General features: G+C 41.8%; 12 protein-coding genes across 31 annotated transcripts in view; 6 read left to right on the forward strand and 6 right to left on the reverse strand.

Moving 5' to 3' along the window:
- The first annotated feature begins 22119 nt into the window (after positions 1–22119).
- On the forward strand, positions 22120–25880 carry LOC135255280 (carbohydrate sulfotransferase 1). Its single transcript, XM_064336234.1, has 2 exons — positions 22120–22495; positions 24145–25880. Exon 2 carries the CDS (start codon positions 24186–24188, stop codon positions 25446–25448), a length of 1263 nt encoding a protein of 420 aa, XP_064192304.1. The 5' UTR covers positions 22120–22495; positions 24145–24185; the 3' UTR covers positions 25449–25880.
- Positions 25881–35565: 9685 nt separating this feature from the next.
- Positions 35566–104983, reverse strand: LOC135255282 (transmembrane protein 263-A-like). Its single transcript, XM_064336235.1, has 3 exons — positions 104787–104983; positions 103362–103464; positions 35566–37988 (listed from the first exon to the last, which is right to left on the reverse strand). The coding sequence occupies exons 1-3, from the start codon at positions 104790–104792 to the stop codon at positions 37708–37710; spliced, it is 390 nt and encodes a 129-aa protein (XP_064192305.1). The 5' UTR covers positions 104793–104983; the 3' UTR covers positions 35566–37707.
- Positions 104984–116800: 11817 nt separating this feature from the next.
- Positions 116801–123037, forward strand: LOC135255283 (guanylyl cyclase-activating protein 2-like). Its single transcript, XM_064336236.1, has 4 exons — positions 116801–117156; positions 117607–117756; positions 119887–119992; positions 121215–123037. The coding sequence occupies exons 1-4, from the start codon at positions 116956–116958 to the stop codon at positions 121334–121336; spliced, it is 579 nt and encodes a 192-aa protein (XP_064192306.1). The 5' UTR covers positions 116801–116955; the 3' UTR covers positions 121337–123037.
- Positions 123038–130035: 6998 nt separating this feature from the next.
- On the forward strand, positions 130036–138821 carry LOC135255284 (actin, alpha cardiac muscle 1-like). The gene is made up of 9 exons (XM_064336237.1): positions 130036–130144; positions 131050–131200; positions 131751–131879; positions 132318–132428; positions 132804–132888; positions 133431–133592; positions 135243–135434; positions 136334–136515; positions 138483–138821. The coding sequence occupies exons 2-9, from the start codon at positions 131072–131074 to the stop codon at positions 138624–138626; spliced, it is 1134 nt and encodes a 377-aa protein (XP_064192307.1). The 5' UTR covers positions 130036–130144; positions 131050–131071; the 3' UTR covers positions 138627–138821.
- A 17364-nt stretch (positions 138822–156185) lies between these two features.
- On the forward strand, positions 156186–333292 carry LOC135255285 (SH3 and multiple ankyrin repeat domains protein 2-like). 4 transcript variants are annotated; one of them, XM_064336239.1, is made up of 24 exons: positions 156186–156655; positions 203414–203641; positions 207299–207502; positions 207801–207872; positions 211213–211321; positions 214656–214807; positions 215143–215310; positions 218096–218212; positions 224370–224447; positions 233274–233340; positions 250678–251020; positions 256377–256534; positions 258322–258435; positions 270697–270778; positions 277560–277642; positions 279106–279230; positions 305646–305781; positions 307816–307905; positions 310487–310510; positions 312521–312651; positions 313190–313301; positions 314420–316823; positions 329000–329528; positions 330327–333292. In XM_064336239.1, the coding sequence occupies exons 2-24, from the start codon at positions 203438–203440 to the stop codon at positions 330345–330347; spliced, it is 5523 nt and encodes a 1840-aa protein (XP_064192309.1). In that variant the 5' UTR covers positions 156186–156655; positions 203414–203437; the 3' UTR covers positions 330348–333292. The 4 variants fall into 4 exon arrangements, with proteins under 4 accessions (XP_064192309.1, XP_064192310.1, XP_064192311.1 ...); XM_064336240.1 differs by having other exon boundaries at positions 329000–333292; XM_064336241.1 differs by lacking the exon at positions 310487–310510 and having other exon boundaries at positions 307816–307896.
- A 681-nt stretch (positions 333293–333973) lies between these two features.
- Positions 333974–354297, reverse strand: LOC135255288 (src substrate cortactin-like). Of its 2 annotated transcripts, none has more exons than XM_064336255.1 (16): positions 354062–354297; positions 353128–353211; positions 352840–352913; positions 352605–352734; positions 351036–351146; positions 350672–350726; positions 349815–349925; positions 349177–349287; positions 348208–348318; positions 347184–347239; positions 346855–346924; positions 344315–344466; positions 344024–344113; positions 343756–343825; positions 336192–336263; positions 333974–335779 (listed from the first exon to the last, which is right to left on the reverse strand). In XM_064336255.1, exons 2-16 carry the CDS (start codon positions 353209–353211, stop codon positions 335643–335645), a joined length of 1434 nt encoding a protein of 477 aa, XP_064192325.1. In that variant the 5' UTR covers positions 354062–354297; the 3' UTR covers positions 333974–335642. The 2 variants fall into 2 exon arrangements, with proteins under 2 accessions (XP_064192325.1, XP_064192324.1); XM_064336254.1 differs by having other exon boundaries at positions 344024–344119; positions 354062–354293.
- Positions 354298–354827: 530 nt separating this feature from the next.
- Positions 354828–409135, reverse strand: ppfia1 (PTPRF interacting protein alpha 1). 10 transcript variants are annotated; one of them, XM_064336244.1, is made up of 33 exons: positions 408029–409135; positions 405719–405982; positions 390478–390579; positions 386971–387135; positions 386609–386683; positions 383879–383980; positions 381485–381706; positions 379879–380025; positions 378078–378212; positions 375854–375937; positions 375299–375430; positions 375143–375205; positions 374704–374786; positions 374461–374611; positions 374258–374272; positions 373662–373879; positions 372699–372930; positions 370711–370740; positions 369989–370113; positions 369233–369405; positions 368750–368843; positions 368126–368137; positions 366980–367061; positions 366592–366792; positions 365605–365667; positions 364059–364085; positions 361872–362047; positions 361399–361496; positions 360791–360966; positions 359970–360038; positions 357363–357528; positions 356560–356629; positions 354828–356251 (listed from the first exon to the last, which is right to left on the reverse strand). In XM_064336244.1, exons 2-32 carry the CDS (start codon positions 405980–405982, stop codon positions 356571–356573), a joined length of 3741 nt encoding a protein of 1246 aa, XP_064192314.1. In that variant the 5' UTR covers positions 408029–409135; the 3' UTR covers positions 354828–356251; positions 356560–356570. The 10 variants fall into 10 exon arrangements, with proteins under 10 accessions (XP_064192314.1, XP_064192313.1, XP_064192317.1 ...); XM_064336243.1 differs by having other exon boundaries at positions 373662–373885; XM_064336247.1 differs by lacking the exon at positions 374258–374272.
- A 4974-nt stretch (positions 409136–414109) lies between these two features.
- fadd (Fas (tnfrsf6)-associated via death domain) lies at positions 414110–416509 on the reverse strand. The gene is made up of 2 exons (XM_064336256.1): positions 415772–416509; positions 414110–415432 (listed from the first exon to the last, which is right to left on the reverse strand). The coding sequence occupies exons 1-2, from the start codon at positions 416064–416066 to the stop codon at positions 415155–415157; spliced, it is 573 nt and encodes a 190-aa protein (XP_064192326.1). The 5' UTR covers positions 416067–416509; the 3' UTR covers positions 414110–415154.
- A 5255-nt stretch (positions 416510–421764) lies between these two features.
- LOC135255291 (anoctamin-1-like) lies at positions 421765–468466 on the reverse strand. Of its 6 annotated transcripts, none has more exons than XM_064336263.1 (27): positions 468163–468466; positions 463860–464032; positions 457891–458217; positions 449889–449987; positions 449646–449797; positions 448553–448607; positions 448018–448069; positions 447810–447865; positions 447450–447491; positions 444626–444690; positions 444303–444437; positions 442354–442514; positions 439796–439878; positions 437943–437954; positions 437062–437139; positions 436676–436753; positions 435509–435583; positions 435139–435340; positions 434547–434658; positions 434388–434445; positions 433953–434053; positions 433192–433331; positions 428793–428945; positions 427990–428042; positions 426401–426585; positions 425546–425651; positions 421765–425213 (listed from the first exon to the last, which is right to left on the reverse strand). In XM_064336263.1, the coding sequence occupies exons 2-27, from the start codon at positions 463965–463967 to the stop codon at positions 424974–424976; spliced, it is 2928 nt and encodes a 975-aa protein (XP_064192333.1). In that variant the 5' UTR covers positions 463968–464032; positions 468163–468466; the 3' UTR covers positions 421765–424973. The 6 variants fall into 6 exon arrangements, with proteins under 6 accessions (XP_064192333.1, XP_064192332.1, XP_064192328.1 ...); XM_064336262.1 differs by having other exon boundaries at positions 468168–468465; XM_064336258.1 differs by lacking the exon at positions 468163–468466 and adding an exon at positions 465746–466247.
- A 54304-nt stretch (positions 468467–522770) lies between these two features.
- Positions 522771–529345, forward strand: fgf3 (fibroblast growth factor 3). Its single transcript, XM_064336257.1, has 3 exons — positions 522771–525021; positions 526885–526988; positions 527882–529345. Exons 1-3 carry the CDS (start codon positions 524745–524747, stop codon positions 528251–528253), a joined length of 753 nt encoding a protein of 250 aa, XP_064192327.1. The 5' UTR covers positions 522771–524744; the 3' UTR covers positions 528254–529345.
- A 9176-nt stretch (positions 529346–538521) lies between these two features.
- Positions 538522–544424, forward strand: fgf4 (fibroblast growth factor 4). Its single transcript, XM_064336264.1, has 3 exons — positions 538522–539146; positions 540563–540666; positions 541636–544424. Exons 1-3 carry the CDS (start codon positions 538852–538854, stop codon positions 541810–541812), a joined length of 576 nt encoding a protein of 191 aa, XP_064192334.1. The 5' UTR covers positions 538522–538851; the 3' UTR covers positions 541813–544424.
- A 23770-nt stretch (positions 544425–568194) lies between these two features.
- Positions 568195–576716, reverse strand: part of LOC135255294 (G1/S-specific cyclin-D1) — a 12483-nt gene continuing 3961 nt past the window's right edge. For both annotated transcript variants that reach the window (XM_064336266.1, XM_064336265.1), the window contains 2 exons: positions 573909–574057; positions 568195–572011 (listed from right to left, as the gene is read on the reverse strand). In XM_064336266.1, the coding sequence (XP_064192336.1) occupies positions 571856–572011; positions 573909–574057 (305 nt within the window). In that variant the 3' untranslated portion in view covers positions 568195–571855. The remainder of the gene's footprint in view (positions 572012–573908; positions 574058–576716) is intronic.

The following is a 576716-nucleotide window of genomic DNA, read 5'->3' on the forward strand; positions in this document are numbered from 1 at the left end:
AAAAGTCTAGATCAAAACGTTTGGATGACAGGAACAGTTGGACTTCTGTCAACGGCAAGATCCTATAATGTTGAAACAGACATGTTGAACCTGGGAAGAAACAGAACTCCGCTAACTAAACCAGCTCAACTTGACTCAAGAGAGACTATGACTGTTTGGGAGGATTTCTCAAACCTCCACAAAAATTGGACTTATGAAGTAGTATTAGCCTGAGTTGTAAGGCATGGGGAAGAATAATCCTCTCTGCAGACTCACAAGGAGCAGACAGTCTGCCCCAGCCTTTAGCTATAAGATAACCAAAGAATCTTGGCATATATTTAATCAACATCTGTCTTTAACTTTGATATAGATGTCAGAACTTACAAGTTGTATTAAAGGCACATGTTGATTGAATTCAGGCCTGTAATTTGCATTGTTTAAAAATGAAAGACACAGGGAGAACATGCAAATTCCAGGATTAAACCGTAAGACCTTCTTACTGTGAGGTGACAGCACTATCCACTGCACCACCGTGTCGCACAACATAGCATTGGTGAGAAATAGAAACAGAATTAATATTTTCTTGATCTGAATTAATCAAAAGAATAATGACAGAAGGGGTTCAACAGGCCAAGGGGTTTATACAAGAATGAGTCTGGTACATGATGTCAGTGATGACATGGGATGTTCAGGGTTACAGAGAGAGAGAGAGAGAGATCAAGATTGCTGAATAAAGCAAGTTAAAATGTTCTTTAGTCTGTGTCTCCTTTAGAGTGTACACCAAGGTTTTTACACTTCCTTGTTACACATAGCCCGTATTTAGGTCACATCATAAATTCAGGAATAGTTCTCTGTAGCGTTCGATTTAGCATTAAAAAGTCATCATAAAAAATGAAATGCATCATATACTAGCACAAGGTAGGGTTTGGTGACGTCTGAGACATACTTGCACTGCTAAGTCCAGTTGTTAGTGCTGGTATATGACTGGGCATTCAAAATTGGGAGAAGGGGGAGATAAAAAACAGCAAACAACACAACCTTGTGACTTCATGATCTATATACGTACACAGGTTTTATCCACATTGTAATATAGCTAGATTTACAGAAAGACTCATGCTCATTGCATGAGATGAGAATTTGGTCACATTCAGTTATGAATGTGTGTGACATCAATTTGTATGGCGCACAACAATAATTAGTTCTGCTGGGATCCTGTCTGTCATGTCCACAGCCTTTTCTGGGCTTTGATGAATTATTACCACGAATAAGAATCACCATTATATACATGCAATATATTGCCATCATTATTATTGATTATTTTGACTAAGTGTTAAAATAAAAGTGGGACCCATTTCCAAGCTTGTGATTTATTTTCTTGTGAGGGGTCTTGCGTAATTCATGGGTGGTCCCTCCAGAGACCCATCATTTTCAACCCAGTTTCTACTGCATCATTTTACCATTGATAATCTATGGTACCCAGGTTTATGCATACCACATAAAAAATGTATGAGGGTGTCCCTGCAGGTATCTGCATATCTTCAATCCCAAGCGGGTTGACTACGTGGGAATACCAGTTTTACTGTGATTGATTGGTAAAATAAGATACGTAACTATACAGAGGCTATACATGCTTGAATGTGAACACTAATACAGCTGAGAGCTACATATCTTGCAAGCCTATTTTGCTTAGTTTACATAAAGTGTCAATGCAGTTTTATCGTGGAAAAACTTTCCTGCAAAAGAGCGCCTATTTAAAAAAATCTTCATGCTTGGTTATGAGTCACAGACACCTCAGTAACAGTAAAATGGTCTGGTAGTCTTATGTGATGCTAGAAGATTGTTGCATGGATTTCTTCTTTTCACAAAACACAATTTAATGGAGTCAACAACAGATCTTCTGGAGGGAATTACATAATTCGTGCAAGCTTTCCCGAAAAGCTCCAATAGGCATCTGTGAAAGGTCAATAATATATTGACCTTGAATTCAGGAAAAGAAGGCTGAATTAGCAAGCTCCATCCAACCCACAGACATACTGTTCAAATAATACATTTATCCAGCTTGCTGTTGCACTATGTCTTTCTTCTCATAAAAGCACACATTCTGAGGGTTTCTCAAGAAAGAAAACTCACTTTTAAAAACGTATTTGCTGGCTTTACTTATGTAATGTACATATATCATTCTAGAAACTGACTGAGACAATACATTTTGGCTGACTTAATTACAAAAGTGTATGACACATGGATAGTAATAGCTTCATTTGATAATATTGTTAAAAGGTTTATACCAGTATAATCACACTGTAGGCTACGTTAAGGTTGAATGTTACTGTCCAAAACTGCCAAAAAAGCACAAAAAGGGGAAATTGTGGAAATGGCAAAAACAAACTTCAAAAGTGGCCCATCCATGATAAAGATTCAGCCAAATTTTATGGTCTATCAGCCTTTCACTAGAATGAGGAAAATAGCATATAGAGGAGAAATTTCAAAAAGCAAACACATTGAATTGATATTGCGATATGCTACCATGAAAAGGTATCAAATATGTCATTTTTTGATATTAACGTTAAAAAAAGTAAGGATTGCCACTTTAAAAAAGTAGTCATCCCAAGGAGTAATATATAAACAATGAATTAAAAATTGGGAGCTAAACCACATGAAATGAAGAGCAATTATACTTCACTTAGTGAAAACATTTAAGAGATGAAATGCATTCAAGCAGTATTTGTCCACAGTCCTGTTATGCTTTCTTCTGACACATCATGCATACAAACATAGGCTCTGTTTCTGCAATACTTTCCATTGCTGTACTTCAGTGCACATACAGTACAGTTCTATATAAGAGGATGCCCAAGTGACAGCTTGATGAGGTCATCACTCAGTCACTCCAGTCACTGTTCTGAGTCAGTGAATTAATTTACACTCCCCAGAGGCTGTCCCACGGGTAGTGTCTTCGGGGGATTAGCAGGCAGAGAAGCAACATATGACCCACTCGGTAGTCACTTCCATTGCATTCATCAGCTTTTCAAAATAAAGGCATAGAAAGTAACTCTTTGGAGGCCTTTTTCTGGCATCTCCATGGCATGCAATTCTTGTTTACCACTGCTTTCACAGGTAAACAGATACACTTTAATTGAGGAGCCAGGATGCTGACATTCATCTAATTATTTTCCATATTGCATGACAGCCAATAAAGAAATACTGGGCTGGGAATGATGGTGACAAAAGCATAATGGAACAATGAATGTCATGCTGAGATGTATCACACACACACACACACACACACACACACACACACTCTCTCTCTCTCTCTCTCTCACACACACACACACACACACACACACACACACACACACACACTCTCTCTCTCTCTCTCACACACACACACACACACACACACACACACAGTAGGGTGTGCATGACTTATACTTTTCAGAAGGATTATAAAGATTGCTGTTGCTATTGCTGACAGCAGATAGCAAGAAACACTGCCAATTCCTTGTGAATTTGCCATCCGATGAAAAGAGAAATCTTTAATGGCTAATGATTTTTAGCGGTGGAACTTGTCTTTTCAGTTCAATCTTTCTTGACTTCGGCCTGAGGCTGTCAGAATGATCATTAGTCCCTCTTGGATCAAGAGATGGGGTTGGGTACCCCTGCATTGCCCTTGCCAGAAACGATGACAGTGCCCATCCCCCCTATCTAAAGAAGCTTGTGGGCAGCTCCAGCATGACAGTTTCTCTAATGCCATGTGAACGAGCTGAGTTGATGTGAGAGGCTGTTGCAATGCATCTTTTTATCCTCCAATCCCTCTTTTTCATTTCATAAAGGTTCATGTGTGCGTGCTTGTATGATCATCACACTGCACTGCATTTCAAAACAATTGCTCTCACAAAGTGAATTAACTGCGCCATCCCATGTCATCTAATTGTGTCAAGCAACCAGTAGAGTTGTGTGAAAAAGGGCTAACTGTCACTAATGGTCTGGCAGTGACACTCAGAAATGTATTCTGTCTCCTCTTTTTAGTAGCCCGCTGACAGCAGAAAAGATTATGTTTTGATGAAGACATCAATCACGTTTGTTCAGGCATGGAACAGGTGTCTTATCTTTTTCATGAAAGGACATCTCCCTATTCGTAAACACCAAGGTGCACTTTGTCAGCAAACAATACAACCAAGATACAGCTCAGAATAACGTAAGAATGGTTAATCTATTCTATACCAAAAAAATAAAACCAGGAAACAAGGCAATAGAGAAAATGTGCTGGTTAGATATATTTTATTTTGGCATAATAGCAGTTTCAGTAAGAACTTAAACATACTCACCAAACTGAATGTGTAGAAAGTGTAACTCATGGACATACTTATAAGTCAAAGTTGAGGACAATTGTTGATTTAATACAGACAAAACCCTGGTGACAACTTGGAGATAACTGGTGATAACTTGATGATAAGATAGCATTAAAGGAGGCACTGAGCTGGTATTATATACCTGCATGTTTTTATATCAAAATTTGTAAATGTAAATATTGTATATGCAATATTCGATTTGTTGGTTTTAGATTACTACTGCCAAGTAAAATAAAAACCAAGCAAGTGGGAGTAAAATATAGGGGGGTTAATGCAATAATGCCACGGTTATGTTACAACCACTGTCAGAGAAAGTATGTTGCCTTTTAGGAGCACTTTTTTGTACTGGTGGTGTCTTTAAATCTCAATCACACCATGCCTGAGGTATCTTTAAATCCCCAAAGATTTTAATGTGACAAATAAGCTTTTTTGCTTTACCACCTGGCAGTAAGCTTCTGTGGAATTATGTGATTACTGTAGATTACATAAGTCATTTTTCAATTCCAATATGTCATTGATATGAACTTTGTTCATACTAGTTTAAGGTTATTGTGCATACAGTCATAAATGTGTAGTTGCCAGCGCAGAACATCGAAATCCAAGAAGACAGCTAGCTATAGAAGAAGGTTACAAAAGGATATCTATTATTCAAACTTCAGGCTGACTGGCAATGCCTATATAGCCATTACAGTGTATTTAAGAATGGCAAAATGCACTATGTATACTGTAAATGGCATGTTTTCTTCAGCTCATATTCATATTCCCTTTAACTGAGGTTGGCTAAGCACTGTTAAAAGTGGTTATTATTTTGTAAGATTGTAATTAATTTGGAGCTTTTGCACTTTGTGTCACCACATGTTCATGTCCAGCTGACAATGTGCACTTTTTTATATTGGATGTGTTATTGTATACACAGTCTCACTTAAAATGAATAGAATGGAGGGAGATCTAGAATTGCATCCCACAGTGAAGAGATTACAATGAGAGCTAAGTTTTTGCAGCTCACTCAAAAACCTGCCTTTGCATGATTTGATTATAGTGATAATATTTCCAAATAACGTGCTTTCATTTCTTGTATGTCTTGTACAAGCCCTCTAGGAAAAACTATTGATCCAGCTGATTTTGCAAAGGTTCATTATTTCAGTAAGAGACATTCCTGAGATTCATTATGACAGTTTAGTGTTTTGCTAGTAGCTTTGATTGATAATAAGTTTTGTGACACACCATCTGTGTTTATGATGTTGTCGTGATCATTCATGCACCACTGCTTTTAATCAGATACAGGATGATTCTGTTCAACCTGATTTTGCAATATTTATTGAGTTGTACTGAATGCAATCAGAAATTGATCAGGGTTACTTCCAGAAGATGGGATAAGAAGTGTTTCGTATTTTGTGTCATCTTTTTGTTGTATGCCTTTGCTAATGGAAATTCTTTGGCTCTTAGTTTCACCTTTTGTACAATAGTCTTTGACCTCGCCCACTTTTTTGTTATTCCTCAATATATCAGATCTAACATATAAACAGATAACTCTCTGCATAACAGCGAGAGCTGCACCACTCTCTCATTAATCATGAAAAATCCAAAGATGTCAAAATCACTACGACAGCATATCAGCCAAAACAACTTTAGTCAACCCTCTGCTCCTGCAGTCACTTTTAAAGGTGCTTTGTTTTGCTTTGCTCACAGCTACTTGCTCAAAAACAGAGAAGCAAACTCCATGTTTAATTTTCTCCCATGGGGAGGAAGAGAAGAATCTTGCAGGTGTAAATGAGCATTGGCACCAGGGTAGGTCATGTACGCCAGGCTCTCAGATGCACCAGCTGCTGTTCTCAATGCATCAAAACTGACATCTAGCCTGTGAAACTCTACACAGCCTGTGGTTTTTTCAAGATTGTGACCTCACCTTTATAGTGAAGAGTGGTGGCATCCCATTTTAAAAGATGGTCCATGAACCAGGCCAGACTTGGCTGCGTTGTTGTTTTATGGGAACGTTTAGCTCAGTAAAAAAAAAAAATGGTAAACGCTAGAAGCAATGGGCTTTCTTTAGCAGTATTGCTATTTCTTTCTGAAGTAGCTTGCATTGTTTCAAAAATATTCATTGACATGAGCAAAATAGAAAATATGAAATATAAAATAACATTTGAGATAAATTAAACAAATCTTTAACATTCATATTGTTATTGTCATGGATTATATTGGAACCTTTTTGCATTTGCAGTGACTGATATCTTATATTTTCTCCTTTTTAAAAAATTGTAAATCAAATGTCACCTAATGCTAAAAACATACTTTTCTTTCAAATGTAGGCAGGCAATTTCCTTGTTGCTATTGAAAAACATGTCATCTGTAGCACAACTACACACTACATTTTAATGAGCCCATAAGAACTTTAATATTGCTTTCAAGAAGGGTTTATGGCTTTTGTGAAGTCTATTATTTGCTGGAAAGTAGTAAACACCTCAAAAGACTATCTGTAAATGGCTTTGATAGACTCAGCTGTTAACTGTGCTGTTATTTTGTTCCTTTTCCTCTTGCTTTGGGTAAACAGTCTTTTAGTAATAAACCTAGTTCTTAGTCCTCGTGGGCTCACCTTTGACAATTCTACCTGCTACCATATGTAAAAAATAAGCATTTCAAAGATTAAACACTTTAATAAAGATCTGCCTCTGACACTGCTGGACAACAGAAGAGCAACTCGCCCCCTGAGAACTCATTTTATGTAGTGTGAAAAAAGCTGAATGTCTTCAATGAGGCAAACACATTTTAAGTGCATGAAGCCAAATAACTAGCTCTCAAATTGTAACAGACAGGGCATCCTCTATTTAGCACGTAATACATTTTCAGAAGGGAGTAAATAAAGGCATAATTTAAGGCAAAACTTTAATTTCGATACATATTTCTTTCTTTTTTTACGATGTAGGCTATAAATGAAATATATGCCTGATAAGTGGTAGGTTGGCACTGTGACTTGATATCCCATCCTGTACTTCTATGATTGTCTCACACCAAAGCCTTGCATCACCTTTACAGTCAGTTGTTCTGAGGACATGATTCAAAAAGAAATTGCACACCCCATTGAGGGAGGCCTTACAGTACGTATTGAAGACCCCATTCTAAGCTTGTGAACTAATGTGTCTGAAGCCGCAGATGCATAAATGCAGTAGGATTCTTTTGCAGGGCAATGTTTATAAACAAACTGGCTCAGATATTTGTGTTGGTATGCTATACCACATGGCCATTATACTGTAACACTAATGTAACTATTCTAGTCATCGGGGATATTAAAATTGCACTCAACCTGGGAAATGATTGCTGTTTGAACCATGATACCGCATTGAGCGACGTTACATGTGACAAAAAGTAAAATGTACATCCAAAAATACTGTGAAAAAGGTGAAAAAAGGTGATGATAAAATAAAAAAATAAAAAAATATGAGTTTTAATTAGATACTGCTGTGCTTCAGTTCATGCTGTCTCACCTTCTTGCTTTGGTTAAGTCAGGTTAGTTAACTCAGTTCAGCATAACAGAGAATGATAGCCCTTGTTTTTAATTAGATAAAGCACAACAGCACAGGGGGTAGGTAGGCATTTGTTCGCTCAAAAAAAAAAAAAATAATAATAATAATTTTATAAGCATACATTAACATTAATGGCCATAAAATCCAAACACATAACCATTGTGCCCACAATTACGCAGGAAGAATATTTCTACAAGTATTTTATGTGTTAACAAAATGGCTTGGCAGGTCTGTTGGGCTAATTAGCAAAAGGAATGAACCGTTGATTCCATTCCCCTGAGTTGCTTAATTAAACATCTACACAAACAGCAGATTTCAATACAACCTCCCTATGGTATTAATTTCACAACATAAACCTTCGGATGCATTCAAAAAGCATGAACACACATGGCAAATAACATGAAACCTGTAAGATATTTGTCGATTTTGTTCAAGGCATGTGTGCAAAGGACTGTTTGCACAATGTTTTGTGGGAACTAAGCCAACCATTTGACTGGTATCCAAGAATATTTGTGAATGCCTGTATCAGAGATCTGAAGAGAAGCGATCTTACCAGTTTGTATGATATGTGAGCTTAGTGGTGAAGCAATGCCAAGCACCCTGAGAAATAAACAGAAAAATAGATAAAACAGATAAATCAATCAGAATTTACAGAGAACACATTTTGCCTAAGTAATAAGAACAGGTTTTTTTGAAACTCAGATTCAGTAGTTGAATAGGATATGCATTATAATTTATATAGACACAAAAAACTAATACATGCATTATATATAGTGATTTTATTATTTACTGTTTTGCACGCTGCACTAGTAAAGTATTTAATGCATTACATGCATCTGCAATAACATCTTTTTTTCTGGCCATATTTTTATTGAATGCAACATAGGGCTATTTCTGAACACTTTATACACCAGTGGTGTTTCCAAAACCAAACTGCAGACCCATTCATGGGGCCTGTACATCATGCTCCTGGCTAGTTGATTCTCATGACGTCCTTTAACCCAAATGATTGAACTTAGACTGAGACTGTGGTTCCATTGGGTGCCTGCGCACTGAGAGGATTTCTCCTTTTTTGATGTACAGGGTCTCGGTGTAGGAGCACTCTAGTGCCCTGAAGCAGAAACAAGGTGGAAGCATAGAGATATGTGAAAAGCATAAAATGTGAAATTTTGAGTCCAGAAAATAAGCCTGGTGCACAGTCTATGGAAATACTTATTACCAAAACCAGTGTAATCATAACGACCTGTAGTTTAATGGATCCGTTACAACTGATATTAAATTGCTTCACAACCCAGGTAAGTATGTCAAGGCTTCCTTTTCATTTTAGAGCAGGTTATGTCATACTAACAGAGTGTACAAATAGTGTAGAATGTGGGAAATCTCTGTCCTTAATGCATGAAGTCTGTCATTCAGGAAAAGTGTCAGTAGGTGACATCTTTCTGCTCCAAAGCACGTTTTGCTTCTGGCATCCATGGTGCCATCTGGGGCAACACCCACACAATCCTGGTCCCCAGCAAGCTGTCCGTCAGGGTGCTTCTCCAACACTTTGCCACTTGTTCCCTGTCCTGGCCACAGGCAATTCTCACAGTCCGCAAGTGTTGTTAGATTGTGGCTCTGGGTGTTCCATTAAGAAGAAACCCATACTAAAAAATTGATTTTAGAACCCTGCAAACACCCTCACTGTATTTCAGTACCCAGAGAAACAGCTGCCAATAATTGTTTGAATCTTGTGATACATCAGGGAAGCCAAAGTGGAGGCAGTGCCTTCCAAATCAAAATTATTGTTCTTTGTCCAATGTATTATTACTGCATTTTGGTACAACAAAATAAGAAAAGGGGATTTTACTTGTTGAATTTCTTGTGCAAATCAGATATAGTCATAACTATTAGAATGTGTAAACTATTGCAACTCTTTTAAATTGTACATTTGAAAGCATGATAAATAAAAGCACGAGGGGTCATATTTTTCAAGATTCTAAATAATTTTCTCTTAACCGCTGGCAACATTTATCTGGCAAATAAATAAATGCATCTAAGCATTCACTTAACTGAATGCTTAATTACGTTGCTCAAATCTATGCCTTTGATTTTTAGAGAGCTGGTTGTAAGCTCTTATGAACAAATGCAGATGCATAGCCTCATAAGGCCAGCAAAGTATTCTCATTCCTCGAGTTAATTGAATAAAGGTATTTTCTGTCCTCTGCTGCTAAGCTGCAGGGAGTCTTGGAAGAGCCCCGTTCATGTCTTAATTAAAACTGCACTTGACAGCAGACTGTTTTGCAAGCACTTCTCTTCTCCCTAACTCAATTCAATTACACCAGATAGAGTCGGCTGTCTAAACTGCGGGGCTGGAGCCACAATGCACGACGAAACAACCTTGACTGTTCCCAGACCAATGCTACCTGTCCACCTGGCTACCTGTCAGCGACAGAAGACCAATGACGGGCTGACTGCCAATTTGTTAATCACAGCCACTGCCTCAGAAATAGCGTCCAGTTCTGACCCAGCCTGACCATTCATTCTGTTGTCCCGTTCCCCTGCACACAATTTCAGGAGTATTACTCACACCCGGTGCCCGCTTTGGGCGACAGCCATCAGATCTTCCATCAGCGCTGCCCCGCTCTTTAGAGCTTTTACTGTTTCATAACATTGCTGAGCCACACAAATTACGATTCAGAAAGGCAGTTAACCCCGGTCACCATAAAGAGGCTCATTCCCTTTTTAGAATGCTCCGTGACTACAACTGTCTTGGTTTCAATTCTTATGTGGCCTTATCTTAACTTGATTTTACGTTCAATAGGATATCACATAAACATTATAAGCTAATTAGGTGAGAGAAAACTGCCACCAGAGCGGGGATAATTTCCTGGATTCACACAGTGCCTGCCTTAATTGTTCTGCGAGTGGTTTAACAATAACTGCATAGCAAACTGGACACCTAATTAAGATAACTCCCTGATATGATGGTAAATGTTTATAGACGGACCAAATGCAAGAAATGAAGGTCAAAGAATCACGAATGGCTCCCAATTACCTATGACTTATAAAATACAATTTATCAGTGATACATGACCTTGTGTTGTAGCTGAATGAGGTTATGTGTTATTTAAACACCCACCCACTTGTCCCACACACACTCACACACATCTAGAATGACTTGGAGGGCACTGAGTTTACATGTGAATTGATCCATTGATAAGACTGGATGTTAATGAAATAAATTGACACCAGCGGTGCCTCATCTGCACTCTGCTTTGCATATCCTGTTTCCTACCCAACGTGCATCTGTTCATTCTATTTAATTGGATTTGACAATTTTGCATAGCAATTTTTCCTTCACTAAAGCTTTGTGTAAATGTTTGCTTTATCCGTTCTCCATCTAGGGCACTGCATTATGGGTTACTAATTAGCATAAATTCACCGCCATGGTAATCTCAACGTCTCATCACAGGTCAGAAAGCAGACTAGTGCAACCTCAATTCCACGGGTAAAATAAGCTTGCAGAGTACAGGCGTGGTTATTATACGCATTGGGTCTGGCCCATCTCCATTTACTCGTGCTCCCTTTCTTGTGAATATGGAAGGAGAAATTTTCCAATGCTCCAGTGAACATACTGATAGAAACAGAAGCTAGATCGAGCACAAAAAGATAAAATGGACTGAGCTGATGCCAACCATAATCTTATTTTGGTAGAAACTGCGCCTTTTTAAAATTACAGTATATAAAGGAACCCCTCAGCTCTAGAGTGTGAGTGGGTGTTAGTTAATTGCATAAAATTTGGTGAATGTTTTGGTGCAGACAAAAATTCTGGCCAAGATTCAATCAGCATTTCTGCGGTAACTATTGATTAAGTGTTATTTAAGTGTCCTTTATTCTTCACGGCAACAGTTCCAATATCACTTAATAACTTAATGATTTTCTTTTGTTTGCACTGAAAATAACATGACACTTAGTTAAGAGGAAATTATATTGAATCCAAGCCCACGGGTTGTCTCATCCCTCCACTAGTACCAAATGGACAAAAAAGTCCCAGAAATTCCATAAATAATGTAGGGGTGTCATTTTCCTTTCGTAGCGTTGTGTCTTTTACGTCATGGACCGTCCCCCCCTAGCCCACTGCCATCTCCATCTGCAAGTGCCATGGAGCCTGGTTGCCAGTAGCCTTCACATGTAATTTAAGTAGCTCACAATTAGAATCCTCTCATTAAAATGATAGACAATGGTATAATCAAGGCATCTAATTTTTCTCTCTGTCGGTTTTTAGCTTCCTGTCTCTTTTAAACTTTCCTTGCTGTCCACAGCTGCCCTAGGATATCCACAAACACAGTGAAAGTTCATTCAAAAACATCTGTGAGAGAAAGAAACCATTGATTTGGATGGCTTGACTGTTTTGTTGTAAGTTGTCACTGAACCTGCTGATATTTCTGGAATGCAATTTTTGAACAACCTGCTGTTCATTATTTCTTGACGCAGGTCTGATAAAATGGCACGTGTCAATGTTTGTCTCTTCATGCACAATTGTGGGTTTGCATAACATGCTCATTGCATTTCGCAAACACTTTTTACATATTCTCATCTTCCACTTTCCAGATTTGTTCTCCTCTACCTCTTACCTCCTGATTTCATCACTGGCATGTACACCATCTCCAGGGACATCACTATTAATGATGGCTCTATTTGATATGCACATCACAATCTCATTAGGGTACAGCTCCTCTCCTCTTCCCAGAAAATTAAAAAAGCCTGGGTCGATTTCCCAATTGCTTTCAATTCCACAGTAATAAATAGAATTTCAGAGTCACTGACCCTTTCCTGATAGACCCCGCGATTCAGACGGAACAGGTCACAAGATGGTACATTAAATCAAAAGATTCCAAACATGTTAAAATAACATCCCCAAACATTTTTTTCAATGAATTACAAGTGTTTTCTGTGATTTAAGTCTGCATGTAATGTCTACATCAGCATTGTGCCATTGGCACCCAAAGATGTATTTGTGTTGGAGCTGAACAAAGTCCAAAAGTTGAGGCAGTCGCAAGGACAACCATGATTGTTCATTTACAGCCTCAGAAGTGTATAACCAGAGACTCATACACAACTTACCATGAAATGAACATCATGGATGGATTTCTGTCTGTCCAGTTTTTGAATATGATGGTGCACGTCTGGTAGACAGAAGGCTGAGCAGAAATCTCTCATGACGGTGAAACATCTGACTGCCATCTGCCATAATAAGGCTCTATCCATCCTAAGCACAGGGAAGGCTCAGTCATGCCAGAACATGTTCAGTTACCATGTGCTTATTTTATATAGTATCTTCCAGACACAAAAAACTACGTGATTTAAAAACTTTTAACTCACAGTCAACATACACAGATGGATCTATTAATGAACTAGTTACTCATTCCTAATTCCTAATTAATTAATATCCTATGGTCTGATGCCAGATCACCACAGAGTTCCCATTTTAAATGAGCAACCAATATTACTTAAATTACCCCTTCTCTATTGGCAATTGCGTTTCATTACCAAAACATCTATTACTAATTAAACCTAAGGCATGATTGCTATTCTGTGTATTTAGCTTTTCTAAAGCAAGCAGATTGACACGTTAAGGTTCCACATCTGTTGATGCTGCCTTTTGGAATATGGATGGCATTGGCATTGTTTTTTTTTTGCAGGGGATGGCTCTCCCTCTGTTTTTTGTCTTAGTAAAAATGCCATTTGCCATGATCTTGGGCTTGACAAAGCCAAACAGGAGCGGGAGGCCCCACATAAATGTCATGTGTCATTCTGAAGCCATCGCAAGCTTGGCATGCAGATTAGTAAAGCTCTGTTCTGGGCTCTAATAAATGAGCCATTTAAATATCGCTTATTGGCACACGACACTCATTACATTCTCTCTCCTTCTATCTCGCTCTCGTTCTCTCGCTCGCTATAAACATTATGGTCCACCCGTTTGTTGGCACAGGTTGTCCCTGTCCCTGTGGATGGTGGTAGACAGGCCTTCGGGGAGCTCGGAGGGTCTTATCTCAATAGAGAAACAGCTGGAAACGTGAGCGCTTTGCTAAATTAGTTGGAGAAGGAGCTGTGTCTAGCTGGAAAAATGGAATATTCACTAGTAAATTGAGATAAGGGACTGCAGAAAATAACTCAGCACACAGCGGTTTCTAACAAAGGAAGAGGAAACCCAATGAGAGCTCTGGTATGATTGTATATTCTGACTATTTTAGCAGCAAGCTGGAATCTGGCCACCCTTTCATCTCTGAAATTGCTCTCATAACAACAGAATCTTTGTTTTATTTAGCAAAACTGTTCATTAAATTAATTAATTCACCATGTGAACCCTCAATTAAATGTCACTGTCATCACACACAGACCTTTTTTTATACTTTTTTCAATGGTGAAATTTGTATGCACCCAGTGGAAGGATCAGGGGACTGCTTGCCACCACATTGTGAAGGGCATCCTCACTGTACTGAACACGGAGGAATCCAGAACAAGCACTACCAGCTAGACAACAATCTAGAGCAATCTCTTCACAGTTGATTATGAATGCAATCATTAATTAAAATCTGACATTTTATTTGCAGAACCATCAAAGGTCTTGCCTCATGACATTCTGGAGAGATAGTAACACTGATGCAAAGTAGTCCTTCTAGTGAGGTCCAGAATCAGATTGTAGAAGATGTGGGGTTATGACCAATTTATTTGGTATCTGGGAGGAAGTGTTCTTCAAAAGGAAATGGTTTTCCAGTGGTTTTCTCCTAAATCTTGCTTCATCATCAAAAATCATCACATTGGAAAAGCAGTGGAAATTGAAAATGTAATACATTTGGGAGAGGTTTATAGCTGCCTAGATGATATGTGCCCTTTCTCCTGTGGAGCTATTATGAGGCTGTACTTTAGATATGAGTGCCATGTGAATGCTCACTGTTTATTCGTATCCAATGGAAGTACATTTTTATCTTAGCTGGATTATCCTTTTTTTCTGTGACCAGGGAAGGCTTTTTTCATTTCTTTTTTAGATTCCAAATCAACTGTGTATAATTCTATATGTCTACTACATTTGATCTAATCTGTTTCTCCACTCAGCTAATTGAGATGTCTCAGACATCACACTTCTTGATAGTGCTAAGTAAGCCTATTATTTGGCCATTGGTGAAAAATTGCCGGAGTGCTTGTTTAATTGCCTGTGGGTAAGGATCGAGATCTAGGTAGTGCTGAAAATAAGACTTTCGTATCACTAAACCTCTGAGGCACAAACGTCTGGAGCTTAAGGACCTAAGAGTGAAAGTCTAGTTTCCATAGGTACGCACAGAATCACCGGCTGTGGCAGATAGCACATTTTTTTTGTTTTGTACAATCTGAAGTTTGTCTCACATTCAGGAGATCACAGCGCATCTGCTGTGTTACATTGCCGTCTCTGGGAACTTGGCGGTTTTTGGATGCACTGAGCTGAGTTAATCGAGTCGGAAAACAAGGTAAATGAAACATGTATGCAGACAGAAGTGGAGATAACCCACAATGCTGCATTCGGTTCTTTGAAAGATTAAACAGTCTTTCATCATCTTCCATGAGCTGTATCTATTTATGTGTCGCATAAGGTGTGTGTTGTATTTTAAATTACCATAAGGTTTCTGATGTATTGACCAGAGAGAACAGATGCACACAGTAATGGCTAAATAGCACTGCTTTGAGGGTCGACATACCTAGTAGAAAGGAGGAATACTTAGTTGGATTTATTCTTATTATTATATTTTACAAACAATGAGCTTTGATCATGAAGGGAAAACAAAGAAAACTAAAGAAGTCAAGCTTGTACTTATTATGGATTTTAATTTCAGAAAGAAAGGCAAACCAGTAAGTGTGTGGATAGCAGATTCTATCAACAGTATAGCTGAAGTAAGCATTTCGTGTCTGTATTCTTATATTTCTACATGAAGACAAGTTAGTACAGAATCAGTAACAACATGATTTTATCATGCAATATGGTATAAACCATCCATTGTCAGATGTATTGGTGGAGTGATGCATTTTGGGGTTTGTAAGGTTAAACAAAAGAAAGGATTGCAAATAAATGTATGTTTTTAATTCAAACAAATAAAAAGTTTTCCAAAAATGAATATATACTGTAGAAAAAATGTACTCATCCCTGCTAGTTACAATGATCCTATTTCAGTTATTACAGTTTTTGTTTACACTGCACGCTTCATCATGTAATCACTGAATGTATACATACAGTACATTCATTACGCCTCATTCCTTGTTTCCATACCCAGTCTAATTCAACTTTGAACATCTTTGTTGGTACTCCATCTCAAAACAACACTGAAGCAAGTGTAGTCGTTGCTCTCATTTAAGATCATCTTATTTGCGTAGCGACCAATCTAAACTACGCTTAGTGAACAAATACGTAGCGAACAAATTTTGATTTTTGTACAATGCTTATCTGTGCAGCTTGTTCTCAGACTCACTTGAATTGATACACAAGGATAAATGGAAATTATCACTCTGTAGCAGACGTCATACTCCAATAAGTACATGCCCCTGACATCGTCTTAGAGCTGTATTCATTGACAGAGAACCAAAGTGGCAAATGAGATTGTGCTCATAGTCAACTACCTAAATACACTCCTTGACAGAAAAACAAGCTCAAATACAATCCCTAAACAGTGAAAAGACATGCCATAGGTGAAGATTTGGCAGGGAGATTAAGGTGTTACACATTCCCCTGAGAATTTAGGCACTGTCCCACTGATAATTTACTTAAATATGGAACATAATTTGCCTAGTCATTGTTATATACATCGTAAAGGGTTAACTCTATTTCCACATCTCTTCATTGCCCATCCCACCATAGGCCTTCCTCCAAAGGGGAATAACTGCAGCTTGATAGGTTTATATGAAGCCAGGAGAACATATAGTTAGCAGCAAGAGGGCTGGAGTCATTAAAGATAAGCAGTGTTGTTTGACTGTTTGATAGTAGTATTGCTCAAGTAGTAGTAGTAGTAGTAGAGGTAGTGTGTGTGTGTGTGTGTATAGTTAGCAAGATAATTATTATGTTGACTAATGTTCAGCTGCCATGTTATCATTTCATTTTGGATTTGCAGGTTACCAAACCATTATTACATCAAAAAAATTGATAGTCTAAGTGTGAGAAAGAAGGTTATATCACTTAATGTTAACATCATTTTTAGGCCTGCATAATGGTGCTTACATTAAAACTTTAATGTCAATTTGCTTTAATTAATTAACTGCCTGTTCAGACTTGAGATACACATGTGAAGTCAATCAAACATGCACACACACACACACACACACTAAAACCTAATAAGTGAATTCAGATTTTGGTGTTCAATATAACATAATATTAAAATTAAAATAATCTGTCCTCAGTTGCAACACTCTGATTTCCAGACTGCCTCCGGAAGCAATGTCAGCACAAGAACTGTTGGAAGCTTCATGAAATGGGTTTCCATGGCTGAGCAGCCTTACATAAGCCTAAGATCACCATGTTCATGTGTGTGTTTGATGTGGAAGAACTTGACAGACCTGCACAGAGCCCTGACCTCAACCCCATCAAACACATTTGCGATGAATTGGGACACTGATTGCGAGCCAGGCCTTATCGTCAAACATCATTGTTCGACCTCACAAACGCTGTTGAATGGACGCAAATCCCCGCAGCCATGTTCCAAAACCTAGAGGAAAGCCTACCCAGAAGTAACCTCGCGAGCCAGTCTCTTTTTTCACTTTGTTCAAAACACCCTGACCGATGCCTTGACGTTCTAGGCATAAATGAAGGAGGCAACCTTCCCGGGATAGTTGTATTTTCCCAACCAATCAGTTCGCCACTATTTGGGGAGAATGATTGTATTGATTGTAACGGGCAAACAAAACCATTGCTTCTTCTGGCCATTTTTCTGGGTATTTATTTGATAGCAGACTGCATACCGTAGGCCACGCTTGAAAAATTAAACTTTTGCCAAATCCTGTAGGCAAGCAAGCGAGTACATCTCTGTTCGATAAAAGTGAATCCAAACATACGCGTTGAAGGTCCTTCAACGAAGTCACGCCATGTATTTGACAAGTCTGTGATATAACGGAATTAAAATCTTCTTCAAATTTGTCCATGATTCTGTTTTTAGCAGATAATTTGGGTTAGCTCGATAGCTTTGACCGTTTCGCTGGTGTGTTTCAGTCGGGACTTAGATTGCAGCACACACGGAACAGAGGAAGTGTCGGGGGGTGGGGGGGGGAGAGAACTGGCACACTGACACAGACAGTTTGATTAACCAATAGGGAAGCTGCCGCTGGCTCCCAGTGGCAGAGGCTCCTCCCTTTTGCCTCAGAAAGTACATGCGTTCGTCCAGACTAACCCAGAAGAGTCGAGGCTGTTACTGCAGCAAAGAGGGAACAACTCAATATTAATGCCCAAGGTTTTGGAATGAGATGTTGAAGAAGCACATATGGGTGTGATGTGTGGATGTCCACATACTTCTGGCCATGTAGTGTAAGTAAAAAAGCATATTTGAAATAGTAAAAGTCATTATTTAGGCTTTAGCCTATTTATTTATTTATGTATTATTATCATTTTTTTTACCAGACAGGATGTCCAAAAAGATTTTTTGATAACTAGTGTATTTTTTTCTCTAAAGCACAGCAATTTATTAGTTATCACCCAAAATCACCCTCCAGCAGGCTGATTGGTTTAGTAGGCACAAAACAATTTCTATTGGATCAAAACTGCACCAAGAAACCACCTGTAGGGGAATAAAGTTATATGGCTAATGAAAATCTCAAGATGCACTAAAACTTGAGACATTCAGTTTCAAGTCAACAGCTGCCCACTTCCATGCCATCACGTATCATGGCAAATTAAATGGTGGTTGGCTATCATAGCCTTAATCTGATGTTTTGGCTGTTAAATATAGGCAATTTTACTGTTGATAAACTAGATGAACTTGAACAGGCCTAAAGATGAGCCTTATATGATCAGGATATTGTTGTTGTTTTATCTTGTTGTTAAATGCATTATTCTACACTGCAGGCTCAAGCCAATTAATGCGTTGTCTACTATCCATATAGGCCTATTTACCATTGTGAATCATGGAAAATGTATTAGCCTTAGAGGTTTTTTTTCTCATCTTTATTCAGTAATAGATTATTCCTCTTGATTTGGAAGAAAAATATTTTTCAGTAAACAACTAAGAACGCAAGATCATGGCAGATTCTTCAGAAAAGGTTTACACTGAATGTGTGCATATGCAAATGTTTTTTTTTTTTTTAACCGCAGTCATCTTGATGTACAAAGCATTCCTGTATGTATCTGGATGCACTGAATGTGTACAGATGCAAATTTACTTTTTAAAATTTTTTAATTTACCTCAGTCATCTTGTACAAAGCATATATTTATATATTTAATCCTTTTAATGTCTGTTTTCAAATAGTCTTCAGGTTCCAAAAATGCAATATTGTGTTGCTAAATACCCCTGTCTGCTGTGCACACATTGATAATGGAAATGACTGTAAGCATTTGTCTGACACACTGAAAACCTAAAATAAATCCTAGCATGAACTTGGATATACAGTGCCTTCAAAAAGCACTCACCCTCCTTGAACTTTTTTTACATTTTGTCCTATTACACCTTTAAATTTGAATGCATTGAAATGATTTCCCACTTCACCAACAAAATACATGCAACACATTTATAGTGAAAGACTTCTCATTCGCAAAAGTATTGAACTCTCGCTTGTGTTTTTTTTGTAGTTTTTGGTGTGTGTTCTGGGTCACTGTACTGTTGGAATATGAATCTTGGCCCTAATGAAAAATCTTGGACTGAAATATGTTCTCAAGGATTTTCCAGCATTTCATTCCATTCAACAACACACAGACCCTCCTTCTGAAAAAGAACCTCGTAGCATGATGCTGCCACCATCATGCTTGATGGCAAGGACGTTGTTACCAAGGTTATTGTGTGTGCCAAACATAGCACTTTTGTTTCAGGCCAGAGACCTCATTAGGGGCCCTGGCCCTCCCAAATTCTGTGCCCCCCAAAATAATTGAATGTAATGGTAAACAAAAAATAAAAATAAATTAGTGTTAGAAGCTCAGCAAGGAGCAGGCAGGAATAGAATTCCAGTCGTCACAGTGAGAGGCAGCCATGCTAACCACTACACTAAGTTGAAGTTCACAATGGGTGATTAGGCCTCTTGCATGCTGTAGGCATGACTTAATGTCGGCCTTTTTCAGGAATGGCTTTGGTATAGCAACTCTCTCAGGGACACCAAATCTGTGAAGTTCTGAATATATTCTTGATCTCTGGAAAGTTTCACCCATTTCAGCTAATGAGCTCTGCAAGTGCAACTCTGCCAGTGTTGTAGCTGGGCTCTCAGGCCCTTCTCTGAGAACAATGCTTTTTCTCTGGTTGCTCAGAGCTCTAGAATGGTCTGTGCCATATTTTTACTTTTTGTGACATTTTTTGGATTTAGCAGAGCTGTTATGAAGGTTCAAAGCTTTGCCAATCTTTGAATAACCTTAATTAAATTACTTAAATATACTTTAAAGTTGACTTTGCAGGACATCAGAATGAGAAGTTATCAATTTATTTGGCCAATTGATGAAATGTACCAATGGGGACTATATATTGTAACTTGAATAACAATTAAAAGCAGGGTTTCTTTCACAAACACAAATTGTGAGTTTAACAATCACTAAAATAAACTTGCCAAACTGACACAGTGAAGAAAAAGTGAAAAACTTGCATTTACTTCATCCAAATTTAAGGACAAATTCTGATTTAATAAAGGTCTAAATTTATCTACCAATAAGTAACTTTTGCTGGATTAAATCCTAATTTGTCATAAATGTAACTATTTTCCACATACAGTTTGGTACATTAATTACGATAATTATGCCTACTGAACTGACCAGACTGTAAAGAAGTTATAAATTAAAAGGCATATGTCAGGTGAGTCCAATCCTGTGTCTCAAATAATCTTGGATGACATCCTTTATTTGCTTTACTGTACATCTTAAATATAGAAACGATGTATATAAATGGAAAATAATAATACTAAATTGAATCATAATTCAAAGAAAATGTAACTGTGAAATGATATCATCTTGTGTCACAACTTGGCCACTCCCATTATTTAGCGCAGTTCATAAATAATTCTGTTTAAAAACTACAGGCTATGCTAAGCAATAGTCTGAGCAAACTGGTAACAAAGTTTAAAAAACAAAACAAATACGGTGAATTACGTTTGCATTTTAGAAAAATTGCCTAATAATAATGATTTTAGCTGACAAAAAAGAAGAAGCCTACATTCACTGAATAGTAAAGGGGAAGCGGCATGAAAAACAATTAAACCCTGATTCATTCAGGCTTCGTTTTCTGGATTAACGTTGATATGAAGAGTTTTGATTATTCATATTGAAATTAAGTTCAGACAATTTCCCTGTCATTTTGATTTCGTTGGCTTTAATTGCCGCTTGCATCCAAAGCACTGTAAATACATCTTTTTTCAAATACCTATTTTCAGTGCTAGTAAGTCATACTGTACAGTTAACGCTCTGAACGATTTTACTTTACGTGAAACACAAACATTAGACAACCCAGCAGCGCAGGCTGTTATAACAAAAGCTATCTATTAATTTTCTCAATATTCGATGACAATATTTATGTTTAGTGATTATTTCTACAAGACGCAGCTACCGGTCATATTCATTATATCTCCTTAAGATTATGAACGCGAAGTTGTTTGACCTATCAACAGTTCTGATGACTGCCATAGGCTACGCGGTTTGTTACAAGCTTTTATGTATGTGCGGTACAGGCGCTCTGAATTTAAAGACGGCAACCTGTGCATTTACAGGTATCTAGCATCCATTTCGTCACCGATTTCATATGATATTAAATAGATTTTCTCATTTCAATGTTGTTCCAATTCCACATGCGGGTATAGTTTTTTTTTTTTTTTTTTGGAAATAGTAACCCATGCTTGTTCCTCGGAAGAGAAAATATCACTATTAAGATACATTAAGACAATGTTGAAAATTCTCATAAGATAGATGCCACACGAAGGTAGGCTACAATCCGACTGTCGAACTACAAAAACAAGACGCGAGTGAAGGCTGAAAAGAGACCGTGAAGGGAGAATTGGGGGGGGGGGGATTGTTGCGCGAGGGAGGGAGGGAGGGAGTGGAGTAGGGGGCTGGGGGTGGTCCAGAGTGAGACACTGGCACATTTCATCCTATAGCTACCTCTTACGCCACCTACGCACATTAGTTTGCTAAGAAGATCCGGAGTAGTCGTAGGGTGCTGCGATTCTGGATCGAGCGCTGCTTCATCTTTCTCTATTTCATTTCTCGTTTTTAACATTTATTTCCATCAACTAGCTACAGACATGTTCACCTCTCTCTAGCACCACCCGAATCTTCCTTCCTGGGGATATTCCCCCTCTCTCTTCATTATTCAGATGGCAGATGTAGGGATACAAGGCAGCTGCCTCTCCTGGATATTCCATTTGGAGGAAATGGGACCCAACCTTTGTGACTGGGACTACTGTACTGAATTTATCATCAACAGTCTTTTTACATGATCCTCGCCTGTATTCTTCAGTGTCTTGAGTCCGAAAGGCAAGTTAACTAAATTTGTGCACTTCTTTTTTTTTTTTTTGCAACGTCGTTATGCTATTCGTTTTTATTAGGAGGGATTGGATTATTTTTCTGTCTAGCCGTAGCCAACGTTAATAGTGTTTGCTCAATTAGGCACGTTTTAATGTAGGCTAATACAAGTTCTGATATCAACCTACCATTTACAAATTATATTTAGCCTACATTTAATTGTAATGTCGTCCTTTTACGGCACATCGCCTGTATCATTCAATCAATATAACTATATGAGACAAATGTTGTTGGCCTGTGGTGAATATAGCCTATCTCGGTTTCTCGTTGACTCCGTTAAGTGTAGTGCTTTTTGCAAATCGCTTTTAAAAAAAATTTCTACAGGTGTGCGAGATCGCGTTCCAACTTAACGTTACTTCCATTTATTCGGAAAGTGATGCAAGGCCTACGTAGCAACATTTGTGAATGTGTTGTATCTTGATTTTTTTCGGCTATTAAATAAGTTTCATTCGTTAGCCTTCACAAATACTTGCACATAACAAACAGTAGATTCAGATAACAAAATACTATATTCCATTTGCATTGGAATATCGTTCATATAAGATTGCCAGTCCACGTCATATGATTTTACCCACAAGTTAATTAACCTAATGTTCTAAAACGATAAAAGTGGATATCTTGGTTGAATGTCGTAGCCTACCTCGAGTCGTGTAGGCTACGTAGAAAATATCTCGTGTTTTCTAAGAGGCAATTCGATTCTATTTAACAGGACTGGTAGGCTGATGCGCTGAAGGAAAAGAAAAACCATGACCTGGTATGCTGTTAAGTAGAATCAGGAATATTTTATTTTGTTTTTTAAATTCAATTTCGTAATATTAAAAAAGATAAATATTGGATTTTAAAAATCAAAATTTGCGTGAAATCGTTTTTAATCCAGCACCGTTTTCATATAAAACTTTAGGCTACTTCATGATGAGTGCATGCAATTGGAAACGCTTCCTCTAATGGCCAAGTGCATGTATTCAATATAGCTTCAAATTATATCTTTCAGAGAGAGTATAGCCTATTAGTATTCGCCTACAGTGCAATTATAGTTTGCTACAGCACGTTTCCATGTTTAACATTTTGAGTTGATAGTAACCCAGTGAACATTTTTGTGGTGTAAAGTCGGTGAATATTCGGTGAAGCGCCGTCTAGGCGTCCAGATGAAAACCAGGCGGAAAAGTGAAAGTTTTCTTGCCGATTCGGACGTAGCCAGGCTATAGCATAGCCTACCCGATTAAAAACCTGAACTGTATTCGGGTTTGTCAAAACGTCTCTCAGCCTTAATCTCCACCCCTCTAGACATCTAGATTCTGCTTTTGCTCACTGGCAAATTGTATTTCTATTCAGTCATTAGGTTTTAATCTTCTTTGTTTCCCACATATATTTGGTTTCAGATTTAACAAGAGGTTTGTTTTAAATCTATTTTGTATAAGAGGATGTTTAAATATGAAAGCACTTATAAATTGCTGCTGAGGCAGTGTATGTTAAACGGACATTCAGCCTGCTAGCTTGTTTGCTTGCACCTAGCTCTGTTTACTTTAAAGCATGAATAGTTGTACTGTGCTGTGTTCACTTATTGTATTTACGACACTGCAATAAGATTTTCCTCTTCACAGACAGGATCAAAATAGACTGCAGCATCTAGATGAAGTTGTTCAGCCATGCAATGTTCCTGGAAGGCTGTGATTCTTCTAGCCTTGGCATCCATTGCAATCCAGTACACCGCAATCAGGACTTTCACAGCAAAGCCCTTTCAGATGTGCCCGGTACCAAACCCTTTGAACTGTGGCCTGGGCCAGGAGACGGACACCTTCGACAGGATCTGTGATGAATACCCCTACTTCACCTACAATACCTCCAGGAAGACCCACATCCTTATCCTGGCAACCACCCGAAGCGGCTCCTCCTTTGTGGGCCAGCTGTTCAACCAGCATTCAGATGTGTTCTACCTGTTTGAGCCCCTGTACCATGTACAGATGACCCTGATTCCCCGGCTCTCCCACAGCAAGAACACAGCTGACAGGAGAGTGATGCTAGGGGCCAGCAGGGATCTCTTGAGAAGCCTGTATGACTGTGACTTCTACTTCCTGGAGAGCTACATTAGGCCCCAGCCAGTGAACCACACCACAGACAAACTATTCCGCCGGGGGGCCAGCAGGGCACTGTGCTCCCCACCAGTGTGTGATGCCTTTGGTCCCAGCGAGGTCAACATTGAGGAAGGCGACTGTGTCAAGAAGTGCCCCTCAGTCAACATGACTCTGGCTGCCGACTCCTGCAGGGAGCGCCGACACATGGCCATCAAGATTGTGCGGGTGCCAGAAATAAATGACCTCAGGGCCCTTGTGGAGGACCCCCGACTCAATCTGAAGATCATTCAGCTGGTTCGGGACCCGAGGGGGATCCTGTCCTCGAGGATTGAGACCTTCCGGGACACCTACCGGCTGTGGAGGATCTGGAGGGCCACGGGCCGCAAGCCGTACAACCTGGACCTGAGCCAGCTGACAGTGGTGTGCGAGGATTTTCTCAACTCGGTTTCCACAGGCTTGAGTCAGCCCCACTGGCTGAAGGGGAAGTACATGCTGGTGAGGTATGAGGACCTGGCCAGGAACCCACTGCAAAAGACAAAGGAGATATATGATTACTTGGGCATGTCCATGGACAAGAACGTGGTCCAGTGGATACAGACGAACACTCGAGGAAGTAACGAGCTGTCGGCCAAGCATAAATACGGGACAGTGAGGGACTCAGCGGCCAACGCAGAGAACTGGAGATTGAAATTGTCTTACGACATGGTCGACTACACGCAAACCGTGTGCCAGCAGATTCTGCACCAGCTGGGCTACAAGGCGGTCAGCTCCCCGGAGGAACTCAAGAATATGTCTCTCACGCTCGTTCAAGACAGAACTTTTGTACCGTTTTTGTAACTAAAGGTAGTTGTGGACAACTATTTTTGATATATTTATAAATGTTGCCTTAATATTTTCAATTTTGCACTAAATTTACAAAAAACTTGAAGGCATCAGATCAGGCACCCTCATTACATTAGGTATAGCACAACACATTTAAACAAATAATATTGTTTACAGACATGAATTTGATGTGAAGTGATTTCTAAGAGACCATGTTTACTTCAGAACTTTTTTTGTTCATTTGAAAATGAACAAAAAAATAAAAATAAAGCACCACCCTTCATAAAATTATTGTTTGCTGGCTACTGCATTGACAAAAGTGAATGTTGCCATTTGTCCATTTGAAGTAACTGGACCTAAAATATTAGGAAATGTACTTAATTCCTGTGGCTGAATTACTGAAATGTATGAGATCTATTGTGCAATAAAATGTGGATGTTACAGTCAGTCTTTAGTACTTAAAATCTCTTGGGGATGATGCTTCATAATGAATTATGTACCGCTGGGTAATTACTGAGTACTGGCAATGGATAAAAAAACGTAGACAGCAATACAAAATTGCACAGAGATGGTGAATAAGTTTAATTAGAGCTTCAGTCTTCAATCTATTGATCGCTCTGAATGAGTGATGAGATGCAGAACATAAGTCTTAAACTATGGTCTGAATCAGGAGCAGAAATGTTACTTTATTATAAAGAATGTTCAGCAGTTTTTTCAACATTTATCAGAAAAGCCATCCTTTCCTTGCATGTGCTACAAAATCATTGGTATATCAGAAATTACAAGGTCTTATTCCTTAAATTCAGTTATTACACTTTCGTCCTCAATACATGCATGTTACTTGATTTGTGACCAGTGAAGCTCAGGCATGTTCTTGAATACTTGAATACCAGTTCTTCTTATGTGAAAATATAGTTATTACTTGGTTATAGTTATTGGTGCAAATAAAAACTTTGAGAAACACCACAGAATGTCACACTGGATGCAGAATGACTAACCTTCTGTAGACTGCTGTGAGAAATGGCATTGTTGTCATCCATTCTGTGAGGGTATTTTCCCATCTTTGTAAGCGTTGTATTTCTTAGGGTTGACCTCACTGGAAAGGCCGCTGCATTCTGCCACGTGTGTCGTGCTCTGCGTGTAATGGCTTACAATGTTTATTGTTTCCGTGGGCGAAACATAAGGCTTACACAACAAAAAGCACTCTTCACTGGAGGCATGGTTTTTTCTTTTTATTCCAATTCAGGAAATAAGCAGAACCCATACCCATAACCCAGCTCATTGCACCGATAGAAAATGGACATTTTTGCCTGACTGCAAAGGCCAAATTTTGAGGGGCCAGAAGCAGGTTGATTGTCTGAGCAGATGCATCATAGCTGGCTTTCAAAGGGTAAAAGTGTCATAATGGGATTGTTACTTAAGCGTGATAGTGGAAATAAATTGGTAATATAGCCCAATTAATTCTGATAACAAGGGCAGAGTTAACACAATGTCTGTAGCACCACCACAACACATGCTTTCATTTCTCTCTCTCTGCCCTTGTGTGTGTGTGTGTGTGTGTGTTTGGCACATGTATTGTGCTTGCATGCCTGCTTAGAGGCATCACAGGCAGAAATGATGATTATTACTGAGTGAGAGGAAACAAGTCTTCACCATTTAGTCCACTCTCATAAGTTGGGAAAATAGACATCAAGTAGATCGACTCGCCTGTGAGGCACAAAGTAAACATTAGCTAGACTATCATTGATGTTGCCATCTCATTAAGTCTTCAAGAGTAGATTTATTGTCTGTTCTTCCAGGAAACTATCACATTATAATGACATAGGTCTATAGGTACTAATGTTGCAATGGGTGGCCAATGTAATGTACATTTTGGCACACTTCCATCTGAAACCAAACAAGCTGGAAGACATTTAACCAGCCACTAAAGGAGATGGGGTAGACTAAACATGCTAGTTGCATATCCATATCCATTAATGAAAATGTTTACTGTTGTTCAAAGTCACATCACACACTTAGCAAGACTGCTCTTCTTACTTTGTTTGGATATTTGCATACCCAGCTGTCTCTGTTTGCAGCTACACATGCTTTATGTTGAATATCTTTAAAAACAGATCAGGTACAGAACTGCTTACTAAGGTTATCATTAACATTGGGAATTTGCATGACATGAATGCGCTGCTAACGATATTGGTTGGCTAAGTTAGATTATCTAAATGTAGTGTATACTACAATGGAAGCTTAACATACCCAGGATTTCTTTGCATTAGCTGGCTTCACAAAACCTAACACTGCAACTGAGCTTAACCGATATCACAAAGTGGCTATCATCTTGCTAAGTGAACACAAGCTCTGTAAATCAAGCTGTGTGTGTGTTCCAATAAAAGCAGGGGTGTCTGCAAAAATGAGCCTATAGCAGCATGGACCATATGTGAGCATTTCTCACCTGAGGAAAAAAGGCTGTTATGGACGGATATAATGGACGAATATGAAGAACATAAAACAGTCAAAAAGTTATTATTTACCATACCGAAACTAATACACTCTCACTAATTGTTGTATAATGTATTACTGCTCATTATGTGTTAGAATAATGACACTCAGGCCATTGTCCCATAATTAAGGGAAGTAGATATAGATGCATAGATTTTATGAAGCTTGCATATGTAGCCTACTTGTCCCTCTGTTGAAAATCTATATCTGTTGTATAGGGTACCCCCATAGAAATTCAGGGGATTAATTCGATCTCTAAATAATCTCTGCCCTACCCCCAAATTCTTCAGGATCCTACAGGACTGGAGACGCCTTTTTCCAAGGAGTTGATTGGTCAAAGGGTGGTGCTTTTACATGTTTCAGTCTGATAGCTTGAACAAAACCAGCCCAGGACCAGGTTAGCCATGCAGCATAAATTACCATGCCAGTATACCCCAATTTAAAGTGAATCAGCTTTGTGATACAAAATACCCATGGTTAAATATTAAGTTAGCTCACTAACCCTGTAATCTCACTTTGTAGTACACCTGTGAGGTGTCTTAGTGCAGGGCTAGAACAAAAACCTGCAGCAACACCAGTCCTTTTCAGATAAGATTGCACACCCCTGCTTTATATGGATGCATTTTTCAAACTCAGGCAAAGGCACACTCAGTCCTGGTCCTGGAATCTGGAGAGCCTCAGAGTCTGCTGGTTTTTGTTTTTTTCCTTAAGATCAGTGACTGATTTAGATCCAAGAAACCAGGTCATCTGAGTTAACTGCATAATCAACAGCTTTAATTGGTCAGTTGCTGTGCTACTGAAGTTCTGAGTAACAACAAAATTTAGCAGACTCTAGTTCTCCAGGAGTGAGGACCACTTGCTCAAAGACATACTTTTTGTAGCATTTATACTTCCATCCATGCTCACTGTCCTTCATGACTCTCCCTAAATTAGATCAACTAATCGTTTGACTAAAGTAGGTAACTCGTGATTCAGATGAGTCAATGCTTAAATTGCACTCATTTTAGCAAATGGTAATTTTTCTCCAACTGTCTCTCACTAATGACTTATAGTACGTAGTAAGTGGAGGGGCAGCTTTTGAACAAACTAACATCACTGCCTTCAACATTGAAGCCCATTGATAGTTTTCATGGTAATAATAAACGTGTCTTACCTTTTAAAACCAGGTCTGGCAGTCTTGTTTTTCTGCAGATGTCCATACCTCCGCTGGGGTATCCACAATGTCTCTGTGCTCTGATAGCAATGTCATTCAATTTCTGCCATTGTAGGCCTACTGATCTTGATCCTTTCCAAACCTGAGAAATTTGCATTGTGAGAACCATTCTGAAATGCTCAGATTAAAAGTATGCATGCTTGTGGTACAGTTTAAGGTGGGAATCTTTCAAGTGCAGGTTTCCAAAACTGAATGTTGATTACTTTGCTCGCTTGCTGGCCTCCCCAGGACACACTAGAATCTGCAGTCGAGTTGAGAAGGCCTACACCAACCACATGAACTGATCGAGCTAAACGCGCTGAAAAAGTAGTAGATTACCCCCCTATTTCTGTGACTGAAAAATAATGTCCAGTATTATCTATCCAGTCCAGAGGGTAAATGTCCCTTCTCTCTTGGTATGATGTTTTCCCATGTACATAATCCATGAAATTTGAGTTAGCTGTTCATTTGCTGGCGAATCAGGCGAGCTCCGGTGCTAACGTACAGTATGCTCGTCTGGTTCACAAGTTTCGGAGGATACTTTTGGGGCATATTCTGAATTTATAGCTTTGCACTTTTTTCACAGGACACATGAAGAAATCACAGATTTTCTGTTTTTTTTATTGTCAACCTATAGCTTTAGGCTTTCATTGTTTACATTGTTGTTGAAAGTCAAACCTTAACATGAAATTGAAGGCAGTGATAACTCCTTTGACCCCTAAACCAGTTGAAGGAATGCGGTTTATGAAACTTAAAAGTTGTCATGAAGGTTGTCAATCAAAACAACGATGAATAAAGAGGGGGGCAGATACTCAAAATGTCAACAGTCAAATCACCTAGGCCATTGAAGCTTGGGGGGATGTGGTGGTGTCAGGATCAGTAAATGTGACTGGGATATTATACTGAGGTAGCAAATATATGTGACTAATTTCAGTTGTGAACAATTGAGGGGAATACAGAATTTGCCATTCAGCTTGCTAGATGAATGAAAGATACATTTCAATGCCAGTTCTCATTTTCCTAGGTTTACTTCCAATGTGACAAATCCTATCTGTTAAAGTTTTTGTTGCCCATTACACACCTTGAGTCCTCACTTTATGCATGTTCCCAATTCTCTATGTATCATTCACCCAAAATACCCTTAGTGCTGTTTGCAGTAAAAATATTCCTCCCCATGACTAAGCAACTGAGTTTTAATGTGAACAGAAAGGAACAGCCTGTGACTGTGTAATGACTTCATTTTGGCTCAGCACAAGTTGACAGAAATATACTCCTTTCCTTAGTTTACTGCCTGGCTGTTAGCATTGGCAAACTTGAGCACTGAGGCTCCAATGATGTCATGATATTTTTATGGATGCTTGCAGTTTTAATAAGCTGGATTTGTTAGTCTTAATGCAGGAACAACCATGGAACAGAAGCAAAGAAAGTAACCTACATATTGCATCTCAGAAGTCCAAGGGAGCCACCACAGTTGGTCAGCGAACAGCTGTTTTTCAGTTTGTTACTGTGAATGAAAGTCTCTTTCTAGACAATTAAGTGCATATTGTCAATAGGTTGTTTGTCTGCTGGGCTTAAATAAATGAGACAGATTTGTAAAGGGAATATGATTTATTCCTCATTGTATGCTCTCTGCAGCAACATCCAAAGCCAGTATAGTATTAGTATGACCTCTGTCCTGAGTTCCTATGGATAGTTTCTTCCTTTGCCAGTCCCATCTTTTCATTTTTGAAATGGTTTTCTCATGGCTTTAAAAACAAATTAATTTGGTTATGGTCCATTAGCTTTTTTATAATTGTCTGGGTTTGACTGTAGCGAAGTAATTTTGTTATGTCCTAAATTATTAAATATAGTAAAACACTGAAAACTGTTAAGTACTTATATAAATTGCTATATTAGATTTTAATCATTAAATTTACTGATGTTTTTGCATGAAAGCTCATCTCTCATTTCTCACACTTTATTTCATTGACTTGCCCAGTGATGTGTTGGTACAGACAGGTTTTAGACCCTTTGATATATAATCATGTACTGAAAATCCTGAATTACTGTAAAATGGTGAGTTTCTGCAAAAGCTGGGTGAATAGGATGGGTTCAAGTATCATACACTGGCTGTGCACTTGGCTGCAGAAATATCAATGGGGAGATTAATTATGAAGTTGACCATGGAAGAAGGGGTATGTACTGTATTCTTTTCTTTCAAATAACTCACCAAGTCATACTTAGCATGCTAGTGAGTCTCACTAGCCTCAGAAAATGTTGTTAATGAGCTGTCACAGGTCTGTACCAATCAGGAATCCCCCTCTTACAAAACAAAAAACTTTTTTTTGCAATAGTTATGGTCATCCTTGAAAAGGTTCTGTATGACAGATGTGTACAGTTAAGCAAGATGATACCAGCTTGAAGGCAGAATTACTGAGGAGCTTTAGCCTAGTCTTTTCATGTGTGCATTTGTTATTCTGTGAACATCCCCTGGTCAGCTTTTGCATGAAGATAAGCTTGTGATTGAAAGTGCAAGTAATAACAGCTGTTGTCTGGGGCTGCAGATCTGTGCCACTACCTGTTTCAAAACAGAGTCAGAAGAGTCACATTTCCTGATGCTGCTGGTCCTATAAGGTGCTGTGTCAAACATGTCTTTTTTTAAAAAGCCAGGACCTTGCAAGTCGGTGTGTCGCACAATGAATACGACTTGCATATTGAAAGGGACTTGGTGACAAAGGATAAAAAGTGTGAAGTTTCCCCCAAGCCCATTCACAGGCCATGGTAGTAACCAGATACTGTACTGTGCATAGGAATAGGAGACTCTTAAGTCCTTGAACCTTTGGTGACCACAAATCTGGATAAATTCAGGGGACTGTTAGTGCTCTCCTAAATTATTTGTACCCTTGATAAAAATGAGGCTGTATAAAATAACCACAGGTAATGCACTATATTGTATGCTCAAAATGGAAAAAAAAACGTAAATTTTACAACTGATATTAATACAATTGCAAAAAATATGTTTCAATGTTTTGCTTCCAAACTGTCACATTATTCACAATTACGCAATTATTCAGTTTTCAGTATTTTTGCAACCTCCCTTTGTAAGGATGACACTACTGAGGTATCTTCTATGGTGTTTTATAATATTGTTACAGTGATCACTGACCATTCCTCCTTGCAGAATCGTTCCATGCAGAATCTTTCAAGACCCTGAATTCAAACAAAAAAATCTTTTGTTCGGGTTCAAGTCTGGAGACTAAAATGTCCATAGCAAAACAGTAATTTTCCTGGTTAATTTTGAGGTTTGCTTGGGATCATTGGTTGCTAAATCATTGGTTGCAAAAGATCCCTTTGCAACCAAGTTTGAGATTCCTGGCAGGGTGGTACAAGGTTTTTGGCAATGCCTTGGTTGTTGCTAGAGTTCATGATGCTATTGACCTTCATAAAAGCTCCAGAAGCAGGATATGCAAAGCAACCTCATAACACCAAAGACCCAACACTATACTTCACCATTGGTATGACATCCTTTTCAACACAAGCACTCTTCTGATGTCAAACCCATCCCTGGTGTGTGTGTGGCCAAGAAGCTCAAGTTTGGTACCATTTGACATTTGACTATAAACTCCTGGTTCCAATGCTGTACTGAAAACATGCTGTACTGAAAACGTGTTTGTGTGTGTGTGTTCGTGTGTGTGTGTGTGCGCGGAATTGTTCCACATGATCAAAAGGTTGTTAATAAACAAAATAAAATAATAGGTCTCTGCCTTTACTTCAAATTATTAAAGACTTTGTCCTTGACACATTTCTGCACAATACAGCCATAAAAGCATTAAAGAAATATGTTACCGTAATTAGTACATGTTAATCAATGCAACCTTATTGTAAAGTGTTACTGATATTTGGTAGTGATTTAGCACAGTTGTATGAAAGACAACCAGAGAGACCATAGAAAAATGGAACCACAGGGATTTTTTTGTGTCCAAGATAAATAAATGCAAGTCCACATAAATATATTTTTGTTCAATGTCATTTCAGAATTAAATGCCTCAGACAGTATGGTTTATTATAAATAGCCTATTAGCACCTTAATCATTTGCAATAAATCAAAAGTAAATTTCAGCAGAATGTACCCATCTTTCCTTCTCTATCTCTCTCTCTCTCTCTCTCTCTCTACACACACACACACACACAAATATTCTCAAGAACCTATGTTCAGACATAGACTCCAATATCAACTTTATTAAGATACATCACTCTGTTGTATGCTCATTATTCATCTTGAAATGTGTTCTCAGTAAGGATAAAACTGCACGTGAATCACACTATTACTGGTTGTATGGCCTTTTACCTTGAGGAACTAGGGATTGCTGACTGAGAGAAAACTGGTACCTATTTCTCCTTTCATGAAATGCACCATGGCATCGTCTTAAATATTGCAAAATGTTCTATGTCTGTACAGGTTTCTATGTGCTTCCTCATTGGACGGACTGAAAATAAACTATTACTGATGACAGGAGTGATGACCATGAGGAACACACTGTTCGCGGTGTTTATTCTTCCCCAGACCTTGTTTGGTCTGCTGTTTGTGAGCAATGCATTCTGTTCATTCTATTCGTTCTGCCAGCATCACCGGCAAGCTGGTCGTCTTCACCTGCTACTGCTGTCGTTTCGGCTATTCCAATGAGGTTCTTAGAGGAACTCTTCCATGCAAATGCACCCACCAGCCAATTAGACGTGATTCCCCCGGGGCTACAGAAGCACATAGATGCTGCAGGGGTCACTGGGAGGCCTCTGGGACACAGCAGGTGCTGTCAGTATCCGCATCACACCAGCATTTATACTCAAGAGGCATCCTTCTGCACTTTCATGCCAAGCCAAGCCTGCAGTAAAAAGGGTGTCCTGCTCGCAGTGCATTTCGCTCAGCTTGTTGTACAAAACACGGGATGTAATGGTGCAGTGGTAGCAACAACGGCTCTGTGGCACTGTCATATTCCTCTGTGGCTGCATCAGATGTTGCAGAAGCCGAACATCGCAAAAGACGGATTGTTTCTTTGCATTTCAACCTTTTTTTTGAGGCCTGCCATGTCAGCAGCGCGGCTGCACACTCTTAGCCTTTTCTTCCTCTTTTGTTGGGAGGAAAAGGAAAAAATGAAGGGACTGGTGGGACACAAAGGCCAGAGCAGAGGACGGGGGCTGTAAATCCAGCCAATAGGAGGGAACAAAGACGCGTGAAAGCCAAGAGAGGGGGAGGTCTTCGAGGCAGCCCCCAGGGGAAAGCAAAACAAAGGTAGTGAAAATAAAAGGGATTACATAGAAATGGTACAACTAACATTACAGTTGTGGGTGAAAAGGGCATTATGTATTAGGAACTTAGGAATTCTTAATTTGCCTCTGTACGCCACAATTTTAGATTTGTAATCAAACAATTCACATGTGGTTAAAGTGCCACGTGGTATTTTAATACATTTTGGTTGCACCATATCAATTACAGCACTTTTTATTCAAAGCCAAACTTGTTAATTGTTTGATTAGAAGTAAAAAAAATTGTGGAGTACATAGCCAAATCAAGAAAAAAAAGTCTTTGTTCAAAACATTACGGAGCTCGCTGTATACACAATACATAACACACACATATACTCATTGGCAACTTTATTAGGTACTAATCTAATACTGGGCTGGTCCCCCTTGTGCCTCTAGAACAGCCTGAATTCTTTCCAGCATGAATTCACCAAGGTGCTGGAAATGTTCCTCAGGGATTTTGGTCCATGCTTACTTGATAGCATCACTTGATAGCAGATTTTTCAGCCACACATTCATGATGCAAGCCTCCCATTCCACCTCATCCTGAAGATGCTCTATTGGATTGAGATCTGGAGACTGTGCAGGCCATTGGAGCAAACTAAAGTCACTATCATGTCTGTGAAACCAGGTTGAGATGATGTGTACTTTGTCACATGATGCATTACCCTGCTGGAAGTAGCCACTTGAAAAAGGATAAACTGTGGCTGTAAAGGGATGCACATGGTCAGAAACAATGCTTAGGTATGCTGTGGCATTTATGATGATGCTCAATTGGCATTCAGGGGCCTCATGGGTGCCAAGGAAAGATTCCTCACACCATTACACCACCAGCACCAGCCAGCACCGCTGGCACAAGGCAGGACGGATCTATGGCTTCATGCTGTTCATGGCAAATTCTGACTCTACAGTCTGCATATCGCAGCAAAAATCAAGATTCGCCACCCCAGGAATCGTTCCAATTTTCAATGATCAAGGTTTGGTGTTCACTTGGGCACAGTAGCCTCATCTTCCTTTTCTTAGCAGACAAGAGTGCAACCCGGCATGGTCTTCTGCTGCTGCAGCCCATCCGCTTTAAGGTTTGTTGTGTTGTATTTAGTCAAAAAAGTAAACCAAAATCTTACAGTGCTACAAATAAAATGTATAAAAATAAAGATGATTCTACTGTGATTCTTAAAATACAGTTACTTTATTTATAGAATACAGCATCAAGTTTGCAAAAATAGTTCTATAATAGACAAAATCTAAACTGTCTTCAAAGTCCAATTTACAGCAACAGATCCTCTGATACAGGAAATTGCTACCAGAATCTAATGTGCATAATAAATGAATAAAAAAACCAAGGGAAAAAGAAAGAAGTAGAGTTATACCACATTGAATACGGGAAACTACAGCCTGAAGCATGCAGTGCACTAGCATACACAACTACCATGCCAAGCAAGGGATTTCATTTGAAACTCCTAATGAACTTACAGTAACTTCTTTAAATACACACTTAGGTATGGTAAAAGACTGGAAATTCATGTTCCAAATCTTAAAAAGAAAAACCAGAAACAAAAAAAAAAGCTCCGATCTGCAGCATTTAGCATGACAGGGTATACTGTAACAAGAAAATAAATGCATGTTTTAAATGAGAAAGCCTGTGCACGTAGAATAATAAATGCAAATAGTAACAGCTGTCCTGTCTCTGAGTTTCTATTAAACTCTTGGGAAATGCAGCACATCTCAGTATCCATCTAGTCTACATAGGCACGTAAACATACATTAATGCAAGGGCATGACGTAAACACTGATACCCCAAACCTGACCCTGCACATAATTCAACATTGACACGGTGCTGCACTGAAACCATTCAGGACCTCCTGGCAGTTTGTATGCATCACAGTATCGTACTGATGCTTTTTATTGTCATAATTAGGCTAACTGTCAACTAACACAAAAGCCCCCTCTTTCCTCTGTTTTCCCTAGATTCACTGTATAAGAGGGCAACAGCGTGATCAGTTTCACACCAACCCTGCAGCCAATACTGCTGTTCATTTCTTCATAGTTCATCGTCCTTAATCTTTGGGCCTTCTCTTTCAATCCACCACATTTAATGGCTTTTTTTACACACTATTTCTGAACCAGTCCCTATGTGAAGAAATTGCGTACTGTTTCTGAAGTACCACAGCTTGCAGATACAGCGAAGCCAGTTTTTGATAAGTGCTCATTTTCCGACAACAGCCGACTGATTTCACCGGTAAAAGAGTACACCGCCCAGGAGAAATTAGTTCCTGAGTCAGCTCATCACTAAAAGCGAAAAGTCTATATTTAAGTGTCGACAGCTGATGGACATCCTTTACTCAGAGACCAGTGAACCTATCATCAACTGTACTTTTCTTTGCCCGCTGTGCATTTCTTTTGTTTAAGGTTTTATCGCACTCCGCATGAAATGATCCTCTGCATGCACGGGGAAACTTCACGCAGCGGCACAGATGACATACTGATTGGAATCTGTTATATAGGGCCTACACCGCCAATCAAAACTGCGACGTACAATTCAAAAAGAACAAAATCACAATCGCCACTTTAGTACATCTTGAAAAAGTAGGTGTAATGGAAAAAGATTTTGTTTCTTTTTGAAATCGAATCACTTTTTTGTGTGGTGATTGTGGTGAGTTTTTTATTAGGTCTAAACTTTGGTAAAATCCATCAATTTCTCCACATATTCAAAAGCTTCAGAAAAACACTGATGTTCAGTAAAACGGAATGAACGTGATCCTTTTATGTACAATAGTGTTCTTGACATGGTCCATTTCTATAGTAGTCGCCAGAGACAGCAGAGCAACAGGGAGTAATAGAGCCATGGTTCTTCAAGGATGTGAATAAAGCATTCACACATTATCTTCAATAACAGACTGAAAAGCATATCAGTTGCAATGCTGTCATCTGGCTGTACAGTTCAGTTTGGTCCAAGGTTAAAGGGTGATTTGCCGACATTTATCTGTGTGAAAGTAATTGTTGTTAAATCCCAGTCTGCAGTCAAGTGGTGCTGATGATATCACACCTGCTTTCAGGGATCAAAGACTATATCATGTTTATCGTGCTTAACTCCGCAACACCCCCACACCAAATCCCCAAAGACCAACCACCGCCCGCCCCCCCCCCCCCAAAGAAACTGCACCGCAAGCACCGAGGTTCACATCCTTACTTTGTCATCCTTACTTTCTTTGTGTCATGTACCAAACCTCAGAAATATCCCTTTAGTGACCAGATAGATATTCCTATTGCGACAAACAAATGAAAAAACAAACCCTAGAGCGGCCTGTGGGCCTAGTCAGATTTGTCCTTTTTCTTTGGTGTGACTTTGCTGGCCACTGCTGATCCCACTGCTCCCATGCCTCCCGCTACCGCGGAGACGCTGCCCTTGACCAGGCCAACACCCGCCGCAGGGACGCTCGTTACTGCTGTCTTGGTCAGCTCGAAGCTCTTGCTTCCCACCCAGGCCACGCCTCCCAGGGTGGCGCCCACCGCGCCCCTCGTCATGTTGAAGAGTCCGCCTGTCACCCTCCAGATTACGCCCGCCTCTGCTTTGGGGTGGTCCTTCTCCAGATCTGCAACAGACAGTGGTGAGAACCTATTAGAGACACCTCTTCATAGAACAGAACTTCAAGACATACCCGCTCTTTCAGAATTCACTGTTTTTTTTACAGTAGGCCGAAATACACTGGCTCACATTCAATCAACACTGACTATCAATGAAAAACAAAAATGTTTTTTTTTCCTCACCAACACAGTTTGTGAAGTTTAGCAATAGCTAAAACTAACTCGCTAATCTGATTTTGTGAAGAAAAAGTGTTAACGCTTGCATTTACTAAAAAAAAAGTCAAAAACAAATATTTATTGAAAAAAGGCCTCCTTACCCACAAGTAATAGTCACAGAGACAGGTGAAGCAACTGAAACTCTACATAAAAACACTCTTTTCTATTACACAAACAGCATTGATATCAGTTGCACCTGAATCATATGTCCCACAACTATTTTTGGAAGCAGGTGTAACATTTGCAGCTTAAAATTTTGCATAGTTGGCATAAATTGATACAACATCCAGATTGCATATTTTTCTGCCATCAAATTGTATGCCAAAGAATAGCAGAAGGCAATGTTTTTGAAGGGTTTCCCTGCTCTTGGCTTAATCAACCTGGTACAGGGGTAGCAGAAACCCTCATTCTATATAAATCGTGCATTCTTACAAGCCTGGGTGAGGGTAAACTTCAGTTCAAATCTGCATGTTCTCCAAGCCTTGAACGCTTATCTTGGCATTGACTTGAGGTGCGTTTTCGACTGAGCTGGCCTGTTTAAACCTGGGTCCCAGGTGGGAAGTATCCCAGGCTTTAAATGGCCTGTGCATTCATTAGGGGAGCCTTTTTGTGCACACTACACAGTTTCTCCCTCCAACTCCCCAGAGCAACTGTGTGAACTCTTAGCAGAACACACTGGAGCCATTTTCGCAGAATGGATTGAACAAAGCCAGGATTACGCATGACTGCTGCTGTGTAGCAGGTGGGGAAAACAGACAACTGGAAAAACATGACGGTCCTAAATTTAAAATGATTTAGTGGGTGCACACTGAAGCCGCGGTAACTAAATAACGCTCAAGATTCACACTTTGGAATTGCTTTCCACAGCCAAGATCGCTTTCTTTCAACATGATTACACAGGTAACGGCAAAACAGTCCTGTGCGACTCCCTGACTTGATTGAACTGACTCAGTTACGGCAAAAAGCTTTTCAAAAACCTTTTTTTCCCCCCAGCAGTACAGTACATACAAAGCGCACTGCTGCACCACTACCACTAATGTCAGCTAAGAGAAAGAGGAGACCGAGAAAGATTTTAAACAGAGAGACTATTTGCGAAACTGTGACTGCGATTAGAATCCTATAACCCAGCATGAATAAACTTGTAAAAAACGTACAGGAAAAAGGAAGCTACAAATAAAGAGGTAGATTATAAACAAGAGTTAAACACACACAAAAAAACACATTTCTGTTGGATTGAAACATACTTGGAAGACACAATTTATGTTTAATTACAGACCCCTGACCAATCTCTATTGAATATACAGTACTCACACATCTATTTGTGTTTACAGATTTAGGTAAAGATTTGGAAAACAACACTTTCCGATGTTAATCCATTTCCAGGCCATACCAACATCTGCTACTGTATTATGATTAATGCACCATCGACCTGTAAATTTAGGCAAAACGTGAAAGCAAATTTTCTATTATGACCCATCTCCTCCCCTTCCCCTATACCAACAGAAGCTCCACACGTGATGACAAAGTGCTGTTATAGATAATTTGACACAATGACACATGCTCACTTTCCTCAGTCCTGAACTCGCATTGTAGTGAAAGCCGCACACATCAATCACTCTGTTCCCTCCCTCCCCTCTGACTTAATAAATATTCATTTAAAAAACAATACAAGGTGGAACAGGAGTCAGACTTCTGGTACTATGTGGCTTGTAAGCCAACGGGGAAATTTGTCAGGCTTTTCAGGACACTGAGTACACATACTAACTATCACTTCAACATGAGGAACACCCTGCTTTAAAGGGACAGAATTAGATGACACTGCTGAGGCAGCCAATTTAAACCACACTGAAATTAAGGGGAATTAATTAGATATTAAGACTATTAGATACATAAGCATTTTTACATTTTAGATAAGTTCGTTGATTATAAAATTTGATGACAATGAACCCTTGTTTTGTATATAAAACCAGGTACAACTGAACTGAAAATCTGCAGATAAATTTGAGAATACTTGCCGTATTTGAGTTTGTTTCATAACAGTGACCGACAGACACTTGGATCTACACCAGCTTGCCGTCCAGTACTACAGTGTGGAGGCAGCCTGTCTTCTCCCTTTCCTTTCTTTGACATTTCTCTAATGATCTGAGCATGAAGACCTGGAAAATGTAGAAACCCTGTGCTTGAGCTGCCTTGATTAGCATGAGATACATCTCTGAAAATGCAGATTTCTTTTGCTCTTTCTGAAGGTAAATTCTCTATTTAACCATGCCACCATATGGTTAATGACAAATTGTTTGCAGGAAAAAAACATAGAACCGACAAGTATAAATTCTTAATGGCTCCTGGTATTCTCTAAATATTTCTGAGACAGACAACATTAAAAAAAAATGAATGCACAGAATCAATAATGATATCCCTGCACACACATACACACACACACACACACACACACACACACACATACGCACACACACGCACACACACACCTTCTAGTTACACTGACAGCTGTACAATACACTTGGTGCTAAGCTGAAACTGTATTTAACACTGTTATCGCTGAGGAAAGCCTACTCCATCTTGCTGACAACGCTCTTCCAAGCAGCTTTGGTCATCCCAAGTCTCAGAGCGCCCATGACATTTGGCAGGGGTTCCCCTGCAGCCACAGGGAATCAATGGTCCCCACTTTATGTTACAATTCAAAGCAAAGAGGACTATTCAAATCTCACCTAACACATTCATCTAACTCTGATTAAATATACTTATAAGCCTATATTTTTTATTGTAGGATTCTGGCCAACACCATTTGCAATTCTTCTACTACCAAGCTCATTAGTCTACGAAAGTAACAAAAAGGAATGTTTGGGATTATGGTAAAATCCTGCTGTTTGATCTGGTTGCCATGTTCTCAGCAAGTAATTATGAAGATACACTTTACTGTTGTAAACCAATCAATGTGGAAGTTGCTGTATGCTGCTCTGGGTTTTAGTGGACATGAGGACTTAATACTGCTTAATAAGAGCTGTCCTGTCTTCGTCACACACACCGAAATAAGTGAAGTTAATAAGGGAAGTAAAAACAAAAACAGGAAGTGAAAAGCAGAAAATCAAAACCAAGACGCCTCGGCTGCGTATGACCAATACATTTGGGATCTGAAACTCAAAAACAGTGCGAGAGTACTGTTTATTGGTTCTTCACACTGAAGACCACAGGGATTAAGCACACACGAGTCTGCTAACCGTGTGAGAGATTGCTTTCTTGATTTAAGTGAAATATTTTATGCCGAGCGTGAATTATCTTGCCCTGATGATATTGCTGGCAGCACACCCAGTAAAATTGCTGTGAATCAGTGAGGACAAATGTTCTGCCCTTTCACGCCCCCTGCAGAGTTGAATCAGCGGCTCGTTATCTAAGATGGTTTCATGGTCACCTCCATCTCAGCGCGGCAGGGCAGCGAGTGGACCGGGGCCAGGTGACTTGCCGCACACCGCAAGCGCCGTGTCCACGGAAAGCAGAAAAACGACTTCAAATGCAAACTTCATTTCCTGGAGGACAGGAGGCAATCCGTAGCGCAGAGAAATCCGTAGCGCAGAGCATTTCAGACAATTTATCGAGCTCTGCGCTTTACAGAATGATATTTAAATAGTGCAAACTAAAAAAAATTCAAATTCATTGCAATTCATTCCATGTATTGACATTATGGCATTCTTATGCAATATGCATAAATATGTACACATCTTTTTGTTTTATTCTTCGAAAAAACAAACATTTGATGTGCGAAAACGCTGCACCATACACACTCTTGTGCGGTTCAAGTTGACATCTAAAATATGAGAGCGGCTAAAGCTCGTTGAAGTCTGAAAAGTGAGCGCTTGGGTTTGGCACACAGCTCCTTAATGTCAGTATGGTGTCCCGTGGGGGCTGACACAGTTATGTCCCAGTTAAACATCTCTGCTCAGTTAAAAGAACCGGAAATTCGCTTTCCCCGTTAAATGTCACAGTGACACGTGCGCTCATTTCATAAAGACCCTGGAACTAATTTTCTGAACCCACACCCCACTAATCACTAGGATGTCACTGCCTGTCTGTGTTTGCGATAGAAAAATATGCCACTTCCTGTTTAAAAGAAATGCCAGGCCTACGCCAATTCTATCTTTTGATTGAAGCTGTCAGTCCATCGCTTCTATTGATGTGCTATCAAAGGTTTTATGGGTTACAAAACATATGAGTCCAAGAAACTATTTTAACAAGAACAAAAACATCATTACTAAAAAAGGAACTGTCAAAGAAATGTATTTCAATGTAGTTCCATTTGATTGCTGGTACTTTATCAGCACATCAATCAGAAATTTATAAGCCTGAAACAGGATTGTTTCATTCTCCTTTTTTAATGTGCCACTTTTTTTGTGGCAGATTTTATTGGGATTTATTTTCGTTTGAAATCCGTGGGACATAAAGCTGCGGCTTTTCAAATCTTTCCGGAATGCTTCCTCACCATAGACCCCGCCCAACTTCTAGTCCAAGCCCTGATACTCTCATGCCTAGAGCGCTGCAATTCCCTTCTAGCTGGTCTCCCTGCTGGTGCCGCAAGTCCTCTGCAGCTAATACAGAGTGCAGCCGCATAATACAGCGTGCAGCTGCGTGAACGCCCTACAGTGTTCCCAGCCGTGCTCGTGTCACGCCCCTCCTCATTTCACCGCACAGGCGGCCTGTTACAGCTCGCATCAAGTTTAAAACCTTGATACTAGCCAACAGGGCAGCGAATGGAACGGCTCCGCATCTTCAATCAATCTTCAAACCCTACGCCACATGAGTCAAACTCAAGGACTGCGGGCCAGACGCAACCCCTCACAGATTTTGATCCGGCCCACAAGTCAATCCAGATAATCAATTAAATCAAATCTGGCCGGTGAAGCAGTGCGTTCAGTCCGTGGCAATGTTAATTTGCGCTGCGCACTGCTGCGGTCACACTACGCAGCATTGGTGAAGAGAAAGGGGTCACCTTGGACTCTGCCCCCCCCCAAAAAAAAATTCTACTGCCTCCCCGATGTCCCTACTCTCAATGGGTTTAAGCAATGTTAATGGCCCTTTACACAGGAACCCGTAGCAATGCAACATATTTTACTGGCAAAACTCTGGTCCTCATGTTGACAAACATCATTAACAGGCTCCAAAGGCTAACAGAAGACTAGAATCGAGACTAGATACTGAAAGTCTCTCATACCTGCACAAAGGAAGCAAATGAACACACCTGGCAAATCAGAAACACCCGTGAGGCCATTTGTCCCAAATATTATGGTGCCCTGAAATCAAGGGGCTAGGCATAAAAAGTGCTATAATTTCCACATGGTGAAAAATATATAAAAATACATTTTAATAAAAGCTGAGAATTTGCTCTTCACCCACATGTGGATTGTTTGATTACAAAACTAAAATTGTGGAGTACCGAGCCAAATAAAATAAAAAAAAGCCTTTCTCCCAAGCATTATGGAACTCGCTGTAGATAATAGATGGGGCCAAAGATACAGTCAAAAAGACAAAGTCTACATTTGACCCACGGACAAGCTGGGGAAAACCCCTCAAGAGATCCCTCAACTTCACTCTGGACTGCAGCTCATAAAATGGAGGAAATGAGCATGCGCTGCTATCGAGAGCGCACTTTCGCTCTCGAGATGCTCGCAGAGGTCTAGGGCTTCTCGCAGCCGTGAAATTTTGCGGGCGTCCTTCGCCACATTCGCGTTCGCCTTTTGACCAGCCTTCATCGGAGAAGCGAATCAAAGAAAAGCGATGTCAGATTAAGCCCGGGACTCAATGGCGGCGCTATCTCAGACTGCTGACCGGGACGCTCGCCCACACACGGCAGAGCTCCTTTCTGAGCTGCAGCCAATAGCGGAGCACGGAGACGGGCCCCATTGGAGGGATCACAAAGAACCGCAAAGTGAGGATTCTTTGAGCGAGGAATGCAGGTAATGAGAAATTAAATCCTGACCTTGTGTGAGAGATAAGACTGCAACCGGAGGCCGTCTCCAGACAGAAAATGAAGAGAAGAGCAGCCGAAAGACAAGATAATTAACATAAAAACAAGAGTAGAAATAAATACAGGATGAGCAGATGGGGAGGGGCTATATTACGATACCATAATTTTGACAAATGAAAAGTTTGAAAACAATACAAAAAAAGACTTTTTGTTTGTTAAAAACTTTTCATTGTACCAAGACAGAAAAAAACAGATTTTAGTAATTTATAAATACCTAGTGTCCTGCCGTGCTTGGAGAAAACATAATGAACATTAACAGATTACAGCAAACCGCTTCTGTTTGGTCTCATTATTTAGGCTAATCGATGGCCATAACAGTAACTGAAAGCAGTTGTGTGTTGTCCATCAAGTACATGCTAATTAAAAGCAGTAACACTTCATCAATGCACAACTCCTAATGGTACCCAGAACCTGATTAAGAGGCTGTTACAATACTGTATCTAAATCACGCTAAGGATGATCTAAAGACGCACGGCTCAGTGATAGACCCTTCGGATGAAAAAAGAGAAGCCTTCCGACACAAATCCCACACTCGGATAGCATCCTGAAAGCAATCTGCATGGCCAAAGGCAGAGTAAATGGAGATACGAGTCGCTCCTTTGCTGATCATGCACTTGCGCGTTACCGAATCATCTTGCTTTGTGAAGGGTGGAAATAGGAAAGGCAAATTTCCACTCCAGATTTACACAGGCAGCCGTACGTATCGCCCCGCCATCGCGGCGGAGTGAGCTCAAGACAACGGAAAGCAAACAGATCACCCGGAATCGGCATGAATCGACAGTGTGTGAAGACACAAGTGGCTCAGGGACACCAAGGCAGACAGGCCCAGACACGACTTACTGAAGGCACTCACAGAACAAATAAATGGATGTAGCAAAGCTTGTATTCATCGCCATAGTCATGTACGGCCATGCATTGTGAGTGGCCAGTGCTCTGGGTGGGCACAGAGAGTTGTCCATAAAGCGTGTCCCCTTTAAAAAAATACAGTTAGCCTGCCAGCTACCTTGCAAGCTGTCAAAAATGTTTTGCTTCTAGCTTGAAAGTGTAGGCTTTAAAATTTTGTAACGACATATTAGAGTTGTCAGGTAAACCACATATTGCTGTGGGGCATGTATTTTTGGATAGCAGGTGGTATATTATTCTTTGGATATAATGTTAGAGCTAGCCAACAAACAACCAAACGACATTGCAGTGCACTCAAGAATACTGCACCTGGCAAATGTTCTCTGCAAACTGTCTCTCTGTGGGTGTTCAGAGGGTTTATAAAACTCAGGATATTGATAAACATGAATCCCTTTCTCCTGTGTCTGATGAGGGAAGTTGGCTAAACTGGTGAAGAACCCATCTTCTCACTGACTGGTTGCATACGGCCAATAGTTTACGTTTTGACACGAGAGGCCGACTCTGCCTTATACCAGTGGATTGCCTCCATTTCTGTCATGTTTCACCACAAGTCTCTATCTTTAAGCACCCTCACAACATTTGACTAATAATCAACCATCAGGTGAGACCTGTACGCATTCATCAGTGCGATGACACGGCCAGCGGTATAAAGGCGGCCACCGTAACAGCACCGGACAAATTCACCGAAACGCGTTCAGAAAACAGCAAAATAAATCACGGAACACTAAGGGAACAAACAGGGACGAAAAACAGCAGGCGGGGGAAAAAAAAAAGGAACAGGCACAAACAGCAGCTTTCAAAAGAATGCAGCGTGTTGCATGACTGAGATCAGGACATGCTATAATTACAGGTGGGGAAAAAAAAAAAAAATTGTACCCACCGGGGTCGTCACTGTGTTGCCACGGTTTCAATCACGCCAGAAGGGCCTCAAACTTGGCGTTCCTTTCAGTGCCGCGGCTCGGAGAGAAAAAGCAATAAAGGAAGGAAGGCTTCGCTCCCCCAGCCCTACGGCAAACACTCGGAGACCGAGCTTAATGCGCGTTGATGAGGTGAGAGAGAGAGAGAGTGAATGTGATCTCGGGATAACGAGCCCTGAGCTAAAGAGGTTTAATTGCGAAACTGGAGGTCGCTCCTGCAGCACGGGCAGCGCAACCTCTTGTAATGGGATTCCTTCCCTTAATACCTCTGGAGCTCCACGCCGAAAAAAAAAAACACATCTACGGATAGTAGCCCGGATTACCATCTAAAATGGAGCGGGCGTCTAATCTGCCTTACAATAACTAATAACGAATCTGCGATACGTATCTCTCCCCAGTGACGCAACATTTTAATAATGCGTAATTCATTTTTAATGAAAGGGAAAAGTCAAACGGAACATTCTCCGGCTGTGTTTTCTCAGCCGTGTAAACAAAATCGTTTTTTTACGCGCATCGCGGCCTTTGTGTGATACGTGGGAAAGGAGGCCCAAGGCCTCGCGCGTCTCTGCGTCCTCATCATTATTAGCGGCTTCGCACCCATTGTTGGCGCAGATAAATCGACAACAACTCCTTCTTTTCTTCTTCAGCTCGCAGGGTCTTGCATGAATGAGTTCTGATTACGGGGTCCTACTGTTACAGTTCAGTGGTGACTATTACACGTTCTTAAATTAAGGCCTGGAGAACCATTTAAAAAAGAAGAAAAAAAACACGCATTGCATCCGATCAACACCTATGAAAGCAGTATCTTGGCCGGGGACACTAAAAATATGGAGTGTTGTCACACAATCATTGGCATAGCAGAACCAGGTGATGGAAACAGACAAACTTCTAACTGGACCACATGCGCAATCAGGTTATATCTGAGAGAAATCAAGACAGCTCCCACTGATTTTGAGGTCAATGCCCCCACTCCCCAGTACCAGGTATACAGCATGGTCTCTCATCAAACAAGAAATTATATTGCCAAATTTAGCAGTGGCTGAACCGCTTCTCCACACGAGAAAAAAAAAAATACTCCTACTACTTCACTGGAAGGAAACAAAGCCAGCTGCCCACCTCTTTGAGTGTCGCACACTCAGATTTTTCATTTACATGAGGAATGGAGTCCTTGTGGACAGAGGACAAGAGTGTGAAAGAGGTGGTGCGCAGTGCTTTCACAAGGATTCTGCTGGAGTGGGCCACCACAAGAACAACAGGCCTGGGTCACGGTCAGTTTTAATAAGAAGACTGTAGGTGTGCGGTACAGTGTTGGCTACAGGATGGTTTCCCCCAGCACTTTATAGGAGAGGCCGTACGCCTCCCCTAAATTACCCAGCGCCTCCCCTGATGTTAAGGGAAAAATGCAGAGAGAGGCACTTTCTGCATTCTGTCATAAAAGGTAACAAACAGGCTTCAATTAAATTTATGATGCAACAACCCCGTCTTTCAAAATCACTTAATTTTGTTATCAATCAATAGCCTTATTATTATTATTATTATTATTATTATTAATTACATTTATATAGCACTTTTCCAAATGCTCAAAGTGCTTTACAGTGAAAGGGAACTCACCTCACCCACCACCAATGTGTAGCACCCACCTGGGTGATGCACGGCAGCCAATTTGCGACAGAACGCTCACCACACATAGGAAGACAGTATCTAACGTTTTGAAGGTAATACCGCAATAATACCTACCTAGAAAAATATTTTCCACTGATCTCTTATCGTGAATAATTAATATAAGACCACATCAGTTAAATAAACAAGAATATAATTAGTAAACTCTTTAATGTTAATTGAGTAACTTGACGTTCTTAACAAATGACAAAAACGGGCTTTTTGAATTTATGTGTAGCACTTAGGCAATGTCAGTCTTCCGAGTAAGTGGAATTAAACGAGTACCCTAAAATGGGTATTAAAGTAAATTTTGCACAACCCCAGTTCCACAAATATGGCAGCCTTTGACGCCATCCTCAGGTGGTGGGCGAGACTAGCGTCAAATACCCTGTTTCAGCAATCTGCAAAGAACCGATATTGTAGCTACCAGTCTAAAATATTAACTTTACAGACAACAACATTATTAAGCAGCCTGTCGATAAAGGACACTGGGTAGATGCTATCCGCGTCAAACGAGTTTGAATCTGATTACTTTAATGAGACAATGGGAATCTGAGAAATATGTGGCAACTGACATTGCATGGTATTGCCTCTAACAGAGCGTAAATGCCGTGAACTCAGTAACATTGATAAAACTTGAAAGACATGCATTTGGACCAAAGATTTTCGCTGAAATAAGTCCTGAGTTGATGGATGATAATAATAATAATAATAATAATAATAAACAACTAAAATAAAACATCTCAGAATCTCATGTGTTGAAATTTTCCCCCATGCATAAAGCGCTTCCTTTTTTCAGCCAGCAAGTGCTCCCCCCCTACACCCGCTCTCCCCCCAGCGCCTACCCTAAACAATTTTTTTCTGGCAAAAACACTGTACAGCGTCTGACTGCTAAACAAAGAAAGAAAGAACAAACAAACAAACAAACAAATAAAACAGCAAGCTCTATGACGCTCAACAAGTTTGATCACAGCAATGACCCAAACAACAGATCGATGCTTTCCTTTTAAAGAGAACTGCAAAATAAGACCCATGTTCACTTTCCAAATACAGCATAACTCCTCTTGTCTTACTTCTGCCCGAGAGGTTCTAAAACACATTTCTGGGCCGGCACCATTGTTGCTCATTGTTTAATTACAAAGCGGATTCACTTTGCAATGCAGAGCCAACTCACTCCCTCAGTCTTAATTACCAAAGTCATCAGTAAAGTGCAGAAGCGCAGGGGTGATGACTCTCGCTGGTGAGTGTGCCACTTTGCCAAACTCCACGTACGTGGTTCAATTAAAATCTAGCTGGGAGTGCTTCAACCAGGATTGTGGCAATTAACTATTATTTTTTTACTCAGTAGCCTGCAAGTGGTGGTGCGGATTAACAAAGGTTTTCCTATCTCTCTTACGCATCCAACAAAAACAGTTTGACTCTGCGGTGGGTCCAGTTCCAATGCAGGCCAGTTCTTCATTATGTTTCTCCGATTGTTCTTTCTGCTGAACTTATGAACTTTCTGAAGTAATTGCCTGGGGGGGGGGGGGGGTTCTGCAGTTTGACACTTAGCTACAACAGCCTTCCCTGCTGTCAAAAAAAGTGTGACATTTAGAAAGAAAAAAAAAATCCTGACAGAATTAATTCCCTCTTCATTACTTCATTTCTACTTAACTACTTATCATGTATGCCAATTACAGGGTGGCAGTATATAAACAGTCTCGACAGTCTTGCTCACACCCTCTGCATGAAGCCCTGCTAGCATGAGACTTGTGAACAGAAGAGAGAAGCCAAACCTTGCTTTGTTTCCGAAAAAAATCCCAGTATTTCTTATTAAAAAACTGTTTTTGCTACTGCCTACCTACATCATACTGAATGACTCTGCAGAGAGAGAGAGAGAGGGGGGGGGGAGGGAGAGGGGAGAGAGAGAGAAAGTGAGAGAGAGGGGGGAGAGACAGAGAAAGAGAGAGGAGGGAGAGGGGGAGAGAGAAAGTGAGAGGGAGGGGGGGGAGAGAAAGAGAGAGATGGCAAGGAAAATCTCAAAATGATTGCAGGGCACCATGTGTAATTTTGCCAGGGCTATCACTGACTAGCCTTCCCACAATACATCAAAATAAAAGCATGGAGTAGATTATTTTTCGGGCGGCCGGCTTCTGCAGGATGTGGGGCGGGGGGAGCGGGGGCGAGCGGGGGTGATTGGGGGAGGGTTGGAGGCGAGGGGGGAGCCCGGGAAGCTGGGAGAAGACCCTGGGAGACTGTAATTGCGGCTCGCGCACACAAATGTTTTTGGGGTTGGCCTGGCTCATAAGTCACCTGAAATAGCTCCAGACTGCTCTTCGGCAGGCCGCGCTGACAGGCCGTCTCCGTGCCTGCAATGCTAGTGCGCTAGAGGAGACCTACCGGGCTGCACAGGCTCAGGGCCCGTTCCCCACAACACACAGCCACCATCATTCATTAATAACGGTGCTTACTCTCATTAAAAGAGCCTCACTAAAGAGATAGATGTGCATATACTGTACAGCCTCGGACCCAGCTCTCTCAGCTGTTATTTATTGTTATTTTCTTATAAGTGATTTAAAATTATAACCCCGGATGTGTACCGGATGGAAGGAAGACTAGCACGCTGCGTTCAGTGTCAATCTGTAATCTACTGAACACAACTGTGCAAATGAACCTCAATATTAAAAAACCACAACACCACAAACCGTTCAGTTAATGCAGGAGTGAAGGGCTGACGATGACTCATTTATTGTATGTAAGCCACAGGTGCTCCTTGAAATGATACTCACTAAAATTGAATTTCTGATGCTCACAGTATATTTTATGAGGACGGTGATGATGAGGATGATAATGATATCCAGTCCTTTTTTTTCCCATAGGGATTTCATTTTCTGCAGAAAATAAGGTCTGTGGTTAACGTACGCCTAAGAGAGTTTCACGTTTTGTTCAACAAGATAAATTACAACCATTAATGTACCAGCTGTGAATTTCTAAGTAGTTTTGTGCTTTTAAAAAGTAAGTTGCTAACAAGTTGCTATATTGAAGCTACAACGGTAATCAGGTGCCGGCGGGTTAGTATGGAAACTCGAAAGGTCAGAATGCAACCGTTGTTGTAGGTTCAATATAGCAACTTGTTAGCAACTTAATTTTTAACTGCAATAGTCAGATATTCAAATCACTGGATAATCCAAATTAGGGTGGACATTGGACATGTTCATGAAGTCCAGAATTATTCTATTACATAGACAGCAGTGGCATGCAAATCAGAGCTAGATGCATTTCACTTGTGTCGCAATGTCATCATAACTTCCCAGAATGAAAATCAATGCAATTCAGGATAAAACTAGGAGTTAAAATAAACGCATATTCACGAACCGCATGCTTATTCACAAACCGCAGTGATCTTTAGGAGGGGGGCCTGACTTAAAGCAGGAATATGAAATTCATCAATTGGTCAATACCATTTCAAAGTGCCCTTTGACCCCGCTGCAACAATTTTTTCTCCACTCTGTTGAGGCTAAGGTGAAAACGGCTTTAATTTTAACTTGAAAGTTTTTCAGTTAAATCAATAACACATTCAAACTCAGGATATGGATAAAGGCTATACAAGGAAATTGCTCCCTACAGCCCAGTCTTAGCTGCATGAAAACTCATCCGAGCCTTGCCAGAACTCAGAAGGAAGCACAATTGAAGACATTTCCTCCTCATAATTGCGATGCAGTAAGCATATGTATTAAAACAAATGAACAATAAAGACGAGCAGTAACGATGAATGGAATCTGTGTCTCACAGCTGCATGACATGGCTACTAGGGCCATCTACAGCCGTGGTGCCCTGAAGCTGCCCGTGCCACTGGGCATGCAGCCGTCCCGTCTTGCGTGACTGGTGCCTGCTGCCACAGGGCACGATTTCGCTCGGCCATCTGGGACAACTTCCCTGCCACTCGCGAGACAGAGAACTAAAAACATCTTATCAAAAAGCAAAAAATCAATGCTGCTCTTCCTCTCTCTCACTCTCTCTCCCTCTCTCCCTCAAGCCTCTGTCAGTAATGTTCCTCTAAATATTCTTCCAGCAAATACACGTTCTGTTATATACCTCTACCCCAAAACCACCGGTGCCAGGTTTCATGCTGCGGAAATTAAGCAGGTGAATATTTATGCGCCAATAAAATGGCTGTTTTGTTCATCTTTTACACAGAGTAATCTCGTCTGGGGAACGGCGCTCAGAGTCAATGGTTTGTTTATGGGGCAGTGTGATGTCTGACTGCAGAAAGACTTCACCCTCCTAGGAGCGCGAGTGCACTCTTTAATTATCTGTTCTCTTCTGACAAGCTCGGCAAAACCACGGCATTTATTATCTTCAGTAGAAAAAGCCACAAAGGGATTCTCACATTTTCCTCTCTTCCTGGAAGGAAGAAACACTTCGGCTCTCTAGCCACCACAAACCTTAAAAGGTCAATCCTATTCCACAGTCACAAGTAAATGTCACTTTTTCTTCAGATACATGCCACAGAACAATGGCATTTCAAGGATCAGAGGAAAAGGTTAAGATATTCCAATAAATGTATTCATACCAGCTACAATACTTGGTAGGCACGGGAGCTGCCATTCTTCTTCAGTTTAAAGTCTTCTGCGACTGGAAGGAGAAGAATCCCAGCAGTTCCTCAAATGCATAGCTCTACCAACAGGAATAGTACATGCCATTGTATTCATTTATTCATGTGGAACTGCCACATCAAAGTGCTGGAACAGTCGAAGATAAAACGGCTTCAGTGAATTTGAAGGGTGAAAGATGGGTGTAAATAGGCCAATTGTATAATGACAGGATAAAGACCCAAATGGAAAAAGAACGTCAAAACAAAACAACCAAATCTATGAATTAACAAGATCCGGATGATACGCATCCCTAGAGACTGGGACTTTAAAGAATAAAAACAGTGTTCTGCTTCACTTTCCTTTTTATTATTTCCACAGAAAGAACTGGCTTCCTGTGGTGAGCTGATAAGTTGAAGCCTTCTGAAAGACGCTAAATGAAACCACGGTGTCGGCTGTTTGACCATCGTCTTAAAGACAAGACTTCTGCCAGCCTTGTGCTGAGAAAATCACAATGAGTTAAGCGCTGGAGAAATGACTCCTTCATTACAAATAGCCAGACAATATTTATAGAAACAGCCTCCACACTGGATGGTTATTGGACAGTGGAGAAAGTGGATTATTTCACACAGGAGAGTGCAAATATGCATTTTGGGAAACCACTCACAGAGATGAGTGTGTTGAACAATGGGCTAACTTCTCTGACTGAATAACTGTAAAACAAAGTATTACCAACCATGTTTTATTTGACTTGACAAAAAAAGCAAAGAATTTTTAATTACGAGATGAATCGTCTCATATGGTACTTTGAATGCAAAGGATCAAAATGTCATTAAAGTCATTGTAGGGGTGGCTTATAAGATGGTCACACAGATTTGTCAGCAGAAGATACATATTATTGTTGGTGTTCTGCAACAAGGCCATTTAAATAAAGTTGTTTTCACACATTCTGTCTGGCAGGTGACAGTACCATAAAAATCCCAGACAAGCAGGTTAAAGAACAGTTGCTGTTGGCCTTACGAATATGAAACTGCACTTTCATTGAAAGGAAACAGCTAATTATTTTTTTCAGTATCAGCAATAATACAGGGAACATAATTATCACAGAAAATTACAGAAAGGCCTCCAATACAACATATATCAAATCTATCTGTATTAGTCCACTCCTTCTTTTGTGCACCCTACTACTACTACTACCTCGCAACATTTGACATTCACAACAGTTGCATGCAGGCTACCTTTCCGTGCAACTCTGGTAATTCATCTTACCCTGGCTCTACATTTTGGACGGTGTAGTGGCATGCGCCCTTTTGTAATGTCTAATGTTTATAAAAACGGAATGTCATCGCTTGCAGTGATTTGTTAACGTCGTTTTGGTAAGGAATAAACACGACGGGCTGTCCCGTTATTGGAAATTATACAACGGCTTGGCTGAATACTTGATTCTGATTGGTCCAAGAGTGGCCATTATTTCTCAGTAAAGGCACACCTCCGCCTTTTAACAGTTCTAAAATGCGCTTCAAAATCCAGCATTCTAAAGCAGTTTAAACAGCAACATTATTCTTTCGCTTTTGAATTGTTGTTACATCCCCTCCTCTTTTCAATGTCCAATTTCACAATTGATGGCAACATTGAATCACATTTCTAGTTACTGTTGCTAGCTTTATTTACGCATGCCGCATATCGGAATCGTTCCTTATTTGGACAATAGAACAGGCGTTGCGCATTTAACTCGACATGGAGCTGACTTCTTTACCCCCGGATACATCCCTACTCCTAACAACCATGCAATAATTGATAGACCACCAAAACTATCACCATTACAAAAACAGTATTTGAAGATTTTATCTTTCAGAGGCAAGGAAAAAATCAAGCTCCACTCGTGCTTTAGACCTGAAATAATCCACAGGTGTTGCTGTCAATCTTTCCACTGTGAGAAGACACCTCAATGCTCTGGGTCTGAAAGGATGCGTAGCTGTCAAAAAGACACTACTGAGAAAAGGAAATAAACAAAAAAAGCACTAGTACACCTAAACTGGCCACCTGAGATGTGGAGTAACGATTCATGGACCAGTAAGTCAAAATCCTAGATTTATGGAAGAGAAGGCAGTATGTGTATCGCTGAAGGAAAGGAAGAACCATGTCTACAACCATCAGTCAAGCACTCAAGGAAGAGTAAGCTGCTGGTGTTCTGAGAGCAATGCTCTGGCCACCCCAGAGTCCAGACCTCAACATCAATGAATGTGTTAGAGATTACTTGGATCGAGAGAAGCAGAAACAACTTCTAAGACTGAACTTGACAAGAGGTGTTGACAAGAAGCATGGAAAAATACACCTGAAGACTTCTTTGGAAAACTCAAATCACGTTTCTGGAAAAGAATGGAAGCTGAAATAAAGGCAAAGGGTGGACACTAAATACTGAAAAATGTGATATTACACATCGTTGTGGAGGTTTTTAGATTTTTTCTGACACTGAAAAATAAATAACTTGCACTTAATGGCTGTTTCCATTGGAAAGTAAATAAAAGAAAGGGTGGTCAATAAAACACAGTACTGTTAATATGGTATATACATGCATGTACACACAGTTATGTGTAAAATTCAGAGGATACCACCACATATGTATTTGTAAAAATAAATTTTGGTTTCACCATGCAGAAATTACAGCATTTTTTATACACTGTTCCAGATTTCAGGGCACCATAATGTATGAGATAAATAGCTTCACAGGTGTTTCTGATTAGTCAGGTGTGTAACTGCTACACGGTGAGACCACAGTGTGTTAAAATACCTTTAAATAAAAGCTGAGAATGTGCACTTTCACTTTAGCCATTTAACCACTGTTTGATTACAAACTTCTGATTTAAATTGAGGAGTACAGAGACCAATCATGAAAAAAAATGTCTTTGTCCAAAACATTATGAAGCTCACTGTATGTATATATAACTTATCCCAGCGTGCATTGGGCGAGGAGCAGGATTACACCCTTCACAGGGCACACACACCATTCACTTACACACTCATACCTATGGGCAATTTAAAGTATCCAATTAGCCTTTGGACTGTGGGACAAAACCGGAGTACCTGGAGGAAACACACGCGAACATGCAAACTCCACACAGAAAGGCCCAAGCCCAGATTCGAACCAACAAACTTCTTGCTGTGCTACCCACTGCCACTATATATATATATATATATATATATATATATATATATACAACTACTTTGTCGTGGTCACATATAAAAGAAGTTGCTCACTTTAAAATTAAATACAGAATTGAGGAAAAAAAATAACAAAAGCAGCATTCAGAATGACATTTTCTTTCCAAATATGCCAGTACTTTCAAACATATTCGCACCATGTCAAAAACTATTTCACAGGGAGAAACATACAGAGGAAGGCTAAATCTGAATAGTATCTTTTTACATAGGTAATTATACTCTTATACTTTAAAAATACTAGCCTTATGTTAATCATCAAATAAGTTATGCCCTACTAAAAAATGATGATTTCCCAATTTTTACAGCAGTATTCTTCTAGGGTGCTCACAGCACAAGAAGAATAGGCATTAGAGCACAATTATGTTAAACCACTGAGATTTTGACAGTCAACAGAAAGGTGATGAAATCAATCATTAATGCCATTGTGAGGAGGTTCCTGCTATCACTCTTACTGTGCTCTGTACTGCTCAATGAAATTTAAAAGCAATTAACCTGGCAGAGACATACTTTTTGTGTGTACATGCCAACATCACATGTATAGCTTAAAAATAATGTTGTATGGCGCATAGAGTTAGCGAATAACACCCACCAAAGTATTTGGCTGGATGTGCCAAATACTTTCTCTATCACCCTTTTTCATTTGGTATGTGACTGGTATATCAATTAAACTATTTGCTTTTGGTTACTTCTACTATAATGTTTGACTAAATGAATATGTTTAACAAATGAAGATGGTTTGCCCCTGGAGAAGGGCTACTTCTACTCCAGTTCTTCCTTTTAGGTTTTCAGTGGTTACCTATAAGACACATAAACTACACATTTACCCTTTCCCATCTCAAAGTACAACAGCTGAAGCACAGGTGCTAGTGATAGGTATTTCCAGAGAACATACATATAAGGAACAGAACCTTCCAAACACCATATGCACGTTATCTACAGTTCATGAAAACATCCTGATACCAGATACACTCGCTCCCCTGCCTTATTATTCTGAGACTACATTTTGTAATAGGTTTGATGCGCTACTTTATCGTACATAATGACGTGCATTCAATGACCAACAACTTAATTGTGCTCACTGTATGCAGTGAACATAAAATAAACAACATGATGAAGCCCACCCAGGCGCTTTTGACATCAAATTTCAAATAAGTCACATGTGGCTATGACTACCGGGTTAGTAGCTCAAATGGACCCTCAGATTAGCAGTTAGAATTTTATTCAATTTTGAGTAAATTCACTGAAAAGCTTTAAGGGAATCCAACATAGGCACTTTACCTATAAGACCATCCATCTTTCATTCCCTACATGGCCCAGAGTGCCTACATTCTCCACAGATTTGGCATGCAGCAGGTGGCTGGTCTTGTTCAAAAAAGAGGCCAGACAAGATTGAGGGGGGAGAATAGAAGAACAGCTAGTATTTTTCATCTGCCGACAAAAAAAGTGATGAATTTGCGATTCTTTAAAAAAAACAAAGGAGGAATTGAGCAGATGTTCCAAGGGGTCTCACCTGTGGTGAAAAGCATGCCTCTGAAGAAGAAAACCTGCACAGATCAAATTATCTGCATGTACCATCTTTCTGTACTTCCAAGATGGTCTTTTTTATATATATTAATAAAATACATCACATTCCTACTCGGCATGGCAGCTCCAACTTTGGGCTGCATCAACTTTATCAGCGCAGCTGCATTCTTAAATAGCAAAAGATCAGAAAAAAAGGAGAAAGAAAGAGAGATACTGGAAATAAATCATTATTCTCTGAGGGCATTCATATCTGGCAAGATCGACCGTGACAGGAATTGCAAACAGCACTCCTATTGCTCAAAACAACACTTGCAGCCATGGGAAAGGAAGAGATGTAATACATGTTGAACAATAGGCACTCAAACTTTCTTGACAAAGAGGAGAGCTTCAAAAACATGCGGAATGTGGCAGTCTCAATGTAATTTATGTATTGTGGAGATACCTTTACCATCTCAGTATTGGGCCTACAGGACATCTTTTGCTTTGTTCTGGAGATATTGGGTTCATTACAGATGCGTCCATTCAAGCTGGTCACACATCTCTGATCGTTCTGCTTTTCTTCATGAAACTATGAGACTTCTGTTGTGTAATGTCAGCACAGTATTCAGAGCCTTGAGGACAGAAATAAGAAAACCTAATTCTCATGGTTGAGGGAATATAATAAGGATCACCGGTAGGGTCACATTCTAGGGGTTCAATTGCACAGTTCCTGAAGAAGCTCATAGGACAGATTTTTTTCTTAAACTGAATCTTTGAAGTTGAAGAGACTTCACATTTGAACGTACACACTGAGTGTGTTTATTTAGCTTGAGCTGTATGAAATGTGTCAATAAAATAATAATAATAATAATAATAATAATAATAATAATAATAATAATAATAATATTTGTAATGAGCCCCAAGGCAGGACGAAAGGGTTGAGGGCTACACAAATGCACACAAACAAATGCACATTGAAAAGCACAGACTTTTACACAGACACACCCAAGCCAGATGAACTGTGAATCACAATGGATTACAGCACGATTATATCAATCTACATTTGACCACAATCATTCAGACATGATTACCTTTTGTACCCGCTGTAGGTATGAACTCAAGTAATTCTCCTCTACATGCTTTAGTGTATTAAAAGTAGTTCCTTCCACTTAAAATATACAATATAGTTTAATGATATTTAAATGTCACAGGCTATCGGAGACATTTAAAGAAATGGCCCCACTTCTTGGTATCCCTCCCGGGCAATGTCTAAAGCAAAATAGGGTAAGTTTTCTTGAAAGGCTGTGTTCTGATACACAAATGGAAAGAACACATTGCAAACAAGTTTAAAGGGAACTACCACCTTGGATTTTTTTTTATTTGCAGAAGAGTAGCTGTCCTCCTGATTAAAATGGGCTCTCAACTCTACCTGTATTGAGTGTATAAATATACCCCCAAACTACTGCACATGCTCCTGGTACCTGCTTTACTAAACACCACAACGGGCAGGCACTGTCCCTATTCTTAATGTGTAAATAGCACTGCTGTGAAATACTACACTGACATGCCCAGAACAATGCATACATACTCTTGGTGAACAGAATCAATAGCCATGAATAGAGCTTCTTCCACGCTGCTCTGATAGGCAACGGCACTTTCACAAATACATGACCAAACCATATTCATGAGAATGTGTGAACAGCTTTCTCAATATTTTCTCCATGTTATGGATTATAACACACACCTGACATACATGGGAACTGCTTTGCTAAGACATCCAATACAGCTAATAAGGCCAAGTAGGTTATGGCATTGCTCTGCTTAATTAATAAAAAAAATAAAGGCAAAAGGAATGTGGTGACTACGTGCGCATAATAGGTCTCAACACTTGGGATGTTTGGGCCGACATGACACTACATTTGCCAGAATCACATGACGAAAAGCCTATTACTAACTATGTGATCAGCTATGAGTTACACAACCTTTATCTGAGACTGGATGCTCTGAGTGAAAATTCATTCAGATACAGATTTGGTGGACGTCTCATTAAACTCCTCTTAAAATAACTGTTTATTTAGGCATGCATCTCTATTATGGTGCAGTTCATATTGACAGCAGTATTCTGTGGCTTCTTAGTGAGGGTGAGGAGCAGTGAAACACTATTTTGCGAGAAAGATAAAATAGCTTACATTCCATTCATCACTCCGCGTGTGATTTAGTCTGCATGTTGGCCGTTAGCCTACCTGAGGAGTGGTTAGATGGGACTTTAAGAGCACAGCAGATAGTAGCTAACGGAATCGAGACTTTGTGAGCCGCGGATGAAGCAGAACCGCGCCGCGACTCAGCCGACGCTAGACGCGGTGTGGTCGCATTCATTACTGGTAAAGAGCACACCGTTTATCCAATACAACGGCTCACAGACGTTTTCTTTTCCCTTTCCAGGAAAAATTTTTTATCTCCTCTGGGAAATGTGCACAACGCAGCAGGAAAAAAACAATGAACAGATTGATCTAAAAACAGAGCAAAAAAAAAAAACAGAGCAGATCTAACAACTTGTTATAATCATTTCAACTGCTTGCATATATCGTTCCAAGTAATGTCCTTTTTACCCGTTCGCTATGTTCTGGAGCACAGCGAGACTTTGACCGATTGCGCTTGTAGAGTGAGCCGTGGTACAGACAGGAGAGGTGTATAAATGCAAGGACAGGAGAGAAGCCCTGTCATGGGAGTTGGTCTTTGTTACATCATCCAGAGGAAGGTGACATCTAAAGGATACTCCTTTTCGGACCCTCAAGTGAGTGCAGTGGCAGGAGGCAGTCTATTTTAAGGGCATTAGGCTGGGCAGATATTCATCATATTGATAACAGAGTTTCCCCAAATGCATTTTAATCATCTACTGTCAAAAGCTCCTGTCAACATTTTAGGAACTTTCTCTTTCTCTTGAGGCACCAGACCTAAAAAAAAAGGACTTTACGTGGTGTACAGTGCTATTCAAGGGAAGATTAATACAACAGAGTTCAGAAGATACAACCAATACAGCATGGATGCCGTAAAATGGGTTGAAAGCTAAGAAATATCAAGCCACAAATTTGATACTTGCTGTAAACCTTTTTACGATGCGCTATCCACAGGACAATTTAGTGATGTATGCCCAGTGACTCCGGTGCGATGCCCAAGGGGCCACACCGCGCCCCTCAGGCTCTCTGGCGCACAGACAGTCATTCTCTCCCTGCACCATGTCAATATCTCATTGATTCGGTTTCCTCCCCATGGCAGAAAGCTCAAACGGCCTCTCTGTCGACAGTGTTCTACGGGCGCTGTCAGGGTTGGTTATGCTGCAGCCTTTAAACTAAGCAGGAAGCTGCTGACCCCAGTGGTTTCAACATCCACAAGGCACCAACAGTTCATCTTTTCTATATTATTTTTCCCTGCTTCAACACCTACCCCCTTTGTTTCTTACTTTATCCAGTCTCTGCTTAAATTATTCTGAAGGAAGACCTTCTTAACCTCCAATATCCACCAAAGACCCAGAAATTAATTTGGGCCCCTGTAGGGGACATGAATCTCTGATCTTAATCTCAACAACCATGTATTATTCTATACTGAAACTTGCACTACAAGGGACATCCAAAAATAAATAAAATTATCTTTGAAAATATTATCCCCACAATATGTTTTTGTTATCCAAGACAATTGTATTATGTTAAGAAATTAAAATACTTAAACCTTCTTATTGCCAGGCCTCAAGATACGAACAGCAGTTTGTCAGTACCTAGAAAGGCGTAGAAAGAGTCTCTGCCATCTTGAGTGGGATGAAAGCAATTTTTGGTAATCTGGTGTACTGAACTCCTTAGTAAATTGTCAGAGTGAAAGTCCAGCACATCAGACGCATATTGATTTCTGCATGCTATTATAGAAGCACGCTGTTCTTTGAAAAGCCGACTGACAAAGGTTATGTAAAGCAATGGGCATATAGAAAACCAGTCTCCCAGAATGCCAACTGATCTTTTATGGACTTGTGGTAGATAATAATACATTATATTTTAAAAGAAAATGAAAACAAAAAAAGGATGAAAGGAAAAGAAAAAGAAAAATGTATTTCTTTTATTTCACAGAGTCCTTTTTCCATTTTCGTTTCGTTTTTATTGTTCTGCCTTGTATAAGAGCTCGGCCACAATTCTTTGGCTGTGGGTGGGGAACTCAGCCGAAAAGGAAAAACAAAAGATTTTCCCTTTTTCTTATTAGTTATGAGATAAATCACCATTTCTTTTGATGTCCAGAAAAATACATGTATATTGCTTCAAAAAATCAGCCTGTAATGTGGTTTTTATCTTGCAGGAGACAAACAAAATGTCTGAGTCTGCAGTAATCCATCTGACGCACTTGTCCAAATAGACGGTAACTGTTCACTGAGTGAGCAGAACAAAGGAGCACCAGGAGAGGCAAGGAGTTTGTGTGTACACAGCCTTTTTAAACACCTTGTTGGATTATTCATGAATTTGGGTATAAGTTCTAAATTTACTCCGAGCCTGAGACCTGGGGTGAACTGAGAGATCAGGCGGGGAAAGCAAGTGAAGTCAAAACTAATGAGGAGGCCGTCAGGTGTGCTCACTATTTGGCCAAGTGGAGGGAGGGGTATTATGCGGTACAACGAGTCAACAAATCCATGAGATTACCAATGAGAAAGGCCTGCTGGAAGGTTCACACAGACTGCTGCTACATGTATGGTGCCAGTGTATCGGGTGTCTGCATCCCAGAACTCCTTGCGGCCTCCGCTTTCTCAGGGAAGAACTAAAGTCATTCATTCAAACCAGTGGCTGAAATGAGAAACATGAGATGAGACTCATGTCTCATCTCATGAGACTCATACAGGAGCATTTCTTTTATTCAGACAAACTGATGGCTTTGACTGAGACATGACACATTCCTATATGGGGTATTACTGTCTCTGAAATAAATAAATGTAACTGATCCAAAAATAAATATAGCTGATCCACAAAAAAATCAGCAGATCCACAAATAAATGTAGCAGATCTACAATTAATTGCAGCTGATCCACATGTAAATGTAACTGATCCACAAATAACATTTGTATGTCAATATCATATTAATCCTCAAGGCCTGATTTGCAAAAAAACAACAACACACAAACAGGCTTTTTTCCCCCCATTGAGTTTAAGACACCCTTTCACCAAGGCCCACATTACTTCAACCAATCACAACATGTATACACTTCAGGATTGTGTTGTGTAGCATCATGTAACGTATGGTCAACATGGTTGCCCATAAACACATGCAACACAACTTAAACTTAACTAGTTAGCTTGCTTACTGTAGGCCCTGCACAAACACTTATTTCAAAACATAACTATAGACGAGGCTAGTGTCATTATAGTGTTGAAGGCACGTTAGTGAACTGCAGTTTGACAAACACTAACGTTAGTTAGCTAGCAACCACTGGCTAAGTATGCCATATATATTCCTAGCATTATTTCAATGTGGGATGTAACTTCAGCTAGGACTGTATTCAATAAGCGCAATAATTAGCAAGCTAACTAGTTAAATATAAGAAGCTGTAACTCGCTAGCCAACTTCAGAGTAATGTCAGTATTGTTTGCACTTTTACAGTGTGATAATGGGTAACTGGTAATAAGTAACCGGTTTTGTAACCTGAAGGTCCCAGATTTGGACACTGCTGTTGCCTGTAATGCAATGTAATGTAGAGAAAGAGACTTGAGGAGTAGTCAAACAGGAGGACTTGCAGATGCCCGATTGACCAACAAGGGTCGCTGGTGTGTGATTAGGCTTGTCATCCCAGCCATTGAAATCCTAGAATCCCTTAAGGACTTTTAGTTTTTTGCGACATCAGTGCTGTTTACATTTATCACATTCCATCACTGGATTCATGTCTCAAGGCTTTAAATCGGAGAAAATATCACTTTCACAATAAATAATTAATAATCTACATTACTCATCATTAATAATTAAAATGTTATTTTTTATTATAATTACATCTGTAGTCAAAACTGATATTTTCATAGCCTGCAATTTTTAAATTCATATTTGAGAAAGCCAGTGTGACCTCTATAGGTATATATAAATTTTTGTACTTCCAAAATAAATGAATTGGAACTTTCCAGTGTCCCACATGATTGTAATATAGGGCCTGACAGGAGAGCAGGAACAGTACTGTAATGCTATGCACCCTGCCGCCCTAAATGTACACTGTTCACTCAATAAATCAGTGGCCCCATCTCCTTTTTTAGAACAAAATGGCCCGGAGCCCTTGGTAAATACAATTAAAAGTGAAAAAAGCAGAAGAAAAAAACCTAGGAAGCAATGGAAGATGAAAGCGGGTTCTTAAGAGAAAACATCTAAGAAACTAAATCTTGGATTCTGTGGGCTATAACTATGGGGGAGGCTGACACAGCACATCAAATTTATTCCAGTAAGCACCTGTTTTACCTACTGAACAGAATTAAGAGGCAGGCAAACCTGGACAGGGTCCACAGGTAGAAAAATAGCCTATTTATAGGTGCTGCTGCCTAGATCCTATCTAGTCTATCCATCACTGATATACAGCATGTGCACAGCATGTGAAGGGGAAGCTTCAATAAATCAGCACCATTTTAATAAATGAATCTGTCCCAGGCTCTTAATGTAATAATGTGAATATCTTAAATATCTTAAAATATGTGAATATCTTACGTCTACAAACGTAATTAAAATACAGTACTCTACAAAAGTGGTGTAATAGCTTACAGCCTTCCCATTGATATCAGATATGCGAACACTGTGGACACTTTTAAGCGGTGTCTAAAGACTCATTTGTTCAGACAGGCTTTTAATTGATGCCCAAATTGTTTTAATGTTGTTGTTTTTACAGTTGTGTGTGTATATGCGTGTATACATTTGCTGCTTTTATTTGCACTTGTGAAGCACTTTGTGGCCCTTGTCCTTGAAAAGTGCTATATAAATAAAGTTTACTTACTTAGCTCCCAGATTTACAGCATGGATGGGCAAAAACCAGAGCTGAAATGGGATGAGGGCTATTTGACTCAGAGGTGGAACCAAAGCCGCGTTTCCACCGCAGGAACTTTACCCCGGAACTAGGAACCTTTTGAGGAACTCAGTGCGTTTCGACCGCAGGAACTAGGGTCTAAATTTAGTTCCGGGAGCTTTATTTTACCCCCAAAAAAGTTCCTGCTCGGGGGTAGTACTTTCCAAAAGTACAGGAACCTTTGGGGTGGAGCTTGCAGCGCTGAACATTTCTGATTGGTCGAGTACTCGCAGCATTTTTTTTTTCCGTTTATTTCAACCCCCATTTTTAAAAATCTGCAGCCGCAAACCAGTTTGTTTTCATAATAACTTGAAATCAAAAGCCGCGTTTCCACCGAAATTACCCGGAACTTTCAGTCCCAGGAACTACTTTACCAGGAACTAAAAGGTTCCTTCAGCCAATGGTTGTCTGCGTTTCCACCGGGGTCTAAAGTACCGCGAAGATTAGGTAAATTAGCCCACTGACGTTGTCGTCGGTCCATCTGTCATATGAGTTCTTCTGTAACCCCATACTACCACCGAAGTAGCCTACATTATTTTCTAATAACCGGGACAGCCCGAAGGGGTTTATTCCACTTATATACAACGGGTTACCAACAATGACTATATATGGTTACTTTTGTATTTATTGATTTTCATATATCCTCTCAAAACACATTCATTAACAGCAGAAAACATGCACACGTTGTAAACAATTAGCTGTTTTATTACTTTCTCGTCGTCAATTCCATATAGGCTAATCGCAAAATGACAAGAATAGAACGAAAACTCGGACTTGCGTGAAAATGTAAATTAGTAGTGGTACAGCCACCGTTTGCTTTCCTTCGAAGTTACTGCTAGCCGAGCAGCGACGTGTGCCCTCCAGATGCGAACCATGCACCATAAATGAGTCCATAGTCTTCCTGGTCTTTTCGTGGAATTGAAAAATGGCAGTAAAATTGAGTAAAATTACGGCAGTCTGAAAAGCTAAAGGGAAGATTACTAGAATTAACCTGTTATTTTACCCGGATAAAAAGTGCGGAAGGTGATTTCCAGTTTGCTTGTACTGTATCACCAATGTTAATCGTGCAGAACTACCGCATACCTCACATAACTGTATCAAACGTTTTGAGTCAATTACAACGGGCTAACAAAGAAAATCCGGAAGAAAATATTCAGCAACCGAATTAATCCGTTTGAATGTTTTGGTAGCCCACGTAATATGCTGTCCCAGCACGAATGCTTAGCATTTTATAAAACGAATACTAAAGCAAGAAAAGAACAGAAGAGCACACGTTATAATTCCAAGACGTTGACAGGTTATAACCAAAAGTAGGCTACTGCGCCGCATAACATACAAGTTTGATTTGAAGTTATTATGAAAATTAATTGGTTTGCGCTGCATATTTTCAAACATGGCGGGTAATGGCGGAAAATAAATACAACACAAACGCTACGAGTACTCGACCAATCAGAAATGTTCAGCGCTGCAAGCTCCACCCAAAAGGTTCCTGTACTTTCGGAAAGTACTACCCCCCGAGCAGGAACGTTTTGGGGGGTAAAACAAAGCCCCCAGAACTAAATTTAGACCCTAGTTCCTGCGGTGGAAACGCACTGAGTTCCTCAAAAGGTTCCTAGTTCCGGGGTATAGTTCCTGCGGTGGAAACGCGGCTAAACTTGTATGCTATGCGGCGCAGTAGCCTACTTTTGGTTATAGCCTGCCAACGTCTTGGAATTATAACGCATGCTCATCTGTTCTTTTCTTGCTTTAGTATTCGTTTTATAAAATGCTAAGCATTCGTGCTGGGACAGCATATTACGTACCAAAACATTCAGAAGGTTTAATTCGGTTGCTGAATATTTTCTTCCGGATTTTCTTTGTTAGTTGTAATTGACTCAAAACGTTTGATACAGTTATGTGAGGTATGCGGTAGTTATGCGTAATTTACATTGGTGATACGGTAAAAGCAAACTGGAAATCACCTTCCGCACTTTATGTCAGGGTAAAATAACAGGTTAATTCTAGTAATCGTCCCTTTTGCTTTTTCAGACTGCCGTAATTTTACTCTGCCATTCTTCAATTGCACAAAAAGACCAGGAAGACTATGGACTAATTTATGGTGCATGGTTCGCATCTGGAGGGCACACTTCGCTGCTCGGCTAGCAGTAACGAAGGAAAGCAAACGGTGGCTGTACCACTGCTAATTTAAATTTTCACGCAAGTCCGAGTTTTCGTTCTATTCTTGTCATTTTGCGATTAGCCTATATGGAATTGATGATGAGAAAGTAATCAATTCAACAGCAAATTGTTTACAACATGTGCATGTTTTCTGCTGTTGTTGCCAGTTATTTATGGAATGTGAATGCATTCTGTCGCCTCGGATGTCAAGACATGAAAGTGAATGTTCGCATAAAAACATAATGAATGTGTTTGAGAGGATATATAAAACAGTTACAATCTGACTGCTGGCCTGTTATATCCTATTTGTTGCATAACAACGGTCCAAGTTCAACTACCAACGACAGTTTTGCTTGACAACGGTAAAATATGCCCAAACGGCTGCGGAAGAATATTTCAATTTCAGGTGATTAAATCGATAAAAATCAATAAATACAAAAGTAACCATATATAGTCATTGTTGGTAACCCGTTGTATATAAGTGGAATAAACCCCTCCGGGCTGTCCCGGTTATTAGAAAATAATGTAGGCTACTTCGGTGGTAGTATGGGGTTACAGAAGAAATCATAGGACAGATGCACCGACGACAACGTCGCTTTTTCAGACATCAGTGGGCTAATTTGCCTAATCTTCGCGGGACTTTAGACCGCGGTGGAAATGCAGACAACAATGGGCTGAAGGAACCTTTTAGTTCCTTGAAAAGTAGTTCCTGGGACTAAAAGTTCCGGGTACTTTTGGTGGAAACGTGGCTCAAGACACCTGGCTCTGAAGAAGACCTCTAGTTTTGAACTTAAAGACAGCCGCACTTAAAGCTGCCACCAGTCACATCAGCAGCAAAAGCCCATTCTGCAAGGACCCATATCAACCACTCCCAGACAAGCTCCCTGCTGATGTTCCCCCTTCTATTTTTATTCCCCGAGACGCGCGGTACATGAGCCGCTGGAAGCACGACGGGATTTTTAGAGCCCTGACAAAGAACTGACAGGGAGGCAAAGAAACGCAGCTGAATTAGAAGTTGTCTCACATTGTTAGCAACCTTTGTAAATGTACCGAACAGATTTCCCACACTGCCGTTCATTCTTTGTGTCACTTTTAAGAGCCACTGATGTAGACTTTCTAAGGTATATCCCCAAAGACTGCTTTGTAGCATAAATCTAAGGAGTTGTTAAGGAGTTTTTTTTTTTTGTGGGACTTTTTTATTCAAGAAGGGTCCTACTCTAGTAGTCGCTGACTGTGGAGCCACTATGGAACAATCCCTTATGGACCTTGAAAATGCCCATGACAGCACAAGAATAATAAGACACATCACAAAGGATTAAGAGGCTGTTTCTGTACTTTATGCTTATCAAATTACCAATTTGCAAACTCCTCTTGAGCTAGGCAGGGCATTTCTTCCACTACAATCGCTGACCATCTGACATAAGCACTTTATATTACTGGATTTAAGTTGGGATAGAGAATTCTGTACCTTCAATGAAGTAGTTCATTTTCATTACAGTTAAAATGAAAACAGGAACTATGGCAAACCCTTTTTGTACTCCACATAATGTGCACAGGACTACACACAGAGAATGAAAAAATAGTTAATCTGGTGAAAAACTCAGTCCATTGTAAGATGCACACAATATTATCCATCATTAGAGAAGCCGCCATTCATTTTCTACGTAAGTGCCTTTGTCAAAATATGATACATTTCAGATCGCAACCTTTAACTAGGCAGATCTTTTGTGTTTGATCTGTTTCTGTAGGAAAATCCTTAACCTTGGAGCATTTAACAGTGATATTTTACTCAAATATGGTGAAATGTCATTTCAAGCAGCAATTCTGTGGTTAAGCACAATTTTCTGGCAGCACAAAATTGCCAGAAGCATAAAGACTGGAATGAGAAGGGTTAAGCGTAAGGGGCATGAACGTAAACGAATACATACACTCCCAGAAAAAGCTTTCAAAAAATGATTTTAAAGATCCCATAAAATACTAAACTGCGTGACTAGCCATCTCCAAATTTTATGCAATTAAATAACAAAATGCAACAATCTCAAAAATTGTGTTCCATTCTAATTGAATTAGATTAGCTATATTGAATCTAGAGTTTTCAGCAAATGTTCAGCACAATATATATCTTATCAATGTCCAATTCTTCAAATTTTTTTATGGAAAAAAGGCTAAAAATGTAGAATCAATCCATCTCTCATGGTGGCCATAATTTCTGCCATGTTAAACATTGATACAGATCTATTACAGAGCACAGCAACTGGAAGAACAGCTAAAAGTAACAGTGAAAACCTTGTTTGTGTAATTACTTGTAAATACTGAAAAATCATTTGTTTCCAGTGACCAAGAACAACAATACAGTAATAAAAAAACATTACAATTACAATGGGGCAGTTGATTCAAAATTATATAATTCAGAAGACAGGCTGGTAACAGAAGGGCTACCTTTAAAGACAAGACTATAAGGAGTAGTGAAAATAATAAGGCCCAAATACTTATTTAGTAAGTATTCCCATAGCTCAAAAAAGTAATAGGCTTTTTTGCCATATGTATGTGCACATGAAGCCATTCAGCAAATTGAATATGTTTAACAAGACTGGCCACCAGATACCCTTACTGCTTTAACATTAAAACATTCATATTCAATGCCCAACTAATACATGACTATATCTTCCCTTGCAGACATTTACTCCTGCAAAACGCCATCAAGCACATAGATGGATGTGTGCTAGATACACCAAAGTGATGCTCTGAAGCACGGAATACATTGTTATTCTGTTTTAACAAATACAAGATTAGCTTGCATGACCACCTATTGCTGAACCCTGAGTAAGGTTGTATTTAAAATATAATTAAGCTATTAATTGTGGTTCTGAGAAAATAATATCCTCAGACTGACCCCCAGTTGTATATATGACCTTTTTTGACAGTATGTCATAAATCACAGTTGAAAACCTGTGGTGCATTGACCTAAAACATTCAACATGCTTTATACAATCAATGTGTGATTTTGATCCAAAATCAATGCTACTGCCTAGAGGACTTTTCTTAAATTACATGTCACAATAAATAGACAGATGTAATGTTGTAACATAATGACGGATGCAGAGACATTTACAGATAATCACTCAACATCAGCGATTATCTGAAATTGTGTGTGTGTGTGTTTGTGTGTGTTATATAAAAATGACCACATACAACACTTACTACATATAATATTGTATGATATTACGAGATCAAACCAGTACATTAAAATGTTTCCCTTAACATAGTAAGACAAGAAAAAAATAATTAACTGTAAACTGTAAACTTGTATCCACCACTTTCAGGAATATGTCCTGCATACATGAAACTGCAGGAAATATAACAACAGAGAAAATACAGCATATGTGATTTACAAAAATATAGCATCAAATCTACAAAAAAAATAAATGTAACATGGCATTAATGAAAGCATCCCATTATCAATTAAAGAAGGCTGTATGCCTAAGATATTACTTTAAAAAAACTACCCAAACCCCACAGATAAACAATAGTAATAATGGTATATTGCCTCTCGCCCAATGCATGCTGGGATAGGCTCCAGCACCCCCCGCGACCCTGCTCAGGATAAGCGGGTATAGATAATGGATGGCTGGATGGATGGATGGTATAACTATGGTTCTATGGAATAATCCACGAGAGGTAGATGAAAGGGTGAGAGCAATTTTTACATGACAGCAGCTGACAGACTGAAGAGGAATTTAAAAAATGTCTGTGGCAGGAGTTTTGTGGCACTGCCTTTATTGGTCCCACTAATAAGACCAAAAAACAAAACACCGAGGTTTAAAATAACGGCTCAGTTGCACTCATTCCAGAGGCATGCAGCAGTAACAAGACCACATTGTCCTATTAAAAATGCTCCATTGTGTTTGGAAGTAAATTGACTTCTTAACGAAATGCAGAAAGTAACTTCTGGCTGCCCTTCTGTCTCAAATGTTTCACTTTCATTATTTTAACAAGGAAAAAAAGTAGAAAACATGCGGGCTTGGTGTCTCCTGCACAAGTAATAGGGCGCATTGCAGTGGTGTACATTTCCATTCAGTTAAGACGACCTTCAGATCTCTGACCTTATCATTTTCAGAGGTCAGTCTCCATACCAAGTTTCACCACGTGACTTTAAATTTGACACATAGAGCCCCTAACTTGCAATCTTCTTGACTTGTTTAACGTAAAACATCTCATCAACAGTAAGTCCAAGTGATATTAAAAAATGGTGCATGCATTATGTGTGATTAAAGGAAAAACCCCTACATCAAAACAGCCTTGATGCTACAAACAATTACCTTTCAATGTAATTCACTCTTCTGGTTTTATCATTCTATTAAAAAAAAATATAAATTTGAATAAATAATCAGTCAAAAACCCTGTCATGACTTTTGGAATAAACACAAATAGAAGAACTGCTTTCTGCACGCCACAAAACTCAGCATGGTCACCCCCCCCCCCCCCTCCAGATTCAAATAATCCGGTGAACTGAAGCAAATCTACTCCGGCACAGGAAGTGAAAAAACAAGAGTGATGGAAGGGCAACCTAATGCCCACGCTGGAATGACAGGGCGAGGGCTTGCTGTGGGCTTCGGAGAAAACACTCCCTGTGTGCATCACTCTCCTTCCCATCTGCCGTTTTCAGACAGGAGCAATTCCAAGTCATTTGATGTCCTTGAGCTGCTCCTGGCCTTCTGGTTTCCAACCTGCTCTCCTCGACTTAAACCTTTTCACACTGAATGACAGTGACCGTGACAGCAGGGATGTCATGGGGCTGCCGGATTGCTGATGTTGAGTTGCCAGGAAACCATTCTTATTCTTATCTGTGGGGATTTATATTATATATAAAAAAAAACTAAATCAAGTTGTCAGGACTTCACTACCGCTGGCTAGTTTTTTTTTTTTTTTTTCTGTTAAGACCTCCAAGTGGTTTTTCATGGTCAGCCCAGAATCTGCAAGGCAGGCATGACTAGATCGACCATTTGGAGAATGAAGACCTTGGGAAAGCGGAACAGTCAATCTTCAAAGCTACTGTTTTGAAAACTGAGAATCGCCATTGTTTGAGGGATCTTTCACTTCGCTTTTGAGGAGCCCTTTGTTTTACAGACCTGAGATGAGAATGATGACAATTGCTATGGCAGTGCAATATAAGTATTTACAAGCAGATTTTATGTTAAGCAGCACATAGTACCTTGCATGGCAGCCTTTTACTGTTGGTGTGTGAATGGGTGAATGAGAGGCATCAATTGTAAAGTGCTTTGGATAAAAGCGCTATACAAATGCAGTCCATTTACCATCCATTTACACAATAGCACGACTACGTAAGGATGAAATTTCCCTCAACCTGAAGACAGTCTAAATTAGGAAAGACAGAGAAAGACAATTGCAAAGATAAACAATGTTCAAATAAAGCTAAGAGATAATTAAACTCTGACGACACGACACGCTGCATTGAAATGAGCAGCTTTATTTTTCTCTTGGGGATGTGTGGTATTTGATTAAGAAAAAGCAAATGAGGAAATTGTTCATTAATTTGAAAGTAAAAAGATTACTTGAAGCAATACTCCTTGGCAAAACAAGATTGTTTAGGAGTTCCCCTGTTTCTTTGTGCACAATGAGCAATTTAGTAAATCCCTATGTGTTTGTATTGGCTGGAACTGTGTATGTTCTGCAGCTTCTTAATTGTCTGCAGTTCATTGTTTTCCGTCTCTGCTCCCTGCCCAGTTGTAGGGGTGGGTTTCAGCCGTTGGCTGCTCATTAATGTGGTAATGCCCTTTTATCCTCTTTTGAGGGCATGGCAGATGAACACCACTGCGTATGCCTTGCTGAAACAATGAATGACCCCCTTTTTTTTTCTGCGACCATTCACCAGAAATGGCTCAAAATCTCCACTAAGGAAACGGACTGTTTGCAAGATGCGATAAACACACAAGTGATGTATGTTCACATACTGAAGGAGGTCTGGCAGGCCAATGACACTAACTACTAAGAAGTGCGTGTTGTGACCGCATGAAAGTGTCATTTTTATGCGCATACGTATAAGGTATATGGACTCGCAGGGTGTATCCAAACGGCTTTGCATTATTTTATCGGCGAAACAACACTGCATGCCGGTGAAAAGTGATGGGAATATGTCTGTCCCTTCCAGGGGTACTTGGCAGATGGCGCTTCAGCCTGCCAGAGCACACACCAGAGCAAGCGATGCCAATGTGCCACATCTTATTACACCAACCTGCCTCCTCTTTCATTCATATCGCTGCTTCCCTCCAATACTGATGAGCATGCGGCTGCCCAGAATTCAAAGCTGAGACTTCTACATTGTACCGTAAGAAAGGTGACTGGAAAAGTAAGACAACAAACTTACAGAAACGCAAAGGTCAGAGCACTATTTTTATAGGTTGCCTTTCATGATGGGACAACCAGGATGAAGCTGTCACTTGAAAGAACAGACTTCATTAGTCTTTGTACATTTCCACAGGGAAAGCTTAATCTTATCAGAAAAACAGTGCACACAAACGCATCCATCTTCGCGTATCAGCAAATCCAGAGAGATTGAAAATAATTTTGTAAAATATGTCCCGGCGTTGATGAGGACTCTTCCCGTCAGTTCTAGTTGCATGTCACTGTGCACTCCAGGCACTTCAGTCAGTTGATGAATATTAAGGCCCCTATGCCGATATAATTTTATCTATTTAAGCATGTGGGATGACGTCAGTGATTGTTCGAGCCACAGTTCTAATTTTAATCAGTATAATTACCGCTTCAAGAGGAACTGATGTTCTGGGCGGATCAACGGCATTTTAACAACCAGCCGTGCTCTAATTAAAATGTCATGTTGTAAAATGAGGCTTCACGAAAACGAAATCTCCACTGAACAAAATTAAGACATTAAAACAAGGAAATATGAATAATTCATGGAAAGGCATTCAAACAAGTTCCAAGAATGCTTTCAACCAAGTGAGGTAAGGCAGTTGGGGTGGAAATGTCCCACTCAAAATCAGCATAACTATACCACACACTCAGCAAAAATACATTTTTCACTATATTAAATTAAGTATTAACTATGGGGAACAATGCTGAATAACAAATGCACATTTTTTTTACAACATTTAAGATGCCGAAACATGAGCACTTACAATATACAAAATGAACATAAATTATATATATATATATATATATATATATATATATATATATATGTACAACCACAAAGGCCTTCAGACCACATCTTGTTTATAATTTTAAGGCTAACATCTCCTATTATAAATCTAACGTATTATATGGGATCCTCACAACACTTAAACAATATGGAAAAAATGAGGAAACATCGGCAAATAAAATAAAAGACTTCTGTTGCTAAAAACATTTTGGATTTCATCACTAAAACAGTTTTCCCACCACTGTTTAGATTCCCACTGGCTACCCTTCTGGTACCCTGGATAAATGTCAAAAGCCAAAGTAATATATTGTTATTAATAGAAGATTCAATATTATGAAGCATATCTTGGTCAAATGTTGATATGTTCGTTATTCTTTAATTTCTCTTATTTCATGGTCTAAATTCAATGTGCCCCAATTCTGAAATTACATGGGCTCTGAAAAAAGTCATGTAATTGGAATGCACTAATCCTCAGTTTTGCCAGTTTAAAAATATGCAGTGGCATTTCACCCTAAAAAGCCTGTCATGTTTTTTTTCAGTCAGTAAATGAGATGTCTTGGTGAATGCTGGAGTGTCCCATTTCTATATTTGAAAGCAGATGGTGGCAACGCTACGCACCCTTATTGATGGTCACCATGCGCAGTAAGTCTGGCCACTAGAGAAGGCCAACGTCTGTTTAACTCCTAATTAGGTAAAGGTTACAAAGCCAGTGACGGGGGAGCAGGGTGGAAGCAGAGGCTTGGCAGGGAGGCCGTGACACATGGGGGGGGGTCATAGGTTGGGAGGTTGGGGGGCGTCTCCTAAGCTGTTCCAGTCCTCTGAAAACAGCACACGGAGACAATGAAATTTCTAACCCTTTATCACCAGCCAATGCGAACTGGAATCATCTGTCCTCCCGTTTGCAGCAGGAAGTCCAGTTTTTAATATATTTTTCAACACTGCTGACGGACTGTTGTGTTCCAGGATCTGAAAAGGGAAGCTTTACTGCTGTCAAGCAAACCCACATGGTGGCCATCGCTACTTCCCCCCGCACCTCGTACCGCCGGAGTGGGGGACTCTGACGGCAGGACCCTGTGTCACAGCGCCCTCTGGTTGAGGAGTGTGAATTAAAAGGTGACCGCGGCGGGCATGTTCTTCATCATCTCTGCCTTGTCTCCAGCCCTACAGCAGAGAGCGTGAAGGGCCAGTGTCTGAAAATAACTACCCTTTTCACTCGACTGTGTCTCCACTACACTGCTTTTCACTGAAGAAAAAAAACCCAACAAGAATCCGTGATGGAGACACTTTATCATTACCCCCTTCCCCCAGTTAAAATTACATTTAGAATTACAAGGATATTTACTGATATGTGTTAATCATATATTCTCATATATTCTCTGGGAAAATTGACCCTTTTTAACCTTGATGACTCGGATCTTTCTGGGAATAAAGGCCAATGCGTTTTGTAATTTTGAGTCAACTTCTGCTCTTAATTATTTAATTAGCTCAATCGTGTCTTGATCTGACGTTTGTATAAGCACCAGCTACAGTCACAGACTGCAGGTGTATTCTAAAGATTTTAGTGTATTCTAAAGTGCGTATTCTAAAGAGTTAACCAGTGTAGTTTATAGAGCTGTCAGAAAACTAAAACTAAGGTAATTGGTTGGGGAAAAAACAGGACCAGGGCTGTGCACCCCTGCTTTAACCAGTCAATCACCCCTTGTAATAGAACTCCAAAACAAAAAGTTGACCCCACTCTGTAAATTGGCATGCGTATACTGTACATCGGACTGTACAAAACAAAATATGAAAAATTGAGGAAAGTTTTTAAAAGCAGTTTTGGGATAACTAGATTATCAATTCTTAATTAATTAATGCAAAAAACTAAGTCAACGTTGTAGAGCCAGTATTTGAAAGATATCAAAAATATTGTTTTTACCATTTACAGTTGTAAAACTGTAGGTCTTGAAAGTAGAGTTAGGTACGCCAAAAGTGAGCAATTTTTGACAATTTTTGTCCCTAATTTATGGTTTAGAAGATGGTTGTGTTTTTTTCCTAAAACTATATCATTGCTCCAAGGTTACATTTTGGATGTCAAATATCAGAAAGATCTGAGGGATCAAGAGTCCGTTTGCCCCCTGAATGACCAAAAGGTGAAAAATAATTTAATGTATTTTTTTGCATCATTTATCATCCCCTAAATTTTTGGGTGACACTGATCAATCAATAACCAAGCAACAGTAATCAGCCACAAGGTCACATGATTCAATAAACAGGTGGAAGATCTGTTGGCTTGCCTCCAGGCAGCCATTTTCCCCATCACTGTCTGAGAGAACCTGCAATTTTTATGTGTTAGTAAAACTCTCAGACCGTTTCAGACATCTTCAAGGTAAGATTGATGATCAAAGTAAGCACATGCATATTCAGAAAAGGCATTTGTCCACAAAGTTTAAAATAATGGTCCAGATCAAAGGTGGTCTCATAGCATTAATAATTAGGCCTATATACATTTTTCCCTACATAAAAAGATTGCATTTGACGAAATGAGGTGAAAGAGATGAACATCCAAGAAGTGACATCACAAGAAAATGATAACAAAATGCGCCTTTGTAGCTGCTGCTCAGCTTGAGCTTTATAATGTTGCAGACAGAGACAGATTCAATTGTCAAGTGTTTGTACTTCAGGAACCAATGAACAGGTCCTCTCTTAACAATGTGACCAAATCAAAAATATTAAAATATTACAGGAAATAAGAAATACAAAAGCACATGAAACATTCCTCTTTCTTATTCTGCATCTCTCTGCCCCAAACCAACCTCTGGCTGACTTTTGCAGTGTATTTCCATAAGGGGAGAGGAAGGCACGCGTGCTGTGTCTGTAATTACCCCTGGGGCTGTTCTCAAAAGGGTATGTGTGTGAAATCAATGTCTATAGAAATGCCAATGTGAAACTCCACAGGATTAAATCTGACTAAAGCCCGCAACTACCTCTCACCATTTGAACAGGTAGCCGGAACATTCTGCAGCAACCTTTTTATTATGCATGTCTTTAATGTTTTCCAATGGACTTTACCATCAAAACACTCAAATAGTACAGATCTCAGTTTTATAGATATTCTTTTAAACAACAACAACAACAACAACAACAACTGTGGAAAATGTACATTGGATTTGGACACAAGGGCATGGATATCAAAGGATACCCAGAATAGGCAACGCAGACAATAGAGGAATTACTTCAGCTTTTTATATAGACTATTTCAGTTCCAAAGACAGTTGGAGCTCAATTACACAGCATTACAGTACCCTTTCATTACAGGGAAAGAGGTGGCCTTGCTCGCAACGCTTAATTCCTTTAAAACAGAGTCCAGACAGTACTGTAATACTGAAATCTTCCCCTCCCCCTGTCTCTGTCATCAAAAGGCTGGGTTATTCTACTTTATAAAAAATTTGAAAACCTGACAAAGATGTCAGCCCCTTAAAGAGAACCCTAAGACCAGAATCCACGCAAAACAACGGTCACATTTACACAGCGCAAAATATGAATCTTAAACTTTCTGACGGATCTTAAATACTTTCATTTGCTTAAACAAGAATGTGTACATAACTATAGCTAATTATTTATACCCTAATAATACCCTAATTATTTCTTTGCTACAGAATTGTTACCCATAAACCTATGCAAATTATAGACCATTTAAACAATCGTTGTGTAAGCCTTTTTTTTTGCCATGCCGTGAATTTCTTGTTATCTAGTGTGTACATTCCATGCATTGCACAGTGAACTCAATCCTACTTTTTCATACCACCGCAATTTGGATTGGAACCAGGGGGACCTCTTAAATGACCTCATCAGGCACAGTTAACACACAGCCGTGCCTGTAAGCCCACGAGAGAGACAGCATCATCGCATCTCATGCGCATCATTGCGGGTTGTTCCAGCGTAGCAGAGCCCAACAACTCCATTCGTTCCCAGAGCCTAGGTCGGAGTTACCCAGAGCCGAAAAAACCTGTTTCAAGCAGGAGATAATGAACCAGAAATGTGCAACATCTTCAATAATTCATTGGAGAAAAACATGTAGTTTTTTACGGCTCCTCTAGCAGGCTTGCACTCGACTCATACCCCCCCACCCCAAGCACCCTGTCTTGGGCACACAGCCAAAACAGCACGCTCGCTAGAGAGGAGCAAAGCAAGACTGTTTGGGAGGAAGCAGCAAGCCCTGGGGCATTGAGAGAAGGCTAAGCTTCATGCAGAGAGCCCTAGCGATGCCCGCCATGCAAAGCCGCTATGCAGCAACGCTCTCGGTGAGAAAATTGAGGACAGACTTTACTTTCACTGCGGCCCATTCATCTGCGAGCTGTAAACACACGTGCACGCCCGAAACAGCTGGTGCAGAGTATTGTGGCGATTTAGCGGTGATTTAGGCCTTGTTTCAACAACATGCAACGGTTTTATTACAAATTCAGCCTGTATCAAAACGAGAGTCGTTAAAATTATGCTTTGCCAAAGGAGAGTGGAGTTGATGGATGACTTACTAGTCAATTCCATAGAATCCAAAGAATGCATCCTAAAAGATGCTTGTTTATCCTTTTTATCAGCTTTGCACTTTGTTCTGCTGCAAGCTTCATGGTTGATTTGAAAAAAAAAAAAACACAGTCTATTCATTCACTTCAGGTGCTGAGAATGATTCACAGTAATCAAGTGCAGCATTATGGTCTAAGATCCTCTGCAGTGGAGCTAAAGGTCATTTCAGACACCTGCCAGTTTCTGGATGCAGTTTTAGATGGCGTTGATGCAGTCAGAGACGACTAGCTCTCCCCTGACAACCAGGTCAGTCCAGACCGTTCAGTCATGCAAAAATAGATCAAATAGAAGGACATCTTTCAGCATTACAGATAGCCATTTCAGTGAATATAAAGGTGCAAAACATATTTTCCATGTAAACATAAATCCATCAATGCGTATCATTCAGGTATGCTGTACCATAAGTTATAGGCTTTTCAGGGAGAGGAACAAGGAAGGAAGAAGTATAGCTTGCATGTATAGTTTGTTCTTTTTCTATACATGAGGAGCTACTTGTGTTTGCGTCCTTGGAACAAGCAATTCAGAGATATGTGGCTTGTACATGCCTAACTGTATTTTGCTGTTGTTAATGTTGACAATGTGGAGCGGTTCCCTACAATAGTACATCCATGGTTAGTTAAAGATCAATGCCAAATACAGTAAAATAGTATATAAATTAAGTATTAAACATTTCTCATGAATAGCTGTAAAATGGGTAAAACGCATGAAAACATTCCACAAACATATTTAAATTATGGCACTCTCAGCCTACTCAATTAGACACAATAAAATTTCACTCTGCTGTGTGAACACAACTTAATAACTTCAACAGGATAGCATCAGTTTAAATCTCAGGTATAGGTATGATTAAATTTTGAAAACTGTACAGTATTAATAGCCTCGTTGTTAATAGATTTTGACACCAATTCCATTTTTAAAATGAAACCTTTTTTCACGTTGGCCCCCGGTGTCATATGAAAAAGATTACTGGACTTTGTTTTAGCTCAATCATACTTAAAGGCCTGTCTTCTTTGACAGAGAAAGAGGCAGTTGTCTCCGGTGAATTCCGCAGCGTAGTTATTTGAGAGCTGAAATGAGAACGGGAGAAGATGTCCATACCACTACTCAGAAAAACATCTGATTGCTAATCAATAGTTTGGGATCCCACAATGCTTGAACTACTAATTGGGAAGGCCTTGTATAACGTGTAAAATAGAGCTGAAATAAGCCCACCTTTTCCCAGATCCTTGACCTCAGAAAATGCCACTGCAGTCCCACTGCAGGTGCACCATAAGAAACCTCTGACATTTTTGGTAACGACCCGATTGGACATTTCATCATGACTGCCCACTAATGACTCCCCTTTCCACTGACAGGGGCCATGCTGCAATATCATATGCACTTGAGCTTTCATAACTGTCCATATCTGCTCCACGGAGATCGATGGCAATGCTTAGGAATGCAAAGCCAACTTACATTAAGCTGCCAACTGCCTGCCTCAGTCTGCTCTGCTGTAAATATTTTGATTCACCTTTGCTGATACCGTACCACCAGGAAGTTATGTTCCCTTAATGGACAGCTATTATGCTTCTTTGGTAAACACTGTATTATGGACTGTTTAAATGGTCAGCAGTCTCTGCAATCATTCATTCAAAAGTGTGGCGAGCAGCCCGAAGTAGCATATGTGGACATTATACAGAAATTACTGCAAGTGTTACATGACCTGAGTGATGTGCTTTTTTAAGGCAATTTTTCCATTTTTTCCCCCTCGCTCTAGTGGAGTATTTTTTTTCAAAAAACATAGAAATATGCTTTCCTTTTGAAGTGTAGATGGTCTCATAAACACTTAGATATTTTTTCAAATGCTTATGAAAGACACAGGTAAATTGATTCAACTGATCCAGCACAGCCACATTCCAGCAGTATAATTTGACAGTGGCAGCACAGTTTGTCAGGTGGATAGTTTGGAGAGAAATGTTTTTTTTTTCTTTTTTTCAGGGAAACAGAATTGAATCTCCTTTTTCAGACACAAAAATCACCCTGCTCTAGGTACAGTTCAATACTTACTTTGACTCTGGCCCTAGTTTGATTTGACATTAGTTTAAAAGTATGGCCAAACATTTTAGGGAACCCTAGGGTCTATATTTTGCCTTCTGTTTCTGCTGAAATTGCACGGTATCAGGGACAGAGGGGGCTGCACCAGATACCGGCATCCTTTTGGGAGTTTTTCCATCTGCAAGGATGGGAGCCTGGTTGCCATAGAAACCATAAAAGGCAACATAATTCTACAAACAGCAAGACTGCCTCTGAGAAATGCAAGATGAATTGTAAAATAAATAACAATGAAAATAGTACTAATACATTCCTCTATATCTGCCAACCATTTAGACACAGCTAATCTGCATGTGTATGCATTCAGATTTACAAAAATATGAAGTACCAGAAACTACCTGAGCACTGCAAAAAAAAATATGCTGGGCAACAGGATTTCCTGTTGACACAATGAAAGTGATTTTGAATAATCCATCAGCAAAAGCAAAAGAAACTGACATCATGACATGCAGTTTTTTAAATTAAATAGATCATTATTTTTACATAAGCCTAAACCAGAAAGATTTAATACTTCTTTGGAGCTGTAGATGATAGCCTTAAATGAAAAATCTTATATTTGTAGCACTTCTGGGGAGCTGGGGAGCTCAGCGAGCTCTCTGGATATGGATGTAGTTTGCTGGATCGGCTGCTCCCGCCATAAATATGTTTACTCCACCCTCACAAGGACAAGAGCCATAGCCTCCTGAAACGTAACACAAAGATCCCATGAAACAAAGCGCTGCTCCAGCCAAACTATCAACAAAGGTTTCCTGAAACAAGGAAAGGGTGTTAGTGGTGGTGGTGGTGGGGGGGGGGGTGGGGTCTGATAAATGATTAGGGTCTCCGTGTCTTCCATGAATCACTGCTGGGGTTTGATTAGTGGTACGAGCCCCCCCAGATGACGACCCACCACCACTTGGGTTTAATAAAAGGCCGCTGCAGATGAGGCGGGGTTTGATTAAGAGCAAAGACCTGAGGTAGAGTAGCACAGCTGGGGTCTGATTAACGGCAGAAGGCCGCACTGAACAACCCCGGGGTCGATTAAGGACACGAGCCCAAACAAACTAAGTGCAGGGCCTGTTTACTCGGGACGCGCTCGCTTGTTTTATTAATCTGGTAACAGCTCTGCTGCCGGTGAGCAATCCCCTATAAAACACTTCACAGAGCTCTGCTGTAGACTGAACTTCAACTACAGTAGATTGTCCATTTATCTGAAGTGGGTACAGATGGGCATTGGTTATAAAAGGGGACAGTTCTACACAACGTCTGGTTCATTAACAAGCAATGCCCTAAGGCAGACAATGCAGCACAGTCCGCAGGCAGAGCACAGCAGATTACAAAATTACAATGCGTTAATGAACATGTACAAAGACAGGAAAGTAACACTGAAAAAGATAACTGAACTGAACTGAATTCCAGGTAGTAATGTAGCCACCTTTTCTCCCGGTAGTAATGTAGCCTCCTTTTCTCCCTGAAAAGGTAGAACACCTACCTTTTCATGGTAGGTGTTCTACGTTTTTGTTTAGTTTTAAGTTCTTTTTCCCTGGGAAAAGTAATGGAATCCAAACTGAAAAGAGAAGGCCTCCCACTCGCTTCAGCTCTTTTCAGCAAAGTGAATTACTGTTGCGGTGCAGGGCCTCTTATTAATGTGTAAATGTACGACTGCGTGTCAGGAGTGCGTGCACCTGTCACCTCCAAACTCCAGGCCGCCATGAAAATGGAACTGACTGACACCAACGTGGGGCAGTGTGGGGCTACACTGTTCATAAAAGGAGGCTGCGCTTTGAAATCCTGAACACAACACGGCTGTGGTACTGTTCGGTATTACTGGCGTGTATTACTAAGTAAACAGTAAACAGCCCGGCTGTATTCATGGGTAACAGAAGAACAAGTGTGTCCACAAAGGAAAGAGATAACCTTTTTTACTCCACTTCTGAGTCTAGAGTAATAAGACATACTTTCCCGAAAGCCTTCACTGTTCTTCTGATGACCAGACCCTAGGTGCTTCCCAATTTTTTGACACCATTACTGGATTCTCTGTTCCCCGTTTCCTTCATTTTCTTGCTACTCCTTCCCTCTGTGCTCAGATACAGATACAATCCTGTGATTTCTTCTGGTCCCGGCCTCTCACTGAACTTCATTTCTTGCGCGCCGATGCCAGCTAGCTTTCAATTCACACTTTCAGTTTTCTTCTGAAACGTGACCATCACACCCATATCCACATAAAGTACACTTTCCCAAGACCAGGAACTGCTCCGCATCTGAGCCACCTACAGAATTTTTCTGTTGTCAAAAAGCCTGTGCTTCTTTAGCCATTAATAAACAGAAAATTTTCCACAGAGCAAGTGTGCATGTTCACTGTGCATTTATAACTGACATCAAGTCACTCTTGATCAAAAAAGCCCTCTGCCCGCCCACTACCCACTCCCCACTGTGTGATTCCCTCTCCACTCAAATCCATGCAAGGAAACAACAGAGGAAAAGTAATGAAGTGTCATACTTCAGCCATTTATTCAAGTGGCAGGTGGGCACCATGCTGGTCCATCATTGCTCTAGCAGAAAATGGATAGAGATTGGCTGTCACCCTACCACAAACACTGGCAGTGAATATAGTCTTGCCAACCTGTCATTTTCCCCCTAATTATTTATTTATCTTGAGAGAAAAAGTAGTGTGGCAAAGTCTGAAAGCTTCAGCTTAGGCAATAATTGGGTTTGAAAACCACAGCCAAGTTTGATAATATAAACAGTCAGCTTCCCGACTCTTGCTTCCTCAACTGTTCCAATTCAATGAACGGAGAGCTTCCTTCTTTCCACTCAGCAGACAGCCACTTAAGTTCTTATAACTGTTCAAGTCCCCTGTAACTACATCTAAAATGCTTACTTTAGTAGTAGCTTTCATAAAGGTAGGCTTATTACTTAAGTGCCTGTCTGTCAGATATGATATTCAAGATAACAGCACAAATTTATGTAGGTGCTAAATGCAAACTGTTGGCAAATAATTAATAGTTCTATTTCTGTAACTATTTCATTGCAAACTGATGAATAGGCTGAGGAATGTGATACTTTTCCGTATAGTTTGTCTCATATGCATAAATCATACTTTAATATCGCTTCGCAAAATGGCATAAATGTAGAATTCCATAAGTTTAGTCACAATGAGTTGCATACAGACCGATGTCCTGACAGAACACAGACAACAAATTAATTCCTTATTTTCTACCTAATGGCTATTTTTAGGAACACCAGGTAAATAATAAGTACATTCCTCAATGTTTTCAAAACACTTTAGAAAAATTTGAACATTGCAGACTATTCTTTGTTCTCAGACAGTTCTTTGTTTTGTCGCATTAGGGAAATTTATGATCTTTAGCCCTGAGATGGACTGCCGAACTGTCCAGGGTGTATTCCTGCATCTCACCCAATGCATGCTGATATAGGTTCCAGCACATCCCGTGACCCTGACCAGGAATAAGCGGGTATAGATAACAAATGAGTGGATATTATGATCCCTCTATGTAACCTTCTATGGTAGGTGTAAAAAATGTGAAAGCTCCCCAATTGAACCATGTTGCCCGACAAAGAACCTCTGAAATAGAATGGGTTTCCCTATGGCGACACAGAGGAACCCTTTGGAACCCTTTCTTCTCAGAGTATACCAATCATGCAGAAATTTGTTAACATTGAACATAAAAATCACCTGTTGACCAACACTGGCCACGTTCTCATCTTCTTTACATAATTTGTGGCATTACATTAAGTTCATAAGTTTTGGTTGGATTGTTTTCATAATGCTTTTCTGTGGCAGAACACGAATGTGAGATTTCCCCACACCCAGTGATGTAGCAGTTCAGGGTGGCAGGCGACGGACAGCCTTAAGGGAAAGGCACGGTTGGAATGAGGCCACTGTGATTGCCGGGACACAAATATATTCTCTTCCCCAGTCAAAGCAGAGCAGTGGCATTCTTCAGATGGGTTGCAATATAAAGTATATCATTAGACCTCGTGCTGCTCCATCAATATTTCATGAACTGACTCATGAGTATCGTTCAAAATGGCTTAAATTTAAATAAATTGGATAAGACTTGCCAACATGAGCAAACACTTTTTGCAGAATGTTATAGCTGCATTAACTTCTTATTAACCAAATTTGCTCCTGTCCACAGATAAAAATCAGCAGATGTCAAACTGTGCTTAAAATGCTTTGTAAATTACACCATGGTTTATTTCTCAGTTAATGAAGAGCTATCATTATTAAGGCTGACATAATCAGTCACAACGTTCCCTCTGTAAAAATACATTATAAATTATACCCAACTGTACCATGGAGAAATGAATAGCCCATGCAGCACATTGTGAATAATGACACTATTTTTCCATTATTCTGTCACTGCACGGACGTTGACATCTGAAAATTATTCTACGTGATTTCTTTCCACTTGCATTTCCACTTTTCCACATTTGATATTTTCAACATTACAGCTGAAAATGAAGGGAGGGGGTAAAAGAAATCCTGGAATGGTTGATCAAAGGTTTTTGTTAAGTTCAGAGGAGACTTAAGTTTTATAATAGAATTATAAATGTATTTAACAAGGCATATGATCGTCAAAAGCAGCTGTGGTCATGAGGCTCTTTGGGTTCATAGTTTTACATTGAAACTAGTTTGGGAGAGATGGGGGGGCAGTAAAACTTAGTTTTCATATTTCACTCTTTGTTTCAGTCCACTTCATTTTTCTCTCAGTTTAAAGGTGGTCAACAACAACAACAAAAAAAATGTTAAGCTCAAAAGCATGGTTACTACTTGACAACCATACATCAACTTATCTTTAAATCACTCCATGAAACATTATTCTTGAAAGATAAGCAGTGCAATATATTAGCCCTGAAAAACTACAACTATATAGCACTATTCTGAGTTGCAGTGCACTCTTCAAATTACATCATTTTTGGTGCAATTTGTACACAAATTCACAGCAGTGTTTCAAATGTTCCTTCAGCACTACAGGCCATCACAAATCCTGTCCATTACAATCATACCAGTTTCCCTGTTTATTCTGTCCCTGTCATTGCAACACGGTTTACTGGAGAAAACATTAATTACTGTACCACTTGAATATAGATGACATGTACATCATTCCGATCTAAATAATTTGCAGTGCTACATGCCAGTCTTCATGCCCAAGAAAACAATCTGGTGTTAAATATGGCAAGAACTACTGCTTACTGGCAAGAACTACTGCGCCCTAGAATTTTTAGCATCTGTCTGTCATAACGTCAGTATTTCCCTACAGTAATCTATGAGCGTAAAGAGAGTGTGGGAAACTAAAGAGGAGTTAAAAGGCTGAATTTGTGGTTGAATTTCAATGTGCCTGTGAAGTGCATCAGGGGCATGCTTTTTTTTTTCTTTTCCTGATTGATGTGATCCATCAGCCTCACATCAATGCTAAACCTTATTTGTCTCCGTGACACGGCATCTGCGTGGGAGTGGAGGTACACATTACATACTGGGTCACCTGAAGGAGAGCTTCTGGGAAACTCAAGCTTTGGTACAGACACCCAGTGTGGGTCCGCAACCTCGAAACACTAACCGTGTTCTTACAGGACAATGGGGAAAGCAGGAACACGCATCCTTTGTTTTATAATGCTGGGTGTGGGCCCAGAATCAATGCTGTTCCATTCCACATTTAGCACAGTGTTAGGATGAAGACGGATTTTCCCTCTTAATTCTCTGCCGTCTCTTTATCTAATCTACATCCATTCTTTCCAATTCCATGTCTCTCTCTCTCTGACTGGTCCTAATGTCAGTCCTAATGGCGTGGGCTTGAGCAGGCATGGGTGAAGTGACTTGCATTTTCTCCTGCTGTACATTCAGCACTCCGTAGGCATTCCTTTGTTAATACCAATGATTAGGGTATGCCGTTTCGTCCAATCGCTACAATACTATTCCCTGCTGGTTTTAAGGCCTTGAGCGATTTGCCTGCTTCACCTGATGGAGCCCATGAACCACTGCAGTAGGGCTTCGCTCCGAGCCCGATGGCTGCAGTGTGGCACCGCATGCAGTTCTGCCTCAGCTCCCATTTCATTCCCTTTTACTTAAGACGGAAACAAAGAAAGCCAAAGATTTTCATGACAGCCAAATTAATGCATTTGATTCTGATCTTGGTGAACGCTACTTTGTAAATGTGGTTATTACACCGTGATGAAAGAAATGGAACTAAATATCTATGTCTTTGTAATTATAATTTGCTATGCTGCTAAATGATACATTTTAATCATTGACTTTAGGTGTACCGTCAAGTAGAATTGGCTTTCCTTTAACCGTTTAATCCCACTTAAAACCTAGGCTTTTTTGTAAGATGCCCCCCTGTCTTATATAAAACATATTATCTCCAAAACAATATATATAGCATAAAAGTATACTATGCAGGTTTCACACTAAATAAAGACTCTTTACATTAAGTATATGATTCTGATCAAAAGGCACTCTGTTTAGCACAGTGGTAACCCAACCTGTTCCTGGAGATCTGCCATTCTGTATATTTTCATTTCAACCCTAATTTGGCACACCTGATTCTACTAATTAGCAGCCCAACAAGATCTGTAGCTGCCAAATGAGGTGTGCTTTGTTAGGGTTGGAGTGAAAATCTTCAGGATGGTATATCTCCAGGAACAGGGTTGGTTACAATGGTTTTTATATTTCAGAGATTGCATTCATTTCGATCGTATCGAACCGTATCGTATCGTGTTGATGTGTATCGTATATCGCCAAAAAGTTTTAAAATATCAAGATTTTTTTTTTTAGAGATATTGCCCAGCTCTTATCTCTAGAGTTTTGACAAATGCAGACGGGGGTTTTTTTTTTTTTTTTTGCATCAAAGTGCAAAGAGTCTAAGCTTTACAACAGTATACGGGTCATACCGCTGCACCTTGAATCAAAGCACGATAAAAGCAAAAATTTAAGACAATGTTATTGTTAGACGCAGGCGTCATGGCCATTGGACTTAAAGGGTTTAATTCAGACTGAACAGGTACATTGGCTCGTGTCAAAAAAAGTTTAATTTCACTTGAATATAAAAGCAATCATCTGGCATGTTATTCACAAACATTGACATCAACAGATTTAGCATTATGCAAAACCTCCATGCCAGTTATAATCACAGATTCATAAAGGCAGCAGTTGACTGATCACAGTGATGGTATCAGGTGAACGTTGCTTTGTTCCTTTCCGTAAAATAGCGAGCAGGTAATGAAATCTAGTGGAAACGCTGTGGGGAAACCAGTAGAGCGTATGTAGTGGTGGGGAGCACACATCCAAAAAACATTAAGAAGGTGCAGGGTATAATAGCATAGTGCACAGCAAAAGAGGGCACACACACTGTTAATAAAGCTCGCTAATTTGTTTTGTTATTTGCACGTTTCGCCCCAGCCAGATCTTTGTCAGGTATGTCATTAGAAATGCTCTTAACGCTGAAATCCAATAAACATGGCAAATGCTCATTCAAATTTAACGATTTTGCTTATACTGCAGCCAAAATGCCACACAGGTTATGCAGTTCTGTGAAACTTTGTACTAGCAGAATTCAATGATTAGTTGCACGTCTATCCATTCACATTGCAATGGCCTGACGTGCAACATTATGTACAGGAAGTGTGTTGTGATACAGTGTGTGTGTGGCATGTGAGGGGGTGGGGGGGGGGCAGCTGGGTAGCTCAAACAGTAAAAGAGCTGCTTGCAACTCATGAGTGAGAACAGTCACAGTCTCATCCGGCTGTCAGTCACTCTCTCATAATTTACACACACACACTCACTTTTTATTTATTTATTTGGGATCTTCAATCCCACCCGAATTTGGAATGTCCAATTCGCGAGCTATGTACAAGCATGCTCATATACAGCTCCTGCTGCCGGCCTGCACTGTCAATCTCTAAACCTGCATAACCCGATGACAGACACACCCCTCTATTATCCTGGCTAGCCTCTCTCCCTTTGCAACAGGATTGGCCCTGCAAAGTGCACATCTCTTTATTAGATAGAGGCATCTGCAAAATAATAGAAAATGTTTTTAAAAATGTGCAAAATGAATAAAAACTTTATCTTTTAGTATTGTGTATTAAATATTAATCTCCCATAATCTTCCATAACCTATCTGCAAAACAATGCACAAAATAACAAATTATGTCATTCAGTAAAATGGATGAAATTCTGGCAAAACAACTAAATTTGTTTCTGAAGGACATGGCCACGTTGTTGAATGATACATTTCCTGCATAATCATTTCTAATAGGCAATTCTTGGCCTGTGTTCAAAACGTTTAAAAGGGTTAGCTTTTACCATAACTTTTAAACATGAATTTCATATGCGATCAAGTATATTTTAATAAATTAGGTCTATGACCACTTTCTGGATGTTATCCTGAATGACACGCATTTTCTCGCCACTTTCTGCCAGAGTGCAAGCAGGTGTAATTATCAAAAAATTGGGAAAGAATTACTGGCATTGACTCAGCTGTTAGTGACCTTCAGGCGGCCTCTTTGTGATGCAATTCATTGTCACATGACTGCCATCATAATATGACATAAATGGCCAGGGAATTTAATGATGATGAATGACATTTGATGTAATCCATGTTCATGGGGAAAAGTTGCTTTAATTTTTGATATCTACGACAAAATATATCTTGATCATTCTTTTATATGCTGTCAAGCACATTTCTTAAATTATGCCAGGCGTGTTCATTTCTTTTTTTCATGATGATTTTGTAAATTTTAAAATGATTTTTCTTGTTTGATTTTTAGTGTGAACACAGTTACTGACATTTTAGAACTTCAACACTGTAAAATTAACGGAACAGATAATGGTTTAACAAAAACAATTACACTATTTAATAAAGCAAATGGGCTTAACTGAATCAAAGTAACGTTTATCACAGGAATCATAAGTGGATAAAATTCATTGCATGCGGACACAAATTCACATGGCATGTCATTGACCCACATACAGTGCTAGGCTAATGTGATAAATTGATATACACGCGCTGCATTTAAACATATTCTGAATGGACGTACAATGCATGAAGGTATTAAAACAGCAAGTCAGACTTCAGTGTTAGCTTTATGCGTGATGTTATTGAAAAATGAGATGTAGAAGAGAGCACATTAAAAAAGAACCTACCAAGGAAGGCTACATTAACAATGAAGGCTAATTAGAAATCACATATGATCCAACTCCATTGTTTCCCATGTTTCTAAACAAGCATCACCAAAAATAAAATTTTTTCCCAATTTATGATATACCAGTAATATATCCACCTGACTATGCCAATGACTAGCAGGTGGTATTTTTATCATCACAAGCTCCTTATATGAATCATCTTAACGACGTGCAAACAATAAAACGAGATATCCTCAAAGCTAATGTCAGAAATGTAAGTAATGATAGAAACTGTAGAAATCTTCTCATCTCATACCTTTTTAATACATTTTGAATGATTATTTCATGTGTTGAATACAACTCTGTCCATTCTCTGTCATAACAAAGAAACAGACAAAAAAGACTTCAAAGAAATGTGTCAGCAGTATGCCTTAAAGCCAATTTGCAGATGAGTGTGACATGCAAGGTACTGTATATTCAATTATTCAGGAGTTCAGTACCCAGTGAACAAACACAGAGACAAACTCAGTGATGTCCTTTCAAACAAGAGCCCGTGTCTTGGGCCCCCTATCACAACAAAAGTTCTACCTGCGGGTGTGGCTCTATGTTTCATTTTATCTCAGAAAACATTCATCGCGCTCTCACCAAAATAAAAGCACAAATCCTAACAACAACACCAACACTAAAGTCGAAGTAATTAACAAGAAACCTTCAAGGTTTTCATACCCTGCTTCTGCTTCGGGTCAAAAAAAGAGCTAAAATACAGAATGCCCTGGATAATGGAAAGGATTAACTTCCTTAATACCCAGACTATTTAATATATTGGTGACGTGCCTGCAATGCCTGATATAAAGCCTTGTGTACCAGGACTGTGAGCAGGTGCAGAGCAGTGTGAATGCTAAATTAATGTAATAGCACACTATCAAAAAAGAAAATGGCAGCCTTGTGTGACAGTCTTTATGGGCACTCAATGCAGCAGCCTTTTTGCGTGCAGTGGACTGCAATACGAAATGACATTAGAGGTCTTAGGCCCCAGAACACTGCAGGCTCCTAATGTAAGGCCTTTTCAGTTCATCAGGACAGGAAACAGTGACCCGGCCTGCTGAACTGCACATTACGGTTAGAGTTGGGAATAATACAGTCGGAAAATCGAGACCCACAGGGCTCTCCCCGATGCACAGAGTGGTATCTGCAGCAGAGCATGATGGGGGGAAAGCACTCCCGTTCGCTGCTCGCCATCACAGCAACTGTGGAAATAAGTATTCTCAGACTGTTGTGGAAAAGTAGGGCATTTGAGGAAGCTCAACGCAAGGATCCTATAAGCTAACGTCTCTCATCCATCCCTCCCCCCTCCCTCCACCCCCTTCGCTCTCCCTTGCGCCCCTGAGGAATGCTTCACGAAGGTTAGCCCTGTCAAGATAAGTTCATATGTACCGGCTTGTTGTAAGCGTATTTTTCACAGCCATTTGCATGCTGGCTTCTATTAACTCATGGTTTGACTCCAGGGACCAGAGAGGCCAAATGGTCCATGATTGCCGCATCAATCCAGAAAAACACCAGGCCAGAGGAGGGACGCAAATGGGACATGGGACATGATCTAAAGCGCCATTTTGTCTTTATCAATGTCAGGGGTGTAGTGGATCTTCAAATCCACGGTTCGGGCTAAAACCATGGTTCTCCTCGTTTCTCCTTTTCTATTGCTGTTAAAAAAAAGGAAAGAAAAAAAGGCAATAGCTACTTCTTTCTTTACTAATGTGTTTTTTTAAATCAATTATAAGTTAGAACATAAAGAACATTTACTGACCTTATTCAAGATCATTAAAATAACCGCTTCACTTATATCTTGCATTATTCCATGAAAAACAGTAATTAATCATTAAAAACTAAGAAAAAAATATGCTTCAAGTAAGTTTGAACTTCTTTCGCAGAAAAAAGAGAATGTCCGTTCTCAGCCGAGTGGGTAGCTCTCCGTTATGAAACAGTGTCCCCTGCTGTGGACATTTTTTGATTAGCCATCTTAAAGAAATGAAACCAGTGCTGCTGCTGAGCTTCATTTGTCACAAGATGACATCTAACGCAAAGTTGGCTCTAGCCCTCCTCCTTCCACAACGCGTCCCTCTCTCTCACTGGAGGTGAAGGGCATTGGGACAAACCCTGGCTGCCTGGCTGTGACTACTTCCTGGACAACTGTGGCTGGCACTAAATCTAGTAGCGAAGTTGCCAAGCTGGTAACACTGAATGAACCGCTGGTTCCTGTTTGCTAACTTCTATTTAGCTAATAAAATTTGCTAAATAAATTTGAAGGAGATACTCTGAGCATATACATTCAAAGTGACTATAAAGGGGCAGAAAATAGCTAAACTAACCATGAATTATCATAGAGGGGTGTATCCACTACACATACACCACATATCTATTCAAAGTAATGTCAATGACTATAATTACACACATTTCATGTCAGACATCAAATCTGTATTGTAAAAAACCTGAAGGTTGTATGGAGCATGGTTGGGACCGCCCCGACACAACTTCCCCCTCAACTCTTCCCAAAGCGTACCACCCACCAGTAAACAAACACACGTGGCTATTGTGGCTCCATCTGTATATCAAGGGCATCCTGGGATGGGAGTGTTATCAGGCAAATAAGGCTGTATATGTATGAGCCACAGAAGCCTCAATCTGCTCAACTGAGAACTGCGCTAGCAACCAGTTTCAGCAATTTGGCCAAGCTAAGAAGACTGTGGTTATTATTCTGAAAGCTGTCCTGTTTTGTGAAATAGTTACTGCACATGTTTGCACTGAAAGTGCCAGTGTAGCCACAGCTCTTCAAAAAGCAACCATTTCTTCTGAATTACACCATTTTTAATAAAATGACATCATGACTCATGACATTTGTGCATCCAGGGAGGGCACATACAACGGGTAAATTTGGCATGCTAGCAATGCAAATGGAGGCTAGATAATGAAATGAAAACTATATCTCTATAGCTCACATCAGGAGTTTTAAAGCTTTATATAGAACACTACACAAATAGGTGAGGATTGGCCAGATTGAGCATTTATGCAAAGGGGTTGAAGAACCAAAAGTGCAATTGCTCTTATTTTCAGAACCTGGTTCTTAGCCTTAAAGTGATTATCAAATAAAAAGACATTTCACACTTCATTTTACTATATTAGTGAGCAATGATGACTACCCATTTTAGTGCTCATGCACACCAGTTGAGTATAAATGATACGCTCCACCAGAAGTGGGTTTTCTTTCTAAACTGCTTTTTTATAAACCTATTTTTAAAAGCATTTAAGCATTGTTTGGCCCGTATTAAACAATGTATTACAGAATGCATTGTAAAATCAAACAATATCTAAATATGCCTCGCACACTGGGCACTGATATAGCAGTGGTTATGTCCTTCAAACAAAGCATGGCCGCAACGCAAAAAATGGACTACAGAAATAAGTGACAGTGATGACCTTTAGTGGTTTACAACCCTCTGTGGGGGGAGGGGGATATGTGGTGCTGTGACCCCATAGGTTATGTAAATTGAGACTCCTGCCGTGAGTCCCTGTGGAAGACACTCTGATTGGTCTTCACTCTGGCACAGCGAGGCTTCCCGCCGCAGTTGGACTGCAGTGCCTCTGCAGCTAGTTCCATTAAACTGCTGGTCCTGTCAGGAGGCTCCCATCACACAGTGCCTCGGTCACTGAGTCTTATAGAGAAGGAGGGGGGGCCAGACTGACAATCAGTTCAACCAGGATCCCTTCTTACTCATACGAGGATCACCCTGTCAGCAGCGTCAAAGAAAAGTCTCAGGTAGGCTCACCCAGTGCACGGTTGTCTAAACATCTCACCTGATTGGCATTACGGCGGTGATGATGATGATTAACGGCGCTAACGACTTCGCCGCCCACCACTGTGATTAATTCTAGTCCTGACAAAAGCAAATAAAATCCAAAATCTAGCAGCGTTTCACTGTCGAGTGACTTGGCATCCTTCATGTACATCCAAAATTCATTGCGGTGGTGCAGTGGGGGGGTGGGGTGGGATGGGGGGGGAGTGGGGAGGGGGGCATCTGAGCGGACAGCGTGGCACACGCACGTCTCCAGCGAGGGCCGAGCGCTGACAGTCCATTCGTCACAGTTACACACAACATCAGACTGCCCCCCCCCGGCCCCCCGAAACGGACTGTATCTGTCAGAATGATGGAGCAGGCCCAGCGTCACCAGAAAACTTGACAGGTGGGGGGAAAAGTCAATACAATCTAATTTCTGATATTAATAACTTGTAACGGCACATGTTCTTCGCAGTACCCTTCAGAACAACTTTGGAAAGTCACAGAGGCCAGTTACAGGCCATTTGGTTGCTGTTGTCATGACAAAAAACATGTAGTTCTCAGAATACAGTTTGCCAGTGCTGTGAGAATGTTATGCTCTTGCCGACTTTCTAGAGTAGCTGCTAGCTGGTGCCCTTCACTGTCAGCTGTTTTGTGTGTTCCCGTAAGGTTGTAAAATAACTGTGCAAGTCTGCAAAATAAGGTCAATGTTGTCTCCTTATCAAGCACAGAGTTTCGAAGCAGTCAAAGTTAGTGGAACTTCACATCTACTGAACAACGACTGGCAAGTTTGACTAGTAAACAAAATTGGTATGGTAAATAGTCGGCACATTTGAAGTCTGCCCTGCTGGTTCAAGAGCTGATAAGCTTTCGGTCTCAGGCACGTTTAATTCAGGTTTGATGGAAATGAGAATCTTAGTTTCTCCATGAAAAACAGAATTATCAAAACAAGACTTGGCCTGAAAAGGTACTGCTTAACTCAAGAATGGATAAAAGGTAAAAGATGAAAGAAAATCTCCAACCTACCAAGTCAATGATGAAAAAAAAAGCCAAAATGAATGTTCAGGTTTGTTCTTTTGTTTTGCATGCTTGTAAAGACACATAAATATTGTTAGTTCAAGAGTGTTTCTCAGAGAATACACTTCCTATGCAAGCTATTAGAGCACTATAATTAATAGATAATCATGCTTATAAAACCCCACTTAATTCAAGGTTACATAACATACTGAAACACAATTATTCATACAGTAACAGAAGGCATTCTGATAATAGGCATTCTGATAATATATAAACCATAAAACCAGTGATATGTCTACATTCTTATACACACTGCACTTAAGAGCCAAAAATGTTGTAGACTGTGGCGGTATTAAATACCGTAAAATAAAAAACATTGTCAATTGCTACGGTGCATATTTGCTTTTCAAATTCAAGCATTAAAAATAAGGATTAGACTGGGGGATTCTATAAGTGGAAGGTAATGTCTGGGCACAGAACTCAGCATCCTACAGAGCGTTTTCTATTTTAATAACCTACGGTCCAGGGAAAGCAGATTTGCACTGGTTCTTATACCTTTAATCCTCTTTACAACCAAGTAAATGAGGAGTAACCAAAGCAGAAAATCATTTATACTCAGTAGACTTCCAACAAAGGCTTACATTTGGCTCTGGGGCCTCCACTGTACTGCCTTCAGAAGGGATGGAGAACATAAAAGCATCCATTTGACTTCAGAGCTGTCAAATGTACCACATAGTAGATATCACCATAACAACTGATACGAACAGAAACTTTTCCAGGATATAAACTAGTGGAGTTTCATGACACCATTATTTTTATTATTTCTTTTTTGAGAGGTGCGTGACTATCGACGAGTACAAACGGCATCCTGTTGATATGAATAATATTTTTTAGCCGTGAGGAAGATGAGGGCTATGGATGCGCGGCGACGCGACCGCGTGCGTTTCCTCCTCTGAAATGTTCTTTCCAGCCGAGGCTTCGAAATGTAGCCTCCTGGCTCTGCAATCCTCAGAGGGCACGTTGCTGACATCAATCACAATCAATTATTCAGCACTTCCTTCTCCCTCGCAATACTGCGGAACATAACTCTCCAGGCCAAACTGAATTCAGCAGAGAATCTGTTTGGTACGCTGCTGCCCGCACCCTCCTCTCAACTCCAGAAGACCGCATCCTTTACCAGCGCACACACAGTACAGACCGTTTTTCTTTTCCAGCTTAACTGCTACGCGTGCTGATCTGAAACAGCCTGGGCCCGGGCTGGGAATACTCCCACGTAAAGGAAGGATCTCTCCGGAATCTACAGCCCAGGAGGCGGACCCAACCCCAGAGGCCAGCGACCCTGAGCCGTAACCGAACGCCCACTGCCCTGCGTTGATCGTAGGACCTCCCACCTGCTGCGGTTATTCTCCTTCAGAAATTGGCGCAGGTGACCCTTCAACCTCAAAAAGCTACGTTAGCTGCAAGCCTAGCAACCACACACAGCGTTTGCCAATAAAACTGTGTAGGGGGAAGGGTTAAGTATTGTTCTGTTGGGCAAAACGGTCCCTGATCACAGAAATAACAGCCTGGCTAAGACCTCCAGACAGGTGGAGGATTTTACAGCAGAAGGAATCGTGGAGGATGGCTTCTGCTGTCAACATCTGACAGACCTGCTAAGGTCAGCGATGACCTCTCCCTGCCCCCGCAAGCAAGGATCGCCCTACATCCAGGAAGAGCCACAGAGCGCCGAAGGATCGCCCGCCCACATCAAACTGAGCTCCTCCACGGCACATCGCAGTTTATCATTACAGGCCCACAAAATCCACTGTTATGGCCGTGTCCCGAGAGTGGCCACTCAGGGCACTGAGGAGAGACAATGATGGAGGTTTTTAGAGCTTTTCAGAGGTTACAGCACCTGAATTACACTAGGAATCGCAGTCGACTGAAGTTGCCATCCAATCAATAACTAAAACCAAACAGCAGGGACTGCAAGACTCATCTGTGGCACGGTGAACTCAGCCGAACACCCCGACGTGCTGCCACGGCAAACCCAAAGCCCAACGAGTTCAGGCCTCAAACCTTGAAAATACTGCCTCAATTTAGTGACAGCAAATGTGAGAAGCATTTCACTCTATTCTGTCAACTATTCTATTTGATTAAAGTGAATTTAAATCAACGTTATTTCAAAGCACTTTTCAAACAAGTTTGCACAAAGTGTTTCCCAGAGAGAACAGACATTGAAATTGAAAAGAACCAACAAACAAAATACAGACAAATTAAAATCCAGAGGAAAATAACAAGCACAAATAAAATTTAAAAAACTTAAAAGTAGAGGTTGTCTGTGTTCCCCTAATATAACCATTAAAGTTAAAAGTTTTTATTTAAAGACATACTGTTCCTTTTTCTACAAACTGTTTTCTTATTCTGTTTTTATTTTGACAAGGAATTCAGTAATCTGGGGGTCCACACAGAAAAACATAAATCATCCATTGTCCTCAATCAAGCTTCTGTGACACAGTAGAGACCCTAAAATTCTTATCTAAGCCGACTGGTTGGGTCATTAGGTGATAACAATGTATGTACTTGGGAGGCCACATGGGGTTTATCGTGAATTTGGTTACCATGGCGTGCACCCAAGGCTCCTGGATATACAATAAAATCCAGCAATCCCTGAGTCTGCCAAGGACCACAAAAAGTCTGTACTACAGATTATATGGCAAATGAGAGATCTGTGTAAGGCCTGCCAAGTAAATTCTGACAAATTCATGAAGACCAATGGTGTTATTGCTTAAGAACTTATAAATCTAACCAAAAATCCAATGCTCTGAAGCTCAACTTTATAAAGTCATCCCTTCAGGCTATATTGAGGTATACACTGATTGCGGGACTGAAAAACAGAACGGGCTTGTTTATTTACACCGTCCAAAATATGGCATTGAAAGCCTCCCAGAAATTTCTACAATCTTCTGACTGAGACAGCAGCTTTCATTTTCATATCGCTGGTATGTGTTCTAAATGTATCGACAGATCTATCTATATTATTTATATCCATTTATATTACTTTGGTATTTCACTGAAGTGAGATTACAAGGCATCATTTCAGAGAGAGTGGATAAACAAAACAAACATCATTTAAGGTCAGAAGTCTGTGACATCAAACAAAGAGAGGCATGTTTAAACAACATTAGTCGGATGCCCTTCATAACAGCCATAATTTTGCAGGGTGTGTGTTTGCACATTAATAAGGCAAACAGTAATGATTTCACACTCTTACAGGACATATGGGAGGAGAGAGCGTGTGCACTGACGACTTGTTTATCATCACGAGATCGCACCAGACATAACGACACTGGCTGGTGGCTGACTGAACACAAAGAGCTGTAAAATTATGCTCCAACCACCTCCTACCCTGCAGTTTGCCAATAAACACCTCTCATGTACCTTTGCGTGATTTTCCTCATTATGCAAATGATTTGGGTGCAGTTTATCACATGATTACAATGAGCGAATATTCAGAACACAAAGAAAAAAATGTCTTCCATTTGTAACAACAATCTCAAAAAGCTAAGTTGTACATTGTAGGTTATGTCTACACTGCAAAAAAATTGAGAGTTCTAATGCTGAATATTGCAGGCCTCTTTTGTAATAATGTAAAGCAATAGAGTGGACTAAAATGAAAACATGAATCAGAAATCAGTGATAGAAAATCAACACAAGGAAAATGATGACACAAACATGTCGGGTGATATTGGCAAAAATATATTTTGATTAATCATTGCAAAACTATATTTAAAATGAGATAATGTTCCACAGGAGCTCGCTTTGCAAGCGTGCAATGAAGCATGTACAAAACTAACATCAGTCAGACTGCTACAATCATCATTATATGATTTCAATATGTAAGTGTAGACAAATTACTTTGCTTAGGTATCTAGCTAGATAGCAGTACATGTCCCCTGTAGCCAGAATAAAAGTAAGAATAAAAAAGCCAATGCAGAAATACTACAGCACCAAGACCTTCAAACTGTAACAGTAAAAAAAACTAATCATGGGGCTCTCCGGGTTTTCTGAATGTATTATGCACTGCAGAAATTGCACAATTATAATCAAACGAGACCCCATTCCTGCACACTTAAAGAGCCAGACAAATCTGAAATAAACATTTTAGCAGTATTTTACATGATCATAGTCCATTTGCTATGTTTTGAAAAAATTCCATTGAACACTGCATGTCTCTAGGACATGCTTTACATGCATGCACTATATGATTAAAGGTATCTGGACACTTCTTGGTCTAGGACTGTTTTCCATGGTTTGGGCTAGGCCCCTTAGTTCCAGTGAAGGCCAATCTTAACGCTACAGCATACAATTACATTCTAGACGATATCGTGCTTCCCCAACAGTCTGCCAACTTCGAGCCAGGCCTAATCGCCCAATTGGTTCCCGACCTCACTAATGCTCTTCTGGCTGAATGGAAGCAAATCCCTGCAGCAATGCCCCAACGTCTATAATAAAGCCTTCCCAGAAGAGTGGCGGTTGTTATAGCAACAAAGGGTGGACCAACTCCATATTAATGCTTAAAATTCGGGATGAGAAGTTAGATGTCAGGTGTCCACATACTTTCAGCAATGTGGTGTATCTTTATATGCATTTATGTACTGTACAGTATCATTCTAAAGCAGCGCCAGCTGAAAGTAGTCTCGTTTGCCCTAGTTTGACATCTTCTCAAGAATATCATAGAGAAGAATATAGCCTAATATATAACGGTGTAATTTAGTGACAAAGTAAACATGCAACCATTTTGTCCTGCAGATCATAAAAACTATTAACATAAATGATAGACATCAGAGCTGAAGTATGGAGGTGACATTGCTTTGATAATGATCGCATGTCTTGGAAATGGAATTCACACAGCCAACTACTGTTATCTCATTTACTGTAAGTCAAACGCAGTATTTGTGTATCAGATATCTGAGCCTCCCTGAGAGCAAAGATAATTAATTACAGTGAGATTTACGGATTCACATTTATCACTTGATCACATTTATGTACGATTAAACGAACCGTGATGCTGTGGAGTGGCAGAAGGTTGCTCTGAATCACCCTTCACTTTCCTTTCTCTCTGCCATTAATAACACATAAGCTAGTTCATTCTGATTTTTTATTGAAATTGTCCCCATGCAACTCTTCCCTTTATTGTTCATTATTAAAATAGGTCTAAAAAACTAAAATACACACTGAATATATCACATCTCCATCACTGCTATAGGAACTTAAAAAATAAAACTGAAGATGTCAGACTATAACATGAATACAATATTAAGGCTTCCAGATATTTTTTTTTTGTCTCTGCATACATTTTTAAAGGTTTTAGTACCACCTACTGGCTGTGACTAAATGTGAACTAAAACATGGTATTACTACAATCAAACGAAGAGAGGCCTGGTTTTGTGTGGGCTTTCTTCTGTTCCAGTCTAGCTGGGCCCTCAGTTCTCCTGACAAATTCTGTATTTAGAACACAGCATCAATTAAATTGAATAAAACTGTGAATTTTAAAAAATCCACTCATCCTCTCTGGATTTTAATTCTCCCACTGCAGTGTCAACATAAAACGAATCATTGCTTTTTTACTGCCTTCTACACATACGTCTGAGAGTGAGACCAAAATGTTAAATGTATAAAAACTTAAAACAGTTGAAGTTTTAGTAGCCTAAGGCAGAGTGAGAAGAGGTCATAAAACAGAAGGTTTGAACATTCCCGTTTATTTAATCATATTTTTACTGAACATCTTTTCCCCCACATTTACGCTTCTCATCATTTTTGAATGGTCAGTCCCAGTAGTAAGTCAACCGCACTGACATGGCATTGGAGGACTGCACCCCTTGTGCAACTGGTGGAGGCAGATTACAGGCACTCAATGGACCAGGGTAGTCAGGCGAGGAGTACCCTGCCAAATGAAACCTCTGCAGGACTCCCGGCCACTTGGCAGTCTGGTCTGCCATTTGGTCAGGATTTTGATTCCAGTCCCCCAGGCGCACCCACTGCGCCAAAGACAGGTACTTCAGCTGGTCTCACCACCTGAGATCCTGATCATACCCTAATCTTAGGCACAGGCTAGAGGCGTTTACTGCAATACAGCAGTTATCTTTTATGGCTCTCTTACAATTCTGACCATGAGCTCAAGAAAGGACTTCTGTCAATGGACGTCAAATATCAATACCACGTGCTGTGTTCAATCTAAAAGCACACGACACACAATGCGTCTGTTTACACACCAGGTTTTAGACCAACTGTGTGACTGTAGACTGTCCTCCAGAGGATCTTTATATATTTTACTGCAATTTCAACTATGATGCAGAAGAAAGGAGCACAGGAATGACATTAGCTAGGTACCGAGCACACTGACCATTCTGGAACAAAAGACTGATCTTTAGTGGGCCAATAGCTCTGCTCAGGAGATAAATATAAAAACTTAGGTACCAATTGTTTCTCCCGCTTTAATTCCCTTCCCACCATGTGTAAGAGAGAGAGAGAGAAAGACAGAGAGGTAGGTAAAGATGGGTGTATAAAAACACTTCAGGCTAAGTGATTCACAGTTTTCATTAAATGAGAAAACTACAGATTGGTTCTTAAGTATAAAAAATAATGTAAAGGGAAATTTCACTTTGGCATAACTCAAGTAATTTTGTGGTGCTCACTAACCACGGAGGATAATAGGTTGATAAAAAAATAGTACTAACGTCAAACGGTCACAAGTTTTTTTGAATATCTAATGTATTTTCAAGGCTTTATTGCCCTATAACAGCACAAGAAGATCCAGAAAACGATTCTTAAAAATAATTTCTGACCTCACGACGCTAGTATTTTCTTTTATCGACCCATTATCCTTCATAGTTAGTTTGTGTTTTAAAATGATTCATTTTGGTGTGGTCGCAAAAAGGAATGGGAACAAACAGGAACTGGGAAAACCAGGAGGAACGGCGCTGCCATTAACTGTCAACAGGAACAGCTCATGTTGCTCATATTCCCACTATGCAAATACAATCTCCACAAAATGACGTGTCATACCAAAATGAAATATCCCTTTAAATTAACAGTGATGACATACACTACATGGCCAAAGGTATGTAGACACCCAATCTGATTAGTGGATTCGGCAACGTCAGCCACACCCATTGCTAACAGGTTCATAAAATCAAGAATGCAGCCACGCAATCTCCATAAACAAACATTGGCAGTAGAACGGCTCGTACTGAAGAGCTGAAGAGCAGTGACATTCAACGTGGCACTGTCATAGGATGCCACCTTTCCAAAAAGTCAGTTCATCAAATGTCAGCCTTGCTAGAGCTGCCCCAGTCAACTGTGCAACTGCTGTTACTGTGAATTGAAAACGTCTAGGGACAACAACAGCTAAGCCGTGAAGCGGTAGGCCCACCAGCTCACAGAACGGGACCACCAAGTGCAGAAGCACGTAAAAATAGTCTGTTCTCGGTTGCAACATTCACTACCTGAATAGTGGCAATTATGAAGTTTGGTGGAGGATGAATAATGATCTCAGTCTGTTCTTCATGGTTCGGGCTAGGCCCCTTAGTTTCAGTGAGGGGAAATCTTAATGCCACAGCAAATCATGAAATTCTAGACTATTGTGTGGTTCCAACTTTGTGGCAACAGTTTGGGGAAGGCCCTTTCTTGCTTCAGCATGACAATGCCCCCGTGCACAAAGCGAGTTCAATAAAGAAACTGATTTGCCGAATTTGGTGTGGAAAAACTTGACTGGCCTCCACAGAGCCCTGAGCTCAACCCGATCGAAAACCTTTGGGATGAGTTGGAACGCCGACTGCAAGCCAGGCCTTATTGCCCCACATCATTGCCTAACCTCATTAATGCTCTTGTGGCTGAATGCAAGTGAATCCTCACAGCCATGTTCCAAAATCTAGACAAAATGCCTACCCAGAAGAGTGGAGGCTGTTACAGCAGCAAAGGGGGGACTAATGCCATATTAGTGTCCAGGATTTTGGAATGAGATGTTCAACAAGAACATGTGGGTGTGATGTTTGGGTGTCCGCATACTTTTGGCCATGTAGTGTATTTTGAATGAGTAAAACTACAGGAGAAATGGCAATAAACAAGCATTTATCCCTATTTGTGAAATCAAATCCCAACTATCAGGAAGTGCCACATGCAGCTCAGTAAGTCTAAATGGTCATGTCCATGGTCACAATGTGGTGAAAACACATAAACATGGAAGCCAATGCAGTCAATCCAGATCATCCCAGAGGTGCTCTGTTGATTGAATATGGTGGCCAGTCCATCATATGCATATAATTATGGGCCAGATACATGTGCCAGACAAATACTGTGCTTATTCACATGAGGTTTGTGTTTATATTCTGACCAAAATGAGGTGTAAATTGTGGAGTGAGGAAATATTTATAGTGCTGTGTCAACAAGGATTCAGAAAACATATTACTTCCATCCATACTGTACAGTAGCCATCACTAACAGACTTCCAAACCAGTCCACTGATTTCACATAACAGAAAGAACGTAAAGTGCACTGCCAGTCCTAGATTAATCACTGAAAATAACACTGTGCCACTTTGATTTTGGCAGGTTTTTTTAGGAATACCTCTGTGCCAAGGCACAATATGTTAACCAAAGCTGTTTTTTCTCCATCAACCCAACATGTGTATTATAGGCTCTAATGCCTTTGCTGCCTTGTCTTACTGCATTGTAAGTCATCTGGCCCCAAAAAGGAATTCTGCAGCACTATGAAAGATGTCAATAATGAACACATCTAGTGGGCTAAGATGGAGAGATAGGCTGCCTTTGTCATTGTCAGTGACTTCATGAGTTCATCCCACCTTTATATATTTCGAATGCAAAAACATATTGTCAGAGATACTCCTAAGTGTCAGAAAACCAGGGACACTGACATTCCTGCATGAAAATACATTTTCATTTTGGGAGTAATGACCTCTTTTCAGTCTTAACTAGTGAGATTTTTGTTTCTCCAGTCAGCAGTGCAGAAAAACATGACAACCCCTATGATGAAATTCCAAGCCACACTTGATATATCACTTTGAAAAGAGCATCTGATAAATGCCAAAATGCAAATCCAATCAAGTTTTTAATATGCGATGTATTTAAAAATACAACTCAACATATCTCTATGTAAGTTACATATTTATACATAGATCTTTGTGAAGAACCATAGATATTTCACCACAGGTTTTCACGGTTTACTCAGTAAATTTTGGTCTTCTCCTCACCTTTGTGAGAAGGCAGTTATTAACAGTGTTTATCCCATGAATCCACTCTTCTTCTGAGAAGAGAATGAGGCACAGCCTTACCTTCCGGTGGCTCCTCACGCAGATATGGTGGCAGCTCTTCGGTATCGGTGACGTCAGGTGATGAACTGGCTTCCCCCACCTCTTCAGTTTCTGAGCTGGGTCCCTTAAGAAATACGTATGCAGGTAAATTTATGCAGGACGCACAGAGCTACCTATACACTTTAGAAGAGTATCTCATCATATATTACTCAAGATTAAGATTATGGATGGATACAGCTGGATATTAACAGAAGCAATTAAGATGAAGTACTTTGATTAAGTACAACAATAGTGCCCTACTTGGTATATACCTGCAATTTCCTGGTTTAAAGTAGTTTGTTCCCCATAACACCACCCCTCTGATTAACCCCTAATGTCTCAGTAATGATGACCAAAGAATGATGCACAAACAGTGTCATTACTGATCATTTTACCACTATTATGATACGGATATAATCTGCAGGATGAAATAACAGGTCTAGTTTTAATATGTCTGCATAATGATATGTATGCATTAAATTGCAACAGAAATGGCTAAGCATGGTGATAATGTCGTAATTATTATAACCTATGCCAAATGGTGGTTCTGACAGGAAAATGAGGGGGGAAAAAACCTTTATGCCTAAAATAAGAGTAAGTGAAATAGGTGCAATATACTGCGTTATATTATTGTAAATTACATTTAAGTGCGCTCATTTAAATGAAAGAAAAAAGAGTACCTAGTAATAGGCCACTCAGATAACTCCCGTCAGATAACCCAAGACATAAATGCATAATACTAGGCTAGATATATTACAGCTGACGTTACAAACACAGAAAGTGAGTGACTGATGTGGTAAAGCTTAATTTCAGTTTAGCTATCAATTGAATGCCGTAGCAACTCAATAGTGGTAGTTTTACTAGTCATGCGCGTCATTATACTGGTTTTATGTAATGTTAGCTATTATTTGTAGTACTAGGCTACTAACCCTTTTTAGATCTATCTTATAGAAGCATTGTTCGGTTATTTAGTTAAATGATATGAAGCCAGCAAGCTACGATAGAGATGCCACGCCATGATAATATCCCAAGGTACATATGCATCAGTATCAGCTGAGGTAATCAGCAGATAATAAACCAAAGCAACAAGGGCCCATATTAGGCTGCTTACTGTAGCTGCCCTTGTCCAAACCACTGTCTAACGTAATGATACTAACATCCTGCAGCAGTAACAGCTTGGCGTTATGTTCTAAGCCCCTGGTGAGAGCAGGGGTATTTCTCGTTAAACAAAATAATGCCAAAATTTTATTCAGAGTAGCCTTCACTGTAGTTATTTTAACAAACGCATTTTCCAAACATAGATCAATACCATTTTGAATATTATTATTACGACAGTATCGCTGCCAGAAATTGCAACAGCCTAAGATTCCAACGGAAACAAACCGAGCTAGCTACCAACCAACTCACCTTCATTGCTGTAGAAAAGAGTTACAGCTGCACTCTGATATTATTCGTTTGGCAAAGGCGAAAATTTCGAAAGCGCTGTCTCAATAATCACTAACACAACAATCTGGCTGATTAATTCTGTTTTGCGACTTTGCAACAGGAATATCTAGGAAGCTGTCAGAGATATTTTCCTGACTTAATGAAACAGGAAGTGACGTTTTGAATGTTTACAGTTTTCTGTGCGTAAGCATTTAAAATCGACAGAGGGCAGTAGTAAGCTATTACTCTCGGAAATAAGTTGGAAGTATGCATGACGATAAACATTTAATTTCACCGCAATTAATGTAATTCGGTTCTTAATTTTCAACATTACGCTTAACATGAACATCCAAATTTGTTTGATATGTAGGCCTATTTGTTATTCTTTTGTAGAGCATAGTTGTTAGGATCTGTCATGAATGGTAGAAGATTTGAAAGCTTATTTTAGCATTACATTTCACCTGTGTGCCAGTGACTGTCCCCTTCCGGAGTAAGATATTTGTCCAAGATAACTGTATAAGGTACTTAAGTTAAGTGAATCTGGCGACTACATTAATGCTTAAATAAATAAGCAGTCTTCTAAATTATGAGATAAACTTTGTATTTCTGAGTCTGTGTGGGTGAGTAGGTAGCCTACTAAAATAGTCAACTAAGATTGTAGTCTGAAGATTTGATTATATCATTTGTATTTATGACTTTACCAAAGGTCTGTGTGTTCTGTTTGTGCAATTCATGTTTTTTTTTGCTTGCCTGAAAGGGCCCGAACATTTTGGTTTTGTGTCTGTCTTTCAACCAGGCATGCTGAAATCGTGACAGTAGCAAATGAAAACACAATTTCTTTGCAGATGTCCACTACTGAACATCAGATTTGTTAATGGCATGGACTTGGAGTGTTGCTCAAAGTCCAGTAAATAGCCTATGCAATTTTTGATGAATAGTGTTTTTATCAAATAGATGCTCTGGTGTTTACATTAAGTGTCAGAATGGTGACATTGGCATGAAATCAGTGCCTGATTTTTCTTTGTGACTGCTTTGTTATACTGTAGCCCATCAGTTCTGTAGTACTAATGCGTTCTGTTACTCTCAGAGTAAGATGACTTTACTGATGTAGAGTTGTGGAAAAGAACAGGCAATTATATATTACCTACGCCTCAATTTAGGTGCTATAAATTGTTTCATTTTCTGAAATATATTTAAGGGTGCACTGGCAGAGGTTGAGCAGGTGGAGGTACTGTACATAATGCATTCTGAATTTCTGTCATGAACTTTGATTAATAATAATAATAACAAACAAAATAAAACAAACAAAAAGATGGTCCTTGTTAGTGTAACAGTAAGGATGTGAGGACACTGAGGTGAATACTGACTGTCATGGATTCATGGTACTGTCTTTGATCAGGCTCTTTGGGCACCTAAGGTACAAGGATGAATATGGTGAAGAGAATAAGGAAAGCACATAGAAGGACTTTAGATTTGTCTTGAGGATGAGTATTAGAGATACATGGCTTGCCCAGAGGGACAGGGAGAAAAGCCACAAAGGTCAATTTACTGATCCCCATTAAAGCTAGAGCCAAAGACATGGATTGATACTCCTTGGTAATGCTTGGCAGAGTTACCTCTCTTTTTTAGCAGTCATCTCCTCATATGGCATAAATAAGACAGGGAACAATGTGGTATAGCAGCTAAGGAGCAGGAGAGTTTCCCAAGAGGTGCACAATCCTCAACCCTTTTATCTCTCCTCAGTTGCTTCATTTAATATTGAGGTATAGAAATAAAAAATGTGTTATGCATTATATAATATTGCTTTAAATACATCCCAAAATGGTGGCCATTTAGGGATTTTTTGAACCAACAATTATCGCCTATGGTTCCTTTTTATAGGTTTCAAGTTCAGTGGCCTGAGGGGTTTGGAAAAACCATTCCTCTCCAATGAAGGATTTAAGGTGTATAATTAAGATATACTGTACGCCAGAATATAAATAGCAGATCTTGTAGCCTATGGGACTATAATTGGTCTTGCTGGGAAATAAATGTCAGTATAGGTTTATGATGAAGCTCGAGTCCAGCTACTGTGGAGCACCTTGTTGATTGACCTTTTATAATACCTTCTCCTGGGGATTAAATAAAGCGCAGCTAAATAACTCTAATCACCTGGAGAGTGGTCCCAAAACACTGAGGCATTTCATAATAAACAAAGAATATCCAAAAGGCCCTTGTTTGCCTTTTGAGCATCTCTCAAAGTGTTTCAACATGAAAACTGCTCAAAAATTAATTTGCTTAAAGGAGTGTGTGCTCAGCTTTGCAGGCACAATCCTTCAAAATAATCTCCAGTACTGTAAAGATGAGAATGAAATTGGAAATTGTGAGTGAGTTTAGTAGAGAATTTGCCATCAGCATATCCATTGCTTGATTTTCAAGGGTGTGAATAAACTGTGAAGAAAACATCAAGATATCATTGAAACTGTCTTAGAGTTGGGTGGGGCAGTCTAGGAGTGTACATGATTAATCATACAAGCATTGGTCATGAGTCTGTTGTGGAGTACAACATCAAATCATATCAATTTTCCACCCTATACACATGCACAGTTGTTATTGTCTCAGAAACACAAAAAACATAATAATTACTGTCTCAACTGATAAGTCACTTCATAAAAAAATGAATGATTTGTGATCTAGGCTAAATGAGCCACCTTATGAATAGTTTAAAAATATACCATTCCCATTGCTTTTACAATATGTAATCTGAACACAATATTGCAATATTCTTCTCTCTGTAGCAAGGTGCACTGCTGTTATGGTATTGAAGAGTATAACTGCAGTGCACCCTGGATAAAAGCACCGCATAGCCTGAGAAAAATACATAATTACCGATGTAATAAGTTATTATATAAAATAATAATAATAATCTCGCCTCATTCTTGTCAAAATCCGAAAACATACAGTATTTTCTATATAAACAGATGCTGTATGATTGAAATGCCTGCGAGGGATTTTCTTTTGGTTCGTTGTCACGAGGCAACTTCAGCACCAAGGAGAGCGCTTTCCCGTGGATATGGGGTATGTCAACCAAAACGCAGGGGAGGAAATTGACGTTGCCGATCTGGAGGAAATGCACAAAGTTTCAGATACACTGTCCCAATGGTGTCTTATTTTTTACACGAATTCAAAAAAAAAAGTTTTTTTGGAATTGACGTAACTGGGGAAACTTCTGATTAAACATAAATACTGTATCTTTTGTGATTTTGAAGAGAATGGGGTGAGATTGTCAATGTTTATATAATAGCTGCTTACACCGGCAATTATGTATTTTTTTCAGGCTATGCAATGCTTTTATCCAGATTTATGTCCAACACTTACACTGTAATCCTACACTTATCGGCTACGACAATACCATTGACATTTTGTTAGAGCAGTCTTGAGTGTCTTTTCCCGAGGACAGCTTGAGCGTAAACAAAAGGGGTAATTTACGGTGTAATCATAAGGACCGCAATGGATTTACAGACAAAAACTAACTGCGTGCAATCGTTGAAGTAACCACTTCCGGCTTCATCTGAAGGTATTCATGAGTGTTTTCACTTTTTAATTTTAAATAGTAACCAGGCGTACAATATATAATGTCATTGTGGCTTTTGTCAAGCGTGACCACACAAACATTCCAGCAGAATCTAGTAGCCTACTTCTAACAAATGCTACGCATGAACTGTAAATTATCCTTCTCTACAATACTAGCCTATTACACTTTGTATCATCGATGATGATTTATTAATTTATGAATGTTGTACGTTGCTTTGGATAATTATGGTATCTAATCACATGTCCCAATTAAAGACACTGACGAGACAACCAGAATGCATATTAAACCTGAGCAAAAGATTAATTGATATGCTTCACCTGTTTTTACCAAAAATATGCTTCTCTTGTCTGCTAACTATATGCTTTTGCCTGCCCATAAACATTAAACTAATCCACTCACTCATCAAAGAGGTGCAGTGTACTAAATAGAATTCTGACAAGTGAAAAATGCTAGTTTATCCTCAAATAGGTAGTGGAAGAGTTCCCTCGTTATTTCAGGCCAGTGACCTCAATTATGCATGCCTGTTAGCCGTTCAAGCAATGAGAATGTAAATATACGCCAGTGCCACTGAATTCTTCTCTACCTAAGGTTTAAAAAAACCCAAAAACAAACCACAATTACCCTAAGGTGCAGCTGAATGTCCAATGGGGAGATTATTATGATTGTGGTACTGGAGCATTTGGGATGATGTAATCAATAGGAAAAAGATGAAAAAGGCTTCACAACTTATCTATGAAAAAAACCAGCCGTAGCTCATTTTAGTGAATCCCTGAGGAAGGGTCATCTCTTGGACAATATAATTTGTAGTGGTCTGCTGATAAATAGAATACATGCATAGGATTTGGGTTTACTTAGTTCTTCTTTTGGTCACATACAGACAGCAGTGCCTGCAAAATAAACAGGTGCAACTAACTGAACATGCGAACACAAGAACACAAACAAGTAAACAATACAAAGTAATTTTATATTCATTCCTCCCTTTAGATATTCTTTTCCTTTAGATATTCTCTTCAACTTAGTGAGTGACTGCACCCACCTGCAGTTGATTGAGGTTCTTATGGCACCACAGAGGTGAAAGACAGCTCAAAGCAGCTCAGAGTTGATTGTCTTAAGTGTTTTCTTTTGAGTGTTTTTCATGTTTTTTGTGTCTTTAAGTTACTTTTTAAAGTTTTGTAATGACTATGAGGAACACAGCAGTCTTGAAGTTTTTTTCTCTCCCTTTTAGTCATTGTGGCACTTCTTCAACATGACGCTGTTTGTGACTATGATAATGGCAAGATTGTGTATACAAGGCAGTAGATGATTAGCCTGAGGAAGTAACAGGGACAAAGAATGAATTTCAGGAGTGTAGTTTTATGCGCTTCATGGAAATGTGGCTTCATAATGTCATTCTTGATGATAATGTTTCAGTGAATGGACTTCTGATTGTACATGCTGATAGAGATCATCAGCAGTTCGGCAAGATGAAAGGCGGTGCGCTTGCTGTGCTTGTGAACATTAAGTAGTGCAACTCAGGACATGTCATGGTAAAAGAGCAGATTTGTTCTCTGGAGATTGAGCCGATTGCGCATCTCTCTCATGAGTTCTCTCATGTTGCTATCGTAGTTGTTTACATTCTGCCTTTAGCTAACGAGGAAGCAGCCGGTGGTGCCATTCACTCAGTTATTACGAGATCTCAAACACCACACCCAAACACATTAATTGTAGTATGCAATATTGTATGAAGATATTTCGACCATGTTTCTCTTGCCTTAACCCTTCCAAATTTTTATGAGTTTGTGGACTGTAAAAAAGACAGTGAGAAGATGGTCACCAGAGGCTAGACACATTAAAAGTTTTGATATCACTGACTGGGAGGAGCTTTGTAAACCTTATGGGGAGGATACAAATGCTGTGACTGAAAGCATCACAGACTACATCCATTTCTGTGTGGATAGCATTTTACCTACCCAGACTGTGCGCTGCTTTCCCAACGATGGACCCTGGGTCAACAGCATTTTTAAGGGTATGCTTAATAGGAAGAAGAGCACCTTCAGGGAGGGGGGCAAAGAGGAGATGAGGAAGGTGGAGAAAGTGAGAGTGAGGATAAATTGTAGTGGAAATATTCCAGGAATCCAGACAGAAAGAATGATGTAAAACACAAGGCCAGCATAGGTTATGAATGATTTTTTCTTATGCTATACCAGGGGGTCCGAAGACTTTGCATGCAGAAGCCTGCCTGCTGGTCTGTGGGATTCTCTCTTATGGTCAGTGAGTGTTGAGTTTGTTCAGTGGTCAGTACAAAGTTTGTGTAAGTTCAGTATGATGATCAATAGTCATGTGTTTGGACTTCAGTCTTCTTGATTTAGCTAACAGTAAGCTTACATCTGGGGGCTGTTGTTTGTTGGTAGTTTCACCCTTTGGCCATCCTTGATGTATAATTGGCTCTTTTTGATAGGCGATCCTTCTGATGCCTTCTGCTCAAGGGGGAAGTTGTCACCTCACATCTCCCTGCTTACTATGTAGAACCCCTCCCCTTGGCCACTTGGGGCTGAATCTGACTGAGGGCCAGTTAAGGTGGGAGCTGTGTAGACTACAACAGAACAAAGCAGATGGACCTGACGGCATCAGCCCGAGGGTGTTGAAGACCTGAACAGTGCTGAGCAGCTGTGTGGGGTTCTGCACTACATCATCAATATGAGTCTTAGCCTAAGTTGGCCTTTTCATACCTTTTCATTACTGCTACATAACCATGTGATGCTAATTCAGATAAGTAATATTTTGGCAACCACTTAGAAGGCCAAACTTTCTGGAGGTGTGGATGACATTACAACCTAACTTTGGTGAAAATTTGTTTCATTTTGAAATGCAGGTTTTTTCGCAGATCAACTTTGAATAAAATAATCACGCATAAACCTGTTGCCGTTCATTTTGGGGTCACCATAGTACATATGTAAATGCAAGTCAGATACATGGAGTCATGCTAATTAGCCAAACCTTCCTTAGCCCATATCTCCCAGAATAATTGCTCATATATATCCATTAAGGTTACATTTGCACTTGTTGTATGCATCCTCTACATAAATTATTCTGAAACTGTTTTTTTCTCTTTATTTATTTCTGCATTTTATCTTACGTATCATGGATCTGTGCCTAACAGCAACAATGTGTGGTGTCTTGTCATGCTGCTATCACAATAAGAATTTACCTCTGGGATGAATAAAGTTCTTATCTACTTATCTATCTAATCTTATCTTTTTTTCTTTAAAAGGGACTCTGTGCCTTCTTGGTGATATCACCTTTTTGTATGCCTCGAGGTAACACTGTTTTTCACTACTGTACATCACTCCGGATAAGAGCACCTGTTCAGTGAAGGTAATGTATTGCAATGTATATTTCTATCAATATGGTAGGAGAAATGTAAACGGCTTCTTATGTTTATTCATGAAAACAAGGAAATTCACATAGGACAATCTAAGACAACAGAAATGTACTGTAAAAATAATCCATTTATAAACATGCAAATTCTTAACTACTTTTCCATTCCTCGTCACAACTTACTCGCAGACTGCTCACTTTTATGTGTCATCATTGTCATGCGGAGGTCATCTGCCTTTCTCCAAACTCTTTTTAAAAGATCTTCCATAAAATAAAGCAGGCCTCAGATACTGATGCAATCAAAAGCAACTCCCTCACACCTGACCAAGTGCGTGACTGAATGTTTGAACTCCTTGACAAAAATAAAGATTGTAGGTCAATAGAGATCAAAGCAATCTCCTTACCTTTGTTTTTAAACCGTTTTTATTTTCTGCCCATTTCATTAAGCACAGTAGTGAAGGCTTCAAAACACCCCAACTAACCGTCATATTGTGCTTACAAGAAACCCCACATCCAGGCTTACATTCAAAGTTTTCAAACACATTTATGACTGTCTACATTTTCAAAAGTAAAGTTAAGTAGCAGCATTTCTCCATTTTTAAACAAATGTAAACATAGTAAGCTGTATTGTTTAGCTTTAATGCCCATGTGGTTAAATAATAATGTATATAATATAGATTCTCAACTGAGGGAATACAGCACATATGCAAGCTTATTGAACTCTGTGTGTCCATATCTACTTCCATTAATTATGGGACAATAGCCCCAGAAAGAGTCCCAGAATTCTTGAGTTTATGAATAAACTTTGGTGTGATTGCTTCAGGCAATATTTTAAATATCTGCATCAAGTTTAAGGTTTAGGAGCGCAAGAATGTGACCAGTGATGACCAGCTAGAAGTGATGAAAAAACAGCTTAAAGAATCCCAGCTGGCCTTAGCTGGAATTTTCAGCAGGGACAGCAGCTTGACAGTGTGGGTATCATATACCAAATACATGGTGTCCATGTTAGATAAAGTTATCCAGATAAATATTTCTTGAAATGTTTTGTGTTATGTCAGGACAGATTTCCTTTGAAGAGTTCCTGGAGGATGCCCAGAAGGATGCCTGGGTGCTGCAGCAGTTCCTGAAGCTAGAGGTGAATCCTGCTGGCTGGATAATGGAAAAACATTGAGAAGAAAAAGCTGCAGTGAATGCAAAAACTGTGCCATGACTCCAAGGTACCGAGGACTTTCAGAAAAATAACTGCTCAATGAAATGTGAGAAAAATTGTTTGAGGGTATCGGGAATACCAAGTAAATAACTCTAAAGCTCTGGGGGACTGAACGGAGAGTATATTTTGATGCAGCTCACATTTGACCTTTCTGCAGCTCAGCAATGAACTTTTGCCTCTCTCCATGGAGAACCAACATATCTGTGAGGCACTCCTTCCACAAGCCATTTGCCTCAGGGATTAGAATTTGTTCCAGCCCCAAGTTGTGAAAGTTCAAACACAGCCACTGATGTTGTATTTCCCACCCATATTTGCATCCAGTCAAAATAAATACTTTTGATGCTTCTAAATAAAATGAATTTTCTTCAGGCAGTGACATTTTTGCAAAAAAGAAATTGTTTTGTTGACTGTAGATTATTTGAGTTAAATTTAAACAATATTCAAGTAAAGCAGTGTCATAGTATTATTAATATCTAGTGAAATCCTGGAAGAATTAGTTACAGCATCCTGTCATACTTGCATTTTGCCTGTAGTGTGTTTCAAGTGAAGCATAGATTCATATAAACATTGACATCACCTCTCTTGCACTCCTAAGACGTTAATGACACAACCCATCATATAAACACTGAACTTTAGGCTTGTGTAAATGTTAACTAAAGGCTTCTTTATGCCATTCCCCTTTTTTCTCTCAATCTGGAATATGCAATCTTATTCATCATTGCTCATTGCAGCAACCGCTGCTAGAGATTCGGGAGAACACAGACAAGCATGGACTCTCCTCTGAAGCACATTATGTCTACCGAAATTATTTATCGGTACCGTAGTCTAGCTTGGACAGACTCGCATGGACTTGGGTCAGAGGAAGATACTTCATGTACGATTGTACAGGCAGACTGTAGGCACCTGATTGACCAGCAGGGCTGTATAGTGCTCAATGAGATGATGTCATCCCAGCCAACTGAAACCCTGCCTTCCTGGGTGATGCTATAGCTCCATCTGTGCCTCACCCTGTAAGACTGCCTGCTGCAGTCTCCACTGGTCTGGATTCAATACCAGCCTCACTTTCCATTCGGCAGCATCACTAAGTCTAAAAAAGAAATTAACAGAAAATCAATCATCGCTAAATGCTTGCTGTAATAAATTATGGAAGGGAATTCCAAAAGAGAATATAATAACTACTTAATTGCATCCACTAAATCAAACTTACTTGAAAAATTAGACAAATTAGACAGAGTATGTAGCTTCTTTGTCTTTTGTATGCTTCAGTATTAATTATAAAACAGACAGTACAGGTCCTGAATGCTGATTGTTTAGCTAAAGCTCTACTGATGATGTTCCAGTTCTAAATAGAATGTGCATGCATTGTTTCAATATCATTGTACCTTCTACTAACAAAAGGATCTTAGATATCAAAACATTTCAACCAACAGAATTTTAAAAAGAAAATGAGACATTCATATTGTATTAAACTCCCTCAACTCAGTGTCCAGATTATCAAGTCAGCTATCCTTTTGTTTATAAATGAAACACACTGCTAAATAAAATAAATAAAACAGCAATGGCAGGTAAATGTAGACAGCAGGGATTGGTTCGTTAAATTTTGCAATTATGTGACAATTTACTGTACAGTATTTCAACCAACAGATCATTATCATTATCGGCACTATTTTCTTCTCTCACTTTGGTTATTTGGTTAATGATAACCATCATTATGATATAAGTATAAGTACATTAATTCAGGCTGAGCACAGCCAGTATGGAGGTTTGTAAAGACTTCTGTGGAACTTTCCCAGTGTTTTCTTTCTTTGAGGTAGAACATTTTCACAGATTCCTCTTTTTATGGTTAACTTGAAAACCAAATGTTCACAGTTTATCTAAACTTAATAATTATCCAAATAAAAGCATGCTTCCTTCTTTTTACAAGGGTATTAAAGCACACTTTAGTTTTATTGATCAGACCATCAGAATGTGCTGTTAAATTTTGATTGAACTAGTGTTGGTGTAGCCTCACGAGCCAGTCTCTTTTTTCACTTCGTTCAAGTGCTGGTGCACTTGTGACAATCAGCAGGTGTCACTATTCCACTGAATAACTTCCCTGGGAAGGCAGTTGTTGCTAAGGCAGTTGATGGCAGACACTAGTTATAGTAATCTGGTTCAAGATGAATGGTTGGATATTTTGCCATCAAAATGTTATCAAAGCCATCTTTTCAATTGTAAGATTTTACAGATAAGATCTTGGGAAATTGTATTCCTAACCCTATTAAGTTTTCGTAGTTTAAACTTCATGCTTCACATACATTGGCAGCAGAACTGACCATCTGGTTAGTTAATAATAACATCTTATAATTTTTTAATGTAAACTGTCTCTAACAGGGGCCATTATTTCTTCTGCAGGGCCACTGTTCTGGAAGCAAGGGCTACTGGAAATGTAATGCTAGTCTTCTGAATAATAAATCTTTCTGCCTTGGTGTTCAATCAATTATACTTGACATTTTGAATAATTCAGGCAGAGTGCCTTGTATCATGTATAGCTGAGGGGACATGCATTGAATGGATACTGCGCATGCATGCCAACTTTTCAGATGCGTTTCTTTAGGCAAACTCTATGCATATACCGATGTCCAGAGCAAGAGCAATATAAAAATGACACTAAGCAGTTGACATATATGTTTGATTTATATAAACAAAAACTAGAAATATGTAAGTATAATTTCCAGGCACGGCTTAGCAGTGATGCGCATCTGCCTGTAGTGCATAATCCCTGTTCCCAAATTGTATGGGCCAGTGATGCCACTAAAATATATGATAGTGTCTTGTAATATATTTATGCGTTCTGATGGATGAGCAGCTGTGTAATGTAAAGTGTACAGGAGCGGCCTTGTAACTACAAGACGAGGCACTGCAGTTGTACCTTCGAGCAAGGTACTTAATCAGAACCTCATACATAAATTCCCTGTCATTGAAGCTATCAAAGCATGAAACACTTGGGCAATTCAGTTTTCTGTGAATTTACAACTGTCAAAACCTGAAACAAGAAAAAGCAATACATCCTAGAAATCCTAGCTGTTAAAATGTGAATCAAATACAAAACTGGGGTGGAAAAAACTACACCCACAAACTCTCAACTGCATGTTTAACAAAATCATAGAAAGTACATCCAAGAAATCTCAGCCATCAAAACTATTGAATTAAAAACAAAAAAATATAAAAAGATATAAAACCATCATATATTTCTGCTTTATCATGTATGAACAGCTTTGCAGTATTCATTCAGTTAATTGACCAATCCTATGCTGTTGCATTTGGCTATAGCAACCATAGTAAAAGATTTGAGATTTGTCCAAATCCACATGAGTCATATCTGGTACTAGTCTGGATGAGATTCTGTTGGATGAGTTTATAATGAACTGAATCAAACTATTTACATCACTGAAAGAATCTGAAATGCCGAACACTATTGTGTTGGTAGCTGGATGTCTTTATGAGGGATTAATTAGCTTGGCTGTTCATTTTTGTTGGAAAACCAGCTCTTTTTCCGGTTTGCAAAATTAAATTGAATACCATGAACTAGTGATGTGGACCCGAAGTTATTTTATAGACTTTAGCTATATGCCTTTTATTACTTAAGTGCTCTGATTTTCCAGTAAAATGATTAGGGAGGGTCTCGGAGATGTATTGAAGGAAAAAGTAAACATCATCATTCAAAACTGATAATATTGGCTTATCTTCAAGTATAAAGGCAAGGGCATTTGTTTTTGGATTAAGTGGGCCGCCTTAATCAGACAATTGGATTGTAGGGTTCTCACTAAAAATACCTTTCTGTCCCACAAGAGCTAAGACTAGGCTGTACGGTCACACAGAGTCTTCAAGGAAACTTGATGACTGTCTTACTGCAGTTTGGATGAAGTTCTGTGGTTTGAAATCACGCCAGTCCGCATTACTCCAATCTGAATGTTTTATTGATGAAAACCACTCAGCCTGGGAGGATTGTCTGACCAACTGAAGAAACCATGGGACAGTCACAAAGTGATGGGGAAACAGGGGTGCATTTGGGGCAGATACAGCGACTGTACAAGAAATTTGTCAGTGAATGTCCCAGTGGAAATCTGCATTTGCATGAATTTAGAAAGATATTTGGAATCAGTGCTCAGTCACTGACGGAAGAATCTGCATATATGGACAGCGTATTCCATTCTTTTGACACAAATGAGGTATGGTCTTTAATAGCTGTAGTGGGTGCCTTTAGATTTGATGTGTGATTCTTGGTCTCCTCAGGGATTTGACTCTTAAAAAGTGTCACAGATTGTAAAATGTGAATGTGAACATTCATGGAATGTGAATGTTTAACTGTTTATTGTTCTCTATGTATATCTATGTATAATTTATTATTTAATTACTAGTATTTCCCTCCAAAAAAGTCATACAGTATTAGTCATATACTTAATCATATTCTAGTCTGTTGAAATCAGGATGTATAAAAACAATTTGATTTATAGCATGTTACTTCTCATTTTCTGTAACATCTGGGTTTGCATCTATTAAAAGAGGATTTTATAATAATTTGGTCCGTAACACTCCATACTGAAATGAGTCCAATATTCCTTCATAAGAAAAGAAATTAATTGTCTGAACACAGCATCTGATTTATTGTACATTTCCAGGATGACACAGTAGACTTTGTGGAGTATGTGGCAGCGGTGCACCTTGTTCTTCGCGGAAAGCTTGAGGATAAGCTAAAATGGTCTTTCAAGGTCTATGACAGGGATGGGGATGGACAGCTGGAGAAACATGAAGTGAGACACCTAATTAAGGTCAATAAAGCTCCTAATAAACTCAATACTATACCTCAATAGATGCTTACTGTACGGATTAATTCATTTATTTATTTGTAGAATAGACGTAATGTACAAATGATGTGCTTTTATACTTTAAAAATATATATTGTGAAAAACATGTTTGTGAACTGCCACATTGAATTGTACCATGAAATTTAAAAAGTAATCGAAAGACCTGAGGTAATATTACTATGGAGCCCTGAAAGTTCTGAAAATTGTATGTTTATCTTGTATCATATTGGTCTAATGAACCTTAAGTGGTTCAGTAACAAATTATGTGTGGAGGCAATGCTGCCTGTCAACTTAGTCTATGTTAGCCTATAGCCCGCATCAGTTATAGCACACAAAGGGCCAGATTTACATATATAAAACAAGCAGTGCAAATTGTGGCCTGATGAGGGTATGTTGGTGAATTTGCAGTCTGGGACTGTGGGACTGCCTACTAATCGCATTTTGCATGTGAAGCACGGCTTAAATGGCACAGTTAAAAAAAATTCCAGTTTAGTGCATTGAATATCTTTACTGGATGTGGGTGAAATTGATGCGTGTTCTGGTGCAACGTAAAAGCATATCCAGCGCTACGGACAGCACAAGACAAATTGCAGACAGGGATATTCCAGCTGTGGTGGCAACTGTTGATTGAGTTAATTCGGGTGCGATATAGTGTAATGTGGCAAGGAGCTTGACTATTGTCGGGATGGAATGGGAACAATGTGTGAGAGGTTCTAAGTCATCTTTTATTTCTTTCTGGAGAGTAATCATATCTATGGCTAGGTGTTTGTCACAGAAGTCGCAGGCGTCAAGGATTCCATGATTTTTATGTTTTGGCAGTTCTCTGCTTTTAGTGCTTCCCGTGATTATTTGCCATTTTTGGATTATAACCACAACACAGCCTGCCTTCATTTATTGTATTCAAATGTTCAACAGCCCTTGTCAACTGTCTTGATGCTGCTTGCTCCTTCTTCTGTAGCTACGGTAATGTAACTTATTAGTGGCAACAGACACCCAGCCTTAATTATTGCATGGCTGTTTAATCTGCACTGTTTGATGATTTCTTGCTAGGGGATTTGAAATAATGTTTTTGTTGCCTATACCTGCATCTCCATCTTTCTTGCTCCTTGATTTACGCCTGCTCTTTAGAAGTGGGGAAATTTTTAGGCAGAAATCGACCCTCGTTAATTGAGAAAACTTTAGTCATTTCATTCCAAACTTATATCTTATGCCCATTATTTTCACAGTCCCCCCTGAAATGCATATATGCATTAAGGAGAGATGCGCACCTTGCAATGACTCATGCAGATTATATGCATACTGTGCTTCCAGCCCCATGAGCCCGTTTGATACATAACACGCATGTTTCTGGGCAGAATTTGCCATATCTGCCTGAAACTAATCGCAAAAGGTTGGTATATCTGGTCCACTATGTTTTCCCCATGCATTGTCACCCACATAACATTTTATGAATTTCTGCTCCTTTGATTAGTCTTACATCCATTGTAGAGATAGCGTGTGTTTACAGAAATATGACTTACCTAATTTAACTAACCACCTCCAACTTGCAGCTACATATTTCCAAGGATGTTCATTTACATTATTAAATTATTTCATGTGAGCACTTCATTAACTTGTTACCTCAACCTATGGATCCTTTTCCCACAACATGTGGATCTTGTTCCCACATGATTGTTCACACAACATATGATCTTGTTCGACTAAGGTAGCATCTTGTTCCCACAAGATAAAAAATAAAAATTTCCAGAACTTTCAGAATGGGCTCAGTAATATATTTCACAGTTACCCTAAAATTGTATTCAAGTACAGCTGCATTTACTTCATACAAATGCTGAATGTACTTGCATAGAAAAGTCAAATTACACCAGTACTGAAACATCTGCCTCTGAACCGTGTTGCTTTGTGGGCTAGTTTTTGGCATCTGTTTGGCCACACAGCCCCTCCACAATAGCAATAGCACTTGTTTTTATTCTTGTGACTTTGTGAGCATAAAATTCATTAGAGCTCTTATGCAGAAAGAAAATGTATAATACATCAGGGCTGGTCTCAGAACTTCATATGACTGACTTTGTTTTATTTCCTTGGTGTCTGTAGACAATTTATGCAATCAGGAAGCACAGTGGTCAAACGAAAAGTGATGACCTCTCACCAGACCAAATATGCAACCGAATTTTTGAGCTTGTCGACAAAAACAAAGATGGTAAGTCACTGACAGGGCTGACCAACATTGTTCAAGATGAGCCAAGTGCAGTTTTGTTTATTATTCTGCAATGTTTTGCCTGGTTCAGATTTATTTGAAGTAGAAGGAAAAAGAATGTTAGCATGGCCGGCTGGGAGTGGCAGGTGAGCATGAGGGCACACTCTATGGAAGGCAGGGGTGTGTGTAGCATTGCAGTCCACCAGAATGGCGGCCTTCACACTCTGCTAAAGGTGAATTCATCTTTAGTCAGTGGTTAGCACAATATGGTTGTTGGTAGTCTTGTGTTGTACTGGAGCTATTATTTGGAATCAGAATGGGGCGGATCCAGCCCTCAAGTAGCCTACTTGTGTTTGGGATGGGGGAATCAAATTTTTTGATACCGAGACATGCCAAGGCATGTAAAAGGTCAAACAGAGGTTTGGTTCCCTTCCATGGCTGTCTGCTATGACACGTAAATTCCACAAACACTTTAGAGGAAAACCGGGTCTGAACTGTGTACTACGACATTGTTAGGCCTAGGTTGTTTTAGTTAAAAGGCTGGTTGATTTTTTATTAAAAGGTTTTTGTAGGTTCCATGGTGAGCCTTTTAGTGTATAAATGGTATCTTAGATTATTTTTTTAATGCAGCAGGGAATGGAAATGTTCATTTTAAGTTAATGTTGCTTTGCTTGAACGTATTTGATGTAGATTGAAATGAGCAAGGATGACGCTAGGTGATGAATGTTAAGCAGTGCATAGATGCTGGTGCTGAGATTATAAAATAAACTTAATTATTTCATGAAACTGCAGTGAAACATAATAAAACATGAAACCCCCACTGGTGGTATAAAATGTTTTTAAATAATTGATTTGTATAAATTGAATCAGCTGAGAGAGCTGTTGGATGGTGAACAACAAGGGTAAAATAGAAAAACAGTGGTTTCCTATTGGAGGATCTCTGAACAATTTCTGGCAGTATGCAAGGGTGGGCGTATTACGGAGGGCAGGCAGGCGGTATAGCAATATGTTTTGTTGTAGTTTCACACAATGTTACCCAAAATGGCATACCTCTCCTTTAAAAAATAATATCAGTATTTTTTGACAGGACTCAATAGCAGAGCAGGCGACAAAGGAAAATCTTAATTTTTGAATCTCTAGTTTTAGTGCCATACAATCAATTTGATCTTTCTGATCGCAAATTTTGACAAAGTAATTCTAGTTAACTAAACATCATTTCTTTCAGGTCATATTTCATTGGATGAATTCATGGAGGGAGCCCAGAAGGACGAGTGGGTTATGAATCACCTGAAGCTGGATGTCCAGCCCACCGGATGGTTTATTGAACAACACAGTAAGATCTTTTGACTGCAAAAAAAAAAAAATCCCCAGCTTTCAGTTTCTTGGGTATACTTTGGCAAGGTGATTTGTTTTGATGGCTTCCTGAAGAAATGAGCAATGGTAAACCAGCACAGGGATGCTAGGATGAACAAGACACAGCCTCCCAAGGAGGTCAGCCGTGGTCCTTTGGCGGGAATTACTCAAGGCTTTACCAGGTGTGCTGGTTCCTATGGATTTTGTCCCTGTTCAAATCTTTACCAGCTTTCCAGGGTGGATAATTTGAGTTAAATGAATGCGGGTGACCATGAATTAGGCACCTATCATGTTGCTATTTATGGAGTCCCATAATCCTTTGCTTAGCAACAGTGCACCTGCCTCTTCTGTCATCAGCCAGCTTTTTTCACAAATTGACTTATACTCCTGAGCAGCAGCCCTCAGGACAGTGAGTCAACTGGATTTGCCATCACCTACATACAGTAGACTCTCAGAGTAACAGACTGGCTGATTAATTGACTCTGGTATGACATGGACATAACAGGCACTATCATGTCTTGTCAAGCTCACTTTACGATAAAAGCAAGCAAAAAATCAAAAGACAAACATGACACCAATAGCAGTTGTACGGTCTACAGATGCCATTTTCGATCAACAGGTAAAACTGACGTCATGATGGTGACTGGGTGCAATTTGTCCCTTTCTGTACTATAAATGTGCATTCCTATCTCTGTTTGCTTTCTCTTTGATGGCCTCCTCTTGTCTGATTGCCAGGGGCCTGGAGGCCTCTAAAAGGACAATTAGGCCTAAACCGCATCAGGGAAAGAAAGAGTGAAGGCCTACAGATATAAAGGAACACATGGGGAGACACAATGTCTCTCTTGGGTTATAGCCACGGCCAGTGGTTTAGAACTCCAAGTAAACATGTTGTACTGCAAGTTAGCTAAAGGAACTGCATCCACATAGTATCAGTTTATTTACTAACTTTGAATGTTGCTATCGTTCTGCAACATACTGTAGCACCAAATAAACGTGCATAGCTCTACCTTCCTGCAATAGCGAGCCAGCACAGCTTCCAGCTCCAGCAACAATGAAAGGTCAGAATAATCTACAAGGAAAGCTTCTACAAATAGTACAATGCAGATCCAGAGACGCTGCCCAAGGCAGAGTTTCCTTGTACCAACAACCACACAACCGGACTGTCAGACTCATCTACGTTCTAGCAGTAAGACTGACAAACATCCAGGCCTTAGCTTAGAAAACTTCTGTTTCTACTGTATTTTCCATGAAGTATGTTACCTGTCGTAATAATGCTGTTTTTACATCGCTTGTTAGTTAGCTACAGCCTAGCCCCACATAACTAACATACTATATTACTAACTATAACTATATACCTATTACTAACATTAGCTTACAATTTGCCTTACTTTTAACTAAGATCGCTCCATGCCATCTCTCTTGCACTAATATCTACTTACTTGACATAAGGTCTTGTATATTTAGAATGCAAAGGTGCGCTGAGATTAGCTAGGCGTAGCTAATTTCCATAGCCTTTTGTACCGGCCATAACCCCAGTAGCCACCTCTAGCCGCATTAGCCTCACATTAGCCTCATGCTTCAGAGGAGCTTTTGTTCTCTCCTGCATCACGTGTGCTCATGAACTAGACACACACATGCAACACTCTTGTTTCCTTTTGCAAATCCTCTCTTACTTAGCCTTTAATAATTTCAGGGTAGATGTTTTTGTTTGTTTGTTTGTTTAATAAATTCTACCTTATTAAACCGCGTTGTTGGTCTGATTTTATTTGGATTTTATTTGCAATAATTGCATGTTGTTACATTATTGATTATTATTTTATTTAATATTAACATTCATAATCATTAATTGATTAACTAAGACTGATTATACTTCCGCACCATTTGATCACCACATCAGGATATATATATTTATATCCCCTGCATTCCTTGGTGCCTACAGTACGTGTGAAGATTGAGACAGACATGTTTTAATTATTTATCTTCACTATTCTATTTTTTGTGAAGGTGCTTTCCCCTACACAGTTCAATAAAAAGAAGAGGCCTTGTTCAAAAAGCCCATGCAGACAAATATTTGTTAATGTTGGTCGCAATTGCCTCTGGTTTGATTATTGGTAATTAACATTAACATTTAATGTTATAATAATGTAACTATTCCAACCAATAAAGTATTCGCAAACTGATAGAAATAATGCTCTCAGTAGACAGGCGTTGTCCTTTTGGGAACAAGAATGTGCTCAGCAAATTTCACAGTAATCCAGCCATTACTTTTCCAGATATGAAATCGCGACAGATTCGCAACGAGATTCCAAAGTACGAAATCGCAACAAATCATATCAACCATGCTATTTAACAGTGAAGGAAAATGTAATGAGCTATGTGTTTGTCTCATATAGAGTTCTGTGTCCACAGCCATAATGGTGTATTACCATTTTGGTAACTTATTTCTTACAGCCACATTACAGGGATGTGTTGAGTCTACACCTATTTTCTTCTGTTTGCTGCTTTAAAAAACTGGAAGTGATAACATTGTGTATAAAATTACTTTCAATAACAAGAATTAAGGAAAATAAAGGAATTGTTCCAGATTTCCCAATGTGTTGGTAGGAAAAGCTTAAGAGAAAATATGTGTAATAAGTGTGATTGAATTGACGTCACTAATGAGGCTAATCCCTGATTATGTTTGCTGTGTGCTTGAGTGCTGTCTAATTAGTGCGTTTCCTGCCCTACCTCCTTCAGAATAATAGAAAGAGACTGCTGAGAGAGCTGTCTTGAAGCATCATGTACTGTTCACCTGCATCACCAAGCAACTGAACGTTCTGTAGGGGTTGTGGAATGCATATGCAATTTTACAGCTGGAGTTGTTTGATTATGCCTTAATGAAATATTCTTCCTGAATCTGTTGTTCAGCAATGCACAGGTGTGTTCACTGATCAAGAAAGGACACATGTAAGACGAAGTATTGGACATCATCAGTAGTCTCAGATTGTTTTGTTTTGAGGCAAAGCAACTTAATGTACAGCAAGTAAAGGGCACTTGACAGAAGATACGAGAACTAGACTTTGTGCATGAGGAAGAAGCTATGGCTCTGTTGTATGTGAAAATAACATGCTAACAAATATGAATGAATCACTGAAAATGAAGACAAATTGATATTTGTTCAGGTATTGAATTGTGCAAAGAACTGATTAGTAATCCACTGATATGGCTAGCACTAGCTAACGGTGAGCATTAATAAATTCCCTTTCACAATTTTTTGAAAACTTTTACAAAGTTTTATTGTATATCCAAATTGTGTTAGCTAAACTAGTACATCTGACTCAGCAACTACCTAGCTAATACCAATGTGTCTCAAGCCGTATCTCTATTTTTCCTAAATTGTACGGACAATATCTTAGTTTTTGCTTCTGGAAAGTGTGGGCCTATACCTAAGTAAACTGTTATCGTTTATCAGTTTATCACTTTTTGTACAGATTTTACAAAACCAAATTTGGTTGGAGACTGTAATATAAATTCAATATAAAAACATACATGAATGTAAGTCCATGCTTTGTGTTTACAATCAATGAAGAAATTTACAAGTAATGAAGGGCTAAACAACTTTGGTGGACTGACACAAGCCATGTATAATAATGTGCTTGCTTTAGAGAGTCAAACTGGTGAACTGGGAAATTAAAAGTAGTGGGAAAATAATTGAAATAAAACACTGTGAATAGAATATAAATAGGTGAACTATTGTCAACCCATTATCACAATAAATACTGAACTGAAGTTGTCAGACATAGAGAGCATATTAAGAATGGACAAAATTTGTGTCCATTCTAGGAGAGCATAGGCTAAGCCATAACAAGAGACATATCAGTTCTCCCTCATTAGGCAGGTATTAATCAGGTTAGCCTTCTTGGAGAGCTGTAAGAAAGAAGATTGTATTCAGACTAGTCGCAAGGGGCTTGGTAAATCTGTCTCCAAGTCTTAAGAGAGAGGCTAACACCAACTTTGCAACCCAAACAGCAATGATGTTCAACTGTATTGCAATGGTGCATCACAAGAAAACCATAAGAACAGAGCCTCACAATGATAAGATGCTTAAAGCATATGAGAGGATAGACAAGTAACAGTAAAACAACAAGATAATTGACAGGCAATTTACAGTAACATTTGCATTGATAGAAAAAGTAAGTTGGTCTTAACCAAGATAAGACAGGGTTTTGCAAATTGTGATTTTGTAGTTGACACACAATTTTCAAATACGAGTATTGAATAATCTCACTAAAGTCACATATCCTCTGCCTTCAAATGCAAAAGGTCTTACACTCATATAAACAGGCAAGTGGATGAATACCTCAAAGAAGGATCTGGCTGAATGTGACATACAATTAAATGATTCATTTTTTTCAGCTCCAAAAGCCAGAACCATGTGCTGATAGTTGGCTTTATAAGCTTATATTTTGCCAGATCTGTGCACATATTACTCCTGACCTGGGCCCTGGAGGGGACATCAAGTTGCAGTTACACTCAGACCACCTCGGTAGTAATCTGTTACTGAATACATGTGCTGCTCGAATCAGATATGTAGCGCGGACCATAAGTAAGCCATAAAAGAATGTGCTCCCACCAGTGGTTGGCATTATATATCTGAAAGTAAAGGTTATTTGGCAGCCAGGTTTTCTTGGGTAGAGAATAAATGGGTATTCTAGTGTCACCCAGCGCAGGCTATGGCAGTGTCAGGTTTCCTTCATGCCAGGCTTCATTCATGTGCATGTCAAGAATAACACCCCTAATCATGATCACTGGTGACAGGTGCAGTGTGACTGATTGCCCTGCTGTGGCCTTATCTGTAAATGCATGTAAATGTACATTTGCATTCCTGCTCTCCCTAACACTAGCCAAGGTCTAGCCAAGTCAAGTGGCACATGGTGGCCATTTCGAGTTTTCAACAAAAATAAAAGGGAAAGAAAAAATCAATACACATTCTGAAGAACAGGAGCTTGTTCATTTATCTTTGCATTCATTAATTTATCCTTCAATATTTTTTGTCTCTGTGGGCATAGAAAAAGGCTGCATGGCTTTACCAATTTATAAGAGGTTGCTACAGCTCCAGGGGCCAGCTTAGCTAACACTATCAATACAGAACATCACATGACCAAGTGGTAACCCCCCCCCCCCTTGTGACAGCAGAGGAACCGCTGCTATGTTTAGTGAGAACAGACAGAGTGTAGACAGATTGCCTGGTGTCATTCACTGGTCTTTCTCCAAGAGGTGTGGACTCACAGTCCCATGGCGCTTGTGTTCCAGGAGGAGAAGTCCTTGTAAATGTAATGTTTGTTGTACATGGATGTAACATGGATGGTCAATGTTTCATGTTTTGAGGTCTATGAAGAGACTGGGCCTGGGAGAGCTGTTGATCTTTTGCTGTGTGGTTTTAGTGAGTGCGTGGGAGGGGGTGGTGGTCAGGTAAACAAGCAGTGATCAACAAAAAAGGTGTCTCTCCATTCAACAACATCAGATGCCCTAGTCTGTCAACCTCTAGAAGTACCTGTAGGATCACTCTGATCACATCTGTCATTCCAGCTGCTGTTTGTCCAGCAAGCAAGCTTAAAAGTAGTGTTTCTGCAAATCCTACAGGTCTTTAATCAACAAATACACAGTAATTCTGGACATCTTCATTCATACGCTTTTGGCTAACTAACAAGATAAGAAATGTTTCCGATCATGAAAGGTCTCATATATACAAACATGGCTGAGATGGATTGTACCAGTTTGAACGATTGTATAAATAGAGCAAAACACCATCACAACCAATACCTAATCAGAAGGTGATGAGCAGTCATGGTTAACTGAAAATATGTAGAGCTTTGCTTCTTTGAATACTGGAATGGGTACTGTATACATATAATCTTGGTAAGTCTTCCTGAATGGAGACAAGTGATTGCAGTTTCTGTTGAACTGACATTCTTTTGCTCCACGGGGGTAAGTGCTAGCAGTGGTTCCATTGAGCACACCCCAGGAGTTCAGCTGTATCGTATCAAAGCATGAAGGCTGGGGAGAATGTGACCTGTACGGTTCTCTATGAAAAGCGTACACAAATAAATGGCACATGCAGATAACTATAAACTGCAGGATACACACAGCTTCCACTGTGCTTATCAGTAGAAGTGTAAATCCCTGTGTCTTTCCACTGTGTTACTGATATTAGGGTATTTCCCAGGTGACAGAAAATCTTTATACAGGGGCAGGTCAGAAGACTTGCAGCTGAAGTTGTTCTAGGCTTACCCGAGGAGAGAATTAAGAGGTGCGTATGAGAGGTCTGGCTATGAGCCCCCAGCCCTTCCATTAACTTTTCCACCCAGTGAAATTTCAGTCATAGAGACATACTCTGCATTCAGCATTGGCTTCTCCAGGGTAGACCGCAATCCAAAATGTATTTTTGTGCAGGTGTCACTGAGTTGACCAGTAAACAAGATAATGGCCAGCTTAGCGTTAAGCAGGGCTGGGTTGTAGGTGTCTTTGCTTTGACTTTGGACTTGTCCCCCTTGTGTAGGCCAGCCCTACTGGCAGCATTTCTAGAGTGAGTTCAAGAGTTCAAAATCCAGCTGGAATCAAACTCGATGAGTAAGAAACACTTATTATATACTAATGAGCATTTTGCCATGCACAAGGTCAATGCTTTCCACATGTCAGTGACAGGTGCATATTCATCAAGGGTAAAAATAGTTTTATTTCATGCCGTAGAAGTGTCTGCAAAATGTGTCTCATTTACATATGTTGCCAGGTCATGTCACCATTCAGTATGAAATTTGTAGAACAAAGCTTTGTTGACCCAAAGCGTACAGAAGGTCCAGGTTTCAAAGTCTGATGAAAATGCAACTACCTTTTTTCAGTATGTATGGGCCCAGAGGGTAAAAGTAAACATATTCTGAATTTACATTAATTTCAATATATTCTATATTTTGATAATGGCCATTTATTCTTTTTGTATATAGGCAACATTTACCTTTTAATTACTTCCATAAACTGTAAATACAGCATTAGTTTCTCACACAGCTCACAGCAGCACAGGAATGATATTAGGAATGTCACCACATGTCTCACTGGCCCCCTCTAGAGCTCCCAATGGAGATCAAGGGCATATGCTTTGGCACCAAAGACTGGTTTATGGAAGGGATGAAATCACACCCAGGGGTGTATTCATCAGTGGATCTTTTTTTTTTTACAACCTCTTAATACTTCTTTTGTGAGCATAAAATAAATGGCGACAACATCAACAAGGAATTTAAGATTCACAAAGCACTTGGGTCCAGGTTTCAGGTTGCAAATGGACTTCTCATATATATATATATATATATATATATATATATATATATATATATATATATCCAGTATATACTGTATATACACACATACACACCTCGCTTTTTATACATAGCCCCCCATTTCAGGGCACCATAATGTTTGCGTCATATTAATGTTATGTAAATGAAAATAGTCATGTTCAGAATTTTGTCACATATCCTTTGTATGCAATGACTGCTTAAAGTCTGTGATCCATAGACATCACCAGGTGCTTCTTCTCTGGTGATGCTTTGCCGGTCCTATACTGCAGCCATCTTCAGCTTCTGTTTGTTTCAGGGGCTATTTGCTTTAAATTTTCTCTTCAGCATATGAAATACATGTTTAATTGGATTCCAGTTTTTTCTCCTTTGTTGCTTTAGCAGTATATTTGGGATCATTGTCTTGCTGTAGGATGAAGTGCAGTCAAATTACTTTTGAGGCATTTGCTTGAATTTCAGCAGATGCTTCTATTCACTTCAGTATTCATTCTGCTGCTGCTACCAGCAGTTACATCATCAGTGAAGTGTACCAGTTCCTGTGGTAGCCAAACATGCCCAAACTATAACACCCCCACCACCATGTTTCACAGATGAGGAGGTGCTTTGGATCTTGGGCAGTTACTTTTGACCTACACACTTTGTTCTTGCCATCACACTGTTACAAGTTAATATTGTTAATTATGGTGCCCTGAAATGGGGGGCTACCTTATGTACAAAATGTGCTGTAATTTCTACATGGCAAGACCAAAATGTATAAAACTTTTCTTTAATAAAAGCTGAGAATGTGCCCTTGAACCACATGGGACGTGTTTGATTACAAATCTAAAATTGTTGAGTACAGAGTCCAATCCAAAAAAACATTTGTCCTTGTCCCAAATGTTATGCTTTAGTACTTACCTTGATTTCCTTTTTCATTGACTTGTTGACTACTGCCGTTACACACCTTCCCATATCTTGGTGGCGCATGAGTGTGCAGGAGTATTGACCACACCTATTGCAGGGGGTTTGAAATTTCCTTTGAAGGCATTCTGGAAGCGGTGGCCTGTCGGAATGTCTCCCTCACAGAAGCATCCCGTCTGAATGACAGACAAATGGACATACCTCCATTATGACTGATGCACAAAGCCTTATTTATAGAGCACAATGCCGCTGGGCACCCGAATGCCTTTTAGCGCAAATGTGCTGTCAACCCACCTGCCCCCAATAGGCCATTCAACTGCCATGTAATAAATTACCGCCTAATATTAAATCCATACAAAGGCTGTACAGCCCATTTGGATGGACAAATTCCAGTTCTGTTGGAAGGTGGGGTGGGGGAACCTGTCTTTTCGTCTCCTAAAAAGGGCTGATGTTTTGGAGGTATTCGCTGGCCTGTGTCCTGGGGATTCCTTTATAAATATGGAAGCCAGGTGAATGCTGGCTTACTCTCTCAAGGGAGCGACAGCGCACGGGCCTCCTCTCCTGCTCTAGAAGGGTGAGTTTAGCCCACATGCCCTTCACTTTATTTTTGAAAAGTCATAGCATTTTTCCATGGTGGCACAGCATGGTAGGAATATGAATGAACTTCTCCAAAATCACTCAAAATGCCTGTCACTGAATTAACAGATGAACACCCACACAAACCCAGAGACATGCATGTATGCATTCACACATTCACACGCTATTTCAAATGATTTCATAAACCTATCAATATTAAATACGTTGAACACATATTATATTGCATTAGAGCAAATTATTTTCCTGAAACCTTATTTTTCTACAGATAATTGGGTTTTGCTGTGATTCTGTATATTTTCCTTTAATTTATGTGCTGGAGTAGAGAATCCACTTAACGAATACATCTAAATAATGTAAAAGTAGATCATTTGATTGTTACCTCATTTTTTTCTATTTAATATTGAAGAAAAAAGTTGTGTAAGTTGAGTGAAATGACAGAATGTTATGCATTCTGATTGAATTGCATGATACTTTGTGATTGAACTGAAATTGAAACTCATTGTGCTCGAGGCACGTCTCTTATAAACAAGGAAAATTCAATGGCACTTGATTGCTGTGGGAGTGTCCTTTAAAAAAAGTCTATGTATTTATTTTATTGAGAAATCTTAATACGTTTAAACTGGTTGTATTGCTACTTGTATGTGTGCATCTGTGTGTGCATGTACACACACGTTTGTGTGTGCGTGTGTGTGTGTGTGTGTGCAGAGGTGAAAAGTCCAGGGGTCAGGAAGTACAATCCTGCCATGTGTTTCTTCCACTCACTAATTAATTCCTACCTGGCAAAAGAATTGTGCAAATTAGTAAATCTGCGTGATCTCAACAAAATACTGGGGTGGACTTCTATTTTCTGAACCTAGATTTTCCACCTCTGTGTGTGTACAGGACTACAGCTGTCTTAGTGAAGATGTGTGATGAGGAGGAGACCACTGCCTTGGTGTGTGACAATGGCTCAGGCCTTGTCAAGGCAGGCTTTGCTGGTGATGATGCCCCCAGAGCTGTATTTCCCTCTATTGTTGGTCGTCCCCGTCATCAGGTGAGCCCCTATGCCCGAGCACCCTACCTCCTCCTCACAATGGCTACCATGATAAGCCACATCATTCATGTTCATCCTTATGATAACTTGATATGGTTATCAGATCAGTGTTATAATAAATGTGACTACTTCATTTGATGCTGATTCTCATACGCATCCCACCATATAGCTCGGGATGTATTCTGTACTGCAGCCCACAGTTAAGCTTGCATAGAATTGAGCCGGAGAAGACCACAGGGTCACTAGAGAGTGATCGAACGTGGACCCCTTACCGGCTGAATCCTCCCGCACTCTGAGTGACACAATTGCCAATTGCGTGTTGTCCTATAGAGCTACCAGCCACACTCAGCACTAGCATGGTCTGGACTCAATCCAAGACCGTGAGGCTCATCCATAAACCACAGAGTGGTGCCTTAACCGAACAAGCTTGCCAGCAGCCCCCTACCGCTGTTATACATTAACTGAAAAAATAAAACAATCAAAATGGCAATGGCTATGAGATTAAATGTAATTGTAGTCTAATTTTTATGTTAACTCTTGGCTCCATTAGGGTGTGATGGTAGGTATGGGGCAGAAGGACAGCTATGTTGGAGACGAGGCCCAGAGCAAGAGGGGTATTCTGACCCTAAAGTACCCGATTGAGCATGGCATCATCACCAACTGGGACGACATGGAGAAGGTACACAACCCTGGCTAGAGATGACCAGCAAAAAGTCAGTGGAATAAAAACATGCACCTTCATTATAAGTGAATGTGATACATATGGGAATCCCCCCATGGTAATCATCACCATGGCACCTTCTGAACTATCACCCCTTCTCTGTCTGTTATCCTCTGTGTTTACTCCCTGTCTGAATGAAACAAAAACTATGGGCTGGCCTGTCTTCTCCCCTTAGAAAACGTGCATGTTCACAAAAACAGAATTATATAGCACAATTGCCACTTGTTCTTTATTTTGTAGAACATGACATTTCTAGATGGTATGAGAAAAGGGGCATTTATGTTAAAACAGGGCCGAAGCACATGGGAGAAACAGCTACCAGACTTGAATGCAGGACTCCCACCGTCTTTTTTGTACCTGTTTCATGTTGGCCATCTTTGTTCTGCCTCCTCAAAGATCTGGCACCACACCTTTTACAATGAGCTGCGTGTGGCCCCTGAGGAGCACCCAGTTCTGCTGACAGAGGCCCCCCTAAACCCCAAAGCCAACAGGGAGAAGATGACCCAGGTGGGCCACATCTACACCATCATCTTTCCCAGATATCACCAGGGTTCACACTATAGATCCTGTATAATCAATATCACATATTTTTACAATCAAATATTATTCATTTAAATCGCACATTATCATTATATTGAATTGCATAACAGTCTTTAGCTTAGCTTTTCCACATTCATATCAGAGATACAGGTACAAATTGAAAAATACCATTTTCAAGGGTACAATGACTGCATTCTACCCCTGACAAACCCTTTGAACCCTTTATCCTAGACATAAGTTCCCTGAATGATAATCCAATTTGTGGCTTGTCTTCTGTATTTTAGAAGAAGAACTCTTTTGATTATTACTCTAATGATTATTTTACGTGACCTGTTTTTGTAGATCATGTTTGAGACCTTCAACGTCCCAGCCATGTATGTTGCCATTCAGGCTGTTCTGTCTCTCTACGCCTCTGGCCGTACCACTGGTGAGTCTGTTCAGGTTAAGAAGCAAACTCTATGAGGGGATTTGCAGGGGATTTGACAGGAGATAATTGTTTTTGTCTGGCTTAACTTGCCTGGTTACCTCCAGCCTGCTCTAATGGTGTCACTTCTTTATCCCTTTAGTGGTATTATGTATTCCAATGAGAGCAGCTGTTTGTCAGATAGTTTATTGTGAATAGAGATATATTATATGCTGTCAAATGGTTAATAGTGTGCTCTTACATTATATCAGGAATCATGAATGAAGTTCTTTGCACAAATTTAACAAATGAGCTATTACCACTTTCCCAGCCGTTGGGAGCTCCAACAATAATGCAGGAACTGTTTCCCATGTACATTTATTGCATGTGTAGTACAGTAACTTAAAATATTTGGGCTAAATAATAAAAAAAGTAATGAACACGTGAGAAACTGCTGTTAGACACAGTTGAAAGCGCTTTAATAGTCTTTGATAGTGTTGGTCAATGAGACCACCCCTGTGTGTGTGTGTGTGTGTGTGTGTGCGTGTGTGTGTGTGTCTACGCAGGTATTGTACTCGATGCTGGGGATGGTGTGACTCACAATGTGCCCGTATATGAGGGCTATGCATTGCCCCACGCCATCATGAGGCTAGATCTGGCTGGCAGAGACCTGACTGACTACCTCATGAAGATCCTGACAGAGAGAGGCTACTCCTTCGTCACTACTGGTAAGACCCATGTCACATGACCAGCCAGGCCATAATATACTGGAGTTAGTTCTTTCACAAGATGATTTATCTCCAATGTCAATATCTACTTGAGAAGATATATAGTCAAAGTAAAACAAACCATGAAAAGAGTCCAAGCCAATAATTTTGTACCCCAGGGATTCATGGTTGACACACTAGTTATCTTGGCAAATAACAGAGCCTTTCCGTACACTGAAGTCCATAGTTTGAAATTAAAATACCAAACTAAAGACCAAAGTGCTTTTTGCTTTTAGTCTCTGATCTAGAAATGTATCTTATCTAATACCCTTAGAAACATCAAAATCCAATTAACCTGTACAATTAATGTTTCCTGGTCTTTTTACTGATCTGAAGTTGGGTTGCTGATTTCTTACTACTGATAAAGCCTCGAAAGAAACCAATCATTCTGTACAAACGGACGGGATTTATAGGGCCAAAACACAGGCAAGAAAAAGGATTTATTCAATAAGCCTGAAAGTTTAGAAGCTTCAAACAAATCTTTGCCTGATTTATGACAGATTTATAACAAAACTATTTTATAAATCCCCCATGATCATCCATTGCTGTGCATTCACTGTATAGTCAGTGGAAAAATGTGAACAGATTTCATCTAAAGCTTGAAAGAGCTTTGTGTCCTAAGTTGTTAAGTTGTCATAGCAGAATTAATTAATAACATAATTTATATGGCACCTTTAATCCTTTTTAAGTGGTCTAAACGTATGCAATATGCAAAAATAGCTGAAGAGTTTAGGGCACTGCAGTGGACAAAAATTGAGGTGCAGGGCTTATTAGTGGATGTGCCAGCTGGCCTTTTGGGTGGTCCTGTGACTCAGGGAGGTGGTATTCTGGGATCTGGTGGCATGCTGGTGTTCTGCCTGTAGTTGAAGTGGCAGCCAGCTACATATTTACTTGCAGAAGATTTGTAAATCAAGCAGTGTTTCCACTGCTGCTGCATTCTGTCATTCAACTAGGGCACACACACATGCACACACACACAAATAGACACACACTCACACACACACACACACACAAACACACACACGCACACACACACACATGTACACGTAGACAGGCACACACACACACACACACACACACACACACAAACAGCATGAGAGAAAATAATTTTGTTGCTTAAGACCATGACAGGAGATATGTGCGTATACAGCACAGCCTACTGGTAGAAAGGCTGAAATATACTGTAGATGTTCCGAACACTATTTTGTCAAACTTACTGTTTATGGGAAATTCAAAAGAAATTCAACAGAAACTCTTATGTTTAGCCGTGCTTTATTTCAAAATGAACTTGCCAAGATGGCACTCGTGATCCACACACTGTGAGCTGGTTCAAAAACAGTATTCAAAGTGCATATTATAAGTATATATTGAGTGCAAACACACACCCTGGCTATAAATCTGTCCCTGTTTTCCATCATCATGAACCAGAGCTTTCCAAACACTTTACCTGATACTCCACCATGCTGCACGCACCTGTAAAAATCTATGAAACCTGCTTCACTGTAGTCCTTTGGAGCCAGAGTTTGGCCCTTCCCTCCACTGTTGTTGTACTGCACGTGACAATACCTGGATGAAAATGACTGGGTATCGCTCTAACTTTTTGTCCCTCAGCTGAGAGAGAGATTGTACGTGACATCAAGGAGAAGCTGTGCTATGTGGCCCTGGACTTTGAGAATGAAATGGCCACCGCTGCCTCCTCCTCCTCCCTGGAGAAGAGCTACGAGTTGCCTGATGGCCAGGTCATCACCATTGGCAACGAGAGGTTCCGCTGCCCCGAGACCCTCTTCCAGCCCTCCTTCATTGGTCAGTCCACCATAACATTATATCATATAAAAATTGATTTATATTTGCATGATATTATATGTCATTATTAATGCTTTATTTCCCCCCTGTTGATTCTGATTTTTGGGCTGAGTTTCATCTTTAACAATTGGATTTTACCACTTAAAATAGTTAATTATATTATCTGACATTTTGATCACAACTTCATCTTCAACAATTGGATTTCACCACTTAAAATAGTTGATTACATTTTATCCTGTATTTTTCACAGCTCAATACTAATTGTCTCAGTTTCATGGGTACCTTCTAAATATCAATAATGATAGCAGTAACAGTAATCATAGTAATTTCATACCAAAATATGCTGGTAAGGTATGGATAAAATCTCCTTAAAGTATGTGTGATCTGATAGAATCATTTGTAGTATCTGTCACATGACAGGCATCATTAATCCTGTGCAATAGGGCAAGGACCTCTCACAGCACTACCTTTTTATAGAGCATGTTTTTATTGTTTGAATCAAGCAGTTAATGATTCCTCATCACTTTCTGTTAAAGCAGCACAGGTTAACCAATTAAAGCAGATGAGTTCTCCAGTTAACATTGTGGGTGAATGTACTACATCAGATACAGTAAGTCTTAAAAAAAAATACTACATGAGTTCTGGTAGGAGTTCTGCTAACTTTCTCTATGTGCAATTAGCATATAGTTATTCTCATTTTACACACTCTGTTATCCATTTATATTGGTACTTTTGATGTGAAATATCTTGCTCAAGGATGTAACAGAAGTACTTTCTCTATAACCGTTGGAAGAATCCTGAGCCTCACCTAGCAACAAAACTACTCATATCTTTTCCATCTACTCTCACAAAGTACATTTTAGTCAGGTTATAATGATATTAATTTGTGTCATCCCCAGGTATGGAGTCAGCTGGTATTCATGAGACCACCTACAATGGCATTATGAAGTGTGATATCGACATCCGGAAGGATCTGTACGCCAACAACGTGCTCTCCGGTGGTACTACCATGTACCCTGGTATTGGTGACCGCATGCAGAAGGAAATCACAGCTTTAGCGCCTAGCACAATGAAGATTAAGGTACAGTATTGTAAACACTCGCCTTAAACTGATTTACATATTGAATACAGTGGATGTCAGTGGATCAGTAGGGTCACTATTCCCATTGGGAAAGACTCTGAATGACTTACATAAATCTCACCTTGCAATTCCAAACCACCTTGAATCCTCAGATTATCCCAGTAATCAATAATAAAGTTTCAAGTCAGCCCTGCAGGGTACATTATGGTTCTTTAAGATAATTACTTGCCTCATCTTCTTAAGGCACTTTTCCAGTGCATGGGTGGGCCCCACAGCCTGGTCTTTGATCTAGACTATGCCAGTACTGACTGTGACCAACAGCCTTCCATGGCAATGCACAGTTCTATGCTCTAATGTTGCCCAGGGATGACATGGTCTCATCCTGCTCCTGCAACCCCCTGCTGGTTGATCAGAAACCTACAAGTTTGCCTGTTGGGTTTCACATTGTGCACCTTCCTCTGTGTGATGAGAAGCAGTGGCTGACACTTACACTAAGTGTTGCGAAAACATGACAGTATTATTTAAGTAAAATGTATGGGAAGAGTTTTCCTTTGGTTGCATGACATGGACAGCTCTATAATGTAAAATGTCCAGAGCTTTTCGGTTGGTATGTTAATTTTCCTAAGCCATATGCATGGCATATGTATGAGTGCGTGTATACAAGTTTATTTAATTTAATGTATTATTGTCTGCCAAAACACTGGTATGTTATCTGGTATGCCAATAATATGTCGATGGCATGGTTGTGCAATTCAATTTCTCAATAGCAATGCTGTAAGACTGCATTCTCATTACATTGCCCACATTCTCAGTCACAACTGTAAAGGTTATGATTTAGCATAGTTCAGAAATCAAGATAAATCACCAATAGCTCTATCTATTATCGAGGAAAACTCACTTTCCCAGTCCACAAATTGTTAATATTTCAGTAGAGAACCAAAACAAAAACCCCACTAAAATCATTCATCTTTCTTTGAGACTAAAATAAATGCAATCACAAAACAAAAAAACAGCAATATTGATCTGTGGACATCGCTCTACCTTTCACTAAAAGAAAATACATTCCAAAAAGGCCAATCGATGCATATCAAAACTACGTTGAAGTTGATCAGACGGATTACTCCCCAGAGCAGGGGCAGACCGAAGCAATCCATAACCAGAAGTAATGCACGCAGCCTGATGAGGCTGAACTCACCGGGGTGCAGCGCGCAGGCACACAGTTGAGTTGCGAGCAGAAATAATTGCGTGGCCTACCTACGCCTCCTCGAGAAGGCTGCACATCTTGGGCCCTGTCCCCTGCGGCCAGGAAAGTGTGAAACACTGATAATGAACCTTTTCAGTTTGTGGCTGTTGCCATTGGGGACTGAGCTTCCCGGATGAAAATGAGGCCCAGCTGCCCTACTTCATGTGGGAAAGGTAGAAAAATAAGCATAAGCCAGTGATATAATTTGAGAATTGTTCAGAAGAGAGGCAGAAGAAAGAGACAAAAAAATGTTGATTCATCTCACCAAAAGTCAAACCAAATGAGCTGGTTACCATGACATTGTGGGTCTCGAGAAGGAAAATGTTATAACGAGATTATGACCAACTAGTCTTGTACGACTGTGCTAAATTCTGTAGAAAGGTAAACACAAGCAAGAGTGAAAACTGCAGGCACAGTTTTATTTGGATACAGGGTGGTGCAATGACATGAGAGTACCTCAGCTCACACCTCAAATTTTTGATTTGCTTGCTGACAACACAATGTAGGGCCGACAGTAAGTTTCATCGGTCCTGGAGGGTTTACTTGAAGGTACGATACTCTGCGCCATCTGTACTTATACTCAGAATTGATCACACTATACAACAATGCAAATATGTTTATCATCCCAGCTCTGCCACATTGCCATGATATTAACCTGATGTATGGACATTGTATGATAGCAATTTGATTTTTTGAAGCTGACCAAGGCCTGTCCCTCCCACAGATGATCGCTCCCCCAGAGCGTAAGTACTCCGTCTGGATTGGTGGCTCCATCCTGGCCTCCCTCTCCACCTTCCAGCAGATGTGGATCAGCAAAGATGAGTATGAGGAGGCGGGGCCTTCGATCGTTCACCGGAAGTGCTTCTAAACCCCGCCCTCCCTCTCCCTTGAAGACCCGCCCCCTCCTGGAACTCAGCTGTTACACGCTCCTTCTCTTACAGTCTCCAGTGATGATTTTTCAGTGGTCCACTCTTGGTGGTTTGCCCTCACATTTGTTCTCAGGCACTCGGTTCCTGTTGTACATGCCCCTCACAATAAAGTCCACTGCCCCGTGTTATGGTCACATGTCATCTACTGTGTGCTGAGTAGTTTTCATCAAAGTCAACGGAAGGAGGATAAAAAAGTACAAGGATAATATATATCATGTTCATGGTAAATGACCAATCCACACTAAATTTTCCATAATAAAGTCAGTAAAAGAAGCAATCGGATGATCAGACAGTATCATTAGAATGAAAATGCCCTCATATAATAAAGGGCTAAAATAGACTGAATTGAATAGATTTATTGGCTAAGACTGCCATTAAAAATTTTGTAAACATTATATTGAATGAATGTAATTCATCTAATACATGCAGCACAAAATACTTTGCTATATTGCTATTATAATGTGTATAATGCCTGTTGCTATGGGAGATGTCTAGCTCTTGTAACACAGACAACTGACAGCACATCTAAGAAGAGAACAGAAAATGACAACAAAGAAATCTAATGCTTAGATGTATTGCAAACACGGTGCAGAACCATCATCCTTTGACAGGACAAATGTACCCAGTTAAACTCAATACGTCAGGTACAGTAACAAGCCACACTGCAGGAAAATGAAGTCATGTATCCTGAATTAGGCCTTTCTTATCAGTTTTAGCAGCTGTAAAATTAAACCCAAAGGATATTACAAATTTAAATTTCAACTCCGCTTTTCTCATCTGCCCCATGGGTACCACATTACCCATGATGGGAAATCCACTGTATGGTTTTCACAGCTATAGTTCCTCCAGACATCTCTTCATCACAAAACTTCTTCTGACCTAATAATTTTCTAATTATCTAACAGGGTTTCATTCTCTCAGTCTCAAACACAATACATGACTGCATGAGTGATACACGAGACTGTACAATATCTGTATTTGCATTAGCGAATTTTAGACCTTGGGAATATACGTAAGTTAATGTTTAGCCTTTCCATTAAGGCTGCTTCACATAGTGTCGGCTTGTGTTTATGAAGCTGGGAACTGTTTTGGTGCCTGTGGCCAGTCCCAGGTGGGGCTGGGTATAAAAAGCACCGCAACAGTTCGGTTATAAAATAACACATCTATGTCCTCTCGGTGCTTATTATTTATTTACTTGTGAGGATGTAAATTATAGTGAAATCAATTGGTTCTGATGTCCCTGCTGCTTTTGATATGTCTTAATAAAAGCCAGTCTGGCACAGAGAGATCTGGCCTTACCTTGTCAGGGGTCCTAAATCAACAGTAAATGGAAGACTCCTGCTCCTGTCCAACAGCTGCGCTCTCATTGGATGCCCTGTTTTATGGCACCAATTAAAAAATTGGGGAGACGACTTGAGGGGGAGGGTGGGCTGAGAATATAACTTGGGGGGCCTCACTGTTTTCCTGCCTCTAACGCCAGTGTCTAAGGAATTCTGCTTGCATTTGTATTTGGCAACAGTGATACACTTTAGCCCTCTGTAGGTTGTGAGTTGTGATCATGCTTACATTCAGACTGTGCTCATCTTTATTGGCAGGGCTATACAGCTGTTACTCAGAATAGATTAGTCACATTCTCCACATTTTAACCCAGGTACTGAAATGAGTAAGAAAGAAAGAAAGAAAGAAAGAAAGACTACATAGTATTCAGTATGCAATGCACCTGTAAGACCAGAAGGTGGGGGCATTGAATCATGATGCAACACCATATAATCTAAGCAAGAGTAGCATAATATCCCTACACGGAAGGGAAGAAAGAGAGAAGTAAGCTTTTCCAACACATGGGGATGTATTTGAATATACTGTAGCTGTTTTGCACCAGAGTATAAAGTGATTCAAAACTGACTGTAAGTATTAGTAAGAGTTAGCTGTTCTCATTTGTCCACATAGAGTACACAGATACTTTATCTTAAGTTGACATGCTACTCTGTAGCAGCCCAGATTGAAATCCATTTACTCTAAAATGAGACATCCATCATTGTAAAGACTTAGCAGTCTATGAAGAGGCACTCAATGAGATATTAGCTACATAACTGCTCCCCTGATAGTGTGATAAACAGCAACAACCCTCCATAATAGATCATTGCTTTTGTCGTACATTTTGATCTGTTTTGTTCTGTTTTACAAGTGCTGAGTGATTCATCTCCAGCTACTACACAAAAGTCAATGCTGTGGCTCTAATAATATTGTAATTAAAGTTTTTTTTTCTTGGACTTGTTTATTTTGTTTAGAGAAATCTGACTGAAATGTAAAAACTTGACAAAAAAGGATTCAGCTGAAAAAGTTCCCTGTTTAGAAAACTATGAATGAGTTTACGTGTAACAAATTCATGGCTAGCCAAGAGAGGAGGGTGCCTTCAGGTCTGTGTTAAGCCGCGTTTCCACCGCAGGACCTTTACCCCGGAACTAGGAACCTTTTGAGGAACTCAGTGCGTTTCAACCGCAGGAACTAGGGTCTAAATTAAGTTCCGGGGACTTTATTTTACCCCCAAAAAAGTCTCTGCTCGAGGGGTAGTACTTTCCAAAAGTACCGGAACCTTTGAGGTGGATCGAAAGCGCTGAAAATTTCTGGTTGGTCGACTACTTGCAGTGTTTTATTTCAACCGCCATTTTAAAAAATCGATTAAAAAGCCGCAAACCGATTTATTTTCATAATAACTTGAAATCAAACTTGTATGTTAGGTGGTGCAGTAGCCTACTTTTGGTTATAGCCTGCCAACGTCTTGGAATTATAACATGTGCTCTTCTGTTCTTTTCTTGTTTTAGTATTCGTTTTATAAAATGCTAAGCATTCGTGCTGGGACATATTACGTACCAAAACATTCAAACGGTTTAATTCGGTTGCTGAATATTTTCTTCTGGATTTTCTTTGTTAGCCCGTTGTAATTGACTCAAACGTTTGATACAGTTATGTGAGGTATGAGGTAGTTCTGCGTAATTTACATTGGTGATACAGTAAAAGCAAACTGGAAATCACCTTCCGCACTTTTTGTCAGGGTAAAATAACAGGTTAATTCTAGTAATCGTCCCTTTTGCTTTTTCAGACTGCCGTAATTTTACTCTGCCATTCTTCAATTCCACAAAAAGACCAGGAAGACTATGGACTAATTTATGGTGCATGGTTCGCAACTGGAGGGCACACTTCGCTGCTCGGCTAGCAGTAACTTTGAAAGAAAGCAAACGGTGGCTGTATCACTGCTAATTTAAATTTTCATGCAAGTCAGAGTTTTCGTTCTATTCTTGTCATTTTGCAATTAGCCTATATGGAATTGACGATGAGAAAGTAATCAATTCAACAGCAAATTGTTTACAACGTGTGCATGTTTTCTGCTGTTGTTGCCAGTTATTTGTGGAATGTGAATGCATTCTGTCGCCTCGGATGTCAAGACATGAAAGTGAATGTTCGCATAAAAACATAATGAATGTGTTTGAGAGGATATATAAAACAGTTACAATCTGACTATTGGCCTGTTATATCCTATTTGTTGCATAACAACGGTCCAAGTTCAACTACCAACGACAGTTTTGCTTGACAACGGTAAAATATGCCCAAACGGCCGCGGAAGAATATTTCAATTTCAGGTGATTAAATCGATACAAATCAATAAATACAAAAGTAACCATATATAGTCATTATTGGTAACGCGTTGTATATAAGTGGAATAAACCCCTCTGGGCTGTCCCGGTTATTAGAAAATAATGTAGGCTACTTCGGTGGTAGTATGGGGTTACAGAAGAAATCATAGGACAGATGGACCGACGACAACTTCGCTTTTTCATACGTCAGTGAGTTAATTTGCCTAATCTTCGCGGGACTTTAGACCGCGGTGGAAACGCAGACAACAATGGGCTGAAGGAACCTTTTAGTTCCTTGAAAGTAGAAACGCGGCTTTAGAGGCTCAGTTCCTGCACTCTTTGACTCTAGTTCTTGCACATTTCACCTGATCCAAGGTATAATTTGGGGGCCATGGCACACTGTACACTAAGTTGTGGCCTATATCACTACGTGACAAGAAAACAGAGCAGCGCAATCTAGGACAGAGAGAAGACTCTGCTATATTCCCCCTGCTTTTCTCTTAGCCCAGATGTTAGCTGGGCTGCTTTCTGTCCGCTCGTATTATGGTTAATCAGAGGCCAAATAGGAAGGGATTGCTATATTAGGTGCCTTGAACTGAACTGGGCTCTTCCAGCATCTGCCATGGAAGAGACTAGATTAAAGGTAAGCCAATCCCCAAAAAATATTTTCTCATGCGTTCAGTGTCTTTTGTATGTGAGCTAATGATTTTCGGAATTTGTCCCGGTCCATGTGAAAGGTGTTGCTAAAAACCTAACATAGTATTACAGTACTGTAGTGTGGGCTACTGTTCACAGAACTGGGCTTAAATACTTAAGCAAATGACATTGCTCCAACTCCCAGGTGTGCTGCTGTTTACCCTTGAGCATTTGTCTAAGTGAATATTCACATGTATGACATGCAAGCTAAACAAGTCTCTCTGAGAGGAAAAAATATTATTGCTTGTTTATATGCACATTGCCTTTGGTGAATAATGATGATAATGACACTGCTTGTTTACTTGTGTTATCATATCAGCTGTTTATGTGGACCATGCTGTACTATTTGTAATCGTTTAAATACATGACGTCCTTTGCAAAAGAAAATTATTTGTTTTGAGTTGCTCAGCGTAGCAAGTGTTTATCTGGACTGCAAATGTAAAAATCGCATTATATTTCAAAATCATGATTGCTCTAGCATTAGTGCGAAGTACAGTCAGTCACACTTTCTGAAAACCTACAAGCTGGCACATTAGCTACTTTCATCAGGCCATTTGAAGTATTCAACAGGAGGTCAGTCTAACTACCATGGCACTGTGCCCTTTGAGTACTGTGTCTTTTATGTTAGAATCTGTCAGTGAATTGGCCTATTCTTTTACTCTATAATTTATATTTAAATTTAATTCATGTGTTGTGATGGAAAGGTCACAGTTCGTTGGCTGCTTTCTGTGATATGCAAGGACAAAGTGCAATATTAGCAGTTGGATTGAATGTCCCTCATACGTCTATCTAAGCGGTGAAGGAAGCACAGAGCACAGCATCGATTCCAATTATAACACCGACCTGCCTCTGCGGGACCGGTATTGCACATGGTTTTCACTGTGCCTGCATGAGGCACACTTCAAGGGTATGATGCCATACTTAGTCCTGCAGCTGCCGATGACCCACTTTCCATTCGCCAAAGGAACCAAAGACGAATGAAGGTGAAGAGCATCAGAGAGGGCGTCATGATTAATTGGTCGACTCGCTCTACCTTTCCCACAGAAGCACGCAAAAGAGAGGAGGAAATCAAGAAAAATGACAGCGACGAGACCACTCCTGTAACATCGATTTGGCCATAATGCGTCAGACTGTTCGGGGTGTTTTTTTAAGATGCACATTTAAGACAGAAGTTGATCAAAGGGTTAACCAGAGCATATTCATTATAATGAAAAATGACTAATTTCACATATTTAGCTCATGTATTGCACAAAGCGGGCAATATTGCTGGTTGCAATGGATTTGTACAAACTCCTTTTTAACCACATCTCAGGTATTGCAGGAAACATCTCCTTAATCAGTTTGTGCTGGTTTGAGTGTGTGAGTGTGTGTGTGTATGTGTGTGTGCGCATGTGCATGTACATGTGCATGTATGCGTGTGCATGTCAGGGAGGGGGGCAGGTAGATAGAGTTGATAACTAGCAATCTGTAGAGACATTCATTCTGTGAAACATCTTTGGAATTGCATTGCCTTGGTATCACATTGTTACCCTACTTAAGGACATTTTAGGCAGTTGAGTTTTGCTGATGTGTAGAGATGGATGGATAGATCGATAGATAGATTATAGACTGGGCTAGCTCTAAAAACCTCCAGCTTGTCTGTGGTGGACTGCCCTGTGGATTCACTCAAAGGCCAGTCATTAGTGGGGCAGAATCATGAATAAGAGAGCAGGATTCTCCAAGCACTTTTAAGTGTTTGGTGTGTTTTCTTTAGCATTTGGGAAAGATGCAACTCTCAAATCCTCCGTGCCTGTCCTCATTATCTTTTTTTCATGTCCTATATAATGTCCCACTTTGCAATTAGGTCTATATTTAATACAGGACTTGGCAGAGAAATGCAAGTGCTGGGTAACCGCAAGTGCTCTCTGCAACTGTCATACCATTCATCTTATGATTTCTTCTTTTTCTTCCTCCTCTTCTTCTTCTTCTTCTTTTTCTTCTATTTCCTTTCATTTACGCTGCTAATATGTCATTACACATTTATATACCTAGGCCATTCCAAAAGTATATTCCAGTTGTTTCTTTGCTTTTCCTGTCCTATCTCATGCTATTCTCACTTCCAAAATTGACTTTTGAAAAAAGTCCCAATGGAGGCTTCTGCCACCATCTCCTGTGTTTTCCTTTTCCTTCTGGTTTTTATTCCCCCATCAGACTTTTATCAGTGCAGTTACTGCTACATTTTGGTACAATGTCTTGTAATACTGCATCTCTTCTTATAAATTCAGTGGATTGTCATCCCTTTTTCACTAAGTAATTGTGTTTCTGCCTTCAACCCAGCTGTGTTAACATCAAATCACACTTCTCTTCTCCATTCCATCTCCTCACAAGGATACTTCAGATGCAAGGACAATGTGATGTCTTTGCTATTTCTATGGTAACATGTGATTTAACAACAGGAGAATTACTTAAATGCAGATCAACTGCAACTGCGGGATGAAAAACCAGCTGAGCTCATATTGGGTATTAGGGCAAAACGGCTGGTCTCAGAAAATCACACTGACAATCACATTTTCACACTTTATTTAGACATATAGAACAACACTTGCTCTCATAACATATGATTAATTTTTGGTAGCGCCATTTAGTCTTAATGCATTTCAATTGTGGGACCAGTTGATAGTGAAGTGTCCTATTGAATATAGCTCAGAAACAATCCTTATGATTAAATACATAGCTGAAAGCACTTATTAAATGCAGTATGCTTGTTCTACAATTTTCACATTCAATAGACTTCTCCATTGATTGCCTTGTTAATCTTGGTAGCTTCATACATCCATTATTACTTGGATTATGAAGGGTGCTTCAGATTTATGTACACATAAGGAATCTTCTTTGTCTGTGACAAATCTCACACAGACAATGTATACGAAATGGTCTGTGTTAAATGCATATAAAATAAATTATGTGCATGATGACAAAAGCTCACATTTACTTACCAGCAGGCACCCAGTTAACCCTTCCTGAACACTAAGCAATACTTTAATGCAAAGGTGAAAGGCAGTTTCTCAGTGTTTGACCTGTTATTTGCATCTACTGCAGAGAATAACCAAAGTGCAGTGTGCTGTTATTGAAAATTGCATGCAGGTGTATATGATATACGGACTGCATTTATATAGCGCTTTTATCCAAAGCGCTTTACAATTGATGCCTCTCATTCACCCATTCACACACACACACACACTCACACACCTTCGGTGATAGGCTGCCATGCAAGGTACCAATCAGCTTGTTGGGAGCAATTAGGGGTTAGGTGTCTTGCTCAGGGACACTTCGACACGCCCAGGGCAGGGGATCGAACCGGCAACTCTCCGACTGCCAGACAACTGCTCTTACCTCCTGAGCTATGTCGTCCCCAGCACGCAGTTGAAATAAATGAAAAAGGTTTTTAAAGCAACATTAAAAAACAGTAGAATAGTAGAGCATTTTCTCTGTTTTGTGTACATTTCCATCCACAGTTTTATTTTCTCCTAGTCTTGAATGTACTTTAGCACCCATTGTTTTTAACTCAGCAGTCAACCAGCTGTGTCATGGAATCATTGAATTCGTGGAGCACACTTTATGTGCAGTTAGTACATAAAGACCCCAGATGCTCAAAGAAATTAGTTGGTTTTCGCTGATGAGGCAGGCCAGCCTACTGGAACCTCATCCCCCCCCCCCCCCCTTACGAGCCAATTCTGTGCCAGCCGGTTAGCTTCTCGCAACAGTTGGCACTGCCAGCTAGGATTCAGTATCATTCAGTGGAACTATAAAAAAGGTGTGCTGTGATTATTATGTCAAACGTATCTCAATTATGACACTGTTTTACGTAAATGACCCCTGTAGTAAATGTTTCCCTTGAAGTCAAATATATGTATGTGCCAATATATGTATTTCTTTAAATTACAATGTAATTATCAGTTTCCTACTTAAACTGGAGGTAATAATGAAAGTCCATTATTCCAATTTTTTATCATCACTTCTCCAGTTTGGTACTTCAGCGAGGAAATTCAACGAAAAACACATTTATTAACAAATTCTTTATGGAGGGGGAGTATACATCTCCTGTAATCACATATGAGCTATTCCATTAACCCGCTTTTCCCAGATACAGTAGCAGACTGTTATTTACATACTAATGAAATAATGCAACTGTTGCATGACTCACAGAGCCAGGAACTTACATATGCTGAATTCAACAGCGGGGCTTTCCTGGCGGTTTCCTCATTGACACAGATGTGCACCTCCTAATCAAATCTGAACAGATTGTCTTGTGTTGTCTTGGTCTCACAGGCAATTATTCAAGAGGCTTGGTGAAGAGACAGGGAGAGAGGTTCTGAAGCCCGAAGCACTCAAAAATCATTGTCCTTCATAATAACACAATTTATTGAACACTCCAGTGATGCAAAGTATGAATTATTTACTCTACTTGTATTGCAGAGAGTATTTGCAGTACCATGACTTACCCTTTTATGGATGTAATTTGTCAGTTATTGGTCTTATTGAGTATTGGATAAATACCAATACCATACCAAAACACAAAAGATGATTGTGTTTTTTCACATTTCTTTCCATATGAAATGCATAGAAATGCATAGAAGATGGATGCATTTCCATTCCATTTCCATTTCCATTTCCATTTCCATTTCCATTTCCATTCCATGCAGTCCATAGAAGATGCTGTCTCAACCTGTTTTTAATCATCTTTACATCAATTTCAAATCAATACATTTATCAGATACATAAACATGGCAAATGGAGGTAGTTCAGAACCGTGAAATATTTGTAACTTTGAAAGTGACATGAAAGTAAACCAATGTAGAATGTGTGTTTCTGAATTTGTGTGTGCGTGTATGCATGTGCGTGCTCATGTTGCACAATGTCCTTTTTTCCTTTCAAAGGTTGTAAGACCAGGACTTGTGTTGGAAATAGAGTGGGCATAAGTGAGACTGGGTTAGAGGAACAAGTACATATTCCCCTCCCTCCTCTCAGCATGTGATGAGAAGATTGCCCCGTTCTCACCTCTGCATGACATCTCAGCTATTGGAACACATTTGCGGCGTGTCTGATAGATCTGGTCAGAGGCTGCTCTGATTGTGGTCAGGATGACTGAAGCACATGAGGGTCAATGCAACCCATATCCTTTCACTGTGGGTTCCTTGCAGAGCCGGATCTAGGAGGGTGGGGGCGGGGGGGCAGGGGGTTGCTCTGCTCTGCTCCCCAAACTTTGACCATTCACTTTGAGAATAATCAATTATTTTGATCATTGACACTATACTTTTTTCAAGATGATATTACTCGCTTTATTTCTTACTCTTTCTCTGCTCAGGAGGCAGAGCCAATCATACAAATTCTCTGTTTAAAATAGCAAAACAAATTTTAGACATTACCTTGGTTTGAAAAGGGCTTGCTGCTTAGTTGGTTAAAATTGTCCTGAAGTTCAGTGTAGTAGCTTTAAATCTCAACAAAAATAGTTCCCAAATTAAAAATAAAAGTGCCTCATGCTTACAACTTACTCATGCATAGAAAGCAAGTCGTGAATTAATTAAAACGTGCTAAATCTAGGCCTGCTGTTAAAAGTATTGATATCAAAATGAGGCCAAGTTCCAACAAACAATATTGGCTGTCTTCGCTCACACAAATTAAACAAGCTAGCACGGTAGCATTCAAAGGATGAACAAAGCCTGTAAACCATATGGCACACACTGCGCAATGAACCAAAATCTGTGACTGCCATCACAATGAGAACAGTCTAGAACCAGGGCTGTTTCCTTGGTAGTGCTTCAGTCTTTTTGAACACAGGCAGCTTCTCAAAGTCACCCCTGGGAAGGCTCACACATAAACAGGAACCGGACACTCAGTCTCAACCTACAAAACACTGAGGGTTATTTTTGTTTGTATCTTTCATAGCGTTGCATCAGAAATTTTATTATATTTTGCTAGTATTATTTGTGATGTTTCAAGAAATTACTTTTAAGCATCGGTACCCATGCATGTATTCATAAAGAATACTCCTGAAGATCTATTATGATCTAATACAACTCTGAAAATGTAAGTCTATAAATTAATGCATGTTGTAAGCATTGAGACGTGAAGGCAAGTACTTGCCTTTTTTTTTTTTTTTTTTCTTACAAAAGGTAGCCTCTGGCCTGGGAATCCAACTCACACCCTTACCAGCTACATGGCCACCTCTGTCAAGGAACTTGTTTTAGTTTGTTATTTTAGTTTGTTGATTTAGTTTATTACCTGTGAACCCATGAGGGGGAAGGATGAACCATTTTGTTAATATTTGTGTGGGTGTGGTCATTGTGTGTGAGGGACAGAGTGAAAACCGGTAACTGCCACTTCTCCCTTCCAGGGAAATATGGAGCACGCCGGGGGCCAGGGGAGAAAATTTGATTGCTTCCCAAATTAGTAAATTGTTCCCTTGAATTCAGCCTTGTACACAATTAAGGTACACTAGCTCTGTTGGCTCCACCTAAAATTATTCAAGTCAATGGAGGACCTCCGTAAAATAGTAGAAATGCAACACCCCTGTTGGAATATGGCATCCTTGACAATGCAGCGGAGGGTACGTTGGCAAAATACAAACTTTGCGTTTGGCAGTGGGCCGGTCAGAATCTGTCATTTTCACAGGAAGTTATGAAGATGATGAAAATTTTGACGGTTAATTGGCTTTTGAATAGGTTATGATTATGTGTGCATTAATTGGGAAAGTCCCGAAATGAGCAACTCACCACACTCAAGGTGTGAATTGCAGACTACATAGACACCAAAATTGCAGTTTGCTGCTTATCTTCACTGACACACCCCCACCTGTGCCTCTCTCCTTCCCATTTCAGCACACAGGGAGTCCTCACATTACCAAACGGGCTCAAGCGCATCAAAATCCAAATGGCACTTCACCAGTGTGACGGTTGGCCACACACGCCATGCACTGCCCAGAAAATAGAGCCCTTAAAGTTTGGTTAAAAAAGGTTAAAAGTAATGTACTTTAGCGCAGTACAGATGTAATCGTGGTGGGCACATGGGTTGATACTGCTTTGCTGTGAATGTTGTATGCAGATATAATGAATCTCATTCAGTGCAGGTACAACACAGGTATGTAGCCAGTGCACATTCTAATACAGGTATACGTGTAATGCAATATATCGAAAAATGATGCTGTAGAGCTATTCCTATTACTTTATGATTTTACAATATGCTGTATGGTTTTTATGGATGTTAACTGTATAACTGTTATTTTCTCAAGGTATTATTATGTATTTATTTTATATTTTATTTTGTATCACTTTTTATATTTGGATTATTGGGGAAAATCCCTTGCTGATAGAATGGCATTGTATACAATAAACAACTTAAACAGTTAGTGAGTTTTTCTATCAAGCGCAAATACAAGGGGACAGAATGTAATCATAGCTTCAGCTGTAATTTAGATTAAGAGACATGTAATTAATGTTAAGAGACATTGTGAACTCTGTAAAGTATGTGGCAAGTGAGGAGTACTTTTATATTGAAAAATATGTTCTTTGCTTATAATGTTTCCTAATTCTAATTTCTCCTAAATTTTTGGAGTAGTCTATTTCCACAATTCTTAGAATTTCTGCTCACAATAGAATTTTCTTGCTCTGAGAAGCTTTATACACATGACCCCAGACCTGCAGGTGCCAGACAGATATGGTTGGGAACTGGATTTGATGATCTCAGTAATATTGACAGAGCTTGCAAAAGGCAAGAAAATTCAAAGGAGCATGTCAGTCAAGTAGGCTTAATTGCATCAGTAGGCTGCACAACTAAGCCTACTGCACAGAATACAGTTTGAACATGCAAGAGATGGTGGCGCTCATCTCCAAATGGCAAAGCAAAACAAAATGGTGTGGAAAAATAGGGCAGAATCTGAAATGTCTGATCAATGCAACCTTGTTGCTGAAGTGACAAGATCTGGCTTTTCAAAGGCACAATGAGAACAAAAAATATAAAAAATAATCTGACAATAAGGGTCTATTGAAATGTATTAATTGTAGATAGTTTTAAATAATCCCCCCGGCCACCTCAATTTTACAACCCTTCATTCATCACTGATCTATGTGGATAAAGAAATTACCAATAATTAAGCATGTTAAATTCTGATTATTTGAGACCATGAATGTGCAGCTGATTATTTAGGACCATGATAGGCAGCAGTATTTTGAAATGCTGTACAGGGAATTTTAGTTTCTGTTTGAGGCAGTGGGAAACACAGAAATTACAATTTATGGCAGTTATGTAACATTTAATTACACAGAAATAGTATTACTAACAAAATGGTTTGCAGCAGACTGAGTAGAGGTATCTTTAAAAAAGATGAAATGAAAGCGGTGAATGCTGTGTACACAGTTCATATGAAAAATAAAGGTTGTAAAAGCACTGATTAAGTCTGATCATGATCTGTTGATTAAATCTCTTATGTCATTGATGTTGCTTGATGAAATCATGTCCATATGAAGAGAGGCATCTTCCTGCATCAACAAAGTTAGTTGCAATTGACATGTGTTGTATTTCATTTAGAGTAAATATTTCTTCAGTTGTATCCTGGAATTCACCCAGTGACGTTGCAGTGCCATTTTCGTCTGGCTGAAACCTGGAATCAAGTCTAGTGCGTGGGTAGTCACACCAAGCCTGTACATTTGCTTGGAATCCAAAATCCTGACAGCATTAGTGAGTTGGTAAGAAACAGCTTATTTTTAAGTTGATCAGGCTTGTAAAAGGTGAATTACTCTGTAGCTTCATTCAATGATTTGACACATCGGTGGTTAATTATTTTGTCTGTGATGTGCCTCTGCTGAGCCAATGCATGGTATTCATTCGTAAGCAATGTTTAGTCGAGTAAAATGTATATGAAATGTACACACGTTAAATGCATTTGACTGACCCGTTTGTCGAATTCCCTGGGACCAAAGATATGCTTTCAGTTATTTTGATAAGTTCTTTAATATTGATTTTATGCAAAACAGCGTTTGCATGCAGACACTTCTATCAACGCTGGGTATTTAATGGAATTTCTCCACCATTCATTATTGTATGCTGTTTAAAAGATATACATGATTTGAGACTATACACTATTTTCAGTGGAATATTTTCGTTTATGAATGCATCGATTATCATGAATAATGTCCAGCAGCCACTTAAACCCTTTTTTCTCCTTCTGACAGACAATACCCCATTGATGTTGGACCTTGGACCTTAAGTGATGTTAGTTCATTTTTTAATAGTTTGGCTACTGTTGTCATCTTTTTGTGAATTAAATTAAATTACAAGTGGTGCAAAATAAATTTAATCTATCTGTGCGGTGTGACAGGCAGATACTGTTGCACGTGTTGCACTCGAACACATGCATTTTATCATTTGTGTATTTGATGTTCCATTCGCGTTCACTTACCTTCCTTTCATTCTTGCTATATTAGGTCAACAAATTGTTTTTCGAAATGTAACAATGAGTCACTGAATAGTTATTTGACTCTGCTGTTCAAGTGGTGGCTCTAATAATAGACATTTATTCAGCTGTGGTACTAATGTCTGAGCATACTGAACTTTCCGCATTATGAAACAGCTTTACACCTTGGAAATGATACCAGTCTATCACAGAACCATTACCCCTTGTCCATATCTTTCCATGTTCACTGCCCCATTCAAGTCGTTAATATTACTTAGCTTGGGGCTGAAACCACACATCAATGGATTCAAGGACAACACTCGTTTTTGGTTGTTCTTCACCAACTTGACAGATTGCATGAATTTGTCATCATATTGTAGGGATCGTGTTTGTTAGGCGGGATGACATCACTAGGACGAGCACTGTTGCAGGATGTTGCACCTTGCAAAGGGAGCTGGTTTTTTGTTGACTAGGTAATGTTGACACAAGGTTCACTTCCCTTCTAGGACTGGTCAGCTCTTCACCTCAACGGTCATGTGTTCACCACACAAGTGTTCAGTAGTGTGGATGCATTCTTGTGAGATGGGAGGCAGAATAACTTTCACTTGGCATGTTTTGTATGACTTAATGGTCTCAAATATTTTCTTCATTTTGTACGTTTGGTGTATCATCACTCCTTGCCCTTATTCCTTTCTGTGTGTGCACTTTATTCTGCATATTCATATGCATGAGCAAAAATAGACATTTCACTGCTGAGAAAACCTTTGGATCCATTGAGCTGCTGTGTGCTATCTTTAGCCTTTTATTTGTGACCACTTTTATTTATTTATTTTAACAAATATTTTACACATATTTAAACACATTTATATTTCTGTGCCAAGTCAGAGTTGAACAGTGTGTACTATACTTGCTGCTGCACACATACAAACATACATTTATTTCTTGCTGATTATGAAACTTCAGATTGTCACATGTCATATGCCTGCCATTTTAATATGACATATGGCTGCTGTTTTCTATTACATAAGGGCTTCCTAGAGTGCTATCCTCTTCCTTCAGCCGCACAGGCTCCCATACCCAGGTCCAGCTCCAGTAACAGAAAGGTATCCAGAATTCTATTTTTTCTTTATCAGTATTTTATGCGGTTTTCAAGAGGAAAGCCATTTTACATGAATTGTTGCCTTGAGGATGCTCAATAAAAAAATACATTATTTTAAAGAATTTGGGGTGAGAAGGAATAGACTGGGCTGAGAATGAATTTGCTTTCAGAATGAGAAAACCATATTCCTTTTGCATCATTTAGAATGCATCAGATATGATTATCTCCGTGGAGTAAGTGCATCCAGGCTTCAATTAGTGAGTTACTGATGACAAGCTTGACTCCCTCTTGTTGTCATGGTGAAGAAGACTCCCCTGCACCCCTGTTCTCTGAGTACAGGATGGTGCAGAGGCCAGCAGCTGTGACGCACAGTTAAATATGAACAAAGCAGAGGTGCCCATTATGCACACCTGACACAGATTATAGACCAAGATGATAATCATATGAGAACAATCATATAGGATTGATTCTTTCTGAACAGTACTGCATGGCAAGGTTATTTGTGCTAAGTATACTGAGGCTTGTCTGTCATAGCCATTTCAAGCTGTATTATCTGATAAATATATCTGCCATGAATAACATTTTCAATTTTACAAGGATCTATATATATGATTAGGATGGGTTATTAGAACTACGTAATGATAAAATATTCTTACGCTTCTGGAGAGTAGCAATATAAGAGGCTTGATATTTTGTACTTCAACAAAAATAGATGACTATGATGCAACCTACTTTTGTAGGCAGTAAGAAAATTAAATGTCATGTCAGTATTCTACACACCATAGTGCCATATAAAATAAGGACAGGCGGCATGTGCATATCACTCCTTAAACAAGGAAAGCAACACTCATAATCTCACTAAACATCTGTAAACAGGTTGTACCTAACCGTGCAAGAATAACAGCAAAAAATGGCAACAGTCATTAAAACTGCATTGCCTCTGATGGCAAGGCGAGAGCCATAGCGCTCCTAAGGTAAAGGTTAGCAGATGAATTTCATGTTTACGCTGTCGCAAAAGCTCAAGGTGCCTGCCTCAGCTGGGATGTCAATTTTACATTAATGGCCATAGGATTAGATAAACAAGAACGACACTGTTGCCAAGCTAAACATTAATTTCACCATATAGTAAAGGCTGTTGCCATGGTGAGTCCATTTATTTTTGCGCAAGTTCTCTCTTAGCTTTCCAACCTCAAATGGTTTCATAGGAGGATGAGCAATGTATGCATACAGAAAACACAGCTAATTTTGCAGGGCCTGACCAGAAACAGATTCTACATCATGGGGATTAAGTGGAGGCGTTCCCTGTGGAAAATGTGCCATTTCAAAGCAGCCAGCATGACCACAGATTAACCCTTTATGGTTCAAAGGAGCTGATTCCGGCTATGGACAGAGCAGTGTTTTATTAGGAATAATCACTCTGGGAATATATTACTTGATGGGTCCTCAGATTCTACCATGAGAGAAGGGATGCATTCACCATATTGTGCTATATTCAGAAATATTGTATTGTCGGCTGCATAGCTGCTTGTCCTGTGAAGGCACCGTTTCAGTGCATGAATGGGCTCCAAATCTGGTATCGAACCAAGCCCATGGCAGTGCCAACTGTGGCCAGCACTCCCGCAGGGCACCACGAAATTGGCGGTAGCATTGCCAGGGGAGACCAGGACGATGATTTAAATTGGTCTACAAATGACCCCTGCTGGTCAGTTGGGTACTTGCTTTGAGCTGTGCGTGAAGTGTCTTCCTTCAACTCTCACCTGTGCAAGCCCAACTTGATGAGTGCAGTGTGAGAAGAAGCAACGGTGACATTTCATACTTCAGAGGGGAGCTCATGCTTGTCTTCAGCCCTCCCAGATTGGCAATTCTGATGAGCATTGCAGCATGCGCATGATCAGGCATTCCAAACTGGGAGAAAAAATGGGGAAAAGCAGTGATGCTGTAACATTGTGCTAACCTCTATATGTAACCACTACACTGCTGTCATGTTACAAATTTCATTTTTTGATTTTTCCTATGTTGCTCTGGGTACAGAACAGCCTACTATGTAAAAATATATTTTTTATGAGGCTTCACATGTGCCACATATGGGGAAGATCATTCTGGAAGCTTCTGCTCCCCCCAAGGAGATGGAGCAGATGGGAGTCGGCTAAAATGGCTATCCAGCCCTAGTCAGAGAAACCTCATTCATCATCAGAAGTCTTCGAAGCCTGTGTCAACACAGTGTTCTACCAAAGGAATAGATGACACATTTTGAAGTGTGCTATTCAAAATACCTCTCCAAACAAGAGGGCCTTTGGTTTGCCAGTTTTCTATTTGCATTCCTTTCAGACATTGCTTATTTTAAACAACAATTTTAAGCATGCCAGTATACATAGAATTGATAGGGAAATTGTAAAGAGTGCATTTTCTTCTGGTTGCTACTTTCTATGCATAAATAATTGAGGGAATCAAATAAATTATTGATAACTAGCATTATGAACATTTTTATTCTGTCCTTTTAGTCTGGTAAAATTCCCTCTGCCTTTGAATTTGAACATGCCAAATCCACTGCACAAAGAGGTTTAATCAGTTTGCAGTGTCAGTACACAATCTTCAGAATATAATTAAGTATTCGATATGTGTTAGGCAAGCAAACTCACTCCACGATAAAAAAGAAAATATGACCCATCGATTTTTTTTATTCCTTTCTTTTATGGCCGTCAGGATACATTTTGTTACTTCTGCCATACAGCACCTGAGGCTGCGTCGATAAAGAGGTATTCATTTCAAGCCCCGCCCTCCTGAAGCTTTTGCCTCGAACTAGCCGTCAGGTGCAAGGTTCATAATCAAACAGTTTTTCCCTCTCTTTGCCTGATTCCCAGCCCTGTCGGGTGGACAGGTTGCGCGCAGCGTCGAGTGTCAGTACTGCATATTGAATTTCCTTGCGCTCTGGACTTGTCTCTGGGAGCTCCGCTGAATGTGTCTTCGTTTCCTCTGCCTTCTCATGCCGAAACGCTCCGTGGTGGTCGGAGGAAGTTCTTTTCGCCCACAGATACGGCTTTGAAACGTGAAACCCTATGAGGGTTGTTGGCGGCATGAACCTTTCTCTATAAAAAGGACGGTGAAACATTCAAGGTAAGAGCTGCTGGTTTGTTATTACGAAGTGCAGTTTCTTTGTGTTCGTGCAACTTCCACCACGCGCTGTTTCATCTGAATGCAGGTGTTAACCAGCACAGTGGCCATGAAATAAAAGGTAACGTAACGAAAGTTAATAAGATTTAAAACAATGACAGTTTATGTCTAAGCGATACGTGTGCGTGCAGTTAATCTATATATAACTGAGAGCAATTTGGTTGCAAGTACCAGAGACTTTTACTTTGACAGCGCACGTGGCCATATCAAAACTATGTAGGGCATTCAAAATATTATTAAATCAAACTATCAAAAGACAATGACACACCCCCGCTCAAACCTTGTCTGCATGGCATCTTGGACAGAAAATTTATCTTCATCTGCGTCACGCATCCAACACAATTTCATGATAGAGCCACTTTCTCACCCGTCAATATAGCGTTACAACCAGCTTTGCCAGAAATGAAAATTATTTTTAAAGGGTACCTTTACTGTACGGTTGATTAATTGCTAACATTGATGTTTTGCTCATTCATTGGCTTAAAAATGTATGCTAGCCTACAAAATGTATGGCACCCTGTTTTGGCGACTTGAGGTCAATGAAGTGATGCCTCCTTGAAAATTAAAATAAATCCGGTCAGATGTTCTCCCCTTGGTGTAGGCTACTATAGCATATTTTCACTTGTTGAATGAAATTGATGCGACTTTTGTAGTATTAAATTATTGCAGCTCACACCGCCACAAGAGGACCAGTCTGGACAAGGACCAGTCTTTGTTAAGACAGGGCTTCCCCAGTTTCTATATTGTTGAAGTAGCAACAGCAAAAACCAGCAAAAAACAAAAACACGTTTCAGGATTACGTAAATCTGTTCATTGACAATATTCCGTCTAAAAATATAGAATTATTGTTGCCAAAATATAATCCTGTCTATTGCTACATATATGCTACATTCATACTTTGGATTGTTTGTTCACCCATCTAAGTTTACATGAATATTAATACTGCTGCCAATAGCTCTAACTATATTAATATAATTCTTGCAAAAGTGTATGCTCATGGTTTATTTAGTGATGCTATGTGGTCAGGGATATGAACATGTTTCAAACCACCTTTCAAATATAATGAATTGTGGGGAAACTACTTACTTCTAAAGCCGTTTTTATTGAAACATCATGAAACACATAACACATTGACTCATCATACCATTGTATTCATGATGAAACAATATCATGATTATCTTCATTCATGTTACAAAAATGTTGGCAGTGCATTTTCATATTTAATATTTAATTTGCTTTGTTAGAGGTGAAAAGAGTATTTTTACACTCCCTGTGGAACACTTCAACTTCACTGTCAACTGTATCAAGGCATGTATGTTTCTAGGGTGAATGCTGTGCACTCTGAGTAGCTGTAACTTTAAGTACTTCCTTTGTTGTAAAATGAACTATTTTGTCCAGAAAAAAAGTTATTTTTTGGACCAGACCCATCCCAAATGCTGCTGAGGTAGTCACTAATAGCAGCTTCGCAGTTCATGGGGAGTATATTCTGAGTCATGCTGGATATTAATACCGTGTAGATCTTGTGAATTGTGTTTGGGCAGATGGATTCACACTGCGTGGAGATAACTTGTCTCTTTTTTTGGTGAGCAAGTGACAAAAATAATATTTAACTTATTTTATTTATTGCATCATATGTCATTTATTCAGCTGTGAATATGTAGCCTTGTAGTGTCATGGATACTGTGAACCATGAAGACTTTTCAATGCATTCATTTGCTTGGTTTATGCTAGTGGCAGAAATAGCCTAATGTTTGAATTTTTGGATTTGGTACAAAATTCTGTGTTGACTGTATGTATTTTTACATCAGGAGCAACAGATTCGATTTACATTTTTGATGAGTGATTAACATGAGGTAACATTCTTTCCACATATTATTCTGAATCATGTGCTATACTATGTGCAAAGACCAGTGCGAGGCCCTTCTCCCCTTTTCTTAACAGAATCAGTGATCATAAACTATTTGGAGGCAGCACATTTCTGTTAACAATGCCACTGAACTATAGGACAGGCCCAAATGAAAACACTGACTGTTCTGGGCCTCTTCTCTCTTTCTGTTCTCTGCTCCATTCTGAAAATGCTTCATTACAGTAACTTTGATTTGGCCCAAGTGCAGCCTGCACATTTAGGCCTTAAGTTCAAGATGGAAGAGTCAATGCAAATGAAGAATGCATGGGCAATTTTGACAAACATATAATGTAAAACATGAGGGGTGCACTGATCGATCGGCCCTGGATCGGAAGCTGGCTGGTTTTCGCTCCATAACACGCGATCAGTGACGGGCAGATTTTGGCCAATCTGTATTCCAGTTTTATGATGTAAGAAATGTGAGCATGGGCAAGCTGCACTGGAATGCTGCTGATATATCTTTCTTAAAATGTCAGCCGTATGGAAACAATACAAAGTGCGCGAAGCGGACATTAAAGGTCTGGTTTTCTCAACCTGGGTGTTATTTTCATAATATGTTTCGTCAATCCTATCGGTTCTGATAGTATTTTATGCAACTGCTTCATTGTCAAGTTTAGGCTTTTTAGCCATTTTCTCCATGCCAGTAGCTTCTCCATGGCATCTATGGGGCATATCAAAATAGGCTACAGGTTCAATGTACCTTCAAGCAAATTCAGTCTATCTAAACCTTTTTATTGGAAAGTTAAAATGAATTTGAATGTTGAAATGTATTTGTCAAAATGAAAACTAATTCTGTCTGAACTTGCAGAATTTAATTGAATAATGAAAGTATGTGAATGTATTGGTAACCTATAGAGCAAATAAACCTGTTGATTTAAAAAAAAGTTTCATGATCAGCTATCGGAATTGAAATCGGATGATTTTGATTTAAACAATTGGCAACTGGAATCGGCCATAAAAATTCAAGATTGGTGCTCCCCTATAAAACACTCACATCACCCATGGCAAACAGTAATTGCCCCTTTTATTGATATTTTATTGATTTTATTTATAATCAATGCTCATCTCACATTTGTAGAAAAAATAAAATAAAAATAAAAAGCTCCGGGATGATTCCCAAGTCTTTTGGAATAATGTTCTATGGACTGATGAGTCAAAACTGGAACTTTTTTGATGACACAGATCCCATTATGGCTGGGATCTGTGTCAGCAAATACAGCATTTCACAGTAAAAGCATCATACCAATGGTAAAACATGGTGGTGGTAGTGTGGGGGTGTTGGGATGCTTTGCTGCCTTGGGATGTGGATGGCTTGCCATTATTGAAAGAACCATGAATTACTGAAGCAATGTGTGGTTCAGTAAATGTCTGGTTATCTGTCCATGAGCTGAAGTGTAATTGGGTTATGGAGCAAGACAAATATCCAAAACACAAAAAGAAGTCCACTTCTGAATGGCTGGAAAGAAAGAAAAATTTAAGTTTTTGAGGGCTCTAGTCAAAGACTTGAACCAAATAGAGATTCTGTGGTAGGACTGGAAAAGAGCAGTTAATGCCCGGAAACCTACCAGTTTGTCTACATTAAAGCAGTTCTGTAAAGAAGAGTAGGCTAGAATTCCCCCACAGTGAGATTTTTCAAAATCTGTATAATTATTGTTCATTTGACAGTTTTGGTTTATGGTTTATTATTATTTTTGAGTTTTTTAAGGAAACAACATTTGAGAACCCATCTAGCAAACTCAGATGGAAGTCAAGGTTTTATGTCAAAAACTTTATTTGTCACCATTTTGGGGTTTCATCTGATTTTAATAAGTCTCGCTTTTCATTATATATGTATTTTTCGGCAAAATCATATTGTAAGCATTGTTTTGAAGCTTATTTATGAAGGATGAGCTAGTGGAATTTTTAAACTTGCTTGGAAAGGTTGGAAAGTTGCCAGTTGTCTTGCATCCACCCGCTGCTTTCACAGTTTTACTTTTTCTCCTTTTAAGTCTGCCCAAATCATGAAAGAATCTCATCTTACTTAGCAAGAACATCCAAACGTGTATGATTACAGCTTCAGTGTTTTCACCATTTTTGGCGCTAGGGTCAAGCATTTGGGGAAGTTAATTAGTGAGCCTATGTAATAGGCTAATGACAGTAAATCAAATGGGTTGAGTCTTTTAACGCAACCCATTCTCTGCAGTGAAAACATTACTTTGCAGAATATCACATCTTCCTTGAATAAACTTACTCACATTTCTGAAGATAGGAAACCCAAGGCTGGGTTGTAAGGGCTGTTGCTTAATCTACAATCCCATAACCACATTTTCATGTCACCATACGAGAGCCTTGAATCCTGTGCAAGAAGACTAACTTACACTTTCACTCTCACTCTTTCGCAGAAAAAGAAACCGCATTCATTTTTCAGGAAAACACAGGGTGCTAATACTAATTGGCCTAATTTGTGCAACTCTTCATGCATTTAACTGAAAAACCTTATTTCTTATAAAAATATAAATATAAAACACTTCAAAACTGGCACAGTCGTTTACCCATTTAACTCATGTTCCCTGACAAAGACATTTTGTAACAGAATGTACTGTATACGTAAGGAATAAACCGCGATGGGCTGTCCTGTTATTGGAAAATAATTTATGAAAGGGGTGATGATGTGGCCAAGGCCAAATCAAGGTTGTTTAACCACCCCTGATCTACATTATTTTTTTAATAATAGGACAGCCACGGATGGTTTATCTTGCTTATACAACGGTTACCAACAATGACTATATATTAGTTACTGTTATATTCATAGATTTTTATTGACTTAATCCGCTGAAATTGAAATATTCTTCTACAGCCCTTACTAAACAACACACTGGTAGGACTGGGCTAGCTCCTTGCGGTAGTGAGCACTGTTTAAACTCTGCCTGTGGCCCTGCAGAACCACTAGCTGGACTGAAACTTGGAAGTAAACTCTTAGCTAGCAAACTAGCTAACCGCCTCTACAATATGTGTGGACAATTCAACTGATATTGGTGGAGCAAGCCACATTTGCTTATTTAAAAAAAAATTGATGCACGAGGCTACAAGCGAATGCCTACCTATGCCATTTGTTAAAACTGCCTATTTCAGTACAAGACACAGCATCCATGTATTCTTACAATATGGGTGAAACAAAAACAGCATGATAAAATGATGCTATATTCTTGGTGTTCATTTACTTGGACAAAATTAAGACACATTTTTATCTTCTCACATTTCATTTCTCAGGCTCCTAGCTCGACCATAATTGCTCTACACAACTACACACTCTCCAATTATTTTTTACCCTCCTCACATGAATCTGTCAGACACAGAGTTTGAGACCCTGGTATTGTGCAGAACAGAGCATTTCTGCTTTGTTGGAAGAGTTGACCAGGGGGTAGACCCATGGACTACATAATTGAATTAAGTGGACAGGTTCAATTACAATAATGTAAAATATGTAATTTCCTTCTAAATGATAGCTATGAACTAAAACTCTGTACAACAGCCAAAAACTGAAGTTAAAGGTCAATATGTGTGCCAACTCAAAAAATGGTCAGTGTACTCATGTGCCCATTTCATGAAGGATTAAAGGCTGTCTCTTTAAATGCAGCCTCCCAATAGTGTTCTGTGTGGGTTTCTTTATAGTGATGCATCAAAGGGTTCTTCTGCACTTCCACAATTCATTTATGAAGGGCTACAGTAATAGCTCTGTTCACCCACGCATGCTGTACCTTTATTGGACGAAACTGAAACGGAGAGGAAGTGAAATGCAGTGTGCGGCCAATGAGATTAAAGGTGAGATGAACTAGGGAATAAAGCCAGGTAGTTTATGAATTCAAGCGATTCCACATGTGCCAGGTGATGCGTAAATGCACATTAAGTCATTGTCAAATGAATGCCCATACATTGGTAAATCTTTTCCGATAAAAATAATTAATGTCAAGAAAATTAAAATGTATTGTTACATTTGTCTGTTTGGGAGAGATCTGTTTGTGAGTGCAAAAACATATTTGTAAACCAATTGCTTGTCAGATACAAAATAATATTTGTTAATCTTATTTATGTAAGGATTGTATTATTTATTTGATTTATGGGACAATATAACCCTATAATTTGTAGATGGAACTGGGTTTATAATCAGCAGTTTTTTTATTTTAATTTTTTACCACAGTTGTTTCACAGATTGCCTATATGTTAGCCAGATTGTGAGCTCAATATTATCATACTGTTAAATATCAAATTCACCTGATTTGTAGACCCATTATAAATATTAATGGCATGGTTTGAGACAGAACATCCATAGCTAGCATAGCAGTGCCTCTTGTCAAAAATCAGTAGCTTCTGGAACAGTGGTAGTCAACCCTGTTCCTGGAGATTTACCTGTGGGTTTTCATTTCAACCCTAATTTGGCACACCTGATTCTACTAATTAGCAGCTCAACAAATATCTCTTGCTGTTGAATGAGGTGTGCATTGTTAGGGCTGGAGTGGAAACCTGCAAGATGGTATATCTCCAGGAAGAGGGTTGGTTACCACTGTTCTAAAATAAGGAAGTATGGTGGAGGAATGCAGGAGCTGACTGTTTTGTTTGTGTATAGGACAGTTGCTAAAGTACATGTGTTGTGTATTGAATTAACATAGTAATACATAGACAGTGACTGTAATATATTGTTGGCTTATTGACATTCCATTCTCAGTCTTAGTCATTGAAGTCTTTCGAATGATTCCAACTTCCCCAACCAGTTTCATCCTGGCTTGGGTGCCTTGTTTTGAGGGACAGCTACAGTCCAGTGGAAAGGTGTCTGATTAACCTACTCACTATTTTTTATTTTACCCTGTTTAGAGATGTTCAGTGGGTTTTTTTCCCTTTGGTTGCTTTGGAAACTCCTTGGTATTTATGGATGCATCTTGGCTTGTAATTCACTACCTGGTTGACCTTACAAAGACAGATGTATTTGAGTTAATTTGTTCTTGTTCAATGAATCGAGAGGCCCACACCCCAGAACTGATAAAGGAAATCCTCATTTTTGAATGACTGCTTATTTGTCAAACATTTCAGCAAAATTAAAGTAAATTGGCAAATTAAAGTAAATTGATCTTGAAGACCTGACTTAGCCTACAGACAAAATAGAGGCTTGTTGATTTGTGTGTGTCTGTGTGTGTGTGTGTGTGTGTATGCATGCTTGCTTGTGTGTGTGTGTGTGTGTGTGTGTGTGTGTGTGTTTGTGTGTGTGCAAGGGGGCAGGGGCTGATCATTGCTGATCACAGTAATTCTCAGCCATTCAGCTCTGTCTCTTTTAAAGTAAGAGGCTTGTTGGGTCAAAGGGCCAGCTTCTTCAATGCATGTGGGTGTTACGATGCGATGTAGCTTCCAGCAGTGCTCTAATATGCATGTCATTATTATTATAATATTATTATTACATTTGGAAATACCACTATACTAGTGGTAAATAGGATATCATGCGCCAGGCTTTTAGAATCATTTGCAGCATAATATGTAGCAGAACAATATCCACGTTTCACAGCGATATTATGTCAGCATTTCCTGAGGCAGAGGTTCTAAAATATTTACAATGGATTTATTTTTAAACTTCACCCATCATTACATAATAACTTAAGTGAGTCTGTATTGTTCTGGTTGTTTGTGCTGTATAGACAGCCCACCCCACACCATCAAATCTCAAACATATTTAATTGACTGACACGCAGAAGAGAAGTGTCTGGCAGCGTTTCACATTCAGCTGCCTATGTCCCCTGCAGCTTGTGTCCTTATTCACGTTCTGCCTGTTTGCCTATCCAACTTGTGTGCACCGCTTGCACATCACTGCCAAGGATGGTTGTCCTCCTTCTCCTCGGGATGTACAGCTGGTAAACAGATTTTGAGTCTTGAATGAGCATGATTGTTTTTCGTTAGCTGTGTGCTCCTTTTCGTCTCCAACTGGTCCCACCCCGTCTCCTTTTCGCCTCCGTTGCCCCTGGATGGTGCCGCTGGCCAGTTTGATCCATTATGTCATTCCTGGCGGAGTCACTTAGCTACTGCAATACCGCCGGACAGACAGCATAATTCTAGGGCATTCCTCATGCCACCCCCCCCCCCCCCCCCCACACACACACACACACTTTTCACACTCATTTTCAGCTGTGATCATCGATGACTCTATAGTCAGGAATGTGAAAGCCAGGACGGCTAAAACATACTCCCTACTGGCTGCTAAAGTTTTAGATATTGCTAAACAAGTCCCTAGCATTTCAAAAAAGGATATTGCCATTGACAGAGTTGTCATCACCTTGGTACCAATGACAGTCCCCACCAAGTATCTCAGCTGCTAAAATCGGAGTTTCTTGAACAATTCAATGTCCCGAAAGAGTTCAACATAGGCCAGGTGTTTATCTCTGGTCTGGTCTGATACTGAACCTAAATGACTGGCTCTCCTCTGTCTGTAACGCTAACAATGTGGATTTTGTTGGCAATTTAACCTTTTCTGGGACCGCAGGTGGTTCTTTAATAGAGACACCCAAACCAGCTTGGTACACGGATGCTACTGGGGGAATTTACTGCACAGCATTCCCTACTTATGTGTAGTCAAGTCCAGCGACAAATGATGTCCCCAGAGTCCAAGCCCCATTGTTGTTGGTTCCTGTCAAAATTCTGTTCAGTCTGTAAATGGACTTGGGCCTTTAGTCAGTAAATTACCTTTCAAAAGTTATGCCGGACCTTCTTGTAGGTGTGGAGGGCACTATGCAAACACTAGTTAAATTATTTTTATATTCCTGTTTTAATTAACAGAAAATGGGTCAGGCAAAAGAAATGTTCTCCATACACGTAAAAAGCCTGAAATCCTAATCATTATCCATCCTCATGATTTTATGTATGCTTCAGAGTGACAAATTAGATCATTTAAATATATTGGTTTCTCAGGCTGACCCTGGTGTCCTTGTTCTAATTGAAATGTGGCTAAAATAAGGTGTTTCTGGCTCTGATAGTCTTTCATAATATAGAATAGACAAGGTTGGAAAGGGGGTGGTGCAGCTGTTTATGTGAAGTTCTGTTTTTCTGTTACTATTTTGAAAGCTGTCAGTTACATGCATATTTTGAATTCATTGCATTGAAGGTTGATCTATGATTAAATAATTATGTGGTTTTGGCAGGTACATACTGTATTGACCACCATCTGCAGTTGAGGGTTCTCTTGTTAAGAATTCTGAACTTCTGTCTCATTATGTTAAATGTGATGTCATTCTTATGATTTTAATCTAGATGCTTCAGATGATTGGAGTGTCTAGTTAATGTCCAGCTCAAATCTTTTCTTTGGAGCCACTCTTTACTTAGACCCTGTCAGTCAGGGTTCAGGGCTAAGCATAGCTATCAGAGCTATGTCCTTAGTCTTAAATGATACTGTATTTTATCTGCATTAGACCGGAAGCTTTATTGTGCTGCATTTTTTGTTGATCTGTCTAAGGCCTTTGATACAGTCGACCATTCCATGTTGTTACACAGACTGTCAGTTATTGGCCTAGACACTGCAGCCTGTGTTGCCAACTATTTGCTATGGAAAGCTAAGGCCTTCTCTAAAAGTCGCTAGAAGTCACTAGATGACGTCATACGTTAATTTGCATATGTACGACGTCACCACGTAATCATTTTTATATTAAAAAACGTATGTTAAGCCACGAACGGCGATAGGCATAGTGTAGGTTTTGTGTCTGCCTGCCCTCCAATGACGTTGGCCGAGCTGCATAGTATCTGTTAGATCTGTAGAACATCTATTTCCGTGTAATTACAGCGGCTGATTCTACATAGGTCAATCAATACTTTTATAAACGTGGGCAAGGCTAGAGCATTAGGAAAGGCAGACATTCCGTCATTCACAAATTGGGGAGTTTTTCCTGTTGCTCAACAATGAGAATAGAAAGTTGCTAGAAGTCGCCAAATTTGTCGCTAGTCGCTAGATAAGATTTTTAGTCGCTGGGGAAGGTAAAAAAGTTGCTAAATTGGCAACACTGACTGCAGCACAAAATCGGTTCCATAATGACCTCGGAGAGATCTCATTGTGTGAAAGTGGGTGATGTACAGTCTGCGTTTTTACAGTTGTCAAAGGGTGTTCCTCAAGGGTCCATACTGGGTCAGTGATGTTCACCATTTACATCAAAGACATAGTGACTTTATGCACATGATACAGTTCTCTATTGTTTTTCCCACTTTATCCCATTGGCTGTTAAAATCTGCAGCTTGCTTTTGTTGCTTTGCAAATGGCACTCATAAATCTTAAACATGTTTTAAATATTGATAAAGCTAAGTGCATGCTGTTTACCAGATCAAAAAATTGAATCAAAATCTCCAGATATGTACTCTTGATGGTACTCCTATCGAAAGGGTCCCCAATTATAAATACTTGGGCATCTGGATTGATGATAAATTCACTTTTAAGTTCCACAAAAACAATCTGGTTAAAAAGCTGTTGGCGAAGCTTCTTATATTTGGACAGGTCTTGCTTCCCTTCGTTTACCCGAAAGAAGTTAATTGAATCTACTTTTCTTTCTGTCCTTGATTATGGTGATATAATTTATATAATTTATCATTCCATGCTTAGATTTATTGCTGGGGACAATTATAGTACTCATCACTGTGTCCTTTGTAAAAAGGTTGGGTAGCTCTCTCTCTCTGTAACAAGCAATCACCATTTTTTATTTGTTTATTTATAAAGCCTTCCTTCACAAATTACCTTAAATTACTTCACTTTTAGTCTTGAATGATATGCTTTATCAGGCACATTACCAAGATTGTCTAGTTCTTCAAGTTCCACAAATTTGTTCTGATCTGAGTAAAAGTACTTTTAAATTTTATGCCCCTTAAACCTGAATGTATTACATAAAAGACTAAAACTTGACACTGTTTTAACTTTTTGTCATTTTATGCCTCAACCTTAGATCTCATCCCTAGTTACTAGGGATTGGTGCGAGTAATGGATTGATTAATTACTCGTTGGATACATGCCTACGTGATTTTTATTTTCTTATAAAGGCTATACATGTACAACTATGTGTTGGAACTTGACTCCAATTTATCATACAGTATCCTATGTAAAAAAAAAAAAAAAAGAAAGAAAATAGAGGATATTTCTTCATCTAATATCAGTAGAATTAAGCAAGTATATATTTTGAAATGCATGTTTTGATTGCAGTTATGCTTTTTGTTGGTAAGCCGTATAAGTGGAATTATGTCCGAGTGGCTGAGCATTATACACTTTACTACTTCCGTCAATTGTAATGAAAACATGCATTTCAAATATGCAATTCCATTACAAAGGAACCATTATTACTTAAGTAGTCCAGGAAATATCCCATACCCTATAGGCTGCCACTTTGCAACAAATGTCTTTCTGTATCTCAACCAGGTTACCTAATATTAAAATTCAGTTTGGTTTTAATCCAAAATGCTTTTAAGTCGGATAGCTAGCTCACCAACTACAGAATTATATTCAAAACAGAGACTAAACTATAAATGTAGTCAAGCTATAACTAGACTTTCTGCTCTCTATGCAGTCATTCATGGACATCAAACTGATACTGTTGCAAGTATGGTATTATAACTGTTGGCTTGTGTGCTCTTTCAAGTTTTCACTTCATTTATCGAGCCAGACCAACGTGTGTTCATTTAGAAAGCGATTGTACTTTTGCAGGTGCTACTCCATAGTTGGGCATATGTGGAAAGATAACATGTCTCAGCCAATGAGAATTGAGTATTCAGCCAAGCCGTTGTATATTGATTTTGTGGGCATGCAGCATTTGTGAGTTAAAAAATAAAATTATTTGTATTGTATCTGACACTGACTGTGTTTATTGACACTATGAACTAAGTATTAAGAATATTAGGCCTATTATGGTTGAAAAACTTGGGTACTGAGGAGCGTGCATGCATTTTCTGTATAACGAGTGGTGCCACCCAGCCAAGATGCCCACAGATTCCTTTTTATTTATTATTTTAATAGTATTTTGTAATCTCGGCACCATTGTAAATGAGGGCTTGTTCCCTCAATATGTCATCTGGGAATTAAAGGTTGATTGATTGATTGATGACTTGTTCCATTTTTAAAAACTGGTTCCTGGTAGGTAGGTAGTCTATTGTCATTACAGAACCCAGGGGTGCAGATCAGCGATCAGCGAGTTAAAGAGTGATTTGCAAATAAATCCAGACTGATTTTGTACCTGACAGTTAGTTGGTAAATTCTGACAGTGCTATTAAAACATTACACCTTGGGGCATACATGACTGGCTCTTAATTAAACTAATATCTAAGGATGGTCACCGTAAATTGATTGTGTGGATTGCATCTCTTCACAAATAGCCAGCACAATGCAGTACAATTACTGGCAAATCAGTTTCAGAAGATCAATACATCAACTTCAAGATGAATCCTAAATACACTGGTGTACATTGACATTGCTGGTGTCAAGTGACGGGGGCAAAGGGTCAGATGACCCCTCAATAATTACACTGGGGGGCACTGCCGCCCTCAATATTCAGGACATTGTTCAATGAAATATGTAAATATTCATGTCCATGTAACATTATGTGCTAAATCATCATGTGACAGTCAAGCAGTCGGTTTAAAATGGTCCTTCTTCCATTGGCTACACATGCACACTCTAAATATTAATTAAAGTGCATTTTTGAAAATACTTAATCATTGCTCTGTCAACATGGATTTTGACCAAGTCTGTTTAGCTAAACCCAAGGATAAACAAATTAGCTGGCTCCAGTGAATTAGGAAAACAGACATTCACCCATTTTTAAAGTAGAAAAGCACTTTTGTTAACTTCTAGAGTTGATGCTGCTGGCTAGTTAATTATTTTTTATTTCATGGTCAGTGCAAAGAAATGTAAAGCCTCTACTTGTGCATTCTATTACCGTGTTGCTAGCCATAGCTATTTGCCTTACTATTTGCCTTAATATTATTTTAGTTATGGTGTATATTTTTGTTTGATTGGCATCATGGTGTTTTGGGATGTTTTAACTGGCTCTCACAATGTTTGTTTTGACAATTAATGGCAATAGGAATGTACAGTATGTCACTGCTTGATTAGTTACAAGTCAGCGCTAGCACAGTAGATAGCATATATTATAAAAAAAGATCTGTTAGCAGATTAAGGTGTCGACTTAAGATGCAGACTATGTAATGTAATACAGATTGGGATGTAGGCCTCTGCCTTATTAAGTAATTAGTGTCAATTCACCTGTCCTGCAGAATGTATCTATGCACCCAATCCATGCCAGTAAAATGTATCCCACACCACTATTGAATTCTGGTGAAGTGGTACACGTACTGAAACATTTGATTTGCATTCAAAATCCTGTGTAGCAGAGGCTAGTTGTGACCTAAAGGAAGGTTCTCAGATCTCCTGTATAATAGCACAGTTGTAACATTTCATCTGCTAAAAATATAGCCGTAATTAGAAGAATAATAACTCTGCAAGAAAGAAGTAATTATTTATATTAGGAACATTGAGACAGACTTTGTGAACATGTCCTACTTTGATGAAAAACCTGTGTATAGTATATTAAAGATCTGGCTATTGCTCCCAACATAGAGAGGAAGGAACAGAATTTTGTAGTTCACATAACACCCATGCCCATTTCTTTGCACATAGGATTCTGACTCTTCCTTCTCCAGCTGTGAGTGAATCAAACAACCATAATGCTAGGATGTCTACCCAGTGATTTACAGTCATGTAATATAGGTTGTCCCATTTCTTTAGAAGTTTAAATGTGGCTTGGTCAGGTGTTTGTTCCAAAAGAAAATCAAAGGCTTAAGTCAGAGCTATTTGTAAAATCCTGCCTTTCAACATTGGTTTCCATTTGAGTCTTTCATTTTGCTAATAATGAGGCCCTGGCAGGTGTCAGCATTAAGTGACACTGGGATTTATCTTTATTCTTCAGCTTTGATCCAACTCAATCTTAAGGTCATTTTGTGGTTTGTAGTCCTTTGTGGCATTTTCTTGCATGTGCATATGTGTGTGTTTGTGTGTGTGTGTGTGTGTGCACATTAGCTTAGATGTCTACACACATTATTCAAATGTGTGTGCACCAGTGTCAAGTTGTATGGCGTTTTTAGCTCAGGTCTTTGCTGTATGCAATTTGGAAGACTTTGGAAGCAAAGGATGCTCATAATTACAGGATGATTACCTTTGTTGTGACTGTCCACAGGTTAGATTTTGTGAAATTTATGTGTAGTCTTTTTGTGGCTAGATGGCTGCTAAGAAACTAAACATAAAACCTAGGACTTGGAAGGGCTCTTCTCATTTGAGAAGAACAAGCAGGAAATGGGTTTGTCATAAAGGAGGCAAACGCAGGCCACCACCCACAGGTCCTCCCCCCCAATGGAAGCAGTTGATTTATCCATCCATCAACTGATTCAAGTGTGACCGAGAACCATCAGTCATAACAAGCATAGTTTGAACAATAGTTAATTGGATTAGAGTGTGTGCTGCAGATGGTGTAATCCACTTTCCTCTGTCATCTGTTACTGTTATTTCATCACATGCATGGGGATCTGCAGAAGTGAAGTCAGTGGTAATGCACTATTCACCTGGAAGTACACATTTATCTTGTTTTACGTTCATGCTTTACTACTGTGAATAATGGCATCAGTGGACAATTGTGAATGGATGTAGAGTAAGTAGCCATCCCACAGAAGTAAAGGAGTTCAAAATCATAAAGTGTGGGAATTATACATTCTGCTATTGACATTTGAAATGTGTAATTATATTCCACTCATTTGCTGAAACACATGGGCACTTTAGAATGAAGTCTACAAAGAGAACATCTTATTCCAAGACAACATTTTTGTAACTGAGCATTTTAACATTAGTACACTTCATTTTTTTTACGAGTTACCCTGCCTTGATGCTAGAAAAATAATATTGGTGAGAAATCATAATTAATCAGAATTAATCAATGATACACTCAATGGCGCATTGATCAAAAAAGCCTTCAAGTACACACTTCCATATGACAGAGGTATTTCTATATGGACCATCTTCTGTTTGGAGGAAAGTAAATGAAGATGGTGCTACTAGCTACTGGCTAGTGTGAAATTATAGATTTCTACAGAATGCCATGTCAAAAATGTACCTAGTCTACTGCTTCAGATGAAACTTGAGAGAAAAGGCACTTGATTGTTTCATGATAACTGCTGCTTAACGTAAGTTTTCCTTATGCAGATTTAGCCATAGTCCTTTTTCTTTCACTCTGTCATATTTTTATTTACTAATGACAAATTAGTAAATGAAATGTATTAAATAGATACAAATTTGCTTGCACAAGGACTGATTTCCTTTTTTGGCATGTAATACCAGGTTAGTCTGTAAAACAAACGGAAACTTTTGAAGATCTAATTTTCAGTAAAATGCCTGTTTTACCTATGCCCTTGAGAAAGAAGAAAATTGTATTCCGTGGTTCAATTTCTCCCAGAAGGTCTACATTAAGTTGTTTGTGGTGCAGGAAGAATTTTTATCGACTTGTATACCACATTATTGAATGATTCTGCGAAGCAGAAGGAGAATGGAACTAAATTAATGTGTTGTCTGCTAATTAATTGCTTGCCCATGGTGCTTATATCTGTGATTTACTTTTGACAGCCTTATTCCTGTTTTCAGACAGTAATAATTATGGAACATTCACTGCAGTCAAGTTGTACAAAGTACAAATAAATACAATGTTTCAAGTCTGAGAAGACAAAGATAATATGAATGATTTGATTATGTGTTAAGTGAGGTACTGTATATTGGTTTTATACTGTTGGTGACTGTAATGTCCTCTCTAGAGATGGTGCCTCAGTTTATTTATTTATTTCATAGCAAAGCTCAGCTGTGATCTTCGGATCTGTATTTTGTGTTTTTTTTGTTTGTCTCTGATCCATGACCACTTGGATAAAACACAGCTTGCTTTTTTTGCCCTCCCCCCTTTCTCTCCATTGTGGAATGACCAATCATATATAAGCAATCATTATTTCATCCTCCACTATCGCTTGGGGAGAGCACAGACAAACACATGTTCTCTACTGTAACATGTGATCACCTATTTCTTATCCCACTGCTGTTCACAAGGCTGGTTAGTACAGAGATGAGTTGGAGAGACATTTCATGTGCTGCTTAACAGATGGACTTATGCCCAATCAACTAATGGAAGTTTCTAGAGAATGATGTAATGTAGATACTTGCTGACTGAACCCTCCCTAACCCTGGGTGATTCTGCCGCCGATTACGCGTCGCCCTGCTGGGCTGCCTGGCACAGTTGGCCCTGACACAGTTTGGGTTTGATCCCAGACCATGGGGCATATCCATGCGCTAGAATGAGGTTGGTGCCTTAACTATATGAGCCACCCAGTGCCCAGCCCTGAAACACAGATTAAAAAAATATGATGTTGTAAACTAAAAGTCATTTTCAGCAACGTCGCCCCTGAGAATCCAAATGTATCTGATTATTTTTTGCTGAAATAAAAGTTGATGCTTGAGATGATGCGTGTATGAGTTTTACTGCCAGACAAAGGCCATTGGTAACATATCTCACATCATTGCTTTGCAGGCTATTTTTTCATTATCAACAAGTTATACCTGGTGCACACAGTATGAAAGGCGTATGAACCGAATAATGACAGGCTAGTTTCTATATAACAATGTGTTTTCCTGGTTTTGGTCATGTCATATTGCATTTTGTCAGGTTTAATAAAATGCCCTGTTCTTGTGAACCTTGTGAATGATGTACTACAATGAAAGACCTGTAAAAGTTGAAGTGTGGTGTGATTTCAAAAGTGTTGTTGTGCTCTGTGATAGAGAGTAGGCATCTTTGCTGTATTTTTGCTGAGGAAGAATTAACCTGTTCTACACGGTCATAATTATTCCATATTATAAACTCTATTTTGATAGCTTACAATGTATGATAAAGACAATATAAATATATGTATTTTTTTCTGGATGAATGCCAACTCCTAATCAAGGCCAATGGAGCAGTAGTCATCATATAGGTATACTGTAGGTATGTTTTGTAACAGAATAATTGAAAGTAGAAAAATAGGCATGATAATTATTTAATTTCTTGTTCTGATTTTTAAAGACATTGTTCAGTGTATGATCAACCTCAATTTCATGATGGGTAAAAATGAATTAATTCAATAATTGCAGTTCATTGTGAACCAAACAGCTCCGACCACAACAGCTGTGAATCCAATGTACCTATTGCATATTTCATGAGCCAGCTATGCTTTCTTCACTGAAGAATGAATAATTCTTGTATTTCCTTAGCAGCCTTTGTGTAGCAGTCATTGCCAAGTCATGTGATGTTGTGAACAAATGTTAGCTTTTCTGTTATTTGCTGGGGGATATTGAAAGAATACCTTACCTTGTGGACTTCATATTTTCTTTGGCATACTAAAGGAAATCCTTACCCAACATTGGGGGGCAAATTTCCTGAAATATTGCATGTGGGTTGTCAGCAATTGTAAAGCGCTTTGGATAAAACCGCTATATAAATGCAGTCCATTTACCATTTACCATGGTCCTTCACAAGCTGTAAATTACCTTATTGTATCTAAAGAGTGAAAAATTATTCACACCCTTGATAAATATGATCAAAATTATGTGAAATAAATACTAAGCTACATGTTAAGTCTTATTTGTGGGAAATATTCTCCATTAATGTTTTAGTAATGAATCCATGGAATTAACCAAATAACCATAGCAGTTTTTTTTCTGAAATTCTGCATGTTCTTCCAAATACGTAAGTGTATTCAAATGTCATTCAGACCCCTCTTTTCAGTACTTTCAGTACTCTTCATTCACAATTATAATGCTACTGAGTATTCTTGAATAGTGTTTTATAAGATTGAGATATTGAGGGGGCTCTTTGACAGTTCTTCCAAACAGAAGCTTTCAAGACCTGCCCTCTTGAATTCAAACCACATGCAAGTCAGGAGACTGAGGTAGCCATTTTTTTATATCTCAGTGAGACCGGAAGCCATGGAAGGCCCAAAAGTAGCTCCCAAAGTAGCAGTTCATGCAGGTTTATTTCTTTTTTATTTTGTTTGAACTAAATATTGAGAGTGCGAATAATTGTGAAACACATCTTTTTTCACTGAGCAATTGACTGCATGGCTAAAAGTATGTGGACACCTGACATTCAACATCTCATCCAAAATAATGGGCATTAATATGGAGTTGGTCCACCCTTTTCTGCTATAACAACCTCCATTCTTCTGGGGAGGCTTTATTCTAGATTTTGGAGCATTGCTGCAGGGATTTCCTTCCATTCTGCCAGAAGAGCATTAGTAAGGTCGAGCATTGATTGGGCAATTAAGACTGGCTCACAGTTGGCTTTCCAATTGATCCCAAAGGTGTTAGACAAGATTGAGGTCAGGGCACTGTGCAGGCCAGTTCTTCCTCACCATTCTCAACAAAACCATTTCTATATGGACCTCATTCTGTGCCCGGGGACATTATCATGCTGGAACCTGAAAGGGCCTTCCCCAAACTGTTGGGGAAGCACAGAATCTAGAATGTGATTGCCTGCTGTAGCATTAAGATTTGCCTTTACTGGTACAAGGGGCCTAGCCCAAACCATGAAAATAAGCCCCAGACCAAGGGGTGTCCAGATACTTTTGGTCTTATAGTGTAGCTTGTTTCCTGCATTGCTTGCTTTATACAGCCATTTCTGTTCATCTTTACCAGATGATGTGAATAATTTTATAGGGTTCTATTTATGCCAGTTCGTCAGCAGCACATATTGTAAAGTGTTTTTCTCTAGCATATTATATTCAGCCTTTGGCCTTCAGCTGGTGAAGCCATGGGCTGTAGGTTTCCTTTGATCACAGTGCAATGTACAATAGGGAATCACATGCCATCTCTCCCCGAAACAACTGATCATCCATGTCAGTCAGGCTGTCACCAACTCTTAGGTCTCAAGTACTTGCAATCTAAGAGAAACTGCTCACCCTGTATGTAGAGGCATTAGAGAGATGGGAAATAGACTCTGATCTGCACTATATAATGAGCCGCCTGTTTTGTGGGGATTCCACAACATTGTATTTGCAAGTACAGCTGTTGAGGGATACAGGGTCACTGACACTGGATAATCAATTTGCCAATTGAATTGATAACACTTACAGACATATTTAGACATATTTTAACATCACATGCGGAAGCACATTTCTTGTTCTGAAATACAAAATGGAGCCTGTACCACTACAGATATTAAGGCCAAAAAAGTTTTACAGTATTTGGGTCATTGTGTATATATAGTCCAGTAATTTATATTCAATGCCATTTTGATAACAATGTGCAGTGCTTGGTTGTTTGTTATACGAATGAGACATGTATCATTTATATACCCACATGCCTGTGGTGACTGCTGTTTTGCGTTCTACCAACATTCTTAATTATGTAAGTGGATGAATTATTCAGCTTATTAGGCCAGCTGCAGTTTTCTAAACTTGATCTAGACAAACAGGTTTGGAATCTGAATGAAACTGACACTGACACACTAGTGAAACCAAATCCTTATATTTAAAGTACAAATTTGACAAATGTTTTCAGTATATGTTCAGGTGAAATGTTCTGCACTCTATTACAGAAGAAGGTCATAAGACATGAAGCTACGTGGCTCGCAGAGGAGCACAATTTCTGCTGATTCTCCATTGATCATAATTACAGATACCAGTGTGAATAGGGTCTTGACGGGCAGCTCCATACCGATTTAGCGTAAATTTTGTGAAGTGAACTTGGCGTATACAAATACAGCGTGCATGGTCTATTTTACTGTGATGTCCACGTTAGCCAATGCGCACAAAGTCTGTCTTTACTGGGACTTTGCATGTATGTTATGATGTTATGTGTGCATTCGAGTGTGTCTGTGCATGGCCTCATGCTGGAGGCACAGGGGTATTAGTAGCCTGTAGTACAATGGAGAGATGTTTCCCCACTAATGTTAAAATAAAACCTATCCCCTTGGGCAGCTCTAACTTATTTAAACGTTTTAGAGAACTCATGTTGATTTTACATTACCGCATCATAGAGTGGAGTAAAAGGAGACTGTTTAAAACAGATCAGCATAATGAAAAAGATGTATAAAAACATCACCACAGAGAGGAGAGAATGCCCTCTGTTAGCTTTCTGAGTTAGTAATCGGAGTGTTAGATGAATTTTTATTGCACTTCTCTTGTCAGGGCACTGTACTTTCAGCAAAATGGAGAGCCCTTAAAAGCCTTTGAGAGGCTGATCCCGAGTAAGAAAACTTTACCAGATAAGTGATGAGGTTCATACCAGGATTGACTAATCAGTCTCTGCAGAGCAGGTGACTTCAAATGCCAAATCCTTATTTTCAGCTGATGTGACGCAAAATGTGCACCCAAAGTAGGGCTCGAATGTTCCAGTTAAAACCCTTCCGTACTGTGAGTTTGTAGAAGTAGGTCTGCTGGGTATTGCCCTGTTTTCTGTTGCTCTGCAGTATGGTTTTGAAATTGCCCAGCCCAAATGAACTAAACAGAGATCCAACAAAAGTGGTAGAGTAACTGAGTCTGAATTATGGTGGTCCCAAGACCAACCATTCTCCCTTAGGATGAGACCGAGTGCTGTTCGGCATCTGCCTGTTAAACCTGAATGAAATTTACCTTGTACTGATCTCTCATGGAGAGACCCAGAGCCTTAAATAAGTACCGTTGTAGCTTATATTCTTTTTTTATGTTCTTATGTTCAGTCCCTAATTTTATATTCTCCTTCGAATGCCAGTCAATTTGACATTCTGTAAAATGCCTCTGCAGACCAACAGCTGCATATGACATAGTCTTAATATTATACTTAATGTGCTGGTACGGGGGCAGCTGCGACGACTATAACCTTCCCTCTCTGGCCTTCATACGGCCAGCTGCGTCCTGTGAGACTGTTCACCATACTTGGCCCTCGCACGGTCTAGATTCAAAACTAGAGCATAGGCTGGGTCAGCGCACTGAAAAGAAATGCTTTATAGAGGACCAGTTCACCTCACAGGCTCGCAGTGTTTTATCAAAAATACAGAATTTGACTGCAGAACACTCATATCAGTTAGTATTCCTTGAATATTTAATGATTCAAAATGCATCTGTCAGGATGCTAGACAAACTTAAAGTTCAAATATTAAATACCGCAGCAAAATTAAATAATTATTTACCGGCTCAGTGGGACGTTTGGAAAAATAGTGAGGAAAAGCAACTGGGAAAATTGACACACAGTGCAATTATGTTAGTGGTTGAATGATTTGCTATGCAATAATGCTTTTTTGCCATTTTCTCTCATTTTCTCCCCAATTTAGTCGTTATACCAATTCCCTGTGTGTATCACAGTCCTGGTCGATGCGCTATCCTCTGTCGGTCTGGGGAGGATGTAGACTACCGATTGCCTCCTCCGATACATGTGGAGTCGCCAGCCGCTTCTTTTCACCTGACAGTGAGGAGTTTCACTGGGAGAGTGTAATGTGCGTGGAGGTTCACGGTATCTCCCCCAGATCCCATCCCCTTTGAACAGGCACCCCCACCAACCAGTAGGAGTCGCTAATGCAACGATCAGGACTCATACCCTCACTGGCTTCCCACCCGCGAACACTGCTAATTGTGTTCGTAGGAACGTCTGACCAAGCCGGAAGTACCGCTGCCGGGGAATGAACCCGGTGGTAGGCAAGTGCTAATACCTCTACACTACCCAGACGGCCCAAATAATGCTTTGAAAGTGGTTTGATGTCTATGGTAGTTTGGCTGTGGAAGTCTGACAGTTTCAAGGTTGCACATCGTACATTGTCCCCAGATTGGTGAACAACATCTCGTGCCCTGAAAATAGTTAGTACTCTGCAGCCTTTTACTCCATTGTGCAATGTGTGACTTTTTGAACACAGAAATCTTAACTTCTGTCTCCTCATTGGTCTAGAGGTAAGGTCTCTGTGCTGCTGTGACATTTTTACAGTAAACTAGCTGGCTGACTTCAACACCCAGTACATCTTGTGAATATGTACATGCGCAGGCTATGACATCTTGTGAATATGTACATGTGCAGGCTTATAAAGGAGCTGTAAGGTGTTTGCATGCTTTTCATTATCAGATGATTAGAGGCATATGCAATTTATGTTATTTTGGTTCTGCATATTTGCTTTTTGGAATACGATATTTACATGGGTTGTATTGTGACCGGAATACTTGAGAATTCCAAATAAGATTGGAATGATGATGTGCAGGTAAAAGTGTTAACCCCTCAACTGGGTTTCTGATTCACATAATTCTAATTCAAAGTAGATTTCCTCTCCCCACACCCTCTGCCTGATGTAGAATGCCCCACTTGCCCCCTCAACAATGAAGTTACAGACAGTCAATTCCAAATTAATGAAGCCATCAGGGACATCACAGTCCTGTGCTTGTGTCAGAGCCGGAGTACACTCAAAATGGCAGCCGTCTGGGATCTTCTTTAATGGTTTCACAGAAAAAGCAATGAGATTGAGAAAGCAGAAAGCAGGCGCTGATATACAGTATCAGGAAGGGAAACCACATTGATACATTTCATTCAGCCAGCTGATGGTCTATCCAAATAATTTTCATCTAACATGGAAGTGAGAATCTTGAAAAATTGAATTCTACAGTGTAGAAAATGAAAAAAGTGACAGCATTACTGTATGTGAGACGATCATATTTTAGGTCCTGTATTTCCCATGTTTGGATGTATTCTACATATAGCATATAGACAGTAACACGCATTTACATTCAAGGGCATTGGAAGTTGTGAAATGAGTAACTGAAAGCTGAATACCAAGCAAAACAATTGCACTTACGGTTACTTATTGAACAAATTGCTTTGAACAAATGGAACTTTGCTTTAAGTTGACAGACCACTGAGTGACAACCTGCAATGCATGCGCATTGATAATGAGAAGAACATGGACATTACATTGTATCTATGTGGATTACACTAAAACACTTGTGGTGAACCCTGGAATTGCAATGCTTGAGCTTTCATAACAGATGTACATGAATATACTATTTATAAAAATATGTGTGTTCGCAGTAGATGCCAGTATTCCAATGGTTGTCAAACTTGGTCCTGGGGACCCCTTTGTATGCTGGTTTTTGTTCTAACCACAATTGCAATCCCAGAATTTTTTCACAGATGTCTTTCATTTTTCTAAATTAGGCACTTATAATTTTTTATGTATTATTTACCCTCTTAAGACACATTATGTCAGAAATAGCTGTGCATGACAAGATAAATAAATGTCCCACAATTACATTGTGCTTATTGTACTGTATTGCAAATGATTACATAAAAAGATAAACCATTTTAAGTGATCAAGTTAAAGATTGGTGAAAGAGTGGGCCCATGGCCACTGAAACAAACCATTTGGTAGATAATGAAAATCATGAAGACAAAGCAGATGATAAAGAGCCAAATCTGCATTGTGTAATGAGTTTATGAAAACAATATGACATATGACATAAACACATGTTCACCAACCTTTAGTAAGAAATTGGTATTATAGCAAAAAAACAGCAGACATTGGGGTCCCCAGACCTGTAATTGAGAACTAGAGTAATATGCTAACTTGCATATTTAATTCTGAGCTTGGTTACGCATTGCTGATAATATTTCCTACATTAGTTAATGGTAGCCATGGTAACAGATTCAGTTTAGGTTTTGCTTGATTATCTATTCCTTCCTCCACAGCCTTTTTGTCTGGTCTGCTCAGGACTTTTCAGTGGTGCAGGCTGTTAAGAAGAACTGATGAACAAATAGTATATTATCTTTAATATGTTTATGTTCATTATTCAATAGAAAGCAATGATGGCTTTGTTTAATGGGAAGAAATTCAGATTCATTGTGTCTTTAGATCCAATGCAAATGTAGAGCTTCAGTTTATTGTACAGAATCAAAGGATGAAATACAGCCATACATAAAACACAGTACAGAATTTTGTTTCTGCTTTTTAACAAGCAATACTTTTTCATTGAATCGCCCCTTGGTGTGTTGCAAACTAAGTACACCCCTTTTTTGGCCCTGATTGAAGCTTTCTGCAGCACCCCATTGTCCTCACACATGCAATACATTTTCCCAGATTGGCAAAGGTTTACTTGTCTTCCTCCTTTTGCATCTCTTCCCCCCCAGTGGAAAAGGAATGATCTCAGACTGGGCACATACTTGCATCACAGAAAGGATTTCGAAAAACCCAAAAAAGGATTACACTAAGTATTTGGGGAATTGCATCTGTTCCTGCCTGCAAACACTCATCAAAAGACTCAATCCAGCAATGGTACACCAATCCCCGGAAGACTTTAATGAATCAGAGGGAAAACCGTTGCCTTTTTTCAGTGGATAATTTTCCAACAGAACATTTTAAACAATGTTTACGTTGCATTTCCGTTCCTTTGGGGAAGCTGCAATGCCCAAGTCGTTTTTTTGTATTCTACCCCTCTCGTACACTCAGCAGGGAAATGCATGTTATGTCTCTTAACATATTATGGAATAAGTTGTAGAAGATATCTGAAATGACATATGTTGAATAAACAAGTTAGTGTTCCTTTGTAGCATAACCCAGGGGATTTAACAGGTTCCTGCTGTGGCTCTACTCCATGTTTTCATCAGCTGTAGATTTTACCAGCTGTAAAGGCTCAGGAATTGAGGCTGTAGTGATATTCTTAGTTTAGAGCTGAGTGTGATGTCCAGTTACAGCTGTATTACTGACTTCCCCGTGACAAATCACCTGATTTCACTCAAACTGTTCAGGTCCTCAGCCATGTCTAAAACGACTGACAAAAACAGTCCATTTAAAAATTTTTCACAGCATGTAACCTTTTCTACCCATCTTGAACACCTTTATCGGGAACCTACGACACAATTGGAAAACACTGTTTTCATAAAATTCAGTAATGTGCTGAAATATGGTGACCATACTTTCTAAAAAGCAGTGATATATAATTTAATCAAAAAGGGCCATGTGTAAAGGCCATTATGGGTATTGAATTTATTTTTTCACACATGAGATTTTTGTGCATTTCTCAAATCATAACATCTGAAATGCTATTATTTGGGAACTGCTTCTCATTGCTCTAGATCCTTGGCCATTCCCAGCTAGACCCTAAGTTCTGCAGTTAGACATCTATGTCATAAGAACTGTTCTAATCAAGATTCATGAAAACATTTTATCAGAATTCAAATATCCAGCATTTTTCATATTTCTTGAATATTGTCTATAGATGTACTGTTGATGATAGATCAAAATCGCCAAATGTGGACTTGAAGGCCAAGAAGTTCCTGCAGACTTTAGTCGTTGATGCATACCCAAAATAAAGTTTTGTTAAGCTTCAAGTGTGGCTACCTTGTATGTGGGAACAGTGTTCTTTTGTATTTAAAATAGTTAATGGCAGTTTTTGCTGTCAGAAATTGGTTTAATACAATGTGTTCTGTAAATAATTACAGTTTTAAGGTGTTAATTCTGGGTAACTGATTGGCACTTAAGTAGCACTTAAGATTTTCTCTGTCTGATACGTTGTTTTCATGTTATTATTTTCATGTTGCCAATCAGTATTCTAAAAAGGAATATTTTATTAGTGGCGCATACAGGTACGCCCATGTACACTTGCATAGCTGCGCACGTGCATGTGCACACACAAACACACACAGGGGAATGGGTAAAGGGAGTGAAACTGTGGACCGACACACATTTGGACATTTATGGACATTTTTTTTTTAGTTTTTTATCCTTTTTTTATTTTATTTCCTCGCTCTTAATGCGTATTCCTTTTAGTCTACTTTAAACTTATTACAGTATTTATCTATTTTTTTTTAAATATTCATTTATCGCTAATTTAATTACATTTTTGATCTTATCTTTATTTATTTATTTATGTATTTATTGTTCTTATTTTGATTTAAGTCATTTAATTAATTAATTAAAATAATTATTTATGAAATTGAATTATTTATTTTTATTGTTGGAGCCTTCAGTCAGCTTCCTTTTATCGTTTTTTCATTTTAAATTTTTAACATCGCCTGGTGCGCTCTATTTCGCTAACCATGTCGGGCATGGGTGAAGCCATAAAATGTGCAATTTGTGTGATGTTTTTGGCTGTTCAGGAAAAGGAGTTGATAAGGACTTTTATCATTTTGTATGTGTTTGATTCAGTCATTAAGCTGTTGGGCTGAGGCAGATAGAGCTTTTCGGCAGCTACACCCACGATTGAGCAGCGCTATTTAGGATTAGGCCTTTATTGGCCTGATTTGAATCGTGTTGCTTTTTTATTTCAGCGTGTTTATCCTGTGGTATATTATTTCAACCATATACCACAAACATTCTATACCACAAACTGGTATGACCTGGTTCCCTGTTGTTTTTTCTTTTGTAAAAGGCAATGTCCATTCTGTCCTCATGTATAATGTTTTTTGCTTTGTTCATACATGACAAAAGGAGACAGGGTTATAGATGGCATTACAGCAAAGAAAGTGCAGTGGTGGGGAATAGAGCCCCCCCCCGCCCACACAGGGAATCTGTATGGGGGGTTGGGAGTCAGCCATCCTATGGACTGTGCCACACGGACTCCCCCCACATATTGTTTTTTCAGTACTCCGCTCCTCTTTGTGGATGTGGTGTGCTCAATGTTTATCAAGGCGCTTGTGAAAACATCGCTGAGGAATACTGCGAGAAGGCATTAACGCACTCCATTAATTGTTTGTCCTATTTCCGATCATTACTGGATAGTACATGCGCTCAACACCGCGGAGAGGATGGTTTCTAAATGGAACATGTAACGCCGTAAAATATGCGGAAGCATTGTAAGAGACTGGGAGTGCACCATCAGCGCTGATTTTGATTCCATATGCTCGCTCTTCAGAATACTACCAGAGGGCTCTTCAGTCCCCTGAGCGCATGCAAATTTAATTGACCTGGCAATTCCAGCATTCCTGCAAGTGCCCCTCCCCACCACCTCGGCTGGGATTTTTACTAGTTTGTTCACTCCCCGGTCTTGTCTCTCCTTGATGAGCCTTCCTTTCTGTGTAAAGCACTCTGTCCTTGTTATAATTGTTGTAAGTGCATCAAGGGAGTATGTCAGCTAGCATTAATTCTGTCTAAACTGACATTCTACAATTTACTCATCAAACACTGCTTTGGTAAACAAATAATTGAACAGCTGAGCCGTTTAGTATAGCTGAGAGTTTTCCGTGTGACTTGTTTTTGCTATTACTGTAAGTGGCTGAGAGTGGCTATTCTGTAAGTCTCTAGCCACATGGCCACAGAGGAGATACATGAATAAATGATGATTTGAAAAAAGACTTAATTCCCATGTTGGACTAAAGATTACCCAGATCGGTTTTTAAATATTTGGGCCCAAACAAAAGTATGTCACATTGGTACTTTTTTAAGGTTTTGTTTGTTGTAAGTAAATATTTATTTGTACTTGGAGCTGTCAGGACAGCAGAGCCGGCTGTTTTTCTCTCTCCGGATAGCCCAGATTCTTATAAATATTCAAGACATACGTGGACACAGTCCCAGGTGTATTAAAACTAGGGCAGTAGCATAATTAAAGACTTCATTATATATGAATGAATGAAACTTTCTTTTTTTGCATCCCGGCTTTCAAATAATTGTATGTGACGTGTCTGACATTCAGTATAGTGGTCTAGCAGATGAAGTATTTCTGAACAGTTTGCTGTCATAGCTGTCATCACTCTCTGTTAATCAGCAAGTACTGAATGAATTGGAAATTGATGTAATTGTAAGGTCAGTGGCGATTAACAAACCTCACATTTAATCATGTATATTATTTCATTAGTGCAAATCTTCCTCCATCAGCCTTTGAGAACAGCCAACAACACCAGGATTACCAAACTATATTGCAAGTAGTCTGAATATAAGGAATTATTAAATAAGGTTATGAATGAATTCAGTATAATCTAATTACAGAGATGTTACCATGTCGTTCAAATCTCTACACTGAAATGATTTGATTAAATCTGAGAAGCTAAAGGAATTTGGTTTTACATTTTCCTTACATTTCCTACTACATGCCAATGTTTTTAATGACAGTTTTATTAAGCACATACTATATTATTTACAGGTTGAACCTGTAAATACAATTATATACATTCTACAAAAATCCACTAATGGCTTTCATACAAAATGAACTTTGGGTAACATTGTTCTGGGTGTCTTGCAGAACATTTCCAGTGCTCTGTGGTAGTATATGTAGGCTTTTATTATTATTATTATTATTATTATTATTATTATAAATCCAGTGTTGTAAAATGGCTGTATCTACCCCTACATTTTTTGAGCAAGACACACCATACTTCTCTATCTTATCTGAACATACACTGATTTTCTTGTATTCTTATAAATCATATGATTCATACTCTTTCCTATAAAGAATTTATAAACAGTCTCTATTGACTTAACTTTGCTGTAACTCTCAGCTTTCTTCAGAAATCTAATCCATGACAACTGTTCCAAGAATTATGGTGCCATTGTAGGTTCATCCTTATTGTAGCTAAAACTTGACAACTACATTTTACAGTCAGACATTTAAGTAGCAGCTCTAGCTAGAGTTATATACGGTTTCTTTTAGAACTCTATATCTAGTGTGAAATTGATTATTGATGGCCATTTAGCTAGCTATAATGGCTGGCTAGCCAAATATTTTCTAGGATAATGTACACAAACATTGTTTTACACATATTGAGTCACAAGTGTGTTACACTGTAGCTGACGGTCACTTCAGACTAGCAAATGATTTATAATTCACCAAAGACACACTCTACTGTTGAAAATTACTTTTTTTAAAGAAAATAGCCAGTTTCCATAGCCAGTTGATGTCAGTAACTTCCCACCGCGCAGTCCCCATAGTCTATCTAGGATCAGGTTGGCCTACTCTCGTGATATTGAACATTGGCTAATTGGAATACTTATTCTATAACTATTATTAGGCCCTTTGTCTCTCATTCTCTGTACCTTTATTTGCTTGTTATTTCTTAACCATTGTACTGCTATTGAAATTTTCCTGCATTAATCATGTGAACATTTATTATTATTTTATTTTATTATTATGTAGTTCCACAACAATTAATTCCCAGAGAAACTGTGGCTAAACTGATCTGCCAAAACCCCATCATTTTCTTTTCTCCCCCAATTTTGAATGTTCAATTGAATTTGTAGGCCCTCGCAGCTGCAAGAGTGCCTGCAACTTCCCTTCACCAATTTGTGAATGCACCCTAGAAAGTTCTTCCTCTAAAGTTTGTGGATTTCTCTGGTTCTGTTCACGGGCTGTGTTCTGGAGATACTGTGCCAGAGGACCTTTGAATTGGTGAACCTGTGGAGGTAGATTGCAGTTGCCTGATTACCAGAAGAATTGCTTGAGGAAGCTAGAAAGCATTGCCAACTGAAGCCCTCCTCCATTGAGCAACCCAATGGTCTATTATGCATCACCCCCACTTGAATGTCCACATTCACCACTGGTACAGCCAGGACTCAAAACACTGGGCCACATCACTGTGCACGAACAAGTGCTTTCAGCTTGATGTGCCACTTGAGAGTCTGGGGCTTGCAGTTTTGAATGGTTGACATGGAAGTTTCAAGTTAAAATTTTGCTTGTATCAAAGTTTACTAAATGCTGGTGCTTGTGGCCACTGTTTGTTTTATCACAAGGTCATTGTGAGAAAGTGCTGTCTGATCACATACTTGTGGTACGGTACATTCATGAGACCCCTATAAAGTGTTTTCATTTAATGACACAAGAGCAGCCATCAGTTGTAATTTGTTAACTTAGCAGGGATAAGTTATGCATAAAGCTTACGAACTATTCAGAATTAAGTGGTGCTTGGCCACTTATTGTACAAGCACCTCCAACTCCTTACTAAAATTATGCTTGCATTTTTAGCCTTCACCATCTCTGAATACATTTGTGCCAGTATGCTGCCTGTACTTTAGCGGTTTTACCAAACATTGCCACTGTGGGCAAAAAGGAAATCTTGAAAAATCGATTCAAGAATGTCACATGAATTAATCCCATTCAGAAACACAAATTCTAGATTGCTTGGCTGAAATGCCAAAAGCATATTTAGAATGTTGCATCTTCTTGATCATGTCACATCAACGTGAGCATATTGGTTGCTTTTTCTGATCACAGTGGCAGCTGCACTCTGCAGCATTAACTGGCCAATTTAGCAAGGACAACTACATTGTGGAAAAAGTGGATTTAACCCAAAAGCAAAAAACAGAATAATTCCCCAAATAATAGACCCTAACTCCTCTTGAAAGTGGAGGAGTTGTTTTATCATGAAGTCTCATTCTTAGTTTTCAGCTTTTAGGCGATGATTTAGGGTCAGAGGAGTAGCCAGGAATTCTGTGCCCCCTGAAAGAATAGTGCACTGGGCTAATTGCCGGAAGCATATTGCAAATAATAAATAAGTATAATTTGTGCTTTGGGCCCCTAGAATTATGACCACATTTCTCTCCGCTAACAACAGTGCAGCTTATGGTAATATTTTTTACTGCAATGTGCAGAAACTACCACTTGGGTTTCACAAGGACTTGCTGTAAATTTAACAGTTTTTCATAATTAGTCCAATCTGTGTGTAGAGGAGTCAGACAAATGGTATGCAAGTGGTATTCCAGTGCCAATATTTTTGTTTCTCATTGGCTGTGCTCAACCCGATCAAATTTATATTTTCCACAGTTTGCATGGAAGTGCCTCCTAATATCAAAGATAAGCATGTGCGTAAGACAAGTCTGAATACCTGCTTAGAAAATGCATGTAAGTTTAATGCTTAAGCAGCTGCGTAAATCTACCAAGTCTGAATAAGGCCCTATGAACTGAAGTTAGCATGGAATCTAGGACCAGACAATCCAGCCGTCCTTTCCCATCCCTGTATAAGGTAACCTATGCACCAGTAATGCAGCATACTGTAATGCAACCAAGACACCAAGAAGATATTCACAGGAAAGCCAGGTGTCAGCATCATCATTAAAGTGTGAATTATTCATAAATTAATTTGGGCAAGATTGTGTCCACAACTCAAGGTGATAGATCTTAACCTGATTTCATGGGAAGATTGATACCTTCACACTAATAACCTCATTCCTCATTTTCTTCAAACACCCTGCTTCCAGAGGACACCATCATGCATGTCATACTGTATGTGACAGAGCAAACAAATGAATTTCTCATATCTAAAAAGCCTTTATTATCATGGCATATCTTCTGACAGCTCAAGGAAGTATTTGTAGATTCTTAAAGATTAAGATGAGCAATCCATCGATCAACATGTGACAGGGCTGTCAATCAATACCATGTGACAATGTAATGAGATACAGTGATATAAAAATAAGAAAATGAAGTGCAACATAGATAATGTGTGCCTGTACATAATAAACGTTCAGTAAAAATAATATATATAAAATGCTCCATATAACAAAATAAACAAAAACCACAAAGAAATGCCCGGCTGGGATTACACATACGATAGAGTTAAAATTGTAGAAAGATTCCTATTGGTTTTAAATATATAGTCTGTAATCCACCTCCTTATTTAGACCAGGAGATGTCACAGCATAAAACTGAAAAATCCACAATGCCTCCCTTTGCAGATGTTTGTGTAGCCTATCCCACCCCGATTAGAGGTTTGGTTCACTTTATCCTGGTATTCCTCTTTGACTCTAAATCACTACACACATAGCAGTTTTAAGGTCCTAACATACACATAAAACTCAGATTTCTGCACCTCAGAGCCAACTGCCTATACCCTAGTGCCGTCGCAAAATACACACAGTATTCTAGTAGGCTACGCAAGCCAGAGGCACAACCATGTCTACCAAGAAAGATGATGACATAGAGCCACACAACTGATACTTTAGCCCTTCCTTAGCAGTCTCTTCTGTGTAGCACAGAGAAAAGGTTAATACATTATTTTAGAGTCAGCTAATTGAGATTTTAGTTAGTCCTAATTATTCACGTTCCAGTAGCACCAGGAAAGACTATACACGTTCCTTCGCCACTCAAATACTTCCACTGTTTGGTGTGTCTGGGGTTTCTTACAATAATTTGTCTGCATTCTGAGTCATTTTAAAGTTCAAATGTAAAAGTGATCTTATGGTCTGCATGTTCAGGAAAGCATAGTAGGGTGGCGTGCAACAGAGCGGAATATAGCTTTGTGTGGGAAATGTACAAAATGAGTGGATTGTGATGCATGAGGGCAGACGGACCTGGTGAGCCTGCCTGTTACAGAACAAAATGGTGCTGCTTAATTTGCCCCGAATCCATCTTAGCTTCATTCCAACCTTTAAAGTGGGTTTCACTAATAGCACAATAATAGAGTTAGATCATTTCAGGAGGCCCATTTAAGATCATTTTAAAGGAATTCAATGTTTTTCTCTCACTGTTAATTATTGACTCGCTTGTGCTTGTGCCACTGCATGTAAGGCCATGAATTAAATACAAGTGATAAAGAGAGCTCTGATATTTTCGAATGAAGAGAGCTCAGGATTTTTGCATTTATATTTTTGATCCTTTAGATGCACTGCAATTCATTATATTGTACATTAGTAGGGGGAATTTGAACAATGTCAGGGAACATTATTTCTTATCCTTCTCATTCCACATTTTTACATAAGTATATGCAGTGGCAATCTGTGAGGCAATTGTCAGTAAGCATCATTGTTTTGTTGGCATAATATTTATCCATTACACTGAAAATATGAATAAGAATTGTGAATAAGAGAACAATCCATTTCTGATAACATCAGTTTTTTTTACATAAATCACTAATTCATTTCATTGTAGTCTTTCCATTTAGTTGGCCTTCATTTAAATGCAGTGAAGGCCATTACACACACATACTGAATGGGCAATGTACGGGATTTGTGGATCATTCAATGCTTAATGTATAGGCTACTGAATTCGCTACAGGGTAGAACACAAAAGAATAACTAGGGATCTCATCATCATCATTCCCATGCATATTAGGTAGTTTTAATGTAATTATTTTTCACACAGCAGTGTCAATGTGTGTAACCTGCAAAGTCATGTAATAGAGGCAGAGGCACTTGCAGTGTTTTAAGTCCAGGTTTGACATAGTGCTGGGTATTCTCTTCTTTTGTAGGTCAGTGGTGAGCCTAGATGGGCTGAACGGCCTGTTCTCATCATTATGCGCTCTTATGTATGTTATTCTGTGAAATGATTGGGAAAAGGGGCCAGAAAAGGATGGAATGCATTAATCTCCCCCTTACTTTCATCAAATTGTGTATCATGTATCTATGAACAGTTCCCTTGTTCCAATTTTTGAAGCACTAGGAACATCCAGTAACATAAGTATCACTGCCTATGTTCCCAAGATTACTATGTATAAGAAGAAATCCCTTCTTCCGACATGCATGTACTCTATAGGTTTAACCACAGAACCTATGCATGGATTACTGTAAATATTGATAAATAATAAAAGTGAATAACATCTGAAAGCTGTGGGACTTGCAGCCTCCATCCTTGTCACGATTACCGTATGCTCACTGATTACGGGAACCCCTGTGGGACCCCTGGTCCTGTGAAAACCACCATCACAGAGCTTTTTCAAGTGCAGGAGCAGTGCAGAAGTTCGATTTGAAAGGCTGAGACCGGTAAATAATCACTGCCTCCCCCCCTTGATAACTCCTTAGCCAACGTGACGCAACCAGGCCGGATGCAGATATAAAAGGCGCTGTTTGGAGCCTCATCACAGACACGGCAATTATGTCCTCAAGCTTTTGCAAACAAAATCAAGCTGTCAATCATCAAGTTGCCAGAGTCTGGGGATGAGACAGTATTTCCTGTCCTTCTCAACCCTCCGGGTTGTTTTTTTTGTTGTCTGGAAAGCAAACTTTGGTACTTTTTCACAACTTAGTATAGAAATATAATTAACTGATTGCTTATTAGATGCTCAAAGTGTGAAACCTTTGTGCATATAAAAGACATTCTCACCACATAATTTCATCAGAAAGACTTTAGGTCTCTATCAACAACTAACTATCATAACCTATCATGAGTGATGCCAAGAGCTTGGTGGTTTCACTCATTCCGCAGCCATTGGCTTTGGTGAACTTGATGGAGTTGAAAACGTACTGTTGAAAGAATTCAACAGGTATCAGATCATGAAGTAGGAGTTTACAGCCATTTTACTTAGTGACAGATTGCTGCTTTCCTATGGTGAGCACAACCATGGCCGTTCAAAGTCTTTGCCATGTCTTTAATGTAGCTCATTATGCAGTAACATGCTTCATCTGGGCAGGAAAGAGACAACTGCTGACCCCAGGTTTTCCCCCTTTTGTTCCAGTTTTTTCCTTTTAAATTGCGGCTGGTTCGAAAGATTTATGGAAAGCGCAGCTGACAGCTGTGATAAATGATGATGTCTTCCCCAGTGCATCAGGGCGAAATGCTACCCGGGCACTTTTTATTGAACACCTTTTTACATCTGTGGCCTTGTCAAAGACCGATAGATTGAAGCGAAGCCCCAGATAGATTGCATTAAATGAGGCAGAAGTAGTTCATGTGAAAAAGTGAGATGATATAAAGACTCTCGCCGCAGTCCCAGGGCATTGTTAAAGCTTGTGGGCGTTTATGAACTAGGTTTCTGTAAATATCCATGATGGATGAGCTTAGCAAAATAAACTGTCTTTTGTATGCACATAGCTTGTCTTCCTCATTTATTTCCTTTTTGTTGAATGCTGTTGATAGAAGGAAGTGTCGTTTGTGGCAACTGTCTCTTGTACCTACTTGACTGTGGTTTTGTTGTGTCTATCTGTGTGAACTTTTGAACTTGTGTGTGAACTTGATATGAAATGACGCCTACAACTGCATGATTAGGGATGATCTACAACCTAATTTGTAACAAGATCGAAAGCTTTCTAACCACCTTTTGCTAAGCCATGACCTCTTGAAGGGAGCGTATCTACGTTCCCAGGGTCCTATGTTCCCAGGGTCCTAAGTTCCCAAGGTCCTATGTTCCCGGGGTCCTATGTTCCCAGGGTCCTATGGGGACATCTTTTTCATGTTCCCATTATGTGCTATATAGAGCTGGGGAACATAGGACCCTGGGAACATAGGACCCTGGGAGAGCGCATATGTGGAAATGGGGAACATAGGACCCTGGGAACATAGGACCCTTTGTCATGTTCCCATTATGTGCCATATAAATCTGGGGAACATTGGACCCTGGGAACATAGGAATGACCCCCCTCTTGAACATAGTGGATACAGAGAGGAAGGATTGTGTGCTGTTGTTGATCACTACAAGCTGGTTAATGTAGACATTTAGCTAGGATGTGTACTTAGCTAACTGTTTCTAACTTTGGCTTTGTGCAAAATGAAGTAAGAAAGCTCACCTGTACTGCAACTGATGAAGAAACAGATATATTTTTTTATAAAACACACAACAAGCATGTTTTATAAAACTTGCCTCTCTTTTAAAACTGAAACTGGGACAGTAACTTACTGTACGCATAAAATGCTGCCTTATTTGTTGGCATTAGCATTCACTGGCCTCAATATCAGCAACCTCTTTTAATCTCAACTGATGCAGTATGGGCGAAGGTGACATCTCATTTATGCCTTTCTGGGCAGCACAAAAGCACTGCATATGCCGATCAATGAGCTTTCTGAATTGATATGTAACAAGGCGGCTCATTTGTGACAATGTTCACTTTTGTGTGATGTATAGTGGACTCATTGCCTACATTTGACTTTTGATTTTTGTTCTTTTCGAAGTTTCTACAACGCTGATGCGTTTTTGACAGGAAGCTCTTCATGTTGATTGAAGCACTGCAGTTAATGAGAGTAAGATCAGGAACTGCAGGGAAGAGAGCTTTTTCTGATTGCAAGGTTGTTTCCAGGTACTGGTAACATTAGGAGGTACTGGAGCTTTTTTCCCTGTATGTTATACCACTTACTGTGGGAAAAAAACAGTCCTGCCATGTACTGTTCTCTGCACTCTGTGATCCATGCTGCGATGGCAATTATGAAATTATATGTCACTTCATTACACCATATTTTATCTTCATTTTCTAGAATGATCTAAAAAGGGGTCAGCGAATAATGTTCCAGTTTTTTTCTACTTTGGCTTAAATTTTTTTTTCTTTTTTATTTCCATTTGAATGATGGCAACCACTGAGAAAGGCTGTCTGTCAACCTGATTATAAATAGTGCTATGCAAAGTAAATGTGGTTTTATTGATTTCATTCATTTAAATTCACATACAATAATTTATTGAAATACATTCATTTACTTTGACATAATGATTTCAGCTAATTTGTTATGCATAAATCCTCTGTACAGGAATATGGAGGCAAAAATACATGGCTGAATTCAGATTTCATTAACAAGTGTTCATTATTTTTTTTAGATAACATAAAATCAAGCCTCATTGAGGGCAACATTATTATGGTACTTATCAGCGAAATTGCACTTAAATATTCATATCTAAATAATAAAGTCCTGGAAGACGCTGTCCAAAAAAACATACTATAAATGTTTTGAAGATGAATGATTCTCAGCATAGGATTGCTGGTCGTCACTGTAAACAGGAAACAAGAGAGGGAGAAGCAATGCTTGCTGGCCTGGTTTCAATTTATGTCTGTCCTAAAATTTTAATCACAATTTACATTTGGCAGATGCTCTTATTAGAAGATAGGATGCAGGATGCAAGTGTATTTGCTTCACAAAACCTTTTGACAAGTTCAATAACAATAACCAAAATAATTTTGCCAGACTATGAAGAAACAAGCTAGGGATTACTTTAATTTGTAAGTTAAGAACAAATTTTGATTGAAACCTGGTCACAAAAAGGGTCATATTGTTTCAGCATGTCTTTTTTGCATGGCACGATGGTTGCACCTATTTAAAGGCCCAGGTGAAAAGTTGTGTGGCTAGTGTGTTAATCACCAAAATCAAACACAGTTGCAGAAACAAGAAATGCCACTCACTGCCACATAAAAATAAAATGCTGATGCATCACAAAAGAGTATTTTTCTCTTTTAGGTGCAATTACAAGCAAAGTACAAATGGTGAAAATGTGCAGAACACAAAACATGTCTGTCTTATATTTCTGAATGGTGGTGTCTTGTCCCTTTACTTTTTTGCACTCTCCTTTAGTAGGTTGTTCAAATTAACTATGCATCATTTTCTGTTGAGGACAGTTACAGATGTAATTAAATATGAAGTACTAAATGTTGCTATTCTCTCCTGGATTGTACTTTTTCTCTGGTAGGTGATCAGTTCTGAGTAAAGGGCTTTGTCCTTGCATAGTCTGACTCACCTGATAATTACAGAGCACTGCCGCATTCACATTGGAAGAGGAATAACCAATAGCTCTCTGACTCATGAAAGCTTTCATTGGCCCGTGTGTCCTTTGATACTTGCAGGTGGATCAAAGTGCCCATTTCATTTCTGCTGTTAGCCAAATTCTTAAAGGTCAACTTCCTGTATGTAAATACTTGATTCCAATAATCGTGGTGCCTGTGTTTATCAGTGAGGAGTTAGCAGCAAAAACTGTTGTGTGATTTTTATATAATTTCTTGCAGAGGGAAATCATTCTGTTTCTATTGTTCAAAAACACATTGTTTTGTGTGATTATTTTAGTGTTCAATCTCACAGTGGTTTTAATATAGACCAATATAGACCCATATATTCTTAATATTTTACTTAGAAACAAGTACAATTCAGCATGACATTTTATGAATATATTAATATGACAATGGTATCTTTTGTGACAGGTACCTGTATTCGGTTTAATCTCATAATCCTTTGTCCAGTGTCCTTTGTGAAAAACATACAGCATATCCTGGAGAAAATATTTCCACAGTAATTGGTGCAAGTGGAAGCCTAGGTGTCTCCATTGATCTTATATTTTCTATATTTTGCTTAATATGTTGCTGTTCCACACACTCGCTGCCATGAAAGGACTGTTGAGCAAACATATTTTTATGGTCAGTTTTAGGTTTGAACTTTTCAGGAGTTTAGGATTACTGGTTGACATGCCCAGGAGTCTGGTTTAAGTGGTTCCATAAAGATTTTTCCATGACTAGTGCCTCTTGGAATCAGATGATGTCCTCTCACCGTTGTGTTGCTAGGCAATGTGAGTGTGACTGAGGATCTTTGACCTCACATCAATCTTGAGAGGTTAGAGACTCAAGCCCTGGCTGAATAACTCACTTCCACATTACTTGTGGGAGCAGAAGACACACACACAAGCATACCTCTAAACCGAATGACAGCACTAGAGACCACTGATAAATGGTAGTATTAATGGATGCCCTTATTCCCTGTAACTGATGAATATTCATTGACACTTATTTTAGCTTACAGTTCAAGACATCCCATTTAAAAAAAACAAAAAAAAACAATGTACAGTGTGTCCCAGATAACTGATATCCTTGTTTTTGTGGGTTGGTACTGTTCTACTATGGTAGGCAGAGACATGACCCGATCCATTCATTCCAAGTCACACTCTGCCATTTACACCTACCTGTCTAGTGCTGTGGCACTTCTTTGTGCGTGTCTGATGGTTTGTCACTGCTCTCTCCATCCTGGAGGATTGAAAACCTTCAAGCGGCACTGCCATTATCCTCTAGCCGAGGCACAGTGTTACGTCCCTTAACTATGTCTAGGGGGAGAGAGGGGAGTAACATAGAGTTGAGTGAACACTGTTACAGTTGAATTAACACTGGACGTTGCAGCTGCAGGCAAGGACCGCTGTGTCTTCTGGACCTTCATATCTTCGGCTGATGATTGGAATAGATTAGTTACAGGTGCTGCCACTTCTCATATCAGCCACAAGTTGACGGATTTTCCTAATGACGTATTAGAGAGAGAGAGACAGACAGAGAAAGTGAAATAGGGACACATAACAACATGGCCCACGTATAGGGCAGTAACAACCCTTCCCATATCAACAAACCTATACAGTTTGACAAGCAAAAATTATATACGTTATAATTTGACACATACAGAAACCTACTCACGTGACTTTATAGACTTACTTAACCATCTGTCTCAATAACCCCCCCTCACCATGACAAAGCATCAACCATCACATGTTTGACCTCCATCTTACATCTAATCTTCAAGTTGTATCCATGTGCCAACAGTGCCCAGCACATCAGACATTTTGTGATTGCACATCCATGCCAGGAAAACCAACAGGCAGTTGAATTTTGTGAAGAAGTAGGACACTGTGTGACAGACGTCAACCGCGTGCATCCACCTTGAGCTTGCATGCCCGGGACAAATCAGGAGTGGCCAGCACAGTAGCATTACAAAAGGAGAGACTTAAAACAATGGAAAATATGTTGACCCAAGTACAATAGTACAATAAAGATACAGTGTCTAGCTGTGTATCCAACATTAACCAAACTTGGGTTCTCATGTCATACAGAGCATCCTCTTTCTTATGCCAACAAATGAATCCCACCTTTCACCAATATTCCTGGTGCAGTGCCATTTGTCTCTACTTTCCTGGGCAGGTTCTTCAGTCACAGGCCCCTTACTCAGTGGGTCAGAGCCTAAACTGGCATTAAGCAGCAGTTACCTGAAGCAACACCACACCTTTCCTCCTTCTCTAGTCTCAAGTACAGATATGCCTGCTTGTTGATGTAGAGTGCAGTTTCCCTCTCTCTCCGCTCGTATTTCTGACATTTGATTTTACAACAAACTGGTCCGTCTAGTCTAAAAACAAAGCAGAGAGTTTATCGCAGACAAATGTGATCTAGATCAATTATTCAGCAAGGATAACAAAATCCTCAACTACTACTTGATATTATTTAGGAATCCCTAGTGTAGGATCACATAAACACTCCATTTAAGCACTTTTTTGGGTTATTTTTCTTTCTTTGATTTGAAACTTGGCTGCTTGACATAGTTTGCTCTCTCCTAGGAGGGCTGAAAGGGAGGGGATGCAGAAGAGAGGAGAGGGAGAGGTGGCGATTTTGAAGAGGTGTTTTCGTGTATGCTTTCATAAAGTATTTCCTTCTATTTTTTGATCTGAGACCTACATTGGGGTGGTAACCCCAAGGGCTTAGGAAAGTCGGTCACTCATGGTACCCTCTACTCTTCACGCTACCATGGATTTCTCATCCGCATGTTGCAGTTAACTTGCAAAAAATGCATATACAAGCAGCATCAAAATTAACAAAAAATTTACCTCTTGAGTACCTTGTTTTTTGATATCTTAGTATAAATGTGGGCAAAACTGAGAAATGTCCTTAATATTTATCAAATGAAAAACTGCAACCAGCACTTCTGCATTTAAGAAACAACGAAGTGCACATGACTGTTTTTTTCTGTTTGTAAAAAACATTTCAAACACTTTTAAGACACTGCTTTTCAAACGAGGCAGCCAAGGTTTATATGCGCACTATGCTTTCTTGGTCTTGGTCTCAGGTTTGAGAACTGAAATGAGCCTTTGTTCATACACACTAAATGTGAATGCATCTGATGCTTCTTCATAACATCACAACATCACAACGCTTCTTGTTGCGTCCCTCACAAATAAGCACATGTGTAACAAGTAAGCATTACCCAAAAATAGACTGACCAGGCAGTGGACAGTCCGCATAAAGGTGCCAAGCAACCAACCTTCATTTCTTAGATCTACGTCACGGATGAGTGTGCAAAAAAGTTGCTTACATTTGTTCCTTCTGCTCTGGCACACTGCACACTGATTTAACTCACTGTAACAGTGATGATGTGCAAGATTATGCTGAATTTACAATCTCTGTCCAATCCTCTGGGTTGGCAGGAAAATGGCCTATACCTTGTGTCAGCATTGTTGCCTCTAATCCAAGAGTGGAATAACAACTCAGACATTGTGCTGTCCCTCTGCTGTTTTAGTCACTTCCGAGCCACTGTCTTATCTCTCCATTTTCAAGTTCTACTGACGTACAAATCAAGACCAAATCTCAGTCTAATTGCTTCATTTTCCAATCAGACTTCCATGTTATCTTACTTTCTTTGGAATGATGTAGATCTAAAAGCATAGAACTACAATAAGAATTGCAAATTAAAGCAGTGTAGTTTACATTTTCTATTTTCTATTTCTGCATATTCAGAGGATGTACATTTTGTGGGATGTGTGGTAGTATTTTGCTTGAAATGGTTTTTTAAACTAATTTAAATACATCCCTTTGTTTCTGAAAGATTATCTATCATAAATGACCTTTTCAAGCTAAGCATTGCAACGAGGTTCATTCATAGTTAATGAGTTTGTTGAGGTAACCTCATGCCCCCAGGGTATAGCTTGTAGCTGTCATAAGCAATGGTGACCTGGATCTTTTGTAGTAGTAGTTTTTAGGCTAACATCTTTTGAAATATTGGAGCTGCCTAAATACAGTAGAGGTTTTAGAACACTGGTTTTAGAGCACATTAGTTATTTATTGAAACCAAGATCTTACATGGTCTTTACAGAGAAGCATTAGATGAGGTGGAGTTTATACTCATGGGTCTATGGAGGCTTTGTTGATCATTGTAGATTCCCCTCACCCCTTCCCCCCCCACTGAGGGAAGCAGAATTCGCCTCTATATTTGATGTTACTTCACTGCATGGATTATTGCTAAACTTGCTTTTCCTGTATTGTGTGTGCAGCTGTGTTGTTAGGTGGCTATGAATGCTTTTAACTTGAAAAACTGGCTGACATTAAATATATCTGTGATGCTTTTTTAGCTTTATCTGGCGGGAACATTGATCCAGTTCCAGTCCCCTGCTGAGGGAGTCTTTCCTCCACTGACTCCCACTTCATCTCGTCCAATCAGGCTCCAATCGATTGACGGTGAATGCTCATTGTGTAAATTTGACTGGGTTTTCTTCCGGAGTTGCCACTCTCAAGACCCTGAGATCACTGTGGCAGCAGCACAGGAGCTCTTAGCAACCAGCTCCATGCTTTCAGCTCTCCTGTTATTTACTGAATTAAATAATTAAAAAAAAAAACAAACAGCAGCGGCGGTGGCAGACCAGGTGCTGGTAATAAGCCCGGCACAGCCCATAGAGAATACGGAGAGAGGCTGAGTGGCTCAGGGGCTGCAGTGGCACGGGTTATCACAGCCGGGCTCACCTGCGAGACATCAAGCCAACTCTCCACCCTCTCCTGCAGCTAGCATTGCTGGGGTCAGGAAATGGCAGGCTGTTAGTGCATTAATGACTGTAATCCAGGTGCGGATTTTAGCGTGCGGACTGTTTCCTACTCAACTGGCGGCGGTCGCATAACGAGCAGGTGTAATTCTGTCATTACTCAGCCTTCATTCTGCCGGCAGCGGACCGATCGCCGCCACTGTACCAATTTACCCAAGTGGCTGAATGCTTTCCTTGGTGGGGGGTCTGAAAGCAGCGGAGAACTGGTCCCGGTGGAGTTGGCCTGCTCTCGGCTGCGAATGTGGGCTGGCACGGCGGCACTCACAATCTGTTGCCATAGCTGTAGAACCAGAATAGCTGCACCTTTGCAGATTTATATTTGGTTTTGCTGAAACAATCCAGGTCATTGCGGTTTTGTGAATGGACGTCATATATTGGGTTCTCCATCCTAATGCCCCGGCATCACGTTAGCTTCCACTGTAGTTTAATAACTAGGCACTTGTAAAACTGGAGTGACCGACCAGTTAAGGCACTTATTTGAAGGTGGTGAATACTATGGCCTGGATTGAGTTCAGGCTGTGCCAGTGCTGGCCATGATCAGCTGCAACACTGGAAAAGGACAGCTGCCAATAGCCTTCACCCAGTGAGGAAAGCATCTTCTTCATAGCACATAATCAACCCCTGTGGTCAATGGGACACCTGCAATCACTGGGTTGCATAGTGCTACAGTTCTGTAGCTCAGGAAGCCTAACTGAATGAGAGAAGAGGGAGTTGGCTTAGCTTCAGCTTATCAGAGGTTGCACATGGTTGTCTTCACCCTCCCTAATTTACAGGGGACATTCTAAATGATGAGATACAACATCAGAAGTAAAAACAAGGAAACAGAACTGACCTTGACTGTATGAATACGAACAATTAGGATGTCTGAGTATTGTTTCAGTGAGGACAACCATGTGCATATTATAGAGAACTGTGTATGTGTATACTGAAGTGAACCATGCATATTAATAGTGAAGAGAGCAATTTACATGAATATACTTTCTGTTGTCATGGCCTGTCTGTGATTTTCTTTGGATTATACTCACATTTTTCACTGAATCCAGCTGAATCTAGCTAGCTGAAAATGTTAGGGTCCTCTATTCAAAAACGTTATATGTGGGAGGTCTCCTTTGCAACTGCTATGTTGCCATCATTAAAGCAATGTGGAGTGCACATACATTTGCTAATCACAGCCAGTCTTTTCAGCCATCTTTGTATTTATGACTTTTGTATCGCAAGAGTGCACATGGTCGATGAACCCACTGCATGTACACATTCATACACACAGCCTGTTTAAAACTGTGATTATTTTCAAATATCATATTGACACATATCTAGGTAAGTAGCTTTTGATCTCTCAAACTCGAATTTGCATTTTTATTACAGTTTATTTTTTGACTGGTTCATGCGCAGGTACCCCTTATTTCTCATTTCATCTCAAGGGATCCATCTCTACTCACTGCACTGCAGGGAACAGTAGGCCTATATAATAATAAATTGGAATAATATAGCAGGTCCAAATCTGTGTGAGCCCAGTGAGTCATTTTGTTCCTTTTTTCTGTCTTCTGTGACCAGCACCAGTTTAAAAAAAAGTAAGTGGTATTTTAAAAATGCCAATGCTGTTTTTGAGATTTTTGTTGATTTTTGGATGATTGACTACAGATTTCTCCCCAACTTCTTCTGTAGTGCCGGGTAGTCTGAATGATTCACAAGAAGAAAGAAACAAACACTTAGTTTAGGCAAAAGTAGGGGATGTGTGGGGGAAAAAAAGGTTTTGTGAGTACTCAGTCGATAGTACGATGGGTCTCAGTTTGTCATGTGGAGACACCCATCCATTACCCTTCCACTGGCTCTCTAATCTTTTACTCAGGGGCAGGGACACAATCAAGTAGAATCAAACCATTACCATTTTGCCTATGCCTTTCCTTTTTGGCGAGAGAAACAAAGACAAAGGGGACAGAGTGCAGGCAGTTGTGAATAAGCCCCTCAAAAGAGAGTGTGAAGGGGGATTTCTGTGTCAGACACAACTTGATGAAAATGGATTATGTGGATTCATTGAAATGAAATTAAGGGCATTGAGGTCTTTAAATTAATCAACTTCTCTATGCAAACAAATTAAAGCAGAGTTGTACATGGAAACTGATTGACTGAATTAATGCTTTCCGCAATCCTCTCATCCTTCTGGGAGTTAACAACAATAACGTTTCAGAGAATTTGGCACGCACCCAGAATGGAAATTGATTATAAGTAATTGTGTCCTAAGAGGAATACAAAATCCACATACCCATGCCAGTCAATCTGAGTTAACCCTGCTTTGGGCAAGAGTCTGGCAGTTTTGGCCTACTTCCAACTTTCTAAGTGTAGCAGCAATTTTAATCAACTGTATTTATTTTTTTTACAAGGGCTGCAGTTACATTTTCATACTGCAAGTGTTTGTAGGGTAATTATGGTATGAATAGCGGTGTGTCTCTATTGACAGAATAAAATAATTGAAATAAAATTTGTCTTATTAGCAGCTGTGCTGACAATGAGTGGCACTTAACAGATTAAATCATATCTTATATCAAATATAATTACTTGTCAAAAAGCCATCTAAACATTGAACCTTTTCATATTTAATTGTATAAGCTAGCTGCTGTTCACCTCTGATGTAGATCATTGTGTGCTAGGATAAGATCATTATTTCCATCCATATTCACAGGAGCACAACATCCCTCTATTACCATGTCAACAACTAGGCACTATGGAATGTGTGCATGCCCAGCATTATCTGAATTCATATGTCCAACACACTTCCCAATTTGGAACCCATCCATCCCACCTCACCAAGTTCAGGAGTATAAACAAAGAATTATACAACAACCTGCAGTGTTGTGTATCATGTAGATGTGGATGTATGGTTTTGATCAGTTTTTGAAAAATGGGACAAAGATCCTCAGATTTGAAAACAAACCGATTTAACACAAATTTGGGGGGAGATTCTATTCTATTCTATTCCCTCATTCTACAAAGAAATGAAAAGTGTTGCTAAAGAAGGGCTAATCTAGACCCCCAGGGTATTGATGAGTGTAGACATATCTTCTATGGTAATTTAAAGATGTACCTAGCACTAGTATAGCTAAACATTGATAAGAAGTTAAAGACAGTCTTACCTCACACTACACTGACAGGGTCATATTTCCCAGCAAGCCAAACTGTCCGTTTTACCTCCCACACCAGAAACAACCGGCATTCGGTGTGGGGGAGGGGCGGTTTTGTTTTATCTCCACCCAGCTCGCATAATGAGAGAAACTCTCATTTATTATCTCCACCGAAGTGAGCGCTCCCTCAGGAAATGGATGCTGTTCATTTCCTGTGCTCTGATCTGGCAGAGTCATGTAGGCGGTGCCCCTCCTGCTCCTGTCTCCACCCCGTGAGTGGTGGCAGCGCACGTTCACTGGAAAGGGGAGCTCCAGATGTCTCATGCGCAGATGGGCTTACGGAGAGAAAGCCCTGCCTCTGTGATCCTGTTGCAAACACGGTTCAGTCCTGACATTTCCACAGCCTTGTGCCTGGTATTGGAGAGATCCTGCGTGAACCTGGCAAAGCTCTTCCCATGCATTCCCTGGGGACTACTGTTGTGCTATGGCTATTTCAGCAGAAACCGTGAAGACCATTATGAGTTCCTCTGTGGAGGCCAAGGTGTGGCCAGTCATTTTCTACTACACTAAGGTCTACAGCTGGAGTCACTTGAGCAGTGTGGTGGAAAGTGTACTAATGTTCCCCCACACCAGCTCCCCTCAGCCCACTCGTTCCTGCCAAACATGTGCAGGACTAATTTAGAATCTTCCTGTTGAGTGAACATGCATAAACATGAGCAAAGAGAGCTGTGAGGGGAATGAGCAGTATTCTGGAATAAAAGCGAGGAACTCTCTTTCTAGGAATGGTCTTGGAAGATTAAGGAATATGTAGTTTGTACTTATCTTAATGTCCTTCTTTTTTGGCATTATATCACACCCCCTGGACAGATAATTATCTCAGTATGACCCATCTCTACTGATGAGTCTGCAGTGTAGTGGTAATTGAGAATGCAACCCACTAATGCAGTGCAATTCTACTCCTACTTTTCTGGGGCCTAGAATGATATTATTTGTGAACAGACAGAGAGAAGCAGTTTGCTTGGCTCAGATTGACACTCAAAAAGCCTTTTTTTGAGTCTTGTCAACAATGGTGTCTGCCGGAAGATGCAATCATGTCAGTAGATGTAATGACCCTTTGACACAATATTATAGCTGACCAATAAGTCCTTTTGTGTTGGTACTTTTCTTTTCAGCAGCATTCTTCCCATTCTCAATGGCAGTATTAAATTCCAGACCTTTTCGATCCTGTTGACTGAGTAAAATTACTTTAGATATGTTCTACTGTCACCGGTGAAAGGTATGTTCTTCAGATACAGTACATCAGGACACAATATAACAAATCTGTACAAATTTCATGGCATTAATACAACAATATGGATCCAGGATTTCTTCTCAATCTTCCTCTGATGTTCTGTTAGCTGGCTCAGTTTTCCTTTTTTCCGACATTGTTTGGCAGCTGAGATCTGTTGGCATTTTTGAACGTATGTCACGTCTTCCTGCAGCTGAATTTGGCCGGACCGCTGAATATGCCCAGGAGCCCAACGTCCAGCGAGGATGAGATGGCCCAGAGTTTTTCCGACTACTCCATGGATTCAGAGTCCGACAGCTCCAAAGAGGAGACCATCTACGAGACCATAAAAGCCACCGCCGAGCGGCCGCACAGCAGGATGGAGGACATCCAGAGCAACACCCTGGTCGTCCGCGTGGTCATCCCCGACCTGCAGCAGACTGTGAGCAACGACTGCCGCACACGCACGTGTTTTCTACACACACGTGCCGCCACACACGTGCGGGGGCACCCGGAGACCCCGTTGGCTCTGGAGATTTAATGTGCTTGCATTGATGTCTTTTTTTTTCTCTGCCTGTCCAATGAGTGTTGATGCATAGGTCTGATACAAAGTATTACAGGGGGAAAGCACTTTTCAGAATTTATCAGGAATGCTATATTGTCTGATTTTCTGCAATTTCTGGGAAATTGCCTGGATAAGCACTTGTAACAGTTGGGTTTGTGATTGTTTTCATAATCGGTTTTGAGTGGACTAACTGACCGTGTTGTGCTAATATGTTATTTAGCTTTGGTTGCATTTAGTGGTGGATGTGAGGCTAACCTTATAGTATGAAAGTGACGGAAGTTTTTTTAATGGTTGTGTAGTTGGAAGGTTCAGAGAGATTATTTTAATGGTGTGTGTCTGTCCCTGTGTGTCTGTGAGTCTGTGTGTATGTGCATGCATGTTCAGGGGGCTGCTAATGGATGTAATGTACACCGGGTGTACAGGGTAGCATTTTTCTTCTCTGCCTGTCCAGAGGGTATTGATGCAGATGTCTGATGCTAAGCTACAAGGAAGGAAAGTACACTTCCCAACCTCATGGGAAAAGCTATATCATTTGATTTTCCTGTGATTATTAGATCTTCGTGAAATTGATTAGCTGGATTAACAGTTTATTGTTTGTACTGTGCTTTCATTTTCTATCTGTAGTGCCTTGTGTTGTGCTAATGCGTCACTTTCATATCGCTGTGTAAATGGTGGGTGTATGGTTAATGGTGGACTTGTGGTTTGGATATGACAGGAAGCACTGGCTATGAGGTTGATGGAAGGTTCAGAAAAGGTTCTGTGTGTGTGTACGCATATGTGCATGCATGTGGCCTGTGAAGATAAGCAATGTTAATATTGGGTTTTAGCGCGACGAGAAGGAAACCTTTCTTCTTTGCTTTGCATCTGTCTTTTCAAGTTTGGTTATTAGTAGTTGAAACATTTAAAACATGACGTAAGATTTTTGCATGCTTACAATATGTGCCATAATGGAAATTGAACAGACGTCATTCAAATGGAAATATGACTCCAGTCTGATTACTGGTCAGACTTGGGTCAAGTATATAATAATAATAATAATAACCATTTTTGCTCTTGTATATCATTGAAGATAACAACCACTTTTAAAACGAACATCTATTTTTGTCAATATTCAGAACAAAATGTCTTCTTTCATACATTTTGTTTTGTATATTTTATTAAACATTTTCAGGTATCTGTTCTCAAAATTCTTTGCATCCCCTATAGTTAAAGTTTTTCATATTCATATTTGACCCAGGTCTCTTCTTTGTCTGGTTTATTTGTCTGAAGTTTATTTATTTTACAACAGAACTGGATAAAAATAGTCTGTTGTGGTTTCAGTAGGTGTAAGAATCTAACAGAATACAGCTAATGCCTGGCTTCTGATCAAACACATTGCTTAATATAAGTTTCATAGACAGAGAGACAGAGGTATACACTCATTGGATGGGGCTGTGATGGGGTCATGTGAAATGTAAGTGAAGGCCTCAAAAAAAAAAAAACAGAAAAAGCAAAAAGCCCAGAATTCCATTTCTGTCTCATTTGCTAACTAGGGCAGCCAATCTGGTGAGGGAGATGGATGCCCCTATCAGCAGCAGCAGCAGCAGGGTTGAGAATAATGCTTCCCTTGGACAACATCATTTCTGAGGGGTTAATTAATGGGGAACAGGAACTTCAGACCATTAGCCAGGTCGTACAGTGCTAAGAAAGGCACATGCAGCCATTTAAGATGTACTGACCCAAGGAGCTATTGTTCTCCTTGCCCACTGTCAGGGTCACATTAAGGTCACAGAAGTCTAGCATCTAGAGGGCTGACCGGCAAGTCTGTGAGCCAAGGCATGCTCGCCTGAAGTGCCGTTTAACAAGGCTCTCCGATCACCCATCGCCCTCGATCACACATCCAGAGAACTGTCTCTCCCACCCCTGTGCCAGAGTTGGAGCGAGGCAGCCATGTACCCTGGACCCTGACAGGAGGTGTGAACACTGAGGCTGATGGATGGCCAGGGCCAGCCAGAACCTGCCTAATGTTGCATCTTCCCAGCACCCTGCCTACAAGGCTAAGTCTCCAGCAGGGAGGCGATGACTCCAACCCCGCCCTGCTCCACAGATTAGCTGCTACTGTATATGCTTAAAGCCAAGAAACCAAAGAAAATACAGTTAACTTATTATTGCCTACATTCACTGCTGTATACATAGCACAGGAGTAATGTTGTATTCTGGCCAGACAGACAAAAATGTTGACAGTAATTGTGGACATAATATTACGTTGCGTGGTGACCTATGCTCAGATCACTCTTGGCCACCACTTGTCCTCCCCTCAAACTCCTAATTGCTTCCCTTTGGTGTTATTTAAGGAGGGGACAAGAGTATCACATTGTGAGCACAGACAAGTGGTGTGAAAGTGAAAAAACCTCTTTCTTAATGAATGTGGTACCTTTTTCACATCCACAAATGACTATTTAAGGACCCTTTAAATTGAACCTACAGAATTGGGAAAAAAAAAAGAACAAAAAGCCTTGAAGATTGTTAAAAACTTATCAGACAATATGATTATATATAGGCCTCTCGGGTAAGTGATTTATAGCTCCACATACTTTTTATTTTTCATCGTAATGTGCATGAAAATAGTTTAATAGTTTTATTGGATGTTCACTGTTGTTTGAATCAGTGTAGTCGTGACAGCAGAATCCACAGCTGAGTGGGTTAGATTTTATAGAGAACGCCATGGAGAAGCCAATCCATGTGGAGGGCCCTGAGAATGCTTAATATAGCCTTCCTCATTACAGTGGAATTGTATACACAGCTGAGTGCATCTGGTATTATTTATATGTGTATGGTGCATAAATAGGGATTGATTTTTTGCTGTTCTTGCTAAATTGTGGAATATACCCGTCTAACCAGTAAGGCTAATTACACAGCAAGCCAGTACAATATAAATAACCATAATGAATCATGTTAACATAGCCTGTGAATTGAAAATTGGAACACTGTACTTGTACATCTACAATGTAGCAATGCAAATTTTAATTGAAGCTAGTCTGGGAGGTGTAATGGCAAAAAAAAGAAAAAAATTGATCCAGAATGCGCCATGTTTATGGAGTTCATGAGCAACCCCACAGACATGCAGCATTCTGAGATTGTTTGCTATCACACTCCTCTTTCGAACATTAACATAAATGTCTGACATTGCATGAACAGAATTATGTTGAAAAATCTGTATAATCTTCTGATAATGGGTTTGGCTAGGTTTAGCTGGTTTTGTATGTTTCTCATCAATAATCTGTTTTCCTGCAGATGACCACTGGCTGCTGGGATGAGCCCTAAAGCCAATGTTTTTAATTAATCTGTGCAAGAAACAATTGGGAGCTATTAAAAAATACAATTGTGCATTTAGAAACGTGGATGAGGCCCAAACCTGCATAAAAATATGCATATGACTAAATCTTTGTCAGACAGAGGAAATGGCAAGTCTGTTAGCTATTGTGTCAGCGCTTCATCTGGGTGCCTCTTCCTGCCAAAAAGTGAAGCTTTTAACCTTCTCTCTGTCTTGAACAGAAATGCATGAGGTTCAACCCCGATGCCACCATATGGGTTGCCAAGCAACGGATCCTGTGCACACTGAACCAGAGTCTAAAAGACGTCCTGAACTATGGACTCTTTCAGCCTGCCGGCAACGGAAGGGATGGCAAGTTTCTGGACGAGGAGCGACTCCTGAGAGAGTACCCTCAACCCATCAGCAAAGGGGTCCCGACACTAGAGGTGCAGAACACCTGGTCCTCAGATTCCAAATTTGTCCGCTCCTTTGAATGTTGATTTTTAAGGGTTTCTGACTGTTGGGTTCTGGCAATATACAGCGATAATCTGTAATTACTATATTCTTTTTTCCGAGAGCTACATTAATTTGCCTGCTCATGGATATCATCTTATACCTTTAATGTCCAAGAAAATGTACTTTACTGTGCCAGTATCATGTATTGTATATTACATCTGAAAAGAGCGGAAATAAGTGACTTTACGATAAATGAGAGTCACAAACCTTCTCTGTTTCATTCTGCAGTTTCGCTACAAGAGCCGAATTTACAAGCAGCCAAACGTCGATGAGAAACAGATTGCCAAACTTCACACAAAGGTTTGTTTGCCGAAAAGCTCATATGAATTTACTGAACTGTTTATATTATCATGGAAATGTCTTATTTGGCCAAATGTATTCCAGCAGGCAGTTCTTTAATTACTCCGAGACAATGTTGGGAACCTGGGTGGGTTTGACTTATCAGTGTTAGGGTGATTTGGAGTCAGAGCTGTAGTCTTGACTGATTGCACATTACAATGCAGAGAATATGTGGATGCGGAACGGGGAAAAAACACATTCATGAATACAAGCTGGATCATTACTACTCACCAAATGACCTTTTCTGTTTAATGTAATGTAAGACAAAGCAAGCAAGACTGCTCATATGGCTGATCAGATAAATTTCAAAACTTGTGTTTGTCTGTATTTTGTAAATTGAAGGTATTACGTAGGCTTGCCTGCTGGCCCTTTCTGTTTTAGTAAACAAGATTGCATTTCCTTGTGCTCATGTAAATTTGATAGAATACCCCTGGAAATATTCACACGTTTTATTCACACAGACTGTGGTGCTGTAGGCGAGCTTGTCAAAGCCAAGCTTATCTTGTCATATCTTCTTATTCTGCTTTTCTTTTGTGTCTTAATCACGTCTTGTCTTTCCATCAGCCAATCAGGCACATTCCAATATACTGCACATTTAGCACAACACAATGGCTTAAGCTTTGAAGCTGGCAAATAAAGGTACCCCTCACAGAATACTGTAGCCATTGACCCATCCTGTTCTTTGTCCTTGAAAGTTTTGCCAACGGCACATACATTTCTATGGCTGCCATTCTATGGCTGTACCTTCTTTTCAAAGTTATGGCCAGAGCTGGACTGAGCAGAGTGACATCATCTGTCAGTCACTGTCCTCATTGAGCCACTGGGATAGTCGGCTGACAGCATGGTTCCATATGTATAGAATTACACTGTCTCTTTCTTTCAAATGAGATCTTGCACTGCAATTCTCCCAACCGTTTAAGATCCCATGGCACTTATCACACAGAGTAGGGGCGTTCCCTGTTGTTCTGGACAAATTCCAAATGACTACTCTATACGTAATACCCAGTCTGGCTAATTGGGGCGTCCTGTAGTTTCATTGGATAGATCCTTCTCCCCTTCATGTCAGCTTATGTGGGATGAGGGTGATGTGAAGTCATGATCCCCCCCCCACCAGAGAACCAGAGATAAAAGGGACACTATATAAATGCAGTTTAATACGATGTACCATAAGAATCACAAAATGACACTATTTGATTCTTCAGTGCTCTGGCTAACTCTAAGAAATTGCATGCTTGACATCGGTTTGCACTGATGTGTACCTTTGCTTTTGACCAGTATAAGAGGCTGGATCTTCTATCAGAAATTTGTGTACTCTGAATTGTTTCTGCGTCTCCATGGCAGCCTCAGAGAGTAAATGGTTACACGCATCTCAGAACTCCCAGCCTGGAGACAGCTGACATTTCTGGGTTGAAGCCTCTCCTTGGCCTCAGCCTCCCTATCTCAGCTGCATAATTTCCCATCTCTCCTTCATTGTCTTTTTTTGGCATGAGCTGATCAAGTTCTCTGTATTATTGAAAAGGAGGAAGTATAATATGACTCGGGCTACTGTACGAGGCTTTTCCATGATAAACCGGCAAAAGGGAATCCCCTTAGACTGCTGTGTCACATCAATGTGTATCTGTGATGGAATAATTTATATTTATATATAGAAATGTTTCTTCTATAAAGAAATTAGATTCCATATTTACAGGTAAAAGTGCACCGTCTCCAAGGACATGAGACTGGCGCCATAAACTTGTTTCCTCAAGAGGGAAATAACACAGTGTGAAATAACGAGGTCCCAAATCCACTTCATAGTCTGTAATTGATTTAAATTCAGCTTCTGCCGCAGACTTGAATTACAGTGTAAATTATTGAGGAGCCGGGCTGCGCCTGCAGCCTTAACCTCGAGCTTATCGAGGAACCATCGGTAATCAGGCCATCCGCCTTACCGCTTGTGACGCCATCTTCCTAATCTTAACCGTCTAAATGATGTTAATTGAGGGTTAGACCCATGTAGGTCAAAGAGCCCCCTGTGCTAATAGCACTGCCTATCCCTCACAAAACCGCTGCTAGCACAGTGCAGTGAGCCGGACCTGATGGGCGCTTTGACCCACTGACCAGGGTCTGAAAGTAACTCCCGCCACCCACCGAAGACAGTTAATTCGCTCGCTGTGGCGGGTCGTTTGTTTTGTATCATTTTAACAAATAGGTTTTTAATAAACATGTTGAATTTCTATGATTGGATTTTGTTAAATTTGAATGTCGCACATTCTAACAGCAGACGTGTGGCATCTGGACAGCGAGCACTTTGTGGAGGTGGACAGTTTTGTTGTTGATGCAGATGTCGTCTGTCTGAGTCAGAGGAGGAGCAGAATTAACTGTGTGTGGCTGCTACATAATAGCTTAAAGAAGTGTTATTCTATCTGTAAATTAAAGAGGCTGGGTTGGTTCAAATTCCATGATTGGCAATGAACACAGTGAAGCTGCAGTGGCAGTGCATTCCATGATGTTATATGGGTCTGTGCTTGTAATCCAAATGTTTCCTGCATCGTTTTCCGAACCAGCAGGTAGAAATTCTGAGTGACTGGTAGAAATTTACATCAACCTGTCACAGTGGCTGGTGGAGAAAAAAGTTCATTTCGGATCATGCCACTGACTAAACAGATCTACCAACATGCCTAATGTGCTTACTGTAGAGATGCGTATCTTGTGTTACTGTAGCATCTCCCCACGTGCCTCCCCGGCCCTGAGACGTCAAAGTAAATCTGCTGACAGTACAAAGCTGGTTGCTCCCTGAGAAATCTTGATGATGGAAAGATGAGAAATGAAAGAGAAAGCGAGGCCGCGCTCATCTTTCTCCGCCGGGTGACGCTTTGGGCGGGATCGAGGCGCGGTGCGGGTGTCCTCCCCAGCCTTTGAGCTCGTCTTCCCCCCGCGCGCGTCAGCCTGGCGGATCCGATACCCTTGAGCGAGCCCGCGTCGTTATCGGGGCGAGCGGTCTGGCGCGCGCCTCTCTGTCAGTCGGAGAGGGAGGTGAAGGGCGGGCTGGAGGCGCCATTGTTCCGTCCGACATCCCTCCTCCTTCGGCGGTGTCAAGGGAGCTGACCTCCTATCTATTTTTGACTGGCCTGGAAAGCCGGTGGAACATTTGTCCCTGGAACATAGATCTGGGCTGTCGGAACAAGAGCAGGGACCGGGGGTGGGCATCAGTCCTGGATCCCTCGCTCGGTTGCTTGCTCCTCCCTCGGTCTCACTCTTTTTTTCTCACTCCTCTTGACACCCCCCCGCCCCCCTTTGCTCCCCCTCTCATTTTTTCCAGGCCAACCTGAGGAAGTTCATGGACCACATTCAGCACCACCAGACAGAGAAGGTCTCCAAGATGCTGGAGAGAGGGCTCGACCCCAACTACCATGACGCCGATACCGGTGGTATGCTCACCGCGACCGCATGCGGTCCGATTCATGACCTGCAGTGACACCTGGCTGTGCACTGCAGTAAGAATACAACAAATCTGCATTTATAACCCCCACTGCAATAAGCATGTACACAGAGCTATGGGTTATAGCGTGTTAACAATTAATAGGGCTGTCTAAATCTGTTTTAAAATACATATCCTTACCATTAATAATTCAATAGCTCACAGTTTTAAGCATCAGTAGGATAACATTTTAATCAGCAATACATTTTGCTTACTAAACAAAAATGTTAAACACATAAATAAATGTAAGACTGTAACACTTCCGTTTTGTTAACACGGTCAACCTTGCTAGCAGAAAAGAACTGCAGTTGTTTTCGGGGGGAAAACATACCTGCTATTAATTGCATTATATACTTATGATTCAGCAAAACAATTTCCAGACAGTAAAAATTAATTTAAATTTGTTTTGTTGAGTAAATAAATAGATAGAAATGTTTCGCCTGTAGAGAAAGCTGGTTTAGCAGGTTGAGGTAATAGGATAACGGGTTGTCTGTAAATTTCTCTCCTGAATCTTCATTTTAAAGTTCAGTGAATACTGTAATACGCGTGAACACATGTACATTGACAATAACACTAAGCCACCCTGATGGATTCAAACCATGCCCCTCCTTACAGCATGTTCTGCTGTTATGCTGGCAAATACATTTTAATTGGTTCAATTCACAAATCCTCTCTGCAATCTTCTTTGAAGCTTCTGTGGAAATTAGGAATACTAATATTATGTCAGAGGTCTCTGAAATCTCGCAGTTGAAATGGAAAGACTTCAAAAGCAATGTATGGCAGCTGTACATTTTTCATTACTTTTCCAGTTTTTTTTCTTAAATAAAAAAAAAATCCATTGTCAGACTGCTGCTCCATTTTGCTGCTCCGTTCAATATTCACTGTTGCCTACAGCAGCTCACCTCTCATCAAGTGTGTAGACAAGAAGCAGCTTGATTTCTGTGAATGAATACTGTGTGTCTGACCAGATTGCAGCTTTATTTTGTTAATAACAAAGTAACCTTAGAGAAATTGGACCCTCCACCCCTCTCTCTCTCTCTCTCTCTCTCTCTCGTCACAGTGTCTGAGCTCACATCTCCACACATACACAGCTGTCACATTCACATCTCTGGAGGGTTCACAGCCAGCTTTTGTTTATTATTGTGTTGACCACGTCCAACTTTACCTGAAGTGTCCAAATAAATTTTTTGTTTATTTGACATGTTTTTACTTTTAATTCATTTTTATGTTGATTCAATACATTTTGGCTGCAATCACTCATTTTGTCATAGCGAAAGAAAAAAAGCAAAGAGGCTAGTTTCATTGGGTTACAGTAGATACTGTGCTTCCAGAACCTTCCGTTTCTTCAGACTCAATCTGGACTGAATAGATTTGATATACATATCAGTATAATTTCGAAAAATTCTGTATAAGAAGTAGCACTTAGATATTAATGAAACTTTGAGAGCGAACGGTAGTGCAATAGAATAGAATCCAGACTCCTTGTCTTCCCTGCCTCCTCCTCTCTCTCCCTCTTTTGTGCACGCGTATGAAAGAGGAATTTCATAATACTTAAGTGGTTTTGCGAGTGCACTGCCGCTGACAGCTTAATTTTAATGCAGTAAGGCAAGTCTTTGCCCTAGCAATAGTTCTGTCAGCTCCAAAATCTGTCAGCTCCAAAAAATCCTTGCTCTGCAGAATGTGGTCCAGTTCTGGAGTGGGCAGCTTCCGAGACCTTAATCATGTCAGCGTTTATAATTTCATAACGGATAGGACGGCAATGATAATTGCATCTAATTTTGGCCGAGGGTGATATATTGCAGTGGAAAGATCCTCTGAAATCCCCCTTTTTTTTCTGTGCACATGCTTCAACCTCTCTTCCATGCCTTCTTAATTAGCGCAATTAGTTAAAGATAACAGTTTGGTGGTTATTTAAAATGCAAATATGGGAATGTGTGTCTCTTGGCTTTAATTACATCATATAATGAAATCTTCCCATTTTAAACGAGGGGGATTAGTTAGTGAAATCTGATTTTGCTTTCCATGAATTCCCTCCACCCACGGTCTTAGCGAGGCTTTCGTGGCAAATAATATCCTGAAAGTTTTAATATTAAAAATTAAAAGCTCTTATTTATTATTTATTACACGGTAAAAGCTTTTGTATCGCTGAAAACTAGTGCGTTTGTGCACTGTCTGTTAATGTCGTTGAAGTGAAAGTGTTTTCCACATGTATTGAATAACAATATGAAATGACAGAACATCTGAAATGTCTTACCTTTGGAAAGTTACCGCTGTAAACGCACTGGGTTTGTTGTTCACACAAGGTGGAACAAGGCAAGCGGTTAAACCTTTGAAGTCTTAATATATGTCCAGAAATTTGACTTAAATTCAGGTTTTATTGTTCTCAATACAAACTGCATTTATGTGAATGCCAAACTCACCAGACCGCATTGGAGAAGACCCAAAATAGGAAAACATCATTCATTCATTTTTAAGCTGCTAAAGAAGGCAGACTTAAAATGCAGGTTTTGCATAACTGGTGCTGTGACAGGCCCCAGCATTAGCACACACAAGACTCAGCCCTGCGATTGGGGAGGCAGGACTGCGGAGAGCGCATTTTCTCCATCGGATGCCTCTGGCACTGTTTCGACAGGGCCACCTCCACTTGCAGGCTCAACAGAGACCGAATCTAAATGAGCCATGCTGTGGCCTCTGTTTCCTGGTGCTCTGCCAAAACCACTTACACAATTCGGCTCAACCTGCAGGCCCACCACCCCCCCCCCAACCCCCAACCCCCCAGCACGTAACAACTACTGCACCTATGCTGTCTGTCCGTTGTTACTACGATCTCTCTTTGCTCAGTTTGTAGCGTGGTCTTCCCGACTTGGCTTAGCGACTCCCCTGCCTGAAAAACAGAGGGGATGCATGTGTGGAATAAATCTTTTTTCATTCTGTTTTGTTATCACTTCAGGATTTCAGTTTTGTTGTAAAATACTGTACCATCACACATCTCCCTTTTTGAGTCCTAATAATGCTAAGCCTGAGGATTAGAAGCAGAAGTCCAGGTGTCAGAAAATTAAAAGTCCTGCCATGTGTTTCTTCCACCCATGAACTCAACCAGCTGATTTCACTAATTAGTTCTATCTCCTTGCTGAAAGGTTATTCTACTAATTAACAAATCCAGGTGTTTGGAACAAAATACTGGGGTGGACTTTTACTTTCAGGACCTGGATTTTTCCACCTCTGTTGAGCCCGAGCCTGAGCGAATTCTGAGGGTACGTCCTGTTGTTTCTGCCCCCTCGCAGAAACCCCGCTGACCTTCGCCGCCCATCTGGACAACATGGTGGACGTAATCAAGGCCCTGAAAAACGGGGGTGCACATCTGGATTTCCGGGCGAAAGACGGGCTGACCGCCCTGCACAAGGCAGCCAAGTCTAAGAACCAAGTGGCCCTGACGGTAGCGTTTGTGTGCTCATCGACTTGCTCATTCTCTTTCCCAGCTCACTGTGCTGCACTCTAGACTTTGAAAATTGGGACCATTGTAGAAGTGACCCAGTGCTTTTCCCAATGCTTTACAACACCAATGCTACACTCACCTTGTACAATTTGAAGTAGTAGTCCACTGACTAAAATAAAAGGCTGCCACCTAGCTTGCGACTACAGGACTGTTTGTGTCTTGGCTGAAGGTTTGATGTCTCTGAATCAGAAGAGCTCCGGCTTTCAGACAGAGAGTGCAGTAAGATTCCTCTGGTCATAGTAGATGGATGCCTGGCTCAAGGTGGCCTCTTGCAGACGCTGCTGGAGCTGGGAGCGTCGCCGGACTACAAGGACAGCCGAGGCCTGACGGCACTCTACCACACTGCCATGGTCGGGGGAGACCCCTACTGCTGCGAACTGCTGCTGCACGAGCAGGCCACTGTCAGCTGCCAGGACGAGAACGGCTGGCACGAGATCCACCAGGTGAGCTCAGCTCAGCTCCTCCCCTTTAACTGTGACACGCGATCACTCACTGTGATTGACAGGGTTATAGCACAATTACTATATGACATCACATCCTGTGAGCCTAAATGCCTACTAACCAGGCAAGAACAATAGCATTTTTGCCATCACCATTGCACATGAGCATGAAATGCTTTTGTAAATGTAACCTCAATGGGCTTTGTCATTACAATAGTTACAATACTGACCATCTATTGGAAGAATAAGCTAATTCCACATTAACTTATGTGATTTATCATTTTATCACATTTTAACTTGATATCTGAAAGTGCTTAGTTCTGTGTACAACTAATGGCAGAAAAGTCATATTGAAAGCCTGTATGTTCTACTCTTTATCTTAAATCAAATAATAGAACAGGCATGTGTAAAGTAGTTATTCAAAGTGCAAAGCACTGCTGTATCAATTCATTTCAACAAGAGTTAGGGAGGTGTCAGTTAACAGCTAGGCCTGATGTGTCACAATAATCTATCTAAACGGTTATGCGTATTGTTTACAAAAGGCTACACAAATTCACATTTACAGGGTGTGTTGAAAGAATATATTGTGCTATATGTTACACAATAAAAGCATAAGCACATATGAATAACTCTAACATGAAAAAGTGGTTGGCTGATACTATATGACAATAACATAACATAACATAATGACGAGAACAGGCATTGTGAGATGGAACGCGTCAAATCCAGGTTTGGATTAATATGCCTTGTGTTGTGCTGTTCTGTACATAACATGGCTGCACTACCCCTCTTAGAGAATATATTTGCAAAACGTGTCTTCCAGAACCAAGCGGATTTTCGCAACTTTTATATGCTTATACAGGATTATGGATTTACGCGCACACATTTATTATGGCTCATTATGAAATTTACGCTGAGTTTGATAAATGGGGTCTGAGATGAGAATAAGGCAATGTGCTCATTTAAGAGCAGTATCTCCTTAACTGGAGATGTGTAACTCGGTCCTTGTCCTTTAATGACCCTCAGCCAGTCTGCAAATATACCTGTAAAGCCCCAATGTGCTTTTTGTGAATAAAGCTTTTTCACACCATTTAAACGTGCCAAGGAATTACTAAATCCACTCAAACGTAATCGCGGACCATATCAATGGCAGTATTTGCAATAAGAAACCCGTGCAAATGCTGGTCCTTGGAACGACGAACACTCTCTAGCTCTCTCATCGTGCTGGTTTGTGTGTTCTGAAGCTCTGAAACAACAGTGCGCCGAAGTGCCACCGGGTGTCCAGACATTGTTTGTTTATTTTAAAAGGTCTTATCTCGCTCACATTACCGAGGCTAAAGCCCAGGGGGGGAAGCGATTCCGAGGCCTTATCAGAGGGCAGGGGTTCTTTCGTCGTCTAATAAAGGAAAGAGAATCCCACCCTGCTGCAATTTCATGTGCTGCTTTGTCCTCGATGGATATCAGCCGGATTAGACGGGCCTCGGCCCATTGTGAGAGCCGTCTTCCCTGCGCTTTGTGAAAATGGCTCCGTTCGTCTCCCCCGTCCTGTGAAGAGACCCATCATTCCAGGGGCGAGAGTCCGCGTAGCTTTCTGTAAATGATACAAAACGATATAATACACAACTATACCGCGTAGGTGGAGCTTGGAATGGCTGACTCTTACTATGTTGATATCCTCGCGCTGAAAATGTGTTTTTTTTTAATGTAGTGGTTTATTTTTAGTTTGTAATTTGGCCTTCTTTCCGGCATTCTGTCACTTTTAAACCCAGTTATTGTTTTGTATGTCGTACAGGAGGATTATTTTCATTTGCGCTTCATTTGTATTTATTATTGGGTTGAATGTGCTCATTTTAGTAAGTGAATCTGGCTTATTTTTTAAAACGGAAGGTTTACCGAAGGAAAACAAGGTATCTGAAACTTGTACAGGACAAGCCTAAGCTTGGTGAAGGTACCCTGACATCTAGTGGACAAAGCTGAAACTGCAACTTCAACGGTGCAGATGGGAATGGTATCAGAGTGCAATACAATATTCAATATGCATAAACTGGAATGTATTTGATAGACCTTGGCCTGATTCCCTCCCTGTCTGGTGAATGTATTCCATTGATCTCAGATCTAGATATAGACCTACATGAATGCCTTTATTTCCCCAGTGACATTAATGCAGTCATTAATGCTTTTCTTATTTTATCTGGTCAATCCTCTGTGTGCTCATAAATGTAGCTCCCTGTGGTCACCAGATCAGCTAATGTATTCTACCAGTGGAATATTAATATTTGAAAGGAATATTAATAAGCATATGGTGATATATTTTTAATCATGTGTTGAGCATTTGTTGTAGATTATTAGCATACAATCACTGAAGTAGCGTTGTTTCGTTTTGAAAGCTGAGGATCGGAAAATTTTGCTCATTAAAGTTAATCCATGGGGGTTTCATTTATGTTGCTTGGTTACAATGCTTGCAAGTTATTTGTTGGATTTGCATTCCTTGTGCTTTTTTTTAAATAAAATTATGACTGAAAATGTTTGAGCTCACCTGTAATTAATCAAATGTTTTATTTGATGCAAACCAATTTAAAAAAACTTTTGTACTTTTGATGAAATCAAAAATAAGGATTTGAGTAAAAAAAACAGAAGACTTTTATCACAGTTAAATCAATTAGGATCAAGAAAAATTTGTTATCCTTCAGCTGTCGATGTGAATTTGTGTGGATATGCACATGAAAAGGTAATTCTGCCCCCTGCCTGCTGGTGTGACTCCTCTTCCCTGTTCCGTGGTGTGTTTCAGGCCTGTCGCTATGGACACGTCCAGCACCTGGAGCACCTGCTGTTCTACGGCGCGGACATGAGCGCGCAGAACGCCTCGGGCAACACGGCGCTGCACATCTGTGCGCTCTACAACCAGGTGTGTGCGTGCGCACGCTCTCACACAGCGTCACCCTCACCTGCTCACTCGCACCACTGAGCTCACACCTGCCTTGTTAAAACATCTTGTTGACGTGGGAGCACTATGGTGTAGTCTCCAGGTTGCATTTCAGCTAAGACCATACTGTCGTAGCCCTGAGCTGCATTCTTGATGACCATCAGTCAAAAGAAGGAAAACGCATTTTAAGTAACCATAAGAGTTGAAAGCCAAAATGTCGGGTGGAAAAACTACCACGGTGCTCTTGCTCAAACTGTGTCGAGCTAATATTTTCCTTCACACATTAATTTTCAAAATGGTACTGTCCTCTGCATTTCTTAATTTCAGACTAAGTTTTCTCACCACTCAGCAGTTAAGTGGGATTCAAACATCTTCTGAAACAGCTCAATAAGTTATCTTCAGTAGTAGGTAACATTGCTATACATATACAATATACAATATTCCTCCTTTTGTTATACACTTGGCCAATGCTGTTGTAATATTACTGTTGTTATGCTGTTCTAGTATGTTCCTAACTAACGTCAAACAAATATGTACAGTACCATCAAGTTAAGTAAAGCAAATAATGTAATTTAATATGGTCCAGTGGTCCAGGACTGTGGCAGTGGTCCTGGGTTTGAATCCTGCCAAGCCCAGGTTCTGAATTAGTGAAGACACTGGCGCTTCCTCAGAGAACCGCCACTCCGCCGTTTGATTGGATAACCTTGACAATGCAGCCCTGGCCCTCGTTATATTCTTTTTGATGCCCAAAATGCAGTGCAAGGGGTTTTTATTCCCTTTTCCAGGTATTTGAGGTATTTCTTGTCAAGGCTGTTGCAGATCAATGGGAGATCCCTCTTTCTCATTAATGGCTCTGCCCTCTCCCCCACCCCCTCCACATGAGCAACGTGGTCAGCAGACTTCTTCCGCAGGCGTAGGCGGCCACGTTTAATGAGCGCACATCAAGCTAAGCCACGACAGGGTTATGGCCGCGCCCGGCTTACGGTGCGGTGCTGTCACCTGGCGCGCCCTGACGCAGTATGCCCAAATAAGGACATCCTCTGCGTATGCAATCCGTGGGCAAGCGCTTCTGTGTGGCGTGGCAGGTCATTACCGCGAGTGCAATTTTCTGTGCTAAAAAAACAGACATGCAAGACCTTGTGTGGTTTGGACAGGTTGCATAGAATGATCATTGTTCCTAATTACTAATTGGTTCAGGTATGAACCAATTGTGTTCCTGGTTCTGAAATTCCAAATTGCACACTGCTTAGCCAGAATTCTGATGACTCATGTACCTTTGTGCTGTTTTCCATATGTACTGCTGTCTACACACAGTTGGTCCCCAGTGACCCTGTGTTTTCAGAAAGAGCTGTAGTATGCAACATGGCCTCCTGTTTAATGCTCTCTGAGATATTCTGCATCCTAACCAGATACTTATTTCCAGCATTAATTTTTTGAATGCTCCGTTACTACATCCCTTCCTGAATATTCCTAATGAGCTCGCAAATCATGAGCTTTAACACTGGTAGTATGCAGCTTGCTCATAACGCTAGTGGGTACAGATTTAGATCATTTAGTTAATGGGGTGATGCAGAGGCTGAATGTGAGTCATTGGACTGGCAGTTGATTAAAAGAGACATGGAATCATCTGTCTTGGTTGTATAGCTTTTATGTAACTCATGCAAATGCCTACTTAAACAACTGAACTTTTAGTCATTCAACAACCGACAGTACAGTACAGTGGCAACCAAGTGATCAGTATCACGCTAAATTAATGTTGGTATAGATGCAGTTAAACAGTCGGAAATTTTCGAATCTGGAGGAAATTGCATTCCTGCATCAGGTAGAACCAGACGCAGTGGGAATAGGGAGACATACTTTACAGAAAAAGTGGTTGTAGAGATTTGTTTCTGCATAAAGAAGTCTCTCAACCTTCGAGCTGCCACTTCTTACATCGAAATGACCGGGGTGAAGATGCGCTCTTGGCCGACCGCGTCCTTGGCCACTGAACTAAAGACATTGAATTGATAGATGTTCTGTTCCGTGTGAAATGTCAACATGTTATCGTTGTCTGTGGTTTTCGCTGGTGTCCTAATTTCCGTGGTTGCCAAGCACTGGTCTGAGAGGTGGGATAAGAGTAAAGGAGAGGCGCAGAGAAGTCCTGGCCTCTGAAAACCAATTATTAATATTCTCCTTTAGAGTGCTATTTCCTGCCTTCAAACGGAGGTGAAGTGGAGGTGGATTGACAAACAAATTCTATAGCAAGTGTGCAGGGGTCATCTGGAACATACGTGTGAGTGGAAAAAAGCTTAGCTGTGTACTTCAACACACTCCATTCATTTGACTTTTTCCAATGACATTATGCTAATGCTCATATACGACCTTTGGTGTCCAAAGAAGATAACCGTAGAACAGAGAAACTGATGTCCTTCACAAAAAAGCAACATTTTATGGTTGCAGAAAATATATTAAATATATTAGAGGTGGGTTTTTATCTGAAATTTTCAGCATGCAATTGCAAGTTATGGTGCATGTAATCAGTGATAGTGTGTACAGGGAGTAATAGTGGAATGTTCTCTGTGATATGTATGCACCTTGGGGAAGAATATAAAGGTGCTGGCCAAAATATGTTACATAATGATCATATGTATTTAGATTGCCTTTTGTCACATATCACACATACATGTCACACATTAATGCGTATTGCATTGCTTGCCAAAACTAATCTTGCAAAATGAACCAGGGAAGGTACAGTATAGGTCAAAAGTCTTCTACTTGCAGAGACACAACTTCTCTAAAAATATGCTTCTTTGGCTTTAATTAAAATTAGACACATTTTTGGAAGTCTCTGCAATCATTTTGCTAAGTGGGAGGGTATTTTGCAAAGTGCAAAGGGGTAATTAAATTGAGTTAAATCTTACCTACTTTAAGTTTTTTTTAAACTACAGGTAGCCTAATATGTTTAGCTAGTAAAGTAAAGTAAAGTAAAATAAGCACTAACTATAGCAAAGAAGATGGAGTTAGGCTTAGATGCGCAGGGCCAAGTGAACATATTGTGGCAAGAAGGTTATTTCCAGAGAAAAATTGCAAAGAAGCTTATGATTTCCAGATGCAGCATTCAGTACATGCTCAGAAGGGTCCAGCTGATAGGCAGTGATGTTAACTCATGTCCTCAAAAAGTTCCACCTTTGACTCATCTGTCCATCATCCAGGTGCTTTTTTGCAAATGTGAGATGAGCATTGATTCTTCTCTTGGCTAGCAGTGGTTTCCTCCTTGCTACTCTCCCTTGAATCCCATTTTTGCCCAGTCTCTTTCTTATTGTGGAATCATGAACACTAACCTTAGCTGAGGGTAGAGAGGCCTGCAGTTCTTTTGATGTCTTTCTGGGATGTTGACTGATGTGATTTTCTGGATGAGTTATCATTTCGCCCATGGAGAAATTATGGCAGATCGGCCACTACTAGGAAGATTCAGCACTGTTCCAAGTATTCTCCATTTGGAGATAATGGCTGTCACTGTGGTTTGGTGGAGTTCCAGAGCCCCAGAAATGGCTTTGTAACCCTTTCTTGATATATTTCAACAATTTTGTTCTCATCTCTTCTGGAATTTCCTTTGATCATGGCATAGTGTGCTTGTAGAAACTTTGTGGTGACTACTTCACTCTGATGGTAAGATTCAATATCAGTGAGGTTTAGATTCAATAGGGCTGACTGAAATCAAGTATGATTGGGTTCAATCAGCCAAATCTAGTTATGAACTAAATATGGTTAATTGGTTGATTGAATAACTAAGGGGGCAATTACCTTTTCAGTTGGGTGATATGGGTTTTTGACAACTTTTTTTCTTTACATAAATGAAGTAACAGTTTTTAAAATGTGTTTACTCAGTTTCCCTTTGTCTAATATTACATTTTCTGTAAAGATCTGAAACCATTCATTGTGACAAATATGCAATAATGGAGGAAATTAGGAAGAGGGCAAATACTTTTTCACAGCGCTGTATATATTAACAAGGCAATAGAAAAAATGGAAATTGATATTAAAAATAATTAATGGAAATGCTTTCAGGATTTCTTGGTAGACCTTTGTCTTGGTACATCTGTTAGAAATAAGAAAATCAAATTCAAGAACACATTTTTGTGTAATTCAAAATATAATGCCTCTCTTGGTTTGAAATTGTATACAAACATACACTTCTATTCTTACTGTCAGGGTTCATGAGTTATGGAACATGATCAGCCTGACTGCAATGTGCCGCCATTTTATTTGCTTTTGCATGTGTTGTGTATCTCTATATATCCGCAACACCCCTCCCCCTTCATTTCTTTTCACAATTTCTGTATCTCCAATTAAACTCTGCTCCTGTACCCTCTATGCCCTCCTGCTGTCCCCACAGGGAGTATTGCAGCCGGAGAGTGTGCACTTATCTAATATACTTGCACATGACCCGGTGAGATTTCTCAACATAATAACACCCCCCCCCCCCCCAGCATGTTACAGGGGAGCTAATTCTGATCAAAGGAGAGGTGCACATCTCATTTTTAAATGGAACATTTAAAATGGAATCAAATAATATTTAGATTCAACCAATCGCCAAAACAGAAATGCAGCAAACATGTTGGTATGTGTTCAAATACACAAATTCTAACCCATTAAGAGTCGGCGGTGTATGTTTTGTGGTTATCTCTTATGGCGAAGGCTGTCTTTACAAGGAGGGAAAACAAGACCTACATATGAATATCTCAGTGAGAAAATTCCGGCAAAACTGTGCTTGTGTTTCTGTGATAAGAAGCTGAAAAGTATCGTACTGTGCCTGCAGCGTATTGTGGAGAATAACATTAGGACGTATAGTTTGCAGAAAAGATCAATGTTTGTGGCTGTGATTGTGGCTGACCCTGCCCACAAGCTCTGATCCAGAGAAGAAGTACAGCAGCGATGATGGACCTCCCAGCCGGAAAAGAGCAGCACATTTGAGATTGCCCTCTGGCTAAAAAATATTCACACATCTTCTATTGGCGAGATAATGGAAAGTGGTGTGAATTCCCTTATAGTGGAGGATGCCATTCTGAAAAAATGCTACAGCTCCTTGAACCAAAGCACAAATCCCAGATAGTTTTTTGTTTTTTTGTCAAAACCTGTAATATTTTGTTGACAAAATTAGTGATTTTGTCTGACAAACTGTATACCTTCTAAATTATTGTGTGATGTTTTGGAGTGAATTACAGTGACAATCCAACACAGCATAATAAGATAATGATTACTAGATTTGTTGTTTTATAGTAGGAATGTAAAATATCAGAGTTGCCCTCAGAACAGACAGACGCCTTAAATGATACAAGATACATCCTTGCTTCTAAAAAATGTTAATTTTTCTAGTGGTGCAATACATTTGCAAGGCCCCCTCACTGATCACCTTCTGTTGAGGTTGGTTCTGGCCTACAATCAGTCAACAGCTCCATGGAATTTTATTTATAATTAAATGCAAGTGTTAGATCTCTTCTTTACAAACACAGTTTGGCAAGTTCAACAATCACCAAAATCAGCTTGCCAAATCTTGCTTCTGACCGAAGAAGTACCAATCGCTTTTACAGTCAGTTAAGGACAAATGATTGTTGGATGCAGGCCCCTGTGTTCTACGCCTCGAAAGAATTCACGGTCTGTGCAGAGCGGCGAGGACGTAACGGGTGGCGGTGCTGGAGCCGTTGGGTAATTGTGTAACGGTGTGTGCGCTTCAGCGAAAGCGTGTGTTTGCGCGTGTGCTCGGCGGAGCTTTCCGTGGGTGGGCAGCTAAATCCAGCGATTGGAAGTGGGCTCTCTCTGCGCCGCGGCATAAAAAGATTCCCCCTCGCTCGCTGCGCAGAGCCTCTCTCAGCCTCCCGTGCCTCTCTGTTCCCCCGCGCGCCGCGCACACTCCATCCGCGGGGCCCCGAGGAGGTGCCCCCAAACCCGTAAGTGCCACGGATTTTACCCGGGCTGACTTTGGCCCGCTTCCACGAGGAGCCGTTCGCCAAACCTGCTTCAGAAGCTTCGCCGTGGCGAATTCTGATCTGCTCTCCTTCCTTGATAGGGATTGGGGTGCGGGGGTGGGTGGAGGCTTCAGGAGATCGGAAACCTGTTAACCACCTCTGGTGGTTTCTTGTGTGTCCTGTTTCCCCCCCAGGATAACTGTGCCAGAGTTCTTCTTGTCCGCGGAGCCAGCAAGGAGGTGAAGAACTACAACAGCCAAACTCCATTCCAGGTACGGATGCGCTCCTCTCTGTCCTTTCCTGCTGATTCTGCTTAAAGCAAGATGCCCTACAGGTTGTACCCATGACCTAAAATGGTCGACAGTGAAATGTGTGGAATTACTGTAAATCCAAGCTTGTGCAAAATGTTCCCACAATGTTGAAACACGCAATGCAATGCTGTCATACCTCTGCCACACCATACAGGGTATAATGGCTTGATTCAAGCTCGGTTGTGGCACCGCAGTTACACAAATGATATCACGCTCATGGAGCTCTGAATTTCTGGTTATGCTGGCATGCTTTAAGCTTTGAGTTGTTAAAACTTTGATTAAATGAAACATCTCAGGGAGCTTTGTCTGCTTGTGATTTCAGTCATCACAGATTGTACCTTTTTCCATTAATTACTTGTCAGTCATTATGGGAGTCTGCCGTTTAAGAAGCGAATCAATCCTTGTTGTGTAACAGCATGAATATTTTGGGAGCCTGAAGGTTCAAATAGTAACAAACTAACATTGTTGACTTAAACAAAGCTTCCTCATGAGTCAGAGAGAGAGAGAGACCCAGATAACGCTGGCTTTATGTAAGGCAGTCCTCCACGCTTGATGGCCACTCGAGCGCTGCAGTAACTCCACTTGTGTTAATTGTTGTTTAGGTGTGTCAGCTGGAAGGCATCTCGTTTTGCCTGATTGGAAAACAGTGAAATAATAGGCTGGTGTGACCCTTTTATCTTGTTGAGTGGGATTCTGGAGATGCATTGTGGGAGATGAAGTCCAGAAAAAAATGACCCCCTGTCTAGACTAAAGATTTCATAATGCTGACTTTTAAAGCTCTGATGAAAAAGAGCAATGGTTTCTGATTCACACTAACCTTTGTGGTAATGGCCTATCTGACTTGCCTACCCACATTTCCCTCTGTTATATACTTGGCTAACTCAGTTAGTGAAGGCCATACAAATGTTATATGTAGCTTTAATGAAATGAGTCAGAGAGTTTCCACCATTGCACTTGTACATGGCTGCGGCTATTGCTGGAATTGATTTACACAGGTACTTCAACCTTGCAGCCATGCTATTTTTCCCTGTATAGTAGAGTCTTTATGTATTCTGAACAATATAAAACTCCAAACCAGGCCAGTCCACCATTTCTACAAACTACATGGTAGTGCTTGCAAACCAAGAAAACAACACACTTTTTAGAACCTGGAGCGCCAATGAAATAAAAACTAAATTTAAACCTATGTGGGTGCAAAAAAATATTTTGAAAAATTTTCACCGCTACACATGATTTGAAAAAACTCACATAATGAAGAACACCAGAGCTGAAAAAGGCACAGTTTTTGCAAATGAAGTGTTCTACATGAAACACAACGTCAAAATGAAGTGTGAATCATGAATGACAGTTGAGCGTGTGCTTTTGAATATGACTGAAAATGAAATGTCCCATTGCCGTGAACTCAGTAACAAAATATGTTTTTGATTTAAAAATAAAGGCAAAGCTTGCAAATCATTTATTTTTATCTGTTGGTACTTCCCATTGACCCTTTCTAGTGAAAAGTCTTCAGAATGAAATCTTGTGTTCTAAGTTAGTTCTTTGATTAGAATTCGCTTAATCGCTCCTGTATTATGAACTTGTATTTTGAGTAGTATGAACTGTTGGTCTCTGTAGTTGGTGTACTTTGGGTGGTTGTGCATTGTAGCTGCTTTTAATAAAAGTGGATCCTAGCTGAAGTGTCCAAAGACTCATAATTCTTCCAGATCAATGGCTGCTCCGAGTTGTATGTTTCAACTCTTGTGAATATTATTATTCAGCATACATTACGTATGTAAATTCTTTGTTGAAACATGTTTAGCGGAAGGCTGTTAATCATCTCTCAGAGTGTAGTGTGTGAGACCTACATTTTTAAATTGACGAGGCATCAAGTAACATATAAAAAAATACTAAATAAAATTATACATTTTATGTATCCTCAGTACTGGTAACAGTATGACTTTACACTGCTGGTTAAACAGGCTGACACACATGTGGAACTGCTAATAAATATTCAAAGAATTTAGAAATTGGGTTGATTTGGAATATTATCAAATGTCAAATGACTGATCTCAGTTCCCTCTAATAATATTTTCATACTGTTTTAAATAGGAGGTATAGTGTCTGTATTGGTTATATGAAGAAGCAAATCAGTTTTTTTTAATAAACTTACCAATTTCTCAGTGAGATGTGTGAGAGAGATTTGACATGGAAAATAACTTTATTCAGTGCACGTACTGGAGCCCACCCCCTCTCCAGTAACGCTGGGCCACATCTCAGGTGTGAAGATGCTGAAGCTGTAAGTGTGGACATCCCACACAATCGCATGCACTTGAATATTCCTTTGCCTTCGTCCATGATCTTTTGTCATTTTATAGCCTCTAAAATGAGATATTTGGTACATATATGTGAGGTATTTGTGTGTGTTATTGTGCGATGGATTTGAGAATGAGTAGAAAAATTTGTGTGTGTGTGCATGGGTATTTGATCATTTGATTGTTACTCTATTTTGTGTGTGTGTGTGTGTGTGTGTTTGGGGGCTTGTATGTGAGAGTGTGTATGCAAATTGTATGTGGGACTTTGTACGCACGACTGCTTGTGTATGTGTAATTGTATGCATGTATGGATGTGTACATATGTGTCCGTAAATGGCTGTCTGTGCACATGCCTGTCTGCATGTGTGATTTTTTGTGCATGCATTTTTTATATGTTGTTTCAATAACAGCTGCGTGTATGTGTGTGCAAGCACTTGTCTGTGTGTGCTTACGTGTATGTGTCTATGAGTATTTGTGCATGTGTGTGTGTGTGTGTGTGTGTTTGTATGTGCGTTCATGTGTGCCTATGTTTCATTACAAGCCGTGTGCATGAAATGAGAAAAGTAGTGTTATCACCACATGCAGCACCAAGCTTTTAAGATCAGAATGCCCTAACGCTGCACTTAACATTTGATGAGCTAGCCTGCTTAGAGAGCAAACAGGTATTAACATCCCAGTTGAAAATGGTCCTTGGTGTTACTCTACGTGCCCCTATTCCTGACAGGGTCATATGTGGATATTAGTATAGATTACTGTTCTGATCTCCTCGTGTTGTGGAGTCAGATCATGGCTGCTTGAGTCTACCATCCACGTAGGAGGAGCGCTTATGTAATCTACACATCCTCTGTGCACTGTAGCTTTCCTGATAATCTCAATTATTTATCCCCTCCTTCTAAAAATGTGTGCTATGCTCCATTTGCTGATTTGATAGAGCTCAGTTCAGTAATTTGGTCTGTTTCCATAAGCATACTTAAATGTAGGAGTACGGTAGTTACGGAAAACGGCATTTATTCTGTCGTTTTCCCTGATTCCCCTCCCCCCCCCCCATACACAAATGCTTATACATTATGCATTAATGCACATTCCCTTTGCCAACCCCCAACCATACTGTATATACAGAATGTGTCCAAGCTGCCTCATCTAAGTTGTGAATACAGAAATGGGTGGAAGTAAATTCCTCCATCCAAATGTCAAGCCTAGATCCCTGTCGGTCCTTTCCATTAGTCTGTCACTTCTAGATGTGGCTATGCCTTTGCAGTGCAGAGCAGTCAAGATCTCTGTGTGGTCTGTTCCCCAGGGATAGGTACAGGTTAATCTCATTTTTTTAATGGGGTTTTTTGGCAACGGTGGCCACCCACACTCCAGAGGTGTTGTCTCTCAAGTTGCCGCAAAAGATTACATCTCACCTTTCTTGAAGAGTCACCTACCTCTCCTTACTACAGATGCTCAGTTCAGTCCTGGCTACTCGCACTGTCAGTCAGTCACAAGGATGTCTTGAGTTTCAAATGCATAGGCAAGGTCTGCCGTTCAGACAAGCATCATGTAGTTACTAGATCATCTCCTCATTTTGCATCACTATGCAGAATGGCTGTAATATAATACAATGTAAAACATACTGCAAAACTGACAAAATTTTATGTTTGACCAAAATAGTCACACGTGGGCACAATAGTGGGTTCATACTGAAAGATGGAACTCATACTGAAGTGCTGGATACACGTTTTGACTGTGAGGATCCTTTAGGGAAGTTTTCTTTGAATCAATAATTGACTAATTGGCTGTTGTGTTTGGATCACTGATGAAAGGATGAAGGAAGCTAGTGCATTGTACAAAGCTAGTGTCTGGTGACCTTTTCAGAGGTCCATGGCTGCAGGTTCTCTGGGTCTGATGGACTCACCTGCCGCGCTGTGGTTGGGCTGCTCCTCTTCCTCAGCCAAAGGCCTGGGGTTTCGCTTTACTTTTGTGCCCTCATTTTGACTTCTTTATGGTTAGGTGCCATTCAGGAAACGCTGCTGGTGATGTTCCTTCAAGTAGGCTGCTTGGCCGGTTCCAAATAAACTGCAATGCTTTTCTTGACCCATTTGATCAATGTAAACCCTGCACCACTGTGTACAGAAGTACCTTCTTCACAAGGGCTCCTGATTGGAGCGTGTGATTAAGACACTTGTGATGTGTCCTACCAAGTCTGAGTCCAGACCCCACTAGCACCATGTGTGGCCAGATGTTCCATTATGGGAAACTATTGGCAATACCTCATTAAGAGCCAGCAACACCTTTGACCAATCAGGTGCCTGCAATCCGCCAGTGTAGAAATGCACAGGACTTACCTATCAGCTGTTTGTAAAGTGTGCTCTGTTTTAAGAATCGTGCACAAACCATTAGATGGCCATATTAACTGTTCTGCTTGCTCTAAACAGCTATAAAAAATTATCACAATACACTTAATAAGGGCCGTCCCATTTTTGAGAGCACCACTGGATCACTTTCCTGCGATGTAGTTGTGTCTTTACTGGATCTGCACCTTATAAGATTCGGTTCATTCGTAATTGAAAATCCATCTCTCTTATGAGCAATAGCTATAGGCGCAACCCACTCCTTGAACCAGAAACAACATGGAGTTACTATGGCAATCCTTTTTTGGCGTAGAGACAGGAACATGCACATCGGAGCAGGTTTCCAAAAACAAGGCTCAGTTACTGAAGTCATTTGTTTTTCTGTTTTCGATTACCTAAACCAGAGGACCTCAGATTAAACTTGCATTTTCTTCATTTTATTTTTATTCAGATTTGAAATCCGTTGCTCTACCTCTATTGCACTGGATTGTGGTAATAGTGCAGTGACCCTACAGCGATCAGCTTCACTGTCATGGTTATCTGTCACTTCCCGTAACCTGAATTGCAAGACCCCTCGAGCTGAAATTTCCTTTGCATCCAGCAAATATTTATTTCAATTATTTTCTGTGCTGCATCATTACTGCCATTACGCAGCTACAGCTATACCAGTGCAATCAACATAACATCCCGCTGCGTCCCCCTGTATTTTTTAGTTTCCATAATGAGAGAGCCTTCGAAGCCCTCTCCACAGTGAACGAATGGTCAAAGCCGCCATTTCCATGGATCCATAGAGGGGTTTCCTAGTGTAGGCATCGTGTTATTAACACTTCAGTGGTCACCTGGGGGTACTGACCCGTTAAGCAGTAAAGTGCAATTTCAAGGCTACTCCGAGTTATATCTGGACCGAGCGATCGAGCCAACTTTGTTACATAAGCGCAGCGTAATTTCCAGGACGCTCCTACAGTAGGGCAAGCAATCACGGCAGCCTAAAGACGCACCAGTGCCACGAATCACAAGCATTAATGTCTTTTATAAGCGTCCAACTGTTATGCAGAGGCATATCTGAGATTATTACAACGGCCCTACCCCCTTGAGATCAGCACTTTGGAAAAGGGAATTTTTGCTCTCGTGTCAGCAGAAAGGTTTGATTCTGAGTAGTGATACTGCGCAATGTTCGCTGCCTGAGCAGATGACTTTAAAATGTGAAGCATTCCTTCGCGAGAACAAGACCCGTGAAACGGTACTGTTCTTCACTGTTGTCTGCTATGAGGGAAAGGGATAGAGGTTCATGCTGTGAAGCACTTTAAAGGTGTTGTTTTAAAAAAAATCTTTGCACATGCATTGCAGTGCCTTTTGTGTAGCTTGCTGTTAAAGAGGGGTGTGAGTTGAACTTTTCCTCTGATACTTTGTGGAGAAAGGTTCTCTGCCTCTCTGGTGTGTGTGCACTTGTTCCCATGTTTGCAGTTGTAGCTGTCTTTGCTAATTTGATCACATGAGCCTCTTCCCTGCATTTGCAATTGATTTTTGTCACTTCCACTGACATACTGACAGTATGCTGGCTAGCTAGCTCTTGCTAAAGTTACAGATGTAACACAGATGTAAAAGCTAATGTAATTAGCGTAGCACTAGCCCACCGCTCCCCTCACTCCCTTGGGGTGGGTTGCAGGTTGCTCTAAGTGTTTTTTGAGACCCTTATGTTAATGTGCAACATGAAAGATGCTATTAATCTGTCAGCTGGTCTCTACTGCTCAACCACCCAGAGCCAGAAAAGCAAAAGACCTTCGAATTGCTCCGTGTGGTGTATTAGTATGTGCACACCAAATATGAAACCAGAATAGAAAAAAACATGTAAATATAGCATATTCTATTATTATTATTATTTTTTATCATTGAAATTCCTAGTGTATATTAGTAGTGTTGAACCACATGTTGCTTCCATTTGGTGTTTTATCAGTTAAAAGGATAAACAAAAATACTCTTGGTATGGAATTGAGACAATTCTCTACTGCCCCCTTGTGGGTCTATTTAGGGCCACAGTTTGAAACCTTATATTACACATGCAGGGCAGCAGGATAAGAACAGCAATGGGTCATATGAATTGTGTTATAAACTATGATTATGTATGTTTTTAGTACATTTTGTTTGATGCTTTCAGTACATTTCAATACAAATATTCAAGTGTTAATACTCTGACATTGTCCTGGAAGGAAACACTACCTATTATAAAAGTAGTAAATAAGTACCAGCTGTCAGTTTAAAGAGCATTTTTAGTTGGACTACTGTTATTGTTGTTCAAATAATGTTGTCTCCCTCTCCCTTTAGCTTTGGAAAGGAGCTGTAATCATCCTTTATTTAATTAATTTATTACCTTATTCATATAGCACTTTTAATACAATGGTTTGGAGCCCAAAATGCTTTACAGATGAGCATTTGCAACTAGAAAATAGAAATAAAAACAGAATAAAAAGTAAAAACAGAAGTAACATAGTTATAAAAAGACTATATACTGTATGTATATATGTATGTATATATATATATATATATATATATATAGAGAGAGAGAGAGAGAGAGAGAGCGAGAGAGAGAGATGAACTATAAATAAGTACACCCTTTTGAAAATGAATTGAATATACTCGGATTTGAATTTGCCTTTATCATTGTTTACCATTTAATCCTTACATTCCATCTTCATTTGCAAAAGACTAGTCTCATCTAGGTGTGTTCATGCATTCCATTGTCACAGCTGATTCTTTTGTTCTTGGTCATTAGGAACTCAAAGCCCCCACCCCCTCCCTAGCCGTTTGTCCATCGGCATGTTCTTAAATTCGTATTGGTTCATTTTGTGAATTAGGTTAGTGTGCTTCTGTTGGATTCCTCCATTTCTGCTGCTTTGATTTGACATTTTTATTTTTTCTACACTGCATGGGGATGATGCAATATGGCATAATCCTTCCATCTGAAGGCAAATTTCACAGAAATCACTGGAAATGAATACCCACTCTGTTCATGCTTTGCCTTTGGAATCTTGAGCAGAACAGCACTAGAAGATCTTAGGGCTTGATTGGATACATATTTAGACGGGCAGACAGTGATATATTTAGATGCAAATGCCATTTAGTGCTTCAAAGACAAGTATTCTAAAAATCAACTCTGAAAACCACAGGTAGCCAGCGCAGTGTAGCAAAGACAGGAAATGGGAGCTCTCATTTTTTTCCTAGTCAGTGTACTTGCAGCTACATTTTGACAAGCTGTAGTCTGTCAATTGACTTGTTTGGAAGGCCAGCAAGAAGAGCATTGCAATAATCGAGTCTGCTTGTAATAAATCCATGTATCAACCTCTCAGAATCTGAGAAAAAAGGTCTCATGCTGGAAATGTTACTTAAATGAAAAAATGCAGTTTTAGTTGAATTAATATGTGCGTTAGAGCTTAGATCAGAGCCTAAAATGACCCCTGAGTTCATTACTCTCACAACTGTGTGTGTTTGTGTGTGTGTATGTGTGTGTTTGTGTGTGTGAGAGAGAGAGAGAGAGAGAGAGAGCTCAGCTGCCTTGGTATGTGGGACTGTGTGTGCTTAGACTCGCGGTGGGCACAGATGAGGGCTAATTACACTGTGAGTCAGTTTACAGGCTGCAGCTGGTCAAACCCCCTAATCTGACTGTGGCTATCACAGTGTGCAAAATAAGATGGGTGATCTCTCTCTCTCACGCACACACACACACACACACACACACTGTACATATATACATATATTTAATATTGTTATTCATGCACATGCACATTTCCTTTGCATATATACACATGTTCACATGCACAGGTGTGCAAGGTGAGCCATTGAAGTGCAGTGTAAATTCTCTTCCCTATGTAGGTTGGAATGGAGCAGTAATGAAAATATTCCATTTGTATGTATGGATATTATTAGCATAATATTAAATATGAATATTTCTAATGGCAAAGGCCATGCCCAATGCTATTACAGGGTTGTAGGACTGAATGTATAGGATTTTCTTTTTTCTATTTTCCTATTGAATTCGTTATATATTTTGCATTCCACAGTCCTGATAGATAACCACTATCTCGTACAGTCATATAACATGCATTGTGTGTAATATTAAATTTCTCTCATATTCAAATTCTCAAATTAAACATTGCTCTTTTTTCTAGGTGGCCATTATAGCAGGCAACTTTGAACTGGCAGAGTTAATTAAGAACCACAAAGAGACTGACATAGGTAAGTGAGTTATTCCTTTCTCTCCCTGGGTTTGTATGAACTGTGCCCAGTGCAGTAGGTACCACAGCCTAGGAACGCATTTGAATTTCAAATAGATCCCTAATAGAGTGTCAAGGAAAACAAAAGACATGCACCAGGCAAGATTGAAAGATGCTTGATTGATGGCTGTGTTGGGTGTGAAATATGTGCCAGTTGAGCCCTGCTACTGGAAAGAGTGTGCTTACATGTGCAACCAGGGGGGCCCTGATGGGGTTTGGATTTTCCTCCATTTCGCTCGGTGACTGGACCCAAGCCAACGAGGATTAACGTGCGTATATCGGGAAAATCCCCCAGAGTCCTCCAGGGGGCATCCCACAAAGACTGAATTTAAAGAGAGGTTCACCGTGGCGTGACGGGTGCCCAGAAGACCCCCAGGTAGGGGTCATGGGACCAGGTAGCCTTTCCTAATTCGGCAGCCATCGGATTAAAGCCCCAATTAAACTCTTTCACACACATCGTGAGGTTAAGAAGGTCGGATTACGGGCGTCAGACGGAATAAATGAGAAAAAAAATAAAAAATGTAATCTGCGATTGTTTCCCGGCTCCATGCAGCTGTCCCGCGCCGAATGAAATGTGAGGCGGGATTAGCGAGCATCTGCTTAGTGACAGCTAGCGAGCGGACCGTGTAGGACGGCACCGGCAGAACGGCGGGCCGGTGCGGGTGCGAGAGCTCGCCTTTCCGTGTGCGCCGTCGACCAAAAACCCTGCGTGTCCTTCAAAATGGTGGTCTGGCAGCCCAGGCCGCGTCCTCACGGATAACTTCGTTTCATTTTTCTCGTCTTCCAAATCTTCCCGGTCTGTGATGGGACATATTTTCGAGCGGATTAACGGCCATGGGTTGCGCCTGCTCCTCCGCAGAGAAAGGTCAGTGCCCTCCCATGAACCCCCGAAGAACCGCTCTGCGATTCTGGGTTTAGGAAGTGTGTTTGCGTGAAGGCATTAGCATTTGAAACAGTTTGGGATTCACAGGTGTAATGATGGGGCGTGCCGTCTAACTGTTCTTAGGGCCTGACCTACAGTTATTGAAGGAGAATTGGAAAATCATTCTAGAAAAGTCTCAGTTAATGGCATCACTAACTACTGTATAGTAGACAAGAGCACCCATTGATAATACTGCCAATTCCGTTCTGGTTTTTTTAAGGTCACACTGTATCCTTGTACAATATAACGACAGCACACTCCACGACAATGCCAACAGCCACTCTCTCTACATACCCATTCAGAAATGCACATCAGGTGGACCGGACTAGATATAGTATTTTCAATCATGTTCCATTTGGGGATATTTACAGGATGGATTTTAGAAATGCCTGTGGGCGGGAGATGCCACGCTCAAATGAAGTATGATGTTCTTTAACCAACAATTTCACATGTCTTTTTTTGAACAAAGAATACATTTCATGAACACATCAGCTGCACGCACTGTTCAGCCAGTCTGACATTTAGTTTACCACAAGAGCAGCCAGCGTTATTGTTAGGGAGAAGGGAAGCGTCGTAATCTTTGATCAAAGATGCCATCACTCAGTAATATCTGCAAGATACATGGCATTGAAGCAGATGCATTTCAATATCAGTGGCATAAGGACATTATTGTGTGCCATTCTGTATCCATCTCATCGTATGCATTATGTTCTGGGTGGAATAGGCGAACACAAGGCTTGCAAGCTGTTCCACATGAATTATGACACAGTAATTTATTGACACTATTAATAATGAATGTAATTTGGAAGCCTCTTTGTGTCCTCTTTGAAGCGTGTCATCTCAATGCACTGCTTTTGTTCTCACCTGATTCCCACATTTTTATCAGCAGTCTAGTGTTGTGTATTAGCTGTCATGTTGCACGTCTTTGTGCTCTTGACACCATATCAATTTGATACACAAAATGGCAGTTTTGTCACAGATGGTTACGGCTTTACCCCCTGCACTGTTTTTTGAGGCCCCCCTCTCCTTCCCCCCCCAAATTTCCCAGCATGTGGGCCATCAGTGTTCTGCATCCAAGCCATGCTTTTTTTACGATGCTTAACATACCAGCTTATAGTCCGATATAAATGCGATGCGCTTACAAAAAAGATGTTTGATAGCTTTTACCAGATTTAGATTAACGACAGACAGGTTGAATAGTTACCTGAAACAGGTTCCCTCTCCATATGCAGTTTTTAAGTGGATATGAAGTAATGTCCTCTACATATATCTGCTTATATGTATTTTTGGCATTGTTTCCTTTGCTGCTTTCCAGTGCTGTTTCTGTTGTCCACCAATTTGTGTACCTTCCTGGAGCTGTGCTTTCTCAACTTACGACTGTACCCCACCATGCCCCACTGCCTGTACCTCACCATCCGCCACTAACTGTACCTCACCATCCCCCACACCCTGTACGTCACCATCCCCTACACCCTGTAGCTCACCATCCCCTCTGACTGTACCTCACCATCCCCCACTGCCTGTACCTCACCATCCCATACTGCCTGTTCCTCACCATCCCCCACTGACTGTACCTCCCCATCCCCCACACCCTGTACCTCCCCATCCCCCACTGCCTGTACCTCACCATCCCCCACACCCTGTACCTCCACATCCCCTGCTGCCTGTACCTCACCATCACCCACACCCTTTACCTCACCATCCCCAACACCCTGTACCTCCCCATCCCCCACCCTGAGTACCTCCCATCCTCCACACCCTGTACCCCACCATCCCCCACACCCTGTACCCCACCATGTCCCACACCCAGTACCTCACCATCCCCCACACCCTGTACCCCACCATGTCCCACACCCAGTACCTCACCATCCCCCACAGCCTGTACTTCACCATCCCCTACTGCCTGTACATCACCATCCCCCACTGCCTGTACCTCACCATCCTCTACACCCTGCACCTCACCATCCCCACTGCCTGTACCTCACCATCCTCCACTGCCTGTATCTCACCATCCCCCACACCCTGCACCTCACCATCCCCTACTGCCTGTACCTCACCATCCCCCACTGCCAGTACATCAACATCCCCCTTATCACCAATGTACAGTTCCACTCTCATACGTGTCACACCATGTAACATATTTATGCCTCTGCCTCCCCCTCCCCGTGCACCTTACCATCCCCCTTATTACAAATATATATTTCAGCTACAGCACGTGTTAGACTGCCTAACATATTTCCACCTCTCCTGATATCAGGGCTGGTGTCTCATGCTAGCAGTACTCACTGGACCTGACCTACATAGATAATGACTATACGAAGAAAAACCAGCATCACAGACATGCGCTGTTCTGCACACACGCACATACACACACATACGTGCACACACGCGTGTATGAATGCTCTGTCCCAAGAACACTTCCACTGTCCTCTTACTGTCAGTGGCATAATCATTTATTCAGTGTTATGTGACCCCACCCTGTTCTCATTTGCAGACTATTAAGGTTTTTACTATTAGATCTGTTAGATCATTACTATTAGATTCATGAAATTACCGACTGCTGAACTGTAATTCAGAGACTACAGGCATATTCAGTTCAATTCTATTCAATTCAATTTCAATATTCTATTGCCACATCAACCTAACATTTACTTGTAAGTTGTCTCTGTGTGCCCACAGAACATAAATTATACAGAGACATCCTAGTTTCATGAATCAAACCCCTCCCTTTGATCCTAGAACATAGAGGAAATGCATACAGTCACTGTATCGTAAATGCTCACTAAAAGCAGAAAAGATCCATTGAAATTATTGCACACAGTTCAGTTGCATGAGTAGAAAAGTGCCAGGCACATTCAAATATGAATCCTAATATGCAGTTCTGTTTAGTAAAGTGCTGGTGCGAACCCTGACTTTCTACTGGTATTATTGGGCAATCCCATGCCATAAAGTGCTGGTGTGGACCTGTGAGGTGTTTCAAACATGAATTGCTTCAGGGCACGTGCTGTTTCTAACGCGCAACGCTCTGGATTTTATGCTCCTAATTCTTTTAACTGAGTGGAGTGGATCAAAAAGGAGGTTGGCTGGGTGTGCGGGGTAATTTAAAATTTAAAGTCCTTTCCGCTGACTTCAGGTGTGGGTAACTGAGAGAGAGGGGAGCTCAGTGCCTATGATCTTAGAAGTTGTTCATGTTAATCCTATCTAACAGTTTTTTTCATGAGCAGCGGTGTTGCTGTACCTGACTGGTATTGAAAAAGTGAGAGTGGATCATTTTACAGCTCTGTAAAATTGATGCATCCTCTCTCTTGACACCCTGAACTTGTTGGACTGAGTATTTGTTGTGCTTTCTTAATTATGGTGACAGAGTTGTCCAACAATTTAAGAGAAGATGAGATTGTTGTTCCTAGGAAATGTAAAAGTGTCCACACGCTCCTCCTCCTGACTATTAACGACCACTGATATGTAGCAGCTCTCATTTCTTCCTGTGAAGAATGCTCAAATACCAGATGCTCCAATACCTTCATGATGGCACACATTAAGGCACCAGGCCTATATTCATTCAGACAGATTACACTGGGGTCTACAGGCACAGGGATTATCACTGCAGATTTAAAACATGCCAGGTGCCTTGCATAGTTCCAAAGACCCAGCATACTCATTGCCTTACAATCTGCAAATGCAGTTTATACTAACAAACAGTGAATAACTGAGCTTCGGAACGTTTTTACCTGCTTCAACGAAAAACCCCACTGAACTCTGGCGTAAGGACATTTCGCTATATTTGCTCGTGGTCTTATCATTAGTGGACTTATAAACTGTAGCATAACCCGCCCGCTGTGAAGCTCAGTAGCTGACCCATCAGCGCGGCTGGGTTTGTTCTCTTTATTTCCTGCTGCAATCAGCAGTTTCCTCAGATTAGCTACCCGCTATCTCTAGTCAACTATGTAAATTGATGCTCTCGTTAACGGTGCGCTGGGTTGCTATGGGGGACAGATCTCTGTGATGACTGCTTTGAGGAATCCAAGGGAAATCCGTGGGGAGAACATGGTCTTTCAGAAACAGATCCGTCTCTTTGTGTGAGCAGATCTGTCGTGATTTTATTCCATTATCGTAGCTGGTTTTACAGGTATACTGAACAAATTGCTGTCTGAGCAAAGTATTTTCAGCATTTGCAATTTTACATATTATGTTTTTTTTTTAATTTTCTTGTCAGAAAATGTGAAGGTGGTTGTTGGTGATTAAAAGAGCACAATTTTGTGTGGGAACACCTGGCAATGTTCTATAAGTTTAGAATGATCTAATATGAAACCTTGATGACAAAAAAAGAAGCACTTTATAATTAGCCTCCATAATTGGCCATAACATCACCCAGGGAAGGAGGGTTACAGTTTCCATGGTAACACCTGCCTAGTCTCTCACCAGACACCCCTCCCAAGTTGCTAACGGATGTTGCGGTGACGGGATGGGCTTCCGGTCGTTACTGGGCATGTTGTGCGGCTAGGGGGGTGGGGGAATGTAAATAAAAACAACTCCCAGCCACGTACTCATTCATTTGCCCCTAAATATGTTGGAATGTCCAACTAAACACAAAAACCTCAGTATGTCATAGCACTGTCTTTGGTGTCTTTTAACTAATAATTTAACAGATATCGGTACCCTTGTTTGCTGTAAAACAGGGGCCCAGAGGAATCATACGGTCGCGGTTCTGTCAGGATGATGGAGTACACGCACAACGTCATGCCGCTGACACATTTCGTCATTCTGAGGGAAATGTCACGGGATTAGCAGTGCATCGCACCAGGCTGTTTTCTGTCATATTTAATCGGCCAGGGAAGTGTAACAGATGATCAGCATCATTTTCCCCTTTGGCGTTGCATATGCCGATGGGCCTGGGCGGGCACGCGGACACCTAGCATGTTGTTTTGACCCCGCTGCCTGCCACGCAGGGATGGCCATAAACAGCTGTGCCGTTAGCCGCTAGACAGGACATTTATTCTAATCCATCACAGTGTGAGAAATGCACATCTAATCTGCCCCAACCCCTTTAAAAACAAATTCACAGTTATAGGAAAGGCACGTGAAATAGACACGGCTCTTGAAAATGGGGCATAATGTATATGTCTAATACTATTTTACAGAACATACAGAATCACATTATTAATCACAATTTTCTTTTGTTATTATTATATATTTAATGTATATGTCTGATACAATTTTGCAGAACATATAGAATCCCATTATTAATCATAATTTTCTTTTGTTATTATTATATATTATTAAATATTATCTCAGCCTACCAAGTCAATACGCAAGTGAGTTAAATCTCCTTTCCATTTTAATTTAGTTTCAGTGTTTCCCTGGGATTTGGAAGGTGAAGTGAGGGGATGTTGTTGCCAAGGGATACACTTGTATGTATACACAGTATGTTAATAAGGGGGAGTCTTTCTTTCAATGTAGGAAAACAACAATCTCCAGTTTAAATAGCTGTATTTAAATTCATTTGATCTCCCAGGCTATGGAAGAGCCCTTGGGAAGACTGACAGGTCTTTATTTGAATGTACACGCTATATAAGCTGTGAATAATCCCCACAAAATAATACTGCATACCAGCACCTCATTTCATTCTGTTGACCCCCAGTGGCTGCTGTCTATGAAAAACTGGGCCTGACCTGGACTTCTTGGGACCAGGAATGCTTTATATTGAGTTGAATCTGCAGACAATTCAATCTGTCATCAATATAATTCAGCAGGAACACTTAAAACTATTAATGTTATGCTTTATAGATTTGATATGATATCTCTGCAAACCAATTTTATGCTCAATATGGATGCTGGTCATTAGCAATCTTGATTCAGTCTGATGTATAATAATAATAATAATAATAATAATGTACAGTACATGCATTGATTTAAAAAAAGTTATTTTTACATAATAAAGTATGTTGATCTTTAAAATTAATGAGAGGAAAGGTATCACTAATGAATAATTCTGGGCCAGGTTTGCCAATTACCCGTCAATTAAGCACAGTATGTTCACAAATTCGTCTTGACTGCTGACTGACCACTGAAAACCATACATTTTTAATAACTTAAAATGGGTTGAGTGAGGTGTCATTTAAAAACATTGTTGGGTTTCATGTAATTTTTCAAATTTTCAGTTGAATACAACATGCACTACTCTCTTTGCAGAATAACTCAAATAAATGGAATTTAATGGATTTAATGTGCAGGAAGGTATACGTTTAGGGAGTTGGTTTGTTGCCCAATTTTCTTTTGTATTTTCCACTGAAAGCATCTTTACAGTGATAGTGTCTGTAGAAGGCTATGTACAAATAAAGTTGAATTGAATTGAAATTCATAAGCAGAGGAAGTCACAAAGGGCAAGGTTTACCTGCTGAGAAGATGCTAAATGTTACCTGACTGATTTAGCTCGGATGACTGTCAGCTTTATTTGTGTGGTATGAAGTTGCACTCATTCCATATTCTGGGCACTTTACTCTAAAATGATTTTTCTTCTTCTTTTAAATAAACTGCATCAGTTACCTACAGTGCAATGCATCATTTTTATTGTTACGATGACATGTTTCAAAGTGTTCTGATGCAAGGGTTTGGGAGATTGTATATTCCAGAAATGTAATTACCACCATTGTTGGACTATTGACCATAGATGGCTGGAAATAGCCCTGTCAGCACTCGCTGTAGCATCAAGTGCATTTCATTGTAAACGGCTATTTATTTTAGTGTTGATTTAAATAAGGGTACGGGAACGTACAGCAGTGCAGTCCTTTGAGACCCATGGCAAATTGTGTATTTTAATGGGGCCCTTTTAATTAGGGAAGACTCGGGCTAGCTGCTATTTGTCTGGATTAGAGGTTTTTTGGGGATAGTGTTGCCCAACTCCTAATAGATATGCAACCATAGCAGCATTTTTAAGATAAATGCCTCCTGTTGTAAAAAGCTTATTGGATTAGTCCGTTGTGGCTCTGTTTATTTATACAAACAGATGTGGTGTGCCTTGCTGATAGCTTTACTCATAGCCTCTGTTTGCTAGCTGGTTGCACCAATTGGGATGGCAGGTATGCCATACACTATGTTATGGCTTGGTGTGGTGTCACTGCAAAACCTGTTGCAGTAACAGTTGCCTTCCTTTTCTGGTAGGTTCTGGAACTGGTGTCATGTGTACATATCAACATCTAATTGGAAACAACAATAAGCATACGTAACTATGTGGTTATTCACATGGGATCTGGTTTGGACAGTCTTACTGTTATTAACCGTTAATTGGCTCAAGCATTGTAAGCTAAGTAGTCAGCCAAATCAAAGCACTGTCAGCTAAGCAGTTAGGTAAAGCAAGTGATCTGTATAAAGGCCTGAATGGTATTGCTGGCTAAAGCACTGTACGCTAAGTAGTTAGCTAAAATAAATTAACTGTAGAAAGGCCTGTAGCTATGGTAGGCCTAGTGCAAAGATGAAGCTGGCTTCTTTCAAATAAAGAGCGAACAACAACATTAAAGAATGTCTTTATTGCAAAGGCAAGTCTCACTGTTTGAATCCTTTTGGGCAAAATATAGCCACACTTTATAGTTTTGCTTTTGGCATTCTCACCTAGTTTATCATTAGCTAGCTTGCTGGCAGTACTTGCTGTCACCGATTTGGTTGACATAGTGAGAGTAACGTTAGTAAAGAAAGACAGCACCGAAATGAAGCACTGAAATCTGAGTTGTGAAATCTGGTGTTTTGTCTCTCCTATTTTGTCCTAGATTTAGTTTATTTTTTCGTGAGACTTAAATTGATGTCCATATGCACTGTAACCAGCTTTAAAGTAAGACAATTACCTTTTCTTTCTCAGATACACGTTGCTGTCTGTGGTAAGATTAACTGATTATTAACATTTATTGTGTTAGAAAAATGTCTCAGTTCTGTGTGTGTGTGTCTGTCTGTCTGTGTGTGAGAAAGAGAAATGGGCAAAGTCTTAAGTGGAGAAGAATAGAAAAATGGAAGATTACTCCATTACACTGTTTCAGTATTGGTTTAATTCATCTTCTGATAATTATACAGACGATAAATTAAAGCAACACTGAAACAACATGAGTGAATGAATATTGACGTAAAGAGTGGGTTAATTTGGTTGTATACTTCAAGACAGCATGACATAGTTCTCACTGGTCATTCAAAAACATTCCTGAAGCAAATGCTCTAATGAGTATTTATGCCACTAGAAACTACAGTAATTTTTTTAGAATCATTAACTGCAGGTTTCGTGCGTGTGGGAAAACAAACCTATGCAGTTCCTCCAAAGTTCATCACTATTATACTTAAAGATGCTCTTACATTACATTACAGGCATTTAGCAGACGCTCTTATCCAGAGCGACTTACACAACTTTTACATAGCATTTTACATTGTATCCATTTATACGGCTGGATATATACTGAAGCAATTCCGGTTAAGTACCTTGCTCAAGGGTAAAATAGCAGTGTCCTACCCGGGAATCGAACCTCCGACATTTCAGTTATGAGCCCAGTTCCATACCCACTGTGCTACGCTCCGTCCTACTTCCCATGTCTCTGTATCATGTGCCAGGGAAAAAATAAAGAGTTGAATTATGTATTTTTTGACATTTATTCAGGCAGGAGGAAAGCACTGAGAGTTATAGATGGAGATGGCAATCACAATACAGAAAGAACCATGGTGGGGAATCGAACCCCCAGCTACACAGGGGATTTGTATATGGGTTCAAAGTCAGCCGCCATATGGACTGCACCACACGGTCTCCCTGGAAAGAAAAAAAACATTGACATAGGAATGAATTACATGCCAATTTCAGTCTGTATGTTGAGAACAGGTGCATGGATGAAAGGAATTTCTAGACCTTCATTAAAAAAGAACCACACTCCTTAGGACATATTTTTTCAAGACTAATGAAACATGAAATGGAAACAATATTCCAATAAAGTATCTGTTGGACAATCACACATCTAAGTATTACATCGTAAATCATACTATGCAGGATTTCTTTCCTTTCTTTGCTCCTGTGTTTACAGTCAAAAACATCTCCTCCTCCCTTCTCTACCCTGCCTGTACCCCCTAGTTGACAAAACTCATACACCAACAAAACAACTAGATATAACTCTGGCTAGCTTTATAACATTGTGTTGCAGACTGTTGGAATCACATCTCTTTCAAAAATACAGCGATAGGTGGATTCAATGCAGTCAGGCAGTCACAAGTATGCCAAGTTGCTCAACTGACATATCTGATGGCAAGAACTCCCACTTTAATTTCATATGCAGCAAAGTTATCGTGTAGCTAGCTTTAGCTTCGTGGTGATGGAACTGACCTCCGCTAGCCACTGCTAGCACAGTACCAGCAGGCTTCGTTCTGCTCTAGCCTGCCTGGAAGCATGGCGGAATTCTGTTAGATAAGCACGCATTATTCTCTAATATATCAATTCATTGTCCATTTTATAGTTTATTTATGAATTTTTTTTGCATCTTTACTGAGTTTCACTTCATCTATTGCAGCAAAGTTGTATGCCTATCCTGCCATGTAGCTCAATGGAAGGCCACCTCCCTGCTTCAGTAGATCAGGGAAGCAGCCTAGAAGCCCTGCAGGCCGTGGCCTGCCAGGCAAACCCCATGGCAATGAAGGCACACGACATTCACCTAAGATATGAATTTAGTGAAAAATGCAATGTCGCTCTCCAGACATGGATATTGGTCTATTGTAGTCAAACTACAGTTGTATCTGAAACAAAAGTTCTGATGGGATAGGATTTTCTGACTGGTGGACACTCCCCCATTAGCTAGCTAACAATGGCTAGCTACTCCATATGAGCCGAGTAGTGGATTGGAATCTTATTATTTTTATTTAGTAAAATTTCAGACCCACACCAAATTCTCAGGTCATCATGGCCAGCCAGGTAATGTTGCTAAACATAATTGAATTTAAAAACAACAGATACCTACCGTTACCGAACGCTAGCCTGCCACTTGGACTAGTAAGCGTTAGCCACCAGCAACCCTCTCCAGTGCTAACCTAGCTGAAAATGCACCACTGCAGATACACACACATTTCCTCTTTTTCTAATCCTTCTTCTGTTGGCCACACATATTTCAGATACAGCCCACAAAGAAAAAAAAGGTCATGCCCAGAAATGTCCCGAACACATTTTATAATAACAAATACAGGCAGACAAGCAAGGACTTGGCAGAAATGCACACAGACACAGATTGTCATGGTGATGACAGAGCGTAGTTGTTTTAAAGTATGTTCATGGTAAAAGTCCTGCATAGCATGCCTTTAATTTTAATTAAATTTTCTTTTCTCGGAAGCTGGTAGTCCACTGAACATCTCCAGAACTATGCACATAGGCCTACCATCATCCCCTCTCTCTGTTAGTTCAGTGCCAACACCACCTCTTTCTATTGTCTGGGGACTGACCCCATTATTGCAGTAAGTGAAAATGTATTTATAGTATTGATGTTTTTATCAGATCTTGGCCTGAATTATCAAATCAAACAATGTACATGGTCACTGACTTATCAAAGCTTCAGTCAGCCACACTGTAGACTGTAACGTTCATTTGCGGATCCAGAGAATGTTTTCTCGGCATGGCCTGTAAATTTTTGTATGGGTCAAGTCAGGAACCATGAGTGTCAGGTTACTGTTCTAGTTATAATTTTTTGTGTGAAAAATGTTATTTTTAATTGCATTTATTACTTGAGTTTCAACATTATGTGGGCATGAGTTTATTCCCTTGTTTCATGAGAAATCTTCATACCCCTTGCTGTGTGAAGTATTACAGTGTGATCTGATGATTTTGTACCCACCCGCATCATTTCTTCATAACATGTCGTACCTCAGGGTATCTGTGTGCCAGCAGCAGGGCAAGGATGGATGCCAGGCTCACATCCCCAGCTGTTGTGGTCTCTGGGTCCTATATTGATTTTGGCTGCTACAGTGCAACATGGAGGGCTTGCACAATCTGTTTGCTAATATCAGAGATGAATCAGTAAAAGGTGAGAGAAAGACAGATATTATATTAGCTACTAATTATTTTAATTCTATTAATTCTTTATTAAGTAGCTATTAATGATGCACTTAAAACCAGTCTAGTCCATATTGTGTACAGTATATACAATTTGTTCAGAAAGAAATGGTGATAAGAGGTATGTGTGTACATGTATATTCATGGGATTAGAGGAATTCATTCAACATGGAATTTTTCAAATACATTTTGAGAAAGATTTTGAATTGTATTTCACTTTAAATGTATTGTGTGTAAAACAACAATGCATTATATATGAGGATTTACATTGCACTGTACTTTGTGTGAAAGCTTGGTCGATCCCTAGAACAGTAATTATATGGAAGAATAGATAGTGCTGTATTAGCACACCAGATAGATTATCAAAATATTGCTCTCCTCTTTCATAGTACAATGTTGTTATTGCCATCAGAACACAACCATCCATTTTCTTGAATCAAACTTCCTTTTCATCAAAGCAATATTGATAGTACGGAGAAGAATACCCCACATCACGCCATAACCAGTGGAGAATTTCTTTGATGCCTCAACAAAGCTACTTGCTCTGACAGATTTAGACATGCTCTCTGGGGTTGCTTAGCAACACCGGGTTTGTTTCCAATACAGCTGTTTTTTTTAGGGAGGAAGGGTTAAAATCTCCAAGACGTTCTTTAAGAAATTAATTCACACGGAGGCTCAATTATACATTTTATGTCTAATTATGCTTCTCTCAGTCGGGGATATGTAATGCGCATGTGTTAAAATTGTTTGAATGATTCTAAACTAGCTAACTGATATAATGCAATACTTCTTATTGAGAGAAGTAGGATTAGGCTTCCTCTTAATAACAGTAATTGTGTTAGTTCAGGTCTGCTTTGAAAGAAGGAGAAACGAAAACCAGTGCACCCATGTTTATTTATGTCAGTGCTAAACACGTGGGACAAGTGCAAGTTACTATCGCTCCAGCTGGAGCCTGTACTGCTTCTAAGCATCTCTGAACGACAAGGCGGTGCATTTTTGGATAAAGCACAGCCTTGCAGCGGCGCGAGCGCTCACATGACTGCAAGCGTGAAGAGCGACGCGAAGCTCGTGAGCTCGCGGTCTGCTCTGCGCGGCCCCAGTCCTCTTCCCAGCTGACAGACGGAATCATGTGGGGAGGGTTTTGTCGTCCTGGTGCCGGTTTCTTTAAGCCCAGCCAGCCTCGCCTTTCGCCGCGCACTGCCCCAAGAACCCTGCAGCTTTTACACCTCTTTGCAACCCGGGGATCCCATACACTTTGTGTCTTGCTTGTATTTTGCTGCACCGTTTTATTTTGTCCATCTCGCAACGACTTCACACAATAGCATGAGAGAACTGGACTGAAAAGTAGCGAAAAGGACGAAATGAAGTCATTACTGAATGCCTTAAAAAAAGAAGGTAAGACAAATTATATTTTGAGTTCAGATTGGATCAACTAATTGTACAGTGTGGATATTCCCATTGATGATTTTGTTTAATTATAGTACTGTTAAAGCGTTTCTTCCCATTGCTGAGATACTTATATTCTGCAGTTTGAACTATCCATAAACTGTTGTATCAAGTAGAATTTAAAGCATATTATCTCAGAATGGTACATTTTCACTTTTTAATGCTTTGCAGACGAGTGTTCTTATTTATTTATAAAAATCATTTTATTGATCATTTATCAGGCATGTTAGTATTTCTGCTGTTCTTAGATTTTTTATTAATGTGATATTTCTCATTTGGTACTGCTATTTGAAAAGAAGGGTGTTCTATCTGGGAGGGAAATTAGCATGTTATTGGTGGAACTGTTGGCAGCTTTGGGTTTGAGTTCATTTTATGTGATTCTTTGGTCTGGTTTGGTCTTTGTTATTTCAGTTCCTTCTAACCCGATTATAGTACAGGACATTGATAAAGATATGTATTGACTCGTCAACAGTTCACAGGGAATGAAAATACTCAGTGCAATCAATCTCACTCAATATAATTTGGATTTGTCAATTTATATTTTTATATAGCTTTTTTGCTATTATAAATTGTTGCTGAAAGGATGAAAAGGAATGTTATTAAAGAAACTAAAAAGGAAAAAGGGAATCATTTACAATTTATTTAGGTAAGAAGGTTGGATTTTTTTTTGTTGCCCTGATTGCATCCTGATGTTACATAAGTCTTTACTTGTCTACCCTGTGGCCTACGATATTTGCACACAGGCAAAGAAAAGGTGCAGCATTGACCCACTGAAACAGTGAAATGTTCTCATGTGATGATGGAGCCATTCTCCATTGGGGAGCCCACTGGTTGCCCTCCCTGCTTTGTGTGTCGGACTTTGTCCTGTGATCAGGCTCCACGCCGTGTCTTAGGAGCAGAGGGACTCTGGATGCCTTGGGGAGGTGAGGGGGTGGTGGTCTGGTAGTGGCTGCTCAGGATTTAATCCCCTGCTGTCACTCAGCGGCTCCCACTGCTTGGCGACTCCCACTCTTCCTCTTCCTTGGGAAGAGAACAGCGGAAGCGCTCTCGCTGGCTGCAAGGTGTAGTCGGCCAGCCGTTTGAGAGGTGTGCTGTGCTAGTCAACCCTGTGTATGTGTGTGTGCACATTACTTTGTTTTTTATGCTCTCTGCATTTGGTACACAGGTGCACATGAGCCAACATGCCCCATCCCCCCCACACACACACACACACACACAAACGCATGCTCACACACACAGAAACACACACGCGCACACGCACATAAACACCAACTTTGGACAGTGACTTCAGAGATTGCTTGGAACTCCCACACCTCACTGTAAGCAGGCTACACAGATAGCAGAGTCTAATGAGGAGAAAGCTGCCTGTGCGTTGCCTCGTTAGCTCGTTAGCTGTTAGCTTCTCTCCTCAGGCCTTTGAAGTCGGGAAAAAACATCAGCGAAGGGCTGATACAATAACATTGTATCTGTCACCAGAAAAAGATGCAAAAAGTTTGCTTTCGTCCAATGAAATCATTTCAGCTGCTTTTTTGAAAGGAAATGAAGACTTTCAACATTTTTAATTTTTACCTTCCTAATTTTAAATGCCCAGTCACAGCCTAGTCCTGTTACATTTCTGCAGCGTCCTGCATTAATTCGGGAAGGCGAGGACTAGCATGCGCACCCTCGGAGACGTGTGATGTCAGGTGCTTCTTTTCCGCTCAGCAGTCAGCCACCACTGCTAATGTGCGAGAGAACTGTGCAAATGATACAGCTCACCCTGTCAAACTGCGAGCATGTGATCGAGCAGAGAAGTCACCAGCAAGTGCTGAGGCTGGGGTCACCTTGCTGACGCAAAGCCTTCCTCCCTGGGTGGCACTGTGCCCAGTGGGGCTTAACTAAATCTACCACTACAGGACCTTCAGACTGGGAATTGGAAAAATATACTATATTTAAAATTATATAAATTTTCCAATTCATCTTTTTTTTTCAAATCTTTATTTGTTCATGCCTGTTTCCTTATGCTAATCACATGAACAGGATTACACATCAAATTTATGAACAATCAGCATTCATCTCTCATTGACCTGGTATACACACAAAAACAAAGGTCTGCACATGTGTCATGAATCCCATGAATATTTTTAAGAACAAATGTAAGAATAATTTAAGAAAAGTTTTGTGAATGAGGCCCATTGTCTTTGGCGATGTTTTACCATATTAGGACACTTCTGATAGTGGCTTCAGTGTAGCTGTGAGTTCTTGGCCACTCCCACAGTGATCTTTTTTTCTGATTTCTTCTGTCTTGACTCCTTAATTTTTCTTAACCAGCCCATTTTCAGGCAATACGATCAATTCTACTGTGGTGGAAAACATGATGACTTGGAAAGCGCTACAGTTGTATGGTTTATATGCAAATTCAAAAGGCTCTTTGATGCCCCCTTTTGTATTAAACAGCAAACCGTTAAAATGTGGTTCAGCCGTTATCGATGTACATCAGCTTGCCCAGAAAGTACGCAGTCCTGATAGTTTTTTGTGAGTTGTATGTATTGCGGAGAGTTAGAATGGTCTTGATTGTTCTGGCGTCTCTTCTCCTACCCTGGAATTGTTTGAGGGAAATAAACATTAGTTGTTTATACCCAAACTCTGCAATCAAAGCACAGGAGAATTCCGCAGCCCCAGTGATGATTATGTTAGAAGCCACCGTGAGGTTTGGATGAGCATTCGACCCACTGAGCATGCGCTCGCCCTGGAACGTGGGTCCCCTGTCTAATGAGGTGTGGATGGCCTCAGCTGGGCCCACCAAATGTTTGGCCGGGCGCCTTTTTTGTCTGACCTACAAGCACCAGAAAACCAGGCCACCATTTAGAACATGCATTTCTGAATCATGCATTACATACTTCCCTTGAAGCTGTCGTCAGTGAAAATGCATTTATTGGTAGTGCATAGAAATGTGCTGCATTTTAACCTTTATAAAGTTGTTGGAATCATTCCTTTTGACTGTTATTAGTTATTTCTAACTGGTTAATGGCCAATGCCAAGGTCATGCAAGGATTTGCTGGCATAACTAAGAGCTTGACTTGAACAGAAAAAAGCAACAGATTGAGGTGGTTTTTTTAAAAGATATTTTGAAAACCCCCTTTCGGTCTGTCCACAGTCTGAAATTTTTGCGAGAGAAATGGCTGTGTGACCTACACCTTCATGACTGGAGTGCTGCCTCTCCTTAAGTGCACTTCTGCACTTTCACACCCTAAAGTTCTCGGCAGCACTGAAGAGAGCTAATGAGCACTGATACGATCCAGTGACCTTGTCCAGTCGCTATGGCTTAATACAGTGTGAGCACTGTAAGTTAAAAGCTCTCCAGGAACAGGGAAAATGCACCTATTTTGAAATTTATACAGCTGCTGAAGTGTTGTGGGAGACAGTTTGAGCTTCTGCCACGTGAAAAGCTGTGGCTGCAAAATTGTACAGTACTTTGGATGGGAGGAGGTGCAAAGAAAACTTTTCATCCCTTCCTTCGAGGACCTCTGTCTGTCTGTTAATGTGGGACAAAGAGTTACTGAGCACTTTCACTTTACAGCACCTCTGCAAATGTGTTCAGTACTATGAGCTAAGGGGCTGGATTTCCTCACATCAGGACAGCCATGCACTTTATTACATTACAGGCATTTAGCAGATGCTCTTATCCAGAGCGACTTACACAACTTTTACATACTGCTGGATATATACTGAAGCAATGCACCTTGCTCAAGGGTACAAGGGCAGTGTCCTACCCAGGAATCGAACCTGCAACCTTTACGTTACAAGACCAGCTCTCTTACCCATTATTCTACTACTACTTTATCCAAATGAGACACCTGAATTCCCCTTTTCTTTCTCTCTCTCTCCCCTCTCACCTCCAGTGCCTTTTCGAGAGGCACCGGCGTACTCCAGCCGGCGTCGGGGTCCCCAGAGCACGCTCACCGCGCCCCGGGTGCTGCTGCGCTCCAACAGTGACAACAACCTGAACGCCAGCGTCGCGCCGCCGGACTGGTCGCCGGCCGCCCCGTCCGCCGCGTCCGCCGGGTCCTCGGCCGTCTCTTCCCACTGCAGCCTCTCCCCTCGCCTGCTCCAGCAGATGCAGAGCAACCCCAATGGCACAGTGAAGACCATGGGGAGGGGCTCCCGCGCGCCCCGCAGCCGCTCGCCCTCCCTCAACCGGCTGGGGGAGGAGGCCCGGAGACAGCCCCCCCAGCGCCACGTCAGGTCAGGGCCGCGCTCTGCCTGTGTGCGTCCGCAGTGCTGCATGGGTTACTGATTACACACAGACATACAGTATGGCACAGTGTGAGCTGTGCTGGCTGTGCCTGTGTGCGTCCGCAGTGGTGCATGGGTTACTGATTACACACAGACATACAGTATGGCACAGTGTGAGCTGTTCTGGCTGTTCCATAGCGTATCTGTGTACAACCTGGGTTACTAATTATGCACAGATACACTATGGCACAGTGTAAACTGTGCAGGCTGTGCCATAGTGTATCTGTGTACAGTTTGGGTTACTAATTACACACAGACATACAATATGGAACAGTGTGAACTGTGTTGGCTGTTCCATAGTGTATCTGTGTACAACTTGGGTTACTAATTATGCACAGATACACTATGGCACGGTGTGAGCTGTGCTGGTTGTGTCATAGTGTATCTGTGTACAGTTTGGGTTACTAATTGGCAATTTAATATACTTTTGCTTTAGTTATGGTTTGTGGTACACTGTAGTTTGCGTTGCCTCTGTAGAGTGAGTTTATTGGCACACTGTTAGTGTTTAAGTGTGAAATGGACATTGTAAAGAACACAAAGTCTGTAGCGGGCATTTTGTTGCTTGTTTTTCTTGACCGTCAGGTCTGCCCCCCCCCCCCCTCATTTTTGTCACATCTTGGGCTGAATTCCACAAGCTTTCATGTTTCCCACTGCCTCTGTTCCCAGAGTCACAGAACACTGTCTCCTCTCTCCTCCCCTGTGGCGTTTAGAGGGGTTAGGCCACAGGTCGCTTCATCAAAAGGAACAGCGTGCGCACGAGGTGGCCCGCCACCCGGACCCCTGACGGGGCGCTCTGTGCTGTACGCCTGGTCCCTAATCTCCTTTCCTTCTGGAGATCTCATTACGCAATCGACGCGACTTTAATGATCCAGCCGAGTCCCCAGAGCAGAGCGCTGCACATCCCTGAGCTCTCCCATGCCCCCCCCACCCTGCTGCTGCTCGGTATGATCACGCACCCGTGCTGGGCACCAGTGGATGTGGGGATGGGGCAAGTGTGTGTGAGTGTGTGAGTGCTCACGTGTGTGTGTGTTTGTTTATGTTTGTGTTTGCGTATGTGTGTGCATACGCATGTGCGTGTACGTGTCCATACGTGTGTGTGCGTATGTGTGTGCATGCATGTGTGTGTGTGTGTATACACACGTGTGTGATGTGTTGTGTTTTCTGGGTATCAGTTTACACTGTGCTGAGTAGTTTCAGGCCCACATGTAATGGGAGCTCAGTGCTGTTCCTGTAAGCAGGTGCTAGCTTGTGCATGTAGAAATGATGGATGCAATGGATGGTTTAAGGCTGTAGATGCTGCTTAGTGTCTGCAGCACTGGGTCTGCTGCTGGGATTAGGAAGAGCGATCAGGGGGGCAGGGACCACAATGAGTTGGTGGTCTTGATTGGTCCAGATTGCTCTGTGCATGGCTCTGGTACAGTGTGAGCTGTGTTTGTGTGTGTGTGTGTGTGTGTGTGTGTGTGTGTGTGTGTGTGTGTGTGTGTGTGTGTGTATGTGTGTATATCTGTGCGTGCGTGCGTGCGTGGGTGTGGGTGTGTGTATTTGCGTGTGCTTACATATTTGTGGGTGTGTGTGTGGATATGTGTGTATAAGTGAATCTCAGGAGATCAAGAAAAAAAGAGTTCAGTAATTGGGCCTCCTCGGTCATAGTGTTTACTGCAGAAAAACAAAACAAAGAGATGTAATGAAGCCCAACCCCCTTACCACGGCTCAGTCCCTCTCTGTCTGAGCAGGAAAATCCCAGATAAATGACTCCCACCCATCTGATAGATTCCCCTCCCCCTCGCCTTGGCCTTGGCCCTGCCCTGTGCTGTCAGTCTGCGTGCTGGGCTATGCACATATGTCTCCTGTGAAATCACCCTCCCTTCTTGTGCGCAGTTTTAATTGGCCACCATTTTAGCCCGTTCTACCCAGCCAGCGATGATCCAACTCAAATGTATTTAAATGCCAAGGGAAAGTGTGTTAAAATGGGACAGTGTCCCTAGTTACTGAAGCGGTTGCTATGGCTGTTATCATACATCGGTTGACTAGTCATACGCTCTGTGCTGTAGGTGTGTGTTTCAGAATTTTCTCAAACATTCTGAAAAATTATTAATATCATTATTAATTTTATTATTATTGTTGTTATTACATCATACCGGATCGTCCCAGAACCACATATGGAAGATATTATAGCTGAATGTTTGCGGTTCTGTTTACGTCCTGATCTATGAACAGTCTGGGTTCCGCTCCTGTCATCCAGGCCATTAAGAAAGCCGGCGCTGAGACTGACTCACAGAAGCCCGTTGCAGGCGCGGGTGGGGGAAGGAAACTGCTTCCTCCATTCACAACCTCACACCATCTTTTCCCCCATACGTACTCATCGACATTCCATCTATTACATTCACATCCACAGAGTGACTCTATTTTTGAAAAAATGTTTCTCCATTTAACCTTTATTTAACCAGGGTAGTCACATTGAGATTGATATCTCTTTTGCAAGTGAGTCTTGGGGTTTACATCAGGCAGCTCTAGCTGGGATTATTGAGGGGAAGGGCAACTGACATGAACTGGTGCTTACCACAGATCACAAAAGGGTGGCTAATTACTAATAAATTACGCATCCCATAAATTGCACATCGTAGCCGGAATGCGCCGAGAACCTGCCGACAGATTTATTTGCGGCTGATATAATTGGAGCCCAAAGGTGATTAATCTGCTGTGTTCTTGCCTCTACCTCTGACTCTCCGGATTAAAAATAGGCATATGGTGGTGTTATTCATAGCGCCGTCGCAGCCAACGTCTTATGCTTTGAGCTCAATTTTCCAGCGTGGTTCCAGGGTTTGTTTCTCTCTGTTCTTTTACGTAAATAAGACGGCCCACAGTTTTGGTCAAAAAAAGAACGCGGAGCTAAGATTATGCAGCAGTCATAAGCGCGGCTGTGGTAGGATGCTGTTGACTGTCTGTCTCTAGACTCCCAATTTGGATTTCCCGGTCACACTTGTAGACCCCTTCCGTCGTGGCGACACCTTTCGACGCCTTTCGCCTTCACACTGCGGCGTGTCTGCTCTTCGGTCAGCCAGCTGGGCTGCGCTCCCATTGGGTGAGAGGCGCACGCAGCTATGTACAAGCAGCCGGTTAACTAGAGGAGACAGGGGCAGCCCTGATGCAGCCGACTGCAGCCAGCCCGTGGGGCTGCTGACCATAGCTGGCAATGGGAAAAAGCAGAGCTCTGGAGCCGCTACAGAGGTGCATGGAACGGGAAACAGTAGCACTGAGGGTAAATGGAGGGTACACTTGGATTTGAATGGAAGGCAGTAAGAGAGATTTACTGTCCTGTAGGTTTTCTTTTCAACCTTAATTTGGCATGTCTGATTCACTAATTAGCTGCTCTATGATATCTCTAGCTGCTGAATTAGGTGTGCTTTGTTAGAGTTGGAGTGAAAACCTAGAGGACGATTGGTTGGGCAGTCCTGCTTTAGACACAGTTCGGGTTTGATGCCAGGCCGTGGAGCGTTTTACCGGGAAGGCTTTGGTAAATCTGTGCTTTAACGGGACCAGCCATCTGACAGCCCACGAGTTTCATTATTTATGTCATCAGCATATGCTCCCGCCTGTGCTGCATTATGCATTTCATGCATTGCTTACGAGCAGCATTGTGCACACGCTCCGCGTGCCATTTATGTAGCTTTGTGTCCTTCAGTACGAGCCCCACACTGGATTCAAACCTGCATCCCTCCAGTCTACGTGCTGTGTGTCTGTACTGTGGAAAAGATAAAGGATAAACTGCTTCGACTGCAATTTCTGTTGATTTAATTAATTCCGTCATATTAATGTGGTAGGGCATATTCACCGGAATGTCTGTAAGGACCTGTGCATTGCATTGACAGCTGTTCTCTACTTCCCAGTCACAGTGCTACAGAATAACTGCAGATGACCTCAGTTATGCTGACCACATTCACTACTGTGTTCCTTCATATAGCATGAAGCACCTTCCTTCCAAATGAGCACACCATTAACATTACTTGAGTTTCTGTGCAGCAGCCTTCTGAAGTCCTTGTTGTGGAATGGCTATTGAGATTAATGTTACCAAAAAAGCTCAATGGTGAATATATCTGCTGTCATTTCTAAATGTTATGGAGGGGAAATTTGCCTGACTTTGCTTGAATTGCACTACGCATTTGTTGTTTTTCTTGGACTGCCAGTGGACAATTTTCATTGTTTTCATAGATAATGCTCCAGGTGCTTCATAGAAAATGCTTTAGATTTTAGGATAAGCAGAGCACATCTCCCATGAAGTCACAGAAATCTAGACAGTAAGGAACTGGATCGCTAGCTCATTTTTAGGGGTATAACACTGTAGGTTCAAAGCTCTAGTAGCTGGGCGTGGCCTCTGGGTCTGCACTGGGGTGTTTTGGCAGGACTGCCACATTTGCTTCTTATTCCTCGTTCTGTCCCAGCTGATGTTGACTGCAGTATTTGTCATATCATAGCATTATGTCAACTCCGGGACCTGGTTGTACTTCAGGTCGCCCTGGAGGACTTTAATAGGGATTCATAATAATAATGGGGTCGTGTAGGACTTTACTCAAAATCACAAAATGGTGGACATGACTAAACAGTGAAGGATTGGCTTTGCTGTAACCTTCATGTAACCTTATCTGTAAGACTCCAGAACAGGTTTTAGGGAATACCATCTGTCCTTAAATTGTGTGTCTGACTCCAAAAGCTTTATCTGGCTCCAATTGACATTAACAATTTGAACTTCTTCTCTCTGTTAACAGTTATTTATAGCAAGGGTGTCCAATCTTATCAAAAAAAGACCGGTGTGAGTGCAAGTTTTTGTTATAGCACAGCGCTAGGACACCTGATTCTAATTATCAAGGTCTTGAATGAAGAATGTGATTAGTTAATTAGTTTAATCAGGTGTTATAGTGCCAGGCTAAAACAAAAACCTGCACCCACACTGGCCCACTTCTAAAAATATTGGATACCCCTGATATATTGTCCTAGCGTACAGATGATGGATTATAGGGTCTTATAGCCACTTTTGCCACCAGAGGGAGCTCTGTGTTTACTTTTCACTGTATCCGCTTCGTTTTACAGCAAGACAGTCATTTATCCTGCATGGACTCCATCATGATTAACTCCAGGATTCTGTCAATATTTCTGACAGTTGAAAACGATAAGCTAATTATCCTCATTAGCTTGATGGTTTTTTGTTGTCTTAATCTCCGCTGTCTCCCACCCCACGTGTTTTAAATGGAGCTTTTCGTGCCTGCCTCCTGGCCTCACCAGCTTCCCCCTTCCTCTGCTTTCCCTGCAGTCCCAGTGCCAACCGCGAGGCCCACTCGGCGCTGGACTTCCAGGGCTCCAAGCGCAAGCTGTACAGCGCCGTCCCTGGGAGACACTTTGTGGTGGTCCGGTCCTACCAGCCGCAGGGAGAGGGAGAGATCAACCTGTACAAGAATGACAGGGTGAAAGGTGAGCCCTCCAGCACCTCAGGGCCCGGAGACTGATGTTACCTGGGCTATGTCCGAAACAGCTTACTTGCCTACTATTGAGTATATAAGTAAGTTGAGTACACTGGATGAGAAAGTTGTAAAGTTGGCAGAATTTTCTCAAAATTTAGTGTACTTAAAATCCCCAGGTGGTATACTTATTTCTGGGGGTTTCGATGAGTGTATCTGGGAGCACACTTTTCAGGGCATAAAACCATACTTAAGGTACCACTGAGAGAAACAGGTGGAGCCATATTTGGGTCCCATAAATAAGAGAGGAAGAGGTGGGGCCTTTTTACTACAATTTTTCAGTACCATTGGAAAATAGTATGAAGAAAAATAGTATGGAGGATTTTTTTTGCATGCTGCCCATTGCGTTCTAAAAAATATGTGCTAAGCAGCAGGCAGTATGTTTAATAGACGGTACATATTTTGAGGACACAGTAGTTAATGAGCTGTTTTGGACATGACCCTGTATTTCATATGGCCCTTATAATGATATGTGTCCTCAGTGCACTCCACACAAAATTTTTTGTGTCCTGTTGTGTATTGCAACACAAAATGTTTATGTGTACTGTTATGCATTCCATAGTAAATACCAGTTGTACAGTCCATACTAATAATTATGTCCCTTGTTGTGCAGTCCATACTAAATACATTTGTGTCCTGTTGTGCAGTCCATACTAAATACCTGCTGTACAGTCCATACTAAATACATTTGTGTCCTGTTGTGCAGTCCATACTAAATACCTGCTGTACAGTCCATACTAAATACTTATGTGTTCTGATGTGCAGTGTGAACTAAATACGAATGTGTCCAGATGTGTCGTCCATTCTATATAAATTATGTGTTCTGTGGTGTAGTAAATGCTAAATACTTATGTGTGTTGTTGCACAGTGTACATTACCGTAAATGGTAATGTCTTGTTCCGCAGGCCACATCAGAAAATCTTACACATTTAACGGCAGAAAAATGCAATAGATGTACTGTATGTGGCATGAACTACACACAAAAAAAACATTTATAGATTAGCAGTGTGTGTGGAGCTGCAGGTTCAGCGATGCCTGTGTGCAGTGTAGCCCTCACGCTGAGTAAATGGCGCTCGACATGCTGCACATGAGTCAGCTGATCTTCTGTTTGACACATTCAGGGCTGTGTGATCTTCCTCACCAGATGGTGAAGAGAAAGGACCACAGATTATGCCTCCTGGCCACAAGCAAAGCCCCAGTTATTTCAAACTTCCATGCAGTTGATTTGTTTTCTCATGGAAGGGGTGGCTAATACACATCATGCATTTGGAATATTAACATGAAATACGATCAGGGGACCATTTGGAAATATTGACGAACATTTTTGAAAGATTTTGTGGTTTTTTGTGGTTTTTAAAAAATGAAAGTACTGTTTTGTAAAAATTTTGATTGTACTTATAAGAAATGATTAGATTTTAACTAATGAACTGGGGTGTGAAGAATGCAGCATTTGGCAGAACAAGCTTTTGGAGGAGGGTGGAGGAGACCCAGATTGATGGAGGAGGTTGTAGTGATTTGACTGGAATAGAAATATATTGTACATTCCAAATTTGGAGAAAAGGAAAAGATCTGGGTTAACCGTCTAACTCTCTCTCTCTCTCTCTCTCCCCCCTCTCTCCCTCTCACCCCTCCCCCCATCTCTCTCCCCCCTCGCTCTCTCTCTCTCTCTCTCCCCACCCCCTCTATCGCTGTCTCTCTCTCTCTCTCCCCACCCCCTCTCTCTCTCTCTCTCTCTCTCAGTTCTCAGCATAGGAGAAGGAGGGTTCTGGGAAGGTAGCTCCCGGGGGCATGTGGGCTGGTTCCCGGCAGACTGCGTGGAAGAGATCCCCACCAAGCCCTACGAGGAGAAGCCGCGTAAGTGAGCACACTGCAAGCAGCACTGAACCTGCAGAGAACGACAGTGGCTCCCCCTAGAGTTCTCCTCGGGTACTGAGCCACAGTCCAGCTCAGAATTACAGTGTGGCCGTGTCTGAATCAGTGCATTTCCGTATAGTCACTATTGAGTGTAGTTGTTCAGTACACTAAGTTTTCTCTAATTGTAGTGTACTTGTAATCTCAGGGTGATTTACTTATTTCCGGGGCATACTTTTCAGGAAGTCAATGACTATTTTGGTCCCATAAATGCAGCATCGCTTTAAAAACTAGGCTCTGATGTTTTCCTTCAATAACGACGACGACTCGTGAGCATGGCAGCAAGGGTGGAATGTCTATGTCTATGTAATATAGAGAATATTTTTCACATACTGCCCTTTTTATTCTAAAAAATAGGAAACAAAATAAGCAGTGCGTAGTGTGCTTACTAGACAGCACATACTTTGAGGACATGTAAGTAAGGGATGTAAGTATATCATCCTTGGATTTGAAGTATACTACATGTAGATTTTCCTGCTTAACGACTTTCTCATCCAGTGCACTCCACAAGTATACTGAGTAGTAGGCAAGTGCGCTGATTCAGACACTGCCCTAATCGCCTCCTCTTCCCGCCTCACCTCCCTGTGGGGGCGGAGCTGTCTCACGTATCCAGCCTATCCCGTCTCTGCACACCCCAGTGCTGTTCCGTTCAGGGGTGTTCTTGTGATACAGGGCGGCAGAAGGGGCATCAGTGTGGCCGTCTGCTTCTCAGCTTCCTCCTTATCGCAGGGAAACAGGAGCCCGGCGCTCACGCTGCGCTCCTTTCCCCTCCTGCGAGCGCATAAATTATCCACATCACATGTCTGAGAGACGCAGTGAAGGACCAGCAGTCTGTCCTGGATTCCGCTCCTACCAGCCTTTCAGGCAACTGAATGTAGGGCATGAACGTCAAGCATAAGCACAGCATAAGCAAGCAATTCACACACTGGTCATCATTGAGTTTGTGAATGGGAGTCGGAGCCTGTTTTTCCTCTTCATGAAGTTAGACCATAGACTGTCGAAATATACAGACAAAGTGACTGTCACCTGTTGACTTTCCACGGGCTGGTGAAAAGCATTCTGAAGCCATGGAAGTACAGTTTTTCCATAGCGCCAGGTTGTGCACATTGGAGCCAGAGACTGCATGGTAGGGAACGGTACCTCTTTAAAAACAAGATGTCAGTAGGGCTGGTTAAGTCAAGAATAAATAAACAAAGCTTTGTCAGCAGCAGAAATGTAATTAATAAACATAAATTTAACCTGGGAATTTCAGGCACCTGGGCATTAATGATTTGATCAGGTCAGACTCTGTGTTACTGTCTCAGCCATTGGTGCCTAAGGGAAGCTACATCATCGTAATGAGATTATAGATATTATTTCCTACTGCTGATGTGTTTGTTTAATTTAATAGCACCGCATAATTTTGCAGTGGTGGACAGAGGCTCTAAATATACTCCAAAATGTCCTGATCTCCTCTCTGCAGGAGAGGGGTAACACCAGGTCAGCTTCGTCCCTCTATCTTCACCAATGAAAACTGCCCTCACTATACTCCTCATTTTCTATAAATAGCACTACCAGTTTGTCTACCCTTGTTTTCTCGCATGGTACTTCAGTCCTCCACCAGCTAGAGGTCGCAATTGCCTCCTTGTCAAGTCACTTCTTAAACAATTATCGCATTTGCACCACCTCAATCATCTAAGTTGATAAAGTAATTGGCACTAATTAAGCACAGTCGATGACTGACTGTGATGTCTACAAGCGACACTCATGTGTTATGTTAAGTTTGACTACTACCGTGGAGACGCTACAGTATTTTTAGATGTTGTACAGGGGCATGTTAGGTTTGTTAGAAGCAGTTGGAGGTACCCAAATAAAGAATGAGAGCAGTTATATAATATTTAACTAGCACAAAAGAGTTAAATAAGAATGAGGTGTCGTATCAGTTCTAGGCTAAAACAAAAACCTGTTTTAAATGGGTGCATTTTTATTTTTACTGCAGTGATGCTCAATCTTGGTCCTGGAGAGCCACAGAGTCTGCAGGTTCTTGTTTTTTCCTTAAGATCAGTGACCGATTCAGACCCAAGAAACCAGGTGACCTGAATTAACTGTGTAATCAACTGCTTTAACTGTTCACTTGCTGTGCTGCTGGAGTGCTGAGTAACAACAGCTGCAGAGTAACAACCCTGCAGCTCTCCAGGACCAGGAGTGAGGACCACTGGCTCAGAGACATGATTTTGCAGCATTTAAACTTCTATCCATGTTCAATTTCCTTCTGGACTCTCTCCATAATGGATCAACTAATTGTTTTTCTAAATGTCCTAATCATAAACTTCAATTGTATGATTAGTCACTTGACTGAAATACAAGTTTAAATCCTTGCAGGTCACATTGTGGAGAGAAACTGGTGACCCTATCTATAAAACACCCGGTTTCTTTTCATTCTTTTCTCTAGGTGTCATTTAACTTTTTTTATCATGATTTCCTTTTGTTGCTTTATTGCGTTTTGCTTTTCTGGAAACGATCTGTTTTACAGCCGATCTCACTCGAACAGCGAAGCTGTGGACTAGCCCTCTGTAGCCTGCCAGCTCACTGCCAGTTCAGAAGGCGGTCTCGGCTGCTTTAAGCTCATCTGAGCCAGATCGCGTGAGAACGCAGAGTTAGTATGACGATGAGGAGCGCTGACAGTACGCAGACACTCTGCAGTGGGATCCGATGGCCTGTGATTCCACAGCACTTGATGTAATTATTACAGTGGCTGCTAAGCTGGTTTAATGGAGCGCATTCTGTAGCCAGTTCCGGAGCTCCGCCCCCATGGAGCCCTCTATCTACCCCATGGGGCGCAGACACATGCAGTGCTGTCTGCGTTGCAGCCGCAGGAAGCGCATACGCCACAGGTGTCAGCAACTGCTCAGGTATCAGATTAAATGTGTTAAAAATCAATAAAACTATCAATAGTGTAGATAGACATCAATAGTTGTTATTATTGGGGGTCCAAGCCTGTAGGACTGGAACCCTTTTGCTTTTGTGCTGGTTTATCATTTTTATTCTTCAGGTTCTTCCTTCAGCTTTTCACAAATTCCCGTGAGATGGTAAATGCTAGCGACATGAAATTTTCTCCAATAACAGATATGATGTGCAAACTGAGATACAAAAAATATTTTTACCAGTTGGCCAGATATAATTCATGATCAAAACTTCAAACGGCTATATCTCCTACACCATATCTCCAATTTAGACCAAATTTGGTACACAGATTCTGGCATGCATAGTGGATGCCAAGCTCCACCTGCAAAATGTTCCTGCCATTTTGATTTTTTTGAAAAACACATCTTTCCTACTCCTCCTACATAGTTAGACCAATTTCCACCAACCTTTGCCAGAAGCAAATATGGACCAAGCTCTTGAATTCCTCTTCATCAATGTTTTATATTAGTTTAAAGATATTAGCTAATGAGGTTGAAAAGAAGCATAGCTCATAACTTTGCTGGATTGTTATGAAACTTACACATGCTGCAGGGCTGTTAGATAAAAATGTATAGAACAGCAGTCGAACCTACACCCATAGGTGGTGCTACAAATGCCAAAATTTTATATCTCATAATTGGGCGGACTGAATGTCATGAAATTGTTTACACATGCTATGGGGCCAAGTATTATTCAAAATACCAAACAAATCACTTCCAGTGGGTGTGGCCTGTGACATTTAACTAATAACTTAGCTTGAGATTGAACGATTGCTACCGAATTTGCTGAGCTCCCCAGGCAACCTGTTTGGAACATTTATTCCTGGTTTGGGATACAGTTTCACACATGGTTTTCTTTCATTTATTTATATTGCACTATTGCCCCATACTGCTTGGACCCCGTTAATTGCCACATGTGGCTATATTTGTTATTATTATTATTGTAAATTATAGTGTGCCAGTGTTGGAAGACAACAACAATGCTCAAACCAATCACAATTACATCTTTACAGCTTTTTCTTCTGAAGGCACAGCATTTACAGTTGATTGGTATATATAGAGTATTTGTTTTAGGGATGTTAAGCACAATGGTATGATAGACAGGCTTAATGAAACCCCTTTGTCTCTGATTTTGCAATGTGAAATTAAATATCTCAAGGCTAGAGACCATTGTGTGAGAGTGACACTGATGCAGCACAGTTTGCTTTGGCCTCAAATGTCAATCGGAAATCGAACAATGATGAGACCTTTGTGGTCAGATGTCTAACCCAGACCGCATAGAATCAGTCCCAGTGGGGCCATTGTTTCGGTTTGTTGCCACGAGCACTGCTCCAGAATTGGAACACATTTGAGCCCCGTCTGAGCATGTCCTTGCCCTGGACTGGGATGTGGGCCAGAGAAAGGACTGGGGCTCAGGTGACTATCTCACTCTGTGTGCCGGAAGGCTCCATAGACTATAAAAATCCAACAGATGCCCTTCTTCGCAGCACAATGTTCAACATATCACCCCAACTCTGACAGAGTACTTGTAACTGTAAAGGAGTGCATTTCTTCTCTATCACATGCATGTAACCACTTGTAGAATTAAGTCTGTCAGATGATTGAACATTGAGCATGTTTTTTTCCTCAGCTGGACGGTGCATTCATTTACTGAAGTGCAGTAATCGTTATGTGGACTATCAGATGGTAGTACACTGTGCCTACTTTTCCTCTCTGACCAACAGTGTGTTTTTGGGGTTGGCATTTTTTTGCACCTCTTTCAATTTGGTGAACTCATTCTCTGGTGTCCCTTACCTGACTGTGGCTGTGTGTGCATGCTCTGTGCGTTCTGTTTGTGTTCTTTGTGTGCTCTCTGTGTGTTCTGTGTGTGTCCTCTCTGTTCTTTGTGCGTTCTGTGTGTGTTCTCTCTCTGTTCTCTGTGCATTCTGTGTGTGTTCTCTGTGTGGTCTGTGTGTGTTCTCTGTGCAGCAGCTCTGTACGGCTGTATAATGTGGTTTCCCTGCATGCTCTGATGAGCTTGTGCTCATTTGAAGCGTCCGCTGGCCATGGAGCGCTGTTAATTCAATTAAGCTCCGGGCCGTGACTCGGTCACACGGCTCCCCACGCTGCCCCTCTCTCTGTGTGGCTCCTCAGAACAGGTGGCGCGGCCGCCCAATTCTGCGCCGCTCCCAGAAACCGACCCCAGCGCAGACGACCAGTCCTGTCCCAGTAGCGTTCCACAGTTCACGCTCGCAGAGCACGTGCGCTACAAGCCTTGGGCGGCGCTCTGCTTGTCGTTGTTATTTCGGTCCGCGGGAACGCGTTCTACTTCAGCGCATCGCTGTTCACTCGTTTCACAACACCTCGAGACCTTGAGACTCAGCGGAGCAAAACCCGTGCAGTTAGAACCGCGCGGTCGGTCGTGATATCAGCTGTCTAAAGCTCCAGCGCTCCAGTATTTAATTGGAAAAAAAATACTGCCAGCATGATGGCTCCTCACGTTAGCTCTGCACACAGTCACGTCATTCTTGAGCATTATACCAAAAGGACTTGCTTTCATGCAAACAAACATTCGTATCCCATATCACCTTTGATGTACTGTGATGTGCTTGACAAAAACTTTTTTCAACAGTATTCTAGAATACTGTGGTATTCAAGCTATCATTTCTCTATAATTGTGTGGTATACTGTGCTACAAGGAAAATATGCTTATTTCACTTTATATACCGATTAATGTCAAGTACAGTTCCATCCCAGTAAGAGACACAGATCAGATCAGATGCAATCAGCTCAAATGCAATGAGCTGGGTTGGTCCTAAGAGCACTAAGCTCTGAAGATAATGGGTGTGAGCCCCAGAATATTGTTGCATCCTCAAGGAAACAGCTTGATCTTAATTGCTCCAGTAAGAATGGCTTATCCTTGAATGAGTAATGCAATACAAAAATGTATGAAGTCTTCCCTTTATATCTATCATAGTATATGACTGATAATCAGGATGTGATTGGAAATTAAGCTTGGCAGCTTCCTTCATCGACGGACAGAGAAGAATGACATAATAGGTTCTGATGATGTCATGGCCTTCTTACCCAATGACACACCGTGACCATCAAGAGCGCTGCTGTCTGGGTAAAAAATTATGTGGCTAATCTAACGGTGATTAAGCATGTCTGTTGCAACAGGTGTCTGAGAGTGGGAATGTAATTAAGGCTGCTCAGGCAGAAGTCAAATGGAGTATTATTACGCTGCACGCTTGTCTGTGAAAATGCCTCTGATCAGTTTGTATAATAAACCGCTTGTTAGCAAAACCCGGCTGATCTATTTAACTGCCTTCTCCTCTCGTTTGCAAATACGAGGCAGAGAGGAGAGGAGCGCGACAACCGAAACACAGAGGAAATCCTGCAAATGCATCAGCAGTCACCGCTGCATCAACACGCGGGACGTGTTCACTGAATACGAACGGCGACGAGGAACGACGGGGGCTTTTGCCGTCTACTTCAGCGCGCTTCGATGCCTAAATAGCGCTGCCTAGCCGAATGATTAAAGTCAGCTGTTTCAAGTGTTACATCACAATTCAAAGTAACCAATGAAATTGAATAATTTCATTTGAAATTTAATGAAAGCTTTTGTTTTTGTTCCCTGAAATTTGATATGAGAGCATACAGACATCTTGCACATTGCAAAACCCCCCCACCCCGTGTGCCTGTGAAACTTGGGGCAGCCTCAGACTGGCGTAACAATCGGCAGGCTGTGAGAAACTAGCCGGAGCAAAGGAACATTTCATCCTCTCCTTCTCCTTTTGCTTCAGAATCGCCCAGAATCCCTGGCGCGAGAAGCAAATGAGATATCGACAGGGGCCGGAATATTTCCGTTGGCCACCGGCGCCCCGAGCGCGCTGTTCCGCGTACCGCGCGGTTAGCCCTCCCGCCGGCCAGCCGGAGCCCGAGCCCCTGTTCCCCGGGATCGGAGGCGCATTTGGTTGGCAGGCTGTGCGCGGCGGTGAGTCAGCCCATCCCCGAGGAGCTGGCAGCATCCGAGCGGAGGGGTGTCGCTGGTGTCGGTGGCGCTCTCCGCGCCTCGGGGCTCCTCCCCGTGACCTCCGGCCTGCGCAGAGTGCGGCTAATTGACGCGCCGCAGCGAGAGTTAATCCATCCGCGGCTCAATTGAATTACGGGGGTCGTGGACGGCCGCGTCTGATTTGCTGAGAAGGCGAGTTGTGCCAGGTCTTTTTTTTTTGTTTGTTAAAGCCCGCTTGCGGACACATTGAGCTACCTCCTGTGTGTATTTGTGTGTGTGCGTGTGTGCATGTGTGTGTATGTGTGCGCGTGTGTGTGTTCTGTGGATGGCCGTGTGCCTCTAGCTCTTGTGACAGCTGTGAGGCAGGCTTGACTGCGCCTCACAGTGTTCCAGCAACATTTCCGTTCTGTTCAGACATTGAAGCAGTGCCACATACGTGAGAATGTCAGATTTATTGTCAGGAAAAGAAAAGGAAAAGAGAGTAAGAGAGCTGCAGGTGGCATAGCTTCTAGCCTCAGGGGATGTGGTCTATCTACAGGTTCAGGGGTGTGGTCTATCTTCTGGCTCAGGGGGTGTGGTCTATCCTCTGGCTCAGGGGGTGTGGTCTCCCTACAGGCTCAGGGGGTGTGGTCTATCTTCTGGCTCAGGGGGTGTGGTCTCCCTACAGGCTCAGGGGGTCTGGCCTCCCTCCAGGCCTCTCTTCCCTGAGGAGTGCTGACCCCTCTGTGGGTGGCACACAACCCTGCACCTTCTTGCCCGTCTGTGGGTGGCCACTCCATGCAGCTTCTCCAGTCAGCGCTGTCTCCTGCACACACACAAACACATGCACATGCGCACACGTGTCCTTTCGCAGTCACACACACAAATACACACACACACGCACAGTATTCCCAGTTGGACCCTTTTTCTGTGTTGGCAGCAGTGCAGTGTGTCAGATTTATGCTGCGTGGGTGTGCATGCGTGTGTGTGTGTGCGTGCCTGCGTGTGTGTGCGTGTGTGTGTGTGTGTGTGTTTTGGGGATTTGAGAGTCATTCCTGGAAACAGGGAAAGTTGTGTGAAATGTGAACTGGTTTTTGGCTCAAAGGGGCTGTGTGGGAGGAGACATGCAGTGCTTTGCACTCTCTCTCCCTGCTGCTTCAGTTGGAAACGGTCTCTCTCACTCACTCTCTCTCTTTCTCACTCTTACACACACAAACACACACACTCACACATGTACACAGCACAAAGTAACATGCACACATTCTGCACAAACTCGCACCTCTTCACTAATACACGTGCACAAATACATGTGCACAAACACAAAAACATGCACATATATACACAAACATGCGCACATTGCACGATCACACATGCACATTTATTTTCATATGCATTTGCACAAGCACACACACGCTGCGCAGACAACCTCCTACATACACATATGCATGCACACGGATGTATTCATGTATAACTCTATGATGACTAAGTTGACAGAAAAAAAAATCATATCTTGACTACATTCACTGTATATCATTTTCAGTAACAGAAGTGAAAACACATTTTCACTAAATTTGCAGAGATGTATACAACATTACAAGTAATAACAATAATGGGCAGTTATAGCAAGATGCACACTGTATGACCAATGATATGTATTAACTGAGGGCAGCACTGTTTTTTTTCTCTCTGCACACTAGGACGTCATATCCAGTCTCACTCACATGCCACCTAACACATTGAATCAAAACATAGAACAGTGGAAACAGCAGAGATAGAAAGGGAGCTATAAGGATGAACGGAGATGTCCCTTTTAAAAAAATAAATAAATCCAGAGCCACCTAAAATAGCAAACCCGTAAGAATTAGCAATGTGGTGGTCATGATCACCAAGATGACATTTTCTTCCTCCCCGTTGGTCGATTATAGCATGCGTAATTGCTCCGCTCTCTCAGAAACCCTTCAGTGCAACACTCATGGACGTTCCTGATTGATGCATTTCCATGGAAACATCCTCTACACTGTACAACCCGGTTGCTATGGAGTGGGCCTTGGCATGATATAGGTTTTTTTTTTTCTCCCACTTTTTTGTACTTTTTTTTTTCCCTCTCTCACGGCGCTAAGGAGAGAGCCTGAACAGGATTCCGCTCAGCTCAGACCAGCCGACTCGCTCGCCTTTCCGCAGCGCGTGCTATGGCCGCTTGCTCGCCGCTTCTGGCGCGCTCCAAACTTTCCGGCCGCGTTTAGGCGGGCGCCGCGGTCCGAGGAAGAGGGGGGGAGGGGCGAGGGAAGGCGGCGCTCTCCGGCGCCTTTTTTCGCCTCGGCGGAAATGGAGCCTCCGGCCGCCTGCGACACCGCCGTCAACTGCGCGGCGGCAGACAACAAGCAGGAGCAAATGGAAGAGGCTCCCAGGTCCAGGAAGAAAGTTCACTTTGGAGGTACGGCGCTGTGAGAGCTGGGGGATGTGGCACTAAGGTTGAGAGGAGGGGTTAGAGGCTGCGGTGGGAGTCTGAGAATGTTAGTGTGTAATGCTAGTGTGTGATGTTAGTGTACTATGTTAGTGTGTGCCGTTAGTGTACTATGCTAGTGTATGACGTTAGTGTATAATGTATTACTCTGGCAGGCTGGTTCAGATGCCCAGCGCCTCGTGTTTCTGTTTTGTCTGTGCTGCTGACTGTAGAATGCGAGCGGTTGTGCGAGCTCACTGTATGAGCCCCGTACTGTCACTCTTCAGAGCTGGTAACAGCGGAGGAATGCGAATGCAAGCTCGATATGTGGCGCGTTACCAGCTGTGCTACGTGCTGTTTATCTCCTCTCGTGTCTTACATTTTTTTGTATTGAAAACGTGGGCAGGGTAGGGAAAGTGACTGGCGGCAACTTAAGCACCTTCACTTGACTCCGGCACTGTGGAATTCAAGTGACTTTTCTTCCAGTGCTTCCGATGTGTGTGATGTGTGTTTCTTAAACACAACTGGTCTGATTTTACTGTTAATGTGGTAAAGCATTCTGATTTAGCTGGCAGCTCGTAGCTCATAGAGTAGTAACCCTGCGCTTTGGCATTCGCTGGTCGCTGACAGTACTGTGGGCTCTCGGCATGTCAAGTAGCCTATTTTTTACTCGGTCTGTAGAGAGGCTCTGCGCGCGCTCTACTGAATTCACTGGCAGGAACAGCTGCTCCAGGTAGCTGATGTGGTGCTTCGGACAAAATCGAGGAACTTTATCAAAAAAGAAATTAAACTCATGCACCTGTCACTTGTACTGGCTACTGCTATACTAGAAGATAAGTGCAGGATGGAGCACTTAGTTAGGTTCAGCCTTGTGATAGAGATTTCTCATGACAGACATATGAATATGTCAGAAACAATGATCCAGTTAGGTCGAGATCAGTATCAGTTGTTGAGTCGAGTGGTTTCATAGCCATCTGGCTATTTACATATACAGTCCCAAATCGGACAGCAGAAATGTGACACACAATGTTCTGTTAATGCTGAAACAGTGTTCATGTGTGGTGAATGTGTAAACACAGCATTATAAGGACATTAGATGTCACCAGGGACCGTGTTGTGATAACTAGGGCAGTGTTTCATTTTTTGAGCCCTCCCCAGAGCACCACTGGCCCCTGACCCCTTCGGAATTGCAAACGGAATTTCTAGGGTTATAATAGCCGTTGCGCCAGCAGTGTGTTGCGTTAACAGCTGGCGGCCTAGCTGAGCTCTTTGGCTTTTCCCCTGAGAAAGCTCCTTACTCAACGGGCTAGATTTGGCCCTTGAGGGGTCAGGTTGACCCCAGCAGAGCCTGCGTATAATGAGCTGTTCGGTCGCGGCCTCGTCAGGCGGCGCACAGCCCGTTCTTTCTGCACTCTCCCCTTTCCCATGTGAGAATGGTCCCTGTTCTTTTCCCGCACGTTTACCTGCCGAGCATCGCCGCCCCATCTGTACAATTGCGGTAATCGCCCATCGCTGAAGTGGCCCGGAGCCTTTTTCCGAGGCCCTGGCTCAGCACGCGGTGTCAGCGCTAGGGAATTTCTCAATGCGCGCGGGGTCTGAAATAATTTCTTGGCAACTGGAACTGCAACTGGGGGGGTGGGGGGGGTTTCCTCTTGAACCTAGAGTGTGTAATGTTTCAAAATGGGTAACGTGGACACTAAGACCACAGGACGAAGCATCACAGCGCAATGTGGCGTTTTTGTTTTGATGTCATACCTACACAGAAAAAATTCCAGTGTTAATTCAACTCAAACAGTGTTAATTCAAGTCTTAACAGATAACACTTGGTCCCACTCTGGAATGTGGAACCAATTGTCATCTGTTAAGAGTTGAAGTAACAGCAGACATTTTACTGTGTACTTAATTGTGTCGTGGATGAACTGGGGCATGTGATGCAGCCAACTACCATGGAAACACATTCTTATTTTTTCTCCTCCCTTCCGTGCTCTGATGGGGTTACTCTTTCACTTCCTGTGCTCTGTTTTCACTGATGTCATAAATGAGCGCTGGGTATTTTTAATTTTCCTCAGGGCGTCGCATATTATTTTCTCGTTTTATACTTCCCAGCCACTCTTGAATATCAATTGCTGCAGCTTTCTGTTCTGTGTGTGGGAGTCAAGTGTCCTGGTCTCCTTAAAAGGCGGCTCCTCTGCTTTACCTTTGCGGTTCCTCTCACTGTATGTTTTAAAGAGAGTACAGCATTATCTTCTGGGGGTTTCCAGCAGTTTGTTGACTCAGGATGGTTAGCTGCACGGTACTCAGGCTTTAAAGGCCACTGCATCAATAAAACTAGACAGTGTTGCTACTGTATAGTCGTGACGTAATTTTGGAAAATGGGAATATCTGAACATGTACTACTGTATATGTAGGGCCCCCTGCAGTACACCAAGCAGTGTGAAAATGTGGAGGTGAATGACTGATTTGACTCTAGGTCCAACGAGCCGGTGCTTATTAAGTCCGTTGGCAGCCCAAAACTCGGCCGAGCTGCGCCCTAAAGCCCATGAAACGATTCTCATTCAGAACAGTTTTGCTTCTTGATGAAGACAAAAGAGGTGACTGGTATTACACGCACAATGGGTGACAATAAACCTGAGAGGGGGAAAGACCCAGAGCTCCTGGCTCTGGGAGTTGGTAATTGACGCTTCGCAGCAGCACGGAGGTCCCGCAAATTAGCGCCGTTCCGGTGGGATGCGATCACGGAAAACGCCAGATTGATTCTGTTTGATTTGCTCGGTTAAAATTCATCAAGATGATGGATGACCGGGTTGCTGTCAGTAATTGATTATTGACTCCTCTTGTCTCCGCAGAAACCAGAGCTGATAGATCGGACAGGAGGAAACTATTCAGACACTACACAGTTGGGTCTTATGACAGCTTTGATGCATCAAGGTAAGGCCTCACCATTTATTGCCTTTATCATGTGAAATGTGAAATGGGAGCTTGAAATGTCCTTCAAAGTACCATTGAAGGAGTGGTTATGTAAATATCTCTTTGATGTGACATTGCTTCCAGGAGCAGCTTGGGTAATGTGCTTACTCACCGTTCTTGTGCTTTTTGGACCAATGTGATATGTGTGTGGTCAATGGTATAAAAAATACCACCTGATGAAAGCCACTCCCATCCATCAAGGCCCCTACAGTACCTTGGATCTGTAAGGTAAGAGGACATCTGGCATTCAGAAGCCTTAAAAGGCTGGAACTGTCACACACAGGGAGGAAATGAGAGGAGACACACCGCTTTATTTTATTTCAAAGATGAGGACGTACGACCGAGGCATCACCTTCAATTTAGCCCTTGTGCGATGGAGTCTCCTTGGGATTTGAAGGCGTCACCCTTTTAAAGGAATTACAAAAAAGGCAGAGGCGAGCCTCCTGATTTAACCAAAAGTCAACGAGGGAAAACCTAACGAGTGGCTTCCTGCCGAAGACCCTCCTTTGTCCCTGAAGAGCGGTCGAAGATAGATCGAGTGCAAGAACGACGACGGCAAAAAAAGAACCCAGAAACCCAATCCGATTTTATTGCGTTCTCCCCGCCCAGTGTGAGCTCATGCAGTCTGTCACCCAGGCAGTGTCCCAAGGTGTTGATTGCTGCTGTGATCCTGTTCCTTCTCTCGCCATTGTCTCATTCTCCTTGCCAAGTTTCATATCCCAGGAAATAAATTACCCATCAAAGGACCATAGCGGCGGCCGTCGCTCTGCAAACATTCTGCCTCTTTAAGGAACGGCGAAAATCACAGGGCCTTTCTGCACGTATAAGAACGCTGAGACCCAGAGGACAGGAATCGGGACTGCGTCTGTTCTGCTGCGTTTGTGGGTATGCCGTTTGCCACCGCGTTAAAACTGTGGAAGAGTACAGAAGAGGGAACGTTGAGGGGGAGACAAATTTTTTCGTTTTAGGAATAATTTAAACCTGGGATTTCAACAGAGGGTCCTTGAAGGTCCTATAGAGTGTCCAGGGCAAGACTGGATATACCATGACTATATGCATATTTAGGAAACTATTTTCAAATGTAAAACGTTTTTTAAAAAGCATAACCCTTCTTAACTTATGATGAAGGTCCTCTGGATGCCTTTGAGTCTAGCTGGGGGGTCCCAGGATCAGAAAAGGTTGAAAACCTCAAAGCATTCCCTTCAGCAAATATTTTGGCTTTGTTGCTCGAGTGTATGGATAACCTGTGCTGATTTAGTTGTTATTGATCTTGTGGTGCATTCAAGGGGTTGTTATTGATCTTGTGGTCAATTCAAGGGGCTATACTGTAACTGAAACCAGGTTTGTCCTGCTGAAATGAAAATCTCTTTTCCAAGAGAGACTTGGTATGATGGCCAGAAGTGCAAACAATGTGCATTTATTTTGCCCTAGTGCAGTCAGGGGGCTATTTGCCGTAAGTAAGCTCTCTTTCCAACACTGGATTGCAGTGTCATTCACCAATTTTATTTGAAACTCTGAGGAAAGTCACAGAAGAAAGTGATGCCAGAGGTGCGTTCAAATTCAGCGAACAAGGCGAACGTTTGCAAACTATTTCAAACTTTTTTCCATTAGCTTTGTGTTCGCCGCGAACGTTTGCGGAACATAAGCAAACGGTGTGAAATGGTAGTTTGCGGCGAACAAAAATGGACGCTGGACTGAGGAAAATGTTCCCAGATGGGTATTTCAATTTAAGATGCCCTTAAGTGTGATCAGTTTTTTCAATAATGTTATTGCTAATGCTAGCCAATGTTATTATTATTTGCTAGCTAGCTATTGTTTTTTTTATCATCGATGATCACAGAAGCGGCTGTGAGTACAGACGCTCTCGTCGCCATGTTTGTTTATGTTTAATGCAAACAATTTGGAACGTTCTTTAAAATCCGTTCAAATTGAACTGTTCAAAGAAAACATGTTCGCCATAAACATTCGCCTCTGTTCGCTGAACTTAAACGCACCTCAGCATCAGTGGACAGAGCCCTGACTCTTAGTCCCATTCACTGCCGGCAACAGATTTTCCACTAAGAGTAATTAATTTGTCACTGTGGACGTGATTAAGGAAAAGGTAGAATATGAAAAGCTCCACAGAAGTTCATTTCTGCCCTTTGTCCCAATATATCAGATGTCTTTTCATTAGAAGAGGATCTGACTAAATCTTTGCTTATGTTTAAGTTTACTGGTGGGGGGTGAGACAGAGAGAGAGTGTGTCTGTGTGTGTGTGTGTGTGTGTGTGTGTGTGTGGCCTTTGTATGTCTATCGTCTTATCAATTATCTCAAAGCTTTCATTAGTGTAAAAAATAAACGCAAGGGCTGCACGAGCGGACTTTCACGCATATAAATCCTATTTTGTGTTCAGAGATTACCTTTGATTTGATCTGCTGTATGTAGCTCGTTATCAACCGGCCATTTTGTATCCATTAGCACCGTGACCAGATTGATCAGGACTGCATGGCGAGCATCCTGCCCGGCGCACTGCTGACCCAGCCACCTCTGACACTCACACCACACTCCCAGCATCCTCACTCTGGGCTCAGATGCGGGAACCAGAAAGGGATTACAGGAGAAATGACATCAGGGGAAACGTGCCACAGATCCGTGGCTGAGCTTCCCTCACCGTCATGGACATCCGTGTGAAAGCCCCACTGAAATACTAGCTAGGGGCAGGGAGGGAGCTCAGCCAAGTTTCCCTCCTGAAGAGAAATGAACTATGTTAAAGCCATTAAGATCACTCAGTCAGCCAAAGTGGAAGTGTCAGAGCAGCGATGCCCAGCTAAGGGGACATCCCTGGCTGTCGGTTTTCTGTAAATCAGTAATAAACCTGAATGGGGAGGGGAGGAAAGGCTTATTACAGGGCATACACGTTCTGATGCTTTCAACCAAACATGCTGCAAGAATAACGTTTGGAAAAACGTTTGCATGCCATTTAACAGCCTAGTTAAAATGCTTTTATTGGGCTTTCCCTCTTACTTTTTGCAGGAATATAACAGTGACAGTGTAGGCTGGGAAAGTGGGCTTCAAAGTCAATGGTCACGAGTTTTGGTCTCAGCTGGGGCACTGCTGTTGTATCCCTGACCACAGTACTTTACCCGAATTGCTTCAGTATAAATGTCAAGCTGTATAAGTTGATTCTGTCTATAAAGAATTAAGCTGTAAGTTGTTCTGGATAAGAGTGCTAAATGCCAAAATGTAATGTTATTTTTCAGCATCAAGAGTGTGATGGAGTGCATGAAATTAAACACTGACCTTCCATATCAAGAGGTTACCGTGAAGTTATGAAAGGGGCCGTCTGGGTTCACCTTTGGTCTTATAAGATTGTTTCAGCAACGTTATAAAAAAGCACTGTGGTGAGATGACACATTGGTTGGGCGGTGCTTGTTGTGTCCATAAAGGGTGACTGATGGGTTAGAAGAGGATATTAATCTTGCTGGGTGAATTTTTTTAAAGGTTTTTCAAGGAAGTTTTACAGCAAGACATTCATCCCTGACCAATAATACTGCATGACATCCCCAGAAATCCTTTTTTATGCATTGCAGAGAAATGGCTGACTACAACTTAATCATTTACAGCAAAGCAAAACTTCTGTATCTATTGCACAACACCACAAAAATAGCAAGTGCGAGATGTATAGCAGCTGTGCTAACTGTAAAAGCAGCAGTTTTTTCACCAGAAGCCAGTACAGCATGACTGAGATTGAGTGGAGGACATTATCTGGGTAAACTTTGCCAGGCGTTCCATCCTATCACCTTATCGTTCGGCTGACTGGTGTGCTCTTCAATCCAACGATAGAAGCTCCACTTCACAGAAGCTGCCCCATCTTCTAAGATGAAAAGATACCTTTGACCCAGCATGTAGTTCTTGGTACACAGATTCCATCAAAGCTACATATACTGGAGCTGTGACTCCCCAAAGAGACCTATTGAAATTCAAAGCTATCCTCTGGGTATTGCATTGTCTGTTACATTTATTTGCTAGGGCTTTGCAGAATGATAGTTTATTTTAGATTTAATTTGTTAATGGCTTGATTTAAAGTGTGATGCAGTGACTTTGATGGAGTCATAATTGTTTTCTACTTGAACCATTTTGAGAAATTGCTGGATTTGCTTGTACAGTATTTATGTTTCCACTCTTAAATTGTAGTAAATACCAACATATGTAATAAGATCAATTCATACGTTGCATGATTTGTTAATGTCTGCTGTTTTACGTAAAATACGTAAAACAGGTGAATTTTTAATGTCAGTAGAATATATTTTCAAAACTAATATATATATTACAAACTATCAGAGCATAGCTATTTAAATAATGTGGGACTATTTCAAAATATGAGTGGTTTGTATTGGAACAGATATTTGTGCCACATCTCGGCAAAATATCATTATGGATTTAGTATTTAAAACAGGCTCGAATTTAAATTTAAGTGCAGTGTCATAGCTCTGTAGGCGCTTTAGAAAAATTATGATTTTTTCACCAACTGAAGTTTCCCCTTTAATTTTACATGAGCTGCAAACTTCCAACATGCCTACTAGTACGTAAAGCACCTCAGTCATTTTGAGCGGAAAGATCCTTTCTATGTCTACATAAATATCAAGACGAAATAAGTCAGGAAAAGCAATTACAGAATGCATGAGTGCTATCAAAGACAGGCTGGAGCTCACTGGTCTTCTATGGCTATGTGGGTAGGCTACAGTAGTCCTATTATGGAAAGGAAATATGACTAGGCCAAAATCTACAGCAATTGTTGAAATACTGGACACACCAATCACCAATCTTACACACCAAGGTGGCATGCAAAAACGCGTTTCCGCTTAGAATTTTTGGACAGTAATAATGTTTTATTCTAACACTGGCCGCAAACCCAAAACTATGCTGCTCCGCAGATAATTAGAAGACGAATGATTTATCAGGCTAGCAAGCTACTATAAATCTGATAACAAATGAACAATGTATTGTGCTGTAATAATATTAATCAGCCGCGCAGGAAACATTTGAATTGAATCCTACAGCATCAAAAAAAAGACGTGAATACAAAAACTTACATTTAAATGTGTTTCTCGTTATAATATATTTTTTTTTTTTGTAGGGAGGAATACTAAAAAGGAAATATGCGCGAAGTATCCCGTCGTACAATTTACTGATAATCGTCCACATGCTTAAAACAGCAATCACAACGAGCTACCAAACACTTGTTGGCTATATCTTGCCCATGTCCGTTGTAGTCTACAGAAACTCCTATAGAAGGGGTTCATGAGTGCTTATAGCTGAAATGGTCATTTTTTGTTAAGGGAACCTTATTTTTGTTGAACCGGATGATTTCCGATTAACGTTATGGGTAAAACATCAATTGTGTTTTATCACCTCTGTGATATACTGATATGCAAATACGACTTATGATTTTCTTAGCACTACGAAAATGGCAACATTCAGACAAATGTAAATACCACTGATATTATGGCAGCGTGGAGCTCATTGGTTGCCGTGTCTAAATAGAAAATTCTGTTTCTTAATTAAAAAGGATCCCGTTCAGAACAGTATGCATGTTGTGATATACTTCATTGTAAGAATAAGCTTAAAGCAATATCATGTAGTCTATCATCCATGTTATATCTTAAGTCAAGATATTCGCGATATGTTCTGGGATTTTCCATGAGCTTCCATGCAATGTGCGGTCCCCATTCATTTTTATTAATCCTACAGTTTAATTCATATTTACGTTTTCACTTGTTTACTTTTAGATTGATTGTTTTGCGCGCTTTTCACTCTAAATTGAGTTATGTAAACGCGCATCGCTGGGGGATAGCGTGGCTGCTGACGCTGAGACAAGATGCTCGCTATTAGCTGAGTGGGCTGTCAAAACGATCATATGGGCTGCAAGCAGCGTGCAGAACTGAACAGGTCGCCAGAGAGAGAGAAAGGGAGCGCAAGAGATTTTGGTTCAGGAAAAACAAGCTTCTGCTCTTTGACACTATTTTTTTCTACCCGCGCCGGGAATCTTTGCGAGGACGGGGGACAGGGACGATGGATTTAAAAGAATAAACCAAAAATATTAACCCCCCGACTGCATTACTGGAAAAAAAAATAATAAAGACTGGAGCAATGACAACGACGAAAGCATCGTAATTAAAGGATTCGTTTTTCATCTGACTCTGCCCGCGGTCTGCTCGAGTAATACGTATCCTTCTCAACCGTTGAGGATTAAATTAATGAAAATGCCATTCAAATCCAGGCAGACTGCGCCTCTCAATCTCCCACATCCAGCCTGCTGATGACGGGAAAACTCGCAGTCATTCAGTCGTTCACGCACGGCCTCCCAGCCTCCCTGCATGCGCTCTGATGCTGCCTTCGCTCCTGTCTGTGCTGCGCGTGCTTTTCGCCGGGATTCTGTTTTGCTACCCAGATTCTTCTCGTTGATTTCATCATTTATTTAGTCGGTTATGCTTTCCAACGTCACACAGTATCGCCGGATGAGGCCTCCGTATGCCGTTCCCCGGGTGACAACTCCGTCTTCAGCTGCAGAGGTGGTGGTGTTTTTCGTGGGAAGTGGTCGCCGGGCTGGCAGCGTTGTCACAGTGTTAATTTGAATAAATGATTAATTCCCCGGGCGGCCGGCGCCTATCATGATGAACCTCCACTCGGGACGAGCAGCTGTGGCCATGATGAGGATGATGGGGTGTAATAACGGGCGCTATGCGCGGAATTTTCTCCACAGTGACTGCGTTGTTGACGAGAAGACCGTGGTTCTGCAGAAGAAAGACAATGAGGGGTTTGGATTTGTGCTGCGGGGGGCCAAAGGTAAGGAGCCGTTCCTTCTCCCCACTGCGATCTTTTGCTGTGTTTAGTACAGCTCTCCGCTCCCCTTACACCACTGGCTGCATGTTTCCTCGTCTTTATTGAAGATGAACAAATGCATGCGATGGCTTGTGCGTCTGTTTTTATTTCTTTGCTTTTTGTGTTTGCATTTGACTCAGATCCCCACCCTGCCAAATGTGAAATCAGTTAAATCAAATTGTGTAATTTCTTTGCTCGTTGTTTTAGTTCACATAAGATGTCTTTTTAACATCTACTCTGGTGTGTAGTTTAAAAGAAAATGCAATTGAAATAGTTAATGGTGACCAGAACATGCTTTGAAGTGAGCTGCCTCCACCCCCATCCCCTCTTGTGTTCAGATCTCATTGATGTTCGCCTCTCCTTCAGTATTAAAAAGATAACTGAATATGTTGCTGGATAAGTGTGTGGTGACTGTTCATACCATCGCTTAATGCCCTTGCTTCCCACGGTGCTGTGTCATTTGGTTTTATAAATAGCATCTCAAAAATCAGTTGCGTTTGTTTAAATCTCATACATGGTTTAACCCATACTCTAAAAATACACCTTTCATTGCGGTGTCTCATGGTATACTATCCACAAGTTCTTCACATTTCAGATACAGTACCATGGATGAGGAAAAAAGGGATGTTTGCTTTCTCGCAGTCATTGTGGCTTTTTGTTTTGAGATGGGGAGACACCTCCTAGGGTCGAACTGAATGCGACATGGCAAAATTAAAAAAATAAAACAGAATATTTTAGACTGCCCCGCATTACCTTTGCAGTTGCCCAGTGTAGCCAACTCAGCCACAGGGCCCAGTGATCCCCTTGTTTTGATAGCCGGAGAGTAAAAGAGTGATTTATTTGAATTGTCATTTGTCACCGCTGGTTTCTGGTTTCCTGCAGCCAAGAGGACAAAATCTGAATATCATTGTCTAGGGTGGTGGTGGTGGCGGTTGGGATTTAGGGTGTGGTGGGGAAGCTGTGGTAGGCCATCATATCATCTTGACAGCCCAGTGATAAGAATAGCATCAGACACTGATTCCCAGTGTCTGATGCTATTCGTAAATAAACAGGAGCATGCAGAAGGGGCCACATTGCCCATTTGTCCAACACAGAATCAATAGATCATTACACAGATCCATCTTTTTTATTGGATACGTAATATGCTCCAGCCTTTGGGATGAGGATTCATTTTGAAACACAACCTTCTGTTCAGAGCACATTCATAAAATCCCCACCTTGCCCATGCCTCTTACTGCAAACCCATGTATACTAGTCTGCGCTACTTTAGAAGCCAAACCCTGAGCACATTTGAGCCTTGCCTCCACTTTTGGCGGTTGTGGTTCTATTCTGTGAAAGCACTGACCCTAACTGTGAACTTGCACCCCAGCATTAATCACACCCTGTTTGTCTCTGGCTTCTTTCTGGCTTCGGTTGCTACCCCCAAGCCGACACACCCATCGAGGAGTTCACCCCCACCCCAGCCTTCCCTGCCCTCCAGTACCTGGAGTCAGTGGACGAGGGTGGGGTCGCCTGGCAGGCGGGACTCAGAACCGGAGACTTCCTCATTGAGGTAAGGATAAGGCTTCATTTCCTGTCTGAGCATTTCCTGCTGTCTGTGATCTTATTACTGTTGAAGTTATAACTTTGTCATTATAGTGACTGTAGTTATGGTGAGCCTTTGCTGTAAACTGGGCAGAAGCTGATCCCAGAACAGTGCTATTTTTCCAAAAAGTGAACAGGACCCTTTTTATGATATTGTAGTGTATGTGAACAGGGCTGATTTCAGCTCTGGTGCTTGTAAAACCATTGAAGCTGGGACCACGGACATTTTCATTTGTACTGCGTGCCTAATATTTATACTGCGTGCCTATATAGCCCAAAAGAAGGTGTCGGAATGTTCCGGACGGAATACAGACTGTATACACCTAGCGGGTAAGGTCTATGTAAAGGGCTGCTTTTAAAGCACAGGTTGACATCCTAGATTGGTTTTACTAAGATGGACGCTTCACTTGATGGTCTCCTGAAAACTATGGCGAAATTGATAGAAATATGCTTGGGGGCTTTCGAGGTCATTCGTCTGCTCTGGCATGCACACATTAGCTCACACTGATGGACACGCTGAGGTTTTAACATTTGCCTGTAGGTTATGCCCTTAATGTGGAATAATACTCACATTCATGTTTGACAGAAAATGCAGCTGTATTTCATTAGTGTTTTTTTATGTTTATTTAGCAATTGAAGAATAGCTATATATTTGTGAATGGCCTTTGTCGCTTGATCTTTCCAAGCTTAAATTTCTATCGTTAACTACGATTGATGCAGTATAATCATACAAATTGAAATATGCTGAAATTCCTCATGTAATTGTTGTTAATGCCAGTCAAGCCGTATGTGAATAAGCAAATAAGTCTTTCCTATTCTTATAAATAAAATAAAAATGTGGGTGATAAGATTGTGTATGCAGAACATGATTTGGCAAGGCAGGAAAAATGTTGGAGCAGAAAGGTATATTTACAGAGTATAAGGGCTCTATACCAATTAAACAACTGTCAAGTATCGAATAACATAATGGGTATTGGCTGAGATGGTTATACTTTATTCTGATAATGGTAATCAGTGTCTGTTTATTGGGGTGGCACTGATGCAGAACTAAAAGGCTATTTAAATCAAACATATGAAGTGCATCCACCTGTATACATCTGTTATTGAAAACCTAGCAAAAGTTCTCATCAGAGATGCTTACAGCATCGTCTTGTTAACTAAAACGGGTAAAAAGTAAAAGGCTAAAGGTACAGTAGCTCTGTGTCCCCTGCTACTGTATATGTGGCCAGTAATGACAAGATAATGTATCATTAACTACATGAGAGAAGAGTCTGATTTTACTGGACAAGCACTTGCTAAATGGAGCAAGAAATAATGAGAGGGAAAGAAATTCTCTCTCTGTAATAACATTGAATCTCTTATCATGGTGTCTGTCACTCTGAATCTCTGTCCATGGCCTAAAAGGCGTGAAGGTACAGAGAGTTTTTCTGTAAATAAGGACAGTACAAACTGCAAGGTACCTCCCCCTGCATGCAACATGCATAGCGAAGTGTGCACTACCAAGCCGTGGTACAGTTTATCATGGTGAGCTGAACCACCTGGAAACTTCAGCATGTGCACTGTGTTTTGTTTCTGTTTACTTTTCTTGTACCTTGGTGCTGCTGCTTTATTAATATGAATTATAAATGACCAATGTCCTCCCTGGAAGAATTTAAGTAGTTCTGACATAATGTATATTCTGTATATTGAGAATGTAATGTATATATAAATTGAATACAAAGTTCTAGTTTCTAAAATCCGATTTATCAGACTTTTTCACAGATGCATCAGTGTACACCAGTGTGCGGAAATCCAAAATATTAACATTTCCTTCTACATCCAAGTGGAAATTTTTATTTTATTCAGAGCATATACATGTATATTATGACATTAACCCATTGAGGAGTAAGTTGCCCTCAGTAACCAGTAGTGATTATTACATCAGCTTTAGAATGTTCAGTTAAGAACATTCTAATCACCTATTAGTGATCTTATACCTTGAAGGGTTATTATTTTCACTGAATGTCTCACAAGCGTCAATAGTACTGTTTTAACATCCAGAGCACACATAATCCTGCTGAGCACAGATCGGGACAGAAGCGGTTAACTTCCTGTCACAGCTTTACCTTCTTTCCCACATCAGCCAAGCAAATAGATTTGCATGCATAATTTAAGATGCCGCTCGCCACAACATTAAAGTTTCATGTCCGATCCAGCATACTTATGACGCTGATGTAAGGGACGTGGAATCGGCGGAGAGCGGGGACTGGGACGCTGATGCTGGCTGCTGATTATCGCTGCACGTGCCCTGGAAAGGATGCATTATGCACCCCCCCTGCACATGACAGCTCAGCAGCCAGATTGTTTTCTGAAACAGCTGACAGTGGCGCGTATGTGGCATGCAGGGCGGCGATGTGCTTGTGCAGAAAGCACAGAGCATCCCCCCCCCCCAAAATGCATCCCAGCTGTTAGGCCGGCAAGTGGAGATGCAGCCTGCTGCCCAGGCAGGGTGGTGTACTGTACGGCACGGTCCTATCAGATGGGCTTCTCCATACTGTACAGCACAGCCCTATCAGATGGGCTTCTCCATACTGTACGGCACGGTCCTATCAGATGGGCTTCTCCATACTGTACAGCCCAGCCCCCTCAGTTGGGCTTCTCCATACTGTACAGCACAGCCCTATCAGATGGGCTTCTCCATACTGTACAGCACAGCCCTATCAGATGGGCCTCTCCATACTGTACAGCCCAGCCCTCTCAGTTGGGCTTCTCCATACTGTACACACAGCCTATCAATGGGCTCTCCATACTGTACAGCACAGCCCTATCATGGTTCCATACTGTACAGCACAGCCCTATCAGATGGGCTTCCCATACTGTACAGCACAGCCCTATCAGATGGGCTTCTCCATACTGTACAGCACAGCCCTATCAGATGGGCTTCTCCATACTGTACAGCACAGCCCTATCAGATGGGCTTCTCCATACTGTACAGCACAGCCCTATCAGATGGGCTTCTCCATACTGTACAGCACAGCCCTATCAGATGGGCTTCTCCATACTGTACAGCACAGCCCTATCAGATGGGCTTCTCCATACTGTACAGCACAGCCCTATCAGATGGGCTTCTCCATACTGTACAGCACAGCCCTATCAGATGGGATTTTCCATACTGTACAGCACAGCCCTGTTAGATTTGATTCTCCATACTGTACAGCACAGCCCTATCAGTTGGGCTTCTCCATACTGTACAGCACAGCCCTCTCAGGGTTGATGATCGGTACTGATTGTGATATGTAGTAGTATGGCTCCTCTTCCACTGTGCAATACTACTCTACCAGCCTGCCAGGTCTTTCAGTGCAAGTCGATAAAAATGTGTTTCTTTAGGATGATTGGGTATTGATCTTGATTGACTGGGAGGCGGGGCTAGGTTTAGTGTTTGGGTTTATGACGGGTTGATTACTGACCGCTCTGGGCAGTTGAGCTTGGTGTTTGTGTTTATGATGGCGCTGATTGATGGACAGCAGTTATGCTCCCCTCCCCCACCCTGCCAGCTCCTTGGAAACAATTCCATCGTATGCGAGGCTCCTGTTCCGTTACGCTCTTGCTCGCATTAATAAATATTTTGGCAGGGCGTCCCCGTGTCTCCGGTGGGCTGAGCGATCAGAGCCCATAAACGGCGGCGGAGGTGGGCACTCAGGCGTTGTGGAGGTTATGTGGACGCGGCTCGTAGCGGGAGGCTGATAGAGGTGTTTGTTATGGGGGCACGGATGACCGGGCAGTGGTGATGGATCGCGGCAGAGTTTTGGCCAGAGACGTGGAGCCGGTCGGGAGAAAGGCACCGCCGCTTTAACAAGCCACATTAATCAGATCAGGGACCCGACCAGGCCCGCTTCCAGAAGCGCTGTGGCCCGCCGTCCCCTCGGAAACGCGGCGCACGCGGGAGGGCGGGGTCTCGCCACGCCTCGCAGCTGACGTTCACCCACCGCGCACGCGGGGAAAGCCGCGGACTTCCGCAACATGGTTCCGCAACCACTTCTGGTATCAGCCAGACCCATGGACCGCAAAGCGAAGGTGACTAGTGACGTCCTTGGGGTGTCCGCTGGGGACAGAGATGTGGACAGGTGTCAGCCGCCTTGTTATTGGCTCGTCAGATCTAAGGCGGTCTGTTGAGAAACTGTCATTTGCACTAGTTCTGCTTTGATTTCATTCTACCCTTTCAACTGCTTATTTGACTCAGTTTTAAATTAGCAACCGGTTTTGTCAACTTCAAGAAAGAGAGGATGGTAGCTGCTGGGTAGCCCACTCAGTAAATGCCACACATGAGTGAGCACCATGTTCTTGGATCAAATCCAACCCATGCTGGTGCAGGGGTGGAGCACAATTGGCTTTGTATCACTCAAGGGATATGTGTGAAGGATATATCCAGTCAGGATATATTCAGTCGACAGGGATAGCAGTGTTCATTGCTTGCATGACCCCTGTTGGCTGTCCGGGTGCCCGTTGCTCGCTCTGCGCGCAAGCGTATCATTGGGTCTCCTCCACCCCCACTCTGCGTGTGCAGTTTGTGGCTGCAGTGTGAAACAAAGCAGCTGGCTGGCACTGTATGTTTCGGAGGAGAACCGCAAGTTCCTAGTTTGGAACTGGACATTACGAACATAGTTTGTAAATTGGACGTTCCAAATTTGGGTGGGATTGGAGATGGCAGATTTTTATAAAGAGAGTATGCCATGCCCCGTGTGAGAGCTGGTTTTGCTGCAGTCACCTGCATTTATTAGCATTTACTGTGGTGGGAATAGAAGGGAGAACACAATCTCCTCTGCTTGTTTTACTCTGCAGTCCCCAGGCCCAACCCAACTGCCCGCTTCAATGCGCTGAACACTTTATCGCTAAGAGGGAGAGAGTGTGTGTGTGTGAGAGTGAGAGAAAATTACATTTTTATTACCTCAGAGAACAGCTTCAGGCCAATCAGGGAATCTAAAAGGAAAACTATGTTGGCTTCACCTACTCTACAGCTGTGAGCAGAGGCCTTACCTTTCCAGGCTTGTACTGCCTGGCCCCTCCTCAGTGTGGACCTTCATTAGTGTGGCCCCTCATCAGTGTGGCCCCTCATCAGTGTGATCCCTCATTAGTGTGGCCCCTCATCAATGTGGCCCCTCATCAGTGTGACCCCTCATCAGTGTGGCCCATGGCATCAGTGTGATCCCTCATTAGTGTGGCCCCTCATCAATGTAGCCCTTCATTAGTGTGGCCCCTCATCAGTGTGGCCCCTGTCGTCAGTATGACCCCTCATCAGTGTAGCCCCTCATCAATGTGACCCTTCATCAGGGTGGCCCCTATCAGTGTGGCCCCTGATTAATGTGGCCCCTCTCGTCAGTGCGACCCCTCATAGTGTGGCCCCTCATTAGTGTGGCCCCTGTGTAACAGCACTGCATTGCCATTGTTTCAGCACACTGCCCATGGCTTTAGTGCTCTCTTCACTGACTACGGCAGGCATCGGGTCCTGTCTGCACAGCCAAAGCTGACCTTAATCTCTCTCTTTCTCTTTCTCTCGCTCTCTCTCTCCCTCTTTTCCAAATTCATATTTTGCTGCATTGACATAAAAACCTGGATTTATGTCCTATACAGTACACCTACTATTAATACACAATACTCTCTCCTGAAAAAGAAAAGGACAAAGAGTATTCTGGGATTAAATGCAGCGTGAGCCGTTAGCTCACGTTAAATGAGGTGCCTTCTCCCCAGATCCCCCCAGCAGGGCAGGAGGGTGGGACGGGCCCTGTCCTTCCCACAGTGCTCTGGGAGTGGGAGAAAAGCTTTGCGCTCTTACATAACGCCCGGCTCTGCCGAGCTCTGAGGCTGTGTGACCGCACAGACGCAGCTGCTCCCCTGGCCAGCGTGCAGGCGTGTGCCTCGCCGTCTGCATACGCCGCAAGGGCTCTAGTATGTAGGGTGTGTGTATGTATTTGTGCCTGTGTTTGTGTGTGTGTGAGAGAGAGAGAGTGAGAGAGATAGATTGAGCAAGAGAATACACTACCTATTTATGTGTTCCCCCGCATTTCTGTTTCTCTATCTCTCCCTCAATCTATCTCTCTCTCCCTCGATCTACCTCTCTTCCTGCCTCCCTTCTTCTCCTCTTTTCTCTCCTCTGCTCTCCCTTGTCCTCTAATGCTTCCTCTTGCTCTTGCAGACCCACACAGTCTCTCCACTGATTTCAGATAGCCAGTCCATGTGGAGTCCAGCATTCCCTCTTCTCTGTAGCAGAGAAAGCCTTTACAGGAGATGCATAAAGCATGTGACCACGCCTCAGCCTTTGTTGCCTGTATAAGAAAAAAGGTTTTTCACTTGAATACATTAAGAGCGATCGCAGTAGATGAATTAGTTATATCCGTACAGTGTCTTTGGCTTGTTGGTTTCTTACAGCATTGGATCTAGTGCTGTAACGCTGATATGCTGAAAAGAGACTCAGCAGCGTTGCAGTTTGAATGTTCATAGCGGCTGAAGATTTGGCTGAGCGGAGGGTTCACTTCGTGCCAGATGTGGCACGGTAGCATATGTTAACCCAGTGAATTCCCAGAGGAAATGAAATATCATTGAAATTTTCTCTCAATTAGAGTAAGATTATGCAGGCCTGTGGGGCATTACATTGTTGTATCAACGTGTTTGTGATGTATCAGGAATGTGGTGGTACGTTGATCATTCTTTTCCACAAGACAACGTACCATAACACTCCACCCCCAAAAATGAAGCTAGCACGCTGGTTAGGAAATGGCTTCTGGTAATGGAAAATCCACTTTCTAGGGCCGTTGATAAGGACTTTTTAGCATTCTGGAGAAAAATTCATATCCGATGTATAAATACTTAGGTGAAAATTTTAAAAGGGAAAACTAAGCATGTTAAGTGACTGCTTCAAAATCCTTAGATCTTTATATTTGACAAAAAATTTAGCTAGATATTTTATCCCCCCCCCCCCCCCCCCCAAGCATGTATTTTAATGTTAATGCTGATTAATGGCACTTCACATGGTATATGGTGCTTGGCCTGACCAGATGCCAGTATGAGCATCCCTTTAGAATCGAGTATAAGGACCTTTTTCACCAGTGTGCCGCACTGTTCCTGTAGTTGTAGTGCAGAGCAACGGTCACCTAGCAACCAGCAGAGCATTGTCTCCGCTCGCTGCGATGAAAGCAGGACAGCTGTTCCAGCTCTTAAAGCGCGGCGGCGAGAGCTGGATGATTAAATCTGAACACGTGCTGAAACGAGGGGCGGAGGCGCACTGTGGGGGGCGGGGGGGTTTGGGGGGGGGGGGGGGTCGGTGTCCAGCCTCCCCAGGCCATATTTGGGATGGACGCACGCCGGTGCCTGTCGCTGAGAGGGACAGGGACGCATTACATACCAAATATCTACGCGAGGTCCACTCGGCAGTCCGTCTGTTCGGCTCCCTCCTGCTGACGCACGTCTGAGGGACTGGATTAGAGGGACGTGGCTGTGGATTTTACAGCAGCGCGTTTTCCCCCGCGCTCCCACCGAAGGCCCGTTGCCCTCGCTGTAATACAGTACTCCCACTCCGCCGGGTGCTTTGCAGGTCAGCCAGTTTAATGCGGGCCGTCGTGTTACACGAGAACCCGAAAGAGGCCGCAATGGGGAAGTGTTCTCAAACAAACAGTTTATCAAACGGACACAAACAGAGGGCAAATGGGATATCCATGTTTGTGTACTTGTGTCATAAGACAAATAGAGCTCTGTCTCGAGCATGTATGCGTGTGTGTGTGTGTGTGTGTGTGTGTGCATGTGTGTGTGTGTGTGTGTACTGTATATGTATTTGTGCATACATATATGGTATGAAAGCATCTTACATTATGGACTGAATACCACATAAAGAAAAACCACATACCTAATATATCAGGACCTGGTGTTATATCATTCTCTAACTTAGTTTTAGTGCTGCGGTAATACTAAAGTAGTGTAAGTGAATGACTGTCATCAGCTTTTATGAAGCTCAGTTATCATATCTTTCTCTCGGCCCATACCTTCTCTAGCGAAGCAGTGCCCAACTCGAGAGAGAGGACAGCTGTATCTCCAGTGGGTCAAAACTAGTTTACCAATTTTGATGGCCTGTTAAATGACTGTTTTTGCCCAGTTTTAACTAATGGAGAAAAAAGTCCTACAAACCACAGGAAGTGGCACTCTTGAGTGGCTCAGGGTTTTGAAATCAGTTTTTAAATCTAATTTATTCATTCACAAATCCCCATAGAGATTACGGGTATTTTTAATTCATGATTCCAGTTTCAGTTCCTTTCCTGAACTGAATGAATTAAAATGAAATCAACCCCAACCCTGGTAACTATGCAGCCTTATTAGATCAGATCAACGTGGTGCAGCATACGTATCAGTATACTTAGGAGGAAAGGTTGGGGGATGTGAATGAAAGCCATGTTTCCTTTCCCAATAATCAAACCAAAAAGAATTTTGGTTAAGTGCTTACGGGTACTTCACCCAGATACTTGACCAGACTATGGTAATTTCCATAGTTTCCAAGTTCTCACATATCACCACCCCTGCTGAGTTCACTCCAATGGCTTCTGCAGCCACCAGGACAACCCCTGCCTACCTTCAGGACATAATTCAACCCTACACGCCACCTCGACCGCTCCACTCTGCTGCAGCGGTGCAACTTGCACTTCCTTCCATCTGCTTGAATGGTTCTCGCACGTTCTGACCACAGATATTTTCCACCCTAGCTCCCCAGTGGTGGAACGCACTTCCCATTCTTCTATGAACCACTCAGTCCCTGCTCATATTGTACCATGGTCTGGTGACGCAGCTCTTCAGACTTTACCTTGACTAACTCTAATGCTACCCCTCTTCAGGTTTACTCCCAACCTAAGATCACTCATATATCACTTGTATGCTTGTATCTTGATCTTCTAGCACTTTCATGTTACACTTGTTTCTTTATCTAGCACTTGTGTTGCACTTGTACTGTCATCTTGATGCTGTAGCTCTATCATATCCGTCCTCACTTCTAGTTTGACTTGACATAGTTTTACTGACTTAGCCTATGCTTAGTGCATGAACTAGGCTTGATGTTCATGGCTATGGATAACTGAAACTTGATGAGAATCGGACCAGTGTTCTGTAGTTATTCTTGTGACATTTGGTATGCACTTACTGTACATTGCTTTGGATAAAAGCATAAAGTCAAATAAATGTAATGTAATGTTCTGTACCATACCCACCTGAGGCACAACCCACTGCCACTTATATCTTATTGTAATAAATTAAAATATACATTAAATTTATTAACATTTCTTTTTTTTTTAGAAAATAAACACTTATGTGACAGCTACAGTAATAATTGTGGTGCCAGTGCATAGCCCATACAATGTTGATCGATAAGGGCTTGGTGTGTCCAAACAGACACAAATCCCACACTGTTCAGAGTGCCGTTCTCCTTTTATATTGCTTTTATATTCCCCCCGCACTGTTACATAAGCCATATTTCTTTTCGCTGTGTGTCTTGTGTGAAGAAGAAACACAGGTACTCTGTCAATTTCTTTCCCAACATGACCCCTCTAATTCCTTCCTCTCTTTCTCGTACTTAATCAGATATCCCCCGTTGTGTGCTCTCTTGCTGCTGGTCTGTATTTGGCACTATTTGTGCCCCCAAAGTTCAGGGGCAAATAAAGGAAAATGAAGGGGGAGAAGGAGAGTCGTCTCCCAGCTATGCGAAAACCTCAGTGGGTTGAATAATTAGCTCGCTGCAGACAAAGGCCCTGCTCTGCCCTCCTTGGGAGATAAGAATAGCAAGCGGCTCTTCCATTTCCGAGTTTCCGCGGAACCCCGGGTTGTCCCCGCCCCACGGTTCCGCAGCAGCCAGGGTAGCCTCCGCTGGCTGCAGAGCGCGACAGGGCTCTCGAAAACTAGCGACGGCAAGAGAAACATGCCCTCGCGCAAACAGAGTGAGATGTTATGTGGTTCCCAGATGGGAAACCTCTTGCCCATTCAGCCGTTTCAATCCACTGTTAAGGGAATAAACACTTCAGACTGTCTTAATGGAAAATGCATTTATGAGAAGCGGATTGAGTTAATTACCATGCGGCGCAATGAGATATGACGAACGAATCTGTCTTATTTTGGAATAATATGTCGATTAAGTGATCCCCGCAGTCTGTGGCAGTAATAAAAATAGATCTAAGATATATATTTGTGTTCTGTGCCTGTTTTCATTCCCATTGGGGGTTATTGTCATCATCTAAAGTTAGATTCAGCTTTGCGCTGGATGACATGATTCACACCGTTCTCGCTACATTTTAGGCGGTATTGCGCAAAATATGTTAAAGTTTTACCATTAGGAAAGTCTTTCTTATGGTATAAAATGAACTAGACCTTTCTTAAGTAGTGGCTCCCAGTAGACCTAAGGAGTCCACCCCAGAATCCATTGCACTAAACAAATGTGCGTTGTACAGTTTTCATTTCCTTGCTTGTTTTTGACAGAAAGGAAGTAAGGAATTGACAGAAGGAATATAGACTATTCAAGACAGCGGGTGGCTTGTCTGATCCAGGACCAGTAAACACACAGAGCAGGTTAAGTCTGTTTAGGATCAGGTGGCCATCTGGCATTTAGATATAATGTAGGACAGACAATGTTGTGCAACGTTATCAGCTCAGTCCCTCTTGCGTGCCTACATGTTAAGTAACGCTTGGCCCCGAAATCATTTTGGAATAATTATTAAATAAAGAATTTAGTACAGCCGGCCTTTTAACTTTATCTTCATCTTATTCTAAGGTTGCCTGCCTTAATGGCAGTGTGCACTAAAAGCACAAGGATTAAGTGACCAGAGACATATGCTTGATGTACTTTGCGACTGATTGAATGAGGTTTGCCGTTTGAAATGCCGTGAATTGTAGCACTTTAGCGTGATGGTATGCTAACATTACTGAAATTAAATGTATTGTATCGCTTTAGCATGATGGTTCGCTAACATTACTGAGATTAAATGTATTGGTTTAGCGTGATGGTAGGCTAACATCACTGAAATGAACTGCATTGTAGCACTTTAGCGTGATAGCAAGCTAACATCACTGGAATGAACCGTCAGTGTGCCTTGCCCCTGTCACAGATGCCTCTTATTAAAGAGGAGCCTGTGCATCTGTGCATCTGCTCAACACACACAGATTCACATTGTCTGACTATCACTTCTGATAGAATATTATTATTATTATTATTATTATTATTATTAATAATAATAATTTTTTTATTATTGTTATTAAGGTAAGTTTATTTAGACAATGTTTTACCTTTCCTTCTTTCAGTTGTCTTTTAATTTGTAAATCTTACTGGACAAGTTAGTTATACCCCAATTTTACACAAAGCTAGAGGTGGACTGCATAGTGACTACTGTATATCGATGATATACCCCTCAAGTTTCTTTTCGTGCTATTGTGCATGCTGTGATATTGGAAAAAGCTTTGGTTGTGTAAATGCTTTCCCTGCATTCCATTCTCTCGCAGAAGTAGGAGCAGTGATGGCCGCTCATTTTACAGTGATGTGGAGCATTTTATCTCTTCAGCTGTTAGCCGTCAGTGGGTGTTCAAGCTGTCATTTTCTCCCTCAGTCTGTTTCTTATAATGCTTTCTCAAATGTTTAATGGAGGCCATTATTTTCACCGGAACACCATGTTAAAACCTGCCACAGTTATTGATAGGCCAATCTGTTTGCCGGGTAATCAATGCGAGTTTAAAGTGCTATAATCATTTGCGGTACTGTACATGGCATTAATTGCTGGAATTTGTCAAATGCACTTGAAGCAATGCTCCTCAGCCAGCGTAGCGCTTAATACTAGTCTTGATGGAGCTAGGCCGCAATTGGTATGACTTTAACTTCTCTGAAGTAAGTGATAACATACTGTAAAATCTATTACTTGTTTTTAATAATTGGTTTTGAAAAAGGCTGTCTGCAAGCAGAGAGGGAGGATACTGTAAGATCATTCCTAAGCAGGGTAATTGTGCTTACCAAAAAAAAAAAAAAAACTGAGACTAGAGTATGTGTGCTTTTACGTCTGTTTTGTGGTAAAGAATAGCTTTTTACTGGTTATTTGTATCTTGAATCTTTTTCATTTAGTCTACTTATTATGGTCACTGTTCTGAAGGGACGAATTGGCTTAAAACTCAAGATAATATGAAATGTGGCGTGTTTAAAACTCCAGTACAAAAACAGGGCCAGTTGCAACACATACAGTAAAACTGAAATAATAAAAAAAAACAACTCCGTAAGCTGTCCCTTTACGTTTGATACTCACTCTCTGCTCAAATGTGTTGGATTGTTTCAGCTGTCCAGAGCGCTGCTGTCCTTAGCCAGGGGCCATTAGCCTACATGTATATCTCCACTCCACACACTCGCTAATTACAGATTAGAATCCTAGTGCTTCGCAATCTGGCTCCATATGGAGCAGAATTACCAGCATAGTGCTGGATGATTAGCCAGTCAAAGTTTGATATAAGCCTAGATTATTTCAAAACTGTGGTTGCTTAGCCCACTTAGCCCACTGTACCATTCAGCACAGAATAAACTAGCATTAATGGTAGCTTTCCACTGGGAGGGGGCACTCAGCTATTCGCACTTCAAGCAGTAAAACTTTTATAGGAATCCTACACTTCCCAGTCCTAGGAAAACGAGGTAAAGTTCACCTTATTGTTGCCTTTACCTTTAGCGTGTGAAACTTTATCAGCTGTGAAGGCAGTGTTTAATTTTGTTTTCTTTCTCATTCCATTGGGCACAGTAGTGAAATTTTAAATACCATTCCATTCCGAGGGATTTAGTTGCTTATAGTCTACAGAGCAAAAGTGCGTTTTCTTAATGTGTTTCTCCATAAAATTCAAGCATTTCTTTTGATGATAATTTCTAGTGAGCCATGGCCCTGATAGAACATTTGGTGCTCATTTCAGTCTAAACTGTGGCTCCTCCGTGTTGGAGTAGATGCCTGACACAGGCCTTGATCCAGTAAACATCTGTTAATAATTTACAAAAAGTCAAATAATAAGTAATAATGTCAAGTACTGATAATTAGTAATTTTTTCACAATGCCAGTTCAGTGATCACCTAAATTGACTTGCTTGAGGTATGCAGACTAGTAAGAAAATACACATATTGTTATGACTAACACAACTTTTTAGAGAAATCCTTAGTTGGAAAAGAGAAGCTGAATTTTTCTAAGAAATGATAAAACTGCTTGAAAAGGAAAACCTGCAAGTCATAATGTAATTTCAGTTTAATGGGGTAGTATGACTGCCAACGAATACTTGAACTCTGTGGTTGGGGCACATATTGCCTCTCCACCCCCTTAGTACTGTGTAGTGCTCTAAACTCGCAACATCCTCAGCGATACATTGGTCATTGGACTGTTCATCTGACTCTCTCAGGCTTGTCATCAAGTAAACAAAAAGTCATTGTCATTGACGTGTTACTTTTTCTGTATATCTTTCTGTCAGTTCTGGGTTTCCTGCAATATGTAACTTCTGCGGTGCGCCAGGATTGAATTCTTGTACTGCCAAGACAAGTGCTGCCTAAACATCAGGAACAGCATCATGTCATGGCAAGAAACAACAAGAAACTAACTGATCTAGAATCAGTATACTCCATTCAGTCAGTATAGAGTTAGCGCGAGAATACCAGATCCTAGATCTCCTATCAGGGCGGCGGATCTCACATCAGCGCTGTTGGATGACAATACTGTCAATAATTTGGAAACTGGGTATTTTCTGCTGGTCATTTTCAGGAGAAAAGTATGTGTCATCTGTGCCATTATGTGAGTTAAAATGGTTTGGAAAAACTAGCCAGCTACAGCGTGCTAATCTCATGACATATCAGTATAGGTTCAATATGTGTAAATGGATCATGGACCACGGATCATTAAGACAGACTTGTGAAGCAGGCTGCAGGGGACAAATTTAATGGCCTGTATGAAAGTGAGGACAAACTGGCCTTCAGTGGAGGGCAAGGACTACCAGAGGACACTGGAAATGTTCTTTGAGATCCCTAGAAGCACAGTATGCAGCAACCTTTTTGCAGCAAGTCTTCCTTTTGTCTGCACTGAAAGGAAGTAGTAGGGTTGTGCAGCATTGCAGCTGTAGTTATGTTTTGAGGCTGTAAATAGTGAGTTTACCATAAGTATCTTATTAACAAAATTTGCATGACAAACTTGTCATGTATAGGTGAAGCCCCCTTTCAGCTGAAGCCTAATCATTCACCCCCCGAGTTAGCACTGGCCACCGAGACCATTTTCCTGTGTTCCTCTGCTGCTGCTTTCATTGGTAGCTTTGCTGTTGACTGTGGCCTCTTCAGCTCAACCAAGCTAGCTAGCTTTCTGTTTCCTCAAGGGAGCAAGGAAGATGCAGTACAGAATTTGCATTAAACTTAGATGCTGTTTGTCAGATCAAATAATTTGTCAAGCAGATAAGCAAGCACATTCCTGTGCTTTCTGGAGCATTTGATTTTGTGTATTGCACTGCACTGTGATGAATGTGGTGAATTTCATTTAGCAAGCTAGCCTGGCTTTTAATTCTAGCTACATACTGTACAGCTTGGTTTATTCAGATGCTGTTTTTGAAACGCGCATTGAATTTTGTAAGAACCATTGAAAATGCAGCAATTGTCAAATGTAGCATTTTCAAACGAATCACAATTGGCTAATATGCAATGGCTAAAATTCATAGGGCTAATTCATAATGTTCATAAGTAATAGAAAAAAGAATAATAGAAATAAAGCTTTGCTGAATGTGTCCTGGCAGTTATTGCCATAAATCACTTTATTTACATGTACTTCCTATTTCCCAGACCTGACTATGACTCTACAACACTAATGACAGAAATAATAGATTCTACTGACGTACATCCAGAGCTAGGTTAGCACTCCCTTAACAGTTACACAGCCCACAAAGACAGTCCAATAATGCACATCTCCACTGTTCATTCTGTGTACTTAGCCAACAATATCTTGGACATAAAGTCCCCCCCTCCCTCCACCCTCCTTGTATCATTTTGTTTGCAGATCACTTAAGAGAAATAGTCATCAAAAAAGGAAGGTTAATTGGGTCAGCTTTAATTGACAGGTCAACAGTTTACACAATTTTGTCAAATCCAACATGTGTCAAGGCAGTTTCAATAAAATGCATGCTTCCACAAGTTTTGTGGAAACCTTGGCTTTGTTATTGATTTTTTGCCGGATGTATCGTGTATCATTTCTTGAGGTTTGATTTAAGTACTGTTTCATTCATGGCCCTCAATCAGTGTTAATCTGATTAAAGGCCATGAATGGAGCAGTACTATATTGCGCAAAGTACTTAAATATACTTTGTAGTACTGAACTGAACTTGTACTGAAGCATGCAAATGCAGGACCTGTTTTGTGCATTGGTTAGAATAGTAGGATATACTGGTAGTTTCTGCCTATATAACCTATTATTCTAGTCAACACACAAAACTATTGCTGCATTTACATTTAGCACTTAAGTAAATTTCAGTACTCTGCTCAACATTGTAATGTTACAGTAATGTTCTTCCCAATAATCACAGGTACTACAAATTCACTTATTCATGTGCTTGTCTTCTTGTAGCAGCAAGACTGAATTCATAGGAATTATTTGAGATTCATATTTGTTCCATTTACTTTGTTACATTTGATTGTTGGTTGTAATGATATGCTAAATTATGTATGTAAATGAGGTATACTGTTTCAAACATGTAAGACAGATAATCAGAAGCTGTTTTAAGGAATGAACTCATGGACCTCTGGAGATATCAGGGAAGCCCCAAAGCTTTGATCACCAGCCGTAACACAATATGCCAAGCTCATCCGAAGTGGCTCATGCGAAACAGGTATGGGATTGGTTAGTGCTTGGTTGGGAGGGAAAACTAAGTTGCTGCAGGCATCTGTGCTGCTGGGCCAGTGGGGAGTGGTCTTCCTTTATGACCAAGGGGAATCCTTGTCTTTTGGATTAGATGTTAAGCCGAGGTCCTGACTTGCTATGACCATTAAAGATCTCCTCACACTTATAACAAGACCTAAAAACCATTAAAGGTCTCATTACACTTACAGTATGAGGTGTCGGGGTAAAAATCCCAAAATGGATCTCTCAGTCTACCACCTAATCATCCCCTGCTTTAATCGGCGATATAATTGCCTCCCTCTCAGCCTCAGCTGATGTGTCTTGAGAATTCTGCTGAAGCATGGCTGCCGTTCCCCACCCAGGGTTGTGCCGCACATTGGTGGCGATTGAGCTGAAGCTCTTTAAGGCCATGCTATGAGAAACTCAATACGAACGCAAGACATTATTATTATTGAGATGCATGACTTGTCCTAAACGAGTCTCTAATGGACTGACCGCACGCAGGGCGTAATATGAGCGCGCGTTACGTCTGCGGACGGCCCGACCGGATCGTTCCTTCCCGCCGCGCTGTGAAAGACAGGCCCCGCTCCGGCGCTAATCGTTAGACGCAGAGGGCTTGTGTAATTCCAGACCGCTGCTGTCTGGGCTCCGATAACGCTGGGTTAGATCAGGGGAGCAGACAGCGTGCTCTCCTCTTCTCAGCTCCTAATTCCTTTGTCACTGACAACGAGGCACGAGGGAGCATTACTCTGACTGCGCTTCGCATAGCGCTGATGCTGATGACGGGCGGGCTCGCTTTCTCAACGGTCCACGCACCAGAAGCAATCAGTGCTCCGGCAGTAAACAGTCCGTTCGTCGTTATTGCTTTCTCCCAACTATATTTCCTGCTGTCCAAAGTACACAAGTACAATGTGTAATGCTTCAGCGGCTGCGAATTGCGTGACTGGCAATAAATTTGCACGCGCCATTAGCCGTTCTTGTAGTTTCATAAATCAACAAATCAAAGCGAGTTTTATAATCGGGAGCTCGGCGGGAAAGGTTGTCTCCACTGGCTGAGAGAGAAGCCCTTGTACCGGATCCTCCGAGGATGCTGCAGGCCTGCCCTTCCATTGATTTGAAGGGTCCGTTTCGATGTGAAATGGACACTGTGGGGTCTTTTGCCGGGTAGCTGAAGGGGGTCTCCCAGTCGACTGAGCTGAGTTGTGTAATGAGGAGTGAGACAATACGGCGGAACGTGGAGGAAGTGGATTACATAAGGCCTGCATGTCGGTCTCCCCTGAGGAGGCGTCAGGACAGCTGATCCAGCAGCCCTCTTTGTCTCTCTCTCTTTCTCTTTCTCTCTCTCTCTCCCTCTGTCTCTCTCCTTCACTCTCTCTCTCCCTCTCTCTCTCCCCCTCTCTTTCCCTCCTCTCTCTCTCCTTCACATTCTCTCTCTCTCTCTCTCTGTCTTTATCTCTCTCTCAAATTCAAACTCTGTCCTAAAAAGGCATTGTTGTCCCCCCTGGACCACCACGCCCCCCAAATTTGGTGACACAGAATGAATGTAATGATGGTTACTGACACAAATACTGCCTTTTGTGTTTTAAATATATCAGCAGCATACCCATACAGCCTTCCCCATTTTAAGACACCGTAATTTAGGGTGAGTCACAGCCAAATTTGAAACCATTTTGTCTGGGGCAACAGCAGACATGCTACTACAGACACACTGATGGGTTCAAAGGCTTCACTTTGCTAAACACGCACACACGCGTTGATTGAGAAGTATGCCTTTCAATAGATACCTCATTCCTTTTGTGCAAAAAAAATGACTGGTTGAGTGTGCATTAATTCTGAGGTGCATGTTTTCGGAATAAATGCTTCAAAATATCAGCGCAGGATTTCCTGCGTGAGTCTGGATGTGATAGATAACTCAGAGTTCATGGTCTCTTGTCTATTTTCTGCTAATTATGCGCAGCGCCTGTCACTGGGTCAGGTGTTCAGAAATGAGACGCAGCCTCTGGCCCGTCAGAGTTCGTCCTGTTCCTCGACGTTAAATTTACCATCGGACACAAACACGTCAGCTGAAGCTTTGCGTTATTACCGCGAGGGCAAGTTCATGAATAATTCATCCGTCAAACTACTGAGTAGAAAGCAAAGGCTGCTTTGAATTGGGCTCCAGGTACCAGCAGCAGTGTTTCACTGTGCTCACTTCTTCTTCGTCCCTCCCTTTTCTTGCAGGGGAATTTCAATCCGTCGTCATCTGCATGTTCCGTCAGGGATTGTTTTTTTTGACGCATGTGAGCAGAACTGCAGCAGCGATGATACGTGTCTGTGTGCTCCTTTCTGTCTGTATGTGTGCTTACAAAGATCACGACTTCCACTCACAGTCTGCCTTCAGAGCTTCACTGAGCCCAAGTGTACAAAATTGTCTTGATATAGCTGATCTGGTCTGATCTAGGTTGACCCCCAGAGCGTGTAAAACCCTTCCTGTCGTGCCAGTAATGATGGTCGCATGCTGCTGTCCAGAAGTTTCCATTTCCAGGCATCACTATAGGAAACCCTGGTACAGATATTGTCTGCGCTAACAATGCATTCAGCTATATATGCTAACATTCCAGGTTCAGTCTCTGTCTTAGCTGGGAGCGTTCAGATGTGTTAGCTCAATGTGAAGGTAGTGTTGTAGTATCAAATGTAGCAGGTGAATGTTCTGCTTGTAATTGAAATAGATATAATGGTTTAGAGCCTTGCGATAGATTGGCGGCCTGTCCATGGTGTATTCCTGCCTCTTGCCCAGTGCATGCTGGGATAGGCTCCAGCACCCCCCGCGACCCTGCCCAGGATAATCGGGTATAGATAATGGATGGATGGTTAATGGGTTGAGAGTTGAGCATGGTTGTTTTTTGTTGGTTGTCTTGCCATCCTCTGTCCACAGACTATAGTACGCTATGTGGTCATTGTGGCTGTTTTGGCTGGAAAATCAGAAAATTGCCAAAGTGGCTATATTTATATGGGTTGTGCCCTGTTCACACATAACTTGGTAGATTGCATATCTGCCATCCAAATGCTTTGGCTTGGCATAACATAACCCTAGCTGGAGACTGTGGCTGTGTGATGGGGAAGATTATAAAGGCTTCTGTTGGTCATGTGGATCACAATGGCTGCTACTGTGGGAGGCAAGAGATAATCTGGGCTCATTTATAATCACTTATGAAATTGTTAAAATATGAAATAAGAAAATAGAATGGCAAGGTTTAGTCGACGTATGTCATAAGTAATCATAAGTGTGTCACAGGCATATGTATAGTTTGAGTATGTGCTTCAGTCTGCATTTTGAAAAGACATATATACCCTTCAATATGCATAGATATTGCATGAAATCTGGCTAGCGCTATAATTCAAGGAAATGTAGATATATTGATGTGTATTACAAGGTAGTCTAGAGCAGTTTCTTCATGTCATGTCCTACCATTTTATAAGGGACTTTAGTGTTGCAGGGACCTCTTGAGCCATTGGCTTGTATTCAGTCAACATTTATTCTCAAGTCTGACTTAAATATAAATGCAAGGATTTTATTTATTTATCAGCACAGCTTGCCAAGTTACTTCTGAACTCCGCAAACTTTGTTGACGAAAATAAAAACTGGCAGTTGTATTAAATCATGAGTCACAGGTAAGGGCAAGCATTGAGTAATTCCAGGTCAATGTCAATGCAACAGGTTGCAATGAGCTGGAAGGCTTCCCACTTTTCATTCACCCCCACCCCACAACCTGAAACATTTCTTTGTTTAATCGGAGCCCTTGTTTGACAGGTCAGCCTGTCACATGTCTTTAAATCTGGTTTAGCTGCTCGTTGCTGGCGACACAGGCATTCCGTTCACGCAGAGGAGATTCCAGGGCAGGAGTCCTTCCGGAACAGTCAGCCGTAACACCATGGACCCACCACCTCCTTTTGTTCAAACGGCTCCCTTGAGTTCTACCCGGCGTGGCCGCAGGTGCTCTCGAGCCCGGCTTGCCTAAACCCAAACGACCCTCGAGTGGAACTAGTGCTATTCAATAAATGGAGGGTCCACCCCCTGACCCCAGGTCACAGGACGAACAGTCATTAATTCCACCAGCTTTTAATGAGGTGGAGGATATGCATAGCAGTGTAATGCTCTCCAATGAATTATCCCACGTGTCACTGTTTCAAGCAGTGTCCAAAGCAAAGCATTACTGTAAGCCGATTGTCAGAACTGTTGTTACATCTGAAAGGTATATTCTGCCCCAGAGTTAATTACAAGAGTGCAGCTTTGATTCTATTATTGTTATTATTTTTTATTCCCTTAAAAATATCCTAGACACAGTAATGCATCCTTGTAATTCAGTTTGGTCAATTACTGTGGACTAATCTAATGTTCAGTACAGTTTCTTTCCTTTAGCTGTCATTAAATATTTCCTTAGTGGTTTTGCAGCATAAGCCCAGTTTGGCTTGGAGTAGAATGGGTGAGGCTAGTCTTTCTCACCCCGTGGCTCAACGTGTGTAATAGTGTGGATCATCTTTAGGGGATTTAAGGAGGAGCAGAACCCAAGCTTGGAAGGGCAGTCTGTCCCACCTAGGCAATGGTAGGAAATACCAGACTGACCTTAAGAACTTATTTTTTGATATCTCCGTATAGGAAACAACAAAAGGAAAGTCATTTTGTTTCCTTTTAGAGCCACACTCAAATTCTGAGGAGAACCCATGTTTGTACGTATACAAACAATTAAAATGTCAGTGATCAAAACTATGTGGGAAAAAGTTTATGCGCTGGTGTTTTCAATTGTAGCTGACTTGACACATTCTGGTTGGGAACTGTGGCCCATATTTTCTGGTTAAGAACTGCTTGTCCAGACCATAGAGTATCATAATTATTACATTTTTATTTCGTTCAGATGTCTCTGTAGGAAAAAAATGATGCACTGATTTTTTTTTTCCGTTGTAGCTGACTTGACGCATTCTGGTTGGGGATTGTGGCCCATAATTTCGGAATGTTTGAGAACCACTGGTCCAGACTGTATGGTACCAAGGGGCTCATTGTGAAATTAACTGTCGCCCATCTCCGCATCAACCACTTCCTCTGTTAATTTGATTCCTGCATACAGAATGTCCGTAGCTCATCAGTCCTGTTTCCCCAGCTACAAATCAAATTACAGGTCTCTGAAATCGGATGGTGGGAGCTATGATTTGTGCAGTATTTCCTGCTAGGGACCTTAATACATGTTCTCAAAGGTCTGAGGGTCCTGTCGTACTGTAATTGACACAAGATATCCCATCATATCCTAACGCAAATGGACGTGCTCACTCACTCTATTGTATCTGCTATTTCAGTGTTTTTCTCTGTGTCCATACATGTGAGTGTTGAAGTGTGCACACTGCCTGTTCCTGCAGTTTGTGCAGAGACAGTGCTTCATAATGTCCAGAGGGGTTGAGCATAAGTAAAGATGTACCGATGAATTAAGAGAGATAAATATGAAATAAATATGATAAATATGAAATATGGTGAAGTCTGCATTTCCCAAACTGAAAAAGTTGGTCTTCTCATTGTTTCGCTGTCTAAATGGTCTCGTAGAAGAGAATACATAGGAGTATTTCACATATTTTTCATTTGCTTTTTATTATCTTTTTATTCCTGTTTTTCCTTCTCTCCCAGTTTGGAATTCCTAATTACAGTTGTACACTAAACCCATTCAATCACTACAACATTGTCTGTCAATTCCACTGAGGGAATATAGATGAGCACGCACATCATCCTACCTGTACAAAGCAATAAATGATGTCAGAAATAAGTATAGTGTATGTTCTACAGTGCAGTAATGTATTTCGGGATCCATTATTCCTGTTTGAGCTCATAATTCTGTAACCCACTTTTCTAAGATGTCCTCCTTATGTGCTATACATTTGTTCAGGATGTTATCTTTCTGTACAGTCTTTTATCAAACAAACCTTTCCTTAGCAGCATAGCCATGCTATAGAGAGGTAGGACCATGAGTCATGCACTGCAGTTTAAATATAACTTGCTTTCACCGTCTACTATGAGCTCATTTTCTACAGTTCTTATCTTTTGGATTTTATAAGCAAATAGTATCCTTCAAACCCCACATGCACGACTTGACAAGGAACAAAGACATCATCCACCCCTGCGGCCCTTTCTTCATTTTGCTGAGTACTGATTTAGTGTAGATAGATATCCATCAGTGCGCTTTTCAGAGTGAGATCTGACATAAGATCCCTGAAATTTCAGGGGTCACCCATCCGGCACACACAGACACTCCCCACTTATCTCCTCACTCTGGAAACATTTTCATTCCTGATTATACAAGATGGTGCCGTTTCATTTTGGCGAACAGTTCTTTCTTTTTTTTTTTTTTTGCTGTACCTTACTCTGCTGTGTCTTTTGAAAGAACAAAATAGAACAAATTCTCACTTAAGGCTTGTTTGAAGTTATGAGCCACTAGTTCAAAATTGTGAGCCACCCCTTTTCCTAAAAGGTTTGAATCTCTGAGCTTCTTCTGCATTGCTAATGTGGATACACTATACATAAAGGTTGAATGCGATTCATGTGAAAAATAAACTTGCTTAGACTTGGCAGTGATACAAAATGCCTTCACTAAAATCACTTTCTGTGTAATCTCAATTTCCAGACACCTATATCTGACAGAGCATCGGGACAACTGAATTCACTTTTGTAGAATAGGCTTGCTGTAATCTGATTGGTGGTGACAGATCTCTGCTGCTTGATTTATATTAGTTGGCAGTGTTGGTTTATGGTTTCAAGCACCCACCCCAGAGAATTCAGGCCCACGCCTCCCCCTGATTTGAACTTCCTCTTCTCTGTCCATATTATTTGTCCCTTATTACGAATTTCATTGGTGCATTACCATGGACGACTTGCAGTAACAACTTCCATTATATGTGAAATGGTCAGTACTTTGCAGTAGCTAAAACTGACCTGAGTCATATCCACTGTTTAGCATGAATTCAAGAAGTTGTTTGGCTGTACTGTAAGGTTAATTTGTAAAGTTCAGGGTGATCTGAATTTTGCTATGGTGGACCAGCAGTGCTTGGCTGACTCATTGGCTAGCTTATTAAGCATGGTTGCTATCTAGTGGCAACATGCTGGCATTGCATAGCTTCAGCTAACTAGCTAGCTCGCCAAGCAAACTAGTTATTCACCTTGTAAATGCAGTGGTTATATAGTAGTAAGTTATTTAGCTACCATAATGTTTTCTGCAAATTAACTAGCTAGTGTGTCGTTCACTGTAACTGCTTCAGCACTGCGAAACACAACCATGCTGTCCTTGCATAAAATCCAAGAGAACGAATATTGAATTTTATTATATGATGGATACTTATTAGAATCCCAGGACTGGTCGCATTGGCCCATGCAAAGATTCTAGCCTTTTCAGTTTATTTTTTGTAATAAAGGGAGATTTACCACTCACTCATATATAGACTACTCATGGGTCATTGTATAGCTAACATAGCTGCCATGTTTGGTGCTTGTATTCAAACTTCTATGTAAACACAATATTAGCTAGGCCATGTTAACTTTTTTATGGTTAGTTAGGTGACTGACATTTCCCTCTCAGTCTGTTCCCCTCCCTTGTTATCAGTGGAACGGAAGGTAAAGTGAGGAGATGTTCTTCAGTTCTGTGTAATGGTAACAGCCTGTGAAACAGCCATTCACTCTGTGCAAATGTCACTATGCCCACTGCATCCCTGTGCTTGCTGCATACCTCTGCTTCTGGTTCAGGTGGCATTGTGATGTATCGGCCCCTTACTGGAAGCAACGCTAAGTATGCGTAATTATGCGCTCATTCATTTGGGACCTGCGTTGGACATTCTTACCCGTTATTAGCCTGCTGGCTAAAGCACTGCAAATTAAGTAGTCAGCTAAAGCTAGTGAACTATAGAAAGGTTTGTATAGGTGGGCCTAACCTCATCTGTGGTTACACGCTGAACTTCTGGTAGCATTAGGATCTAAGCACAGCTGGATGTCAAGTCATTATTATTTACAGTAATTATTTACTGTAAATTTAGAACATTCAGATTGTGTCAACATGAAATCCCACATTTTTCGAGTATAACATGTCTTCACCATGGCAGAGTAGTGTTGCATGAAGGAGATAAACCTGCTGCATATGTCAATCTAAGATCCAGCTTCAACCTGATCTCTACTAATCCAATGGCAAAACATCCATGGTTTTCATTGTGTTGTCTTTATTTCTGCTAGTCTTTAGCCTTGAGCAGTACATTGGTGAAAGATAGCAATCTTGAGAATACAGCCTGCAAGGCTCTCTCTCTCTCTCTCTCTCCTCTCTCTCTTTCTCATACAGTACCAGCTCGTCAGCCATTGCCTTCTCTCGTTTTCCACACAGTCATGCGGCGCTCCGCTGACATCAGCTTCCTGGGCTGTTTCCTAGGTTACCAAGGCTTATTCATGTAACCTTTCCTGCAACATGAGGCACACAGTGGCTCTAGTTTTTCTCACGTATCTGTATCTCTCTCTCTCTCTCTTTCTATCTCTCTCTCCCTTACTCTCTGTCTCTCTCTCTCTCTGTCTCTTTCGGCACCTTGCACAGTAGAGGTTCCTACCTCTTGTAGCCTATTTCTGTGTAGATATCTCATGGACTGCATGATCCTGGAACAGCACTAGTCAGGGCCGCGTGTGCGCATGTGTGGCCGCGTGTGCGTGTTCGCGAGAGCGTGATGGCACAGGCCCCAGGGGTCCTCATACGCTGCTTCTTTTCAAGTGCTTGAGATCGGCCTGTTTTCCTGACAAAGAGGATCCGGAGCTCGACAGCAGCTGCCCGGAATGATGTTCACCTTAACATTTCGTCCCTTGGTTTATATTTGCATCTGCGATAAAGTGACGAAATTCCTTACACTCATCTAGCTTGTGAAACTTTCCCGTTGATTGAAAACCAAATTAAGTTTGTCCACAGTGTGATTCCATGTTAATGGCACTTGGGGTGGGAGTTATTCAGCAGTGACTGTGAATGGGTCTCTTATCTCACACGGTGAAGGGGAGCTGCAAAATGCTTTGTAGTGTTTACAAACAATATAGCAAGATATATGTCTTTTATTAATTGTTTTCTCTGCAAGGGCCAGTCTGAGGGCAGTAAAGATAGCAATTATAAAGTAACTCCTCGATAAAACCAAACCACAGGCCATATTTTGCTTTATCTCCTTGCAACTGCTTTTACATTTTATTTAAATCTAGTGTGAAGGTGCTGATAGACCTATAGAACTTAAGTTTTTTCGGGGGTGTTGGACATGCTGTGTATCAAGAACAAACAGCTAGGAGTACATAATGTAGGCCAAAAAAAGAAGAAAATGGCTGAGACCATTTAACATTTCCCCTGCTCTCTTTCACAAACTGTGTTGAAGCCCAGGGGGTTTTTGGGCCAGCTCAGTGTCTGCAATAACTATTAAAAAGTACTTGACTGCTGTTAGGTTCATAATTCTCATGGTTCTGTATGCTAGCCAGTCAGGGTTCTGATTTCACTCCAACTCAGACTGCAAGCCTCTGAACTATTTCACACCTGTTATAGTCACACATCTGCTACACCTTTGATTAAAAACAGTAAGGGTATTGTTGTTGTTTTGCAAGTGCTGTTGTGTCTGCAGCGTGTTGTGCTGGGGTCAAAGCACAAGTGGAAGATGGGTAGTACCTGCGCCGCGCTGTTATCTGAGCGCTTGGCTCCCAGTGCTTTCCCTGTAGCAGCACACTATGCTCCTTATCGACGTGGCCTGGCCTCAGAGGCCCTTTGGTTGACTTTATCGCTCCTGCTGGCTCATTCAGCCTGACGCTCAGGCAAACTCTGCTCAGGGTTTCCCCCTGTGTGTTCTCCCCCCGTCAACGGAGCACGCTTTTATCGAAACACACAGGATAGTTTACAGCACACACTGACGCATGTGCGGTGCGTGATTTGCTTACTGTGAACACTGTAGCTTTGCTAATTATCTCCTGTCCTGTCTGAATTGGTTTTGATATTTAGTTTCTGCTTTTAGGTTTTTAGCTTTGGGTATTCTCTATGTCAACATGGACTTAAAAATTGATTGATGTCTCACCAAACTGTTTGTATTTTGATTTTGAAAGTGAATCAGAAGCTATTTGATGAATAATAAAGACTTTCACATGGGCTTTTATCACTGTGCAAATAAAAAAACACTGCCTTTGGAAAGTGGTTTAGCTACTGTTGGTAATTATTCTTTGGTGCCTTATATGACTTTAAAGACTTTGAATTTTGATGCACTTCTATATTAGGAATGAACAAACTTTCTCTAAATCAGTAAATGTAGCTTGACCTACTGTATTTTATGTAATCTGACCTATGTACAGTCAGACCGCACAGTACAAGTGTGCAATCTGGAGTGGTATCAAAAAAAATGGGGGAGTTGATGAAACCCCTTCCCCAGTTACCTGATGTTGATGAGCAGTTGCACAGCTACAGTGTGAGGTATGCCTTTGTAAAGGGCCTGGTCTCACCTCTGTCCTCTGTTTGACCCTGCAGGTCAACCAGGACAATGTAGTGAAGGTGGGTCATCGGCAGGTCGTCAACATGATTCGGCAAGGGGGCAACCAGCTGGTCATCAAGGTGGTGACGGTCAGCAGGAACCTGGACCCAGAGGACACCGCTCGCAAGAAAGGTCCCATATCAGAACCAGTGTTAAACTCCAGTGTTCTAAACCCTTATCAGAACCCCATTGTTCAAATCCAGTGTTCTAACCCCATATCAGAACCTCAGCGTACAAATTCAGTGTTCCAAACCCCATATCAGTTACCAGTTGTTCTAATTTACTGGTGAAGACAGAACGCAAGCCCTTTATGCCTGACCCAAAGTACCATAGATAGTTTTGGAGAAAACCATATCACATTATTTAATTTTGATGCTGATATACATCTGGGCCTGTTTTGTGTATTTTTTGCCGATTACATTTGATTAAAGTGTAGGTTCCAAAACTGAAAGTTTGGTTACTCAAACTTTAAATTAAATATAAGCAATTAAAGGAAAACACTTTAGAGTTGCATCACACTGGTGTGCTCTGAAACTTGATCAGGTAGAGGACCATTAGCTGATCTGTTAAGTACAAGGTGAAGAAAAATATCAGACGCATAAGTTGTTTCTAAAAGCATTTGAGATACCTGACCTGAGCATAGTGTTTTTACTCACATCCTCAAAACCACATAATGCATTACCGGTATTAATGGGTATAAATTAAGTACTGCCAACCAGTGTGAGCAGTGGGCCATTTCCGTATGAAAATGGGGCATGGCGATAATGGTGCTGACGGTCTACACGTGGGTCAGGCCCACGGTCCGACATGCGCGCGAGTTCCGATCTCTGGGACGCAAGTGCCCCGAAACGAGGCCTGGGCCGGGCTGGGGCGATCCCGTCTTCTAATGAGGAAATGCGTATCTGCTGCTCCTCTGGCACGGGGAGGGCTCAGCCGTTGCCAGATGACGGCGCCGCTGCGGGCTGATGGCGATCCAGCTGGACACGCTTCAAGGTCCTCGTCTCCGTCCTGCTGGCACAGGTCCTGGGCACAGCCTCTCCAGGCTGGGCAGCAGGATGGCATGAGGACGGGCACCTGCAGAAGACCCTGAGTGTCTCTGTCACCCACAGCCCCACATGTCTAAGCTTATGCATGCAAGTATGTATGTGTGTGCATAAGACATGTATGTATAAATAAATTACTGTTGTTGAATGATAAGTGGTCAGGCCGACATGATGCTGCATACACACGGCTGAGAGGTGATGCATTTATTGCTGTCCTGATGCTGTAAATTAAGTGAAAATGTTCAGCTCAAAAAATAGCCCAGTCATTGTCATCCGATCCTCTTTTATTATTGAGCTTCCATTTATCATTTTTACCAGCCAAACTCACAAGCAAAGCTATTCAGAGAGAGTAGCTTTCATGCTCTCTGCATAATAGTATAAAAGTAGAATTTTTTAAATACAAATTCCTTCATATGGTGATATCTGTGCCCTACTTCTTCCCTAGATATGAAAAATTGTGTGCAGTTTTGATTTGTGCTATGATGTAAAACAATGAGATATCAGCATTGGTTAATATGCCCAGTCAATGACTGGTAATTTTTACAACCAGAATATTCTTTGTTTTGCATCCCTTATATGTATTATGAAAACAAGCTTTTTCCCCTAATATATAGGAAACACACAGCACAAATAATGGTCTCTTTTTTAGTCTCAAACATATTGTGACAATCTGTGATTTTATTGTAATGCATTAGTCTTTTAAAAAATGTTTTACTGATTGATAGTTTTTCTTATGGCCATAGGTGTCAAAATTTGCCTAGTGGGAGTTGTTAACCCTAACCACAGCTGATGACTCTTGACCCAACTTTAAACAGCTTCCCAGTAGAAAAATGCATCATATGACCCAATGAGTTATGTTTGGTAGGACTTATGTAAATTGATTTATGGCCACAGCTGCTGTGGTGTTTAAAAAACTCCACAGGAAAGGGTTAATCTTACTTAGCTTGTACAGATTATAGCTTCATATGACACTTCTTATTTTGCTAATATGACCTTTATGAGTTAAATCTTGTGTTGTCAAGTGAAAGAAACCCTTTGCAACAACTCGGTTTTCTGAGGTAGGTGTCCTTCAATCAAATTAAACACAAATCTTCCATCTCTCTCCTCTCATTTTTTCTTGAAGCACCCCCACCTCCAAAGAGGGCTCCAACCACAGCGTTGTCCATGCGTTCAAAATCTATGACTTCTGAGCTGGAGGAGCTAGGTGAGCACCGTTATCATTCAGAAGGAGATAAGACACGGGAGCGTGGATGCATGCTGCGAGAGGTGTGAGACTGTTGACGCATTTCAGCTTCACCGTTCCTGTAATTGGCATGCAGTGCGACGATTTACAGACATTCAGTACGCTTACGTGGAAGCGCTCATGTTGCATTATGGGACGAGCCACTGTTCCGCTGTGCGGATGTGCCCCTGCGGTCTGCAGCGGAAACCCCGCAGGGTGGCGCGCAATTGGCCATAGCAGTGATCAAAGAGGCAGGGAGGGATTCTGTTGGCCAGTTGGAATTCCAAATTAGGAGAAAATATCTGGCTAAATTAGCACAATTAATAAAGGTTTGTTACATTGGATGAAATCAGATGCTTTCGATACTGATTTTTCGGAAGGAAGGCTGAGTACTATTAGATTTACAGAGCAGTGCTATAATTTTAATACTTTGACCTTCAATAACATTGAACCCCACTTTCTCTAATAGATTTATTTAGAATGTTTATTTTTTGTTTTGTTCTTGTTTTTTTCACTTTAATCTGCCTCAACAGTGGATAAAGGTAAGCGGTGGAAATGTGGAAGCGCATCTGTCTGTTCTGGCTTTTTATTTTTGATTGCATTCTCTTTGTCTCATTCAATGGCTCATTTCAATCAGGGAGTCTGAACAAAGGGGGATCAGCATGTGATACGTTCGCTCAAAGTCGATTGTGCTGCCTACTGCCTTTCTTTTCATTCATAATTCCATGTGAAAACTTACAGATATAACTGTAGTTTGTCCAATTGATCCATCATCACCCCGTTCATTGGACACACACTTCCAAAAATACCCAAGATGCAACTATGCGACTGGCTCATGATTAAGTATTTATGCTGCATGGTTTCATGGGAGTGATCAGCCTCTGTAACTCCTGTCTTCAGCTGTGGGGTTAATAATAAATAATAGATAAGTGTAGTTAATGGACAAGGGCAAGTTCTGAGAGATCTGCGCTTAAACCAGCGACCAAATGGGAGGGTGGATTTCTCCAGCAAGGAATACTCATGGTGTAAGGGCCCTTTCCTTGTCGGTTTTGCTCAATTACATTTTCATTATTTGGTTTCATATAGTTGGTCTACAACATTGCCCCCCAATTTCAACCCTTTTATGTGTGTATTTTTTTATCAGTTGACGTCTAAAGCATAAAGCACCAGTACTTGTTGCTTAATGATAATTGTTGATGCAAGCTTTATGCCAGCTATGCGCCCAGTTTGAGTGATGGTGTTCATTAATTCAGCCTTCATAACAACGCGCGGCCACCTCCCTCATGTTTAGTGGAGCACTGCTATGGAAACAGGATGTTAATCGGCGGAACAAATCACACCGAGACAGATTAGGCAGTGATTGGAAGCAGTTTTCACTCTTTTACCTACAGTTCCCAGAACGTTGTAGATATCGACATTACGTCAAGGCTGAAATTGAAAGGAATCTTTCATGAACTGAATCACCGCTTTTCTCCCAAACCTCCTTCCCCAGACAGAGATGAACTGAGTCTGCTTTGGATTACGTCTATTATATTCATTCATAATGACCGTTCGGGCAAATAGAAGATTCCATCATTTTTGTGGACGATACATTAAAGCATCAACAAAGGCATTTCAGAAAGCTTGCTGTGCCTTAGCAGTAGCGTTTTTCTTACTGTATGCCTCAGGTATGTGATGGCCTGGCCTTTCCTACATTAAGGGGAGAGAGGGAATACATTTTTCAGTTTGATCTGCTTTCCTTTTGTTTTGTGATCATGTTCACTTTTGTGGTATGCATTTTCCCTAGATTTGACTCATATTTTATGTGTCGGCTCGGAGCAAAGCATCTGCCTTAAGGTGCTTGGATATTTTTTAGAAGCTTTGTTTCGGTTCTGATGAACGTCAGAATGACCGAAATGTTAGTAATTCTTCACTTTTGCAACAAGTGTGCAGTGATGTTTTTTCATTTTCATCATTTGCAGAATTTGTTTTTACTCCACATGTGATTTAAGAAGAAAAAAAATTCATGGAAGCTTTGTTTAGCATCCCTTTGCTCCATTACTACATTCTGTTCTCTTTTACTCAGTTTTGTGGGTGTCATTACTGTGCATGAACTTACCGATTTCTCTCTGATGCATGTGCAAATCTAATAGTTGGGTGAATTTAATTTCTTTAATGAGCATGCATCCTTGTTTTATGTAAAATGGATTCCTGTTGTTTTGACTTTATTAGTAGTCTTAGTAACACTGAGGGTTGAAGGCACTGTGGCCTTCACAGTACCCCACACACTGTAAGCAAGAAATTAAACTTTAGACTGGGAAGAAAAGATTCTATGTCCCCCTAAGGACCACTGAATATCGTACCCCTACAAGGGGATAATTACAGCAGTACTGCTTTCAGACTTTGTAGCAATCTAATATTTCTCTGTTGGTTCGATTTGATTTCAAAGACTGAGCTTGCTGTTAGCTAGCCAGGGTTTCCCCGCTAGCTCGGCTGCATGTTTTAGAGAGTCTGTACTGTAGTAACTCAAGGAGAAAGTATGTCTGTACTTTCTGACCTCAGTGTTACAAAGAGTTCTCTTTTTACTCCCAAGCCACACTGAGGAAAAAGAAGGGCGGTAAGTTCATCAAGCATGCTTCCTCAAAATTTTATATCAAGTCTGCGTTATTGGACCACACCAGACGACTTTTGAGAACTTAAAAAGCTTTTGATGGCACTATTTGATTTGTGTTGATACATCAGGAAGATTTTTTTTATTGTTTGTCTGCAACATAATATTGTATTGTAGTATGTCTGCCTCTGTAGTAATACAATGAAATACTTTGAATTGAATTGCTAAACTGCCAGGGTAGGCTGTAGGCCCTCGTGTGATTATTTGGCTTGCTGATTAGGTTGCATCTAGAAAGTGAGAAAACAATCAGACTGACAGAGCAGAATGGTGTCTCAATATTAAGGAAGTATTGTGACTTGTGGTCTCCCAGATTTTGACCTGTCATTAGTAGATTATATAAGCTAGTTGATTACCTGACTTGGCTTCTCGGCAGGAAAAAAAACCCTATCACCTGTGCCTAGTAGGCTCTCTAAAACGGTGATGTTGTGATCATATAAAAGTCAGAGTTGTGTGAGTCAGTCAGGAATGTTTGGTTAATCAAATTAAGGCCAAAGACATTTAATCGATATCTAAAATTTATGTGCATAGATTCTGTAAATAGAGATGTCTAAATATAGTCATATGCTTCTTTCATATCTAGGAAAATGTAAAACCTAGATATATTTTGTTTTCACTAAATTACCGTTCTTCACAAAAAGGCTAAGTGAAATAAACAGGAGACGTCCTTTTTCAGATATTTTCTCCTGTAAGGAGAAACTGTGCTTCCTTTCAGGCCGTTACAGTATCTGGACCCACTCGAGAAAGGCTTTGACTCACTGAGATTCAAGATGTTGCCATGGTAATGGCTCTGCATTTGTCTAATATAGAAACATTCCACCTGGAAAGCAGAACCCGAGCCACATACTCAGAGATGCTTCTGCCACTCGTCAAATCAAAAAGCTGTGTTTTTTTTTTTTTTAAGGAAGAAGCACTGCTGCATTCTGGGGCCATGCATGAAAAACGTGCATTTTTACAGTTCACCCAGGAGACCCCTGCCATCAATATTGCATGGCGAATCTGTGATTCTGCAAAAAGGCAGGCGCAGCAGTAGGCAGATGCAGAGAGGCTGCAGACTGCCTTGAGAAAAGGTGGCCTTGGAAATGAATGGGCGCCGAGCTCCTTATCTTGTTGCGAGGAAGATATATTTGTTCAGCGCAGCCAGCATGCAGTGTGTTATGAAGTGTAAGAATAGGCTCGTGATTAGCGTGCAGTGTAAATGAGGCATCGCAGAGATGCTGTGATGTAAAAGGAAAGGCGAATATGGGGTGGGGTTGGGGGATGGTGTTGGAGGTGTGGGGGGGAGGGGAGGGTCTTATGCAAGGCTCCCCAGTTTCTCACTTCATCACGCTGGTGTCTGAATGTGTTTGCATGTGCAAAAAATAACAATAGACATTTCAGTCAACCACCTGCTTAAATAAGCCTTATCAAAACCCTAGTTTGTGCTTTACACACAGCATACATATTTCTTTAAAAAAAGAAATATCACAGCATACAAAAGATATAAGTCTTCTGGATTCCACACAGGTTAGTTTATCTCTAATTCTGGGTTGTCTCTAGTTGTCATAGGAGTGTAAGTCTGAGGTGAGCAAGGCTCTCTCCTTCCTGTTGTCAGTCCAAGGTCAGCGAGATGGGTGCCCGAGTGATCAAACGCGCACACGGCGCCTTGCGATTCACTTAACCTCCCTCTCTTTCATTTCTGCGTAGACCATCAGCCTTCAGATACTGAGGTGCTGAAGAAAAGGATTGTTTTTCAAGTGACTCTAAGTAACGGCTCAATGCATGGTGGCTCTGGAAGTGGCTTGCGGCACAGCAGGGGCTGAGAGCTGGGCCTGAGAACCGTTGCCGTGCTTGTTAGGCTCCTTGGATTTGGATTCGGGTTTGATTCCACCCGCGTTTCGTAGCGGTGCCCCGGGCCCAACAGGTTGAGCGTAGACGGCCCCGTCTCCGTTCTGGCTGACCCCCTGCCTGTGTTTGCAGACAAAGTGGACGAGGTCACGCCCTCACAGAGGCAACCGCGGGACAACGTTCCCGTGGACGTGAGGGTCGCCACCATCAAGCCACGCCCATCCAGTAGGTGTTTCGCCACCCCCGCAGGCACAGAAATGAACGTAAGTATTCCGCATGTTTTCCCCCCGTTTCTTTTTTCTGCATCACTAATGCACGGTCATTGTTGCGGCCTGCACGGACGTGTTCTCTGAGAATGCCGACTGTAAAAAGATGAGGGCTCCCGTGGGACGGGGCTGCTGTAGCCTGCGGTTGCGGTTGTGGTCGCGGTCGGGTCCGCGCTGCTCCCGTTGGCTGGGAACATGATAAACGACTCAACGTCCCCCGCAGACGCTGTCCTTGCTTGCTTCTGGATTGATCTGGCTTCGTCACGCGGAGCTGACAGATTCCCCTGCCTTTGAATGTCCTTTCCTCCTGAGAAGTTCTGCCTGCTAGACTTAGCGCATTTGGGAATGCTTTAATCTTCTGGATTGTTTTGTCGACTGTTCCATGAAACACTGAGCAGAATGGGTAGCTCTGAGTGAGTGTGCCCACACCATAGGAGGGATGTTGGGTGAGAAGGGTGGTTTCAGAAGCTACTAATAGGTTGTGTTTGTAGAGCTGCTCTGGTTCAGTAGCTCAGATGTTCTCTTCCCTCTCCAGTCCCTGTACGATCGCCAGGGGGTGGCCGTGGTCCCACCGACCGTGCCGGGTAGTGCCAGAGGCGGCTACCTGGGCGTACCCAAGGGCACCATGAGAAGACAGAAGTCAATAGGTAAGGTTACTGCAACCTTAATCTCCCACACAATGTCTTAAGCATTCAGCGTCACCATGAGTACATATATCATAATGTTGAAATAGACACTTGTCTGGAGTCTGTCTTTCGTTACTTTCAATAAATTTTCGAAATAATATTGGTTAGTATTTTTTTTGTGTATTTCTTAATTCCGACTCAGTGCTACTGCTTTTTACAGAAGACATGTCTTTGAACTGTATGTTCTAACTTGCATTGACCCACAGGGATTTTCATAATTGCTGGTGAATTTAGATTTCCCATAAGGCCTTTCTCGTGGATTCAGGCATTGATGATAACTATTGTATTTGGAGATCCAACCTGAGACCACATAGTGAAGCTGCCTCAGTATTTCACACTCCTTTGCCTGTCTTCCCCTCCACTTCTGTCTTTACCCTGTTTTCTTTCATAATCTTCCAAGAAGAACCTTGTCTGGCATATTCTACACTTCTAAACTCCTTTTTTTCCCAGAGTGGAGAGCGCAAGGCTGAATTTTTGTAGCTGTCATCAAAAATGTTCTGTATCATCTTTAATAATGAATGTGGTACTGCGGTGAATCTTGAACGCTGCTTCCAGGTTGAAATATGTTTAGTTGTGCATTTTTTATTTATTTTCTAGGTCATTTTGATCTCTTAGACCAGGGATGCCCAATCTTAGCCTTTGTGGGTGTAGTTCTTTGTCGTAAACTAGCACTAAGACACCTGATTCTACTCATCAGGTCTTATCTTATTTAAAGACCATGATTATTTCATTAATTGAACCAGGCATCGTAGTGCGGGGCTAGAACAAAAACCTGCATCCGCATCGGCCCTTTTCAGATAAGATTGGACACCCCTGTTTTTGACAGCCTAAATTCTAAAGACAAGAAGATTAAAACTGATTAGGTACACAAGTACACGTCTTTGTCAAGAGATTATTGTGTTCAAACTGTCTGTGCCTGCTCTGAGCTCCCACTTTTATCATTCCATCTTATCCTTTAGTGAAAAAAGGCCCTGAGCATATGTATGGGGTGAAGCTGTTCCAAGGATGAGACAATCACAGCTTGTTAATCAGATCAGTAAATATGGATGTAAATTTAACAAGACATTCTTTGCCCACAGGTATAACAGAAGAGGAGAAGCAGTTCCTGACCCCACCGTTGCTGAAATTTACCAGAAGCCTTTCCATGCCAGACACGTCGGAGGACATTCCCCCTCCGCCGGCGATCTCCCCTCCATCCCCTCCTTACAACACGCCCAAGTCTCCCACAGGAAGGGGCTACGGCACCATGCGGGCGGGCTTCAACCAGAACTCCGCCTCCAAAGGCCCCGCCTCCAACCGAGGGGACCCCAACGTGGGCACCATACGCAGGGACAAGGGCGCCTATTACCGGCAGGAATCGGAGCAGTACGACGCGGAGGAGGCCTTCGACCAGAACGCCTCGGCCCAGCAGAACTACCGTAACCGCCGGGCCCAGGTGCCCGAGAACCCGTACTCGGAGGTGGGCAAGCTGGGCACCAAGGGGCTGTACGTGCCCGCCAAGCCGGCGCGGAGGAAGGGCATGCTGGTGAAGCAGCCCAACGTGGAGGACAGCCCGGAGAAGACCTGCTCCATCCCCATCCCCACCATCATCGTCAAGGAGCCGTCCACCAGCAGCAGCGGCAAGAGCAGCCAGGGCAGCAGTATGGAGATTGAGACCAGCGCCCCGGACCAGCCAGGCCAGCTGCGGCCCGAGGACGGCCTGAGCGTCAGCAACCCCTTTGCCGCTGCCATCGCCGGCGCCGTGCGCGACCGCGAGAAGCGGCTGGAGGCCCGCAGGAACTCGCCCGCCTTCCTCTCCACCGACCTGGGCGACGAGGACGTGGGGCCCACCCCGGTGCCCCGCCTCCGCCACTCCAAGTCCATCGATGAGGGCATGTTCGGCAACGACGAGCGGCTACGCGGGCTCATGGCCCCTCCCGCCCCCCTCTCTGTCTCCCAGGGAGGGGGCAATGTGACCGACTTCAACACCCCCGAGCCAACGCTGGTGAGGGAGCCCCTGAGCACGCGGACGGGCAACAGCCCCAACCTGGACAGCCCCGTCAGCCTGCCGACCCCCAAGACCTACAGCACCAACGGGGGGAGCTACGTGCACCCGGTGACCGGGAAGGCGCTGGACCCCAACTCCCCCCTGGCTCTCGCGCTGGCCGCCAGGGACCGCGCCATGAAGGAGCAGGCCCAGCCGCCCCCGCCCAAGACCGAGTCCCTCAAGCCCGACCTCAACAAGCCCCTCTTCATCGACACCAAGCTGAGGCCCAGTGTGGACGCCGGCTTCTCCGTTGCCGCCACCTTGGGCCGGCCGGGTCGCGGGGCGCTCCGGCGCCAAGCCACCGAGTCCAAGTACGAGACAGACCAGGCCAAGGAGGACCTGAAGCCGGAGGAGAAGAAGAACATGCTGATCGACATCGTGGACACCTCGCAGCAGAAGTCCGCGGGGCTCCTCATGGTCCACACGGTGGACGGGGCCAAGGCGGAAGAAGGCGACGAGGGGACAGACGGGGTGGGGACCGACAGCGCCCCATCGGAGCTGCGGGACACCAACCAGCCGGTTGCGGCCGACCCCATCGAGCCGCCGGCCCCCAACGCCCAACCGGCAGGCCCCCGACCCAAGGCCATCATCACCGTCAGCTCGGTGGACGAGCCCGTCAAGCTGCCCTTCCGCATACCGCCGCCGCCCCTGGCCTCCGTCGACATCGAAGAGGAGTTTGTGTTCTCCGAGCCCCTGCCGCCCCCGCTGGAGTTCGCCAACAGCATTGACATCCCCGAAGACCAGGCGGGGGCCATCGCCGAGCTGCTCAAGCAGAGGAAGAACGGGGCCGGGGCCTCCCTGTTCCTCGGCAACCCCCACCCGCTGACAGTGGCAACGGCGGCGGCCGTCGGAGCCGAGCCGAAAAAGCCGGTGGGGCTCTCGAACTGCGTGCCCCCGAGCTACCCGCCGCCGCCCCCCGACGGCCCGGAGCCCATCACCGACTCGGGCATCGAGGAGGCGGACAGCCGCAGCAGCGGCGACCCTCCCCTGGAGACAACCAGCACTATCTCAACCGTGTCCAGCATTTCCACCCTGTCCTCCGAGGGCGGGGAAACCCTGGACACCTGCACTGTCTATGCAGACGGGCAAGCATTTCTGGTGGACCGGCCCCCCGTCCCGCCCAAGCCAAAAATGAAGCCCATCATCAACAAAAGCAATGCACTTTACAAGGACGCCCTCATCGAGGAGACCCTCGAAACCATGGGGCTGCCTCCCCCCGCCCCGCCCCCGCCCCCAGGGGGAGGCGCTCAGGCGGACCTCCCCAAAACCCCAACGCAAAGGACCTCAAAGCTCTGGGGAGACCCACCTGAGCTCAAGAGCCCGCCCACCCCCGACCCCAAGGCCACTGTCATTAGCGAACTCAACTCCTTCCTGCTTCAGATGAACAGAGAACGGCCGCCTAAGCCAGGGGAGCCCCTGGACTCACCTACAGGGTCCAGGCCTAACTTCGGAACAAGGTAAACCCTCCCCAGCTTTACATACCATAGACGTTTGACTCACGAGCCATTCCCTGTAATCTGTAACAAAGGTAGCCTTCGACTAAGTCCAGTTGCGTAGCAGGTTTAATGACAAAATGTACTGGTTTCAAATTGAATGTGTATATTCCCTGTTCTGCTGAGAGTCCTCTTGTTTGATGTAATGTCAGTCAGCGCAAAGAGCAAACAATCCTGCCCCTTTGCGGCCTTTTGCTCGTGACATTCATTATGCGTAGATCAGAGAAAGCGTGATTGTTGCAGAGAGGCTAGCGCTGCGCTAGCCGAGCCTTAGCATGGCTAAGGGCTGAAAGGCAGCTCCGTTCAGCTGGAAACGCTTGTGCTGAGCGGAGGCAATGGAGTATGAACATAAAGGCAGTGTATATTTGATGTGATCATTTTAATCTTTATTTCCACTGGTTAAATGACCGGGATAAATGTGTGCCATGGCCAGCTGAAGCCCTCCAAAATAGACACAAATCTGTCACCTCGTATAAGAACTTACAGCCCCAGGAATTATGCATGGAAGGTTCGAGCAAGCAGAGGTATTTTAAAGAAACCACCACAGTGAAACATAGATATTTGTACTATATATATATATATATATATATATATATTTTATTATTTTTTTTTTTTTTTAATGCAATTTTTAAAGGTAGTTCAATGTAGAATATCCCGGTTTTCTTGTAGAAAGTGCCATTTCACTGGTTGCAAAATTAGTTCTTTTGTTCAGGCATGCCAAGTTCCTCTCGGTGGTTAAATTAACATATATGCTAATATTCCAGTATTATATTGAATGTATTAATACAGCCAGAAGTGGTACAGCCACCCAGAAGTGATAATGAAGAATAAGGAAGGGGTAATTTGCTGTAAATGCATCATTTGTATATGACTAAAGGTACAGCTTGCTGTAGACTGCAGTGCTGATATTAATGTGCGGTTCATTAGCAAATGTTGATTTATATAAATGGAGAAGAATGAGTCTTGCAGCCTGTGATAATGTGAGATGCAGAGACACACAGTAAACAGCGGAGCTGACGGGGGACTTGATGCTGATATGTGAAACAGTCGGGAGTCATTAGCTCCGTTTCCTGCAGAAAGTCGAATCGAACGCATCGCTGAGCGTTAAAAAACAAATGGATTCAAATCACTCAACATCCACCGAGTCAGGTGTTTCCATTTAATTTCATTTTCTCGGGACATGTGGAGCCACAAGATTTGAGCAAGTCTAACATGATGTGTTCAGCAGTGGCATGCATTACATTTGTGTATGAGAGAGAATGATACAGTTTTCAAGTACAGGTGAGGCTGGGCCATGTTGTTTTTGAATTGCACCTATTGTTCTATTCACTTGTACGCCAGTTCTTCAGCATTTAGAAAAGATGGTTTTCCCAGTATATGTGGTTTGGTAGACCCAGCTTTGGCCATGCCATTTTTACTCTGGGCAAATGTTAAACCATGTTTCTTTCTGGGCAACTCCATTGGCCACCAGCAATGGCCCTACAGTGATGATCCAAGCTGGCTCTTAGCGTGGTTTCTTTGGCCAACAGAATGTGACTAATTTACCCATTTCTGGCCACTGCAGACTGCTGACAGATGGTCACATGGTAATGTCGGTTGTGTATCAATGCTGGTAGTTGACATAGGACTAATTTGGCCTTGCTGTAGGTATCGCTAGATGTAAAACATCTGCTGGGGGAAATTGGTCGGTTCAGAACGCCAACACTGGCTGATGCTTCTTGATGAGATACTGCGGCATTACAGGACCAACGCTGGCAGCTGATTAGATTTAGTTTTACTTTAGTAAGATGTAATTTCATTTCTTGTTAAAAAGCATGGGTGCTCAATGGATATGCTATACATACACTCAAAAAGGATACTACTTTTGTGTTATTCATTCTGACACACATTTTGGGTCAAAGTTACTACTTACGTGCTTCAAATGTACAATTTATGTGTTACAAAGCATGACTTCTTAACACATACTGCTGAAAGTAACACAAAATGTGTTGTCCCTAACTAGACATGGAGGTGCATTAAAAAATGTTGTTTTTAACACATCTGTTTTGAGAGGGTATGCATGCTTACCCCAGCTGTGTTCGGCGAGCGAGACAGACTCTGAATCCAGCAGCCGCGGTTTGCCCTTCCGAACGCACTGTCAGGCGAAGTCGGCAGGTTGCGCGTTTGGCAGATTTATGCCACGACACGAGCGCGGCGCACATCAGGCGGCACAGCTGGCACTCCGCTGGCAGAGGGGCTTCTCAGAGCCGGCGAGAGGCCGCCCGTGCTCACGCCGCACTCGAAATAGCCGTCTGCTGCTGGCTGACGTAACGTTACACTGCGCCCGTGCGCGGGGCGCTCGCCCTGAATATTCATCTGAAACCCGCCTATCGCCTGTCCGCTCGGAGCAGCGCGCGCAGCGTCTGCCTGGAAAAAAAATAATGGGATCCCCTCTGAGACGGAGCTCGAACGGTCCTTCAGGTCGAGTGCAAACGAATCCCCCGTGCGATTAGTCATCGTAATTGGGTCCTCGGATGTTTCGTCCGGACGTTATCCTCTTGATTCATTTGCGGCAGCTGTCGGAGAACGCGCGGGTTCGGTACGAGTGGCCTCGAGGTCTCGGGTGAAGTGACGTCTAGAGGTGTGTCAGTGGGTCTTTGCTCAGTTCCTGCTGTAGTCACCCGTGGCGCGTCCGTTTCGAGTGAGTTTAATAGGCTCCTGACGCCCCAATAGCAGCGCCTGCCAAACAAATGTAATGTAATGTAATATAACGTAGAAGATTAATGGAGGGACTGGCCTGGAGTCACTGTTTGTTTTCTGCAGGCCTTTCTGCACTACACGTCATGAGCAATTCAAGTAACGAAATGGGCTACTACGTCCTTGCCATTTTATCTTCGTAAGTGGCCTGTGATTTACGGTAATACAGGGACAAACCTACTTCAGGGGAGACTTCATACTGTCCTTTCATGGCATTAAATCATACATATATAAATGAATGAGTGTGATTGATGACCACCAGAGGCACCAATGTCCGAGTTATTCTTTTGCGCTGAGAGCAGTGAGTAGTGTTTGCACAGTGTGTGTGAGGGCCTGTGCTGTGTGTGTGCATTGGAGCAGTGTGTGTGTGGCTCTGTGCTGTGTGTGTGCATTTGTCACAGTGTGTGTGTGGCTCTGTCTTGTGTGTGCATTGGGACAGTGTGTGTGTGACTTTTGTGCTGTGTGTGTGCAGTGGGACAGTGTGTGTGAGTCTGTGCTGTGTGTGTTCACTGGGGCAGTGTGTGTGTTTCTCTGCTGTGTGTGCAGTTGGACAGTGTGTGTGTGCTTCTCTGTGCTGTGTGTCAGTGGGACAGTGTGTGTGTATGGCTTTTTGCTGTGTGTGTACATTGGGACTATGTGTGTGTATGTGTGTGGCTCTGTGCTATGTGTGCACTTGGACAGTGTGTGTGTGTTTCTCTGTGCTGTGTGTCAGTGGGATAGTGTGTGTGTGTGTGGATTTTTGCTGTGTGCGTACATTGGGACTATGTGTGTGCATGTGTGTGGCTCTGTGCTATGTGTGCAGTTGGACAGTGTGTGTGTGTTTCTCTGTGCTGTGTGTCAGTGGGACAGTGTGTGTGTGTGTGTGTGGCTTTTTGCTGTGTGCATACATTGGGACTATGTGTGTGTATGTGTGTGGCTCTGTGCTGTGTGTGTGCAGTGGGGCAGTGTGTGTGTGTTTCTCTGTGCTGTGTGTGCATACTAGGACTGTGTGTGTGTTTCCCTGTGCTGTGTGTGTATACTGGGTCTGTGTGTGTGTGTGTGTGTGTGTGTGTGTGTATACTAGGGCAGTGTGTGTGTTTCTCTCTGCTGTGTGTGTATAGTGGGACTGTGTGTGTGTTTCCCTGTGTGTGTGTGTGTGTGTGTGTGTGTGTGTATACTAGGGCAGTGTGTGTGTGTTTCTCTGTGCTGTGTGTGTATAGTGGGACTGTGTGTGTGTGTGTGTGTGTGTATACTAGGGCAGTGTGTGTGTGTTTCTCTCTGCTGTGTGTGCACACTGAGATTGTGTGTGTTTCTCTGTGCTGTGTGTGTATATTAGGGCAGTGTGTGTGTGTTTCTCTGTGCTGTGTGTGCATACTGGGACTGTGTGGGTGTTTCCCTGTGTGTGTGTTGTGTGTGTGTGTGTGTATACTAGGGCAGTGTGTGTGTGTGTTTCTCTGTGCTGTGTGTGCACACTGGGGCAGTGTGTGTGTGTTTCTCTGCTGTGTGTGTATACTGGGGCAGTGTGTGTGTGTGTGTGTGTGTTTCTCTGTGCTGTGTGTATACACTGGGGCAGTGTGTGTGTGTGTGTTTCTCTGTGCTGTGTGTGTACACTGGGACAGTGTGTGTGTTTCTCTGTGCTGTGTGTGTACACTGGGACAGTGTGTGTGTGTGTTTCTCTGTGCTGTGTGTGTACACTGGGACAGTGTGTGTGTGTTTCTCTGTGCTGTGTGTGTTCACTGGGGCAGTGTGTGTGTGGCTCTGAGCCGGCCTGCTTGTTTATGGCCTCTGTTGATGCTCCACAACTGAGTGGGAGTTCAGTGAATCACACTCTCCAGCCTCTAAAAAGACCCCGGGAAGAAGACTGCATGTGTGTGCATGTCTCTGTATGCGCTCGTACGTAAACCACTGTGTGTGCGAGCGTGACGTGTGTGCGGGCGTTCGCATGTGCCGCGTGCGTACGTATGTGCTTGTGCACGCGTGTGCATTTGTGCCACAGGCCTTGTTTCAGATAGCAGGCAGACGGCTCTCTCTGCACACACTTTTGAGGATTGCCTCTGCTGCGCAGTTCATCCACAGATCAAATGTTGCCATGAGCAGCGAGCGAGCGGACCCGTTGCTAAGAGCAACCAATGGAATCGCCGGGCAGACGCATATAAACCCAAGCAGTGGCGCACTTGCATTTTGTAGCGCTGGCGTTTTATTCCTGGCCTGTTAAACGGCGTTAACTCTGCAGCCCTCGTTTTAATGGCGAGCTAAAAGGGATTACATTAGATAATGTCTGCTTCGGCGTAGATGTCAATAGCAAAACCTGCTCTAAGCTCTGCCGCTGAATTTGATACGTACACATTAAGACCCGCCGGACAGCTGTCAAACGGGACAAATCAGGGTGCATTATAAAGATTCACGAACATGATAAGATATCCCTGCTGATACGTCGAATTCTGCTGTAAGTGTCGTGGAGGTGATTAAAATGTACAATGACGCGTGTGTACACAGCCGGGTTTCAGATGGTCGCTTTCGTTTTAAGAAGTTCTTGGTCCCTGTGATTGATTTGTGCGATGTCTGAGGATGGCAGCAGTGATAAAGCATCACCGTGGCCACTTCTGGCAGCTTCCCCTGTAGCTGAAACAGCCGAAATTGGCTGAATCCGAACGTCTTCATAAATGTTTAGGGCGCACATCTTGTTTTTTTTTTTTCTTCCGATCAGAAGACACGATTTCGTGTCAGGAAGGGAGGGGTAAGCATGGAAATGCTATTATTAAAAAAAATGCATTAATTATTATTTTTTTGGGTGCTTTGCTTCCATCCAACCCTGAACTGAAACTGCTTGTTTTTTTGTTTTTTTAATTCCTTGCTCTTATGTAACATGAAAGAGGACGTTCAATTATTCACAGCTCGCATGCATTTTGCGGAAAAACGGTCTGTCCGTGACTAAAAAACTGAACGAGAACAGGAATCATTTATAGCTTCTCTGCCCTGGTGTCAGTTGATTTAGAAAAGAGACAGCCGTGCGTGGTTTTTTCTCGGGGTGTGTGGACAGATTGGCGGGGCTCCTGAAAGGACCCTTAGCTGTGCGCTATCTGGCTCAGCGTGATGCCGTCTCCTGTTCTCGGAGGTTCCGGGGTTATCCGGAATGCTTAATCTCTCTTTTAATCGCATCTCTCCGACCGCTGAGAAATAAAGACTTTACAATGGAAGGGTTTTTTTTTTTCTTTTTTTTTTTTTTTTTTGTTCGCAGATTAGTTTGCGTTCTGCCTGTGAACGAAGGGGTTGCCTAGCAACCCGGTGATGAGAGCAGCCTTGAGGACTGGATGAATAATGTCAGTCCGATTAACACAGGCTGAACCACAACGCTCGGGGCTCGGGTGTGGGGGGGGGGGGGTGGGGTAGTGCAACCCTCATCACAGTTCACTATCATATCCCAATTCAGCCGTGTCACGTGCACGGCCCTTTACCAAGAGAGCCAGTTACATAACAGAGCGTGTGCGCTGGACCCAGAGGTCTGTGTGCGTGTGTGTGTGTGCGCGTGTGTGTGATTGTGTGTGCGCATACACATGCCGGTGTGTGTGTGTGTTCATACATGAGCATGCCTGTGTGTGAGCGTGCGCATGCCTGTTTGGGTGTTTGTGTGTGAGAGTGTGTGTGTGTGTGCATACATGAGCATGCCTGTGTGTGTGTGTGTGCATACATGAGCTTGCCTCTGTGTGTGTGAGCATGCGCATGCCTGTTTTAGTGTTTGTGTGTGAGAGTGTGTGTGTGCATGCATGCACATGCCTGTGTGTATGTGCACATGCTTGCGCATGCATGCATGTGTGCTTGTGTGTGTGTGTGTGTGTGTGTATGTGTGTGTGTGTGAGTGAGTGTGTGTGGGAGGGGGCTGGGAGCTGAGTTTGCTATCATCACTAAACATTATCATAAATCCTTCTAAGTGACAATTAAAAATTGAGGTCAACAACTGAATTATAATAAAACTATACATTAGTAAAACAGTATGTAACTAATTTTAGCCTTTAATGTTGCTGTTCTAATTGTAGTACCTAGTTATAGTTAAATACCATTTTAGTTGTGGTATACTGTAAACATGAGTAGTTATTCCCCACAGCTGCAATATCAACCTAACCAATCGAATGTGTGGTGGTGGCACATAATACATCAATAAATAACAACTGGCAATACATGGGATAGTGGTATTTCAGTGAGTAGCTCACTGTAAGGTTTTTTTCATTTCCACTAAATTGGAAAGTAAACACTGAATCAGTTATCACTTACATCTAAAATTGCAGAAAGCATTTGCTTTGTTGTGCTTATTTGTCATTTTATGCAGGCATTTCTGTGGCCATGGTAAATGGAACAAACAGGTAAATGAATGCGGAGGACCCGTTATGTTAAGATGCCGGTATCCTGGTGCTGTAGAGTCTGCATTATAGGATGTGATCAGAGCTGGCTGTGCAGGCTTATGAGGCAGAGCAAATGAAAGCTGATCCTCTGACCTGTCACTGTGCTGCGTGTTTCTGAGGCGCATGCTATGAAAGAACCGTCCATAGCGGCAGCATTCACACCATGTTAACCAGCCTGCTTTCAAAATAATGGGCTAACTATCACCTGTGATCAAAGCATGGATTTGGTGTGATCCACTGTCCCAAGTAAGGTTAGCTCCATTACTGTAAAGGCCAACATTTTTTTAGCACCATTTAGAATCCAGCAAGAAAGCAGGAAGTTGTACTGGTGTTATTTAGTACATTTGTCATAGCAGTGTTGTTACCTATTCTGTTTGTGGATGTGAGTGCGCGTGTGCATGTGCGTGTTTGACACATTTTTTTTTATTGCATTCACTTCTTGTTTTGCTTTCTAACTAATGCATAAGATGTTTGCATTGAGTTCAGAGCACATCATGTTTGTACATTTAGTTTTTTCTTATATTTTTAAAATGCTGTCCTGTGATAACACTGCTTTTTTTCTTTTCAGTCTTCTCATCCGTCCATCTGGTGTCACACACACGCACACACACTCAGTAACAGTAACACAAGAAGTGAATGGAGTTAAGTGAATGGGAATTTAAATATACACTGTGTAAAGACAATTTATGTATTTTTAAACGTTTTTTAGTGAAACAATAAAGCTATATGACACGAGGGGCTCATATCCTGCAATCTGGATAGAATAAGAAAGAAAAAGATGATATCTTCCATATTTCCATTCTCAATCAGTTTCATATTGAGTGTGTGCCTCAGTGGTCACCTACCTGACTAGCCGATAGTGGCATTGTGGTGAAGGACATTTGAAAGGGTAATATATAATATTAAATGTATAGAGAGAGCAATTCGGTATAAAAGGTTATGATTCAATTTACTAGCAAAAACAATTGTGTTAGGCGATTATGGAGGCTATTACACACACTTACCCCTCAGCTGGGATGTGTGATAAACGCACACAACTCTCCCTTCAGCTGGGCATCAGCGTGCGTAGACATTATTCCGGCACAAAGCGAGGTACAGCACGTAGCGCTGCGTTGTGAAGGAGCCTTCGGTGACCGCGATCTTCATCTCCGGAGTGAGTCAGCGTGAGCTCGCCATTGCAGCAGCGCACAGACAGTTCCTGTTGGGAGGCTTTAGGTGCTGAGGCAGTGTGTTGTTATTAAACGGGTTATGTAGCACTGTGCTGAACTGGGGTGCCTGAGCCTCTGCCCCGGCCGTGTCCAGGTGTCTCTGTGGAACTGCAGGCTCTAAATGCGCATCGCTGAGTCGTCTTGCACAGATGCAGTGGTTTTGCTGCGACGAGTCCCTCCCTCCCCCCACACACACCGGTGTTGCTCAGGTGTTAAACCTCTGAATGTACTGCGGCTGCAGCGTGATGTCATCCACCCGTGCACAACACCGTATCTGCCTATGTTTCTGCCCTTAGCTGCCCAATGGCCTGGGGGGCATTTGTTTTTGCTTATACCCGCAGTTACAGGCGCATGAAACCACGGACATAGTGCCACATCCCCGTTTGCAAGCCTTACACTGAGTATGTAGGCTACTAAAACTCCAGGTCCTGAGGGCCGCAGTGGCTGTAGGTATTTGCTCCAGCCACACACTACACCACCTGATTTCACTAACGAGCTTACTTCCTGAACCAAGGGGCATAAAGTAATTAGTGAAATGGTTGGAGCAAATACCTGTAGACACTGTGGCCCTCAGGACCTGGAGTTGAGAAGCCCTGGTCTAAAAGAAGGTTTGGTCTATTTGTTTTATCAAGAGTGAATAAAATGAATGAAACTTTGATTTGAAAAGGGACATTCCAGAGCTAATATTGATTGTTGGAATTCTTAACACTTCTCAGTATGCACAATTTAGACAGATTGTGACCTTGAGGAAGATATTCTAATAATTCAGAATACGTTAGACATCGGTGAGGTGGAAAGGAATGTGTATAGTTAACGCACATCTGTTTACGTTCTGTTACATTCTCCTTCAGATGTTCTCTTTGGTGGATCCTATTACTGACAGCGACAGCACTTTTACATATTGTTTACCGAGCCGCATGCAGGCACTTTGATTTCCTTCAATGGCTGTTTTTATGGGGCAATAAATCACTTTGAGACGAGCTGGAATATCAGAGGAAATGAAAGACTTGAGCCCGCAGCTCGTCGGCTGTGTCATTCGTCCTGATATCTGTTGAATCATCGTTCCTCGCCTGAATGCGGGACAGTCCGATCCGCTTGGTGGGCGTTTCAGACGGCAGTCAGAGGGGGATTAGGCCTTCTCCGGGTTAGCCGTCGGGCGCGGCTTAAAAACGATCGCGCCGAGTTTAGCCGGCCGTAAACCCGATCCCGCCCGCTTTGTTTTTTCTTTTCTTCCGGAGCCTTTAGTTGACGGGAAGCGCCGGGGCTCCGAGGCCGTAAATCTTCCTCCGGCTCGCGTCCGACCAGCAGCCCTCACAGTGCATTAATCACAGCTTCTGCGCCCGGGTCAATATGTCCCACCGTCTATTGATAAATTATCCACGGTGACCCTCAGCATTCGTTAAGGCGCTGTATCGGAGCGAGCCCCCCCCCCCCGTAAATTGCATTAACGCCATGGGCGAAGTGCGCCAAGGGCTGCCCCCGCGGTTCGCCCACCGCCATCCGCTTGGACCCGCGTGCGCAATGACAGCACGCGGCGTGAATTTTAATAGCCGGGAGACGCACCACGTAGGGCCTCGGAATAATTACACGTCTAATTGCATTTGGGTTCATTCATTAGGGGAGCGAGCGTCCAGGACAGTCCCACAGGTCAGCCAGCAGAGCTGTCGCAAGGGCGGAATGGGGGGCAAGGGGTGATCCGGGACGGCTGCCCTAGGCCTTGAAGAACTTGGCCATTCAAAGAAATAGGACTAAATAAAATTAATTTCCATTTGGTCGACAATTTGCTACATAGTTGCTAACAAATATTGTCATGACTGACTAGAGACGGAGACAAAGCGGATTTGGGATAGCACTCATGCTTTTGTTTTTTGTTTTTTCAGCGACCACACCCAAAACAAGCTTAACAAACAGCTCCATCCACAGACAGGGCACAACGTAACTTAAACATAAAGCATCATGGGAAACAGTGATCAACAAACATGGCAGTGCATAGAATATTAGCCAGCCAGTGCCTGGCTAGCTAGCTACTTAACTGGCTACCACTGTAATTGGTCACTTTATGTAAAATCCAGAAGTTATGTTTGCATATACTCTGAATCACTTTCAATTTTTATAAAACTATTTTTTTTAAATATGCATCTGGAATTAGAGTCAAAATAGATGGTCAATGAGGATTTATAGACTAAAGTTTAGACCCTCACAGAGAGATGTGCTGCATCCTAATAGAACATCTTCTGTCCCTTTAACTAGAGACTCATCTCAACAAATCAGAAAGAAAATAGAAAATATGGATGATGCATTTGAAGAACAACACCCTCTTGTGGTCATTTTTTTTCACTTGTTCTGTGGAAAAACTAACCCCAGAGGAAGTGCTCGCTCGGGTATAGCAACCTTTATCAACCAGCCCTGTGAACGGTTTCAGAAAAGTGCTATGAACCAAACGCTTTTTCTGGGTCCGATTTTAAACATGCTTTGATGTTTTTAGAGTCTTACTCTAGCTAAGCAGGCATACTAAATCATGTTGGTTGTGTGAATTATTGATCCTCTCTGTGCGAATGAGACATTTAAACAAGAGTAAAGCAAATTAAAGTGCATATGTCAATTCCCGAAAAAGCTTAACATTCTGCATCCTTTGATCGATAAAGCCAGCGTTAACTGCGTGATGCATTGTGAAACCTAACATTAGTTGAACGGCACATCATATATTTAACTGCCATTTGCGAACAAATGTGAGGCCTCCTCAGGCTCCATCACTTCTAAGAAGGATGTGAGGGATTAGAAACAGTTTCCAAAACCATTTGCAGGGAAACCTGCATTGGCCCAAATGCAGTCACCCCACACTGCAGAGCTACGGTTCACTCTGGAGCCCATCTCCAACGTTCGGAGTCACGACCGTGATGTCACATGCTAGCTGGGCCCTCCCCCAGCCTCTGCCACAAGGGTGGAGCGTTAAGATGGACACCGTTAGCGCTGGCGCTGGCTACCAGGATATCAAACCAAGCATAACGGCTGCCGTCAGCCTTCCATTTGAGCGTATGGCTCCCACCACGACCGCCGCTCCGGCACGAGGGTAGAGCAACGCCGACTTTTATTTACCTTCTCCGGCACCGGCACCGGCGAAGAGGATTTCTTTGGGAAAGCCTGTCATTTCTCTTTCATTTGCAGGCCCGGGTAATCTTTCAAGTAAGTCTGTCAAGTAATGAAGAATAAAGCTCTTTAGCGCATGGGAGCTCCTGGATTAATCAGGCCAGGAGTTTGGCAGGAGGAATCCAGCCTCGATTTCGTTGCACTCGCTGAAATCCACTGCTTGAGCAGCGGTGGTTACGTCAGTGATGCCCTGTTTAAAGAAAGATCCATCTCCGTGTTCCCAAACCTAAATTCAAAAAGCACCACTCCTTCCCATAACACAGGAGAAGTAGGTACGTTAGTCTAGATACCAGAATTACCATGTGCATATTAATTTAAGCTGTGAAAACTGAATGCATTTTGAGACAAGATCAAAATGTCTATACGTGGATGTCAACTTTAATAGTGCTTAGAAGTAGCTTTTGTTGCTTTTCATTAAAACAATAGAGCTCTTTAGAGGAAGGTGTATGGTGCATTTCTATGACTGTTTTTCTCTCTCTTGCTCTTTCTCTGACTTTCTCTGTCTCACTCACTCTCTCTCTCTCTTGCTCTCTGTTGCTGTCTCACTCATTCTCTTCCTTTTTGCCTGTCTCACTCACTCTCTTGCTTTCTCTCTCTGACTTTGTTTCATTCTCTCCTGTTGTCTCTTGCTCTCACTCTATCTGTCTCTCTCTCTCTCCCTCTCTCTCTGCAGGGGTCCGGAGGGCACGCCCCCGCCCTCAGCCACTCAGCGAAACGCCATGGTCACCTTCGCCGCGCGGCCGGGCCCCCACCCGACGGGCCGCCAGCCGGACAGCATGCCCCCGCAGCACCGGGCCCCCAGCCCCATGTCGTCCCCGCCGGACGCGGGCCCCGGCCGGGCCTCCTCCCTGCCGGCCTCGGCCCCGGCCTCCTCCCCGACCCTGACGGACGTGTTCGGGCTCCCCACGCCCCCGCTGGGTGGCGAGCGCTTCGGCCTGGGCTCCGGGAGGAGCCGCTCGCCCTCCCCACTCACCCTCATCCAGGCCGTCTCCAACAAGCCCTTCGCCTCCAAGCCGGTCCTCCTGTGGACCAAGCACGATGTAGCAGACTGGCTGGAGAGCCTCAACCTGGCCGAGCACAAGGACGCCTTCTTGGACAACGAGATCGAGGGCGCCCACCTGCCCAACCTCCAGAAGGAGGACCTGATCGATCTGGGAGTGACTCGAGTGGGGCACCGAATGAACATAGAGAGAGCGCTGAAGGTACTGATGGACAGATAAGAGAGGGATTCCCGGCTCCTGCTGTCATCTTCTCCCCCTTTTTTTCCTTTCAGTTATCACTTTTCCTTCGGTTTTTCTGTCGGGTCCGCCGGTTGTTTTCCCGCCGCGCTCTCCCTTGGGGAGGGGGGGCGCGGCGGTCGGGTCGGAGCGCGCTCTCGGACGGCCGCCATTTTGAAAATAACGGCGCGGGTCGCGAATAAGCACAACGGTTCCGCGCGAGGCCCAGCGGAGAAACGAGCGGACCCCGCCCGGGCCGGGACAGAGGAGCGAGAGATGGCCACAGATGCTCTTTTTTGTGATACCGGCGTAATACGGACCAGTCGCTTTGGAATACAAGGAGTTTTTTTTTCAATCAGCCACATTTGGATGCACCCGACCATTTTCTACCTTTGCTATATAATCTCCTCAGAGAATATTTCTTCAGCGAAAAAAAGGGTTATATTTATCGACGCGTCAGCTATTTAGGAAAAAATAAGTGTCTTGCTTCTCACCCGTTTGTCTGGAAAGAAGAGGAAGCTGATCTGTCAGCTTGATGGAGACCATTTCTTGCAGTGCACACACAGTCCCGGTGTTTCCACTCGAAAAGCACCTCTTTTAGTATCTGGCACCTGTTTCACAGCTATAGGGGCACAATTGTAGCAAGCAGCTCAGTTTTTAGTTGTCATCTGCTTTCCCTTTCTTTCTTGGCTCACGGTAAATTTTCCTTTGAATCCAGTATATCTATCTGAGTTGTGTGAAAGGTGTAATTTGTGTACGAATCATTCTTGTCTTCCACATCAGTGCAGGTGGTCAGGGGGGTGAAAGCCAAGGGCCCTCCCTTTCACCCTTTCCCCTGAAAACGCCAAACAAGACCAACAATCAGCAGCTTCTGACATTCCACGAGCCACCTTCCGTCCTATCAGTCTCAAATTGGTACATTTCCTTTAAAAATAATCATTTGTGTTCACTTATATATGAACTGTTGACCCACAGATTTATTAGAGACAAGAGGTGTCTGAGATGGTTGGTAAACGGGGTGGGGGAGGGGGTGTTAATGTTTTTAGTGAACCCAGGGAACAAGAACGTGTTTGGTTAAAGGTGTGAGCAAAACATACCAGATTTTATTAATTTATTTGGCCAAATAAAACACAGTATTGAAATAGGTTTTTGGTACAATCTGAACAGTGAGAGTGGAGGGGCAACAAGGCAATACTGTGCTTTATGGCTACAGTGCAAGCAACCCCTTTCAATGATGCTGCTATCCAAATGTATACAGTTAGGTACAGTATTATTTATATATCATATCTTATACATAATGTGTGTAGAGAGAGAGAGAGATCTAATATAAAAGTATATATTAGTCATAAAGATATATATGAATTAATACATATCTAATTATGCTATATCTATATAAAATATGACACACTGAAGCAGTATTTGCTGTCTGTCCACCCGCCCATTTTTGCCTTCATTGGAGTGGTATTGAACAGCAGCTCCTGGGCTTCTGTACTGGTGGTCTTTCCAGGGTTCCAGGGGAAGAAAATAGGTGCAACACAGGAAGTACCTGAACCAGCACAGCTTCTCACTGTTGCTAGAGCAGCAGAAATGCTAGTGTCACTGAAATTTTAGGCAGCGAACCACAAATCTGGCCACAGAGAACAAAGAATCTTAACTACGGTTGTACTCGAACAGGCAAAGCACCACAAAACATTTACCACGTGGACTGATGGGATATGTAGTCCACTGCTATTCAAACACTCCACAGTCCCAAGCTCTGCATTTAATCTTCCATTATCCACTCTGCCTAGTTAGTGTGGTGCTCTGACTGTTAAATGCACTGGGTCTTTGCATTGATGATAATTCATTGATGATATTTTCATCTCAGGGCTCGGCCATTTGAGAAGCTTGTAACTGTTTTAGCGTCTTCTGGTTGCCACCTCTATTGAGCAAGATGCATTAGTCCTAAGATCCAGGACATGGGAGAGATTGGTGCAATATGTGGATATATTGGACGTTTGCCATTTCATTTTTTATATCGGGTTGAAAGAACAAGGTCCGGACGTCGTCCTTGGTATCGCGCATTCCCAGGCGTAAAGATCTGTTTGACTGTGGACACATTGTTTTTGAAAGCACCATTAAGCCTTCTTGTGCAGGCCAGAAGCGTTTGCCCTTTCGGCGAATCTCAGAGTGAGGGGATGACAGTCGAAACAGCCAGTGGCATTTATCACCTGAAAAGAACTCGAGAGGGTTTGATGGAGTGTTATCAGAAAAGCTCAATGTTAATTTCAAACGGGAACAGAGCGGTAGCATAATGACAGGCATTAATTACGGACTCCTAATGGCTTTCGCGAAAAAAGAGGTCTCATTAAACTTAACCGCTCATTAATATCCTTGTGCAAATGCGGAGCACAACAGTGCGAAGCCTAATGCTCCCTTGTTTTCTGCCACGGTTGAAAGCGTCATTGCTCCCGGTTTCAGGCTGGTGATAAGGAGGTGCTTCCACGAGAAGGCCGTTGGCTGCGAGAGACAGACACCTGCAGTGGAGACCGAATGGGGGAGTGAGCTCCGTGAGCTGACCCCGCCGCCAGCAGTTCCGACATTCCCTCTACGACGCCACGCACCATCGCTCACACGCTTTTGCTATATGAATGATTGACATACGGTTATATCTATTACTACGATTACCGGACATAAGAGAAATATAGGTGTCCTTTGAGAAGACTTACAGGAGTTAAGCTGCTAATTATATCATTTTTAAATAGATGTTATTTTAAAACAGAGCTTCAGAATAAAGCACAGTATTTTTAATGATTTATAGAGAACTATATGAAATTTTATAAAGGTATTTGGAGAAAATGTTACTGCATCAACTCTGAAGTATGGTTTGCCAAAAAAGAAAAAATATATATATACATACAATTTTTGAGGTACCAATTAAGAAGCAATATTTATAATGAATGGGTTCGTTTGGTTGTTTTTTGCAAGTTTACAAATCCTCTGACAGTATCATGAATCCCGAACCACATATCACTGAGGAAAGAACTTGAATAAGCATAATCATTACCATTAGGAGAGAACTGACCGTTCAACACACTGAAATCAAATGGTAGTCTTCTGCCTCTGTTAAATACTGTAATTAAAATTTTGAAATTACAATTGCTTAGTTTGTGTATTATGTGTGTATAAATTACCAAAATATCACAGGCTGTAAATTTATATATAACCTCTTAGGCCACTTTGTAGGGAACGGTCTGAGGACACTTTTACGCTAACTTATATATTTAAATTTAAAAAGACTAGATGTGACTGTTGAAAAATTAATTATATGGAACTACATACCACTAAGCTAATTTATTTGTGGATCTAACTTTAGAAGCTGAATAGTGGAGTCTCAAGTCAAAAAAAAAAAAAAACTACAAAAAAAAAAATGCTAAACCCATCTCCCAATGGATTGGGCTATGTTGCCAACTGTTGACACGCCACACAAAGTCCCACATCAAATGGATTTCCTCTTAGAGATTAGCTTCAATTTGGTTTCTTTCTTTTTTTAATTCTTCATAGATATTAAGATGTTCCTCGCTCTACTTTGTGTAACGACTTGTGTTCATGTTATCTATGTTGCTGTAATTTTGTGCTGCAGAATCCTCTTATTTAGAGTTAATTATTGAGATAAGAGAAGTTCCTGTAACCGCACATTCCCCCAAATCCTCAATACTCTTGTATGGCAACCAAAATTTACTGTAAGAAATAAATATAACATTGCACTACGCTTGCATTTATTTTCTGGGTTTCTTCTGCTCGCCACCATGCTTTTACTCACTATAAATGTAACTTTATGTACATATAACAATGAACAGTGCTTTTTCATTCTAATGCTTTTTCTTCACATTTCTTCTTGGGAACGTCTGTCATGCCAACTTTGTTTCTACACAACTGCCTCTAGTTGCTTCAGCCAACAACATCACACAATTGTGTCATATCCGCAACTCAATATTGGTGCTGACTGATAGAGGGGAGTAGATATCCTCAAAAAAGGTGGGTTAAAATCAAATTTGGAATTTGACAATGACAGTGTTAACCTAGATTTAGCAAGCCGATGCATTGTTTCTTTCAAGTGTACCCTGAACATAGCAGGCATGCTAACTAACACACGGTATATGTGTCATGTCTAAGTTAGTATTCTGATCCAGATTTTACTGGTCAACCTGGTCCCCAGGGTGGTACGGTATTGTTCTGGCTGGCACATCTTGTCTAGACAGGATAACATGCGGGTGTATGGTTTTCCAGGTCAGGTTCATTCAGTTATTGGTAGATGCATACTGTAGCTCAATCCTGTAGTACTGCTCATTACAGGAAAAAACTTTAGACATATACTATTGCATTTGTTTGTAGGTAATAGCTACAATGCTTCTAACGTTTAATTTGATTTACTTTTTTTCAATATCAAGTAACTGAAAATGTGCTATTTTTATTGCAGTGAAAAATGGAACACGTCAAATTATATTTGATTTTCCCTGGGAAAATGTTACTTTATTATAAAACCACATCAATTCAATAAACAATTCTCCACAGATGCAACACTAACATTTCAGACATGGCAAAAATGAGATTTCACAGATTGTTCTTAAAATAAAACAGCAGCAGATTAACTTGACCTACAGCTATCTAGTTCCTTCTTTAAACACGGGTCTCTTTTTTCACTCCGTAGTAATTGTTGGTCAAAATTAAAATGGGTACATGTCCTCAAATGAAGTACATCACATGTAGCATGATATGGCTAAGAGTACATCTACACTGAACATTGGCAAGGAAAAGTATTCTTCCAGAGCATATTCTTAATATACTATTTGGTATTTCAACAACTCGTAAATTGCGGATTTTTACATACTGTATATTATTTTTAAAAATTTTGTACCTGTCAAACTATAGACAGGTACACTGAGGGGCCAATTCCATCTTTCCAGTGTTGAGACACTATTAAGCCTGAAAACCCAAACATAAAATGTAAGGAAGTAATACTTGTTGGGGGGTTGTTATACATACTTGTATATATTTTTGGTATATATGTAGTTCTAATCACTTAAAAAATATTGTTCCAGCTTTGATACCAGCTAATAATATGGTAGACTGAATTGATCATATAATCTGTAAGAAGATTTTAGTTCACGTTTTACTGCTCATTTTACTGCTATACTTTATACGGAAGTTCTGAAAGGCAAGTTGAGAAAAATTTTGCGGCCGTCCAAGAACGCATGAGATAACTTGTATGTATGAGAAACTGTTTTTGGCTGACCTTTTCCCCATTTTTCCCACATTGCCTTCCAGGGCCTCTGCTGGTCAAGTCGTACATACCACAGCGCTGGCATTGGAGCAGGATGTCCATAGCTTTAACCAAATTCATGAAAACAACCACTTGCAAAAGAACACTTAATTAGGCTATGCCTATCATGAGTTCTAATTAGAGTGAGAATAAGAACGGTATGATCTGAAGCACGGGTTTCTTCGACCAATCAAATGATGGTCTCAAAGACTGTCCACCAGTCAGTTTCTTTATCATCTTACACCCATGTGACCTTTGTACTAAACAATGGGCTTCTAGTTGATTTCTAGTTGAGTTCTAGTTCTAAAATGCCCAAATACATCCTTAAGTTAATTAAATTAAATTAATTAAAATGCATATAATAAATAATTATATTAAGTCAACTTTGGTCAATTGGAGCCAATGAAAACCTCCATCTCCTTTTCCTTATTGAAGAAACACACATGATTATATGGAAGTAGGGTCTATTATCCCTAAGCCCAATGATATGAACTTGTTTCTTTATCTCTGCTGTCCTTAAATCCATCATAAAACTAATCTTGTGACAATTTCTCCACTCTGATCTTGGAACATGGTTCTACATTTGGAACTTGGAGGCAGTTTTGGATATTCCACAGAAGGGTTTTGAACTCCAGGAAGAAGCAGACATGGGTGGAATGAAGACTATGATGAAGGACTGAGGACTACAGATGTTTGAGAAGTGAATAGCACAGAAACAGAGCGAGGAGAGGAAGTCTTCCTCGGGACAGGCCAGGGCAGGGAAGGAGGCGAAGTTTCAGTTAAGGCATGGCCGGCCCTCATTGCCTGACCTCCACATAGTTGGCAGGGAAGAGCCCGTAGGCCCCTCGGCACACCCCCCTCCACCAGCCCTCGTCAATCATCTCTATGTTGGTGATGATGTCGTCGGGGTCAAAGGAGATCTCGTCATCACCAGCTGGAACAAACACAATATTTTTTATTGTACTACTGACAACATATTTGTAACTGACACTGAATAAATGTTGAGCATTGAAAGCTGATCCAAGCAACTGTTAAGCAAATACTAAACTACCAGAAATCAGCTAAGCAGTGCCTTTGGACGGTTTGTTGTGTAGATTCAGAGGCCATTCTGCACTGCTATGTACGGTAACACGAGGTTATGAGGTGGAAATTCAGAGGATCTCTGCCTCAGCTAAATATGCATAATTGGGAGCACCAAGCTAATTACACAGCCCCTATATTTGTAAGCACAGAAAAAGGCCAAGAGCCCATGCACTAGTCTCTTCCCCTTTCATATGAAAGGCAGCTAGGACCCCGCCCCTCTATAGCTGCCCAGGTATCTCTCAGTGACTGGCTCCTTCACTCACCAGCCTGATAGTCATACAGAGCGACAGCAGTCACGCCCAGGTCCTCACCGTACTCTTCACTGGCCTGGTCCACTGCGGAGAAACAAGTTCAAGGTCACTATGCAGTGGGATGCTGTTGCCATGGAAACAGCATTTTCCTTCTAATCATTTTCATTTCCACACCTGTGTTGTTTTTACTGTAATTGCTTTTATATTACGCGAGTAGGTGTTTATTTCTGCTGTTTTCCTTCAGCTGTAAAGGGCTTTGAGAAGCTTGAAAGCACTGGATGGTTGCATTGTTATTAATAATAATAATAATAATAATAATAATAATAATAATAATTAGTGTGGTTGCCTTTGGCAATCACACTATTATTATTTGACATATTATTCTTTATTTATTCCACCCATTTTTTGGACTGCTACTCCTCCCAGAGTTTTTGCACCACATACATGTGCAATAAGTCAAAGCAAGCAGCTTGATCGGAAATAGTGTTCTATCACTTTGTGGAAAGTTTCGGTACACGATTTTTGAAAAATGCGACTTTTTGTGGGCAATTTTTCCCTATAGAGAATGAATGGCAGAATGTTCACCCTTGTGATGTCACAATGCTCTGTCCTCTGTACTCTGGTCTCTCTCTGGTCTTGAACATTCCGCCATTCATCTCTCTGGGGCAAAATTGCCCAGAAATTGTGGGATGCCACATGGGACTTGGTAGAGAGTCCATTGTTCATTGGTGAAGAACCCTAACCCTAGATGAAACCCTAACCCTAACCCTAGCTGTAACGCTAACCCTAACCCTAACATTAGCTATAACCCTAACCCAAACCCTAACCCTAGCTCTAAGGGTTAGGGTTAGGGTTAGGGTTTCAGATAGGGTTAGGGTTAGCGCTTCAGTTAGAGTTAGGGTTAGGGTTAGAGCTAGGGCTAGGGTTAGGGTTACAGCTAGGGTTAGGGATAGGGCTAGGGTTAGGGTAAGGGTTAGAGCAAGGGATAGGGTTAGGGTTACAGCTAGGGTTAGGGTTATGGTTCCAATTAGAGTTAGGGTTAGAGCTAGGGTTAGGGTTACAGCTAGGGTTAGGGTTAGGGTAAGAGCTAGGTTTAGGGTTAGGGTTCCAGTTAGGGTTAGGCTTAGGGTTATGGTTAGAGCTAGGGTTAGGGTAAGGCTTAGAGTTAGGGTTAGGGTTAGGGTTAGAGATAGAGATAGGGTTAGGGTTAGGGTTACAGCTAGGGTTGGGGATAGGGCTAGGGTTAGGGTAAGGGTTAGAGCAAGGGATAGGGTTAGGGTTACAGGTAGGGTTAGGGTTAGGGTTGCAGCAAGGTTTAGGGTTAGGGTTACAGCTAGGGTTAGGGTTAGGTTTAGAGCTAGGGTTAGGGTTTGGGTTAGAGCTAGTAATATGGTTAGGGTAAGGCTTAGAGTTAGGGTTAGGGTTAGGGTTAGAGATAGAGATAGGGTTAGGGTTAGGGTTACAGCTAGGGTTGGGGATAGGGCTAGGGTTAGGGTTAGGGTTAGAGCAAGGGATAGGGTTAGGGTTACAGCTAGGGTTGGGGATAGGGCTAGGGTTAGGGTAAGGGTTAGAGCAAGGGATAGGGTTAGGGTTACAGGTAGGGTTAGGGTTAGGGTTGCAGCAAGGTTTAGGGTTAGGGTTCCAGTTAGGGTTAGGCTTAGGGTTATGGTTAGAGCTAGGGTTGGTTAGAGCTGGTTAGGTTAGGTGGGGTAGGGTTAGGTAGGGTTAGGTTAGAGCTAGGAGGAGGTTAGTTAGGGTAGGAGGGTAGGTTAGGCTAGGCGTAGGTTAGGGTTAGAGCAGGTTAGGTAGGGTTAGGCTAGAGCGGTTAGGGTTAGGCTAGGGTTAGGTAGTCAGGTTAGGTAGGGCAGGTGTTAGGTTAGGAGTAGGAGTTTAGGGTTAGAGGTTAGGGTTAGGTCAGGGTTAGGTTAGAGGTTAGGGTTAGGTTAGGGTTAGAGCTAGGGTTAGGGTTAGGGTTAGGAGTTAGGTTAGGCTAGGTAGGGTTAGGGTTAGGGTTAGGCTAGGGTAGGGTTAGCAGGGTAGGAGGTTAGAGCTAGGGTTAGGTTAGGGTTAGAGCTAGGGTTAGGGTTAGGTTAGGTTAGGTTAGGGTTAGGTTAGGCTAGGGTTAGGGTTAGAGCTAGGGTTAGGGTTAGAGCTAGGGTTAGGGTTAGGGTTAGAGCTAGGGTTAGGGTTAGGGTTAGAGCTAGGGTTAGGGTTAGGGTTAGAGCTAGGGTTAGGGTTAGGGTTAGGGTTAGAGCTAGGGTTAGGGTTAGGGTTAGGGTTACAGCTAGGGATAGGGATAGTGTTTCAGCTAGGGTTAGGGTTCCAGCTTTGTTTAGGGGTAGAGCTGCAGCTAGGGTTAGGGTTTGAGTTACAGCTAGGGTAAGGGTAAGGGTTACAGCTAGCATTAGGGATAGTGTTACAGTTAGGGTTAGGTTAGAGCTAGGGAAGTTAGGCTAGGGCAGGCGAGGTAGGGTTAGAGCCAGGGTTGGAGGTTAAGGTTAGGTTAGAGCCAGGGTTAGGTTAGGGTTAGCGCAGGGTTAGGGTTGGGTTAGGGCTAGGGTTAGGGTTAGGGTTAGAGCTAGGTTTAGGGTTAGGGTAGGCCAGGGTTAAGGTTAGAGCAGGGTCAGGTTAGGCAGGGCGAGCGCCAGGGTTAGGGTTGGGTAGGGTTAGAGCCAGGTTAGGTAGGAGTTAGAGCCAGGGTTAGGGTTAGGGCCATGGTTAGGGTTAGGGTTAGAGCTAGGGTTAGGGTTAGGGCAGAGCTAGAGGTTAGGTTTAGGGTTAGAGCTAGGGTTAGGGTTAGGGTTAGGGTTAGGTTAGAGCTAGGGTTAGGGTTAGAGCTAGGGGAAGGGTTAGAGCTAGTGTTAGGGTTAGGGCTAGGGTTACCGTTAGGGTTAGAGCTAGAGTTAGGGTTAGGGTTAAGGTTAGAGCTAGGGTTAGGGTTAGGGCTAGGGTTAGGGTTAGGTTTAGAGCTAGGGTTAGGGTTAGGGTAGAGCTAGGGTTAGGGTTACGGTTAGAGCCAGGATTAGGGTTAGGGTTAGGGCTAGAGCTAGGGTTAGGTTAGAGCCAGTGCTAGGGTTAGGGCTAGGGTTAGGGGTAAAAGGGTAGGGTTGGGTTAGGTGGCTAGGAGCTAGGGCAGGTTAGGTTTAGCGCTAGGTTAGGGTTTGGGTTAGGAGGGTAGGGTTAGGGTTAGAGCTAGGGTTAGGGTTAGGGGTAGAGCTAGGGTTAGGGTTAGGCGTAGAGCTAGGGTTAGGGTTAGGTTAAGGTTAGAGCTAGGGTTAGGGTTAGGTTAGGTTTAGAGCTAGGGGTTTGGGTTGAGCTAGGGTTAGAGCAGGGGTTAGGGTTAGAGCTAGGGTTGGGTTAGGGCTAGTAGGGGGTTTGAGTAGAGCTAGGGTTAGGCTTTGGGTTGAGCAGGGTTAGGGGTTGAGCCAGGGTTGGGTTAGGTTAGGCTAGGGTTAGGGTTAGGGGCTAGGGTTAGGTTAGAGCTAGGGTTAAGGTTAGGGTTACAGCTAAAAATAGGGATAGTGTTTCAGCTAGGGTTAGGGTTCCAGCTTTGTTTAGGGGTAGGGCTGCAGCTAGGGTTAGGGTTAGAGCTAGGGTTAGGGTTAGGGTTAGAGCTAGGGTTAGGGTTAGGGCTAGGGTTAGGGTTAGAGCTAGGGTTAAGGTTAGGGTTAGGGTTACAGCTAAAAATAGGGATAGTGTTTCAGCTAGGGTTAGGGTTCCAGCTTTGTTTAGGGGTAGGGCTGCAGCTAGGGTTAGGGTTTGAGTTACAGCTAGGGTAAGGGTAAGGGTTACAGCTAGCATTAGGGATAGTGTTACAGTTAGGGTTAGGGTTAGAGCTAGGGTAAGTGTTAGGGTTAGGGCTAGGGTTAGGGTTAGGGTTAGAGCTAGGGTTAGGGTTAAGGTTAGAGCTAGGGTTAGGGTTAGGGTTAGGCTAGGGTTGGTTGGCAGGGTTAGGGTTTGGGTTTGGGTTAGAGCAGGTTGGGGTTGGTTAGAACCAAGTTGGAGGTAGGTTAGGAGGTGGGTTTTGGGAAAGGGGGAGGGGCCCGGGGGGGCAGGAGGGGAGAAAAGGAGGGAGTTTGGGAGGGCCAGGAGGAGAGCCAGGGAGGAGGGAGGAAGGAGGGGGCCCGGTTAAAAAGGGAACCAAGGAGGAGGCAGGAGGTAGGAGGAGGGGGCCCGGGTAAGGTTTGGGGGGGTTTGGGGTTAAGGGGGCCAAGGTTAGGTTGGGGTTAAACCAGGTTTTGGAGGGGCCCCAGGGGGAAAGGGAAATGCCAGCCAGGAGGTCCAGCCCCTTTTTTAGGGGGGCCGCCCAGAGGGTTTTTCACTGGGGGGGACAGCCAGAAGGGAAGTGTACAGAGGAGAGAGGGAAGTGTTTTGGAGGGCGGGGAGGAGAGCTGGGAGGAGGGGAGACAGGGAGGGGGGACAAGGAGGGCAGGGAGGAGGGAGACCAGGAGGGGAGGAGGAGGCCAGGGTTTTGGAGGAGAGCCAGGGAGGAGGAGACCAGGTTTGGGAGGGGCCCGGGTTGGGTTGGTTAGGTTAAAGGGGGTTGGGGGTTGGGAGGGAGGTTTTGGGTAGGTTAAAAGAAAAGAGGGGGGGACCAGGTTTTGGTTTGGCCATAGGGAGGTTTGGGTTTTAGCAGGGTGAGGTTTTGGTTGGTTAAGCAGGAAGGGGAAATGTTTTGCAGGTAGACCAGCTTTTTTGGGGAGGGCTGCAGCTAGGGGGTTAAGGTTTACAGCTAGGAAGGGAAGGGGGTTTAAAAGGATTAGGATAGTGTTTTAAAGGGGTTGGAGAGCTAGGGAATGTTAGGGAGGTTAGGGTTTCGCTAGGGGGTTGGTTAGGTTTAGGGCAGGGTTGGCGAGAGCAGGGGTTAAGGGAGGGAAACTAGGGTTGGTTTGGGGAGGGGAGGGTAAGGGGAAAAGGGAGGCAGGGAGGGTTTTGGGAAAAGGGGGCCGGAGGGGCCAGGAGGAGGTGGGTTTGGGAGGCCAGGAGGCCAGGGGGGTTAGCCAGGGTTTGGGCCAGGGGGGAAGGGAGAGAGGTTAGGGGGAGGAGGGAGGGGGAAACGCCAGGAGGAGGAGGGAGAGCAGGGTTTTGGAGGGAGGAGGGAGGATGCTAGGAGGTTGGTTAGGCAGGGGAGAGCCAGGGGGGTTGGAGGTTTTGGGCCCGGGTTAGCAGAGAGGGTAGGCCTGACCCTAGCCAGGCCAAAACCTAACTCTATTTCTAACCCTAGTCCTAACCCTGGTTGAAACCCTCACCCTAACCCTAGCTGGAGCGCAAACCCTAAACATAGCTGTAACCCAAACACCAACCCTAGCTGTAACACTAACCATAACCTTAACCCTAGCTGTAACCCTAACCCTTATGCTAGCTGTAACAGAAACAATAAACCTAACTCTAGCTGAAAACTTAACCCTAACCCTAATTGTAACCCTAACTGTAACACTAACTGTAGTTGTAACCCCAACCCTAACCCTAGCTGTAACCCTAACCCTAACTCTAACCCTACCTGTAAACCTTACCCTAGCTTTAACTCTCACCCTAACCCTGACCTTAGCTGTAACCATGAACTTAACCCTAGCTGTAACCCTAACCCTAGATGTAACCCTAACCCTAACCCTAGCTGTAACCCTAACCCTAACCCTAGATGGAACCCTAACCCTGGCTGGAACCCTAACCCTAACTAGAACCCTACCTATATCACTAACCGTAACCCTAGGTATAACCCTAACCCTAGCTGTATCCCTAACCCTAACCCTAGCTGTAACTGTAACTCTAATCCTAACCCAAGCTGTACCCCTAACCCAAGCTGTAACCCTAAGCCAAACGGTAACCCTAACACTTACTTCACTCTAGTGTTTCTTTTGCGCCTCTACATCATGAAACCTATGCACTTGTTGTACGTCGCTCTGGATAAGAGCGTCTGCTAAATGCCTATAATGTAATGTAATGTAATGTAACACTAACCCTAACCCAAACAGTAACCCTAACTCTAAACCTAACCCTAGCTGAAACACTAACCCTAACCCTAGCTGTAACCCTAACCCTAACCCTAACTGTAACCCTAACCCTAGATGTAACACTAACCCTAACCCTAGCTGTAACCCTAACCCTAGCTGTAACCCTAACCCTAACCCTGCCTGTACCCCTAACCCGAGCCCTAGCTGGAACCCTAACCCTAATCGTGGCTGTAACCGTAACCCTAAGCCTAGCTCCATCCCTAACCCTAACCCTAGCTGGAACCCTAACCCTAACCATAGCTGTAACCTTAACCCTAGCTGTAACACTAACCCTAACCCTAACTGTATCCCTAACCCTAACCCTAGCTGTACCCGTAACCCTAACCTGCGCTGGAACCCTAACCCTAAACGTAGCTCTAACCCTAACACTAACCCTAGCTGTAACACTAACCCTAACCCAAACCCTAGCTGTAACCCTAGCCCTAACTGTAACCGTAACCCTAGAAGAAACACTATCCTTAACCCTAGCTGTAACCGTAACCCTAACCCTAGAAGGCAACTCTAACCCTAACTGTAGCTGTCACCGTAACCCTACCCTTGCTGTAACACTAACCCTAACCCTAGCTGTAATCTTAATCCTAACCCTAGCTGTAACCCTAACCCTAAGTCTAACCCTAGCTGAAACCTTAACCCTAACCCTAGCTGTAACCCTAACCCTAACCATAGTTGTAACCCTAACCCTAACCATAGCTGTAAACCTAACCCCAACTCTAACCCTAGCTGTAACCCTAACCCTAGCTGGCACCCTAAACCTAACCGTAGCTGTAACCCGAACCCTAGCTGTAACACTCACCCTAACCTTAACCCTAGCTGTAACCCTAAACCCGGCTGTAATCCTAACCCTAACCCTAGCTGTAACACTATCCCTAACCCTAGCTGCAACCCTAACCCTAACTGTACCTGTAACCCTAACCCTAACCCTAGCTGTAGCCCTAACCCTAACCCTAGCTGTTAATCTAACCCCCACCCTAGCTGTAACCCTAACCCTAGCTATAACCTTAACCCTAACTGTAACCCTAACCCTAGCTGTAACCCTAACACTAATCCTAACCCTAGCTGTAACCCTAACCCTAACTCTAACCCTACCTGTAACCCTAACCCTAGCTGTAACCTCAATCCTAACCCTAACTGTAACTGTAACCCTGACCCTAGCTGTAACCCTAACCCTAACCCTAGCTGGAACCCTAACCCTAACCATAGCTGTAACCCTAACCCTAGCTGTTACCCTAACCCTAACCCTAGCTGTAACCCTAACCCTAACTTTAACTCTAACTATAACCCTACCTGTAACCCTAACCCTAACCCTAGCTGTAACCCTAACCCTAGTTGTAACCATAACCCTAACTCTAGCTGTAACCCTAACCCTAACTCTCGTTGTAACCCTCACCCTAACCATAACCACACTCTTCAGGAACTGTCTAGTATTAAATATTACTATTATCATTATCATTATTATTAGTAGTAGGTGTTTTATTAGTAGTAGTAGTAGTAGTGGTAGTATTAGTATAATTGTTATTAGCAGTAGTAGTAGTATTAGTTGTAGCAGCAATAGCAGTGTATTTTACCATCTCCTTGGTGCTGGGAGGAGATCTTGTCGGGGTTCTGGTTAAATGGCTCCAGCTCAGCACTGCTCTCCTGGAGGGGGGAGGGGGGCATATTGCTTACTCATTGTGAAAGCACCCACCCAGACCCATCCCCAGAACCTGGCTTTAGCACAGACAGTTCATGGTTAGACATGGGCAAACCTACAGCCCAGGTCGGGAAAGGCCTTGGAAACTGGGCATAGGTTCTCAGGGACGTGAGTTCTGCCTCTCGTTCTTTTCCGATTCTCACCTTGTATTCAGGGCTGGTGGGCGTGTCCTGTTTTGGGGTCTCAGAAGACAGGGTGTGGCTGAGTTTTGAGGAGGCACACTTGACTTCAGCCTGCTCCTGTGGAAATGGAGAAATAAGCGCAGGCGCACACACACACACACACACACCTCTTCAACAACTGAAAAGCAAAGATACAACAGATTTTAAGAGCAAAGATTATCTACACAGCACAGTTATGGTGGACAGCATCCCCAGCGTCCCTTCAAATACATTCCCAAATGGAGCTGGTATCAGGAATAACTCTCTCCACACCTCCTCCAGCTTCCTCCGCGCCTCCTCCTGCTCCTGCTTGTCCTTGGCCTGCCGGCGTGTCCGCTCCTCCTCCGCTCTCCTGCGGTCCTCCTCCTCATTCTTCTTCGCCATGTTCTCAAAGCGAGCCTTCATGCTCCCAGTACTGAGGCCAGCTGAGAGAGAGAGGGAGAGGGAGAGAGAGAGATAGAGAGAGAGAAAGGGTGAGAAGGAGGGAGAGAGAGAGAAAGTGAGAGAGAGAGGGAGTGAGGGAGGGAGAGAGAGAGAGGATAGAGAGAGGGGCAAACACAGAAAAAGTCAGCTGCAAATGCAACTGTTAATGCAATGTTACTGGAATGAAATACAAAGATAAAGTGTGTAATAGAAAGGAAACCAGTTCAACAAAAGTACCCGGCTTTGCCTGCTACCAATTTATACATTATGTTGTAGGCATTTTTAAAATGATGAAAGACAGCCAGCTCTGTTATTTCTTAGATATTTCAGAGGTTTTATAGCAGACCAAACATCCAATGTTAGCAGGAGAGATGATGGAGGTGTGGAGTGGGGTCAGAACCAGTTCTTCACTAGAAACATGCCTAAATCAGTCATTCATACCGATTCACGCATGTATCAGAATTTCAAAGCTAGCCATAAAGATGAATGATAAACGGCTATTTGTTCTGTCCCTTCAACTTAATGCAAAATAAAATAAATAGTGCAATAAAGTAGCACAATAAAAATGTTCCTTTTCAGTACGAATGGCAGAAGGGAAGTCTTGAAGCCTAGAAGGCACAGTACTGCTCTCCATTAAACTGGAAGGTCAGCTACGATATTGCCATGTGATATTGAATCCTATGACATAATCCAACAGCAAAATAAATTTTATTTCGTTATAATATGACGCGCTGATGACTCAACCGTTACTGTCACGAGAGAAGAAATATATTATATCGAAGCACATTAGATATATCATAAAAACCAACTTTCATTTTGACAGGATGTAGTGCGGCCAATAAATAATGCATCTATAAGCAATAAAGTAACATTGACAATTTGGGCTCATCCATTCCCCTTTTTAAAGGGAATCCTTTTAAAACCTAACGTTGCATGCATCTCTACATCCAATCATTTTATTCCCTTTTGAAAACCATTCAGGTGAGTAATTCATATACTCAATGCAAGTTAATGATTGCTGAGCTGAGCAGAGCCAATATAAGTGGCGGCTTAAAAAGCATTGTGTACAGTGGGCACAGTTAATGCTATGACAAATAAAACTGATGCTAATATCTCACCTGGCAGACAACAGTGTAAAGTGAATGAATTCTTCTGCATGCACGTGCTTTAGTGCTTAAGGCTTCACGCCGAGGTCATACAGTACAAGCACCGTTTCATTACATCTTTCAATTAAACCTTTTAAAATCCATTATGTGATGCGCAATGTTAGCTGCTGATAATACTAAGTCTTCACAGCATGTATAACAGCATGAATTTGGTTCGCCGTATTTCATAGAATAATTGCTGAGCAAAGCCATTATTTCATGCAGTGATTGCCGAACCTACAGTAGGCAATCTGACAGGAAACATTCATAAAAACACAATTCTACACTTAAGCTTCCATATTGTACACATTCCTTAATGCAGACCTCATAAAACTGTCATTTACGATTTACATAATGAAAATATTTTTCATTATTTGACACAGAATACAATACTTAAGTGCTTTAACGTTATTCAGATTGACAGTCTTTCCACAAATTTTGAATATGTGAAAATAGGTATTGGTATTGTTGCAATCTCATGAAAAAATGCTGAAACACCCCGAAACAAACATTTAATGCATTGCAGTAATTAACAGAGACTTGATTGATTGACAGCTTGCTTCAGGGAATAAACTATCAAGCCAGAACACACAGCTGAGGGACAGAATGTGCTCATTGCTTCATCTATCACATAAATAGCTTGTCCTATCGAGCTAGCCCATGGCTAGCCAGTTGGCTATAGTATACAGTTGTATCCACAAACCTGCTGTTAAGAATTTGATATAAACTTGAAGCTTTACTTTCAGATGACACAACCCTTTTGCCCCAAGTGCCAGATGTGTCCCTTTGATTTGATTTAAAAATAATATTTCTATTATTATTGCTGCAATGCTGTAATTAAATTTAATTCATAAATTTTGTATGTAAATACAAAATTTATGCATGTACACATGAGGATCTGAGGGAGTTGAAGTCTCGTATTATGAAACTATTCTTGCCGTAACTGTGTGGACTTCCAAGCACGTCTCATTTTTTTGGCAGCTTGACTTCTACATGATTTCTACACATCTGATAAATTGGTCCTGTTTACCTGACACTGACATAATCTACCAGCATTTGGCGGGTGGTCGAGTGCTAGTTTCAGACCCTGCAAAAGTGTCGAAAACATGTCTTAAACTAGCTTGACCAGTTTAGGCTGTTTTAAGCTGGAATTTTCAGCAGGCTTGTGTATCAAGTAAAAGTAGTGCTATTTAGGCATTCTAGTTTTTAGCGTTACTAATACAACACACATACTGTAGAACTCACCAGCTTCTATAGGTTTAGTTTTCTGATATGCTGAGCTTAGCTTCTCCACCTGTTCAAAGGTGCCTGCACTCTGAAAAGAAAAGAGATGAAGTCTGGCAAAAACATGTAATAAAGTAACCGAAGCCAAATCTGTAGTTTTATTAAAATAAAGAGGCATTTGCCTGTTATCAGTTGTAAAACCTAAATGAATGCACTTTAAGAGTTGCCTAATAGGATGTTATTTATTGAGTAATCTAAGTGCGTTTTATTGCAGGTGGAACAAACCTAAAACCAAATTTAGCCTTGGGCATCTGTAATACTGATGGTAAAGTGCATTAACAGTGGGATACCTTGTCCATTCTGTCCTTCTGAATGCCGTACTTTCCACCAAACCCTTTGGAGTAGTCTGAAACATCACCAAAAGAACATGCTGTGTGTATATATAGAACAAGGCTACACCTGCAGCCCAGCTGTGTAGTCATGCATGTTTTTTTCAGTGGCCCAGAAGCACAACGGATTAAAACATCTGTATGCCACAGGCGAGAAGTAGGCTACACTAAAACAAACACACAATGCACATTGCTTAAAGTCTCAGCAGGCAAAAAGCGAATACTTTAGGACCACACATTCTCTACAATGTGACAAATCATAGCTTGCACTGGAATAGCTATCTTCATAACATACGTCCTCGATAATTAACGTTAGTTAGTTGTCACATTACTGACAAAAAAGTGAATCCCTGTGCAAAGGAATGCAATGGGGACATATTACAGGGAAATTCAGCCATCAATATAACATTCAATCTATATACATATGTACATGTGACAATATCGCCACCTACAGGCTAATACACCGAAATACATTTACGGTCATAACAATGTCAGGTTTAAATTGAGGGCATGCACCGCTGCACTACAGAGATTTATTACACAGAGGTACCAATGTAATCATCGAGGTAACCAATGTTCATTTGCAGCAATGACTTTAGTGCAGGTAATCAGAGCCAGCCAGTGCTGATGAGATCCACAGGGCCTGGAACCAGGGATGGAATATGCTTTGCCGGATCTTGAGTTTGACCCATTTCTCCTCAAACTCAAAGCTTAGGGTATGTTAGTTCTGCCTCAACTCCATGCTTAATTCAGAACCCTGGCACAGTCAGAATGTCCCTGCTTGAAGAATGAGGGATTCACATGGATTCACTTCATGGGAGGCCCTGAAAGTTTTATTACATTACATTACATTACATTATTAATTACCCCTGACCCCTCTACCAGTGAGACCTGAAAATATAAATAGTGACGTGGACTCGGGCACATTAGTGTAGGGCCTCCCTGGAGAGAGAGGGGTGTGAATGTGTTAATGGACGCTATGTACCTTTCTGGGACTCGTGGAGCTGCGTTTTCTCCTGGTGATCCCAGCCCACGGCCGACTTGTCCTGCCTGTCCATCTGTACGCCAAACTTCCCTCCGAAACCCTTCGCGTAGTCTACGTGAACATACACTTTGGTTATTGCAGAAATTAAACTGGAAAATTCTGGAAACCGAACATGTTAGAAAAGGAAATGCCAACCTGATCTGCTAATTCCACTGATGAGGCACAGCAATATAATGTGGTAATTTCAAGGAAATACAAAGGCACTTCAGTGCAGTGTGGGTAATGAAAAAAGCAAATGAAATCTGAGAGCATCAACTGTTCCTCCTTCTATCACACTGAAGACTGGAGTCATGCAATGGGAACAAATGTGCCAGCATAATATATCTGTTCAAATCCACAAGTAGAGTAGCCAAATGTGTGTAGAAAAATTTGAATGGGAAAGAAATGAGGGAAAATGAAAAGAGAAAGCAATTCTGGTTCTAGATCATCTGTAATCGAAGAAAAAGACTTGTCAATTTAATTTGCAATCTGCATGAGCCCCACGGTCACAGATGGAATCCGGACTAAGCAGGTAGCTCTGTGTCACCCAGGATACGGAGGGTTCAGTCGGTTAGTGGTCCACGTTTCAGTACTCTCTAGCGACCTCTGCTGGTAGACCAGGCAAGCGCATGTGGACTGCCATGCAAAAGTGTCTTCCTCTGACTCCACGCAGGCCAGCTTGGCTGTGGGCTGTGGTGTGAGAAGAAGCAGGCTGGAGACAGCACGCGTTTGGGAGGAGATCCGGAGGTGTCTACACCCTTCTCAGTCAGCAATGGGGTTCGCGGATGAAGGTGACCATAATTTCCACAATTAACTGGACATTCCACATCAGGGTAGGAAATGGATATGTTCTGACTCACGTTGAGCACCAAATTATTTTGAAAAAAAAAAATTCTCTCAGTTTCGAGCGCTAAGCTTGGTCATACAAACCTTTCTGCGACTCGTGCTTTTCCGTTTTCCCCTGATACTCGAAGCCGACTGCACTCTTATCCACCTTGTCCGTTTCCACGCCATATTTACCCCCGAAGCCTTTACTGTAATCTGAAACATGGCATACCAAAGACAGTCAGCATGGGACAGCCGGATTATGCAGAGATTACTACATTTCATGAGCAATTACTTCAGCTAGGGCTGAGGTGATTAAATAATCAATAGTACATAGCAGTTCAGACCAGCAATTATATTTTTAATAATGATGTGGTGGTTGGTCTACTGAATGATAATTGTCTAATTCACACAATAAATTAAACACAAGTTCATATCAAGCAAAGTATTACATTTTACAAAACTGTTATCAGTAAATATAAACTGACTGAACAAATTTCCCTCATACAACAAGAAATCAAATGTCAGTCCAAATTACAGTAAAGCTAAGTCAAATGTGCAGTTGTTTTTTATGGATTAATAAGATATAGCCTCGCCGGCTGATTCCTTGCAGTAATTTAAAACTATAATACATGAAGAAACTTAATTTTAGAGATCAACATGCTTGCTCAGGCAGGAAATTGTAAAAGTAAATGTTTTCTGATAATGCTAACATTCAGACAGGCGTAACTTAAGAAACAAACCTGTCTGGGACTCGTGTTTTTCCGTTTTGCCCTGATATTCGAAGCCCACGGCGCTCTGGTCCACGCGATCCGCCTGCACCCCGTACCTGCCCCCGAAACCCGTCGCGTAATCTGCGTGATTCAAGTCAAAAGAGTCAAGCCTCATGCTTCGTCCAGCCAATACACACGCTTATTCAAGCAGATCCAGGTTCCATTAGCCTGAGAGACAGAGGGTCGTGTTTTATTGATGCCAAAAGCTGGGACTAACACAAATACTGGTGATTTTTGATAATAAGACTGTGCTTATTCTAAAAAGAGGTCCAGTATGTATTTGATAAAACTCCACAATATGTTTTTGGAACATGAAAAAGATCATAAATACAGATGAATAAGAACCCTCTCACTGTCCAGCAGCTCGGCCCATTGCCTCCATTTAAAGATAATAATAAAATCAATTGAGCTGAAGCCTTTGAATGCAATGCGCTGTAAAATTCATAAAAGGGGACCTGATAGATACTGGGCTAATTGAGCTGAAAGACGGGGCTGCCTGTCTGCTGTAATAGCAGATCTACTGTAACAATAGCACAGCTTCAAGCAGTTTCCCTACACATTGTATAATGCCGTTCTTGTGGTCAGACAAATGTTAGAATATCCGTCAAAAACAACTTCTGATAAAGTACTTTTCATAAGGCAGTGCTGCCGTTAATGGCAGAAGGAAACACAGACCTGACCACGATCCGTACACAGTAAAATGTCCCTTTGTAAATTCAACTCTAACAGTGCTAATTCATCTCCTAACCGATAACATGTTATCTATTAAGAGTTGAATTGACACCGGACATTTTACTGAACTCTACTTCATGCACATTTCTTTTTACCTTTCTGTGAGGAGTGTTTCTGTGTCTTGCCAGCGTATTCAAATCCAACTGCCGACTACAAGGAGAAAAGAAAACCTCAGTCATACTCAAAAAAGGGCATTAAATGTGCGTTCAAAGTTATGTGAGTTTTCCCCAGTGTGCAAAAGATAAGATCTGCAACAATACGGAAATGTCTGCTATTATTCAAGCTATAAATATAAATATAGCCTAAACATTAACAATTATTCAAAGTATTATGATTTATCCTGTTTTGGTGACTAGAGTGTGCCAGAAATATTTAATGAGTTGCTTGATGTAGTAGTTTTTTCTATCCTTTTAGACTACATTCTTTTTATGTGCACAGTGCACGATTGTGTGACCGTACCTGGTCGACCCGGTCAGCCTGCACTCCAAACTTTCCCCCAAATCCCTTTGAGGTGTCAGTTTGGGAACAGTGCTTGGACAGCTTGCTCTGATACTCATGGCCCACAGCAGACTAGAGACAGAGGATGGGAACAGAGATTAACCAAACTGAAAATGGACGTAACAGTAAGTTTGAACAAGAAAAATAACTCAAATTAGATATGGTTCCGTTACTATCAGGAGAGAACTGGCATATTTGTGCCCGTATTATCTGCACTTGGGAATTGAATTCAGACTGTAGTTGCTTGCTTTATTTGCCAACAAACATTTTCAAGTTCTCACCAAATTGATGTTGCTGTATTCTGACTTTTCCATTCCCTCTAGAGAGCTTACTTTGTTTAGCACTTTATGACAGTTTATTCGGAAAAATATACCAAATACATTTTTTTGGATTGACTGTAGTATTAAAGCCTGCATGTATTCCACTGAAAAGGAGAGAGGTGGGGGTAATAAAGGGGATTTACAACATTTATCATATCAGTGCATGGAATCAGTGTTTTTAGCTCTGAATTACAAACAGAAATAAATATCACTTCTCAGCCTCACAGCCCGAGTCCAAATTCAAGTCACAGCATAATTACCACGAGCCCAGAGTGATAATTAATGTCTGTGTGTGGTGCTATGATCCTTTAAGCACCGGATGACCTGCACAACACTTACGGTCTCCCTCATTAGAACAGTGCTTGATAATCACGTTCACAGCTACCCTGGCCAGGGTGATGACAGACAGGGGTGTGGAGCCCTGACCATGAGTGCGTGTGTGTTTGTGTATGTGTGTACGGTACGGTGGGGGGTGTGAAAGCGCTAAAAGGCCTCTCTGCCAGCGGGGTGCTGTTATCCTGTTCACACCTCGGACCGCCGGAGGTCCGGCCCCGCTGACGGCTGCAGCTGCCCGCTGATCCGGGCGATGAGGTGGCGCATGTGCGCACACTCACGCACGCTCGCACACACAAGCACAAACACACAGCTCATTACTGCAGCTCTGGCTGCTCTCCTGGCAGTCTGTGTAATATTATACTTAAAACCGTGTGCAATTTATCAATTACGATGAAGAAGTATTAATTGGGTATGGTCCTGTAATTTCTATATTCTCTGGCATTCTCTAAGTAAAGTTAGCTTTAGTTTGTAGAATGTGATACAAATTCCATGTCATCATATGCTAGATTCAATGCAAATAATTTAAGACAGCAATAATTTCTGATGGACGTTTTCCTGTTGCTGGCTGAAATAAGGTATGTTTCTAAGAAACACTGCACATTTTATTTCATCCGTGCCAAACAGAGAGATAAAACCATTCTTAATGCTAAGAAAATAATTTTTTGCTATACATCCCATCAATTACAGTTGAAAATATTACATAAATTACATACAACCACTGTTGTTCAAAACAAATACATCCTTGGGTGTTCTACTCTGTGTTCTAAATGTAAACATCGTGTTAGTGTGCAACACTGAGCTAGGCAGCATGGATGATGCGCATTGATAACGCGGCATTACGGTGCTCTGTTCCCGGCAGGGGCGTGGTGTTCACCTTGTCCATGCGGTCCTCCTGCACCCCAAACTTGCCCCCGTACCCGTGAGAGGCCATGGGCATGCTCTCCAGCTCTCTCTGCTTCAGCGCACCGTGCTCTGCTGACACGTTCTGGCGGAGCTCATGGATACTACAAAGAGAAGAGACAGACTAAGCATAGAACAGACCCGAACTGTGGATTTTACGTTACGAGGAAGGAAAAGGGAATGCACATTACGGGAGAGTAAGTACGCACTTTATGTGTTCCTGGTGGCCCGAACCTGCCACCGTCTTGGCCCCCCACCGCTGCTCCTTCTCAGACACATTGTTCTATTTCCAGGGAGAAAAGAAAACGGAACTGAATGGTTCTATCGATGGTGTCGTCGAATGCACATCATGAAGAGACGGCAATTTATTGCCTTGTAAAAAGATAGATGGGAGATCGACAAAGCCGCTCATGGAACTCTGGGATGATAAAATGTGACGCGTGACAATTAAAGGGAATCCTTCAAACACGATGATGTTCGATGATGTAGTTCTTAACCTCAAAGTCAGGGTCTGTCTCCCAGTCTTCCTCGCCGTCCTGCACAGCTTCTGTGACGGTCTGACCAACTGCTGCCTTCCACATCTGAAGGGCAGGTTAAAAACAGGGCACTCGGATATAGCATAGGACTGAAAAGCTTCACCTGCCACTGAAATTAGAATTGGTTTGAACGGAATTCCAAGATCAGATTATACTGCCGTACTAAACTGCGCCAAATTTGAGCACCACCACGCTGTATGACAGCGCATCTCATAAAAGGAGAGAAGTAATTACAGTAACCTAATCATTAAATGTACAAACGAATTATTTTATATTGCATTTCCATGTTAACTGGACAAGCTTATCTTCTGTTGGCTAAACTGGTACTCACTGTAACCCACAAATCTCGCTAATCCCTAGAGAGAAATAATAACGCTAAACGACATTCAGATAATAAGGCTAATAAAATACTATGATTATGATAGACTTACAGGAATACATTTTCACTCAACATCCCCCACATGGCCACAATAACAAATGTTAGCAACACACGTGCTCATTTTAAAACGTTTTATTATTTCATAATTATCTTCGTCCATAACTAGCTACCTAACTTAGCAAAATAGCTAACGGTTGTTCGTAGTGACAGGCAAATCTTAAATCCATAACAAGGGAGCTCGTTCGCCGCTTTCCGTAGCGATGGTCATTCATTAACATTTAAACCAACAGCAGGAAATTAACCTGACTTTCGTATCATCAAATTCCTCATTGTAAACGCGCATCTATGTACAATATAGTGAACATTACATCAGAAACCAGGAGAACTGTAGTATTATAGGCATGCCACTCCTGATGATCGACCAGCCCTCTGTCTCACGTAGTAGGATGCAGAAATTGGAGGATGCAATTCAACGCTATCTTCGTTTTCAGACTAGGGATAATTTTATACGCTTACCTTATCCGTCGATAGCCTATTTCCCCCCTTTGTTGAACATACAGATGATATCTACACGCCTCCACAGTTGTCTGTGAGTATGTTATAGCAATGCACAATAACGGCTGATGATGCCTGCCTAATGGTCTTGACAGCATGTAGCTTTTCCACACAATTCTTCCGGATCTTCCAATATCCAACTTCCGGTTGTAAGCATCACCTGCCTAATGGTCATGGTACCGTGATTCAACAAAAATATCATTCTGTGCTGGCCCAGAGAACAATATCCGGAATAGGGGATTCTAATATAATTGCCCCCAGTCCTAATCTTCTATTTCTGTGTTAGGCAAGTTAGTTGGAAATCTAAATTGTAAAGTTGTATAAATTCAGTGGTCCATAATCTGAACTCGAGCTCTCGACCTTTAATATTTGAGCTAGGAATATTTTTCTTAAACAGATTGGACACCCAGTTGGCCAGAGTGTGGGAAGACTGGCGTAAGACACAGAGGTCCTGCTAACTAAAACCCCTCTCTCTCTGGTCGACACTATAGCCACTGCAGGGCTGTGAAGTAGTCAGAACTGGCACAGTCCAGATTCAGTACCAGGATGAACCACCAAGCAATCTCCAGATGTTTTACCTTTATTTTATACCATGTATTCTCCAAACCATCAGAAGCTTGCTCACGGTTTGAATTTTTTAAAAAACAGATTACTGACCTACAGGGGAATTAATAAAAGAGCCTCACATTCAGTTTTTTTTTCATTTTATTTAAACCAAGACTTAGTCTTTTTATTGGCAGTGGAAAACAAGTTCAGTATTTTATTGAAAGTCAGCAATAAATAATACTGTGATAAACAGTTCAAATGTACATAATTTCTGTTACAAGTTCATGAAATTTAAAATGATAAACTAAAGACAGTTACAAAAAGACAGCGATATGATCCTGATTTCCACAACGAAAATATCTAAATCACAAAGAAATTAAGGGCTATTGTACGCGCAAGAAAACCACTTCCAAGCTTACATGAGTCTTAGGTTTCTCAACATTATAAACCCATATAAATACTGAGAAACCTGTGTTTGATATCAATGGAGCAACATATTCAGAAATGCACCAGAAATCACAATATGGATATGAATAAATGGCAACTGCTATACAAATACTGACAGACAACACAGAATAAATAAAACAAACAATAAAAATAAGGCTTAATTAAAAGACGTAATACAATGTGTTCAAAGGTTCTTGAAGGAATTGTGCTGCTGTCTTCAGACTCACCATAGGAAATGAGGCCACAGTGGAATTGGTCCTTTAACAAAGCCACGGCGTTAGCAGCTAGCCGCAAGCATTTCCAACAAAGGAAGGGGGAGAAATGCAGTGCTCTGGCTCCTACGGTCGCCAGAGCGTTTATTGTCAGAGTACCTGGCAGCCAATCAATTCACCCGAAACAAGTCTCCGCCTTCGTAGTGCTTATGGCTTCCTGAAAGTTTCCTTTTGGTATCACAATTTTTTTTTAAAGATATGTAGAGGTTTGTGTTGAACATTGGGGGAAACGGTAACCCGTGAGTATGCTCCATTTCTATCACGACCGTGACCCTCAATGTCTCCAGCACACTCAAGTGCGATGTTAAACAATGTCACTTAAAGAAATGTGCCGGTATGCTGGAATACAGAAATTACTATTGACCTTCAAGCCGAACTCTAAAAATCAAAAGCTATATAATGAAGTATAAATCTAAAAGATTTTAAAGTTTGTGTTAAAGCAGTCACTTTAGATTAAATTCCATTATTAAAAACAGACATCTGTGGTCAATACAAGATCTGCAGTATAAAAAAGATTAATGCTCGTAGATAAATATACAAACTTCAGATGTGTAATACATTCATTTACATCTGATAGTGTTTTGCATTTGATAAGGGCACAGGAAAAGTTGCGAGGAGGAAACAAAGATTCAGAATGGAAAAATAACAGGCAAACGATACATATTAAGTCTATATAAATGAAATGTCCCATACGTTCATAAATATAATAAACATACAATAATCTAAAATATCTTCTCTACGGTACTGAGGAGATCAGCGATATTATTCTCTGTAATTAAATATTTAGTGTCCTCAAATGGCCAAGATTCCATCCTGATTCAGTGAATGTTGATATCTTCAGCTGGATGTGTGGTGCATAATCACCTATAGAAGTAGTGGGGGTAGACTGGAGAGAAACAGAAGCATGCAACATTATTACAGAGAATAAATCATATTTTGCAGCATCATTAGGAATTTACTTCTGGTTAGTCATGTTCCGCAGCATTCAGTTACACAAAACCTCACTTCACTCAGAGTTAGTTGCAACTGACAAAGCTGTTGATGCACAATGGACACTTTACTTCACTGTAACACAAACATAACAAGGTGAGTGAAACCGATTAAGCGCTTTCCACATTACGAAAGGGATTTCAATCGGATTCGCAGAGAACAGAGCGGCTCCCGATGGCCCACCCGAACCGAAACTGAACTTACCGAGAGGAGGGCTAACAGGAGTAAGTCCTGACTGTAGCGGAGTCCAGCCTTTGCGTACCAGACACCCCTCCTGCTCCACGGCATCCACAGAGGTCGCATGCCAAACATGCGGTTAGTCAAACCCCAGTTAGGAAAACAAAGCAACAGAACAGCACACTCAGCAAAAAATCACTCTTTCGCAACACTTTGAAAATGTACACGTCATCTTGACCAAAATCTGTGAATGAATAATATTGCACTAAAAATCTAAGCACCTGAAAGATCGTATACGTTATGAAAATAAGGCTGGATGTGACCTTCTCCAGTGCCCTCTTGCAGTAGAAATGGTTCAGCTCATGTGAAATTTGAAGCTAATGATGCCTAGCGTTCTCTTTATCTCCCCACAGAAGGGATGTTCTGACCAATACTGCAGTTCAAAACTACAAGACTATAATAATACAAGAACATGCAGTACTGCCAAATTCACATCAGGCTTCATTAGCGTGCAAATACAAACGTCCTTGGCTGCACTTCTACTGAAAGTACTAAAATCACATTAGTAGGACATACAGTACATTTACTAGTGCAAAACTTATTTATACAATTAGTGAACAGTTGTACAAAGTACATATATTATTTCTGATACGGACCTTTTGTTAATAAATAGAAATGCACTGGTATTAGTGAAATGAATCGGAAAGAGTGGGGCACTGGCCTACTTCCTGCTCAAAATGCATGTCCCTTACAGAATCTGAAAGCGTTTGGATGCACTGAGCAGGCCCAGTCCCTGCTGTATAGCCCGCGTCAGGCCGCGAGACCCTTACCGTCCATCTGCATCTTCTTTGGCTGCATAGATGGTGAGGACATGGTGTTTGTGACCCTGAAGTTGGCGGGAAGCGTCTCCGTGGAGCCTGGAGTCATCCCTCTCATGTCTTTGGGTCGAAACTTCTTCCGCCAGGAAGGAGCCCTCCTGAAGTTCTTGTCGTCATCCTGAGAGCAATGGGGGGGATGGGGGGGGGGTGCGATCAATACCGGCTGAAGGAGGCTTAGCACAACTGTACGTGCAGTTCTACTCAACACTAAACAATCTGTTCACAACATCCAGAACGATGAACGATACATATACAATGAGCTCAATAATTTTTGGAACAAAGAAATTTATTTCTTGATTTGGCTCTGTACTCCACAATTTTACATATGTAATCAAACAATCACACATGGTTAAAGTGCAGATTCTCAGCATATTTTCATATATTTTAGTTTGGCCATATAGAAATTACAGCACTTTTGATATACAGTTGAGGTCGAAAGTTTCCATACACCTGCAATGCAAATTTATTTCATGGCAGTTTTGAGGTTCCAATTATTTCTACAAGTCTTATTTTTCTTTGATGGAATGATTGGATCTTATACTAGTTTGTCACAAAAAAACATTCATGAAATTTGGTTTTGTAATATATTTATTGTGAGTTCTCTGAAAACAAAAATATACAAACAGGTTCAGAAATAAACATACAGCAACTTAAATTATCTATTTTGATGATGTAGAAAGTTGTGACAATCAAATTTCCTTTGTGGCATGGCCCCTTAACTCCTTGTGAGTGATCATGATTGACTACAGCTGATGACTTCTCTGAGGCAATTTAAAAAGGGCTCGTCAGTCACAACCAGCCTGCACTACAATGGGAAGGTCAAAAGAGCTCAGCATGGATCTGAAAAAGCATATCATTGACTTGAACAAGTCAGGAAAGTCACTCGGAGCCATTGCAAAGCTGATCTACTGTGCAAACCAAGTTTAAAGTGCATGGAGTGGTTGTGTCACTGCCACGAACAGGAAGAAAACGCAAGCTCTCCCCTGCTGCTGAGAGAAAATTGGTCAGGCTGGTCAAGATGCAACCAAGAATCACCAAGAAGCAGATCTGCAATGAATTGCATGCTGATGGAATACAGATATCAAAGTCCACAGTCAAACGTGTTTTACATCGCCATGGTCTGAGAGGCTGCTGTGCAAGAAGGAAGCCCTTGCTCCAGAACCGGCACCTTAAGGCTCGACTCAAGTTTACAAATGACCACATGGACAAAAATACAACCTTCTGGGGGAAGGTCCTGTGGTCAGATGAGACAAAAATGGAGTTATTTGGCCACAATGACCAGAGATATGTTTGGAGGGAACAAGGTGAGGCCTTCAACCCCAAGAACACCATCCCTACCGTCAAGCACAGGGGTGGTAGTATTATGCTCTGGGGATGTTTTGCTGCCAGTGGAACTGGCGCATTACAAAAAATAGACGGAATCATTGAAAAGGAGGATTACCTCAAAATCCTTGAGGACAACCTGAAACCATCTGCTAGAAAGTTGGGTCTTGGACGCAGCTGGGTCTTCCAACAAGACAATGACCCCAAACACACCTCAAATGTGGTGAAGGAATGGCTAAACCAGGCTAGAATTAAGGTTTTAGAATGGCCTTCACAGAGTCCCGACCTCAACCCCATCGAGAACACGTGGACACTGCTGAAGAGACAAGTCCGTATCAGGAAGCCAACAAATTTAGTCGAACTGTACCAATTTTGTCAAGAGGAGTGGTCCAAGATTCAACCACAAGCTTGCCAGAAACTTGTGGATGGCTACCAAAAGCGTCTACTTGAGGTTAAGATGGCTAAAGGTCATGCGACCAAATATTAGAAGCGCTGTATGTTTAGTTCTGAACCTGTTTGTATATTTTTGTTTCAGAAAACTCACAATAAATATATTACAAAACCAAATTTCATGAATGTTTTTTTTGTGACAAACAAGTTTAAGCTCCAATCATTCCATCACAGAAAAATAAGACTTGTAGAAATAATTGGAACCTCAAACCTGCCATGAAGTAAATTTGCTTTGCAGGTGTATGGAAACTTTCGACCTCAACTGTATAGCCCCTCGGTTTCACGGCACTATAATGTATTGTCTCTGGTGATACTCTGCCAGGCCTGTATTGAGGCCATCTTTAGCTCCAGCTTGTTTTAGGAGCTAGTTGCCTTAAGTTTTCTCTTCAGCATATAAAACTGATGTTCAGTTGGATTCAGATCAGGTGAATTACTTGGCCAGTCTTTGGCTTTGAAAAACTCCTTTGTTGTTTTAGCAGAATGTTTGGGATCATTGTCTTTCTGTAGGATGAAGTGACATTCAATATGTCTGGAGGCATTTGGTTGAACTTGAGCAGATTCAGTTCAGAATTAATACTGCTGCTGCAGAATTCTCTGCAGTTACATCATCAATGAAGACATGATTGCTTCCTTGACTTTCATTTCACCCTGCTTATGCAATAATGTCATTATGCACAACGCTATGTCCTACAGTCCACTGTGAAGGGCTACCACCCTGGCAGGGGGTGGCCCCTCAGTAACACTGGAAAAGGTCTCGTCTCCGTGGGTATCTACGTTAGCGCTCACCTCCTCCATTCTTCTCTCGGTGCCGAGGGCCAGGAGGCTGTTATACTCCCTCTCCAGGGTTGCCCGTGCCTGGGTGGGAAGGGGGAGAGAAAACGTTAAACACCCCTGCTTATGCTCTGTTCCACATGTGGAAATGGGTGGAAGAAAGACATGGTAGGACTATTCATTTCTGACCACTGGAATTTCCCCCTCTGCTCTGTTCCAGGTATGGAACCCAGGCTGCCTATTACAGCATTCCATTACGCACGTACCTGTGCGATGCACCACTCATAGGGATATGGATTTTGAAATTCCTTATCAGCATCACATTTTGCATTGCTGTTCATGATCGGAGCAATGGGCTTTAGGACTCCGTTGTTTTGGAGGTATAATATGGAGGTCGGAATATGATTACAGTGTTTGCTAAGGCACAGATAATGCATTGTGTACAGATATTTTTCTTTCATAAGTTGATCAATGTTATTTGTGAGACATTTGGAGCATGAGACTAGTGGAGAAAGGGAGCATTAAATTGGGAAAATGAAATGGTAATTTGGTGCATACAGTAAATAATTTTAAAGCTTCTCACAGCACACTGACAGATGCATTCATTAAACAACGGTGCAAGACCAACAAATACACCACAGAGCACCCCACATCTACAGTTTTTTGGCACCTGCCCATTTGTTATTTTAATACAATATGTATTTAGGTTTAACAGATATTCTGTTGGCTCAGTACGTCTCTAACAGATGCCAAAGACTCTGTACAGAGTATTTGTTCCGAAGGCCTCCATAAAGCACTGTGGGTGTGTAGATGCTGGATGTTAGTTGAGTACGCACCTGAATGTTCTGAGTGGGGACCTGCAGCAGCAGGGCGAGGGCGTTGTGGTCGAAGGTCTCGTCCAGGGCCAGCAGGGCTCCGTGCACCCCACTCTCCAGCAGGTGGTTGGCGTACTCCTTCAGTCCGATGGACTGCACCCAGTTTATCACCCGCTCGTTGCTCCACACCAACACATCTTAAAGCACACACACAAAAACACACACAAACGCACACACACATATACACACACAGACACAAGCACACACGCGCACACACACACAAACACACTGTTCAGCCCTCCAGCGCACAAATTATTCATTACCTGGCATTAACTTCTCGCCAGCTGCGTGATACGATTGTGCGAGTATCTAATTCAGAACTCAAGCAGAGTGGATTCAATTTCTGGACAGGCCCACTGGGACATATCCTTGAACAGAGCCATTAGTCTGTATAATGAGCTATAAACGCAAGATGAGCCATAAATGTAAGACACAATGAATAAAGGGCAGTTGCAAATAGACTTCCTGTCCACATTATGCACCCTGGGCTTCACAAACAGCTATGAGCAACACTTATCGGTAAAAGACAGAAAATATGAAAGGCCATAGCTTCTTCATTTTTTTTTTACCTTGCATTTCCATTTGGGATTGTTCTCGCCGTCTTTCCAGCTCTTTCCTGTCGTAGTTTAGCCGCCGTAGACACATCACACCACACTGGAAACTATTTCTGTTGCGAAGGAAGTGAAGACAAGTGAAAAAGAAGTGTTGCTATGTTTATTTTATGCTTACCGATGCTCAAAATTGAATATTCATATGACTGGTTATTTATACATTCCATTCCACGAACACCCAATCGAGGTCAGAGGCTTGCATGTTAAATCTAATTTTGCATCAAATCTAAACTCTGCTCTGGAAGCCATTTAGGCCTTTGAAGTAGGTTGTTTGGAATGTGTTTTTTTTTTCCCCCTCAAAATTCTAGAACTCCAGTACTGATAGTTAGATCAGAGGTTAAAAAAAACAATAGAGCACAAAATGGCTTTGTTTGTGAAAGGAAAAAAAGGGAACTTGGTAAAATGAAGCACAGAACGGTAGGTTCCCTTGCCTGTGGAAGCTGTCCACCATTTTGAGCTGGCCGCGCAGGTCCTTCTTGGTCAGGTGGTCGAGCATGCGGGCGTCCACCAGGCACTCCATGAAGTAGCTGCGGTACTGCGGGAGGCCCAGGCTGGGCAGCCACTCGTTGCCGATCCACTCGTGGTTCATGTCGCCGTACGCCAGCGTCTGCGCACACAGGCTGTCGTCAGAGAGGCACCGATACCGCCACAAAGCGACTGCTACGGCCCGCTATCCTGAAGCATTACCAAGTTGCCAAGTGCCACCATTTTGACTAAGCAGTCTCTGCAATTCCCCATATTACCACTAGGGGGAATAATGCATATGCTCTGACGAGCAGATCCACAGTCCCAAGGACAGCGAGAAAGTGTTAGTAACCTTTTGAGCAATCATGCAATACACACTGCATTTTTAAACAAATACTTTGCGACGTTCGTGGGTAAACATGGCGTATTTACATCTTAACTGCTGACCATTCATGAGTGGGAACACAATATTTTCTCTCCTACAGTTTACCCTGAATGCATGGGTTACAAACTGCTTCTGTATGACATCAGCAGTTCAGAGTCCTGTTTGTGACAGGCCACTAAACAAGAGTTCAAAACCACTCACTGTTCCTTATCAGGAGGAGCTAATCAGTCCCATTTCATAGGATTATCCAAAACAGTGGTGATTTTAAAATATCAAGAGCTACTTGAAACGTGGAAGCGTCTTTGGACCTTGGTAACGCAGTACAAATGTGGACTTAGTACAATTAATTAAAAACTGCATGATACGTATGGCCAAGAGAGAACACCTGGCCTATACTGTAGAAAATACTGTAGAAGTGTCCTTGTAAATCATAATGAGTTAAAATTACTGTCAATGTCTGACTGTCATCTTCACTATCAATGAAATCTTCACATTATATGCATAATGGGGTGACTGTGCTGTTGCTTTATTCAGATGGATCATATGGGGGGCCAAAGCAGGTCCAACAGCACGCGGTACAGTCTGTTTCCGTATGAACCTGTGGCACTCTTAGATACGACCATACGGTACTCTCATAGGCCTGGCCATCCACAGTATCCAATCGTGTACTGTTGCCAATCCGCAATATGCAATCGCATATTCCTGGCCATCTGCACCATGCAATCGCATAATGTTGGCCACCCACACTATGCAACTGCATACTGCTGACTCTAGTCCTGTGGACTAGAGCCCTCTAAGAGTGAGTTAACCCAGCACCCTTTCCCAGTAAGCACTTTCAGTAGGGCACATGGCTGGGCGTAAAGAGGGAGACGTTGTCTTAGGCAGTGACTGAGTGAGGCCGTAATGACAGAGAAGGCCCTGGGGAAAGGGCTTACGCTGTAGGTGAGTGAGTCACTGCTGGTCCTAGCGCCTCACTGTGGTGGCCCCAGGTATTTCACTTAAGACTGTGACTTAATGTCTTGAATGAAGAACGTGATTAGTTACTTGAATCCAGCTGAATCCTGAATTTATTATTTTTTTGTACTTTCTTGTGAGAGTTAAATGTTATATAGCTACTCTCATTTTTAATGGGGGCATTTCCCACTGCTTCTAACAAAACCAATCATGCCCCTGTACAACAGTTAAAAATACTGCAGCATGTCCATAAGCAATCAAAATGAATTTAACATGCGAGTGTCACTTGTAAATCATCAATCGGTGCTTAATTAGTGCAAATTCCTTTATCAGCTTAGATTATTGAGGTGGTACAAATGGGATAATTGTTTGAGAATTGGGGTTGATAAAGAGGCAATTGAGACCTGGCCACTAGCTAATGGAGGACTGAAGAACAATGCAAGAAAACAAGGGGTATTACTTATCCCTGCATATATACCGGTACTTTCATAATACACGCAGGGTTATGGAGTGGCTGGCAAACACAGCAGAATTTAAATATTCCTAAAAGTCACAGTCAAGGTTTTCAACTTGAACATGGTACCAGATTTCAGTAAGAACATGGGCCTTTTCACAAAAGGCTGTTCATAAAAGACTAGCTTCCACTCAAAACAAGCTGGCATCTCAGTCATCCATTGAGAAATGTGTTAGTCCCTCAGACACAAGGCCCTGCAAGTTTTCAGAGGAAATCAATGTGCAGTGCAATAATCCCACTGCAAGGCCTATCACCGCGCGTTCTCCTGATCGCTGAGGAAGATGAAGAGAAGGTGCTAACCTGGGCCCAGCTACCCTCCTCATCCTCCTGACGTTAGCGTGTTAGAGGCACAAGAGAGAGAAGACTGTTAGTGGTTAGCAGAGTTAAGTAGTTCAGAACAGCAGACAACAGAGATCACCCAAGGCCCTGAAAGCAAATTTCATACAACAGTGGTTCTCAAACTCCCTTCTTCTGAACAGACAACCAAATACAAATAACTTGGTGGACTGAGGATATAATTTTATCGTACAAAAAAGAAATAAATCATGAAGACACAAAATGAAAAAGAAAATTACTGGAACAAAAAAAAAAACAATCGCCATTGACAAAAAAGTGGCGGCCTTATGGTCAATGAATTTGACTTTGCCGTTTAAAATGTGCGTTTTCATGGGGCAGATCCAGAACTAGGCTCAACCACATCAGAAAAGAGGGACAACCCCAATGAAGCACTGCCAGCAGCACCACGGCAGCCAAATTACAAAGCAGCTAACACGCCTAACAAGCTAAGCAAACCAGTGTTCATTGATGCTCTAAAAATGTGCATGTTAAAAGTTTAAATAAGGAATCAAACTTATGATTTGTTGGACAAAAACATCAGGAAAAAATGTTTTTGGTTATTTTTAGAATGGTTTCTTTTCTATAGCAAAATTAGGCTTAACAGCTCAGATTTGAAAGGATCATGTGTGTGCTGCGTTTCACATTTATGCAATTCCATACATTGTTAACTGATTGTTAACTAATTCCATACATCTGGAACAGATTTAAGGGTCAAATGTTACGGTTTTAATGGTTATCTGATAAGAAATTGCCCCCCCCCCCCCCCACAACCAATAAGCTAAAAGAACATCCGTAGGGTGGACCATGTAAACACCTCCATATAAGCTAAATTTAATTTGATTATTTAGAATAAATAATAAGCACTGCTTAATAAAACCTGTTTAAATAATTTATGGGAATAGTGTGCCTGCTAACTGTGTGCCTGTTGATAATAACTGCCGAAAACATATCTACAGATAGCAATAGACCACCAGGGGGTTTGAGAAGCACTGAAATAGGAAGGAAAGAACTGGCCTTATAAAAACACCTTAAAATTCCAAAAGAGCCAGTGGACACCCAGGGTTCTACTATTTTCCATTTCTGTGTTGGTGGAGCTTCAGGAAGCTCTCAAACTACGAACAGATGTTCAGCTTCTTTAATTCATTTTATGATTGACCCCAAAGAAAACAGCTGGGTAGAAGGGTTTGGACATTAAATTCAGCACACCAGCATTTACAAAATACTGGAATGTTGAGTTTACCACAGCAAAAGAGCACTTTGTTTAGCCTGAAATTTGTTCTTCGATTTGATCAATTTACCCGTAGATGCAATTACACAGGCCAATCATTTATGAAGAAAGAAGAACAAACAAGACTTAACAACAGTTTAAAGGTGCAGCATTTAAAACATACGTCTCAACAGGCCCGAAGTTTTAAAGCTACAACAGTAACTATGTTAATTATGCTAGGCTAAGACTAGCGTGGCCTCAGGACGGCGGAGGGGACGGGTGGAACCCAGTCATGTGACTAACCGTCTGAGGCGTGGCCGCGAGGCTCTCCATCTCTTCGTGCGTGACCCACACATTGCCCGTGGACTAATCACGTGACCCCCAGAGTGAGTGACACAAGCACAGTCCCGTGTGTTAGGAGAGCGGAAACAAAGGACAAAAGAGGACAGGAGGTGGAACATTGAGCACAGGGTCATTAATTGAGCGGCGAGCAGTGGCAACGAGCGAAACCTATTCATGCTGTACGAATACGGCTGGTAGCCGGATTAAAATCACTCGAGAGGAACCGTTGTCATTTTCACAATTAACATTTGTGAGCAGTGAGTGTATCATGCAGAGAGATACAGGATTTGGTGGTGGATTTGTTATGTTGCTTAGTGTTAGTGTGAAAAGGGCATGCAGCCTATCGGAGAAGTGTGAGTGATAATGCAGCAACCACTTCAGACAAAAACAAAGAGTCTGCTCTGGCTTTAGCCTTCACAAATATCTAAAAATATGTCATTCATTTTTTAAATAAAAAAAACACAGAAAAAAGCATACTTACATATACTACACACCATTAGTGAAAACAAGAAAACATTCTGGACTCAATATCTCCAATTAAGATCCATTTAAGTCCATCTAAGTGTAATACACATCTTCGTCTTCCAGACAGCGGACGTATTCACAGGAGGAGTCTGACGCACAGCACAATGGCTATATCCTACAGGCTAAGGGCTATGCGTTCCCTCAGTTACTGGGAGATTTTTACAGCCGGGAGAAAGGTCAACACGCAGCCAGGTCTGAGTCAAATCAGACTTGTACTATATGGACTGCTGTAGCAAAGGAAAAAAAAAGTTCTAGATGACTGACGAGTGGTGTATTATGTCTTTATTAGAGATGGGTCTATGATTTAGTTTCGGTTGGACATGGAGCAGAGTGGTAGAGCCAGGTGACATGTATATTTGAGAGGGGGAGGAGGGGCAGAGGGGCTGGTACCTTCCCATCTAAGGGGAGGGGCTTATTACGTACCGTGCGGGAGGTGGGCGGGGCCGAGGGGCTGGTCAGGGACATGATCTCCTGGATGGCCAGGCGCAGCTTGAGCCGGTGCAGCGGGTTGCTGATGCCGATCTCCCGCTGGATCTCCGTGTCGGACAGCGCCGACATGATGGCGCCGCTCTTCACGTTGGCCCGGCAGGCCGCCACGTACCAGGCGGGCATGCCCACCCACAGCTGGGAGGGAGAGAGGGGGCATCGCTCAGCGCAGGGCTAACGAGCGCCGGCTGTCTGCTAGCATGCGCTACACAGCACTGCGGACTGGATCGGGAGCCTGTGGCTCTACATACAGGTGTATAGGCTATATGAAGGCGTGTTTTATAGGGCTTTACAGTGAGCTGTGTGGGGATGGAGCAGGGCTCACCTCCAGCCATACCACCACTGTGGGCCCGTCCCACTGAGCGAAGGGCAGGCCCAGCCTCCGCGCCTCGTCCAGGAGCTCGTGCCTGCCACAGACCACAAGACAGCTTACACACGCGTAGACACAAACACGTACTCACACACTCAGACACACAGCCTCACACACATGTACACACTCACACCACACCCGCCACACACAGTAAACGTATGCCTTGACACAGCCAAACCCTGACATAAGAGAAAAATGAAGACCCTGAGTATCACTGTAGCACATTCAGAGAAGGTATGTATACAGGCAAAGCTTCAGACCGGAAAAGCCAACATATATTTTGTTTAGTATAACGCACAGTGCAAGTCTGAGCTATAGGGTCTCTCTCACACTCTCTATCACACACACACAGACGTACACACACACAGCATTGATTTTAAACTGCATGAATAATCTTTCATAAACGTTATGAAGCATCGTTAGACAGCCAGGGTTCAGAACTCCATGCAGAGAGTCATTCACAGGTTGACAGAAACAGCCAGAATGAGGCATTGCTTTTGTAGAACAAGTTTTATAGCTAATTATAGCACTCAGTGGGAAAAAAGTGTTAGACAGACACGACCATTACAAGGATGATGTCACTATCCTCAAAGAAAAATGAGCAATCATTCTTACAGGTTCAAAACCAGAACCTATTCACTGCAGAATAATGTCCTCATCTACATCTTAGTTAATTAACTCGTTGAGTTCAGCTGGCTGTCAAGTTAGCACTACAAGTAAAACATCCTCAGTACAGATGGAATTTTTTGAAACAATTTCACCATTTAGAGTGACTTCACTGAGGGGAAAAAAAGCCTCACGTCGAATAATGAAACACGTATTTGCACTTCACTGAAAATGAAACGAAAACAGGAAGTACCAAAGGCTAAAGCCAACATGTGTTAAAGATGCTGATAAAGCACAAGTGAAGTAAAACGGCTCTCAAAACGCTAAGCCTTTCCTCTTTTCAAAAGCTAATTTGGGTTCAGAAAGATAGAATGAGTGGGATTGTTGGCGAGCGGTTTGGGGAGAGGGTCTTTGGGGTGCGTTAGAGCATTCCGTGGCAGAGCGTAGCCCAAGGCAGAGAGAGGAGAAATCACGGAGGAGGATGCATGGACTTACCCGCTTTTGGGACTACGTGATATGAAAAAGATGGAGGGTGGAATAAAACAAGGACAAATCAGCAAAAACGAGACAAACACAAAAAAAGGCAAAAGCAAGACTAGGCAAACTAGAACTAAATCAAATGATTCCACTACAGATTAGACTAATCATTTTTTATAGCTCCTATTGGATTAGTCCATGAATCACTGAAGCCTATCGACATAATTAATCCATATTATTTTTGTGAGGGTTTGAAAAACAAGGCACAGCAAAATTAAGAATCATTATGTCAAGCCGAATGACATGAAATCGAACTCAAATGGAATGACAGCATTAAATCCAACTGTAACATGGATTTCATTGCTTTTTTGATGAAGATGCATGAATAAAATGAATCATGAATCATGAATAAATGAAAAGAATCGTGAATCATGAATAAATCAAGGAATATCAAATTTGGCTTTGATCAAGACCACTGAAAACGAAGCACTGATTAAATTAAGGAAAAGAGTGAATTATCTGGCATGGTGATCTGAGAGCATGAGACCAAGATGAGGAAAGATTAGTCCACTCTGGGCGCTGTTCTATTTATGGTACATGGCTGCACAATTGATGCCCAGAGGCAGGAAGTGAACAACCTACTTTTTCTGCAGTTTCCTGTTCTTCTCCCCCTGGCCTCCCAGTTTGCCAAGTCCTAAGGCATCCTGGGCAGAGTTCTCAGCTTCAGGGGTACCTGCTGGATGGAGCCAACATTCACGTACATTCAGTCAAGTCAACTGCACCAAAATCAGCAATCAACAAGCTTAACATTAATATACAAAGGCCTTAGTCAGCACTCACTGGCAGTGACAGCAATTCATTTTAATACTCCTCTTTAAAATTCAAGTCAACAGCAGTTAGGAAAATCCAATGCACTGCAACAAAAAGCTTATTTGCCTAACTGGATCAATTATTAGGCTCAATTAACCAGTCATTGTGTTTAGTGAATATAAACAGGTCTTGGAAACTGGCAGGATCGTGGCACTATGGGAACAGTGCTGACAAACTGAGGGCTGTGGTGCATCGCACAAAAACAGTGGGAGGAGCATTGCTGAGGATTCTGGGAGGTGTAGGCAGATAACAAACCTTGGCTGGGGGACTCCTTGCCGGGGGGGCCGGGCCGGCCCTTCTCCTTCTTTCCGAAGAGGCGCCCGATGGAGGACTTGATGCCCTTCTTCTTGGCGGCCTTGTTGAGCGAGTCCTGGCTGCTGTTGCTGCTGCTGGGGTTGCTGCCCTGGCCGTCCTGAAAGCCGGCAGAGCTGCGCAGGCCAGGAGAGCAGGCTGTTACATGAGCTCCCATTCAGAGTGTGCTGCTACCCCCTTAGCCAGCACAGCCAGGCCTTTATGTGCATGCTTATGCACTTACACATTCTCTTCTGCAGCATTGTATGGGCTATGCACTGGCAGCAGTTACACAAACCACAGTCCTCATGGACAAGTAGAGCCTAGGCTTTTCAATGGCAAGAGTTATATAGCGCTGCATCAGGGTTTTGATTGGTTCTGTCTATACATCAAGGCACACAGTCAAATCCCTGATACAGACACAATCAAATCCCTGACACAGAAACAGTCAAAGCCCTGACACAGACACAGTCAAATCCCTGACACAGTCACAAAGCCCTGACACAGACACAGTCAAATCCCTGACACAGTCACAAAGCCCTGACAGAGACACAGTCAAAGCCCTGATACAAACACAGTCAAATCCCTGACACAGTCACAAAGCCCTGACACAGACACAGTCAAATCCCTGATACAAACAGAGTCAAAGCCCTGACACAGACACAGTCAAAGCCCTGATACAAACACAGTCAAAGCCCTGACACAGACACAGTCACTTGCCTCCTGATATCCCGGATGTCTTCGTGGCTGGCGGCGTGAACGGCTCCCTTGTTGAGTCTCATGGTGCGCGGGGTTGAAGGAGGCGACGTCTCACACTTTATTGTAGCTTTGTCATCCTGCGCAGACTACACAGGGGGAAAAGGGCAGGAAAGCATTCATTATACGGGGGTCCTCTCCAGCATTAACTCAGGCCGGGGAGGGGTGGGTGGGTCTGGGGTTATTTTAAGCATGGCTATTTTAGCTGCTCATAGCTCTCTTCCTGTTGTCCTCAAGATAAATCGTTTCGACCGTTTCTCTTGTCTGTTTGTTCCGTTACAAGCCAACAGACAGAAAGCTGTTAGCAACACCGTGGCGAATCGAGCTAAAGAGAAATTGACTAAGGCATAAGATGGTACAGCCTATTGCAAACAAGCTGAATAAGTCTTGGCTAGCCTCTACTGCAACCTTGTGTGTTTTTCAGGAACTGGGGGGGGGGGCGGGCAGGGGGCTGTTTGGCAAACATTATCCGGGAATACATCGTAAATCTCAGGGTGCAGTTCCAATACATACAAAAATGACACCTAAGATAAGCATTTGGTCAGACTGCCAAAGCCAGCCTGTAACTGAGCTTGGCGTGTGCCCTGTGTACCCAGAAGAAAGAGCAAATAAATGCGGTCTTCAGGGAAATGTTGTGGTGAGATCAGATACTGTGCGTTTGGCCATTAGAAACTTCCTACATTTACCTTCCTGCGGTGTTTCCGTAAGTCACTAGGCTGTCGGAAGCATGGAAAGCAGAGTGGGTAGAAAAACCAGTTAGCAAAACAAATTTAACGCACAACCTTAGCAAAGCACTGCAGACAAAGGTGGGGAGAATGAGAGATAGATGGGGGGGGGGAGCACTCCATAAGTAGGAAGTTAAGTGTTATTTTTAGTGCAGTAAATGTGGATGAGCCAGTCTGATGGATCATGCTAGTGCAGTAATGCACCACAGACCAAACCGTTTGTGGAGTAATGACTGCAGACACAGATAAGGGTGGAGTAACACTCAGAGAACACTCGGGTGGAAGGAGCGGTGGAGGTGGAGGTGGGGGTTGGCCGACGTCAGCCACAGCATCGACTCCGAGATCACATTCTCACATTCTCACGAGGAGCAGTTCTACACTGCCACTTCATCAGATCGAATTTGCACGTACGTACATACTGGAGCTTTAGTTGCAATTTTCTTGTAAAGAGCCCTTGGATGTAAGCATGAATAGCGCTATATAACAGCTCACTGCATTGTGTTTTATTATAACACAAAACTAAATAGTCAATAAAAAACAATATGTGAAACCAACAACCAGCCTCTCTAAGCTCAACCCTTAAATGTTGAGGCCAGGGAATGCAGTATATCTGGAACAGGCTATTTAGTGATAGCGTTATCTGACAGAGTTTAGTTACATAGTTTCCTCTTTTTCCCCGCAAAGCAAAACACAAGCAGGAAAAGAGATGGACAAACAAGATTAAGGCCGCAGAGGTTCTGAGGCAGCGACGAGTGCAGTCCAGCGAGAGGAATCTCAGTGGTCTTTAGCAGCAAAAACATATTCACAGTTTAAACGTGCTAAGCTGACAAACGGCAGTCAATAATTACAGGAAGCCGCGAGCCAAAGCACGCTGGGCTCCTTTTCACACGGTCTGCTAACCTGACCTTTCTCTTTAATGTGTGCGCACTGGCACTGGTGAGAATGTGACTCTCGGGGGCGTCGCCAGGGTTGAGGGGTGGGGGGAGGTACCTGGATGCAGTATGGCGAATAGCTATAAGGAGGGGTGGAGCTAGCGTAGGGGTATGGTGAGTAAGCTACGGTCTGATGGTATAGGGACCTCTGGATTACATATGGGTCATAGAAGGAGTGCTGTGGGATTACAAAAGGGTGTTAAACAATAAAAAATAAAAATAAAAATGGGACAAAACACTGAACAAAAACCATTTCACAAGATGATATACTAATGCATGTGCACAGTACGTAACTAACAAACAAAAACAGAAGATATGTTAGAGAGCATTAAACAAGGGCATATTCAAACAGTTGCATTCTAGAAAATTCTGAAGCGAAGTTTAAATGGGGAAACTAGCAGTCAAACACGGGGCAGGACTGTGCAAGACTTTAATCAATGAACTGATTGGAAAAAGGTCATTCATCACAAACAGTGGTTAACGTTTCACTCTTCTCCCCGAGATTCGTTATGAGATATCTCTAATCTGTGTTTTCAATAGAAAGCCCCAGGGTGGTGTTCAGAGGAAGAGTGTACAAGAGCTATGCAAGTCGCTCTGGGTAAATAAGTAGGTCAGTGTTTCACCCTTTATATGGTGTTCTGTGGAAGTGTAGGTCAGTGTTTCATACAAAGCCCTTCATATGGTGTTCTGTGGAAGGGTAGGTCAGTGTTTCATATGAAGCCCCTGATGTGGTGTTCTGTGGAAGTCTGGTTAGCACCGATATAGGTTGATGTACTGACTCTGTAAGACCATGGTGGAGTCCTGCTTGCTTAGAACACAACCTGGCCTCAAAACTTTCTTTTATTTCGGCTATAATTCATTTACACAGCGAGGGGAGCACATTTTAAAAGACTACACTGTGAAAGTTGGATAGTGTGGTGTCTGTGTCCATATCCGCTACATAGCCTCAGTCTGAGGTGTCACATGGCGGAGTTGGCGGAAGAGTGTGAGGCGGGAGGGAGGGGCCGCGGGGCTCACCAGGGTCATGACGCCCATGCGGTCCACCTCGCGGCTGGGGCTGCGGTTCGCCCGCCGGGGCGTGGAGGTTCCGGAGCCGGGGGGCGAGGAGCCGGCCAGGGAGGAGCCGGCGAAGGGCGGGGGGAGGGAGCCCAGCGAGCGGAAGTGCCCCCCCAGGGAGTCCCCGCCGCCCACGCGGCTCTCCAGCTCCTCCGCCCGCTGCGCCGCGCTGTCCTTCTCCTCCTGGATCATCCTGCGGGGGACGAGCCGCGTTAAAAACGCCAGGCGCCGGGAACGCGCAGCTCAGAGAGACTGAGTACCACACCCAACGCACTCACCCAGACCATGCAGCTCACAGAGACTGCGTCAAACTAGAGTACCACACACCCAACGCACTCACCCAGACCATGCAGCTCACAGAGACTGCGTCAAACTAGAGTACCACACACGCAACACACTCACCCAGACCATGCAGCTCACAGAGACTGCGTCAAACTAGAGTACCACACACGCAACACACTCACCCAGACCATGCAGCTCACAGAGACTGCGTCAAACTAGAGTACCACACACGCAACACACTCACCCAGAACACAGCAGCTCAGAGAGACTGCGTCAAACTAGAGTACCACACACGCAACACACTCACCCAGAACAAGACCAGAAGTGGTATCACAGCTATGACAGGCTTTCACGGACCGCGGTCATACTATTTTCAGACTCCAATATCAATTTTGTGTGTGATAGTCGCATTACTAATCAAATTAATGACCATTTATTAGTAATACATAAAGTGGGTGCTTGACCACGGACTTGCATCAATTTAGAGACTTTTCTAACAAATGGCTAATACAACCTTGAAGGATTATCTCTGAAAACGTTGAATCAATGTTAATTCACACAAATCCTGGATAAATCTACAAAAGCATGCATAGCCGAATGGCACTGAACCACGTGCGCGGCTGCTCTGGAAGCCTTCCTTGCCTGATCTCGGTGTTGATGGCGTCCAGCTGTTCCTGCAGCATCATGGCGAGCGTCTGGGCGTCGGCCTGGCCGGCGGGGGAGAGCAGGTCCGCCGAGCTGAAGATGGTCTCGCGGTCGTCCTCAATGTCCGAGATGTCCACGTCGCTCTCGAAGGCGTGGGCCACGTTGGCCAGCACGTTGGCCTGCTGCACGCGCTCCCACTCCTGCTCGTTCAGCGTCTGTACCTGGGGGAAGGGGGGAAGGAGCGAGGGAGGGAGGACAGGAGAGAAGGGGGAGAAAAGACAGGGAAATATAAGTCAGTGCCTGGTCTCTGTAGAGGAGCTGAGAAAATCTTCAGCTTCTGCTCTTTTGAGCAATGTTCACCAGGATGCACTGGTAGATGTGCCCTTAATTCAGTGTGAAAAAGAGGATGCTAAAGGTGCTCAAAGCAAAACTTCAAACAGTCAAATCAGTGATCACTCCATTCAGTGTCCAACGGCAGTGCTATCAAACGAGTGCTAACTAGCAGGTGCTTGCCCTTTACCCAACAGCTTACAACACTGGCAAATAAAGCACTGTATTTAAAGAGGATACAGACGTCTCACACGTTCACTTACATGTTTCTGGTGTCCCTTGAGGCAAGAAAGATGGGGAAACAGAAACAAGAGAACGATGAACCATAACTCAAACCCGGTGAGGGTCTTCCATTGAAACCGTGCGTGTTTAAATGACGAGACAAACGTAGCAGAACAACGAGCCAAAACCCCCGCCGAGACCCGGTAGTTTACCAGCGGCGGGACGCCGGCGTCGCCGGGCTCACCTTGGAGGGCTCGTCCCTGAGCGCGGCCACGCGGCCCTTCTGCGGCCGCCGCAGCACCATGGCGCTGTTGTAGATGTCCGTGTGGTTCTCCATCATGGACGAGGCCGAGACCGGGTACCGGAAGTCCGGGGTGCTGCCCAGGGGGGAGCGCCTGCGGGGGGGGGGGAGAGAGAGCGGGGGAGGATGAAGGAGGAAGGGACGGACGGAGGGAGGGAGGGAAGACCGGCGGACCCCGCGGCTTACCCGTGCTGCAGCAGGGAGTTGCTCCTGTTCCTGCCGTGCTCGCTCTCCGCCCGCACCGTCTCCATCTCGATGAGGAGCTGCTCCTGAGGAGGAGGAAGAGCGCAGCGGTGAATCCGGTGCCGCATGGCTGACTCACAGATCAGGACCCGTGTTTCACAAAGCAGGATTACCCAGTAAAACCCGGAACCTTCCTAAATCTGGAACATGGACTTCAGTTAAAAGAGCTGTTCCGGGTTTTACTCAGTCATCCTGCTTCGTGAAAATCCACTGGATCTTCCACAACATTAAACGGGGAGCATTACGTGTGCACAAGCAGAAGCACTCAAACATGTTCCAATAACAGAAAGCAAGAACAGGAACAACACATCAACATTCATATCTGGAGCAAAACGTTAAGTTTCCAAAACTTTCACACGGTATGAGTTCACTGAACGCTAACCTTCTCATGGTGCGCTTCTTCAATCAGCTTCTTCGTGTGTTCCAGTTCTCGGATGAGGGAATTCTAGCCGGGCAAAGTGACGCAGAAGTTTATTAAGGTCCCAGGAAGCGATGTAAAGAAAAACGTAAAGAAAGCCCAGCCCAGCCGCTCTCCTACCTTCTCCTCCAAAGCGGACATCCTCTCCTTCAGGTGGAGCTGCAGCCTCTCGTTGGACTCGGACAGCAGCTTGTCCACCGTCTCCGACAGCCGCTTGTTGTGCTCCTCGTTCATCTTCTCCCGCTGCCGCGCCTTCGAAACAGACCGCGGACCCGCTCAGTTCGCTACCCTCACCAAGTCAAACCCGACCGCACGCGTATGTATGCTAATGAGCAATGTACAGACTGCGGGAGCAGATGGTGGAATTCCCCTGAAACCTGTTCTTATGCACTGAGGTGAGACGGCCGATATTACCTTAGGAGCTGTTCAACAATGCCGCCTGCTGCTTTACCGTGTCCTATTAGTTCAGGCCACTGATCTGTCGGCCCAACCATGTTGATACAGTGGAGTGGTGCAATGCTGAGGCAGAGGCCGTGACCAGCAGTAGCACAAACTACATACATTCCAGTTACATCTACGTAACATAATGCTGTCTGGAATGCAATGGAATTCTATGGTGGTGGTGGGTGTGGTGATTGGCTGGCTGACGGCTAGCACCGCCCCCCTCCTCCTCACCCTCAGCAGCTCCTGGTTCTTCTCCTCCAGGTGGGCCTCCAGCTGCCTCAGGTGCTCCTCCACGTTCCCGTGCCTCTCCTCGGCCTGCGGAGACACCGGCGTGGTCAGACCCCCCGCGGCTAACACCCGTCTGTCCTCCACCCGCGCAAAACCCGCGCGCACCGCTACCGGCCCATAAGCACCATGCGCTAAGAAAGCGAGGCAACCAGGCCGCAGCATAGAGCGAGGCGTGGGGGAGCCTGGCTACCATAGCAATGCAAGCCTTAAAAACAGAGGGTTCTGGGACATTGAGTTTTTAAGTCAGTTTCACAATGTTCAGTTAGGACACATGGAACTGAGAAAAACTGGTGTGTTTTCATGGATGAACTGATTTCCCTGAACTGAGAGAGATGCAATCCATGAACTTTCCACGTTATGTATTCCCAACTGAACTGTCTCCTACTGATATGAGTGTAAAATGAAATGAAGGGAGTCCCATACACAGTGAATTCAGCCCAGGGATGGGTAATTCCAGTCCAAGAAGGCTACATGTGTGGTCTTCCACCTCGAGCCTAACTTCATCTCTTACTTGCCCTTATTTGGAAGATTTGTTCGACTCTACTGTAGGAGAACAACAAAATCGTCTGGATCAAAGCCATCCAGGACTGGAATTTACCATCTCTATCCCATTCAATGCGGCTATGAGCTCTACAATGCTGTACACCTCTGTGTCCTTGGATAGGTATACTTTCAATTATGGTTACGTTATAAAAATGAAGGGGGGGGGGATAGAAAAGGAATAGTGAAAAGCGTGATCAGCAGCAAGCAGCAGGCAGCCGTCCTCTACCTTCCTCTGCGACACAGCCTCCTTAAGGCTGGAGTCAGCACACAGTGAGCGGTCTGGCTACAGTGGGCGAGCCACACACAGGGCACAAAGGAGAGAGAGAGAGAGAGACCGCAGAGACAGGACTTTAGTACAGCTATGGCTGGACATGAGGCAGTGAGTGAATGAGAGAGAGAGAGAGATGAAGGCAAAGAAGGAGAGAGAGATAGAGAGGAAGGTGGAGAAGGAGGGGGGAGAGAGACAGAGAGACAGAGGAAGGGGGAGAAGGAGGGGGGAGAGAGAGAGAAAGACAGAAAGGAAGGGTGAGAAGGAGGGAGAGAGAGAGAGAGAGACAGAGAGCGACAGAGGGGGCACAGAGAAAGGCAATTTTTACAAATATGACTGGGAACAGAAAATCTGGACGGGTACATTACTGCAGCTCCATGAAAAATGGCAGTAGATCTGCTGAGAGGCCAAAATGTTTACATCATATGTTAACTTCCCATTGTATGTTTGTGCAGCGTTCAGTACTTCTGTCTCTCCTGTTGGATTTAATTACCGGCAAACTGGCATCAAAATTAACAAAAGCAGCTTAATATCCCAATTTTGCTGCCAAGCTTACGACAGTTAGAAAAGCATCGCATAGTTCTGAAGTGAGTACATTAGCCTCTTAACATTGTGTTAAGTGTGGTTTGGCTCCTCTTTCAGAGCGCACATCCAGATGGAGTATGCAGTGCATTAGCAGACAGTCACAATAACCATCAGCTTGGGAAGGCAAAGGGCTGTGTGAGAGTTCTCATTAAATTCTGCACATAAATTTTCACCCAAATGCCACAGTACCAAAAACAGCCGTACTGCCTCCTTTTAACCCAATACATAAATTTATCGTATTTTTAAAAAATTACACAATGTTTGGCTATGTCAAGTTCAGTGACGCTAGTGGACATTTTCATTAATGTTTGACAAAGACAGAAGGTATTGAAGAGGAATTTCAAAGCCCAAACAAATCCGCTTCACCCCAATGTCTTCTTTTGCAATGAACCATTCTTGCCGACGACTACCACCCCCCCTCCACAGGCACACTAGTAAAATTTCCTTTATTTCACAATCATCATTTGCTGTCACTACTTCCTGTCAGGTGGTTCTGTCCCTCAGAATCCTAAACAAAGTTTTTCGTAGCATTTCTGCATGAAGAGATACAAGTACTAAAAATACACTTTAATGCTATGGTAATTATTTATATTCAATAACTAACAGTTTGCCTCACAAACATTATTCACATTACGTTAACAGACTCCCTAGTGGCATGGGGACAACAGTTAGACCCAGGAGAGGGAGCACTAACCGCGTGGAAAGCCTAAAGTGGGGACCGCCTCCGTATCCCGGGAGACGGAATGAGTGGCGGCGGGACTGCTGACTCACCTTGGTGAGCGCCGCCACCCGCTGGGCCAGCTCGGCCTCCACCTCGGGCAGGGTCTCCGCCTTCCTCATGGTCTGCTGCAGCTTCTGCTCAGCCAGCTCCAGCCTCTCCTGTAGCTGCCTGTTCTTATCTTCAGTCTGAGGAGGGGGGGGACAGGACAGCACAGGTCTGACAATGCATTCAGCCCCAGCTGCTACGCTCACATAAGGCGCTCGCGCGAGCGTCTTCAGCCGACTCAGCATGTGTCATTAGAGCCATCAGTGTTAACAGGAAGCGGCTCATCTGATCTCTGCAGCAAAGGTGATCGATAAACCCTTCAACTGGATCGTTTCTGTCCTGGACAATGCAGCTCAGCTGTAGGGCTGAGCACCGCATTCTCACAGGGCTATTTATACAGCCGTTTATAGGACTTATACTTTTGTAATCTGAACAGCTCGGTTGACGCAGCACAGTCAGAATAAGGTCAAATTCCTCACAGAACTCATGTGGAGCGGCGATGTGGCACAGTGGTCTGGAAACCACATTTGCAACCACATGATTGCAGGCTCTGAATCCTGAATTCTGTGCTCCGGTCATCCCACTGTACGAGTAGATATTGACAGAAAGCTATCAATGTCATTCCAGATAAAGGGCCTTCAGGGAGCAAATTATAAACATAATCTTGAAAAGAATATTTATAATAGCAACATTAATAATAGTTTTTCAATAATATTTACACATTGTGTTTTTTTTTTTGTGGAAATTCGTAATGGTTTCCCCCCCATTTCTCCCAATTAGAAACGCAGAATGTTCCCATGGCAACTCTCTCAGAAACCTCCACTGTCAATCCGCGGCACATGGCTTCACCAGCGCTGCTCGACAAGTCGGGCGTGCGCTGAGCCCGAGGAAGACTCTCCACGCACAGCTCAACAGGGGAACTGCGAATGCCCGTTCCACCAGCAGGGATCGCTGGTGTGCGAGAAAACATCGTCACCCAGGCTGGCTGAAAATCTCCCTGGGCAACCCTACCGCCAATTACCCATCGCCCGGCAGGGCAGCTGGCCACAGCTGGCACGGGCGCGGTCTGGGGTCGATACCAGACTGTTGGGGCTCATCCATGAGATGGAACAGTGCTTCAACAAGATGAGTCACCAAACAGCCCAGTGTTTATAAAATACAAGGAGAAAGCTTAAATGCTTAGTTCAAATGTGCAGTTAACACTTCTCAATACCAAAGCTTCTCACAATTTCCGACACAAACCCCCCCCCCCCCCCGAAGTTCTCTTTCCGTTTTGAATCTTGCGCGGTGCACTACACAAAGCCAATATTTTCTCAAGGGTTTGTGTCTGAAAAAGCGTCTCTCACAAAGCGCCATTCATTATGGGGGAGAAGAGCGGCTGAGGGCATTCTGTGGCCAGGGCCGCTGTGACTTTCAGCCCCTTCTTGAAAAACAAACAGGGCTCTGAGGCCTCCCATTCAGCGCTGCCACTTCAGGCGACGCGCGATCGGGCTCCGCGCAGCGCTCCGCTGCCAAAGCACCGTGGGCCTTTCCTGCCTTCAAAGGAAGCTGTCACACTGTCCTCCGCCAGCCTAGAGCCGCCTATTCTCCACGGCTCCAGAACATGACCGCTTATTCAACGCTCGGCGCAACTCACAATTCAAATCTCACCAACTGCCATAAGCTTTTTTTTTAGTCCCAGAGTACCAAACAGCATACGTGTATGTGAGTGCAAGTTTGCGTTTGTGTGCGTGAGCACTGCCCCGTATTGCGTAAACCGCACGGTGCGGCTGGTGCACCGCGCAGCGCTGGGACTCGTTGACTCACCTGCCTGTACATGGACTCCTTGTTGGCGATTTCGGTCTCGAGCTTGTCGTTGAGATCGTGCACGGACGTGGCTTCGCGCTGTGCGGCGAGGTAGCGTTTCTCCAGCGTGGTGATCCTCTCCTCCATGTCTTCCTTCTGGGCCATGGACTGAGGGGTGAGTGGGGGGGGGGGGGAGATGGTGAAACACACACTTCTACACAGAATGCAGGAGCTTGAGGGTCTGTGTTAGTGGAGACATTGTGTTCTAAATTACCGGGGACGTCATGGTCTGAATTACCGGGGACATGACGGTCTGAATTACCGGGGACGTGACGGTCTGAATTACCGGGGACGTCACGGTCTGAATTACCGGGGACGTCACGGTCTGAATTACCGGGGACGTGACAGTCTGAATTATCGTTACCGGGGACGTGACGGTCTGAATTACCGGGGATGTGACGGTATGAATTACCAGGGACGTGATGGTCTGAATTACCGTACCAGGGACGCGACGGTCTGAATTACCGGGGATGTGACAGTCTGAATTACCGGGGACGTCACGGTGCAAATTAGCGGGGACGTCATGGTCTGAATTACCGGGGATGTGACAGTCTGAATTACCGGGGACGTCATGGTCTGAATTACCATTACCGGGGACGTGACGGTCTGAATTACCGGGGACGTGACGGTCTGAATTACCGGGGACGTGACGGTCTGAATTACCGGGGACGTGACGGTCTGAATTACCGGGGATGTGACAGTCTGAATTACCGGGGACGTGACAGTCTGAATTACCGGGGACGTGACAGTCTGAATTACCGGGGATGTCACGGTGTGAATTACCGGGGACATGACGGTATGAATTACCGGGGATGTGACAGTCTGAATTACCGGGGACGTCATGGTCTGAATTACCGTTACCGGGGACGTGACGGTCTGAATTACCGGGGATGTGACAGTCTGAATTACCGGGGACGTCATGGTCTGAATTACCGTTACCGGGGACGTGACGGTCTGAATTACCGGGGACGTGACAGTCTGAATTACCGGGGACGTGACGGTCTGAATTACCGGGGACGTGACAGTCTGAATTACCGGGGACGTCACGGTGTGAATTACGGGGACGTGCGGTAGATACCGGGATGAAGTCTGAATTACCGGGGACGTCATGGTCTGAATTACCGTTACCAGGGACGTGACGGTCTGAATTACCGGGGATGTGACAGTCTGAATTACCGGGGACGTCATGGTCTGAATTACCGTTACCAGGGACGTGACGGTCTGAATTACCGGGGATGTGACAGTCTGAATTACCGGGGACGTGACGGTGCAAATTAGCGGGGACATCACGGTCTGAATTACCGGGGATGTCACGGTGTGAATTACCGGGGACGTGACGGTCTGAATTACCGGGGACGTCACGTTCTGAATAAACAGGTACATCACGTTCTGAAGAAGCATATATTTAGCCTTGTTGCATACATGTTTATAGTTGCGGTAAGAACAGCAAATGTCAGGAGTTCTGATCATTCCTTTCCTTTTAAAAAGCCCAGCTGACTGATGTGACAGGTGTGAGCAGAGATCAAACAAAATGCGTATGAGCAACTGCGCTAGGGCGACCCCTTACCTCACGGATGTCCCTCTGCAACCGGGTGTTCATGTCCTCGGACTTTATGAGGTCTTTGCGGGCAGTGTCCAGGTCCTCCTCCAGCTCGGCTACCCGGCCCGAGAGTGTGGCCAGCCTCTCCTTCATTTGACACAGGTCCCGGCTCTGCCTGTCAATCACCTCCTGCAGCTCCAGGGCTTTGGCCACGTCCTCCTCGTGGCTCAGAGACCCGTCCGAGGACCGCTGGAGGATGGGGAATGGGGGAGACAGACATGGCAGGTGAGACTCCTCTATATTCTGGTGAAACAATCACTTATGCCACTGTAGTCCTTAACCAGTACACATATGTCAAAATGCCTGGGTATGCTAGCAGACTGAAATCTTATTAAACCCCATTGATCAGGGCTGCCCAACCCTGTTCCTGGAGACTTGTGTCTTGTAGGTATTCACTCAAACCCTAACAAAGCACAAGTCATTCAAGAGCTGAACATCTCGTTGAGCTGCTGATTAGTCAAATCAGGTGCGTCAAAATAGGACTGAAAACCTACAGGTCCGTAGATCTCCATAGATCATCTGAAAACTGGATTCACATTTGCAGCAATGAGCTGGGGAATCATTGACTTTGCAAGATGCCAACTATCAACCTGGGCTAGAAACCAGGAAGAGCAGCAATTGTCTATTCAAGAGCTGAATGGGATTCATGAACTCCAAAGGGGACTGAAATGTCTGATGTCCAAATATAAAGCAATAAAATGGGGGAAAAAAACACAAACAAATTTTGTAAAGGTTCTGGTTCAACAACCTTCCAGTTTTCTCTTACAGAAAACAGATCCCAACCGCATTGCTGCCACTAGGGGGAGTCTCTTAGACACAAACTTGGCATACGTTTTCTATAAATTATCTACACGTTAAATGCTGATTTTACTTTGACTTTGGCAGAATCTGGAAACAGTCCCAGTGTGCATAAATTAACCCAAAGAGTGTACACACAGTTGAAGTGGCCCACTCTGACTGACGTTTTGATTGCAACTATTAACCTCTGCACTCTGAAACACTCGACTTTCAAAAGACAACTCTATAAAAGTAATTCAAGAACGCAGCATTGACATTCATATGCTCTTTATGACCTTGCCTGCAGTAAGATAAAAATAAAAATAATGATAAATAATACTAAAATAACACCATTGATATAATTAAATACAGTAGAGTTAAATTATTCACGTGCGTGGGTTTTTTTGACTATGGACAATTAATTACAATTTCCCTGTGAAGTGATAGGGCTACTTATAGGTTTGGATGTCACTGTCACTAGGGCTTGTTATTATTCTCCACAAAGCATTCTGTAAACCCAAAAGACCTACAGGTATTCTGTACTTTTTGACTGGACTGCAACAGCGGGGCCAGCCCTATAAACGCGAATGTCTGTGACTGAGTCACTGAGTGATGAAGTTTCACCATTGGTCGGCCGAGTTATGACGTTACACCAATACACGGTCCAGCCATATACTAGGTTTTGACCTGGTCTTGTTCCGGTTAGAACCACATGCAAAGACTCCAGTTAAAATGTCTTCCAATGCATTTTCTTCTATGACAGCCTCCAGTAATGTACACTTACTTGGGCTTGAGTAATGCGTCCTGCATCAGTGCATCAGCACAGTGCAGTTTACTGCGCCGAGATGCTCAAATTAAACAGAGGAGGTACTTAAGGCCGCCGGAGCCTCTGAGGGAAGCGGAGACGAGCCAAATCCCATTACCTGGGATCTCAGCCGCGGAGCGGGGCCGCCGCGACAAACGCGTGCGCGGGCAGATAACCTACATGGCGGGAGGGTAACCTACATTAGGGCAGCACAAAGGCTAGCCCCCACCGCCACCGCCACCCCCACCCCCACCCCGCGGCCGGCCGGCTAATCGGGCTCCACGGGCGTCGTGCGGTCAGCTCCTCGGAGACGGGGGCCGCTCTCAGGACCGCAGGCGGTCGCCACCCCTGCGTTGTTTCCAGCACAGATGGGAACCGACCGTGCCGCCTCCGTTTTCTCGGGGGAGGGCTCGGAGGTCATACGTTAGCGGTTAGGCACCACAGTTTGACAGTCTTTACTTTAATGAAACAAGGGGATGTTGAGTCACGGTCCTGCAGATTCTCTGCACTTCATCATATAGAGATACTAGATACGATGACCGCATAGTATATTCCATGCTAGATTTAGCATATGTGCTAGCTGAGCCTTATAATTGATCCAATTGGCTAAATGGAGCATTTTGATGAATCAGGAAACATGCCTTCCAGAGGCAAGGTTCAGACTAGCTGCTGGAGGCTGCTTACGATCAAGAAGAATGCGAGGCTGGCGTAGCTAAATGGTGCTACATCTGCCCAGCATTCAGGTACACTGCGATAAAAGTACACTGTAATGCCCATACCTTGCCATTGGTGCTCGGAGTATTCTCCCCATCATGGTTGATTTCTACCGCTCCATCAACCAACAGCTTCTTAGAGATGTTCTGCTCCCTCAGATAAACCAGCTGCAACAAAAATTCGATTTTTTTTTTTATATTGGGGGAGGAAAAAACACAAAGGCAAAGAAAAGAATTCAAAACATTTTTTCACAATTGTATAAGGTACAACATATGGAACTTCCAGACTTCCAATCCTTGCAAAACTCATTTTAGAAACCTTTTTTTTTTTTCCTGTGTAGCAAACACCCACAACACTGGCCATTGCTATCTGTAGCTAGCCATCCCTCACCGCAAGCATTCTCTCCTCATGGCAAAGCCCAGCAGGAAGATGGCACTGGCCCATTTCTGTCATGATGCCATGCTGTGGTTTGAGCTTAGATGTGGCACACTGGCACAGCATCACAAAGTCAATGGGGCCCAAGACTCTGGATCTATGCCAGGATTTTTCAAACTGTTTTCAAATGTGTTAAGCTGGCTTTGGTTACAGCCGATACCTTAATCAATAAAAAATTGAAAGGTATTGAAAACATGTTTAAGCTCTACCCTCATATTCCTTTGAACTTCACTGCAAAGTGCATCTATAGAGTTCAGTGGTTTCATTAACCAAGTGTGAACGCTTTCAGCAGTAAGGACATCACTGATCTGTTTAAAATCCTACCCTTTCTACAGGAAACATACAACACGTTATACTAATAAAAGCATTTATTTTATTGAACCGATAAAAAGTCCTGGGTAACAAATCTGGGACATTTATTCTTCATGTCATGCAAGGCAATTATTCAAACTGAAGGGGAAAGACATCGCTCAATAGGCATTATAAGGGTCTAATTAAGAGCATTTAACAGCTCAATGCTGTTCAGTGTTTGCAGCTGTGGCTGGAATGAAAACCAGCATATGCAGAAGAGCCCTGGTTCTATGCATTTTCACACTGATGATAAGCAGGATAGGGTGGAGACCAGGGAATTTCCCCATGCTCACTTTTATTTGTGCTTATGTGTGCATGTGTGTGTATGTGAGAGAGAGAGAGTGAGAGTAAGAGTGAGTATGAGTGTGTGAGTGTGTGATGCAACATTTTGTGGGGGTGTGGGGTGGGAAACTGAACAGTTTGGTTGGCTTCCCATGGTTCAGTTTGCACACGTTTGGTTTTGTTCACTTGCTCCAAACATACCCTTTTATGGGTAGCTATGTTTTTGAAATAGGCACTCACAACATTGTGCTTTATTTTGAATTGTAAAGCTTGTATTGGCAATTTGATGTCACAACACTCAAAATAAGGAATGGAATACAAAGATCAATGAATTCATTTAAATAGTTGAAATAAAAAAATGAAGCGGAACTATTTTCACAGGTTAAGTTGCGGTGAGCGCAGTTTACAGCTGAAGCACCAGTCAGTCAGTCAGTTTATGAAATGGAAAGTGCATGAGAAAAACCGCAGTACGAGGATCCTCTGAAACACTTTGGAAGCATTATGGATTTAGAGTAAATATTTATTTTAGTGGGACAAACGGTGGTGGATGTCTGTGTGCAAGCATTGCTTCACAAGTGTGACGTATGCTACGCTAATGGAAACACCCTAAACATGATGGCCCATTTATATCGACGTCACCATGGTGTTACAAACACAAGAAGGAAAGAGTCAGGGAGAGAACATCTCCACTTCCCCCACAGCACTTAAAACACCTTTTCCATGCAGATTCAGACATCCATAACCGAAGCCTTGGGGTTGTTTAAAGCTAAACATGCCCGATACGATCATGGAAGATTCCAGATTCAAGGGCGTAATTGTTGATGGCTGTACCCTATAACGTGGGTATTATTTTCAGTTTGAGAATAACAAAGCGACTCTTCCTTTATTGAAAGAAATCCTGTCTGTGCTTTTGATAACCATTTTTAACAACATATATAATTATATATAGAGAGAGATAGGTAGACACAATGTCTTTAAACGCAATGCAACAACACAGAAAATATACAATGCAATAATAAAGCAAAACCCATAAACAGAAATCGTCACTTAAATGCCTAGAAGCAATCATCCAAATACTTGTCAATCATCTTAAATGAAAAACTCTGTCATAAATGTCAGAGTCTATAAATCAGCACCTAATTATAATCCCTCAAAGACAACTCGAGAATTTAATGAATCTAACGAAGGCAAAAACACATGCAGTACACTTGTCCCATGGTATCTGCTACCTTGTTTCCCTATAATTTGCCCTCTCTCAAAATATTAAAATATATAGATTCTACAACCCTTTGCCAGCTGGTGACTTGTGTATTCTGTGCAGACGGGTGGTTACACATGGAAGAATGACTGATGGACTTCCTGCACAGAACCTGCTGCAGACCTGACTCAATGAAAGGATTAGGTGGCGTAATTTTTTAACGCAGGTGAGAAAAATTGGAAGGGCTGCAATTCGCCGTCTTCTGCCCAAAGAAACTCCCTCAACTGGATGGGCCTGATCGGCTGGCCTGCACTCCAGCGCCTAGGCGCGTTCCCCGGGCAACCGAGCACGGCTTAGGCTTTGTTGACGCCGATCGCGCACGCAGGCGCGTTTCGAATTCCTGAGAAGGAAGAAAAACAGCCCAGTTTCCCTTCCAGCGAGGACCCGAGACTCAACCGGGCCATTCCGTGGCTGAGCGCGATTCGGCACAACAAGCGGAGCATTCTGGGATAGATGGAGCATTAAGTACCTCTTTCTGAGAAGACGTGAGCTGCTCTTCCAGTGCGCTGCACCGTTCCAGGGCGATCCGCAGTCTCTCCCTTACCTGGGAAGGACACAATTTAAAGGGGTACGTGAGAAACACAAGCAGGGGAATTTACCAGTGGGGCTGGTAACAGTCTCACCTCACCCTGGTCACTTTAAAGGTGCATACAAATGGCACCTTATTACATTCAACCTGTCATTTAACAGTTGAGTGCCAACACTGGCAGCACAACATTTATGCTTTTCTGTCACAACTGACTGCTTGGTGTGGGGTGGGCTGGTATCAGACTGGATGTGGAGGTGCAGGCTGAAAAACAGAAGCGGTCTCCCCTCCCCCCGCGGGGTTACCTTCTCGTCCAGGGCTTTGTGGTGCTCGAATAGAGACTTGAGGGCCTTGAGGACTTCCACCTCGCTGGACACGCCGGCGGGGGACTGGGCCTGCCGCTTCACCACCGTCATGCGCAGCGAGCGCTCGTGTCGAGAGACCAGGCACTCCAGGTGCTCCAGGAGCAGCTGCGCAGACATACGGAGGACAGAAACCTGCTCAGGATACACTCCGACACTTACAAACACACACTCACATACTCATACACTCACACACTTACAAACACACACTCTCATACTCACTCACATACTCACACACTAAAAAACACACTCCTACATACTCACTCGCATTCTCTCACACTCACATACTAAAAAACACACGCCCACATACTCACTCGCATACTTTCACACTCACAAACACATATTCACCCACTCACTCACATACTCACACACAACAAACACACACCCACCCACATACTCACTCAGTCACATATGTACAAACACACAGACAGAGAGACACACACATACACAGAGGACGGAGGAGCTGCCCACATTCCTTCAAAAGCACTACATAAGGCATTCATAATTGCTACACCTGTGTACCAAACACGTTCACACTTGATGGTGCCAGTAATAGTTGTCTGAACAATAGGCAGTCAACGTACCAAAAGGGCTATGGAAGTATGCCACGATCATGACCAAGACACATAGGCACAGTCCTGGCAAGGTGTAATCTTGTTAATCTTGGCTGACTGGTCCAAGCAGTGAATTAGCTTGCTATTAAGAAAAAGTGAATCACAAAATCCTGTCACATTTTAATGTGCACATACACTTTTAGGAACTTTGGAAACTTTTGCTTCAGTACATATAATCGATGGACAATGGTGAGAGTGTGTCAGTGTAATTAGCAAGGTAGGCCATCACACATTTGGTACACATGCTCAGTGTACTTTTTTCTCAGTAAGAAACAATGCGGTTTGTGGACGTCTCAGGAAAACAGGCCAAATTTTCTGTGCCTGATGTCGAAACGGAACATTCCCTTATATGTTACTGGGTCTCGAGCTGGCAAACTGCCGGAGCAAATTTTCTGGAATGCCGACTCCTGCTCTCATACACAGATGGCCCCTAAACGGTGAAGTTCCGGAACGTTGCCAAGTCAGGCTCCATGTGTGAAAAGGGTTATAGTGTTTAGCTAGGTCCCGATCCATGCCAAACACAGCTCTTCCTCAATATAAGCTGAAAATTCTCTATGGATAGTAGAGACAAGTTAACCAGCATAAGCATTTTTAGTGATTATGCGGTGCTTACGAGGATATGCAGTACTTATAAAGGAGTCACGTAGTCTTACGACCCTCCATAAGGCACTAATGTGCTTTTCTTGGACTCCTCAGTAAAAGCAGACATCATGACATTATAAAAGAGAAAATCTAATGCTTATTAAAAAAACAGCAACAAAATGGTCTTAAATGAACTTGTGGAAGTGCTTTCCTTGGCCACATGTTGTTGCTAAACTCAGACTGCTTTAAAACAGATGTTGTGCAGGCTGATAGGAGGTGGGATTACACCACGTTCTGAACCGAAGGCTGGGCTGCCTGTGTCTCAATGGAGCTGACGTCTGTGTTTGTCTGAGTGAGGGTGTGTGCTTGTGTGTGTGTCTGTCTGAGAGTGCGCGTGTATGCGTGTGTGTGTGTGCGCATGTCTGAAAGAGAGTGTGTGTGTGTGTGCGTGTGTATGTGTTAGCGCGCATGTCTGAGAGCGAGTGTGTGTGTGCACGTCTGAGAGTGTGTGTGTGTGTGTATATGTGAGCGCTCAGTCTCACTCTGCCGGGTCTCTCAGGGTAAACCCCTCTGGAGTCCCGCAGTGCTCTGACATCACCCTGTACCGCCCGCTCTAACTCCCTCCGCCCCCTCTCCCTCCCTCTCCGAGCCCCATTGGAGCAGCACGCAGGAGCCTGGCGGGAATGGCGCTGTGGGGCTCACGGCCCTTCAGGAGCAGTGTTTCATTAGGTCAGCAGGGCCAGGCCCCCGAGGGATTAACCCGCCACAGCCTCTGGACCTGCGTGTGCTCCCCGCTACCATCCGCTAAGCAGAGCAGCCTAATCTCCACAGCGAGGAGGAGAGAAGAATCTCTCACATGCACACACGCACGCACACACGCACGCACACAAGCACACAGACACACACAGAAGCACATACATATACACACACACACACAGAAGCACATACGCACACACACACACTCACAAGCACACGCACATAGACACACGCAAAAGCACACACATGCACGCACAAACACACACCCACTCACGCACGCACGCACACTCACTCTCAACAGACACCGCATATAAGGAACAGACAGACAGACAGAAAATATACTTTCAAAACACAAACAGACACACACACACTGGTGCACACAAAATCCCTGATGGATCAAATCCACGGCTCACACATCGAAGCCTAAAGTAAATAAGGCCAATCTGTGCAGCCACTGACCCGGCTGAAGGGTTTACTCAAACACACTGTGCAGCATTATTAAACGGGAACACTAACTGTAAGAGGAGATCTGAGCCAGGGAAGAAAATCAGGCCTCAAAAGGGTAATAGTATCTGACATAAAAACTTTACGGATATTCATTTTCTCAGGCTGGTGGTAAGCCAGATTTATGATTTTCATAGAGAAGCTCATTGTATAACATACTGGAACAATACCTTTATACAGTATAATAAAATCATACTGCATATTGATTATAAAAAAGGCACTTAGTTGAGGCACTAAGTGACATTACCACCAAAAAGAAAGCTAGAGTGAAAAGGGTAGCACCCATTTCTTTATCCAAAAGAAAGAGGAACAAACCTCATTCACACCACGTACACCCCATTAGGCGTCAGCCAGAACACGTTAGGGTCTCTGTATAGCTAGCTCGAATCTGGCACAAAGTACATGTGGTGCGTTTGAGGTTTTTCCGCATTTGTTAGATAAAGGCAAGCGCGTGCTACCTCTCCCATTCAAAATTTCCCTAAGAGGTGATGTCACGCTGTCGCCTGATCGTTTGAAAGTGGCATCTGATTATGACATCATCGTGAACAGCACTGCAGGGAAGTGCTGTGATTATCTGAAACCAAATCCCAACTGCCTCAAATAATTACCCCTGCATTTATGGCTTCAGGAAGCCCTGCTCGGCCATACCGTGTAGCATAATGGGCAGGGTACTAGGCTTGTAACCCAATGGTTGCAGGTTCCAGACAGAAGAACAGTGTTGTTGTAGCCTTGAGTAAGGCACCAACCTGAACAGCTTCAGTATACAGAGCTGTATAAATGGACACAACGCAAAAATCCAAAACAGTATTTTTACATTGTAAAATACTGTTGTGTAAGCCTCTCTGGATAAGAGCGTGTGCTAAATGCCAGTAACGTACTGTGACATCTGGACAGAAGAGGTGAAAGGTGTGGTGTGTAACAGCAGGAGGACCCGCCCGCGCTGTGTGAGGGGCCTGAGCGTGATGTGTGTGGACGGGGACGGCCCCTCGCTCACCCGCGTGTTGTTCCGCTCGGCCTTCAGCTCGGAGATCTCCTCCTCCCGCTCCAGCAGCTGCTCCCTGCACATGTTCACCTCCTTGGTGAGCGCCGCGAACTCCTGCAGACACAGAGAGCGTGGGAGTCAGACCGGAGGCCGGCTCCACGCGACACGAGGATCGTGGTGACCGCCCTGCAAACGTCAAGTTTCAGAGCAGTCTGCCCGGTTCTGCTGCTCTTGCACAGTAGTTACAGTGCCGGCATTGTGACTCATCATTAGCCACTAGATGGATGCACTTGATATGAACATGAATGGATGGTGAAACACAAGATACTCTTTTCATAGTTGTGAGGATCTTTACATCACATCCAAATGCTGTCAAACAGACTTGGGTATCGCACATCTCTGGGACTGACAGCTCATATTGTCGGTTTACATGACAGGGAGTGTTCAACACAAATTTGATTCATTTCCTCGGTATCTTACAAAATGCCTGGTCCGAGCAGTTGAAGAGTTAAGCAACAATCAAACCAGGATTCATACCGGTGACCCTAGATTGTTAATAATAATAATAATAATAATAATAATAAAATAATAAAATGCAGTGAATATAGTATACAAAAACAACGGCTAAATCTCTCATACAGTTAATTCACAGTCTAATATCACGCCTTTATTTTGAAACAAAATAGGTTCTAGCAAAGTTTGCGTGGGAAGTGATACAGACAATGTACAATACAGTGAGGAAGATGTCAGGCCAACACACAGCATCACTTTCTCAAATAATTTCCATTTTGTTTCCAAGCAGGGTCACGTCTCAAACGTCTGTACAGGCACCATCAGTGGCCGTGCATGGCTTGTCCTATAGAACGAGCGGGCTAATTCATTATTTACCCACAGGGCGCATTCATAGGAGAGAGGGCGAGTACGGAAACGGGGGCGCGGAGCATTACTGTGAAAGAGGCCCGAGGAGCACTGCTCCGGCTCACAGGAAGAGCTCACAGAAAAAACCCACAGAAAGGGCTCGCAGAAGAAAACAGTCTTTGGACAGCAGAGAGTTTAATCTGTCTGATAAGAGGGTTAGGGGGAGTTGTGTGTGTTATAAAAGCACCGATTGTAGGGTGGCGTGTCCTGCTAATGCGCTGGCTCCCGTTAGTGACACGCCCCGCGGTCTGGCGTCCGATCCCGACTGCGTGAGCGCAGAGGGGCCAGGAGTCGCACAGGGTCACGCGTCACTGGCCACAGTTTAGCACAAGGCTCTCGTTTTAACTGTGTTCCCTGAACACAAACTCAGCCCATCCCAGGTGGGAGGGATGTGCTGCTATGACTGGGAAACACAGGCAAATAAAATCATTTATTAGAGAATAGAGAGTAAGATTAAAGACAAAGATTAAAGAAAATGAGATTAAAAATCGAAGTAAACTTGCAGACTGCAATCCTGGCAGCTAAGTGCTTCAGAGCGTCGAGCCCCGGCATCCCCATTCTGGTTAGAAAATCAACATATGGGGTTTAACATAAAATAATTCCGCGTATAGAAACAGAAATTCCTCCAAAGATCCAATAATGACATGAACAAAAAGTAATTACTTTCTCAAGTACCCTTTAGGGCAGCATAATCCATGCTTTAAAAACCCGACAAGGCCAGCAGACTGTTCCTCAATAACGGCGCGTTCCACTGTGGGGGAGGGGCCCAGCTACACAGGGATGCTCAACAGCCCCTCCCCTCAGTTCACCCTGAGCCCCGCCCCCCCCCCCGAACCCCAGGAGAGGAGCATGGGAAAGGAGCTGGCCTTCTCGACAATGCCCGCTGCAAAATTTAACGGCGCCCTTCAAATACAGTTACAGCGTATCGCCGAATTTGACACGTACGTCTCAAAAGCGTTCCGCCATGGGAGACGGCCATCAGCCGTTTGGCAGGCAGCAGCGTCATTTTACAGCGTGGTCTGCGCAAGACGCTACGCTTACACTGCAGGCTCAAACACTACTTAATCTGACAAGATCAGTGACTAACAGCTGTTTTACTGATGAGTATCTTCACCTATTTTGCCTTAGGAGGAAAAACGGAGCCTCTGGTGCGCAAATGATTGTAACTAACGGAAGACGGACAACGCGCATAAAATATCCAGCCCTCGGCTGAAGTGTTAAGTGCTGCACTCGAGCGCCGTGTTAATCTTGGCTGCATTTCCATGACATTATCTCCGCATTCGTTCAGCTCATCCACTCATGAAGCTCCTTTCAAGGAGCAGGTAGCTGACGTTCGCGACGCCGAGCTTCACATGCTAATCTTCCCACGCCTGCCCCCGAGTCGACTCCAGTGCTCCTAATGGAAATATAATGGTTAGCCAGTGGCGTTCTGGATTGTGAAATGCATATTGGTTTCGGTGGGGGAGGGGCGGTGGTGGTGGGGGTTGCTGGGACTGAAGCCCGGCGACGCGGAAGCTCCTGGGAAGAGGGCGAGGGACGAGCAGACGCGGCGGAGCGGGGGCCGAGGCTCGTATCTGACGCGGGCCCAGGGCCAGAGTCACACGCTGGACGGCCATTCATGCTGTCTCCCCTCCCCCTGTCAATCTGCCCGCCTCGCAACACTGTCGCAAACTGCCAGCGATATGCCGCTTTCTTAGAGGTAGGCTGCCAAGTGATCCAAAGGGTAGGGTGGGAAAAAAAACATGTTCCGCACTCTTAAAGGGACAGCGCGCCGTTTACATCGCCCGTCGGATCACATCCACGATGCTCAAGTTCAACACTAGCTCAGCTCTGATCTGGGCTGCGCTGCGTTTTTATAGAAAGAGCCACAGTTACGAAAAACACAGGCACACAAACAGACTTGCAGGATATCATCCAACCGGGTGCAAAGCCACAAACTCACTCTGGGAAGAAGGAACCCAATTCAGGTTGAAAAGTTCAGTTCCTAAGCAGGGAAGCCAAGTCAGAGTCTTAAGCAAGGAGGAAACAGGATGACATAAATGGAAACAGAGGACTATTTTAATGTATTTTTATCAAAAGGAAACAAAGCAAGGCTGAACACTGACTAGCCTGTTTAATGAAGCACTGCATCCTGCAGGCATTCTGTATAAAAAATATTTCATGACATCTGTGTGTGAGACAAAGTGCATGTTCAGGTGAAAAAAACAAACCCAGGATACTTCATTTTACATCTTTTCTGATGACTCAGGTCCACCCTGCCCAATTTACTAAGCAGAAAAGCATGTGTAACCAATTTAAATATCCATCGTGCATTCAGAGAAGAGTAAAAAAAAAGTATTTGTTAAATATTAGATTTGAGAATCTTGCTCTGTTGCAAAAACAGATCCAAAGTGATCACACACCAGGGGGAAACACCCTGGCAATGCAGTTACAGCTAAAATCAGCCTTCAGGCCCAAGGTGGTATTGGGAGGAAGCCGAGAGTCAGAGTGGGGGGCGGGGCAGGGCCACGGTGACGAGGGGCCCGGCAGAGGTGGCTTCGCGGCGCTGCGGGCCGGTGCCGTTCTCACGGGCGGATTAGGTTCACGGCTGCGCGGGGCGGGAGCGGGACAGACGACACCGCGCTTAATCTTCCTTTCGCTCGCGAGGCCACCGGGATCCATTTCAGGTGCGGAGGTGGGACAATGCCAGGGGGAGGCGCTGTGGGTCCCTTTCTCTCCGTCTCCCAGGAACGGGGGGTTTACGAGAACGGGGGGGTTTACGAGAACGGGGTCGCCGCGGAGACCCAAGGCAGCGGGACCTCCATCCCTTGACGTCGTCATGTCAAAGCCATTTCCCGTTTCCAGGGTAAATACCCAGCAGTCTCCCTGAAGCATCGTGTGGTCATAAATACACCCCTACCCTTACCTAACACCTCCATCCCCACAAGTCTATAATACTGTGACTCAACTGAATTGCGTAGCTGCAGCAGCAGGCAAAAGGCCAGCAAGACTAGTACAAGTATGACCAACTCATACAGGCACAGCACACACGCATAAGAGGAATAACTGCCTGTAGACATGCCTGTGACAGCAGCAGCGTCGGCAGCTCTGTCACTGGAACAGAGGGAGGTATATTGAATACAGCGCAGAGCCCCCGTCATGAAATATGCATGCCCCAGAAGGCCGGAGTAATGAGTCAGGCTGGCGCGGCCTCCCGCTCCCCGCTGCACATATGTCACGCAGGTAAAGCATCTGTGCAAGTTACCCCTCAGCCACACACCTGAAGGCTCACGATGCCACTGCCCCAGTTACCCGCCACGGACAGCCGCAAACAAAACGCTGCTATTAAATTACCCACAGTGCTTTGCTCGCGGAGATGCATAATGCTACGCGACCGGTGACAGTAATAATCACCTTTTAGCACTGAGTGTTTTGTTTTTTTGTAGCTAGCACATATTAACCCACTTAAAATGGCTACTGCACTGGTTTGAGTCTACTGCAAGCTAATGGCCCAGCTTCCTAGGCCAGGCCTCAGGACGGGTGGAACGAGTTAATATGGGAGTATATGGGACTTCTACCGCTTGCATTTGCTTTGCTTTAAGACGACCATTTATACTGATGAGCTGGTGCCCCATTTGGTCTGAGCAGCTCCAGGTGTCCGAATTACTGCTAGTTCAGCAAAATCCAGTTCGATAACGTGATGAGGACTCCGCAAGGGGGGGCCAACGATGCGTGAAGTTCCTTTGTGTGCGAGAACGTCACGCCTTGCCGTTTATTTAAGGTTGCCCTCCACCTCCTCCTACCTTTCTGAGCCTCGAGCACAATGGCATTCATCAGGTTACGTCTTGCGTGCCGCAGCAGTCGCCCGCGTTTTAAAGGAAGGCCGTAAATACGGTTAATTTGATAGCCTCAGAGGTCTGGAATGCGCGGTGCTCCGGGAGGGGGCCGGCGTTGTTCCCGCGGGCGGAGGCTTCCGTTCCCCAGCATGCGTTAAAAGAATCCGAGAGGGCCAGACGCAGGAGGTATGGCTACTCGTGCTAAAAGGCTACTCGTGCTAAAGAGCTTTAGCACGATCTCAGAGGCAGAGTGGCAGTATAACGGGCTGATGAGCGAATCAACACTGCAGATCAGCGATAAGGTCCAGTGAGGGGGCACCCATCACTCCAATAAGCTCTCAGGGCAGCTCGCGTACAGTCGTGGGTGGAGCTACTCGCCTGCTAACGTAGCACGTCCAGGCATGTGACCCGGACTCAGAGGCAAGCAGAAACACACAGTCTTTATTATCTTTTTAAAGAAATGGTATGTTCAGATGCTCAGTCGGGAGCTAAAAACAACAGGAGATACGGAACGACCTCGATGCCGGATTTAACTCTGCTCATCCCCCTGGTCTTTCTGCTGAGTTTAGAGAATGTAACATGTACAGTCCTGTGATCACATGGACAAACATTAAAAGCTACTACAAATGTGATTATGTCAACCTGAACGCAAAAACGACATTTTCCAAACTCCAAAAGTACTCTCCCATTATCGCCCACATATGCTGACCCAACACAAACAGTCTCCGATATTGAGTAAACGGGTAAAAACAAAAAAACACCGTTTAACAGCCTATTCTCTGCAACACATTTGTCAACACTACGATATTGCAGGTTAAATATTTGACAGTTGGCCCTTCACGCAGAATCCAGCTACTCCCTACAACGTACGCATATTTCCTCACAAGCCGCTTGTGAAAGCGGCAATTACAGACCGCCGGTTCAGTGAGTTTCCAGCCGGCCTCCCTTCACGTCGGTCCCCTACGCAGGGCGGGAGATGATGGGAAAAACAGGGCTGACCCGGGGAAAGATCTCAGCCCGGGCCTCTGCTGTCGCACAGCGGTGTGAACTCGGGAAGGTCTGGCGGCCAACGGTGCCGGGCCTCGGCTAAAAACTCAGCCGCGGACTCTGCACCGCGCTGAACCACCGTCGGCGAGACAGTGAGCTACCAACGCTTTCGGTTTCACCTCTTTGTTTGCACATCAGTGGCCTCTCGGGCGCCACTCCAGGCTTCCGACTTCATAGAGCCGCCGCTGTTTGCGTAATACACAGCTTCCATTTTTGCACAGGGCTAGCCAGGGCTGCGCCGGGCTGCGTGGCAGGACCTACGTGCCCGACCTCCCCCTGAGGGGTGGGATTGCCGCAGATCGGCGCTGCCTGATCTTTACCTCCAAACTGTGCCGCGGTCTATCCGGTCGGCCGTTTCGCTGGGATCGGCGCTGGCAGGATGTGGAGTGTGGACAGAAGTGCTGTTATTTACACAGCTTGCAGGCTTGTAAGCGTGCCAAGACCAGTGACCTCAGCTGGATGAGCTGGCGTGGGTCAATACCACAACAGAGAGAGGGAGAAACCATCCATAACATGAACAAATTGGGCTAAAACCAGCAAGACGTTCAACTTCCAAAAATGAATGAATTGAATACTTTCTAATGCCTTAAACATAATATCTGCAATAAATAAAGACTTTTAAAAATGTTATTACAAACTTGTAATAACATCAGACTACCCTATTGTTCCCCCAGCACTGTGCCCAAATAGTTCAAAAGGCAAAATTATAGCAAAGTCTTCTGAGTTTTATGTGCTTGTGGAAACACATGCTTCATGGATCGTGGTAGGATAAAGAAAGCCTTTCCACTTCCTCATCTTGAGCCAGCTAAACGGGCTGACCAATGACCTTCCTGCCCCGGGAAGGCACCTCCCACCTTAGCCGGAGTCTGTCGCCCCCAGTCAGCTGAAACTATGAGAGACACAGACTTTTAGCTGAATCTGCAGGCTTTACTAATCTGTGAAAGCAGGTTTCCCCTTCCTGGTCTGAGATGAGTAGCTATGGCAACAGAGATACCATTTGTAATTTCTTATTTAGAGTTGTGGTATGCAGCATTGTACATATTTGGCTGGAGCCCAATCAGTTTAGCATCAATCTGTAACTGCAAATACAGCACAGGGCTCCATTCATACACTGTTAGTTTGTTTCTTTGTTTAAATGGAAAAGGGAGACAAAATTCAATGTGTAAATTGCCAAAATACCAATTTCCTAAAAACTTGGCTAAAACTTGCTGGCTCATTCCTCCAGCACACTTCTTTCCTAGCAAAGTATGCAATTAGCAAAGTATGTACACAACGGATTAGCCAAGGGCAAGTACCTTTACAAAGCTAGTGATCCACACTTTGAGATTAGCTAAGAAGCTGAGCCTATCTATACAAAGAGGGAGTACCTCCCATTGATGCCACAAGGAGTACCATGAGACCGCATTAAGGTATCTGACATGGACGACTAACATGGAAGCTATCTACAAATTCACAGCACCACAAACTTCTCAAACCAATGTTTTGCTTTACTGCCAAACTCAGCGTGCTTCAGTGAATCTGCCCCAGAGCTAATAAAGTCTCTATGACAACGTGCACATCCTTTAGCACTGGCGTGTTGTGCATTTTCCACAAGCTAACACCTGTGACTCATCGCTGACAGTTAAAGCCATGGATTCTCATATCAGGACCTCAAATCCAAATCCAGCCCTGGTTTTCTTTTCCCCCAGGTAACTGACTGAACATTTAGTGCTACTGATCAACCAGACACATTCACACCAGACTCCCAGGTAAAGGGAAGGTGGAAAACCAGTAGTTCTGCGGACCTCGAGGGCCGTGATTCGAGTAACAGGGGTTTAAGCTTTCCAGAAAGAAAATCCCCTCCACAGTAAAATTTAAATGTCTGCTCAACATGCAAAAGCGCAAATAAAGTTACACTCATGCGGACCACTCTAATACTGCCCAGTATGGCCAGACCGTGCACCGGTAAGACAAGGGAACGATGTAAGGTCACGTTTCAGCATGATTTCAGTATCACGCTCCACTACGGAGTGCGATACTGACAGAGGACCAGCTGCCGCTCAGAGCCCAAAACAAACAGCTGTGGCTCACACCACAATAAACAGGGGGACAGCTTGCAACCCACCTGTAAAGAATTCAGCTTAAGGTTTTAAAAGAGGCCACAGACCTGTGGTCACCTCCCCCGATTATGTATTATCAAACTCACAATGAAGGCTCACACTCTTAACTGATGCAAAAACGATCATGTATTCATTACATCAATTAAAAATTGCATACGTAAACCCTAAATAAGCACGACTATGGCAAAAGCAGGTAACTTGATAGGTGGTCAATGACTTTGCATATCTCAGTTGGCCACATGCCACATTTTTTCAAATGTGAGTAGGATAGCAAGATGACCCAAAGCCTAATGCTCAACAACCATCCCAGAATCACCAAATGAACTGCAGAATCATCCACTGGAGGCCAAATTTCAGCTTCCTAATTTTGTATCGGGAAACTGAAAATGGAACCAACTGTTTTCCACAGCCATGCAATATTCTTCTTCAGTTAACCGCATAATGCACGTCTAAGCTAGAATATCGCAGGTTTTCATTCTCTTTACATACAGTACATAATGGGTACCGGGCATGAGGATTGCTGAGGAACCGCTTGCTCCCAAAGGAAAACAGTCAACCACCCACTTACATTACTTAGATTGTTTTAACCAACACAATTAGTGGGAGACACAGATAAACTGACATTCAGCCACATCACCCAGGAATCACAAATTAATTGTCAGATGAACCCGACTCACTGCTGCCGTCTCTCTGTAGCGCTGCAAACACTGCCGCAATTATCATGTTGCAGGGAGGAAAAAAAGGGCCTCCTTTTCCCACTGGCCGATAACTTGACCTTGGTGAAGGCATGCGGCTAGGCATTCTCTGCAATTCCGTGCCTAGTACACAACGATTAGAATTACGCTACCGACCGTTTAATTTCCGTTATTTTATTTCTCATTAATTAAAAGGCCTCTGAAAGTTAACAATTCTCATGTTCTATTTAGCCATATATTGCAATATTTGTAGGGGGAAAGTGGTTAAAGTATGTGTGGAGAGGAGTAAAAAAGCACTTAAAATGGAAACAGATGGAGTTAACCATTAACTTATCCTTTCTAAAAAGAATTAATAAGTAAAGCCCAACACCAGCCAATGCTAATGACAGTGTCCTGACGTGGTGACATCCTACAATTCTCCAAAATCAAAACAGTTTCAGTCCACATTCAAATGACTCCTAAAATTTGCATACTGCGGCATGTGCACTTGCATCAAACTTGAAATTTCACTAAATTTACACTGCATGCCCTAGCTTTAAGATAACAAGAAAGACACTTTGGAGGTATGGGGGGAGGGGGTATGGAAAGAGAGAGAGAGGGTAAGACTGAAAAAGAGAGAAAGGCGGCAGCGAAGGAATGTGCAGTCCGAGAAAGAACAGAGCCGGTAAAAGCAGCCATTACGCAATTGCATTTGTGTGAAACATTCCCATTTTCTTCCACCGTGAGCTCCTCTTGTCTTCTCCGGCTCGGATCACATGACCGAGAAGCCTGTTCCTGATCGAAAACAGAGTGGGGTGGGGGCGGAGGTTCCGAGGGGGGACTGGGTGAAGTGGTTGCTTTCCCACCAGCACAAAGCCCCCACTGTACTGCAGAAATATAAATACCGTAAATCTCCCGACTCAGCCGGGAAGGGCTCCTTTTAATACAGCAGTCACTGGGAATCGCCAAGATTCACAGGACCTGGCTCCGACAGGTAAGCCATACTTTTGACAAACACAAATTACAAAATACTTTCCGCAAGTCGCCGAAACGAAACATTTCCAAATAACAATAATAATCTATATTTGCGCTGAAAGCCTATTTCCCAACCGCTTTTCCCGGCCAAAGGGAAGCCTACATTTTCAGCAAGGCATTCTGCTCTATGCTGAAAGCTCCCGGTTCCTTTGTTCAACATAAAAAGCACTTTTCTATGAAGAACACAATTTACAGCTTCCAAGACCTGCACGGTGTAGAGCCCCTCAAAGTCAAATAGCAATATGTAGCGTGTCGCCCTGGAATGTTTGTGCATTCCTGGCGTAAAGCGCTCGCCCAGGACGGAGGGCAGGGAGAGGAGAGGGGTCAGGGAGCGGAGGGCTTTAGAGGCAGGTGGTCTGACCCCATGCCACAGCTCTCGAGAGAGAGACCAATGGAGACGTCCATTTAAAAAGCCCTTCCAGCCCGAGAAAGCGGGGGTAGGAGGCAACGTTTTTAGCCTCCGCCGCTAGCCCAGCCATTACCGCCGAGACGGCCTACTGCTTCACCGCGTGGGAGATGGCGGGAGGGGACACCAGACCGTCGGCTCTGGTTATGGCAAGCAAAATTTCACCACCGAATACGCGACCGCACACAAAGCAAGGCACGAAAATGTTCTGAGGCTGGGCTGTCGTTGGGGAAAACAAAACCGAGCTAACTACACATCATTCCAAATGACTAGCTTCATCAAGTCTGGCTTCCAGGGAAGCGTAGCGCGGTGCCAAAAACCAATCAACAGTCGAGAGTTTGGCCAACAACTGTGACAAATTCAACAGTCGACAGTCTCAAGGCGATGCATAGTCAACACGCACACCCACAAACGCTCAGGGACCGACATAATTGCAAGGAATGCAGTGGAATGCCACGCAGTTGCAACCTGGCAAAAAAGCATACGTGTCATTAGATCATGAACTTCATCCAAATCCACCGGGCGGCAAGTAAACCAGAAACTGGACCAGAGTATATTGGCAGCCTCAATAGACATTAAATTGCTTAATCAATTCTGTGCAAAAACATGCATTATTTATATGCACGTGTAACAAGCAGGAATCACTCGCCTGAGGTGCGATTTGAACTCATACCTCTCACTTGCCCAAAGGCTCCAAAGACTAATGTGTTTCCAGTCACTGAAAGGCTAAATTGCCCCCAGCTAAGGGGAGCTTCGTTATTTGGAACCCGAGGGTTGGGTCACCAGAGAGCGTTGTTATGGTAACCAGCCACAAGGCCTTAGCTTTACTGCGCTTACTAGCCAAGCTACAGCAAGTTACACGTTTGGCTGCTCGCTAGATTTAAATAATCCAATTTTTTCCTCTCATCTCTAGCTAGCCATAACCGCATATCTTCTGCCAGAGATTTTTTCTCTTTTCTTTTTAGGAGGTTTCCCTTGAGACAAATCGCAATAGTTTTTTAACAAATGCCACCCAGCGGAATGCATGGTACTGCATCTTGCTTCTGCGCAAGGTTGCAACATCGGGATGGTGACTTTCCCTATGCGTGTTGAGCCCCCGCCACTCTCCAGTATCACCAGGCACTAGCGGAAGCGTGCGAGCTGACTACAGACTGGCCTATACGCACGCTAGCCAGAGGAATTTGTGGAGCCGTGCCGTTCCACTACCTCATTTTGGACGCCGCCGGCTCTTAAGCCCGAGCGCTACGATCAGAGGATCGCGCCACGTTCTTCTTCCCCGTGCCGACCGTCCTCCGGCCCGCCACTCGCACGCCAGCCCCGGCGAGGAAATTCCCAGGAGGCCGTGCAGCTGGCCAGCGAGAGCGGTGGAGCCCTTGGCAGCCCCCCACGCTCCGGCCGCACGCGCTAATCCGAGCGCTATCCCTGCGGTCTCCCGGGACTGGAGGACGGGAAACTGAAGCGCCACGTTCTGCTCGCGGTAGAGGGCGAGGAGGTCAACCCAAAGGGCGGGCTGGAAAGGAGCGATCCGTCAGCCGGGTTTGTGCTACGGTTCGCCCGCACGCGCGACGTAGCGCCGTCCGTAATCTCCTCAGGAGAAGATGAGATTAATCAAAGACCTGGCCTGCGTTAGGTTTCCCTGCCGTTCTCCATCAAATTACTACTGCGGTACCTCCCCCCTCTATAAGATAACTGGTGGCCTGGGGTTGCAATAGAACCTAGACGCAATAAACTAGCCTGAATGAAACTGGCATTGCAGTTATCTGCCCCGACACAGAAACCCTGTGATTAAAAATGCCATTTAGAAGAAATTGTGATGCCAGGTTTTCTCCGAGTATAAATTTTCTGCTTCGTAGACCTGGCAGCCAGTGGTTTAAATGGCATTAAATTTAATAATCCTAAAGTGAAACTAGCACTGCCATTTCTTATATTAGGCAGCCTTAAAACCATTGCTTTTCTGCTTTTGCCCCCCATTCCCCCACCCCCTCCCAAGTGGAGACCGAGCTACTGCCTCTGCACGGACGCCCCCGGCCCCCGAGCCAGGAAGCAGATGCAGACGACCCCTTCCGGGGATCACGGCGATGGGGCTCGGTCCTCGCCAGCCAACCGCGGCTGGCCGCCCCTGCTCCTTTTGGGCCCGGGACCAATCCCCATTCTTCAGCAGCGAAGCCAGGGCAGGATTCCTTTCAGGCTATATTAGGGAGAGCTGCAGCCCCGATTCCAGCCAAAAGAAACAGGGGGTCTGTCCAAACCGCAATCATCCACTAAGAGGGGGCATTTTTTGCTGCATGGACACGCTGTATCCAGGCTTTTTCGACGGTTGAGAAAGCTTGCCAGTCCGCTATATTGCATAGCTTACACCGCTAATTTAGTTTTTATATTAAATTATGAAGACCTCTCTCATAAAATGTGCAATCGCTGCTGGGTCAAAACCAGCAGAAACCCACTCCACATTAAATGCATGATTACGTAATGAATGAAAGCCAAATTTTCTGTGTACGAATTGCAATCCAGTTCAGGGTAATCTATGGCCTAGACCATAGTTTTCTCCTCTCTGTCCAAGAAACTGCACAACAGGAACACATAATCAATTGTAGATTTGATGTATTCACAGTAGCATGTATTTGTCAAACTGCCACAAATGTGCATTCTGCGGCCTAGAACAACATTTGGACAAACAAAAAAATCAGTAACTGATACCATCATGTCTCTGCCTTTAGACCTTTGACTCCAGATAGGCCGGGGCTGTCTGTGATAATGGATAGTCACGTATGGTCATTGAACACAACAGGAAAAGCACTGTCAAAAGTAAACAAATACGTAAATGAAAGATGCTCCTGAGAGGACTTTGTAAAATAAAAAACAGCCACCTGAAAACTAGTAGAAGCTCAGTCCTGAATAGTCAGTAAGTTCAGAAATAGCATTTCCAGTGGCATCCTCTGCATTAACCGTTTAAGGTCTAAGATCACAAATATGTGATGAGAATGTTCTTTCCGGAACATTCCAGTGCTAAAGAACAATCATAACTGGACGGCAGGTTTGGACATCGAAAAACTTTGCCATCTGGCACCCACTGGAATATGTCAGTCTTACAAAGTATCTAAAAATGTTGGAAAACACAGCCCATATTTTGATAGTTTATGGTACTTGTAGATGTAAAAGCTATTTTCGCAGCCAGCCAATCACTAGCAGTGTCGTTGTCTCCAGGCAACTTGACTGACAAGTCAAAATGAAGCCATTTGGGTAAATGCAGTGATGCCGTGCCTTTAAGGTGAAGGCGGACAATCCATAAACAGCGATCTTAAGATGAAAACGTAATCTAAAGGTTGGCTACAATTTATTAAAATAGACACTGATTGTATCAAATGCAACAGCTACTATTAAATGCAAGACAGGTAACATGTTGAATATGGAACGGGTGTAAGCTTGAGATACATGTTTTATACTCAACCATTTTACAGGAGACAAAAAACATTGCTAAATCCCTTTCTGGTCAGAACTTTATACAGATTTAATACAGAATCACATTCCAGAGGATCAAATCTATCATTCACATAAGTTTCACAATTCAAATTGTTGTGTAAATATATGAAATTTTGTTACATATAGGGACTAGTTTGTCCTCCAGCATCCGACACATAAAAGACATCTTACACCCGGCGTAATGCTGGAGTCCCAAACAAAATTTTTGCATGTTCGAACATGTTCGTCATTGGTATGGTTTTACAGACAGAGATTTATCGGTCTTTGTGATGACAAGTTGTAATAAAACAAAATAGCCTATTGGTGCTCTAGTGTTAGAAAGTATTCTTGTTCAATGACAGAAACAGCATTCCTCATAGCTTTGAAGCTATCCTAAACAAATGTAAACAGTAGACAGTTGTGATCTTACTCTTTTCTCCCATTTAATTTCATGCTAAGGACCCTCTGTCTAAGCCAGTAGTGTAGCTGATTCCACCCCCTTCTATAATAATTTATATAAACTGCGGGCAAATGAATAAGCCTATGAAGTTTTCATTCATATAAAAATGTATTGAAGAAAGTATTGCGAAGGTATTGAATTAAATTTATCAGTTTTGGTATCGGAATTGAAAAATTTAAAACATCAAACCCCACTGAAGGGGGAAACCGACTTTTTTTTTGGGGGGGGGGGGGGGGGTTCCAAAAAACCTACTCTTAAGGACTCGTCCTGCGAGTGCAAAATTTAGTTAAGGAAAAACTCTTCAAAACTTCAAAATATATTTGAAGATCCATCTATGAACCACACCACAAGATTACATTATTACATTAAAATAATTACATTATTCCATTTTAAAAAATTACATTAAAATAGGCACAGACCAATAAACAAAATACAATTTCTATGTGGTTTTGTCATCAAAATTTTCCAAAGGGGGTAAGCTTTGATTTTTCCAAAACTAAACCACTTCCATGTAAAAATACATCAAAAGTACTGTATTCATGAATTAGACCTATTGGGGGGAAATTAAAAACTGATCCACAAGATGTAGAAAAAGATATATGTAACCTGGGCCAGGAGAACAATGGGGAAAAAGATCTCAATGAATTCATTGTTTTCTAATTATTTGTCATAAATAATTCAACGGCACCCAGTCATCACAGCTAAAGTCCGCTTGCCTGTCATCCCACAGAACGTGGCAAGGAAAGTGATGTAATCGACCCGGTTCAGAGCACCATGAGTGTCCTTTACCGGAGGACCACGGTAAATATTTCATCAACGGATAACAATAATGCAGTTTGATATGACAACAAGCCCTTGGTCAACTGAGCGAAAACTGTACCCAAGAAACAGGCTGTCGGCCTAAAAAAAATCAATTGTTAAGCACTTAGCTAATATCAGCGATTACAAGAATGAAGAAAAAACGAAACTTAACACGTCAGGTGAGGGTCAGCACAATTTGTATGCCCATCTGCTGTGAAAAATGCTGAGTAACTGGATCTAAGTTTTATCATTACACTGCAAAGAATATCATGTCCCCATCGATGAGGTCTGCTGTCATCTCTTTCAGTGGGTTTGCATCCAATAAGAGGAGAGAAACTTCACATTAAACATGTGAATTCAAATTTCACCCATTTTACAAACTGCATCACAATAAGTCTAAAACAATATGAAAAAGAGCCATCATTGTCGGTGTGCAGAGGGAGAATAACCCTCTCGGCACAGCAGCAGGAACCTGTCAGACAACACGATTGGACGCCGGGTCAGTGTGATGTCACAGAAGGAGGGGCGGTGACGGTTACCTGGGGCAGCGCGGTGTTGAGCTGCCTCTGGAGGGCATCCCTCTCGTGGCTGACCTCGTGCAGCTTGCCCTGGGTCAGGCCCAGGTTCTCCTGGGTCTCCCGCAGCGTGTCCAGCAGCCGGTCCCGCTCCTCCAGCATGGACACCATCAGCGACTCAAAGTGCCCGTCCGAGTCCGACTGCAGCGGCGACGTCGAGCCCCGCCCTCCGGCGCCGCCCGGCGGGATCTCCGCCTCGCTAATCGTGGGCATCACCTCGCACATCATCTGGGGGAGGAGGAAGATCGGCGGAGTGACTTTAGACCGACGGGGCCATGAGCAATCCATTAAATAACGGCCCAAACCACAACTCGGATGTATGAAAGGCTTTAAATAACACTCCCAGCACATGGCTGTCTGAGCTATTACAGGTCTGTCTTACTAGGTAGTGGACCGAGAGAAAGCCGCAAGCAGGCAACTCGTTATGCTAACCAGCCTACAACGAGACCTGGAAAGGCACAACCTGCCACACTTTCTGATCCTTCCATATGACTATTAGATGGATGGGCTATAACTTACAGTATATTTTAACTGCCTGACAGCCTTACAGGGGACAGAATGGGTGGGTCCTCTGTATAGAACCTCGAGCTTCTGCAAGTCATTCCAGCTGCAGTCCATAAAGCAAACTAATATCTGACTGGTGCTTCGTTTCAAGGTGGCTCAGCAGACGAGGACCTACATCAGCGCTCATCATGCCTTTGTTGTGCCACTTTAGGGGCAATTTGACTGCGCCACGTCAAATCAGATACAGATCTAACTGCTATGCATCAGTCCTACCGCTCCGATGACATCACAGAGGGAGCCGGCTTCCTTCTTCCATTTTGAAAAGGAATGGCTGTGGACAAACCGCTACCGCTGAAGGCACTTGTTCAATGTGGACTGCACGTCACAGGCCTTTGTGTTCAGTTCACTGACCAATGAATTTATACCCACTTAACATGTTATGTGCCTTGTTTACAGCCTTCCCCCAGTCCATCCCACCCCCAGCCCAATGTCCAGCTCCCCCCAAATCTGCCAAGTCGAGACAAATAATGTCTACAAATTTAACCCAATTTCTGAAAACACATCAGTCTATATTGAGGTCAGATGGGTAAGCTTAACAATGGAGTTCAACACAAATGCAGCTTTATAGCACTGGAGACAAACTGACAGATGGTACACCTCTATCTCCATAAGCCTGTACGATATATACAAAATCCCGCATGGTTTCTCTCACACTGCAGCAACTATGTCGCAGCCATGGGGGCATACAGTGCTCTAGCTTCTCTCAAAGGTAAAAGCAAAAACCTACAAGCGTGACTGTCTGCAACCAGAATTTAATATCTTGCGGGAAATGTCCTTGTTCTTTAAATTAACAACTCTACTAGAATAATGTACTTCACACTTTGAGATCTGTGATATCAATCTCTCATCATGAACGGGATTATACATTTGGATACATTTCAGTAACTGCAGAGCAATCATTTTTTAAAAGCAGTCATTACAATTTCAGCCGCCTCTCCACTGCAGTAAAATAATTCTCTGGGTGGCCATTTGCACAAGCTATGAAAAGTAAGGTCAATGTTACTCAATTCAATTGTCATCGAGTGGGAAAAGTTTTAGCTAGCTGACGTTATACGTGTAAAGAAAAAAGGAAATTCTCAATCAGCTCATTTTAAAATTTTACAGGCCCACCTCGGAAGCGTATTAACTACGGACGTGTGGTTAATTAACCCACTCTCCGAACGAAGTATAAATGAACTCAGCGAACATACTTCTGGGCCTTTGCAGGTAACCAACAAAGCAATTAATTTACTCAATTAGTCCCGAAAGCTTCGTAGGCAAACGCCTTTGAGTTGTGCGTGGAGTGCTTCGCTTCCATGACAGATTTTTATTCAACCAACCATAAACACCAGATTCAAAAGCCCAACAAATGAGTGCTTCAGATATTCAACAGAATGAAAAAAGTAAATACAATAATCGTAAAATTCAATAAATAAATAAATAAATAAATAAATAAATAAATAAATAAATAAATAAATAAATAAATAAATAGTTGGTTAGTGGAATAATTCAGTACTGACCCACTTCAGAAAGACAATTAATGATTTCATAGAACGCGATGCTAGCAAATAAATGTCGAATTTACAAAACGGCAGTCAGAGCAATAATCCCAAATGAAGAACATCGTTTCCTGGCTTATAAAGTCATCACACAGGAGAAGTTTTTGTTTTCGTTGTACACAAAATGTACTTCATTATCATACTAGTCATAAAAAGTGATATAATCATTTACCTTGTAGGGTGAGAGGAAATATGTTATTTGCCTATGTGAAGTCCTTTTCCTTCTGTGTCGTTAGCCAGCAAACTATTTAGCTAGCTAGCTAGTTAACTAGGTTTGTGGTTAGAGCCTGCAAGCAAGCAAGCGAAATGCGACGGTACAAAATGTTTAAAGTGCAGTCATGTGTTCTCCAGGCCATCCAAAAATATATAATCCACAAAAATAGATCAAATACAACACAAAAAATGGTCCAGAATGAAGAAAAAATCCAAAGGCCGCACCATCAACGCACAGCGGAGGATATCCCGAGAGTTCTGGCTAATGCTAACTAACATTCGCTAGCTGTCCAGCTAGCTAGCTAGTTCTCCAGATATTCCTAAGGATAAAAACATTAAGCTAGCTAACGTTACAACGTTTTATGAAAACACCAGTTAGCTCGTTTTCCGCAAGAAACACAACCACGCATACTGCCAAAATTAAAGAGGTTGTTTGCAAACTTACTAGCTATGTATGTGATAAAATATTCCACAGATAAAAAGGCAAAGTGTAGATTGCTACCTAGCTAACTGATGTAACGATAGCCAGCCGCTAGCTAATTCGTTAACGTTAGCTATGGGGATGTTTAGCCTGCTACTACTACTAGCTACCAAGCGTCAAAAAGTTAAATATTCTTGTTAGACTACCACCGAAATGGGCCAGTAATCCACCGTTCGCGGTCAAAGACACATTTTCAATGACAATGGTAGAAAAAACTTGATCCCCGAACAGTATTTCCTCTTGCTTGGTTCTCCGTTGTATGTTATGGATTTCTCGGTTGAGCCGCGTCACCACCAGCCTAGCGGTTACAGAAGGGTAGTGGACTTCAGGAGACCGGGGAACTTTAAACTCCTTGCTTTAAACGCGTTTATACCCGGCAGAAATAATTAATTCCAATTAATTTTACGAGCTGGGCAACTATGAATCCAGTTCCTCTAAGTATTACGTTTGAAAATCCGGATTTAGATAACCCAGTTCCGCCAGGACAGTTTCGATTCCTTTCTGTGAGCTTCGTGTCCTCCTCTCCGTTGTCTACTGTTTCCTTCTCTCCCGATAAATCAGTGCGTGAGGTTGCCGTGCACAGCGGTGGAAGCAAACAGAGCGGAAGTATAGCGCCCTCCACAGTGGAGATGTGTTATCAAAATGAGAGAGCTTAATTGCGTACTAAACTGAAATAATTGAAATCACAATGTTGCGATCGGTAAATGTTTCATCTTTGGTACATTAATAATATTTGATCACGATTAACAGTTTATTCTCTGCAGTAGCATCAATAGATTCCATTGAGATTTTGTTCCCATACATTGCGCTTCCAGTTTGACCCGAATAATTTGTGATATAGAGATTTTTTTTTTTTTTTTTTTTTTTTTACATCCCCAGCTATTCAGCCGATTTTATTTTTGCCCCAAGGACTAATACAATTGATGTAATTAGTAAATAAAATCTTGACTACCAAATCCTCTTCAAGTCGATGAGGGCATGGAATTACCACGTACATTTCTAAATTAATTAGAATGCAGGGTGTAATAGTCTACCTCTCTTCTTATTATTCATGCTTTGTTGTTTAGAGAACAATGACTACAAAACAGTTTCATTGTAATTATACTTAGCATGTATACACAAAGTCATAAGACAGTAAAATCATCACAGTGCATTTTGTGATGTATACAATTCTTTAAAGCATTCAAAAATTCTCGTATCTTAAAATTCCAGCTATTAAGTGACTGCACACTCCTTGCCTCCTGTGGTTTTCCACGTCCACATTCATTCAGTGGTGCACAAAGGCACAGACTGTATAAACACAACGTGTGTCTCTCTGTTTACATCTCTGCTCTCTCAGGGTAGTGGGTGACCTGCCCTCTCACTTTCCCTGCCGTCCCAACACTTTAAAAATAGATGAATATCCTTCCTCCTTGCACAGCTGACACATACGGAGGAATGTGGTGGTGACCCAGATGCATCATAAAGGTTGAAAACGGGACTCTAAACAATGACTCTAAACACTTGTTTTTTAAACAGAGTGATATTTACTGCACTGGCAGCCGCACTGAAATTATCTTTTAATCGCAGTAAGAACATCTGATTCAATCCCATTAAAGATTATTGGCAAAGTAATATCTAGCTTCTTGGTTGTGTGTGATGTACTGTATAAATTCAAAAAATCAGGCATTATAATCTATTAAAGGAAGCATTCTGGCAGCTGTACTGGAGATTGTACTTTCATTTTTGAATTAACTAATTACTTACATAATTAATTATTTGTGTTATTAGGTTAATCCTGGGCAATTTACATTTGGTAGCACAGTACAATGCTTTTGCTGCAGAGTTATTGATGTTAAGTACTTCGCACCACCAGTGAACTGAGTATGCCCCCCCCCCCCCCCACCCCCCCAGGTGTACATGTAGTGGTGCTCTTTCTCTCTCCCTCTCTCACTTTATTTTTTCAATGTGTATATACAGAGGAAGGAGTTTTTTTGTTTAAAGTTTTTTTTTTTTTTACAATTTATCTCTCTCTCATCCACCTTTTTCACCACGAGTCATGGATTCACATGCATTTGTTTTTTTTCCCTCACACCAACCATCAACCAAATTTGTATTTTTAAAAATTAATTTTCAATCACTGCTCCTTTCGTTATGATTGTAGGATTAAGTAGATATTTATTTTTACTGTCAGCCAATAGGAGTAGCTCTAGAGAACATAATGCAGCACAGTCAACATAATTATCACTCACACATCCGGACTGTATAAATTTCACACATAAATCAAATCATGTTCATATAAGCTTGGGAAATCAAGAACTACATGAAAAAGAATTATTCCAAGTTGCTTATTCTTTTTTAAGGATCTATTACAACAATAAATGTGGAAGCCACATATCACAAGTTGGATAAATTCTTTGATCAACAATGGCAAATAAAATGGAAATGTGGAACAAATGCATAATTCTACAAAGAATACACTTGTGCAGGATTCCAGTGCATTTTTAAAACAGCCAGTATTTTGCTCAAAGCTATTTAATTTTATTTATTTATTTATTTATTTATTTATTTAAAAGGGACAACACACAGTAATCAAGATTTCCGCAGTTGCGTCAAATGGTACAGTGCCAGAGTTAGCTCAAGAGCTAATTTTCATCTGTAGTCCTTTAGCAGGTGAGAGATGTTAATACTGGGTACAAGATGGCTACAAGTACATACAGTAAGTTATATTTTCGGTATAAAAAGTGATATAGGAAAGAAAAAAAAGAAATAATCAAACATAGTATATTTACAAATTTACAGAGTACTATGAGAGCAGCATTGATTTGCTTTTAGCCATAGCTTCAGTTTATGTGTAAAAGCGCTTCAGTGGTAGCCTGATCTGATGTTTGTAGGTATAATGTTCCAAAAGTGGGATGATCTGACAGAAAAGGTGGATTGGCTAAATTTGCTTTTTCTGTATGGCACATCACAGACTTTCCTCTCTGTTGCTCGTGTGGTTCTTTCAGTGTATGATTTGTACTTTACAAACTGACTAAGTGGAGGAGGGGCCAAACCTTGAAGGATCTTAAAAGTAAGGCAGGCGTCATTGTATTTTATAAAATTGTCGAAGCTTAATAGATTATATTTTCTTATGTTGTCACAGTGATGGTGTGTTAGGTATTCTTAGGTCTAAGACTTTGAGTGTTTGTTTGAATAAAACCTCTATTGATTGTAGAGCAGTTATTTCGGCGTGTGTCCAGCATGTGTAAGGCAGTAAGAGATATGTGAGAAGATCCTGGAGTGCATATAAAGTGTAGCAGCACCAGTGGACAGACAATTACGAATGTGTCTGAAATTACATAGATTGAATTTGACTGTGTTGGCAACCTTTCTTATGTGTTTTATTTTAAATGAGAGGTTGGAGTCTAAAATGATACCCAATTATTTAAAATCAGATACATGTAAAAGTTTTTCCCCATCCACATAGGTTTCAGTCATTGTGAGCCTCTTAGAAAAGAACATACACACAGTTTTGCTGACATTTAAATGCAGACAATAGTGTTTCAACCAGTTTGAGATGTTGACCATAGCTTCTGAAGGGCAGACAGACGGTAAATCGTTAATATAAATAATAAATAAGAGAGGGCCTAAAATTGAGCCTTGTGGAACACCTATAAGAGGTATTACAATCTTCCTAAGCAGAGCTACCCTACACTAGGTTCACGACACACATTTAAAACAGAAGTGTATCAAAAACTGAGCTAGAATGATACATTCATGTGGCCTGCAAAGGTGGATATGTTTGCCCCCCAAATCCATACAGTAATTCCTGGAAGATTCAGATATATTGAAGAACATTATCAGCAAATGGCACGGTGTATATTTTATAAGTGGTAGGAAGTCAAATATATCTACATAACAAGTATTAGTAATAATTTACCAATGAAAAGAACTAAAGCAAGGTTCAGACATGATGAACTTCTAATTTGCGCAATACAAACATTGACAACAAACAACTTATAAAATATGTATAAAAGGCACAGTACAAGCCTGTGTCTTTAGACATGCATTTACTTTTGTGTATGTGTTTTCCTATTAATCATGCTGTCTACAGTGGGACTGGGATAAGGAGTTTGAGGAATGCATGGAATTTATCTGTCCAGAGGCCAGGCTTCTTCCAGAGTTTTACATACCATGCAGATTTTGGGCAGTGAAAGTGTCCAGTTTTGTTAAAGTCCACCAGCTCAGGCATCTTGGATGTTCAACACATTTGGATTTGTATTTGGAGACAAAGCTTTCATAAATGTGCCACAACTTTGAAATCACCTACCAATGGATTTCAGGACGAGTGAAAATATAAATTATTTTAGGTGCATTTTTGTCTTTTAGCTTTTAATCCACAGAGAGGACATGTTCAATGTACAACAATTGGCTATCTTAATTTGATGTTGCTTTTGCGGCCAATTTTTAAGTAAATATTCTGTCCTGTTTGATAGTAAATGGACTGTGATTTTGAGTGATCTGTATCTTTTTATTTGTATTGTCTTTTGGTTTTGACTGTATGGAATACAAAGAGACAAGCTCATTGATTTTTTCTATGTAAAAACAATAAGTATAAAAATTAATTTGTAACATGAAAAACACCATGCAAATGCTTGCACTGTAATTATGTTATATAAGGACAAATAGTGCTGAAGACAATTATAAAGTTTTCTTTTTTGCCCCAACAGTGGGTTTTATATGATTCTTTCAGTAGTGTACCATCTGAATCAAGAATGCAAAACAAGAAAATAAAAACAAGAATTGTGTCTTCAAAAGGGAAAAAACTACTATGACAAATGTCTATGTCTTCAGGGGCTATGACCTTAAGATACTATAAAGGAACAGGAAAATCCCATCCACCATGCACCACTGCTTTTCTAGTCCAAGACTGTAGTAGAATGATTAATGGACATATTGAATATTACCATGTGTAACAGAGAGAATACAGCTGACCCTCTGTAACACCATATCATCCATAGACCATACGGTGCTCAGTTTCATTAGCTTCTAGTAGGCTAACATAGCGTTTCCCAACCTTTTTCCTTCCGCGGCACACATTCCAAATTTACAGAATCTCATGGCACACCACTCTCAAAAGCATAAAAAATAAACACCCTGCAGCCCCCCTCCACACACGGACGCACGTAGGCCTAAATGTTCTTTTGGGGTTTTAATTAAGAGATATGCATTTTACGGCACACCAGTTGGGAAACGCTGGGCTAACCATTCCAAATATGGTGGAGCTTCCTTCTTCCTAATCACTGATTTCTTTTAAATCAAATAAAAAGCTACCCTTGGGTTTGTGTGTTCTTCATTTTGTTAAAATGCCTACAATAAAACAGCAATACTACATTACTGGTTCACATTGGCAAGCCCTTTTGGTAATGCCACCTATGACAAGGGTCTCTTCATTACTCTACAATCACTGAGTAATGATACACTGGGGGTGTCTGTTTTAGGTCCTTCCACTGGAGTGCACCAGACTGAAATTTTGGGCTGGAAATAGAGGATCGTTATCCGAAAAATTTAAACATGCACACACAGCACAAACACCACTTATATTTGTTTTGTTTTATTTCTTTCAAAACACACACCCACCTCTCACATGCTGTCATTCATTTCAGGGGCAAGGAATGGACATTGACTCATGTACAGAAGATTTTCATCCAAGCATTCTGCGAACACTATGATTGGCTCATATCATTGGCTCATATCAGTGCAATTTCCTTTTTCAATTATGCACCCAATTGTTTCAATTCAGCATAAATACTTGACAATAGCTCAATAGAGAAAACACAATGTATGAAAATAGTTACTGACTTTTCTATTATAACATGCATTTGAACCCAACGTTTCACCAAACAGAAAGAGGTGCACCTGATAAGAGCAATGCCTGTGACACACACGCGACTAAGGGTATTAATACAATTTAAAACTGTAACCAAAGCCAGTAACACAAATTGAAACTGGTGTATTCAATATCAACATCCCTTTATTTTTTAATTTCACAGAAAATTATGACATTCTATGGCACCCTATGTAAAGCAGCCACACTATATGTAGAGCAACCTGAGACATTACAGAGCCACTATGGTAATCAGATTCGAACCAGAGAATTACTCACATTAAGGATAATACATATAATGTGCGTGCAGTAGAGAAAATAAGATGTACAATGAGATATAGATAGAATGTTGTAGCATACTTTGTTGGCTATATTACAAAGTTAAGGCAAACCAACAAATGTGCCATTTATTCTACCTCTAGAAAAACAAATAACCTATTGGTTTTCAATATTTAGTGATTTTGAAAAAGCCTATTGGTTTTCCATATTTTGAAAAAGATCACCAGCGCCACCTAGAGGCTTTAAGAAACCGTGCAATTATTCAATAAAACTTACAAAGGCCTAAGCAATCGATACATAAGATATCGATACTTCGAAACCCCTTGAAGAGTAGAGCATGTAATGTTATTAACCTTAGGTTAGGCCTACTAAATGGCTTTAAAAATAAAGAAAATCTTGCTTGATTAACATAAACCTAAATATATTCTGTAATTTCATTGTCCAAGGAAACATTGGGGAAAGAAAATAACTCTGATGTCAATGTGGTTCCTCCGTGAGCTTTCTACTCAGCTGATCAGCGGTTAAGTTCAAATCGCAGGATCGAAGAGCTTTTATCAAATCGTCAACCTTTGCCTCTGCTCCCCGCATCTTCCGCCACTCCCTCAAAAGGGCAACTGTCTGCTCTTGTAGGTCGAAGGGGTGTTTTACTGATATGTGCTCCAGTTTGGGGTCTGTAATTCCTAGTTTTCGACCATACCTTCGCCAGTTCTTTCCCAGTTGTTCCGAAAGTACATCTGTCGCAATATCCAGTTTTGCTAGACCATAGAATAGAAATGGCGGGTCAGTTAGTTCATCGATAACTCACCGGTATTTTCTAATCATAGACAATAAGGAAATGGTGGCCACGTTTAGGGCCTAACTTACAAAATTAGAAAGATTCATAAAATTATTTTAAATTCAAATCATTAGAAATTTTCAATAATTCAATAACTCTAAACGGCCCGTGGCTTTCATATCAGAGCAGCCAAATGGCGGAGGCTACACGTAGCCTAGGCTACCTTACTATCGCTGGAAAAGACTTGACATATCTGTAGCCTGTCAGAAAAGTCATAAAGGCTACTCTTAAGATACGTTACATTAAAGTAGCTACTGACCTCGCTCATCGGGATGAAGTTGGACCTCCTGCGGGCCGGATCCATAAGTTTCAAAGTTGGATAATATTTCAAGGAGGTCGGCCCTCTTAATACTGTTTAACAGGGATCGGAGGAACTTCGTGTTGTCAGGCCCTATCTTGTTCATTTCCCGCAGGCATTGGAACAGTTGAATCCCGTTGTTGATCTTCTCGAGCCTCTTCTTTCCTATATCCGGGCACAAGAACTTAATTTGTTCAACATTCTCTGGGCTCAGATCTTCAGAAATCTGGAGCAACACAGGGGAAAACGTATCCATCTTCGCTGTATCCGTGGAACAAAGTTGCAATTTTAAAGAATCTTGGAATAAAAATATTTTCCCGTAACCCGATACTGTTAGACTTCAGACCAAATTTAACAGTTGTTTCACTTTCATTTTAAACCTGAAGTTCTTGTGTTCACACAGCCAAGGACTGCGGAAATGTTAGTTTGATATTCGAACTGACTGACTCGGTCTAACGAAATGGCTACAAATAAATTCTAATATGATACGAGCGCGTTTGAAATCGCTAGTCCTCCACAAAACGTGGAGTTTCATTTGAATCGAATATACGTTACTGTTTGCTTGCTTCCTATTAGCCTACTCTTCGTTCACTTCCTGATCACACAGCCTGTATTTTTTTTCTTTTTTTTTTTGCGTCAGCGATCGATTCTGGTAGAAACTTCACGTAGCAGTAGTGCAGGATTGTGGATGCGTAGCGAATGGGTCCTCAAAATCTTGGTAAAAAAGTGAATTAGCATATGTCAAGCGGTTAGGATATGTTATGTTTTCTACAGTGTCATTTACTCTAAGGGAACCGCCAACGATTACATATCGGGCTTATTTACATAAAAGAGAAAATCCTACAAAACAGTCGGTAGTTTTGGGTGGAACGTGAAAGAGAATGTGAGTGATATAGGGATATTAAATTGTAAATAGCCTATTGTCTTACTGTTGTGCTTCCAGTTCCAGCTATACCTTCATTGGTTGTAGCCACAACCAATGGAAAATTTCGAGCTGCATAAGCAAATAAGAGATGAATGGGGGCTTAATATAGCTTTTATGGTTTCTGCAAATATATACAGGTGAATCAAAAGATCCTAATTCAGGTATAGTGTCAACTGCTTTTGTCATCCTAGGGTTTGAAATCAATGTGGAAAAAAAGATTATCAAATGACTTGTAGCCTATTTAAAATTTTCAAGTGAAATGATGATTATCGTAATTGCCTTACAATGGGTTGGGCAATAGAGGACGTTCGACTTGAGAGTAATCTGTTATGACTTAAATTTTGTGTTAATGATTTTAGAGTCTTAAAATTTCATTAATAGATAGGACATTTTATTTAGAAATTCTTAAATCACTATTCTGCATCCAAATATTAAGACTAAGTGTTTGGATTGTATGGATGCCTGCTCATGTTGGAGTCAGAGGGAATGAGGAATTTGATACAGTTGCTAAAAAGACATTGAAGACAGACCATATTCAGCTAGATGTAAACATTAGTAAGCAGAGTTACTCTGTTGGTTGGGAATAAACAATCATAAAGGGGAAATCAGAAGAAGGACAATGTTATCACTTGATTAGGGCACCCAGGTGTAAATAGTACTCTCTTTTGTTGTGAATATTTATTTATTTTATTTCTTGGCAGGTGTGCAATATTGCAGGAAGGCAGAACACATGCACACGCGCACACCCCTACACACTTCTCAATCAATCAATCAATCTCAACCCACCCCACCCCATTCTCACACTACCCCAACCTAACCTCCTAACACCCCCCCCCCCCCAAAAAAAAAAAAAAAAAATGCTGTTCTCAAACAACCAACATTTCATTAATTAAGATGATACAATACAGTTTGGATGTTCCAAAGAGGCGATACAGACACAGTAAATAATAATAACAATAATAATAATAATAATAATAATAATATGCTCTTCTTGATCAATCAACATGTAGATGGAAGATTGGATTGTTATGGGGAAAAAGAAACGGTAATCCATGTAGCATACAGCTGCATTAAATATGATGACAGACAGAGAGCAATGAAGAGCCAGTCTGCATGAAGTAGGGCAGGACTTAATATAAAAAGAATCTTGGATCTACCTACTGGAAATAAATATATTTATTTTAAGGTATTTAGAGTATTTAAATTCAACAGGTTTAATCAATATAATTTGAGGCTTTTATTTTTAAAATTTATTTTAAAACTATTTTAATTTTCTTTCCTTTTAATAATGATACTATAGATTCGTAGTAAACACCCCAGACCAGATGGCGGCAGAGTATGCACCATTAAAGGTGTTTAGCACCACCATTAAATGAAGAAGAAGAACAAGAAGAAAAGGAGGCAGCGTAGGAAAAAGGATGGCTAAGGCATTTGTACAGGTGCATAGTTCAGATCATCATGAGTAACATCCCCAGGGAAAGATCAGATATATTATAGTGTGCTGAAACATCTCACTAAAATAAATAAAGAACAAAACCTGTATAACAAAGTTTGGGAAGAATATAAGTTACCAACTGTGTGGAAAGAAGCAGTCATAGTACCTATCAGGAAACCAGGAAAAGATTCAGTTACACCCTGAAGTCATCAGCCAGTAGTTGTAATGTCCCATTTATGCAAAATTATATAATGTATAATTTTTTGTATAATCAGTGAGGAGCTGTCTTATTTTCTAGAAAGCCAAAGTCTGCTATCAGAATATCAAAGTGGTTTTTTGGATGGAAGAGGTACAATGGATCTAGTATTAAAATTGGAGACTGATATTCAAAAGCACAAGTTAATAAAAAAGTAGTAGTAGTATTCTTTGATGTGGAAAAAGCAGAAGATTTAACGTGGAAGGAGAATTTCTTGATCAATGTAGACATGTTAGGGATTAGTGGGAGGGTTTCTAATTGGATCAAACACTTTTCAATAGGGTCATGCACGTTAAAATAGTTTCAGAGATACCCAGTAAGTACATAGTAGATAATGAGACTCCCTAGGGTAGTGTTCTAGGTAGTCCTTTACTATTCTTCATTATGAAAAACATATTTTCAGGAATACAATCATTAATGAGTAAATCTCTCTTTGTAGATGATGAGGCATTGTGGGAGAGGTAAGAGCATTCCTTGTGTGGTTAGAATAGTGCAAGAAGGAATTAATGAAGTGGAGAGATGGGGAATCAATTGTTCAAGTTCTCCACTGAGAAAACTCACTCACATTTTTCACTTGGCACAAAAAATGGAGCAGGTACTGGTCTTAAAATGTATGGGGGTCAGTTGGAAAGAGTGGAGGTTGTTCGTTTCTTGGGTATTTGGATTTCAGATTAGGGGCGACATAGCTCAGGAGGTAAGAACGGTTGTCTGGCAGTCGGAGGGTTGCCGGTTCGATCCCCGCTCTGGGCGTGTCGAAGTGTCCCTGAGCAAGACACCTAACCCCTAACTGCTCTGGTGAATGAGAGGCATCAATTGTAAAGCGCTTTGGATAAAAGCGCTATATAAATGTAGTCCATTTATCATGGAAAGATTGTTTCATTAAAATGAGAAATGTTAGAAAGTGTTTAATGTGATGAGATGCTTAACAGGAAGATTGTGAGGAGCTGATAGAGCATCTTTAAAGCATATGTGTGTGGCATTAATAAAATACATAACTGACTATGGCAGTGTTGCTTGCGGATCTGGAGCAAGATCCCATCTAGAAAAGTTAGATGTACAGTAATCCAATCACAAGCAGTTATGATATGCTGTGGAACTGTTAATTCTTTCCCAATTTCTGCACTGCAGGTGGAAGTAGGAGAGATGCCTTTAAAAATAAGAAGATACAACTGGCTACTAATTATTGGATAAATCTAAGGGCACAGAGATGTACATCCATCTAAAAAAGTCCTCCAGGAATGTTGGAAACATGGTAGGGCACAAAATTAAAGTTAAAGCTGGGTGGGAAAGTTAGCAGAAGAGATGGGAGAATCGGAGGTTGAAGTTAGTCCTACTTTAGCAATTCGTGGAATGGCCCCTTGGTTGTTCATATCTCCAGAAGAACAGATGGGAGTATCGGAGGTTGAAGTTAGTCCTACTTTAGCAATTCTTGGAATGGCCCCTTGGTTGTTCATATCTCTAGTAGTTGATTTATATTTTCTGGAAATTAAGAAGAAGGAAAACAACATGCTGATTTAGTTGCAAGTTTTTATAGTTATCTTGATGGGAAGTACTCAGAGTATATACTGTAGATATATACACAGAATCTGCTTTCTTAGTTTCGGTCCCAAGTCAGTGCAAAAAAATGCTAATTCTTTTATTGTCTATACTGTGGAGATAATGGCAATAATGATGGCATTATATTGGGCTGAGGAATTTAAGCCTTAGAAGGCTCTGATGTGCTCAGATTCATGCCCCACATTAACTCGCCTAATATCTTCCAAATCAAGCCAAGAAGATATCCTGTATGACATACTCCAAGTTCATTTAAGGCCACAATGTTTTCATTCCTGCAAAGAGAACATCACTCTCACTGGCCAATTTTCATACGTTGTGACAATAAACCCCTGGTAAGACAGCCAGATGCAGGAAAACAAATTTGTTCAATTGGGCTTTCTACCTTTTGATAAATTACTCCTGGTAGGGGAGAGGAGAACATAGAGAGAATGTTGGCACACACCAGAAATAAAATACACAAAACGTATTTTCCCTTCGCGCTCACAGGTTCCGGTACTGAAAATAAAACAAACTAAATAACACAGAAAGAAAGCGACACCTTTCGGCACTTAAGCTTTTCAGCCTTCTCTCAGAATGACCTGGAACACCTCCTAGTACTGCCAGCTGGAAACGCTGAGCAGGTCAGAGACCTGATTCACCTCCCTGGTTCTCCAGGCTCTGGCTGTGAACAGGTGTTTGGGTTCTCCAGGCCCTGGCTCTCCTTCAGCTGGAACTGGCAGACATCTTGCAGAAGTTCTATAAGACCAAGGCCACAACCACCTCACTTCAAGCACTACTTTAATATCACAATCATTTTTCCTTGTATCTCCCCTTTATATTTTTGTGCACAAGTACAAGAGGCAGTAGTGCACATTTGCAATTGCCCTCCCCTGACCAGCAGATGGATCTCTGAACAGAATCAACTGGTTAAAAGGTGACTACACAGAATGTGAAACATGGTATATTTATAATGGCAGGTGTTTATTAATTCACATGAAATTATAAATTCTAACAAAAATCAGTTTGAATAACACTAGTAATTCTGGAGTTTAACCCTTCCCATGAGCATGTAATGGACTTTTGTGCTTTTTTGTGCCTTTTGGTCAAAAGGCTGTTGTGACCATTGAGTATTTTTTAAACGATTAACATATTATTAAAGACGTAAACATGAAATTAAAAGTGTACAATTTATGTCTTGGGAAAAACCCTCCTATGAATCATGCTTCTAAAAACAGACCTCAGCGTTGGCCATAAAAAATATGTCTAAGTTTAGACTTATGTCCCAGAAATATATACAATCAGCAAATCTAGACTAAATAGAAATGATGAATATTTCTTCAGATGCTGTCCCTTGAGCATTATTCTGACTTGAAGTGGGATCTTGGGTTCATTTATCCACTGATCCTGTTTTATAAATGCTATCAAGGAGAGAAAGAACAGTACATTTGAGGTGGAATATTTAGTCTGTTTACATTTTTAAGAGCTTCCTCCATTCTTATTTCCTGAAGACTGGGTGCTAATGCATCTGTCCTGTGTCAAGGTTGTATAATCTTAAAAAGAACAGGGTTTCTGACACTGAAAAGCATCCAAGATCCTTGGGTTCTCAAAAGAATTTCATAAACCTTTCAGATGCAATGCGGCCCCAGAGGATGAGAGAGGAAACAATGTAGCACATTTATTTTGACAGCACATTTTCTTTGTCAGCAGTGACCAGTAGGTGACACGGTCAGCTTTCAAGGTAGTGGATGTTTTTTGAGACTGTATACTTTTTATGTATTCATATCTTTAAAAAAAACACTCAATTGAGATTTTACATGTAAAGTTTTATTTTCATGACTAATTTCTCATCAAAAATGAAAAGTATATATTCTATACAATTACAACATCTGTATCAATACAATAAAAATAGACTGCTCTGAAAGTATGAATACCATAGATAACATATAAAGCGCTCCATGTTTCTGATAAGCAGGAGCAATGCAAGCACAGGAAAAAGGTTCTAGAAAACATTTTTATATACCCAGTAAATAAATGTAAACATAGTTCAGATAGATGCAAAGATATTGTAACACAACTCCATACTTGTAATAATCTAGATACAGTCAATCTTAATAAGCAGCTGGGGCCGAGGGCTGCTAGTACCTTTTCAGCTGATTAAAAACATACACATCCTGCCTCAATGCATTCTGTGATAGAAGCATTTCCAAAGCATTTTTTCTCCTAAGTATCATCCTCCTTTCAGTGGCCTTAGAATGCACTTATCACATTTATCAGTTTTTATCATACAGAGGTTAGTGCATGAAGTTTTGAGCTTTAGTTCACCTCAGGCGCTCCAGTATAACTACATACATATACATACATTGTCAGTTAAATCGCATGCATCACAGTGGCCAAAGATTGACTGGCATCTTTTGATAAGAATTGGAACCATTTCTGTCTGCTTCAATTCTAATTATGAAGACGGTTCTCCATACAGTTATCTAAAGCAGACATTCTAAAGAAAAATATTTGTATTTAAAGCCAACAAAACAAAGAAAAAACAGAATGTTTCTGATTAAACTTCTGAGTATGTAAGCAAACGGTTCCAAAATGTGACATGGTAATTCATTTGACCTACAAATTGCTCATAGGTAAAAAACTTGCCTACTGTGGAGCATTTACATTTGAACCCTTAAGCGATGACACTCACAGGAGTTGTATTCGCAAATACACTAAGGCAAAGCATAAAAGGCACTATTGACAATATCATTTTGGAATGGTGATACAAGTCAAGCTATCCACCCAGTGTAAGATCAATGAAATAAAGGTGGCCAGATCGCCTTAAACTGAATAATGGAAGGATTGGGTGAGGCGAAATTGGAGAAGGCAGTCTACCACCCTTCAGGACCTCTAATACCTAAATCACACTCATAAAATAACAGGGTAAAGAGACTGGTCACTCACGGGAGCGTTTTTTGATATTGGGTCAGTATTAGTGCATGTTTTCAATTGGGCCAGACATGTTTTGGGTGCAAAAAGGGCACTTCAAATGCTTACAGACATTTCTGACAACCTGCAGGCTTTACATTGTTGGATATGAGGGCATTCATGACTTTGTAGTCTAAAGCAAGTGACCAAGTGACTCCAAACCAGCTTATTTAGCTTATGTCATGCCCCAAGAGGTTGTACACTAGAACTGAAACAATATAAAAAAACTAAGCAAAAGTGATCTACCTCCTTACACACACATAAATATCAGCTTGACGATGAAAAATAATAATTACATTTGAGTTGTAATTTAAGGTATTTCTCAATAGTTTCAACATTCAAAATTTACTAAAGGTGTAAGGGCATTGAGTTTGTGAAATATTAAGTGGGACCATGTTTTTGTATTGGTGTTTAGTCGTTCTGTCCCTGCTGAAAAGCTCTTCAGGGAGTGCATTGAGCCAATGAACCTATCGACTTTAATTTAATAATTTTAAAAATAATTGTGTGTTATTGCCATTTATAAAATCGACTGTAATCCTGACTGAAAAATAAAATACATTTTAAAGTATTCAAAATAATATGATGCTAGTCTTTGGTATTGTGTGAAAGGTGGTGCAGAAGTTCGGTAATTATAATTATTTGTACAGTGCATGCCAATATTTATGTGCAATATTTTTTGGCCTTAAATTCATCCAAAGTTGTTCCAAAGGCTTTTTTTGGCTGCATTTCCCTTGGTTTTTGATATGAGGCATAACCTCTCCCTCCTGGAAGAGGTGTCTTATTATATAATATTTCCACATATTACACTGTACAATGCTTAATTTGAATTCCAGTGCTTTTCAAAATGTTTTACAAGTGATATTTAATTTCTATTTATCAGAACACATTTCTGGGAAATAAATAGGTTCATTCAATTGAAAAGGCAAACAAAAACCTTGTATTACCTCTTAAAGGGATAATTTACTTTCTGGGGTTTTCGATATTTCAGTTTTAGCGTATGCTTTCTAATGGCTGGGATGGTTTTTGCACAATGAAGGACATTTCGGATATTTAGAGAAGTTTATGATGTTTTGTCGACTTTACAAGCCAAGTAGACAGAGTTTTTTGGGGGTTAATGGTCCAAAGCAAGAAAATACAGTTAAGCTCCACAGCAGCTTGCACAGTGACATTATGTCTCCAGGTTGTATGTATATGTATGTTGCCTGATCATTCTCCAAAAATTGTGTTAAATATTATTTCTGCTTGGAACTATTTCCTATAGGGCAGGCAATCTGAAGCCATGGTGCTCAAGAAAAATAGTACTGGCACAATATTAAAACTGATGTTCATGTTTAAAATTCTAACACAATAAAAGTTATATGTTCATATGTACAGCCTCCCGCTGTACAGACTGCTATAGTGAAAAACCCCAGAAAGTTAACTATCCCTTTAAATACATGCATCCATCTTTACTCTTTTTTAAAATCAGGTTAATTCCTGTAAATTCACCTAGCAAGAGGAAAAAGATGTATATTGTTTAAAAAAGGTGATTTCCCACTTTAATCTTTGTATAAAAAACTTAAGGCCAAATCCCTGATAAACAAGTTCTAGCAAATCTGATGAGTGCAAATATCTACATAACATTTAACAACTAACAAAAATGAGGATATGAAAGAACTATTCATGAGAAATCCCACTATGATGGCCTTTTTTGGATGAACAAATAATTTGTGAAGCTGGGTATGTAAACTTCTTCCTGTTCCAAAAAAAAAAAAAAAAAACACACCTGAGAACAGGACAAACTGGAGTAAAACTATGCTTCTTTGGACTGGACTTAACTGGACTGGACATAAACTGTTGTCATCATTTTGGCTAGATCACAACTGCTGTGACCTCACTAATTGGCTAAGTCAAAAAAAAAACTAAAAGGCATGATGGGCTGTCATTGTAGCTTGTTCCGCTTTTAAGTTCCTTCTGTGGGACCAACTCTCATTCTGTGGAATGTCCGAACAAGGAAAAGAATGCAGACAGACGGACAGATGGAAGGACGGGTGGGGCGGGCGGGTTAACAGTCATGGGAGTGCGCCTGGGGGCCAGCACGAGGGCGGGGCGCGGGGCTGTGGTTGTTGCAGGCGTCCTTGCTGCCCCTCAGGCCCATGCTGTCCAGAACCTGCATCTTTCCCTGCTCCTCCTTCATGAAGAGCTCCACCATCAGGATCTTCTCCTTGTGGATCTGCTGGCTGATGTCCTTGGGGATGTCTGGGATCAGCCAGTCCACGACGTCGCTCATCAGCATCACCACGTTCTGGGAGAGGGAGAGAGATGCTGTCTTGCTTAGCCCACGTGAACATGGCACTGAGAAAACTGTGGTGGCTAAATTTAAAAATGGATAAAACCTGTGTGGTTATACAGAATCCAATCAGAAATAAATAGATATACTGCATATCCATGTTCGTAACCACATGTATCATTCCAAAATACATTACTAAATTTATATTCTGTGATGGAATTGACTTTGATGTGCCTGAATATTCTACAGCACTGTGTGACTGGGAACTACACGGATTATGTGTATAAAGAACAAAAGTTAGTCCACATAATAATTTAAAAAAAAAAAGCAGTCACATTTTTCCTGACCTGGAAGACGATGACAAATGCCAGCCGAACTGCCAGCACAGCCCAGAATTCTTTGGAGATTTCGTATGGCGTTGGTGACCATGGAGGCTCTCTGTAGTCTTTGTACCTGGAGTGATGAAAACACAGTGAAGGAGTTCTGAGGAACCCATTGTTGATACATTCTCATAGATTCTGGTGAGATCCACGGAATTTCATATTGCTGGCAGTCATACCACCATACACCCTGCTCCTGCCAAATGGGTGAAGCTAAGCAGGTGTAGGATAGGAGCAACAAAGTTGCTGCTGGAACTTGTTGTGGTGGGACAGCAGGGGGCAGCATTCCCTCTGAACCAAACAAACCCTAATGCCCCAGAGTGCTGATGGGTGCGCTAAGCTGTCTTTCTGTTTACACATTACACCAGTGACCTGACTTACAGTAGCCAATAAAGCTCCCATGGCACTCATAGCAAAGAGTAGAGGGTTGTCTGAAATCTTGGCAAAATTCCAAAACAAAGCTTTCTGAACCTTGCCATGTAATCATTCCCAGTTTAACTGGCTCAATGATGTCCTCTCTCTCCACCTCAGCTGATGTGATGACCATTTTGGCTACCGTGCCTCACCCAGACGGCTATTAGACATTGGTGGCAATTGATGTGAGTTTCCCGCCTACAATGTGATTTCCCCCATCCGCTTAGATTATTATTATTATTATTATTATTATACTTGAGACCTTCAAGCATAGATGATCAGTCAAGACAATCCACAAGAAGACTACAAACTAGATAAGTTATTTAGTTGGTTTGTTTTTGAAATATCAATGCGTCCAGTGGTAAAACGCACTTCTTAACTACAGCTGATGCTCGGGTGTGTGGGTACCTGCACATCTCCACATGGTAGCCCAGGTGAAAAGGCTCCACAGGCTCAGTGCCATCCCGGAAGTGGCTGACGTTGAAGTAGGACAGGGTGTGGTTGACAAAGCCATGCATGGAGCCGTCTGAGCTGTACATGTACTGGTAAACCAGACGTGGAATGAAGTCCGACGTGAAGGCGATCACGAATGCCTGGGGGACAGGAGACCCCATGCCAAAGCGGTTAGGAGAAAAAACCTAGACATATCCCTTGTCCTGATAGTGGGGTGAATCCATACAAGGTGCGAGAAACAGTTCCCCATTGGAATGCGTCTTTTAAAATGATTCATTTAATTTAGTTAAAAGGGACAAATTGTAATCAATATTTCTGCAATTACGTCAAAGCACCATGTCAAATTTACTAACAGCTCATTTTCATTTGTAGTCACTTGGCTGAATACCTAAAAGAGAGATTATACAATACAATTAAACCTTCTTACTTGACATAAGAAAGTGCCTTGGGTTTTAGATTTAAATTGCCATACTCTAAACAGGTCCACTACCTTTCAACATTCATGTCATCATAACTCTTATCCATGCAAAAATTATGAATTAGAACCATCACTGTATACTGAGTGCTCCCTGAGCACCATACAGAGTGCTTCATTCACGTTTCAGTAACTTTAACAGCTAAAAGACCCATGAGCATTATTCTCAGCAGTGGTTGTTCCATCTTTACTTGCATATTAATTTTTTTTTTTTTTTTTTTACTGTGCAGACAAGCACATTCAATTCAGGACAGAATAATACAAGCAATGTTTGGTAACAATTTGGATTTACCATTTCATGTTAGGAAAAGTGGTATGTCCCCCCTCCCCTCCCAAGATGAAAGTAATACTTCAGTTGTTAAGGAATCTTATGTGATGAGTACTTCTAGTCATGCCTCCCCTGGTACAGAGCTCCTACAAATCACATTAAAACCCCCCATGCCATCACACAAACTCTCCAGGTCAGTAGAGGCAGACAGGAGGAACACAAACACCTCCTGTCCCAGACAATGGGGTATCAGGCAGATGCTAGTCAGCAGAGACAAGAATTCTGGGTCCTGGAGGTCATCCTATTGTAAGGATGCACACTTTGAGATTTACTATGGGGGGTGTACTCTGTCAAGCCTTCTCTCTGGCACACCATGTAAGGCTTGCTTTTCTCCTGAAGAGGGTCTGTTTTTGGTGGGATTCCACAAAAAAACCTGGCCAGAGAATGAACTGAGGAGTTTTACAAGGTGCGGTAGAAAGTGGGGGCGGAAGCTAGCTGGAAGCTTTAATGGCCTGTAACAGTAAAGTTTAAGGAGGGAGAGGAGTAGGCTGGGACAGCAGAACCTCGCAGTGTCTCCTCGCTCTAAAACATGCTTTCCTGAATCTACCAAATGACCTTGTTTGAACTTTACGCTAAACTAGCCATAATGAGTCTACATCTCTTCAATCAACTTCTAAGATAAGGGGTATACAAAGTGAAGTGTTGTAACGTAAAGTCCAGAGATAACGTTTAAGATGGCAGCGAGCAGGTTTTAGTGATTGTGCTCCAATTATACTCTGTGCTTTGAGAAAGAACACTTACATTGACGATAACAGCCACTTTGCCAATCCCTCTGAGAATGTTGTACCAGATACCTGCATAAAAGAGTATAAAGACTGTGAAATGTATCCAGTGCCTCTGCAGTAGTCAGGACAATTAGTCTTATTAAAGACAAACTCAGAGTCTGCTTAAATAATACATAAATAAATCAAGTTTGCTTAAATAATACACTTAATTTGGCCCACAACATATGAGGCACCTAGCAGGTCGCATGTCTGTTTCCCCATCTTTCAACTGTCTAAGTTATGTGTTTACAACAAACACAGTTGAGTGGTATCCTGAACGAAGTACTTGGAAAAAACATTACAGTTGGTGTGAATAGCATTTTGGTGTTTTTTATTTGTATCCGCTTTGGTGGGCAAAAGGCCTTCAGTTTCCCCATTGTTTCAACTGTCAAGTTTAGGAGTTTACGACAAAACCAGTTCAGTGTGTGTGTGAGTGTATGTGTGCGCTGCAATCACCACTAGATGATGCCACGAGTTAAGGTCAAAATGAGTCCTTACCAACACAGTCAAAAAAACTGTCAAATTACTGATACTGGTGATATTCTACCTGCCTGCGCTACAGAGGATGACCTCCCAATCCTATCCTACCTGCCTTTGCAGTATATACATTCTAGAGGAGATGACAACCCCCTTATCCCTCCAGCTTTTGGTGTATAAACATTCTGCAGAGAAGATAACCACCCATTCTGCATGTGGTGTATATACATTCTACAAAGGAGATAACCCCTCAATACCACCTGCATGTGGTGTAGATACATCGTATAAAGACGAGAAACCCACCAATGTCTTTTGCTCTTGCGGCTATTGGTCTCCTGAGCTCGGCTACAAACTTCTTAGCATCCAAACGGATCTCAATGATGTTGTTGAGCAGGGCGAACAGCGGAGCCAAAGGGAAGGATGCCACAAACAGGGTCACAAATCCAAACTGGATGACTGTAGGGAGAAGACGGGTTTATATACAATACCCTGATCAGTGGATTTGTGATAAACGTATAGCATGGGACACATAAGATTAGGGTTTCTTAAAACAGTGATTTCCAGGGTCCATGGGCCGCAAGAAACAACTTGCAATCAAGCAGAAACTACAATAGCATGCACCAACTTTAAATACCAGTGAGTTTAGAGAATTAAAAAAATTCAGTATTTTTGCAGGATGACTCTGTGTCATGAGGGGACATGTGCCAGGTGGAAAACTGATCGGCCTAGCATTAGCCCACAATCTCCCCTTAAGTTGTCTCAGGGTATTAGCCGTACAGCTAACATGCTAGCTGTAGGTGGCATAAAGTATTACAGTGAATATGCGTTCCATTGTAACTCACTGTGATAACTGCTTTTTTATTCATACAGAGAAATTATCACACTGTGTAACAATGAAACACATTCATTCTAATACTTTATGCCACCAACAGCTAGGATTTTTGCATTTCATTTACTGCGGCAGGAAGTTTTTAACCATTTCTCCCTTTTTTCATTTTTAACTATTATTTGTTTCACTTTCTCTCATATTTATTTCCATGTTGTATTACTCCAAAATCCACTGATTAATTTGGGAGATCTTAGATCAACACTTTCCCATGGAACCACTATATTCAAATAGGCTAAGCCCTGCAGGGCTGCAAGCCAGTCAAGCACGAAATGCCCAGGATGCAACACCAGAATGCAAGGTATGTCATAAGACTGAACCAGTGGCACTTCACGGCCCTAGATTTTAATCTCTGATGTTTATCTCACACTAAGACATGCTCTGCAAAGGCTGGCTGAACAAGCACACATAAACCTAGATTGTGGGTTATTAGCACACATCAAAGGTGGAATTTTTTTATCTAACAGGTTCTGAGGTTAAACATCCATTCAAGTGCTGTAGCCATAACCCACATTCTACTATACTACCAGAGGTGGCACTAGGACATGTCTCAAATAGTATGTTGCAGCAGTCTGGAAGTAGCAGTTTCACTCTGGGAAATGCAATATCATATCCGTGAATCCTTCCTGGATTATAAATGGGTGCCCTCTAAGTGTTGGGGACTGGTGGTGCATGCTTAAGCATGAAGAGTGCATGGTTACATGAGAGCTGGCCCGGTCTCTTTACACTTAGACTGGAGCCACATAACCCAAGAATACAGTGTTAATCCATCACAATGTCTCAGGCAGTGGAATGGCATCTTGCACAACTGGGCATTGGTGGGGTGCTGATTGACTCGGTGTTTGGTGCATACTTTCTGAGGCACTGTATCTGACTGAGCATCAGCCAGGGCCTTGTTTATGTTGTGTTTGGTTGCACAGGTTCTGAGCCATATGAGTCTGAGCACAGCAACAGAAATAGCCTCCGTAAAGGAAGCCGTTGCAGTAAAATCCAGTCAGGCACACCAGAAATGCGTCTCCTTCTATGGCCTTCAAGGAAAGTTTAGCTGCCACAAAAGACGGAAGTTAGCTACTATACTATGCGCTCTGTGACAGGACTATCAAGGACCTGCTTAACAAAATAATTCTGCACAAAGATTGCAGCAGAAACCAAAAGCTATTTGAGGTCACCGGAGATTCAACCCAGCTAATGGAAGGGGGACAAGAGTTAGAGAAATGGGCCGTCAAAAGGCTCCTGTACACACACCGAGGGTGAGGTGAGGCTGTTCCTGCTAGGCCTCAACTAATGTTACAAAAAAGCACTTGCGACTTGGCTGCCTGCTGTAAATAAGAGCAGGAATCAGCCCATCCACTCTCCCCCAGTGGTGTCAGTCCAGGAGCTGTACGTGAGAATCACTTTCATCTAGACCGTTGGGTTTTAGCGTTAGCCATACTCACAAGGGAAGAATGACCTGTGTAAAATACATAAGTAGAGAAATAACCAGCGAGAATTCAGGAGGGCGATGTATCGACAGTGGGAAAGGTCAGAACTTCAATACCACTCGATTTTGAAAAATCTATTTTGCAATCTTGAATATTGACTGTCTTCAACTAATTGCTTACCTTTCCTGTTGGTTTATATTGACAAAGATAAGGGTGTTCATCAATTGAGGTAATACGATCAACATGATTAAATGAGAATACACTTAAAGAATGCAACAAACATACATTCTCATTAACCTGATAGAACATACTCACAAATTATCCACAAACAATTTTTTTGAAAACTAATTTTGGTCATTTGTGCATTTATACACGGCATAAAAAAGTTATATATATATATATATATATATATATATATATATATATATATATATTATTTGAGTGGGCTTATGACAGGATAGCTTGTGAACGTACAAATATGGTTGTATTTGTGCAGACTTCTGTGGTTTCTGCACTTGTGGTCCATCAAGGAAAACTTTCACAAGTGTCACAAGATGAACAAAGAATGCCATGTCTAACACAAGTGATAGAGGAGTCACTGTCACGCTTGAGGGTGGGAACATCAATGTCCAGGAGTCTGAAGCACACCTGTTAACAAGATCATGACCTGACACGCTCAGATCCATTTAACCCCTGACCAACAATGACCAGGGCAGTGGCAAAGCGTCACCACCCCTGCACAAGACTGCCCTATTCTCCTAAGGGATCTTTGAGATCAGTGTCTTCCTGCATCTTAGTGGTGCAGACACGGGACTACAGCTAGACCAGGGAGGACTTACAGTACCACATGGCAGGGCATACAGGCACTCAAACAAAGACGAATGAAAATTACAAAAACTAGTCACAGTTCTATCTGTTCTGGTAAAGGCAATTTATGAATTATTTCATTGTAAGCCATTGCTGTAAATTTGGAGAATCCTAGTTATTAGCTCAATTTATTTGCTTTTAAAGACAATTAGAGTTGCAGAGTCATTGTTATAAATGAAGTAATCTTGAAAATCGTTTTTAATTAGTGTTTGGAAAAGGCCAACATACATTTGCATCCATTAATTACTTCTGTCACTGACATTCATCAAAGCAGCCCCCTGTTGTTAATACAGCCAACAGGCAAATTACATACAATAGACACCTCTCTTTGGCCCTCTCTCTTGGATTTTTCATCTTGTATACACAAAATCTATCACATGATTTTTGAAGGGTCATATCCAGGCTGGGACCACAAATTAAATAAACTAAAAAAATTGGTGAATCTTTGAAATAACAAATTAATTTGAAAGCAAACATACAGGCAAATCAAAATTCTCTCACAGTGGGGGACAACCATAATGATCTCTGCAGCAACAATAAACTAATTTGTGTGACACCATTGGGTATTCTGAGTGGATCAACTGCCTACTCCACCAGCAAACAAACTTCCTCAAATTGGCTTTATCTCTTCCCGCTTATACTTTCTGCTCAACCCCACAGTTGGTCAGCTGTCATTCTGATGCGTGCAGTGCCTTACTCAAACATGTATGCTGCATAAATGTATAAATCCTGCCTGTCAACATACAGAGGTGCAAAGAGAGTCACAGTTGTATCGTCATCTTCATTTCACATTTCGCAGTTAAAATAACATCACACTACAATAACACTGGTACCCCCCCCAGCTCTCCCCAACCAGTGCTGAACCTCAGTGTGCAACCCGATTCCAAAGGTGAGAAAGCGTGCAACGACTTCCATGAGATACCGCAGTGAGGCACTGCTATTTTTGACCTACACCCTTCCGGGCCTGTCACCGTGTGGGTGTGTTGTTTAAATACTGCCTCCACGCAGAACAGGTTTCTATCTGAAAGGGAAGGGATCTGTCACACCCAGAAAAGCAGAATCAATTTCACTTCACGTGCGTTTAGCTAGAAACAGAGGGAAATTACAACAGCTATCTGTGGCTGTTTATAAACATATCAGGTTTGGAACTTGACCGGCCTGGTCTAGAACATTCCGAAAACAATAACCCTAATCACTGAAATGACGACTTGTTAAAAATAAAAGTACACAGGTTTTGATCTTATTCAAAGTATTAATATTCATCAGAATTAGACTACAAATAAATGCATGTTAGTGAATAATATTTCTATTTAATTTTCTATTTATTTTCTATTTAGTTTCTAATTTAAGTTAAAAATGAATGACAACTGTTGATCCAGGCTATAATCAAAGATCCAGGTGCACCAAAGACTAGATTTGCAAGCGAAATTTGAATACCCTGCAGGTGCCACACGCACAAAGAGTGTCGCACGAAGGGGCAAATTAAACAGCAGCGCCTTTTCTCTTCTGCAATGAACGCCTGACTTACTCATCTCCATGTACTCGGGGGTGAGCCCGGCGAACGGCTCCAGGAAGTAGTCCGTCTCGTAGCGCCGCAGTTTCTTGTGCTCCTCCTCCTGGGAGGTGCCCCTCTTTGACTTGATGTACCTTATCAGCTTCTTCAGCTTCCTGTGGGAGCAGAGGGGAGAGGAGACAAGAGGCGTAGCGCCCAGACTGAGCCATGCTGTGCACACACGCCACTGCCACGCTTCCAGGAAGCTTATCGCCCGGGGATTGCATGCGGCCAGGGATGCGCCTGAATGATATGAAGGGACAGTCTCGAGTCATGTGATCTGAAAACCCTGCCGCGGGATCCCTGATGCGAAGCAGCGCCTGCCAGCTCAGCTTTTGTAGGCCTCAACTGCTTTTAGTACCCGTGTGCCCCTTGGAACAGAGGGCCTGTCGCTGAGAGTGTGTCAGGTGTGTCTGCTGACCAGTGTGGTGAGGGCCTGGGGCCTGTGGTCAGATGTCCTCACTGTGCGCAGGGTGGGGGATAGTGCACTCTGGGGTTAGTGGAGGGGTATGTGTGTGCTCTCATAGGTGCGAGATGGCATCTGTGATTGTGTCTGCAATCATTACAGATTACACTACCTTACAGGCATTGAGCAGACGCTCTTATCCAGAGCGACTTACACTGCCATCCATTTATACACCTGGATATATATACTGAAGCAATGGAGTAGCTTGCTCATGGGTACAATATGTACATTCATGTGAAGAATGCATTGTAAATGGCAGTCTTCTACTCACGGGATGCCAATTTCAAACAGGTTGTTCTGGATGAGCTGCTTTCCCAGCATGGTGATACTGAGCTGGATGCACAGCTCCATCAGGCAGCCCCCGTGTGCACACTGGGGAAGGGAGAAGAATGACAGTTTGGTACACCTTAAACCAGAGTTACTCCTGACACAGATATGAAACAGAATAACACACTCCACCGTGTCATGAAAAGCACATGAGCAAACAGGTTTCGCAGCCCTTTTTTCAATTTCTGCACATCTGCCACCATTTCACGTTTTTTAAGGGCTGTACACAGAAACATATGCCATCAATTTTTTTTTACAGACAGTTGTGAGCAGAAAATCACAAGCAGAAAACAATCCGCCATTTTACACTAACATCAACTTTGTATTGCTTATTTAAGATATTACTTTTAAAAAGAGCAAATCGTAAAAAAAAAATTACCTCCTCCATCCGATAAGACTCAAAAACATACAGGTAACTTCCTGGACGACCAACAAGCCTTCAGGGAAATGAATAAGGCGTAACATAGTTAGAAGACTTCAGCTATATCATTGTAGGTGCACAAAATCAATACAAAACACATGTACAAAGGATTCGTACCTGCCCCTGAAGAATGCAATGTAAATAATGGGGGTGAAGGCATTGGCAAACTTGAGGATGAATGTCTTAAAGATCAATTTCTCCTCAAAGGTCTTGTCGGTCTTTGGCACCTCTGAGGACACATGAAGTTCAGCCATCAAACACACAGCCATGAGGTGATATGGGTGCAGAGCAGAGGATCAACTGTGCAAGTAAATTGAGGGGCTCACATGCTATCTTAGCACACACCCTCTATTTTATAAATAAGTTCTTATTGTGAGAATGAACACACAGACAATGGTCAGCGAAACAAACATTGACCTTACAGATATCAAAAAGTTGCTAGTTTAATATGAAATCGTATAGAAGAAATCCATAAAATTAATAACAACATGCACATATCTGAATGCATTAAACAGCCACACTGGAATACTATGTAAAGCAACAGTCATTCTAATGCAACCAACCAAAGGCAATGGCATAATAAAATTCTACAGCACCTTATGGGTAGTGGACTGTAAACAGAAACATGCTTATTATGTCAAATATAAACTGCCGTAGAATGAAGGTCATTTGAAAGGATGACTGGACTGGATGACTCCACTGGTCTTACCAAGGACTGTGAGCCAACGGGCAATGGCCGCGTACACCTCGTCCAGGATGAGGATGACCACGAGGTTGATGATGGCTGCGGTGGTCTTGACCGTCAGTCGCACGTTGGAGCGTGTGGTCGGGTTGGAACTCATGTGCAGAGCGGCCTTGGTGGAAATCCTGTAGATGATGACCCCAAAGACGATGGCAAAGGTCACCCCAATCTGAGGAGTGAGGAGATGTCAACAGTGAGTTCAGTCAGGTAACATGAGAACGGTGATTTTCGCAACCTCTAACAATTAACAGTAACAAACAATCTAACGGTCAGTACAATGACCTATTATGGAAAAATGTATCAAGATTCACTGACATTTGAGAAACTGGAAGCTTACCATGAACAACATCATGATTGCGTTGGTCAAATAAGCTGGTAACCTGTCTTTACACGTCAGTTTTTCTTTTTCTGTCTAAAAGAGAAAATAATTAACAGATACAAAATAAGTGACACTTTACTATTGCAAACCACGTGAGTTACAATGAGATCTATAGCTACTATACTACAACAGTAGAAAAACTGTTGATTCTTGATGCTGACACAACCATTTAGACATATTGACATTCTGTAATGGAATATTCCTTCACCCAGAATACCCCCCACCTCTTGAAAGCTTACACCTCTCATTGAAGAGATACTATTTCACAATTGCAGATGACGAAAGTGAATACGTTGATGAAAGGGTCAGCATCTTCAAACATTAATCCAAGCAAACCATACAAAATGCAGAAAACACTGTACAAGTTCAAGCAGAAAACAGCAAAGGCCACTATTTAAAACATGATCACACAGTTGGCGAGTTTACAGAAGCAAGCATTACTCAAAGCAGCAACGGTGAAGGCGCTACCAAGCAATAAAAAGCACAAGAAGAAGAAGAAAGAGGTGACGTGATGCACCATTTCAAACGGGTCTAAAAAGTGTTGTGAAGAAAGCTTTGTGGGCAGAAGAGTGCTTTGCTTTAGACACTGAAATGTCAAGGCCAAAAAAGCTTCGCTTCCTAATTAATCACCTGTCAAGATGTTTGTGAATGTTTTAATTTACATTTTTTGGACAATGGACACTGTTTATCCTCAATCAAATAAAACATAATTTATTCTCAAATGTACACCAAAAATTTAACTCCAATTCCAAGTGCCATGGAGATATTATGTTTCCATTTTAAAAATGTAAAAAAATGTATGCCGAGCTTTATGGTCTTCCACAGATTGTCAGAACAACTGAATGATGATCAGAGATTACTGTTATACACATAGGTAAAACCATTTCTATCCAGGCAAATTGTTTAGGCTTCTTCGATATCCGACTGCTTGTTGGGTTACTTCTATAACTACAGCAGGACAAATGCACATGAAAAAGATTTTTCACGGCTAAAATGCATTTCATTCATCTGAATATGCTTAGCTACAGTTCACAGCGCCCCTCTAGATCCTTGCATTTTTGTCTTGACAGATTGATGTGGAACAAAGAGCAGGAAAGGGGGGGGGGGGGGCAGCAATCAAAGTACCAGCTTAAGCCCAGCGACGGCGGTTTGTACAGTGTGCCTCCATTTGTTTGCAGACTCCTCCGATACCTCTGAAGGCTTCTAATAACAAGAAGGGTACGAGCAAGAGCAACCCGAGAATATGAAAACCAAACACCGAGGAAATGTGAAGCAAAAAAAAAACACTAGAGATGAGAAACACTTTGCAGGTTAACGACATTGGAGTTTGGATTAATGGCTCTGTTTAAATGTAGAGACAAAAATGTGAGAAAAGTTAGCTACAAATTAAAAATACACCCGTAAAACACTGTTTCAAAACAAGACTGTGAGTTCTAACATGCATAAACACACCCATGTCCCACAAGAACAGCACAGTTTCTCATTACATAAAAAATAAAATTCCCTCATACCTGAATTTTATGAGTTTGCCGCTCCTTCCTCAGTGTCTTTTGCATGACACGGAATTCATATTCGGCACGAGGATGGTCCTGAGGGGGTAATGGTACAGAATTAACCACATTTGCATATTCTACCTGAAAACTGGCAGTTCCCATCAGACACACCTAGTTGATGTATAGATTACCCCATTAACAATGCACTGCGACAAAAAGCACAAAGAGAAGACACCATAGGCTGTTTTGCATTTTTAATATGAGGGATGGCCATCATTAGACCGTGAGAGTGGTTAATGTACACAAGAAGCTACGTAAGAATAAAGTAGTTACAGTATCTGGGGCATGCCTGGGGTAGACCCCTAAAAGTCTAACAGCCCTTGTGGTCTCCAGGTGACCATCCCTGCATCATAGACCGTACACCACATTTTCTGACAAGGGTCCCACTAGTAAGAAGTGGCCTGAGACCTCCAGAAAAAAGCAGATCCAGAGACCTCTGTAGCAGCCCCCAGGATCTTATCTGTGGGACGACAATGTGACATGCACAGACGAAAGAAAGAAAGAACCTGAAAGAGGAGTGCGAGAGAAGAGACAGTGGGGAGAGGCAGGCAAAAGACCAGAGGATGTGCTGGAACCAACCGCTGACAGAGAACAGGGTGTTGTGTTATGGCGACGAGGCCAAGAAATGAGCAAGATTAAGAGGCGCTCATGAAAGGCAGCTGGAGAGCATTAATACGGCCCGGGGTGAGACAGAGAGACAGAGAGGAGATCCAACAAGCTCGCTTTGTGATAAACTGCAGAGGAGAAAGACTGCTGTGAAGGCAGAGAAACAGCAAAGGCGATCTGGATGGACCATCGCCATGTTAAGACTGAAACATGAAAACAAATAATGTCCAAACCTTCAGCGCGTCCTTCAGGAACCCAGGAAAAAAAAGAAAATTACAAGAAAGTAAGTTTAAGGTTTACCGATGCACTTCAATAAGTCATCCATTCTCCTGGATAGATGTCTGAAAAAATCTCTAATATCATATTGCAGGGGTATCTTCATATTATTAATATCCCAGATGGTTTCTAGAATTACAGTTGCTCAGATCAAAAATTCTGCCACTCTTGGAAAGAAACACTGCCCGTTTGGATGGTGTTCATCGGGTCTGATGTTATCTAAAGGTTAGAGGTTAAAGAGTGAACAACAAGGGAAAAGTGACTCTAACAGCCATACCAGCAGCTATACCACCAGCGTAACTTTCTCCTGCTAAATAAATCTATCAGTCAATCAATAAGTAAGCTAACAAAGCAATCAATCAACTATATTGCACTCTTCACACCAAGGTTGCTGAACAGTCACTGTCCATGGGGGATGAATAGTTAAAAGAATAAGCAAAATACAAGCAAGGCACAGTTCAGTCAGTACATAAACATACATAAACACACACAAAAAAACTTTCAAATGTTTTTTTTTTTTATTCTCAATGTTTTCGCAACATTTCTGATCTTAGGTGGAATATATTTTGACAAATGAGGAGCATCGGATGAGGAACACCACTGACACCAGTAGCCCCTAACTTTCCAAGTGCAAGAATTGAACTGACTTGCAAGGAGCTAACAATTCTGCAATGTCGGAGGACCCCTTCCCATTTAAGACCTTATATGTTGTGATGGCTACCTTAATGGACACACTGTTTAACGGGCAGCATAATGCAGGGATTTTAAGACAGGTGTGATATATTCAGTCCTGTGGATGTGGAGTCAATACCCTGGAAGCAGTTTTTGGGCAAGCTGGAAACTACTGTCTGGTAGTCAAATACACAAATTACTGTGGTCCAGCCAAAGGGCTGAAGCTAAACCAGGCAGGTCTTGGTTAATACTTAGGCCAATTGAGGCAAGGCTAAGCAATGGACAGTGGAGAGGACATATGGTTCAATGATGGGGAAAATGTGCTACAGTCTTATGGATAAGATGTTTAGGATAAGCAAGTCTAGACACACTATGTTAACGATCTCATGCCACTTATCTCAAGTAGGGGTTTGCTGGCATCCTGGCTAAATCCCAACCCACCCCTCCTAATCCAGCTATCTAACCGTCCTCTTGTTTATTTGGCTTCATAAATGGCTTCCTCTCCATTTTAACTTATGTGAGCCCTGGCATAAAATGGCTGCTGTGCATCACCTGGGTGGGTGCTACCCATTCGGGTTGATTGAGGTGACTTTCTCACATAGACAATCACACTCAAAGACTGCCAAAATTAGCTACTAGAATGTTAAGTAGGAATGCAGAGCTATAATCTTGTGTTCATTGCTGCTAAAGTAGTTAAAGTAGCATTCTGTGTTTTACAGGGGTATGAATGCTAACAAGACAATGCTACTTCACCAAATAATCTAGGCATTCCTTTCATTTAATTCAAAGCCAATGGACCCATTAAAGCAAATGCTTTTACTGGCCCAGGGAAACACGGTGTTCTTTACGACTGCTTATTTGCAAAAAAGTACATTCAGACAAGAATCCAGACAAAAATTTAATGGATCCATTGAGAGCTTTGTCTCTTCAATCCACAGAGACGACTAAAATCAATCAATTAAATTTGATTCAGTGTAGTGCTTTTATCCAATTAAAAGATGTTTAAATAGACATACAGTAAGAGCAATTCACGACCCACATTCCATATTCAGGTGATATCCCACAAGAACAGTGTGCATAAAATAAATGATGTTATGTAAGAGATAAATAGAAGAAAAAGAAAGAGGCCAGATCTCACCTCTTGGTCCTCAAACCCGGTAAGATCCCATATGTAATTCAGTCTCATCTGTCTCCTCTTCCAGTGCTCCATAAACATGGCAGCTGCACGACACAACCAGCACAGAGTTTCTCTCTCTTGCATTTCTCTCTGCAGCATTCAAAAAAGCATATTTACACGCAGACATCGGCAGTGCAACTATGCCCACTGTAATCACAAACTATGGAATGCAGATAAAGCATTCTGGGTTTGTTCCTCTTAATTTAGCCAGAAAGACTTTTGTTAGCCATTTAGCCCATGTTAACAAAACCAGCATGTGAAAGACAGTCCAAAATAGTGAACTGTTTCAGACATGAAGGGTGCCCTGAAGGGTGTGGGTTCGAATCCCAGGTCCAACAAGCTGTTGTTGCCCTAATAGGTAAAATAATTATGTAATAATGATACAGTATGTCCATCGTTAAAACCTGAGCTTAGCACAAAACCACAATAAAATTTAGAGCGGTCTCAGACGAGCACTGAAGCACACTGCACTCTGTTAAATTAATCTTAATGACCTAATGGCAACAGTGCCGTATAAAAAGGTTCACTAGTGAGTCAGGCAATTATGTAATAGTCTGGCTAATATATACTTCCTTTAAATCCGTCTCTCTCCCCATGATAACATCTAACAATGAAAATAAAACTCAAGCAGTGTGCCACATTAAACTGCAAATAAATTCTAGAGCTGAACCCCATGATGTTGTACAGTGTTCAGGTCAATTGCTTCCTGCTTCCTGCCTTCATTTGAATGTCCATGACAATGAACAGGCCGGAGGAATGCAAAGGAAAGGTCCTGTTATTTCTGCGAAGGCCCGGGTCATTATTCTTCTAAATGTCAGAGATTGTAAAATTGCACAGAACGTGCAGGCAAAATACTGGTACTTAGACAAGAGGGACCAAGAGGGACAGAGATAGAGCGAGAATGGAGGGAGAGGGAGAGTGGGTGAGAGGGGGGAGAGGGGGAGAGAGATCGAGAAAGAGAGGCAAATATTTTTTTAAATATATATAAATTTAATATATAAATTTGAATACTACTGAGGTGAATATATACACAGTGATAGTTTTGCTTTTTGAAAAGTTACTGGACAAATACTTTCCCTGTTTAAAAAGAAATATGAGAGAAATATGATTTCAATGACACCTGAAGTGCCCACTACATTCAGTGGTCAGCTGGCAAGCTTTGATTTAATAATACATTTGTCTGCAACAGTAGCATTAAATGTCCTTTGATATCTGAACTTTCTATATATTTGCAATAGAGACCACAAGGGACAAGCAAATGAAAGGGAATTAAGTAGGGATTATTGGCAAGTAAGATAAATAAATGCAAACTGTGAGGGATTGATTTTTTTCTCAATGAACACTGTGTTAATAGCTGTGAATGGTGGGTGGGTGTTCAGGTGAGCATTAACACGTCAGTGGCTGTGCAACAGTGAGTGGGTGTGGAATCTAAGGGAAGGTGAGGGTGCCTTAGTGGGAATGTAAGTGTACATTTTTTTAGCGGGCGTGGATGCGTATTGCGAGTGTAGATAATTGAAAAGGTCTTAGAGTGTATGTGTCATCAGGGAAGGTCTGAGTGCTTTAGGTATACAGACAAGTCCAAGTTTCTTAGTGGGAGTGGGTGCACTGTGAGAGAGGGTGTGAGTGATTTAGTGGATATATACAGAACGCTACTGCTCGATTCAACTTTGCAACTTTCTTCTTCTTCAAAGTTCTCACATGTCACTCCCCTGCTGAGGTAACTCCACTGGCTACCGGTCATCGCCAGGATAAGATACAAAAGTCCTGACCCTGGCCTACACTGCAGCCAACAGGACGGCCCCCACCTACTTACAAGACATGATTCAACCCTACATACCACTCCGCTCTGCTGCAGGGTGACGTGCACTCCCTGCCTTCCGGGTGAATGGTTCTCGCTCATCCAAACCACAGATCTCCTCCACCCTAGCTCTCAAGTGGTGGAATGAACTCCCCATTTCTCTATGAACCACTCAATCATTGCCCATCTTCCACTGTGGTCTAAAGATGCATCTCTTCAGACTGTACCTAGATTAACCATCACTACTCTGCAGGGCACTCCCAATCTGGGATCTCTCTTATCATTGGAATCATTATAATTTGTTCCTGTAGCACTTTCATGTTACAGATGTATCTGCATCCATCACTTATATTGCACTTGTATCATTATCTTCATGTAGTAGCTCGTCATCCTACTTCCTAGTTTGACTTGCCGTAATTTTCTGACCTAGCCTATGCTTACTGTGTGAAATGGACTTAATGTATTCATGGATATGGAAAACTGTTACATAATGAGTATTGCATCTAATCAGGCCATTGTTTTGTAGTTATTTCAATCCCCTTTGGTATGCACTTATTGTACATTGCTTTGTATAAAAGCATCTGCCACACAAATGTAAATGGAATGCAGCGTATACAGGCAAGAGTGAGTTTCTCAGTGGGAGTGGGTGCACTGTGAGAGAGGGCGTGAGTGCTTTAGTGGGTGCGCAGGCGAGCTTGTAAAATGCCTTAAGCCAGCTCACCCCACAGTGCCATGAAGATGGAGAAGAAGACGGTGGCGGGGTTGTCGAAGAGGTGGCTGGCCCTGGCTGTGCCGCAGGCCGAGCTCAGCTTCCAGTAGCTGCATGCCCGGTCACACATAGGACACATGGTGATGTTGTTCTTGGGGTCACAGATCTCCATGCTGGGGAGGGGACAGAGGGTCTAACAGTCATCTTTAGGGACAAACAACGATGAAATAAGCTTGACCAAGTTCTCCATACATGCACACACATGTCTGTATATGCATGTATGTTCCTCTGTGTGGATGTGTGTGTGTGTGCACGTGTGTGTGTGTCCATGCTTGTAAGTCTTTCAAAAGAGAGAGGTAAGAGCTTCCTGAAGGTTACAACAGCAACATTCCATAATAATTAGTGAACCCCAAGCTCAGGCCTAATGGTGCCTAATGGCTAACATCACCCAACATGAGTCACACTCTGTGGAGATCCAAACAAAGAGGAAACCAAATGCATCCCACAGCAGCCCCACAGGATTGCTCATGAAGCAGCCAATATTCATTTGCTGAGCGATGCCCAGAGGCAGTGCAGCACTCACATGCTTAACAGTACATGACAGGACAAGAACGAGATTCTTTACTGTTTTATCCAGTACGCCTGACAGCTAGACTATCAGCAGACTCAGCTAAACACTACATGTATTATTACAAACAAGCAAAATCAAGTTTTTCGAGGGAGTTACATTTTAAATACATTGTGAAAATAAGGACAATCAAAACAGCAAGAGCAACCAATGAGGGGTCAATACACCAAATGAAGAGGTGAGATACTCATCCCCAATGCACCAATGCAAACCCTGCACAATGAACTGCTATAAAGAAGTATTTCTTTATAGCATTTGAGGTGATGTGAAAGTTCACATCACACGACAAGCCATCCAAATGGCTGCAGCTGCACTAGCCCTGTTCAACATTAAAGGTACAGAAAAAATGTAAAACTCTCAAAATGATTGGATGGCACCTCTTGGAGTGGAGGGTCTAAGGATTTCAGCAGCACAGTAATGTGTACAGTTCTGCCCTTTGGGGAAGGGTGTGGCCAGGATCAGTGAGAAGTCAGAGATGGTTGTCAACTTAAAACTGTCAGTGAAAAGCTGGGGGGTAAACCGCTCATGTAGGGCAGGTATTTCAAAACTATCGTCATTTCACAATTTTTCAGGGGGTTGTCAGACATGCAACATTTTGTGACCCATTAACTGATCACTGCTTCATGCTACCTATCTGCTTATTATAGACCTTTATCCAGCACGATAGCTTCCATTTTACTTAGCGTATTCCCTATCTAAACACCACTATGGCGAAGAAGCCCTATGTATTGCTGGGCATATGCCTAAGCATTTCAGGTTAAGAAGCCATCTGTAGTGCACAACAGTGGTGTCTGCCCCTGGCCTGGTCCACTACCCTTGACTTCATGTTCTGCAGCCAACCCCCAACACTAGGCCCTGATAAACTGGAGAATGTAGGTCACATATCTGCGCAAGCACTCAAGGAGGGTTCTTTTTTTTGTAGTAGGAGTGACGCCGTCCTTTGTTCGGAAACTGTTGTGGCAACAGGTGTGTTTTTCCGATAGCTACTAAAACTGTACGAGCTGTACAGTTTTATCTTAGCTGTTTGCCAAGTGCCACCTGGAGGTGCTATGCAAATGCAACACCCTTCAGGTTTTCCCGGCAATCTCAATCGCACTGCAAGCAAAACACACTGAGCCGATACTACTACTGCATCTGTGAAGGCCGTAGTAAAAATGTCATAATCCTCTCTGCTAGACGCTAGTGTTTACACATACAAAGTAGGCCATCCATGACCCCTTATGAAACAGAGCTGCGAAGTAGAAAAACTAGATTCTCCTGAGTCTGCATTCCAGCATTCGCCCTTGGCAGTCTGGTACTTTTCCACCACGTTGGAGTGAATGGGGAGGCTGACCTGGGAATGTCATCGTCCACCGTGGCACAGCCGTATAGGAAGACGATGACGCCAACCAAGGAGGCGGGGATTAGCATCTGCGTGTATACTCCCAGCCAGGCAAAGTACAGGCCAATCTTCTCACCAAAGTACTTTCTGAAAGAATACAGAAGAAACTTGACCATAGAAAGGGTGGCTTACAGTAGGACTGGTCCCTGCGTACATGATATGGGTATGACGTTACAGTTATCATCTTAAGCTGATCACATAAGCTTTTAATTGAACAGGTGTGCTCAAGCACACAATGAGTGCACAATACAGAATGAGGAAGACTGCAGTCTCACCTAATCAGGCTAATGGGCTGATACTTGTAGAAAACACCGTAACTTGCCCACTCTTCACGTAAGAGCTGAAAGACAAAGAGAACCACACAATCACAATTTTTCCATTACGTATGCCCACACGCGCATTCGTAGGCTCTTCAATTTTACTTATATTTCCTAGCAGGCTAAGAAAGTATGCAAAATAAATAAATAATTAAATATGCGTATTGAAAAAAACTAATTCCTGTGCGCTATTGACAGTGTATTGACCCCTGTGCGCTATTGACTGATTGGCAGTCCAGAAGAACTGCAGTCAACCTTTTTCCCTCAGCTGACGACAGATGTCAGGAGTGAGTATGCGATAGTGACAGAGATGGCTCTGGGGATTAAAACGCTGCAAGGCCAATGCTGCAAGTGGTTCACACTCACTGTTTAACGTTAGCCCCAGGACAAATACTCACAAGAGCAGAAGGTCTTATTTCAAACATCTGTCACCTCGATGACTGCAGCTAGCCAAAATGTGCAAGTTTACGTGTGAAAATTGATAAAATCGTCACCACTCCAGACAAGTTAACTGGCAAGTATATTCATATGCTTCTATCTCGGCAGCAAAAACTCTTCTTTGACAATGACCAGGTGGCATATACACCTCAGAGCACAAAGGTACAAGGTGGAGTTTGAATTGTACATCCAAAAGACGCAAATACATTTTCCCTCTTAACACATGCTACAGCGGAAGTCTGATGAATTAAACTCCAACTACAGTTTGAGCAAATAATAACTGTACAAACATACACAAATGCAAACATAGTATCTCCGGCAGCACACACACGCATGTACACACACACACACACCCTTTATTAAAGCAGCATGGGCGGAGGTATGTCAGTCAGCTTGAAGTAATGCAATCTGGGTGTTTATCAACTGCCTATGTGTGTGCCTGTGACCTCAAGTTACCACACATACACATGAATTCCTAGACCTTCACTCCACAGGTGTGGCCCCATCCTTTTTCATGCTCCATTCCCTGGTTACTGAAGTTCATATAATCAGCTGTGAGATCCAACATACCCCTTGGCACCCACTGCTTCCGGTAGAAAATGAATTTGGGGATACACAGTATGCGCTTGAGTCTCTGCTCTCCACCAACAACCCTGCTTGCTGACATTCAGCCATGACTTGGCTGGACCCTGTGAGAGTGGCAGGGGATGAAACTGCTAACCACTGGTCCGATGCCAGGGTGGGCGCACTCATGGGGCACATAAAAGCCTCGCCCCGAAAGCTGGAATCTCGCAGCAGTGCGCTCCTTTCCACCTACGTACAAATAATACCACACCTTCTCCCATATCTCTGCTAAAGAGCAAGGTGTGCAAACAGTTTCATTACAATCGCATAGTGCCAATTTATTTTCCTGCAAAAGCCTCCTTCTTCAAAATGCTGTGCACATATAAAAAATGATTCCAGTAGTACATAGGTGTATGTGTGCCACTGGCTTGTGAAAAGACTGTGAATACACATAGACCATACTCATCCAAATGCAAAACTGAACTTGTGAGATAACAGCCAGGAATTAATCAAATGAAATGGCCTTTTAAAATGTGGAGAGAGAAAGTGTGTGGCTGTTGAACCACCACCTTTATCCCCTGCCTGGTCAGGCACAGCTCTTTCAAACGCTCTCTACAGTTACCCCAGAGACTGAGCCCTGAACAGATTTCACTTCCCCTCTGGGTTAATAACAAGGCTGCCCATGCTATTAAGCTCTGTATGGGCAAGCGCACTAAATTACACACTGTCCCCACTGGATTTCTGGACCCTTTGTAGAGACTTCCTGCCCACTCATTTGTCAGCTTGCTGAAGGAGGTAACCTATAATCTGCACAGCTGTGGAGTGATAAAATTCCACAATTCTACATTGAGTCATCTTTGTCAGATGTCAAGGGTGAATGAAAGAATGAGGTTCAGGAAGCTGTCATACTGTACATACAAATCTATCTATAAACATATAAGCACACACGCACGGACGCAAAAAAACACAATATTTGTATTGACAATGAAATTTAATTAACAAAATGTGATTTTGTGCATGCAAATGACACACAATGATTTAAGTATATGCCATGTGGATGCTGAAACCCTGTGCCCCCATATGTTTGTAAGAGTAGGCATACATATGCACACGCATATGCATGCACACACACAAAAGCTAGTAAACATGAACTAGGATTAAGATAACCAGCTCCCTGAAACCGCACCCGGCCCATTAAAGTCGGATGCCTACGTTCTAATATTTTTGAACATTCTAACACTAGTGTTATTGTTCCATTATAATAAAGGCAGATGTCTAATGTCTAACATATTCTCAACCTTTGGATACGGGGCCATACAGGCCTCTTGGGAGCTCAGGCTTTCAACAGCTGTGTTGTTTAGACACACGACACACCCCCTACCCTGCACTCCCCACCCCCTCCTTGCCCCCAAAGCTTGGACACTGGGGTTACATAACAGCCTGCTTAAAAGATGAGGAAACACAGACAGCCCATGCTATCAGGGAGGCTCATTAAAGGGATTACCCCGGTGACTGTAAACACCTGTCCAGACACACACGTCGAGTGTCCCTTTTCAGTGATATGCTGGAACTCTTCTGCCAAGGTGCTTCAACACCAGGACAGACTGATAAGATTGTTTGAAAGCACTCAAATGAGCTGTCAACCCCCACAATAACACTGCCTGTGGATTTTGAGATGGGTTCGCCCTGTCGAAAATGGCGCACCCGTTCTTCTCACAAATACCAACGAGCAAATGGTTAGTACAGCTGCGCTGGTCTGAAAGGAGGGATCAACTCTTACCTTCCTGTCGTTAGGGTCTGTGTTTTCACCCTCTATGTCTCCCTGAAATATAGACAAAGAACGGCTTACTGTTCAAAACTATTAAATTCAGCATACCTTCCCTGCAATACATAACCTAACAGAATGAGATATAGTCTCCATCCTCAAATTAGGTTTGTGTTCTTCTATTGAGTTTGCTGGAACTGAAATATGTACACTAAGCAAAACAATGAAATGCATACAGTGCTGCAGGCAGTACCTTCCTATGTAATGCATATGGCCTTATTAGAGGTTTACATTTTAAACCGTGACTACCAAGGTGCCTATATTTTTTTTTGTTATCAGTGTTAAATATACACCATTACTCATAATAATACTTACATCATGTAAAGGATAAGCCGACATGTATACCCCACTTGCAAGTAGACTGGTGATTCCTGTGAAAAATAACAAATTAATCACGCAGGCACAAGTATGCATGCACACATGCACAAATATAGAGTGATATATTACATTGCAGCGATAGCTATAAAGGCCATCACATCAACAAAATTTCTATTTATTTCAAAAGTGGGGACATGCGGCTTACCCATGATGTATTTGGCTCTTGTACATTTTGTGCGTTTCAATATTTCAAAAACCTGGCATGGGCAAGATTCAACAATACATCAGACTCTATACACCACATACAGTTACTGTCTTGAGCTAAACACTCTAAAGAGCATTCATTTTCAAAACCCAAGCAGGATTTGTGGAGCTTCAAATTGGACAGTTTCCATTCCTTTCCATCTGTCCAAATGAGCTCATATGAAACAAAGCAGATGGGCGGTGCGGAAAGATGGATGGCTTCTCAAAAAATGGAGATTAATAACTGCTAATGAATCAATTATATTATAAGAAAATTGCTCATTACTATTTGCATTTAAGATGACAGACACAAAATGTATAATATTACAAACACCACAAACAATAAACTGAGGGTCAGGTGATTTGGCATTAAAATCTGACACAGACATGAGGCAACTTGCGTCATACATACAGTAAATGGATAAATACTTTGCTATTTGTATGTGATTCCTTGTTTTAATGTACTGGCGGTCCAAGTTGGCTAGTAGACAACTTACAATTGAACTTCTTGTTTTACTGTCAAAAAAGGAGTCTCTGTCGGACAAATCAAACCTGTTGAGAAAAAAAAACAGCAGAGGCCCCAAAGTTAGCTCATCATATTTCCTGGCATCACACTCTCATTTCACAGCCACAAATTCCCCAGCCATTCGGTAACATCATAAAGAAATACTCCGTAAATCCGTAACCATCAAACACCATTTCAAAAGGCTTAATACACACAAACATGCGCATGCGCCCACATGCATAGGCACACACATGCACACACACACACACACACACACACACACATGCGTGCGCATAAGCACACGCATGCAGACACACACACACACACACACACAGACAGAACACATCTGGTTGACCAGAGAAAATGAAACACTTTACAGAGCTGCAGCAGACATGCAAATGAAGGTGATACACCATGGAAGGATTCTTCAGTATCCATAGGTAGCCAGCTGGGTGTTTGATTGCAAGGACAGAATTGCGTTCCAGGGGAGAAGGGTGCCCAGAATAGCAAATGACCTCTGGCTACACTCTCTTGTACAAAAACAGACCTGGTTACAGGCTGTGCCTTAAACAAATAAACTCTTTACCATTTGTTTAAGATAATCAGTGTTTTTATTTAGTAACACAAATATTTATTTTCTTCTGGTTCTTGACCAATTTATTTATAAGGAGGCTTGTTTTGGCCATTCATTAGTGCGATTACATGAGGATAAGCATGTTTTGGTTTTCCAAGTGGCACAGGGTCGGGTTTGTTTTTTTGTGTTATTTAGTTTTCGATTGCACCTCACTTAAGCTGAAGAATTTAGCCTTTGCTGCGGTCCTGAGAGCATTTTCAGGATTGCTTTTAATACTCTAAATTTACTTTAATACGACTGCCTTCGGGCAGGGTAAAACATAGTCCTGGAGGGTTGCAATGTTTTTAGGGTTTGCCTTCTTAATTCCAAACCTCTGTCCACACCAGAAAATAATATTAGTACATTAGAAGTTTGGTGAGCCCATACAATTGAGCCAAGATCTCCAAAAGAGGGATCAGTAAAACCTGGTTATGCCTCTGCATCAGGAGAGATCGTGCAGAAGAGGACTTACAGGTGTTGCTTTTCTCTAGAGAAGGGGTAGGAGAGGTGTTTGACATTCTTTATCCTGTTCTCCTCCACTTTCGGATGCAGAGGCTCTGTCACTTTGTGAATGAACGTGTTGATCTTCTCCACCAGGTTGCTTCCCTCATTGACCTCATATACCTAAATATAATTTAAAGAAACAGGAATAAAAAAACAGATTGCACATTCAACTTACTTTCAGGATCAGGAAGACCAAGGAGGTGTGGCTTACTTTTTTGGTTGGCATCTTCAGTTTCATGAACTCAGCCTCTCGACAAAGTACATGCCATGGCGCATGTATCTTCACAAACCCTACCCCAGGGATTTTGGTCTAAAAACACAAGAACACAAACACACATAGTGACGTGAAATGCTACATGAGCATTCAGCCTGAAGCTATATAGGGAGCAACTTATTTCCATAAAAATCCTTTAATACATATTTGCATATTTTACTCCAGTTAATACCGGTTCAAATATCAACAATACAAGACTGGAAGATAATTATTGTGTCCTGTGCAACACTCACAGCCTTGGGGATCTCTTATGTCAACTTTGTCCTCCATGTGAACTATGACTTTCTGATCCAGCAATCAGGTGTATTTACAAACAACAAAAAGAAATAATACAAATACACAGACAAATAAAATACAAAATAAGATTATTATGTCTTGAATGGGGTTTTTATTTATTTATTCATATTTTGACAGCCGTGCACCCTGACTGAAGATTCCTTGATCAACCAGAGGGGATGGGGGGGGGGGGGGTCGCTGGGGTATGAAGACACATTCATCCTACCAAATGAATTCCCCCCTCATTGAGCAATGCTACGGCTACCCTACCATCTGCATTGGCATGGCCTGGATTTGATATCAGTCTATGGGGCCCAGTGAACCAGCCAGCAATGTCTTAGGTCTTAGGCCTGGAGGCCTTGCCAGCACAGTGCCAAAAGAAAACTACTTCAGTTAAGTAATTCTCCAACCCTGACCAGAAGGCAATTTAGTAGAAAAGTTGATTAAACAAGACAATACACCAAACTTAAATGTCATATGAAATGGCCCGTGTGCATGGATTAATCTCATTATACTACCTGTAACAAAATTTCATTAATTTCATTAACTACATGAATTTCTTGATAAAATTATTTAAATGTCTGTTCAGCTGTAACATTAGTCTGCTGACAGTAAGCAACTACATTGTATTTAGTTTGAAGGACTTCAAATTTTAGATTTTCTCTAACACTTATAGACATCATTATTTTATACAAAAGTATTGAAGATCTGTCAAGATTTAGTCATTAACAACATGCGATTCAATCCTGGGTCTTGCTCCAGTCTTAAAACTCTTGTGGTATGACTACATAAAACAGTTCAAAATCTGTTGCCAGCACTCCAGATAGCAATAAAGAGTCATGTCATTTTGGTAAATAGGGTGCATATTAAAGGAAACATGCAATAAAGTAAAAATACAAAACTTAATTGCAGAAACTTAATTGCAGTTTGGTTCAATAACCCTTGGTAGGGTTATTGAACCAAACTTCAATAAATGAACTAAGAGAGTCAAAGCCACATTCATTTTCTTTTAGGAATAGCAGTGTAATCAATACTGTGCACCACTTTTAAGTTTTGTATACTGAGTTTGTTACTCATGAAAAGCTTTCATTCACAGGATAGTCATTTTTTGACATGAGGATGACAGGAACTGGAGGGGTTAAACCGAAATATGTGCAGAATTTACAATGTAAACATTTCTCTCAAAAGTTGTATACCCTTGACAGTGGAGCAGATATAAAGAATGCATCAGTCTAAATTCCATTTCAAAGATTCAATTCATGAATGGTAGGCCATTTACTGCAAACATTACCAAACATCTATCAGTGCTGGTCACAGAATGTAATATTGACCTCTTTGTTATCAGAACACTAGATCGAATACATTGATGACAGATTTTGGTGGTGGAAAAACGAACAAAAAAAGGCAAATGGAGGCAAACATTGCGACAAATGACTTCAATAAAATACAAAAGAAAAGCTAAAGTAGGTCATTCGTGATGAAAAAAGACATGTCAAATCATATGGGAAATTAATTTGAGAAAGTTCAAGGCACTTCCTGTATAGTTCTGTGGAAAACAGAGTCACATACCAAAACATGCCTCAGCCAAGTGCAAACGTAAGCATGAGTATTATTTGGAAGTGGACACAACCAGCTACTTAAAACAAATAGCTTTCAGTGATCAGAGCTGAAGCCACAAACAGAAGCCAGCCTTTATTCATTGCTCACAACTCAGCTTCTATAAAGTGCACAAGACTAAAGCATATCGGCTTACAAGGATTGGCTGATTTGATTACTCATTCATCACAGTCATACTCATGTTCACCCTTTTATAAACTCATTATGGAAAACATCTGTTGGGACCATGACATCCCTTCGGCTATAAATAAATCTTGGAGCAAATTTAGGACGGCCAGATTTCACAGAGGGGGTCCCAGACTGCAGATACTGGCTTAACATTTCTATCTATCTAATCAATCTAATCTATCTATCGACCTCTATCTATGCATAATTTTTAAATTATTGATCATTATTGAAAACAGGTTAGAACTATCCAGAACTCAAGAAAGTGTAGTAAGAAGGCACACCTAAAATGTGCTCATAAACAGTCCATGAAATCAGATAAAATAAATTAAAATCGCACACTTCCCTCCATGTAATTAAAAAGCATTTTTTGTGAAAAACTTTAATTGCATGAAGAGAAGTATGCGATTCATCTACAACTATCAATCCATCTCCTCTAACACTGAAGTGCTTAGACTTGGATAGACTAATCTGTGGACATGTAGTCCATTCTGTATGCTTACAGCCGGATATTTACTGAGGCTACCTTGCACAGTGTCCCACTTTAGTCTGCAATCTTTAGGTTACAAGCCCAGCTGTTGCTTCACATCCATTTAACTTAACCCCATAATCTACCACTCTTCACAGCCCAATGTCCGCTCATCCTTTAACTCTGTTCTCAAGTCCCTTGTTTTCGACATGAATACCACATTCCAGGTCGTTTTCGTATTACATTCATTTTCTCAGGAAACCCAAGCATGTTCAGTAAAATATATAAATACTTCTCTCCTCCATTCCTTTTTTTAAAAATGTGTTTCCAAGCATATTCCTAAATCCTCTCAAACAGGGATTCTCTCCCCCCCTCTTATTCAGTCTCATAACTGCATAACTCTTTCCTGTCGCATAAACCACTTCTCTTTCCTCAATCTTAATTCTATTTGATCCCTCTTACATTTTCAGAACGGCATATTGCTAAACTTTCTCCCATTCTGCTCATACACAGCCCCCCCCCCCCCAGTTGCCTTCCTGTTCACTCTCGTCAAGGCTCCCGGAGAGGCTCTGCTTCTGATCATTCTCAAAAAGAGTACCCAACACTCAGTTTTTGATCTGTTCTGTTTCTTTCTGCAGCCATTCCCTGGGCCCTTACACTTTCCCATGGCCTCCCTTACCATTTCCATGTAGTTGAGGAATTCAGTTTTAACTGCCAGGTTCCAATTCACAACCAAAATTGGGTGCATTTCAGCCATCTAAAAAAATTAATCCATTATAAAAACATTGGTCATTTTGCCTTGAGTATTATTTTATTATCTCCTACCACTCTCCCAACAAATAATTTATTATATTTTAGCTTTGGTGGCCTTCTTCTTATGCACTGTGACCTCTCCAAATGACACCTAATTCTCCTCTCACTTCTGGGATACTCAGATGCTACCTTTCTGCACAGCTTCCAAAGCCGTCTCCACTGTCCTCACTCATATTGCTTTTTATCTGTAATATGTGATTTCTTCTTATTCTTTTCATTCTTAAGATCACCTCATAATACAATCTTTCACTTTCCTGGCTTTATCTGCATCTCTATCTTACACACCAGTAGGGTACAAGAACTCATTTTTATTACTGCAAGTCACTCTCATGATGATGATAGATTATTATTATTATTATTATTATTATTATTATTATTATATTCATTCATTTATACAACATCTTGAGGAATTATTATTATCTATTATTGTTTATTAAATAAATATCAGTCATCATTTGACCTCCTCCACACAGTGAATCAAGGGGACTTTTTCCAGAGGTACAGTATAGAAAAACAACAGCAAGGGCATTTTGGTTTTGCAAGAGGGGAGACTTGCGGCCAAGAATCACATCACATGGGCCTGCGATCGCAGCTGCTGCCGTTGCGGACGTCCGTGACGCCGGCGTTGTCCTCGGCTCTCAGAGCGCCACTGAATTACTGCGAGTCTTGGCGGGCAGCGAGCGGTTATGCCCCACACGCGTCCGCAGAGACGTCACGCTCTCTCTGCATCTGTACTATCTACGGGGATGGGATAATGCGCGTCCATATCAGTCATCAGAAAGTCGTGACAGATAAAAGGTCTACAGCGAAGAACAGCACGAGCTCAGGGCCCAATGGCTCTGCAGTGGGCACGGACATAAATCACGTGGTGTAAACGTGAAGGATACCGAATGCCCAAAAATAATGCACAACTGAGCTGAGCTAACAAAGTCAGATTACAAATACGGATACACGCAGTGAGCATGCACATTGAAAGAATGTGATTTTTTTTCTTTGCTTAGTACCGCTGAGTGGCAAACATAATTTTTGTCACACAAATGTGAAATCTGTGCTACAGGAGACAAAAAATAAAAAAATCTGGCCAGTCAGGCTGACTGCTGAAAAATTTTGCTTGCTACTTCATTATTTAAAAGAGTCCAAGAACTCCAAGAAAAAGTAGCATTACACTGTTCCATTTTAAAAGCGAAATCGTAAAGTGTGAAAGTCAAGCTTGTTAACTGCCGATCCACACAAGAATAAGTCAGGTCTTTAAAAATTGCAATACACTGTGCAGCATGTATGCAGCCTTGATAACATTAAGTCTTAAAAAATCATCATTTGAGAGCAACAGTTGCAAACCAGGGTAACATCCTTACAGACAAGACAAAAATAATAGCAGAAGTTAACTTTCAATTGCATCACAATAATTTATAAAATACACATACAAATCAACAGAAGTGAAATAGAAAATGGCTTCTCAAAACAAGGAAGACCAGCCAATATATCATGTACTGTACATGTTTTATACCGAGGCATGCATATCAGCAATTTTCAAATTCACTATTATTCTTATTGGGCACTGGTTTTATTTAAATACATTTTTATTACAAGAGTAATAAACACGATAGTCACCATACATGTCAGTTTAATATAAATGCACATAAGAGCAAAATATAAGACAAAATAAATACATTTTTCTCTAAGCCACTTTATTTATGTGCGATATTTGACTCTGTTTTTTTGTTGCATAAACTTTTTTGTTTTTGTAACTGTTTGTTAGTTGTGACTAAACTTTTCTGAGCAAGGACAGGGCACAGTGTATTGTTCCGTATTCATACTGGGCCATTTGTGATAACAGTTGACTGCCTTTGGAAACATTCCAAAAATGTAAATGAAGCAACACTAGGTATAAGTAATAGAAGCATTGCCACTTATGATTCATCAATGGTGTGTAATCCTCAACTGTATTAAAAAAACTATTCCTTGTGGCGATGAAAAATTTCACTGTGGGAAGAGCAGCTTATTCCTTTATAAAGCTCGAGCTAAGGCATTCTCTTTATCATCGAAACAGGAATTGTAGCCAATCATCAGGCTGATTTGATTTCTCCTTCATAGTAAACAATACACACAATACACTAAGAAGGCATGGTGGCATGGTAAGTATCTCTGTAAAGCCTAACACAGTAGATTCATTTCCCCTTTTACTTGTTTTTAACAGATCATGATTACAGGTGATCCAGAACTAAAACTACACACACAAGAAAGGCAGTTGTGTGAAATGTATAAATAGTGCAAAAACAGAAGACAATAACAGCATGTGAAAAATCCCCTGTATTCACCAAGAACCTAACTGGCACATAATGTTCAAAGGGAAACTGGTTCAACTCTTCCTTTATCAAGCTTCTGTCCCAGATAACATCTGTTTGAATAGTCAAAAACTTGTATGGTCGCACCACACCCTGGGAGACTAATGAAGGCTTAACTACATGCGAGTGAGGATTATTTAAACTTCTACTTCCCACTGCAGTAGGAAAATCAGGCCCAGATGTGAATTACTCAAAACATCTCTTATGCACGGATTAGGCTGTGTCAACACTATCTTTAATGATCTATAATACACAAGAAGACTATTTTAATAGCATAGAACACTATCTCTAATGATCTGTAATACACAACGAGACTAGATTAATTGCATAGCACTCAATGAAATTAATTTTTCATTATCCCACCCTCCACCCTCCCAACAAATCATTACAAGAGATCATCTGTACAGTTCATGTTCTTTAAAACACAAATAATGCAGTGAGAGGTCAAAAAAGAAGGTATGTAGAGGGTAACTGGTAGGAGATCTCTTATCTGTAAATAAAAAGACCATACATTATAGAATGGCTAATTAAGAAATACTTAAAAAGCATTCAACAAAAGCAAAATGAAAAAAAATGCTTGGTTTTAGAATACGTTCTGAAAACACAAAACTAATACTAATGTGTGGTCATTAAATAATAGCCACCCTCTTGTCATGGTTTACAGACAATAAAGAAAGAACACTAAGTAGCTATTTATATATGTGATTACGTGTTTTGCCTGTTTTCTTAATTGTATTCAAAGGCCCTGAAGGATGATCAGACAGAAAAAATAACAAATTTCGAAAAGAATATTGCTAAGCACAACATGTTTGAACACATCACAAATGCATTTCAATGAAGAGTTAACTGCAGAAGAACAAAGTAAAATTGAATTTTTCTTTTATTGAATATTTTCTTTTCTTTCATCCTCCATGTTCTCCCAATTTTGAACACCCAATTGTATATCAGGACCCTCATAATCATATCAAAGCTGGACCCTTGGCTATCGATCTGGTTGAGTGCAGACGACAAGAATATGCTGTTCTTCAAGGCGTTGGTCTAGTACAGCAATAAACCAGAGGAAGCCACAGCAAATGCAGCTAACAGAGGGACTCGTAGGCACCTCATCCACTAGCACTAGGTCGCTAGACAACGATGAGACACGGATCCCTAGTGACTGAACCCTCTCTGACACTGGGCATCAAGGCCAACAATTATGCTTTGCCCTGAGGGGCTAGAAGCCACAGTATGGCACAGGCACGGTCTGGATTTGCTCTGAAGTGCTCTGTGTGCTGAAATAAATCACACAGCCTGTGCTGACCGCATGGAGAAGGATATTCTTTGCTGCTGCCTCTAAACCCATATTTGCTACTTGCTGCTGGGTAATGCAGACCCCTTTTTTGCCAATGTTTTATTTGCCACGGTCAGCGTTTGGACCAACTGGCAGGCTCACAGACTCTAAGCCGGTTGGGTGGCAGGTGACATTCTTCTTCATTGGTCTCAGGCTGGCATGAGGAGGAACTATTTCTGCTATGGTGCTCCGTTCCATCCACATACACACAAAATATACCCTTGTCACAGACAGGTTGTGACTGGATTTTGGATGAACAGTAATTCCGTTCGTGCTTTTGTCACCTCAAGGTAGAAATGTTTCTGGCTCCTTTGGGCCTGTCACTGGGAACAAACTGCATCCCAAATCCTGTTCAGGAATGACACATCATGGAAACTAGAACATGTCATGTCGGCCATTGTCAGTCGTTGAGAGGAGCAAAGTAATGTGTACTGAAGGCAGGCCCTTCCCTGCCTCTGAGGCCATATGGAAAGAGTAAGAAAATATCCAGGGGTTTGCATGTTTAAACATATGCACTGAAACAAGAAAAAATTGTGAACCAATCACAGCACATGTTACAACGATACCACGCCCCGGGGCAGCTGCTGTGCTGGAGGGGGGAGGGATTCAGCTGATGCCTGAGAGCCTGTGCTATGCCTGACTACAATATACCTTTTGTGAGCTTTTTTATTGTGGTGGCTTCGAGCAAACCGGCTGACCTCAGCTCAAAGACAAAATGCACTGATCCAACACCCTACTGAGAACAAAGAAACGATGGTCAGCCAGAGCTCGGGTGGTGCATGTTCCCACTCAGGAGCTGCCACCAGCAGTTGCGCAAAACTCGCCTCGAATCCCCTGAAGTTGGGAGCCGAAGGGGTGGCGGGGAACTTTGGTGAAAAAAGGAAGAAAGAGTGAGATGGAGAGAGCGATCACGTGGGTACTCACGTCCTCGTCCTTCTCCAGCTCCAGGCCCATCTCCTGCAGGTTGCATTCGAACTCCTCACGACGGAAGACCTTGTCGTCCTCGTGGTAGTCCATGCTGTGCTCCTGCGCGGCGATCTCGGGGTCGTTGCGGGGTGGCGGGGCGCGGGCGCGCCGGATGCTGCGGGCGAGCGCGCTATCCATGATGCGGGACGAGTGCCGGCGGGAGCGGGAGCTTCCGGGCTTCTTCACGTGGTAGGTGAGAACGTAGTCCACCCGCCGCTCCCCGTCCCGGAAGTAGAGGCCCTGCCGGCATTGTGTGCTCCCCTCGGACGTCAGGGGGTTTAGCAGCTGGGGAGAACGGGGAGGGCAATGCATCAGACAGGCTGGGGAGGTCCCGGCGATGTGTGCTGCCGTGTGTGCGGTGTGCGTGAGCGCGTGTGTGCGGGACATCGCTAATGCCATCGTGAAAGGCACGGGTTCGCGACAGCCAGAGAGGGGGTCAAGGTGGAAAACTCGGTTTTCCTCTGTAGTGACCTGAACCCTCTGGATTCCCGCGGGCTTCTGGGAAATGTGCACCTGGGAAGTGAACACTCACCTTTTGACCCTCAGATTTGCAAGACAAGCAGGATAAGCAAGCAGCTTAGGAATTAGGATGTTGGGGTAATATATACAGTATATAGCAAAATAAGGATGAAATGAATTTGACCTTGAACTACTGACAAAACAAAACTGCTGAAGATAATGCTGTAAGTTTTGGATAATGCCAGTGATGTTAATATTCAAATTGTCTTACCAGGTTTGTCACTTAAGACTTCAGATTTGATTGTAGTACAGGTTAACAATGACCTCCCAACATTAAAACTACAAATAGCCACTAAACAGAGGCAACAACCTTCATAAAAATGTTAAATCGTGTTCTAGTTCGTCGTGTAACTTATATACTTATCCATTAACGGTCATGCAAGTTAGCAAAATCAATGTTAACATCATGGAAACATTAAGGCTGGGCTTTTAACCTTTCTCACAGAACAGCAAATGCTGCTATCATGGCAATGTGCACATGCCCAAAAACAGAGGTCAAACCAAAGATTAGACAGCAAACCTCAAATAGGATATTGTGATTAAGTTACACACACATGCAGTACAGTATATTAATTTAATCGAGAGTAGCTATTGTTTCATGTGCAACTTGTGGCAACCTGTTAAATAAGATATGGCATAAAGCAGTAAATGTATAGACAATTTAAATGAAATGTTGTCGTTGTAATACATAGCTTAACTTTCGCAATCAAAAGCGGCTTGATTTGCAAAAGGCAATCATAGATTGAGGACTACAAGTCATCTTTCAGTTCCCTTTATTTTTGTGAAATTGAGTTTTTTCTCTTATTTTCAGAAGATTTCTGATAAAATCTACAGAAAAATACGTAAACAGCAAGCAATGCATAAGATATGAAGCTCTGGTCCGAGATTGTGTTAAATCTCAGAACAGTTTAACTATTAAATACACTGGCAATGATCTATTACAACTGGCACCCAGAATGAAAGAAAAAAATTAAAAACAGTGACAGTGTATTTCTTTTGAAATAGCAATATTAATGTTGAAACATGAGTTGTACAAATATTTTGAAATACCATCGTATTTTAGTTCAGTTACTTCCTTAGTAAAGTAAAGTTTTTTTTTTTTTACTGTATTATTAGTCATTCAAAAAAAAAAAAAAAACGATTCCAAGAAAGATACAAAGGATAGTTTGACTCAGTCGAGGCCCATGTGCCCATTTCTGGCATACAATGTCTTAAATGCTTACCAGAATATCCAGTGCCATTTGTACCCCATAGACAATGTACAATGAGTTGATAAGACTTCACACCGAATACATGGGATAATATTCTGACTTTAGCTGAAGCCAAGTGAAGGTGTCTAATAGATGCTGGGTCTGACAGCTGGTGTTGGCTCCCTTCTCTACTCTATGAAGACAATCTCCTGCGTGAGATTTTAACATAGCATGTATGCTTTTCAAGTTACTATAAGCAAGCAGACCCCAATTAAATTTAACTGGGATGTGCTGACACATTCCCTTTGATTGAAGCCCAAGAGTTGCTGTACATTTGCTTGTACGTTTGTTTTTCTTTCCATACAGTACAGAACACATACAGCATTCATTATTTTGTGTAGGCCAGTGTTATAATAAAAATGGCCAAATAGCCATAAGCTATGTACAATCAAAGATGGTTAGTTTACTTCCCTGATATATTGATCTAATTAAATGAACCCACACAGAAAAGAAAATCCAACATTCACCTAATCAATAAACTCCGCCATCTACAAAACAGCCCATTACTGATTTCCAATTGACAGACAGGCTATTTAAACAATTGGGCCTTACACAACAGCGAGAAATTGGATTTAAAGGCCTTGCATCCAACAAACTAAAGTCAAATTAAAACTAAATCTATTTAGCTACTGTGAGATATGCCAATGCTTTTAGATAAGGAAACAATACAATGAGGCTCAATGAATTTAAGTTGCTTGACAGACATAAGAAGTTGTACCTATAACAATTATCTTATATGTTCTGCACAGAACCACATCTTATAAAGTGCTAGGGCTTGATGCCATTTTGTACGGAAGGCTCTGGGCATTGTGTGGTCATCTCAGTAGCCAAACATCAAGGACAGAGCTGCCTCTGAGTATGAAACTAAAGGAGAGCAAACCCCCCGTTTGGTAAGACCAAACCTGCGGGGGTTTCCAATTTCTGGGTCTGGGTTTCTGCCTTTAATTTGTTTTGTTGTTTTATTCTGAGACAAAGATAATCACAGCGCTGGCTAAAATATTCTGCATTCCATCTTTAAAATGTGCCCGTAGAGATGTTTTTTTTATGGTGACAGGGTAACTCATTCTGACACAGTGAGGGAATGTCACTTTGGATACATCATATTGACATGATCTTGTCATGGGGGATTATTCTTTCATGAGGACAGTGCCCAAGGATCCTACTCTACATCTAGTACACAAAAGCACTCACTCAAGCATTACAAAAAAATATTTCCACAATTCTTAAGACAGCAATCTCTTGTCAACTATCATCCACATTAACAAAAAATGTATTGAACTTGATTCTTAAAAGACCTACAATGCTTTTCACACTTCGGAACCTTACGGTACCTTAGTTTTATACCTTATATAAAACATTGTCACATACTGTAGGTACAAGTTATATAAAGATTGGCTACCAAAAAGGGCCACAGGCTTTGCCATTTAAAATGTTTGTTCATCTTTATATTTACAACTTGATAAAAGCCTTACTGAAAATAGAAGCTCTGACTGGCAACCCCCCTATAATAAATTACACCTGTAGTGACATTTTAAAGCTAAGGTATACATGTTTGCTATTAGCATGTGGCACCTTTTTCTGATGAGGCAGGTATGCTGAAGACTGAAAAATGTTTGAGTGCGAAAATTTTTGAAGACAGCAACTGAAATGATTTTAGTCTACTACACTGCCAGTTTTATCATCAGGCTGAAATAAGAATGTACAATAACTAATATTAACTTTAGCTGCCATATTAGCTGCCGTAATAATGTTAAATGTGACCACTGTACACATTTGTTTAAAAAGCAGCTTTGATTATCAAACACAGCGCAAACGCGAGAACCGTGGGCTTTTAATATATCAGTTGGTGAGGTCACAGAATAAGTCCAGTCCCAAATATAGCTGCATGTGTTTATAACTGGTTCGTATTACATAAAGCCGAAAAATGTCATCCTGGAAAATAAAGAGAAAAGACACAAAAATCAAATATCAACAAAAGCAGCCTTGAAAAACCACTGGCTGGTCCCACTGGAGAACATGTGTCCGTCTGCTCCAAGCAGGAAGATGGAGCAAAGTTCACTTCTCACAGGAAACTTGAGGATGTGGTCTAATCACCCAGTGGCTGACTTATAATTTGAGAAACATGCCACCCATTCGCCACCCTCCCCCCCCCCAAAAAAAAAAAAAACTAAAACAATGAACACCTGAGCTACTTGCTGTTACCATTTTGTCATTTTCAAAATTATCTTCTATTAAATATTAATCGTCTATATTTTCATATTGACCTTGACAATGACAATTGACTATGCTGAATGCATTCATCAACTTAGGTTAGTCTTCTGACCTTCTGTATCAGACTGAAACTGAGTCAGCACCATAAAGGGGCCTAAGGGGCCAAGCCCAGCACAGCTCTTTTATTATATGTGCAGATAAGTACATAAGACCTTTAAATAGATTAGAAGGTCATTATGAGAAACAATTCTCAAAATGAATAGACTTAGGGCATACCATGATCACTGTATTGCATAATGATGCATTTAAAAGGAGAAACACTGAAAATAGTTTAATATGTTAGATAGCTTTCTTAATGCTGACTCACTTCACATTTTCCAGCAAAAGACAAATATATTCGGATCTATTGTAATTATTCATTATAAAACGGAGCACATATGCTTATAGGTATAGTTGCAATATTTGAACCAAATGTATGTTGTCCAAGTGAACAAAGCATTTACAGGTTTGGCCAATTCTGCTCATTCCTGGCAGAGAAAGAATGAGCAAAAGGTTAAATCAGAGAGTTCCAACAAAACTTTATTTTGAACCGTAACTTATTTTATATACAAACTAAACTTTCCCCTTTTGTTCCTTCCACGGCTCCAAAAGATTCATATGGGCTCATATTGGGCTCCTAACAGCTGCTTTTCAAGCTAAACGCATAAAAAAAACACCCCGGCAAATGACCTTTATTTTAGCACCACGGGTAGAAATACCATGGTCGTAGCTACATTGGATGTTATTCACTCACGATTTGAACCCACATCCAAGGTCCATAATAAGAATGAATCCACTCAGAATGAACATTAACATGCTAAAGGGACAGCAGAAATGCAATTACATGGATGATGTGCCCCTCTTTGCTCTTTGTGTTCTGAAGACTAACCATCACTACTCTGCAGGGCACTCCCAATCTAGGATCGCTCTTATCATTTGAATCCTTGTTCCTGTAGCACTTCCATGTTACACTTGTATCTCCATCCAGGACTTATATTGCACTTTTATCGTTATCTTGATGTAGCTCATTGTCGCACCTCCTAGTTTGACTTACCATAACTTTCTGACCTAGCTTATGCTTACTGTGTGAACTGGACTTGTGTTCATGGCTATGGACAACTAACAAAATGAGTATTGTACCTCATTGGACCTGGGTTTTGTAGTTGTTCCAATGACCTTCGGAATGTACTTACTGTATGTCACTTTAGATGAAAGTGTCTGGCAAATAAAAGTAATGTAATGTTCACAGACTCGGTGCTCGATTTGGGATGTACCGTTAGGCGTGATATAACGCAGGATTTCACCCTCCCTGCCAACACTGCCCCGGCCACACTGGCCGGAAAAATGGTTGCGCAATGGTGGCAGGTGATGAGGTGACCCTGTCCAGTCTCAATCTCTAAGCTTCTGTTGCCGAGGGTGACTATGACAAGTACACATGACGAGCAATGAAATGCCAGTGCTTTCTCCCTACACAAATCATTGTAAACTAGATCACTGCTTCAAACTCTTATTTCTGGTAACATCCAGAATTTTCATGAATTACGACATGTGACAAGTGCAATACAGGCACCCTTCCTACCGCAACTCCCCTCCCCCGGGGTGGCAATGTATCATAATGGTTAAAGAACTGGCCTTGCAACTCTGAGGTCAAAGCACCAATTCCCACAAGTAGCACTCTTGCTGCAACCTCAGGCAATTACTTGAATTGCTTCAGAAAATATCCAGCTGCTTAAATGGATTGTATGTTAAGAATGTAAGTGGTACAAGCTGCTCTAGATGAGAGCGTCTGCTAAATGCTTTAAATGTAAAGGAACTTCAGGGATATTTCCCCCAGGGCCAACATCAGTTTTTTGTTTCTGTACATAAGCTTAATATGCTGGCTAACCGGTACTGAAAATGATGACTTACGATGGAGCCCGGCTGGACATAACCAATATCTTCAATGCCCTTGATGTTGATGATGTCCACCCCTTTCTCTCTGCTGGGCACCTGGGTGTATTTCTCATTCGTCTTCATGGTAGATAACTGTTCCAGCTCTGGGAGGTGATTTCCTGAGCGATTGTGAACCAAAAAGGTTTTACCTGCGAGTAAGACAGAAAAAGGGTTTACTAGCAGCCCGTGACACCCACTGTGGGATTTGAGCACTCCAAGTGAACATCCATTTTGGAGTTTCTAATCTAACTCAACATCAGCATGGATCCCTGGATCTAATAGATCAGTGCTGGCGAACACTGGTCCAGGACAGCTACACGGTTTGTTGGTTTTCACTATAACATCAATTACCAGTTCAGACCCAAGAAGAAAGATGAGGTAGGTTAACTTTGGAATTAACCACTCCTGAGTAACACCAAAAACAGCTGACCCTGTGGCTCTCCAGGACTACAGTTTGCCAGCCTTGCGTTGCTCTGTTAGCTGTTACTACTCAAGTGTCTGGACATCAATTAGAAGAGAAAATGTCTTGAGTTCAGGTGCAAGTCTCCAGTTTCAAGCTACTAAATTAGCCACTGGGTATAAATCACAGGTCAGAATCTGAAACACTATGTTATGAAGATGACATATTTTACTTGTGGAATAATGACATTGTTTGAAAGGTACACAGCTGTCTATTGCTGCAATGCCAGCCTGTCAGACATTTAGCATGGCATCATAACATGTCCATGGCTATCATTACATTTGGAACTAGGCGTAGATGAAAGACACTTTATCCAGCATGAGTCCATCTAATCCATGGCCATGTTTCAAAATGAAGGCTGCAATGTGAAAACCACATCTACTAGAAGCATTGACAGTGACAGATGCATATTATGACCACAGTCTCTCTACCTGTTGCGAAACAGAAATGGTCAGCACATTTTTTAAAAAGTGAACATTATACACTTTAACCTATCAACAACAAAAACATTATTCAGGCCTATATTTTAAGATATGTTTGGTAACATTAATATAGATCCAGAAAAAAGGTATGCTACATGTTCAAAAATGCACTGAAATGATCTTGATTCCTCGAATATTGAGTTTCATAGTGTAACTGAGGGTCTGTAGCTAGTGCAATTATTAACTGTCAGGTGAGTGCAGTTAAAGATCCGTTTGCCTCTCGAGGCTGCTTCGCTGTCAATTTGTAAGTGAGCATCCTCACTGATAAGCTACAGTCCAGCTGCTTTTCGTTAAGCTCATATCGTTGCCTTGAAGCTTGCTCCCCAAGCGGACTTGTATTGACTGTTGATTTTCGACGCTGGGCTGCAGTCCAGTTGTATGCTTAGGTCGTTAGAAAAAAAACTAGAGAACAAGTCTCCGTGGGAATGAATGCTTTAAAAACAGCACAAGAAGGAGGAACTTCCTTAAGTCTAATATTAGTATCGCTTCTCCGCGGAATTCGGATATGTGGCTTTACAAGTACGAGTTCATGTTGGCAGTATTCTTTTCTGGGCTTCAGAAAAATAAAAATATCACACCATGTACCCTACTTTTAAAACAGAAAACTTGCGATTTAGCCAGCTTTGAAGAATACAAGGTTATTAAAATCAAATAGACGCTCCAGGAATGTAGGATATTAAACTTCAGAACCTCTGCCGTATTAGGGTAAATAAATATAGTAAGCAATATTATTTACATCCCCATATTCATACACACATATTTTTTATCAGAATATACAATAACACAGAGAAAAACAGAATTTGTTAGTGTTTATTCCAAATGTGTGATTCTTCTATATATGTTGCTTATAAAAGCTAATAATTTATTCTAATTTAAAAAAAAATCATTATCATTAAATACGAGATACATAATATTCCTACCAGATGCTTTGGAATGATTTTGCATGCTTTTCCTCGGACCCGTTCCATTTCCATCCATTCTTTTATTTTTATTTTTTACCAGTGCACGCTGCTCAGTTTTAAATTCCCAGTAGAGCCTTACAGTTTCCCTCTCTCGCTTTGTAGTGCCGTTACACTGTTCCTGTTAATTTCTTTCGTACACCAGAGGGTTCAATTCCGTAAATGTCCGGAGATGGAACTTTCGCCAGCTTTTCTTCTTGAGCATCGCCCACTCCTACTGGACTGACACCGCGTAATCTACATAAAAAAAGGAAAATGTCTTTCCCAAACTCCACTGAAATGCAGCAAGTTAACCTTTTGAAAAGAATAATACAATGCGGTCCCTTTTACAGGACTCGGTCTTGTGAAATACAGTGACGATAAATAGGCTACATTAAGACATTAAAATAGGCTGTGTGGTAGGATCAGCTACATAAACTAAGACGACAAACGAGAGGCGACAGCTACTGTTAGGCTACTGTAGGCTTGTGCGAAGCAACATTACAGTAGCCTATGACACGAATACACACAGTACGAAACAAAGACCCCATGTGATGTTTAAAAATAGTCACAACAGGTCGCTGTGGACAGCCTAATCAAAATAACGTTTATTTGAGAAATGCATTAATCTCCTTTACATCTATCACACTGCTGCCTGAATACGGATTGCCACTGTGTTTATATCAAGGATTTGCTCTCAGTTCAAGAAATAGGCTTTCCTGCAAAATGATCTCTTATGCTCTTCATTTTCTTCTCATTATTATTATTATTATTATTATTATTATTACATCTAAGTACTGAGGCGTTTAAAAATATGTCCCACTGTCAAATAGGTATGGGGCCTTATTTGAGATGTGTTAATATGATTCCTTGAATTCGTTGGTAAGCTGTGGAGTCTTCAAGTCTTAGAGTCAGTACAATTAACCAAATCAGAGTACATCAAAGGCATTGCGTTTTAGATTTCACCTTCCTATTGGTTCGCTGAGTGGCTCCAGAGTGACCGAGACAGGTGAAGCGTACAGTGAAAACTAACTAATGTCACATGCTTGTCGTGCAGCAGGATTAGTAGCCCTTTGACAACCTTGCAATGGAATGGGCATCTCAAAGGTTCGATCACTAAATCATGTATCAACGATGAGGGAAAGCAATTGTATCAGTGGAAGCGAGGCGGACAGGATACTTTGAAAAATTGAAACGCATCACATTTTTGGGTTACAACTCAACCTGAATAGGCGCCTCGACTTTAAAAACGCGTAGGCTATTCTTTATGGTCCCATGTTTATCACCACTGGAAATAATAGTCATTAACATATGCGAGCAAATAGCGAAAGTATTCAATACTTTGAATGTATGGATCTATTCTAATATCCACAAATCATTTGGAGAATATTTAGCAACAGGTGTGTCTCGTTTGAATTCTTTAGATTCGCGCTTGAGGGCGCTCTGGAGCCCTAAAGTTTCCAGGTTTACCCTAACCTGCATTTTCCAACCGTAATCCCAGAGACCCCCGTTTTTCATTTAGTCCAAATTCTTTTCCGTTGATAGAATAAGAATGATTGGCATATCTGCTCTTAATGGTCTGCAACCCTTGCGAAAGGTGAATTCTGTTAAACACGTGTGCATATTAGTTAAAAGACGACAGCACAAGTTGTTTCTCAATCTGCGCTCATATCGAAAAGCTACACTGAAAACATTCTGGATAGCTGTCTAATTAGCTGTTACATGGGTAATTGAAGGCTTATCATTTAACAATAAATGTACGAAACTGAGCACATCCACACCAACATCCAACTATGTTTCTGGACTTCAACTTCGTTTCAAAATAACTTATAGAAGAAAAAAAAAAACATTTAGACTCCCTGAATCATAATGTTAGAAAATATCACAAACATAGGACAACCATGTAACCCATAAGAACAGTAGACATTAAATAATGACAATTCCAGGTCAGACTTAATTTACAACCATCATTTCCCTAAGGGAAATTATTTATAATCATTGTTATGTGGTACACAAACCAGTTCGAAGCACTTCTAGGCAATACTCATGTATCCATTTACCATGTTACATTATGTATAGCCATTTTCTGACAGCAATAAACAGATTTATTCTTACGACCGACTATACCAGGTGGCTCGGTGTGATTAATTCACAGCTCAGCAAGACAACTATTTCCAAATGAACACTTCAGCACGGAGCCAGCAAGATGGATCTCAGTTCAGTTTTATAATAGAACCTTCAATTCGTGATTAAAACATTCACGTGCACGCAGCTTGCCTACTATACTATATCGCTTTCATTCATATCTACAGTTGGAAACGCATAACTGTTACATACGTGACACACAATAGCACTGTCCTGCAAACATTAAATCATAAAATAGAAAAAATCGTATTTACCTCACCTTAATGAAATACGTTAGATGTACAAGACGTCCAATCTACAGGTAGTCTAACACAAATCCATAGCGACCACGTAGCCTCACCGCCTTCAGAGAGCAGTATACCGTGCGTTCACCAACCAGCACACGAACCTGTCTTCCAAAGGGATTGACAGAGTAAGAGGAATGAGGAAATGATCATCTTTGTTGACGTTTCTCGTGTAGACGATCTAAGTTAGCAACCTACCTGCGTGTAGTGCGGGCAATTAAAAAATGAAACGAAAGAAAGCAGATAAGAAACCGCGTGGATACAGCAGCTGTAGTTCAGCAATGCCACCTGTCGTTGTATTTATTTATTTATTTAAACTAGGGATTCCAAGTCGTGTATGGGCAGGTACTACTGAATGGTGGGAGGGCCAGATGTTATCGCCGCACCTGGCTTCATTTTTGGAGTGTACAAGCATTAACGTGACAACGAAATTATAAGAGGTTAGACTGCACTTCTTGAATATTGTATGCGAAAAACACAACCATATGGACAAATTTATAATAAAAAGCGAAGTTACTTAAAATTGAACAAAGATTACAAACAATAAAATAAAAAATAAAAAAAAGGTCAAAAGGTTTGAGAAAAACATACGGCCATACTGCAATGTTAACAGCGAAAACTAATTACGTCTACATGTCTATTTGAGGAAATTTTCCTACGGACCAACTAACATTGGTCACTGCGGAGATGCAAAACATATTCAAAACCGTGACACATCACAGTGTATATCTCTGATAGAAAACCCTCAATTAATTTATTTTGTAGATTCAGAATTCTTCTGCCTACTTGGTTCTTCCCTGCATTGTTTTCCCATGCCATTTAGTAATGAAAGAGAATACCTCAATATATTCATTTTGTTTAATTAATTGAAATGAGATTATCTGGGTCTTGCAGATGTTTTGTACATAAGTGAAGATGAATACAACCCCTAAGTCATCAGCTGACTCAATGTGCCTATACCTGTTCCACCTTTGTCTCTACATACCTGGGAAACATGACCCGGGGGCATCATCTATACCACAAAATACTGCTGGTTCCAGGAGCATTAACCATTCATAACTTTCCCAAAATGCTCCAGCAAATTAGGCAAATAAATGAGGCACCGTAATATAATTTCCTAGTTAAAGGAAGAATACAAGCTTGCAAGAGCACACCCCTGTAAAATTATGCTATCATTTGACACACAAGACAGCAAATTCCCTTTTCATAGCAGTGTTATTGTAAATGTCTTGAGCTTTGCTGTTTCATATTCAGGGGCTCAAAACCCTACATGCATTGATCTGTCAAGTATAGCATTAGGTTGTCTGTTGTGCATTCTTTTTCTTTTTTGAAAAAATAAAATATGGATGAGGGCATCAAATGCTTACAAAGATTAAATACACAAGGTTTTGGACACATCCTTATAAGACAACTCTCGAATCAAATATCAGAATTACACAAATCAAATTGAGCTAATTAATTAGAAAATGACAGCACAAAATTAACTGCTTGAAAGATCTCCACCAGACTGTCAATAGGCATGCTGGAGGAGGGGGGGGGGGGGGGGGCATTTAGACAGGCTGTGTTCCAAAAACCACAACTACATGCCACTCCTCCTGAAATAGCACTCATGAAGCACTATGAGTCATTAAGTAAATTGAATCCATTTCCAATTTGCCTTTATGGTTTCCAAGAAACTCAGGATGTATTTGAAAATAAACTGTGAAAATAAAGAGCTCATTAACCATTTTTGAGACCAGGAACTTAGTGCAGGATAGCATGCAATAAATACGTCCTGATACGACTCATTGCACACGATTGATCTAACCGCCATCATAAAAAGACCACAGTGCGAACTTAAGCTATGCTTTCCTGCCTTGCTCTCATTTATAGCTGGTTGCCACCCTTCTGACACATGACCAGAGGGTGGTCTTTATGGCTGGCACACCCAGCACTGCGTAGTATATTTGCATTAATGAAAATGAAATTTATAGGCAATGTAAATTACTGATAACTGCCAAAACAGTTTAAAGACAAAAGTACTTTTTCAGGTTGACAGCTTGTTACAGTTTTGAGTCTACAGTTTTGAGGTTAAAGGTTAGCATGCTGACACGAGAGGAGGAAGCATTATTTAAACTTTGACAGCAGAAAGCAGAGCTTATTTAACTTGCAGGGTTCTAAATGGCCTGAACTACATGGAAAATTGCAAGACTGCAAAAAAAAAAATATTATAATAATAAAACAGCTTTTTAGTGCGTATACTATGATTCAGCATCACACGTCCTTTCATTTTCATGTACCCTGAATGGTTTTCATCTGTATTTCATTGACAAAATGTTATCACTTCTATGAATACTCCCAGTCCGATTTCTCTCCCAGTATCTAATATTTTTAAAGATTTTTAAAGTTTTTTAAGATTCAGAAGTTTCTGCATCATCGTATTGTGAAATAAGGAATTCAGAGGTTCTCCCTGCAGTATTCATAGCAAAACTTCATTGCCTGTCATTTCCCCCTGTCCTTTCATTTTCTTATTTGGGAACATGAAATCACTTTGGTTCCTCCAGACCCTCAGAGATCCTCACTGAGTGATGAATTATGAGTCATCCACAGAAGGCACTGCTGGAGAATGGCATCGTGGGAAGTTCCTGTCTGTTTGGCGAAAAAAACGGTTTCCCATCCTGAAACCTGACTCTGAGAAACGCTATTCTCCACATGCAACATGGCTCCCCAAAGGCTAGGCACAGCCTGCACCACTTCCTGCCATGTTAAATAACACCTCTGTATCTGATGCTCAGAAGAGGTTGCAAAAACTCATTTAAACATGATAGTGAGTAAAATTGCAGAACAGCGACATGGCCTAGGAGATAATATGGCTGTAATGGTAATGTATTTGACTAGATAAAGACTGCTCACATTGGTGTATGTGTTGCACATTCAGAGACCCATAAAGGGTTCAGTGCTGTGGGGGTTACATTGCACAACTGATAATATACTTTTTACCATGGTTGATTTATATCATGTATTATATAATATAATATAATTGCCATAATTCCACAGCACAGACTTGTCATAATTTTCTACTGGGTCAGACATATTGTAGAAAAAAACAGCCACAAGCTGCTTTTACATCTGCAGGTAAAATGCAGTTTCTCAAGGGTAATTGGAAAAATCTCTCCTCGTTGGTCCCATAATAATGTTCCAGTGCCCTCCAAAATATATATATATAGTTGATGCATTTGAATTTGAAATCAAAAGATGAATATGAGACAAAAGTATAGACAATCAGCTTTTTATAGTATTTACTGTACATGCCTATATATTTGACCATTTTTACAGAAACAGAAGCAGCCATGCTTTTTCAGCCTTTCTCCACACTTTTGGCTTTCCATTGCTTTGGAGAAATTTTATTTTGGTCTCATCTGCCCATAAAACCTTGTTCTACAACTTTTCTGGCTTGTCCTTGCATGTTTTGGTGAATTATTATCTGAACTTTCGATTCTTGCCGCCGATTAAAGTTTTGCATCGTGCAGTGTAGCCTCTATAATTGAGCTATTGAACTCTTCTGTGTGCAGTGGCTTGTCATATTTTTACCCCTGCCCTCACGAGACTGCTGGTAATATCACTGACCGTTGTTTTAGGGTCTGTCTTCACAGCTCATCTGTTATCAACTGCAGTTGCCTTCCTTGGCTGACCGGAGTTTACCAGTGATTCTTTCATGGTGATATATTTGTATGTATTTTGTTCTATGTGGACCCCAGGAAGAGTAGCTGTTGCGATGGTAACAGCTAATGGGGATCCTAATAAACTAAACTAAACTTTCTTCTCCATGACCTTCCAAACTGCTGTACTTGATATACTCAGTTTCTGTGATATTCTTAATTAATTCTGCCCTCTCAGCTTATAAATTAATTGTTTTTCAGCCATAGTTAGTTCTCTCTCATGATGGTGCATGCTTTCTGACTCCAAATGCAATCTCCACAGATGAAAACAAAGACACTGACTGCTTTTTTATGTGTGACAATCCATGCAAAAGGAAACACCTGAGCAACAGTTAACACTCATCAGTCATCCAGACAGAAACACCCCCGAAGGCATTTTCAAAAAGCATACCAAACATTTGGTGATGTTAATGGATCACACACTCCATGCAGTCATTGTAAACTCTCGGTGCTGTATAGGTATGGGGTATGCCCCCGCCAAGGTGTAACTTGGCGGCATGGCATACCTGCCATCCCAATTAAGGGCCGTGCAACCAAACTGTTTATTGTTTTGATTTACTTTTAAGTTCGTCCATCAGGTTTATTTGGTACACCTGGGGGGGGGGGGGGGGAGGGCTCAAAAACAGCCTGTAAAATGTATGCGTGTATATACCATGAAATAAAATCTGACTGTAGGTAGTTTTGTCCCAAAGTTATCTTTTTATCTGAAATACAAATGCCTTAAGTACATAGCAAGAATAACAAATTTCACTCTACTGTAACCATACTTGGAGGTACTGCATAGACGACCCTTAAACGTCCCTTAACAGTGTCCTTGGCCCTGATGAACATGAGGCTGTGCCATGACTGCTGCAGTCGCCGTTGGCAACACATTGACAGAACCCCTGTGGATGCAGCTTTTGACAGGAGCAATGTGGCCAGGTCAGTGTTGTAAATGATAATTTGTTCTCATTCACTTTTACCTGGTTAAATAAAGGTTAAATAAATAAAATAAATAAATAAGACCGGTGGTCGTCAGTGTTATGTCCGACAGCCAAAACCTCCACAATACTGTTTGTTTTTTAGCAGTCTGTTTTTGGTGGCTGGGAATAGCAGGATGCTATATATAAATGACTAATCAGTTTTACAGTGAATAAAAAACATCTGTAGTCTGAACTGGTGGCGTGGGATACTTATTTATGACAGTCATCCCTTGAACAGAAAGATAACCAAGTGATCTTATTATAGCAAGAAATCCTCTCCCTCTCTAACCAATGAAAATTTGCATACGAGCATCCAATAACAATACGAGGGTTTGACAGGCAAACGAGGATTGTTGAGAGCTTTGGGTCGGGGGGGGGGGGTTAAGTGAAAAGCAAAACAGATTTTGGTTGGAGAGAAACCAAAGGAAAGAAAACAGGAAGTGGAAACTTGGGTGTCCATAAGTACAGTACAACACGCACGCAAACTGGCTCATTCAAAAGTCTCTGTCATGATTAGAACAGAAGTTTTTCCCTCAGTGATAATGGCCCCATGGCACAAATACAACTTGGTGGCACACAGAGCGAACATCTTTGTTATCAGGCACCTCATTTTTTAAGAAGCTAAAGATCCTCATTAGACCATTCAGAATCACGGGATGCTATGAAGTTCTACACTAGCTCTCTGGGGGCTTGTGGTGTGGCGTGACCTTTCAGGCAGCTGGACGTGAACATGGAAGCGCACTGCGTGTTCCAGTGAAGAGTTCACTCCGTCCCCACGGACAGCCTGCTACACAGAGGGCGCAGAAGGGCTGACGCGCTGACCAAAGGCTGTGACCACACCGGCGATCGCTCCTTACAATTTCCTCCTTTCGTACTCAACTTGGCCTGGCTGTCCGAGTTTACTCATGGTGTCTCAGCATCCCCTAGACAGTTCTGCAGTCTGCTACGTGCTAATCTGGAGACATGTACTTGCACGTACCCTGATTTGGAATACTCAGTTACGCTGTCCCATTGCTGTGACCTCTGTCAGTAAGAGAGGGAACTGTAGTGCACATGCCCTTCAGAATGTAACTCGTGTGGTATACCACACAGAAGCCTTAACCATTTGCCAGTGGTTTAAAATTAAGGGGCAGTAAATTGAAGTTCCCCATGGAAACAGCAGAATGAAATGAGCACTTCTGAAAACTGAGGACCTTGGAATGGTTTGGCCTCTTACATTTGGGGCAAAGATAGCCCTGAAACCATATTTGCTAGCAACTATGAAGACTATCAAAATTTCATGAAAAAACAGAACAAGAATTCACTGGCCAAACTTCAAGCTGCGTTAAGACTGGTTGATGAAACAATACCTAATATTTATGCAGTTGTAACTACACTGGTTACAGTAATGTTGAAGCTGAAGAACACAAACTTGGCTCAGAGTCCGAGGAGTGATTTAATTTAAAAAGACCTGCCTCTTCATGTTAGTATCTCAACAGTGTGAAGAGTGGTTGTGTGGTAAATCATAATTTCTTATTAGCGCTTGTGGCTATTAAACCTTGGCCCGGATTACGGTTTGCACTAGTGCAACCCATCGTACGTCCCAAAGCATGCTACCACACAACCAATGTGAGTGATCCACCATATACTTTTCTAAGGTACAACTTACTTTATATAGCAGCATAACATGGACACCACACATTAGTCTTGTGGATCAACGTTTTACACCATAGGAGCACTATAATCCAAAATACAGTACAGGATATATTTAACAGTAGATATTTATATAGGGCTCTATTTACAGCATATTCTGGTCTCTGGTATAGGTATGTTGTGCATAAAGATATTTTAAAGCATTATAATGCAAAAACCCATACTGCTGTATGTGGATATTTTAGCGCAGTTTTCCAAAATGATTCATTTTAACTATGTAGCTGGCTCGTTTGTGCCTATATTCTTGTTGTTCCTGAGATACTAATTTAATGTTTCTTCCTAATGGCCTTGTAGGCCACTTTACATAACAGCATCTTGGCAAATAAAAATAAACACAACAACAATAATAATAAAAAACTAATATTAAATCCATATGTAAAATGAATAAGCAAAATGATAGCAGGTATTTCTAAAAAAACTGCTTTAGATTCAGCAAAGCTGTGACTCAGTATTTTCTGGCTTTAGTCTCACTACGGTGAGCATTATGAACCAAAACACTGTTACTCTCTATAAAGTTTGGTTTATTAACCACTTCCCAAGCATTGTCCTCTTCCTGTCATAATACATAGCCTGATTAAAACAGCCAGTCCTCCTTCACCAACAGGCGTGATGAGAACTTGCTATGAAGCACTGCAGAATTGGTGGAGACACTTTCTCACAGTCATTCAATGGCCATAAGGTTTAATGAACTCCAGCTGGATGGGCGGGCAGCCTTCAGGGGTCCGATAACCACTGACCTGGGTCTCACACGATGGGAATCGGCATCAGCGCAAAGAGGGCAGGGCTAGCTACGCAGTCTGGGTTGTTTTCGACAATAAACATTTTAATGAAAACAAGCCACTCGACAAAACCGATAGCTGCCTATTCACTGTGTACAGTGTGATGTACACAGTCCCCAAAGGATAGAAATAGATTTGAGGAACAGCCTGAGAATAGTTCTACAGTTCCTCTGATTGCTTACACTGGGTAGCCCATTGTCTTTTTGAAGCAGTTGTGACAGTGAATTGCAGGGCAAATGGCAGATGGTCACACGTTTGCCCAAAGCTGCCGTGCAGAAATGGAGTCACAGAGGCACTATGGTAAGTTTCCCTATATGAAAAGTGGCAGATTCACAGACTGCTTGTGCGCCTTTAGTTGAATAATGTCCCACAGAGAAAGCCCTACAATTTACTGCCACAAAACGTGCAATGGTAGCCATTCATTATCTGAAAAACAAGGATTATTCAGTGATGTAGTGCATCCGATGTACTGTCATGCCTGAACATGCTTCTCCCTTTGGTTTCAGGGTGTCTGGCTACAGAATGTTCACTGCATTTGTCAACATGATTCTTGTCAGAAAAAAGATCTCTGGAAATGGACTCTTCTAAGTTTTTTCACTCTAAATTAGTCTAAAACAATTTCTAATCTTAATTTTCTATTTCTTTCCTTTCAGAATTTTCTATTTTATTTTCTTTTTAAGATTCAACACAAAATGATTGAAGAGTCCCCAAGATTTTATCTGTAAATCACTAGATATTTGAGCGCATAATGGGTCCGTTTATCATATAACCAGGAGGAGTCCTTGATAAATCCAAATGTCATAGCAGGATTATAACAGGTGTAACACGTTCATCCATCTACACTCATCATGTTGCCATTATATTCTAGTCATATTTACTATTTCCTCTTGGGAAAGGTACAAACAGTGGTTCCCATATATCGGGTTTCTACCCCCTGTCATTAGTTCCTAGTAATAAAACCCTGTTTATCTTCTAGTCACAGTGGTCATTGTGACCTCCAAGTCCACAAATCTTTCTGGGAAAAAGAACATAATTCACTGTCTCATAATTTACAGGCCATATGGAATATACACACAGTTTATATAGCACATATAAATTGAGAAACACAAAATAAAAATCCAATTATTTCCTGTCCTGAAAATAATTCACTGTTTGCTCATTTCCCTCAAATATATTTCCTCAAATACACTGCCACTTTTATGCTTTTGTCTCATGTTATGTAATAATTTTAGCATTGATCAATCAGAGATCATTCAGACAAAACATTGTATAGATGCACTGCATCTGTGAGGCTGTCACTTTGAAAGTTGGCATATAAATAAAGTTTACTATAAACTTCTCACTTCAGTTGTTGATACAGTAGGAGCCACTGTCATTCAAATTCAGCCATCTTATAACTGGTTCTTAAATATACAGAATCTTACAAAAATCTTAATGGCAAAGTGCTTTAGGTTTATATGGTTTTAATACCGTGGCTTGTGCCAAATACTTCTTTATTTTTAATGTAAAAAAATAATGAATGTAATACATTATAATCTATTCAACATTAATATATATGTATATTAATGTTGAATTAAACTATATCAGTACAAGTATGAACATCTAATAACATGCTATCAGTCTTACTATAACACATGTAATACAAATTGATGGCAATCCATATGTAAGTCACTTGATTTTGATGACTTTTTGTTGGGCTTGGAGCTACAAAAACAAAATCGGGCTATGCAAATTAATTGTTGGATCAAAATGTCAAAACAGCAATGGAAGAATGCAAAAGGGAATCTGAAAAAAACATTTCTTTGCGCCTCCGAATTAAAGCTTTAGTCAGCCTTAATTTAATCTCTGCTCAAATACCACTTGATGAAATGTGGTTGGTACACGCTGCAGGGAATTTGTTTCCCTTCTTTGTTAAAAATTTACCTGATAGATTTGACACCAAACATTCTGCTCCACAGAATACTGACATGAAACCTCAGATTAGGTTCCCTTCAAACCTTTTCTCTAAACAGTAGTTTCATCTTACAACAGAAATTGGCCCACCCTTCACTGCATGGCCTAGAGACATTATGGAGTATGCAAAGACCTTAACTACTTTTAAATGTGGCAAACAAAAAAAAAACTTGACGAGCAGGTTGCGATAGGAACCTACACAGTAGGTTCCTACCAGCGTCAATTCAACCCTAACAATGTTAATTCAGCTCTTAACAGATAACATATTTTACCGTTTACAATACTGGCAGTGGCCGTGCACCACAACACTGAATACCTACATGCCAAGTATATTTTTCAGGCACTATGCTACTATATCAGTTAACGACAAATTCAAGCGATGATATGGCATGATGATGTTTGAAACAGCAAAGAAATCTCAGTTGTCAGACGGATTGTCAAGATAATACAATATATTTGGGTTTGAAAAAGAAGAATGGGATGTATTTAAAATATTTGTTTTAAATAAGAATCATTTATGTATTTTGTAAGTGTCAAAATAGCTTTACGGGAGCATATTTTTCCTTTTTTTTTTTTTAAACAAAAGAGTTGTGTTTAAAAATGTTAAGTTGCATAATTTTAAATAATTTTATATATAAAAACATACCTCTGGCCTGGACAGTTCTTTTAGTTGAGACCGCAATTTCACACAGTGGATAGTGTTAACAACAGTGACATCTTCTGACCAGACAGAATACTGCTTTCACCAGCTGGTGTAATTGTATAAAGTGAAATAAGGCCATTGCTTTATGACTGTGCTGAGTCATATTTAAATATATAATAAGAACCCTGACATGTAACTGAGAAGTGTAGCTAGATAATAAAGAATTCAAAAGAATATCTACCCCCCCCCCAATCCCTGTTGAAAGAGGGTGTTTTGTGATAAATCAAGGGCTGATCAAAATTAAATAAATTATTTAAAAACAATACTCTCCTAATCTGGTTAGTGAGCAGAAACACTGACACCCATAAAAAAGTGTAGATAGTGTTGTTATTATTATTAACATTCAATGCAATATAACAAATGTGCAACAAAATTCAGCTTTTAATGCAATATAGCACTAAATACAAAAGGGGTTCACTGAACACCATTAAGATGATGAATTTTGTTCTGGTGGAGTACATCATGAGGTGCTTCAGAACAGCAATGTGCCCAGTAAGGATATAGCTATAGTCAGTAAATAAGCCGAAGTGGTTAATGTGGGGCAGTACCTGTGTGGTCACAGGAAGGTGTTGCAAAGACATGCTGAGGTGACAGAAGACCCCCAGGCGTCTCTTGGGTGCTCTCATCCTGTAGACTGCAACTGAACAAAGAGAAGAATCTCAGTATATTGTACAAAAGGTGGCTTAAGAAATAAGACATGGATAAGAACAGACACATCTAATGTTTGCTCTGATGAAAGCCCAAATAGATGTTCAGGATTAAAAAAGATTATTAATACATTTAAGTACAAAAGATGTCTGATTTCTGAGTTGTGCTCTGCTACTTGCAGTGAGCTCCATAATGTTTGGGTCAAAAACATGTTTTTTTTTCTGGATCTGTCTCTGTACTAAATTTTAGATTTGCAATCACATGTGCATAAAGTGCAGATTCTCCTCTTTGTTTAAAAAGTATTTTTATACACTTTTGTTTCAGTCACGTTTAGTACTTTGTCGCATGCAATGACTCCTTGAAGTCTGCAGCCTAGAGCCATCAACAGATGCTGAAGTAGTATAATGGGTAAGGAGCTGGTCTTGTAACCGAAAGGTCACAGATTTCAGATGTGTCAGACACAGGGTTTGAGAGGGTTTTCTCGTTATGGTGAGAATTCTTCAGTCATCAACTGTAGAGGTCTCCCTTGGCTACCGGACCCTTTGGGATTACTGGGCTCTCTTTTTTCTTTATGACGTTCCAAAACAGTTAATTTTAGTAAGCCTAAGTGTTGGCCTATTTCTTTGATTGTTTTTTCTTATTTCTCAGCCTCATAATGGCTTCCTTGACTTTCATTGGCACAACTCTGGTCCTCATTTTGACGAATATCAATAACAGACTCCAAAGGCATCCAAAAGCCTAGAATCAAGAATAGATCCTAAAAGCTCTCATATAGCTGCACTGTTTGAGCAGCAATTGAGCACACCTGACTAATCAGAAACGCCTAAGGAGCCATTTGTTCCAAACATTATGCTGCCCTGAAATGGGGAGGCTATGTTTAAAATTGCTGAGAATGTGCACTTTAACCACATGTGAATCGTTTGATTAGAAATCTAAAACTGCAGAGTACAGTTCAAATCAAGAAAAAAAATCTTCTTTCCAAACACTACGAAGCTGTACAAGTACTAAGCCACTGATCTGAATCAATCTTTCTGAATATTTTTAACTACACTTTTTTTGAATTCCATACATTTTGTATGCTATTATCTTTTCAACCAGTAGATGGTGTTAAATGATCTCCCCTCTGTGTTTAAGTATCACTGAGAAGTGTAGGACATTCAAATGAAAAGCACATGCTGACGACTTGAATCTATGCCTAAAGGCTGAATAATTCCTAAAGGTAAATGCAAGCTTTATCAACTTTCATAAACCTGCTTTACAAATAAAGTATATAAACCTAATGGCTTTCATGTTATGAATTGTATATTGTCTGTGATAAAAAAAAAAACAATCATTAATTTTCTGAAGTAATTTTGAGTGAAGCTGCACTTATGAAACCATTTTCCCAAATGAGGAATTTATTATTACATTATATAACATTACATTACAGGCATTTAGCAGATGCTCTCATCCAGAGAGACTTACACAACTCTTACACAGCAAAAGTTATCTATTCAAGGTGTTACAATGCTACTTTTAAAATGAAGGCAATGCACAATATAATACACTTTTTGGTTATCTAGAGTGTTTCAAGCTGGTGAATATCAAATTTTTGCTTCAGCATGTCAACATCACACAATCAAAACATCCCTCTTCCTAAATGACATCAGTGTCATTTAAAACAAGTTGTCTTATGATGAGGGCCTTGTTTGTTCCACTACTGGTTTTGAATGAAGAGGCTGGGGGAGTGGTTTGTTGTGGGAGTGGCCATTTAACCATTTCCTGGTGTAATTGGAACCACACTTCACACATTACCAAACAGAGCCTGTGCCGCCACTTTGGCTTCCGTATCCTCCCCAACCACAAGAAAAATAGGCTTCATGCACAAGCTCCCCCTCCCTCCATTAGCCTCAGGTTGTGCAGTGCACAAATGACCACAAATGTATGGGGCTGATCTGCTGGCTATGTATGTATTTAGATTCCTAAACTACTGAATTTCTTCATTAGTTACAGAACACCCACCTCTCAAAGTAACTGAATACACACCAAACAAAATTAAAAATTTTTAGAAGTATGCCCATGATGGGGTGGGGGGCGGGCAAATACTGCACCGCCAATGAAAAAAAGTAATTTCCAATCCAAAGTTCTCCCCATGACAGTGACACTTCTGCTTCAAACAGAGGCAGTGGTGCACTTTAACCACAAGGTGTCACATCACACACACAAAACAATGAGTTGAACAATTGCAGATGCACATTTGACAGGATATCAGGGTGAATTAAACCCACTTTATTGCCTAAAAAAATTACGAATATGTAGATGTCTGGGTCACTGAAGAGTATGTTCTCTCAGCCACCAACCTGACACAGACCATATTTCTGGTGCCTCCATCTCTACGCTACTGAACGATTTTCCTTCCCTGGTGGATCTTCAGATCCCAGGATTAGTGAGCACAAAAATCTACACTGCAGTATATTCCCACTGTACTAGAAGACACAAGCATCACAGAGCCTTAGAATTCTCCATCAACTGGAAATTAACTACAGGTAATAAGCATATACTTTTACAAGGAACACTGCAAGATAAATGTGAGTTTTTCAATCCTTAAGCTTTCACCTAAAAGCACAGACAATCATCATTAGGAGAAATTTTTTTTTGAATGTGTTCCACATCTGTTAAAAATGGTTTATTATGATAATTCCTCCGGCAATATATTACTATGAAGAATGCAGAGAATCTAATCTCATTATGTCTTTGACAGCAACCATAAAACAAAATGTAAAGCAAATATACATAGTACTTATTGTCATCGCAAATCTATTTGCTGATGAGATCTTAATATTAGTACAGCCATGTAGACACATGACAGATGCTGAATGTAAGGGCGCAAATGTTGCTCTTGATAGCCATAATACAATGACATCTGGCACCGGTTGGTCTTTGGTACAGTCAATGAAAGATCGGATTGGACTTCGGCTTTAGACAGAGGTGGGACACATGCTCCACACACTTGCTAGCACAGTTTGTTACCTGGTCTTGGTACAGGACAGCAGATGGAGTGTCAGCCAAATAACTGGGTCAGCCTTATCAAGTTACTGAACGTTCTGACTGTGGGCCTGAGAGAATCCGGTCTTCCGTAACATGCTTATTTTGGCTCACTGTACCCTACATCCTCTGGCGGCAATAGTACATCACATGATGAGGTAATGCCACCGGCTCAGCAATTTCCATGATTCTGAAAGGCACAAGATGACACAAACAATAAAAAAGCACCCCACACCTAAGCCTAAACAAATTACGCTCTCAAGAGTTCTGTAAGAAATGATAAATTCAGTGCATTAATGTGAGTAGGTGCATGGTGCTGCAAAAGAGGGGTACAAGCTGTGTGACATCACCTATCTTTTACTGTTGGTTGCATGTCTTTCACAATTGTTTGATGCAGCCTCAGTCATATTTTGTCTTAAAATCAGGTAAGATCAGAGGTGGCAGACTGCGCTGGAGCTTTTCCTGGACTCTTGATGTGACGTCACCACCCCTGGCTGCTGTGACTGTTCCGGAGAATGCCCCCCCCAAATGCAGCGCACAGAACCAGCCATGTGGGACCCGCCTCGCTTCACATCTGGCTCCTACGTAAAAAGAGGGGAGGAGGAGGAGGTGGCCTACGTCCCGAGAGCGACGCTCGCCTGGGACACATCTGGGCCAAGTGGACCCGTCTCACATCTCCCGTCTCTCACTTCAGGCCCTTTTTTTTATTTGGATTCCTCCTACATAGAGATACAGCCCTAATGAGTCACACATGCGTTTGATAGGGCCTCATGAAAGAGTGGAGGAAAACATCTCTCTCTAATTTCATTTCTCAGTTGCAGGCGGCCCTCTCTAACCTCCGCCAACACAACTGCAGTAGTTTTTAAAGCGCCATTCAAACCAGAATAGAAAATACAGATGGGCTTGCCCGATAAGCAGAGCTCGAGCTTACAGACTGTCTGCAGAATTTATTAACAGCTAGCTGTCTGCGATTTGAGAGTATGTTGGTTTAGTAAAAACAATAATTGGTACCTAAAACAGCTGAGAGAGATTATAAGGCTTGTGAAGCAACTTGTAAAATGTAAAATGAAGTTGCATAGCATGCTCTCAAACTGCATCTATTGTGCAAGCTGCATCCATGTGCATCTATTCTGTGATTAAAGCAGCTCATTTCAACAGCTCATGGGAAATTATTCAAATTAGCTGATTTATTCCACAAGACAGATACTGTAATGGCTTCACTGCCAAAACTGACCCCTGCCAATGTCTCTGACTCCTCCAGTCATTCTAAGGGGCACCTCACAAACGCAGTCTGTCATATTTTCATATAATTACAATTAAAAAAGAAAATTAACCAATGACATGGACACCCTGGAAGGGGAGATGAAGGGGAAACGTTTTTCAGCTGGAGTCTATTTTAATGCAGAAAGTTCTCGTTCCAATAGTCATTCTTAAATCTTTTAAATCATTTCTACATAATAGTGCACATGTACTCATTCTAAACAATGACTTAATCTATTAATCATACCATTTTCCATATGAGGCAGGGTTTATTGTGGCAATGTAGGACAATGTGTGTTTCTTCAGAATACATGTTTGTTTGAGAAATTTAGAACGGATAGATTTATGCTTTGAATCTAATGACTTTGGTAGACTTCAGAGAAGGATAGACTTCAAGACAAGCAAAGCGATTTTTTTTTCCTATTAGCAAAATGTGTTTTCGATAGATTCCATTGGCGTCATGCCCTGGTTGCAATAAATGCAACCTGGCACTTTAGCTTCTGCAACAAAAAAAAGGAGAAGCAGCACCATTCAGATGTGCAAAGTGCATCTGTAAGACACTGAGCTGCGTCACAGAGCTCCAGAGAGCAGCGGTTGGTCTTCAGCACTCCAGGGAACGACCCGGGTGATGACATCATGAGCCCAGTGCTCTGAAACGAGCTGACAGCAACAGGATCTGAGTCATGTTATGACATCAAACAAACCCAATAAAGAAGCAAACATCAGCGGGGGGAGGCCCGTTCCCGGTGTCAAAGCCCAGGGCTTTCGTCCCGCGACCAGCATGCCCCCGTAAACAAGGACGTCCCCTCACGCACGCGGCCAATCAAATTCAGAACTCGTTACCACCGAGTCGTGGCACCCCGCGATGTTGCCGCCGACAAACCGGTAACTTCCTCGAGAAAATCTCACCGTGAGCATGCAGCACAAAAACTGAACATTTAAAATGAAAAGTCACTCCAATCTGGGCTAATTTTATAGATGACTCAACCGCTCAAATTCCCAAGGTGGACACACCCTTCAAGACAGCGGGGTGGTTCAAACTTTAACGGATAACAGCAGTCGCCTGATGATGACTGAATGAGACGTAGAGGCTGGATTGTTCTGGGGCCTTCCATTCCCTCTTGCTCTGCTGCTGGAAGAGCCCCCATTGCCAGAGCGAGGCTGAGCTCCAAGGCGTCTGCAGGACTCATTTGGCTGATGTCTTACAGATGGCTTTCCCCAGAGCGGCCGACCCCAATCCGAAGCCCCCAGTCCTAGCGCAGTCACCCATCTGGCGAGGAATGCACACGTGCGCGGCTAGATTGCTCACAAAGTGCTCCTCGGCCACCAAAGCTCTCCAGCCAGGGCCGATAATTGACTTTATTGGCTGTGTTACATTGTTTGAAGATGATTTTAATTTTTATGCTGTGTTTACCACAGCTGGCTTGAATATTGTATCACAGGTGTTTGGGAAAACATTTGGCAACCTCTTAATTATTTCAGAGAAGAAAAAAAACCCCATAGGGCAAAACATTTTATGAGTCAAATATGAACATGCTTATCTAATAAAGTAGGGCACATAAGTTGGGCTTGCACTTCTCAGCAATTAGCCTACTTTCAATCATTATACCCCCTTAATGACGAGTTGAGCTGAATCATTTCTTGTTTTAAAATGTTTATTCCATGAGCTGAATATTAGCATTTCTACTGTAGTAGAATGTGATTTGGAATTGTTTCAGTTGAAGCGCTGAACTACAACTAATATGGGGAGCCACCTAACCTAGCACAGTGAAACACACATGCAGAAATTTACTGTGTGAAATAAACAGGATCTCTTTGATCAAATAAGCCATCAAGATAACATTCACATTTGTTGTATACAGAGTGCTTTAATGGCACTTGGTTTCCCTTCTCAAGCTTAACTGAAGGTCCCACAGAGAAGTCTTATCTGCACTTGCGCCGTGTCCAAGATCTCACATTTCAAACTGAGTGTGCGCAAATGTGCAGCTCTTGTGGAACTGAACATCACATTCTTCGGAAAGCAATCACGCTACAAAGTTAAGTCCTGGGGTTGATCAAAAAATACTCGAGCCACAAACTGAAATGACCCAGTGCTAATAAAAAGAAAGCAGAAAAAAGCTCTGGATCTATTAGAGATTCCACAGATGGTCTACATTTTATAGTGTGGTTTTCGAAGACAGTCTCACAGTTTTTTTTGGACATTGAGCCATTTAAAATGTTTTCTCCTCGTTTCCAGTGTTTGCAGTGGTTTAATGTACCAGGTGCCGTGTATCTACCTCACCTGACCCGTTACAGAAAGCCCCTGAGTCTGAGTGAATCACTGCAGGCTGGCTTGCCTTGTTGCAGCAACACAATTATCAGAGAAAGCACAGTAAACACGGTATCGGTTAACGCAGCGGGAGCTCCGACGGCGACCGCGCGGACCAATCGGCTCGCTCGATTACCGTCCCCTTTCAGGTGCGGATGGACGGCGCTCACACTTCAGCGGAGCCCTTCAGAGGTCAAGACACTTGCGAGGTGGTGCCACCTCCCACGCCCCACCCCTGTTTACGGAGCACGTCGTCGAGTGACAGGCAGGGAAGAGGACCTCGCCGTGGACACGAGAGTGCTGGAGAGTAATGCCACACTGGCGGGTCGCACGCTTTCGCTCGCCCACGTCACCCAGCTGTACAGCCGGGGCCGGGGTCGTCATCTTCACCGACCTACTCAAAATGGCGACGAGCCAGCAGGCCGTCCTCTGGTGATTCAGAGTGAATGCGAGCTCTGACTCTTAGGCCTTTTCCTGCAGCTGTAGGATTCGATTCATCTAGGGCCTTGGCAGAAGTACAGTAAAAGTGTTTAAGCAGGTGTGTGCTGCTTCTTCTCTACACCTGCACCAAAGTCTCAGAAAGGTATCTGCGTCATACGTCCCAGAGATTTCAGTGACAGGCATAATTTAGTTTAGGTTGTTTAGCGTTTGATGAGTCTTGCAACATTCAGCAGTACAGAACTCTCCCAGAAAAGTCTCTGCCCTGGGGATGGGAGGAGGGGTGCTGAATTCCAAGAGTTACTTCAAAAGGTGTGCAAGTTCATAACATCAGGGTAGCCTTTGAAATTCTCATGGCCTTAAAGAAGCATTATGATGTAAATGCAATGGCTTCACCTCAGTTTCAGGTTCTTCGACCATCTGATGTTAGAGAACAGGTGCTTACTTGGACCAGCTGAATTAAAACAAATTAAATATAACGGCACTGGTTAAAAAGGGTTTAGAAAACTAAACTGAAATATGCAATTACCAAATAGAATTAACAATAAATTAAGTTTTCCATCTTTATCCAAAGCATGCAGTTTATTTTTTCTAACTTGAACATGTGAACACTACTGGTAAACACAACCCATTATCAGTTCTACACAACATCAAAATGGCACACACACCTAACATGGTCTTAGTGCCCTGATAGAGTGTTAACCCCATCGATAAAGAGTCATGTCATACAGAAAGAGCCCAGATAGACAAATATTTTGAGTTCTCTCCTGTCAATGCCTGTTTGTTGTCCCTTCCTATATCCTTTCACCCAAGGAGATAAAAGTGCTAACAGCAAATGCTGTTCAAAGAATATATTTGGATCTTGGCCACCATTTTAATGCATAGCCACTGAACTGTCCTCAGGGTAAATTTAGGAGTTTGACTACTAAGCACTCTTGATGTGTGTGTCAAAGGTCATTGGTTATCATCTTCTGATATCAAAAGCAAACAAGAACCTCTAATTTCAAAAGGAAATATTTTGTAGATGTCTTTACTAAGCTGGGCAATATCACTTGGAAGGACACTTGATCAACAAGTGCAACTTAAAGTCACACAGGTCACAATGCTGTCTTAATTTATACAAAGAGATCACATTCTTCTTCTTATCCACACAGTCAGCTGTAAAGAAAGAGAAACAATCATGCTAAGCTGCCAAAGAACAGTTCCCACTTGCCTGAGACCTTAGCTCATACACAGAGTTCCATACCACTCCTTGTTGTGAAGATGCCAGCAACAAACAATTACAGACGTGTACAAGAATGTAGAAAAAAAATCTAAAGATAAGATAAATAAATAAAATGAATAAATAAACTGGAATGGTCTGCCACATGATCAATCACATTTACAATAAATATAATCCATCCCACAAAATTAAGGTGCATTTAACCAACCGTTTAAAATACGCGAATTCACTCTGATACAATCGCTGTAGCCTTACAGTATGTTGCCCACCTTGGCCAACTGTATATTACGAGAAAGAAATGCAATTCAGAATACAGCTCTAAGTCTGACATGGCATGAAATATGCAACAAAAATAAAAACAGCTGTTTAAACAGATGTGCTACACAAACCACCCTTTTCTGGACTGGTGTATCAAAAATTTTTTCCCCAAAAGTGACTATCAATGCCAGGAGGAACTGCATGAAGGACAAACAAATCATTGAAATCCTTGTTCAGGGTTGATTTTTTTTAAAGCTGTACTGATTATTCAGCTTGATTAATAAATTTAAGACAAGGCGATGAGGGATGGGTAGCCAACGCTGTATGAGTCATGTTTCTATTTTTAGCGTATTGACTAGTCAAATCTCCTCAACCCTATGACAGCGTGGGCCAGGAAGAGGCAGTTTTTCAAATTAAGTCACACTATGAGGGGTCTTAGGCAGTAACTGTCATAATCAAAATGGCTCTAGTCTGGCAAAGAATTCAATATAAAGCCATGACTGTGCACTCCAAGAATCCCAGTGTTTTATTTTATTATCATTTGTGTAATGGAATTTGCATTGTATTTTACACTGCGTGCTGCACCCTAATGGCTGGGGCTCACTTGAGAAAAAAGATTCTATCTCAGTGGGAGTCTCCAATGAAGGATGAAAAAATAAAAAATAAATCCAACTAGAAGAACATGATCTACATTTCAGAATTCTATGGACTTGAAATATTACTCATGCAGTCTTGTTGAGGTGCCTTGATTACAGGAACAGATGCAATGAAACACGCCCATGTCTAGAATTTTTATTCTAATTTCAAAATAGTTGCCAAAATGCATGGTGCTCAACCGTATGTATATTTATGAGATGAGCTCACTGGTTCATTGGTGTCCCTCTGTCTCATATCTTCTCAGAACACATAAGGCTTCATGTACTGCACCTCTGTCCTAATCAGCATCCCATGAACCTAAAGTACTGAGCCGCTCTTCAGGCCATTTGTCCGTAAATCCCAATAGCATATTGAGCATATTGAGTGTTTTTGAGTTAACCTTTTCATTCATAAACCTTGCTGTTTGTTAACATCAAGAATGATGTATTGCATGCATCATACTTCCCATTGACGTAATATATGACTCGTTCTGCTGTTGTACTGTGAGTGCACATGTGCATGTTCACATTGAATATGTTAAATGCAATGCATTGTCCTTAATGCTGTGGAATAAGTAGGCTGCCAAATGAAATGGCCATCAGAGACAACACAGATTTATCAAACTGTGTAAAAACACTTTCAAAAATTATTTTTAATTAACTGTCCTCAAACTAATGGCTGTGTACAAATCTGTAGCCGTATGTGTGCACTTGATACCACTGATAAATATGGTCTTTTTGCTTGGTCAAAGATATCTGGGCCAATGTAGAAACCATAAAATTTTTCCAAATGTTGTACGTATCCAGGTGAAATTATGCCAATCGACAAATAAATAAATGGTACTACATTACTGTTGCTCTTCACTAAATTATCTGCATTAATCATTTTAGTTTTTTATTTGATATAGGAATTTGATGACAAAACAAGTATTTTGTTACATTAAATAAAAACAGATCAATCAAATATAAAGACGGTCTAGGCACATAAAGAGGCACAGAAGATTTACAAATTCAAAAGTGTAATGGTTTGTATTTTTTTGCTTTGCTTAATTCATGAGCTATGCTCCATCAATGGTATTCATTTACTCTTTTCTGAAAGAAGGCCAATAATCCTATTCACATCTCTTTGGGGGCTTGGCATTGCCGGGAAAGTCATTCAAAAGACATTCGATCTCTGACCACTGGGTGGCGGTATTCTTCCTGCAGTTGCAGCGCTGTTCTCTGAGTTCACACGACGCTTTCATCAGCAGCAAGGAGGATCTTTTAGATAAAGTAATTTAATTAAAATATTCTTTGGTTTAAGTAATCAAGGACAAATGTCCAAGTTTAAACACAATTTCAGATACTGGAATAAGATCATACACAATCAATCCTAGCTGTACCACACATTTCTATAAGATTCAAACTGTGATTGTTTTTTTTTCATTTGAGTGACAGAATTCATCTAATAAATCAAAAGCATTTTAAGGCACAAAGTAATTTATTTGAGATTGTTCAGTGTATTAAACATGACCTACAACCAGAATTAGTGTTTTTTATTTTTGTTTTAGTTGGTGTTAGCAAATAATTATATATCAGGACTTAATCATGATAAAATTAATATTTGGAATTAATCCAAAGTCACACAATCCAATGTAGACAAAAAAAACATGAGCGCACATGCACACACACACACAGACAAGCAAACACACACACGCATACACAACTATAAACACACAGTGGCCGGCTACTGTTCTATGGTCACTCAAAATTCCATTCTGTCAGCAAGGGTCAGTTAAGTACTTTCAAGTGTTCATTCACGATAGACCTACAGCAATGAGGGGGAGAAAAGGGGGTTTTTATTTAGGCGAGCGGGTTACGGTGGCTATTCTAGACAAATTATCGGCACTGAGGAATCCTTCAACTCAGATGTACTCTAAGGGGCAACCTTTAACCCTGTATTGGCCACTAATTCCCCGCGGGAGCAGTGGACCTGGTGCCGGCCATGTTAAAAATAGCCCATGTGACTGAGTGCGCCATTGAGGGACTGACAGACTCTCCATAATTACCTTGTGCAATAATGACAGATGCGCCGCACATGCTTTATAACAAACCAAACGGCTACATCTCTGGGGGGGGCCGTGGGGTGGGGTCGGCTGGGGTGGGGTGCTTAACCTGTTGGGGTGGTTCTGAGGCACTCCGGAGCATCTCTTTTTTGTGGGTCCGGACAGGGGAGTTAATGCCTTTCCTGTGCGATTTGTAATCTGCGGTTCATTCCGTCCCCCCTCCCCGGCAGAGCCGCGCGGGGGGGCCGGGAGGAAACGGGGGCGGCCGGCGGACCCAGTCTCGCCCGCGGCTGCGGCCTGTCAGACCCCGCCGCTCTCTGCCCTTCGATTCGCTCAGAGCCTGCTGCGCGCTCAGAATCCGCCGGATTTCCCCCAACAGAGCCGTCCGCGGTACTCAACGGTGGGGGATCAACAAACGCACAAAACCAGGGGAGATGACCCCCTCTGCATCCAGCGGCCATCGAGGGTGGGCTGGGAGGAGACATCGCTGCTAGCCCGTCTGTTTCTAAGGCCATTTTTTTGTTATTTCAGAGGTAAACCAAAACCCCTTCACCCATAAGCCAATGCGACTGACTTTCACAAAAGAAAAGAACAGCACAATTCCAATGCTAAAAATCTCCTGAGATGGAAAAGATGCACTCCTGTACAAAACTATAATGCATATTTTCAGGCAGAATTTTACAAAGTAATACAAAGTAATTTCAAAACAGACCCTTATACAAAATATAATTCATAATTTCTTAATGATATTTGTACTTGTTTTTACTTGTACTTTCTACATTGACTTGTTTACTTTTGATTGTGAAATAACATTTTCCTTATAATTTGTGTAGCATATTAATGCAAATTAATGCAGGAAACATTAATTTGCATTAATGTTAGGTTAACGTCCAACACAAAGGCCTAAACGTAATAGTAAGGAAAACATACGTCTGAGACTAAGCACTTACAATGAAAGAGTGTCCTCGCACACTTCCTTACATGTTTTTACAACTACAAGTAAATCCAGAGCTTAGTAGCACAGTCTTTAAACACCCCCCCCCCCCTCCATTTGCTGAAAGGGCTTACTTGAATTACTAAGCCTACTATCGACAAACAGTTGCTTGTAGCACGTTTGATCCTATTTTTTCCTAACAAGATTAAAACGGAACGTTCAAATCAAAAGATTTAGGATAGGAAAGGTTAGCTTGGGCGACGATCGGGGGGAAGTATGCTTGTATGCTGTGCAAACATTCGGTTGAAAAGCAGGAGGGATGAGAGGTTTTCCCCACTCGAGCAGGGAGATGGGCTTCACCCCCACGGAGAGAGATCACTCTGGGGCCTTCTTCACGGTTCCTGGAGCAGTAGCATGGTTCATTTGTGAGTAGTGCCCTCTTTGTCACCGTTTGTGGCGGTCAACAATAAGAACACCGAAAATACACAAGGTGATTTTTTTTTTCTTTTGCGAAGAGCAACAAAGAGAGACACAACATCCTACATGAAAGGAAATCAAAGTCAAACACTGAGCAGTAGGGTTTTCATTCATTCACTACTCCATTCTTTGAAGAGGACTTTTAATCAAAATGGCCAATGGCGAAACCTCGTCAACTACAATTGCACATCCTAGCTCGAAAATCCATTCTGAAACAGATCTGTAGATAAACAAATAATAATCCAACCCACATTACAATAATAGAGTTACCTTCGTCAAATAAGATAATAAATAAAATAAGAGTGGAACATCAAGCGCGTGAACATCGGCCCTGCTGAGGATGTAAAACGGACTGGGTTTCAGCACCAATCTGCAGCGAGCTGCGTTACTGGCTGGGTTTGATCCACCTGCTTAACATCTGGCCGGCTTCCTCTTCATTGGGTGTCCAGGGACCGGCTCCTGCTCTCACGTTGCATGCCTGCAATAACTTTGTATTCCCTTGTGGTGAAATCAGTATTTATAGCACTGCAAGCCTCACAAGTTAATGCACTGTACCTCATGACGGGGCTCGTATGTGTCCCCTGCATATTTATAGCCCACAGCCCCACATGCTCCGTGCCCAGATCGTTTCCCTCGAGATGGTTTTCTGGTTTACAGGGAAACTTAAGGTGACCACGCACTCATTTCCTTGGCCGCGCTGCCAAAGAAAGCTCGAGCATGGCCTTTTTGGCATGTAACCTCATCAGACATTGAGCGCCAGGGAGGCGAGGGAGGGAGGGAGGGAAGAGACGGAGGGAGGCAGGAAGGGGGCCTATGGATCGAGCTTGATTGATTGCAACTTATTGGATTTAATTTCCAATTCCCGCGACGGGAGACGTGGATGTTCTAATCTTCCGCGCTGACCCTTGCTTGTAACTGTAGTCGAAGGATTTAGCATCGTGGGACATTGCTGGGATATTTATGGTCTTTAAATTTAGAGGCGCACGGTGAAAAACAGTGACCCTCCCCTCCCCTCCCCTCCCCTTCCCTAACGGCCGGCCGCAGAGCACACTGCTCCCGACCAGCAGACAGCCTCAAATCTCCGTAACAGCCTGCCACTATACAGCTGCAGACCTCATGGAAACACGCAAGAAAAAGACTGCTGTCACCTGCCCTTAAAATCCGATGAAGCCCCTCCGGTCTTCAACAAATGTCTATAATGGTGCTTTACTCGTCAAAGGGCGAGCGGTTATTAAACAGAAGTTTATTAAAACACGTTGTTCCTTCGGCGTTCCTTCCTCCCCCGAGCAGCTTGCGTAAGTGACAGGGCCGCATGGTTCAGTGATATACTGCGAGTCACGCCGAAGGACCAGGATCGGGTTCGGCGGGGCCTGTTTACCTTAGAGCTTTGGAAGCGCTGACCTGACCCGCTGACACAGGTGAAGGTGCTGCCGCCCACGTGGGGCGACACAGAGCACCGGCGGGTCACGGCCTTCACGGGACGCCAGGCGGAAGGGGGAAGGGGGGGGGGGGGAGGGGGCGGCACGCACAAGCCGCAAGCTGAAAGAGAGAGAGAGAGAAAAAGCATGGCGAATCCTCCGCTCCAGCATGGATTCACAAAGTCCGGGAACAGGGAAGCGAAGGCCAAAAGGCAGCCGGGGCGGGGTGGGGTAGTGGGGCAGGGGTGGGGTAGTGTGGGGCGGGGTGGGGTAGTGGGGCAGGGGTGGGGTAGTGTGGGGGGGGGGTGTTGGGGGGGGTAACGGGAACGAATCAGGTTTAATGCAAAACCGGTCGACGGCTTTTTGACTCATGGCATGCTTTGAGGAATATATGGAGTGTGACTTTTAGGCCCTGTTTGCACAAAAGCGATGCTCCCTTTGAAAAGGGCCCTGGAATTGACGGCTTTTTCTCTCCGCGCTCGGGGCGGGGCGGGGCCCGGGCCCGGGCACTCATATCACTGGGGCGTGACGGCGGGGAGAGTGGCTACACTTTGAAAAACACACGGGGTCCTCGGCCCTTCGCCTTTGTCCCCCCCCCCGGTACAGTCCGCCGTTCCCGCCCGCCGCTCGGAAACAATGCGGGCGCAGCCGCCGGATTGGCTGAGCCCGAATCCAATGGGCCGCCGGCCACCGATGCAGAACTAATCTGCGGAGGGGTCTTCCTGTGTGATAAACACCCCCTGCCCCTCTCGCCCCCTCCCAGAACCCAGAAACCTAATCTTTGATGGGGAATGACAAAAAAAGTAACTGGCTTTTAAGCATTGCGATTCTCCCCCCCCCCCCACCACCCACCCACCCCCTCCTTCTTCACATAGGCTTGAAGGCTCCCATTTAGGGTGTCCCTGCTTATTTGATGTGGCAGCAATTAGCGAAGAGACTCCGTTCTACGAGGACAAACGGCCCACTTCAATAATCACGTTTATGCTCTGAATGGAAACAAAAAAAGAAGCAGAAAGAAGGAACGAAAATGTGGGCACATCAAACGGGCGAACCCGGTTGCGCTTGTAACTTCTACGGCTCGCAGTTCTTTTATTTCGGGCGAAGTGTTACTTTTCCCATGAGAAACCTCGCCGGGGCCCGGTGACAACAAGGGGTGCCGTGCGCCCACCTCCAGCCACTAGACGCCGCCGCGTTTATGTGGGTACCTGAGTTCTCTCTGGTCTACTGCTTTGATTCCCCCCCCCCACTCTTTAAGGCCCCATTGAGAAATAACAGCAATTAGGCTTCCTTTTGAAAAGGGCCCAGTGCCCACCTGGCCCACATGCGGTGTTTATTCTTAATTACGCAACTCTCCACTACATACGGCGCAAGATTAAAAAGGTTCTTCCTTGCCTAGCCTTGCCTTTGCCGAGCCCGGGGCGTGCGTTCCAGCCCAATCACGCGCACGGCTTAGCGGAACACAGGAGCGCCCGACGTCGATGCCGCCATAGCCACCGCTGCGTTTGAGGGGCTGCTTTCATGTGCACTTGAAAAAGGCTGGTGCCGTCGAAGGTCTACGCGGAATTGTCTGGGTAGGTTTCGGCGGATTTGAAGAAAGCGTGCTTGTGTCTGGAAAGAGCACGAGTGCACCACTTCTATTTGATTGTGATTTAACACTGTGATTATACACTAATTAATACTGAAGGCGCTAATAAAAGCAAGGAGTGAAAAGGTGAGCAAAAAAAAATGAGGATTAGAATGCTCTTTTAATTGATGAAAACAAGCAGCGCCATAATACAGAAGTATTCTCCTGAAATTGATTATGTAAGATTTATATTCACTCTTTTGTTGGAGTTCAGTACAACTGACCCTCTGTGGTAAAGCTATTGACAACAGTAAACCTTGTCCAGCTACACTGGCATTATATGATAGACATAAAAAAAACTTCTCAATTGAAGAGGGATCAAGAAATACCCCTAAATAACATAATGAAAGACTCTGCGGTAAACTAAATATCCAACGTTAAAAACACACACACTCATGTTTTAGCAACTACATTCTGTATTCCTTAACCGCTAAATATTGTGCTAATTGCAAGGCTGGATTGTTTATTACGCATGTACAATACAATTGTGACTGATCAAGACGGTTACTCCCATAAAACCCTGTCATAATTACGTGGGCCCTGTTGCTGTCATTTAGAGGTTTGCATAAGTAATATAATTAGTGCCCAAAGATGATGGTTCACAAATGTTTTGTTTCTGATGGGTGCCCCTTCCACACCGATGGTTCGCAAAGTCTGGTGCGCCTGCGGTCTGCAAGCTCAAGGGCAGGCCTGCATTATAGAAGCTGGGAGTTTCAAATGTATATATTATCACAAACACACTTTGGCGAGTTTGCTTCAGTGACCGCTTGCCAAACTGTTTTTTGAAGGAAAAAAACGAAACACTTGCATTTAAATGTTAGTCAAAAGTTAAGGGCAAATGTTTATTGAATCCAGGCCAGTTGCTCTTTTAGGAGCTTAAGGTACAAGGTTAAAGTATGGATTCTAAGCTTATAGTACAGGGTATATTTATACATTTTGGTTTCACTAAGTAGAAATTACAGCACTTTTATACATGGCCCTACCATTTAAGGGAACCATAATGTTTGGGACAAATGGCTTCATAGGTGTTTCTGATTAGTCGGGTGTGCTCAATTGCTTCCTTAAAGCAGCTATAAGAGATATTTTAAAATTGTATTTTATTTTGTATCTAGCCTTTGGAGTCTGTTGTTGCTGTTTGTCAACATGAGGACCAGAGTTGTGCCAATGAAAGTCAAGGAAGCCATTACGAGCCTGAGGAAACCTTAGGCTTACTAAAATCACCTGTTCGGAACATCATTCGTTAAAAAGAGAGCACTAGGGCACTCGGTAATCGAACAAGGGCCTGGTTGGGCAAGGAAGACCTCTACAGAGTTAATGACTGAAGAATTCTCACCAAAATGAAGAAAAACCGCCAAACACCTGTCCGACAGATCATAAATACTCATGTGTTGGTGACTATTGTCCGCAGTGACTACTGTCCACAGAAGACTTCACGAACAGAACTACAGAGGCTACACCTCAAGATGCAAGCCACTGGAGAGCCACAGAAACAGGATGACCAGGTTATAGCTTGCGAAGAAGTTCCTAAAAGAGCCTACAGAGTTCTAGAAAAAAGGACTTGTGGACAGATGAGACCAAGATTCACTTGTATCAGAGTTGATGACAAGAGCAGTGTGTGTGGAGGAGTGGGGGCCAAAAGGAACTGCCCAAGATGCAAAGCATCTGTGAAACAGTGATGGTGTGTTATGGTCTGGGCATGTATGACAGCAACAGGTATTGGCTCACTTGTTTTCATTGATGATGTAACTGTTGATAGCAGCAGCAAAATAAATTCTGAAGTGTACAGAAGCATCTTCTGAAGCAAATTCCGCCAAACTCATTGGACGGCGCTTCATCCTACAGCAAGACAATAATCCCAATCATACTGCTAAAGCAACAAAGGAGTTTTTCAAAGTTAAAAACTGGAAAATTGTAGACTAGCCAAGTAATTCACCTGATCTTTCATATGCTGACAAGAAAACTTAAGACAACTAGCCCCTAAAAGAAGCAAGAGCTGAAGATGGCTGCAGTACAGGCCTGGCAGAGCATCACCTGAGACAATACACAGCACCTGGAGATTTCTATGGGTCACCGACTTCAAGTAGACACTGCATGCAAAGGATATGCAATGAAGTCTAAACATGACTACTTTCATTTATGTAACATTAATTATGGTTCCCTGAAATGGGAATACAGTCTTTCCATGTAAGGGTCAAACGCTAAAGGGCATGAAAACACTTGATGAATAATTACCATTCAATGACATGAGACGGCTGAGGATGGCTGGAGGTAATCTTAACTTGTTGAAATGTAGAAAAACCATCATAATTTCAGTTTGTGATGTGACTGAAACACTGCTGTCTGGGGGCTGTTGAGTACATGCTCCAGCATTATCCCTGATGCACCCCGTGGTCTGGAATTACACCAAGACTGAATCCACAGAGCTGCCTGTGGTTGGTAGAGCAATGGGGTGGCACATAACTGGCCTCAGGGAAGTGGGCTTTCAGTGACAGAGTCCCCACCCCATTGTCCAAGAGTAACTCCTTAGGTTAAACAGAAACCTACAGTCTGCCAGTTCCACAGCTGCAGGCTGCACAACTCGATATAAAATACAGAGCAATGGCTAACTATGAAGACCTGTGTACTAGTATCAAGTACATTTCTGTAAAACATCTATAACAACACTGTTTGGATTGTGAGAAGTGCATTGGTTGTGCACAAGTACATTAATATAACAGGCACTTATAAAACACATTGAGGTCCCCCCCCTTTCCAAACAACACTCGTCCACATGAAAGAAGTGTGTGAAATTTCCACCCTGGTGTGGAAAGACTGCTGGGAATTGTCCATGTATCGACTCCATAAAAAGCAGTTCTGAAAGGTTGTAGGGAAATAGCAAGTTGGTGAAAATGTTCCCATGGATCAATAAAGTGGTTTGCACTGCTTTACAGTTATGGGGGTGGGGGTATAGAGGGGGTTCCCTACGGCACAGTTCTTTGACACTTCCCATCACAGTGGGTGTTTTCCTCAGCAAGCTTTAAGGCAGCAATTTGCCAGCTCATTATCTACTGGACCGTCTGTGAATGTCTGTCACATCAGGACTACTGCAACGGCCCCTTGGGGCGGACACAGCGTGAGGGGAAACTGTGCATCCATCTTGGCTCTTTGTAGAGGTCTTAAGCATTCACTCTGTGTTTCCTTCCCACAAAAGACTTATTTAATGTTACAAACAAGGTGCATAAGCGTTCAAATTAAGTTCATTTGTAAAAAAGCATTTTTTGAACTGTACTGGATATACATATCCTCACAGAAACCACACCATACAAATTTACACATCTGTCAAACCAAAGTCCAGATTAGGCATTAATGATATCTGCCACATTGTGCTTCCATGCTAGAATAGCACAGCACACATGGTTTTGGGGCTGGTTGGTGGGTTGTTTTCAAGGCTACTTGGCATATTCATAATCTTGCAGGATAATTTGCCATGTAACATCACCAAGATCACACCAAGCTGGGGGGCAGCACAGGAATGGAAACTGTTTATCTTGGTGAAAATCACCAGGACGCTGCACTGGACACCAGTGACTAAACCGGAAAATGAGTGTACTTTTTAGACCCAGACCCTGTAAAAAGCGTCAGTGTTGAGGGCAGGCCAGCTGCCAGCTCAGATATAATTCCCAACACCCATCCATAAGAACGTGCTATGAGTTTATGTAATATATATATATATATATATATATATATATATATATAAATGCAATGCAACTACAAATTGTGAAGCAACTGCAAATGGAAAACACAATGACATTACAGAAACATGCTGCATTTCATAAAAATGACAACAGAAGTGTTTACCTATGACCAAAGTACAGGTGGTACCAGCCAATGCTGGATCGAGATTGGAGAGCATCCTGGACCAGATTTAGCGAGGTGATATTTTATTGATAAAATTTTACAAGTAAATTTCGTTAATATGTATTTCTGTAATGATTACTTCTGGGTAGACTGCAGCTTCAAGTCTGTAGATCTACAGTCATAACATTCTCTGATTCCACAAATTGGTCTGGTCCTCCTTAAGTTTTCTCTTCAGCATATGAAACACACGTTCAATTGGATTCAGGTTGGGTGAGTTTTTGGCTTCAAAAAACTCCTTTGTTGCTTTAGCAGTATGATTGGGATCATTGTCTTGCTGTAGGATGAAGCGCTGTCCAATGAGTTTGAAGGCATTTGGTCAAACTTGAGCAGATAAGATGCTTCCGTAAGGAAGGAAGCCAAGCGAGCTGGTACCTGTGGCAGCCATACATGCCTGAACCATAACACCCCCACCATGTTTCACAGATGAGGGGGGATGCTTTGGATCTTTGGCAGTTCCATTTACCTACCGTACTTTGCTTTTGCCATTACTGTGCTACTAGTGAATCTGGGTTTCATCTGTCCACAAAACCTACTCTAACTCTAACCTGGCCATCGTGATTTTGTAGCTAACTAGTGGTTTGCACCGTGCAGTGTATCCTCTGTAGTTATGTTCATGAATTCCTCTGTGTTCAGAAGTCATGGACACATCCACGCCTGTCTCCTAAAGAGTGTTTCTGATTTGTCGGGCAGGTATTTGGGGGTTTTTCTTCATTATGGTAAAAAAGCTTTGGTCATCAACTATAGAGGTCTCCCTTGGCTTACCAGGCCCTTTGCGACAACTGAGCTCACCAGTGCTCTTTCATCTTAATGCTGTTCCAAGCAGTTGATAAGTTGATAAAATAAAGTTTGGGGTCCATAGCTTCCTTGACTTTCATTAGCACAACTCTGGTCCTCATGTTGGCAAATGCCAGTAGCTTTAAAGGCAATCAAATAAAAGCAATTAAAGGCAAAGCCAGCAATGAAAGCTAGATGGAGAACGCTCTCTTATACCTACACTAAGAAAGCGATTGAACACACCTGACTTATCAGAAACATATGTGAAATCATTTGTCCCAAACATTATGGTGTCCTGAAATGGGAGCACTATGAATAAAACGCAATGTCATTTCTACAAGGTGAAACCAAAATGTATAAAAACATTCTTACATAAACCACATTACTAAAATTGTGGAGAACAGAGCCAAATCAAGAAAAAAATATGTCTTTGTTTCAAAAATGATGGAGCTGTAATGTACATATACATACATACATACTGTATATACAGGTGTAAGTATGTATATATACACACATATACAGACAGGTGACAAATGAAAGGAAAAACCAACATAAAGGTGTTGGGCCACCACAAGCTGCCAGAACAGTTTCAATGCGCCTTGGCAAAGATTCTGGAACTCAAGAGCGCACGACTTCTTAGAAGAACCGCTCACAGCCAAAGAAAAATGAACAAGCCAACAATTTAATGTGCATCAGCATTTCTGGAATATTGTTTCCAGTCAAAACTAAAAATAAAAACAAAAGGAGCAGTGGTTCATTTTTTATTTTATTTTTGTTATGTGAATTTAAAGTCAGATTTGCTGTAACTTTCAACACTTTAAACAAAATAACCAAAATATTTAACTTGCATTCCATTTCTCCTGTATATTACTTTGATGAACTCAAGATGAGGCGCAACTGAAGACTTCTCTTATTGGCTGGATCCATGATAGATATTTTCTGTGGATCTATATAGGGAACACTCGTAATACAATATGGTTTGCTATTTTTATTTTTTATTTTTTTTCTATTTGGGGTACATCAGAACATTTCCTTGGTTTAAAGGAAATTATTATTACAGAAATTGTAACAATGCAGCTTCTGAAGGACTGTACACTTAAAATACATTTCCAAATCTCGACAGAATTCAGGTCTCTGCCTTAAGGCTGCATGCTTCGAAGGCCTTCCAAATGGTGTCGCTTTACTCAGCTGAAGGGCTGGCAAGCAGTCAATAAGCGCCATCCATCATCGACACAATTAAACTCAAATAACAAACAAATCATAACAACGGAGGCACATTACAGACACATAACTCCAGATGCTGGTGTTGCTTTGTGGTAAGATACAAGATTAAATTAAAGACAGGGAAAACACTACCACGTCCAGCTTCTGTAAAACAGGCTTGGGTATAAGTTCTTGAGTGGAGAAATACAAACGCTATTTGTAGTTTTCAGTGTGTTTCAAGTGACACACTTGAAGACACACATTGCCCTGCAGACTAAGGGTACTCAATGCTAAACTATTTAGCATGTAGAAAATCTTTTAGCACACACAAAACAAATAACATGACCAATGCCTGGTTGTGCTTTTAGTTTTGCGTGTGCTAAAGGCTTTTGCACACGCTAAAAGTCTTAGTAAATCAGGTCCAAAAAATTTCCCTACCAGGATGACACTGTAGCCAGTCAAGTGGTGACAGGTTATAGTTAGGACTGGCACGATCAAGATTCGACCAGGAAGTTCCTCACGTGGACATGCCATCTGGAAGCCCATCACAGCAATTTACTCATTAAGAACAATCACCTGTACAATATCTGTCAAATAACTGGGTCTTTTCACCCCTGGCCCTTCTTTCTCTTGAATTTATAAAACCACTTGTTGACCTCAAATTAGTTTCACCCCCAAAAAGATTTCAGGGATCGACATTTCTTCAATGGAGTGCGAGATTATTTACTGCAGCCAAGTACTGCTTAAATGGCTTCCCCTCACCCATTCTGGCCCGGACAATGAAATATTGCGAAAAGGCATCGAGTTACAGGTGACCACATTTAAAGTCCTGCAGAATGGTAGGTATAGGGCTACCTTTGAATGCAGATAAAAGGGGATGAAACCTCTGGCTGAACGCCAAAAGGGACGGGCCGGTTTCTCCACTGCCAGCGGTGCATGAAAATGGGAAGCTATGTAAGGAATCTCCCACTTGGTGTTTCCCTTGTTCTCCCCATTGAGGGACAGGGCCCTTTCGCAGGGTCCCTGACACGCTCACTCTCCCATGCCGTCTCCGGGGGTGAGGGGCACCTTGTAGGACAAGACTGATGACAGGGCAAGGGGAGACGAGGGGGGGGTGGGGGCGCATCCCGCCCAAAGCGGTGCCTCGTCAATGCGAGCGGGAGGAGCCCGTCGATCGATTAGTGAAACAGGAGGTGCGGCAGGAGGGGGTGGGGGGGCGGAAACCTCCCACACTGCATGTGGTTAAAACCACTTCCACCCCCCCAGAGCTGCGATGTGGACACTGGCTCCATCCAAGGACTTTGTTACAAATGGAAGCTTAAGTCATTCACTGGTAAAATGTTAAAAAACTATTTAAAAATAATAATTACAACTAGGAAGAGACTGCCAGGAGACTGACTCACTAAAAAAAGAAAAAAGAAAAAGAAGAATCAGAAAAAAATGCTACCCAAAAAAACTAGCAACAAAAATCCAGTCAATAACATGATAAAAACAACAATTTTGCTGTCCCTCCTTTCAAGGCTGTTCAAAGGCTGATATTTGACCCTTCAAAATTACAATATAGAATTACAATAGCATTACAATACCCGCACTAATGATGCGCTTCTTCTGAGGAAATACTAAGAAACCTTGAGGACACATAAAAGGCCTTGACATTTTTGTTGTCGACGCACGGTGAGCTTAAAATGAGTCACCGCCTCTCAGTCCGCTGGAGGACATTCACAGCTTGTGCTTCTGCATGGACCGTGTGCAGCGTGTTCTGGGCTAGTCCCTTTAGCATCTTTGTAAACATGTTACAGTTACGAAAAGAAGCCCCTGAAACTCCAGCAGTGGAGTGATTACGTGGGCAGTTTTATTTATAAACTGCTGAAAGCAGACATCATTGCATCTGTTCCGGCAATTAAATATCTGTCAAGATTAACGGCGACTTCAAACATTTTAATAAAGTGGAGCATGGGATGCGTTCCTTTTGAGCTGTGCAGAGAATGCAGCCTCTACCCTTCGCCCCCCATCCCCCCCCCCGCCTGCCCCTGAAGTATTTTTTGCTGGCTGCAGTCCGCGGCTGTTAAGCAGATCCGGTTATAAGAATGCGTTCCCAGGCCTGGCTGCTTAGCATTGCTCAGTGCTCGCTCATTGCTAAAACTGTATCTCTAAAACATCAAAAACAAGCCGCAAATTGTAACGTGATACCGAGCACTTCCCTGTGCATGGCCTCTTTCCACAGAAGTCAGGAGGAGAGACAACCCCCCCACCCCACCCCCCCTTCAGACAGAGAGGTCATCAGAGAGGAACTTGTTGACCAGAATAATCTCTTTGAAAACTTGTTTTTTTTAATAGAGAGTGACTGATTCCAGCCTTTCAGTCTCACAGATGTCAATAGCCTGCTGTTTAGATTTGGTTGTGCGTAACACCAAGGCAACATTGCTCGAAGAAACTACTGGTGTGACTTTAAAAGCGAGAGAGTCCAAATTGCTCATTTAAGTAAACAAACTTGCAGAAAATATTTAAACACACTCGTTTTCCATGGAAAAAGAATATTTCCATTCCACCTGCACACGGGTCAGAAATCTCCCTCCTAACTTCCCGTGATGAATGATTGCGTGCACAGTTTCCAGACACATTTCTGGATTGCAGTGTATGGCCGGAGGATTTGGCTGTTATCAAATTGTCAAGTAGTTTCTTAGGTTTTGGCAGAAGCCCAGCTCAAATGTGGCATAGCAAAGATCTAAGCCAGCCTTGGCTAAACTGGCCTCAAGCAAGACACTGTATTGTTTTTCAGAAGTCGACAAATGCAACCCAGAGGTGGGGGGGGAGGGGGGAATCTTGTTCTCAAGCTTGAGAAATAGACTTTAATTGCATGCCTGGAAATGAGGGTGGGTTGTATTTAGTGGTATTTCACCAAAGTCGGGCTTGACTGCAAACCGCGTACTGTTTGAGCCTCGCCAAAGAGCAGAGAAGACCAGGGGGAGCTAGTTTCACACTTTTGGCAAAGGCTAAAAGGAAACACGAGCATTACCTCATAACGGGCCATGCCAGGTGTCAAGAGCTGCTACTCAATGTCACAGTGCACCGAGGATGGCGGACATGAGCGCTGCGCTTTGAGGGTGGAAAGCATTAAACGTGTTCTCAGCAGAGAGCAGGCCTACAGGAGGGAGGAGTCGTGTGACAACCCCGACACCAATCCTTCCATTTCCTGCTGCCTGGGCCTAGACATTATGTCAGGAGAGCAGTCACCAGATGCCATTCGTAGACTAGTTTCAATCTCAGATGATGCACAAGCCACCATTTTCCATTGGTGGGAGTTAAGGCATCTACGATATATCATTTTTTTGCAATGTATCAAATGGAAATGGGCACTTTGTACATAGAACTGAAAGTTTCTGAACCTCGTGTTAATGCTAGGCCATCGTATTGAGTTTTTTCAGTTGGAGAAAATGCAAAATCACTGGTCTAAATAACTAATCCTGCAGCTCCACTGTATAAAAATTCACTGTTCTCTGGAATGAATGATTCATTCAAGCCATTGCTAAACTTATGTAGAGCATGCTCAAATCACACGATTTCACTTCTACCAGAGAAAGCCATTTCCAAACACCTGCCATGCAGCTACAGATGCAATATCCTTATACAGTATATTGCACTAAATACCCAGATGTATAAAAATATATTACATTACACTGTATGTGTAACACAATACCTACCATGTAAGCTGCTCAGGAGGAAGGCGTAAACTAAGAAAATGAATTGTGTAAATCAAGGATGAGGAAGCTAACATTCACCTTTCCAATGAGCTTTACCCAGAATGCTCTGGTCACATAGCCAGCGTCATTATTTCTACAGTGATCACCAAAATAACCCTGAAACATCTAACCAAGCTGAAGGCAAACCTCACAAAATGAGGCTCCAGAACGCCAGAACTGACTCATGGAAACGCTCTCCGCAAGAACTCAAGCCGGTTCGCCAAACTGCCCGCATTCTTCATTCACAAGTGCGGCAGTCCTGCCAAGAGCCTTTTCCTGGTGATGCCGCACGCTCCCCCCCCGCCCGCCCCACCCCACTCCCACACCCCCCAGTGAGGGTTCCATGACATGAATTAAGAGCACACCAGCAAAGGGTGTCGGTGCGTCCTTCCCCTATTCCTCCTCCGCGAGGAAAACATGGCGACCCAGTGATGGAGCACTTCTGATGTCAGCACCTTTCTTCTTTTGTTTCTTTGTCCACTTATCTGAGGATATTTATACAAAGACCCTGATCCTTTACTTTCAAAGAGTCATGTCCCTTTGCCAGGGTAAATAGGTGAACCTACGCGGGGGTATCTGCCCGAGACACTAGGGAGGCAAAGAGCTTTTTACTGAAGGAATGCTTTTGTGGTCTGAGGCAAACATGACACCCCAGTTCTGTTCTGACTTGCTGTGTCATACAAGGGGAGCATCCGTCAAATGTTTTAAAAGGAAACCAGTGCGCCAATTTAGGAGGCTATGGCTAGTATTTTTTTAAGGTCATACATTTGGTCAGTCATGCTTAAAAATGGGGTACAATTTAACAGTTAATTCAAAAAAGAACAAAAACTTTATCTAATTACTTGAAGGATGATTCTTAAAGGCGAGCTTGAGCTCAAACATAAAATGTGCAAAAGTTCTTATAGTTGCTTTCAAGGGACTAACTCCAGAGCAATTTGTGTTTCCACAACTAGCTGAGGAAGTGACATTTGCTGCTGGAGATGTTTGCAGTAATTTGCTGCAACTCCCTTGCAACAAGTTATTATGTTATATACAATATGATGTAAGCGGATTAATGAATAGTTGACAGAATTAATACTTTATTGTATCAATTGGGACAAAATAAAACAATCTAGAATAGATTAATGACATAATGGTTCCAGCATGCATTGGTTATTATCTATGTGGTTTCCTGCTATTGGGTCAGTCAAAACAACAACAAAAAAAGCACAAGAATGTCTTCAGCAATTTATCAATGGAACCAATTACAGCAAACAAATCATGTGGCCTTAGAGGCTTGGTAATAGCAGTGAGCAGAACTTGTTGGGATTGAAATTCACAGTCTTTAATCCTATTAGAAGCCCTCCCACCCCTCCTGGAAAAAAAAAATCACTGAGGGTGGAAATGACGATAGAGCTCTAAACTTCATCCTTATTTAGCCCTAACAACATCTGAATCATGCAAAATTACTGCCTTTACAGTATGCGAATCTCTGTCATGAATTATCCTTCATACTCTCGTACACACAGTGACTCATTGCTACCCCAGAGTCCACAGTGCATGTGAGTCACGCTCCCTCGACCCCACGAAGATGAGCTGCGAGTTCTCTGACCCCTCGGGCACCTCCGCTGACTCCTCCACAACCGGGGAAGTACGAGCAGAGCTCACGACTGGGAAACGACGCAGAAACGGGGCACCCGAACCAAGGCTGAGAAGGGGAGGGAATTATAGTTTGCTTTGCTTGCGCCACTGAGGCCCGCAAGCAAACATGAACCGGGTTTAGCTACTGATACTGCCTAGGGGCACCAGCGGTTGCACAGCCAGGGGAAGGGACGTGTTCACGGTCCTGTTGCCCAGTGACCGCGTCTCGCTGAGTGCTGGGAGAGAGGCTCTGGCGGAGCGAGAGGGGGAGGTCAAGGAGGAGCAGGCGTCTCTAGAGCTGGCCCCTGTGATTTAGGAGAGGACAGGCAGGGGAAGCCTCTTCCTACAGAATGCTGACTGCTCTCCAGGGAGAGGAACCAGAAGCTGCTTTATATCACATTACACAGCTACTAAATGTGGCAAAGCCCACCGCTTTAACTGCCTGGACTGCATGCAGCTCAGCTAAGCGGCTGAAAAGCGTTGGCTTTGACACCCCATGGTGCAAACATGTCTTTAGCTGATGTTGAGCACGCACTTAGGAGAGACGCAGGCAGGGCTAATGGGAGCACGCCTGGTTCGGACCACAGGGTAGGGTGGACTGGAGGTTTGGGATGGCAGAATGTTTGCCGCTTTAACTGAAGTAGGTGGTAGGACAGTAGAATGAGCATAATCCTATCCACAGGCGTAGGTTTCGTTTCAACTTTGGGGGAGATCCATTGCTGGACCACCTATTCTCGCATAGTCAAATGTCAAGTCCCTCAAGCATACCAAGTTATTTTCAAATGAATTTATAATATTGGGGGTGACATGTCTCCCCCACAAATCTGCGAGTATGATCCTTCTCCACTTTGAAAAGCATTGTGTAGTGAATGCCCCAATCATGTTGGCTTGTATTGAATTATCTTAAGACCACATCTTCGGGCTTCATCTAGACTTCCTCAAACCCAATCCTCTTTCATAGCACTTCTCCAAATTTTCACACTTGGTTTAATGTTGACAGGATAGTTAATTATGTTGACTAGCACTTTTTACTGCACTGCTAGTGGCTTCAGTGTTCATTATATTCTGTTTTTAAAGCTGCTCTTGTAAAATTATTGATCTCAGTGACATACTAGATTCTGTATTGTATAAGTTTCTCAGTATAAGAGCCCCATTAACTGTAATAAATACTTGTGATGTTCTATTTATGCATTTACTGAAATTAAATCAGAACAATAGCATCATATCTTTTGCCAGCTCAGCAATCCTCCTCTAGCAGTTGATTTGTAGAAAGTGCACTGTTAGAAATATGTAAAAATGTACCAAAAATATTTGTTAAAAAATATTTAATCTTGCTGGATTAATTTATTATCTTAAGCATAGAGCACAGGTATAGAGAGCTAAGGAGTTTCTGTATAATTTTGTGGGTTTGTTATTGTGACAAAAAGAGGTTCAGATGACAATGATAAGTATACTTTCCCAACATTTTTACTTAATTGACAGCAACAGCGATTCATCATTTGCATCAATGTTGCGTCATCCTTTCAGGCCATCGTTTCCACCATTACTGCGGCATCTCGACGATAATCTTAATACATTTTAAAGTTATTCTCAGCCAGTACTGATATGACCCCAAAATTATTTTTCATCTTTACAAACTGTGCCAAAAACCTAAAACCTAAAAATGAACAGCGACTTACAATGTAAGAAAACCTAAGTTCATTCACATTCTTTATGAGCAATCACACCAGACCTGGCTAACATTACCCCCAGACCAGAAAGTATATACACAACATCACTAAAGTACTAATGTGAGTTAACTCTGCTAAGCATCCCTGTACCACTCATGTACAAGCCGATTTGGTTCCATGGGCCTCTTCGGCCCCCTGCAAATGAAAAACCCAACATGCATTTTGCCCCCCAAAAACTCTTCTTGGCTCATGCCAGTGAAGGGAAACAGTAGCGACTGATTGTGCACCGAAGCTGGATAACTACCAGAAGCTGGGGTAATTAAAGACAAAGGCAGAGACATGATGTGCGGTGAAGGGGGCAGATGCAGCCAGATCTCAGCCTGTGTTTTGAACAGATAAATAGTTCCCCCCCACCCCCGGCCCGGCGCGGGGTCCGCACAGCCCCCGGGGGGACGACGAGGCACGCAGTAGTTAAAGCTGGCATGTGAATTAACCCTGTCTGACTTTGAGTGATCTTAATTGCGTGGAGTAGGAGGAGGGGTGCTACACATAACAATTAGCTGAGCCTTTTCCTTTGGGGGGATAGCTGCTTCCTCTGGGTTACACTCAGGCAGTGTTTACTGCCCTGATGAAGACGAGGGGGGAAAAAAAGAGGATATACTTCCTCCCACTGCCCACACACACACATACACAGACAGACAGACACACACACACACACACACACAAGGACACACAGACACTCTACGCAATCACGGAGGCTAATTTTGGAAACTAAGCGATTGAGAAACATTCTGATTTTTGGCAACACATGCAACATCCTATTCAGCAACTTTATCCCTGCTGTGAAAATACAAGGCAAATAAAGCTGCGAATACCATATACACGCCTGCCTGTTGACCTAACGTACACGGTGGATGAAAGGTGAACCACACAATTCAAGCCATTATTAAAAATGCATGTGCCGTCCTGTCTGGGCAAAGAATAGAGCCTTCTGAACGGTTATTGGCAAAGTGTGCTTATAAGCTTCCTATTGTTTATGACAACAGTCTCATGTGGGCTTTTAGATCTAACTCACAGCTGCCATTCCTTTGCTGATGGAATGTACACTCAGCTGGTCCGGTCAGCAGTTGGCTAGTTTTATCTACGCACTGGATTTTCAGCGAGTTTCAGACCCACTTTATTAATACGCCTGCTTGATTCTCCGATCCATAAAAAAAACAACAGAAAGCGACTCCTTAGCAAACGGGAACGGCGCAATGCGGAAAACAGCGTCTGTTCGCGCTTTAACTTCAGAATGATGACACCTGTGCCACAAAGATCCACTCGGAGGATGACAGATTAAAAAGGTATAGAGTTAAGAGAGGGGCAGGGCTGTTATTGTCTCCCGGAGATGAAAGATAGTGGCGAGCGGGTCTGCGCCCTTTCATGAAGACCAGAATCAGACGAACGAGACCAAAGAGAACCCACCACGTCCTGTTCTATGTTCAAAAGCCACACCTGCTGTTTGCAGTCATTATCCCACCAGTTTTCAAGCAAAGAGAGGAAAGCAGCGTGCAAAAGGCACGCTTCCTACTCCCCACCTCTTTATACCGGTTCACAATGATCTTAACCGAGCTGAGAGGCCGCTGCTTTCATGCCCTTGTGTCGTACAGTTGAAGGTGATTTAAAACGAACACAAACACTGACCCAATGGTCATCATGACTCATTAATCACAAAGCCAGTGCCAGCGCAACTTTGTTCAACGGACAACCGAGTCCTTATCCGGACCAGCCACTTCCCGAGTGTCCACCTTTGAACCATAAGTTCATCGGGCTGCGGTTCAGCGTGGACGGGACACCATCTTAAAATGGGCTTTTTTTTTTTTTTAACAGAAAAGAAATGGGACCGATTCCATTCACAGTCATGCCAAGCAGCGTTTGAAGAAGCGTGCGCTAGCAGAGGGTGTATGGGTATATATAGCTGTGTCCTTGTACGCTCTGATCGTGGTAACGGACAATGGGGTCCTTTCATGCGCGCACACATCCCCAGTTCCACTGTGGAGTCACAAAGGCCCCGTCTGAAGAGCTGGCCATTGATTCAGCACGGGGATTACTCCTCATTGACTCGAGCGCGAGAACACAATATCAGACTGACTCAAAGCACTTACTGCTTTAGGTGAACAGAAATCAAAAGTGAAACCTGGACCAGGAGGCAGCGCCCACCGAGAGTGTGCAGTTGCTATGCCTTTAAGCGCAAAGCGCACGCACGGCACAAGTTAAGCGCTACAGTCTTTAGTAAACGCATTTTTACGGTGGTAGGACGACCGCACCAAACGGAACCCAGACCCTGCCAGCGCAAACAATGGGCGGCTTTGAAAAGGACTGTGGTCAACAAACATCGGAGGACTGGGGTGCAGCAATGTGCAACTGTGAAACATCAGGGTGAAACCAACTATGTTTGCATGTACACAGGATTATAATCCCGGTTTTGGTCAAATTATGAAGTGGCGTATAGGGACCATTAACTACAATGACCACTGATATTCCTCTTGACACAAGAGTATCCCAAATGAGTCTTTAGGAAGCTGGTTATGTGTGAGATGTTTGCTTTTGGGCTACCTTGTGCTTTTTAACTTTTAGAAAATATCTTATTGTGAATATTTCTCAGAACTCTTTTTTAAGGTCAATGATGTTGCTGTGCTTGCATTTTTCTAATATATCATTGTATTCATGTCTTTCATAACAGAGAAGTCAAAAAATGCAAACTTGTTGGTTTTGTCATGATGGCAAGCTAGCAACTGAACTATGACCAAAGAGTTCTTGCAAAATGCAGTAGAATATACAGAGATGTACATTTTTCTCAAGAAAGATATATTTTGTATAAGGTGCATAAATGAAAATCAATATTCTGTTAAATAGAAGAGTAAGTCTTACCCGTTACTCATAACTGGAATTCTGGTTTATCTGGCCTATGGTAATCAGAATAAGGTATTTGCATGACTCAAAGTCATAAGACTTGAATATTCAGGTTAATAATATGAATGTACACAAAGTCACAGATTTTTTAAAAAGGATTTATTTTTGTACGTTTTCAAAGCATACAACAAGTACAATAAAATTAAACATCAATCATTTTCGCCATTTTGTAACACTGAGATGAATGCAATATAGCAGAAGACACAGCACTTCTTTATTCCACTTTTTGTACAAAAGGAAAAATACATCCCTGCTGCTCATTCAGAAAGCCTTGAGGGCCGAAATTACAACAGCATTACATCACTGGGCCCAGATTTATCCATCATTTACCCTTAAGGTTTGAATAAATGCTGGTGCTAGTTATATTATTCACAAACTCGGGAATGACCAGAACCATTTCACCAAACTATGTTTGAGGAAAAAAAGTAACAATTATTTATTTATTTGTAAGTAAAAGATAAAGATAGGTATTGCCCTGAATACAGACTGCAATCAGAGTCAGCGTTCTACATTCACCACATTTTTAACAGTAAAATTCACTGCTAAAATTCATATACACGTTCCCCATTCCCTGGCACCCTGAATCTTTGGCATTTGTTTGTTCCGAAACACTGTTAGATTTCTAATGCTCGAGCAGACTCGAGTTGCCGAAGTGCTATGTGGTCTTCCCTATCCCTCTGAGCCTCTTCTCCTGCACACCTGTGACGAGCAGCGCAGGGGGCCTGACGCTTCGTTTCCGCCCACCGTGTTCCGCACTGTCACTGAGGTATGCCGCCTCCGAGAGCGCTACCTTCCATCGGGCCTCGGGCCCCTCCCACGGCTCTCGACGCGATTGGTCGAGCGGGGCTAGGGAGCAATCCGCATCTGCATTCGGGAAGGGACGCGGGCCGAGAGTTCCGCCGGCCCTCGGGGAGGGAAATTAATTTGTAGGCTACACACTCCCGCACACTTTGAAACAAGAGCGGGTCTGGCAGCAGGACTGGCCCGGGGGGGGTGTTAGCTCGCCCCACCCCGACCACACCGCAGAGCCCGGTCAGGGCAAAGGTGCGTGGAGGCCGCGCGGAGCGAGGCTACCTGTGACGCACGAGCCGGCTTCCTGCTCTCCGCACGGGGTTACGCGCTACATCTCGGTTATGAGTGTCAATATTATCGCTGGCTCCTCCCTTCTGTCCTAACGCTTTCATTTTTTACCCCCTCTTTCTCACTCCCTCTCTCTCTCCTCTCTCTCTCTCTTGCATAGCTTCCCTTTTTGTTCGGCCTCTGCCGTTTCAGCTCTTGATGTCCCACCCCGCTCCTCCCCCCACCCCCCTTTTGATTCCCTTTTTCATCTAAATGATACCTGCACAGACCTCTTTAAAAAGGGACCGAGAGGGAGGGAGGGAGAGAGGGAGGGAGGGAGGGGGTCCGGTGCTGTCACATAAAACCTGCGTTTCTCAGTTTTCAAATATCTTATTGAGCCTCTTGCTGCTTTGATATTTTAAGTAGGTATCACAACAAAGGGGAAACAAATGGGTGGGAAGGTAATGCAGTATATTAAGGCTGCTAATGGCCTCAGCCTTGCTCGGCAGGCCAGAGCCTGAAAGAGGAGCCTTGTCCCCTGAGTGCGATTTAGTTTCGGAGGGGAGAACTCACCTGCCCGCTGCCTAGCGTGGACCTCTGGTGAACAATAAAGGGAACGTTTGATTGTTTGCGTGAGAGGAGTGCTGGCTGTCTCTGTGCGGCCTCCCACCCCCCCCACCCCCCCACCCCGCCTCCCCCCTCCCAACCTGAACCCCAGTCACTTTAAGCGACGGTGATTTACATACCGTCCTCCCGACGTGGGTTCGGGGGCGCACGTCTTGGGAGCGGCCCTCAGATCTGGGAGGGGTTCCATTCCTTTGCCGTGTGGAGCAATGAGGAGTCCCCTGGTCTTATCCCATTGGAACACCCCCCAACACGCCCCGTCCAGTCCCCCACCCCCCCCACCTCACGTCTCCACTCACAGCAGAGCTATTGTTTGGTCGTCTCCTGGATGTTTTGCTGGGCCTGCGTGTTTTTATTTGGAATGCGGGGGGCAGGCGGGTGGCGGTAAAGAAAAGCCAGTCATTACCCCACAGGGTCTGGTTCACCTGGAGACCAGCAGGATTCGACACTCGACAGACTTGGGGAGCATTGGTTTTTTTACCCCTTACCTGCCAGCAGGCTTCCTGGGTTATGCCAAGACGGTTAGGGTCCTTCTGGAGATCGTATATCTTCTTCGCCTGACGGCAAAGCAGTGACTGATTTACGATCGCCGTGCCACCCTATTAAACTGCGATCTCAAGACGTTCTGGTAAAACATTACACACCAGCAGGGATTTCACAATGCAGGGCCCTCACAGTGAGTGACGCTCGGCTGACTGGATCTGACAAAGCCGGGGGGAGGGGGGAGGGGTATCCTACTGGCCTAAATTTATGTACCCACCCCAGACTGCAAACTATTAAACCCAACATTATAAAGTTTTTAAAAGGATCAAGATGTTTGTCCGGCGGCATTTTGACATGCATTCTTAAAATAGCGAAAAAGGACATTACATGAAAGAAAAACTCTTACATTCTAAATACCTTTAACAAAATCTAAATTTTGAAACAGGTATTAACTTTCAGAATCTTATACTAATTGAAATGTATAATTCTGTAGTCTGAGCTGCATGGATAACATCTGCCAACCATAATAAAGCACCATCTTTCGACCAAACCCAGACAAATTCACAAAACAAATTTTCATATGATATAACCTGTTTTAAAACATGATTTTTGCAGTTTTAGATGGGAATACTGAACTGTTGTGGCATCACACTTGCTGAAAATGGGATTAGGAGCATGTAGCTCATTGAGAAAAGCTCTGCTTTTCATTAGCAACCCCCCCAAACCCCACCCCCCCCGCGCGGGCCCCCGACGCCCCGCCACCACCCACCACACAGCATCATCCCAGAGACTAATTTCTGTCTGAGAAGAGCACTCTGCGGGGGGGGGGGGGGGAGGGGTGGAGGCAATTTCCTCATTCAAAGCAACAGGCAAAAATAGAAATAAATCTGTTTTAGTTTTATATTTTCGTGCACTTCTTTTAAAAAGCAAAAGTGAAAAAGAAATTGAGGAGGGAGCTCACTGAGATGATGTCTCGACAGATTCAATAAATACCACAAAACATCTTGTCTACATCTGCCTGAAAACATTCCAGAATGGTAACACTATCTGTAACGCTGGTATTGACTTAGACTGATGTTACACAACATTCTGTGAATTTGCGTGATGGCCGCTTTGTAGTGATTCCCAAATATCAAATTGATTGTGAAAATATGAATGTGTGTTTTCCCTGAAAGCAGCGCTGCTGTCAAATGTTGTTTTCGATAGCAGAGTAATCCAAATACAAAAGACACAGAACACACGCCCAATATTAATGAGATGCAGGCACCATGAGGAAAGCATGTGTGCTGAAGTATTCAGCAATATAAGCAAATAGATAAGAGTGTGAAACATTATTTTGCTTTCTTAAGAATAGAATGATTTTCTTACAAAAAGAAAAGAAAACATGACGCAATTTTATGCCCGTGAGACAATTTTATCTGACAGTGAAGGGGGTTGTGCCACATTATAGGTAAGTTGCAGTCAATGTTTTAAAAAACCATTGGTTGCTGGAGCTATTTCTGGGGTAGACTAACAACACTTAACCCCTTCACCTAATGAAAATGACTATTTCCAAGCCCTGCCTCCTTGGAGCCTGCTCTAAACCAGAGCTATAGAGTGTTGAAGTCCCGCCCACCGCAAAAAAAGGAAGTGGTTTGAAATAATGGGACGCCCTATAAATAAAAATGTAAAAATCGTATATATTCTCACTGGCACACAATTAAACAACCTCTTTCTCCAAGCGACGTGTTTCACATATCAGTCGATTGTAAAATAATATTTATATTCTCTGATTTACGACATTGTTAAAAAACTACACAACAGACGCTTACGTCACTGGGCTCTCCGCAGCATTCTCAGTTGTTCGCTAGCAGGAGCTCCATGACGTAAACGTCTGTTGTGTAGTTTTTAACGATATCGTAAATCAGAGGATAAAATTTCCTAAATATTATTTTTTTTACAATCAACTGATATGAAAAGCACTTCATTTGGAGATGAACATTGTGTAATTGTTTTCTCATGAGAAGATACAATTTTTAAAGTTTTCCTCTATGGGAAATCTCATTATTTCAAACCACTTCCTAGGTCCAGTCAGAGTGGTGGGTGGGACTTTAACACTCTATAACACAGTGAGGCTCCTGTACACTGCCAATAGAGAGCACTCATTCTTTGGGTCAGTGCCTACAGCTGATGCTAAACATTTTATTACTCTTCTGAGGTCAAGGGTCACTGTTAGACTCCATGCAGTCTGCTTTCCTATGCATCCGACTGCACTGCTTTCCAAGCCTGTAAATCTGGAATCATATGTCATGGTGGTTAGGGATGATCATTAGAACATAATCAGGTCTGATATGGAGGTCTAAGTATCCAGGGAGGGACGCGGTAAACATTAGCACTGCTGTGACTAACGCGTCAGTATCATACGTGTCAATATCACATGCAATATTCCTCGGATATAATGTTTGATAAAATCTGAAATAGTCACGGTCCTCACAAGCTGCTCAAAAGTCACAATTACGCAAGCACACTGTACACGCATTCTCTCACATGCCTTGACCTCAATAAAAGAGATGGCCCCACAGGAGGGCAAAAATCCTGTGTGCGCGCGGATACGGTATGTACTCTGTGCTTAAGACACTGCTGGTCAGAGACTCCTTGTACAGACAGGGAATACTCTCCTAGCGACCGCAGCCAGCAACGAACGGCATAATGGGAATTTTCTCCCCTTGTAACCAGAGAGCTTAGTCCCGTAAAGGCCTGTGCCCGTGGCCTCTAACTTTACTCGCCCGAGCTCCATAACACCTGTTCGCAGGCTGACTGACAAACAATCATGTCATTATTCATTGCTGAATTGGCAGACCACCCCCCCACCCTCCCACCCTCCACTCCCACAACCCAGTTCAAGAAGCCTTGCCAGAACAAAGAAGGCTAAAATAGGATTTCTGCTTTTGACGTAACATCAATTAGTTCCAATTTTATGGAGCTCCCAACACTCCCATCGCAAAGCTTTAGAGGTGGGTCACCGCTGAACAAAATGCTTCAGGGAGAGGATGGAACCCTGTGACTCTGACACACAGGACCAAACTGTGTGGGGCAGTGATGGGTGGTTTCAGTCAACTGTGCTGGTTCAAAACATATGGATCATTTTAGGCTGGAATGCAACTGTTTTCTAATCCTGCAAAAAAATCGTCATTTTAAGTATTTCAAGAACTTAAAATGAAATGCTAAAAAAAACAATAACAATATCATATGAGGAATCTCCATTTTGCGTACATGCACTAATTAGTGTTTCAGAAAATAATTACTGTACATCGCATTTATATTTGATTAATTCTTTTAGCATTCACCATTTCATGAGTGCACATATATAGTTGTTTTTGTAGATATTCATGGTTTAGTGGTTCATAACAATACATTCACACCTCCCATATCTTTGGTAAAAAATAAAAAAAAATCTTCTGATACCATTTTAATGACAAACAATGGGATTTGCCTTCAACCTGTCTGAACAGTCTTTGCCCTGTGATGGTGCAGTGAACAGAAAGCGGCCCTTTAGGTGTTTCACTGTCTGTTCCAGGTCAAATGGCGAAGCGCGCCTCACCTCCGCTGTGTGACCTGACAGGGGTGGGGCAGTGGTGCAGGGTTCCATCGTTCCGTTCCGCAGAGCAAGCGGGGGTGTTTCTGTAAGACGCCTCAGTGCCGCGGTGTTGAAAAACACAGCGCGCACATGGCCTGAAAAATCGCAGCAAATTTCCGCTCCCTCCCTCTCTCTCTCTCTCTCTCCCTCTCTGAGATCCCCACTCCTTCAATTTACACACGCCACCTTTCGAGAAGACATCTGGTTTGAGATGGGCAAACTGTGGAAAAAACCAAGACCCACGCAATGTTTTTCCTTTACATAATGACATGGGTGGTCCTTTAAAAAAAAAAAAAAAAAAAAAAAAAAAAAGGTACACCTCAGTTTATTGAAAAAGTAAGCATGAGACAATTTTACGGCACCAATTACTTCCAGGGCATATTACCTCCCTCTCTTATAAAGCTGTACTTCCCTGGTACATGAGCAAATGAGCCCAGACAATTTAAGAAGCACTGATTTGCAGTGGAGGCCTCTTAGTTTTCTGTGCATTCTTCTTCTTATTAAGGCCTGAGGCAGAGATATTTTCATCCCCGCCTTCCTGAAACCACTGTGATCTCCATGAACAAGTGCCTTTTTTTATCTGGGATTCATTAGCAACTATTAGCCTTGATGTGGCAACATTTGTGACCATTCTTTCTGGAATGATCCTAAGCCACATAAGTCAGTTCGGAGAAGCTAATTATTGCTGTTGCAGGTTGCATTCAGCTGTACTGCCCTATACAGCCAAGTCACTTGCCAGGCCTCCTGATTGACTGTTCTGGTCTGACCATTGGATCTCGCTGCATAAATTCCCTGTACTGAGTTTCAAGGAAAACGGTGCTTGTTTCGCTAGCTTGGGTAGGCTTAGTATAGAGTCCCCTCCACAAACTGATGAATGCAAAGACGTATTGGATTTCATGTTCATTACTAATAGCTATGTCGAGCAGATTGTTGTCACATTTAATGACGTTATAATAAATGACCTTGGAAGCACAAATGCCGACCTCTTGTCTGAGGTAACAAGTTGCGTAAAACTACGATTCATCACCTGTTCGCTCAGGGATTCTGAAATAAATCCGGATAGTCAGAAATGTTTACTAAATCCAACATTCATTCTCTCTAAATAATCTGTCATAACACAAAGTTTTATAACTAGATGTTTTGTCATTTAGAATCATGCATTACATTACCTACAAAAGAATATTCTGATCTACAACATGATACAAACATTTGTGTGTGTATTAATATTAATGAAGCATTTTAAAAGGAACCACGGAAATGTACTAATATAAAACATAATAAGTAACTACATTTAAAAAGGTACATAAATGTATTAAAATAACTGAACATAAAGCGCTAAGCGAAACAAACTAAACATAAAAATAATACTTTGAGCAGTAAATAAGATCATCATTTTAATATTCTCACTGAAATTTACATATTTTAAATATTTTAAATGTCAATTAGAAATTATTTGTCTATGTCCAACACTTCATAAACAAACCCTTTGCCCTGTTTTGCTCTTATTGAAAGCTCAGCACTAAGCCCAACGTGACAAATTGACCTAATAACCTTACACACAGCGCAGCAGACTAAGGCCTTGCACAAAGCCTGTTTTGCAGTATCTGATCCAGAGTCTGGGAATCAAACATGGGGCATTAACATAGCTTAGTGTTGTCAGCTTAAAGACCCCTGAAAGATATCAGCAAACACTGCTGAAGTGATAAGTGCCTTTAGGACAGGCTTCAGTCGACACCCCAGATTATCCCAATGGCAGCAGCATGGTATCCAACACCACTGGACTGAAGAGGCAGCCCACCGACCAGTTTGCACCGGCACACAGAAGGGGACGGCAAGGGGGGCTTTCACCTGACTACTGGTAGGTATGAAGACCAGGAGCATAAACCCCGCCATGTCCATTAAATCATAGATTGGTTTCATAAAAAAAGAAACCACAGTGACACATCTTCTGCCCCTGGCAAGAAAAATTTACCGACCCCACTGCCTCACCCACCCACGCACAAACACATGCAGTCACACACACACACACAGCTGCACTATATTTTCCACCAAGGGCTGCGGCATCAGTCATTGGTACTGGATGAAATACTTAAAACCATGGACAACCAGCTGATTAAAAAGCCCATTGTGAATAAGTTTGTAATTTGGAATTTTTTGCCAAAAAAAGGTTGAAATATGAGAGAGAAGTGTGTACCTGTAATGGGGGGCTAACACTTCGGCTGACTAAATGTAATCAAACCACTGAACTACTCAAGAGAAGCCAAAATCCTGATGTCATTACGAACACGCTCCAGTTACTCACAGCAAAAAGTAATGATAATGACTCACTCCCTCACAGTGACTAAAAAGAACCAATGCATATTTCATTCGATAAGTTGGGTGAAAGTTATACAGTCCAACTGCAGAATTGGTTGATTTGAAGTCCTATAAGAGCATATTTCACATTAAGTACATTTTTGTTGCTCATATGGTGAGAAGAAATTTGTTGTGGAACTAAAAACCGAGCCACTGAATTGCCACCTATACCTCACTCTAAGCACAAACCAACACTGCATGGGCCCACAATAGCCACAAAGCAAAGGGTTTGGGTCCATTTAGGGTCCATATAAATGTCACTACAATGTATTCTAAAGAGCGCCGGGGACAATGCACATGCTGGAAATGCTTCTTGGCTATCCATCTTTTTAACTATAAACAACCAGCTTTCTCATTCTAAGGGTCCTGCTGGGCGCCTCGTCCCTCTGTCAAGGGCTTTATATTAAAGGGAAATTAGGTTACATTGAGTTTCAAATGAGCCGCCGACAGCCTCTGCGTCACTGTCACTCTCAGCCACTCCGAGTCCAGGGCAAGGTGGGGGGTGAAAACGGGAGTTCAAACAAGCGGGGGGGGGACAAGAAAACAACTGAGATGACGGATATAAATGATTGCTTTTTTTTTGTTTACCATACATCTGTTAAGAAAATCTGTATACATCTGTTTGAAAAAAAGCTTTTGGACCTCTGCACTGTCCGCTTACCTTGAAATTCACAGCAATGTATTACAGTGGGGTTGTAGAGATCCCCTAAAGACCTCTGGATGTTTTCGCAGATTGTCATTCGCACACATGCGTCCATTGAGGCACTTTGCTTTCATTTTCGTCCCCCGTATCGCACTCTTACTCTTCTGCTCGAGTCTGCAGCGTGTGACAGTCAGTGGCAGCTTATACTGTTACAGGCCTTCACAATCATTTTACTGTTGGGGAGAGCACAGCGCATTCCGGTTCCTTCTGAATGGCACCTCAAACCTGGAGGCATGAATCAAAGGGGCCTGAAAGTATAAGAAAGCTTATCCGGTTTCAAGTGAGAGAGGAGCCTCCTTTCATGCCTTCGGTTTGAAGTGCTGCTTTCTAATCAACCGCCGCACTGATATATACCTGCGCGCACAAAGGCGGCAGCGACAATGCGAGCTCATTCCTTACCTTTGTGAAGCCACGCAGGCCAGATTTAGCCAGCGTAGCGCTACGCACAGCGCTAACCTTAGCACCAAAATCAAGCCTTGTAAAGTTGTCACTGCAGACGCAATGAGGATTTGCAGGATTCCAGAAGAACGACAGGTATGCACAATGGTGACACACCGAAAGTGCAGGTCTGTATGATGAAGACATATGGGAAATGTGGTTTCCAACTATTCAGGTTCCCGGTTTGTTTGAATTACAGGAGTGTGTATTTAAAAATAAAAACATTTTTTACTGCATAGGATGTACAGCACAATGAAATAAGGAGTCTTCACAGGCTGTTCCCTCTCGATGTTGGTTATCAGGCTCCTGGAAAACACTCAAATGTTGTGTATGGAAACTTAATCTGAGCTACAGATTGACCTTGACAAACAACGGCTACAAAGCATAAATACTTTGCATATTGTATTTTTAATAACATACTTTTTAAAGAAGAAACAGAACTGGGTGAACTTACTGACTGTATACACACAAGTATTTATCACAAGTATGAACAGATCTTCTCACCTTACCTATGCAAATCCCAAAGGCCAGGCACAGCTTAATGACACAGACATGATCAAGTGATCAAGGTCCTATCACCACATAAGTCCCTACAATTACTAGACAGTGTTCTCTTTTTTTTGGCCAAACTTTCAAAGGTTAGAACAAACAGCAAGGCTTTTTCATTTGAGGGCTACAAAGCTTTGGAATTGGATTCTTCCTTAGTTGGGGGGGAGGGGGGGGGGTGTCAGAAACTGTGTTGGTCTTAATATCAACACTAAGAATTTACCTTTGTAACCTTTGTATGTTGATTGTGGAGCACTGTGTGGCAACTAGATTGCAAATGGTGCTTTACAAAAATATTAATTAAAAAAAGTTTGACAATGTCAAAATATATTCATGCTTATCCAATACTGCAAGAAGCTCAACAATCCCAGCTGTTCCTAACAACAGTCATTTTCACAAATTAGATAATATAATTAAACACATCATAGATTATGCCCTATGCTGCAATAAGGAGTAAAAGGATTTCTGTTTCACTTCATAGTTGCATTACATTATTGTGTGAAAATGATGTGACACTCCCATAGCCTGTAAACAAAATCCCCTGTATTTACACATTTGCATCACTTCACTGTCTCTGAGGTTTTTGTGAAGAACATGTTTAGCTTCAGCTGTCAAAAATTAATCAAGTTATTGTATTAAATAAATGGGGACACACTTTAAATGACCATCCAGGCCCATTCAAATGTCTGCTTTTCATCTGTATTATTCTCTTTGTTTCATAACTGCATTATATATATATATATATATACACACACACACACACACACACATATATGATATGATATAACAGAGGAAAATACTTTCTTAGCGTGACCTGCAAAAATCGAAGCTTCTGAAAAAAAAAAAAAAAAAAAAACTACTTACGACATCCAGCGCTACTAAGGAAATGTTAAAATAAGACCAAAACCGCGAAGACCAGCTTTGCACTGATGCAATACTTAAACTCGAATTTGCTTCAATGCATCAACAAATGGGGATTTTAGAGAGAAGGAGGCTTGGAGCACTAGATGTAGTGGCTAAATAAAAGGGTTAAGATTTCTGAACTGACTTGCTGAAATTGGGTATGGGAATGAAATGGTTGCCAATTTGTTTGCAACGCGTTCGAACTGTACGGGAGTTCTTTTCGCCCTGACAAGCAGGTGAGATCAAAGTAAAGCTGGACAAAAGAAGCTCAGCAGCGATTTGTCAGGGGACGAAAGGCAGTCCCGGCTGGGAAAGCGGCTGCAGCCGCGGCCAGGCCCTCAGATCACTCGCACACTAAAGAAACCATGGCATGAGAAAAAGTACAGCAAAAAAGGTTCAAAGGTCAGTTAGATTTGGTTTGGATTATCGGTGCCTCCTTTTTCCACAAAGGAGTAGGGAGAAAGAGGCAGTGGCTAATAACCTTTGTAATCTCGGAAAAGACCCTTTGTGTGCACAATTTTGGAATTTATGGACAATTAAAAGGTACCCCACGTTTTCCTCTCTCACTCCTCCACATTTCTCTTTCCAGGAAAGTACTAAATAAATGTTTGCGGACCGACAGTGAATAAAATTGGAATGTAAATTGGTTGCGCTGACAAATACAACTTAGTAAATATATCCAATTAGCCTACAATGTAAGGTAATCATTTATATACTCAAGCATTGGGTCGCCATTTTGTCGCTACGCCATATTAGGCTACAAGCGTTGTAACTTGTCTCAGTCCTGAACAATTTTTTTTTTTTTTTTGGTATACGTTTTTATCTATTTTCTATGAAAAATCGATGGGTATGAAATGATTTACGCCCTATTACACATGTTTAAAAATAGGGTTACTTTATCCAGTTATTTTACTATTAGCAAGGTTGAGAGCAACAACCTCAAGATTACCTTAAATATTCCTCCCCTGTGATTCTGCATTTTAATGTTTGACCTGTTAATGGCTTTTTAATTGGAGCGGGTGGTGTCATTTCTTGTCATACCACCCCCACCTCCAAGCAATTAATTGCGCTGCCACACTGAAACATTCTTTATTTTCTGAAACCTATAAATCAAACTCGTTTATAACTGGAGTTCGTTAAGATGGAGAAGAGAAAGCGTCGAAAATGTATCCGATGGACCTATGATGAGATGACCGCCTGACTAAGCTCATTTGGCCAATCTTAACATTTCAATTAAACGACCAGTTTAAATGCTACACCCATATCCAGAATGCGATTAAGACGGCAAATTACAGGTCGTCAAACTGAAATTGGACATGCTATGTCCAGCTTGTTGTGTTTTTGCTCTAATCCAAGTAAATAAAACTTAAGGCATTTATAACCCTGTCATATAATTTGAAATTTGAAGGCTATAGAACATCAAGTGTGGATTGGGGCGTCATGACACGTATCAAAACAAGGGTACGTTATTTAGCTCTTAATTACATGATGAAACGCTCTATTTTGTAATGATTACAGTTTTTACCCGTCAAGAATAGTTTTAAGACTGAATCGATGCCATCGGTTACCGGTCTGCCATCCGGCTCTCTCGGCCCGAGCAAAATTCAGACTGTTCTCTGATTATTACTCGAGGCTTTGTGGGCGGCTGTAGACCGTAATTAAAATGCTTCCACAAAGAAACTGCCGACCACATCTGAAGTCCCACCCTCTGTCAGAATCAAACCACATCAAAAAAGGTCTCCCTCAGAAACGGTCACCAGAAAATGTATGATATACATCACTTGGCTAATGTTAAACCGTGTTGTCTGATGCGCGGCGTACAAGTGGAGAAGCAATATACAAAGTTGTTATAGCCACTTTCCTGGTTGTTCTGTTAAACTGTCAACTCTTACCAAACTACGGTTAATAGTGTACAGATTCACGGCACATTCCCAAGAGGTTTAGAAGCACGACTTTAATAGCAAACATTGGTATGATGCCAAAGGGCAGAAAGATTTGTAGATGATGGTGCTAATTATGAAAATGGTAACCATAATGCGACCAAGATGGAAGCAATTTGAGCAAAAGTCATTTGCGTGTTACTCTTCCGCCCACGGGCTGCAACATACCCAGAGCTTAAATATTAAGGCGGGGGTAGTCTAGACTCTACAGCAGCACACATAATCTTACACTAAAGAGAGAAGGCGCACAGTGCGTGGTGGGAGACCTTACAGTACGAGACTGGATGCTGATACCAGAATCAAGGGAAAACCAGCGGTTTCGTGCTCATCTGCGCTTTGGAGATAAAATATCTCTCGTTTGGTCGTACCTGGACCAGGGACCCTAAAACAAACTTTTATTGCGGCCACCCCCATTCTGCGCGTCGCCTAGATGATGGAATAGCTCTTCAGTTTTTTTTCTCTTTCAGAAACAGCAAGGATAAAATGCACACGAGAGGGCACCGTTCAATAAACTCCTCACTGGACTGCCAGTCAGAACAAAAAAGGTCTCGACAGGTCGATTTCCTTCGGTTACTTTGCGGCCAGTAAAAGCGTCCTTTTTCTCTTCCTGCCTTTAATGTGTAAGAAAATCTGTCAGACTGATACTCTGTGTCGGAATGCCAAATTTCTTTAGAATTCAGTTGTAAAAAGAGCCGACTAAGAAGAAATATCTTGTCAGAGAAAATTAACAAAGACTGCGAACGACTGTCGTTGTTAATTTAGCCTGCGTTGAATAATTAGATTTACGAAAATACCTCTACAGAACTCATCATATATTTCATTTTATAAGTATGAAATAAAAGTTGCCTCTGAAACTACACCCAATGATGATCGCCTGAATCACAAACAATAATTTTATTTGATAGCATGAGAGAGGTTAATCACGTCAAAATATTTATGGTCTATAGAAAATAAGTCAATTATATTAGCCAAAATGAATGTATGATTACTTACGAGAATGCACGCTCTTTTTTACGTGTCAAGCTATATAGGCCTTCATAAACTACATCTAAATTTTAATTTATCCATTTTGATTTATGTAGCCACCAGGAACAACTAGTCATTAGTCACCATAGTTCCCAACATAGCAAACTTGAAAGTGCAGTTTTATTTCTCATGGGACAGCTTTAAAGATGCAAACCTAAAAAGTATGTTATAAATGAACATCAAATGTTTTATAATGCAGCTGTTTGGAACAAGCATCCTTACGGGCCACATGTGCAAGGCTCGTCTATTTAGCATCGCTCAGCCTTGGCACATAATGTGAATTTGGATTGATAGTAGCAGACCCGGGGGAATGTGCATGCAGATGCTCACAGTGTATAATTTTCGAATGTATAATTGGCCTTTTGGATATTTCAAAAGGAGAGCTCTGAAGAAACTCTGCCCTCGGATGGCTCGCGCTTTGTGATGCGGTTTTCTCCAATAAGCCACTGTGTGTAATGCTGTGTAATTTTATCCACACTGCACTCTCATGATTCACACAAGACTGATACCTTGCCTCCCCTTCTCCTTTGTATCAATTGGTTGGAGTTCAGTCTATTGTTGCTGGAAGGATCTTTTATTTCTATGCACTGTCGATCAACGAAATCTCACGATAGCCTCCTTCTGAAATCCAGTGGCTTTTCTGCAGATGCTGTCTATTTGGAGAGCAAAGAGGACCTATGACCACCGCCACGACTAATCCACGCCGCTGTCAACGTGCTGGTCCTAATCGATTGCAACGGGTTTACTAGATCTTTGCAGATAAAGAGAAGAGATCGGAAGAGATAACACTGCCAAATGTTTCGTGGGCTGGATCAGTGCGCTTTGCTGCAGCGGCAGAGGCAAATACGACTTCTTTAATGGGACCCCTTGTGTTAGTTTCTTCTATTCTAACAGGGAGACTAAGAATTTCGGCCATGCCACAATGGTTATAATTTTAGTCTTGTTGTTGCTGAGTCTGTCGGATCCCAGTAAACAAGAAGCTTTGTCCCCGAGGCGGGATAGCACTCCCAGGGCGTCTTGTACGAGGGGTCAGGCGTGTGATCCAAGGCAGCGGAGAGATGCAGGGGGACGCGGGGGAGTCTACGAGCACCTCGGGGGAGCACCAAGATGCAGAAAACTGTACTGTGCCACCAAGTACCATCTACAAATACACCCTAATGGGAAAATAGACGGTTCTCTAGAAGAAAATAACCCGTTCAGTAAGTATAACAATATTTTTTCGAGCTATATAGGGTAATGCAAAAGTTTCGCTAACTGTGCACGCGATACGGCTTTTTGACACGAATAAGCTGAAAGCATTGAAATTACGGATTTGTTGTTTTCATCGAAATTTATGAATATGAAATACAATATTCAAATCGTTGTGTTTTTTACAAGGGCGTTAAGTGTTAACAGAACATTCGCTAATGCCAAATACACCACATGGTTTAGTTTGGACCTGCTGGGTCGTTATATGTATTTTTAAACGCATTTTATGACACATACCACGAACTGTTATATTTATAAACACATTTTAAAATGTAAGCTACATTTACATAGATGAAGACTGCATGAATTGTAAACGCAAACCGTCAGTGTACAATTTAACAAAACAATCGAAGTGATCGATGAGAAGTATTTTTTTTCATTTGTAAGCAAAAAAAGAGCCATGCATATCAGCAGGCTGCTGACCTTCTAGTGCCAATATCTGACACCCTGCGAAAACCATTTCGTTAAGAATAGCTCAGAGACGCTTGTCATGAAAATAACCATAAAGGGGAAAAGTAGTTCATTTGCCATCTCCGGCAGTAGGCTAGGTATCCAGTTATTCATGCAAAGCAATCTTAACCCTATTACCAGGGATTTTCTGTTCTCTTCGTTTGTGTCCTGCTACAAAGCTTCTAAAAAAGACAACACCAAGCTTCTGTTTTTGTTGTAACAAATGGTGATTAGACGTGATTTCGTTTTCCGGTAGTTATTTATGTTTTGTCCTTTTAAAGCTTAACCGATTGACACTTGTAATCTCATTCATTATACGTTTACGGAGATTTATCAAAGGCCAATTAGCTAAATCTTACTTTTGGTGAGGATGTCGATTTCCATAAGAAAATACGAATTAACACCCTCCAAATAGGCTACAGTAACGAGGGCACAAAGATATTTATGAAAAGTATACTTTAAGCAGTCAAACATACAGATTCCCACAGATGATGCCGATTCAGAAATGTAATTCTATAGCCTATGCTAAGTGAAGAAGCAACATTTGGGGTTTTACCCTGGTAAACGATTTCAATGCCAACGTTTTGAAGAACAGTTTAATTTGTTTTTAAGACCATGTTCAAAATGAAACTGATCACAAATCATATTTTAACTCCCGTGAAAGGTTAATTTCAAAATATTTATGGTGCCTATACCTTTATTCAACAGTGGTCAAGTTTAATTGAAGTACTGCGTTACTAAACTTGATTTCAGTTATTTAGACCAAAAAAGATGTCAGAGTTGAATGAAAAGAATTGAAGTTTTTGTACAGGATTAACCGACCAGTGGTTCAATGTCATTCAACTTTCTTTAGATTGATAGTAAATCTCATTGACCTCTGTTAGGATTTAATCTAGCTCCTTCTTCAAGGTCTCAATCAATCGTGACTTGGTTCTTTGTAAAAGTCAAACGGGCACTTTTCCTAATCGCCTACGGTTCGCATTTAGACTAAGGTAATTGCTGTCGCGGTACTTTAGCCCATTATAGACAGAGAGCAAGAGTGAGGAGAGAGAGAAAGAGAGGCAGAGCGAATGAGAAAGAACCGTGGGGAAACAACCATTAATCCCGCAAATCTACGTAGGCATCATTATTGTTTCCCGTAGAATACATTCTCATTTAAAAGAACTCTGTGAAGTCACAATCGTAATCGTACATTATCAGCACGATACATTACAGTACATACCTGTAAAATAGCTATTAGAATGTAGTACTCTTTAATTAGATAAAGGTACATTTCAGAAGAAGGTGGTCATATGGGAAAATTCCTCCATAGCTTGGAACAAATCAGTGTGTTTAAACAATACTCCCGTGTTGTTCCTCCACAGGCATATTAGAGATCACAGCAGTTGACGTTGGAGTCGTGGCCATAAAGGGTCTATTCTCGGGAAGATATCTTGCCATGAACAAAAAAGGACGCCTTTATGCTTCGGTAAGTGCCACATCTGTGAATGTAAGTTCCAGATCTTCTGAAGGAAGTTGTGGATAACAGTGAGTCCATTTTTTTCAGCAAATGCACTGTGGTGTTTATCTTGATTACAAAATTGCATAGATTTCACTATTCAAAGGATTTGATATCGGTGTTTTCCAAATGAACCAACAGTTTCTCCGTGGATGTTCAACAACAGGGGTGAAAAACAATGCAGACCAAGGAATGGGCATGTTGTATAAATACCCAGCTTGAACTGGCACAGTGAATCCAATTTTTGTAACATAAGTGATTAATGAATGGCACAGTGCGGTTTAGTTTTTGGCTGGACCATATTAGACCAGGAAACCAGAGCTCACCACAAGATGGGAGAGATACAGTAGCTCTTTATGTCTCACTTCCTTCTTTTAGGAGGCTTGGAGGCTCCATTCATTCACAGCTCGGAAGTGAACGAATAATCTGTAATCATGTCTGAGAATGACTACATCATTTATTCACATTCACTCAAACAGACATTCTCCCCCTCACGTGTTGACTTGGGCTATGCATTTCCTTTTTGCCATGTGCTTCACCTACTTGGCATGTCTCCTGATTGACTTCCTCAGTTCATATTGCATATTGCAGTTCATGTCTCAATGTAATCTTATTGCACTTTCACTAGCATGGGACAAAATAGTATTTTTTTTTTATCATAGGCTTGTCATAGTCTGTAAACAGTGGTATACTTAAGTGGAAACAAGATCAGGTTGTTTAGTTATGTAGGACAGAGGTCCATGGGTACACTGTTATTTGGATATGAGAAGCAGTGCTGACAGAGGAATGCAGATGAAGACACTGACAGGTGCGCACCTCACTTCACCCCCCCCCCCCCCGCCTCCCCCCACCCCCTCCACCAGGACGTCTTCAACCAGGAGTGCGAGTTCGTCGAGCGGATCCACGAGCTGGGCTACAACACCTACGCCTCGCGGCACTACCGAACCGCGCCGCCGGCCCCGGGAGGGGGCAGGCGGAGGGCAAGCGCGGAGAGACTGTGGTACGTGTCCATAAACGGGAAGGGGCGGCCCCGGAGGGGCTTCAAGACCCGCCGGACAGAGAAGGGGTCCCTCTTTTTGCCCAGGCTGCTCGGCAACAAAGACCACGAGATGGTGCACCAGTTCCGCACCAGCCACCGGTACCGGGAGAACATCCTGCGGCCCGCCGGGCGAGCCGAACGCAGGCGGCGCCGGCACAGGGTCGCCGCGGCCAGGGGCGCAGAGCACGAGGACTGATACCGCGCGCTGCACTGGATGTAGGTAAAGATTCTCCTCTACGGCCCGCCGCCAAAATGCACAGCCCCTACAGCATACGCCAGAAAACTGACAACACAATCACTTCCTGTAGGGAGGATGCTACTTTGTCATTGGGAGGCACAGCGAAGCCAGACACACGTCGATGCGATAAGGTCTTGTATTTTACTGTGTACATATAAATAAGTTAATGTGACCAAAATCAAAACTGCTGGATTTTTTTTTTCTTTTCTACATTTTATATCACATGGAAACCACTTAGAAAGGTTTTTTTGGATCCTGTGCCGTATTTTTAAAATGTGTAATTACTGTATATATGTGTACGATAGTTTTCCATATTATCCCTGTTTCAACAATGACCAGTTTAATCTGTATAAATGTTTTTGGAAGCTGACATGGACTGAGTACATGTGCTTAGGCTGGCAAAGTTGAGTTATGTTAGTTAAATAAACATTCTGGAAGTTGGCATACAGTAAAGCACTTTTTCTGCTAAACACTAGTAATTACTAAGTAAAAAAGGGGGAAAACATGCATACATGATTTAAAAAAATGATCTATGATGTGACAGCCTACTGCATAAATTTACTTTGTATATTACTGTTCTGCATATTTATTTGGTTTCATTACTTTTTTAAATTATTGATGACATACAGTTTCTACATTTACAAATGTTATTGGTTCTGTATTGCTTTTTTTATCAAATGGTCTCATTTATTAAACTGAAAATATTATTTTGATTGGGTCTCAAAAGTACCGTTTATTATGTCAGTCACAAAAAGGCATTTACGACATTTATAAGCTTACATTTCTTTTTTTCAATGGAATACCTTTTGTGTCCTCTGAATTCTGCCTTTATTAAATACTAATACTTGCCAGAAAATGTCATTCAGAGCAAGACCTGGGGAAAAACCTACTTTCAGTGGACAAAACACTATTTTAGTGGTAGAATAAGGCATAGTTTAAGTATTTCAATGCTGTATCAATAATTGGGGCGTTTACAGTCGATCAGCTATTATATTGTATGGATATCTTAAATTATTCAAGGAAATGTCACCAATAAATGATATAGCATAATACTGTACATACTGTTGTTGTTTTTATCAAGGCGGTCTGAACCACAGCCTGACACACAGTAAAATGTTCAGTGTAAAATGAACCGATCACTCCTTTTGTGCTCATATAGATTATATTTGATTAATTAACACTGAACATTTTACCATGCATGAATGTATTAATCCAGATTGTTGTCTATGCGTTAGAACTGGTCATTCTCCATATGGAAGAAGTGGTGAAACAGTGGTACACTGCCTCCCTCTCATGCAGACCAGATCTGGTTTTGCTCCTCCCGTATACCTGATCTCATCCTCTCTGTATAAAACAGGTTTCATTGCAGCATTTCTGAATGAAAAACCTCTGGAGACTAACCAAACTCTCTTTGTAGCTACTCTAAACTGTTCTGGGTGACATCATCTTGTTCTCGGGAGCGAAACTAAGAGTTGCGGCTTTTGAAGGGAAAAGAGAAGAACAGAAGAAGCAGGACTTCAGAAAGCTTTTTAGATTGGGATTTTTTACTTAATTATTTTTAACCCCTGCTGACTGAAACTTTAAAGAGTGAAGTTTCTAAGGATGGGAAAAATGGTCTGACAACAGACTCAGACTACAGAGCCATCTATAGAAAAAAAATGGTTATCCTATACTTTGCAGGTTTGAAAGCTTCCTGGCTTTGACAATGGCCGCATCTCAGGGGAAACATGGGAAGATATTTTTCCTGGGACATTCTTTTGCTTTTCAAATTGACTAATGCCGAAAATCCAATAAACAGGGCAATTCCCCAATGAAGGAGAAAAAAAAAACTGTGTCATAGAAAGTTACACGTTGCTATAGTCTGCTATGAATGCCTGACTCTAATATTACTTAACAAGAATGCAGAACTTTACATAAGTGGAAGGTATTTGAATGAGTGCTTTTGTATTTTCATGTTCTTTCAGCTGCATCTCTGAAAATGCAGACCTTAAAAGATCAAGACTTTCAGAACAAAACCTCAGAGTTTTCCCTCTTCTTGTGATTCCTAAACCACCTTAATTACACCAATGTATACATTCTGTGGTATAACAATTGGCTTATAAAATATAAACCTAGAGAACCCTCTGGAAGAGTACAACACTCATAATGCTTGCAACAAATTATATAGTTATCCTTTAACTATGAGCTGTACAACATATCAACACGGAATTTGGATAACAAACCAAAATGCGTCATTTTCAATCTTAAAGAAAATGATTCATTTGTCATTTCCAAACAGTTTGAAAGGAAGGCTCATTATTAACTACAATATGACAGTAAATAATGATGAATAACAATATAACACACTGCTGAATACTGTAATATTCCAACTCTTGGTGTACAAATATGCTATGTTCACCAAATTTAATGCAAAATAAAAAATTATCAAGGTGGCTGACTAGAATTGATTAGCAATTCATGTTACTGATTTGTAACTTAAATCAATTTAAGACTGATAAATGTATTCTCAATCCATGCCTTTACAGCTAAACATATCTACCCAAACACCTAAAATTTAGGTCTGAAGAACAAAAAATAAAATAAGGGTATGAAAATGTCCCAAATAATGAGGAAAAATCTGGATATTCACATCACTGTCAGTGCGAATGGGAAACGGCCAGAAAAAGCACAGGAAAGTACTGGTTGTTTGCTTTCAGTTTGTGTGTCCTCCTAATCCCCTAATCTCCTGAGCTAACTTGCATTCAGTGGCTGTCTATCACGGCTCTGAATGTCCACGTGGTGTATCTCTATTGGCATCTTGGCCTTATTAGTTCAGTGGCATCAAACAGGTAAACAGAAGCTCTGGAGCTAAGGTTCTGGGTCTTGATCAAGGAATTTGCGCTGACCCGCGGCACAATAGTCTGTGTGCAGCCATGTCAGGGGGTCAGGGGTGCTCATTAGCGCAGTTGTGAAACATTTCCTCCCAACACACTGTGGCCTGGTCCCACTCACGTATGGCACAATATCTGTCAAAGCATCCCATCACCAGTCAGAGGAGATATAAACTGTGGAGAAATAGATAAATCTGGCAACCTTTTTCGAATGAAACAGACCTCTAGTGCCAACTTGCGGGCAGGATGCCTAAGGGACAGGGAAAATTTGGCCCAAATGATTCACATATCAGTGATTTGAATGACGGGTGGACAGATGAGAGTTGCAGAGGGGTTACAAATTGGACATGTTCACTTTCAAATTCATGAAAATTTTCTAAAAGTGTGGTAATTTTCAATGAGAAACTCATTTCATTTTCAATGACACATGAGTCTTCAAAAGATTCATGATTCATGAAACATGAGCTCTGAAAATACTTTACACTGTCTTGTGACTCTGGACTTATCTACTACTTGAAGAACTATCACTGGAACTGTTTAGATAGAAACTGTTGAGTTGTATAAAATTAAACCCTTCTTTTTAATATACTGCCCTTTTCCATCAAGAGGAAGAGACACAAGATAACATTTGCTTGCCTACTTGTGTGTGTGTGTGTGTGTGTGTGTACTCACATGCATGTGTGTGCTGTGTGTATGCATACGTGTACATGTGTATCTTACCCTTACACAAAATCACTTGTCAGTTCTTCAGCGATGTGAATGTGTTATGATGAGACCTTCGCCATAAGATCAGAACATTAATGAAAGATGGCCCAATTAAAACATGGCCATTCAGCCTCTCTCCATGCAGTCCCCTGCCCTTTCAGGGGCCCGCCCTCATGCCTGCCTAATTGGTGCAGTCAAGAATTCCTCCTGTACAAAAACCAGGGAGGGCTTTGTCTGTCCTGCCGTCTGCATCTGTTAGACTGAAGCGTTTGACCTCTCAACGCAGACCGCATTCACTTTGTCAAAACTGACAGATGCTTTCATCTCCTCCGATTTGTTTCTGCACCGACTGAACACCTCAGGAACAAGAACGATATCAAACAGGTGCAGTATTGTTTTACAGACAGTAAACATACGCACGGGATTTATCGAAATCCTTCTTTGAAGACTAATTTAATACCCGATTAAAACATACTGAGTTTTGGATATCTCTTTGGATACCAAAAACACTGCAGTATTTGTTTCCATTTTGTACCTTCTGATTTTCAAGAGGCCAGTCAATTTCACCACTATGTTAGCATGATGGCTTACCCAACATCATATGACAGACCCGGAGTGATACAATATCAGCAACTGGATGATTAAAATTGAACCTGGTACTTCTAATGAGCTCAATTTCCATTTTTATCGCACACTAAGAGCCTCATCTTGAAAAAATCTGAGAAAATATTTACATAATTAATGTAAAAGTAAAATCCAAGAATAGGCAATAAGGCATTACTTTCATAGGTGTGACTGAAACAAACAGTTCTAGAGCTCACAGAGCTCATGCAGTAACAATGCTCTACCACTAGAGGTTGCAGATAATATGCACAGTGCCTACTCAGTACAATGTGATTGTAATTACTAGAAACTAATAAATGAGCAAACTAATAGGATTAGGTCAGTATTTTGGATTAATGCATGCTTAATTTTCAAATATTTTTCATAAGTACCATTCAAGGTCCTATGCTGTTTGTAACAGCTGTTATAATACTTGTCAAATAGGGGATTTCCCAGGCAACCCTAAAAAAGCAGTGTAAAAAAAGATATAGGAGCCCATCTCCCTCAAGATCTGGACAGGCTACAAGAATCATTAATGACAAAAACATTCACTGCTACCCACAAATGCACTTAATTAGTTCATCAAAACCAAAAATATTAATTTATTTTCTTACATTTAAAGGTTCAGTAGGGATTTCTTCCATCCCTGTGCACACAGAAGTTTTGCAGACATAAATTAAAATTGTGTTTAATTAGATTTATTTTCTCAAATTACTTACTCAGAGTTAACATTTAATGATAGTACCTCCCCAAGCATTGATTTATGAGCACATGCATTTTAAATTTAGTTTCATGTTGTAAATGTAGCTCCCACCCTAAAATAAGCAGTTAATATGTAGTTAATGGTGAGAATGACAAAGCACATGAATAGCAAAGCAGAAAAATCATAAATGTCCAGTCGACACAAACACACACACACACACACACACACACACACACACACAATACTTCACAAAGCATCTTGGTTCACAGACAACCAATGCTTGCTGCCTACTTTCCTGACAGAGATGGCCTCTACAGTTCTACATATCTACATTTAGACCAAATGAATACCAATTGCAGTAACATTGAGGAGTGTATTTTTTTGCAGATGTTTCTCAAAAGTATTCCACAGTTTTATCACTGTGTTGGGGTACAGTTACTCTCTACTGCCCACCACTGACAGTATCTTTCACTGTTTTCTGGCCATGTTAATGTGTTTCACTAGAGTCCCACTTACAACAGCTTCACAACTGTAACAATACCTAAAAATAAATATACTTTAAAAATACATTGACTCAGTATCTAATGGGTTTTGTGAATTTTATATTGCGTGCATGCACTGTATTTGAATTATGATAATCACAAAGAAATGTCATTTAGATTTTCGTGTCCTGATTTTCCACTTCTTCACAACATTTGTAAGTTGCATACACTAACACACAAAATCACATTGTCTGCATTTGTATTAGCCTACACATGGGTCACCTTTTAATAGCGTGTATGTTTTAAAATAAACTTTGGATGACTCCAAAATAATGACCAATGACCATCTTATACACCACCTTTAAGCCAGCAGAAAGTAATGTTTGTGTTCTAAAGGTATTATTAAGACTGTCATTATGATGATCATCATTATTGTTGTTAGGAAAAATAAGGAAAATCATGTCCAACAGGGCTGCTTTACAATCACAGTGTCCATGTTATTCTAACACTTGGCATCCAATTTATACCCGATAGATAATCTAGTGTAATATATCCGAATGGCCTATGGAGGGCAGTATGATCGATCCGATTTTCTTAAACATAAGCACCGTAGGTTAATCATCCTGCGGACATACAGAGGGATTTTCTCGTACATCTTTCAGAATATTCACTTTTCCATCATCTATGACTAAATCATGGGCACATTCCATCTATCCAACTTTTTGCAAAAAAAAAAGATGAGGTGGGATGGACGTTACAGCCAAACGGGGAAGGTGCGGTGCACCTGTCGGGAAAATGCTAGCACAGGTATTTGCAGAGTACTTTGCAGTTAAACGGTAGAAGATTAGCAGTGAAGCGAAGCCGAATAATTTCTGAAAGATTCATACTTACAAACTTGCCAGATATTTAAAAGCTGTTCCCGAAGACTAAACATTGCAATTTTTGAGTGAAAGGCGAAGGACACCATTTCTATAATAAATCTACATAAAATCGTTTTAACCGCAAAGATATGCCACATGTATTGCACAATGACACAAAGAACTGAATAGACACTATGCGCGCAAAAATAAATAAATCAGATAATAGTTCCAAGCAATTCAAGAAGATTGTATTTTATTTATTTTTAAAATAATATTTTTCCGTTACAGTTTGTAAATACAGCCTACCCTAAATGTAATATGAATATTATATTTTGTTTAGGTATTATAAAAACAAACAAACAAACAAAAAAACAGAATTAGTCATAACTGAACTAAATCTAATACGAACAAACAACCTACTGCAAAACGTTTGAGTCGGATAACTTAAAATTTATATTGCTCAGTGAACAGCCCAACAATTATTTATTGCAGTTTGAAGTTTTAATAAGAATGTAATGAAGTTGCAGCACCATGGAGAGCGGCTGGGCAGGAACAAATACTAGAACTCAACCATAAAATCACCACAATGGTCTCAATATACACGATTTAATAATAACGGACATAATGCCGATATTCTGTATAACGTGATTTTAGAATTCGGAAGCGTAGGTAGACCTAGGCTATAGGCTACATTTATCCCATACAAGACAACTCGGACCGGACTGGGTTTTCTAGTGTGTATGTGAGATAACACCATATACTATATATTTAAGAGAGAGAGAGAGAGAGCCAATGTAGGCTATTTGATTTAAAATATGTTCAATGGAAATGGTTGATTTCGGTTGACTTGGTTACATACAAACGCTTACAATTTCCCATTAAGCTTTCTCAAAATACGTTCAAAATAAAATGCCATTTATTCTTATTTTTTATACAAAGCAGCAGTTGCATGCGAAGATTAAGCAAATGGGTAACCGGAATTAATGGAGATATACATATTTCCCATAGACGCAACGACATTCATCTTGTCAATTGCATAGAGATTTTTACATTTCGAAAGATGTTGTCAGATAATATTATTACAGAGTACATACGTTGCCTCTTATTAATTCCGCTTTTTTAAAGGTATGCCGTTTGAATCCGCCTGTACGATTTAGTATTAAACTGATATAATTCATTATATTATTGAAATTTCTGAGATGCACTGGACTGATGAGTTCTTTTTAAAAAACTATAGGCTGGCATAGCTGCTCCGGAAAGCCATTATGCATCACTACCGTTACAGATCACTGGAAATAGTCTCCACAAAAATAAATAAATAAATAAATAAATAAATAAAAAATCGAAGGATTTTGTCCAAAACTAAATTACACAAGTTTCGTAAATGGACACGATTTCATTGCAAGATGTTTACTTCTGCATCACGGCAATATATAGCATTGACATTTATTTTCTCTCAAACGTTTTGTATAACCTTCATGAGTGCTATTGTAATGGGACGCTCTGATCTACTTCGGTGACTGCGGTGATTGCAAAGCGCCACACATCACAATGGAACGGTTTGATCTTACAACTAGATACAAGCGGAGGTTTTCTACGGAGACACACAGAGATCAAATGGACCGACAGAAAAAGACGCGTCTTGTGTACATACGGCTCGTCAGCGGGCAGCATTTAGTGAACCAGCGAACCTTGGATGCGAGGAGTCGCTGGGCGACGAGATGAGCAATTCCGTTTTGGGCCCCAAGATCTGACTGCATTCCACATTGATATTTGCGAGGGAAAGTTCTCTTATATAAAGCCACCCAGTCGTGAACGTGAGAAAGCGTTTTCATGCGAAACCCCTGCTCAGGGACGAAATCTTTTTAATAGATATATAATTACGCAGCCACGTTTATTTGAGGTAGTTAGCAACTTATAAACGTTTCCCTGTGCGTAATAATGATTTGCAGACAATTGAGTATCTTCTTCATAGTGATAGATCAAAGAATATATCTGAATAAAAGAGAGTTGGCGGCATAGTGGTTATTTTGTCATGACTTTCCTTTATGCTATTGCACAAAACGGTTAGACAATCTGCATTTGATTAAATGTACCGCTTTATGATAAGATTGTGGGACAGCGCCAGCCCCGCGAATCTCATTCAATGCCTCTTGCATTGGGCCTGGGGTGTGCTGCATATTGTTAGCATTTGTTTTTCACACGTATGTTAAGAAATATATACATATATATATATATATATATATATATATATATATATATACATACATGTAGCCAATAAGAATAATGGGATAATGACTAGGAACAAAAGGCCTGTTGTATATCTATTAAAAATCTGAAGGAAAAAAAACACGATTTATGCACGGTGTGTCTGCACGCAGTCTCGCAGGTACCTAGTTTATATTGTCTTTTGGTTACATATTGCGGATTGCACCCTGTCGTTCAGGAGCACAAAATGAGACTATTGCAATTCAAATATGACAGGTTGACATAGAATGCCAACGACTGATTAGATTCAACTTGTGTCCAAGCTTTAAGGTTTACTTGACAACAATGTCTTGTCTGATCTTTTGTGACTAATTGCCCTCCAGTAATTTAGGAGCAAGCTGAAAGAAACGTATATCGCGTGGAACAGGTGCAAAAACTACTATGCCATTAACACTTAACGTTTCACTATCAGACTATCTGTGAGTTACAAGTGCAATATACCACTCTAGGTGTAATACGTCACACTTAGGGTACAAATTGCGAGTGGAACTTTGGTGTATTCTGCCATGCACACACCGTCATATATGCTTAGCAAAATCATGCTATATCCAAGTGCGAATTTTCAGTGTAACAATCCACCCGCGAAACGACACTAAGCTTTGCCAAAACATTTATAGATAGGATTATGTTCATTATGTACGCGTGTAGGGTTTAGATCTAGCTATCGCACCTATGTGAAGTTTCATCTTGCTTACAGCTGTTACATTCTACGTCGCACCCTCTCCCTAAGCAGCAGGGGATATGCCATACATGAATAGGTCAAATCGACCCCAGGATATGAAAGGATTCTGACTCATGGCCCTATGTTTAATGCTTTAGCAGGGTAAAATAATTTTTTGTCCTTTAGATGATTATCTGACACACACACGAAGTACAAGATTAGGATTGCAGCGCTGGAAAGTTCAAAGACAATAGATATTGTGCCGTGTGGGCTGAATCATGGCAGTCTTATTAAAATAAGGTACAACTATCCCTTTCATAAATTTGTATGTCCAAATAATGATTAAACATTTGAGGGGCTGAACGATTTCAATCATCACTTCATAATAAGACTACGAAGATAGGCTTGCAGTACACAAGAAACTGGAATGTAATCGGCTGACTTCATAATGCAAGTCTGTAAGCACAGTAGATATCAATAAGAAATGACAGTCTTATCATACTCACTTATTATCTTACAAATATTTTATTTAGTCGCATTGTTTCATATGCAAGACAGGTCATTCTTTTTCTCTAATCAGTCTAAAAGTAGAATGCCACAAGTAGAATTCAACTTGTTTTTTCCTGTTATTGTTCATTTATAGGACGGTCTCCTGTGCCACACTACAGTCTGTTAGCTTTGTAGTTTCCTATTTTACATCCACCCATACATAAATAATTGTATTTTTTGCTGATAATGACGGAAGTTTTACACAAAGAAAACTCATATTCCCGGTCGCCAAGGCAATGTAGCCATCTAAATTCCGATTTCACAATGTGTTACTGTTCCAGACCAAGGCATTGTTTCCTGCAAAGCTCCGCTCACATTAACATTTGCAAACGAATTCAGTTTTGTTATCTGAACGAGATGAAATTTGACATTTGTTTAAAGTGCACTCCTCTGTTCCACCACGCTCTGGTCACACATTAAAAGAAACAGAAGTCTGTTTGGAGTGCTTAAGCATCCTAGGGCGACGATTGTGTTAAAGGGGACTGAAGACTGCCCCGTGCTGCAGTAGGTGGCGTGTGATGTAATTTCGAAGCAGATATAAATATCGTCAGTGAGCGAAAAGCGGCATGGCTGTGCCGTGCTTGTATAGGCGATCAACACTTCTTAACTTCTCCTTGGACTCAAAACAACTTGGGATCCCAGTCTAAATAAACTTCCTCTGAAGCTACAGCCCTCTGAAACCGAGGGTCCATGCAGCACTCACGGGAAATCGACAGCTTCGTCTTGAAGTGAGCGTTTGCGTTCCCTTTTTATTCTTGCCCTTTTTTGCCTTCGACCTAAGAATACAGCGGGCAGAGAAGACGGTATTTTTAGTTCAATTGCCTCCTTCAGACACGTGTGTCATTGCTGATCAGGATGACTGGTCAATCGGCCTTCTTACCAATATTAGTCTTGGGACTGGTGTGTAGTTTGGTGCGCTGTGCTCCCTTCTCTGGCAGACAGAACACCACATTAGAGCGACACTGGGAGACACTATTCTCTCGTTCCTTGGCACGGATCCCCGGGGAAAAGAGAGAGATCAGTCGGGACAGTGACTATCTTATGGGCATCAAAAGACTGCGGCGCCTTTATTGCAATGTAGGCATTGGTTTTCATATTCAAGTCTTGCCCGACGGGAAGATAAACGGAGTACATAATGAAAATCGATACAGTAAGTTACATTTATAATTTTATCTTTACATCGGTGGCTACGCGTTTGTCTGATACCGCCTGTAGAGCTACAGAGTTGTCATCCCTTCACTTTTAGTTCTGGAGACAATACCAAAGGATTACCATTTAAGTACAGTCAAATTATATAAACCTTAAGATCATTTATGACTAAACGACAAAGTAAACTGTTTTACAGATACCTTCATGCAAATCGCTCCGAATAGCATTTAAACAAGATTCCAAATGTCAATTGAGGGAAACGAAATTAATGTCACCGTTGTCAGACATTTCATTTTCAACCAGCTATTATATTGGGCTAAAAAACAGAAGTGATATACAAGCTATGTTGTTAAAGGGTGTGATATATCAAGATAGCCTATGCATCAAATGGATTCTTCGGATATCTCGCATGTTAGCTGCGGGTCTCGGCTAGTGTTCTGATGCGTAACTTTACTGGGCTTATGTATGGCCTTGCAGACGGACCTTATCATTGGATCGTTTGATTGGCGCAACTTAATTTTCTAATAAATGCTCCCTAAGAAAATATTCTCTGGCATTAACATGGCTCGTGGGACCGTGTGCTTCAGCAGGTGGAGACTTCAGAACTATCACTAACTTTACAAGTCTTTGTAGTCTGAATATGCGGAGACCAGTACAAAGCCTAAAGTTAAAGACGAAACGGCATGTTAGTCCGGTTAATCCTTGGACCTCACATTTTTACTGAATTATATATTTTGTCAAATAGTTGCTACGTAGGCTAAATATTATTAGTCTTAAATGTATCGCGTAAAAGATACCACCGGAGCAATGAAGGGATCTGAGATTTGAAGGCTGTTTTGTGTTCCCAAGCCTATTTTGAGCCACGGCATAAAATTGAAGGGGATGGATTACATTGGTTTATATCAAAGGCTAGCAATATAACAAAAAGCAATATAAAGACTGCATGGGCGCAACACAATAGTCGTCAGCTAGACTCCCATACGAAGGGAGTTGGTTTCGAAATTACTTTAAATATGTGTAAGATGAGGGAAAAGTCCGAGGGAATAATTGGATTTCTCTGGAGTAACAGTAATTCCATTGGCCAGGCACCGATACTGACAAACCACAAAAGTGATCCAATTGTAAAACAAAATCCAAGGGGGCTAGTAAACATGACCGGCCTGAATTATTTACATACGCGAATTTGAGTTGTACGGACACCTCGGTGCCACCGATGTCATGCTATAATTTACTTCTACAGTGACTTAAACATATCGGAGTCGTGCGCAGTCAGTCTGGGAAAACACGCCTCTTCCAAACCGGACAATGTCATTTCCTGAGGGGACGACATACCGACTTGAAAACAAGCCATTATGGATATTTAAAGGACCATTGATCAATGTGGCTTTACAATTGCAGTTTTCCTTGTGTATTTCAGGTCTTCTTGAAATATCTCCAGTGGAAAGAGGTGTTGTGACACTGTTCGGCATTCGGAGCGGCCTATTCGTGGCTATGAACAGCAAGGGGAAGCTGTACGGATCTGTAAGTATATGAAATGATTTATAGCCCATTTCCGCCGGTAGATAGTCTTATCAGTGCTCGATGACATATCGTCCTGCACTTGAGTTGCACCAACAGCCCTCCCCGCATCACACTGTGGAGCGCGGTCGTGGCGTGCCTTACCGTGTTTTCATTGTGGGCCGGATAAACTCAAGAACGGTAGCGCAGTAGATCATCCAGGCTGCGCATTCCATTCTTAGCATTGCCAGCCAACACATGTACCTACTGTCCTTTCCAGTGTAAAGTTGAAGTGGGCGACAAGGACCACCCACAAATCCAACCCCCCCCCCCCCTTTTATATTTTTTGGATCCACCAGGTACTGACACTCATCTCTGTAGTCTAGAATAATCCCTATTTTTGTCACAATAATCTAAAACACACAGAGTTTAATAATGGTAACTAACCAAAATATTCAAGGTGGCTGAAGAAAATTGAAAAATTAAACAGTACCAGTAATTATCACACTGAAATTGCAGAATGGAGCAGCTATTATGGTCACAGTGAATTATAAAGTCTTTCTTTCTGGTTTTCTCACCGAGAATTAATAGAAATACATAACATTTCTCTTGGATTGTTAATGTTGACATTATGAGCAGTTGTAAAGTAATTGCATGACACTCCTTGTAAATCATTCCCTTGTTTACATATATAAAAGGAGCGATCATTTGAACAATAACAGAAAAGGTACATTTTACAATCCAACACAATGTTAACTTTATAACAATAAGCATAATGACTTAAGGACTTTGAGGTTAAGTTATCTTAATTTGCTATATCTTTAGAGGGAAACATGCTTCCCAATGCAAGTATGTTCAAGAAGAAAGTGCCCATTGCCCGTCACATATGCTATGACAAATAACAACAAACAAAAAAACCATAAAAACATGACGAACAATCAGTCTTAGTTCTGTTACTGAAAATGTACATTTGCCTTCATCTTGTGGTTTCAGCGGCATTTCAACAACGAGTGCAAGTTCAAAGAAAAGCTCCTGGCGAACAACTACAACGCCTACGAATCAGCGAGCTACCCAGGGATGTACATAGGACTGAGCAAAAGTGGCAGGACAAAAAAAGGAAACCGCGTCTCCCCAGCGACGACAGTGACACATTTCTTACCGCGAATCTAAGTGGATGTGGTGAGACTTTACCTCAATGCACAGAGGAGGAGACGGGGACTCAAAACCATGCACTTTCAAACGGAGCTTTATGCAAGAGGAGTACTGTATTCAAATGAATTATTTAAGGATGTACATATACATATATATTTGTGGGAGACTTTTATTTATAACGCTTGAGAATTTTGTATTTCTGGGAAACTGGCTTGCCATAGGTGGAGAGAAAAGCTAGAGATCCACGGGCTTATGAAAAAGGGTGCTGCTATCAAACATGTGGAAAAGTGAAATTCCTCTTTAGTTTTTGCACTGTTTATAAATACTACTGTACAGTGACTGCATTGAGGAATAAGTGTAACTTTTCTTTTCTGTTTTTATTTTTTTTTTTTTTTTCTGTGGAAAGAATTCTTCGTCTTAGTCCCGGGCTCTGGCTTGTGGAAATGTGTCAATCCTGACTGAGTCGCAGGCAGAAGAAGCCTGACAGTGTCGGACCTCCTTTGTGTGGTGTTGGGGTTTAATTGAAATGGTATCGGCTTTCCTCTCATTACAGAAAGTGCGGTGTTGAAGTCCTACCCCTCAAATCTGTTTTTAGCTCTGCCGGGGGGTTGAACTTTGAACTTTCCTGCAGTCAATCTCTGTCATAAGGCCCCAGATAGAGAGGCATCTTCTTGACATTTATATAAGCTAAGAATTTAAAAGTTTAATGGGGAAGGCCTGCATATTGCAAACGGGTCACCGTGCCCTTGGCTGTTTTTATAAATACATATTTTACAATGGAACTTTAAAACTCTATCGGCTTTCAAGTGCGGGGGATAAACAGAGCTGGTGGGTGGCTGACTAAAATAACCATGTGCACACCAACCGTCAGTATTGTTGTAGGTTGTAGATAATTTAGGAAAAGGAGAAGAAAAATACAGAATGGTGTATGTTGCTCTGGATGATATTTTGCAAGTGCTTTATTTAACTTGTGCAGTATTTTGGAGGACGGACATATCGCTGCTTTGTCATTTTCCATTCCCTGGTGTTTTCTTGGCTCATTTTTTTTCCTCTACCTCATATCACGGGTAACCAATGACCTCCTTGCAAAATTTGCTTTAGGGAATGTTTTGGTGTTGGCTTGACCTCCACTGGGTCGTTTAGTTTCTTTTTAACCACGGGTCTCGATACAGAGTTTTCCCATAAGCAGAAGTCCAGGCAGCCATTGCGTCCTAGTTCAGCCTCTTCACGTTCGAGCTATCTTTACCCTCTGATTTACTTTTAGTAAGGATAATCATGGTGGAAATATTTGCAGGCAGCTGTTAGACTGCGCTATATGGTCGTCCAGTAACCCTATATTTTTCTTTACATGTTTAGTAAATATATCTCTTGGTAACTGGTGGAACAGACAGAAGCTGCTTTGAGGACTTAACTTGAGGAATACCTCGGGAATCAAAGTTTACTTTCAACCACCTTGTTTCCAAGAAAACAAAAGGAGGGAAATTGCTTTTAAGGAAGTGGGCAGGACTGCGCATGCTTATTTCAGTCCTCTTGAGAAAGTTTCGCTCTCAAATTTAACATTCCTTTTTGTCACCATTTTATGCTGTACACATGGCTTCATAAATATCTGACTGGTTAAAAAAAGGCACAGAGGGAGTCAACATTCAATATAATCACAATACACCTTATGTTTAACTTTGAATGAGAGATTTAAGGATATTTTGTATGTTCCTGACTCATGTACATACTTTACCGTTTACTGCAGAGACAGCTGAACCCAAAACCCATGTTGTTAAAGTACAAAGAAAGTAAAAATGTAAGCTATTTTCTCAAAGTTAAGTATAAGGTGCCTTACAGTTAGACTGGACAGATGCCCAAGTCTAGTAAGTGGTAGTCACACATGGCACTACCCTACTCCTACCTGAACTGTGGATGGAATTAGAAAGTGACATGTACCGACTGTGTGGTGCTTCTGTTCCCTGTAATAATTAACTGTATTGTACAATTTCATTGTGCTGTTACTGTTTATGTGTTCTACGTTCATGTCTCTCATCCATTTGAATGCATAAACTCAGAAGCAAAACTCTGTGGTGGATTTCATCCATCTGAACCAAAATACTGACACTCTGTGATTAATTTTGCCTGAGTGTTTGCCACACATCTTGTACAGGTTTTTTTTTTCTGCACTGCTATGGACATTGTTTACAATAGCAAATCTAGTTTAAATTGTCCCTGGAGGCAAAATTCAAACTGTATTCCCCAAGAGGGGGCAATTAAATTACTTATCTGCATTTGGTTAAACAAATGCACACACACTATGATGACAATTCACAAGTTTTAAAAGAGGAATGGCAATAATAAATCTTACTGAGAAGTTTAAATTAAAAAAAAAATCTATATATTTTCATTGGTCAGTTCCTTTACTCAGCAATCTCATTCTCTGATGTTTCTGCATTCAGGTGAAGATTCTAAGCAATATGCGATAGCACAGAGACAGAATCCTGTGATCACATGTTATGCATTTAGTTGACATTTACCAGAATTTGTCTGTAGTTTTATACAGGTCCTGTTAAATATTGTGGTGTATGTGCTGTGCACATGAATGAAACAAAAATAACTTAAATGAAGTAAATAAACTATGTTCTGCAAAATATGTTGTCGAGCACTTCACTTACATTATGTAAACTGAGAAGATTGGGACTAGTTTGTCACATTAGGACAACAAAAAACTTAAATTGAGCTCACAATGGGAAAGATGGATTGATGTAATTGACTCTGAAGCAGTACATTGTATAAGAACTTTATAGGCTTAGAACCAAAAAAAAGTTTCCTACTTAAAAAGATGGATTTTTGACACAGATTTGTCTGCTTAACACAGCATAACATTTCTGCACAGATTTTAAATCTCAGCCAATCTCTCCTGGTACTTTAATAGCTAAAATCAGTAAAAGAGTTCATACACTGCTGCCCACTATAGAGGCTAACAATACCACAGTTATGGGATTAAAGATCATTTGAAATCCAACTGGTACACACTGCGCTTAAAAGAAACATCCCAATAGGACATTTACCACATTACTTCCTTCTGTTTTCCTAATAATAGTGATATAAGCTCAGAGTTAACTCAAATTAACGACAGGGACTGTCTGCCAATACAGTGAATTTCATTGAGAGCAAGAATGCAACACTTCTGAGCTGCTTTTAAAATACGGTTGTTGTATTGTCGCACACATATCCACAATCTCATTACTATGACATAAACCACAATAAACAACATATACAGCACTTGACATAAGATCAAACTGGTGGGAGCACAAAACCCAGGGTTTAGTAATTGGTCAGGTTGGAGATACCACAGGCTTAGTAAAATTTGGAAAGTTTGTAATGGGTATTTCTTCCATGTGTCTAACAAATTTCCTTCCCTGGGATTATCTCATTATCAAATACCGGCTCTTTGAAGAAAGCTTAAAATGAGAGATGTTGCCATAAATGCCACCTGTATGCAACCAGGTTATCATGTTTCATAGAGGAGTCCTTAAAGTCCTCCAGTTGATGAGCACTGCACATTTATTCATGAATCATGCTTTAAAATTCCAAGTATTACCATATAAAATGCCAGAGAGTTTCGCTACAGTGATGAGGTTTGTTAACTTGGTAACAATGCAAATGCTAAATGGCTTAAAGAGGGCCGGCTGAGGTGGTGCTAGCAGTGAACATACTGCTGGCCCAGCACGCAGGAGCATGAGCTAATGGGAGGAAGAGAAGGGCCAGTCCGTTTCAGAGGACAGTTTTAGTAGCGCTGCACTGCTCTAACCTGGTGCAGCCCCCTCCTTCCCCTCCCAGCCAAGGTTCTGCCTGATTGGACCGGCTGAATGGTGATGCTGCTGACATTGTTTTAACCCATTTCATGCCATCTGCTAATTTCAACACAAAGAGGGGAACAACATTTAAAAGTCATAATCACATTAAAAAAAACAAAACAAATGTGAATACTCATGCTATTATAAAACTGAAAATTTTACAGCTTTCGTTTTATTTTCTATGCCATTGTCTTTTTCCTCATTAGTCTTCATATAATCTCCTATCTATTTATTTATTTTGTCAGTACATTAAATAAAGGTCATCTTTTAGTGATTCACGATGTTTGAGAAAAATACTACTGTTTAGTATTTTCTCTATACTAGTGTTTCTGTTCAGTACACATATTTTAGGTAGACTGTTTTAACTTGCTTTGTAAATTCAATTGATTACTCAATTCAATTCAGAATGCTATAATCCTGAAACCTGAATTTACCACAGCACTCAAATGACCTTAAAATAGTGACTTTGCTGTATCCATTGTCCTGAACCAAAATAAACATTTATCCATCTTTCATGTTCCAACCTTCCATTAAACGGTTTGACCCCAGAGCCCGTATATTTCAAACAGGCCCTTCAAGTTCCGAAGCACACAAAGGCCTCAAACAGCTCCAGACAGCTCAGGAAATTGACAACAATGCGTTTGCTAACAGAAAGTGGATTGGGTAGTAATTGACTGGCGCTCAATGGTGACCTAAGTAAACACGCTGCCCTGCAGGGGAAGATGCTAGATTTCTCGCATGACTTGTACCCCCGTCCACAGCCGCGTCGAGAAAGCATCAGCCCGCGGGGGAGGGGAAACTGGGGCTCTGCTGAAGAGGCCTCCTCGCGTCAACAGTGGGAGAGAGTGTGAATACGGCAGCCTCCTTTTCAGCCCTCTGCAGGTGTAAAGGGGAGGAGAACTCTACAGCTCTCGACCCTAATTTATCTGCCATTGATCATGTCGCTGTGACAATGACTGGAATGTTTTGTATGATGTCATTTACAGGTGCCAACTTCTTGGTGTGAGGAACCTTGGTACCATATAATAGCCAATTCAGGCAACCAATGTTTATTAGGAAGGGGCCCCAAAAGAAAATGCAGACGACGCAGTCACCATGAGCCAGTGTGGTAAAATACCACAGTACTGTTAACACCATTACAAGTGTGCCCCAAAAAAAAGTTTCATTCCTCTAATTTGAACAAATTAATAAATACTTGATGGTTTAAACCAGCCCTAATCAACTCCAGGTCCTGCGGGCCACAGTGTCTGCAAGTATTTCCTCCAACCATGCACTACGCCACCAAATTTCACTAATTATTTCACCTCCTTGGTTCAGCAAGCAAGCTCATTAATGAAATCAGGTGGCGTGATGCATTGTTGGAGAAATACCAGCAGACATTGCAGCCCTTAAGTTGAGCAGCCCTCCATTAAATGCACCCCACACTGTTTTGCTCCCATGCCAGACCAGGAGGGGGCAGTATTTCTGGCCTGGTGCTGGTGCTTTGCATTCCGTGGGTGTTTCACACATTAACCTAAAGCTTGTGGGTGTCTCCCCTTTTATCCCAAGGGCAAATAAATCCAGGGCCTGGGCCCTCAGCCTTCAGGAGGAGATCAGCGCTGGGCGGCGGGGGACCGCTCACGGCAGGACTGGGGGGGCTTAATCACGGGCCAACCGGCCTGAACAAACAAAAGAGGAGACTTGGGGACTGCTAATGCACCCCAGCAAGGAGGATAGTGGGACATGGGGAATTACGCCCAGATCTGCCACAACCTCCCTCGCACCATCCACCTCACGGGGCTCGCTACGGCAAGCAAGAGGGTCACACAAGCAGCAATGAGGCTGGTGCATTGCACTTCAGATTGCAAGCTCTATCTAAATGTACATGTGATGTATCCAATAGGGAACCAGTACATTTCTCATATCAGTCCTGTTTGTATTTGATTGCGTTGTTGCTATTGAGAATTCACATACACAAATATATTACATGACACAGTGCCTATTCAACATACAAGTGTTTCCACTCAGTATCCCCGCACTATACTCCGGAGAGACAATAATAGCAACCTATTAGCATTTTGTCAAGTCAAAACGCCATAATTACAGGTATTCAATAAAAAGTGCTTTCAGATGAAGTAGGATAGGACCACTGATGAGTGACAAAATGTCTCTAGAAAAGAAATGCAAACGAGAGCAAAGAAAACAAAAAAAAACATGATGTGGCCAAGGAGGAGGAGGGGAAAAAAACACGTTTCATTTTCCCCTTGGCTCTAGTAACTTTTTACTTCATCGACTTTCGGTTTGACTCTTTGTGTTTGAATACACTAAGCACTGCGAGAGTCGCTTTGCATGCTGGGTACCGACCTGGGCCTCAGGCTTCTTGTGCAGAGGGATCGTGTGTCACAGATGGACACCGCACAGCCTTGTTTGTTTGTTTTACTGCCACAAACAGACGATGGTGTTTGTTTGTGTGTATGTGTGTGTCTGAGGCCAGGTGCTGTGAAGCATCTCAACTCCATCCAACAGAAGGGGGGGAAGCAGTTCTCTCTTGCTTCCTGCTTGTTCACAGGTCTCAGATGAACTCTAGACAAAGACAAATTTACCTTCTTTTCTACCCATCAGGGATATTTTGGGAATAACGCTCTATCGGGTGGATCTTTACACTGCTGCAGTTCAATAGCAGCGAGATAGGTGCAGCACAGGGTGAAATTCACAACTCGCTCTACTCTGGTTTTGGGGGGAGAGTTTAAAATGCAAATTTTGAAGTGGTAGTTTTGGTCATAAGTCACAGTTCCTGATTTGCGAATGACAGTGAGCAACTAACAAAAAAATCAGAGCAAGAGTGAATCAATCATGATTGCAGCACTTGCAATAAATTCATAATCGTGACTCAAGGCAAATGAGTCCAGCATGGACAAATTCAAATTCTCCCACCTGGTCAGACCGCAGGTAAACGAACTGTTACACCACAGGCTAGACGAGCATGGTCATGCACCTGCTGGGCTTATGAGTCTCATCCTGCAGACTAGACAATCCCTATTTCCAGGGAAATTCTGGAAATCTATCGCCTGCGTAATCCTCCGCAGTCAGATTGTGTCTGATATCCCAGAAACAGCACCGTGCGTACATACTAGGTATGGTGTTTTCCAATTATTTCACAGATCGAGGGATCGCATAATGTGCTCGATTCCAAATCGATTCCTAACATGAGGAATAATGTATCTTTAGAACGCATCGTGCCCGGGCGGCACCACTGGTTGTACAGAAAATGCATGACCGCATAACAACGCCCATCATTACACAATTTTTGTGCCAATAAACACAGTCGGCGTTAAATATGACACAAAGAATTTTATTTTCGACTCACAAATGGTGCGCGCCCACAAAACCAATACACAACGGCTTGACTGAATACTCAATTCTGATTGGTTGGGACGTGTATTATTTCTCAATATAGGCCTATGCCCGACTAGTAGCGCCGCAAAAGTTCAATCGCCGTTCTAAATGAATGCGCATCGGTCTGACTCGTATTATTAAAGTGGAAATTTGTAAGAGCAAGCAAGCCGAATCTTACAATATCATACGTGCAATAGTTTGATGTCCATGAATGACTGTATCGAGGGGAACTAGTCTAGTTACAGTTTTACTACGTTTATAGTTTAGGCTCGGTTTCGAATATAATTCAGTAGTTGCCATCGATCCGTGATTTAAAAAAAAAACCATTGACTTAAAACCAAACTGAATTTTAATATTAAGTAACCCGGTTGAGGTAGTGTACTAGAAGGAGGTGTTATGTGGAAACCAATAGGGTATGTGATATTTGCTAGAATACTTAAGGCTTACGTTTCCTTTGCAATGGAATCGAATATTTTGAAACGCATATTTTCATTACAATTGACGAAGGCAGCTTTTACATACGCTAACGTATGGTAAATTGATAAATGGAGCCAAGTTCCAACACGTAGTTGTACATAACGTTATGAGAAAATAAAAAGATCGAGTAGCCGACGACTAATTTATCAATCCATTACTGGTACCCATCCCACACACAGGTATGGAATGTCTACGTTAACACTGACATTTCAACTGGTAAAACAGCCTTCAGCTGGCTGCTTGGCTGTCGTATTGTTTTGACTGTTTCCGAGCCTTTATCAGGTCACTTCCTATCACATTACAGAAAACATGGAAAAGATAGGAACTTCACTTCAAGGTCAGGAGGAGTCAGATTGTACATGGCTCTGCTGATAATTCAACAAAGGTTATCTTTTCAAACGAGGGAAATCTGACCAAACAGCAGGGCTGTGATCCAGGGAGCTTGTCTTTTCCATCTCACAAAATTGCTTGCAGACAACATTATTCAAGGAGAACTGCTTTCATTCAATTTCCTCAACTTTAACAATGTGGCTTGTTATATTTTCCAGATTTATTTTAACAGACGACAGGGTGGTAAGAAATGGGCTAAAACAGCAAGCAAATCTCAAAGAAAGAGCAAACCTTGTATATCAAGAAAACCCTTGTTTTTCCAATTGTATTTTAACATTTAATTTACCCCATAAATGTTCCCACCTCAGTGAAGTAATATCATCAGTAGTGCACATTTAGTAGCTCACGCTCACTGGCCTTGTTCATTATAAACAAATTCAGGAAGGATGTGTCTTGAATTAGTAAAAAAATAAAAATAATAATATGAAAAGCAGGAGTAACCCGTCACCACAAGAGAAAGCCAATGACCAGAGAGATCTCCAGGAGGACACTACACCAACACACCACTACGGAGATGGCCCAAAAAATTTGGCTGTGCCCATGTGCGCATGCATGCAGACGCACGCATGCATCTACAAGCGTCAGCGCGCACGAATGTACAGGTACCTACATACATGAGTGTGCATGCGCATGTGTGAGTGACTGCGTGTGCGAACAAGCATGTGTATGAGCCAGGGGGAAAGGGGGGTCATGTTTTGGCCCGGGTCTGCAGTCTGAGGTGGAGCAGGTCCGAGCTCGTACCGCAGGGGCCAGGCAGCGGAGAGCGAGGTGTGTATTTAGCCGGGTGTTTGTGCCCCCTGCTCCTTTGTAGAGCCAGCTGTGAGGTGTCTGTTTGGGACAGGCGTGCGGGCCTCCAGATGTTTGGCCGTAAAGACGGGGCACTTCAAAAGGGCCGGAACGCCACCCCCGCCCACCTCCACCAGGACAGCACTCCGCTCCGAGGATTTCAAAAGGGGAAACGACGTGGGCTTTCACCCTGTAATCAGGGTGCCGGAGGCCGGCCGGTGCTTAAAGAGTGAGCGGGGCGCAGGGAGAAACGGAGGAGGCGCGAGTCACTTTCTACCGAGGCCCTGGGAGCCGTCCAGCGCCCTCATTTTATCTCTCCCAGGCTAACTTGAACTTGACTCCCAGACTCCCTCAGCTTAATGCCCACTGTGGGATGCCTAATTGTCACTGTAGGCCTCCATAAAAATCAGTGTCTAAACTGAACCCACACGCAACAATACATTCCCATACTCCACAAGCAGCTCGATTGTAGTCCAGAGAATGGAATGCTTTGAATGACACAGAGAGAGTTAGAGTCACATTATCCGCTTAACTATTTGAAGGTTTTAAGTACTGTACAGAGCATTGCTTGCAATCAATGCAAGTTCTACAGATACTGCTTCTATTAGGCATACGTATAACAATAACTCAGTCATTCATTGGAAGGGAAAACAACCCCTAGAGCTTGAGATACACAATCACAATACCATCGTGGCAGAAATGCTGGGACCCCATATCATGGTCGTGACGCGCGGGGTCTTCGACACGAAGGGAAGCGGAGCTGACAGGTCTTCGGTACGTAAATACACCAGTAAGAGGAGATGATGGGAACAAGTGGTGGGTCACACCTTCGGCGTTAACATCCGAGAGTCCGTGATTAGTGGCCTCGGCGGGGGGGGAGGGGAGGGGGGGGGGTGAAAATGAGACTTCTGTTCCGGAAAGGTCAGGTTCTTTCCCTGCGCATTCCTCCGACATGTTTTCAGACTCGCCGGTCGGAGTTATCAAAAGTTCCCATTATTCTCGGCTGGCGCTCACACACAGTGGAGGGGTTGGCGCAGGTCACCGTCGGAAGACATGGGCTGCAATATTACAGCTAAAACAACTTCCCAGCTCAGTCAGGGAAAAGGCGATTCACAGAGAATGACAACCAGAATGCAGAAGGGGAGGGGGAAGGTTTACTGTAGTATAATGGCTAAGGAGCTGGTCAAGTAACCTAAAGGTCACAGGTTTAATTCCCAGGTAGGACACTGCCGTTGTACCCTTAATCTGCAATGCTTCAATGTATAAATTCATTGTATAAATGGATGCAATGCAATTGCTATTTAAAATGTTGTGTAAGTCGCTCTGGATAAGAGTGTCTGCTAAATGCCTGTAATGTAATGTAATGATCATTGAATGGTCTTTGATGACTCAGTTTTTAAACTGATTTTAACTACCCCTGATTGTCAATGGCCAGTAGTGTCTGTAGACACATCGCAGCAATGTCTCTCCTTTAATTCAGGTGAGGGCAGACATGGATAAGCCAGCTGCCTATAACCTGCCTGTCCAGGACAACACTGTGCCAGGCAGCTATGCGAATTGGTAAATGGTAAATGGACTGCATTTATATAGCGCTTTTATCCAAAGCGCTTTACAATTGATGCCTCTCATTCGAATTGGCACTGGCATGATCGGCATACCAAATTGCGCTCTCCCACATGACCACTTCAGTTTTTCGTATATACAGGTCCGTTCCAATATAAATCCTACAATCCCTCTCCCTCCATCCTCAGCTCTGAAATCCAACTGCCTGGTCACTAATATACACGTACCATTGACTAGATTAGATTTCAAAGACCATTCCAACACCATAGGGCAATGGCCACAACAAGCAGACAAACACCTCCATAGGCAGAACTGTAATATTCTGATGATCCTTTTTGCTCTCCTCAATCTCACATGTATGGCCTTGGACATAATACCCCCCCCCCCCCCAAAAAAAACCAAAAAACCCACTCAAACACCCCCCCCCCCACCTCACTGGCAAAAATATGCCGGAGTGCCAAGTGTTTCTATCAGATGGTAAACATACCTGCAGATGGAAGTTCACATTTGATTTATCAAAGCCAAACTGCTCCAAAACTACAAGAGGAACATGTCATATCTATAAGCGAACATCTACTTTGATTAAATAGCCACCTGATCACATGACCCACTCAGGAATCAGATCCCATCTCTCTGCATTCAACTGGTATACGACAAATGCGCCATTTCAGTTCCAAAGTTATTTTGTCATAGAGAGACACTGCAAAAGTACAGAATATTAAAAAAGTGAGTGCTACTAAAATTAATTTGAAATCATTTTCCCACTTCAGAATCTTTTTTTAGCCTAAATACTTCCATTTGGCATTGATTCTCCTTATCCTGATTGTCTTTATGTTGATTGGTAACATGATATAATTTTTAATTTACATGAATCATTGCCTGAATTTCCCAGTATAGTCAGATTCATAAATTTAACATGACTGTGGTAACATACTGCCCTAAAGTCAAAATTAAAAGAAAATCTAATTTTGACCCACCTGTGCTACAAGGACACAACAGCAGATGCCCCTATCCAATACCTCCCACCATCTTCCCAAGGAAAGAGACATTTCCAGCTTCTGTTTATGCTAATGTGAACACAGCATTAACCATATCTCTCACACCACACTAATGACTGTGGATCAACCTTATGTTGATACACTAGTCTTAACTACAAGCTTAGTTACATTTGGTTTTATCAGATCAAGCAGCAATTCCTGTCAGAAAACTGTAAAAATGACTGAAGATTAACCCTGTTTGTGCTCAAACAATCAAGTAATGCAAATAAATCCTGCTAAACGGATTAGGTTATTAGCTGAGGACAGGGAATAGTACAGTAAAAGTGCAATTTTACACAGTTTAAAAGTCACTGATGAAAGACAATAAATTAAGAACAAACTGAAACTAAGATTATGAGGGGAATTAAAAAAATAAGTTTATCTAAATGAGTTATTAAAATCTGGCTTGAAAATTCAGCTTCCCAGTCTGTACAGGACACTACACGCCTCTGCACCCAGGAGAAATATCAGCAGGTGAGCTCAAGCTTTGCTCCAGGCAAATTTGCTTTCGACCCAACTGTGCCCACTTGTGAGTGGGACGGAGCCTGTGGATAAGATCCCTTTTCCGAGATGTCAGCCGTTCCTCCAAGGACACGAGACACCCATACAGGTCTGATTCATCCTCGTGTTAGCCAGTTACAGCGGCTTCTCTCCTTGTTCCGAAACAGAATCCATCCCGGGCATAAACACAAAGATTTCCTGGGTCACGCCACACGTGGAGGACTCACAATGAGGGAGCCCCCGCTGACAAATCTGTTGTCTCACACCTCATTATTTGAGTTGCATCTTCACGTTTGCGGTAGATGGCTGCCACTAGAGGGAGACGTTACTTCAAAAAGGGAGAAAAAAAAAGAGCGCAAGGAAATTTCAAAAGCATCGTTTGAAGTGCCGACTGGGTTCACCTGTCGTGGTTTTCTAGATTTACAGGATATGAGTCAAAGTCACTCTCTTGCCTCCACATGCCAGAGTTAGGATTTTGCTGAACCAATGGCAATTACGTAAAATACAGCCCATATCCTAAGTGCTACTTCCAGGTTCTCTCAGAAGCCCGATGCCTTAACGGTAGAACACCTGTACGTGTTGCACGGGGCCCACGACGTCATGACAAACACATCTTGCAGAACTTTGAAAATGTAATTCAACTAAGTCACCTTCTCTTTCTTCAGTTACAAGCACATATATACAAACTGTTTGGGTTTAACACAATAAAAAATATCAAGGGTCAGTACAACAGGTCTCTCCCACATAAATGTCTAATCCGACACAACGTTTCAAAGTCCCACTCTGCATTGGTTGTGGAAAAAAAGACTGCGAGTGACAATGGACTTTTATGGCACACCACTCAGATAGTGTGCAGACTGTTTGCTGTGTAAGGGATGGTGTCTGTGGCCTGTTTTGGATCCTCCAGTAACACGCACATCAGCACAAACACAGGATGCAATAGCACACTGAGCTGAGAGTCACACATACCTCCAAACGTCCTCTTGCTCAACCCAGTCCTGAATCAGGCCAGTGCAGCAGGACTAATTACATTATTATTCAATTAAACAAACCACTACAAAGTCTGATGGAGTGGACTAGATGTAATACTCTAAAATACATGACAAATCTGGCTTCTCGGCATTCCATTATAACAAACAAAGAGCCAGTGTGGTTAATATATAATTGTATTTCAATAAATAAATCACTCTGTTTTCATGGAAGTTGTTTTTGGGAAAGTTGGGGAGTACTTTACATGTCTAAGAGATTTGTTAGTAATTTAACAACAACACTTTAGCAACCACATCATCATAAAATAAAAAAACAAAACAAATAGTACTGAAAAATATACACCGATTGCATCTTCGCAGCTCAAACCTCTTAATTCACACACGTGCACGCACGCACATTTTCAAAAGAAGATTTAAATGATCTATGGTTCCTTATAAGCACAAGCTGTGACCAAACATTGTTAGAGATTTCACATGTTATGATCCCACCTATAGTGAACGTTGTAATAACAGCGCAGAAACAGGCCAACAAAATGGTGCCTTTAAAGAATATCATTGACCTGCATTCATTATGTGAAAGCTAGCCCATCAAAGGCAATATGAAGACTGATAAGACAGCACATCTCCATGTTAAGATGAGATGGTTTGACTCCGTGCACCGCAGCAAGCAGATCCGAGATTACTCCGATGCGGGTTAGAAGAGAGCACAGCAGCTACCCCTATGGGTGGCCAAGCTGGCTCCAAGGATATGTTCTGCTCTTAAGTACTCACTTGAAAGCCTTGAAGCAGTCGACTCACCCTGGCCGATTCTTCTTCCCAATACTGCCTTGGTGATGGTGGCTCTTTTCATCACCGGCTATTCTCCAATGAAGAATTACAGCGAGTCCTTAAAAAACATGAACAGTGTAAACAACAAGGACACAAACTCTGCAACATGAAACATGAGCCTGCTGAACTTTTTCTTTCCTTTTTTGCAACCCCACTCACTTTAATATTATATAAATATTATCAGCAGTCATTACTGAGCAGGCAATGCAGCTACCTAATGAACACAGTGCACAGAGTACACAGCTCTCCTGGTTAACTCTGTCTCTAATGAGAAGCCAGTACTACCGAATGTGTCACTTAGGTTTGGAGAGATGCACAATTCTTGTGGCCTTTGGTTCAAATGTCTACATTATGCAGACACTCTGGGTGGTGAGAGTCCTGCTTCAATACAGTTGAAGTGAAACAACAGAATGAGAACAATTTACATTTAAGACCAACTGATTTACTTTGGTACTTATTGCATGATCAGTGTTGGCACCAAACTTCTCCCTTCAGACTCTTTTATTGTCTTTGTACTAACGGATACATACAGAGCTGTATTATTTGAAAGTTGTGGTCTACAAAAGCCATGTAGCATTAATATAAAATCTTAAAGCATTTCAAACTGACTTAGTATATGATTAAACATTACATTTAATTTTTTAACATACATTATTAAATGACATTTAATTTTAAATGAGTAGAATTACACATAATTCAGTGAGATTGGTATAATGGCCAAGCTATTTCGTATTTGCAGTGACACCAAATCACATGCTTGTTTGAAATCAGGATGACCACATAGGTCAACATTATACCCGCCGCTAAAGGAGGTCACTTTCGCAGCAATTTTTTTTTTTTTTTTTAATCGGCAACACAAGTCAAGCATTCATAACACAGTGACATCATTTTGGCAACCTAACTCTGACTCAACCAAAATAAATGGTTTAATTCACCAATACATTGCACCACATTGCATTTCCGAAATGCAATCAGCTGAAAACAAGCTTCAACTTATTTCGTCACTTTTCCCATTGAAAATAACTGAGCGTCATCGTCTTGCAAAATAAATGTGTCTTATCTGGCAGTTTAATTCATACATAGTTTAAAACAAAGGGGGCATCGAGATAGGCAATTAAGTGACCTTAACAAAAAGTCTCTACGTTACTTTAATTTGATATATTTAAATCCTACGCAAGCAAATGCTGTCATCCCTTTCATGTCTAGGTTTTCTGTAACAAGGCCGCAGCCCTCGTTGGAAGAGAAAAGGCCCCATAAATCGTTGCAAACAGATACTGTTAAAAGTTCAGCATGTTAAAGTTCTGACCAAGTGCTTTCCACCAACTGGTAATACATCTGAAAGGTCACTGATGGAGAATGCTTTGTTCGTGGCCTTAAAATAAGCCGGTTTACGCATACCCTCTGTTTTCTATGTGCTGACATCAAGAGTGTTCCAGATTTCCCACTGCTGAACTTTGGCTGTTTGTTTGGTAAAGGCTGTGGTATTTCGAAAATCGCTTTCCAGTTTGCAATCGTTATGGGTACGTTGTCCTCTGAGACACTGCACGATATTGTCTCCAATTTAACACATTTACGTGTTAATTAGTACATTTGTACTCCCAAAGAAATAGTCTCCCCTTTCAAGAAAACGCGCTTCTGTTCAGCACCTGAGTGACGCCATGCAACATTAAATCACCAATAGCGCCCTCTACAGGATAAAAGTGTAGAACAATGGAAGCGGATGTGATGAACAGGATGAACCCAACGACCGAATCCGAGTCAGCACACTTGCCTACTATTGAGAAGTTGCATGAGTATGCTCAATATTAGGCAAGTGTGCTTATTCGGACACTGCCAACGTCTGTAACCGTACGTTTCTCTCTGGTGCGCCACCTAGGAATAATAAAAACACGGGAAACAGGTTGCCTGCATCCAGTTGCTGGGACCGAGAGAACAAGAACATCACTTCAAATAATCTGGTTCTTCTCAGTGAGAGTTAGCGGTCAATAATCCTCAAATTGATTTTTGAAACCTATTGCAGAGGCTAAAACCGTAATACTGGTATACTGGTATACCAGTATTTTGAAATGCCTTCATCGAGACCCACTTTCGGAATGTTGTTCAGTATTTGGGTTACAATTTACCAGTCCAATTTTTTATTTGCTGTACGAGTGTTGTGTTTATCGTTGTCAGACTCAGGGCCACACATTGCCAGTCGATGGGACGAGTCATTAGACTCAGACATCTGTATGCTAGCAAGTATTGCCTTCATTTGCAAATCAACGGAGATAGAAAAGTAGACGGATCTGTTCTCCAAAGTTATTACAGTGAGTATTGCACCCAAAAATCACAGTATAGGACGAATTCAATTTGATTGGTTGTTTAGTCTGAGTTTAGAGTGGTCGTTTTCTTTCGGAAATTATGTTTGATATGAACTGTAAAATGAATTAAAAGTCATTTAATGCACTTTTACCTGCGCGTACGCTTTGAGAAAGAGAATCGCATAACAAGTTGTCATTCTTGCATTGCTTATATCGTAAAGCATTTATTTTTGCAATACTCGAATGATATATCCTATTTTTGTACTTAATATAATTCTGAAGCAAGGTATTGGGCAGAGGTCGCAGTACAGTCTAGGTCAGGGGTCCTCAATCTTATCCAGATAGGGCCGGTCTGGGTGCAGGCTTTCATTCCAACCAAGCAGTTACACGCCTGATTCCACTAATCAAGGTCCTTAGCAAAGACTCCAGTATTTGATTAATAGAATCAGGTGTAGTACAACATCAGTAGTTTTAAGCTGAAACATTATCTTTATTGTGCACTTAAGTTGCTTAAATTTTGGTAGGTTTTTGGAATTATGAATGTTTTAACTGTTTTTTAAACATATATTTTATTTTATTTTTTATATTATTTTCACATTTTGTATGTAATGTGCCTTTATTCCAAGGCATTGAAGATGAGATATAGACAGTGGCGCCATTTGGGGGGGAAGTTAGGATGATTCCAAGGGCCCTGACTGAGAGGGGTCCTCAAAAAATATCAGAACATACAATGAATAACTTTTAACACTCAGTTATTGAAAAGGACAATTAATAGAATGTTTTCCTTACAATGTACTAATAAAACAACCAGTCTCTTTATCTTTTTCTTGGGGTCGTGTGGGGTGGTGGGATCCAATGTGAGATCTTTTCACGGAGCCCAACATCCCTGACGGCGCCCCTGGATGTAGATAAGGCCTTTTCCATCAGGTTGGAACCATGTGATAGAGATAGCATCATTCACTCTTTTCTGGGCCTCAGGGAAGTCTGGGGGGTTATTCCAGGTACATTGCTTCAGTTGTACAATAAATAAACTACTGCAAACAAATAAAAAGTGTATCACTGTTTTATAACTTGTTTTTTGTTTCTTTCATTTCCAGCAATTATATGAGAGGCTAATTAAATGGCCCATAAAGGAGGTCCTGCTTCTTCAATGGAGCAAGTTTAGAACATCTGAACTTTTTAAACTCAAAAGTGCTGGAAATTAAATAGTATTGACAAGTTATCATTCTCATACTTGTGTCATGAAATGTATAACAGAGATTCACATTGTTATCACTCCTTTTGAGCAAACACACTAAACAAGATTAAAAAGGCCAAAAGGTAGCATCATGGTAGAGTCAAAGTAGTGTCATATACAGTGAGTGCCATAACGTTTGGGACGAAAACATACTTTTTATTTATTTGCCTCCGTACTCCACAATTTTAAATTTGTAATGAAATAATTCACATGTGGTAAAAATTACAGCACTTTACAAATAGTCCCCCCATTTCACAGCATCATAATGTTTTGGACAAATAGCATCACAAGAGTTTCTGATTAGTCAGGTGTGTTCAGTTGCTTCCTTGGCACAGGTATAAGAGAGTTTTCAATATCTAGTCTTTTTCAATATCTACATAAAAATGTATATACAAAATGCCCATAAAAAGATGAGATTGTGCAATTCAATTACATGTGAATTGTTTGTTGTATACAAATCTAAAACTGTGGAGTCCAGAGCCAAAAATTATATACATTATACCAATCAAGTATTGGTATGAAAGTGCGGCCAAGTTACCACAAACAATATTGGCAATCTTAGCTCACGCACACATTTTATTTACATGGTTCATATGAATTACACAACTTCTTAAAGGATAATAATAATAATAATAATAATAATAATAATAATAATAATAACTAGATAATAAAATATCGTTCTTAATTACAGGGAATGATTTTCACTAGTAATACAATTGCGCCATCTCCCGTTCAGACCGTAAAATAGCAACATACGAGAATTCGGTGAGGCTGTTGAGAGATGGCATTGCTCACATCATCATTGCGCTGAAAGCTTTGATAGCAGCTAATGTCTTCAATTTACGCGAACAGTCTACAAGCGAAATAAGCATTTAGATAAGCTACACTTCTGCGAATGTATTCACAATCCGCAGCTCCGGGAGCTTCTCAATAAGGAACCCGAATCCCCTAAATTGCCTTTCATATTTTGCTTATGACTGCTTCCTAGGCTAAATAACCGAAGAGTTCCAATGATTACGATTTACGGATTCGCAATTAACCATGTAGGATGCAAGATGCGATTTCAGCCTCCCAATGTATCCATTAATGCTGTTGAGTATTGAACATTTCTTATATTAGAGGCCTGTACATACCCTGCTATAGAGGCGCAAAATTAAAAGAAGATTATGGAAACATCCCCACTAAACCGCGAGATTTGTTAATCAGAACGAAAGAATTTTACTTAATCCAACGTATAAAAATCGAATATGATATTTTAATTGATTTCATTTTATTTTGAAAAGAAGGGAGAATAACGATGTAACCGTAAATTGCAATTAAATTTAAAAAAAGAAACAATAATGAGGCTACATAGTAGGCTAACAAAGAATGTAACAGGTTGCATTCTTGAAACTGTAGAGAACAATCAAAGCGAATTTTGTCTGTCCTATCACTAAACATTCGTGAGAAAGTTTCACGTATAACTTGTTTTACTACATAATAACATGTAAGGTACAGTATTTCGACTTAATTTTAATACATACTTTGGAAATCTTTGCGATATAAATAAAGTCCTGTGCTGTCATCTTGTGGCCAAAAGGAGAAATGCAGTCTTTGGTCTTGTTATGCCATCATTCTCTCTTTCTTGTGGAGATGGGAACAAGGGATCCGCTCTGTGCCTTGCATGGTTTACCTCATATTTTGCTGACTGATCCTAACAGGCAGCCTGGAGGGCATCTTTGTCCTCCCCCTATGACTTATTGACCGGTGTCCCAGAGGGCTAGGGCTCTTGGACCTCTCCTCTTCTTGCTGGACACTATATTACTTGGATCAGTTATCTCTGTTTGTGATGTCATATCATTACTATGCTGATGGTACTCACTTCTTATTGTGACCCTGGATGACCAGCTGAGCTTCTTGGGAAGCAAGCATGACAACAACATGGTCCTGTAGGTTCTCCCTTCAGAGCATCAGAAGAAACTACCCTTTCCACAATGTATGAACCAGGCCTAAACTGAAGAAAACACCTAAAAGTAGGCAGAGGAGAGCAGTGGCAGCTAATGGACTATATGCTGGAGGGTGGAATGCAGTGGTACAGACTTCCCTCACTCCTGTAATCCCCAAAACCTCAGTGGCATGCCTGCACCCGCTCAGCTACTAATCAAGATGGGAGATCGCTTCCAAAGATCAGAAGAAAATGCCACAGGAAAGAGATGCACAGGAAACCACCACAGCATAACAGGAGCAAACACAGATTAGCTCAGCTACTTAATGTTTACATCGCAGTGGCAGACGTGTGTTATTACGTTTGACAAGTACATCTCATTAAACAGTACTGTATGGGAAATCCTTATGTAATTTAACATGTGTACTACATAGCACATACTATTTATATGTAATTACACAGGTGCAAGGCCACTGTACCATAACATGTGACCACATGCCACCTACTGTCACCCATTGCAAAAATAGCGTAACACTTTTTGATGCAGATAAACAAATATTATTTCACTGTACAGATATGAATAATTGCCACCATGACATTACATGAAATGTCATGTAAGTATGATAGTCATGGATGATCTCTTTACTGCCTTCTTTTTACTCTAAACTTCTCTAATTGACCTACTTCCTCTTATTTTAGACTGTTGTGCTTTCAGACCAGAACCTGCTATGTGGGCACGTTTGTTTGTGAGTGTGTGTATGAGTCGTGTGCAAGATTGTGTGGGCATATTACCATGCATGTACATGTATGTGTTTCGTGCATTTGCTTCTGTGGGCATGTGTACGTGCAAGTGTGTATGCCCTTGTGTATAGCAACATATGTATATGCTGCTTGAAACATGAGGACATAATGCAAAAAAGAAACTTTATATTGATTGCCAATAGGTTTCACCACACTCCACTCCCCAAACCACACAGGTACATAGACAACAATACAATATTTCTAAGTAACAGTATGGCAGGAGTATCAGGTAAAGCAGGTGATTGGGATGGCAAGTATGCCACCTTGCCAAGTTATGACTTGGCGGGGCAGCATGCCCTATACCGATACAGCACTGAGAGTTTGGCACTTTTCAGGGCTTACTACAGACATAACCATAATGATCACAGACCCACAGCCTTGACTTCAAGCCTGAAACGATTGTCTACCTTCTTTAAAAGAACGAGCAAACGACAACATTAAAGAACATCTTTTTTATTGCAAAGGAACATCCTGTTGTTTGAACCATTCTGGGTAAAATACACCACATTCTCTTCAGATGGTAAGATGAAAAAACACAGGACCAAGTTGCTTGAAATAATTTAGGAAATACTGAGTAGCAATGCTTTGAAATACAACTTGTTTCATTTGTGCAAACTAAGATCAGAGCCAATATTTTTGCTTGTAACCTAATTTTGATATCAGTACTTTTAATGGCCGGCCTATATTTAGCAAGTTGGAATGAATAATTGACTAATAGACAGTGCTTTGTATGTGTGACTATCTTGTTAGTTGAAACATGTTTTTCTTCAGATGTTACATTTACAGTTCCACTCTTGGCTCCACATGTTCAAATTCTGTGTCTTGCTGTTGCATTCTTCAGGAATGTTCTTCGTCTAACACACTCTTATAAAACTTTAGCGGCACAAATGTGTTAGAATACTCACAATGTGACTATATAAGCAGCTCTGGGCAAAGGCTTCTGCTAATAAAAGAAACATAATGATATTCTCAGTGGTTTAGTAAATGTGATTCCATTAGATGGCATTCAGGCTCTTTCAAGGGCCTAGTGTGGGGATCGGATTGTAGGTGATAACAATAACATCAGGGGGTGTAAGGATGATGGTAAGGTCGCCTCTGGTGTCCGATATCGAAATTCAGAAGGACAAAACAGACAGGCAGCTGACAGCTGGCCTCCACTCTCCATAGCAGCTGAGCACCGCCTGGCAGCAAGTTCTGTGTATGAGAGACAACACCATGCTCCTCCCACACAGCTTAGCAGCAAGCAAATGAAGGCTGGGACACTATTGATACATAATTTACCTGCAGTAAGCCATCAGACTAGATCCTGTTTTCATTTAATTCTTACAAGTTGTTTAGAAGTCTTGCTGAGTGACTGGAAGCTAACAAAAGAGAAAAGGCAGGAGATTGTCTTCAGCACTTGCCATTAGTAACAGACATAATGTACATGACAAAAGCCCCAATCCCCCCCCCCCCCCCCTCCTCCCCAAAAGAGTTTTCTGTAAGAAGTGAGACCAGATGTTCACTTCAAGACATACATATCCAAGGTTTCTACATCTCGGCTCCCATCTTGTCTTCTTCTGTTGCTGTTACTTATACTTGAGGTGATGGTTCGGGTTTTAAAGACATCTTTGGCTTAGGTTTGGCTATGTAAAAACTTTGAAGATTGGGTAACCAGTTTGATCCCTTAAGCCAATCACACGTCCTGTGCTGATAGTGTTTGCCATACCCAGACATGCTTGTTAAACAACGGACTTACAGTGCTGCTGATGTCATCCATAATATGAATCAATTTAAACAATCAAATTATTTTGATTTCTTATATTTATATTAACATAAAAATGTAAGGTGATCATGGTAGATCGTAAAAATTCTTATGTCATAGACTTGGTATGTGCTTGGTGAATGCATTTAAAATGTTTCCCTGGAGATTGCTTCCAAATATTTATTTACTCTGCCCAAGGCAATGCAGAAACAGATGCCAATTCTGATAAAGTGATCATGCTAAATTAAGTACAGTACACCTATGTTCTGAGAACTACCTTAGGTACTATTTGAAAAGGTTGTCTTTATTGGTCAAAATCTGAATTTCCTGATAGCACCAGCTAAATTAATTTTGAAGTGTACAGAAGCATCCTATCTGCTCAAGGTCAAGCTGATGCCTCCATACTTAAATGGTGATTCATCCTGCAGCAAGACAATGATCCCAAGCATACTGCTAACGCAACAAAGGTGTTTATCAAAGCCAACTACTGAAAATTCTCCAATCTGAATCCAATTGAACATGTGTTTCTTATGCTGAAGAGTAACTTAAGGCAATTAGCCCTCCAAACAAGCAGAAGCTTAAGATGGCTGCAGTGCAGGCTTGGCAGGGCATTGTCAGAAACTCAGCACCTGGTGATGTCTGTGCGTCACAGACTTCAAGCAAATCATTGCATGAAAAGGGTTCAAAATTTTTTTTTTACATGACTACATTCATTTATATAATATTAATATGTCCCAAATATTATGATGCCCTGAAATGGGAGGGGGGCTATGTGTAAAATGTGCTGTAATTTCCACATGGTGAAACTAAAGTGTATACAGTAAATTCCCTAAAATAAAAGCTGAGAATCTGTACTTTCTTGTACCACATGCAAACTGTTTGATTACTAATATAAAATATAAAATATAAAATTTACTAAATAAAATAAAAAAATATGTCTCGGTCCAAACAGTTTGGAGCCCAAGGAAATTCTTAATACACAAAATTGAAAGTATAAATTATCTGAGCAGTTTAGAGACCATTGGCACATTCCACCATAAAACCTCTGATTTCTCTCTGTAACATGCATATAAGAAGTATCTGAAGACCACTTCCCCTCTTGGCTTTCTTTTTTATGAGCTGCAGTCGGCCTCCCACCCTCAACGAGGAGGAAACAGATCCATAGACAGAAATGTTCTGTGACTAATTCAGAACGTAGTCAGAGCAGGAGAAGGAGAGGCGAGAGAGAGGGGCGCGGAAAGAGAGAGAACAGAGCAGCAAAAAAAAAGAAAAAAAAGAGGTGAAGCGGTGGCGTTTCTTGGGTTTCCTTTCAGCCAGGGATCCGGGGGTTGGTAAATGTGCAGGAATTTCAGAAGCAGGTGGTGAGTGGTGCCATGAACAAAAACCACCCCCCACCAAAAAAAAAAACAAAAAAAAAAGAAACATGACAAACGCTACCGCCAGGCACCCCTAACTGTGGCCCCTGAAAGCTCCCTGCCAAACAGAGGAGCGTCCGGTCCCCCCCCCACCCCCCCATTCTGAATTGTGGGGTGCCCTGGGTCTCTACACACTACCCCCGGCCCCACATACCCCTCCACCCCACCCCTGGCCCCGTACCCCACACCCCCACCCCCCACCACCAACCCCCCACCTCAGTAGTGTTGTGCCTGGCAATGATAAATGTGCAAGCCCCTTTTAAACACAAACAACCAAAAAACCGAGCCACATCAGAGGCCGAGACACAAGGACTGGCTAGCACAAGGCGCAATCTATTACAAAGGCCATTGAGCGGGGCTGAATACCGGTGCTCCTGGGTGACTGCCGATTTATCTTTCGCTAAAGCAGCGTGTAAGGACGCTGCGCGGTGCCTCGGGGCGGCGGGGAAGGGTGATCTGCGGTCACGGGCGGGAGGAGAGGTCCTCGGCGAAGCCGCTCAGGCCGCCGCGGTCTGGGAGTCATGCGTCTCGCCGGGTCCTTCTCGCCCCCCCCCCCCCTTTTTTTGGCGCGTCCGGGAGCAATGTCGACCCTGCCTCCTAAAACCGCAGCCGCTGTGATCACAGAGTCCGAGAGCATCGTATCCCTGCCGCCCCTGTCATTGGCAGGACCTCGTGAAATACTTTGAGCTCCTTCCCTGTTGCTTAGAGCCAATAGGCCTATCTGACAGGTTTGGGAGTTCATGCATTACACAGGGCTTCCTACTGTCATTTCAGTAATAGCAATATAGAAAAAAATATCAAAATATAGTTTCACAAGCATAATGGACATATTGTTTAAGAGCAATGAGGTATGACTTCTGAAGTACTTGTGTTGGTTTTCCATCAAAGTAATACTTCACTAAATCTAATTTGTCTATATATTCTTCTGAAGTAAATGGAATGATGTCAGTCCTTGGAGTGAAGGACCCAGAGTTTTCTGAAAACATGTTTAAACTGTTATTTCCCCTGTTATGCAATCACCAACTGTGTAGGTTGTAATCAGCAATGGTGCATGATGTAGATTCTGATTCAGATAATTTCATTATAAATGGTAAATGGTAAATGGTAAATGGTAAATGGACTGCATTTATATAGTGCTTTTATCCAAAGCGCTTTACAATTGATGCCTCTCATTCACCCATTCACACACACACTCACACACCAACTTTAAAAGGCAGCCATGCAAGGTGATTGTCTATATTATTCACCAATACACAAACAGTGTTAAGCAATATGGTCAGAGGAAGGTATAAGAGGTGTAGCCGACTTTAAAATAACAAAAGTTAACCCATTACATCTAATATGAGTTTTTATGCATCCCCTGAGTTGCTCTGCTTTTGCGTATTGTGAATGCCACATAAAATTTAGAAAGTTGATATTCCCTTTACACATAAATGAAGCCTATCAAGTCACACCGACATGAATAAGAGAATAAAAGATTCCTCGATCTATAGTTTCAGATTATCAAGGTCATCCCTCCATTTTTACAATTTATTATAAGAAAATGGGAAAATATAATTCAAGTTATTGATACTGTTTCCATGCACTTTCTCTACGATGTACAGTCAAGTATTGAACAATGTATATAAGTAACAAAAGAGGAGAAATTAGTAAAATTATTAATACCTATTACAACAATCATATACATTGATCGCATTAATTGTACCATTGTGACATCAGCATGTCTCAGAGGAGGTATGACTTTCTTTTGACATTTAAAAAAGTTTTTTTTCGTTTAGAAATGCCTTTCAATTGCCTCAAACATGCCATTCAAAATGGCATTCAAAAATGAAGGTAAAACATAAATGCATTTCACAGCACAACAAATATTCTACTGGGTAGAGTCATCGCACTTCAGAAATTGGACACCCACTTTATTTGCAATGTATTGTTCCACCTGAGCACTTAAGAGCCACCTCTACTAATCATCATCGAAAGATTAGCAGCTGAATATGTGTAATGTTGCAAGCCTGATTTGAACACATCTAACAAGCCATAGTCAAGAAACAAGGTGGAGCTGTCTCGTGATGGACAAGCATAACTGAGGTTTCAGTGTTTAAACTGTGCGCCGCGTTTGTGAAGGAATGTGTTGAATCACCAAAAAGGGAAATGTGTTGGACGTCTGTCACCAGGGCTCCAATCCCTGTGGGTAGCAAGTCCACTGAAAACAGTCCAAATTTTTAAGAACTGACTGGCCTTGTGACACCCACACGCTACACTGACTAATGCAAGAGTACAAGAATGGCAAAACATGTCCGTAGCACAAAATAAAGAAAGTATTCTTTTTTTACGAGTGCTGGCCATTTATCTCTTTATTGGAGTCCAACCCCCCAACACGGCGGTCAAGGAAGCCTTTAATGAAAGTGCTAGAGCCGCAGCGCAAAGTGTTGGGTTTCTCCTCCTGCCAAACACAAACAGTCCGGCGGGACCCGCGGGGTGGACGGGCTGTGAGTCAGCAGGGCTTTTCGACGGTGCAGTGTTCCCTGTCCCTTTGTCCACTCGCCGTCCAGCTCACGTTCGCTGGTCTGTGGGAACGGATTAGGGTTCCAGCCTTTTTCTTTTTTTTTTTTACAGAAACCTTTGATCAAAGGCATTCCTTGCATAACAAAACATTGTATACTGTGTCACACACATGCGCACACACACACATGCTAGCACTTAACCCCCCTCCATCACTCCCGACACACACAGAATACCTGCCCCCCACCCAAAGTGTGTATATATATATATATATATATATACACACACAAATATATACACACACACACATATATATATATATATATATATATATACACACACAAATATATATATATATATATATAAATGCTTGTTATGCTTTTATGTAAGACCCACCTACCTAAAGTCTACAGAATCATGTACTAAATAATGCAGATATATCTAGTGAAGTACTATAAATGTTATGTTTCTCCAAGTTTGATTAAAGTAACATGATAAGTAAAATCCTCTCAATTTATCTACTGTGTGTGTGTGTGTGTGTGTGTGTGTGTGTGCGCGCATGTGCATATGTGAGTTTGTGTCTTAAATTGATATGACCTCTAAAATCTAAATGTCCTTAAATGATGTACTGCATATAAAAAGAAACTATGCAACAGTGTGAACAATGTGATACAGAATCACAGGAGATGGATAGATGATGGTTTTTCGAATTTTAATTTTTAATTCTGTTTTATGCCAACATTTCAAACATGTTCAATACAGGTCTGTAAGTCAAATGTTGTGCATTTAAGACCAGCGACTGTAAAAAAAAAAATAAAATAAAATAAAATAAAATAAAATAAAATAAAATAAAATAAAATAAAATAAAATAAAAAAAGCGAATGATTTATGAGTTATGTTGCATCTTAGATCTGCAGTCAACCTTTGGCCTTCAAACTCAGTTCCTGGACAACGGCACAGAGCAACATAGCCTCAAAGAGGACTGCAGCCCAGTCAACATACCATAAGTGAAGTTAAACTGCTGACTATTCATTAGGGATGTGAAGACTAGTTTGATTACGCAGTGTCCCTCAGTGATTTTGGGCCAAGAGGGGCCATATTGCCACATTTAACACGTGAACCATGATTTGTTCTCTTTTTTCTCTTTCACAAGATGGACATACAGAACACTGAAAGAGTCATGTTTTCTTATTGACAGTTTTTTTTCAATAAACAGGTGTCACAGATATTGTTTTTTAACTTTTTTTTTTTCTTGAGGTAAGAAATATTCTTGTTCCTGGACCGAAAATTAAATATTCAGGTCCCCCTGGGTCCCAACTTAAATAACAGCTTTACAAGCAGTCAGACTGTTCCATCATTTTTCTGCCCTTTCTAGCAAAACGTATAGCAGCACCTTATCTGTGGTTTACTGGACTCCTGCTGGCAAAGCAGGAACCTAGCTTGCTTGTGAAAGTTTTTCTCTCACCAGTTGGAGGACTGAAACACATACTTATAACTCTTCCCTCTGCACTGATCTCTCTAAACAAACACTGGACGCCCCTTGAAAGGAAAATTCGCCGACAGAAAAACGACGTTCTCAAATAGGAGGGAGAAAAAGAAATAGTGGTGGTATTGATGGAATCTACTTCAAATTTATTGTGCAGTAAAATACACTCAGTTACAAATGCCATGTCCCTGGCCACCTGCATTGAAGACAAGACCACATCAGGTACATTACTGTGTTAAGTTACTATCACAAAAACATACTATGGCTTTAGAAGTAGACATGGCATTTACAAGTCCCATCATACCTGCTTTGAATTTGTACAAAAGCTTTATAAATATAAAGGGGGGGGCCTTCAATGGCCTAATATGGGGGAATACAGTCTCTTTCAATGAAACAGTTTAAAACTCAAAGAGTTATATAATCAGGTTTGCTATGGCACCAGTTTCAATCCACACTCCCTGTTCTCTCCCTGCAGGACCCATTTGGATAATGATAAATGCATTTAATTTGCAGCTGAAGACAGAATTATCAGGCACTGAATAAACAAAAATAAAATAGAATTAAAAATAAAAGCAAATAACCCAGACTACATTAACAATAAGTCTTGACTGTTGAATGAGGTATCGTGAAAAAAAACAGGAACCTTTGTCTATTTTCACTTTTTTTTCTTTTTTTCCTTTTTTTTTGGAATAGCGCAGAAATCACATTAAGTAAAAACTGATCACATAAAAAAACTACAAAAAACAAAGATGTCAATAAAATCACAATTTTCTATGAGAAAATTAAAATCTATTACATGGCAGTATATTGACATTGTAATAAAAATGATCCACAAATAGCAGCAAAAAACACTTAGATACAAGAAAAAAAGCATTGTTTTTTCTTTTTTTCATTTTTTTTTCCATTTTTCATTTAAAAGTCATCATACTTTGCTGGGAATATCTCCATAGCAGCTCAATATGAGGAGAGTACACTCCCATTTTTATTCTCATTGTACAATCAACACCTTGATTCGGCAGCAATGCGCTTACGCCACACCATCTCCTCCCCTCAGCAACTTCAACGGTTTTTTCCCCTCCAGCTTAACCCCAAACACTTCTCTCTAGAAATATGACAAAAATAACATCTTCCAAGTTTGTGCAAAAATCCTCTTTTAGCCACATTAAAGTTTTTAATTTTGAAGGTTGGGAAAACACATCGAAAAATTATTTTTTCCTTTACCCTTTTCCCCCACCCCAAGTACACCAGTTTCTGTACAATGACTAACTATGCGGTTTTATTGTACATTTTCTAATACCTCTCTTAAGTAGGGCCCAGCAACGTGAAGCTCTCATTGCATTAAACAAACCCTGTCCTATAACAGTTTGCAAACGATCATATGATTAGCAGGTTCAAATAATCATTTAAAGAAGAACTAAGCATCCTTTCATTCTTTGTACTGGCCTTGAGAGGAGAGCATTTTGCAATAAATAGTCATTAGTCTTTAATATAACTATAAATTACACACTTTAGTGTTGCAAACGCTTAAGCTTCCAATGCAATTCAGGCAATAGGAAATACAAAGCTGTGCCCTCGGTTGTACACACACTGCCCCGACTTGTGGGGACGGCGTTGTGTGTGTGTGTAATCTTGTTTTCGACATTAAGGAAATAACAGGTGAGCCCAGAACACTGTGACTGGTCCTAAGCATGCACCGGTTATGTCGGGCTTCCCAGCAGCTTTCTCCAGATAACACCATAGTGAAAGAGAGACCTGCTCCATGGCGCAGAGGCAAGCCTGCCGTTACTCCTAAACCATTCCATTTTTCTCTCTGAACGTCCTGCATGGTTGTCAAAATAGCCAGCGCTGCGTTAACTGACTGAAAGTGCTTTTAAATGGAATGGTATTAGAAAATAAGACAGAAATGATTTCTACAAAGCCAGGCTGTGGATCGAAGCTTAATGATAAGTCAGCTTATTGTCTCGTGCCTAGCTGCTGGCTGCTGTACAGAGTAAATTATAGGTAGCAGTCAAACACCACTAAAATACATAAGATTCGAACGAGTGGGTGAAGTCTGTCTCACACAGGCAGTGTTAATGGTTACATTTTTACAAGCAAAAAGCACTAGTAATCCACAGCCATCAAAGGAATAACATATAATGACGTATGCTAAACAAGAATATGCTATAGAGTTACAATACCATTTCAAACCTGAAGAGGACAAACACTAAGGACAGTGAATTTTAAATAGTCTAGACAACAATGTAATAAAGTGACCAAACGCACGAGCAAGCAGATAACACAGAGGCCTAGACTGCAAAACAAAGGGATTTTTTAGAAGTGTAACAATGTACTATCTAAGCAAGCAGGAAAACAACAAACCTCTTCTCATTTTAAAAATGGTTTGACATGCTGAAGTATGGCATCAACCCACTTTCCTGCCCGATAAACTTATAGGCACAAAGTCTCTAAAATGGAAAACAAAATTCTGGTGTAAATGTCATTTTTTTGTGTGGCATATTGTAAGTTGCACGAATATTGTTTTTTTTTAAATCTTTTTTTCAATAAAGTTGTACTGTTATTTAAAAGAAAATTAGGGCAATTTCATTATCGTTTTTTTTTTTTATCCACAGGCCAAAGGGAAGGGAGAGTGATGGCGATGGCGATGGCGATGAAAAGAAGCAAATCCTCCATCCCTTCTTCAGCGCGGGCCCTCCGGGCAAAACGGAGCGTCACGATTGACGGCGCTGCTTCGCCGGGGCCGTGCGCGCCGGTGGGTGACTGTGATAGCGTGTGTGTTGGGCAGTTGCCGGGGCAACAAGATCCTCTTCCTGAAGAGTTCTCCGTGGCGGTCCCGCCGGGGCGGGACCCCCCCGCGCCTGACGGACTGCTCAAATATTCACGTCCCTCACGTCTGTGGGAGTACAGGAGAGGTCCACCTCCTCTTCCACGGTCTTGGTTTCCGAGGAAACGTTGTGCTGCTGGGCCTGCCGAAGGCTGGTCTCCAGTAAGGACTCGATCTGCTCTTGACATGCCCTAAGACAATCCTGTGTATGAGAGAGAGAGATTGAGAGAGAGAGAGAGAATGAGGGAGAGAGAGAGTGTGTAAAATTACTTTTCTGAACACAGTCCCCCACATAACCAAGCCAACGACCCTCTGGTGATTAAACTACAACACCACACCACACCACACCACAAGTTAGGTACAGTCCACCGCTGCAAATTTACAAATAACATCACGGGCCAGCCAGTGCAGAGCCGTTGTCCGACATCTCCCTGACCTCTGTAAGGCCCCAGTCCCAGAAGCCACTGGGGCAGGAGACGTGGCCCCTCAGAAGAGTTAGCATTCGCATGACTGACTGTGAATGGGCCAGCGTGGAGGAAAGGCCAGAGGCCTACTGCATTCTTTCACTCTGGCTTCAAAAGTGGACACTATTCACCGGTGCTTTGTCAGTTCTTCTATTCCTCATTTTTCAGTGCACTATGATGCTGTTTATGCTGTGAGGGCGGTGAGGAAGTTAAAGCCCCTAATACAAAAAACATTTCAAGCTATTATGCTCAAATACTTTTAATATACCCTTAATTCTATGGGTACACACATATAGAAATATATCTACGTGGCTGCGCAGACATAGATATAGATATGTAGATTGGTAGGTATAAAATCTGATGAGAGCTTCTGCTCTCAACGTGTGTAGCTGACCAGTAGAGGAACAATGTGAGCACATGAAGCCGCTGTGCTTCTGTGTGGGAGGATTAGGAAGAAGACAATGCCCCATGAAAGGCCAGAAACCCAATCTGCTCCAGCAAATTCCTGGCCCCAAAACAATGGAAGGTAAAGCAATTCACTGGCTGTAGGATAAGAGGGATGGCTCTATTCAGGCTGGGTAAGGATTGCCCTCAGGGACCTAATTCTAATGATTTGGACTCTAATTACCCAGGATCAAAGGGCCGACAGGAAACTGGATCCCTGCCGATGTCAAAATAAGGCTTAAAAAAGTTATAATCAAATGGCCTTTTTAACTTTCACAAAAGTCCTCTTGTTGTTTAAACTTTGAGGATACTATCTGAGAAGTAAGCCTTAAACATTGATATTTCTGGATTTAGTCATGTAGTCAACAATGTCAAATTGGCATTATAATATATATACATGTATATACATATTGCTTAAGTTATAGTTACTCGGGAATAATTGAATTCTTCCTGCATATACCAGCCTTCTGTAGCAAACCCTGGCATGCGTTGAGAACAGATTCCACAGCTCCAACCTGTTGGTCCTTTATGACTGCCCCCACCCTTCAACCACCCATTACTGGGGGGAGTGCCCCCCTCTTTACACACATTGTCCCAAATGTCGACAGACTTTGATGAACAAGAGGTCGCCCTCATCGACACAAGTATTTGCATGCGTTCTGGCACTCTCCCCATTCTCCTTGCTTTTTCTCGCACCCCCCTCACCACCCCCCCACACCCCCTCTAAAAGCCAACAAGAGCCTAGCCTCCTGCTTCCAAGCCGCGAAACAAAGAGGCAGGGGTGTCATCACAGATTTTGAACACAGCCATTCTAATGCGGATGATCGCATTGGAATCTCCTCTCACCGACCCATTGACTGGCCACATTTTCATGATCTGGCAACCTGCTGGGCCTCATCTACTGTCTTCCAGCACAGTGACTGTTCTAAAAGCTGGCAATACACAGCCACCCTGCCCCTCCATCCAGCCCCCGAATAATAAAACAAAATATGGTCATGAGACAAAAATCGGAAAGGGGCTGCCTTTCACCCTGGTAGCCTCTCTGCTAGCTGGAGGCCACTCTTTTACCACAGAAAAGTGGAGAATTTGGTACATCTCACACAAGGTACGTATGTAAAATAGCGGGTGGACTTATAGCCTTTGTTAGCGATTCGTTTTTTTGTGAATACACAAGGAGGCTTGGTGACGTACCGGGTCGCTCTTGATGATCCGCGCTAAGAACTCGGTGAGGTTCCGGGACGACAGCGCGCTGTCTGTGCTTTTGAGACGGAGGCCCTCGAAGGCGGCCGCCGCGCTGCCGGCCGCGATCATGGAAGGAGGGCTGGCGATGAATTTGACGTCTGAAACGGGGAAACACACGGAAAAGAGAGCGAGCGATGAGACCCAGCCACAAGGCATCTGATAACACACACACACACACGCGCACATACACAGTCTTGGAGGAGCCTCACCAGTGGACAGCACAATGCAAAAGACATGAAGGAGTGCTGGGTCCAAGACAAAAGTGAGTAGAAGTCAAAGGACCTTTCTCTACTCATTTACTGCTTTAAAGTGTGGGACGTGGGTGGTTGTGGGTGAGGGAGGGGGAGGTGGGGGCTCATATCATGTGGTACGGCTGCATAATGGTAGGCCTGAGAGGAATGTGGAACAATTGGGAGCATTCTGTAGTCACACTGTGCTGACCAGCTGTGGGATAGCCTGATTCCAGGGGCCTGTAATGTAGGTCCTGGATGACTCTCCAATTAACATGTTAGCTCATTCAATGTTTTCCACTGCAGCTCCCACATACACACACACACACACACACGCACACACACACACACACACGCCATATACACATACATGCACACATACTCGCACGCTCGTCTGCATGCACACACAAGAATGAACACAGGCATGCATACATCTATCATACTTGGATTTACAAAATATACCACCAAGACTTTAAATCCTTAAAAACAAACATGAAAAAAAAACATCCAAGAGACACATGCATGGGATCTAGTAACATTTCAGGCATTGTTTGATGACACTGCACTCCCAAACCCCACTTCCCATCATCAAGGATCAAATGAGCCTCTACACACTCCTACCACAATCCTGCTATGTTCATTCTTAAAGATCTCCAGTGGTTTGTTATTGAGCCATAGCTTGGCCCAAGTCAATAAACAACACAGATTTAACTACTGTGTCAACCATTTATTTCCGAATATTAATTATGAGGCACTAGAAGATTGTAATTGGATGTCCCCTCTGCCCACAGGAAAAGATGGTGGCACCATTGTTGGTTGCTGTTGGCCCACCCTAAGCTGCCAAGAGCCCAAAGAGAAGGGAGTGGGTGGTCAGATGAACTAGACCTAACACAAAGGCTATGGAGGCCCTCTTTGGCTTAGCCCACATCCCTGATAACCTATACAATGCCCCTCCCAAAAAGGGGGAGGGCATGAGCTGCGGTGGCCCCTAGTGAGGCCGGACTGTTTGGCTGCCTCACTGGGGAGGCGAAGCACATATGCCCCCTCCTTCTGGACTGCTAATGTTTCATTGACGTAAATGAAAGCAACATTTGGTTTTGGAGGCTAAAGGTACAACTGGTTGAAACTGGCTGCATACCAGGGTCATAGTTCACCCAACAACAAAAACAGAAATACAGGAACTGTACTGAGAGTATGTACTCTCTCTCTATAAATGCATCTCATTTCAATTAAACTATTGTCATGACCATCAGTAAGGCATTACACTACCAAAGCATACAATAATAATACAATTAACAATAAGAAGGGGACAGGGTGCTAATTAACAAATAACAATGAAGAACATTAAAAACAGCCATATAAATAAACCTATCTAAGGGACAATGTAATTCTGTAGTTGCCTATGCACTACGCCTGAGGCTAGGCTACCCTGCCACATTCCATACAGCCAGGGGTGCTGCGGCTCCCTCTCCCAGTAAGGCTAATAGCCTTTCTTTATTTACTTCTGAGAATTAGGAAGGGATTCTTCAGTCAAACAAAGAAAGTAAATAATGCATAAAAACACTTTTCTTTAATTTAGTGTTTTTATCACAATGCAGAATTTTTTCTCTCTCCCTCTCACTCCCCCTCACCCCTCCCCCCCCCACCCCCCCCACCCCACCCTCCCACCCGGCTGCAATACGACTGGTCCTAATTTGCCTGTGTGGCTTTGTGCAGCCTCTCTTGTAATTAAAAACCTCAGCTCTGCTTCACACCAACTTTCGCCATTCATTAAAGCTCAGGTTTTCTCTCCTGTCCTCCTTCAATTGCAGCCCCCCCCCCCACAGCCCCCCTCCCCAGGACTGACCCTTTCTCTCTAAGCCACAGACAGTGTGCGACAGGGCCCTGCCAGAGCACGCTCCTTTCCCCTCAATTAAGTGTTAACTCCGAGCAGCACCACAAGCGAAGCTTTCCCTCTGACCCGCCGCGGCACAAAGGAACTTCCTTCGCGCAAATTCACTCCTCTCAGAAAAGGAGGATGGGGGGGGGGGATTCAAAAGCTGCACAGGAGGAATGCTCCTTCAGATCACCTTGAGTGAAATTCCTCCCGCTCCCAGAAGCAAGGCTTCCACTCGCCGGCCTTCGGCTGGGGCTTAGAGGATTTGTGAAGGAGTGGAAACGGGCGCAGTGCGCCGCCGCGCGCTCTGACCGAATGCCTTTCTAAGCCCCTTTCATCTGCTTTTAGGACGTCAAAGGGCCCCGTCCCGGGGCCACAGGGCACTGCCACGCTGTGAGCCGCAGGGCCCGGCAATGATAAGACGCGCCCACCGAACGCAACGCAATGAGGACGGACCACCCCCCCCCACACCACCCCCCCACTGCTTCTGTCTGCCATTATTAACTTAAAGACAACAAGGAAGAAGGGCAGATAAGATACTTAACTGCCCCCAATTTACTCTGCCTTTACAGTCAAATGAACAAGAAAACTGCTGCGCCTAGCGGTAGAATTCCTGCAATACCTCATACTGTAATTAGACCTTCATCCACT

The sequence above is a fragment of the Anguilla rostrata genome, chromosome 5 (genome assembly GCF_018555375.3).
Source record: "Anguilla rostrata isolate EN2019 chromosome 5, ASM1855537v3, whole genome shotgun sequence".
Lineage (NCBI taxonomy): Eukaryota > Metazoa > Chordata > Actinopteri > Anguilliformes > Anguillidae > Anguilla > Anguilla rostrata.

Bases quoted from the DNA above. Each gene is read 5' to 3' on its own strand.
- LOC135255285 (XM_064336239.1), top strand. From the start codon at position 203,438: ATGCCCAGGAGCCCAACGTCCAGCGAGGATGAGATGGCCCAGAGTTTT. The intron at 207,503-207,800 runs GTGCAGAACACC...TTCATTCTGCAG, and splicing joins AAGGGGTCCCGACACTAGAG to TTTCGCTACAAGAGCCGAAT. The intron at 258,436-270,696 runs GTAAGTGAGCAC...TTGTCTCCGCAG, and splicing joins GCCCTACGAGGAGAAGCCGC to AAACCAGAGCTGATAGATCG.
- LOC135255288 (XM_064336254.1), bottom strand. From the start codon at position 353,211: ATGTGGAAGGCAGCAGTTGGTCAGACCGTCACAGAAGCTGTGCAGGAC. The intron at 350,727-351,035 runs GTACGGTCACAC...TTCTCCTTGTAG, and splicing joins AGGCTGACCGGGTCGACCAG to TCGGCAGTTGGATTTGAATA. The intron at 343,826-344,023 runs GTGAGAATCGGA...TCCCCCCTCCAG, and splicing joins CCACCAGCCCTGAATACAAG to GAGAGCAGTGCTGAGCTGGA.
- ppfia1 (XM_064336243.1), bottom strand. From the start codon at position 405,982: ATGATGTGCGAGGTGATGCCCACGATTAGCGAGGCGGAGATCCCGCCG. The intron at 375,206-375,298 runs GTAGGAGAGCGG...TTGCCCGGCTAG, and splicing joins TGTCCGCTTTGGAGGAGAAG to AATTCCCTCATCCGAGAACT. The intron at 360,039-360,790 runs GTGCGTACTCAA...CTTCCCACCCAG, and splicing joins TCCCCACTCAGAACATTCAG to GCACGGGCAACCCTGGAGAG.
- LOC135255282 (XM_064336235.1), bottom strand. The intron at 37,989-103,361 runs GTAAGGCTGTGC...TGTCTGTTGCAG, and splicing joins GCGTGAGGAGCCACCGGAAG to ATCTGGAGAAGGACCACCCC.
- fgf3 (XM_064336257.1), top strand. From the start codon at position 524,745: ATGGTTATAATTTTAGTCTTGTTGTTGCTGAGTCTGTCGGATCCCAGT. The intron at 525,022-526,884 runs GTAAGTATAACA...GTTCCTCCACAG, and splicing joins AGAAGAAAATAACCCGTTCA to GCATATTAGAGATCACAGCA. The intron at 526,989-527,881 runs GTAAGTGCCACA...CCCCTCCACCAG, and splicing joins AAGGACGCCTTTATGCTTCG to GACGTCTTCAACCAGGAGTG.
- fgf4 (XM_064336264.1), top strand. From the start codon at position 538,852: ATGACTGGTCAATCGGCCTTCTTACCAATATTAGTCTTGGGACTGGTG. The intron at 539,147-540,562 runs GTAAGTTACATT...TGTGTATTTCAG, and splicing joins ACATAATGAAAATCGATACA to GTCTTCTTGAAATATCTCCA. The intron at 540,667-541,635 runs GTAAGTATATGA...TTGTGGTTTCAG, and splicing joins AGGGGAAGCTGTACGGATCT to CGGCATTTCAACAACGAGTG.
- LOC135255280 (XM_064336234.1), top strand. From the start codon at position 24,186: ATGCAATGTTCCTGGAAGGCTGTGATTCTTCTAGCCTTGGCATCCATT.
- LOC135255291 (XM_064336258.1), bottom strand. From the start codon at position 465,803: ATGGATGGAAATGGAACGGGTCCGAGGAAAAGCATGCAAAATCATTCC. The intron at 458,218-463,859 runs GTAAGTCATCAT...CGTTCTCCCCAG, and splicing joins ATGTCCAGCCGGGCTCCATC to CTGCTAAACCCCCTGACGTC. The intron at 434,659-435,138 runs GTAAGACCAGTG...ATGTGTCCTCAG, and splicing joins CCGTTGGCTCACAGTCCTTG to AGGTGCCAAAGACCGACAAG.
- LOC135255283 (XM_064336236.1), top strand. From the start codon at position 116,956: ATGGGACAGTCACAAAGTGATGGGGAAACAGGGGTGCATTTGGGGCAG. The intron at 117,157-117,606 runs GTATGGTCTTTA...GTACATTTCCAG, and splicing joins ATTCTTTTGACACAAATGAG to GATGACACAGTAGACTTTGT. The intron at 119,993-121,214 runs GTAAGTCACTGA...CATTTCTTTCAG, and splicing joins TGTCGACAAAAACAAAGATG to GTCATATTTCATTGGATGAA.
- LOC135255284 (XM_064336237.1), top strand. From the start codon at position 131,072: ATGTGTGATGAGGAGGAGACCACTGCCTTGGTGTGTGACAATGGCTCA. The intron at 132,889-133,430 runs GTGAGTCTGTTC...GTGTCTACGCAG, and splicing joins CGCCTCTGGCCGTACCACTG to GTATTGTACTCGATGCTGGG. The intron at 133,593-135,242 runs GTAAGACCCATG...TTTGTCCCTCAG, and splicing joins CTACTCCTTCGTCACTACTG to CTGAGAGAGAGATTGTACGT.
- fadd (XM_064336256.1), bottom strand. From the start codon at position 416,066: ATGGATACGTTTTCCCCTGTGTTGCTCCAGATTTCTGAAGATCTGAGC. The intron at 415,433-415,771 runs GTCAGTAGCTAC...TCTATGGTCTAG, and splicing joins ACTTCATCCCGATGAGCGAG to CAAAACTGGATATTGCGACA.